At 43.3% G+C, this 553,163-nt stretch overlaps 8 protein-coding genes across 39 annotated transcripts; 3 read left to right on the plus strand and 5 right to left on the minus strand.

Annotated features, from left to right (window-relative positions):
• Positions 1-5,227: 5,227 nt before the first annotated feature.
• On the minus strand, positions 5,228-51,062 carry MTCH2 (mitochondrial carrier 2). 3 transcript variants are annotated; one of them, XM_029582076.1, is made up of 13 exons: positions 50,898-51,062; positions 34,608-34,692; positions 33,536-33,642; positions 33,216-33,242; positions 31,351-31,407; positions 22,467-22,524; positions 21,463-21,514; positions 20,275-20,334; positions 18,397-18,490; positions 17,406-17,453; positions 16,061-16,128; positions 10,110-10,185; positions 5,228-9,571 (listed from the first exon to the last, which is right to left on the minus strand). In XM_029582076.1, the coding sequence occupies exons 1-13, from the start codon at positions 50,982-50,984 to the stop codon at positions 9,485-9,487; spliced, it is 906 nt and encodes a 301-aa protein (XP_029437936.1). In that variant the 5' UTR covers positions 50,985-51,062; the 3' UTR covers positions 5,228-9,484. The 3 variants fall into 3 exon arrangements, with proteins under 3 accessions (XP_029437936.1, XP_029437937.1, XP_029437938.1); XM_029582077.1 differs by lacking the exon at positions 34,608-34,692 and having other exon boundaries at positions 50,898-51,015; XM_029582078.1 differs by lacking the exons at positions 33,216-33,242; positions 33,536-33,642; positions 34,608-34,692; positions 50,898-51,062 and adding an exon at positions 33,087-33,194.
• LOC115079066 (basic phospholipase A2 homolog 1-like) lies at positions 42,851-45,319 on the plus strand. The gene is made up of 2 exons (XM_029582079.1): positions 42,851-43,778; positions 44,731-45,319. Exon 1 carries the CDS (start codon positions 43,162-43,164, stop codon positions 43,726-43,728), a length of 567 nt encoding a protein of 188 aa, XP_029437939.1. The 5' UTR covers positions 42,851-43,161; the 3' UTR covers positions 43,729-43,778; positions 44,731-45,319.
• A 19-nt stretch (positions 51,063-51,081) lies between the features above and the next one.
• On the plus strand, positions 51,082-142,700 carry AGBL2 (ATP/GTP binding protein like 2). Its single transcript, XM_029582075.1, has 20 exons — positions 51,082-51,266; positions 58,019-58,122; positions 58,300-58,363; positions 67,460-67,579; positions 77,420-77,593; positions 77,794-77,898; positions 81,026-81,176; positions 81,992-82,774; positions 89,357-89,516; positions 91,177-91,303; positions 91,820-91,920; positions 99,557-99,687; positions 100,212-100,278; positions 101,703-101,840; positions 103,517-103,630; positions 125,858-125,924; positions 135,466-135,696; positions 137,053-137,107; positions 139,145-139,358; positions 140,231-142,700. Exons 2-19 carry the CDS (start codon positions 58,087-58,089, stop codon positions 139,317-139,319), a joined length of 2,799 nt encoding a protein of 932 aa, XP_029437935.1. The 5' UTR covers positions 51,082-51,266; positions 58,019-58,086; the 3' UTR covers positions 139,320-139,358; positions 140,231-142,700.
• Positions 142,701-162,184: 19,484 nt separating this feature from the next.
• On the minus strand, positions 162,185-192,963 carry FNBP4 (formin binding protein 4). Its single transcript, XM_029582291.1, has 17 exons — positions 192,818-192,963; positions 192,206-192,301; positions 190,717-190,856; positions 189,023-189,212; positions 188,203-188,350; positions 187,778-187,910; positions 185,574-185,894; positions 176,399-176,606; positions 176,141-176,259; positions 175,041-175,145; positions 173,505-173,638; positions 172,299-172,492; positions 167,203-167,495; positions 165,314-165,458; positions 164,932-165,182; positions 163,760-163,917; positions 162,185-163,595 (listed from the first exon to the last, which is right to left on the minus strand). Exons 1-17 carry the CDS (start codon positions 192,936-192,938, stop codon positions 163,505-163,507), a joined length of 2,847 nt encoding a protein of 948 aa, XP_029438151.1. The 5' UTR covers positions 192,939-192,963; the 3' UTR covers positions 162,185-163,504.
• PPFIBP2 (PPFIA binding protein 2) lies at positions 192,859-354,818 on the plus strand. 23 transcript variants are annotated; one of them, XM_029582270.1, is made up of 31 exons: positions 192,859-192,989; positions 225,084-225,182; positions 233,199-233,413; positions 271,486-271,569; positions 277,194-277,307; positions 299,561-299,692; positions 302,499-302,699; positions 306,609-306,701; positions 308,003-308,131; positions 310,114-310,231; positions 314,485-314,517; positions 317,695-317,756; positions 323,266-323,341; positions 325,260-325,366; positions 325,470-325,537; positions 326,902-326,970; positions 331,586-331,646; positions 332,921-332,962; positions 335,094-335,250; positions 336,129-336,161; positions 338,640-338,766; positions 339,449-339,577; positions 341,711-341,861; positions 342,016-342,127; positions 342,489-342,577; positions 343,726-343,848; positions 344,742-344,867; positions 346,289-346,477; positions 347,664-347,843; positions 349,546-349,611; positions 351,010-354,818. In XM_029582270.1, exons 2-31 carry the CDS (start codon positions 225,119-225,121, stop codon positions 351,079-351,081), a joined length of 3,222 nt encoding a protein of 1,073 aa, XP_029438130.1. In that variant the 5' UTR covers positions 192,859-192,989; positions 225,084-225,118; the 3' UTR covers positions 351,082-354,818. The 23 variants fall into 23 exon arrangements, with proteins under 23 accessions (XP_029438130.1, XP_029438150.1, XP_029438136.1 ...); XM_029582276.1 differs by lacking the exon at positions 192,859-192,989 and adding an exon at positions 196,958-197,164 and having other exon boundaries at positions 349,546-349,654; XM_029582268.1 differs by lacking the exon at positions 192,859-192,989 and adding an exon at positions 196,959-197,164.
• Positions 354,819-354,994: 176 nt separating this feature from the next.
• Positions 354,995-374,939, minus strand: LOC115079147 (NADH-cytochrome b5 reductase 2). Its single transcript, XM_029582292.1, is given in 10 exon segments — positions 354,995-355,412; positions 356,891-356,990; positions 358,908-358,945; positions 358,948-358,965; positions 360,580-360,663; positions 363,064-363,193; positions 365,085-365,191; positions 367,926-367,998; positions 369,216-369,362; positions 374,821-374,939. Coding segments are annotated over 10 exon segments (885 nt in total). The 5' UTR covers positions 374,836-374,939; the 3' UTR covers positions 354,995-355,239.
• A 3,755-nt stretch (positions 374,940-378,694) lies between these two features.
• On the minus strand, positions 378,695-424,549 carry OVCH2 (ovochymase 2). Of its 2 annotated transcripts, XM_029582953.1 has the most exons (25): positions 424,289-424,549; positions 423,856-423,954; positions 422,597-422,712; positions 420,275-420,366; positions 419,502-419,674; positions 417,747-417,842; positions 416,751-416,902; positions 415,874-416,069; positions 413,422-413,448; positions 409,716-409,806; positions 409,496-409,629; positions 407,661-407,801; positions 403,816-403,946; positions 400,288-400,381; positions 399,048-399,179; positions 398,732-398,812; positions 397,783-397,969; positions 396,780-396,849; positions 395,311-395,506; positions 393,349-393,500; positions 389,543-389,705; positions 386,341-386,433; positions 385,646-385,796; positions 382,311-382,445; positions 378,695-380,918 (listed from the first exon to the last, which is right to left on the minus strand). In XM_029582953.1, exons 2-24 carry the CDS (start codon positions 423,887-423,889, stop codon positions 382,403-382,405), a joined length of 2,745 nt encoding a protein of 914 aa, XP_029438813.1. In that variant the 5' UTR covers positions 423,890-423,954; positions 424,289-424,549; the 3' UTR covers positions 378,695-380,918; positions 382,311-382,402. The 2 variants fall into 2 exon arrangements, with proteins under 2 accessions (XP_029438813.1, XP_029438812.1); XM_029582952.1 differs by lacking the exon at positions 424,289-424,549 and having other exon boundaries at positions 423,856-424,011.
• Positions 424,550-460,985: 36,436 nt separating this feature from the next.
• FAR1 (fatty acyl-CoA reductase 1) lies at positions 460,986-518,758 on the minus strand. Of its 7 annotated transcripts, none has more exons than XM_029582428.1 (12): positions 518,587-518,758; positions 500,030-500,225; positions 493,296-493,471; positions 491,235-491,414; positions 486,845-487,022; positions 484,898-484,942; positions 484,655-484,782; positions 483,990-484,057; positions 481,543-481,714; positions 468,409-468,538; positions 465,113-465,240; positions 460,986-463,822 (listed from the first exon to the last, which is right to left on the minus strand). In XM_029582428.1, the coding sequence occupies exons 2-12, from the start codon at positions 500,216-500,218 to the stop codon at positions 463,660-463,662; spliced, it is 1,557 nt and encodes a 518-aa protein (XP_029438288.1). In that variant the 5' UTR covers positions 500,219-500,225; positions 518,587-518,758; the 3' UTR covers positions 460,986-463,659. The 7 variants fall into 7 exon arrangements, with proteins under 7 accessions (XP_029438288.1, XP_029438290.1, XP_029438287.1 ...); XM_029582430.1 differs by lacking the exon at positions 518,587-518,758 and adding an exon at positions 518,354-518,486; XM_029582427.1 differs by lacking the exons at positions 481,543-481,714; positions 518,587-518,758 and adding exons at positions 481,046-481,217; positions 518,106-518,124 and having other exon boundaries at positions 484,664-484,782.
• Between the last annotated feature and the right edge of the window lie 34,405 nt (positions 518,759-553,163).

The raw sequence follows: 553,163 nt of genomic DNA on the forward strand, positions 1-553,163 counted from the left end.
GCTTTACCACGCCTGGTATCCAGCACATAGCACACTAACAATAATAATAATAATAATAATAAAAACCTAACACAGCCCATCCCCGAAATGATAGAGTACAGGGCCCCCCCTCTATCCTAAAATGACAAAGCACTGCAAGAAGGAGCCAGTGCACATCACCCTGAGAAGCATCCCAAAAAGCAGGAGCTACAACTCCTGCTCCGGTGATAAACACAAGCTCCCAGAGCTCCTGCACACCATCATCTTGGAGGGTTAGTCTGGGCTGATAAAAGATATCATAATCTGCAAAAAATCCCGTCTCTAAAGCTCTCCCTTACATTGCATTCAGCATCTAAGAAAGGGGGAAACAAAAGGGTTTGCTTTCACTTTTTTATGTTTGGTTTGTATCTTATTTGTTTTTCATTCCTGTTGGAGGCTGTTGTTAGGCTTAGATCCTGCCTGTTTCATTTGATTTAAACCAAATAAACATTTAAACTAAATCAAAAACAAAGGGGTCAGGTTCCTCCTTCTCCCCAAAATCCCTCCACCCCTAGCACCTCTGAAATACAAAAGTTAAACCCCACTTTCTCCCCACACAAGATCTTATCCCATACATGGGCTGGAATAAATTGTAAAGGGGCAGCAGCAACACCGCAGAGGAGGCAAGAGCCCAGCAATCCCACCAAGAGGCCACAGCCTCAGCTCCTGTGACCGAGGCCCAACGCCGGCACTATGGGCAGCCGGCGGGAAGCAGCGGAAAGAGATACTCCCTCCCCCAACAGGTGAGGGAGAGAAAGATGCTGGTGCCAGCAGGTCAGCACTCCCCCCCACCACCACCACCACTGACAAGGAGGCAATAGCCCAGCAGCCACACTGGCACCTGCACAAAGGAGCTTGCCCCCTTGTGTGTGCCTGAAATGGAAGCCCAAATTGTTATCTCATTCCCTCCTAGCTCGCTTTAATTAATAATAGGCCGGACTATCTAGCTAACCTCACTAACTAACTAACTAAGTGACTACACGCCCTAGCTTGCTATAACTCCTGGTTAGCCTTACTCCTGGCTGGCTTCACTACCTAGCCAGCCTTCCTACATTGGTGGCTTGACTACATGGCTAGCTTGTGCCTGAAATAAATAAATATTTACCTCAGTCCTAACCCTACATATCATAAAATGGAGCCAGTCCACTTCGTTGACATCAGCCCAGAATGTCAAAATCATGGAATACACCAAAGAACTTCAAAACACAAGCAAAGAGAGAGCAAAACCCTGATCTATCCCAAGTTAAATAACTACATCTCTGCAACTCCTCCCTGCCTAATGTTTACTCTATTACTAAATGCAGAATCGGTATAAACAAAAAAAATCCCACTAATAAATGATCTACTAGAACAAAATCCCTCTATCCTCTACATCACCGAAACATGGCTGAAATATAGTGATAATGTCTTAAAACCAAATTGATCACCCCAACTATGATATCTTTCCCTTCCCCAGAAAAAAATGAAAAGGTGATGGTGGTGGGGTTATTAATAGTCTGAAAAAAGAACTCAAACCCTACCAAGTTGAAATAAACCCTCCCTATGAGATTGCTATACTAAAATCAACACCTCTAAATATTGGATTGACTTATTGCCCACCTGGAACGCTCCTAAAAGACAGCTCACCCCTAATCAAAATCTTCACTAAAGCATTTCCTGCTCCTGAATCAACCCCTAATTTTATTTATTTTATTTATTTAAAATTTTTATATACCGACATTCATCCAGGATATCAAATCGGTTTAGTGTAACACAAACAAACGCCAAGCATGGCACTTTACATTGAACAAATAAAACAAGTTAACAAATGAATAAATGAGGGTGTGAACAAGGGGAAATTTGCATTAAATACTCAACTAGGGTTGTAATTATATACATATGTACAAAAGGAAGACACTAAGAGATAAACAATTTAGGACAATAATTGTTGAAGACAGCATACCGAAATCAACAGTAAGTGAAATCTTTCTAGATACTATGGAAGCCAAGGGCTGGACTCAATTTATTACCAAACCCTCTCATAAAGCAGGACACATTCTTGACTTAATTTTCACTAATCACAATAACTGCATAATCTATTCTTCTCACAAGATATTACTCTGGACTGATCACCAGCTAATAAAAGCAGAAGTAACTCTCCTCACCACACTGCAAACAAAATGTGCATAATATTCAGTTCTTCATATATAGAAAAAAAAGATAGTTTCTTCAAGTATTTCCGGTTCTATTAAAAATAAAATAAATGAATTTGATCACAATAATGCCTCCTCATCCTTTGATTCCTGGGATAAAATCCATCAATGAAATAGTGGATACCCTATGCCCAATCCAGAAAAAAGTGTTTCAATATGAAGGCAACACAACCAAACAAAAGAAACCTTGGTACAATGAAGAGCTAAGACATAATAAACAGATCCTGAGAAAATATGAAAAACCAATGGCGGAAATGCCAATCTACAGTTTCACTAGAAAAATTCAAATCCCTATTAATAAAATACTATGAACAAATCAATACAGAAAAAAAAAAAGAATACTACGCAAAACAAATGCATAGAGTAATATTTTATTCCAAATTTACTCTTCAAAGCAGTTAAAAACTTAATCAAGGACCCATCTTCCTCTGTCTCTAATAACAGAGAGTTTTCAAAGAACTCATGCAATGAATATACCAAATCACTGCTAAACAAAATTAACAATCTAAAAACACAATTCTCCCCCAGCTCAACAACAACTGTGCCTAAAGAAAAATCCAGTCAAGTGAAATGGAACTCATTTGACCTAGTATCGAAATTTGAAATAAAGCAAATCATCACCAGAATAAAGCCTGCTAGCCACCCATTGGACCCTATCCCTGGAAGTGCCCTGAAAACAGTAAACAGTATAATAACTTTGATATTCCCAACCATAATTAACTACTCGTTAGCAGAAGAATTAGTTCCTGATAAAGCAAAACAAGCTGTAATCAAACCAATACTAAAAAATAAAACTGGCAGGACAATTGGGACAATTATGGATCAATATCCAATCTGCCTTTCATCGTTGAAGTCCTAGAAAAAGCAATGTTAACACAATTAGAGAATCACCTAGAAGACAATATTATACTATACCTGAACCCATTCAGATTTAAAAAAAAAAAAAAGTTCAACTGAAACTACTCATTTCATTAGCCGACCCTGTACTACATGGGTTGACAATGAATCATATATCCTGGTACTAATTGATCTTACAGCAGCACAATTGACCACACCCTACTATGCCACCAACTGAGAGAAACTGGAATAGATGGAAATGTTAACAAATGGTTCTCCTTCCTAAAAGGCAGGACATTTCAAGTCAAACTGGACAAACAATCATCCGACCCCATCCCAACCGATACAGGTGTACCCCAAAGTTCAGCTCTCTCGGCCACTCTATTCAACATTTATTTGTTATCAATATGCACATTACTGGCAAACCTAAGAATCAAATTCTTCCTATATGCAGACATTCAATTCTATATCCCTTTTGACAAAACTTTTGAAAAAAACTACGTTATTTCTGTCAACATACTTGAAGGAAATACAACAAAAACTAACCCCCCCCCCCAAAAAAAACCCAACAAACTGTGTGGTTAAGGAGAGATAATGATAAACCACCAACACTAGACTTAGGAATTATTAATGTTGCTCCCTCAGACCAAGTATGGGACCTAAGGATACAGATCGATGAGAACGTCACTATGAAAAAGCATATAAGCAAATTAATAAAAACAGAATACACCAAGCTGAGAATATTACACCGGCTGAAACCTCCACTAACAATACAGGACTTCCGCACTGTCTTACTAACACTAATATTTTCAAACTTAGACTACTGCAACTTCCTATTACTAGACCTACATTCAAGCTTGCTAAAACCATTACAATTACTACAAAATGCCTCTGCTAGACTACTACTAGGGACAAGGACATTTGACCACATCACCCCTTTGCTGATGGTACTGCACTGGCTTCCTGTACAAGCCAGAGTTCATTATAAAGTATTAACCCTAATCTTCAGCAATACTGACCAAATGCTTATTAAGGAGTGACACTTCAACACTAGTCACCACAGAGAACCCTAAGATCAGAAATCAAAGGGCTTCTGACGGTGCCTTCTACCCGGAACACACACCTAACACAAATAAGGGACCGAATGTTTTCCACAGCAGGCCCAGAGTTGCAGAACTCCCTTCCAGAGTCATTACGCCAGTTAACAGATAGAAAGAATTTCAAAAACAAACTGAAGACATGGCTCTTTAGAAAAGCTTACAATTTTACATAAAATATACTGATAACCTCAACGTCAGTACAAGAGACAATGGCAGTGAAGTGAGCAATAAGTAATGATATATACATTTAAAATAGGTTCAGCTAAAAGAAGAGATACAGACATTTTGAAACATCCTGTATACTGCACCAGATTAGACAACTGACATAAGAGACGGAGTCAGACCTCTATAATACAGACAAAAGGAGCTGCTTGAGGACGGAAGAGCAGGCACTAATGGCTTTCACCTTCGAACCCAATTTAAATCAGGCACAGAGAAATTTCACATGAGTGATGAGCAGGGAAGGGGATGTGATAGACCATACAAAATCATATTTTTTGACCTGGATGTGACTTTGTGCACTGTTTTATAAGATAGAAGGCACAACTCTGAATTGTACTAAGACTGAAAACTTTGATGCACTGCACCATAAGTGTGTTGTCATATTCTGCACTATGGCACTGGGAAATGTTACGCTATAACCCAGTGCTGCGACAGTGCATTATAAAGCTTCATGCTAGCATGCTATAGCATTTTGCACTGTGGCTGCACATACTGTGAACCAGGATATCAGGGTTCAAAACTTGTGTTTTTTTACTGATCCTGCTCGTAACCCTAAGCAAGTCTCTTCTCCCACTGGCTCTGGTATCCATTTAAATTGTAAACTCTTTGGGGGATAGGCAGGACATGCATCTGTGCAGCTTGTTATGAAGTGGAATATAAATACTGAGCGTACACTGCTGTATAGCACTGTTTACCAATCTGATGTATCATTTTGTACCAGGACCATGCCAAGATTCCAAGGGCACCATGGCTCTCATCCCTTACAGCTGCTGTCAACATGCACTCTCTCCTCCCACTACCAGCCACCATCACCATACTGCAGTCCGGAAAGACAGGAAAGGATCCAGGTACACATGGAAAAGGTCTGCAAAATATTTATTTTGTTTTTCAAATGACAATCTTTCAAAATTGAAAACCTTTGGTTAAATTGTGTATATTAATATAAAACTGACACTCAAGTTCTGCAAATGCATTACTGAATCTTAATCTCATAAACTCTGCCACACAATTCCCTCTCTTGCTGCAGAATCAGGCCAGGATCTTTGATTCTGCACTTTTTTTTCCTGCTTTAGCTCAAGTGTGCAAGGGCAGGATGGCACTAGGGCACACTGCAGTATAATTCTGTATACTGTGGCACTTTCATTGGCTAAAATCACAAGTATAGTTCAGGCCATGGGGCGAGGATGGTCCCTTCTTGGCCTTTTGGCTGAGATTGAAAACTTGCATAAGAAAGGGATTTGGAGATGTAGGTTAGTATCCTGCCACCACACCATGAAGATTAAACCGCCCATAAAAAAAAAAAAAAAAAAAAATAGTACATGCAGAAGGCTGGGAGGTTACATAGGACTGAATAATCTACATCCTATGACGCTGTCGGGCACCAGTGCTGAGCGCTGCAGCCAGCCCTCATTAATCCTCATTAATCCTCTTATTACAGAATTTATCAATGGTTTGTTGCAGCGCACACATTGCTCCAGATTTCTCAGTGACTGCAGCTCAGTTATTTAATGGGAAAAACAGCGGTGCTAAAGAGGGAGTATGTAAGTGCGCGGACGCACGATGTGACCTGTGAGAACGGAGGGTTTGGCTTACGTTCTTGCTCTCCTTGGTCAGGTTATTTTGTTTCCCCACTGCTTAGGTCTGGTAGAGCTTTAAAAACGATAAGGGGTAGGGAGTGTGCACACCTTGGATTCTTGGCCAACTTTGCCCCCTTGTTCCGTGTTTCTGCCTCCGAGAATAAAATATTAGCGATGTGGTAAACGAGTGCCGTATCCCGCAGCGGTCAGTTTTCTGGGAGAAAGGCATAAAGCAGAGCCATAATCTCCAATCACCCCTCCCTCTGGGGCTGAAAATGCCATATAAAAGCAGAGGTCTGACTGCTGTCCTAAACATGGTGCTGTGCACTTTGGCAAAACACAGATAACATTGCTAGGGATCAGAGAGAGACGCATAATAAAAAGACAGCATCAAGTTGAAACGGGCGTTTTTATTTCATCATAAAAGAATCTAGGTTCCCAGAGGATGCCCTGGGAGGCGTACAGTCAGAAAGGCAGGCTGAATACAGGCAATCGGGGGGTGGGCTGATCCAATCACCTACCTGAACAGTACTTAAAGAAGCCTCTCCTAAGTCCCATAGTACTGTAACCCAGTAGGGGCTGTTCCGATGGAACAAGCCCAGGCCAAAAGCCCCACCCCCCGCCTATTCTGAAGTTACCGGAGAAGAACAATCCAGAAAGAAATCAGACAGCAGAGACAGCTTAATCTTTGGAAAGACAGCAATGCCGCATCCATGGCAACAGCATCTCTCTACTGTCTTAGGGAAAAGAAGCATCTCAGACAGCAGGAGGATTAGGTAAACAAGTCACATCTCCTGCAAGACGGTGGGGTTACAGAGTGGGCCACAGCAATATTCATACAGTGTGAGCACCAGCTAGGACAGTGGTTCCCCAACCTGGCCTGGGGGAACCCCCAGGCTACCCACAATGAATATGCACGAGATAAATGTGCATGCAAATCCATCTCATGTCTAGATCCTGAAGACGCACTAGGTACGGGGTCCCCTAGGTCAGATCTGGGAACCTCTGAGCTAGGAAACATCCACACCCCAGCCTGCTGGCCTAACCCCTATGCAGACATCAGAAATCGACAAATAATGCTGACATTACCAAGCAACAGGTTACCCAGGAATGCGAGTTTACCTGCTCCCTGTCCCCTAGTGTTCACCTGCCTACAAGATGAGGACTGGCACCAGCATGGGCCTCACCCCACAACAGTGCATGTCCTTACTTCCTGCTCCCCTCTTCCATGCTCTGGCTGGTCTGCTTGCAGATGAGAGCACAGAAAGCCTCAAGCTCAGGAAAGGATCAAGGTACAATTGTCTTTGTTTCACACCAGGAAGATAGGTACCAAGAAATGGCCTCACAAGTTAACAGGAAGGAGAATGAGAGAGACCATGAAGAAATGTACAATTTTCCGTTGTCCGTGTGGTCAGCAGGCTCCAGACCTGCATCTGTAGATTTCCTCATGAAGAAGTGACCCTATTTACAAGCTATTAAGCCCTTTGTTAACCATTAGCAGATGTATTTATTTTTTAGCTGAAACTAGATAACATTCAGATAGAGCAAACATTAAGAGTAATTAGCACGCGGTTGTTGGATTTAACCCCGCTCTAATACATTCCAAGCAGTCTGCTGTGCATGCAGGATTCTTTGCTCCGACGCTATCATGGCAGCTTGCCACCCAGCGCTGACAAGGGCTCACTGCCTCTCCTGCTGTGAAATCAGATTAAGAAACACAACAGCTTTCTACCCAAACGCTGAACTGAAACGTGCACAGAATTTACTATTTCGAGATAATATTCCAATTCAAAACACCACTTTGTTGCGAAGCCCTGCCATTATATTCCTGTATAAAAAGAAATACCCCACTCTGATAGAATTTGGACCGCAGATGGTTATGTAGAAATACAAATTACTGTGCTAGGAACAGTTATGGTGATAAAAGGCAGTGAGGTCCTCATACACGGCTACTGAAATTGCAATGCACCTGTAATCACAGAGCTCACTGCCCAAATTCAGAAGTTTTATCAATGCAGCTCTTTTCCTATCAATAAACAATATCAGTCTATGGCTGACCTGACGCATGGGCCCACCTTTCGGGGGGGGGGGGGGGGGGGGGGGGGGGCGCCACCATTCTCAACCCATCCACATTTTCAGGACCTGCAGGAAAAGAGCTCCTGCACAGGGAAGTTTTTTTTTTTTTTTAAATTTAATTTATAAAAATATTTGGGCAGTGAGCTCTCATGCTGACCGTGGGGCATGGATTGCAGCTGCATTGCTATTTCAATAGCCACCTGACTGCTTTTTTTGTCTCCATTGTCATGCCAGGAATAATCATTTGTGTTTCTATATAACCAAGCATTGTCCGAATTCTATCACAAAGTGGTTTACCTATTTCTTTATACATTACATTCCACTTTGTTTGTGGTATTATTACATTCCTCTACACATCACTTTGTCTGGTTTCCAAAAAGCGCACCTTTTGCCAAGACTCTGTTTTGTTCCTAAACTCTGGCACAGGAAAGAGGGCCTCGCTCAGTCAGAATCAGGTCACGGAGGCCCATTCCATTTCCCCAGGTTTGTAACAGAGGTGCATCCGAGAGCAGCGGACATGGCCGACACGGACCATGCTCTGCTGCAGAGTTGGCACTGGAGCATTAGAAAGGAATGTACTAATTACATAACTGCACACACACACCTCCTCGCTCCTTTCCCTTCACTGTAGGGTCTGCGGTATGGGAGACAGCAGCTACCTGCTCTTCCTCTACTCCCATAGGTACAGGGGATAGGTCCTTGTCCTGTTCCTCCTCTCTTCCCACAGGGACAGCAAAAGCTCCTTGTCCTTATCACAGGAGCTCTTCCCGCAGACATAGAAAATGCATACAGTGTGCCAAGAGATGCAAGATAGCGCCTGCAGTGCCAGAGACATGTTGTGGATTATGGAGGGAGAGGGGGGGGGTGGGGGGAGTCCTCTCCTGACGATATGGGGTCACGGGGCAGGGCTCCCTACCAATAATGCCCTTCTCCCAGCAGTGCAAGGCGTCACCGGCACAGCCCATTCATCTTGTAAACCTACAGCTATGTGGAACGGGTGCTCTTAAGTTACACCAGCATGAGGGCAAGGTTGCAGCTTGCATGCTCTCCCATGTAATGAAACCACAGCTACTGAAGGTGGGTAGGCAATTTGGATTTCATTAGTGTAAAATGACAACAATAACTCCGTGCTTTGATTTAGATGGAAGGCTTTTTACTCCACTCTGTAGCTGAAAACATGGGCAAACCCTGCTGGTGCACTTTAAACCGGGGAAGCTAGAACACGATTCTTCACTAGAAACAGGAAGACAAAGCACCCCCATCGTGTTCTGTGTTGCTGTGAATTCCAACAGATAATTCGATCTTGGGAAAAAGAGAAAGTATTAAAAAAAAAAACAAAAAAAAAAAAAAACATACATCATCATAAATAGTATGTATACAAATCAACATCCTTTCCCATAATTCTGTTCCGACAAGGGCTCCTGGCACAAATTCAGAGTCGTGGTGGTGTGGTAAAGCTGGGCTAGGTAAACCGTTTCTCATCAGACACATAGCTCTTCCCTGTAGGTGCTTTCCGGAAGAACAGGCTGTTCCCTCGGCTCAGGTTTCCCTGCGGTTACAAGTAAAGTTTGCAATTAAAAAGGCGAGACATATTCTTGAGGGGTTGACGCATAGGTCGACTCAACTAACGAGAAACAAAAAAAAAAACAAAACAAAAGGACATGCTGCCACCACACCATTCCTGGACACGGTCTCTCCAGTCACGCGCCACACACCTGCTCCGTCCCTGGCCTCACCATGCCACTGCTACATGTTCCCCTCAACCTCCAAGTACACAACAGGACAACCTTCGGGAGCAACGGGGTGCATGAGGCCATTATTAAGCGGTGTGGAAACTTCTGGTCTTAACTGGGGTACTTTAGATCAGGGTATAAATGTTATTTTGTATTGCTGACAGTTTACGTTTTGCAATGCTGTAATTTATTTAACTGTTATAACTTGGAAAGAGGCAGGATATAAATGTGAAATGAAATAAACCTCTTCCTCCTGAACTGCTGCTAAACAAAAAAAACAAAAACAAAAACCTCATGAAGACAACACTTGAGGGGAGGAAGTGGTGGGGCCGAGGGCAAGCAGAAGTGAAATACCTCTCTGCTAAGTTGTTTCCAGCAGTCTAACCAGGTGCAGTATACAGGAGCATAGGGAAGACTTCCTCCAGCAAGCCTGAAAAAAACACGACGAGAAGAGAAGTGACATACAAAAGACCTTGATTGTTATATACCAGAGAAAAAAAAAAAAAAAGTCTTGAACAGGTCACAGTATACAAACTTGTAGTAATTCTTTTTTCTAAGGAGAAATTACTACTTACCTGATAATTTCCTTTTCTTTAGTACAGACAGGTGAATCCAAGACCAGTGGGTTATGCACCTCTACCAGCAGATGGAGACAGAGCAAAGCTGACATCATGGTATATATATATACCCCTGCAGTGACATCAGTTCACCAGCATTCTCTGCCAAAGCCAACTGTGGACAAACTAACAAAAAACTTGATTCCAGCACTCATCCAACAGGAAAACACCGAGCTCAGACAAAGATTGTAATAACACAAATCTAGGGACTGGACTGACACTTACCAGTACTCCCTAGAACACACTGCCACGCAGGAGGACCATAGCACAACCATTCGGCAGCTAAGGGTGGGAAGATGGAGCCATCCGTCTGTACTAAAGAAATGGAAATTATCAGGTAAGGAGTAATTTCTTCTCTCTTAGCATTCAGACAGGTGAATCCAAGACCAGTGGGATGTACCAAAGCTACTCCTGAACAGGGCGGGAAGCTGCCAGCGGTCCAGTCAAAACCGCACGTGCGAAGGCTGTGTCCTCCTGGGCCTGCATATCCAGGCGATAAAGCCTGGAAAAGGTATGCAAAGAGGACCACATCGCAGCTCGGCAAATGTCGATGGGAGACAACAATCTAACCTTCACCCATGACACTGCCTGAGCCCTAGTGGAATGAGCCCTAACCTGACTAGACAACGGCTGCTCAGCATCCACTTGCACGGCCATGACTACCTCCTTAATCCAGTGGGCTAATGTAGCCTGCAACATAGGCTCACCCTATTTACACCCACCATGGAGTATAAACGGCCGAGCCGTCTTCCCTAGAGGTTCAGAAACCTCTAAATACCTCCAAGATATGCCTCTTGACATCCAAGGGCCATAACAGGTGATATTCCTCCAAATCTCTTATCCTGTCCAGAGATGGCAGGAAAATAGACCAATTCAAGTGAAAATCCGAAACCACTTTTGGCAAAAAGGAAGGAATAGTATGCAGCTGTATCACCCCTGGAGTCACACATAGAAACGGCTTCCCGCAAGACAAGGCCAGTAGTTCGGATACTCAATGCGCAGAACAAATTGCCACAAGAAACACTGTTTTAAAAGCCTAACCACAAGGAAAGGCTACACATCGGTCGAAAAGTAGAGCCTGCTAAAAAAAAAAAAATAAAAAATCCAAAACTAGATTAAGATGCTACAAGGGCGGATGAAGATGCTTCACTCCTTTCAAGAAACGGGTCACATCCGGATGAGCCGACAAAGGCCTACCAACCATTCACCTGACCTAGGAAACAGGTAAGAGCTGCCACCTGTACCTTTCATGAATTAAGGGCTAACCCTTTATTCAATTCATCCTGCAAAAATTCCAAAATGAGCAAACTCTTAACCGAACAAGGAAGAACCCCTTGATCTTCTCACCAAGCCTCAAAACACTCACCAAACCCTCATATAGGTTAAGGAAGTGGAGAACTTTCTTGCTCATAGAAAGGTGGAAATCACTGCAGTAGAACATCCGCACTTCAGCAATCGAAACCTCTCAAAGGCCATACTGTAAGACAAAATAGAGTCGGATTTTCATGAAGAGCAGGACTCTGCCGTAGCAGATCCCTGTGCGCTAGAAACTGGAGGGGAGAGTTCACTAGGAGCCTTCGCAAATCTGTATACCACAGTCTTCTGGGCCAATCTTGTGCCACCAGAAGCACTATCCTCCTGTGACTCTCGATCTTCCAAATTATTCTGCCCAACATGGGCTATGGGGGAAAGGCAAACAACAGCTTGTCCTGCGAAAGGCAGCTTGTCCTCGCCAGTAGGTCCATAAACGGAAGGCCCCAGCGATCCACTATTAGCTGACATGCCTCAGTTGACAATTCCCATTCTTCTGGCTCCAGACTCTGTCTACTGAGAAAGTCAGCTCTTACATTGGCTATTCTTGCAATGTGCAAGGCTGAGATCTGAAGATGCAGTTCCACCCATTCCATAAGTTCGGCTATTTCCTATGCCTCTTGCTGGCTCTTGGTTCCTCCCTGCTGATTGATGTAAGTTACTGTCATCGCATTGTCCAACATTATCCGGACCGCTCGACCCTGCAATCTGTCACCAAACCGCAAGCATGTCCTAGAAGAGGTGCAAATAAGATCATATAAGGCATCAGCCCCATAAGCCAACACTGCCTCTAAGCGTTCCGCCTGCTCAGATTCCTAGGGCGAGAGTTCTCTGGCACTCTAACTGCTGCACCCATCTCAGGCTTGCTCGAAGCATAAAGTTGCTGCACATTGCAGCTTAGATGCCAGGGCAAAAACCTAAAAAATCTTCTTGGGGTGCACCTCGAGCTTCCTATCCTGGAGACTCTTCAGAGCTGCCATGCCAGCTATTGGGATGGTGGTTTTCTTTGTGACTGCTGACACAGAAGCATCCACCTTTGGCACTCAAGAGAAGAGTCTCCTCAGGCAAGGGATAAAGTTTGTCCATAGCTCTACTAACTTTAAGACCTGTCTCGGGGTATCCCACTCCTTGGTTATTAATTGCTTAACCCATCCTATGAAATGGAAAAGTCCTGGTTGGGCCCCCTAAACCCGCCATGACCGGATCTACCATGTTCTGCTCTGGCTCCTCCTGTGAAACCGCTATTCCCAGCTCCGCCAGGACATGCGGGATCTTAGGGCCCAGCTCTTTTCTCTGAAACAGGCGAACGATCTTAGCATCATCTTCCATGACAGGAATCTTCCCCGGCTCCTTCTCTTGATCACTGTTAGGAGGGGGGACACTGTGAAGCCCATCCCTCAAGGGCATCCCCTGGTCTGACTCCTCCAAGGAAAGGTCATCTGTGGTACCCCGCACCACTGGACCTTTGACTTTCCGGATCCTCGTGGCTCCTGGCATCTCTAAGCGCCTGGGCACCTTACTAGGTGGTCCCTGAGGAAGCCTGCGCCTGGGTGAGGAACTCTTTTTGGACCTAGTGGCCAGATACGCTTTGTGCAATAAAAGCATAAAATCTGGGGAAAAATAAGAAGGCCCCCTCAAATTCCTCTCCAGGGAATCAGGATCTTCACCCGACTGCTCCTCCCAGGCTTCATCGGGGTTCAAATCGGCTGGTGACCGCGCTGGCAGGAGATCCTCCCCTGCCGCTCTCTCCTCAGCATCTTTAAAGTTTTCAAAATGGCCACCGTTCCGGTGCTTAGCAGGAACGGGTCAGCCTCATCCTCCGGCGCAGCTGGCAACCTGCCAGGGTTGCGCTGCTTGATCAATGCCACAGGAGCTCCCTGCGAGGAACCCTCTCCACCGGAGAGGCAGTGGGAGCATCGGCCGGGCCTTGATCCGCAAGACTGCTCTCCACACGCCGAGCTGCGGCTCGGTGCCTGCCCGGCGCGACTGACCGCACGGCAGGCACCTATAAACAAGCAGGACCGGGAGCCGCAGTAAGAATTTGGCCTGAACGCTGTGTCCTCGGCCACCTACAGTGGTGGGGCAAGCAGCCAAAAATCAACCACTGCTTTACAATCCCTTCTAATCCTTTTTTTTTTTTTTTTTTAAATTTTACGAACAACTAGAAAAAAGGATTACTTCCCTGAAGAAGGGTGGCAGAAGCATCTCACAATCCTCCCAGAAGGGGAGGGAGCCGAACCACCAGCTGTCATCCCTGGAGCAGAAGGAGCAATTTTGGGGTCCCCAACCCCAAAGGGCCTGCCAACCCTCTGGGAGGATGACGATTCTTCTTATTATTTTTTTTTTGTTTACTCAGGTACAGAACGCAGGTTTTGCACCACCTCCATCTGCTGGGAGACAGAGAAATACTGAGGAGATGCAGGTGGCACACCGGGTTAAGCGGCAGGTCCGGTGAAACTTTCTCTGTCTCAGTGTGCTGGAAGGGAGGCAAAACCCAGGAGTCTGGACTGATCTGGGTACAGGGAAAGAGCTCAGTATTCCCACGGTCACCCACACCTCTTCAGCACGCAGCGGAATCTGACAGGCTGTGTCCAGGGGTGCGTGGACACCTTCATTCTATAACAAGATGGTGCAAGATATTGGCTGTCTCTTGACTGGGAAATGGAGAGGCCAGCCCTGCCAAGTGCTACATCCTACACTAAAAGGAGGGGTTATGTGCCTGCTCCTTACGCAGGCTTAATTAAACACGGTTTTGTAGTACGCCTGCAACACCCCCCTTATCTCAAACCTTTAAAAAGGAGAAGTATCACACAACATCTAGAATGGATTCCTATTTTATTTCTGGAATTTCACCTTGTTTCCAGTATCTCCTTAAATCATACGTTCCACTATGTCAGGAAGCGCTCCTGCTGTGCCCTGGGCATTACATAAGAACATAAGAAAATGCCACACTGGGTCAGACCAAGGGTCCATCAAGCCCAGCATCCTGTTTCCAACAGTGGCCAATCCAGGCCATAAGAACCTGGCAAGTACCCAGAAACTAAGTCTATTCCATGTAACCATTGCTAATGGCGGTGGCTATTCTCTAAGTGAACTTAATAGCAGGTAATGGACTTCTCCTCCAAGAACTTATCCAATCCTTTTTTAAACACAGCTATACTAACTGCACTAACCACATCCTCCGGCAACAAATTCCAGAGTTTAATTGTGCATTGAGTGAAGAAGAACTTTCTCCGATTAGTTTTAAATGTGCCCCATGCTAACTTCATGGAGTGCCCCCTAGTCTTTCTACTATCCGAAAGAGTAAATAACCAATTCACATCTACCCGTTCTAGACCTCTCATGATTTTAAACACCCCTATCATATCCCCCCTCAGCCGTCTCTTCTCCAAGCTGAAAAGTCCTAACCTCTTTAGTCTTTCCTCATAGGGGAGCTGTTCCATTCCCCTTATCATTTTGGTAGCCCTTCTCTGTACCTTCTCCATCGCAATTACATCTTTTTTGAGATGCGGTGACCAGAATTGTACCCAGTATTCAAGGTGCGGTCTCACCATGGAGCGATACAGAGGCATTATGACATTTTCCGTTTTATTCATCATTCCTTTTCTAATAATTCCCAACATTCTGTTTGCTTTTTTGACTGCCGCAGCACACTGAACCGACGATTTCAATGTGTTATCCACTATGACACCTAGATCTCTTTTTTGGGTTGTAGCACCTAATATGGAACCCAACATCGTGTAACTATAGCATGGGTTATTTTTTCCTATATGCATCACCTTGCACTTATCCACATTAAATTTCATCTGCCATTTGGATGCCCAATTTTCCAGTCTCACAAGGTCTTCCTGCAATTTATCACAATCTGCTTGTGATTTAACTACTCTGAACAATTTTGTGTCATCTGCAAATTTGATTATCTCACTCGTCGTATTTCTTTCCAGATCATTTATAAATATATTGAAAAGTAAGGGTCCCAATACAGATCCCTGAGGCACTCCACTGTCCACTCCCTTCCACTGAGAAAATTGTCCATTTAATCCTACTCTCTGTTTCATTATTCATTATAGGCATCCTGAAAACCAGATCCATTAGGATCTCCAAAGGAGATCTCTCAGACAGCTTGTACAGAGTCATTACCTCTTTCCTTCTGCTAGTTATACCTCTCCCAATGCACCTTAGCATCTTTTTGGCTCTGGCCACTGCCTTGTTGCACTGTTTTGTAATCTTGAGATCATCCCATGATCCCTCTCGTTGGTGCACATCAATGCTTCTCCTCCCCTAATCTGGATTTTCACACCCCAAATACATGACCCACAATCCATACAGCACAGAGTACACGAACAAAACTGAGAGAGTATAAATCAAATAACTCACCCGCAATTGTTGACAGCCATCAGATTTGAGACAAGAACAAAAGGGTAAGTCAGCATACTGGCGAAGAACTGAGAGAAAAACCAGCAAGTGCTCATTAGAAACAGCAGTGCGTAATGCCCTCAACCCCAGCTCTTCATGGCAACCCTCCAATGGCGGATCCAACCCCACGCCACATCCCAGCACTTAGTAACCAATGACACGATATGGGCTCTAAAGCGATTGCGTTAGAAACTGGCTGAGAGTGGGAGGCGACAAAGGGCAGTGGTAAATGGGGTGCACTCTACTCGCCAGGTGGCACAGGGATCAGTCCTTGGAATTGTTCCGTTCAATGTTTTCATAAATGGACACCGCAGAAGGAGTTTGGAGAAAGGTTTGTCTTTTTTGTGGATGACAGAAAAATCTGCCACACCCAGAAAGATGCGGAAAAACATGAGGAAGGATCAAGCAAAGCTCGAGGAAGGATCTAGAGTCTGGCAGCTAAGCGTGCAGTACAGTTTAAGGGGTGAAATCTTTCTGTGCACAAAACAAGAGCAAGATCTGAGGGGGTGATCGTATCTGAAGATCTGACGAAGGCCAAGCAGGTGGATAAGGCAACAGCAAAATCCAGAAAGATGCTTGGGCTGCATAGGGAGAGAAGTGTCAGCAGAAAAAACCCAAAGGGTGGTGATACTGCCCCTATATAAATCCATGGCAGAGATCTCACTTGGAATATTGTATAATTCTGGACACAGCACCTTCAAATGGAATTACTCAGCAGGATGGCTACTAAAATAGTGGCCTTTGTTCTAAAGTACATGGGGATAGCCTTAAAGATCTAAACATGGATACTTAGAGGAAACGTGGGATGGGGAGATATGAGAGACACATTTCAATAGCTCCAAGGTCTTGGTGCATAGGAAGCAGGTCTACTATTGTGGAAAGGCAGCTCATGGGATGAAGGTGAATGTGGGTGGATTCAGGAGTAATCTAAGGACATATTTCTTTACAGAACAGGTGGTGGATGCATGAACCAGCCTCCCTGTGGAGGTGGTGGAGACAAGGACAGTTTCTGGAAACGGCACTTAGGATCCGTGAGAGAATAGTAGGGATTGTAGAGCTGGGCAGATGGTCTTTCGACTGCATCCTGCTTGTGTGTGTGTCTATGTTCAGTAGGCTGGAGGCTGTGCACACTGGGCCATGTTCGCTAGCCAGAGAAAGTGCTCTCGGAACCATACACCCAACTTGCTTTCACAGAAATAAACCTATTGCTGGCATTTCAAAGTTGGTTTTTTTTTTTAATCTTCTGAAATAAACATTCAAATCCTGAAGAGAGCCTAGAAAAAAAAAAAAAAAGTGTGAAACTTACGCCTGTGACAGCTTGCGAGTATCCCTTCATCTCCCCCATACTGGACATCTGAAGGGGGAGAAAGCAAAATAAATACTGGGATGATGCTTTCATTTCATTAAGAGGCCAATATTCAAAGCCCTTTAGCCAGATAATTCACAAGCTTTTGAATACTGGGGCACATATCTGACTAACAAGTTCGTTTAGCTGGGATAGGAAAACGGCCGTTTAGAGTATGTGGCTCTTCCGGAGATGCTCAGGAAGCGATTGAAGGCCTTCTATGACCAGCTTCATTATTTGAACCTGCGTAGTTTGCTCGATTGGCTGGAATTGGTGATGGAAATACTGTAGCAGCCTTTCCGTTATTATTCCAAAGTCAATTGGCAACAACTTTTTGGCAATTACTGCAGCTCCCATCTTTGCCGATTGCTCAAGCTTAAGTCATGTGATCTGCCCCAACTGTGTATATCTACGAGCGTTTGAATGTTGATTGTCTGTTTTACATTTTATGTATGTTTTCTATTAGCTGTTGAGAATTAATGATCGAGTTGGGCACAAATTTTTCAAGAAAAGTTATACCCGGGTAAATAATTATCCAGCTATAATCCAGTCTGATTAAAGAAAAAGGGAGGTGTTCTGGGGTTAAGTTACCCAGCTTACTTGGCCCATTTTCAATTCTAACCAGGTAAGTTGGCCCCATAAAACTTTAGAGCAGCCTCAGAGTAGGTCTAAAATTATCCGGCCTTGTGTGCCACTTCAAAAAGTTGAATGCAGGCTTCCCAGCCAGATTCCCCCCACCTCCAAATCTTTTCAATAGGTAATTTAAAAATTAAAAGTTAAACTAGCTACACCGGCCTCCCCCCCCCCACTAAATCACCCTAACCCTCTCCCAGCCAACCCCGGAGCCCCTGCTTCTAGTAGCAGGATAGCGAGGATAACTTTGGCTAAAGTAGCTGGCCCCTAACCTTCCTGAGCAATGAATTCTGTATTTGGGAAGAGAAACATTTCCTACCCCATTGTCCAGTGCATAGGTATTGATGAGGTAGGCCAACATATTACAGAGCCACAAGGAAATGACATCGCCCAAGAGGCGGGGAATAACACCTCTGAAAAGCAAAAAACGCCAAGTTTAGGAGGCACAGGGAGAAACGGACGTTTCCGGCTACAGCAGTAAACAAACTGGGTAAAAAAAAAAAAAAAAAAAAGCTGCAAGTCCATTTTTCCTTGCACAGTTTCGAAATAACACCTCTTCTTCTCCTGCAGCTTCGGGGGAAGAGAAAAATATGTTTAAGCTACATGGATCTACTGGTTCTGCCCAACTCCATCCTCGGTCCAACATTAGCCTTAATTAGATGGGCGGGGGGGTCACGCTAACCTGCTTCGAGGGAAAGTTAACGAAGCATGCCTCAAAATCTTCATCTCTATCCTCCCTCGGTGATTTCTATTTTTGCTTCATCTCTATTGCTTTCTTGTAATTCAAATCCCCCCCTCCCCTCCATGCCCGGGGTCATTTCCACAGGTACGTTTCCGGAAATGGGCTTTTTGAATACTGCTCGCCCTCCGTGAAGAGGAAAGTATTTGCGTTGTACCTTTGCTTGCCTACTGCGCAAGCATTGCCTGAAGCAGGGTTGGGTCAGGGATTTGGGATTTTCAAAACTAGGTACATTGTTTTGCCTGGGGGGGAGAAAAAAAAAAAAAGAATAATCACAGCAAAACAACTCGTGTAGTTTTGGCGAGATTATTGGTGCAAACTCTGCAGGTAACAAGGAGCCAGGGAGCTTGCACCAATGTGGGCACGTTGATTCTTGCCTCCTTAGTAACTTGACATGGAAATTTTAGGGACTGAAGTACCTTGACTGATGGGAAAGGTCTGATTTTTGAAAAGCATTTAAGCCACCAGTAAATGACAGCTCCCAGATGGCTCTGGAAGCAGCCAGTTCTACAATAGTTTGGTGTCCTTGAGTCCACATGGGGTTGTGCACTTAAATGCAGCTTCCCAAGTGCTGTGTGACTGTGTATGCACCGCAAACCCTGGAAATAAACAGGAGCTGGAACCCAAACTATCCTCCACCTATAAAGAGGCAGGTACGAGCAGAAGCCTTGCCATACTGGGTCAGACCGAGGGTCCATCAAGCCCAGCATCCTGTTTTCTAATGGTGGCCAAGGCAGGTCAGAAGTACCTGGCAGGATCCCAGGAGCAGACAGATTCCAAGCTGCTTATCCCAGTCATAAGCAGGGGATATCGGTAGCGCCACCTTAAGAATGGCTTCTGGACTTTTCCTCCAGGAACTTGTCCAAACCCTTTTTAAACGCAGCTACACTACTAGCTTTCACCACGTCCTCTCGCAACAAATCTGAGAGCTTAATTACGAGTCGAGTAAAACAATATGTTCTTATTTGTTCTAAATGTACTATTTAGTAATGTCACTGCATGCCCCCTAGTCTTTGTACTGTTTGAAAGAGTAAATAATAGCCTCTATAACCAGTTTCTCTTCTTCTCCTGCTACTTGAATTTCATTTTAAATCTTATTATTCCCTCAATGTCCCCTTGCTTCTCTAACCCATCATGCCAAATAACTGTAACGGAGGACATCCATAAACCGTGCACTTCTATAACTCATTCTTCTTTCCCTGTCTTCCCAGTGGCACTGACGATATCTATGTGTGCTCGCTCGGTGATAGGCCTAACTCGGCTCACTTCTCTCACCTATATTGGGCTACTTACTGTCTCTATGTTTTGCCCCATTTGAGGTTACCTATGCCTCTGCTATGCCTTCCCCATGATTGTCAGATAAATTATCCCCCCGCCCCCCAGTTTCTTTCCATAGCCATCCAATTTTAAAAGCTTGACAAAAAGCACAATGAACAGGAGAGAATATGTGCAACTTACGCAAAAAAGCCAAGGATTCCTTCTTCCCGATAGACAGTAGCTACGGAATCATATATTCCACTATGTAGATTAATACAAAAAAAGAAAAAGGAAGAAAAAAAATATAGCAGGATTATGGCCCTATATGGAGAAATGTATTGGCAATGCTGTGGTATCTCAGCAATACTTGCTGATCTTGTTGATTAATGGCACTTACATGGACAGACAGACAGACATTTCTTTCAGATGGATTTAGCTGAATGGAAACTCAGTTTTAATTGCAAATTCCCCAACCTGTCCAATGCCCTGCTGAAAAGCAAGCACAACCCAGAAGAGCACCTTCTCCCTCCACCCCCTGGAATCAGCCCCACTTTCTCTTCCCTTCCCTCCACCCCTCTAGCACCATCATCATCTTAATCTTCCTTCTCCCCTGGCATTTTCACCTTCCTTTCCCTTCTACCCCTCTGGTAGGTCTTCACCTTCCTTGTCCAGCCACCCAGCCCCAGTCTAGCCCTTGCTATTATCTTCCCTCTCTCCCACACCCTATGGCACATTCACCTTTCCCTCCCCCCACATCCCTTGGCACATTTAGCTGTTTCTTCCCCTCCCCTGAGCCAGCACAAGTCTGAGCAGCCCTTCCCTGCTGCTGCTGCCGCCTCCTCCTCTGCCAGCTCTCGCCTCTGCAAAATTAACAGCACAAGGCCAGTGTGACTTGGCAAGAGAGAGGGAAGCAGCAGCAGACAGGCGCTGCTCTCCGACGTCCTCTGCTGGCAGGAGGACATCCTGTAGGCAAGGAAGGGAGAAAAATGGAAGACTGCCAGCACATCATCTTTTCATACCTGGCCCCAGAGCGGCGGGGCGCTGCTGGGGTAAATAGAAAAAAGGAGCAGAGAGAGAGAGTGCACACAACTTTATATATCTACCACTGTCAGAGGGCACAGTCAACTCAGGGTGGGTTATATTGGTCTGCCAAGGGTGCTACAGACCCTTGCACCGGCCCTGCTCGCGGCACGCCTGCAGGTCAGTCATGGCACACTGGTTGGGAAACAATGCTGTACACAGATCATTTATCAGCCATACCCAGCATCTGGAATCAATGCTATGAAATGTACAAAAACCATGCATAACATGTGCATGCAAAACACCGCCTGTGTTTAACCAGTACCAGCCCCTCTACCTACAGCTAAATGCACAGATCCCAGCACTTACCAATATTTGGTCTCCCGTCCAATGAACTGTACCATACACCTGAGTGTAATCACTGTGAAAGAGGAGAACGTATGGAAATATCAGCATCCAATCAGTGGGCAGCAATAAATTCATAATGGAACTAATGTGAACGCTCAGGGTCACTCATTCTGAACACTGAAAGACACCAGTGGTGCTAACTCGGGAACATTTTCTAGTGACTGCCTGCCAGAATTTTATTAACCTAACTTTATCAACACACACTGCCATTTTATGCAGAGCAGAGCTTGCTATTCTGAGATTTATCCATTGTACTCAGCGAGGCACCCTCCTGGCTGCCCTGGAAGTCTCTGGGACTAGTTTTGAGCCCAAGGACTGCCACAACAGGTTTCTCCCCACTACGCAGGCGCTCCTGCCCACTACGTGTTAGCTTAGCTCTGCTCTCTAGTTAGGCTGCAAACTCAGTCACAGAGGTACAGATGGTCTCTGGAAGTCTTCGGGTCCCTCACACTAGGTTTCAGCCAGTGAGTGCCGCTGCAGGGGCCACGCTGGCTTTCCAAGGCTGGCACAGCCAGGCACAACCTGTGTAGAAGGCCGGAGGTGCAGGTGGATGGATGCAGAGCGCCGAAATCACAAACACAGTGGCCAAGGTGTGGCCCATGCCTCGCGGAGACTGAGCCCACAGCAGCGGAGACACAGGCCTCGTCACCTCTGAAATGTTTGCCAACATGAAATTATATTTATGGATATGGCATTTTTTGGCTTGTTTTTCTGATTGCCAGTACATTCACTGACAGTTGGCAACCCTTAATGATAGCCATATGGAAAGGGTATGCGATCCAAAAACCTTTAGTGGTTAGACTGTATCAGAGGACATGTAGTGTCGGACATCCTACCAGCACCTCCAAGGCTAGTAAATGTCTCTGGTCTCCCACTCGGCAACAGGCAGCCATGCAATTCAAGTAACAGCACAAGGATGCTCCGTGAAGTGGCTGGGTAATTAGCCCAGCAGTCTGAGGACATACCATGGAATGGATGTGTAATTAGCGTTGCAGCAGAACGAGCCACCATCTCCCGAGAAGTCTGGAATAAAACCAATCAGGCTTACGCTTACAAAGTAAGAAAAGGAAATCATGCATGTGAAAGCATAAATGTGAATAAAATGACTCGGAGGGGGCACAGGTGGAAACATGGGGGGGGGGGGGGGTCTGAATGGCGACAACTCACAGGACCTGGCGCTACCTTTTTTTTTTTTGCTGCCCTGTGCAAACAATTACAGCGCTGCCCTTCCCACAGATTCTACCGGAGCCATTCGTCCTTCCAATAACTCTGAACCCTGGAGTCTGAGGGAGGTTACCAGGTTTCCGGTAGGCGATTCTGGGACACGTATTCACTGCAGTACCAGTGGTGATCAAGCAGCTCATTTTGGGGGGGCTGTAAGAGGGTTGTCATTGTCATCTGGTGGATTGCCCCTAGGACAAATTGTAGCAATCTACTCTCAAAATATTCCTAAAAGCACACTTTAAATATTTCAAACCCAGTACAAAAGGCTCAGGGCTGGTGGGTACGGCCTGAAACATAGAAACATAGAAACATAGAAATGACGGCAGAAGAAGACCGAATGGCCCATCCAGTCTGCCCAGCAAGCCTCACACATTTTTTCTCTCATTCTTATCTGTTACTCTTAGCTCCTTGTTCTATTCCCCTTCCACCCCCATACAAGAGAATTAATTATGCACCAGAAAAACAGGAAAAAGAATAAAAAATCAGGCACCCAAATCTAGCCAACATTTAAATTCTGTGTTTGGGACACGTCCAAGTCAGAGACTTTGAACTGGGTCCCAGGATATTTCAAACTTATTTCATTTCTCTGTCAGATTGTTGTTTGCTTTCTCTCTCTGGTGTCTTTTCTGTTTTCTTTTCTTCCTTATAAGTGGATATTTTAATACTTTCTCTTCCTTCTTTTCTTCCTTTCTGTCTCCTCTTCAGATTCTTCCAGCCCGATTACTTTTTCCTTCCTTCTCTTTTCATATGCTCTCTAGTCCTTTCCCCCCCACCCATCAAATCCACTCTCTATCAGCCCCATCCCCAGGTCCTCTCTCTCCCTCCATCCTCTCTTTTCTCCCTTACATTTCCTTTAGTCAGGACATCGTCCCCAGTTCTCCATGGCCCCTATCCCCATCCCCTCTCCCCTTCCCCATCAATTTTCCCTCTCCTCATTTTCCAGAATGCTCTCTCCACATTCCCTCTCTCAATTTTAGAAAGCCCTCCTTACCATCCTCCTCCGCCCGTGTCATCACCTCACCCCTAAGAAGGCTCTTCCTGCATTATTCTCCTTCCACTGAGAATTGTCCCCTGCAATCACCCCCTCCTCCCCAGTTCCCACGATCCCCAGTGCAGCCTGGCCTCCTCCCGATCCTCAGCAAAAGGAACAGCACTTAACACAGTATCAACTTCCTGTGCTGTGTGGGTCCTGTCTAATGGCATGCACCACGTGAAGCCCATAGATCTTGTGTAGCCACGTTGCTAAAATTAATGCCAGACTGTTAACGCAAAAAGAGTTATGAAATAGAGAGGAACCTGCTTCCATTCCAGTCCTGACTCCTGGGTTTTGTACCCCCTGCCAGCAGATGGAGGCAGATAAAGTTTAGACACTGCTATATAACAGTGTGTGCCACCTCCAGTCCCTCAGTATTTTTCTGTCGCCAGCAGATGGTGCAAAACCTACATGCTGGGGAAAAAAAAAAAAGAGAAATCAGAAGGATTTCCTCCCAGGGAGTTGCGAGGTCTTGGTGGGGCTTATCCTCCCTGGTTGAGGCTGGGCAGCAGGGGGTTGGTGACCCTTCTTAGCTCTGTGCGGGATTCTGTGGGGCGGACATCTGGTGGTCCAGATCCCTCAGCCCACATGAGGCAGTAAAGTTGTTTAATTTAAAAAAAAAAAAAAAAAAAAAAAGGTAGAGGCTCTTTATTTTTTTTCAGCCGGGCGGTGTCTGAGTATTCCGGGTGCCTGGGTTGTTTGCCTGGTGTTTGGGTCCAAGCAGGGCAGCTGCTGCACTCCTCAGGTGCGCAGCTCTACACGGGGAGGCTCGGACATGTAGTTGGAGCCATGCCACGCGGCACAGTTTGCAGGGCCGGCGGGGGGATGGGTGGTCACATTTGTGCCTAAATCACCATAATTTATGCTCTAGCTGTGCTTCTCGCAGGGAGGGTGCATCAGTAGGGCCCTCCCCTCATGTTAGGTTGGAATCTGCATGCCAGGCCAGGATTTCTCCCGGGGCTCCCCTTGGCAGCGGCGACCACGTGGTATATAGCGGCCTTGGAGAAGCCTATTTCCTAACCGCAGCTGTCTCCAGCTGAGCTGGCACCGGCACCGGAAAGCCTTGAATGGAATTTGAAGAGCAGGATTTCCCTTTAGATATCGACTCTGTGGTTGTGATATATCCACAGGACCGGGACTCAAAGCATTCCCAAGGGTTTTTTTTTTTCTCTCAGAGTTTGGTCTGTTGATGCACCAGGTCTTCTTGGCTAAGGTGGCATCAGGGGGGCTTAATAGGTCGCAGCTCGATCCACCGGGGGGGGGGGGGGGGGGGGCTTCTTTGAGTGCTGGGTCTAGGCCCACTAACTATAAGTGGTCCGACGGGGTTCGGCATTGTTGGGCCTATCCTCAGCCAGTGACCCACAAGGGGATACGGATGATTACAAGGATTTTCAGGAATTTGCAGGGGAGGCCCTAGGGGCGAATCCTCTGCAGGAGGTCCTGGACCTGACTGGGAACATAGAGGAGGTTACCATGGCTGAAAGGGATGACTCCAAAGTCGTCCGGCTCTTTTGCAGGAGAAGCTCTAGCCCCTGATTCCGCAGGTTCTTCAGGAGCTGGGAATCAAAGTGACGCAAGAGGAATCTGACTTGGAAGGCGCCGATTCTGTGCCGGATGGCCTTTCCTTTTCACAAGTCGGTGAAGAAGCTGGTTGTGCGGTAATGGGATTCTCCGGAAGCCGGGATGAGAGTGGGCAAATCTATGGCTAAGCTCTACCCTTTGCCGGAGAAGACCTTGGAGTTGTTTGCTCTTCCCAAGGTGGATGTTTCATGTCGGTAGTCACAAAGACGACAACTATTCCGGTGGCGGGCTTGGCCACATTAAGGGATGTGCAGGATCGGAAGTTGGAGCTTCACCTCAGAACAAGTTTTGAGGTTTCAGCTCTGGCTATCAGGGCTGCGATGTGCAGCAGTTTGGTCCAGAGGGCATGCCTGCGCTGGGTTCAACAGCTGCAAGATTCACAAGCTTCAGGGGGAGTTGTGGCCCAACAAACTAACCATTTAGAGACAGCGGTGGCTAATGGGAACCGATGCCTTCTAAGACCTTGTTAGGATCTCTTCCTGTATTATCATGTCGGCAGTATCATCCAGACGTTTGCTGTGGCCTCGGAATTGGTCAGCAATCGTGTGGTCCAAGTCGCAGTTTGGGGCTCTCCCTTTTAAGGGGGAAGCTTTTGTTTGGAGAATACTTGGAGATGATAATGAAACATCTAGGGGAGTCCAAGGTGCACAAGTTACTGGAGGACAAGCCTAAGAGCAGAACGTCTGTGCCGCCATGGGCTAGATTTTGGGACAATCTGAGGTTTCATCAGTCCAAGAGTTCTGGTTGTCTGCAGAGGCAACCCCTGACCAGGGCTTCGTCCTGGGGTCAGAAAGCCCTCCCAGGACACTTCTGGTATTGATGTAGGGGGTGCTAAGTCCTCGCAATGAAGCAGGGCCGGTCCATTCTTCGGTTCCAGCTGTTGGAGGGCATTTATCGCTCTTTTTTTGAGGAGTGGGCCAGGATTACTACGGAGCAGTGGGTCCTCAAAGTGATAAGAGAAGGCTATGCATTAGATTTTGCAAGTCCCATCAGGGGTGCATTTGTCATGTCCCCTTGCAGTCCTCTTGAAAAGCAGGTAGCGATTCGAGGGTCAGTAAAGCGCTTAAAGTAACTGGATGAAGTGGTGCTGCCAGAGGAGCAGTGAACAGGGAGATATTGCATCTATTTCGTGGTGCCAAAGAAAGTGAGGTCATTTCGACCCATTCTGGATTTAAAGAGGGTAAGTGTGGCCCTCAGAATTCTGCGGTTTCGCATGAAAACTAAGGTTGGTCATCGCAGCAGAGCGCAAGGCAGAGTATTTGGCATCTATTTACACATAGTGATCAGGCAGGAGCACAAGAGGTTTCTGTGGATTGTGTTCTGGAGGGGGGGGAGGGGGAACATCTGCAGTTTCAGGCTCTTCCCTTCGGTCTGGCGACAGTGCCACACACATTCACCAAAGTGATGGTGGCGGTGACTGAGAAGGGAAGGAGTCCTGATGCATCCGTACCGGACGACTGGTTCATACGAGCAAAGTCAGAGGAACTCTGTTGATAGTCGGTGCAGAGGATGCTGCAATGCCTGCAGTCTTAAGGCTGGGTGGTGAATTTCACGAATAATCATCTTGTTCCCACCCAATCCCTGGAGTATCTGGGGGCACAGTTCGACACATGGGAGGGGAAAGTGTTCCTCATGGAAGAGAGATTTCTGAAGTTTCAGAGTCAGGTTCATCACCTGTTGGAGCTTTCAGTGCCCAGGGTCTGGGACTATTTGCAGGTCCTGGGTTCCAAGGCATCAACCCTGGAGTTAGTCCCTTGGGCATTCACGTATATGCAGCCTCTTCAGAGGGCTCTCCTCTCACAGTGGAACCCGTTGTAGGGGGAGTTTCAGCTTCCTCTGCCGCCTGCTTTGGACCAATCTGGATTGGTTGATGGTCATTACTGATGCCAGTCTTTTGGGCTGGAGAGCAATGTGTCAGGATCAGGTGATGCAGGGCCAATGGTTGACGAAAGAGGCTTCTTGGTCTATCAATCGGTTAGAGACAAGAGCGGTGCAATTCACTTTACTTGCTTTTCTGTCATGGTTGCGCAGTTGGCCAGTGAGGATTCTGTTGGACAGTGAGACAGTGGTGGCTCATATCAACCGGCAAGGTGAAACCAGGAGTTTAGCAGTGGCCCAGGAGACATAGGAGTTGGTCCTCTGGGCAGAGCAACACTTGGGAGAGAATAGCGGTGTCACACATAGCCGGTGTGGACAGTGTGAAGGCGGACTTCCTGAGTTGGTGGATGTTGGATCCCAGAGAGTAGGAGCTCTCAGAAGTGGCTATGAGTCTCATTCACAGGAGATAGGATCCACCTCATATGGACCTGAATGCAAAGACCTCTCAGATCATCAGCAGAAGAGAGCATGGGGCAGAGGGTGTCACAATGCCCTGGTGCTGCTATGGCCTCAGAATGTGCTGCTGTATGTCTTTCCTTCATGGCCTCTGGTGAGCAAGGTGATACGGCGCATAGAAAAACATCCAAGGATCGTAGTTCTGATGGCTCTGGAGTGGCCACACCACCCTTGGTTCGCAGATCTCATTAACTTGGCCACAGATAGGCTTCTGAGGTTCAGCCATCTAGAGAATCTTCTCCACCAGAGCCCCATATTTTCCAACCAGGTGGCTCACTTTTGTCTCATGGCCTGTCTTTGGAGAGGCAGCAGTGAAGGTGGAGGGATAATACCGAAGCGGTTATCTCCACCTTGCTGCAGGCTAGGTGGACTTCAACGCCTTTATCTTATGTTCGAGTGTGGAAGGTCTTCAAGTTTTGGTGTATGGCGAGAAATGTGCAGGCTTTGCAAGTTTCAGTGTCGCATGTTTTTACCTTCCTTCAGGAGGAATTGGTCAAAGGTCTGGCCTTTAACTCTCTGAGGGTCCAGGTAACAGTGCTGGGCTGTCTCCGTGATAAGGTGCAGGGTTATATCCCATCTGCACATCCGGATGTCATACGTTACCTTGGGGAGCAAAGAATTTGCGTCTGCTGGTGAGGAAGGCTCGTCTGTCGTGATGCTTACGTTGTGTGAGGCTTACGTTGTGTGAGGCTCTGAACCTTTGAAGAGAGCAATCTTGAAGGATTTGACTCTTAGAATTGTCATTTCTTTTCTGCAGATTTCAAAGATGGGGGTGTCTGCACATGGTGCCCTCTTTTCTCCCAAAAGGTGGTATCAGGGTTTTATGTTAATCAAACTACAGTACTTCTGGCCTTTTTGAACTTGGATTCCTCTGCTCCTCATGCAAGGGAGCTGCGGCTCTTGGATGTTTGGCAGGCACCGATATGACATTTGAGGGTCACAAATGATTTTCGCTTGTTGGATCACCTTTTCTTCTCTGGAATGGGCGAAAAGAGGGGGTGTCAGGCTTCCAAAGCTACGATTGTGTGTTGGCTTAAACAGGTGATCGGGTCGGCTTATATCTCCAAGGGTTGGCCAGTGCTAGACGGTTTGAGGGCTCATTCAATGCGTTTGCATACAGCCTCTTGAGAAGAAGCGCAGCAGGTATCGCCGCAGGAGATTTGCAGGGCAGCGACTTGGAAGTCACTGCACACTTTCGCCCGGCACTACTGCTTGGTTGTCAGGGCTCTGGCTTCTGCTTGCTTTGGTGAGAGCATTCTGTGAGCATATCTCCAGGTCACCTCCAGGTCATATCTCCAGGTCACCTCCTGTTTAGTGAGCTTAGGTACATCCCAGAAGTCTGGGTATGTACTGGAAAGGAAAATTGGTTATCTGCTAATTTTCATTCCCGTAGTACCAGAGATCAGTCCAGAGACCCACCCATGGGAAGGGAGGGAGAGTCAGCTGCTTGTTCTGGTGGTTTGTCTGTTCTCATTGCTCTACTTATATTCTGGGACAGAGTTTTTCGAGTAGGTTTTAGTGTCACTATCCTCTTGTTTGTTGCAGGGGGGAGGGGGTGATTCATTTTTAGGCATTACATATTGGCTTGGATACAGGTAAATACTGAGGGACTGCAGGTGGCATACTTGGTTATATAGCAGGATCAGTAAAACTTTATCTGTCTATCTGCTGGCAGGGGTATAAAACCCAGGAGCCTGGACTTATCTGTGATACTTCAGGAACGAAAATTAGCAGGTAAGTACTAATTTTCCTATCTCATCATTGCCCCTTACAAGATGTGTGATTAAGACCTTTAACTTCTCCCTACCTTCTGCAAATCACCTAACAGAGTGAGCTGCTGGCATATTCTCACTTTCAGAAAATAAATTTAAAAAGTGACCAGGCAGTTTCCTCCTACGGCTCTGGGCTTCCAGGTCAATCAGAACCAGGCTAGGACCTGGGGTCATTTGCAACTACCTGGGAATTTCCCTCCCTCTTTTAGATATCTTCTCGACTTAACTTATTCCAGTCGTTGCAGCAGCTGTCCGGGGCTAGGTACCAGGGTTCATCATTAAACAATGACTGGGACTCCCTCCCCACAGAAGCTCTGAACTCTCTCTCTGCAGCATTTTTTTTTTTTCAAAAATTTGTGAAGGACTTTGTCACACAGTCTTTGACAGACTCCTGCACAAGAGGCTTCTAAGGAAGTTAAAAAGTCATGGGATAGGAGGCGATGTCCTTTCGTGGATTACAAACTGGTTAAAAGACAAGAAACAGAGAGTAGGATTAAATGGTCAATTTTCTCAGTGGAAAAGGGTAAACAGTGGAGTGCCTCAGGGATCTGTACTTGGACCGGTGCTTTTCAATATATATATATAAATGATCTGGAAAGGAATACAATGAGTGAGGTAATCAAATTTGCAGACGTTATAAAATTATTCAGATTAGTTAAATCACAAACGGATTGTGATACATTACAGGAGGACCTTGCAAGACTGGAAGATTGGGCATCCAAATGGCAAATGAAATTTAATGTGGTCAAGTGAAAGGTGATGCATATAGGTAAAAATAACCCTTGCTGTAGTTACACAATGTTAGGTTCCATATTAGGAGCTACCACCCAGGAAAAAGATCTAAGTGTCACAGTGGATAATACATTGAGATAGTTGGTGTGTTGTGGCGATCAAAAAAGCAAACAGAATGTTAGGAATTATTAAGAAGGGAATGGCATATAAAATGATGGATGTCATAATGCCTCTGTATCGCTCCATGGTGAGATCGCACCTTGAATACTGTGTACAATTCTGGTCAGTGCATCTCAAAAAGGATATAGCTGCACTGGAGAAAGTGCAGAGAAGGGCAACCAAAATGATGAAGAGGATGGAACAGCTCCCCTATGAGGAAAGGCTGAAGATGTTAGGACTGTTCAGTTTGGAGAAGAGATGACTGAAGTGGAATATGGTAAAAAAAAGTCATGAAAGGACTTGAACAAGTTAATGTAAGTTGGATATTTACTCTCTCAGATAATAGAAGGACCAGGGGGCACTCCATGAAGATAGCAAGTAGCTCTTAAAATAAACCGAAGAAAATTCTTTCACTAAGCGCATAGTTAAGCTCTGGAATTCATTGCCAGAGGAAGTGGTTACAGCAGTTAGTGTAACGGGGTTTAAAAAAGGTTTGGATAACTTCCTAGGGGAAAACTCCATAAACTATTACGGTAATTAATAAGCAATAGTAGCTTATGATTTATCTAATGTTTGGGTATTTGCCACGTACTTGTGTCTTGGACTGGCCACTGCTGAAACAGGATATTGGGCTTGATGGACCCTTGGTTTGACCCAGTATGGCATATCTTAGGTTCTTATATTTGAAGTGGCAAGGAAAAATGGAGAAACATGGTTGACCCAATGCAATCACATGAATCTTATGGGAAATATGATGTTATATAATTTTTACATTTAGTCCTATTGTTGATCTACTTGATGTTAGTCACCTCTTCTTCAGTTTAGAATTCTTAATCTACTACACCTCTGGGTCTTTGACTGTCTCTCACCTTGGGTGAATTCCTTAATTCATAAAAAGCAGGAAATAAAACAGAGCAGCTACAGTGATATGGTGGTGATGGGGTGTGTGGGGAACTCTGATATTTGGTTTCTCCATTTTGCTACCGTAAGAAACAGTAACTAGCAGCTCTGTACCTCCTTGATAACCTGGTTGAGCGATGAGGAACCCTCTTTCTGTTCATTTGCCATTTCCTGGAGAAAGAAAAAATACACGAGTGCCCATGAGTTAGGAATTTCAGCAGAGAGGTTCTTATTCAAAAACTCACCAAGTGGATACACTTTGGGCAAGTCACTTTACCCTCCATTCCTCAGGTACAACGATTGTACGCTCTCTCAGGACAGGTAAATACCTACAGTACCCAAACGTAATCAGTCTTTAAAGTTAGTCGGGTTACTGCAGGACCTTGATTTGTCTGAATATCAGTGCCTCCTCTTTTTATCCAGTAAGGTTTGTGCAGGCAATGATCTACTCAGACAAAATGTAGCCACCGAGGGGGAAGGGAGGCCTTCAAACCTCAAAATAGACAATCAGCCCCAGTACAGAGACCTCTATAATAGGTCCTCTGGGAATGATTGCCCATTTGTCTCATTCCAAAAACCAAGAGGAAGAGGATTATTTCCTGGTGACATCTTTGGCTAACAGTCAGTAGGAGGAGGGAATGGGGAGTTTATTAAAGGAATTTGCAGTTACCCCGCTCTCTCATGCAGCAATGGGGAATAAGGGTAGGGACGCAGAATGAATACAGCGGCGACAGCTATAGGAATTAACTGACTTCCCCACTGCTCCTTGTACACAATCTAACATAACTGAGTGGGAACTAGGACCAAATGCTTGAATCTCACACACGTCCGAGTAGGCAGAGAGGAATGGAAAGTGACTCTCCAGGATTAGCTGCTCTAGCAACCTAAGGAGAAGGATGTGTAGCGATAAGGGTCCACAAACAAGTTATAACTGAAACCACTTTACTGGACTAACTCAATGCACCTGCGACTAGCTTTTGAGACCTAAGCTCGCTTTATCAGGTCAGTGAAGAGACAACAGTGTTACCCTGGGTTTAAAGAGTACAGAGTCGGATGGGCCTGAGGTTGCCTGTATATGGGATCTTAGGAGGGCTAAACAGTGCCCTGAGGGGAGCACACTCTTCCGATGCCACAGCCAGCCGGGGGGTGGAAGTCTTCCTGTGTGGTCAGACCTCTTCTAGAGATGAGACTGCACAAGAGCTTACTTCCAGCACTGCTGTAGTGACAGCGGAGGTGGCAGTCTGCACCCCTCCCCCACCCGATGGACACCCTCTCTCTTGCCTGCCCCTTCCAAAGGGTCCGAATATATGCCAGGAAGTTGCAAATTACAGCTCAGTAAAGAAATGGAGGTTGACAGAGGTGACTAAGCATGGCAACCACGATGCTTCATTAAGGGAGCTCTAGAAATTCATGGCTTTTCCATTTTTCTGCAACCAGTTTAGACATCAAGAATTAATGAGCATGTAGCACAGCTGACTAAAGCATACTATAACAGCCTCAAGTTAATGAGCAGGGATGGGTTAGAAAGAAAAAAAAATGCGCTTGTAAACATCACCTATATTACATGCATTTTCCTGTGGGTGAGGTTCATCAGATACGAGATTTCCTCAATTTCATGGTGTAACAACAAAGTTCTGATTGCATAAAGGACAATCTTATTCCACAATTTAAAAGTGTCTTTCTAGGGTCTCGATCTAATCAACTTCACCTACAGGATAATGACAGGAACATAGTAAATGAAGGCAGATAAAGACCAAACTGGTCTATCCAGTCTGCCTAGCAAGGTGTTGTGGGTAGTAACTGCCACCCATGCAGGTAACCCCATTCAGAAATGTTACACCGAAAGTTACCCCAGGTTTCCCTGTATTGCTTCATTGCCATCCTGTAGCCATTGGGGATCCCTCTGTGTCTAGATCACACTCTTGGTATAAACATTGGTGGCTCCTCTTTTAAGACAGGAATAAAAGTCAGCAACATACCTCTGCCTGGTCATACTCTTGGTATTGCTAGGAAGAAAGGGAGACACGTTAGTGTGCTGACTGTACAACAAAATAGACAATAATCTAAATAATGAATTCCTAACTCCAAGTAAAGAACACATGTGTGGGCACAGGCTAACCTCAGTCACACACCATATATTGGACAGAGATGTAGAAACTGGAGGCAGTGATATCGGAGGATTAACAGGACCGGGCAGACCTCAGGTAGGAGGAAATTAGGGATATCACAGTAAGGGCCAACATAAAAGTAAGTTCTGTGTAAATTCAGTGCAGCTGCTTTAGGCTCTCATTCCACTCACCTGTAAAACCTTACTGTGAACTACAGTCCCAACAGCTCCTGCCCATAATCTGGGAAACAATCCATTGAAGAGGCCAGATCTTCCATCAACCTTCACAATGTGTTTAGCTATAAAGCAAATCATCATATTCAAAATGTGCAATTTACATTGTTTTTTACACTGGCGCACACCCAGCAACAGAACGTCAGGTAACGGGAATGCTAAAGCATAAGACTCAGGAATGCCATTGCATCAAAGGTCAAGAAATGTTAGCCAGTGACATGGAAGGAGCTCCAGGCCTGGCTGCCCACGAACCTAGATTTGGAATGACCATGGATCTTATTCTCCAAAGATTTTTTTTGAAGCACTACGAGTACCTGCTCCCAGCCAGTCAACAAAAGTAACACTGATGTGCTCTGTCTTTGTGGCCATCATCCTTTGCCCTCTGGCTGTAGTGGTAGCACACTGATGGAGATGTTGGAGTGAGAAAGCAATCAAGATAATCCATTGATTCTCTCTCCTTATTCCTAGTTAACAATCCATGGATGGATTTATGACCTCGGCCATCCTTAGGAACGTGGACCGCCAGCTGCTTTGCCCACTTCCCCTTAATAATTTGTCCAGATCAGACTGGGCCACAGCTGATGATGTATAACGATAGACTAACACAGACAGGGCTGCTGCTCATACCGTAGCTACCTGCCTACTCTGTATATTGGTGAATCTGCTCCAACTATAGAGTAGTTAAACGCAGAAAGGAATATACACCATTTGCAACAGGATGCCAGAGAGGTGGTTTGTGTACTGCGGTCAGGGCTGGTGCTTCCATTAGGCAAACTAGGCAGTCGCCTGCAGCGCCAACATTTTGGGGATGGCAACATCCCACCAGCATGAGGCCCAGAAGGGAGCGCCACGTTGGAACTGCCACCAACAGATCAGCTGGGGATGGGGGGTATGTGACCAAAGTTTCGTAGGGCACCAAATATTCTTGTACCGGCCGTGACTTGGGGAGGAGCTCGTTTCTCTTAAATGCCCTTTGTAAATCAAAATTTAGACATAGATTAAAAATTGCAGAAGTGATACACAGACTCACCATAAGCAAAAAGACCTGGCAGCTGGTAAACCTGGCGTCCAAAAATGTTTCGCCCCAGAGTTGGTGGAAGCGGCTCATGTCCCACCTTCAACAAAACAAATTTATGCTATTTCTCTGGATGTATTACGTTATCCCTCTAAATTACCACTTTCCGATCACCTCATGGTAAACATTGGCACAACAGCTTTTTGCATTAAATCTTACCCATAATCATTCTCAACACATCTTGGGAGGAACTGTGTGTTGTGCTCTTAGCACACATACTGTTTCAATGCACTTTTTTGTGTTGAAGGGAAAAAAATCTCAAATAACTCAGCTGGATGAAACATCTTTGAGCTGAATTACAAGCTTTGGCTGAGACACCCTACCTGGACACCCTGGCTGAGACACCCTACCTGGAGCAAAGCATGAGTAAAATCATGCACAGCCTGAAGGTGATTCAAAGGCTGGTACAGAGAGAGCATTCTGCTAACCTCCAATTCGAGATTGGGGGTGGGAAGAGAGAAGATGTGTGCCTGGGATTAAGCGAGCATGTGAGGAGGATGAGAAAATCCAGTAAAGTCTTCCTGCTTTCTCAGTTAAGGCCCTGCAGCTGATTATTGTGTTAGTCACAAATACATTGATTTTGGATACTTAGTACCCGATTCACTAAAGCTTTTCTCCCATTCTTCTTCTATAGGAAAAGACTTTGATGAATCGGGTCCTTAGGGATGATCACGCCTGCAGTCACCATCAGGTTTCTAATAACGCATTTTGTTTGTTTAGAAGACAAAGCAGGTTTACAATATGGTCTCTTTCAAATTAACAGACCGAGGGCTCAACAATTTTGATACAGATTTCTGAAGTTTGTTTTTTTTTTTTGTTTTTAAATAAAAGATTAAAAGTGCTAGAGCAAATACTGCATATGATTTTTTTTTTTTGGAGGACCATGAGATCAGTTTCTTACAAGCATAGTCCATTCTGGATACCTGCTGCAATCCTCAAACTATCATTTTCTCTATTGCAGGTTGTGACATGCACCCTCTGTTTACTCGACTCCCTGCTTCCTGACTCTTCGGCAGGGCACACCCGGCCTCCTTGGGTCACCACTTATAATGTATAGCTTGCATCCTGATCAATTGCCAAGTTACCAACACCCAGCCTTCTCCCTACATTCAGGAAGCCAAATCATCTCTCCAGCATTGTGTTTCAGAGAGAGGAAAATATAGAAAATATGGTATACCTTCACCCAATGTACTAATGAACACTGGAGGACAAATGAAATTTTAAATAGTTACTTATTTACTGTATGTGCAGAGGTCCCAAAAAAATTAATATACATATATCCAGACAAAAGAAACCTCTATAGAAAATGTACTGACCAAAAAAACTATGCTTCTACAGCAAAAACAAAATTACACCATTTCAATGTAAAACACAAACCAAGAAATGCTATTTTAAATGTGACTCAACCCTAAATACTGGTTTGAACTTGTGGCTTATTTGGCAAGTTTTACTGCCAATGTTCTCTCTAATTTTTGAAAGGCTGTGTGTGTAAAACTGTTCTTTTGGGCAATTTTTTATAAGCTGAATTTATATTTGTGCGCTACGAGCTGGTATAATGCATATTATCGGGCCTTCTTGTTCATGCCATTTTTTCGTCATGTGTGCAGGGTTCATACCTGTGTACGTGCACACGTGTGTACAGCTTACCAGGAGCAGTGCTTACTGCGGATCGGCAAGCCCATGTTCTTCAAGACTCTCTCTATGCCTTTTAGTACAAGTAAATTCTCAACGTGTTTCAGGGATCAGATTTGCACCATTGTTTAAAAAAAAATAATAATAATTGGAGTTGTATTAGTGGGAAATGATTTAAAACCTGTTTTAAATAGCTTTGATTTAAATTGATCCACCCTGCAACAAACATTCCATACGTCTGATCTAAGAACTGATTAATTTTCATATCTTGGTTCTGCTAAAAACCAGACATGTTAGTGGTCTTCACGAGCTGGAGTTGGAGATGCCTGCAGCTCATCTTGAAGACAACTGTTTTCTATTCAAGGAGCACTTATATTCTGCCAGTAGAAGCAAAGCAGTCAATAAGTTATGCCAAAAAGCCTTTTCCACAGGAGAAATGGGAGAGCTAGAACAGCAACAACCACCCTAAGAGACTTACTTCCATCTAGCTGGGCAATCAGAAGAACATCAGCTCTGCAGCTTACAAGGTCCTATCACAACTGCAAGGCCCCTTCAGAGTTCAAACACCTTTTTGCTCTCCAGGCAACTTGTGTCACCAGTTACCATCTACAAGTAACACTTCCTTCAGAATGAATACTAAACGAAGATGTTTCCTGCTTTCTCTTTACAAGATCTGTTAACTTTCCTCTCTGAGCTGACTGCTATCACCAAAATGGAGTTTGTAATAAAAGTCTACGAAAATCCAGAAAAAAAAAAAGGCCCTTCCACATTCTTAAAGAAAAAAGGTTGTAGGTGATACCCTTTTACTGGACTTAGTACATTTCTGATTAGCTTTGGAAAGCTATACTCCCAAACAAAACTGAAAATGAAAGAAAGTGGGACATAGCTAAAAGTAAATTCTTGCAGCTATGCTAGAGCGAAGGACTCGAGTTAGATAAGAACACAACCACTTAAGAGGTGCCATGCTGAGTCACGCCAATTGGCTGCAACAGTGGCCAATCTGGGTCACTTGGAAGTAGCTGGCGGATAAGATGTACCAGGTCCTGGAGAAAACTGGAATTTTGGCAGGTTGGGATACTTTTTATTGGACCAACAAAAGAAATCCAAAAGATGTCTGTGGGCTTTCAAAAGCATATAGATTCCTTCTTCAGATGTCATCTCTGCCGCAATGGGTATACAGGCTTCACAGCTGGCTTTCATGCCTAAACAATTTTCTTTTAGATCTGCTTTGAGTAGGTGGTGGTAAGGATTCTTTAATTGCAGACTGTCCATCCATCTGTCCATCCAGTGAGTGCACAGGTAGCAAGTCTGCTGACAAACACACAAGTTCATCTGGCTGCGGGTAAGCCTGCCTGCAGAGCCCAGGAACCATGTGGACAAAGCTGAAGAGCAGAGCAGCGCAGCGCAGGTGCATTGTTCTGTTTACTAAAAACAGGAGTCCCCCACACTGATTCCTAACATGTTTTATCACAGAATCTTTTTCTCACAAGTTGATTTCAAATCAACCAATGATAAGAATGGGAACCATGTGCATCCAATTTTGGTGAAACATCTTCCTCTGAGGTCCACTAATTCTGGAGCCATGCTTTGGATATCTCAGTGATACCATCACAGGTTTGACAATGATGTGCACGACATGCACAAAGCCAGCACTGAGATGCAAACAAGTGTTGTACAAATTTTTCTGTTAGATGAATAAACGAGAAGGCAAGAAAATAATTCCCCCCAAAAATAACACAAAAAGGGGAATAAATAATGAAAAATTGTAACTATCATTTGTTTAAATTTGTAACTATTTCTTAGTAAAGCCATTAGTAAATGGGATTTCATAAGGTGTGCTAGTCAGCTTAACAAGTTTCTAAATTGCATATCCTAAATCCTACACAAGTCAAAATGATAAAAGCAAACAAAATCACACATATAGACTCTCTCACATTCTCACACACACACCAAATTCTAATGAAAGGCTAAGACAAATATGTGCAAAGAGTACTAGATTCCTTTGAAATTAAAATGTACTAGATTGTACCTGAGAACTTTGTAATCTAGTACTGTCTGCACATCTGTGGTAGCATTTCATTAGAATCTGGTGTGTGGGTGCAAGTCTCTATGTGAAATTTGTGTGGTTTTATCATTTTGACTTGTGCAGGACTTAGAGTACGCAGTTTCAGAAACTCGTTAAGCTGTTCATCGATATCTAGTCTGCCTGATGAAGGTGCTTCGCTGATGTTCATCTTCTTCAGGGGATGGTGATTAACAGCTGGAGCCAGGCAGATGTGCAGGGCGCTATTTCAAGGTGACCGATTTCTTTGCCAGTCTTTTATCACAACTTCTGCAGGCCGAGATAATGTTGTTTCCCCCTAGCAGGAGATGTCCGACTCCATTAACTTTCTAAGAGAATATTTTATAACCATCGATCCTCATCAAAAAGAAGGTGTCAATTGTCGATAAGTCAGATCGTTATTTAAACGAAGGGAGAAACAATATTGAGCATGCCTTATGAAGTCCCACTTATAAGAAATAGTTACAAATGTAAATAAAGGATAGTTATGATTTGTCATTTATTCCCCCCCCCCCCTTTTTTTTTTTTTAATATATTTTTGGTTTTCATTTCTTTCTGTGCCAGAATTATACTTTTATTTGAGATGTCACATTTAAGGTCCTGCTCCCCTATTTTTATAAGAAAAGCAATGCATATGGAACACTGGCCTTGCTGCACACTTTCACAGTCCATAAGGTTGAAATTAAACCAGAGATCCACGACGTTCAGCCCTCATGGGATTGCTTTATGGTTACGTGCCACTCTTCCCTCCCCCCCATGAGTTCAGTCACCCAAGGGCCAATGCAATATCGGCGCGCGTTAAAGGGGTGCTCAGTCATGAGCACCCCTTTAACGCCTCTCCAGGGCGATCAATGCTAAATGCTGCCGCGGTAAATAAAGGGAGGCCCCAGGGGAAACTGCGCGCCCCTAGCGCCTCCTCGGCAGCGGGCGCTCGGGACAGGTGGCTGTCAGCAATTTAGGAGAACGGTCACTCAATTTTAAAGCATTCTTTTTCTAACCTGCCTGCAGGCACACTTTAATTTTGGGGGGGGGGACGGGGGGACATTTCTAATTTTTTAGTTCCTCAGACTTAATATCGCCATGATATTAAGTTGGAGGAAGTACAGAAAAGCAGTATTTTCTGGGGTTTTTTTGTACACTTTTTGGGCTCTTCAAGACTTGACGCCAGCTGGCGTTAAATTTTTGAGAGCAAAAACATGCACCTCTGGCACACATTGTTTTGTTTTTTTTGCATGGAAAGGGAAATCGATAATAGCCTCATCAACATGCACGTGACGAGCACTAATTACCTACATGCGTGATAGCGCGTTCAAAACGCCCGTCCTAACCCCTGTTTTGCATCGGGGATATGGACGCACACCCAAAACGTGCATCTAATCGCGGATTAAACCGTGCACTGCAGCCAGCGCACAGTATAGCATCGGCCTGACAGTGCAAAAGTCGCCATCTCGACAACCCAGGAATTGACACAGGCCCTCGGACCAACCTTCTGAATTGAGCTGAGCTGAATTTGCATGGGCCATGTCGAAAGATTTCTTCCTGTATTAAGCAATCTTGCAATCTGGGATCATTTCCCGTGCTGTGATAAGAAAACCACCTGCTAGGATTTTACTGGGTTATGCGCTTTGGTTATCTAGCAGTGTCAGCATGAAGGGGTCAGAGTCCTGCTTATCTTTTGTGTGGCCTGTAAGATTTATTGCCACTGACTGCTTCAATCCATGGACTATAATAGTACATCGCACTATTCCTAACAGCATACCTTTCACCCATCTCTTTTTATACAATTATACAACTTATAAAACAGCCAAAAGTGATGTCCAATTTCTACAGATGTAAAATACTCATTTTGTGACATTAGAAAAAAAAAGTATATTTTGTGTTCTTAAAAACAAAACACCAACTTACTAACTTAATGTTTATTTATTTAAAAACTTTTCTATACCGTTGCTAAGTTAAATACCATCGCAACGGTTTACATGTAGGCACATATTTAATGTAGGTAAAAGTGTACTATAGTACATTCTAACAGGTGCCGTCAAAGGTTCGGTTACAATATAACATTAAACATAGACATTAGTGAAGTAGTTCCTGACCAATTGTACCAAGGTACTTACACCGGTAATTTGTCACATCTAGTATTATCGTTATGCTTTATTGTGGTGTGGAGTTCGTAGACTAATCTACTGTATAGTCCTCGGACTGTGTGTCGGTGCCTGTCTTTTCCTGAATAAATTCTCTCTATTTTCCTGTCTCTTTATAAAATGCTTGTTTAAAAAGCCATGTTTTTAAACTTTTCTTAAATGTCTTGAGATCACTTTGTAGTCTGATCTCTGGAGGTATTGTGTTCCAGATTATGGGTCCTGCTAGTGATAGGGCTCTTTCTCTCACTTGTGTCAGCCTTGCTGTTTTAACTGATGGGATGTTTAGGAGTGCTTTATTTGCTGATCGGAGGTTTCTGTGTGGAGTGTGTACCCGTAATGCTGTGTTTAGCCAATCTGCTTTCTCATCATAAATTAGTTTGTGAATGATACATAGGGTTTTGTATGTAATTCTATGTTCAATTGGTAGCCAATATAACTCTGCTAGGGTTTCGGTTATATGGTCCCTCCTTCTTTTTCCGGTTAGTATTCTAGCTGCTGTGTTTTGAAGTATTTGCAGTGGTCTTAATGTTGTATTAGGTAGTCCTAACATAAGGGCATTGCAGTAATCTGTGCTGGAGAAAATTAGGGCCTGTAGTATTGTTCGGAAGTCATTTTGAGTTAGTAGCGGTTTAAGTTTTCTGAGGACCATGAGTTTTGCATAACCTTCCTTTACTTTTAGTGATATGTGTTGTTTCAGACATGGAATCTCTTTTTTGTTAAACGTAAGCAATTTGCAGAATACTGACTCCCAAATAAAACACTTGATTATACTTCAAAATAAAGATGTTTAATTTCATCGCAATTCATAAGAACACAAGAATTGCCATACTGGGTCAGACCAAGGTCCATCAACCCCAGCATCCTGTCTCCGACAGTGGCCACTCCAGTATCAAGTATACGGCAGATCCCAAATATTTCTTGCTAGTGCCATGGACTGTCCGTTTGTCTTAGTATCATTTGAAAGGGAATGGCTATTTACCTGTTCCAGCTCACTCATGATTTTATAAGTCTCAATCACATCCCCTTCTCTCTTCTTCAAGCTAAAGAGCCTTCTCCACAAAGGATGTTTTCCATCTCCTTAATCATTTGTCACCCTTCTCTGTACCTTTTCTATGCCTGTTAGGTCTTTTTTTTGAGATGGGGGGGGGGGTGACCAGACTGCATAAAATCCTCAAGGTGCATTTGCACCATGGAGCTATACAAAATCATTGTGATATTCTCTGTTTTGTTCTCTATTCCTTTCCAAATAATTCCTAACATTATAGAACAGTGACTGAAAACTTTTTGATGTTAGGTGCCATAAATATCAAACCTCTAGAATCAGTAAACCATCATCAGTGGGATTTCACCGATTTTTCAGCTGAAAGTTGCACTTCTTGGCCATCAGTAGAACCTATCACAGGTGCAGCTTTGGCCACAAGTCGGTCATTGCTAGTATTCGTCCTCTCCTGACCCAGGTAAAGTCAGATTACTCCTCACAATGCTAAACAGCGTAGGCTTGCTTTACAGGAAGCTTCAGCGCCTTTATACACAGTTAATAAAGAGAAATGCTATTCTGTTAAAAGATAAATTCTATGCAAATAATTACATTTTACTTGTGCCAAAGGATAGTGGCTACGTGGCCATCCAGAATGTGTCAGGGCATCATCTGTCATACTGCTTCTTTCTGAAGATTTGACAGCACTATAATTGAAGGTTTCAGAAAACCAAGCCACTAAATTTAGTATGTCCCAACACTTAAATCCTGGAAGCTGGTTACATCTTGGCATTGCCTATTAACCCCTCAATGCCTGTAGACCAAAAAACGTTCTACTGCACCCATTGCTGTCCTCAGCAACACCACAGTTTTTCCTGATGAAACAGAGGCAGCAGCCTCTGTAGTAAGTTGGGGATAGCACTTGACAGCACTATTTAACAGGTGTCAAAATATTTTTTCACACCATCATAAAATAGCATAAAAACTGCTGCACTTGATCAATGATACCTGCTCTTCAGAAGCACCCTGGACTGGTTTAATTATCTTGCACGACACAAAATGAGTTCAGTTTCACTAGCATGACCTCTCCCAATAACAACATGGATACGCTGGCTTTCAGGGGGTCATTGCTCTTCACCATTAAAAATAACATGCCTACAATCCCAGCTCTGTAAACCAGCATGGCACCACAAGAGTCAAAAGCTCTTTTTACTAAGAAGAGTATAAACACTGGGCGAATCAAAGAGCTGCCAACTCTGCTCTGCCAATCCTAATGCATTCTCAGCACAAGTAGTCTGCCGGAGGGGAGGGACAAGGCAAGGCCCAGAATGAACAAGTAGGAAGAGTCTAACCAGAGCGGTCTTTGAAAACCAGGGGATACAGCTCAGCTAAGCAAAGAAACCCGGACTGCCTAGAGACCATGAAGGCTGAAACTGAGTCGAGTCTAGGTTACAGCAGAAAGGCAAGAGCCAAACAGACCCAAAAAGACTAGAAAAGCAGCAGAAATATAAAACTAACTGAAAAACAACTAATACATTAAGCAACTGAAAAGAAAACCTAGCAAACAATAAGAGAAGCAACTCGATACACAAAGCAAAGGGATCAAAAGACGCAGAATGAATCAGGTTTGGTAAATCAAGTTCATCTAGTAAGAATGCCAAGTGTCCAAAATAACGAAAGGCACCCGGAGAGCTCATAATGGAGATCTTCCAGGCAGAGCTACCGGTACTTGTCTGCGTTTTGATTCTCCATCCTTTTTGGACTATTAAATGTAACGGGGCTCAGATTCGAGAGAGGCGCAGCCTGTTTGACATGGCTCTGACTCTGTGGTGCTATCGCAACCAGCTCAGAATCCCCTTAGTTGGAATCAACTTGTACGGGTGCTACTGCGGGCCGGGCGGCTCAGGGTCTGCAGTGGACCCAGTGGACCAATGCTGCTTCCTGCACGACTGCTGCTACCGCCACTGCAGGGTTTCCTTAAAGTGCCGCAGCAAGGTGAAGTGGCAGCGCTACAGCTTCAGGTGCTGGAAATCCCAGACGGAATGCGTGTCCAAGAGCGTCTGCGGGAGAATGGCCTGCGAGTGCGACAAGCAGTTTGCAGAATGCCTGGCTCGGGCAAAACCCAAGAAGCAGCATTTCCTCTACAACAAGAAACAGCTGTGCCCAGGGCCCAAAGGAACCTGTCCTGCTATCTTCCCGAACCGGACAGAAATTCATCGCTGGACCAAGAAACCATCGGTGCCTCAGAATGCCACCATTCACTGAGTTACAGAGGTACAAAGCCCATCTACCTGAATTGATCATCATTTGGAAAGGTGAGCTAAAAATAAAACAAGCAGGTATTATTATTGATAAAGAATATAAGTAACACACAAACCCAGCAATCAGTCTGCATGTACTTGAAGGTGGAAGGGAATATTCATCTTTCCTGCTCTCTACTCAAAGCACCAATACATTTCAGTTTGTGAGGTTTTCTGAATGCCTTTTTCCTATCTTTTCGAGTCTGAAAGTAACCTAGAAGAGCATGCTTTGGAAACTCAGGGTTTTCTTAGATTGCTCTGCATGCGTACAGATTATATGGTGGAAGGGAGAGATTGGCCACTGAATGTGGCCTGCTTCCACTGTGGAAGAGAAGGTCAAGCCCCAGAGTTCAGCACATTTGCACAATGATTTTCTAGATGCGGAACCTCAGACAATTGTATTTTTCAAATAAAAATCCCTACACAGTCCCCTATCATTTAGAAGTGTAATGAATACTTTAATAGTAAATTATTGTATTAATACCTGAATACAGAATAAAATGTTAAACAACAAAAACTATTGAAGCTACTAAACCTGTCTCAGCACGTAACACAATGCTAAACTATCCCCCTCCAAGCACCTTAATTGCTCCTTTTACTAATCTTAACGTGAAAAGGTCCTCCCCTCGGTGTTCAGACTGTCCCTCTGTCTCTTTCCTCCACAGCCTAGGGGCTGTGAACCAGGGTTCAAATGGCTACAGTACTTTCATATCTGCTTTCAGGTGTCAGGAAAACAGTAAAAAAAGAAACCCCGGCTGAGACCATTTTCCCTCAGAGGTTACAATATAACCCTCTAAGGGGAAGGTGCTATTGTACTTCTGCTCCTACAGTTCTTCGGAAGATCACCATTTGCTAAGGGGGGGGGGGGAGACAGAAAATATTGCTTCACCCTTACAGATGCACCACCCACTGTTACTACAATCTGTTTGAAATGAAACGGATACTGAACACATTCTTTTCTCTTCAGATAACATCGCTGGCTTGGACATTGGACACTTCATCTCTGCCCTTCCTGCATGAAGACACTTTCTGGGCACCCGAAAGCAGGAGCTCTTTTCAAAACGTTGAGGAGGTGGAGCTCTCCTTTAGAAGGAAGGTGATAATTATAACGTTTGTCTTTGGGTGCCTTTACTTTTATAAAGTGGGAAATAAGGTAGAGTTCAACGAATGCCAAAGAAAGGAGAAGAGACAAAAAGCAAGGGGCCATCTGCTCTGAGACTCCCACATTCTGCGTGAAGCGTTGAGGGAGACATAACACATACACAAGTGGTTAACTGGTAGAATTTCTCTCTCATGTAGGGCAAACTTATACTGATCTGCCCCCACTTCTGGCACCCTAGTCTGGTCCCTTGTGAGGGCTGGGTAAGATCTACATGTGCGCCTAAAACCAAGCAGAATTTGTACACATGAAAAACATGCCTTAGATAAAAAGTTAGAGTGTGATGTCATGCAGATGTTAGGTTAAATCTGTAGTTAGCTAGCACTGCATTTTTCTGTATACATATTTTTATTGTATATATTCTCTCTGTTGCATAGTTTTACTGTAAACGTGTATATCTATACGTGGTAAATAAACATTTCTATTTAACAAGGTGCAAGTGACTGATGCATTGGGTCAAAAAGATTTCCTCTGACTGTGAAGGGAAAATGTTATCTTGTGGGAAAAATATTCAATTCCTCCAGGGGCAGGTCTGTGGACAACTCACAACTGAGAAAATAAATGCGCGTGTCAGAACACCGTGCAGCGCTTCTCTGCCGTTTCACTTCGGTTGCTGCTAACCGAGCTGTAACCTGTCCACGTCTTGCAAGTAATACAGTGAAACACACACATAAGCAACAGGGACTAAAGCACTGTAATGTATGCATGCTAGGCCCGCTCTGGGTTTTCTGACAACGCACAAAACCCAAACTCCAGAGATCCCTATAGGTAGCTTTAAGCTTGAAGAGAAGCAAATGCCAGAGATGCTGGACAGACCTATACAAATTCAAACCAAGGGAGAGACAGAAGACGTGAGTGTGATAGGACACTTTTTTCTATGATTTTTTTGCACTTTTACATTTGTTATAGAGTCCTGTGATTTTATGTTTAACTATCTTTACTTTCTTTGTTGTACTTATAACAATATATTGCTAATTTTCTTTCCTTGAGTCCCACCAGACCTAGCCAGACAAATGGGTTTTTCTCCCCTACCAGCAGATGGAGACAGAGAACGAAAGCGTTCCTGAAAACCTAGGACTATGGAAAAAGAGTTCCATGCCAAGACCCAGAAGAATACATTCACTTTGTACCGATCCAGAACAGGCCAGAACTTGCACCACAAAATAAATGGAGATTCAGGCCAGACCTCCTCTTTCTATGGAAAGAACCTACTGGTCTGATGTTATCTTGATCCAATTTTCATGAAATTGGGACAATTGACACCCCCCCCCCCCCCCACACACACAAAATAAGAACATGCCATGCTGGGTCAGACCAAAGGTCCATCAAGCCCAGCATCCTGTTTCCAACAGAGGCCAAACCAGGCCATAAGAACCTGGCAAGTACCCAAAAACTAAGTCTATTCCATGTTACCGTTGCTAGTAATAGCAGTGGCTATTTTCTAAGTCAACTTAATTAATAGCAGGTAATGGACTTCTCCTCCAATAACTTATCCAATCCTTTTTTAAACACAGCTTTACTAACTGCACTAACCACATCCTCTGGCAACAAATTCCAGAGTTTAATTGTGCGTTGAGTAAAAAAGAACTTTCTCCGATTAGTTTTAAATGTGCTACTTGCTAACTTCATGGAGTACCCCCTAGTCTTTCTATTATCTGAAAGAGTAAATAACCGATTCACATCTACCCGTTCAAGACCTCTCATGATCTTAAAGACCTCTATCATATCCCCCCCTCAACCGTCTCTTCTCCAAGCTGAACAGCCCTAACCTCTTCAGCCTTTCCTCATAGGGGAGCTGTTCCATCCCCTTTATCATTTTGGTTGCCCTTCTCTGTACCTTCTCCATTGCAATTATATCTTTTTTGAGATGCAGCGACCAGAATTGTACACAGTATTCAAGGTGCAGTCTCACCATGGAGCGATTCAGAGGCATTATGACATTTTCCATTTTATTTTGAACTTTTCTATACCGACCTTCATGTGCAAAACAGTACTTATATCGGTTTACAGCGAAACGAGGGAAGCATAAAACAAATGCCTTACATCAAACAAGGGTTACAGGAACTGGGATCAAAATTTAACATATAAATACTGTGGTCTTCCTGATATATAGCAGGCGGACAAAAACTAGCTTAGATAAGATGTCATGATGGAAATTTCTCTTCAATTTATTTAAAGGCTTTTATATACCGACGTTCATGTATTGGTACATATCACGTCAGTTTACATAGAACTAAGTTGGAAATTACATCGAACAGGAAGGAACAATTAATAGGGCTAACTTCGAAGAACTTGTAGATAAGATAAGAAAAACTTAAAAATTGAAATTAAATTAAATTATTACATATAACTTGTAACTTATAACAGAACTTATAGATAAGCTAAGAAAGACCTTAAAATTAAAATAAATTATTACAGATAACTTATAACTTCATGAACTTCATCAAACTTCTCCAACCTCCTCCTTTATAGAGGAAGTTACCAAGCTGACACTTGACCACCCATACGGTGCCCAAAAGCTCAACTATAGCAGCCCTTTAGCTAACACAGCTGACCCCATTCCTAGCTGCTGTGGAAAGTGAATCCTACCAAGCATCTGCCAGAGAGGCTAAGCCAGCTCCCAGGCATTCCACTGACCATGTTCCCTCAGAGCCAACAACTGAAATCCACAGCTCAGAGCAACCCCCAGTACTGACATCCTGATAGCCCGTAAGGGCCACAGAGCCCTCAATGGGAATATTAGCCTTAAAGTGTTATTGCTGTCCTTGAACTGAGCTTGTGTTAACATGGACAGCAACACATGCCACTGAAAAAGACAAATTACCTTTGAGTTAACCTCTTAGCAACAGGGATTTTACCCTTCTCCAGGGGATCTCTATCCCCCACTTCGTCTGGACTGGTCTGGTGGACAATAGGGAAAGTTGCACTTATGACATGCTCACCATTGGGCAGCTTAGCATTAATATTTGAGAGCAATTCACATGTCTCTTGACAAAACAATATTTATTGTGACATGTTTTAACCAATCAACGTGTGGGGGTGCTTCTGGAACTAAAATCTGCACTCAAGGGTCTGCCGGTCAGCCTTAGCTTGATCCAGGGGGATTGCCGATTAGGCTTACAAATTCAAGCATCAAAACTGGCAGCACAGAAAGTCATAGAAATATAGAAACATGATAGCAGAAAAAAAAAAAAGACATAGGGCCTATCTAGTCTTCCCATCCACACCAACTGGTCATCTCTACAAACCCCTCCCACTCCTTCAGATATCCTCTGTGCTTGTCCCATGCTTTCTTGAATTCAAATACTGTGCTCATCTCCACCACTTCCACTGGGAGGTAGTTGCATACATCTACCACCCTTTCTATAAAGAAACATTTCCCTACATTACTCTCGAATCTACCCCTTTCACCCTCATTCCACGACCCGTTTCAGAGACTCTTTTTATAGAAATAAAATCAGAATGTTAATGGACATAATGTGCAGTGGAAGCATATGCCTGGCAATGTTGCATCCCAAATTATCTCTCAAACCCCTGGCAACTGTGCCATGCTTTCAAATCCTCGCTACCAAATTGCAAATGACTGGGCATGAAGTTACTGCTGCTCTATTTTGGTTTCCTTAAACGTTAACAATAATGAAAGACAGAACAAATGAAATGTTTGCCTCTTGGCTTCTCTGCCCTGCCAAGCAGTTTTGCCATGGTTGCATATCAATTTACCATTGTGCTTCTGTGCTCAGCTGCTGAATGAACTCTGCCTTAGAATATTCTAAATCAGAGCTTTCCAAGCCTGCCCTGGTGATTCTGCAGCTAGTTGGGTTTTCAGAGTACCCACAATGAATATGCATGAGATAAATGTGAATATGCTGGGGGCTGCAATATATGCACATGTATGTCATGCACATTCATTGTGGATATCCCAAAAACCCAACTGGCTGCGGAGTCACCAGGACAGGTTTGAAAAGCCTCGTTCCAAATAGTGAATTTCTTCACATGCTCATACTACAGACTCTCATTTGAAAAGTATTAACTAGTATAAACAAAACCCTAGTTTCATAGAATCTCTATACGCTGAGTAGTCACAATCTTAACCCATGGATACAAAACAATAAACATAAGATGTCAGGAAATAGGATGCCAAAGTCTTCAAATACTTATGTATTAAAACCCCATAACAATTTAAATAAATAAATAAAAAAAACAGCCATCAAAAACTAAGTTCTGAATTATTCACCTCCACAAGTGGCTTTAAATCTGTGACATATGAAGATGGATCGTACATAAAGGTCCAAAAGTTATCAATCAAAAAATGTTACATTAGCTTCTTAATCAAATTAAAGGGGATAAAAGGCTCAAACAGCTCTCTAATTCTTTTCCTGGAATTTTCCCCAAATATCTACCTTGTTTTTTGTGTGTTTTCAGCATCTCCTAAAATTATTCCTTCCTAGATGTGAAGAAGAGCTAATACTGTCCCCCAAGGCAATATTGGCAACAGGCTCACTTTGATGAAGTCATAACGATTGAGGAATTTAGCATCTCCTCATCCTCGTTCTATGTTTCATGAAACTCTGATAGCAAAGCTATGGTCCAAGATTCCTCTATTTCCTTTAACAGCAGGAAGCTCCTATGATCTATGGAATAATTTCAACCTTTTGAGTACCTGTTACTGTACCAAAATAGAAGTTACTGTAAATAAACAAAAATATCACTAATGCTCCCTGTCCTTGTGCCTGGCATTTATGCATGCCTCTCCCAACACAAGCACTGTGACATCATCACCAGCAATGCACTATGGGAATACAGGGCTCTCCACTCCTTCCTCCTTTCACCATTGTTTTGGCTTTTTCAATGTTAATTTTTGATGAGATGAGGAATCTGAAAATTAACACCTGAAAGACCTAAAACAGAAGGTAAGGATTTTCATTTTTTCTAATTATGGCACTTCCCTTTTTTTTTTTTAAGAGGCCTCCTCAGTTGCAGCTGTTCTTTATAGTATGCAGAACAAATGGGACCAATCATTATTTGTGGCCATCTGAATATTTTTCATATTCTTGATAATAACGGAATTCAGAAAATGTAAACCTTCATGAAGAGCTACATATACTTTTAAAAGCTTCTTTTAAAAGCACCCAGTTCTTGGGATCCTGCCAGGTATTTGTGACCTGGATTGGCCACTGTTGTAAACAGGATACTGGGCTTGATAGACCTTTGGTCTGGACTAGTATGGCAAGTCTTATGAACTAGTTTTAACTGCCTCTCCTTTAATGTTTATATTATGAAGCTTATAGATTGTAAGCATAACCAGATATCATTTTGGATCTCAACAGATGCTATCATTCTGTGATTGTCACAGTTTCACCAAGATTCCCTGCTGATCATAGTCCTGTGAAGCTAAATAAATGAAACATGTTTACCTATATCTAACAATTTAAAAACACTACATCCAGTTTTAGTATAAAGGCAATCAGAGGTCCATTTAAGTGTTAGCAAATGTATAAATTGATTTTAAATATGCTTAACATCAGAACACCAATGAACAGCAGGAGACTAATGGAAGGTAATAAGGCCTAAAGTTGGGAGGCAGAAGTGGCAGAAGGAAAGTATAGAACTGATTCAAAGTCGCAGGAACCGATGTGGGGGCGGGGGCAGGTGGAAGAGATGGAGGAAGAAATCAGAGGGGACAATGTCTGAGATGTGAGAGGAAACAAAGTAGGAGGAGACAGGAGTCAGGGGAAACTGGACACAACAAGGGATGAGGGCACTGGAGGTGGCAAAGACGAGATGGAATTACGAGTCAGAAGCTGGAAGGGGAACTGAAAGTAGCAGAAGAGAAAACGTGTCAGAGGCCTAGGAACTAGAGCTGGCGGATGTGCGGGGAGGGAACTGGGCATATAAAAAAAGAGAAAGTGACAGGGGCCGTAGTTGCTCTCTGGGATGCAGGCATTGTCACCTGAGGGTGGTATGACGCTCATTACCTGCACCAGCACCTTCACATACATCAGTGGGTGGGACAGGACCGTCAGGCCGGATCCCAGCAGCACCTGGCTATGCATGTCCGCCATGTTGGAAACCACCTCTGCACTCCCTCATCATGTGACACGGGTCATAGTTTCAAGGAGAAACTGGGATCGGTCGCGCACGCCCAGTGGGCTTAAGCACTCCGCGGCCGTCCGTGTGCACGGCGCTCCTAGCTGGTTTTTTTGGCGCGTTGAAGGCACGTAACAGGCGTCGTTGCTAGGTTACGGCGTCCCTGGCTTTAGGGATTAAGCAGTGCCTTGGGCCGGAACTTGCCCGACCTGCTGAGACCGCGGGGGAAGCAGCAGAAGGAAGGACTGGACGTGAGGGTAAAATTAAAAGGCGAACCCTTCCCGCACTATCCGAGGGGGTAGAGAAAAGAACCGGGAGGGGGGGAGGAGAGCAAACACGGAAGGCAAGACGGTGCTAGTGGGTAGAAGAATTCGGAGGGAAACACTGGGAGAGGAGAGAGAACAGAAATAGAAATGGGGTTGATTTAAAGATTACAAACAAACCCCCAAATCTCCAGGGATGCATGTCTTGGACTTCCATAGGACTGCTTCTTGAGATCCTGCTTGCATTAGTAGGGCACACATGATAACATAATAAGCCATTTGGAGACCTTACTCTCAGAGAGCTACAGAATGTGCCCATTGCTTCAGAATCCATCTCAGGAATGCTCTGCTCTCATGGGGCTCCTCATGTATAAACTTCAAGGAACTCGGCACTTTCTCGAGGTCCTAGCTCCTCATTACCTAGCAAGTATCTTTGAGTTATGGCTGCCCCGGGCTATTACAATTTCTCTTCCGCCAAATAATTTGCAGGCAAGATCTATTACGGATCACAAGGAATTTAAAAAGGCTTTGAAAACCTACCTATTCACGATAGCTTATGCCAGAATTGAGGAAAAAAATACCCTTCCTCAAAGTTCTTCAAAATGTCAGTACCAGGTTATGATATGTTGGACCCTTAACAGCTTGCTTATTCTAATCACTTAATAATTTATGGCTTCTGGTTTTTTAACTTTTGTATATTTTCTGGCTTTTTCTTGTTTTTTGTAATAATTTTTAGTTTAGGCTCTTTAAATGAGTCAGGGATTATATTTACACGATGTATTTTTTTTCAAACCTTTTACTATATTTTTATTTATTTTCTGTTTATTTTTATTTTTATTTATTTTTTATTAATTTTTTATTATTTTTGCCTTGTTATAAATTGAACTTGTGAACCGTTTTGGTTGGATACTCTCCGTGAAAATCGGTATATAAAAGTTTTTAAATAAATAAACACCTACATTTCACAGAAACAACCCTTGCCAAAGTCTCCAATGACCTGTTTATGGCTAAAACCAAAGGCCTTATCCTCCTTGATCTATCTGCTGCTTTTGACACTATTGATCACCACCTACTCCTTGACATTCTTTCCTCACTTGGATTTTGGGACTCTGTCTTGGTTCTCTTCTTACCTCTCCTATCGCACTTTTAGTGTCTCCTCTAGTGGATCCTCCTGTACTGCCATCCCACTATCAATTAGGGGGACTCAGGGTTCTGTCCTGGGCCCTCTTCTCTCTGTATACTAATTCCCTTGGTGCTCTGATTTCCTCTCATGGCTTCCAATACCTTCTTTATGTTGATGATTCCCAGATTTACCTCTCTACACCAGAATTTTCATCAGGAATCCAGTCCAGATTTCAGCCTGCTTGTCTGACATTGCTGCCTGGATGTCCTACTGGAACCTTAAACTCAGCATGGCCAAGACAGAACTTCTTAACTCCCCCACCCACTTTCCTTCTTCCTCCTTTCTCTATTTCTGTGGATAATACTATAATCCTCCCAATTCCCTCAGCCTGTAACCTAGGAGTCATTTTTTACTCCTCTCTCTCCTTCTTTACAGATATCCAAAATACTGCTAAGATGTTTATTTTCTTTGTCTATAACATCACTAAAATCCATCCATTCCTTTCTGAACATACTACCAGAATCCTTATCCACTCTTTCATCAGCACCCGCTTAGACTATTGCAAACCTGCTCCTCACAGGTCTCCCGGCGAGCCAGCTCTCTCCACTACAATCCATCTAAAATTCAGCTGCATGACTTATCTTTTGCCAAAGTTGCCTACAATTATAACTCCTCTTCTCAAGTCACTACATTAGATCCATATCCATTCCTGCATACAGTTCAAGCTCCTCTTACTCACTTACCTACAAATTCCTTCATTCTGCAGCACCTCATTACCTCTCCTCTCTTCTCTACCCTTCTTACGTTCTTCGCTTAGCAGGCAGGACACTCCTGACTGTGCTCTTCTCCTTCTCCCAACTTCGTGCTTTCCACTTGGCTGCACAATGGGCTTGGGATAGACTTCCTGAGCTGGAACTTCATGCACCCTCTCTTGCTTTATTTAAATCCCATTTAAAAACTCACCTTTATGAGGCTGCTTTTATATCTTGTCTTGATTGTCCACTTATAGTCTCATTCATTTTTAACTATTTTCTTAATAAATGAAATTCCCAGAGTCTCTTTTGCCCTGTATGTTTATCTTGATTAAATTGAATTTCTATCTCTTATATTTTTTGTACAGCACTGAGTATGTCAGGTAGCACTATAGAAGTGTTTAATGGTAGTAATTCTAAACAATATTCAAAACTCTTTTTTTGTAATCCACCCTGAGAATCAGAAACATTACATTTGTATGCAATTGTTTAGAAGTTGTCTGCTTCAGCAATAAAATGTGCCATTATTGAATGAAATATGACAGTTAAACCAGCTGATTAGCTAGTTTCCATGATATTTAAGTTTTTATATTTTATGTCTGTCTATTGTGTAGAGAGTGCATAGATAGTAGAGTTTTAATCATAAATTGTAAACTTAAGTCTTTTCATGTATTTATGTTGCATAATATTTCACCTGTTCTGTTTATGTAACAAAAGTGTTACTATGAAACAAAATGCAAAGAGCTATTATGTATGTATGTACATAGTTTAGGCCTTATTCAATGGCTACTCAGCTCTTCTTGGCTTGTCTCTTGTATTCATTAAGTACAATATCTCTTGTCCCTGCCAGCAATAGTCTGCAAGCATTGATGGGCTCCATTTGCCCTGATTCTGTTTTTCCATTGCTGAAATTTTTTGGTGAAATTGCTCGCTATGCACATCGCTCTCTGCTCTGCAGTTTGATGGAAATAAAGCTAGATGAGAGTGCCAAAAATGTTTCCCTGTACGTACTCAGATTAGAGCAGACTCCTGGGTTTTGCCTCCCTGCCAGCAGATGGAGACAGAGAAAGTTTCAATGACCCTGCCACATAATCTCTGGTGCCACCTGCAGCCCCTCAGTATTTCTCTATCTCCAGCAGATGGTAGATGGTATTAAAACCTACAGTCTGGAGAGAGAGAGAAAAAAATAGAAGATTAAAAGACAACATTTCTGGATCCTCCCAGTGGGTGGTGAGGTCCTGGTGGGGCCACCCCCCCCTGGTTTGAGGCAGACGAGCAGGGGAGGATGGTGACCCTTTTGATAGCTCAGTCCAGAGATCTGTGGGGTGGACATCTGGTGGTCCAGATCCCTCATCCCCCCACGAGACAGCAGTGGAACCTGCTGGCAGTTCTGCACTGCAAGCCCAGTTTACCAGGGAAGTGTCCCTTTTATATGGTTTGTCCTGGGCTGGGTTGCTAAAGTTCGGCAAAAGGAGATGGATATAGCCAGTGGTCTGGCTCTTTTCTGATCTGCCATGTGGCCTGTGCTCCTGGAATCGGAACCTCTGCACCAAATGAATGTATCTTTATTTGTTCTCAGAGAGTTAAAAAAAAAAAAAGAGAACAAGGAACTAATTAGAGGAATCTGTGCAGCATTGGGGTTTCAGGAGGGGAGCTACCTTGGCAGCTCGGAGAGCTCAGTGATGTTTTTTTTTTTTAGCAGCTTCTCTGCCTGTGGAGGATACCTGGTGTTGGCTCCATAGCACTGAGGGACTGTTGCCCTGCTTGCTGTTTAGGTGCTGGTGTTGCCGCGGGTGCGGGGTGGAACAGCATGCTCGTGCGGCAAAAACGGCATGGTGTTCAGGGGTCTGCGTCGAGCATGGCCGTACCAGTAGAATGAGCCTCGTGGTTAACGAAGTCTAGCGCTGAGGCCTTCCCCGTCAGTGCAGAAATGGGAGCATTTTCAATTCCCTTGTAGTGTCGGCACCGTCGGCAGGAGAGGCAGGGGAATCCCCTCCTCAATTGTCGCCGGCGGTTCCCAGTCCTTTGGAGGTGCAGAGAGGTACTTGCACTGAGGAAGAAACTCTGGTTCTGGTAGAGGTCTTCTGCCAATTTTAATTTGCTTATGCACGAAGCTTGTTTAATTAAATAAGCAGCGAGGGATGCTGGCTTTCAGCCCCAGTCAAGAGGCCTGAGCTGCTGAGAAGCTCTTCAGGCCTTCGATGTTTTTTGGTGCCGGATGTTGAATGGATCCGGGCCTAAGCGTGCTGAAGGTGCAGGCAGGTTTTGATTAGCCGCGTGGTAGGCCGTGGCAGCGTTTTTTTTTCCCCGAGTGTGTAGGCCTATGCGCGCATTCTCAGTGCATGGCAGTTGCATGTGTGGAGACCTGTGTGCATAAGGCCATGGCGTAGACTTGAGCACATACATCTGCGACCTAGACTTGAGCGCATAATTGCGCAGGTACTTGTGCGCGTAAGGCTGTGACCTAGACTGGAGCGCGTATTTGCATGGGTACTTGTGCGCATAAGACTGCAACCTAAACTTGAGATTGTATTTGCACAGGAACTTGTGCGCATATGACCACTGCCTATATGAGTGCGTATTTACTCATACTTGTGTGAATATGACTGCAACGCAATCTTGAGTGTCTATTTGTATGCCTCCTGGAGGGGTGTGCATGTACGCCCGGGTGGCATTGGTGTGCGCACAGGAGGTCATCTAGAGCCGAAGTTCAGGAGAGCTAGGCGCCAGGGACAAACAAGACCAAGTACCTTGCTATCTGTGAGGCTTGCTGTCTGATAGCAGTACAGTCCTCACTCTCTCTCCGTTTGTGTCAGTGCTATTTAGATGCTCAAAGTGATTTGACTACTGCAGCTCTTGCCCATGTTGGGACATCTCCTCGGCCTATGATGTCTCTGGAAGGGAGTGGAATGGGAGGCCAGGCAATGGTCAGTTGTCCTCCTCCCTTGTTCCCGAAGGCAGAAGCTTCACCATGAGAGAGAGGTATCTAAAGCTCATTTATGATTTCTATAGATTGGATCACCTCCTTGTAGATCAGATTACTTCTTTGTACTATGGAATGGTCCAAAGAAGGGAAGTTAGGCATCCAAGGCTACAATTGTGTGGTGGCTGAAGGAAACGATCGAGTCGATTTAGATTTCTGAAGGGCGCCTGCTGCTGTGGGGTTTAGGGGCACACTTGACGCATTCTCAGGCGACTTCCTGGACTGAGTCACAACAGGTGTCTCCGCATGAAATTTTCTGGGCGGCTATTGGGAAATTGTTGCACACTTTTGCTAGGCATTATTGCTTGGATGGGGCTCCGGCTTCCATGTGCTTTGGTGAGAGTGTTCTACGAGCAGAACTCTCCAGGTCCCACCTGAGTTAAGGGGGCTTAGGTACATCCCAGGAGTCTGGACTAATTTGGATATGTACAGGGAAAGGAAAATTTGGTTCTTACCTGCTAATTTTCGTTCCTATAGTACCACAGATCTGTTCTGAGACCCATCCATTTACTGGGGGGGGGGGGGGGAGTCTGCCACTCGTACTGTTGCTTTGTATATAGTGCAGAATTGTTGGAGATTTCCAAGGCTAATTGCTTATGTTAAATTTGGAAAAGGAGTTTTCCATTGTCTTTTTGGGCAACTTCACCACCTTCTGGCTCGTTGGAGGGGAGCAAGTTTGCTTAGAAATTTATGGTTGTTGCTGTCATCTTGGCTTAGGTACAGGTCAATGCTGAGGGACTGCAGGTGGCACACTGGGTTATGTACAGTGTCATTGAAACTTTCTATGTCTCCATCTGCTGGCAGGGAGGCAAAAACCCAGGAGTTTAGACTGATCTGTGGTACTACAGGACCGAAAATTAGCAGGTAAGAACCAAATTTTTCTATCTTTCGTGACAAGTTGTAGCCTAGGCTTTTGTATGCTTTGAGGAAGTTTTCCACCAACTCCTTGTAGTTAGTTATCTGCTTTATTGTTTCCGAGAAAATTTGTATAACAAGAAACTTTTACAATTTATCATCAATGAAATGCATATATATAATATATATATATATATACACACATTATCTCAGAGCTTTAGATCTGTGTCAGAGCAGATGTATGTAGCACTGTTGTTGTTATACATCGCCCAATTAATCCATTCACCAACTGGGCTAAAACCTACAAGGGTATATAATACATACATTAAGTACCCAAAACTTCCATCATTAAACTTCCCGTAAGTTACCACTAACTGGAAGGCTTTCCACGCTGTACTGTCCAAACCCAGTCATAGATTTTTTTATAGATTCAGTCAAAGATTTATATCAGTCATTTCTGGTTTAATTACTTAACTCACTCACCCTCTGCAATTCCCAAGTCAAAGGTCGAATATGCTGACCCAGTAGCATATCTTGAAAACTAAAGCCAACCAACAATTTTAAGCATTGTTTTTGTTCTCCGTGCCCCAGATTTAGTAAAGTTTGAGTACATTCATTTCAGAAGTATTTTGGCGGTAGGATAATATTTAAACTATTGAGACAACCTCTAGGAATTCTATACCAGTGGTTCCCAAGACATGTCCTTCAACCCTTCTGGCTTTCTGGCTACCCACCATGAATATTTGTGATATATGTAAATAATTTTGCTCTAATAACCAGAGAGATTTTCAGATTTATTTACACTGAAAACTAGACTTGTTTGGGAGCCATAATTGAAAACCTGAATGTCACATTTCTGTGACTGAGCTGTCTAAGAGAGAAAACAATCTGCAGCAAGTTCTGGGCTAGAAGCATCGGTTTGGTTTGTAGCAAGCAGATTATGCATATTATTCAGATTCTTTACTGGGGAAGAGCCTGGACCCATTTTCTCTTGGGTTCTAAATCACAATTACAAAACCTATTTTTCTTTTAGCTTATCAAGTTTTGCTGTATTCGGGAAGAATATTTGGTACTTTACAATTGGATCATTATACGTATGAAATGCGGCCAGCATTGGAGACCAATGTGAAATTGAAGGTGGGTACCACCAAAAAACTGTTACTTTGGTGTGATAAAATGACAGTTCTCCATGTTCACCTCTTTGTGGATGCAGTATTTACATTTGTGATCATGTTCTAGCTGGAAAGAGATGAGTGGAGTAGAAGCTTGTGGCTGAGTGATTCTGTCTGACTGAGCTGCCTTTTCCCTTCACAGCTGCACCCTGATCCTTATGAGAATTTCATGCGCCATCATCTACAATATTATGGCTATTTTAAAGGTAATACAAGACACTTTCTAAGCAGACCCTCAATTATTTGTCAGGTGTTGCATAGTGGTGTTAAGCATTTGCAATTATTTGCGATGAGTTATTCAGTTTTGCTCTAACTGGGGTTTCAGGCAGAGCATAGGCTCAAATAGAAGTCCGAGATCTGTGATGACGCTGACAAAGGTAAACAGTACCCCTTCAATTGTGAGATCAACTTGCTGTAATAAAGGTCCAGACCTACTTCCATTTTCAAAATGCTATAATTTTGTAAGCCTCTCCTTACTTCCTGCCTTGATATTCTGCTAAGCCCATCCAAAGCTATGACATCCTCTCCAAAACCGAGCAGAAGCTTTCCTTAGATTATTTGCCAGAAAACCTTCTTCTTTTCTAAAACGACTCACCTTAAAATTCAGTACACCCCCACCAAATACATATTTTTTTCCTGCCTGAAACTTCTGACCTTCCCTTCTTTGCCGAGGGTAAGATTATGCTACTTTAGTTCTGAGAGTTGTTGCTGAAAGCGCCCAGCACAAGCAAAGGTTTCTCTTTTACAGTCCAGGCGTCGTGTTACGTGTTTTTACCTGCTACTATGCGCTTATGTTGAGTGCATGCTTGTGGCACAAGTAACAAAAATAGGACCAGATGTACCAAACAGTTTTCCCTACTTTGTGTCTATGTGAAAAATCGCTTACTATACAGTCCCCTTAGAAATACAACGTGCTGCCTGAGTCACACTACAGTGAGGAACAACAAAAAAAAAAGAGTAAATGCCACACAGCATTAGACAGCACCTGAGTTAGGTGCTGTGATAAAAATCTGCTTTTCTCAAACACAGAATGATTCGTCCTTTGAAATCTTTATTACCAGTGGAGGGTTTTGGAAGAACTGCTCAGGCGTTCATCATGACCACCAGAGATTATTGCCACTCACTTCATTTTGGGTTGCCGAACTACATGTTGTGGGCCTTCCAGTTACTGCAGAATTCTGCTGCTGCTGCATGCTTAGTGGTTTCTTGCCTAGCATTACGGTGGTATTAAAACAACTTCCCTGGCTGTCAGTCGCTCAAAGAATTCAATTTAAGGTGCTGGTATTCAAAGCCCTCTAAGAGCTTGGCCCTGCGTATTCGCAGAAAGATTAGTACAATGTGTTCCTTTGCATGCATTGCGGACTGTGGGTAAAAGTCTTTTGAAAGCACCTACAGTCAAGTCAGTGCATTTTTAGGTTATTGGCAATTGGACCTTTTCGGTTATTGGCCCAACCTTTTGGAATGGATTGCTGCCTGGAATTTGGACTGTTACTAGTTACAGGTTGTTCAGAAAGAAATTGAAAACTCACTTTTATCAAATAGTCTTTGGAAGTTTTATAGATTCATTATTTAATGTGATACTGTTATGTGTATTTGCTTGTGTTTTCATTGTTTTATATGAAATTTAATTATGTATGTTGCTTTGTCTACTTAGCACAGTATTTCTGACATAAACGGTGTTTAAAATCTTTTTAAAATAAAGTTTAGTCGGGGTAATTTTTTTAAATTATATTAATTATATGTATCCTTTTTAATTATATTAATTATATGTATCCTCTGTTCTCTGTATCGCCCTGAGCAAAAGTTGTTGTTGCAATGTAAACCGGTGTGATATGTATTTGCTACAGGAACATCGGTATAAAAAAAACCCCCTAAAAATAAATAAATAAATAAATATGAGACTCTCACTTTTAACAGTTTCTGGAAGGAGGCTTTTGGTCATTTCTGGATTTGAGCTTAAATCCCAATGCACTCTGGTATTTGTAGTCCTTCCATTTAAAATCTGCAGTACAGAAACCAAAATGTATCGAGGGGTGTCAAAATAACCAGGCTTGGCAGTTCTTTTAAAATGCGAAAATGAAATAGAACTTCCTTTTATGTTATGTTATATTACTTTATCTTTCTAGACTTTTAGCCAGAAACTTAGTCTTTTGGCAGCTGTGAGCTTCAGGCTCAGCATTTCTTATTATAGTACCCCTGACTTACATTTTAGACATTTAGTGGTCCATCTTTACCTATATATCTTATTTGATGTGCAGAGGTTTCAGCAACATGCGAGAACTAAGCATTAATAGGTGTTCCCTGTACGTGTCAGGATCAGTCCAGACCGCTGGGTTGTGTCTCCCTTCCAGCAGATGGAGTCAGAGAAAAAAAAATAGCTCTTACACTGGTGTGCCACCTGCGATCCTTCAGTATTTTCTCTGACTGTAGCAGATGAGGGTGACAGAACCTACGGTCCTGATCTTATGGAAAAAAAAAAGGGGGGGGGAGGGTTTGATTTAAAATTTACCAGAAAGCTTGTTCTTTCAGAAGGTTCTTTGGCTACATCAAGCTAATTAAAAAAAAAAAAAGTTTGTTACTTTTGTTCTGTGTCTGGATCCTCCCAAGTCCCCTTGGTAGAGGTTCGGCTGGGGTGGGATGCCCCGATAGCCGTTTTCCTGGAGCCCCGCCGACTGGTAAGTGGGGAGATTCACCGGTGAGCCGATCCCTCTCCCCCCCACCCTGAGATGTCCACATTCCTCGGGTGTACCCCGCAGAGCTAGTGGTGCCAGGGATTTCCCCTGTTTGTCAGCGTTTAAAAGCAAAAAAAAAAATCAGAAGTTTTTTAAATTCTTGCCGTGCAGGTTCCAGGGGCTCCGGAGGGGCGTTTTGGCGCCGGATTGTTTTTGGCTTGCTGATCCTTACCTTGTGCCATGCCGCGGGGTGCCTTTTGCTCCGCTTGCGGGGAGCCGGTCCAGCGGCTCTCCCGCGATGGCCTCTGCGCCAGATGTCTCCCCAGTGGTGAAGGACCATCACGGAGTGCCAGGGGAAGTCTGTCAGCGCGTTCTCGAGTGATGGATGCAGGTTTGCACTCCCGACGTGCCCGGGCCGGGCCGTCTTCATCCAATACGGGAACGGCGGTCATTTTGCCTTCCCCACGAGGGGAGGAAGAGGAGCTGCCGACAGGGAGATCCCTCCTACGCTGTCGCCTCCTAATTTGAGCCCTGTGCGACTGGCCTACCTAAGGCCTGCCTCTCCTCCCGATACAGCCCCCCCCCCCGGGGGGGGGGGGGCCTTAAAGAGACAGCAGTCCTTTTCTTCGAAGTTTGTGCTTCTAATGCACAAAGCCTTTTTAGAAGCGGAGGCAGAATTGCAGGAGGCGGTACCTCCACCAGCCAAGGTCCCCAGGCCATCAGGAGAATCGGATTCCTCTAGGGGGATGGTCAGGCCGGACAGCTATTAATTCTTTGGGATCCTCAGCTCCAAATCCTCCGGGTCCTCGGTCGCAGGACCTCCTCCTTGGGAAAGGAGACAGGGACATTGATGGGTCCGCCCCAGTGGAGGGGATGATCCCAGGGTCATTAGGTTGTTTTTGAAAGAAGAGCTGGAGCATCTGATTTCCAAGGTTCTAGAGGACTGGATATTGAGGCACCGCAACCTAGCTCAGAGGTCACCAAAGGGGACCCGGTTCTCTCAGGACTTAAAGCTCCTGTGAAGGCCTTTCCGTTTCACCTGATGTTGATGCAGCTGGTGACCCGGGAGTGGGAGACCCCCAAGGCCAGCCTCCGGGTGGGATGTGCTATGGAAAAGCTCTATCCTTTACCGGACGATGCTTTGGCAGTCCTGAAGGTGCCCAAGGTGGACGTGGCAGTCTCGGCTGTCACCAAAGGTACCACCATCCCGGTGGCAGGAGTGATCACCCTTAAGGATCTTCAGGATCGGAAGCTGGAGGTCCTTCTTAAGCGCAGCTTTGAGGTTTCGGCCTTATGAGTTCGGGCAGCAATGTGCAGTAGCCTGATGCAGCAGGCGATCCTTAGATGGGTACAGCAGATGCTTACCGCACAACAGTTGCCTCCGGCAGAAGCTGAACAAGCTGATAGTATGGAGGCGGCGTTGGCTTATACTGCGGATGCCTTGTATGATCTTCTGCGGGTGTCTTCGCGCAATGTGGCTTCTGCATTTTCGGCCAGAAGGCTTCTGTGGTTCCACAACTGGTCGTCTGATGTTTCCTCCAAGACTCAGTTGGGCAACCTGCCATTTAATGGTAAATTCTTGTTCGGAGATGATCTGGAGGCCCTTATTAAGTCCCTATGCGAAAATAAAGTGTACAAGTTACAGGAGGAGAAACCAAGAACTTCTAGGACCTTTGGTTCGGCTCGCCCTAAGTTCAGGGCCCAGCGCCGGTTTCGTCAGGGCAGGGCTTTCTCTTCCTCCTATACGTCCCGACAGCCGTCACAGAGATCGCAGGCTTGGCCTTCTTCCTTTTGAGGCTGCAGGCCTCCCTGGGACGGGGGTCCTCAGGGATCTTCTGGAGGTAAGTCCTCACAAAGAAGGTGTGCTGGCCCACTCCTTGGTCCCGGTGATAGGCGACCGTCTCTCTCTCTTTCTTGAGGGATGGGTCAAGGTTACGTTGGACCAGTGGGTGCTAAGTATCATCGAACACAGTTACGCTTTGGATTTTGCTTACCCACTACGGGATCTGTTTTTAATGTCGCCCTGCAGGTCTCATGCGAAGCGAGCAGTGGTAACTCAGACTCTGAGTCACCTGAAAGCTCTGGGGGCCATTGTCCTGGTCCCTCCGGAGGAGATAGGAACTGGCAGATATTCCATATATTTTGTGGTCCCCTTCCGCCCAATTTTGGATCTCAAGAAGGTGAACAAGGCACACCGGGTACCTCATTTTTGCATGGAGACCCTCTGCTCGGTCATTGCGGCCGTCCACTCGGGCGAATTTTTGGCTTTAGACCTGACAGAGGCCTACCTTCACGTGGGGATCAACGAGCAGTATCGCCGGTACCTCAGGTTCATGATTTTAGCTGAGCATTACCAGTTCCAGGCCCTCCTGTTTGGACTGGCGACGACTCCCCACGTATTCACCAAGGTGATGGTGGCTGTAGCAGCAGCCCTATGGAGGGAGGGGACTTTAGTCCATCCCTACCTGGACAATTGGCTGATCTGGACTGTCAGTGGAGCTGTTGAAAGCGGCGATTCAGTTAGTGCTCCGCTGGCTACAATCTCTCGGGTGGATCGTCAATTACGCCAAGAGTCAGTTGATTCCGTCCCAGGTTCTGAACTTCCTCGGGGCTCGGTTCAATACGGCAATAGGCAAGGTCTTCATCATGGAGGAGCGGGCCACCAAGCTGGTGGCGCAGGTTCGTCGGCTGTTGTCCCTACCGTTACCCTGAGTGTGGGATTACTTGCAGGTGCTTGGTTCTATGGCTACTCTGGAACTAGTCCCTTGGGCTTTCACCCATATGAGGCCTTTGCAAAGGGCGTTGCTTTCTCGTTGGGATGCGAAGTTGGAAGAGTTCCAGATCCGGTTGCCACTCTTGGAGCCTGCCCGGTCCAGTCTCCAGTGGTGGTTGATTCCGGCCCACCTGCAGTGCGGTATGGACCTGGAGGAAACTCAATGGGTGATAGTGACGACGGATGCCAGCCTCTTCGGTTGGGGAGCGGTTTGTCAATCCCAGGTGGCACAGGGCAGTTGGACAGGACAAACAGACAAAGTGGTCCATCAATCGCTTGGAAACCAGGGCGGGGCAGCTGGCATTACACCGCTTTCTTCCTTTGGTTCGCCGTCAGTTGGTGCGGGTGTTATCAGACAATGTGACTGCGGTGGCTTACATCAATCATCAGGGAGGTATCAAGAGTCATCCCGTAGCCGCATGTTGTGTCCGTCGGTTCCCGACACCCTCTCTCCGGCCTCCTTACCTCTTTGGCGCCTCCCTCTTCGTCCGCGGGAAGATTGACTGACTGCTGCGGCGTCCTTCTGCCGAGGCCCTTCGGCGTCCCTGGACCGACTAGACGCTGCAACCCACCATGTTTCCTGGAGGCCTAGGGGCGCGTGCATGGCGCGGCCCCGACTGAAGTACCGGCGATGGCGCGAACCTCGGGGGCGTCCCTCGAAGATGGATATATAAAGTCTTAGAATTTGCTAACAGACTGAGTTAGCAAGGAATGACTACGGACTCGCTTCGACTTTCCAAGTTACTCTGCCTCCTCGGACTTACTTGGGTTTCTCTACCTAAGCTACTCTGCCTCCTCGGACTTACTAGGGGTACCCGCTCCTCGGGGGCCTCGCTCTCTCCTTTGTTTTTCAGGTGACAGTCTGGAACCGGTACTCGCTCCTCGAGGACCCTCGTTCCCAGACTTACTTGGTACTTTCTTCTGCCTGGAAGTCATCACTGCCAACTACATCAGTGAGTTACCATCGCTCTCTCAGAGCTTTCCCTGGAACCAGGTACTCGCTCCTCGAGGGCCGATACATTCCAGCTCCTGGGCTTCTATGAGACATTGTGTGAGTGTTACCATTTGGTTCAGTTCATGAACTCTGCATAGAAACATAGAAACATAGAAATGACGGCAGAAGAAGACCTAATGGCCCATCCAGTCTGCCCAGCAAGCTTCACACACTTTTTTCTCTCATACTTATCTGTTTCTCTTAGCTCTTGGTTCTATTTCCCTTCCACCCCCACCATTAATGTAGAAAGCAGTGATGGAGCTGCATCCAAGTGAATATCTAGCTGATAAGTTAGGGGTAGTAGGGGTAGTAACCGCCGCAATAAGCAAGCTACACCCATGCTTATCCTGCCTACTCACTATATTTCAGTTTCTCTACAGTTCAGCCTCCAGGGATCGCTGTTCCAGTATCTGAGGGACTACAGCCCAGCCGGGCATTCCAGCTCACTACTGCCACCTCTGGTGGTTCAGTATACTGTCTAATAAAAGAACTAGTGTGTGTCTGTCTCCATACTCTGAGCCTGACCGGTGGACCCTTTTGGGATCTTTCCCCGGGGGGGGGGGGGGGGCGTGGTCATCTGCCACCGGTCCAAGGATCCACCCACAACTCTCCTAAATAACAAACAGATTGCTAATCCCAAACAGACTGTTAACTCCGAACTGAACACCGCAGAGGCCGACCGTCTGATGATTTGGGCGGAACGCCACTTAGTCCGTCTGGCAGCTTCTCACATAGCCGGAGTCGACAACATTCAAGCAGATTTTCTCAGTTGTCAGCATCTGGATCCCGGAGAGTGGGAATTGTCCGAGGAAGCCATGGGCCGTCTGGCAGCTTCTCACATAGCCGGAGTCGACAACATTCAAGCAGATTTTCTCAGTTGTCAGCATCTGGATCCCGGAGAGTGGGAATTGTCCGAGGAAGCCATGGGCCTCCTGGCTCGTCGGTGGGGCATGCCTCGCTTGGACTTGATGGTGACCCAGAGAAATGCAAAGGCGGCTTGGTTTTTCAGTCGCCAAAGGGAGCACGGCTCAGAAGGGATAGATGCCCTTGTCCTCCTGTGGCCTTGCGACATCCTGCTTTATGTGTTTCCTCCATGGCCCTTGGTGGGCAAGGTGCTAAGGCGCATAGAGATGCACACGGGACCCGTTATCCTCGTAGCGCCGGAATGGCTGCGATGGCCGTGGTTTGCGGATCTGATTAATTTGGTGGTCGACGGCCCGCTTCGACTCCATCATCTACCGAATCTTCTTCGACAAGGTCCAGTATTTTTTGATCGAGTGGCTCGCTTTGACTAGCGGCCTGGCTTATGAGAGGCAGCAGTTGAGAAAAAGAGGCTACCCTGATACAGTTATTTCAACCCTCCTGCAGGCACACAAGAAATCCACTTCTCTTGCTTATGTTCGGGTCTGGAAGGTTTTTAACACCTGGTGTAGCGGGGTTGATGTGTCCCCTCAGAGTGCTTTCATTGTACACATTCTGGCGTTCTTGCAGGAGGGTCTGAAGAAAGGGTTAGCGTGCAGTTCTCTTCGGGTGCAGGTGGCGACCCTTGGATGTTTGCGGGGAAAGATTGACGGCGTCTCCCTCGCAACTCATCTGGATGTGTCATGCTTTTTGAAGGACGCGAAGCATTTGCATCCTCCAGTTAGACGGGTCTGTCCTTCGTGGAGTTTGAACCTGGTTCTCCATGGCTTGAGTGGGCTTCCCTTCGAGCCTATCAAGCGGGCTACCTTGAAAGAAAATCTCAAGGTGATTTTCTTGGTGGCTATCATGTTGGCTAGACGCATATCGGAGCTTCAAGCGCTGTCTTGTTAGGAACCTTTTCTCCGGATTTCGGACTCGGGAATTTCCCTTTGAACAGTACCCTCTTTTCTACCGAAGGTAGTCTTGGGATTTCATTTGAATCAGACAGTGGAGTTACCTGCGTTTCCTCATTTGGAGTGGGATTTGCCTCAGGCTCGCGAATTGCATAGGTTGGATGTGAAGCGGATCCTACGTCGCTACCTGGAGGTTACCAGTGCTTTTCGATTGTCTGATCACCTATTTGTCTTATGGTGTGGTCCTAAGAAGGGACAGAAAGCTTCTAAGGCTACCATTGCTAGGTGGTTGAAGGATGATATATCCTCGATATACATCGGTCTTGGGCGTTCAGTACCGGATGGTCTAAGAACGCATTCAATCAGGTCTCAGGTGGCGTCCTGGGCAGAAAGTCAATTTGTCTCACTGCAGGAGATTTGCAGGGCAGCTACCTGGAAATCTTCACATACCTTTGCAAGGCATTACCGTTTGGACATCCGGGACCCAGATGTCGACTGCTTTGGCAGCAGTGTTCTTCGAGCGGGACTCTCCAGGTCCCACCCCATTTAAGGCAGCTTGGATACATCCCAGTGGTCTGGACTGATCCTGGTACGTACAGGGAAAGGAAAATTGGTTCTTACCTGCTAATTTTCGTTCCTGTAGTACCAAGGATCAGTCTAGATGCCCGCCCATGGAGCATGGGGAGTCCTCTTGGTATCGTTTTCATTTTACAGAATATTCTCAGTGAGGTAGCATTCCTGTTACTTATAGACATGCTCCCTCCATGTACATAAGTTCCACAAATTATGCAGTTTCTTTTTCTTAAGTAGTTTGATATAGCCATTGGTTCTTATGTTTAAAGGTTATGACATTTTTCATTCTGCTATGGTATGGATTATACTGAAGGATTGCAGGTGGCACACCAGTCTAAAAGGGGGGTGCCTTTCAGTTTTTTTTTTCTCTGACTCCATCTGCTGGAAGGGAGACACAACTCTGCAGTCTGGACTGATCCTTGGTACTACAGGAACGAAAATTAGCAGGTAAGAACCAACTTTCCTTTTCTCCATAGGTCAGAATGATTTTGAGGAAGAAAATGTCCTATCCCCCCAAGACTGGAGAGAGGAGGCTTGCCTGCGAAAGCGTAGTAATAGGAAAAAGGTTTCCCTTCAGGAAAAGAAGAATCAGATCTGTGAGTAAGCACTATGGCAAATTCAAGAAAGGTCTAAACTCCTTTCTCTGTCACATACATTGGCACAATTATTTGGGGTCCAGAAAATCACTGTCAGACTGGTTATAGTAAGTATATGCCAGGATTAATGACAACTAATAAAGATGGGATGCATCTAGGATTGGCGTTATCCTGTTTGCAGAAGGGAAGACCAACACACACTCATGAAATGGAAAGTGATGACTGCTGCATTGTAGAATGGGTTAGTTTCCAGCAACAAGCATAATGATAAAATGACGCCGGCACTAGGGGCATGCTGCATGATACTGAAGGAGTTTTTGATTTGCTAAATATGGGTGGTTGTTTTTTTTAAGCTTGGTTCCCTAAATGGAACCTGGCCTTATAAACACATCAAGCCTGTTTTTGTCTGTCTGAACCATTCATCCAATTTCATTCAAATTTCTGCGGCATCCTGTGATTCTCTCCTCACACTTTTACATGTATCCTCGATGCCTTCTTTTTCTTGCCTGTAGGGAAAGAGGTCAGTTCAGCTGTAACCCCAGGAAAGTCAGAGAACATTGTGCTGTCATCGAGTTGCCCTGCCCTTGGTTAGTGCCTGCGTAGGCCTCTGATCACATCATTTGAAATAGAGCAGTGAGTCACCTCTCCGTAAAGAAGAAATAGAAGTTGAAATCTGAGGGAGGTCAAAGGATATTTTGATGTCATTGAGAATGTTTAAAGCTTCCCTGCCATTGGTTGACACAGAGTAGTTTGAAAGCTGCCCTGCTATTGGCTAGTATGCATTACCCAATGCAACTTTGTACACCCAACAAAGGAAACTAGGCAGCATGAAATGTTCACTCTTCTCATTTTCCTCTTTACATCTTATGAAATTCGGGTGAATATGATATTACTGTCTCTCTTAATTAGTAAAAACTACGTACATGAAAATCCTGAAATGATATAATGAGTGGATAAGCTCAAAGAGACCTCATATTTAAATGCCGGCAGGCTAAGCTAATGTAAGCTTTTTAATAGCATTCAATCAATTTTTAATCATTGGTCTCAAAGGGCTGGATTTGAGGGGCGCGGAAAGCTGCCCGTTTATGCACATTGAAAACTGAAAGTACTTGTGAACCGGATTGCTATCGCTTAAATCCGAAAATGTACTTATCTTGCTTTATCCGTCAGTGAGCATGGTGTTGATAAACTTGGTGGACTCCGACGTTGCCCCGACACTGTGTGTTTCGGAGTGGACCTCCTTCTTCAGGGGGCCGGGTGCCACTGGGAACGGCTCTGTTGATGTTCGGAGAACCTTAACAGACTGAGGGTGAAGTAAATGCAAGAGACAATGTGCATAAATGATACCACTCAATTTAAAGGAATGGCGCCGGAATGTTGGGGAACACTTACTGGTGCAAGATTGATTATTGGTGCAGCAGTATCGGTAGCGTTTCTATTTCGCTCTGCAAACATAACATAATGCCGTCTATAAGAGATAAAGTTCAAAGTGTGAACTTGTATTGTAAATAAATACCTGTTCTTCTTATAATACTGACTTTTGCAATACTGGGCTGGAGGTAATGCGCTCGGCCGTGATCCTTCTATCGGCGGCGGCAGACAGAAAGAGAACGCTGACCTTTAAAGAGGCAAAAAAGGCGCCAAGTCAAAGTATGTGTCCATAAATGGGTATCTACGTCATGGGGAGCACCATATAAGGGAAATGACGTTTGTCAGACGCCATGTTGAATTACTCTCTTGTTCAAGGGCGGACCCGAGGATAGTCAAAAAAGGACACCTACGTCACTGACAACATATCGAAGAGGACAGCGTTTCCCGGACTGGCGTCTCCGGGACTGGACACGCAGTTAAATGAGAGTGTACCACTCAATTTTCTCATTTAACCCGTGTGGTTCCACCGATCTAAGACGATGGATCCATTGCTGTTCCTTAAAATTCAAAAAGGAAATTCTGTCCCCGCCTCTCCATGATGGGGCGACATGTTCTATAATGAGCCACTGGAGATGCTCAAAGGTGTGCTGGTATGTGATGCAATGTTGTACAATCGGTGCTTTGATGTCAAGATTTTTCATGCGGCTCCGATGCTCCGTCAGGCGGGTCCTAATTTTTCGTTTAGTTCTGCCCACATATACTTTTTGGCATGGGCATAAAATGCCATAGATGACAAAGTCAGAATTACAATCAACTGAGTGTCTGCGTGTGATTCGCGTCTGAGTATTGGGATCTTGCCACGTGATCCCTATGATAGCTTGAGCGCAAAAACTACAGTGACCACATTGTGTTTGTCCACGGGGGCCAGGAATACAGTCACCATCTTGTGTGGCTCGGACCACCTGTTGTTTAATGTTAGTACCCCTGCTATATGCAAACATCGGTAATGCATTAAAGATTTGATGGGGACTGAGGACGTGCCAGTTACGTTGGATGGATTGTCTGATGTGTTGGGTGAAGTCAGTGTGTTCCAATACACAGGTAAGTCCCGGAGCTTGTTTCTTGCTCCTATATTGTAAGAGGGATTCACGTGGGGAAAACTTGGCCCTCTTGAAAGCTTTTCTGATGACATGGATGGGGTATCCTCTCTCACGGAACCTGTCACTCAAAGTGGCGCTTTGTTGCAGGAAATCTTGTGGATCAGAGCATATCCTGCGGATACGAAAGAACTGGCCCACAGGTAGGCCTTCTTTAAACCTACGGGGGTGATGACTCTCAAATTTTAAAAAGTTATTTCTGTCCGTGGGTTTCCTGAATAGAGATGTTTGAATGGTGCCTGAATGACAGGTTCCGTGAGAGAGGATACCCCATCCATGTCATCAGAAAAGCTTTCAAGAGGGCCAAGTTTTCCCCACGTGAATCCCTCTTACAATATAGGAGCAAGAAACAAGCTCCGGGACTTACCTGTGTATTGGAACACACTGACTTCACCCAACACATCAGACAATCCATCCAACGTAACTGGCACGTCCTCAGTCCCCATCAAATCTTTAATGCATTACCGATGTTTGCATATAGCAGGGGTACTAACATTAAACAACAGGTGGTCCGTGCCACACAAGATGGTGACTGTATTCCTGGCCCCCGTGGACAAACACAATGTGGTCACTGTAGTTTTTGCGCTCAAGCTATCATAGGGATCACGTGGCAAGATCCCAATACTCAGACGCGAATCACACGCAGACACTCAGTTGATTGTAATTCTGACTTTGTCATCTATGGCATTTTATGCCCATGCCAAAAAGTATATGTGGGCAGAACTAAACGAAAAATTAGGACCCGCCTGACGGAGCATCGGAGCCGCATGAAAAATCTTGACATCAAAGCACCGATTGTACAACATTGCATCACATACCAGCACACCTTTGAGCATCTCCAGTGGCTCATTATAGAACATGTCGCCCCATCATGGAGAGGCGGGGACAGAATTTCCTTTTTGAATTTTAAGGAACAGCAATGGATCCATCGTCTTAGATCGGTGGAACCACACGGGTTAAATGAGAAAATTGAGTGGTACACTCTCATTTAACTGCGTGTCCAGTCCCGGAGACGCCAGTCCGGGAAACGCTGTCCTCTTCGATATGTTGTCAGTGACGTAGGTGTCCTTTTTTGACTATCCTCGGGTCCGCCCTTGAACAAGAGAGTAATTCAACATGGCGTCTGACAAACGTCATTTCCCTTATATGGCGCTCCCCATGACGTAGATACCCATTTATGGACACATACTTTGACTTGGCGCCTTTTTTGCCTCTTTAAAGGTCAGCGTTCTCTTTCTGTCTGCCGCCGCCGATAGAAGGATCACGGCCGAGCGCATTACCTCCAGCCCAGTATTGCAAAAGTCAGTATTATAAGAAGAACAGGTATTTATTTACAATACAAGTTCACACTTTGAACTTTATCTCTTATAGACGGCATTATGTTATGTTTGCAGAGCGAAATAGAAACGCTACCGATACTGCTGCACCAATAATCAATCTTGCACCAGTAAGTGTTCCCCAACATTCCGGCGCCATTCCTTTAAATTGAGTGGTATCATTTATGCACATTGTCTCTTGCATTTACTTCACCCTCAGTCTGTTAAGGTTCTCCGAACATCAACAGAGCCGTTCCCAGTGGCACCCGGCCCCCTGAAGAAGGAGGTCCACTCCGAAACACACAGTGTCGGGGCAACGTCGGAGTCCACCAAGTTTATCAACACCATGCTCACTGACGGATAAAGCAAGATAAGTACATTTTCGGATTTAAGCGATAGCAATCCGGTTCACAAGTACTTTCAGTTTTCAATGTGCATAAACGGGCAGCTTTCCGCGCCCCTCAAATCCAGCCCTTTGAGACCAATGATTAAAAATTGATTGAATGCTATTAAAAAGCTTACATTAGCTTAGCCTGCCGGCATTTAAATATGAGGTCTCTTTGAGCTTATCCACTCATTATATCATTTCAGGATTTTCATGTACGTAGTTTTTACTAGTTATTTCCTGTATATGTGGATTTTTTACGTGGTCTCTTAATTAGTATGCATTTTATAATCAATGTACTTTGTTTTTCACTGCTTTTTTATTTATTCTTTTACTCAATTGACAATAAAAAGTGAAACAAAATTCAATTTCTTATAATCCAAACAGTACATTAAGAAGCCTTCAGTTAGTTAGCCTGGTATATGTCCAAACCATCACTGCAATAAACAATAGTAACTTTCAGGAAAGCTAGGAATGGTTTGTTTATTTTTTGACCTAGCAGCTTTCTCCTCTGTCTCAACTGGAACTGGGACTTGGGTCTGGTTCCATAGCTCTTTGTCTGGGGATATTTTCTTTCCTCTCCCAGTCAGGGCAGTGGCAGGTCCTTGGTTGGGGACCATGCCACAGGGTTCCCTTCGGACCCCTGACTGGCTCTGGGTGTTCACCCAGGAGCTATGAATGCTGCCTTTGCACTATCCCTAGCCCTAGCTGACCCTTGGAGTGGAAAACCAGAGCTGGGAATTGAACCCAGGTCCCTCTGCATTGCACTGTCACTGAGGTGGCCGAGCATGGTTTCTCAAACTTGTGCTTGTTTATTTACAGGTTTTATATAGCGTCATTCGGTGTTCCATCACAACGGTTTACAGACATAAATATAAAAGTACAAATATATAGTTAAACAATAGAATATATAGATAATTTAAAGTAAAATACATTTAAAAATCAATCCTATAATAATAAAAGAATCTAAGAGCACAAGCTCATTATAACTTTCAAATATAAAATAAAACATAATAATGGAATCTAAGAGCATAAAATCATAATAACTATCAAACATAAAATAATTAAAGAAAAAAATAAAATAATATCCTTAAGTGCCTAGCAATTATTTTTTTTTTCTGCTTCCTGATATGCCTGTGTGAATAACCACGTTTTAAAGTCCTTTTTAAAAGTTTCGAAATTAGTTTGTAAACGTAAGCAGATGGCATTGTATTCCATAATTTCGGCCCTGCAATTGAAAAGGCTCTTGCTCGCACCTCACTCAAATGTGCAGTTTTAATAGATGGAATAGATAATAATCCTTTGTTTTGATGAACGTAGATTTCGCTGTGGGGTGTAAAAGTGTATCAAAAGCTCAGAAACATGATGGCAGAAAAAGACCACATGACCCCTCTAGTCTGGCCATCTCCTTCAGAGATCCCCTGTATTTATCCCATGCGTTCCTGAATTCAGATACTGTTCTTGTCTCCACCATCTCCACTGGGAAGGCCGTTCCATGCATGCACCACCCTCTCTGTAAAGAAATATTTCCTGAATCCACCCCCTTTCGCCCTCATCCCATGACCCCCTTGTTCTAGAGCCTCTTTTCCTTGAAAGAGACTCACTTTCTGTACATGGAGGTATTTAAATGTCTCTATCATGTTTAGATCTTTAAGTCTATCCCCACATTTAGTCCACTTTTAATAACATAAGAAATGGGTTAACTCAGAATGTACAGAAAATGCATCTTTTTACTACTCACATGAAACCAGGTTTCATGAAAGAATATAATAAAAAGCCAGTGCTCAGAACACATCTAATAGGCTGGCCCAGCAAGGAAAAGACCTGGGTTCAGTTCCTGGGTCAGGTTTTCTGCTCCCCAGGATCAGTTAGGGCTGTGGAATCCCTGGGGAGCAGAAGACCCGAGCCAGGAACTGAACCCAGGCTCTTTCCCTTGCCAGGCCAGCCTATTGGATGTGTTCTGGAAGCCAAACCCAGGGCCCAGGATTCTGGCAGGAACCCTGGCGTGCGGCCACTGGGCTAAGTGAGTTGGAAGGGAATATAAAATACAGGAAGAAAATCCCTGGGGAGTTGTGAATGCAGGTTCGTTGCATCACAGCCCTCATAGAAGTCAGTTCTGATTTAAGAAGGCCACAGGAACAAGAGGAAATTTCACCCAAACATCAAATAACCTTGTTCAGTCTCACTGCCTTAGGGATTGATTCACCAAGGATTTTCTCTCTTTTTGTGTCTATGAGAAAAGACCTCGATAAATTGGACCCTTAGGGCATGTAGCAATTCATTAAAATAAATGCTGAGGTCAGTTTGGGAATTTAGCCGGATAAACTATGGATTTTAAATTTCCCTCTGCACTGACTGCCTTCAATATAACTGATCAACTGTTTAAGTGGATAAAATTTAGCTAGGTAAGTTGAAGGTGTTCAGGGGTGGACTTACATTAGGCTGGATAATGTGTCCGGCTACCTCAGATATTCAGAATTAACCTGGTAAGTTATCTGGTTAAGTCTGGTCGTGCCATAGAGCAATTCAAAAGGTAGCTAGATAAATTAATCTGGCTAGCTAGGACTTTATACGGCTATGTTCAGTGGAGCACATATCGGCAGCGCTCTCCAGCTGTCTTTAGCTGGATAAATTGTCTGCTTGTCATGCTGATTTTAAGCCAGTACCTGTGCCTGTATTCTGTCCCGAAGTCTCTATCTAGGTTCCCTTCTGTATCAAAATTTCTTACCAATAACATCAAAGTCTATGTGTATTCCTCTCTGAACTATACTAGATGTTGGCACTGCTTAATAAATGGATAATGACTTTTTTGGAGCTTCTGTGCTTCAATTTTTTTAACTGTGTTTGTGGACCAGCATGGTAACATGGAAAAAGAAGGGGATGCCTCTTTCACAGTGTCTGCCCCTCCCTGGCAAGAATCAAAGACAAGTTGTACACTGATTGACAAAACTAATCAGGAAAAGGATTTGGGTGGACAATAAGTTAGAGAGTGCGCATTGCAATGTTGCACTAATACTTAGCCGATGAGAATCTTCATTCTTCAGCCATAAACAGTGCAGGGCAGTGGAGCAGAAAACATTCTCCGGCCTGCTGGGGCTACTTGCAGCTGTTCCTCAAAAGCCCAGGGCTTGGAAGAATAAGTCAATAATTAGCAGGAAAAAAGATAAACTTAGCCCACTAGGGCTTTACTCAAAAGTTTCTCCTGTGTGGCATGAGAGAAAAGTTCCTCCGTTTTGATGAGGTCTGCTTGGTATGTTGGGAGTGACTCTGATTCTTCAAACCAAGCAAATGAAAAGAGACAAAGTGGGTCCTCTGACCCACTCAAATGGGTTGTATAATCCCCATTGTGACTTTGTGAGAATATAGTATAACAATATAACCCAGAGTGTTCACATGGGGGACATGGGGAGGACAATCGTCAAAGCCATTTACACGGCTGAGGGTACATGCAGGCTTCCACAGCGCACATGCCTTTCAGCCGCTGTAAAGCGAGGTGTCTCCAACAGTGGCCAGTCTGAGTCACAAGTACCTCGCAAGTACCCAAACATTAAATAGATCCCTTGCTACTAATTCCAGCAATAAGCAGTGGCTATTTCATATTGATTAATAGCAGTTTATGGACTTCTCCTTCAGGAACTTATCCAAACCTTTTTTAAACCCAGCTACACTAACTGCCTTAACCACATCCTCTAGCAATGAATTCCAGAGCTTAATTGTGCATTGAATAAAAAAGAATTTTCTCCAATTTGTTTTAAATGTGCTACTTGCTAACTTCATGGAGTGTCCCCTAGTCTTTGAATTATCGAAAGAGTAAATAACCACTTCACATGATTTTATAGACCTCTATCATATCCCCCCCTCAGCCGTCTCTTCTCCAAGCTGAACAACCCTAACCTCTTTAGCCTTTCCTCATAGGGGAGCTGTTCCATCCCCTTTATCATTTTGGTAGCCCTTCTCTGTACCTTCTCCATCGCAGCTATATCTTTTTTGAGATGCGGTGACCAGAATTGTACATAGTATTCAAGATGCGGTCTAACCATGGAGTGATACAGAAGCATTATGACATCCTCCGTTTTATTTGCTGTTCCCTTCCTAATAATTCTTAACGTTCTGTTTGCTTTTTTGACTTGCACAGCACATTGAGCCGATGATTTCAATGTAATATTCACTATAACGCGCAGATCTCTTTCCTGGATGTAGCTCCTAATATGGAACCTAACATCGTGTAACTACAGCAAGGATTATTTTTCCCTATATGCAACACCTTGCACTTGTCCACATTAAATTTCATCTGCCATTTGGATGCCCAATCTTCCAGTCTTGCAAGGTCCTCCAGTAATGTATCACAATCTGCTTGTGATTTAACTACTCTGAATAATTTTGTATCATCCGCAAATTTGATAACCTCACTCGTCGTATTCCTTTCCAGATCAATATATATATATATATATATATATATATATATTGAAAAGCACCGGTCCAAGTACAGATCCCTGAGGCACTCCACTGTTTACCCTTTTCTACTGAGAAAATTGACCGTTTAATCCTACTCTCTGTTTCCTGTCTTTTAACCAGTTTGGAATCCATGAAAAGGACATCTCCTCCTATCCCATGACTTTTTGGTTTTCTTAGAAGCCTCTCATGAGGAACTTTGTCAAACACCTTCTGAAAATCCACTTTGTCAAACACCTTCTGAAAATCCAAATACACTACATCTACCGGTTCACCTTTATCCACATGTTTATTAACTCCTTCAAAAAATATAGCAAATTTGTGAGGCAAGACTTCCCTTGGGTAAATCCATGCTGGCTGTGTCCCATTAAATCAAGTCTATCCATATGTTGTGTGATTTTATTCTTTATAACAGTTTCCATGATTTTTCCCGGCACTGAAGTCAGGCGCACCGGTCTATAGTTTCCTGGATCATCTCTGGAGCCCTTTTTATATAGCGAGGTTACATTGGCCATCTTCCAGTCTTCAGGTACAACAGATAATTTTAATGATAGGTTACAAATTATTTGTAATAGGTCTGAAATTTCATTTTTGATTTCCTTCAAAACCTTGGGATATATACCTTCCAGTCCAGTTGATTTGCTAATCTTTAGTTTGTCAGTTTGGCTTACTACATGTTCCCGGAGGGCTGTTTAGATCAGGGGAATACAGAGTATATATATTTGCATTTGCAAATGTATGTATGCTATTTTGCCCCCATTACACTGCCCACACAAATAGGAGGTGTAAATACACATACTGTTTTTTTGCGTACCTTAAAGTAGGAAATTTTCAAAGGGAAACTACCTAGCTACAAGATGCACATGAACAGAAGTCCTTATAAAAGTCCATGTGTACCTTGCAACTAGGTGGTTTATTCAAAATGGCCTTCATTGAGGCCACATAATTCAGGAAACTGTTTCTGAGGCGTACCAGGCCTGTGTTATTTACTGTGTCTTCCTTTTTCATACAGATGTGCCCCAGAATTATTGTAAGGATAATGGATGTCTAGAGAGAAAAATATGATCTGCCTGGCTATACCACATCAGGGTTTTAATTTGTGCTGTGTATGAAATTTTACTGATTGCTAATTTTATTATCTGAGATTCTTTATTTTTAGATACTTCGCTCTTTGGGAGTAAACAGCTTGTATTTGATCAGCAGGATGGCAAATCCGTTCCACGCCTTCGGGAGCCACGTGACCTATTTACTACTTTCTCCTTGCATGGTCCCCTGCAGAGCCCACGATGGCCGATAGAATGTGAAGTCATGATGGACGCGATCTACCACATTGGTAATGTGGTTTCGTTGACGAGGCCTGCTGTTTCTGGCTTTCCCTTTCCTGCTCTCTGTTACATTCTTTCTTTCTCTTCTTCTTCCTTGCTTTGTCTCTTGTCTTGTTGCTCCCTCTCCCCTTTTGCTTTCCTCTGTCAAATTTCAATTAAAAAAAAAATTGTATTGACTTCCTTTACCTTTTTCTCTCTGTTTTATCAGAGTGGGATCCGCAGCAATTGGAGGAATTCTACCAGCCAACAGGAAAGGAGAGACCACCACAGATTATAGGAGAAAATGGAACTGTGGTCTATCAGATAAACCCAGGTATTTGAAAAACCTCAGATCTGGAAATATTACTTTAAAAAAAGGGCTCAGGAAATTAGGGACAGGAAAACTGAACTAATGAAACAAGGATGTTAGTAACTTTTTTCCTGTCTGCAATAATAATCATTTGCTTTTCTCTGGCATATTTTGTCCAGTGTCATTAATGCTTTACAATTACTGCACTATAGAAACTTGTACACAGACTCATCTAGAGTGGGTGTTAAATTTGTAGCCTTATAAACCTCTGATGACCCAGGTTCCCCTCGTCCCGTCCCCCCCCCACTCACTGTATGAGCATTAGTGGGTCACATAGAGAGCAATTTTCGAAATCATTGCCAGGAGTAAAATAGTAATTTTACTCGTATTGTTTGGCGCCATTCCCACAGGGCGATATTAGGTCAGGGAAGCAACCACATGTGGAGTATTAGCAAAAAAATGTACCTGTAGAAAAAGAGGCACAAATCTGTGTGAGTATTCTTTCTAGAGGCAATAAAGCAAAGCTACCCGCAGAGTTTTGCTTTGAATATTGGTACTAGCGGAGTTTGCACCAGTGCAGACAGTCTTTCTGGTTCTCCAGCTCATTGAGTTGTTGTTTTGGTCTGGCAGTTTCCTTCTGCTCCCTGAGGCTTTCAGCTCAGTTAGAACCGGCTTCTGTTATGCTACAACTTGGGTTTTTTTTTCCCCCCCATTCACAACTACTCGGTCCTCCCATGTAGCCCGGCCATCGCAGCAGTCAGGGGCTGCCCAGATCATGACCTCCACTAGTTTCAGATCTGCATGCACTCTGTGTCACCATCATACGATGTCTGGGGTGTCCTCCCCACAGGGGCTGTGAGTGCTGTCCCAGGGTCATTGAATTTTTAAGATGAGATTTCTTGGGCATAGTGTTGGGTACGCTAACAGATCAGGAATATTATGCTTAGATGTTGCATGTGAGCTTCTGAAGAGGGGGATGTAAATGACTTTCTTACCTGCATATAAGGAAATGAAGCACAGGGTCCTGTAAGTGACATTGCAAAGGTAAAACAGTGTGACAATGGCAGAGCCCAGATTTGAACCTTTCCCTTGACCTCAACTCCAACTGGTACATCACACCTCGCCTATATATTAAAAGATGCCAAAACAAACACAGAGTTGGGACATTTGCAAAAAATCACCCCTTCCCTGTACGTACCCGGATCAGTCCAGACAGTGGGTTGAGCCTCCTGTCCAGCAGAGGGAGACAGAGAAAAACTGAAAACGTATCCTTTATCAGGACAGTGCTCACCCTGCGTCCCTTCAGTATTTCTCTGTCTCCCAGCAGAGGCAGGCAGTTGAACCTGCGGTTCCCTCGCTTTCTCTGTTTTCCACACTGTGGTGATTTCTTTCTTTCTCCTTCTGATTGTTTCCAGGATCAAGCAAGTATTGATTAATTTCTATATGTAAAAAAAAAAAAAAAAGAATTTGAAGGAAATCAAACTTCTTGTCTATGTGAGACAGCTCTGTCTCACAGCTCTTACAGGGTCCCAGGGGGGGATTTTCAAAAAATCACCCCAGAATGCCAAAGGGTTGATTCTTTTCTGTACTTCACTGCAGCTAGTCGAAGGTAAGCTGGCTGACTGGCAGGAAGAATGCTATCATGACATTTTGAGAAAGAAACAAAACCCTGTTAGTCCTGGATCCTCTTTTTTTTTCTTTTGTTTTAAAAAAGAGATTTTGCCTTGGAGTGAGCTATGCTTTGGTCCTTAATTATATCTAATACAGAGCCTTTAATGATTACCGTGTGATCCTTTCTTACATGTAAACTATCCAAAGTATAGAATGTAAGGCATAACCTGCAGGTATAACCCCGTGGTCTACAACAAGCCATAACCTATAAGGATTGCTCCTTCCATGCCATAACCTGCACAGATTAATTACCCTTTTTAAACTGTGGCCTGCAAGCATAATCCTTTAATCCTTAATTCTTTTCAAAGAATGGATTGCAAGCATTGCATTTTAATTCATAAAATGCTGTAACATAGCCCTCAGAGAGTATCCATTAGTTTTTAATTCCATCCTACCCAAAATCTGCAAGATTTATCCCTTAATCATGTCCAAGTCTTCATCTGCCAGAATCATCCTATTTTTTTCATATTTGGGGAAACATTACTCCAACCAATTTTGTTTACCTTCTGGGCAAAAGTATAGGGGTAGATGTTCAAAGGGTTGCGCATGTAATATACGCGTGTAACCCCCGAAAACCTACCCCTGTGTGCGCCGAGCCTATTTTGCATAGGCTCAGCAGCACGTGCGTATGTCCCGGGGCTTCGAAAAAGAGGAGGGGCCGTGGGCAGGGCGGTCCGGGGGCGGGGCCGAGTCCTCCGGCACAGTGGTCTGTGGGGGGGGATTTAGTTAGGGCTGGGGGGTGGCTTAGATAGGGGAAGGGAGGGGAAGGTGGGGGGGGGGGCGCCGAAAAAAAAGTTCCCTCCAAGGCCGTTCCGATTTCTGAGCGGCCTTGGAGGGAATGGGGCTCCCCTCGGGCTTGGCAGCGCGCGAATGTTATAAAATCGGGTGTATATTTGTGCTCGCCGGTTAGCACGCACAAATGTACCCCGTGTGTGCTCCTCTAAAAATCTGCCCCACTACGTCTAAACAGTTTTAATAAATGCTTTTTTTTTTTTTTTTTTGGTTGGGCCTCATCATTTCCTCCTGCACCTTTGGACTTCCAAGTCGGTTGGAATCGGGGCTAGGATCCTGCACCATGAGGAATTTCTTCCTCTGTTTTACATCCACTCCCAGCTTCCTGGAGTCCGGTCGTTGCCGTAAGCACCCTCAGCTGGGGGCCATACATAAACCAGGGCTTTTTCCAGATCCTAAATCCTGGCCAGCCTGGGGAGTGGAGGATCTGGTATTGACACCCATGGCACTGCCATGGAGCCTGCTCAGTAAATGCACTTTAACACTCACATTTTATTATTGCAGCCTTCTTGGCTTCCTACGTAGCTTTTGTGGAATGGCAGCTTGGAAGCAGGTAAACCTCAGCACTGCTGCTGTTTTAAGGGTTCCCACAGGGCAGACTTACTCTTTCTGGGAATTTGACCTGTTGCTGAAGAGCAAAGCAGATAACGTCGAAGGAGTCACTAAATTCTTATTCTTCTCTTGGCAGCAACCAAAGGATCCTATTTTACTTGCTCCCAGATTGGAGGCAGCCGCCCCCCAGGCAAATCTCCTGCATTCACGTTATGGGAGCAAGAAGACTCCGTTCTTCAGTTTGAATCACGTTTTGAGAGTGGAAACCTTCAGAAAGCTGTCAGGGTGTAAGTAGGCCTTGGCTGAGAGCTCTGCCGATCTTCCAAACTGCTAATCGTTGATCACATTTAATGGCTGGATTCAAACTGTCCAGTCTTCACTACTAAAGTCTAATTCCCTGTATGTACCCGGATCAGTGCAGACTCCTGGGGTTATTCATCCTTGCCAGCAGATGGAGACAGAGAAAAGCCTCGCTGACACTGCTTGATGAGCCCTAGTGCCTCCTTCAGTCGATCAGTATTTCTCTGTCTCCAGCAGATGGTGGCTGGTGCATAAACCTGCAGTCTTTTTTTTTGCCTTTTTGTTTTTTCGGGTGAGAGCAGTAAATGGGACAAATAGGACCTGCACAAGAGAGAGTGAGAGTGATTTTCCCTGGGGGGAGTTTTATCGTGTCACTGACGGCGATGTGATTCTCCCAGTTGTACCATATAGTGAGATGTTATGACTCTCCCGGCTGCGCCACATGACACAGCATAGTTACTTTCTTGTTACTAATGCTCGTAGTATGATAATAACTTCTCCAGCTGTACTGCATTCCTGTGAGGCCATTCTAACCTCTCTCCCAGGTATGGTGTGCCTTGATGCCTTATTAAGGAATCATTATAAAAACTCAGCTGAATAATGTGAGCTGTGGTGAGGCAGCAATGTTGATTCTCCTAGTTGTCCTGCCTCTTAGTAGGATGGTGCTAATAATGCTTGTGGCGCTGTTGCATTGCCGTGCATAGTGACAAGGCCCTTGCTTACCTAGAGTCGTGGAGGGTTGGTAAGGATGACTTTCCTTTCTCAGAGTTATCTTCATCTTCCGATTTATATCTCTTCGCAGAGGTCCTTATGAGTATGAACTGACCTTGCGCACCGACCTGTACACTACCAAGCACACTCAATGGTTCTACTTCCAAGTCAGGAACACAAAGAAGGGTATCCTGTACCGCTTCTCCATCACAAACCTGATGAAGCCTACAAGTCTCTATAGCCTGGGGATGAAGCCACTGCTGTACTCCCAGAAGGATGCCCAGACAAGGAATATAGGGTGGAGGAGAGTGGGTGATGACATCAGCTACTACAAGGTCGCCAATACCCAGGAAGGAGCGGCCTTCTATTGCCTCACTTGGAAATGCGAGTTTCCTCAAGACGATGATGTCTGTTACTTTGCTCACTGTTACCCCTACACTTACTCGGACTTGACTCGCTACCTTCTACATATGGCTAATGACCCTGTCCAGTCGCAGTTCTGCAAAGTTCGCACTCTATGTAAGACGCTGGCTGGCAATACGGTTTTCCTGCTCACTATCACTTCCCCGTCACAAAACCCCAGAATTTCAGCATCCAAGAAAGCAGTGGTGGTGACGGCCAGGGTGCATCCGGGGGAGACCAATGGCTCCTGGATGATGAAAGGCTTTTTGGATTTTATCTTGAGCGAGTCCCCTGATGCTCGTCTCCTAAGAGACATGTTTATATTTAAAGTGGTGCCAATGTTAAACCCCGATGGAGTAATTGTTGGTAACTATCGCTGCTCACTTGCTGGACAGGACTTGAACAGGAATTACATGACCATATTGAAGGACTCCTTTCCATGTGTCTGGTACACCAGGTCAATGATCACGAGGTAAGACTTAAGACTGTAAGAATGTCGAGAAAAAAAAAATTGTGTTGAAAGGCTTCTTGGGCTGCAACAGTGCTCCTGTCTGTGAGGTGGGCGATCTAGGTTGAGATCCCTTGTCTTGTGGGGGTTAGGGTATTTGGTGGGGGGGGGGGGAGCACTGGTGACTTATTGCTGCTGGGTATATTAGGACTTTAATGACCTTGCTGTTAGATGAGACCACCCATCCAACCCTCTTCAGTGTCAAACTAGGAAGTGCCCAGAGGAACAGCCAGAAACAGTCAATGAAAGAGAAATTGCACCTTCCTGATGCTTTAGGCTCTCCTCACTAAGGCCTGCATTATATTGGGTTCTCTGCCAGGTAGTGCAGTCCTTAATCAGGATCCTCAGGTTCTCAGGAATTCTTAGGAAACTGTATGGGGTTGGGGGATCTCGCAAGGGACTAATGTGGGACACCAGAGAGAAAGGAAACAGTAAGTGCCTAAGATTATAATCCTGTGCTCCAGTGTAATTCTACTGGAAGAAATACATTTTCGTCTCTCCACTGTTCTTTTGATTGTGTTTTGGTTTTTTTCCTCTCTATCAAGATGTGTGTGTGTGTCACTGGCTGCTGCCTCGACCTTGCATGACCCACTGACAGTTTCTGGAAGACTCTGCTCAGAGCCAGGCACGTGCCTTAAAGACATGAGGGTTTACTTCACACATGCAACTTTCAGTTCCTTTCCTAAGATACCAGGATTTTCCCAGTAAGATACTTTGGTCAACATCTGTAGGCCAGCCCAATTTCCTAGGACAATATAGACCTTACTTTTCAAGGATACTTTTTTTTGCAGATTCTAAATCCCTAACCACAGGCAATGGGCATTTCTGCATTTGGATCGGGGTGGGTCCTTTTCTCCTGGTTCCTTCCCTGGCTTTGCTGGAAGGCACAGTGTCCTTTTCCTTAAAAGCATGCTTGCTCCATGCTGCAGCTTTTTTAATCAGCCTCAGCTGTGCCTCTCAATTGTTAACACAGCTCTCTGTAGCTCCTACCTCCCCATAATTGGTTGTCCGCCAAAGCTCTCCAAACTACATTTCCCAGCAGCCCTGTGCTTCCTCTTCCTTCCAGCTTTCCGATCCCCCTAGCCAACTCTGGTTTACTTTTGTCTTTCCCCCTGAAAGCAGTGCTCCACCAGGACCTCCCTGCAGAGCTCCCTCTGCCTTCTAGAGTCTCTAACTGTCCTGTCTGCCCAGGCTGCTTTAGCATGCGTGAAGTCCCTGCTTCATCACAGTGTGTGTTTCTTGTGAAGATAGCTTTTGAAATGGTTGCATAGGCAACTTGCCAAGGGTGCCAGATAGCGAAGGCGCTAGTGCTGTCTCAAAAGGGGCATTGCTATAAGATTCTGCCTACCTTCTCCCCCCACCCCGCAACAGAATCTATAGGGGGAATCTGATCCTGCTCTCTGGTGCTATCTGAGGTTGCCAACATCTTAAATCCGGCCTTGATGGCGGCACTTTATTATGATTAGTGTACTGGCATTATGGCTTCAATTTTCAAAACAAGGCGTGAAATTGCAGAGTTCATGGGTCCTTTGGACTTTGCTCTAGTTCTCACACACTTACTTTCCCTTTGAAAATTGCTCAAGGAAAAAATGCGCAGAGATATTTGCACCTGATTTTTCTGCAGAATCTTTTTCCCTGAAAAAAATTAAAAAAATAGCATAGTTTTGAAAATGCCACATTCTGCTCATTGACCTAACCCCACCCTGAGAAGGTCTCCATGAAATATGGGTAAAACTGTGTTTTATTTGGTGAATGACTTTATTTATTTATTTAAAATCTTTTCTATACCGTCGCTAAGTTATCTACCATCGCAACGGTTTACATGCTGGCACATAAATTAATGTAGGGAAATTGTACTATTGTACATTCTAACGGGTGCCGTCAAAGGTTCAGTTACAATAAATCATTAAAGACAAATAATTGTTTAGTGAAGTAGGTCATGACCGGGTGTACCAGGAAGGTACTGTTTACGGGTAAAATTCACTATTCATAGTGTTACAATTATGTTTATAGTGATGTGTAGAGTTCATGGATTCCTCTACTGCACGTTACTAATTGATGTGTATCGGTGCTCTTCTGCCTCTTCCTGAATGTTCTCTAATTTCCCGTCTCTTTATAAAATGCTTGTTTAAAAAGCCATGTTTTTAAACTTTTCTTGAATGTTTTGAGATCTCTTTGTAATCTGATCTCTGTTGGCATTGTGTTCCAAAGTGTGGGGCCAGCTAATGATAAGGCCCTTTCTCTCACTTGGGTTAGTCTTGCTGTTTTTACTGAAGGAATGGTCAATAGTGCTTTATTTGCTGATCGAAGGTTTCTGTGTGGGACGTGTACTCGTAATGCTGTGTTTAGCCAGTCTGATTTTTCATCATGTATTAGCTTATGTATGGTGCATAAGGCTTTGTATTTTATTCTGTGTTATATGAGTAGCCAATGTAATTCCACTAGGGTTTCTGCTTTATGGTCCCTCCTTCCTTTTCCAGTTAGTATTCTGGCTGCAGTGTTTTGTAGTATTTGAAGTGGTCTTAATGTTGTATTTGGGAGACCTAGTAAAAGTGCATTGCAATAGTCAGTGCTGGAAAAGACCAGTGCCTAAAGTACTGTTCTGAAATGATCTGGTGTTAGTAGTGGTTTTAGCCTTCTGAGGATCATTAATTTTGCATAGCCCCCCTTTACTTTCAGTGAAATGTGTTGTTTTAGGTTGATTTCAGGGTCCATTATTATTCCAAGGTTACAAACTTTTTCAGCTAGTTCAATTTTCTGGTTGTCCTTGAGGATTATTGGAGTTTGGCTGATTTCAGTATTTTTTCGTTCTAAGTGTAGAAATTCTGTTTTATCAATATTAATCACAAGTTCCATTTGGTTTAGTAGCTGTCTTATAATGTTTAGGTACATGTTAGCAAGGTTTAGTGTTTTCTCTAATTTGTCTTCTATGGGAAGGATTAGTTGAATGTCGTTTGCATAGATGTAATGTATGATTCCTAGTCCTGCAAGCAGATGGCATGAGGGTTGCAGGCAGGGCTGATCCCTGTGGTACTTCTGTTTTGAGATTGACTTTTTCTGATAATACGTTGTTGACCTGGACTTGGAAGAACCTATTTTTTAGATATGAACTGAACCAGTTTAATGTTTTGTTGTGTAATCCGATTTCTTCTAGTCTATTTAGTAGTATTTTATGGTTTACTGTGTTGAAGGCTGCTGATAAGTCTAGCATTATTAGAATGTAGTGTTTACCGCTGTCAAAACCTCTTAGAATGTTATCTGTTAGCGAGAGAAGTAGTGTCTCAGTGCTGTAGTGCTTGCAGAATCCGTGTTGAGATGGGTACAGTATGTTGTTGTCCTCTAGGTGTTCAGCGAGCTGTTTCTGAACTGTTTTTTCAATTAGTTTAGCTATTATTTTATTTATTTATTTAACACTTTTCTATACCGACCTACATGGTTAGATGACCATATCAGATCGGTTTACATCGAACAGAATAATGGAAGATTTGATACTGGGCGGTACTTGTTCAGGATAAGGTGGTCACTGTTTTTTTCTTTAAGATTGGTTTTATAATTGCTCCTTTCAGAATATCTGGCATAGATCCTTCATCTAGGGATAGGTTTATGATCTTAGCTAATGTATGGGATACTGTATTAGCTGATTTTTTAAGTTCAAATGTTGGTATTGGGTCGATTTTGTGTGGGGCTGGGTTAATGTTTTTTAGCATGTGTACCACCTCCATCTCGGAAATCTCAGTAAACAAAGACCATTGTTTTACATCTCTTTTTGGCATTTTAATTTCTTGGTTGGCAGTGATTGGAAGTTTGTTTCTTAGGTTAGTAATTTTTTCGTGTTAAAATTTGGCGATTTCATTACATTTTGATTCTGGCAAATTTTGTGGAGATTCTAGTTTGTCGTTAGTTAGGTTTGATACTATTGAGAATAGGGTTCTTGGATTGTTAGCAAACTTTTCTATTTTATTGCTGAAGTATTCTTTCTTAACATTGAGAATTAGTTGTTTGTAAAAAGCTAGATGTTTTCTGTTTTGTTTTTTCTCCATCTTTTTTCCATTGATCTGAGAGTCCTTTTTGTATTTTTTACTTTTTCATTATGCCAGGGGTTGTTTTGTATTGTTACCCCCCATAATTATCACCGCAGAAGTGGACTTTTAGAAAATTGTCCACTGTATGTTTGGTTAAAAGTACATGTGTAGGTCCACCATGGGTGCCCTTTTTACTCGCAGACGGGGGGAGGGGGAACGTTCCTGGAGTTTTTTAAAAATAATTTTATATTTATAATCCAAGCAACAGTAATTTACACAAGCAATAGGGATACAAACACAGAATGACATAACAAATGGAGCCATACAGATATATGGAACCTCGGATTTATGATTATTTTACAGCCTGTGAGGGTGAAAAAGAGAGAAAATAAAACTGGGCATGAAAAAGTTAATAAAAAAATGACAATCCAGGGCCAATCCTACTCTTCTGCCAGAACCGATCATATTTCCTCTGCGCACCTTTTACAGAATATGATCATTTTTCAGTGCTAGTGATTGTGGATCTGGCAGCTAAAAGCAACTGAGGCCATTCTGTTTCTTCCTTTTGGTTATTAACGAGCATGTAATTGTTTAGGATTTGAATATATTAAAGCCTCTCCCACATCACCACTTAGGACATAGCTATTGCTTTATTTTTTTCAGGTTTGAAAGGCTGGGATGGGCCAGGTTTGATTATATGTATGGCAGGTATGGTCAGTATTAATATTAATACATTAGATAACTCAATTAAAGAGTTTGGCAGGCCAGTGGACACCCATTCCTGCTATGTGCAATTTTATTTCTAAAAATAAAAGCAAGGGGTGGTTACTGAGAAATCTAAATTCAATTGAACATGAACTTACTGTTCACCCAAAATCCATCAGAATTATCATGTTTTGATAACTTAGAGTGCATATTTTCCACCATACATTTAATGTGTGTGAAATAATTGGACTAGCTCGGCAGATGAGAGAGCAAAGTAGGTTCGCTATTCGTAGCCTATGCAATGTTTTAAGTTCCCCATACAAGCCCTGTCCGCTGATTTCCAAAGAGAAATGACTTTCCTGTCAATCCAAGCCTTCATCCAAGACAGCCCTACCGCCCAGTGATAAAACTGTACATTAGGGAAGGCCCATTCGAATTACGCGCATCCTTTAGCATTTTCCACCGTGTGCGCCTCCGGTTTTTCTGTCGAAAATCCCTGGCACAAAATTAGCAGGCGCAGTTGTGAGCGGGTGCTTATTCTGGGTTTCAAAATGGAAGTAGGTGTGGGATTTCCCTTTGAGTACTAATGCAGAGTCCCTGGGTGAAAAGTACTTCCAGACTTGTGCGTCCAGTCCTTAAAACTGACCCTTGCAATTGTCCTTTGGACATCAAGGAGCAGAGGGCTGTGCTCTGCAACATATGCACGTGCTGCCTTGCCAGACTCTTTTCACCAGATTTCAGCAAATCCTCTTTAACGAGTTAGAAAGCTAAGTGTCTGGAAGTTAATTCCATCGACGGGTTGGGGTGACATTATGGACATTGCTATTTCAGCAGGATTTGGGGATGGCGCTGACGACTGAAATCCGTAGACGTGCGACTGCGCTGACTTGCTTGCAGCTGCTTTTCTTCCCCATTTCCATGTCTGGCTCTCACGCTAGGTTCCCATCTTCTTGTGGCTGCTGTATTTCCACCTCTACTTTCTTTTACACCATTCCTAGACGTCTCATCAGCCTCTCGGCTGCAGTCATTGTAAATTATTTGGACAATTTACCATCCTTACCACAGGAACATTGTGTTCACTCTGAGAGGCAGTGGTCCATTAATTTTGGTCATTTTCAGAATGTGTTCATTTTCCATTCCCCTCCGTTTTATGATGTAAGCTTTATAACCTGCAAGCTCCTAGAGGTTATTAAAGAAATTCATATTACGTTTTTTTTGTGCAAGACTAAGATGGATGGAGTTCTACTCATGGGGACTTTTATTTTTTCTGGGCTGCTGTTGTGTCTTTTGGCTGCAGAGGAGGAAATATGTGGGGGTATAATTGAGAGTAGCAGTCTGTTGAGATGGGGAAAGTTGGTCTGGTTTTATAATTTAGCAAAAATCCCAACTTTGATGTGAATTTCAGTGCAGCTTAGTACTTTGGCCTCAGTCTATGAAAGCATAACCAGAGGTGAAAAGACTAAGCAGACCATGAAAAACATCTGGTTTAAGCACATTTTGCTACCTTTAATGGCAGTTAGAGCTGCTACGACCAATACGGGTATCCAGAGACAATTTATGTGGGTAGATTTAGCTGCGTGTTACATAAGTGTCGCTTTTACCTGGAGAAATGCTGCTAATTATCTGGCTAAAAATAAGCTGGGTAAGTTACACCGTTAATCCTTAACCGCACTGCGGCTTTTAAATAGCCACCCTATAGATTTTATAAAATAGAGATTCTAGCATTACTCGCAAGTGCTCTGTATTTTATACACAGACATTCAATCTCCCCATTTGAAATGGTTGCCTGGCTTCCTCATGTCTGTCCTTTTCCTTTCAGGCTGCATGCCGAGCATGAAATCCTTCTCTATTGTGACTTGCATGGACACAGTCGTAAGAACAATGTCTTCATGTACGGCTGTAGCAGTCCAAATCACTCAAGACAGAACCTGAAGGAGAGAGTGTTCCCCTTAATGATGAGCAAAAATGCATCTGACAAGGTAGTGTGGAGGGAGAGCACGTCAGCGGAAGCTCTAGGAGAGAGGCGTGCTGTCTCGGAATAAATAAATAAGGCACAGGAGAGGGTCACGCTCTCGCAGAGTTTCGGCTTTAATCCCCATAGACTAACAGCCTGAGTAACTTGAGTCCAGCTCCGACCAGGAGTTACATTTCCAGTGTGAAGAAACCCCGAGTTTCTCAGGATAATGCTAATCTGTAGGGCTGAACCCAGAGTTTGTGGTGCGGGGGTCCTGTTCGCAGAATTTTTGAGTATAAAACACAATTTGTGCACACATAGATCAGGTTTTCTTCCCATAAAGCATGTTTTGCATGCAGAGAATATGCTTTGAGCACAATTTTCTTTTTTTTATCTGCACAAATTGTATTTTGTGCACAGAAATCTTGTTTCATGTTCAGAAGATGCTATTTGTGCACACATAATGTTTTTGAAGTGCATATTTTGGGGGTTAGTGTGCCTTTTTAAACTCCAGTTGCTTTAGCATCTCATTAGCTTACCTCATTAGGAGGTAATCCAGTTTTTACTGTACAGGTACATTTAGTTCGCATCTTGTACTCGCATTTTATTATATCAGGCCACTTCGTACTGGCTTGGCCGCAAGGAGAATAAAATCTGCGCGCCAAAAAATGCGCGCACATTCACAGGTCAAACTGAGTGCACAGCCCAGCGCGCCTTATTACATCGAGGCTTTTAGCTCTTTCAAAAGAATTCCTTCAAAGGCACTAAAAAGGAAGGGGGGGGGGGGGAAAGCCAGAATCTGAATGAGACTAAATCATCTCCAATGTAGTGCATTTATTTGGGAACACCACCTATGGCAATGCCAAGCAGGAGCCTCCGAAAGGTAAAAACATGCTGGAAGATATAGTGAAGAAATCACTTGAGCTTACCATCCGTAACGTCACAGACAAAGAGAGGGAAAGGAGGACATCCTGGCGTGGAAAATCCGGTGTCACAAAATGGCCTAAATTTGTAAGGAGAAATTTGCAGAGCCCTCGGCAGGAAGCCCTATCATTCTCATCCATCCCTACCCCTTTCTTCAGTCCTTCATAGTGAGCTTGATGAATTTTTGCTGATAAGTGAGTTTGTATTTGGAGATGTGAGGGCTTCCTTGCTGGGTGGTTTATCTTCCGCAATGTTACATTTTTGCTGTATTAACTTGAAGGGGATAAGCATTGACTTAATTTTCTATATATATTTTTTTCATATGGAGCAACTTTTATTTTTCACTTAAACCACGTTAGATCACAACTATTTATGTGACATATGGGGGGGACGGGGACACATTTTCAGCTAGCTAGCTTTCTGTTTTATGCACATTCCTGTTTGTGCATGCCTTCATAGGAATCGCAACTGAAAGAACATGTTCAAAGAGCTATTTCAAAAGCTATGATGGTGCATGAGTCCTGCTCCTGGTTCTAAGAGGAGAAGGCTTTAGGTAGCAGATAGGGTGATCACTTGATTCGACGTCTTAAGGAGTAGGTGGCCCAGTCCTGCTAAAACGCATCCTTGGAGTTTACCCGAGATGTGAGAACTTGGTCCAGGAGTGGCTCACCTCTCGCTTAGGACTTGCATCAGTAGATCTTTTGCTGTCTCTGTCACTTCAGTGCCTGCTTCCAGTTTAACGTTTCTGGGTTTCTTTTTAGTTCTCGTTCAACAACTGCAAGTTTAAAGTTCAGAAATGTAAAGAAGGAACAGGAAGGGTTGTGATGTGGAAGATGGGAATTGTGAATAGTTACACCATGGAGTCTACATTTGGCGGATCCACTCTGGGTAACAGTTCTTACCTCAAGGCTCTACTTATCAGCTTTAGAGAGAACAATAATATTGTATATAATGCTAGTAGCATACATAGTATAGAGTATAATGACATGGTGGCAATGTCTCTGATCTGAAAAGCTTGTCAGTTTCCCTGCCCCCCCCCTAAGACAGTGAATGGGAAGAAGCCTTAGTAAATCAGGCTCTGAGGGGGGTCTTTTACTAAGGCTTTTCTCCCATCCTGTGTCTATGGGGGAAAAGACTTAGTAAATGACTCACTAAGTTTGAACCTGAAGAGGATTAGTGACTTGCATTAGGAGAGAGGTACAGGGATAGCAAATGAAAGCCCTGTATGATGTTTGCTGCCGCCATGCCTCCACATGTTTGGAAAGTTTTAAGCTGTAAAATAATAATAAGCTCTCTGGGGAAGGGACTTTTGTGGTGCTTGAATCCTTATCATCATTGGACAGCACTGCATGCACCATGTAGCTTTCTAAAGATGCTAAGCATTGTTATTACGTTTTTTTGTAGGTAATAAAAAGGGCACCCATTTTACCACAGCGGACTTTCGATCCATGGGCCATCACCTTTGTGATACGTTACTGGATTACTGTGATCCGGACAACTCCAAGGTCACTATGTATTTACATATTTATAATTTTCTATAATTATGGTGAATTATCCTTTACAATTCATAAGCTAGGCAGGAAAGCAGTAGGGAAATGTGAGTCTGAAATGGTCTGGGAATCAAAATGGTGTTACAGAATCAGCTGGGCACTGGCAAAGGCACCAAGAGTCCTTGTGTGTATGAGAAAAGGTGATTAACAGTAGAGAAAAGGAGGTAGTGTGTGCTGTGTATGAGATCTTGATAAGGCTTTATGGAAAGTAGTGGGTAAAATGTTGAGGTCTTAACTGGCTGGCTAGAGCGTGATAGAAGGTTAACCATGGGATAAACTGGTTTAGACTATTACTACCTTTTTTAGGACTTGCTTTCATTATGTTTGAGCTGATTCCCAAAGGAGAAAGAGAGGCCCATTCCCTCGATGTTACATAGGGTACCAGCGGCTCCTCCTTATTACAATATTCAGATGAAATAATTGCCAGATTAGATGTTAGCTGTGTTTCAATACTACTTCCACTACCTGGGGAACTTAAATCCCTAAGAACTATAGTAGATAGCGCTATAATATCAGTATCCAAAATAGGCTTGGGTGGGGGTAATTAGTACTTGGACTCAGTGAGGCTCCTAATGACAACTGGTCTCTAAAATGTGCAGGATAACATGTTGGTCCATCGGGCCTTTAGTAGGGACCAAGATGTCGTAGAGAAAACTTTTCCCTTCCTTTTTTTACCCATAAAGAGCCAAACAATCAGTTTCAAATTTGGCAGAAGGTGCACGCCCCTTCGGCGTGTGGCTTCGGCAGTGTTGCGCAGTGGCTGCACTGATTTTAAAGAGGAGGAGGACGTCCTCAGGTGATAACGCGATGCCACTCGCTTTCAGCATTTCCCTCATAATGTGGGCTAGAGTGGGGTTATAGAATATGTTGCTTTATTTGTGTATTTCCTAGTTGCTTTTCCTGTTATACTATTATTCCTGAATTTTTTTTCATTTTTGTTGTAAATGAATTAAACTCTTAAAAACTTAAACAAAATAAAAAAACAAAACAAAACATGAATACCTTCCCTTAAGGTGAAGATTCGGGGCTTAATTTCTTAGGGAGCGGCCTGGAACCTCTACTTCCTTTCATACTTAATTGGCAGAGCAGCCTGATAAATCTGATTGGCTTATTTGATTGGGTGATGAGAGAACTGGATCATGGAAGAATGCTTGATGTGATTTACTTGGATTTCAGTAAAGCTTTTGATCCGGTCCCACATAGGAGGCTCATGAATAAAATGAGAAGCTTGGGTGTGAGCGCCAAGGTGGTGGAGAGGCTTACTAACTGCTTGACTGACAGGAAACAATGCGTAATGGTAAATGGGACCCGCTCTGATGAGAGAATGGGGCTAAGTGGAGTGCCTAAGGATCAGTTTTGGGATCAGTATCTTCATGAGTGATATTGCAGAGGGGTTAGAAGGAAAGGTTTGCCTTTTTGCGGATGATACTAAGATCTGCAACAGAGTAGACATGCCTGAAGGAGTAGAGAGAATGAAAAGAGACTTAAGTAAACTTGAAGAGTTGTCAAAGATTTGGCAGCTGGGATTCAATGCCAAGAAGTGCAGAGTCCTGCATCTGGGGTGCGGTAATCCAAAAGAGCTGTATGTGATGGGGGAGGGGGGGGCGGCGAAGGAAAGGGACCTTGGGGGATTGGTCTGGCAATCTGAAGGTAGTGAAGCAATGTGACAAGGCGGTAGCTAAAGCCAGAAAGATGTTGGGTTGCATAGAGAGAGGTTTAGTCAGTAGGAAAAGGAAGTGATAATGTCCTTGGTGAGCCCGTATCTCAAAAAGATTAGAGACAGGATCAAAATGGCCCAGAGGAAGGCAACCAAAATGGTGTGGGGTCTGTTTCAGAAGACATATGAGGAGAAGCTGAAGGACTTAAATATGTATACCCTGGAAGAGAGAAGGTGCAGGGGAGATATGATACAGACCTTCAGATACCTGACAGGTATCAACGATGCATAAACATCAAACCTTTTCCCGTGGAAAGGAAACAGTAGAACTAGGGGGTCATGAAATGAAACCAGGGGGGATGGCTGAGAATCAATATCAGGAAATATTTCTTCATGGAGAGGGTGGTGGATGCTTGGCATGCTGTCCCAGAAGAGGTGGTGAAGATGGGAACAGTTAATGAATTCAAAAGTGCATAGGACAAACACTGCGGATCCCTAAAGGGATGGTGTAACATTTCTGCATGGGGGTAATCTGCACGGAGTGGCAGTTCCTACCATACACAAATCACCTGGACTGGATGGCATGCATCCTAGGGTACTGAAGGAACTCAAAAATGAAATTTCTGATCTATTAGTTAAAATTTGTAACCTATCATTAAAATCATCCATTGCACCTGAAGACTGGAGGGTGACCAATGTAATCCTAATATTTAAAAAAGGCTCCAGGGGTGATCCGGGTAACTATAGACCAGTGAGCCTGACTTCAGTGCCGGGAAAAATAGTGGAATCTATTCTCAAGATCAAAATCGTAGAGCATATAGAAAGAAGTGGTTTAATGGAACACAGTCAACATGGATTTACCCAAGGGAAGTCTTACCTAACAAATCTGCTTCATTTTTTTGAAGGGGTTAATAAACATGTGGATAAAGGTGAACCGGTAGATGTAGTGTATTTGGATTTTCAGAAGGCGTTTGACAAAGTCCCTCATGAGATCCCAGGGTACAGGAGGTCTTGTAAAAGGAGGTTGAAGATTTAAAAAGCTTCTTATGAATTGAGATTTATTTATTTATTTATTTATTTATTTATAGATTCTTTTATACCGCGGTACGTATAGATATACATCACCTCGGTTTACAGTGAAACAATAAATTAGCAACAGGCTTTACATATAACAGTTTAAACAGTAAAAAACATTTAACCGCAACAGGCTTTACAGAAACATTGGGTTCATGGGTAATATGTTATTAAAGAGATATTAAAGGATGGGAAGCAATTGAAGAACTTTTTTCTTTGGCACGATAAGCAGCTATGGCGCTTAAATGTACTCTTATGGATGATGTTGCCAAGCCAGATTCAGAGAGTTGGAGTAAATAATTGAGAATCTGTTTTGGTGAGGAAACGAAAGGGTTGATGTCCAGATGGTTTCACCAACTGCAGTAACGTTTCCATTTGAATGAATAGTTCTGTGAAGTTGATGATTTCCTTAATGCTATGATAATTTCATGAATGGAATTTGGAAGAGCTAAGTCCTGCAGTACTTCACGTTCAACATCCAGGCAGTTAGGCAGAGGGAGGTGTGGAGAGGGTAAAGGAGGGAACCTTCTTTCTGGGTTAAGAGATTTGGATCCTGACCTAGATACATTAGCTGGATCTTGAAGTACTGTACTAGATATGCATACCACGGTTGTCTCAGCCATGCAGGAGCTACCAGTATGATTCGGGCCTTGTCCTGAATCGCCTTCTGGACTGTCCTCGAGATTAGTGGTATTGGAGGAAAGGCATACAGCAGACCTGTTGACCATGATAGGAGGAAGGCATCTTGTGTCCCTCTGAGATGGCTGAACCAGATGGATCAAAATCAAGCTACTTTGCAGTTGTGTTCGGTTACGAAGAGGTCTTTGCAAGGGTGACCCCATCAATGAAAAATCTTGTTGGCCACTGACTGGTCAAAGGACCACTTGTGAGGGTAGAAGATCCTGCTGAGGCAGTCTGCCAATGTGTTTGCCATTCTGGGCAGGTAAGTTGCCCGCAGAGATATCAAGTTTTTGATAGCTTATTCCTATATCCCTATTGCTTCTCTGCAAAGGAGCCAGGAACCTGAGCCTCTTTGTTTGTTCACATAGAACATGGCTACCTGATTGTCCATCTGGATCATTAAGCTTTGGCCCTGCAGAAAGTGACTGAACGCCCAAAGAGCGTATCTTATGGCCCTGAGTTTGAACAAGTTGATTTGGTAGGATTTCTCCTTCACTGACCAAAGGAGTGAAGGGGATGGGCTCCCCAGCTCTGTGTGGATGCGTCCACAGTGAGGATTAAGCTGTGGGGGAGTTGCTGGAGGGGGGCTCCAACCATTAATACTCCCAGCATCAGCCACCATTGTATGTCTCTGCGCATGGAGTTCGATAAGGTTACTCTTGTGTTTAATGGTTGGCAGTATTGGGTCCATTGAGTTTCAAGCCCCACCGGAGGTGGCACTTATGTGGACAAGTGTCGGAAACTACATGAATGATAGTAGCCATGTTTCCCAGCATCACTAGCATCTAGTGTACTGTCACTACCGATTTGCGTAGCAATTCTGACCCAATGTGATGTGTTTGTGAGATTCTGTCCTCTGGTAGGATTGCTTGAGATTGTATGGAGTCTATTCTGGCTCCTCTGAATTAAAGTATCTGGATCAGTTTGAGTACTGACTTCTTGTAGTTGATGAGGAAACCGAGAGATCCAAACAATTGATTGTTGTGTGAAGGTGGGCTTGAAGTGTTACTTGGTTGGGGAAAACTATCAGCCAGTCATCCAAGTAAGGAAAAACCTGAATGCCCTGGTGTCTTACATGAGCCACTGCCAGAGCCAGACATTTGGTGAAGACTCTAGGAGCTGAGGAGAGACCAAAGGGGAGAATCTTGTATTTCAAATTTACCTGGAAGCATAGGAATTGCCAGTATGAAGGATGTATCGGAATGTGAGTGTAGGTATGTTTAGGTCCAAAGTACACATCCAGTCATTTTGTTGAATGAACAGTAGGATCGATTTGAGGGAAGTCATCTTCAACTTCTCCTTTTGAAGGTATTTGTTGAGGAATCTCAAGTCTAGGATGGGCTTGAGACTACTCAGACGTTTCAGAATGAGGAATTATTGGGACCAGTTAAATGGCTTTTTGGTGGAGCAAAGCTTGAACTTCCTGATCCAATAAAACTAGTTGAGATGCATCCTTCAAGGGAAAGGTGAGAAAGTGCCAGCTTGATCCTGAAATTTAGATGGTACCCCCTCTTATATGATCTTTAGAACCCATTTGTCTGATGTTATGAGTCCCCCATTCCAAGGAAAAATGGAGAAACCTGCCTCCCACTTTGATATGAGGCTGTGGCTGGGCTAGACTCAAAAAGATAGAGAGGTTTTAGAGACCGACGGCTGTGATGGTTTCTGTTGTCTGTGGTCTCTTTGATATCCCCTAGATTGAGAAGACTGGGACTGTGGTCGAGGTTGTTGAAATTGCTGGTATGTTTGTTATCAGTAGGGTTAAAACTGTATGATTGCTTTTGGTTTACAATATTGGGAGTAAAATAATTTTGCCATAGCTTGGACATCCAATGATGTCGATAAGGACTGTACTGCTACATTCTATTCCTTTATTTGGGACACTGTGTCCTTCAACTTATCACCAAATAGATTGTCACCGGAACAAGGAAGTCTGCCAGTTTGTCATGAACATTCTCCCTGATGGAATTGGAGCAGAGCCATTATATGCATCGGGCAGCAATGGAGGTAGTGGAGGTACAGAAAGATGTCTCAAAGGATTAATTTACTGCTCTGAGCAGATGCCATAATCCCTTTTCTAGATCATAGAATGGTTGGGCAATTAACTGTTGTCCTGTCTCTGATCATAAGAAAGGTTTCAGTTGCTGTAAACACTTGTATCATATAAAATTAGTGCTGTTGAATTTGGGATGTTAACATGGCACTTTGAAATACTTTTTTAGCGAAATTATCGAGGAGTTTTTGTTCCTTCCCTGGAAGAACAGAAGTGTGTAATTTAGATTTTTTTTGCACGCTTCATTGCTGACTTGACGATGACTGATGCGTGTGGTAGATTGACTACTCCGTACATCGAAGATTTCTGCAACCTAAACTTTAGATCTAATTTTCTGGAAACGGGAAGATTTGTATATGGGGACTTCCACATCTTTGAAAGCACTGCATCTAGAATCTTATGAGAAGGAAGTGCAGATGGTTCAGCCAAAAATGCTAGGATTTTCAGGATACCAAAAACTTCTGCCCCAGTGTTTGGTAGTTTTTGAACCTTGACCTTTAGCAGGTTACCTAGCTTCTTGATTAAGTGTGAATAAGTCAGATCCTCTGGTGGAGACGAGTGATCTGTGGGTTCTTCTGGAGGGTCTGATGGAATATCTGTTGAACTGGAAGAACCCTGATGTTCAGATTGTCGAGACGCCATGTCGGGTTCCCCCAGTGAAGGGGCTGGATGAAAAGGCTCCTGATCTTTCTCCTCAACCAACTCTGGACTATGGATAAAGGAGAATAGATTGTGGATGATTGAAAAAATCTGCTCCATGGCTTGTCGAGATTGGCTCAGTGGAGCTGTTTTGGGGCCGGAAGTTTTCCAGTCGAAGATGTGGAAGAGTGACCCTTGCTTTGAGGATGTATAGCCACCGATAGTATATCTGAGAGTGGTTGACTTGGGTTCCATGAACCTTTATTTGGGCTAGCTTGCTTAGCTCTCACGGAAAGTGCCTCCTGGAGATCAGAATCTCTACCGTGGGAATGGGCAGAGAAGTCCGAAAAAACAATGCGGTCTTCTCGATAGGTGGAGGACCTGGAATTTATCGAAAGAGGTTTAGAAGGAGAAGACCAAGGTGGTTAAGAAAAGATGTCCAATAATGGATCAAAATTACATGTATGGTCTGGTGACTTTGAAGTATCCAACCTTTTCTTCTTGTGAGATCCTTGGAGTTGTTCATAAGCTGAGAAAGGTGACTTGCGTCTACCGCTTAGTGAAGACGAAGCATGCATTGTTTGTTGTGTCATACCTGTGTTGTGTTGTTGATGCTCTTGCTCAAAGCTTCTTGTTTTGCTTCATAGCTTTGATGGAGTTTTAGATGGTGTTGAAGCGATGCTAGAATGCAAGGTCGCTGATGCATCATGCATCATTGACCTCTTCGCCACTAGCATTGATGAGTCGTGCGAGGTGGCCCTCTTGGCTATGTGATTCGAAGCATCGTAGGCCGGAGCGGGAGCAACTTGACTCTTTTGGGGATGTTTGTGTAGATGCATCACAATGGCGCTCCATTTGTTTCCCTGAAAGCACAACTCCGTGATCGACATGTTAATGAGCGATGTTCAATGATGCCTCTATACTCAAGCGCGAATGCTCTGTACCCCTTGGCATGGGTTTCTGAGGTGCGAATGTGACCTTTTCATCTGAAGCCCTCTTTTACCCTCAAATTGGCAATTTTATGTGCCCTCTGCCTTTGTACCCGTGGGGATATGCGTCCACAGTCACAGCAGGACGCAATATCATGCTTCGGGCCCAGACAGATATAGCAGTAATTGTGACTGTCATTGATGGATATTATATATCTGCGCTGACAATATTTAAAACCCGATTTCTTTGGCATCGAGTATCAGCACTGAAAAGTTATATTTAGATTCGCTGCGTGAAACAATTCTCTGAAATATATAGTTATAAGCTCTGAGGAGACGAGGAGAGAGAAAAACCATCTGTGCGAAAGTGCGGAAAAATTAAGAGTGAAGAGATTGATGACGTGCTTTGTGTGAGAAATGCCACGAAGGTGCAGCAAGAGTGAAAGCTCTAAATGCTTGGAGAGAAAGAGAGTCCGTCGGAGTGCTGTCTGATGAGGTCACCCAGATAGCATGGCTAATAGACGGCAAAAATACAATTAAAGCATGTCTTCTCCACAGGTATCACTTTGCTTCTCAGAGCTTCAGAATCATCTTCGACAAGAAATCTATGAAAAACTCCAGAAGTCTGGAAGAGAGATAGATCCTGAAGCAAATTTAAGTGACATCTCCGTGTCGGACATTGAATCCAGGTAAAAAGATAAGATTCCAAAATGACAGTGTTGTGCCTGAAAACGTTGCCAGCGAGTCCCTCCAGCTTGCTGATTCTCTGGCACCAGGGGTGATTTCAAAATATAAATCAGTTGGGATAAGGCTCCACAGCTTTGACCTTCTGTTTCTTGATGTAACTTCCTTGTCATTTTGCTCTCTGTGCATTGATGCTTTATACGTTTTAATAAGAGCAATTTTAAAATAATATATTAATGTTGCTTTGCGATATCATCTTATGGTAAGGGCGATTGGAATGATTTTTCTTTGATGTAACAAAGTTCTAAAATTCAGTTAACAACTTTCACGATATATGGCACCGATGTCATAGACACAAAAGTACAAAATGAGATTGCTCTATGACACCTTGTGAAACACTGTGTCCACAGATTCTGGGGCATAATTGTTTGCATCAGATCCTGCCAGAACTATCTGCTCAGCCTGGTAGCGGTAATAGCAGTTGATTCATATAAATAAAACAAACCTCCTCTGTTTTTCCTTGCAACAGTACGAGTGGGTCTAACAGCTCCGAGTCTGATGGGCTGCCGGCACATTTAGTCCAGATTACGAAGAAGGTAAGGCTAATGGGTCTGCACTTAGCAAATGACGAAGTCAATTAAACAATAACATTCTGACTGGGGGTTTTTTTTTTCTTCTTAACAAAGTGCCACCCCATCAGGAAAGGATTACCTTTCTTTTTTGGGGGGGGAGTATTTCTTGCAGGCCTGTCTCTTAAAAAAAACAAAACACTGAGGGGTAAGTTATCAAAGAGAACTAGACACCTTTGTGGACTTACAACTTAGGTGCCTAGCTCCCTGGCAGGCCGATACAAAAGCTGCCCTTGGATACGCGTTTTCCCTTACCCCTTATTCAGTAAGGGGTGGAAAACACGCGTCCAACCCGCGGCACCTAATATTTATTTATTTATTTATTTTTAATTTTTATATACCGAAGTTCTTGTATGGACTACAAATCAATCCGGTTTACATAAAAACGAAGAACTGCTCAACAGAGAGCGGAGCTTTACATGGAACCGAGGAACATATGGAACAGTATAACTGATTGACAATTGATTGACACTGATTGACCTAATAGCGCCCTCAACATGCATGTTGATGGCCCTATTAGGTATTCCCGTGCGATACAGAAAGTAAAATGTGCAGCCAAGACGCACATTTTACTTTCAGAAATTAGCGCCTACCCAAAGGTAGGCGCTAGTTTCTTCGGGCACCGGGAAAGTGCACAGAAAAGCAGTAAAAACTGCTTTTCTGTGCACCCTCCGACTTAATATCATGGCGATATTAAGTCTGAGGTCCCGAAGGGTAAAAAAAAAAAAAATAAATTTAAATGGGCCGGCGGCTGTCAGGTCGAAAACTGGACGCTCAGTTTTGCCGGCGTCCGGTTTCCGAGCCCGACGCCAGCAAAATTGAGCGTCGGCTGTCAAACCTGCTGACAGCCGCCGCTCCGGGCTAAAAGACGCTATGGATGCGCTAGTGTCCTTAGCACCTCCTTTTGCCTGTTTCTACCGCACCACCTAATTTAAATACTGAATTGCGTGCACCGGGAGAGCGGGTGTTCGTCCGCTCTCCCGCGGACTTTACTGAATCGGCCTGAGAGTTAGAAAATTGCTCCAGGCGGTGGCTGAAATATAGCCCCATTGTTTAGCAGTGAATAGACATACATTGTATTTTTCAACTATGCCTACGTATTTTTGAATGCATAGTTGGCCCTCAGATATACTGTTTTAACCTGTGTACCTTGCAGCTACCTGGCTTATTGAATATTGGCCCTTAAATCAGTCTGAGGTATGTTGGTACTCTTTTCACTTCTGTTCGCTAATCACATTATCGAACACTAGGGAGTTCTACATTCTCCAGCGTTGCAAGCTTATGCCTTCATGTTTGGGTTCCTTGGAGAGATGATGCGCCCATTTTAGTGCAAGGAGAATAAGAAAAGCGCATGCAAGTTTCATGATGGCTCTCCTTTACTTCCTTAATAGCGTAAACAGAAGAGAAAATGCTTGAAATCAAGAAAGGAAAGAAACAAGTTACATTTCAATTCTGATTTCAACGGTGATTTCAGTCGCGATTTCACTGGGGATTTCATCCAGAAGACAAAGTCCCAGGAGGAGAAGGAGGTAAGAAAGGCTGAGTGAAGGAGCCCGTTTGCTGGAGCCTCATCAGCTCATGAAGTGGCGGAGGGAATTTTCAGATACAAACCATGCAGGCTCTTTTAATGCACAGTTTGTAGGCACATTTTTTCAAAGAGAAACTACCCAGGTTGTTTCTTTTTGGAAATGAGTAAGTGCAAGGTCTGTGCATTAAAGTCCGCACTTTGCACTTTCTGTTTCTGTGTGGCGGTGAGGATGGGGGGAGGCACAAAGCAGAATGCATACACTTGGAAAGCTGTTGTTTTACTCCCACAGATTGCTGCCTAAAAATACTCCTGCAATGGAAGCTGGATCCTTTTCAGCTGGGCCATTTTACCTGGGCAAATGCCTTGTGAAAATTGACCTTTAAAATCTGTACTGCGCTGGCTCAGTGGCTCCATAGGTGGCGCCGAGTAATGCCAGGTGGAGGGACCTGAGCCCAGACTTCTGCTCCCTCGATTGGCCAGGCCTGGGGGTGTCCACAGCGCATCCCAGTCATCGTGCAATAGAGACACCTAGTGGTCAGCTTTAGGATGCATACATACTGACGCGTGGCGCCCGGCCTGAGACTGGCGCTACAGTGAGTGGATTAAAGTAAGTTGTGGGGGGATAGGAAATCGGGAGAAATTCCCCAGGTGCTTGCAAATGGTTCTCTGCCCCGGTTCCAGCTGAGCTGGAAACGCACAGGAGTAGGAGGAAGCTGCTTGGTTAAAAAAAAACAACCCAATTGGATTTATACAAAGCAGGATCATCTGAATAACAATTCTTTCTTCTAGAGCAGGGGTGGACAGACTTTTTTTTTTTTAGAGGGCCACGTTAGCGGTGGTGTCCCCTTCCCAGTACTGACTGAAGAATGAGGGAGAAGGAGTTACCCTTAGAGCTCCTTGGGCCTCCTTCCGGCCAGCCCTGCAATCAGCCTGTAAACAGTGGATTTTACTTTTTCTTTTGATCACTGTGAGTGACTTCTGGGTTTGCCACTGTCACTGCTTGCTACAGGACAGTGACGAGAACCAGAAGCGAGGCCCAAAGTGATAACAAATACAAGGGAAATGCATTAACGGTGGTTAGTGAGAAAATGGAAGCCAGTATCCCTTGTGCTGTTTCATGCGGCATTGTCCATATCAGCTACTTTGAGATCCTTTGCTGGCATCATTATTCATTTTAAATTGTGTTTTAGGATGTTGTACATCGCTTTGAGCAATTGAAATAAGTAAATAAAGACAAATGATTTGTTTCTTTCCTGCCTTGGGTAGGGCGGCCCTCTTTTCTATCGAATCCCCAAATTCTTATGGTCTGTGCACCCAGATTGCTGCCATTCACGTCCATTCTCTAACGACTTCTACTATCTGTCACTCTTTCTTTCACATCTTCTGTAGCCCTGGTCCTTGCTGCTTTTTGAATGTTATTTCTATGTTATCACCCTGCCCATTCTCTCTTGTTCGTCTGGCTTTGTCTTTCCTCTAGCAGCTGCTGATGGCTGCTCATTTCCCTTGCAGCATCCTCTCTCTGCACTGATCTGCCAGTGTCTCATTGCCTTACCATCCCATCTTCCCAAGATGTACCCCCTTCTCCCTTGCCTGTCTGTCTCAAGTCACGTTCGGTAAAAGGTTGACACTCCCAGAGGAAGAAAGTTACTTTTGTAACCATGTTATTCGCTTGCACAGATCAAGAAACGACTTTCATTTTCTGCAATCCACCACTGTCCAGTTCTGCCTGAGGGTAATAGAGATCAACTCTCTTTATCCAAGAATTTCAGAAGAAATTATTTCACTGCAAAGGTAACTTAAAACATTTGAAAGCACATGTCTGTTTCAGGATTTGGGATATTAGAACATAAGTTCTTGTTCGTACCCCAGATCAGTCCAGACGAGTGGGTTTTGCATCCCTACTAGCAGATGGAGGCAGAGAGCAAAAACTTTTCTGACACTGCTACATAAGCTAGAGTGCCACCTGCAGTCCCTCAGTATTTCTTTGTCTCCAGCAGATGGTAGAGGCGCAAATCTTGTAGTCTGGAGATTTATAAAAAAAAAAACAACAAACAACCACCACAAAACAAAAACAAAGGAAAGAAGAAGACAGAACATGATTTTCATGTGAGCTCCCTGACGTGTTAGACATCTTCGTGGGCCATTCCTCAGCTGGAGCAGGGCGAGCAAGGGGTTGGTATCCCTGGTTTGCTCAGTCTGAAGTTAACAAAGGGACTGAAAGCCAGTGGTTCTGGCTTCCTCCTTCCCCTGGGGCTGTTCTCGCTAGCCCTCCACCATCAGGAAAGTATTCCCTTTCTTTTTTGGGGGAAGTATTTCTTGCAGGCCTGGCTCTTTAAAAAAATTTTTTTTTGAGACAATGTGGATGTAGACGCTAATCAGCTGGTTGTCAGACATCTGGGAGAGGAGAAGAGCGAGCGGCTGAGGCCCACTGGGCACCCGGATCGGGGGGCTTCAGTGTGAACTGTTTGCAGGCAGGTTTCTTTCGAGCAGGTGTACGCATAATGACAGTGGCCGTGGGACGTAGCACGTGCTGCAGGTTCGGCAGGGAGAAAGTGCACGTCTAAGGGTAGATGCACTATGCGGCAGATGTACCTCAGCAGGAGAAGGAAGCTCAGCCACTGAGGCAATGTGGGAAAAACGAGCCTTCCGATTGGCTGCAGCCAGCGAGAGAGAGCTTGGCTGACAAGCAGGGGAATGGTGGCCATTTTGTTACCGATGGCAAGCAGCAACAGAAAGCTTTGGGGGAAGGGAGGTACCCCACCCCCTTTATCACCGGTCGTTCTTGTTTTCCCTGCAGACCCAGAGAGCAATGATGATGCTGGGGAACCCATGGGGAAGCTTATTTTCCTCTGACTTTGTTCTCTTAAGTCTTAAAGCTTGTTTAGACTAAAAGGGAAGTAGCAGGCAAGCACACTCCTCCATTGGGACCCCAGGAACAGGCTCAGGTGGGCAGGTGAGACTCTTCAGGAGGATCGAGTTCTCATTTGCATCTGCTAGGCCTTAAAGGTCATTTAAGTGGTGGTGATGATGATGTGGATCTCTCTGAGGGGACTGGGAGGTCAAGATAATGACCCTGGAGGAAGTCCCTCGTAGACTGCCATGGTTAAGGGTGATCAAGTTGTTCAGGAGGGATGACCTGTGGCCTTTGAGCCCACGCATGCTGGTATTAAAGATTTTTCAAGTAGGATCTGACCATGGAGGGAGTTACCCCATCTTGGAAGGCCTGCGGGAGCCATACAAAGCCTTGCCATTCCATAGAACAGTAAAAGGTTTGGGTCTCCAGGAATGGGATAATCCAGAAGTGGGACTGAAGGGTGGGAGAGCTTTAAGATCTATGCATCAAGATCTCCTTGATATTCCCTTCCTAAAGGTAGCGAGGCTTCATATCACTCGAGAGTGCACGTTCTCATTTGCTGGGCCTATATTTTGGAACTCTCTCTCTTTAGAATTGAGACAGTCCACCTCTCTGAAAGAGTTTAAAAAGCTAATTAAAACATATTTGTTTAAATTGTTACTTTTAATTATGGTATTATTTTTGTTGATTTTATATTCTTTTTACTTTCCGTTTTAAAGACAGAGTTTTATTTGTCAGAATTTAATTTTGTGAGAATCTTATAATTTTATGTTTTGTGATATATTTTCTTTGCTAAACCAAGCATGATTGTATGTATTTTATTTGTATTTCTGTTTTTGCTAAATTGATTATGATGTATTTTTGTTCATCGCTCAGGCCTTCATTGTGTTGATTGATTAAGAAATTTTAATAAATGTAAATGGAGAGCTAGGGCTATGCTCTATCCACTGCTGGAGGCTCCCTTGAAACTGCTAATGCCTCCCAAGAGGGATACTTCAGTCTCTGCGGTTACAAAGAAAATCACTATTCTGGTGTCAGGACCTGGATGAAGTGTCAGTTTCGGACATGTTGGAGGTTGCCCAGAATCGGAAGTTGGAGATTCACCTGAAAGGGATATTAGAGGTTTCGGCCTTGAGCATGCGGGCGGCAACTGGTAGCAATTTGATGCAGCGGACCTGTCTGCAATGCAAACAGAGCTTGCAGGAAGAAGGACATGTTTCCACGGCCTCTGCTTGGCAAGTGGCACATTCAGAAGCAACCGTGGCTTATGTGGTGAACACACTTTATGATCTGTTTCAGACGTCATCCAGGATTATGGAGTCAACAGTATTAACTAGATGTCTTCTCTGGCTGCACAATTGGTCAGTAGACTCTGGTCCAAGGCCCAGCTCAGTAATCTCCTCCTTGGGGAGGTTGTTGTTTGGCAAGGATATGGGGCAACAGGTGAAGCTTTTGGGAGAGTCCAAAGGGCTAAAGTTGCATGAAGATAATCCAAAAGGGGGCAAGAAGAAGTTTCCGCCTCAGGCTAGTTTTTAAGATATGAGAAGGTATCGCTCCAACAGTGGGTCTTCGCATCTCAGAAGCAAGGATCAGGGTGGCAACAGTCCTTTTGAGGTCTGTGTAAATTCACCCAGGACAACTCTGGTCAAGGAGCCAGAGGCAGCAAGACTTCACATGAAAGCGATCAGAGAGAGATTGGCCTGTTTTTACGAGGAGTGGAACAAGGTCTTTGGACCAATGGCTATTGGATGTGATGAGAGGCAGCTGCTCCTTAGAATTTGCTCTTCCATTCTGAGAAGTCTTCATGGTTCTCCTTGTATGTTGCAAGTAAAGAGAGATGCTGTGCATGCCGTGCTAGAGTGTTTTTGATGTCTGGAGGCAATAGTGCTTGTGTGTCTAGAGGTGATAGTGTCTGTGCCTCTGGAGGAATAGGGTAAAGGCACGTGTTCAATCTATTTCAGAGTGTCAAAGAAAGGAGACACTTTCTGGACCATTTTGGATGTTCGCAAAGGAGAGTTTTCTGGCATTGGACTTACAGAGGCTTAACTGCATATATTCTTCAGGCCAGGATATCAGAAGTTTCTGCTGTTTATGGTCCTAAGTGAGCATTTTCAGTTTAGGGCTCTACAGTTCGGGTTGGCGATTGCTCCTCAGATCTTCACCAAGGTGATGGTGGTGGTAGCCATGGCTCTGCAAACAGGAGTCTTCGTACACCTCTATCTGGATGACTGGCACATCAAGGCAGAGTCAGAAAACATATGTCATCATTCCATGCAGTGAGTGATGCAGAAGTTACAGTCTTGGGGCTGGGTGGTGAATCTAGCAAAGAGCAGTCTTATTCCCTCTCAATCCCTGGAGTAGCTGGGGGCACGGTTTGAGACCAGGTGGAGAAGTGTGTACCTCGTAGCAGAGAGGATGACGAAGTTGCAGGCTCAGGTCCTTCATTTATTACAGCTTTGGTACCTAAAGAATGGGATTATTTGCAGGTCTTGGGCACTATGGTTTCTACATTGGATTTAGTTCAGTGGGCATTCGCACATATACAGTCTCTCCCGAAGGCTCCTTTGTCTCACTGGAATCCGCTCTTGGAGGAATTTCAGCTTCCACTACCGCTTCAAGGGATTGCCAGGTCCAGTCTTTCGTGATGGCCAATTTAAAGTGAGGAATGGAACTGGAGATCCTGGGTTGAGTAGTGGAGACCGCTGACTCCAGCCTGATGGGTTGGGGGGGGATGATGTGTCAAGAACAGATGGCTCAGGGTTGGTAGTCATCCGTACACACATTATGGTCTATTGATCGTGCAATTCAAGTTTTGTCAGACAATACGACAATAGTGGGCTCAGTTGTTTGCTTGGATAGAAAAACACTTGTCAGCACTGGCAGCGTCCCATGTGGCTGGGGTAGACAAGGTGCTAGTGGACTATCTCAGCCAGTGGCAGTTGGAACAGGAAGAATGGGAATTAACACCAGAAGCACTGGAGTTAATTCAGGTCAGGTGCCGAGCCTCTCTGTTGGTTCTCATGATGACAAGAAGGAATGCCATGGTGAGCATGGTTTTCAGTGGCAGATGGGAGTTCAGCTCGGAAGGCATCAGTGGGTTGGTGCTTCAGTGGCCGGGGAGAGTGCAATTATATACTGTTGGTGCCGAAGTGGTTGCATCGACCCTGGTTTGCAGACTTGTTAAATCTCGCAATTGCTGGTCCTCTGGTTAGGTCATCTTCATGGCCTACTCCAGCAGGGCTGGATTACTTTTATCTCGCGGCCTGGCCTTTCAAAGGAAGCAGTTGCAATTGAAGAGGTACTTGGAAGCAGTTATTACTCCGTACTTCAGGCCAGACGACCATCTACTCCCTTGACATGTCAGGGTATGGAAGATGTGTAAGGTCTGGTAGGTTGAAGAAGGACTTGACCCGATTCAAGTGTCAGTGCCTCACATTTTGGCTTTTCTACAGAAGGGTCTTATGAAGGGGTTGTCATATAACTGGGTGTTCAGGTGGCAGCATGAGGCTGTTTTCAAGGTAAGGTGGATGGAATATCTTTGGCGGTCTATCTGGTCTGGATGTGATTAATTTTCACATAGGCGTTAAGCATGTGAGACCTCCATTTAGGAGGGAGTACACCTGGGAGAGGGGTACTTCTCTTGGAACTTTTTGGTGTTTAAGGTACTTGGGGGAGTCACCTTTTCAGCCATGGTGGAGGACGTCCCTAAGGGTCTTCTCTGAACGTGATGTTTCTTTTTATTTTTTTAAATAATATTTTTATTCCAGAGACAACGATCATAAACAATCCACAACAATAATTGAAAGCAACAGTATCATCATCAAAGAATAAAACAATACAATAATGTCCATATCTCTTGGCTTTTACATAATCTCCCATAATATCTTATAACAAATAAAAATAAAACCCCTTATCCACCGTCCCATATACTATCCCATGCATTTACACTCAGCATTCATTCCCTCACAAAGTCTATCAGGAGCGATTAACTAAACATATTCTGAAAGGTTGTAACAGAGTCGAATATCTGCAGGTAAGGTATTGCAAAACTTAGACCATAAATGTAAAGATCTTTTTGCTTTTGCAGACTTTGACCTCTTTAAATGCTGAAAGTCATTGTAAAAATAATGTATCATTAACTGTTCCCAAGATGAAATGCTCGGGGAAGATTCACTCGCCCAGTACGTCAGTACAACATTTTTATTCAAGAGAGCAGCTAGATATAAATATCGTCTTTCTTCCGCAGTAAAAGTATCACCTTCTAAATCAAATCTTAAGATGATAATCACTGTTGTCGACTGTATAGATTTCTCCACAGTCCTTTCCAATCTAGCTTGAATTTCTTGCCAAAATAGCTGCAGCTTCGTACAACAAACAAACATATGTAGATATGAGCCCGGTGCAACAAAGAAACCAAACCTGTGCCCTCTGCTTCTATCAAGAAAAGCCCCGTGAATCAACTTGAACTGGGTTTCTCTGGTTAGATTAGTTAATCACTGAATAGATAAATCATCATCAGTTTGCTCAATGCCCAGGTCCCCAGACTACCTGTCGGCTAATGTCACCAAAAATGGGGCTTCAGTATGGTTTCTGAACATTTTATACCACTAGGCTATCTTGTTGTCTTTGACAGGTGTACTTTTAAGACATCTATCAAATCTTCCCACAGGGGATTTCACTGCATACTGCTTGCAAAGTGATTGGATAAAATATCTCGCCTGCAAGTAACCATAGAATTGAGAGCTGGGGATATTCCACTTTTCCTGCAAACTTTTAAAAGAAACTATTTCAGCCATTTCGGTACATAAAACAGTCCCACACCCTAGTCAATCCCCTATCCTTTCAAAGATGAAAAATGCCAAAATCTTGGCCTGAGGGAAATAATTCGTGATTGATTCAGTTGCACAAAAGGCACTTCCTGTACGTACCCAGATCAGTCCAGACTCCTGGGTTTTGCCTCCCTTCCAGCAGATGGAGACAGAGTTTCACAGCCACCAGTGCATAACCTGGTGTAGCACCCTCAGTCCCTCAGTATTTCTTTGTCTCCAGCAGATGGAGGAGGTGCAAAACCTGCAGTTCTGAGCTGCAAAAAGAAAGCAGATAGAAGTTTTGTTCCTTCTAGAGGAGATTTCCCTCCTAGGAGGTTGTCAGGTCCTGGCGGGACCATCCCTCCTGGTCGTAGGGAAGAACAAGCAGGGGTTGGGGACCCTAAATTGCACTTGGTGACCCGTCAGGGTGAAAGCTGGTGGTCCATTTCCCTTCAGATAAGCCTGTTCTGTGGTCTTTGTTTTCTGGTCTCTGTCTTTCTTTTTTTTATAAAGTTAAAAAAAAAAAGAAATAAGAAAAGATCGCATGGCCTTCCTTTATTTTCCCGGCGCCAGCGGTGCTGGGAAATGGTTTGGGGAATAGTTATTTTTTCTTTTTCGCTCTCCTGGTGGTTCGCTTTCCCAGTCCGTGTGGCCATCGCTGCACTTCAGAGTGCCGCGGGAGCTCCGATGTTCCGTTTGTGGGAGTGAATCTTCGCACCTGTTGCGAGCCAGCCACTGTACCTGGTGCCTCACTGCCAGTGAGGGCATGTTGGGGGGGGGGGGGGCCCGCGGCAGCGTCGGGCTGGCGTGCCGAAAGCTGTGTGGCGTGAGGCTGAGGATCTGTTCTCGCTGAGCGCAGGAACGGCGGCCATCTTGGGGATCTTCGCGTCTAAAAGCGCAGCTTGCCACAGGGGGAGGGGAGCTCCTGCCCACGTTTTTCCCCGGCCAATTTAAGCCCTGAGAAGGCCCAGGGAGACCATGGGGAACAGTCGGAGGGGGAGTCATTACAGGAATGAAAATTAGCAGGTAAAAACCAATTTTCTTGTAAATGAGAGGACAACTTGAAGTGACTACGTAACCACCTCTATGCCTTACGCAGAGAACAAAACAAATGAGTCTTTCTCTGAGGAGATGGTAGGAATCTTCCTAACTTGCAGCAAATTAACTAAAGAAAAATCATTGCTGGCCAAATGCAACATAGATAAAACAGCTTACTTGTTATACCCCATCAATATATCAGCAATCGGCCTCATTTCAGGCCAGGTAGCCTCAGGTCACCCTTTTGTCTGTCATTTAATAATTTAGTATAGCTTATTCTTGCAGGTTTAGCCCTGCAAGATAAAGTATAATCACAGACTTAAAAGTATTTATATTCCTTTGTTTAGCCCAACAGAGAAATATTGCATAGGATTATATAATACTTTTGGCAATGCTATCATTTTCACCAAGGCACATCTACCATAGACTGATAACGGCAGGTCATGCTATCAAGCTAAGAGCTTCAGTACTTTATCTAAGGCATCTCTAATATTCAAATTATAAATGGTCGAATAAGTTGGAGACAGCTGTATTCCCAGATAGGTAAACTTCTCGAGCTCCCACGCAAAGGGAAAAGTGCCAGGCCATCTGTCCGGTAAAGTTTTATCCAACGGGAAAGCTATAGATTTGGAATAATTGATACTTACCCCCGAAAAAAGCTCAAAGTGTGAAATAGTACTAACCACACTCAAAATAGCTGTCTGGGGATTGTTGATAAGAAGCAGCATGTCATCGGTAAATAGGCTGATTTTAAACTCATGGCCCTTATAAGAAATACCTTGAAATCCATCCAGATCTCTTATTTTTATTGCTAGAGGCTCCAAAAAATGTTAAAACATTAAAGGGGTTAATGGGCAACCCTGATGAGTGCCTCTACAGAGAGGGAAAGAGTCAGACGGGTTTCCAGTCACTAAAATTTGAGCACTATGCCTGGATACCTTGTAGAAAAAATTCACAAAAACCGTATTCTGAAAGTAACCAAAAAAGAAATGACTAGTTACCCTTGTCAAATGCTTCTTTAGCATCTAAACCATGAAAAAGAGCATCAAAGGGTTTAACTTCCAGAGACAGTAAGACCTTCGCTGTATTTACTAGTGAGAATCTGTTATGCACAAATCCCACTTGGTCTGGTCTAACCATGCATGAAATCACATCACCCAGGCTTGCAGCCAAAATAGAAGCAAATAATTTCCTATCTACAACATTTCTGCTAGCCATGACATCTCTACTTTTCTAAAAATTACAATAAAAATCTAAATTAAAATAAATAAATAAATAAAATAAATAAATAATTTCCTATCTGCATTGAGAAGGGAGATGGGTCTGTATGATTCAGGTAAAACAGGATCCTTCCCTTTTTTTTTTATTGTAAGATGGGTCTCAATGCTCTATTCATATCATTGAAAATCGCTTACGATCGGCTGCCTCAGTAAACATAGCCTGCAGAGTGGACACCATTCCCCAGACCATTAGGTCCAGCTGCCTTTGGCAGTTTCAATTCCTTTCTTTGTGTCACTATTTCTGACTCAGTAATTTGATTATTTAGATGAGAGATGAGGGCTGCAATTAACCGGGAAAGAAGAAGCAAGAGAGGAATCTGCTCCAGGGTGTGACGCATATCATTTTTGAACAAAAATTAACACAACTTCTGGCGATCACATAAGAACATTAGAAAATGCCATACTGGGTCAGACCAAGGGTCCATCAAGCCCAGCATCCTGTTTCCAACAGTGGCCAATCCAGGTCATATGAACCTGGCAAGTACCCAAAAACTAAGGCTATTCCATGTAACCATTGCTAATGGCAGTGGCTATTCTCTAAGTGAACTTAATAGCAGGTAATGGACTTCTCCTCCAAGATACTTTAGAAGTTAAGAGAAGGGATAAACCATGATCTTCTGTCATTATGGACTAGCCATGCTAACAACCATCTGGCCTTATTTCCATATCTATGTAAATAGGCTGCACATTAGCCTAATGCTCATGAAGTGTATACAGCCATTTACGAGCTTCTAATAAACTTTGTTTGTCTGTTTCCTGCAGAGTACACACATGCTGCTGGATTTTGTGAGTCAATTGTAAAATATTAGCGTCTGCCTTTCGCCTCTTCCCCACACCATAAGCAATAATCTGTCCCCTTAATACAGCTTTTCCTGCCTCCCTAAATGTCTGCCTGATTCACTAAGGCTTTTCTCCCATTCTGTGTCTAAGGGAAACTCATCATCATAGTATAAGGTAGAACTCATTCTCCATGGACGAGGTATTCCCTTTTCTCCACAACAGAGAATCAAAGAAATAGTTGAATGATCAGAAAGAACATTATCAGGTATATCAGCAGATATAACATTTGAAAAAAGAGTGTTAGAAATAAGAAAGGCATCTGGTCTTGAATATGCTTCATGAGTTATAGAAAAAATGTAAAATCTCTTTCATCTGGGTGCAGAATCCTCCAGACATCTAGGAACTGCAGTTCAGAGGAGAAAAAATTCACGCCAATCTGCTCCCAATTCTTAACCAAAGGTTTGGAAGATTTACAATCCACCCTGCTATCAGCGGTTATGTTAAAATCTCCCACCACAAGGATATGGTGGCCATGATATTGGGATAGTTTAGTAAAAAAAAAAGGAATACACCTCATATACACGTTAGGCGTACAAACATTGCATAACACTATTTCTTACTCTGCGTTGAACCCTACTAGCATCACCTATCTCCCCTGAGAATCTTCCATGCATCTTTCTACCTGGTAAGGAAAATTCCTGTGAAGTGAGATGGCAACTCCACAATGTCTGGATGAAAGTGAAGCTGCATAGCAATGATCCGCCCAATCCTTGCACCATTTAGAATGTTCTTGTTTGTCCAAAGCTGTTTCTTGCAGAAAAACTGCATCTGCTTTATGTCTCTTAAAGGCATTCAGAATCTTTCTTCTCTTGATGGGAGAGTGAATGCCGTCAACATTTAAAGAAAAGAACTTGTAATTATCTGTTCATCCAGATGAAGTGATGTCGTACAGAGATGAAGGAAACCGAGCTGGAGCCAGGCAATTTGGTGCCTGTGGCCAAGTGAAAATCTGCGTCCTCCCCCTTTACACAACACAGGTCACCACGAGTTGGGAGACTCTATTCAAAGTTTGTACAGCAGTGCCCATGACCAGTGCAAGGGTATGAGGTGACCTAGGAAAACTTTACAGCCTTGCACCCCCCACCCCATCACACCCTCCTCACACACAATTAAACATTATGCATTTATAATAAGTTTTTGCATGAAAAAGAACATTCAAAGCACAGTCTTCTGAGGTTAAAAATATCACTGACAATATGTATTTTACATTTACAGGCACTGCTGAGGTGCCAACCAGAAAACCCTGCAAAAATGCAAGAGATACTTGGAACCTATATGGTAAGAAGCCTACTGTAATGCATCTTGGGCATGGGCATGACCCTCAGAGAGCCACGAGAAAACAGAATTTCTATATAAAAACAGCACTAACTGCCAGCACTCAAACAGCAACAACCCTACCTAAAAACGTTAATACTACAAATATTACACAAGGCCTAAAATACACCCCCTATTAGGAAAACAGAACAATCCAAGCTGCTATAGATCTCTACATAGAAACTACACACTAATGGAATAACTCACTTCAGTCACACATGCAACACACAGACAGACCCTCAAATACAGAATAAAGAGACCATACAGTATAAATAGAAATGTACAGACACAAACTGAACTGGAAACTGCAACAAGCCAAATTCTGTATGCACTGCAACAATGTAAAAAACAGAAACATTACCACTCCTCATAAAACATAATTAGTAAAACCATACCAATAAAAAGAATAATTCAAAACAATTAATGAACAGAATAACATTCAATAATTAAAAACTGATAAAAATCTTCCAAACAACATTAACATATTTCAAAACAGACACACCAAAAAACACCCAACAATTAAAATAAGGATTTTAAAAAATTCCCTGTTATCCATACCTTGGATCTTTTGATTTCCAGATGCCATGAAATTGTCATGGATTAGTAGGCAGACAGTGACTGGGATAGTTGTGCACACACATGCTCCCTCTCATACATACACATGCTCTCTGTCACTCCCCCACACACATGCACACATACTCTCTCTCACTCATGTTCTTACTGTCCCACACACAAGCACACGAGCTCTCACTCTCCCACACACATGCACACGTGCTCTCACTCTCCCACACACATGCACACATGCTCTCACTCTCCCACACACAGGCACACATGCTCTCTCACTCTCCCACACACAGGCAGACATGCTCTCTCACTCTCCCACACACAGGCACACATGCTCTCTCACTTTCCTACACACAGACACACATACATGCTTTCTCTCTCTCACTTCCTCGTCGTAGCAGGCAGCAGCAATCTCCTTCTTCAGCCTCTGTGGCCAAGGGAACAACTTCCGGCCACTGGGCACTGGATTACTTCCAGCAGGGTTTGCTTCTCCTCATCCTCCTCAGCAGCATGGCCCCGCCGAAATTGTCAGCATGGTAAGCGCTGCCTTAGTAAGTGGAAAAGCAGCGCAGCCCTGCCAGAATCAGCAGTGTTGCCAGTGGGGCTGCGCTGCATTTCGACTTACTAAGGCCATGCTAACCACGCTGTCAATTTTGACTGGGGCAGCGCTGCTTTTCTTTTGCTGAAGACCTGTCGGCGGCCGGCCACACTGCTCTTGTTGGTGCCTTTTGGTAGCAGCGCCTATGGCCATGGCCATATTGGCTATAGGCACGCTACGGCTCTGGAAGAAAACCATCATTTTCCAAGAGATCCCTCAGAAATAAAGAGTATCCTACAAAGAGGTAATGTACATGTACCACTCACATCCAAAATCTGATTCCAATCATACTTTCCTTTATTCCATACAACAATGCACTTAACCAGTTTTCCATGCTTCCACTTTCTATCCATACCTCTCTTTCACCCTCAAAAACATAACAGCATATCAGCAACACCCCCAATATACCAATTCCCATTTTACCCATCAACAAACCCCTCCAAAACAGACAAAAAATTGAATCACCAGTCTTTTCTGCAGCCCCCTTAAGAAAGATAAACAATAAGAAGGGCAGGCCTGACTTCCTTGTTACAAACATTGCTCAAAATCCAAATCCTAAGCAGAAGTTCATGTGAAACAGCTAGGGGAGAAATTGATCAATGCTGGCAGCAAAACATAACAAATAATTGCCAAGAGTATTTAACACATGTGACCGAATGATCGGTTAAAAGAAAAGTGTACATTCTAGCAAAAAGTAGTAAAAAAAAAAAAAAGCTCCAAAACGTCACAGAATTAATTGTTAAACATGAAAATTCAAGTCACCCTGACTTTGCAGATTCATCAGCTGCCAGGTGAAAACAGCCACATAGAGGATCGATCCGTTTCCTCTTAACCACAACAGTGCAGACGTATAGCACCACTCACTCTGTAGCAGAGAATTAGTGTGAAACTTAATGCATACTCGGGCGACTCCCTCCATCTTGAGCGCCATGTTAAATCAAAGGGACATTCCACTTGTTCTTTACCGCAACAGTGCAGAAGTTCGGCACTGCTCACTTTGCAGCAAAGAACTGGCGTGAAGCTGCAATACATGCTTGGACAACTCTCTACTTCGGGCACCATATTAGTTCCAAAACGCATGATAGGAAAAGGAGAAAAAGCTAATCAAATCACCGGCAATCGTAAACTCTGCAGGAAAGGCAGTCAAAAGAAAAGGAAACACCACTAAAGGTATTAGTCTAGTTGTGCCATCTAAGCCTCAATTTCTTTCTTGTCCTTCGGAACCTTTGTGATACTATTATGGGTGATATGGGGCTTAGTGGGGAATTGCAATTGGAAATTAATTCCCTTTTGCTATAATTTCTGTTTTCATGTAGATAAGCATCTAAATTAGCCCTGCTGTCTGGGTACGTCTTCCGTGCCAATAGGTGGCGGAGCTCTCTCTAAGTCTAGTTAAATCTTTCAGCTAGGAGCTCCCTCCTGCATGTTGCCAGTATTGCCTCAGGCTCCTCAGTCAGTTTTTTTCCGCATGACTGTTAGCCTCGCGGAGCTCCTCTCTCCTGAGAGAAACTGAAAATTGTGAGGAAAAAGTTTCAAAAGATTTGACAAAAGTTAAAGAAAAAATCATAAAATAACAGCAGTTTTAAACATCTCTGAGATTTGCTGAACTATGCCTCATCCAGGCTTTAAATTTTGCTCATGTGGCAAAATTATGTCGGCCACAGATGGCTATTCATCTTGTTACCTCTGTCTCTGACCTCTTCATGATCAAAAGAACTGTGTGGACTGCGAACGCATGTCCTCATGAGTTCAAAGACAGAGAGCTTCAAAGATTCAAGACTTGCAGTCCAGAGCTTCAGGCTCTTATGTCGCTTCTGAAGCCTCTGTTCGCTTCTCTCCAGGTCCTAAGTGATTACAGAAGGCCCCATCATCGAGGAGAGCTTCTTCAGTCGAACCCCCCAGGTCAGGACACCCTCCTGTGACCGCTAGCCAAGAATAGGTTCAAGGAGCGGGGGATGCGTCGGTGGCATCGCGGCCGTGTGCTTCACCGACGCATTCGACTTCATCGACACTCTGGAGATAAGAGAGCCAACGCCATATTGAAGCGTGGTCTTACCTATGCATTGACACGTCGAAGCACTGACGCATCGACGCAAACCTCATACTGCGTCAAAGAAGCATCGACCAGATGCATTCAACGTCGACAAGATATTGCGGCGCAATCTGCTTCAAGCGACGCACCTGTGACACAACCCACTCCTGTTGACGCACTGGGGGCTTCCCCGATGCAGCCAACTCCTAAACTTCCAAAGAAGCATCATTCTGGTCATAAAGGGAAGAAACAAGTTTCAGCACCCTTGCCGATAAAATCAGAAGGCGAGTTATCACCAATACGCCTTTCGGACACATCTCTATCATCTGGATCATCGTCTTCTGCTTCTGTATCATCCATTGGTGCACAGATTCCAGGAAATATTTTGCCTTCACAGCCACCATTAAGGCCCGCACCATCTAAACAACCATCTACGTCCGCATTAGTGACACAAGCAGTGTCTCAAATCACCACCATTCTTAATCAATTGTTACAGTCGGTAGCAACATCGACAGTACCACCTACTGGTCTTTCACAACAACCATTATCTGTTCCAGAAGATCCAGCATTACCTGGTACGGTGCCAAAAAGCCTCCCACCTTCACAGCTACCAATTACAGAGGACATTTCAGATTCAGATACTACCTTAAACTCATCAATGGGTTACCCCTCTGATCCGCCAGACTTACCTCCACAACCTTCTTCCCCTCCGGAGGACCTCTCATATTCTCAATTTATTGAGAAAGTTGGTCAGATATTGAATGTTGAAACTAAGAGGATCCCGGATCCCCGACAAGAAATGTTGGGCATCCTGAAAATATTTGATGTTCCCAATGAGCCGGTAACTTTGCCACAATATCAGGTTTTAACAACCTTAATGGAAAAAGCATGGGACACTCTTTATCCCCCCCCCCCCCCCCCCGACATCTCGGAAAGTGGATATCAAATACCGGATGAAGGATTCTGCCTTTCATGCTGCAGTTCAACTTCCACACCAATCAGTCGTGGTTGAATCTGCGATGCAGAAAGCTCAGAAGGCAAAGATACATTCTAACACTCCTTCAACTAAGGAAAATAAATCCCTAGATGAATTTGCTAAAATGTCCTTCCAATCCACAATGCTCAATGCCAGGATACAAAATCATCAGTTTTATATAGCTCAATACTTATTTGAGAGCTTACAGGCACTAAAACCACACCTACAACATGCATCTCCAGATGACACATTACCTATTCCATATTATAACTTGGAAGAAGGGTTAAATCTTCAGCAAATGCCTTAGCAGCACGACATCTTGCATGGTTACGCTCTAGTGCTATTTGTGTTGACGTCCACGACAAGCTTACTAATTTACTTTGTCGCCTGGATAATTTGTTTGGAGACCAGTTTACAACTACCGTTACAAAGCTTAAAGAACAAAAAAAATGGCGGTCCTCTCTTTAACAGCACCTCAACATTCCACCACAACTTGACGTCAATACACTGCTCCTGCTCCTTACAGGAAACCATCTTTCAAATCTTATAAACCATATTATAAACCTCAAACTTATTATCCACCAAGGCAACAACCATATCAAACAACAGCACCTCGTCAGCGTGCAAGAAACCCCCGTCAACTTAGACAGCAACCTGATCCTCGGCCAGAAAAACCTTCATCAGGATTTTAAAGGTTGTTCTGCCACCACCACCACCACCACCAGTGTGGGGGGGGGGGGGGGAGATTATCCAATTTTCTTCCAACTTGGACCAAAATAACATCGGATCAATGGGTACTATCCATAATACAATATGGATATTCGCTCCATTTCTCCTCGCTTCCCACACTTCCACACCGAATCCATCAAAAAGCTTTCGCATCTCACAAATCTCATCTTCTGCAAAAAATACAACTTCTCTTACAAAACAATTGCATTCAGAAGATACCTTACCCGGAGAAGCATCTAGGGTTTTACTCCCAATATTTCCTAATTCCCAAGAAATCAGGAGGACTACGCCCAATCTTAGACCTCCGTTCTCTCAACAAATATCTTCAAACGGAGAAATTCAAGATGACTTCTCTCAAATCCATTCTCCCCTTTCTTCAACCCAGGGATTGGATGTGTTCACTGGACCTGAAGGATGCATATGCACACATACTAATCCATCCCAATTTCAGATGTTACCTATGTTTCCAGATGGAAAATCAACACTTCCAATACAAAGTCCTTCCATTTGGCCTTTCCTTTGCCCCAAGAGTATTTACCAAATGCCTAGCAGTGGTGGTGGTACACCTTCGACTACAGGGGGTGCAGATATTTCCTTATCTAGATGATTGGCTGATAGTAGCTGACAATCAAGCACTATTACGAGACAATCTTCTTCAAACAATTTTGTGCCTAGACAATCTAAGTCTTCTCATCAACTATGAAAAATCAAATCTGGAACCTACTCAGACTTTGCAGTTCATAGGAGCCCTCATAGACACAGTTCAAGACAGGGCATTCCTGCCGCATCCGAGAGTGTTAACGCTTTCAACGCTAGCTACAACTCTTCTTTGCACTATGAGTGCACCAGCGCGCCAAGTCCTCACTGTTCTTGGACATATGGCTGCATCCATTTATGTGGTTCCAAATACGCGCCTTCATATACGCCGCCTCTAATGGGGATTGAAACATCAATGGGACCAATTTCTCCAACCATTGTCTACCCCCATCTCATTAACCAACAGCATGAAACAGGATCTAGAGTGGTGGATACTTCCAGAAACCCTGCAAGCGGGCTCCCCCTTACGCCCATTACGACATCAGATCATACTAACCACAGATGCATCCCCCACAGGATGGGGAGCACACTTGAACCACTTACAAACACAAGGTCAGTGGACTTCATACAAACGGACACTGCACATAAACCTTTTGGAACTACGAGCGGTACTTATCCACTTTGAGCCTTCGAAAACTTCCTTCGGGAAAGAATTGTAATGATTCACACGGACAATCAAGTTACAATGTTTTACATCAACAAAGAAGAAGGGTCCGGTTCATGGAACCTATGTAAGGAAACGGTTCAGATTCTGGAATGGGCCCAATGCAGGCTCATCTCCCTACATGCGACTTATCTACCAGGCATTCACAATTCAAGAGCAGACAGACTCAGCAGGATTTTTCACCCCCACGAATGGGAGCTAAACCCAGAAGTGACCAGCCACATATTCTCGATTTGGAGTCTCCCATCCATAGACCTCTTTGCAACAGAAGTCAACACAAAACTAAAGACCTTTTGCTCAGTTTACCCGAGCCCACACAGACTCGCTCCGGATGCCTTTTTAAACAAGTTGGACACACAATCTATTGTACGCATTTTCTTTGATATCTCTCATTGCTTAAACGATTCAGAGGTGTATCGAAGACCAAGCGAATCTAATACTCATAGCACCGGCATGGCCAAGGCAGCCATGGTACAGCTACCTCCTACGCCTATCAATTTGTAATCCAATGCCTCTGGGAGGCAGCGATCGTTTTCTTACACAGGACAACGGATCACTACTACATCCCCTTCACTCTTCCCTATACCTCACGGCATGGAGATTGAAAGGCTCACATACCAACATTTGAACATATCTCCTGCTCTTCAGGACATATTACTATCCTCAAGGAAACTTTCTACAAGGCTCAATTACCAGAGAAAATGGACTCACTATAACTCGTGGTGTTTATCTACAGAAACAGACCCATTCACTTGCTCACCAGAACAACTTCTTGCTTACCTTCATCTGCTATACAGTGACAGTCTTGCCACTTCCTCTTTAAGGGTACATTTAAGCGCTATCGCAGCTTGCCACATTCCTCTTAATGGAGAGCCTATTTCATGTCATTCTTTAGTTTCAAGATTCATGAAAAGGAGTACTGCGCCTACGTCCATCTTTACAGAAACCATCGGTGCCGTGGGATATTAACACAGTTCTCGAACAGCTCATGCTTCCACCGTTCGAACCTTTAGAAAATTGTCACCTTCGTTACCTTTCGTGGAAGGTGCTCTTTTTGGTGGCATTAACTTCAGCAAGACGGATAAGTGAACTACGAGCCCTGGTTTACTACCCTCCTTATCTTCAATTTCACAATGACAAAGTGACATTACGGACACACCCGAAATTTTCTTCCAAAGGTGCTCTCCAGTTTCCATATTAACCAGACTATCACCTTACCTACGTTTCATCCAAAACCTCATCACAATGATAATGATAGGAAACTACATACTCTAGACTGTAAACGTGCACTGGCTTACTACAAACAGCGAACAGATTCTCCCACTAGGCCATCCCAACTATTCATTTCATTCAAACCCAATTCACAAGGATGGCTAGTAACAAAGAGAACCTTATCCACATGGATATCCAAATGCATCCAGTTTTGCTATAGTCAACTATCACAGACGTTACCTGCAACACATAAAGCACATCAGGTACGAGCAATAGCAACTTCAATAGCCAACCTACATGAAGTACCAATTATAGATATCTGTAAAGCAGCAACATGGTCCTCGTTACATACTTTCACATCCCATTATTGTTTGAATAAACAAGCAGCAGATGACGCATTAATGGGACAGACTATCCTTCAGAAGAGCACAAGTTCCCCTAAACCGAAGCCTTCATAGGAACTGTTCGCCATTACCTCTAGTATTGAGCAAATCAAGCACTATGGCCATAACACAAATGTTCAATACTTCAGCTGGACAGCATGGCTAATTCAGATGCTTATCTATGTGAAAAGAGCAAGTTTGCTTACTGTAAAAGGTGTTTTCCATAGATAGCAGATGAATTAGCCATGCTGGCTTGCCCGCCTCCCCAGACAGTTCTAACCTAACTGACTTGCTTTGATACTGACTGAGGAGCCTGAGGCAATACTGGCAACATGCAGGAGGGAGCTCCTAGCTGAAAGATTTTACTAGACTTAGAGAGAGCTCTGCCACCTAGAAGCACGGAAGACGTACCCAGACAGCATGGCTAATTAATCTGCTATCTATGCAAAACACCATGTACGATAAACAAACTTGCTCTTCGTTCCTCAGTGACTTTTGTCAAGAAATCTGAAAAAAAGTAGCACTCTGGATCCCTCATAAGACAAATCTCTCTTCTTGCAATACACAGTCATAATGTTAACTTTATCAGTGTAGTTGAGGATTTTTGCAATTATTGGAAGTGGTTTAGAGGAATCCAGCCAATGTACATCAAGACTGTAGGCTTTCTCCACAAGAATCAACTTTTGTTCACCCAAAAGACCTAGTTGCTCAGGCAGCCAACATTCACACAACCTGCTAAGTTCCAGATCCTGTACTGATTCTGGAATGCTGATCAAACGAACATTGCTCCTGCAGGACCTGTTTTTAAGGTCTTCTATTTTACTAGAAAGCTGCTCATTGGACTGTAGAAGCTGGGAGACATGATTTTTTAGATCTGTGTATTGGTCCTCCTGCTGTGAGATCCGAGACTCCCCTGCCTGAATCTTTGCCTCATGCGAGCTAACTCGTTCTTTGAGACCCTCTAGAAACATTTGCATTTTGGAAAGTTGATCCTCTAAGACATCAGTCACTGATTTAGTGAGAGATTTTGAGATTTCCAAAGATATTTCCTGAATAACTTCTGCTGGAAAGGAAACTTTGGTAGCAGGAGCTTCCTGCCATGGTTTTCCGGGGCTTGGTAAACATATCAGGCAACTCCCAAATAACAAATTTGTCCATATAATCACTCCAACTGGTCACCAACAGGATAATAAGCACACAAATAAGTAAATTAAGAACAATGAAATCAACAAAAAAATGATAATCCAGTAGCCAGGATCGAATGTAATAGGGGGGCTGCTTAGGAGCTCTAGCAGAGATGTCTGCTCCCTTATCAGGTCGTCCTATGACTCCGAACATGGTGTTTCTTGTACCTGTCTGTTTGGCCAGACCAATGTCAGAACTTCAAGCCTTGTCGAGCAGGGACACTTTTCTTCAAGTTTCAGAGAATGGGGTATTGATATGGATGGTTCCGTCAGTTTTGCCGCAATTAATTTCATTATTCTATCTGTATAAAACAGTTGATCTTCCCGCGTTCTGGCATCTGGAGGCAGCGGATCCACATGCCAGAGTTACCTTAGTTGGATGTCTGTTGGGTTTTACTTCGGTATCTGAACATTAACCATGGATTTCAAAGGTCTGTTCACCATTTTTGCTGTTCTGTGGAGCAAAGAAGGGGGTGCACAGCTTCAAAATTTATGATTGTGCTGTGGCTGAAAGAGGCCATAGTATCGGATTATTTTTGTAAGTGAAGGGCAATTCCTGAAGGGTTGCAGGCGCATTCAACCAAAGTGCAGGCTGCTGCCTGCACAGTGTCAAGTGGTTTCTATGCAGGAGATCTGCCATGCAGCGACTTGGTTGTTGCTTCACACTTTCACCAGATATCACCAAATAGATGTTTGAATGCCTGATGAGGCGGCGTTTGGGAAGCATGTGTTTTGAGCTGCTCTTTCAGTTTTCTATCCAGTTTAGGGGAGATTGGGTCCATCCCACTCGTCGACTGATCTGGAGTATGAACAGGAAAGGAAAATTGGTTCTTACCTTCTAATTTTCGTTCCTGAAATACCACCTATCAGCCCAGAGCCCCGCCCTATTTAAAGACTGATATCTCTGCTATGTGTAGTAGAGAAGACTGAGAAGTCTTGTCGTTATATGGGATTGCAGGTTCAATCCCTCCTGTGGACATGAAGGGCTCTACCATTATTCCCCTGCTCATGTAGAGGAGGGAGTTAAGCTAGTTTTTGGCTTGAGTACAGGACTGCAGGTGATACTTTAGCTTATGTAGCAGTGCTAGAAAGCTTTTGTTCTCTGCCTCCATCTACTGGTAAGGATGCAAAACCCATTCATCTGGACTGATCAGGGGTATTTCAGAAATTAAAATTAGCAGGTAAGAACCAATTTTCCTATTTGCAACACTGGGTCAGATCAAAGGTCCATCAAGCCCAATAGCCTGTTTCCAACAGTGGCCAATCCAGGTACAAGTACCTGGCAGGATCCCAAAAGGCTGATAGATTTCCCCAAATCAACCATAATAATGGCTTATGGACTTTTCCTCCAGGAACTTACCTGACTAAATAGCAGCCACTGAACATTGCCAAATATTGAAATTCCACCACTTAGCCAGATAAATCCAAACTTAGCCTGTTAAATGGTGCTATCAACTTCTATGTGTCAGACTTATCTAGATGAGAAACATCATATACATACACTGCAAAGTTTGTTGTTCAGAACCTAATTTTCCTTTGCTCGAATTGTGCAGTAAATGGTCCCAGGGGAAAAGCAAAAAGCAATTAGTTAAGCATCTGATGCATGCTGCATGATTTACTATAGCATCTCTGTGGAAAATATTACCTTTGATGGAACATTGGTGTAGACAAGTCTTTGAGATTACTCTCATTGAAAAGTTAACACACCTGCTGAAAGGAAATCTCATATGAACGGATATGGGAGAGGTACTGGCTGCATTACAGGACAAACACTGCAAGAGATGCTGTAATATAAAAAGTACAGTTTTAGTTGACATAAACATTCATATGGTTACTGTAATATAAAAAAGTCAAAGATGTTGAGAGAGGCGAAGCAAATTGTCTTGAGAGACCGTGCCATTGAACAAAATGCCTTTGTAATGCAGTACTGCCTCAAAGAAATAGAAAAGATTAAAAGAAAAAAAAAAAAAAAAAAAAGAAACAGACTTTCCATCCCAGGCAGCCTTAACATTTGTCCTGTTATGGATCTAAACAGTTGTGTTCTGCCTCCTCAGTAAGGACCAAGCTGTAAGTTTCAAGCAAAAAAAAAAAAAAAGGTGCAGTGAGCCCTCGAGACAGTTTGCTTGCCCAGATTTGATATAGTGCATATTATTTTGTGCAAGCATTTAATTTCCTGCAATTTTAGGAATGGAAACAATGTCACAGAAATTATGCAAACAATGAAACTTTGGCTTGATTCTTAAATTTAGCAGTTTTGCGATGAAGTCCCACTGTTTGCACAATTTTTTCAGTTTTTTTTATTCCTTCCAGAAGTCACAAGAAATTAAATCATTTAGCAAAAGATGTGCTGATTCAAAATTGGGCCAATAAATTGACTTTGCCATTTAATGGAAATGTAATGCAACCTAACCTGTGTAGCTCCTTTATATTTCTCTTAGCAACAGTCCCATTTAACAACTGAATTTCTGGCTCGGGGGGGGGGGGGGGGAGTTTTTTTTTTGTTCCAGAAATCATCTTAAAGGAATAGCTAAAAGCTGTTTTGTTTGATATTACTTTAGCTTGTGAAGGATTGATTTTTACAAGATAGGTTAAAACAGTGGATGGGCACTTTGAAGAACTGTTATTTCACTGTGAAATGAATTCTAGTAAGATATCTTAGAATTTCCTTTTCATTGGTGCCAAATAAGTTGCATTTTAACTACTGGAATTGCCTTGGGAGTTGGAATTGGGATTCAAAATTGGGTTTTCTGCATGAAAGCACAGAGGACTGCCTCTAGGGAATGATTTTTATATGAACAGTAATATGTAATCCAATATTATGCATTATGTAATTCCTAGACTTCTGCAAACTGATTTATTTTAGAGATTCTTGCTAATATGAATTCGTTTTAAATGGTCTATAAGATTTTTAAATAAATAAATATTTCAATTGCCCTTCCGTATAGGTCAATCAGGTAGAATTACCATATAAGGAAGAGATACCTGTGAAGACAGTTAAAGACATAGTCGTAGGTAAGACTTCAGCAGTTATTACACTTAGACCAGGTTAATCATACAAATATTCTTCTAAAATACATCCTAGCGAGTTTGATTAAAAAGTAAAGAAAATTCCTCACTTGTCAAGAGCATCACAAGATGTTAGTGTCACAAGATGTTAGTGTCATCAAAAGATATTTTTGCTTTCCCCCCAGCTTCTTGTTATATTTATAGTTCAGTTTATGAGAACATAAGAGCATAAGAATTGCCATATTGAGTCAGACTGAGGGTCCATCAAGCCTTGTTTCTAACAATGGCCAATCCAAGTCACAAGTGCTTGACAGGATCCCAATAGTAGATAGATCCCAAGCTGCTAATGTCCAGGGATAACTAATGGCTTTTCCCCGTGTCTACCTGGTTAATAATAGTTTATGGACTTCACTTCCAGGAACTTGTCCGAACCTGTTTTAAACTCAGCCATGCTAACTACCTTTATCACATCATCCAGCAATGAATTCCAGAGCTTAACTGCTCATTTCGTGAAAGAACTTTCTCTGATTTGTTTTAAATGTACTAGCCTGTATTAAATGTGCTAGTCTGTATTAAGTAATAAACAAAAAGTAGTATTGGGCTTTCCTCCTTTGGGGCAGGTGACTCATAGTGCATTGCAGGGGATCATCAAGAACTTCCTTAGTCAGATTTGATTTCAAGGAGACACACATTGCTACCTGTTCTTGTGGCCAGTTAAGCTGAAAAATGTAAAATTAGCTTTCTTGGTGATATTCTTCTGAATTTCTGTATTGCATGCTTTGAAATCTCTCTCTAATTTTTCAAGTTTTGATATTGCTAATCTGTATTAAGAAGTTGTGTTTGTTATTTAAAAAAAAGGCTGGTATGTACAAGAGTTATTTGTTCCCTCTCGCTCTGTCCCACACCCACCCACCCCAAGGGTGATTTTTTTCTTAAATAGTTCATCCAAGGACTTTGGTACTTAAGTCTAACCTATCTAATAACTTGTATATTAGATAGGTTTAGCAGAATGTCTTTAATTCAGTGTAATAATTGTGATGCTTATGTACCGAGGCCTCACTTTTGGAGACTTAAGAGATGTGCAATTTGCTTTCAGCTGTCTATAATGAAAAAGCAGTTGATGCATCTGAAAGAGGAATTGCTCAAGTTTCTGAAACCCTCCCTCCCTGGCAGCATCCAGACTATCTCCCCCAGTTCCCACAGAGGATTAAGAAACCCATTAATAAATGGTTTACACTGGGCTGTGGTAGAACAAGACGTGTGACTATACGACACCCAATTTCCCTAATTGTGCAGCATCTTGAATATCCAACCCCACTCCCAAGGAGAAGTCTGAGATCCAGGATTCAGAAACCCAGGAATAAATGGATTACAGTGAGCTCTGGCAGAATGAGGCCTGTGATGAAAAGACACCTTTTCTGCACTGGATAATGAAGAAGCTCCAGGAATAGAAAATTTGCTGATATCTGAAAGGCATGTAATCACCCTGTGTACCCAGAAACCCTTAAATATTATCAAAGGTCATAAAAGGAAGCTTCTTTTGCTGGGAGACTCAGTCATCAGAGGAACCAATTTGGGTAATAATTTTGATGGGGACACAACAATTAAATGTCATCCAGGATCTTCACTAGTAGAAATGCCAACCAGATAATCAGTGCAATTACAGAAGAAAGTAGAGACTCCAGAATGTTATCATCCATCTGAGGCCAATGACCTTGCTAGGCATGGTATCCTTACAGTACAGAAAGATTTCCAAAACCTAGGGATGAAGATTAGACACATGGCAAAGACCATTGCTTTTTCAGAAGTATTACCTGTTCATGGAAAGGGAAAGGAAAGGCCCTGCCATATAGATATGTTCAGTGTTTGGCTCAAAGCATGGTGTAAATCAAGTGGTTTTGGTTACATTGGTGGATGGGGCCGTCTATGGAACAGTAAAAGTTTATACTGTAAGGATGGTGTACATTTGTCCTTGGCCGGAAAAAGGATGCTAAGTGAGAAATTCAGAGCATATACTATGAGGTGTTTAAGCCAGAAGGTGGGGGTGCAGAAGGTGGCCAATGAAATTGCCATGTCACCCCCAAGCAAGACAGGACTTGGGAAAAGAAAACAACAAAGTCAATCAGTTTCAAAATAGCAGAAAAGAGACTAAGAAGAGCAGCAATCATAGGGAGATGAGTTGGAAAGCTATGACCACAAATGCTCGTAGTCTGGACAATAAAAGCCAAGACCTGCAGGTGAAAGCGACTTGGACAAAGTTGCTATTACAGAGACCTGGATCACCAAGTCTCATGATTGGGATACGGCTATACCGGGCTATAACTTGTTGAGAAGGACAGAGCGGACAGAAAAGAGGGAGGAGTAGCTCTTTATGTCAAAAACAATATCCAAGCAACTGATCTGCAAGGAATATGGGTTAGAGAAGAAGCATTATGGGCTGTCCTACAAAAATGATGATGTGCATCCATTTTTACTGTAGTGGTTTACAGGCCTTTGACTCAAACAGAAGAACTAGACAGCAATCTGGTTGAAGACATCCAAAAGGTGGGAAAGAAGGGAGAAATGTTAATTGTTAGAGATTTTAATCTGCCGGATGTAGACTGGAGAATCCCTTCTGCAGAATCTACCAGAAGTAGAGAGATAGTGGATGCCCTTCAAGGAGCTGTGTCCAAACAAATGGTAATGGATCCCATGAGGGAGGGAGTTATACTCACCTAATGCTCACTAACGGGATAATGTCTCTAATGTCTGGGTGGGTACCCACCTGAGCACCAATGATCATCAAACGGTATGATTTGATATCGCAAATAAGATACAGAGAGGTCACACAAAGACCCGAGTTTTGCATTTCAAAAATATGGACTTTGTCAAAATGGGGACGTACCTGGAGGTAGAACTAGAAGACTGGGAGAAAATGAGAGAGATGGAAAACAGTGGACCAAACTAAAAGGAGAAATTACAAAGACACATACTCTCCCTATCAAAGACACATACTCTAATACTCTTGACTACTGGGAATCATGCCACAAAAAAATCAAACAACTACTCAACAGCCTACACCTCATCTTAAATTCCTCTAAGACTGAAATCCTACTCATCTCTCCTGAGAACAACACCTCCAACAGTTCTCTTCCTACCAATCTGCCTACCACACAAGCTAGAGACCTAGGAGTAATAATAGACAACCGGCTAAACTTCAAGGCACACATCAACAAAACAACCAAAGACTGCTTCTATAAACTTCAGGTCCTGAAAAGGATAAGACCTCTTTTCCACGCTCAAGACTTCAGAACGATCATCCAAGCAGTCATTTTTTCGAAACTAGACTATTGCAATTCCCTATTGCTAGGTCTACCATCATCATACTCCAACCCCTACAGATGGTTCAAAATTCAGCAGCCCGAATCTTGACAGGCGCAAGGGAAAAGAGACCACATATCCCCCGTCCGGAAAGAGCTTCACTGGTTACCAGTCTACTTCTGCATCATGTACAAAGCCATAACCATCACCTACAAAACTATACATCAACTTACCACTCTCGATCTTCAATTCCCTCTCCAAACACATAATTCTACCAGACCTACTAGAGATGCTTATAGAGGCTCCCTCCAAGTTCCCCCAGCGAAAACGACCAGACACATCACCATAAGAGATCGCGCCACCTCCACAGCTGGCCCTCTTTTGTGGAATTCCATTCCTACAGACCTCAGACAGGAGCCCTGCCTCCCAACTTTTAGGAAAAAACTTAAGACTTGGTTATTCAAACAAGCATTTCCGGACACAACCCAATGACACATTCCAATGACTCCTAAAACACCACTCCTCTTGTATATAACATTTATTCTGTATACTATATTTAAATTGTATATTGTTTAACCATCTCTTTTCTCTCCTCTCTTCTTCCTTCTCCAAGTTCGGCTACCCTTGTTAAATGTAACTGTACTTTCGGACACCACAGTTCTAGTTTTTGTTTATAATGCACTCCTGTTCGATGTAAACCAGCAAGATATGTTTTCATGATTGCTGGTATATAAAAACTCTAAATAAATAAAATAAATAAATATATGTGAGAAAAGTAAACAAAAGTAAAAGAAATAAGAAACTAATCTGGTTCTCAAAGGACGTGGCTGATAAATAAAGGCAAAAAAAAGCAGCGTTCAAGAAATGTAAAGGATCCCAAAAAGAGAAAACAGAGGTCAGAATATCTGGTGAAAACTGAGGGAAACAAAGAAAGAAATCAAGAAAGCAAAAAGTCAGGCAGAAGAAAGGATTGCCAAAGAGGTAAAGCAGAACATTTTTCAGAGAACATTTTTCAGATATATCAGAGAAAGTAGAAAGGTCCAAAGTGGTATAGTGAAACTGAAAGGTGACAGAAATCAGTGTGTGGAGAGAGATGAAAGAAATTGGCCGAAATATTAAACAAATATTTCGGTTTGGTGTTCACTAAAGAAGACCCTAGAGAAGGACCGTCGCTAGTTGATAAGACTGGATAGGGGTGGAGTAGACGTTACTCAGTTTACAGAAGAGAATGAATGGGAAGTGCTAGGAAAACTGAAAGTGGACAAGGCCTTAGGGCCGGATGAGATACACCCAAGGATACTAAGAGAGCTCAGTGATGTGCTGGCAGGTCTGCTGAAGGACCTGTTCAATAGATCCCTGTTAACGGAAGTGTGCCACAAGATTGGAGAAGAGTGGTGGTAGTCCCACTTCACAAGAGTGGGAGAAGAGAGGAGGCTGGAAACTACAGGCCAGTTAGCCTCACCTCGGTGATGGGAAGATTAATGGAGACTTTGCCGAAGGAAAGGATAGTGAACTATCTACAATCCAGTGGGTTGCTCGACCTGAAGCAGCATGGATTCAAAAGGGGAAGGTCCTGTCAGACAATATCTGATTTAATTTTTAGATTCGGTGACTAGGGAATTGGATCAGGGAAGAACGCTGGATGTGATTTACTTGGATTTTACATAGAAACATAGAAATGACGGCAGAAGAAGACCAAACGGCCCATCCAGTCTGCCCAGCAAGCAGTTTTTGATAATGACCCACATAGGAGACTCGTGAACAAAATGAGAAGCTTGTAAGTAGGTGCCAATGTAGAAGCGTGGATTGCAAACTGGTTGACTGACAGGAGACAGCATGCAATGGTAAATGGAACCTACTCTGAAGAAAGAACGGTGTTAAGTGGAGTGCTACAGGGATTGGTTTTGGGATCGGTTCTGTTCAATATCTTTGTGAGCAACATTGCGGAAGGGATAGAAGGTAAAGTTTGTCTATTTGCAGTTGATACTAAGATCTGCAACAGAGTGGATATGCGTGAAGGAGTAGAGAGAATGAAAAGTGATTTAAGAAAGCTTGAAGGGTGGTTGAAGATTTGGCAGCTGGGATTCAATGCCAAGAAGTGCAGAGTCCTGCATCTGGGGAGCAGCAATCCAAAAGAACTGTATGTGATGGGGAGTGAAAGACTGATGCACACGGACTGGGAGAGGGACCTTGGTGTGATACTGCCTGATGATCTGAAAATGGTGAAGCAATGTGACAAGGTGATAACTAAAGCCAGAAGACTGCTGGGCTGCACAGAGAGAGGAATAATAACCAGTAAGAAAAAAGAGGTGATAATGCCTTGTACGGGTCCTTTATGAGGCCTCATCTGGAGTACTGCGTTTAGTACTGGTGCCCATATCTCAGAAAGGATAAAGACAAGATAGAAGTGGTCCAAAGAAGAGTGACCAAATTAGTGAGGGGTCAGCATTGGAAGACTTATGAGGAGAGGCTGATGGACCTAAATATGTATACCCTGGAGGAGAGGAGGTGCAGGGGAGATATGATACAGATCTTCAGATACCTGAAAGGTTTTGCTGGTGTGGCAGTTGCTACCCGTAACAAATAAGCTTTGATGCTGTTAATGCAACTCCATCATTGCTCTCTGCTTGGCAGTGGGAAAAGGGGAATTGGATTCAGTCAGCAACAACGAGGGTCCCGACTTTTACAGTTTGGGGAACAAATAAATATGAGGCTAACTTGCTGATGCGGCTTTCACTACCCTTAATCATTAAGCCTGATACTTTTGATGCGGCTCCATCATTGCTCTCTGCTTCCTTGGCAGGGGTTAAGGGAAAATTGGATTTGGACAGCATCTGAGGGCCCTGAGGTTTACGGTCTGGAAAACTGATAAGCAGGAGGGTGACCTGCACAGTGCAGCAGATACTGGCATAAGCTTGCTGGGCAGACTGGGTGCATCATTTGGTCCTTTTCTGCCGTCATTTCTATGTTTCCACTTAATAACTTCCTGGAGTATCCCCTAGTCTTTGTATTTTGTGAAAGAGTAGATAACCGATTTACATTTATCCATTCTATTTCACTCATGATTTTACAGACCTCTATCATGAGCTTCTATACAACACATATGTGACAATTATGTCTTCATCAAAGCCCCTGGTTTTCTCCTCTGTCAGATTTTTCAAGATGTTGCGACAAGAGTTAGCAAATTCTGTGGCAATCGTGTGGCAAATTTGCATAATTTATGACTGTGCAAAAAATGTCAATTTTTTATGGAAAACTATTCATGTTGTTTGTTTTTAAACAATATTTAAACTAAAAATGTACCAAGGAGAAAAATCAACAATTTGTAAAATTAAGATATACGTTTACTAAATTTTAACTGTGAAAACATTGCATTGATTTGAATTGAAATAGTGCAACCATCCTTTATGTATTTTCTTGAGAAATACACGAGCTTATAGATGTTAAAAAAAAAAAAATGCCCTCAGCATCAGTAGTTTGCCATGCTGTTAGTTACACAGAAAGATATGTGCACATATATTGGAACACAGAGTAACAGATACAAGAAAGGGGTGGAATAATCACGTTTGAAACTTGTCGGCAGTCATGTCCGTCATTAAGGCTTCTAAGAATTGAAATGAATGCCCCTCTGCCAGCTGTGAGACACCAGCAGTTGCAGCCTTCCTAAAACCAGATCTTTGTAAATGGTGTATGATTGGCCACATACGCAGGTGCAACAACCTTTGTATAAAGATGAAATTCTTCTAAAGGGGCAACACTCCAACTAGGAATTATATCAAAACCATCTCTGGTTTGATTTAAGAACTCATTCTCTCTACTGGAACATTACCCTCCCTCCTCTTCACTGTAGGACAGGACAGGAGAAGTGGGGAGGGGAATACAACAGAAGGAAAGGGGCTGGATTATGGATCGGGAGTGCCTCTTCTTTCATCTGCTACAGCCTCAGCCTCACCACCTACTCTGCAGGTTGTCAATTATGCAGTAGCAAGCTAATTATGCAGTTTCTCCCATGGCTTGCTAGGGGCATTGATCTTTGAGTGTCACCATACAGTATTTTAACATAGATTAGTCTTTATGTTTAAAAATGCCAACGTCACCTTGCTACCACAGGAGTTGATACTCTACGTGAACAGTACGGAATTAGAGCAGCGTAGAAAAAATATTATGGGATGTGTTTAAATATGCTGTAAAGGAATGGCCCTACTACCCCTCCTTAACCTGGGTGGCATCCGGCTAAATGTCCGGTCCACCTTAAAACCCATAGAGGGAGAGAGCTCTGAGGGCGGGAGCCCAGCTGGGAAGAGAGGCCCCAGGTCTCCAGGAGAAGGCAACTCCTGACCTTTCTGGTATAAGGTAAAGCTGAGTGGACTGCTCGAGGTAAGCAGTCTACATATTTGTATGCTGATTGCGTTTAATAAAGCTGAAATCTGTAAGAAAGGAAGGCTGGAGTCTGCATGCCTATGACTCCAGCCTAGAAACTTTACTTGGCCATCCCACAAATACACGGCATCCAGTAAGTTTCTCGTGTATATTCTTCTGATCACTTCCCAGCTCTAAGTAAACCTGGGAGATGTCCTCAGCATATCAGAGGCAACTGATTTCATTTCATATCGGTTATCCCAAAGGCCTGGCTGTAGATAATAAGCAATAGGGGAAACAAAACCTAGCCCGTTTGAGTCCCTGAGGTTTCAGGGCTGAACTGTACCCACTGGGTTCTATGTTTCACAAAAGACTCAAACCAATCCCACGTTGTATCGTTGATACTAACGACCATGAGATGATTTAATAAAATGTCATGGTCCATGAAGTTGGAGGTTACATCAATGGTGGGGGTGGAAGGGAATTGGAACCAAAAAGTTACCAATAAGGGCCCTGACTTCAGTGGTCAGAGAAACAAATAGGTGTGAAAGCTTGCTGGGCAGACTGGATGGGCCGTTTGGTCTTCTTCTGCCGTCACTTCTATGTTTCTATATGTTACTGATAGATCCAATAAGACCAGCCATTAATCTGGGCCCTTGTCTAAACCTTTGAATATACTAAGGTCCCATCCTCAATCACTGGTCTCCCTACCCAGCTCTGTTACTATGATTTCATATAGCGTTTTTGCTACCCTAAGGCTGTTAAGGCAGATCTTGTGGAAGAGTAAACATGATCCTTGGACTTTACTGGTATTTCTGGTTTTGATTTTAGAAAAGCCTTGTTCCCTGTACGTACCCGGACCAGTCCAGACTCCTGGGTTTTGCCTCCCCACCAGCAGATGGAGACAGAGAGGTTTTGACTGACTCTGCCCTATACCCTCTGGTGCCACCTACAGTCCGTCAGTATTTCTCTCTTTCCAGCAGATGGTGGAGGGGCAAAGCCTACAGTCTGTGAAGAAAATTAGGGATTAGTTTAAAAAAAAAAAATTCTGTTTTTGATTTTAGAAAAGCCTTGTTTAATGAAGTCAAGTGAAATTAATTCAGGTTCCCAGAACATAGATATGGCAACCAACCTACCATTCCAGCACTGTAGTAAGTATCTGATTATTCCTTGAATCTATTAATGAGGTCCAGTATTTGCAGAATATACAGCTCTGAATCTTGGCACACCAGCCTGGGCCCCTATCACTGTTATTTACTTTTCTCTTTAGAAGGCAATTTTTAAAGCATTTTGCCTGCTTTAATCATCTTTTTTAAATTTTCCACATGCTGTTGAATAGTCCTTGTAAATTAGCCGGATAATTCATATCCGGCTAAGTTACTTAAACAGCCATCTTTCAGTTTTGAGCCCACTGATTTCTGGGTACTTTCAAAGAACTCTTAATTAGCTGGAAAATATAATTTAGAATTTAGAAACACTAAGAATAGAAGCCCTAAAAGTAATGCATGTAGACTGCATTTTGGAATCTCTATGCATTATTTTCCATGAAAAAAAGTACCCCCAGCAAAAGGAAGTAGAAATATCCACTGGTACTTTGCACTTGTGGCAAGTTTTATCGTGAGAGTAAATGCATATTTTTCCCTTTGAAAACTGGTGCAAAGGCTGTGGGGGGAAAAAAAATTCACAGGGACCTTGAAGCAAAGCGGACAGATTGCAGGTTGCTTCCTAAAGACTTCTCTCCCATTCTGTGTCCATGGGAAACGAAATCCAGCCCTTAGTTTGACTTTTTAATAATCTTGCTAGACTGCTTGCAAATACTGTGAACGTCCAGGTTTTTCCTTCAGGGGAAAATGCAGGATGAGCATTTTTATTTCTGCCTGTCCCATAGATGAGATTTCCTGGAATAATGCGTATAGCTACCGCATCCCTCTCAGACCTCGAACCCAAAATATCGAGCAGTACCATTCTGTCATTACAAAGAAGATTCAGCAGGCACGGTTTCCAGCGGTCCCCAAGAAGTCCATTTCAAGCATAAAGCAACATTCTGCGCCTTTTGAAATCCTGTTGGATGAAGAGTTGAATCGAAGGCAAACTGTCATTGATAAATTGATTAAAAAAGGTATTCAGACAATGCAAGGAGCCTCCACATGAGCAAGCTACTCATGTCCAGAGGAAGAGGGATGGGGGGACGAGGATAAAAGTGCTCCTACTGCTGCAAATCACTAGGGTTTGCGCCAATACTTAAAGCAAAGCTATAGCAGTAGTTTTGCTTTGACCGTTGCCTAACCCAAAAAATTACCTGCAGAGATTTGCGGCTTTTTAATATTTCTTATTACTCACTCTCAAAGACAATCTACCTGACTAAAAATGGGTTTTGGCCTTTTCCTTCAGGAACGTGTCCAAATCCTTTTTAAACACAGTTGTACAAAAGGCGGAAAAGTGGAATATACATCAATTACATTAATTACTAAGATGCATTAACCACGTCCGCCAGCAACAAATTGATAGCTTGATTGTATGCAGGTGAAAAAATACTTTCTGTGTTGTGATTCTTATTATGTAACTCAGCATTGGGTACATAGTTAGGATTTTTTTCTTTCCTAGTGGGCAGATCAAATCTGCTTTCCCTGCGGTTGATTTTTCAGAACAAAACAATGCATATTTTGTTCTTTGCCCCCTCCCGGCCCCAATAAATTTGAGTGCATTTTTTAAAATATTGCAAACTTCTGCAGGGTGGACCATAATCAAGGAGCCCCTTTCACGGGGCCATGGAAATGTCTTTGATTATTGCCCTCCCTATAATCTGAACTGGAAATGAGGAGGCCACAGGTGACTGTTTTGGCAGGAGGGTGTGAGGGAGAGGCAGAGAAAGAAACATTATCAGTTATCTAGGCCCCAGGACTTAGTTATTTGTATTTATTTCTGTAATTTTTATTGATATTCTGCCTTTTGGCACTTCAGTGTGAGAGAAGAGGAGGGAAGGAGTGTGAAGCGTTTCAGAGAGAGCAGATATATGTGGAATCCTATTTAATTGGATCCTTGGGGCAGTGGCGATTCTGTGCCAGATTCACTGATCTGGAATTTTTTTTTAAACTTGCATCATTTTTCCCATTGGGGAAAAAGTAGAAGATGGAGGCCGCAGTTGGCCCCAGCCTGGTACCTGTTTTATTTTTTAGAAGACTAACGCTACTGGAATAGAGAAAAGAAGAAGATGTTCAGTTTAGGACAGGTTGGGATAGACTTATCAGGTTTCTCCTGACACTTTCAATAGAACTGCGCTGGAATGTAATTTAGATAAAGCTGGCCCATTTAGTTGGTGGTGGGACATCCAAGTAGAAATGGCAGTTTATTTCATTGAAGGTTTGGCAGAGGAAGAAAGATCAAGAGTGGAAAGATGGAGCTTTACATCTAAGTAAATGCAAGGTTTGTAATGTACTTCTGATTATCTCTTTTTTTTTTTTTATCCCCTATTCAGAAAAGACACATCATGGAGGACAAATTCTGTATATTGATGGGATGCGGCAGCCCAGGTACAAAGTCTTCTGCAGATTTGCTATGACCTTACAATGAGAAATTATAGAGTGTGTACAGGCTGGTGCCTGGAGGAAGGGTTTATACCCTCCTACCACCCCAGCACTCTTCCCCAGCCTGACTCCATTACCTTCGTCCTTGTAGCTCGCCAGGCTCGCTGCTGCTCTGTGCTCCTTGCAAAGCACACACGATGGAGTGCAAAGAGCAACCACCAGCCTCCAGTATAAACCGCATGGCCCCTGACAGACATCACCGAGTGGACTATGTACAGTATGTGATAGATACTGAGCAACACGTAGAAGATTAAGTTAGCATAAATTTGGCTGTCTTTGTACACCTTTTTTCAGATCCCCTCTTCCTCCCCTTTCACCTTCTGTCTCCTGCACTAAAGGCAGCAATCCTTTTTCCGTTTTTTGACGTGAGAGTTTCCTCTGGCTCCTTTTAGCTTCCAGCTCAGTTGAAACCAGGCCTGGGATCTGGCACCAGGAGCCTTCATTCCCAGCTTCCCCTTCTTTATAGTCCCTCCCAACTCACCCAGCCCAGTCATTGCAGCAATGGTCCTCAGCTGGCGGCCATGCCCAGGCCTCCTGCAGGTCCTCAGAAATCACCAGTTGGCCTGGGGAGTGGAAGGTCTGAGCTAGGTGTCCTCTGCATGGCAGCACAGCAATGCCACTGAGCCAGTCCTCCTGTTCATTTTTGAGCTTCTGGAAAAGGGAGCAACAAGCAAGGCGATCAAATCTGCAGATGATCTAGAATTATTTCAAGTTATTAGAACACAAGGGGATTGTGAGGAACTGCAGAAGGACCTTGCAATACTGGAGAACGGGGCATCTAATTAACAGATGAAATTTAATGTGGACAAGTACAAAGTGATGCCCATTAGGAAAGAAAAAATCCTAACTATGTACCCAATGCTGAGTTACATAATAAGAATCACAACCCAGAAAGTATTTTTTCACCTGCATACAATCAAGCTATCAATTTGTTGCCAGCGGACGTGGTTAATGCATCTTATTAATTAATTTAATTGATGTATATTCCGCTTTTCCGCCTTTTGTACAACTGTGTTTAAAAAGGGTTTGGACACGTTCCTGAAGGAAAAGGCCAAAACCCATTTTTAGTCAGGTAGATTGTCTTTGAGAGTGAGTAACAAGAAATATATCTACTCTTTACAGGATCTGCAGATCCCATAAAGATTGGCCCCTTTTAGAGACAGGACGCTGAGCTTGATGAACCTTTAATGTGACTCAGCATGACACACTTATGTTCTCACCCAGAATATATAAGAGCACCTATTGGAATTCAGATTCTCAACTGTGGAACAAAGAGCCTTGCCTTTAAAATAGTATCTGAATGTGAGACTGAATACCGAGAGTTGAGTAACTGAGCAGTAGCGAGGACTGAATCCTTGAAAAAAAGGGTTACTGATAACAAGTTCATGTTTTTTCTAATTCAGCCATTTTTGTGTTGGTTAGAGCCTAACACAATGACTCCCTGTTACCTGGAGATCAGTTGTTAATACATCTCAACCTCTACCCAATCATACATATATGAATGTTGCACTTTCATCTTGTGCAGTGGTTTATAACTGAGTCCTTGGTACATACATAGTCAGTCTGGTTTTCGGATATCCACAGTGAGTGTGCATAAGGTAAATCTGCATGCACTGCTTTCATTGAATGCAAATCTATCTCATGCAGAGTTTTTGTCGATAGCCTGAAAACCTGATTAGCTGGGTATGTCCTGAGGACTGAGCTGAGTATTACTGATCAAGTTGATCTACAGTATCTCTTGTACCAAACTGACACCTGCCTTATCCACTCACCTCTTCCCTGGTACCTGTGTCACAGCCTCCACCTGCTTTGTCAACATACCATCTTCCCTAATATCAAAGAGGGGTGGATGATATTAGATTGCAGATATCTCATCCGCAAGCTGTTCTCATAAAAGGATTGTGCAGTAATGTCATGTAATGCTAAGTTATATTCAAGTGTATTTGCTTTGTGTATGAAGTGACAATTTCTTTATAATTTTAGACCTCTGGGTTTGCAGCGAAAGTCGGATAGTATGCTGCCTGTAATTCCAGGATCCATCTTTATTGGGTCCCATTCCCCAGATGTAGTCAAGATTAATCCTGACTGCATACCTTCAGCCCTGCAAAGTGATCAGCATGTCTTCAGCCCGCCTAGTAAGCCCACAAACACAGAATAATGCAGGATAAACTGATCTCAATCACCTCTTCAGGATAAGGTGAGAACTGCTGTCATTAAAAAGTGAGCCAGATACCTGGCCATGAACTATGAGAATCTCTGCAATACACATACAGAACTTCATAATCTCCTATAATGCAAGTAACCCTTTACAGCAGGAGTCCCCAAATGTTTTAAGTGAAGAAGCCACCTGAGACATTTCAAATCCCTGGGAGGACTGGAAGAGGGGAGTTTCCCTTGGAATTTGTAAAGGAGGAGGTGAGGGTCTGGCCGTTTTGGTGATTTGAAATGCTGGGTCAGGGTTAGACAGAGGGTTAATAAAAAATATTTCTAGGAAGTTAACAATGCTGCCACCCCAATGGAAACCCGCTTTCCCTCTGGGGGATTGAGAGGTGGGTGAATAGCATAGTGGGGGGGGTTGAGTATGGGGCACTATCTCCCACTTACAACCCTCTTGCTTTCTCTCTACTTCCCTCCCCTTTCTCACCCCTTTCCCTCTCCTATGTTCTTGTCTGTACTAGGGAGATAGATTAAAGAAAGAGGAACTACAGAAGTTATGGGGAGGGGATGGATATAGGAGGGAAAGTAGAGGCTGCAAGAGCCTGGAGGCAACAAGGCAGAAAGCTACATCCTTCTCTTATGTCTGCCACTGTAAAAACGAAACTGGTTTTCTTCCAGAGATGCTTGAACTGCATGGCTTATTATTTTTTAGGTTATGAAAGAAATATAAATTCAGATTTACTTATCAGCTCTTTTCTGAAATTTTAAGATGGTGGGGAAAAGGGTTTCCTGGTTTGTAATTCCCCTCAATAGAGTAAAGGCTTTCTCCACCAATATATATAGAATGAAAAATATTAGGCCGAGTATAAGCTGAGATGAGCCTGTTAAGGTGTTCTTGTTTCGTTTCTCTAGATGTACATTGTGGAATGCAGCAGAACTTCTCTAAGCAACAGCTCAATTCCTGGGGAAAAAAAAATCCTTGCAAGAGAAAACAGAAAAAAGATACACATCCTACAACACACCAAACCAAAAATCCATTCTAGCTACCAGGGTAATGCACAGATTAATAGAATTTCAGTACTCTAATGCAGAGTCAGCAAAGAAACACAGGGGAGGATGGGATGATGCCAGTAAAAAAGTATTTCCTAGTTCAGACTGGAGACGGCGTGTAAGGAGGCAGACAGACAGTTCAGCATAAGAAGAAGCTCTTCTGCTTAAGATGTTATCCATCGAAAACAGCAAACAAGAACAAGGGAGCTTTGAAGGACCAGCAGAAAATCATTTCAGCTGAGACAAAGACTCCCAACCATGGAATCACAACCAGGCCAAGAGTCTTCAGCCATGACACATGATCACAGCCAAGATAAGTGATTCCAGCTCTGAGACAGGATCTCAGCTGGGACCAAGGGCTGCATGACACACAGTCATAGCCACGACAAGGGACTCCAGCCACGATCACAGGTTAACGGACTCCAGCCATGACGTATACTCAGAGCCAAGACAAGGGACTCCAGCCACGATCACAGATTAACGGACTCCAGCCATGACGTATACTCAGAGCCAAGACAAGGGACTCCAGCTAGGACAGAGAATCACAGCCAGGATTAGTGAGTCCAGACACGACACAGGATTACAGGCAGGTCAAGGGACTCGAGCCATAACCCATGCTCATAACCAGGATCGGGAGGCTGGAGTCATGAGGATCTCAGCTGGGAGCAGGAATAACAGAGATACCTAGAGGGAACAGCCATCGACCTATGACTTTCCACAATTCAAGTATGTTTGTGTTCTAAAATTTACATTCTAATGGGCTGAATATTTGCAAGGTGAGTGTGTGATATATTTTACAACCCGTTTTACATGCACACAATTCTAACGAGGACTTCAGGGCTGCAAAAGGTTAATAAAGCTGGGCGGTGGAATTTGTTATTAATAGGCTACCCACGGGGCTCGCAGCCTGGCTGTGTAGCCCAATATAGACACAGGAACATTGTAGGAAAGGGGTTCGCTGGGTCTCCTGTTTAATTCATTTTTTAAAAAATGTACATATGGCTTGCAAACAGGGCCAGTCTTGGGGAGTGGTGAGCAGGGCGACTTCCCTGTCCTCCAGCTAATAATTCTATTGTACACTTAGGATATAGTGTGTCCAGTTCGGGAGGCCATACCTCCGAGAGGATGTAGTCTAGAGAGGCCACCAAAATGGCAAAGTGAGAGATGAGATGAGATACAAGGGCCTAAATATGTATACCCTAGAGGAGAGCAGAAGAGAAAGGTGCATTCAGAGGCCTCCCCGGTATAAATAATGTTTATTTATTTCGATGTTTTATATACCGTCGTGCCAAAAGAAGATCTCAACGGTTTACAAAATCAGCATTCATATTCTTGAACAACATTCTAGGTCAACACAACAGCAAATACATGTCCTGGTTAGCACATCAGCTTCATGTACAAGTTAGTTAGGGGGCTGTGCTTGTGGTTAGTAATCCATAAATAGTATTTCATTATTCTTCACGTATTAATCAGTAAGTTGTCGGGCACATGGTTACATGGAATAGACTTAGTTTTTGGGTACTTGCCAGGTTCTTATGGCCTGGATTGGCCTCTGTTGGAAACAGGATGCTGGGCTTGATGGACCCTTGGTCTGACCCAGTATGGCATTTTCTTATGCTCTTATGTAAGCAAACCTTTTTGAGTGAAAGGAATGTTCTAGAACCAGGGGTTCCCAAACTGAGTTGACCGGATGAAACTATGAATGACTTAGTTTGGAAGGAACATAGTCAAACAAATGCAAAGTACAAAAAGGCATAATACATCTACATATTCATATCATAGCTTCGGTTTCTTATAAAAATGTAACATTTTCAAACATCCCTACCCACCGAAAGGAATACAATATGCATGGCGTGTAAATATAGGAATTCTCGATGACCCTAACACATAACACACACATTTCACATACATACACAAAGCCTCATGTCACACACCTAAAGTGCTACTCGTGGAGGAATCCCATGCTAAACATGAAAAATTCTCCATATTTGGTCAAAACAATACAATATAGTCCCGTCTGTGTAATAATTTAAACTACTGTGCAGAAACAAATAATGTTTTGACACAATGACCCCAGGACAACTTCAGCAGTGTTTCCCATCACTTTCCCTAGCCCCACAACTAGCCTCTTATCATGCATCCATCTATCCCCGTAACCATTCTCTTTTGTTCCCCTCCAGCTTTTCACACCTTTCTCCCCATCCTCTCTCTCCTACCCACTTCCTTCCAGCCTCTTGCTGTCAACAGGGCTGCTTTACATAGATACATAGAAATGACGGCAGAAAAAGACCAATCGGCCCATCCAGTCTGCCTAGCAAGCTCCCACACTTATTTTCCCATACGGATCTGTTTCACCAACCACCAATTTCAGGTCCCTTGTTGGTAACTATTTGATTCAAGTTTCCTGCCATCCCCTGTCATTGATACAGAGAGTAATGTTGGAATTGCATCAAAGGTGAGCATAAGGGTTAAGGGTAGTAACCGCCGCATCAAGCAAGTTACCCTGATGCTTGTTTACCCAGAATGCACAGATCATTGCCTTGATGGATGTTGTCTGAATGTAAATCCTGTTTTTCACATTTCCTCCTTTCCCCCCTGCCATTGAAGCAGAGAGCAATGCTATATATTCAATCAAAGTGATGTATCAGGCTTAATTGGTTTAGGGTAGTAACCATTGTAATAAGCAAGTTACCCCCACGCTTATTTGTTTACCCCGATTGTGAAGTTCAGTCCTTGTTGGTTGTTGTCTGAATGCAAATCCTCTTTTCCACATTTCCTCCTGCAGTTGAAGCAGAGAGCAACGCTGTATATGCATTCAATGTGATGCACCAGGCTTAATTGGTTTAGGGTAGTAACTGCCAAAATAAGCAAGCTACCCCCATGCTTATTTGTTTATCTAGATTGAGAAGTTCAGTCCTTGTTGGTTGTTGTCTGAATGCAAATCCTCTTTTCCACATTTCCCCTTGCCGTAGAAGCAAAGAGCAATGTTGGACTTGCATTAACCTTGCGAAGGCTTATTGAGTAAGGGTAGTGATCACCATGTAGTAGCCTCCACTCCAGTAATCCACCCCTATGGCTCTTCATTTCATTCCCATCCTCAAGCCTTTATGGATCCACAGTGTTTATCCCTTGCCCCTTTGAAATCCTTCACAGTTTTAGTCTTCACACTTCCTCTGGAAGGGCATTCCAGGCATCCACCACCCTCTCCGTGAAGAAATACTTCCTGACATTGGTTCTGAGTCTTCCTCCCTGGAGCTTCAAGTCGTGGCCCCTAGTTCTACTGATTTTTTTCCAACAGAAAAGGTTTGTTGTTGTCTTGGATCATTAAAACCTTTCAAGTATCTGAAAGTCTGTATCATATCACCCTGCTCATCCTCTTCTCCAGGGTGTACATATTTAGGTTCTTCAATCTCTCCTCATAAGTCATTTTATGTAGACCATTCACCCTTTTGGTCGCCCTTCTCTGGACCGCCTCCATCCTGTCCCTGTCCCTTTGGAGATACGGTCTCCAGAACTGAACACAGTACTCCAGGTGAGGCCTCCCCAAGGGGATCATCACTTCCTTTCTCTTACTAGGTATTCCTCTCTTTATGCAGCCCAGTATTCTTCTGGCTTTAGCTATCGCATTGTCACATTGTTTCGCCGACTTTAGATCATTAGACATTATCACCCCAAGGTCTCTCTCTTGCTCTGTGCACATCAGCTCTTCACCCCCCAAATACAGTTCTTTTGGATTTCCTCACCCCATATGCTGCACTTCTTGGCATTGAATCTCAGCTGCCATATCTTCGACCACTCTTCCAGCTTCCTTAAATCCCGTCTCATTCTCTCCACTCCTTCCAGCGTGTCCACTCTGTTGCAGATCTTAGTGTCATCCGCAAAAAGACAATTAACCATTTATAGGGCCCTGGGCAAACTTTGGGCACGGGTCCCCTTGTGTTTTCCCCAGATTGATCCCACCCCCGGGCAAGGAACAGAGGAACATTATACTGTCACAGAATTTATTTTAAAGCAGTGCTTTACATGCCTGAAAGATTTCTTACAAAAGATTAATAATACATAAACTGAGGCATTTTGTGATGTGTTCTGCTGTCAAAACTGAGCACTTCCGGTCTATGTAATGCATGGAATACAAAGTGGACTAATTCCCTCCTTCCTGAGCTCAGGTAAAAGTTTATTACTTTAAAAAAAAAAAGCAAAGAAAGAAAGCAGGAGACAGGGTCTGTTTCCTCGGCATTGAACTGTCCGGCTCACGTCTCTGGGGAGTTCTATGAGTTTAGGATTTTAGCATTTTTTGCTGCAGGCTGTCAGCGCACACCTGCGTTTCAGTTTCTGCTTACATTCTTGCCTGTGCGTCCAGTTTGAGCGTTCTTCCTTCTGGACGTACATCTTGTGTGTCCAGCTTAGATGTCTTCCTTAGTGTTGGTACTGGGCACCAACTTTGGACACCTAGTTAGATGAGTGGCCTACATACAAACTCCTACATCCACACAAACTCTCTTACACGTGGTCTGTCTTTCTCCTGGCCCAACCTTACCAGCCTCACCTGTTCAGCTGCCACCGCCATCATCTCCTCCTTCATCCAGCCCATATGCTTTGATAATGTTTCTGTAGGACTCTATGCTGCTGATGGATGCCAATGATTCCTCCTCCTTCTCTCTGGTTTATATAGGCCAATGACCCTTTTTCTCCCAGTTCAGTCCAATTCCTACCAATTTTTCATGTTTCTCTAGTGACCTAGTAATTGATAACACCGGAGTCTCCGGATAAAACTCAAGAGAGGTCTCAGGTATGGCAAATGGAAGCTCTAGAACCTCAGCCAGAATAAAATTGGGCAGCCTAGATGGGACGTGCAGTCCTTACCTGCTGTCATATTCTCTGTAAGAGTTTGCCAGGTAGCTCCTTCCAGGAAGCAGGGTTTGTAAGCAGGCAGTCCCCACACCTGGTCCTGTCCCACCCGGATTCCCCAGGTCTGCCCTGCTTGAAAACACATCAAAGTTAGATAGAGACTATACAAATCAGACTGGGACTTTTGGTTCCTGAAACCTGTACATAAATACAAAATAATGGTCAATAAACAAGTTGTATCTGATATTATTTTTGTAGCCTAGTTTCCTATAGGACAACTGGCTTAAGATCATTTTCTGTGCCCCCTCCACAACTAACTTTAGATCCATTTATTCTTTTAATTCAAATTTGTGCCATACGTGATAGGAGTGCCCAGTGCCCCTCCCCTCCAAGCTCATACGCTCTGTGGGTCCTTGATCCCTAGAATCGATATCTAGGGAAGCAGACCTGTACAGTTCAGTTCAAATCTCAGGGAGGTCAGAGCCTATTACAGTTGCATTGAGTATTTTTAAAGCTGCCCTGCCATTGGTTAATATTTATGATCGCCAGCTGATGCCATTTCTTGCGTTGTTGCCTATAAAGAAAAAAAAAAAGTGTCTCCATTCTTTAATGATGCACAATTATTTACATCCACAGAGCCATAGCCATGTGCAAATTTCTGTGCCAAAGTAGGAAAGCAGCGAGCATGCAAATGTTCACCCAGCTCTTTGTCATTGAACTACAGGAATACAGTTAGGCCTAGCTTTCCCAACTTACAAACTCATTGCTTCAGCCAAGGGGGCCTTGATTGCTTTTCAGTACTGATTTTAATTCTGTTTGCATGTCTACAAATTGTACAACAATCTGTGGTGTTTGTCACATGGGGCGATGAGGTATACAAAGGCATGGTGGGGGAAGAAGGAAGGAAAACAAGCCACTGAGAAAGTTCCAACACTAACGCCATCCTGAGGCTGCTGCAAGGGACCCCATTCTGTAAGGCGTAAAGAGTGTAGCATTAAATAGAAACAGGCCATATATATCCACAACACTTGTGCTGCTGTTCCTGCCTTCTCCTGTAGTCTAGTGGCTGTCAGCATGAGTGCAATCAGGCCTGAATGTCGCACTAGCCAAAGTAGATGGCTGTCAAGTTAAAAGGGACACCACCTCCTCTCTGCCAGCCCCACAGCTTGAGTGACAACATCCCCTCAGAGCTGCCTCATTAAAGGCTTGCAGCATTTAAAGCACTGTTAAAGGAAAATTGGTTCTTACCTGCTCATTTTCGTTCCTGTAGTACCACAGCTCAGTCCAGACTCCTGGCTTTTGCATCTCTGCCAGCAGATGGAGACAGAGAAAGTTTCACTGACACTGTACATAACCCAGTGTGGCACTGTAGTTCCTCAGTATTGACCTGTACGCAAGGCAAGATGAGATGTTGCTACCACAACTTTAACAGCCTCCTTCACCCAGCACCTAGCTTTAGATGCTTTACACCTCTTCTTTGGACCATTACAGAGAACGAAAAGTGGCCTGATATACAAAAATCATTCGTACTTCAGCTACCTTAACAATGCGCGCTTCACATCCAACAGCCAAAGGCCCCTTGCAAGAGGCACGGAGGAATCCAAATCCGGAAGTGGTGGAAGCACTGCAGTCTAATGGATATGGAACGCTGAAACCACTTTAGGATAAAAAGAAGGCACTGTACACGATGACTCTGAAATTTGCAGAAAAGGATCCAGCCATGTGCCTGCATCTCTGAAATTCTCTTGGCTGAACAAATAGTTACCAGAAAGACCACTTTCAGAGTCAAATTTTTCAAGATTACCCTTCTGAGTGGCTGAAAGGGAACCTCACCCAATCCTCTAAGCACTAGCTTAAGATTCCAGGATGAACATGCCTTCCTCACAGGCGGCCTCAAATTCTTTCCTCCTTAAAGGAAACGTATGATATCCGGATGCGCCGACAGAGCATAGGTCTATACATTACCTCAAAGACAGCTCAAAGCTGCCATCTACAGCCTAAAAGGCCAATATAGAAAAACACGCGGGAGAGCCGGCGAGCGCCCGCTCTCCGATGCGCGCACAGGCCACTCTTCTGGGCGCAATACAGAAAGCCCAGGTATGTAAATTAGGGCCCACAGTAAAAGGAGGCACTATGGACACTAGCACGTCCATAGTGCCTCCTTTTTGACAGAAGCAGCGGCTGTCAGCGGGTTTGACAGTTGACACTCAATTTTACTGGTGTCTGTTCTCGAACCCGCTGACAGCCACGGGTTTGGAAAACGGACGCCGGCATAATTGAGCGTCCGTCTTCCAGGCAGATTTTTATTATTTTTTTTATTTAATTTTTTTTTATTTTTGGGGCCTCCAACTTAATATCGCTATGATATTAAGTCGGAGGGTGTACAGAAAAGCGTTTTTTTCTGCTTTTCTGTACACTTCCCTTGTGTTGGCCGAAATTAACGCCTGCCAAAGGCAGGCGTTAATTTCTGAGAGTAAAATGTGCCGCTTGGCTGCACATTTTACTTTCTGAATCACGCGGGAATAACTAATAGGCCCATTAACATGCATTTGCATGTTGCGGGCACTATTAGTTTCGGGGGGGGTTGGCAGCGCGCTTGACGCGCTATTACCCCTTACTGTATAAGGGATAAAAATAGCACGTCAAAAATGTGAGGCCAAACGTGGGCTAACAGTGTGCTCCGTTGGAGCGCACTTTACTGTATTGGCCCGTAAGAGTTATAAGTCAACCCCTTGACCAAACCCTCCTGAAGAAAGGTCAAAATGTGTGATACCATAGCTTCCACAGATTGCACCCAATTGGCGACACACCAGGATTCAAATACCTTCCAAACTAGTTATGCTAAAAATGTTAAAGAATGCCTGGCCTGCAACAATGTGATAATGACCACCTCGGGATAATCTCTCCTTCTCAGTCTTCTCTCAAAACATAGGCCATGAGACAAAAGTGGGCCACCTTTTCCAAAAATATTAGACCTTGGTGGAGAAGATTCGGCCGATGTCCAAACCGCAAAGGCCCATCTATGGCCCTGTTGACAAGATCTGCAAACCATAGATGACATGGCAACTTCAGTGCCACTAGAAGCACGTCACCTGGATGTTTCTCTATCCACTGTATCACCTTGCCCACTAGGGGCCATGGAGGAAAAACAAAGCAGAACTCCTTAGGGCCATGAAAGGACCAGAGCAAAGCAAAGCATCGATTCCCTGTGCTTTCTTTAGCCTGCTGAAAAAATGGGAGGTCTTGACACTCTGTCTGCTTCTCATTAGGTTAAGATGGTGAGACCCCCATCGGTCGCAAATTAAATGCATTGCCCTTTCCAACAGCTACCACTCCCCAGGGTCCAAGGTCTTCTGACTCAGAAAGTACACCTGAACACTGTCCATCCTGGCAATGGGAGAAGCCGCTATTTGCTCCATAAGAACATAAGACTTTCCATACTGGGTCAAACCAAAGATCTATCAAACCCAGTATCTTGTTTCCAACAGTGGCCAATTCAAGTCACAAGTGCCTGGCAGGATCCAAAGGTGTAAATAGATTCCAAGCTGCTTATCCCAAGAATAAACAGTGGATTTCTGCATCTCTGCCTTAATAGTGGTTTAAGAACTTTTCCTCTAGGAACTTGTCCAAACCTTTTTTAAATGCACCTGCACTAATATCTTTCACCACATCCTCTGGCAATGAATTTCAGAGCTTAATCATGCTTTCAGTAAAAAAATATTTTCTATTAGTTTTAAATGTATTTCCTAGTAATTCCAATGTGTTTTCCCTGGTCTTTGTACATTTTGAAAGAGTTAACTAGTTAACATTTACTTGTTCCATTCCACTCATTTTATAGACCTCTATTGGATCTCCCCTCAGCCTTTTCTTCTCCAAGATGAATAGTTCTAACCTCTTTAGCCTTTCTTCATAGGGGAATTGTTCCATCCCCTTTATCATTTTCGTCACCCTTCTCTGTACAAGTGTTGCTCCGCCTAGAGAATCAACTCCTGAGCCACTGCCTGACTCTTGGTACCACCATGTCAATTGATATAAGCCACTGCTGTCGCATTTCCTGATAAGATCTTTCATCGTACTCCTGCACAACAGCAGAAAGGCAAGCAAAGCATATTTCTCCACTCTCATCTCTAACAGATTAATAGACCAATCAGTTTCTTATTTCAAGCAGTGGCCCTGACACACTGCACCCCAACCCGAAAGGTTGGCATCGGTGGTGATCATCACCCAATCCAGAATCTCCAGTTCCACACCATGTTCTGATTGGCTTGTAGGAGCCACCACAAGAGACTTTGGTCTCTTGTGGTGGCTTCCCCTTTGAGGGAAGAGGAAGATGAAACTCCTCTGACAACTGATTCCACCTGGATAGGAAAATCCTCTGAAGAGGGCACTTATGAGTGAAAGCCCAAGGCAGCAACGCCAAAGTCAAATAGTTCCAAGCTCTGGAGACCTCCAGTTCCAACAGGTGACAAACCTGCCCTGCAACTTCAACATCCTCTCCTCTCTCAGAAATATTTTTCCTTCCTGCAAGTTGAACCGAGCCCCTAGATACTCCAGGGTCTGGGAGGGGGAGAAAGGACTCTGCAAAAGTCACTGCCCATCCTAATAACTGCAACTGCTGTGTTACCTTCTGCACCAACTGTAGACAGAGGTCTTATGACTGGATTAGCTAGTTGTCTAGGTACAGATGCACCAGCACCCTTTCCCATCTTAAGGCCGCTGCCACTACCCCATCACCTTGGTAAACATACATGAAGCCATTGTCAAACTGAACAGAAGGGCTTGAAACTGGAAATGTTTCCTAGAGCCATGAACCTCAGAAAATACTGATGGCTCCTGCCTGATTGCTATATGCAGATAAGCCTCCATCAGATCTAGAGACACCAGGAACTCTCCTTTGCATATCACCACAATGACCGACCGACCGGTCTCCATATGAAAACGTGGAATTGAGGGTCAGCTTCACCTTCTTTAAATCCAGAATTGGATGAAAGGACCCTTTCTTGTTTGGTACCACAAAATAAAATACCTTTCCGTTCTCTGCTCACGGTACCGGCACTATACCACCTAGTTGTCTTAGTCGGTCTACTGTTTTTTGGACTGGTCCAAACTTGGAGAGAGAAGCGCAAAGAGACAGTATGAATGCCTCTTGAATGGGATGAGAAAATTCTAACACATAGAAGTCTTTTGCCACATTTAAGACCCAGTGGTCCATGGTAATCTTGGCCTATTCCTCAAAAAGGAGTGTCAGATGCCCTCTGACAGCCAGAACTGAAGAGTGGACCAGCCTCACCTCATTGCAAGGCCTTTGCTGCCCCTGCACCTGAATCTGCATTGTCCCAGCTGGCCTACTGCCACCCCAAAAGGATTGTCCCCAAATCTGAGATCTGCCCACAGACTTCCTTTGAGGACCACCAGACCCCTTAACTTGGTGAAATTTCCACCTGTCTCTAAACCCAGCCTGAGCTGGCAAAGCTTCGCTGCCCTTAGGCTTATCTTGAGGTAGCTTATGCACCTTGGATGCCCCCACATGCTTCATAATCTGCTCCAGGTCTTCTCTGAACAAAATGAGACTTGGACCACACATCTGCTGACCAATTTCTCAACTACAACAACCTTCTAGGAGACAGTTTCTGACATCATGATCCTGGAGGAGGTCCTGATAAAGTCATAAAAGGCAACCATCCCATAAGCCACAGCAGCCTCTAGCCGCTCAGCTCTCTGGGCCACTGCTTCTGAAGTAACGAGCATTTCCTGCAATTGCTGGACCTAAGCAAACAAGCTCTGTAGATAAGACTGCTGCATACCATAGCTCTTAAGGCCAGGGCCAAAACCTCAAAAATCCTCTTGAGATGAAGCTCCAGTTTACATCCCTGCATAATGCTCAGAGCTGCAGATCCCGCCACAGGAATGGTGGTCTTTTTCGTTTCTGCTGATACTGAGGCATCAACGTTGGGAAGAGCTAGGAGTTCTAAAGTCTCTTCCAGTAATGGATAAAGCTTGTTCATCGCTCTACTGACCCTCAAGCCAGATTCAGGAATGTCCCACTCTCGATCCCCCAATTTTTTCATGGACTGTGGAAAAGCTTTCACTGGACAATGCAACCTGTCCAGCACAGGATCCACACCGTCCAAGTCCAACTCCTCCTGCAACATCTTAATTTACAACTCCTGGACTACCAATGGAATCAAAAGCCAGAATTCCTTTTTGGGATTATCGCCTTCTGCCATGGGAACCTCCTCAGGCTCTCCATCCATGGCATCCATATCTGCTGCAGGGGCCACCTCTGGCACTGCATCAGGGCCCTCCAAGTTATGTCCCCCTTGCATATCACCAGGCATTTAAAACAGCCCTTAACGACCTGTGAAAGCTCTCTGTACACTTTTTCTTGGAAGGATCCAACTGGACCAGGATGCACCCCCTACCCCCCCCCAACCCACGCTCTGTTGCAGCCTTTTCGGCTAAATAAGCCTTGTGCAGCAAAAGGACAAAATCTGTAGGAAAAAAACTGGGACTCCCTTGAAGCCTGATGCCGGGGGAAATCCATGGCATCAAAATCACATGAACCCAGGGGCAAATCCTCTACATCCAAGTCACCCCAGTCTCCAACAGCACCGGTTGCCACAGGAGACAGAATTGGAAGTGACCTCCCAGCTGCACCTGCTGCCTGAGATAAAACGTCCACCGTTCCCACGCTAAACCTTGCCTCATTCAGTGCCGGCCTAGCAGCCTGCGATGCAAAAGCAGATCGGGGACCTGGAGGAGAGACCACCGAAGCGCCCTCTCCTCCATCACACCCCCAAAGCACAGGCCTTGGCAATTAAGCCACACGCATGATCCTCCACAAGTGCGGTAAGCAGTGCAAGGCACCATGACTCGTGGCCCAGTCTCCTACATCCCAGCATCCCCCCCCCGGAAACTCATTCACACTAGGGAACTCTGTTAGCAGCAGTGAGTGCTAAAAGCTACCTTCACCGGCCACTCACACCCAGCAGACCTGCCCCCCCCCCCAAAGAAAATTAGCTACCTTTTTTTTTCTCTTCAAACTTTAAAGGCAGCAAAGACAAAAGGAGAATATTTCCCTGCTCTTCAAGTCTGTAAGTGCAGCACTGTCAGCCAGGGCCATTGGTACCTCATGAGGGATCTGGGCCACCAGATGTCCACCCCATGGGATCTCCCAGACAAGGTTCCAGAAAGGTCACCAACCCGCTGCTCATCCGTCTCAAAATCAGAAGGGGTGGTCCCAGAAGGACCTCACAATACCCCTGGGCTGATAAAGAACTGCCCTCTCAATCAAACTTAATTTTTTCAGATTTCTCTAGCCTGCAAGTTTTGCATCATCTGCTGGAAACAGAAAAATACTGAGGGATTGCAGGTGGCACAGTAGGTTATGTATAGTGTTTGTGAAACTGTCTCCATCTGCTGCCAGGGATGCAAAACCTAGGAGTCTGGACCGATCTGGATACATAGAGGGAACTAGAATTGCTGCCTGCCTATGAATTCTTGCACCTTTAAGGCTGAGGAGTGCTTCTGAGAAAGTGCATTGGCCTAGAACAGAATAGGGGGTGCCCTTTTCACTGGGGCACAGGTTTTTGGAGAGAACATGCCCCACTCCTATGCTTAAGGGTGCTTAAAAGGTAAATTGAGGCCCAAGCACAGTAAGCTGCAAGATCATGATCATCATCATGAGGGTGACCTGCTTCCTGTCTGCCCCGGGAGGCTGCTAGTGCTGCTTGGTGGTATTTGTACAGTGAGCATGGAAGAATGGGAGAGAGCATACATTTCAGTATCACACTGGGTCCTAACACAGTCTAAGGATGGCTCTGCCTAATAACTTAAAGGTAAAGCAGAATGCTGCTAGGGGCACGTTGGTGGCTCAGACCTCATACCTGCCTTTGGGAATCAAGTAAGCAATAATGAGTGCCATCCAAGTCTGAACGGAAACTCTTTAAATACAAAGAGGATCCCCATGACAAGCCCATCAATTCTTAACTTTAGGAGTAGGGTGGGGTCCAATCTCAGACGCTACAAGAATTAAAGAAAACTTTGTGACCGCTGAAAAAATGTGAGTAAAATGGCTTTTACAAAGCATGCAGTATTTTAATAGGTCATGAAAAATAAAATAGTTGGGAGAAAGCAGGTAGTCTAATACTTAGCAGCATAGACTGGAAACCAGGACTCTTGTTATGATTCTGGGCAAAGCCTTTTCCTCTCCCATTGTCTCAGGTACTCTCTTTAGATTGTAAGCTCTTTAGAGCAGGGACTTCTTGGATCCATATGACCAGTAATTAATTGTAAAGAATCCTACTTTAGGTACTTTATAAATACTGAAACAATGTTGTCTCCAAAGTTTATCTGCATCTTTTGATCTAAAAATGTTACAGCCTGCAACATACCCATTTTAATCCAGGAACTAGACATATCAGAACTCCTGCCCCCACCACCTCGTATAGTTTTATTGGTGCATTGAGTTTTGATGTAAGACGCTCTGTTCACACAATGCATCTGAGCAGCATTGCCAACTCATGCAAATATTTAAAGGAGCAGATTTTTTTTTTTTTTTTTTTTTTTTTTTTAAACTTACAACCTAACTTTAAAAAACAAAAACCCACACCAAAGACCATCACTCATGTTCCTCTTGTGATGTTGTGCACACTTGCATTTACTCTGTCTCCCTTTATGGATCTAGTCATAGCACCTCACCCCATTTTTACCAACCTGAAATTAGTTTTGATATTTCAAAATTGTGTGTACTGTTAAATTCAGTAAGTTAGCAAACCTGATGTGTGATTTTCCTTGATCTTTGTTATACACCATGAAATCTGTACATTTTTTTTTAAATAAAACCAATTTAAACAAAAAGTAATGGCTGCAGTAAGTCTCTGATATAACAGCACACAGGTTGGATGAACAAAAGATCTGCATGCAAGATACTCGATTATGCCAGGATGGAGAACAGAGGCTTATGGTTTATAGGTTTCTGCCTCCTCCTTCCCCCACCCCAAAATAAATAAAAAGCAGTCCCTTAAACCACCTACAGAACCTGACCTTGGTGTGTTTAGAGAGAGGTGGCTCTGGAGCAGAACTGAAGTTAATGCTAAAACAGCCTTGGGCAGGGCTCTTGTATCAGCCCAGAAATTGCAGGAGTAGGGGTGTCCCTGTTCATCATCATCTCTCCCACCCTAGAGAATATTTAAACATTCCCTAGGGCAGAAGTTGGGGTAGACATGGAAAAATAAGATAGAATTTAGGAGTAAGGAAAAGTAGTTCTTACCTGCTAATTTCTGTTCCTGGAATACCCTGGATCAGTACAGACACCTGGGGTTTGCCTCCCTTCGAGCAGACTAAGACAAAGTTTCTCTGACCCTAACAGACCCTGGTGTGCTACTCACAGTCCTTCAGGATTAATCTATACCCAAGCCAAGATTCATCCTATACCAATTCTAACGAAATAGACAACCACCCCCCACAACAAGCAAGAAAAAAGGCAGAATCCCACCCTGGAAAAAATAGTTTCTTTGCAACTCCTAACCAGGAGAACAAACCTAAAAGCCTGAGCAGCTCTGTAGCCTAGATACAATAGAAATACGACAGATACAAGTGGAAGCTGGCCTAATCCATGGTATTCCATGAAACAAAAGTTAGCAAGAACCAAATTTTCCTTTCCTCTTCATACCTGTACCAGTTCAGACTCCTGGGCTAGACCTAAGCTTCCCCAAGTAGGGGGATGAGTCCTGCTTCAACACTCACCGAAATCCCTGACCTCTGGGGCCTGGACCTCCAAAACAACAATGTCTGGAGAAAATGTGCAATGACTTCCAAGTAGCCACCCCATAAATTTCTTGCAGCAACACCTGCTGGCACTTGGCCCAACTTCTGTTCAATGTTATCTAGTTTTGCCCTCCCCCGTTTCAACTTAGTTTATTGTAAAGCCTGTTATGCTGCATTATCGTTCCATGTAAACCGATGTGATGTTCAACGAATGTCTGTCTGTAAAGAACGTTAAATAAAAAAAAAAAAGAAGTGAGCCCTCAATTCCACCTGGATAGGATGTCCCTTATAGATATCACACCCTGTTACCATTGAAGAAAATTCCAAGGAAAGATGCGAGGATCTGGCCAAACACTTCCAGCACAAAATTTCCAATATCCTCCTACGCTTCCCCCACGACCACCTCCCCCTCCCCAAAGCACACCAGCACCTGCATCAGATCTTTCGACCCCCACCTCTACCCTAGAAATTGAGTCCATCCTCAAAAAAATGAAACCGGCCACGCATTTCTCTGACGCAATCCCCTCCAAAACCCTCCTATCCATTCCCACCACTATCGCCAAACCCCTAGCTAACATCATCAACTGCTCCCTCACTTTCGGCAAAGTCCCAGATCCCCTCAAACTTGCCGTTGTGAAACCCCTCCTAAAAAAACCCTCCCTTGACCCTTCTGACCCGGCAAACTATCGGCCCATCTCCAACCTTCCCTTCCTTGCGAAAGTCCTCGAGAAAGTAGTCAATTCCCAACTCACCGACTACCTCGAGGACCACAGCCTCCTGCACCCCTCACAATTCGGATTTCGGAAAGGCCGAAATACCGAGAATCTCCTCTTAGCCATTACCGACACCATACTCATCGGACTAGACCAAGGAAAATCTTTCTTACTGGCCCTACTAGATATATCAGCAGCCTTTGACACTGTCAATCATCAAATCCTTATCACACTCTTGACAGAGATAGGCATTACTGACACAGCACTAGACTGGCTCACCTCTTACCTTACGAACAGAGAATACCTTATAAAACTCGATAACCATGAATCCTGTCACATTCCCCTCAGACAAGGCGTCCCACAGGGATCTTCCCTATCCTCCACCCTCTTCAATATATACCTCCTCCCCCTCTGCAACTTACTATCAAACCTAGGCCTGGACTTCTTCCTATACGCTGATGATGTACAAGTACTCATACCCATTCAGAAAACACTCAATGAAACCATCCTTTTCTGGGAATCTTGTCTAGTCAGCATCAACTCCCTACTAACCGACCTTCACCTTGCTCTCAATACAACCAAAACCGAGCTCCTCTTTATATCCAAGCAACCTGAACATGACTCCTCCACCACGCCACCGCCCCCCCTCATCTCTCCCACACTACCCCTCTCCGTAAGAGACTGGGGAGTCACACTCGACCAACACCTGAACTTCAAGCCACACATCAAGTCCCTTCTTAAAGCAGGCTTCTACAAACTCCAGATCCTTAAAAAGCTCAAGCCTTTACTCCATACTCAAGATTTCAGATTAGTCCTACAGTCCACTATCTTCTCCAAGGTGGACTACTGTAATGCCCTTCTACTAGGCCTTCCATACTCCACAATCAAACCACTCCAAACTCTTCAGAACGCCATGGCACGAATCCTTACAAACACACGTAGAAGAGAGCATATTACACCTATCCTAGTTGACCTGCACTGGCTGCCCATCCAATTCCGCGCCCAATATAAGACCCTAACTATTCTACACAACACTCTCTACAAAAACAACTCCCCCTGGCTTAAGGAAATGCCCCACTTCCACATCTCAACCCGCCAGACAAGATCCACATCTACAGGCACCCTCCACACCCCCCCCTCAAAACAGCCCGCCTCTCCACCACCAGAGAAAGAGCCTTCACCATTGCAGGCCCCGCCCTCTGGAACTCCCTCCCCACACACCTCCGTCTTGAACCCTCACTACCCAACTTCAAAAAAGGCATTAAGACCTGGCTCTTCAGACAGGCCTACCCCGAACCCAACCCCTCGTAGCCTACCCCCTGAAACAGTACCGCCCACCACCCACCCACCCTATACCCCCCCCACCTTACACTTTACCGCACCCCATCTACCTTACAACCTGTGCAATCTGCTTGTTAAAAGTTAAAATTAATTGTCTTTCTTCTCCTGCCATAACTGCTGTAAATAAGCATATATATATGCTCCTCATAACTTGCCATAACTACCGTAAATAAGCCTCCATATATATACTCCATACAATCCATATTTCCTTCATTATCCGCTGTAATTTTGTGACAATGTTTATCCCTCATTTATTGCCTCTCATGTAAATAGTTATGTTCCTTTTAATTTCTCAGCTACTATCTTCTTCCTCCTTTACTTCCCCCCTCTCCCCCCCCCCTTTTTTCTCAAACCTGCTCCATCTCCCACTCCCTTGTTTTTTGTAATTTCCTCCTTTCGCAAGTTTATTGTAAACCGGCGTGATGTGCTCGCACGAACACCGGTATATTAAAAAGCTGTTAAATAAATAAAAAAATATCAGCAGAGCTTATTGCCTCTCTTTCAACCATCTCACTATCATGGACTTTGAATCCTGCCCTTTCTTAGACCCACTCCATAGCACACAGAGATGGTCAGACACGCTGAAGCTATTGGTGACCTTGAGGTAATGCAACAAAGTCCACTTCACATCCAAACATCACAGGTCTCCAGTGTGCGGAGTTGACGCGTTCAAATCTGGGAAAGGCAGGGAGTTCTATCATCTGAATCAGACGGAACACCGACAACGTTCAGGAGAAAAGAGGGAACCATCCACAAAGAGATCCCAGAATCAGATCTTCAGAAGAGGCTCTCTACATGACACTTGTAGTTCCAAAAATTTTTAGCTGAAGAAATTGCTACTAGAAAAATCACATTCAAAGTGAGATCCTTCACTGTTGCCCTCCTTAAAGGCTCAAAAGGTGCCACACACATCCCTCTTAAGACTAAATTAAGATTTCATGAGAGACATTTTCCCACACTGGAGGATGTAGATGTTTTGCCCCTCGAAAGAAGCAAACCACATCCAGGTGAGCAGCCAAAGACATTCCATGCACCTTGCCACAAAGACAGCCCAAGGCTGCAACCTGTACCTCAAGATAGTTAGAGGCCAAGTCTTTTGCCAATCCTTTCTGCAAAAAGGTTAATATGAGAGCTAGCGAGGCCTGAGTAGGTCTTACTCCCTTATACACCAGGACTAAGACTTTCCAGATCCTCAGAGGACAAGTGGAATTGAAAGCCTTTCTAGCTTGCAACAAAGTGGAAATGACAACCTCCAGATATCTTCTCTCAAACACCTCTTCTCAAAAGCGATCTACGTGATCTAAAAATATTGGACCCTGACAAAGAAGCTTCAGCAAATGGGCAAGCCGTGGAGGACTGTCTACTGCAGCCACTCCAGCACTAATAGGATCATTTATTCAGGCCAGCCTGTCCACTGTATAACTTCTCCTACCAGAGGCCATGGGGGTGTGTGCTCGGGGCCAAGGTAGGACCAGGGCATCAACCCCTTCTGCTCAGTGTTCTCTTCTGCGACTGAAGAAATGGCACTTTGGTGTTTCCTTTGAGATGTCATCTAGTCCAGGTGGGGAGTACCATACCTGTGACAGAAGAGCCATTGCCTCCTCTGACAGCTCCCACTTCCTGGGATCCAGCTTCTAGTGACTGAGAAAAAAACCCCACTTGAACACTGTCCATTCCAGCAACACTAGATGTTCCACCCAGAGAAAACTCCTGGGCCACCATCCAACTCCTGGTTCCCCTTTGTCAGGGGAGCGACCATTCTCATGTACTGAATGTAATAAAAGCTTAAAGCAGAGGTATGCCCTCACAATACACGAGACTCCACAGGTGAGACTATTCTCATGTACTGAATGTAATAAAAGCTTCAGACAGAAGGGCGCTCACAAAACACATGAAACCTCACATAGGAGAGACCATTCTCATACATTAAAATGGAAGGTCCTTTAGGAAGCAAAATCTCTCAAAAACCAGAAAATCCATTTGCCCCACTACAAACCACCACAGTTGTTTCTCCTTGCTCTTTGTTATGATATTGTTTTCATATTGCTATTACCCTCTCTCTTGAAATGCCTTAACTCTTGTTAACAATGCTACAGTTTCTTGTAACTTTTTCTTTCCTGTTAATACTGTTCTATGTAAACCAGCATGATGTACCTACAAATGTCTGTAAATAAAAACCATAAATAAATAAAAGCCACTGTGGGTGTGCTGTCCGACAAGATGCGCACCTAGCAGCCGCTTAACAGAGCAGAAAAGCAAGTAACGCAGAACACACTGCCCTCGTCTCCAAACGATTGATAGACCAGGATGCCTCTTCCTTGGAGCACTGCCCCTGGGCCAACTGACTCTGGTACACTGCACCCCAGCCACAAAGACAGGCATCAGTGGTAACCACCACCCAGTCTGGAACCTCCATGACTTAGATGATCCTGACCAAGCCACATTGAAAGACTGGACCTGGCAGACTCCTCAAGCAACAGTGGAAGATTAAACACTGTTCCGACAAAGGATCCCAACGGGAAAGAAAAGACCTCTGGAGAGGCCTTGTGTGTAAAGGCCCAAGGGACTAGCTCCAACTTCAAGGCCATAGAGCCCAACACTTGAAAGTAATCCCAGACCCTGGGCACCGTTGAATCCAACAGCCTGCAGACCTGCTTCTGCAGCTTGAGAATATGACCCTTTGAAAGAAAAACCTTTCCTAATCTGGTGTCAAAGCACACTCCCAAGAACTCCAGATCCTGAGACGGGGTGAGATGACTTAGCCATATTCACCACCCAGCCTAGAGACCTCAGCTGCTGTAAGACTTGAGACATTGCTTGAGTGCGGAGGGCTTCAGACTTCACCCGAATGAGCCAGTCGTCCAGATGTGGATGAACCAAAATGCTCTTCCTGAGCACCACTGCCACAACAATCATCACCTTGGTAAACATACGTGGAGCCATTGCCAGATCAAAAGGCAGGGCATAAAATTGAAAATGCCTTCAAGAATCGCAATGTGCAGGTATGCCTCTGAAGTCTGAGGAAGCCAGGAGCTCTCCTTTTGCACATCTCTGCTATGACTGAGTGCAGAGTTTCCATGCGAAACCTAGGAACTGAGAGCCACATTCACCTTCTTTAAATCCAAAATTGGATGGAAGGACCTTTCCTTTTTTTGGCACCACGAAATATGGAATATCTTCCCATCCTTTGTTTCCCCATAGGCACGGGAAACATGGACCCCAGCTTTTGTAACCGACCCAAGGGGATACTACGAACAAGTCCCACAGCAGACGATAGAATTCTAACACGTAACAGTCTCTTATCACGCTTAGGACCCAGTGGTCAGTCATGACCTTAGCCACAACTCCTTACGGAAGAGTCACCATCTGGGTCCATCACATTCAGGCTAGTATCAGGGACAGCTGGATCAGGATAGACTGATACCGGCAGAACTCTTTCCTCTGAATCCTCAGTCTACATCTGGACTGCCAGGATGCGCCATCATCTTGATGACCCCGATAGTCCGCCTAGGAATCTGATTCCTGGAACTCCTAGATTTTTTACCAAGTCGCGGGCCAAGGTGTCCCTGAGCCCAGCCAGATTGCTTCCCAGCAGCTTTACTTGCTAAGTATGCCTCATGCATAAGTAGCACATTGTGGGAGCCTGATTCATATAAATCAGGCTCCCTTCTATTAGCAGAGCCCTGCACTGCTGGAGAGAATGGGGGAGGGAGATCATCCGATACCCTGAAGAGCCTTCAGTTGTAGAAAACATGACCGCCTTCCCCACACCCAAGGGGGGGGGGGGGGTGTGACTTCAGAGGCATTCCTGTGCCTGCCTTCTGCCTCGTTTGCCGCTCCAGCATGGCTTCTGCCTTCCCTGTCCCACCTTCTCCACCAGTGGCAGCAGGAGCAAAGCCCGGAACAGGAAAGCCGTGTGCATGCATCGCTGCAAGAGCAGCAGGCACTGCCGCATGCCCTCTGGCCACGTTGAAAAGTTGCTGCGCTGGCAGAGAGGCCCGACAAGCACCGCCACACAAAACCAGATTGTGCAGTTGACAAGCCCTGCTGCCAGAGAGCCCCGCCCCCCCGTCCCAGTAGCAAGTTGTTCGCCATCTGCAGCCACCTCAGCTGCTACAAACCCTTACTTCAGTCTCTTACTTTAATAAAAACCAAAGGGTACTTTCTCTGTGTGGCAGGAGAGCTGCAGGACTCCAAATGTTCTCTTGGGGAGGGGGGGGGGGGGGGCCCCAGGACAGGGTTGGGGACTAGTGGCCTAGTGAAAGTGACACCTTATATGCACTAAACAAAAAATTGAAAACATTTAGAAAACACAGAGGGAGCACCTTTAGTAGCCTCCCAAAATAAAAGCAGCTACAAAAAATAGTGGAATAGAAAGGGTAAATGTGAATCATTTACTCTTTCAAAAAAAAAAAAAAAAAAAAAAAGGGATACTATGAAGTTAGTAAGTAGCACATTTAAAACAAATTTGAAGATACTCTCACACAACACAATTAAGCTCTGGGATTTAAGGGCAGAGTATGTCGTAAAGGCTGTTAGCATGGCTGGGATTAAAAAAGGTTTGAACAAGCTGCTGAAGAAACAAATCCATAACAATTAACCAGGTAGATGTAGGGAAAACCACAACTCATCCCTGGGTGTTAGCAGCATGGGATCTTGCCAGGTACTTGTGACCTAGATTGATCATTCTTGGAAACAGAATACTGGGCTTGATGGACCCTTGGTCTGACCCTATTTAAGTCCTGAAAAACTACTTTTGCATAATTATTCATAAGGTAATTATAGTACTATCACTTATGGGCACTGTTGCAAAGCATATCAGGAAATATTTTCATTAGATCCAGGCTTCTATGTACCTAAGTGCTCTACTTAAACATAAATTGCACCTTGCAGTAAGAACTCCACCCCGAGGACACACAAGGCACCCTGGTTGGCCTGAATCTGGAAAAAAGAAAAAAAAACCAAACACTTGGTGCGATAGGAATCTTTCGCATCAAAGGATGGGATCTATACCAAGGAGGCTATCTCCTGCCTCTGCATCAAAGAGGGGTCTGCTTTGGCAGTCTTGGGGAGGATAGCTCCAAAATGTGCACTGAGAAGAAACATGCCTTCCTATAATCTTCACATGGACCCACACAAGAGAACATTAAGTAAAAAAAATTTAATAGTGTGTATGTACAAATTTACAAAGAACAGTCAAGATCTGGAGAAATACAAACAGTTTAAAACACAATTTGCCTTTTCTTCAGTTTAGCAGAATTGAATTTTCTCAATAACCTGATTCTAAGAGAATATTAAGATTATGAGAAAAACAGGTAAGGTAAAGACTTTCCCCAAGACCTTCCTGGCCTGATCTGCACAGACAGGAAGCTTTGTTCACGGTGCTGAGATGGTGATTTGTACGGTTAGGAGGAGGAAATAGCATTAGAATGGAATTTGCCAAGGATGTTCATGTTGGGCTGTATGTGAAGGGAGATGCTAACTGAAATGATCCAGCTCTTGCTAATGCTCTAAAAAAAAAAAAAAAAAAAAAAGGATACCAGGGAGTCCTGCCCTTCCTAATTTTAAATACCAATGAACTGACGCCATCAGGCTTACCTGTGCATGACAGGAAATATTTAGGTCTTAAGGCTATACCCTTGCAGTCACTTTACACAATCTTGAGACAAAAAGGTTTGACGTCTCAAAAAGGTAAACAAGGCCTTCATCTGTACGGACATTTCCTGTTAGCAGGTTCTGTTATGTGACTGCTGCTAGGAATCATCATAGGGCAAAAATTTGGACCTAGATATTTTCCAAACTATTGTCACATACAGGAACGATGAATAAGTAATGAAAAGGCTTTCAAGGAGCTTTCCAAAAACTACACACACCAATCTTCACCAAGGACGCCAACATGAGGTTCATCAAATTGCTCCTTGCAGTTTTAGTGGGTACCTAGCATCATCTCCTTACCTGCCCATTCACAGGATTCTCACTAAATCTGTTAAAAGGAATCTTTGTAGCTTGCATTAACTTTTATTGGACCAAAGTATGATCCTTGGAAGAAGAGACCTTCTCCAACGTTCAATTTCTGCAACATCTTTGGATGGTTGTTATAGTTCTCTAATAAGATCACATTCTAAAAAGAATCCAATTTTATCGAGGAACGCTGCAATATTTATGCAATGATGAAAACAGGAGCTTTTGATCGTCTCCATGCATATTACTCTGCATGAGTGGGGGCAAAAGAGACTGGACATTTCCTAGTAAAAAAAACCCCAAATCAAAACAGGAAATGTAGTTCTGAAACCAGCAGAAAGTTCTCTCCTTCCATGTATTCTCACCCTTTTCATTGTGAACAGAGCACCAATCTTAAATTCAGGTCAAAAAATCCCTGTAATAACATTTACTATTTATCTGGCAACAGTAAAATTAGTAAAAAGTATCTGAACTGTACACGAGCTTAAAAAAGTGGCACAAAATCTCATGTGTTTGACGCCATTTTCCTCCTTTTCAGTCGATCCCTCCAATCTTCAGGAAGAGCCTCAAAGTTGGCGTTCTTCTCTGCCATTCCACTGTCAAGAGACATAAGAGACAAACTCCATCAGTCTGTGAAAAAACCAGGAGTAGAAGGGACTACCAGTACAGCAAGTGCAGAGCATGTTACTGCAAGGCCTGTGCAGGACTCCTTCCCCACCCACAGCCCTTAGAAAGGAGGGAGACCAGCTCCACTGCAGACCTGGATAACTGCTGCAACTTCCAGTCATCAATGCGCTTCTGGGACTGACTGTCCCGATCCTCCTCACTGGAGCTTGAGTTCTCGTCCTCATCCAATTCACGCTGAATACTTTGCCATTTCTGAACTAGAGAGGGCATCTTTGTTTTATTCTTTTTCGCCTGAAAATCAGAATCACTAATGAACCATTGTGATGATCAGTTACAAATTAGTAATTAACAACCAGGGAGAGAGAGGAAAGCTAGCTGCAGATAAGAAAGGGAAAGGAGAAAACTCACTGAGAACACATGCCCTAGACTCAAAGACTGCTGAACATGCAACATTCATGCTTTCAATAATATAAATCCACAAATTTCAACTGAGCGTTATAAAACAATTAGAATTGGGCCACCCCGGAGGCCTAGCGACAGCACTGTTTTCTGCTATGCAGTGGACCTGGGTTGGATTACCAAGCTGTTTGAGGCTGGGGATGCTGCAGAGACAGCACTCACAGCTTCTGGGAGGGATGGTATCATAGTCCTTGCACACCAGTGACCAAACCTGGGGTATACAATTGCAGAAGGTGCATGGTGCTTGGCCCCCAGCTGAGGATTGTCACTTCAGGGACTGAAGGGAAACACTAGGTAGTTGCAAATGAAGGCTTATGGTGCTACAGACTAATGAAAGCAGGTGCTGATCGTAACAGAAGCTCAATCAGCAGGAGGAAGACTGCTGCCATCCCCTCTAGGAGTCCTGGATGTTACAGATGGCATGAAATGAGAGTTGCTTTATTATACACTTTAGTTACCCCTGCTCTACAGCAGGGTTGATAGCTAGCAGCCAATGTGAACAACTCATTTCACATCATGGGCACTGTGTTTTAAAGGTACCGTTACAAAAATCAAACCATAAATCTAAGTAGGACACGAGCTTTCATTAGCACATGACCAAATGACCACCAAGTTGGAGAGGAATTTCTGCTACCCTCCTCCTCTGATGTTTACATTCTGTTTCCTCAAACAGTGCCAATAAAAAAGGGTACTGCCTTATATTTTATGTCCATGGATTCTAATGGACTACATCTGCGCGCACACAAATCAGTACGAGTTGTGCAAATTCTAGGCCCAGGGAACCTTTGAGTGGGTGCCCTTACAGCTCATTAGCTGCACCCATTCTTGGACAGAGGAAGCACCTACCTTGTCTTTCTTTACCCTTTTTGGCTTTTCTGCAGGCTGTGGTTTAGGGGGTGGTGGGGGTCGAGGCGGTGGCTGTGCTTCTGGGACACTAGTGACTGGGAGACTTCTGCGTGGAAGAGCTGGCTGTACTGGGGTGACCGTACTGCTGCTTGGAACAGTATAATCCAGAGTACTCATGAAGACAGGTGTGGCAGATGAGACGGAAAGGCCCAAATAATTTGCCTGTAGATTCACTGATGCTATCTGAGAGCCTGTATGAACACAGACAAGAGCTGGTTTTAAATTTTGACTTAAAAAAAAAAAAAAATGCCCTGTCAAACATGTACAAGGGGAGGAAAGGGCCCAGACCTACACAAGGAGAAGGAGCAGTCGCAACATTTACCTGTAGACACAGTTGCCTGGCTGTATAAAACAGGACAGCTTCCAATAGTGGCGGCTTGCTGTGTCTGCCCAACAGAGATTTCTTCTGCTTTCCTCTTTGTTGCTTTAGCTCCAGTAGGACTTGATACAGCAGAATCCAAGTTATTCTGAAAGGAAAGAGATCCAGGTGGACGATCCCTATATTACAGTGTTTTCAGTGCCTATGTTCTCATCATAAACTTGCTTATAGAAGATCTGTACAGAGAGCACTCTGTAGTGTCATGGAGACTCCTAATCAGTTTGACAGAGGTAGGGAAACTAAGTTGCAGACGAGGGGACCCTGTTAAAGAATCATGTAGTACACGTTTGAAAACACCCACGCACCTCACACCACCAGAACATGTCGTGCCACAACACTGACATTCATGTTTCAGAGCAACATGATCAGAATAGGCTTTCTATGCACCAAAATAAAACTGCAAAGTTATATGGGCAATTCTTCAATTGATAAGGCATACAGGAATCAAGCAACTTCTAACCATCTTCCCAATAAACTTTAGAGCAGAAGTCCCCAACTTTTTAAGTGAAGGGATGCACAGAGGGGGCCAGGTTGGAGACTGAGTGGGGCTCCCCTGAAATCTGGCCATTTCAGGTGTTTGAAATGCTGCAGAAGGGGGGGGGGAGGCATAGCAGATAAGGTGTCAGTAAAAATAGTTCTAGGAAGCTGGCAACCCTCACCAGCCCCTGCTTCACCTCAGGAAGGACTTCCTCTGTTGCTGGCATGGTTTGGGGACCCAGCCAGAATTGCAGCCTTCAGCGGCTGGTAAGGGCTGGCAACTCCATTAGCACTGACGTGATCACCACCACCGCACATGGGCAAACAAGTTAATCTTGCTCCATTGGCCGATTCAGGAGAGGGCTGGAGAAAGTTCCTGTAAGCTTTCCTAGTGTCTTGGCAGGGAAAGGGAGTTTCCATTTATTGACTGAGAAAGCCAGATTAAGAGAATGTTTTTAACTGAATCCCAGAAATACAAGAGAAATAATCTAAGGTAGTGACAGTGAACTCCAGTTTGTGGTACTCTAACAGGCCAGGTTTTTAAGATATCCACAATGAATATGCATGAGATAGATTTGCATACAGTCGTAGGTAGGGGTGGCAGAAGCTCACATTTGTACTGATAGCAATCCTTGAGGTCACTGGCACATTTTAGTAAATACTGTTCACACCATGCAATAACAAAAATAAAGACCAAAGAAATTAAGGCAAAAGGAAAAAAGAGCAAGGGGACAAATATCTGACTGTGCATTCTATATCTTTTAACACAACAGGTACAATGCGACCGATAGGAAAATAATTTGTAAAAGAATCCCATAAATGAAGACTGGATATTCCTGCAAAGGAGGATGCAGACTTTGGAGGTGGCATTCTCAGGGAAGCCCTCAAGGATTAACTGGGCTTGGATTGGTGTAGCAGGATTATAAGGAAGGAAAAGTTAAATTTGACTGATAATTTTGTTTCCTTGAATCCTGTGCTATACCACTCCAGGACCTTCACAGGAAGCTTGGGGCTTACACTCAGGGAAGAGGTCATCATTTTTAGCAAAGGTAAATTGATTCTCCTCAAGAGGAGAATCTGAGATTCACCTATCGCTTTCTCTTGCCTCTGTCTTTATTGTTCTGAAAGGATTAATAATTTCCACATATCTAAGAAGAAATGTCAAATGTCCCAGTTCTACTCAGTGGCATGTAGCTAACAAGCAATAAAGTCAATTCATTCATACAATCTCAAGATGAAAATTATTTTCCTATGCTATATATACTGTGCAAGAAACACTAGAAAAGTCAACCCAGACTTCTTTTAATCCTGTTTTATGCATGCTATGGTTAGTTTTCTGCTGCTGCAGCCAGTACCTTGTTATTGAGGATCATCGGACAGAGACGTTTCAAAAAGGAATCATCCTCCGTTCCAGGAGCTGGAGGCTCCTCGCCATCTTCCTCCTCATCCTCCATGTCTACTTCCTGGATGTCTCCATCGTCTCCAGGAGGAGGGGGCGGTGGGGGCGGTGACTCAGGGGGAGGAGGGGGAGGCGGCGGCATGGGCAGATCCATGGGCAAAGGGGGCTGAAGCAGACCCCAAAATGGATTCATTTGCACAACGGGCGCAGCTGGAGGCTGGACAGAAAATGGCTCTTTACAAACAGGTACTGGGGAAGAGAGAAATGTAAGACTTCATGTTAGAGCGATTGAAGACACTCATCCAATAGGAATTCAATGCAAGCGTACAGAATGCACAATGTTTTTTTATATTTGTGTTCTTAAGCTTCGGACATCTTTAGGCCATGGCTTGGGATGGCTACTCTTCAGAGATACTCCTGCAAGCACTGTAAGAATCTGAAAGGGAGAAATTACTTACCTGATCATTTCGGTTTCCTTAGGTAGACAGATGGACTCAGGACCAACGAGTTGGGCTCCCCTGCCAGCAGATTTCAAAACTGACGTCACCCTACAGACACCCTCCCCCTCCAGTGACCTCAGCCCTTCAGGATTCTCTTCAAAAGCCACTGTGGACATACAACTAAAAAGCTTGATTAAAAATGGAAAACCTTAACTCTACGTAACCCAACACTGAACCCCAGTAAGATTATAGATGCCCTGATCCAGGGACTGGATGACGGCTTACCCGTAATCTCTTGGAACAGATATCCACTCCACAGGCGAATTCTTGGCACCATTCTTGGCCAGCCGTGGGCAGGACGCTGAGTCCATTTGTCTACACTAAGGAAAATGAAATTATCAGATAAGTAATTTCTCCATTTCCTAGCGTGTAGCCAGATGGGACTCAGGACCAATGGGATGTACAAAAGCTACTCCCGAACCGGGTGGGAGGCTGCCCGAGGCTCACTTAGTACTGCCCTCGCAAAGACTGTCGTCTCTGGCCCATACATCCAGGTGATAGAACCTGGAGAAGGTGTACAAAGAGGAACATGTCAATGCTTGGCAGATAGTGACAGGAGACAGCAGCCTAGCTTCTGCCCATGAGACCGCCTGGGCCTTAATGCAATGAGCTTTAATCTGAGAAGGTAATGGCTTTCCTGCCTCCTCATAGGCCCCTGTGACCACCTCCTTAATCCAGCAAGCTATTGTAGCCTGTGAAGCTGGTTCACCCTGCTTCCTTCCACCGTGAAGGACAAACAGGAGCTCTTTCAGACTTGTTCTGAAGCTTCCAAAGATACTGCACCAAAAGTCTACCGACATTCAAATGGAGGTGGCAGTATTCTTCTGCTTCCTTGTGCTTATCTATGGATGGCAATGAAATGGGCTGATTCAAATGAAACTCAGAGACTACCTTGGGCAAGAAGGATTGAACGGTACCAATCTGCAATGCTCCTGGAGTCATCCGGAGGAATGGTCCGATACAATGTCTGCAGTTTAGAGATGAGATGTGCTGAGCATATAGCCACCAGGAACAAAGTTTTCAAGGTTAATAAATGCAAGGAAAGATTGCACAGTGGCTGAAAGAAGGGCCCTGCCAAAAATTCCAATACTGGATTAAGATTCCACAAGGAAGCTGGCCACAATAGGGGTGGCTGGAGGTGCTTCACGCCTTTCAGAAACAGGAGAGAGCTGCTACCTGGACCTTCAAGGAGTTAAGGGTCAAACTTTTATTCAAGCCATCCTGCAAAATTTCCAGAATTAGTGGGAGTTTGAGCACCCGAGGGGGGACACCTCGCGCCTCACACCAGGCCTCAAACACTCTCCAGACCCAGACCCTGTGAGAAGGCCCCTGTGCAGTAGGAGGCACTGGGGGGGGGGGGGGGGGGGGGGTCTCCACCAGGAGTTTCCGCATGTGCACATACCATGGATGCCTGGGTCAATCTGGAGCTATTAGTAGGATCAATCTCCTGTGGTGCTTAATTCTGTGAATAACCCTGCCCACGAGGGAAGGCATATTGCAACTGTTCTTCTGGCCAGGTCTGAATGAGAGCCTTGATCCCCAGGGACCACGATCTCTTCTGTGATGGAAGAATCAGGGAACCTTCGTGTGTTTGGAAGGAAAACCTTGCCCTGCTTGGTGTTGAACTGGATTCCCAGATATTCCAAGGACTAGGATGGCTTGAGACTGCTTTTGCCCAGGTTTACAAACCAGCCGAGTTCCTGAAGCAAGGAGGTAACCCTGTTGATCACCCAGAGACTCTTCCTAAGAACATAAGAACCTGCCACGCTGGGTCAGACCAAGGGTCCATCAAGCCCAGCATCCTGTTTCCAACAGAGGCCAAACCAGGCCACAAGAACCTGGCAAGTACCCAAACACCAAGAAGATCCCAGGCTACTGATGCAATTAATAGCAGTGGCTATTCCCTAAGTAAACTTGATTAATAGCCATTAATGGACTTCTCCTCCAAGAACTTATCCAAACCCAGTTACACTAACTGCACTAACCACATCCTCTGGCAACAAATTCCAGACCTTAATTGTGCATTAACTGAAAAAAGTCCAATTTTCTTCCACAGACCTGGCCCAGATCACCCAGTCATCCAAGTACAGGTGCACCAGGATTCCCTCTTTTCTCAACACTGCCGCTACGACCGGCATAATTTTGGAAAATGTTCTGGGGCGGTGGCTAGGCCAAAGCCCAGAACGGATAATGGTGACCCAATACCGCAAAGCATAGGAAGAGTTTGTGTTCTTGACGGATTGGAATATGTAGGTAGGCCTTGGATAGGTTCAGTGAAGTTAAGAACTCTCCAGATTGTATGACCATCATCATGGAGTGTAGGGTTTCCATGTGGAAATGATTCACTCATAGATGTCTGTTGAAGCTCTTGAGGTCCAGGATGGGGCGAAAGGAACCCTTCCTTCTTGGGTATGATGAAATAGAATAATGCCCATTTTCCTGGGGCACAGGCACTGGGATTATAGCTCTCATCCTGAGGAGCCTTAACAGGGTAGCCTCCACTGCCTGTTTCTTGTGCTGGGAGTGGCAAGGAGTTATCATGAATATGTCCCGAGGAGTGCTACGAATTCCAATGCATATCCTTCTTGTATGACCTCCAGTAACCATTTATCCAAAGTGATCTCAACCCATCACAGGTAGAAGAGGGACAGTCGACCCCCTAATTCCTCATTCCAAGGGTGGGTCAGCAAAATTTCATTGGGGGGTTTGGGACGAACCTGAACCCGAACCTGCCCATCTCTTGGGCTGTCTACTACGAAAGGACAGACCTCCTAAGGAGCCAAGACCTCTGAAGTGTCAAGAGCGCTGAGAGCCTCTGGATTGACCCCTCATAGGCGAGGGACACTGTAACTGCTTTCTCTTACCTTCTGGTAGCAGAGGAACTAGAGATTTGCCCCATTTACTGGCCAGCTTTTCCAATTCACTTTCGAAAAGGCATGTCCTTTAAAGGGCATCTTTCTAAGATTTGCCTTGGAGGTTGCATCTGCTGACCAATTCTGCAGCCATAGTTTTCTTCTGGCAGCCACCACTAAGGCCACTCCTCTGGCCAAAGTATGGACCAGATTAGAGCCCACGTCAGCTAAAAAGGCGGCAGCAGATTCCATAACCACTCTGGAATTCACCCCCCCCCCCCCCCCCAATCCCGAGTCATCCACCTCCTGAGAAAGGAGCTGGCACAAACGAGCTACCAGGGCACAATAAGAAGCAATCTGTAAGGTCATTGCTTCTACATCAAAGGAATGTTTAAGGATGGACTCCATCTGTCTATGGGCTGATCTGGGTATGTACAGGGAACAGTCTATCGTGCGCATCCTTTAAGGCCACTCCTCCCTCCACTAGAATAGTTTGCTTCAACAACAGACTAGCGCATCCACTTCAGGGAAACAAATGCTCTCTCGCTGCCAGATCCAGTGGGTATAGAGCTTATAATGCTCATCCCCCTTTAAAACTTGCTTCTGGGGCATCCCATTCCAGGTCAATCAACTCCTTGATGGCTTGTAGTACTGGAAAGTAGCAAGAGGCTTTCCGTAGGGAAACATCTGTGGTACGCTGCAGCACAAGATGGACCGCTCTTGTTTCTAGACGGTGGATTGGCCAAGTTGCCTGTTCTGGTGTCCACTGACCTTGCGTCGAGTGCCGACCACACACTGGCCCCAGCCAGTAAGGCTGGCATCTGTTGTAACGAGTACCCATTGTGGAACCTCGAGCTCTACTCCTTGAAGCAAATGATCCAGGTCGAGCCACCAGGTCAGGCTGTCCTTGGGTAGGGGCGGTATCGGCAGAGGAGCCTGAAATTCCTGAGATACCGGCTTCCAACGGGAGAGTAATGCTCTTTGTAAGGGATGCATGTGGGCAAAGGCCCAAGGCACAACATCTGTCGTGGAGGCCATGGAACCTAGCAACTGGACACAGTCCCAGGCTGTGGGAAGTCGGAGGTCCCGAAAACGCTGAACCTGAGCAAGGAGCGATTGGGCTCGCTCCAGACAAAAAGAGAGCCTGTGCCTACTTTGATGTCGAAATGAGCTCCCAGAAAGTCGAGGGACCATGAAGATTGCTCCCCACAGGCAAAGCAGTGGCTCGCATGCAGCATGGACCAGTGCAATGCTGACTGCGCAGCAAGTGCCATCAGCAAGCGGGATTGGGAGCTGCAATGATAACGTCCTGAGTGCCCCAACTCTGGCCACCTCCAACAATGCGGCGAGCAGCAAAAAAACCAACACTGCTTTCCTGTCCCCCTTTTTTTTTTTAAACTTTATGAAGAACAAGTGAAACAATTACTTCCTTGAAGAAGGGGAGGGAGCTGAACCACCAGAAAGAGCAATTTTGGGTTCCCAACCCCTGCTCATCCTTAACCCTCCAGGGGGGATGGTTCTACCATGACCTGCCAAACCCCCTGGGAGGAATTATTTTTTTTTAAACACATTCAGATACAGAACACAGGTTTTGCACCACCTCTATCTGCTGTCTGGACTGATCTGGGTATGTATAAGGAAAGCTGCCATTTTATACCAAGGAAGCTTCCTTGGCCTTCAGTGAAAACGCCTTCCTTTACCTGTGGGATTTTCACTGGGCTTGGGCAGAGGGGTTGAAGTTTCTTCCACTTTCTCTTTAACTGCTAATTTAGAAGCAGCTTCCGCTTTATTATTTTCTTGTGCCTGCCCCTCCTCTTCTTCCTCCTCTCCATCTGGGAACTCCCACTGAGATTCGCCTGTCTGTTCGTTAACATAGAAATAGCGCCTATGGTCCCTAAATCACAAGAAACAAAAACAGCTTTTAAATTCCATCCCCCAGTAACGACATACTTGATTTAGTACTGTCCCATGACAGCATTCAGCTCTCTCAGGGACGAACCCATGATGGATGCACTGCTAATCACAAAGACAACGCACTGCTTTGAGAGATGAGAAATAATGGCCAAAGTGCTTTGTCAAAGCCACTTGCACCTCGATGGCTTTGTGAATGTAGGCTCTGCCTCAAGACTCCACAAAAAGGAGAGTGAGGCAACAGGTCACTCATTGGTTGGCCAAAAATAACACATTAAAATTCAACAAAAGGACACACATTTGAGTATTAAACGGAGCACTTTTAAGGGAAAAAAACCCCCCCCTCCAGTTTTAACTTTAAAGAAGCAGCCTAGATTAGGGGCAGGATCGATTCCTGCAATGACGTACTGAGATAGCTACCACTTTTTTTTTTTTTTTTTTTAAATGTTAAGAGGGGGGAAAAGGTTCTGGGAGCTGAAAAATAAAAAGAGAAGATCTTAAATTAAGGGGGGGAAGGGAAAAGAAAAACCCAAGAAAAGACAAAATATATATTTGGTCTGACCTGACGCAGGAGAGCAATCCTGTGCTTCGGTCACAGCTGCTGCCGTGGAGCTCTTGGTAACTTCATCGATGTTACAAAGGTGTCGGAGATTTCCAGAAATCCTGAAAAGTGCACACAGCTCTCGCATGCGCTAAACCCCAATCCCACCCTATACAGCGCAATTACACCCAGCAGAGAAGAAACCCATCAACTTTGTCCCATCATGAAATTTTTTTTTTTTTTTTTTTTTTTTTTTAGTTTTTATTTCTCCAATTTTGGCTGGCCCAAAAAAACTTTGCATGTCTTTAGGCTCTGCCTGCCCAGCAAGACGCTAAAACTGCGGTTGTTTTTTTCAGTCTCTGGACAGGTGACGTCACGTCGTCAGGTGGTGATGGTCACAAGTCACGTTTGAGATGTCAAAGGTGAAAGGTGAAAAGGGTAGGAGATTGCGTACCTGTCCCAGTGGCATGACCAGCCCTTAGGAGTGGCGTTAATTTCATACTGTTTTATCTGTTCTGCTGCATCTTGAAGTTTTCGTTTAAGGTAACTTCCATTGAGAGCCCCTTCTCGCCAGTCTGAGATCCGAGTCTAGAATTAACAATTCAAGTAGTCAACATTCTGACAGTATTGCAAATTAAGAGGTTAAAAGGAGAAAACTTAGGCTCAGAATTCAATGGTAGAGCAGCTCATGGTGTTCTGTAAGTATCCTTTAATTGTTAGGACATAATTGCCAAGCTACTCCTACAACAGAGGCACAGGGTCCTTTTCAAGATTACTAAGTTCACAGTTCTAACATGGTCGAGATCCGATTACTCAGCCAACGTGGGGATGAGCTGACTTCTACTTGAATTCTGAGAGGTATACCTTAACATTTATACAAAAAGACACAGTAAGAAAATTAAAGTGATCCAGTAAGGCTTTACTGGCCCATTAATTGTTCTAAGAGAGAAATGACAGATCACTGGTGCACTATATTGTGTTATACCAGATGGGCTTAAGTGGGATCAGTTTAAAAGGATTAGCCCACTGGCTAGAGAGTCCTGGGCTGGCAACTAGGAGAACCTTGTTGGCTCAAGAGCAGTATGGAGGGGTCCTATCTTGAAAAGGTGTACTTCTCCAGTCCTTGGGCAGAAAAGGGATCTGCATGGTCAGATACCCTTTGGGAAGAGAGACAAGATGAAAATCAGGCGGAAAAAAAAAAAAAAAAAGTCCCCCTCGCACACAGCACAAAAATTAAAGGGACTTCCCCTGGCAGCAACAGCAGTGGTGAAACATGGAAGTATCTGTAATGTTTAACTTTATAAAAGCAACAATAAATCAAGCCATATCTTCCCTGTAGTTATTGTACTATTTCCTGCTGCCCAAGATTTGCAGATAGCTTTATCCTTCGGAATGGCCAGCCAGCCTAACAAGCACATTTCCTGTGTTCTACTTATTGCCCATGAGGGCCACTTTCTGGTACAGTAGTTACCATGTCAATAGCTTCCTAAACAAAAAGTAATTACAAAGCTTTAACCATGTGCTCTATATGTACATGCCCAAGCTGCAGCAGGTACTTACAGCTTTCTTTTAGGGAGAAACCCAGCATGAGGATGACACTACATCAAAAACACAAAGCTGCTAGAATCCTGTGAGAGCAGAGAACAGATATACAGGAGGAGGAGGAGGGAGTGTAACATGGATCTGGTGTCTTGGATTACAGAACAGTAATTCCACTGTGACTAAGGGTCCAATTCAGCAGAATGCAAACTTTTAAAGGTAAAAGCCATCTTTTAGCAATTGAACTATATGACTGCAACATAGGCCAGCTAACAAAAAAGATACAGGAACAGACATTCCAAATTTGCTTCAGAATCTGAGAAACCACAAAGAGCATAGATTTCATACCTCTTTGCAACAGAAAGGATCAAGGATATTAGCAATGGTAATAGCACAGCTATCCTTGATAATCTCCATGCTGCGGTATCAGCAGATCATGCAAGGCACGTACCTCAGTCTGTAACAGCAGCACATGGAAGTTGGAAAGAGACTGCCTGCTAATGCCTAGGAATTCCAGTTTACTGGTTAGAGTGTTGGCCAGTTCTCCGATCTGAAACTGCCAATAGAATAAAAAACAAACAAACCAGAAGAAATCAGTATGTAGCAAGCAGAATGTCACTGATGTTACAGAAACAAACAGACAGACTAGCATCTGTTACTGAAATAAGTTGTGCCTGTTTTATTTTAGGGGGCCAGGGACTGAATTCTACAGTTAGTTCCACTACAAAACATTTCCCTTTTCCAGCACCACAAATTACCATCTCTATAGGAACAAAGTATTATCACTCACAGTATTCCTTTACAGATCATTTATAAATATATTGAGAAGCACAGGTCCTTGAGGCATTCTACTGTATACCCTTTTCCACTGAGCAAATTGTCCATTTAATCCTACTCTGTTTCCTGTCTTTTAACCAGTTTATAATCAGCGAAAGGACATCGCCATCTAAAGAGTACGGCGATCCTGATAGGGAAAGCATGTCCATATCTGCTAGGAGACAGATACTGAAGGGCTGAGGTCACTGCAGGGGTGTATCTAAGTTTACATCAGCTTTAAAACCTGTCTCCATCTGCTAGCAGGTGATCACATAACCTATTGGCCCCGAGTCCATCTGGCTACATGCTAGGAATTATTTATTTTTTAAATAAATTATAGATCTCAAATATTTTCATAATTTTCTGACGTGCCAGGCAGGGCCCTCTGTATTTATTACACAGACTGCACCCAGCAGAAGCAAACAGAGCACCACTGGGAGGCCAGAAAATGGGTGGTGATGGGAAAGGAGGGCCCTAAGAAAGACAGGTCTTAATGGCATTATCTTTATTAATTGCCTAATCCGTAGCACTAGGCGATGTACGAAGCTAGTTACTAGATTTCAACAAATAATGCTTGCCTTAAAAGTAACCTCAGAAAAAAAAAAACTGTAGCAATGAACAGAAAATACAAAAGAATTTCCTATTTTATCTTGGTATATCCTTAATCCGTATAAAATTGTATTGTTTAAGGATCAGCACATGCCTGCAGAATATGACTACACGCGCTCTCTTTACCTTCAGATCCTGCTCGTCGTCTTCTTCCAGTTTGGGCTGTACTTTCATTGTCTCTTGCAACGTCTCTGTCTGCATCTCTTTTACTGCACCTTCAGCTGGAGCTGGAGCTGGTGCACTAACTTTTAAAGATAAAAAAAATGTATGTTATGAAAACTTCAATCTTTGGAGTTATCCCATCCCAAATCCCACCCACTTTCTATATTAGCAGACCAGAATCTTAAACAGGTAGAACGTCACCTAGCCAGTAATGTGCTTTACCAGTTTCCCCATTTTTGGGGGTCTCTTGTTCATTTTTGCTGGAACTCCGGCTATTTAATTCAGGACTCGCAGCTCGAACAACCTTCCATTTTCCTCTTTTTGAGGTCGATTTCTGAAGCCCATCCTGAGAAGCTGACTGGCTAACATCTGAACGTGGGCTAGACCCTGCAGAACTGCCATCCCCCTCCTCTAAGGCTCGCAACTCTGCCTGCAGAGGGGAAAAAAAAAAGGCACATGATGAATAGACCAGAGATACACATTGCAACTCTGGTACAAAAGCTCCCTAAGCATGCAACTCCAAGGGTCCCTCCTCCCCCAATTTGCAGTTTAAGCCAATAAAATATTGCTTAAAGGGACAAGGCACTTATGAATGGAGAAATTTAGTCTTGCCTACTAATTACCTTTTTTTGGGTCTGCCAGACCAGTCCAGATGCATGCGATTATGCTCCTCTACCAAAAGATTGAGACAGGTTTGCTGTCACTCCTTATATGCTGATTTCAGCCTGCTAGTATTTTTGTAACAAGCTAAAATGCAACATCTTCCATACCCTCAGTAAACCAGGGAGCTTCCAAAGAATGCAACTTAAGATGCACCTCCAGAGCAAGGACGACAGATAACCAAACAAGGCCAGTTACGGATAATGGTAACCCTCTCGCTTCTGCTCACAAACTTATGAACCAGGGTGGCATATCATCTAAAATCAGAACAAAGCGACATCTGGCAGTCCAGGAGAGTTTTTATACTGGTCTAGCTAGACTCAAGGGAAAGGAAATGAGCAGGTAAGAAATTTCTCTATCCTCATCCAGCCAGTCCAGACACATGGGAAGTACCAAAGCTGAATATCAGACTGGGTGGGAACTGCCAGACCTGTTCTCAAAATGCATGGGCTAAACTCAGAAACCTCCCCAGTTCGAACATCTAGACAGTAATGTCTAGAAAAAGGATGCCCAAGTGGCTGCTCTGTAAATTTCTACTGCCAGCACAAACTGTAGTTCCACCCACAAGCCCTGCACTCTATTAGAATGTGCCCAAAGGCCCTTAGGCTGCAGCACTCCCTTAACAAAATATTCTGAACCAATATCCTGCTTAATCAACTTGGTTATGGAAGCTTTTGAAGCTGCTTCACCCTTCCAAGGGTCATTGAAAAGGACAAAGATGATTCAACTTTCTAAATAGATAAGTCTCTTTCAGATACCCAAGGAGAGCTCTCAGAACATCCAACAGATAAAGCTAAACAATTATCTGAGCACGATTCCCTCTTGAAAGATGGAAGGAAAACCACCCAGTTAAGATGGAACTGAAATATTACTTTAAGTAAGAATAAAAGAACCAGACAAATAGATACACACTTCTGAGAATCTCAGAAAGGGCTCTCTTCAAGACACCTACAACGGTATCTGTCTGGCTGAACAAGGTAACATTCTTCAATGGAATGAGCTATGGACAAAGCTCATAAGACTACATTCAAATCCAAGAGGGAACAAACTCCTTCCTAGGAGGATGGATATGTTAGACTTCCCTTAGAAAACATGCAACATCTAGGTAGCTACCAGCAACTTGCCCTTAATGCGGTCTCTATAACAGGTGATATACCTTGAGTGTATTTTTTTCTAGACCCTCCTGAAGAAAAGCCAAAATTGAAGTCACTGAAACTGTTGCCTAAAGCAAACACCCTCTGCACAGAGGAAGATTTTGGACCCTTTAACAAAAAAAAAACAACCCAAAACAAAACACCCAACAAAACCCACACACTCCACTGGAATATCCTCTCTTGATCAACTAAGCCCTCTTAAGCATCAAGCCACAGAACAAAAAGGAGATGAATTCTTGAGAATCACTGAACCTTGCACCAGGAGACCCCTAGATACCATGAACATGTGTGCCAATCGGGAGTCATCAAGATCAGCCCCCGATGTCATGCCACCTTCTGAATTACTCACTCAACCCACCAGTGGCCACAGAGTCAACATACACAGATCATCTGAGTCAGAACATTTAGGCTTGCTGAATTTCTTTTTTGAGCAGCTGAAAAAGGTTTACCTTCGCATTTCTGCTTGTGGCTATTAAGTCCATGACTGGTACCGCCCATCTGTTCACTCTATGGGAGAAAGCAGATTTGATGGCTCCCACCCTCCTGGATCTAGGGTGTGCTGCTCAAGAAGTCTACCCAAGTATTTTCTGCTCCTGCTGTGAGAGAGCTTTTGACAGCACCCTAGTGTGCTTTTCTACCCACTTTAGAAGCAGACCCACTTCTCCAATCACCTGGTGATGTTTGCCAGGTCCCTGGTGATTCACATACAAAACTGCCATTGCGTTACCTAACAGAACATAAACTACTTGACCCTAAAGAAAAGCAAACTCTTGCAGAGCCCTTCTTATGGCTCATGTCTCTGCCTGATGGACCATTTGGCCTACAAAAGATTCCAAGCTCCTTAAGCCACCTGCCACTGACCGGGAGCACCCCAGCTGAACAGACAGGCATTGTTCATTACCATTATCCAAGCAGTAGTCTCCAGATCTACTCCGACTTCCAAGTTGCCTGCAGGAAGTTGCCAACCCAGACAGGATCCGACTTCCGCTAACAGAAGCCTTGTGAAATATTCTGCGACTAGGAAAACCATCTTGATAGCAAAGACCTTTAAAAGGGCCTCATGTGCGCACTTGTCCATATAATCAAATCCAGAGCTGCTATCAGAGCCCAAAGCTTGAAAGTAATTCTACATTCTGGGTCCCTGCCATCTGCATTTAACCCTGAAGCTTCTGTATCTTTTCCGCCATCATATGAACCGGACCTTTCCTGGTGTTGAATCGAGAGTCCTGGTACTCCTGAATTTGAATGGGTTTCAACTTACTTTTGGCTAAAAAGTTCACTAACTCCTGCAACAGCTGGATCAAACTGGCAGTGAAGCAGCAGCTTTCTGCTGCTAACTTTAGCTGGATCAACCAAGCGCCCAGAGAAGAATATACCAAGATTCTTTTGACACACAGCAGCAGCCACCACTACTGCCATCTTGAAGAAGGTTCTCTGAACCATAGACAATCCAAAAAGGGAGTACTTGTAACGAAGTCATCCCTCAGGACTGTAAACCAGCGAAATCTCTTGACATTGGAATGGACCCACCTACACAAAAACCCTACTAATCGAATGCCTATTTGGAAATCCAGAGGACAGATTCCAAAACGTTAATTTAAATTCTCATCTCAACCATCTTTCCTGTATCCCTCCCACCCACCCTCTCACCCCATGAAAGGCTGGGCCTTAAAAGGATGGCTATGTTGAGAGACTGAGGCTTTTCCAGGCCTTTGGCTTGCATCCCATGAGTACCTCTAAGCGTGTCCTAAAGAAGCCCAATTCTCCCAGTTCCCTATCAAGCTTATCCAGATCTTCCCCAAAGAGAAAAACTGCTCCTTAAAACGGAAGCTTTACCAAGGATTACTTGGACATAATTGGAATCCTCCACCCAGTATCTCAATCATAGTAGCTGGCAAGCTGCTACTATAGAGGCCATACTATAAGCCAAAAGTTCAAATGAAATCATGAGGCAATGGCTTAAAAAAAAAAAAAAAAAAGTGATGCTCAACTACAATTACGGTAGGTCACCTTCTCAAATTTCCAAGACTTCTGGTGCTGCTGAGTTCAACGCAGGCATGCCCTGACAACAAAACCCCTACAGATGTTTGATATGCTAATCTGGAGGCTTCAAATGTTTTGCTGACCACAGACTGAATCTTCTGATCCTGTGCATCCTTAAGGGTTATACTTCCCTCCACACAAACCAAACACACCTAATTGAGTGGTTAATTTCTCCTTGTCCTCTGCAAGCAGAAGATAAAGCTTCCCCATAGCTTTTCCAACTTTCAAGCTGAAATCCAGAGTATCCCAAGCTGCAGAAATGAATTCTGTAATCATCTGATGCAGGGGAAAGGCCTGTGTGTGCTTCTCTATGCCTTGTGAGATAGGGTCTGCTGCCTTCCTTTCTTCACTTTTATCTGACATGTTCAGACCTACCAAGGCCTAAACAATTAGGGAAGACAACTCTTTCTAGAACAAACAGATCAGAGATTCATCCTCTACCCTGGAAGAAAATTCACCATCCTCAAGATCAGGGGTGGCCAACTCCAGTCCGAGAGCCACAAACGGGCCAGGTTTTCAGGATATCCATAGTATAAACAATGGAGGCAGTGAATGCAACTCTCAGAGTTTGTGGATATCCTGAAAGCCTGGCCTGTTTGTGGCTCTCGGGAACCAGATTTGGCCACCCCTGCTCTAGATCACTCCTCTGGTCTTCCCTGACATGCCAGACTTGAGAGGACTCCTCCAAATGTCTCTCTTCCTGAGGCCTCTTCCTTACAGAACCTTTGAAAACTCCTTGAGGAGACACCGGACCAGGACTCCCAACAAAATGCCTGGTGCAATAAATACAGGCATTCCAAAAGACATGTAAGTTATAGACACTGAGGGAACAAATGCCGCAGCACACCAGCAGCCCTGAAACCAAGCTCCCTAAAGAACTCTGCCTTTCTTCAGGGACAGCAGCATTGGAGGCCTCATTTCAGGCTCTCTAGAAGGAGCAAGTAGCTCCAAAATGACCATGGTTCCCGCTGCAGCAGTCCCTCCTCAGATCCAGTACAGCCATGGACAAGTCTTCCTCGAGCCCTACTGAACATCCCATTTTCCTTCCTTCTGGCATTGGCAGCACACATTACCACTGCCTGCATGTAGTGGTAGTGCATGTAGTGCGAGGTGAAGCCCGCATGGCTACAAGGACTGCCACACTTGCCGTGCATGGGTGGGCCAGACGTGGTTTCCTGCCTCTCCTGGAAGGTACTCACAAGTAGCTTCCATGTGGCAATCGCCACGGCACCAAAAAGAAAGTTATTCCTTGCCTGCTAATTTTCGTTCTTGTAGTACTGCGGATCAGTCCAGACAGTGGGTTGTGTCTCCCTTCCAGCAGATGGAGTCAGAGAAAAGCTTGAAGGGTGCTCTCTTACAGCCTTGAGCGCCCTCTGCATCCCTTCAGTATTGAGTATATCAAAGCAAGAAGAAACCATGGAATGGATCAAGTAAACCAACTTCAAACTGTAATTATGTACAAGACTGTTCTGATTAGAAACTGTAGTGAGAACAAACTTGCAAAAAGAACCATTGGCAATACACGAACAGTCCTCATACTGTAATCATTTGAGCTGATATTCAAAAGTACTGTGAGACGATCCCAAAACCCATATCTACTCTTAGGGTGGGTGTCTGGAGTGATCCGCGGTAGTACAGGAATGAAAATTAGCAGGTAAGGAATAATTATTTTCCCTGTACATACTCGGATCATCCAGACAGTGGGATGTACCAAAGCTTCCCTACATATGGTGGGCCCCAGATAGCCCTGCTCGAATGACCTGAGCACCAAAGGAGCCAAAACTCGGTGATTGGAGATTTAAGCGATCGTGACGTGCAAAGGTGTGCAACGATTTCCAGGTAGCTGCTACGCATATGTCCTGCAGCAAGACTGCCTGGTTTTCTGCCAAGGAAGCTGCTTGAGCAGGGAACGAATGAGCCTTGATGCCCTCTGGAGGTGGCTGACCAGCACCAACTTACACTGAAGAGATTGCTTCCTTTAACTAGCGAGCAATTGTGGTTTTAAGAAGCCTTGTTCCCCCTTTTGGGTCCAACTCCACAGGACAAAGATGGTCCGATAGGCGGAATTCATTCGTAACCTCCAGATATCGAATTAGGACGCGCTTGACATCGAGCTGTCTAAGTTCTCTGGGATCCTCTTCAGGGAAGGATGGTAGTTCCACCGATTGATTCAAATGGAAGGCAGAGACCATCTTTGGCAGGAAAGATAGAACTGTGCTCAAGGATACTCCCGAATCTGTGAAACGGAGGGAAGCTCCCTGCACGACAAAGCTTGAAGCTCCGAGATCCGGCAGGAAGAACAAATTGACACCAGGAAAACTGTCTTCAGAGTGAGGTCTTTGAGGGTAGCTCTACTCAGCGGCTCGAAAGAATGACCACCTAGAATCTGAACTCATTTAGAAACCGGACTGTATCAGGATGTGATAAAAGAGGAGCTCCATCCAGGTGACTGATGAGAGAACCAAGGGCTGCACCCGAACCCCTCAGGGAATTGTATGCCAAGCCCTTCTTCAGGCCTCGCAACCAGGACCGTGAGGAAGAAGGTCTTTGAGAGGTTGATCTTGACTGTCAAAAACGCCGCTGACCCTGGAATCGGCTTCTAGAAGAATTGAACGTTCTGGAGGTCAGAGGACGATCCTCCGGCAGCTTATGTACTTTGTTCTCTCCCAGGGATTTGATGAGTTGCTCAAGATCTTCAAACAGTAATTTGCCTTTGAAGGGGAGACATCCCAGCTGAGTCTCAGATGAAGAATCAGCCGACCAATTACGGAGCCAGAGGAGACACCTGGCAGAGACTGCTGATACCACTGATCTGGCCAAGACGGGAATAAGTCGTAAAGCGTTTCCGCTCCATAAGCTATTACTGCCTCTGGGCATTCCGCCTGTTGCTCTTCCTCTTGTGGCAGGTCTCGAGCACTGAGCAGCTGTTGGACCCATCTGAGACCTGCGCGCTGCATTAAAGAGCTGCACACTGTGGCTCTCACCCCCCAAGGCTGATACCTCAAAAGGATTTTTGAGGTAGACTTTGAGCTTCCGATCTTGGAGGTCTCGGAGGGCGGCTCCACCCGTGACTGGGATGGTAGTCCTTTTTGTGACCGCCGATACTGATGCGTCTACCTTGGGGACTTTGAGGAGTTCTAGGAATTCCTCCGGGAAAGGATAGAGCTTGTCCATAGCCCTTCCGTACTCTCAGGCTAGACTCTGGCAAATCCCATTCTCTGGATAGCAATTGAAAGAGCATAGGATGAAACGGAAATGTTTTTGCTGGTGGACGCATTCCGGCAAAGACAGGGTCCCCTTTCGTGGCCCCCGTACTGATGCCAGGTGGATCCTGTGGAGCCTCAATATCCAATTCTGCTAGGACATGGGGGATGAGAGGATAGAGTTCATCCCTCTGAAACAGGCATAAGACCCTAGGGTCATTCCCTTCCATGTGCATGTGAGAAGTCAGATCATCCTGGGGAGAAGGATCCGGATGGGGGATCACCCTGACTCGAGAGGATCCCTGAGGAGATACAGTGGACCCCTGAGGAACTGCAGTGGACTGCAAAGGATCTGTCAATCTAATCACCTTAGGAGGAGGGGGGGCCTGAAGATGCATCCTGGCACTGTTCCAAACTGGCCAAATAAGCATTGTGCAAAAGAAGCACAAAATCTACTAAAGTGGAGGTCCCCTGGCATTTCCCCATGGCCCAGGGGGTTAACCAGAGTTAAAACCGGTGGGGAGGGAGAAAACCCGCAGTCTGAATCCTCATTTTGGCTACCTAGGAGCACTCCAGCTCTGAAAACAAAATGGCCACCATTCCCGTGTTAGACGGGATTGGGGCTGGCCCCCCAGTGAGCAGTCGCGTCTAGGAGCGCAAAGCCGAATGTCCAGTCGGCCTCAAGGGACCGTCCCCGCCGGGGAGGCACCTCGAACAAATGCCTTCGCGGGAGAGCCACGTCCTGGGCTCTCCGCAGGCAGCACATCGTGCTGAGCGCAGCATGGGGGAAGGGAAAGTCTGATAATAAATGAGAAACACCCCTGGAGCCTGGCAGGAGCGGGTAAGAGAACCTCCGCTCAGAAAACGACTTGGCTTTTTACAAAAAGCAGAAGAATGTCGCGTCTGCTAGCGCTGCCCCGAAGAAAGAACAGCATGCTGTCGTGAGGGGAAAGAGGTTGGACCACCAACATTCACCCCTAGAAGTCAGACAAGCCTGAGAAGGAAAAAGTACAAAAACTTACCAAATCTACTCTGAAAAATGCCAGGTAATACTGCTACCAGTTCTGCTTGCAAGTTTGGAAGTGACTGAGAAGCCAGAAACCCATTTTTTTTTTAAACTTGATCCATCCAGACAGTGAAAATTTAAGAAGGAATGAGAGAGAGAAATCTAAACTTCTATCCTGCTGTAACTGAAACCTTCATCTGCTGGAGTCAGAGAAATACTGAAGAGATGCAGAGGGCGCTCCAGGCTATAAGAGAGCACCCTTCAAGCTTTTTTCTGACTCCATCTGCTGGAACTGAGACACAACCCACACTCTAGACTGATCCGGATACGTACAGGGAAAGTTGGCTCTGCCTGCTGACCTCTCTCCACTGCATAGATCTCTTCCTTCCTTTTTTTAAACAAACAAACTGATCTACTACTTCAGTAAAATAAGGCAACCAATAAGGGAGCAAAGTATGGGAAAGAGGAAGGGGAAAGGAGAAGATACAGCAGGCCAGGCTGAAGTTCTACAGTCAGTCACCCCCTCCCATTGTGCAACTTAATACCCAGTTGAAGTCATCTAGTCCAGGCTATGCTCAACTATGGCAGGCCAGCCCTAAAGAGACATGTTGCTCCAGAAGCAGCCAAATCCTCTTAAATTCCTCTTCACTGAGCTTAGGCTTGGCTTCTGCTTTCAGCATGGAAATCCTGCTTTCCATCTGCTGGAGACAGAATATTGCCAGGCTGTGGTCAGCAGAGGACCATATAAGGGGTGATGTCAAACCTGTGGTTGTCTGCTTCCACTGGTACGGGAGCATACAGCCCAGGTGATCTGGCCCAAGGAAGAGAATCAAATTTATTTTGGTTTTGCTTAAAGTTTCCAGTTGGGAACCTTAAATATTATAGAAACCTACTTTCCTAGCTGGTTGTCAAAGCAAGTTAGCCAAGAAATGAGGATAGCAGAAACTCTTGCCCAAGATAGTGGTGATCCTTAGAGAGCAGGTTCTGCATACCCTGGGTATGTGTGAGTATACATGTGTGTAAACACATCAGAAATCCAGGACTACAGAATTTGACAGGAAAGAGCATAAGAGCATGCCATACTGGGTCAGACCAAGGGTCCATCAAGCCCAGCATCCTGTTTCCAACAGTGGCCACTCCAAGCTACAAATACCTGGCAAATACCCAAAAACTAAAGTCCATCCCAAGCTACTGATGCAATTAATAGCAGTGGCTATTTTCTAAATCAACTTAATAGCAGGTAATGGACTTCTCCTCCAAGAACTTATCCAAACCTTTTTTTAAACACAGCTATACTAACTGGGGCATCAAAATCATATTAGGACTCTTACCTTTCGCCTCTCCAACACCATCTCCAGCTCATGAGTGTCTTGCTCCTCCTCCTCCTCACTCTCTCCGGACTGTACCACACTGCACACATCATCCTGAGAAAGATCCTCCAAACCACGTATTGCAACTTCTGGTTCTTCACTGGCAGTTTCAGCTTCCACTGCCTCTTGTCCCACTTCTGCTCCTTTACAAATTACTTTTCTTCTCCAGCGCTCCTCTTCCTCCTTCACTCCCTTAGGCAACAATGGAGCCAGCAGAGAAGCCGCTACCCCTTTCTTTTCCTCTTCACTGTTAGAAAGAGCCTGAACAGCTTCGTTCACCTCCTAAAAAAAGGAAAGCAGACTGACTGACTTTGCCAGGACTCCTCTCCACACCACTCACTACTTTATGCTTTTCCTACTACATGCTCTCATGTTCCACTTGCTCTCTACCACTAATGCTTTGCAGCAGCACTCTGCCCGCACCACGTGGTCCCCCTCCCCCCACTGTTTAGCTAATACCTTGCAGATTAACTCATGTTAAAAGGGTGTAGAACATAAGACCTACGATCCTCTAGACCAGCCATAAAATTTCAATCCTGTTTTTAAGAATGACCTTGATGAAGACCCACGATAAAGAGCTAACAGGAATATTCATCATTCTTTCCTCACGGATCCTACTAGGCTTCCTGTACAGCTGGTCGTCTTTTCTCCTGTCAGACAAAAAGGAGTACAGCTACAAACAGCATTAGGAAAAGTGAAATTCTCGCCTTTTATTTCAGGATTTATACTAGTTACCCTTTTCTCTCTCTTGTGCTTCCTTCCAAAGCACTGGTGTGGCTCTGAGATGAAGACCTAACTTTCTTCTCTCTGCAGCAAAAGCTCCTTGCCCATAAACCAGTTTGTTTCCTGGTCAGGGAACCATTTATTCCAAAGCTCTGTGGTAGTAGGGACTTCTAAACAAGAAGGCATTTATGTAGCAGGAAGGGAAAATTGCATAACAGTTATTGTAAATGTGTCATTTTTTCTTCTAACCTTTCAGCATTTCTGATTTTTTTTTCCTTTTACTTCTGTCGTTTCAGTCTTTCCTGTAACTTCATTTTCTGATCTTTTAATGAAAATTCTCTCAAAAGGTCTTCTTTTTATGTTTCCTGTTGCTGTCTCATTTTCTCTTACCTATGCCCCTCAGTCCTTTACCTACTCTAGTCTCTCTCCCATGACCCAGGATAAAAATATGCAATAGTTTGAGGCTAGGAGGCAGCTTGTTTCCATCAGTTTCAGCCTCTCAAGTGTCTATAGTAGGAGTGGCCAACTCTGGTCCTCAAGAGCCTCAAAGAGGCCTGATTTCCAGGATATCCATAATGAATGTGAATGAGAGCTGCATACAATGTAAACAATACATACATATATCTCTCCTGCATATTTCACTGTGGATATCCTGAAAACAAGACTTGCTTGGGACTCGAGCACCAGAGTTGGCCACCCCTGATCTATAGGAATTTGTGCAATATGTCAAGGCCTTTGTTTTCTGCAGCAGCAAAGCTGGGAAATCTTTTGCAGGATAGTGGTATTTACACAGTTGTCCATAACATCACAACAATGCCAAAACTTCTCTTACTTTTTGAAGTTTTAAATATGTTCCTTAACACCCCCCCCCCCCCAGCTTTTGCAAGGTGTGTGGATACTTTTCCCATCAGTTTCCTCTGTATCCCATCCTCTCCCTCCTGCATCTTGCTAATACTTGATGTGTCACATCAGAAAAGATGTGGTTTTATTCCAGCCATTCACACCAACATACCTGAAATCAGTCTGAGTCACTCTTCGTTTGCTAAGAGGTACACATCCTCTGCTATGGTTTCTTACAATACAGCAGACGAACAATCACTAGTGTGACTGCATAATACGGCAGAAAGGATAAGTGTATGGCAGACAGCGAGAGATTTCAGAGTAGTCCACTTAAATCAGGACTGATCTGGGTACATACAGGGACCTGGTTATTGGTCTTAATATTGTTACCCTGAAAACCATACCCATTTTTGGACCTCCAGGACACGAGTTGTATACCCTTATGTTAGGCCATCATACTCAAGATGGCTGAAATGTAATAAAACTGTGATGCATCTAAGTTCAATTCCCCCCCCCCCCCCCCCAAGAAATACTTTCTATATTTCCCCACAGCAATGAAATACAAGCAATCAGGCCCGAAATACAGCTGGGCTGCTACTGACCTTCTTAATCTCTTTTTTGGTCTGAGCAGGCCTGCTGGTGGCAATACTAGCAGCAGCAGCCGCCTCCGTTTTCTCTTGAGAATACAAATCCGTGGATACCATGTAACTCTCTTCAGTATTACTTGTGACAGAGCTAAAATGAAACAGTAACATCTTCAAAACCCCCACAGTGTACTGTCAACACACTACCTAAAATAGATTTAAGTTCTGACTAGTGGCAACAGTCCTAGCAAATTCCTCTTAACTATGTCTGTCATTCAAATGAAACTACCACTACAAGCAAGCCTTTACCCCAATCAGAAAATTAACGTACACCTAAGCTATCTCAGGCCACCTGTAAAAAAAAAAATAAAATAATAATAATAAAGTATGACAACTAATTGAGCTCACCCAATTGCAGTTTTCATATTTCAAAGCATTCTTACCTTTGCCGGTAATCCTGCATCCCTTGAATCTGGGCTGCCAAGTAATGTGGCAGCTCCCAAGTAACCTCGTTCGTTTGAATGTTCCAGTAATAAAAACATCCTGTGTTTTCATCCCAGACTTCTTGCCAATCTCCCATTTCAACCCCCACTGGTAGAAAAAAACAACATACATTACCAAGATTATACGGCACACCAAGTGGCATTTACACAGGCAGTGTGCACATCAAGCAAGAGACTCCGTGAGCCAAAAGCAGTACATAAAGCTATGCAGCGTAGCACCCCATCTTAAGCCTTCTATAGGAAGAGAGGATGCCCTGACTTCACAGGGTCAGATCGTTACTCAAGAAGACCAAAACACTTCATGGGAACTGCAGAAAGAGAATCTGAGGCCCTTATATCATAAATTACCTATGGTAAAGGGAGGCAAAGCACAAATTCTCAATACAGAAACAGTAAGTGATTAAAGGTCAAGTGCAGAGCCTGCTGCTTCAGAGCTAAAAAAGAAAAAATTACAGGCCTGCTGGAAAAAAAAATTATATTTTTTTCTGGTCAGCAGACAGGACCAGAAAGACAGGCAGTGGGGGGAATTAACAGTAAAGAAAGTGTTCCAAGCCACAACATACAAAGCAACAGGTGATGAAAAAACAGTCAAAGCCAAACACAGCAGAGCTCTAAATGCAAAACTACATTTCTAGACGTCAAACACTTCTTTGGGATTGGGAAAAGGGGTGCCGCACAATAAGTCATAGACTCGTTAAGATGCATCCATTAAACAATGCACTATGAAGGCAAGCAGTCCCTTTAACACACCAGTTCTTACCTCCTGCCAGTGAACACTGAGTATCATACTGCCATGCAGCCTCCTGGGCAGGCTCTGCACCATTCTGAGTGGCTGCAGGAAGCCCAGAAAATGTATCCTTAGGCTCAGGACGAGGTGGAGTTGGAGGTGGAGCTGTGGAAGCAACAGTAGAAACACCAGGTGGGGCAGGAGCTGTGATGGCATCAATTTCCTGGCAAAAGAGAAAAGTATGTAATGTTTATTAAACATGAAACATTTAGTAAACATTGAAAAAAAAGTGTTAAACTGCAGAGACTAGCATCAGAGGGAGACGTGAGCAAAGGAAGTCCTCCTTGGTACCTACATGAAAGGGTACATCTGGGCCAGAACATCCACCCACTGATCATTGCTCCCCCCACCACTATAGGAGCTGAACTCTTGGGAAGCCTTTCCAGAACACTGAATTTCTAGCCAACAATAAATCAGAGACAGTTAAAGAAGTGCTGAGAATTGTTCACTTTGGAAACAAGACTCCTCATTCACCATATGCGAGGTGGCTAGAAAAAAAAAAAAAAAAGCAGTACATTTCCATATCTTGACAGCCAGCCAGGCACAGAGTAGCAGAAGACCTGGACATGTGAATCACCACATGAACAAGTCAGGAAACAATACCCTATTTGGGAGGCAAAGACTTTAAAATTCAATTTAGGTGTGAATGCCACCACTATTAGTTGGAAAGTGTCATTCACTTCCTATTCCCTAACTTATATCTTTGCTTCCACAGAAATGTTAACTTATGAGTGATATTTGTGTACATATCTGACATGCATGACTGACAACTCTATGCCACAGATCTGTGCGACAAATCACCACAATATGAAATAAAGAGCCTCTAGCTTCCAATGTAGGGCCATGGGGTATGATACAGGCACTGCAGATGGGCTAATAACAGACTTTGGTTCCAGTCCCAGACCAAAGCAGGGCTGAAGATGCAACACCAAGCTGGCTCAAATGGGCTCATGTGCCAAGATTTGAAGGGAATCGAAACTTGTGTCTAAGAACATAATTTAAGAACTTAAAATACCATGCTGGGTCAGATCAAGGTCCATTGAGCCCAGCATCCTGTCTCTGACAGTGGCTAGTGCAGATCAAGCATGCCCGTCAGATGCTCAATAGTTGATATATTTATTGTATCTCATTCCCATGGATAAGCATTGCTTTTCCCAAGTCTACCCGGCTAATAACTCTTTATGGAGTTTTCCTTTAGGAACTTGTCCAATCCTCTTTTGAATCCTGTTAGTTGCCTTGACCACAACCTCCATCAACATATTCCATAGCCTATTGAGATGGCTGTGGATGGGATGGAAAATAAAGTGAAAAAAAATAAAGAAAACCCTTGGGTAGTTCCAAATACAGGCTCATTGCACATAAGCCCAGTTGTGTTGTTTCAATGAAGCCGGAAGCCCCAAACGAGGCTTCTGGTTTGCTTTGTTAATATATAAGGCTTGGAGTAAAGTGCATGGAAGGGCAGTTACTACCCTTAACAGAAACATAGGGGTATTCTGCAAGAGTTGCTGCCATAGGAAATTTGCTGGGCAGACTAGATGGACCATTTGGTCTTTTTCTGCCGTCAATACTATGTTACTATGACATCACTCAGAGGTCACAAAAAAAAAAAAAACCAAACACCCCCAAAACAAAAAAAAACCACACCCACACCCAGCATTCCTACTCACTGCTAAGAAGTTAGCCAGAGTGCTATCAATATCTCCTGTTGGATTCCCATTTGTATTCACTACTTGTGTTGATTTCTCAGGAGTCTCATTGTCTTCATCATCATCACTGTCTGCATAGGCACCGAGTAAACATAAACCACCTACAAAGAACAAGCAAGATTTGTGTCTGCTGACCTTCTGAGCTCAGATAAAATGAACGATATATTCTGACCCTACCATGGAGGCAGTGGTAAGAACCCATGTCTTAATGCCTCCCACTCAAAAAAAAAAAAAAAGAGACCCCCAAACAAGATCACACACAAATCTACTACTTATTACTACAGTGCTACTAGATATATATATATATATATATATACACATAAGAGACAGTTCCTTCTCCATAGAGTTTAGAATCTAGTCAAGATAAACACACAAGACAAATAAACTTTATGAATGTCATTAATTATAGAAATCTGTAGCCAAGACACTGACAAATCTCTGTACTGTATTTACAATACAGCAAGGGTGGCCAACTCCAGTCCCCGAGAGCCACAAACAGGCCTTGTTTTCAGGATAGATTTGCATACACTTCTTCCATTGTATGCAAATCTCTCTCATCCATATTCACTGCGGGTTTTGTGGCTTTCAAGGACTGGAGTTGACTACCTCTGCAATATGGTTTCTATACCCTATTTCTTGTAAAGAACAGATCTTCAGCTGTTCTAACATCCCTTGATCAGTTTAACTCAGCCTCTTTATGTCTACCTCAAACAGGGGAAAAACAAGGAAGTGATGCAGACAGGAAAATATGTAAAATGACATGAAATATTTCTAGAGATTAGTGAATACATTATGATTAGGTGTACATTTTATCAAAAAATATGAGCATAACCTAGAGTTTCACATAACTCTAGGAAAATGTCATATGATCTCATTTAAGAGGGCAATGCCACACCATGCTGCATTATAGGGGGGACAAAAATTCTAATATTAAAACATGCAACCCAGGTTATGTAACAGTGTAAAGGGAGGTTGCAATATAAATGCTGGGGCCATTCAAAAGTGAAATTTCATAATTTGTATATTTTACTTTAGTCATGTCATTCTAGTAAAGATTTACATGTACTGTATTAATTTATTTGGTAATACTTAGCTGCTAATATTCAACTTCATGCGCTAAAAAGACTTTTCTGTCCTTTAAAGCAAAATATTTAATGCTCTTGCTTCAGCATGTTTCCTTATTGGGGGTCAGATAGCAGTAAACCCACTCCTTTTTCCCACCATTGTACAGGTTCTTAATCTCAGCCAAAAGGCTGAACAGATTATCCTTAGCTCATATTTTATTTATTTAAAAATGTTTGTATACCACCTTTACAAATAGAGATTTTCTACACTGCATGGCTCCATTGACAAAACAGCAATCTGGTGTTTTTTGCCAGCCTGTGGAACTGCCTTCCATAGATAGCTTGTGCTTTTGACACAAAGACCCACAATCAAACTTATACTGTACCTGTAGGTTTGACCACTGCAGGCTTTGCCACTGTGCTGGTTAAACTGGGGGTGCTTTGAGCAACTTTTGGAAGGTCTCCAACCACTTCCTGTTCATCTGAATGAGAGTAAAATTAAATTAAAATTCCAACTTTATGCCTAACCTCCTTTAGAGTTAGAAAATGCTACCATTGACTACATAGAGCAACTCGCAGCAAAAGACACCCAAAAAACAAAAGCGTTAAAGCCAGTACAAGAATTTGACATGCCATTGCCCCCCCCCCCCCCAGGAAGAAAATGCTCTTCACACCAGCTAAACACTCTACCTCCTTGCAACCACAATATCCTCTGCTCGACAATAAATTATTTCCTCCCCCTCCCTTTATTCTTTGGCCTCCATTACCCCAACGTCACTTACCCTCTTCCACCACACACCCTCGCCTGTTAGCAGTTCCATCCCCTTTGTTCCCGCCCTGCGCTGCCGCTCCCTTCTCCTCCTCCTCATACCGATCCCCTCCACCCCAGAGCGGCCCAGCCACTCTCAGGGCCTAGGCGGCCTCGCTGAGGCAGGCAGGCACGCGCGCGCCCTACCAGGGCCCTGGGCGATTCCCGGCCGCCTTTCGGCGCCTCTCACCTTCGGACGCGGAGTCCGCGTCCTCCCGTGCGGTTAAGCCGCCCACTCCGCTGCGGGGTCCCGGTGGGGAGAGCCGGAGGATTGGCCGCCGGCCCGAAACCAAACGCGATTTCTTCCCCATGGAAGCGGCGAAACGACAGCCGGAGAGGCGGACTACGCCACAGCGCGTAAGGTATAAATTATTCAGGACCTGACGGCCCTGCGTCACAAGCGCACGTTTGTGTCGTCATCCAACAACGCGCCGAATACCTGCGGGGGGGCGGGACGACGTTGCGTCCTAGAAACTCATTGGATGGACGGGCTGCTCATTATGTAATGCGGAGTGTCATTGGTTTAGAGATTCCACGGAGCCTGGCTTTTGTGGCGTTACGATTTTTTTTTTACTGGTATTGCAATATTGAATATTACATTTCAGGAAGTTGAGAAAGAATGCCTAATACAAATGGTTGAAAAGGGAACCAAGCAAGTAATTAAGTGCAGATGTTACGTTTTTGGTTTGAGATAAGGAATGTTTAAAGACTGACACTATGGTCTTTTCTTAAAGATTAATCATGGCATTTTCTATTCAATTACTAGGATGGTTCCTTTGTTAGATAATTTGAGAAGACTATTGACCTGATCTTTAGAGGTAATTATGAAATGGTATTACAGGTTGCGGGAGGGGAAGTGACATTATCCTTTCTAGCGTGTAGCCAGATGGACTCAGGACCAATGCTCGCCTGCCAGCAGATAGAGATGAAGTTAGGGTTCAAAGCTGACTTCACCCTTGATAGACCCCAGCAGTGACCTCAGCCCTTTAGTATTTCTCCGTCTCCAGCAGATGCAGACATGCTTTCCCTATGGGGATCGCTGTACTTTTTGGAAGAAGAAATTCTGCTTTTAAATTGGAGAAAAGATTGAGCCCCGCTCTCCTACGGTGATACCTAACAGTCCCTCCCCCAATTGAGAATTCCTGAGGTGATGTCCAAGATCCCTCAGAGGTGTGCCTTGGTCCCGGCATGGACTTTGCTGCTGAAGTAGCGGGTGCAGGAAGCCGAGCGTGGCAGTGACAGCTAAAGCCTTCCCCTGCAGCTGGACACTGTCTCTGTACTCAGCCGGTAAGTGCTGAGTCTAGCTAAGTAAAAAAAAAGAAGAGGATTTCCACCCGATTCAGAGACATTGGAAGGGTTTCGGTAAGACACCTCCAGTCTCCTCAGCGCGCTGTACCAACGTCGTTTCTGAGCCTGTTGGGGTAAGGGGAAGTGGGCTTCTGAGCAGCCCCCAGTGGGCTAAGCCCTGCTTTAGGCTTGGTTGACACACTGCATGGGAGGCCGCGGCAGCGCCATCCTACTTGCATTTTTGTATCTGTAATGCCGACCATAGAGTTTCAGTATGCACAGTGCGTGTTGGCTCTGTGCAAGCGCTGTGCGCATAACATCGTGCACATGCATACTTACACAACTTACTAGGCACAGATTACAAGTAAAGCTGGGCGCATGGACTGTGTGTGTGCCTCACTGCGGCCTGCGTTGGCGCCCAAAATCTGTGCGCATAAAATTTTAAGTGCGAGCCATCTGAATACGCAGTTACCATTGCCAATGGCTCCGGCAGCAAAGAAACATAAGCACCTTTCTCTCTGCACTGCTTATCATATTAGGGCTGCACAGTCTGACTTGCATTCTTGCTTATGTCAGCACTATGTGGAAGGCCCAGACTTTGCTAATCCCGGCTCCCCCCATTCAGAGGATGGGTCAGCCACAGCCTTAACTGGAAGTATCCTGGATCTGAGTAACCCCGGGTCTGGGTCATCCATAGGAGAGGGAAATTTAGCAGCACTTACCCCAGTACCTCCTGGGCTAGGCATGAACCTGGCCGCCTTCTCTTGGGTGGAATTCTTTCAAGGCCTTCAAGCCTTCATACAGGCGCAGTCTGCTACCTCACTTGCTCCTGTCTGGACAGAACCTCAGCCGGTAAGCCTTCCCTCTACTAGTCCTATCAGCGGACCTTGAGAGGGCTCGCCTGATGAAGCAAGAATATTTGGCAGCAGTAATTGCAACCTTACTCCACACATGGAAGTTCTCTACGTCCCTAGCATATGTGCGGGTCTGGAGAGTATTTTAGGCCTGGTGCGAGGAACACGGTGTTTCCCCTTGGACGGTCAAAATCCCACTAATTTTGGAATTTTTGCAGAATGGCTTGAATAAAGGTTTGACCCTTAATTCCTTGATGGTCCAGGTAGCAGCTCTCTCCTGTTTCAGGAACGAGGTGAACTGAACCCGCCTGTCGGCTCATCCAGACATGGCCTGTTTTCAGAAAGGGGTGAAGCACCTTGTAGAATCTTAATCTAGTATTGGAGTTTTTGGCAGAGCCCTCCTTTTGGCCAATGTGCAGTCTTTCTTTGCATTTATTAACCCTGAAAACAGTGTTCCTGGTGACTATATGCTTGGCCCGTCGCATCTCTGAACTACAGGCATTGTCGTTTCGGGAAACATTCCTCCAGATGTCTCCAGGAGCATTACAGCTTCGTACCTTTCCATCCTTCTTGCCCAAGGTAGTCTTGAAGTTTCATTTGAATCAGTCCATTTTTCAATGAAAAATTTATTACTATTACTGTTATTTGTACTTGATATCTTGTATGTTAATGAGTAATAAATAGTGGAAACTTTAAAAATTTATGGATTGCAAAAAAAACCAAAAACGACAAGATAAAAACTTAGAAACATTCTCTGGTTTTTCTATGAGCAGAATGCATAAATAAAATTGATTACACATCATCACCCAGCCTTATTGAATTGATTTGTAGAATCATCTGCAGTTTATAACATTGTACACTAGATGGAGCCAGTCATTAAGCAATCTTATATGGCTTTCTGATCAGATACAACTTATTTATTTAAAAAAATGTATATTTTGCTCACGCCACTGTTTGGGTGGATCACGTAAACATGAAAAATCTAAAAAAACAAAAAGACTACAATAAACCCCAAAACACATGACATATTCATGCAAAAATGAAAATTCATATAAAAAAATAAAAGACCCACAAGTTCTTAAACACTGCTATAAATACAAAATATTGGTACCAGTACAGATATCACCTAATCTCAACTATATTAAATAAAGAGCACCCCTGAAACTGCAAATTGACACTTGTTCTCATCCCTCCAAATCAAAAGCTTGCTTAGAAACGAAAGTTTAGAGCTTTCTTGAACGACTTAGTACATGTTATAGACCACAAATACTCAGGAAGAGAATTCCACAGAGTAAGACCTGCCACTGAAAACGCTTGCTCTCAAGCTTCTGCTAGGTGGACAACGCTTAACAAGAGAATTTTGAGAAGGTTGCGACGAGTGGATCTCAAAGCACGTGTCGGTAGAAAAATACTAACAAGTAATTGTGATAATGATTAAACCCCTGTGTGTGATCAGATAAAGTATAATCTAATGTTACTAAAAGAATTGTAAATATCTTTATGTACAAAATTCTAAGTTCCTAAAAAGCATTCGGTTTTATATTTCTTCTGCAGTTTTTTTTTTTTTGGAGGGAGGGCATACTGGGGTGAAGAAAGCCTGAATACTTGTAGTTTGCTCTGAGTTATGCATATTCTATAACTGCTCGTCAATAAATGCCTAGATGCTAAGAATAAGCTTGTATGTTTTTCCTAATCTCTTCCTATTCATTTTTGCATACCAAGGGTTAGACAGCAAAAGCGCCTGTGACCTTTCTTGGTAGCATACTGCAGACGGTTGTCATTACTTTCTGTAATCTACAGCACCAAGTACTAGCCAGACCTGACCGTGCTTAGTTCCAAGATCTATTGGGTTAAGCACCTCCAGGCCAACATTACTAAGGTTAAAGCCTTGAATTGGTCAATGATTACTAATCATTAAGCCTTCATCAACTGTTCTCTTGCAACCACAACGGGCTAGCAAAGCACTTACACTTTATTTGCTCAACCGAACATTATAATATATGCATTTACAGTGAGATCTTTCTTCGGTTTACAAAGTATCGGGTACACTTTACAAGCAAAAAATAAAGACATACGGACATAAACAAACGTGCCCAACAAGATAAGAGGCCCCTTGTACGGCAGACTGAAAGCCAATGACCCTCAGGATGGAGGATGAATGGATTCCTGTGCTCGGACGCCGGCTGCCGTCACGTGACAGCAGGAGCCGGCGGTGCCTGGAGCGCGAGAGCTCCCTTCGCTGCGGGGGCGGGGCGCGTGCCTGAGAAGCGCGCGCGCGCGCCAAGACAGGTGCTAGAGGGCGCTGGCATAGGAAACCAGCGCGGGAGCGGAGCCTGTCAGCAGCTCCCCCATTCCCCCTCTCGGCTGGGACCGGGCACTGCCCGCCGCGCAGGAAGGTCAGTGACATATTGTGCAGCCCCGCGCCCGAGCGCCTCCGGAACTTTTGCGGTCTCTGGATGGGAGGGGGCGGGGCTGGCTGTCCCCCTGCGCAGGTGAGAGGCGCTGCGCCTCCCGCTTCCACTTCCTGGAGCGCGGGAGCAATTTGTAGTCCCCGTTGAAGACCAGCGCGAGACCGGCGCTAGGTTGGTGCGCGTGAGATTTCGGGGCTTCTATCGGTTACTCTGCCTGTGCCACCTGTTACAGTGGGAGAGCCGCCTGGCTCTGTGCCAGGTTTCCGTGCGCCCTGCCGGTGGGATGTTCCGCTGTTTCCAGAAATCGCACATATTTCGCTTTCGGAATGAAAATGTTAGCCTGTCCGACTCGTGAACCGTTATTCAAGTTGTCTTATATGCGCTGCCTTGTGACTTGTTTACTGGGGACTGAGGAAGTTAAAGAGGGTCCCGTGATGCTGTCTGGTCAATGCTTGGCGTTTCTCTAGCAGTTTTTGAAGTTACTTGGAAGTTTGGCATTCCTGGTTTATAAGATCGCTCAAAGGCAGCAGTATCTGCAAGCTGGGCAACCTGCTCATGGGCTGGAAAGAGGCTCGGGCTTGGCTGTGCTGCTCTGTTCAGATGCAGATATTTTATGCTTACGTTCTACATCTGTCCTGTCTGACCATGCTAAGCCTGTTGCAGGTCACTGTTTGTTAGACTTCTACTTTACTAGGCTTGAGAATGACCCCTTTTCACCATCAGACAGAGCTGAGTGGTATTCACAGTAGGGGATGCAAACCCCCCCCCCCCATATCTGTATGTCCTGTAGTGCCATAGGAATAACAGCCTCTGTGCTAATACTCCAATGATGGTTGCTCTGAAACAGTGGATAGTCATATCTTTTATTCAGTCCTAGCACTGCTTCAGGTAAAAAATAGTCACATCAAGTTTCTCATTAGAAAGCAATAGGAGAGCTTTAATACGTATTTTGTATGAGGATGCAGGTAGCCTTTTCTGTATGAACAGATTGGCATCCCTGGTCCAAAGTAACCTTTTTCAGACCAAAAAGATAGACTGTTCATGCTATCCAAGTGTAATATTGTAGACTTTATGGTAATTTGGATTCCATTTTTTTTTCAATTATGCAAAAGCAGTTTAGAAATTTGATTAAATAAAATCCTGCAAAAAGGGGCAGCCCAGTAGCCCAGAAAGTGTCTGATTCAATCCCTTCTTCCGCTCACTGGATTAGCCAGGGCTGTGGTGCTGCCTTGCAGGGGGAGAGAGCCATGGTCTGTAAACCTAGTTTCAATGTAAATGTATGGAAATACACTGGTTAATTCTTCATTACAGATGGCTTGCAAGTAGGGTTGCCAACTGGCTCCAGGTTTTCAGGACAGGTTGATCCAATCCTGGTTTTACTCCCCTGCATACAGGTACTTAGTTTTCATTTTCTTAGGGAATGCAATATATAAATTAGAATAAGTCCTAGCATGCAGTGGGGTAAAACCAGGACTGGATCATCTTGTCCTGAAAATGTAGAGCCAGTTGGCAACCCTACTTGCAACCAGAACTGTTTGCAATCCTAGAGGACTGACGCTGTAAACCTTTGTTAGCCTGTGCCCCAGTTGAATCCATGCAAGCCTGGATCTACACATAAATAACTGCCAGTGCTTAGGGTGCCAAGTTTTTGAAGGATGATGAGGAGCCTGCTCCATTAGGGCCATGCACCCGTGGCCCATCAAAAGCGGGCACTGCTGTTTTGGTGACCTCTGCCCCAGACATTCATTCCACTTCTGCTTATGGTCACCAAAATTTTAAATCCAGCCCTACATCTGGGCAAATTTATGGACCTCACCCATGCATGTGCCAGTGAACAGCACCTTGCATCCACTACAGCCAAACAGACTTGCAGGTGGACATGGGTGCCCTGGGAGAGGAGAGGAGGTTTTTTTTCCCTGGCAATGATTTTTCTTTCCTTTTCAGCAGTAGGAGTTGTCTTAGCTGCTGGGCTGCTAGCAGGGTCACCAGGGAATCCCCCACCCCCCAATTGCATCTCCAGACTGCAGCTCCTGTTAAACAAAATTTTGTTTTATAAACACAAATACATGTTTTAAATGTACTTCTTAGTAAATGTTTGCAAGTGACAATGTCATGTCAGCATGTGTACATTGTGTGGACTGTCTGCAAATGGTGAGCAGGTGTAAGAGAATTGTAGTTTTGGAGGGTGTGTTTTATGTGCTCCTTTTAATTTTTAAATGCAGTTTTTCATGAAAAAAATGTTAATGCAAGCAAACTTCTTTCACGGTGTTTAACTTGGTTCTTCAAATTGAGCACAGAAGAGTAATGGAAAATGCCTTAGGTCATTTGCTGCATGGTACATGGTTAGAAAATGTTGAACATGATCTGGAATAAATCTCTGGAGAAAAAGGTTAATTGCAGATGGCACAATATGGACAAACTGCAAAGACTTTTGTCGGCTGTTAGATTCAGGGAGTGATATATTATGTGCCCATGACAGCATAATGGTGGTGTACATGTGCCTTTAAGGCAAATGCATTAGGTTTGTCCTGTATGGATAAACTGTATATCTTCATGTGTCCTTGAATATCTTTAAACATACAAACGTGCATCCTGAGAACTAGGTAAATAGGTTTTGTAAAATTCTATAAAGCACCACATTTATACTCTCATCCCATTTTGCCTGTGATTCATAAGGAAAGTATGTCCTCATAGTTCTCTAGGTAGCTTACACATTACTTAATAAAAATACTTCACAGAACTCCCTGAATACAGTACTGTTGTGATCTATTATCTGCATGGTACTGCATTACTGTGTGAAATATATTCATTGCGGTTAACATGTTTAAAGAACAGGGCATAGAGTGGCCCGTGTTAAAGGTTAGTTAAGTGAGGAAACATCCTTTGCATGTGTATTTTTGAAAAGATTCCAAACTAGGGATTCAAATTTATCTGTTCTGCTTTTTTTTAGGGCAATATTCCAACTGCCTGTATTAGTGCAAAGTTCATGCGTACTTTTACTTAGGGTGCATGAACTTTCATTTTAAATTGCAGTGGATGCAAAGTACAAGCAGACTTTTGGCACAGGCTTTGTGTGGGTAGAAATTTGCAGGAAAGTATATGTGTAGCTTTGAAAATGCCATCTGCATGTGTCCTGTTCCTGGGAATGCCTTGTAATGCAGCTAAAAGTACAACCCATACACTTTGAGCTGCATTGAGAGTAGATCATTTTCAGACAGCTGATTTATATGTGCATAAAATGCCTTTTTACCCACAGAAGTTGCTTTGAAAATTGTTCCATGTCTCCAACAGCTCTATTAGTTTTGACAGATAGGGGCAATTCAATAACGAGACCCTCTCTGGGTGAGGCACGCTTTGTCTAATGTTTCTCCTAGTATCTCTGCACAATTAACAGCAATGTCTATATTTTTATGCCTCCTAGTTTATTTGGGCAGTTGTGTAGGTTGAGGTGGGCTTGGAATTTGCACATCCTCATTTTGAGCCCTTTGAGGATCTGAGATGTGAATTCTTGGTGCCAAGAAGAGAGATTTCTGTATTTGACGTACAGATCACACACAAAGGGGTTGAATCAGCCTAAGTTTGAAATTTGTGAGCAGCAGCACCAATTGTCTAGGCTTCAAGCTTGCCTACTGTCCATTGATGCATCTTTCCTATAGGAAGCACTTTTTTTTTTTAAGTAGCTGGGATGCTGTCTGGGGAATGACCCTAGAATCAAATCCATTGCCACAAATCTGCCATTATCCTTATTCTATTCTTATGTAAACTTCAAAGCTTGTTTAGGTCTTTAGATTGTCAATTTTAAAAGTATCCACGACACACACCCAGCTAAGTAAGGATTTTAGCTATGAAGGCGACTTACTTCATTGGATCTCTGACGAGTAACCTTGGTACGTATGCAAAATCTGCCTACAACAATTACACAAAACCATGTGCCCGCATCGGACATATGTAACAGATTTCCTGCCCCAACAATCACATTCACCTACAAACCTGTTTCCCCAATGATATTTACATTTCACAGTGCAACTGAAGTTTGCAGCCTGCATACCCAGCCGTTTCTGAGGGAAGTGAATGTGTGAGAGAGCGAGCTTCCCTTTAGATGATTGAATTATGAATGTATATGAAAGATGTGAAAACAGAGAGTAGCCAGGGTTGAAACCTCAGCGCAACTGGTGGTTACTGCTCACGTGTTTCAGTATCGAGAGGTGTCAGCTCTGTGGATGCTTGAGCACCCCAATATTGAGCAAATTCCTTCACTTTGTCCAGGGAAGGGGTAATCTGTGATGTGTTTAGCATCCCTAATCATTTTGAAAAGTTGGCTTCCGTGTCAGTATCCCACAAGCAGTCGAGTTGCTATGTCTGTTGACTAGAATGTATTTATTTAAAAAAAAAAAAAATCTCTTATATACCGCTACTCATTACATCGCAGCGGTTTACAGGTGCCATACACATTAGTGTAATTGTGTCTAAAAACATATCAAACCCAATACAGAAGAAAAAAAATAAACGTATGTACAAAATGAAACATATAGAGTAACATTACTTAAAAAGCCTTTCTTTACTGTGAAGTTATACTGTCAATTGCATCCTCAGCCCACAGTCAGGTCTTTATACCGCCCTGTATTCTGAGATATTCTGGCAAGGTATTCCACAAGGCCAGGGCCTCACCAGTGTGTGCCTGTCTAATTGCTGGAACGGAAGAATGTCCCTTTTCATTGGCTCCATATATGCTCAGAATTCCCCAAAATTGATGGAACCTCCGGCAGGCCCTTATTTTGTGATTGCAATGCTGCTCCGACCCAAGGGCTATTGATTTTATCAATTTATGTATTAGAACTAAAGTGTAGCGAGGTCAGGGGTGATAGGAGCATACTTTTTTTTTTTTTACCATAAAGTAACCTGGCCACAGAGTTTTGCAGCAACTGAAGGGAATGTAAAGTAGATGTAGGAACACCAAGCAATAGAGAGTTACAGAAATCTATCCCAGCAAAAAATGTAAAGACTGCAGGAACTGTCCTGAAGTCTTCGGTGCACAACAACTGTTTCAGATGTCTTAACCTTCGGAGCTTCATATATCCTGTACGAGTAATATGTTTAATACGGGACTTCATGGACAGATTAGTTTCTTTTTTTTTTTCTTTTTTAATTTTTTATTTATGTGTCAGATTAGTTTCTATCATGACTCAAAGGTCACAGATTGTTTTTACTATGGGTTTGCTATGTTTACCAAAATCACATTTTGTGTTATCTGGTACATTTTCTGTCCAGGATAACATCGTTATCTCTGTTTTTGAGATGTTTAATGATAAATGGTTATGAAGCACCCATGTATTAATCGCACCTATGTAGATTTTGCAATAGTTTAATGTATCAGCTATTGAATTTTTTATTGGAATAAAAAACTGGATAACATCAGCATAGATGAAAAAAGGCCTAAAGCAGAGAGCAATTTCCATAGGGGGGATAGATAAATATTGAACAGCATTGCAAACCATGCTGACCCCTGTGGAACGCCAGGTTTGATATTTCTCCATTTGGAGAGTTTTCTCTGTCACAGACCTGAAATGATCTATCACTCAATGAGACGAACCACTTAAGGACTGTGCCTGAGGTACCAAACTCTATCAACAGAGATATCTAGTAAAATCAAGATAGTCTTGGCTGCTGTCGAAACCTCGCCAGATGTTATCAAAAGTGGAAAGCAAGAGAGTTTCTGTACTACTATTTCTTCTAAAACCATATAGATTTGGATACAGAATGTTGGAAACCTCTAGATAGTAAGTTGAACAAGAACAAATGACTCTGAGTTTGGATAAAAAAGACAAATTAGACATGGGGCGATTAGATATTTAGGAAGTTTGGATCTAGATTTTAAAACATTTTTTTTAAGATTGGTTTAACATTTGCCTTCTTAATATAGTATGGAAGGGCACCTTCTGATAGTGACAAGTTCCCAAAATTTGAAAGTGGTTCCCTAAGCACTTTTACCACCCCGATTGAAATAGGATTTAATTTACAAAATGTTGAATTAATTTCGGAGCTGGTCAGAAAAATGTTCCCATGATCCCAACTCTGTAATTCTGTAATTGGTGGAAACTAAGCTAACAAATGTTCTACTTTATCTACGAAGAAGTTGGCATATTCTTCACAACTAAAAGGGGCTTTAGAACATTTCTCAGCCACAGTCTTGGGTCCAGTTAATGATTAACATAATAATAAAGGTCTTATTAAAACCCGTGGCCTAAATCTTATCTATGAAATACTTTCCATTGGCTTTGTTAATCAGCCTTCTATACTTAGAATATTGTTAACTTTATCTTTCTAGAGATGCCTGAGATCTGTCTTTTTTTCAATGTCCTTTCTTTAGCCCACGTTAACGCTTACATTGTTTTAGTTCCTTGGTGTAGCATGGGGAGTATTTTTTTTTTTTTTTAAGTTGTGGGGTTTCATCTTGATTGATTTCATGTGTGTTAAAATATCATTCAATTCTAGATTGGCATTAATCCAAAAGTTAACCGCAGTAGCACAGTTGTCACAGGAGGAGCTATCTAGTTTGTTAGGGAATACTTCTTTTGATTTATCTGGGTCAATCTGTCCCCCTCTTTTGGATGTAACTTGGGGTGTCTGTGGCCGCAGGAATGCAAGTGGCTATATGAGCTTTAAAGTAACTAACATTATGATGTGACATGGGGCTAGCGGAAGCTACGATGGAAGTGCTATTAATCCAAACTTGTTCTTGATTATTAAATATTAGGTTTAAGGGGTGACCTGCTTTATGTATCGAACCTGAGATGAGTTGATGAAATTCTAATGCAGCCATATTTTCTAAAAAAAAATTCTCAGCATGTACCGAGAGGGGAATTCTATCTGCGTGTATATCAAAATCACCAATTACAATAGTTTTAGACAAATTTATGGAGGCACTAGCAAGCAATTCTATGAAAGGTGACATATTTTGTACTAGTGCTCCCGGAGGACAATCTGTTACACATAAATGAAGAGTTGCAGATTTAAGCAGAATTACTTCAAATCGCAAAACAATATCAACTTTACATGAGACTCAGTCTAAGGAACATTTAAAAATTATCATTATGCTACCCCCTCTTCTATCTTCTCTGGGCTGGGAGATAAATAATTCTTTATCATCAGACTATAATATTATCAGAACCTGATTATAAATAGTCAACCATGTTTCTGTTAAACAAATACAATCCAGTCTAGAATTATGAATTAATTTGTCAATAAGAGGCATTTTCTTTGAAACGTATTGCACATTGAGTAGTATAATAGACAGTATCAAGCAGGTGGAAATATTAACAGGATTAGAAATCTCAATTATTTTCAAAGTACAATCTTTTTCTGGATAACATTGACGATAGGCATTGGCAAGCTCACCATATTTACCCTGTCCTTGTATCACTGATATAGGTATGCTCCTAGTCATCATACCTCTATAATTGCACAAACCAGAAAAAAAGCAAACAGCGGTTAACCTACTTCTTGCTTCGATCCCTTGCATGCACTTTGTATGCATGAAGGGGCGCAGAAAGGGGAAGGTTTCTTTGTCGCGCTCCTTCATGTGCACGCCTTCATCATGCATACCTCTGGCACAAAGCACCTCAGCGTTAGAAGACTCCCAAAATACCCGCGGCTAGTGATGACATGAGAGAGTGGGCAGGACAGATAGTCTGGAGAGTAGCACGGAGGGAGAGAACTGGAGTACAAAATAGCCCCTCGATGGTATGCAGGGCAAGATGATCCCTATTGCAGGGTAAGCAGAGCAGACCATGTTCACCTCCAGCGTTAGAAGTCTCCCAAAAGACTCATGCCCATTGATGACATCAGAGGGTGGGTGGGGAGAATAGTCCAGGGAGTAGCATGGAGGGAGAGAACTGGTGTTCAAAATAATCCCTCAATGGTATGCAGGGCAAGATGTTCTGTATCGCAGGGTAAGCAGAGCAGATATATCCTTAACAGTGTAGACTAGAATGGTTAGCCAGACTAGAGGGACCAATTGGTCTTTCCTTTTCATCCTGCAGGCTAGTCCATACAGGTGGGATGCACCCTCCGGCCAGCAGATGGAGGCAGAGACAAAAATTCAAGAGCTGACTTTGCTCCCTATAAAAGATCTGGTGCTGCCTTAGCAGATGTGTAGACTGGTGTTGCAGCAGATAGATGGATTCTTAGTAACTTGTTCCAGGAGCTGCAATCTGGGCTTCCAGCAAAAAGCCCAGGAAAACAGTGAAAGAGCCCTGAATACAGGCAAAGGGTCCTGTATGTCCTGTTGAAAGTAGAAGCTCAAGAAAAGGGTCTTGGTGGAAGTGGGCTGTCAGATAACAGGCAAAGGATTTGAATGTCCTGGTGAACACAGACTCCTAAGACAGCAGGAATAGGTCCTGATTTGTTGCTGGTATGAGCAGGAATCAAAGAAGATGTCACCACATGTAAGGCTGAGGAGAGCAGTATGTCTGCTTGAATGAGAGAATATTGGTATGTTTTGCCTGGGCTATTGTGTACCCATTTTGTTTTGGAATCCACCTTCAGGTAAAGGTAGCTATGCTCAGTAATTGTAGTAACAAGTTCTCATCTATGAGAAATTCTTTTCAGAGTGTTTTATCAGCAGGCAGGTAAGGCCAAGGAGTTGCAGGAAGTGCTAATGAGCAGACTGCAGTTGTCTTGATTACCTCCCTGGAACTTGAGTTAACCCCCCCTGGGCTGGACTCTGCTACAGAGCTGCATATTGTAATCATGGAACCTGGTTGTGAGATCCAAGTTCCAGTACCCTTTCTTACTCAGGCTCCTGGCCAGGTTCTGGTTTTTAGAAAGTTCAGTACTTTTTTCAAAAACCAAAATCTCTTAGAGACTATAGAAGATTGTAATGGAGTATGAGGAAGACAGAACCTTTGGAAAGGCAATGGCACCCGTTCTTGAGGCAGGCTGAATAGCCTCTTACCTGTTGCTTGGACAAAAAATAAATATACTTGGGGGTGGGTTCAAATAGTATATATACATGTATTTATATATAGTCAAATGTTAGTGAAGAGTATATATATTAAGGCAAGCAAGCCATATTTACCTCTCTTCTTTCCCTCTGAAGGAAGGAGGATACCTAGAGAGGTTGGTAAGACCAAATTAAGCTAAAAATGATGGCAGACCATTATAAGTTTGACCGTACTTTACTTAAAGCAATATGAGGTAGCACTGGTACCTTCTGCTTGTTAACCTATATGCAAGCAAATAGTGGTATGTTCCCACAGGAAGGAACAATTCCTCAGGGTGGGAGTTTCCTTCAGCTATGAAGTCCAGAGCTGGCAGGGCAAAGAATGAAGCTCAAAACTCTCAGGTCAGGAGGAGGAAGCCGCTGCTCAGTGTTTCTTTCTTTTCCCAGGCTGCAGGGAGGATAGTATCCCTCAGTGAAGGCCATGCTGACTGTTTCTGCAGATTCTTACCTATGAGAGAAAGGGAGATCTGGATATAAGGACCCAGGTGGATTCACAGCTAGTGAGACTAGAAGGGAAGCAAGGGGGGAGGTTCCCTTTGGAGGGTGCCCCCATCTGAGCTGGTCTTTGCAAATTCAAGAGGGACCACAGAGTAGGTGCAGGGTCCCATGGGTACTCCCTTGCAGGGGCTCAGTATAATCTGGGTTGAGGCCTCATATTGGGCGCATGAGATTTGATTAATTTCAGTTGAGCATTTCAACTACATTTCTTTGTGAAAATGTTAGTGATATGCAGGGGGATTGAGAGTGTGAACACATAAGAACAGTACAAGGACAAGTCTTCCTATAGAACACGGCTTGTTAAAAGAACAGAGGAAGGAAACCTACCTAATTCCACATGCACATTAAGATACAATTCTTCTGAGGAGTCAAGAATACAAGTTTTCCCACTGAGGGAAGTCTCCTCAACTTGGTAAGGAGCTTACTGTGGAAGAGATCTATCATTACTTCCTTTCAAGCACTGCAGAGAAGCATCTCATGGACATGTTGGGAGTCCATTTCCTGGGGGTTCTTGGGCAATTCTTGGGGGGGGGGGGGGAAAGGGTGCTCAATATCCCCCCTATTGTTTTGACAATAATGGGACACATCATTCAAGATTTTGTATGAATGTGTAAGCTCAAGGTCAGAAGTGGAAGGTCATGAGATAGTCTTAAAGCTCCTCAAGGATATATGGAATTCACTGAGTGCAGGAAGTCCAGCAGACGGTTATTTTTGTCAGCAGAGACCTGCAATTAAAGACGTGACTTCAAAGGCAGAAAGTGCATAATGGATTAAGGAAGCAATTTATGGCAGCATGCTTATTAAAGGCAAAGCCAAGGTGCAGGAGCTAAACATACACATGGCGAAGGCCAGGCAGCGTCCTCTACACTGGACAGATCATTGACCCTAGGAAAAATCTGTAGGGCAGCTACAAAGGCTTCTCAGTATACACTGACAGAATATTAGAGGTTAGTTCTTTTAAGGAGAAAAAAAGGACATGGCATCTAATACGAGAAGACTGGAAATAGGCCAAGGTAACTCCCACCCGGACTAGAAACTGCTCATATATTTCCCATCTGTATGGACTAGTCTGTAGGACGAAAAGGAAGGTAAAATTTATACTTGCCCATTAATTTCCTTTCCTTTAGTCCTAGCAGACTAGTCCAGGACCCAACCTGAGAAAACAACTGTGGTGTAAAAAAAAATAAAAATAGAAGGGGGTGAGGGAACATACATGCATGCATATATGCCTATAGATATACAAATAGAATTTAGCAAAAAGAGGGCCTTTCTCCCAGTAGAGAAATGCAGTTCAGGGAACGGGGAGTAGTGAGTATCCTCAGTCCCTGACCTTTGTGGTTTCATTAAGAATATTATTCTTGTGGAATAATGTCCTTTTTTTTTTTTTTCTTCTCTTTGCAGTTCCAGGGGAACTTTACACTCAGAAGAACCAATGACAAGTACAACATTGTCCATGTGGAATGCAGCAGTCCTGATTGTGAACTTGGAATTGTTATTCGGGTTCTAGGGCTAGTATCCAAGAAGGAGATGCTAGCAATGATAGTAGTATTTTTGTTATAATGGCAGTTGGGGAATTAGAACTAACAATGGTTCCTGGTTGGTTTCTAGCTTCGGTATAACATACCAGTCCTTTTACAGGGAGCAAAGTCAGCTCTTGAACGTTTTGCCTCCATCTGCTGGCTAGAGGGTGCATCTCACCTGTATAGACTAATCTGCTAGGACTAAAGGAAAGGAAATTAATGGGTGAGTATAAATTTTATCTTATCTACCATTATTTAGTTTTATTGTAATTACTCCAAAAACACTAGTTTGGAACACTATCAGAAGAGAATATCAAGCTCATCCACAATTAAATTTCTAGTTTTTGCTACAGTTCCAGTGTTAAAATACCTCAGATTTCTATATAATAATTTAATTGGGGTTAACCATCTCCTTTAGCATACACATCAACAAGTAACCATTTAGCTATCCTGCCTTTTACTTTGACTTTCTCAGTGGAACTTAAGAACATAAGAAGTGCCATGCTGGGTCAGACCAAGATCCATTGAGCCCAGCATTTTGTGGCCAATCCAGGTCACAAATTCTTGCAAGTCCCCAATAGTAGGTCTGTTTCTTGTATGTCACTCCCAACGATAAGCACTGGCTTTCCCAAGTCTACCCGGCTAATAACTGTTTATGGACTTTTCCTTCAGGAACTTGTCCAGTCCTCTTTTGAACCCCACTGTTAGTTGCCTTGACCACATCCTCTGGCAACAGATTCCATAGCTTGATTGTGCAGCCGAGTGAAAAAATACTTCCTGGAACTAATCTGCAAGTATTTCAAAACCAGTCAGTAGGAAAGGAGTACAAATATAGGGCATTTTGTATTTGTCAGCTTGTACTTTTTTTTTTTTTTTTTTAATTTTTATTGAATTACATTCAAACAGCTCACACTACAACTTGATCTCACATCCATTATGCATAATGTATTAAAGATTATACAAAATCTGTTTCAGTTCAGATCTGATTTTTTTTGTAATTCCCTCTTCACTTTTCATTCTTGCTTTCATTCACACTCATACACATTTGCACCTCATTTCATCAGACTTTTGATTACTACAAAACTACTTTCCACCCCCTCTGTTGCACATTGTATGTTTTTCCAACCCATATACCAGAGATAGGCAATTCTGGTTCTCAAATGCCAAAAACAGGTCCAGTTTTCAGGATATCAATAATGAATATTCAAAAGATATATTTGCATGCACTTGTTCTGTTGCATGCAAATATATCTCATGTATATTCATTATAGTGTGTGCTATTTTATTATTTCATTCCATCAATATTTATTTATTTATAATTTTTATATACCGACCTTCTTGCATAAAATGCAAATCAGGCCGGTTTACACTGCAAACTGAACAAGCAGGAAATATAATTCCTTAATACACCCTTCACAATCAATACTGCTGTGTAGACAAATTTATAAGCTCTGCCAACTCATCAGAGTGGTGGCAGCTGACAACTTACAATGAATTTCTCCTTTTTGCCGCATTCTAGTTTTATTACTAAAAGTCAGTACTTCTCTGTTTTTTTTTTCTTTAAACAGGGTTGTAGCATTTTTGTTTTCACATCATATGAGGCAGGTGTTACAGAATTGTCCTTAGAGGCAAGGTATTTTGAAACCTTACTGGAGCGTATTCTAAAGTGAAGTCAATGCTTTCAAAAAACATTGAAACACATAAATGATGGCAGAAAAGGACCAAAATGGTCCATTCAGTCTGCCCAGCAAGCCTCCCATGGTAGCATCAGCCGCACCGTGCAGGTTACCCCATGTTTCTCTTAAGGTTAGCAACTGCCACTCTGTGCAATTATTCCCAAGCCTTATTATAAACCATACAAAATTTACTGCTACCGGTATAAACATTTTTACTGAGTGACGAGCCTTCCTGAAAATTCAGACCGTGCTGCTTGACGTGCTTTGCTTATGGACTTGACCGTAGAGGCAGTCTTCTGTTTTATTCCCCCCCATGTCTGCACATCAGTTCCCCAGATTGCAAAAGTTGGTTGCTGTCTGAATCCAGTTCCCCTTTTCCTCCTGCCATTGAAGCAGAGAGCAATGATGGAGTTGCATCACCAGTATCAGGCTTATTGGTTTAAGGGTAGTAACTGCCACACCAGCCAAGTTTTTCCCCCATGCACTCTTTTTTTCCTTCATTTCCATCCTCTAGCCTTAAGGGATCCACAGTGTTTATCCCATGTCCTTTTGAATTCTTTCACTGTTTTGGTCTTCACCACCTCCTCCGGAAGGGCATTCCAGGCATCCACCACCCTCTCCATGAAGAACTGTTTTCTGATGTTGGTTCTGAGATGTCCTCCCTGGAGTTTCATTTTGTGACCCCCTAGTTCTACTGATTTCTTTCCAACTGTACATCATTAAAACCTTTCGGGTATCTGAAGGACTTATATCTCCCCTGTGCCTCCTCTCTTCCAGGGTGTACATATTCAGATCCTTCAGCCTCACTTCATAGATTTTCTGATACTGACCCTACACCATTTTGGTAGCCCTTCTCTGGACCACCTCTATCCTGTCTCTATCCCTTTTGAGATAAGGGCTCCTGACTCCTTCCCTAACTCTGACTCAGGAAGAAAGAGGCCTTCATGCCTACCCCCTTGCCATCAAAGTTGAAGGAGCCTCTGCGCCCTGACGCCCAGGGATGCATCTGGTCAGCTGCCACCCTTAGGCATTGATTCAGTGATGTTGCTATGTTGTCCCCTTCTTCTGGGTAAATCTCTAAGGTATGCACAGAACCCTAGACCTTGGCTCCAGTAGCTATCCTCAAAGTCCAGTGAATGCGGGCACTAGGACAGACCCTCCCCCCCCCCCTCCCACACACATGGAATCTCAGAGGGCATGAGACCTGTGAGTGTAAGCTATCCCCATGCTCACTGAGGATTACTGCTGGAGCTGAGGTCCCTGGGGAGGAGACAGTGGCAGGGGGAGGGCTGCCTTCCAAGATCCAGGGCAGGATGGCAGAATTTGCCATCCCAATTATGCAAGCAAAGGCACAGACCTGCTAGAACTGTGTGTAAACCCAGGCCTGCTGACAAGAGGCCTCTGTACCTCAGCAGCCCCCTACCTCCAATTCAAGAAGAGAGGGAGCTCCATGCCCAAATATCCTCCCACATGTGTGTGGGGCAAAGGACTGTAAAAGATCAGCTGGCAGCACCATTTTGATTCTTGGCAGCATTGTAGTAGAAGTGAGTTATACCTTTTCTTGCCCCCATTTGCTTTGTGGCATTGTCAGATGGGGGATGCAGATGGTTGAGGAGAGGGGGAACTGGGAAAAAGAGGCCCCTTTATTTTGGTGCCTTGGTAGGGGGTTTTGGGAATGGAAGAGCCTATTTTCTTGAGTCGAGGCGGGGGTGTCTAGACTCATGTGGGTGGAGGGTTGTCAGGGCACCGAGGCACATTGATCCTTGAGTCAGGAAGTAGAATGCTGCTCTGCCATCAGAGGATTAGGGGAAGACTGAAACCTGCCTTTTCACTTTGGGCAATTTAGCACAGGAGACTGAAGATGCAGCTTGTCCATGCGACACTACTTCAGGTAGTGTGCACTAGGATTTTTCTGTGGCTCATTTTGGATTTCCAACTCCTTTGTAACTGGAGCTGGGACCTGATGCCATAAACCTTCTTTCACAAATGGCCACAGTTAGGCTTCCCTATGTTAGATCCTCTGGTAACTCACCTAGCCCAGTCATCTTAGCAACATTCCTCAGCTGGGAGTCGTGCACCATATTCGTTTTTTGTGATTGGTCAGCCACTTCAAAGCAAATTACAGTCATGTACTGTAGGTATTTCCCCCCCCCCCCCCCCGTCCCCAGAGGGTGGATTTATTAAGGCTTTTCTCCTATTCTGAGAAAAATGCTTAGCGAATGAGGTGCTAAGTCTGTGCTCAAGGCAGGAGTGGAGGAGGTAAGGTGCCCGAAGACACAAGGAGTGTCCGTGGGATTTGAATCTTGGCTTTCCTGGTTCACAGTCTGCTGCCCTAATAACTAGAAGACAAATGTTAATAGGTAAAAGAGAGAAAAATTGTTTCACTAAAAGTAAGATCAGTAAAAACTTTAAGGTGACCAGTTTAGAAACAGAACGCAAAATGTTACAACATATAATTGGCAGCCTATTGGGATGATTTAACAATCCAAGATATTCTAATTATAAGTCTCTTAAAGTTAAGTTGCTTCTGCAAAACATCGTTTAGGTGACGAGTGAACTTTAAAGAGATTTTTTTTTTTTAAGTACATTGATAATGTTCATGCATACTGCGGGTCTGTAACACAAGGATAAGCATTGCTGAAGGACAGCTGGGGACGACACAGGCCCCTTGTTAAGGCTGTGCTTCTGTTCAGAATTCCTGCAAATAACTTGCACCAGGTACAGTTATTTCAAGTCCTTAGTCCTCTGGGAGCTGAGCAAAGATTTGTTTTACTTAAACCATGTATAACGCTGATGAAGCAAATGAGATCAAGAATAAACAATCATTGTAAATATTTAACAGTGACAAAACAGTCAGCGAGAGCCCAAAGAACAGTCTATAGTCAAGAACAATGCCCTGGGATAGTAAAGCAGCTCCAATTTCTCTTTGATATTATAATTAGCCAACTTTAAGTCACAACAAAAATGCACAATTTTCACTGACATAGGAATTATAAGTACAAACAACCTTTTCATGTTGATTTCAAACAAACCTCTAATTGTTTGTACACTCTTAGATCATAGACAGAAGCCCTAAAAATATCTTCTTCTTTTTTGTCTCAGATGTCTTGTCTTTTGGTAATAAACACAATATATAGTATTAGAACACAAATACTTTTTAATATACTGGTATATCAAATTCACTTTTGCTGCTTTGTTTACTTATTTTTCACGGGGTCTTTCGGCTGGATTTTATGGAGTTTAATTTTAAAATTTAAATTGAATTAGGTTACATGGAGTTGAGTTTTCTTTACTGGAGGACTGAACCAGTGAAATGAAAACCACTATTGAAACAAAAATAAATATTCGGTTTTTCCAATGAAAGGGTATTGTCTGCATCTTGTTTGCTAACAGTTTCTAAGTGATGTTTGTTCTAGTAAACAATATTTGTATCAATAGTAAAATTAGACCATGAACTATATTTTAAGGAATACTGCATTATAACTGAAAAATGGTGCATTCCTCCTTTTTTTTTTTTAACTGCAGGACTGAAGTTTGCCATCATGCTAGGTTAAGGTTTCCTTTTCCCAGTTACCTCAGGTCTATTATGACCATAGGTGGCTATCACAAAGCTTCATCATCCAGTTTTTGACACCAAGGTTGGCAACTTTAGGAGGTAATTTTCAAAGAAGTTGCACATGTAAATGTAACATCCTAGCATGGCAATTTTTGAAAACCTATTGGCAATTCAATAGCGAATATCGTAGCAATTTTCAAAAGCCTGCTTATGCATGTAAAACTCAGTTTTAAGTGAGTAAATTCTGTTGAAAATTAATTGCATAGTGTGCCAGTTCTCTCTGTGCCAAGCTTCCCATTCCTCTTGGTTTTGCCCACATTTCCAGATCTTAGCCATACTTTTATGTCATTTTACATTTATTAAAATGTGTTAATCGTTAAACACTACAAGACGTCCAAGTGATATACAAAAAAAGTACTTAAAGATTTAAGTAAAAGTAAATAAAATAAACAATGTGTACATTAAATAATCCAATGAACAGACACATAATAAAATTTATACATAATACAGACTAAAAACAAATCACATAAGAAAGTTTCTGAAAGCCCTCTGAATTTTTTTTAAGGATTTGCATGGTCGCAGCTGTATAGAAAGGGAATTCCAAAGACACATTCTCGAGTAATGCCGCTAATTTTGGCGATGGGATATCTAGAAGGCCTCTTTGTGAGGATTGCAGACCTCTGGATGGTTGATATATCTTTAAGATGGCATTGGACCATGGGCAAGAGTGACTGTTGATCAATTTGAAAATTGTCATGCATATTTTGTACTTAATCCACTCATTAATTGAAAGGCAGTGTAAATCAATCAGGATAGGGTGATGTGATCATAGTGCTTTATGCCTGCAATTATATGAGCAGAAGTCCATGAACTGCTATTAATCAAGTTGACTTAGGGAATGGCCTCTGCTATTACTGGCAGCAGTAGCATGGGATCTTCTTGGTATTTGGGGACTTGCCAGGTTCTTATGACCTGAATTGGCCACTGTTGGAAACAGGATGCTGGGCTTGATGGACCCTTGGTCTGACCCAGCATGGCAATTTCTTTTGCAACGTGGTACAAGCAGGGCCAGTGCATCCATTAGGCAAACTTAGGAGGTTGCCTATGGCGCTGACCCTTGGGGGGGGGGGGGTGCCGAAGAGCAGCCAGGTGATGCTGCGAGCAGAGCTGTTCATGGCCAAGAGGAGTAGAGATTCGTTGGGCTGCTCGTGGCTCTGAGGAGCATACAGTGGGTGGTGCGAATGAGGTAGGAGGAGTTGGGCCCGAGACTGGCGGGGGCGGCATGAATGGGGGGGCAAGGCAGAAGTCGCCTAGGGCACCCACTAACTACCCTTGCACCAGCCCTGGGTACAAGGAAGGCCTAGATAAAGGCCATTACAATAATCAGCAATTGGAAAAATGGATGCCTCTACAACAGTACAGAATTCTGAAGGCATGCAATAACTTTTTAAGACCGGCTAAGACACGTAGTTTGAAGAAGCCCTGTTTGACTACCATTTTGCTATGAGGGCGAAAGGATAATGTGCTATCTAACAAAACTCCAAGACTTTTAACTTGATTTTTGATGGGAAAATCATCCCATGCCCCCTCCGCTTTCCTCTTTCTTGCCCTCCTGTATTAAATAGCTAATTTGCCACCGGAAACTAAGCACATGACCAGCAGATCTAATTTCCTTATTGCCAGACCTTCTGTAAGAGATCTTCCATCTCGCGATCTGGTGCCCCCTTTCATTTGAGATCATGACCTTCCAGCTAGTCTTCAGACTGCTTCTATAACACCATAATTCAAATGTCTAACAGCCGTTCAAACACTAAATTTAATTCTGCATGGAAAGCAGAGCAAAGGAGAAATTAATTGCAGAAATCACACGAAGCTCAGTGTTAAGTTGGTTTTGTGTGTGTGTGTGTATGTGTGTGTGAGAGAGAAAGCTACCCTGCTGTGATATATTAAGTGGGCTGTCAGTAAGTAATTGTAGACTCCTGTGTTTTTGTGGGGGGTTTTTTTTTTTTTTACATCAAATCTCATTTTTAAATCCACAGAAATCAATGTTTTTGTTTCAAATACTCAGCCGCAGGAGGCCTGCAGGGGACTGACATGCTCCCCTGTAAGATAAGATAATGTTCTGGACCCAGAGTGTTCTATTTAAAAAGTGGTGGAAGGGGCAGGACAGGCTGGCGTGCTGTGTGCGTCCTTATTAATCAGAGGCAGGAGGAGCTGAACTTGCATACTCTCAGTGATGAGAGGGATGCAAAGCAGTCTGAGGGCTTAGTTCAGTATTATTGTAAGCATGTGGTTTTGGCGTGATGCTTCTGTCTGAGACTCCCCGTGAATCTAAAAATGAGGAATAAGATGTGATTCATTTCAAGAAATATTTTTCTGTTACAAAGCGTGGCCAGTACAAAGGTGAGTTATTGGTTATTTTTTAACTTCCTAGTTATGATTTCTTTCAGTTTGAAAGGTATTTTAATGGGGTAGGGGAATGCATATGTTCCTTTTTCACTCTACAACAATAGATGGAATACTCTGCTGTGCTTAACTTGTGAATTAAGGATCCAAAACTGTTTATCCAAATGAGCTATTTGCATGTTTGTTTTTATTATTAGATTCTTTGCAGGTTCTTTTTTAGTGAAAGAAGAGTTAGCCAAACATGATCTTTTGAGATCAGGTAGTGTCCTTCTTGGGTTCTCATTACACTATTATAAGTACTGAAACGTAATTTTATGGGATCAGACCTGTAAAACTCTGGTCGGTACCTGAGGATTTATAAGGTGTCCAGGCTTTTACATTTCTCATTTGCTGTAAAATAAACAGAAGTCGGGGAGTGTCTGGGAAAAATCAGACCTGCCTAGAGCTGAAGTAACAGGTATGACTAGAAAAGTTGCCAAGCAAGTCATAGTGCACTGTTCTTAAATAAAATGTCCTTTGTTCTAAATCTTATTATTTTGATGAACAGCGCAGTTGTTTGAATTGTGCATTTTATGAAACTCCTAGTGGAGCTGATTTTTATCTAAGGCTTTTTCAGTGGGCACAAAATGAGAATAACCCATTGATTAATACACATCTGATTTAGGTTAATGTTCTGTACATGATCGCTAGCTATTATTCCTACATTAACTACCTGAAGCTATTCTGGGGCTTAATTTATATTTCTTCCTTTCTTTTTTTTTAATTCACATTTTAAAAACACTCAGCATGGAGCAGGAAGCGTATGAATCTTCCCCCAAATTAAAACAAATGCCCAACCTAAAAAGAGAAACATTAACAATCTTCTAAAGAAACAGCATTCATTCTGAGTGAAATGCTTAGATGCCATGCAAAATTTCCCCACAGAACAGGTTTCGTTATGACTGTAGGTTACTCATAAAAAAGTGACTTCATTAACACTGTGTAGCAAGGCTTGCGATAATCCACAAGGAAATATATATTTTAAAGACCTGTCAGTTAAGGTTACTGGTAACTTGCTAGTAAATGTCAGTTTATCAGTAATGATATAGCATCCTATGCAGAGTTCGGTATATGTGTGAGATATTTGCACTGGCGATGAGATATTAAACATATCAGCTTTCTCAACACATGTAGATAAGTCATCCATATTGCTTGCTTACATGTTACTGTTTCAGTCCGGAAGCATAAAGTGTGTGTGTGTGTGTGTGCGCGTGTTGCTGTACATATGTATCTGTTAGAGGTAAGGGAAACACAGAGAAAAGAGAGCAAAAAGATAGATTGTTTGGCCAGAGAAAAAGAATAAGGTATGGAAAGCAGAACAATTTATGTGTTTCTAACACTGTTACCAGATGTTAGACTGATACAAGTGTTCTTTTATCTTCATTCTCAATATTGCCCAATGCAGAATACTTTGACAGTGGGTTTCAACCTTCTATCAGGACTCACCTGAGAGATGATGCTCACATGCGTGACACACTGAACACATGACCATCATGGCACTAAATGTAAACCTATACTCTGCATCCACAGTAATCCCCTGCTTCCTAACAATGAGTGCAGGGCAGAACTAAGACATTTCCCTGTACAACTCGCCATACAAAAAGATGCTCTGATTCTGGTGTCATCTCAATAACAGCACCACAAACTCCCTCTACTGCCAGGTGCACTGTAAAATAATACAAACAAACCCCACTCTGTACGTCTATCAAACCTGCTGTACTGAAGCAGCACTAACTTCCAGCAATGAAACAGCAATAGCCCTGCCATGAAAAGGCAGCAGTTCACCACCAGTGCTATATAATATTGAAAAAATACAACAAATAAGGCTGATACAAACCTTTGGTAAAGTCCCTCATCTCAGTCACATACACAGGACACAGACAGACCTGCCTTCCCCTAATATAGAATAAAAGACCAACCATAAATTACAAATGTGGAAATAAAACTTGGAATGGAAACTCCAAGACCTTCTACTACCCCAAATCAAATAAGCCTGATACTTCACTTTCAATGCATATACAGCAAAGTTCTCTGATTCAACGGCAGGGGAGAAGAAAAACTGATACTTCACACATCCAGCAGAGCTCTCTGCTTCAACGGCAGGGGAGAAGAAAAGAGGGTTCGCACTCACAAAGCGGGGAGTAGCTGGCTTGTTACGGCGGTTACTACCCCCAAACCAAATGTGCCTGATACTTCACTTTCGATGCACATCCAGCATGGCTCTCTGCTTCAACGGCATGGGAGAAGACTTATACATCACACATATCCAGCATAGCTCCCTGCTTCAACGGCAGGGGAGAAGAAAAACAACCAATAAGGGCTAATAACATAGTCTGGGTAAAACAAATAAGCATGGGTGCAGCTTGCTTATTGCGGCGGCTACTACCCCTAACGAATCAAGCTAGATATTTCACTTGGATGCAGCTCCATCACTGCTCTCTACATTAAAGGTGGGGGTGGAAGGGAAATAGAACCAAGAGCTAAGAGAAACAGATAAGTATGAGAGAAAATATGTGTGAAGCTTGCTGGGCAGACTAGATGGGCCATTTGGTCGTCTTCTGCCGTCATTTCTATGTTTCTATGTTTCTATGTTTCTGCATGCAGTGCAAACCTGGAGACTAGAAACAGAAATCTATTTCCTCCTACACCAAGCAAAGTTCAAGAGAGTAGAAATGCATATTCTCAAAACTGACATAGTATGGCCCTCGTACCCCGTCACTCCCCTCCATGCCCCCATCACCCCTCACTTCTCCCAACTACTCAATCATCCCTTCACCTGCTCATATCCCTGTCCAACATTCCCAACACCCCCCACCCCTCATCCTATTCCCCTCTCCCCTGCTCAACTTTCTGCCCTTCTCTCTCCCTTTCCCTATCCAAAATACATCTGACCACCTCTTTCCTACCCCATCTTGCTCAGCATCCCCCACACCTCCATCTCTCTTCCCTACCCAGCAGCCCCCAATCCCTCCCTCCTTCACCTCTCCCTACCCAGCAACCCCAATCTCCTTTCCCCACCCCTTCCTAACAGCAGACCCCTGACTCCCTATCTTCCCACACCTTCCTGACCAGCACATTTCCTCCTCCTAGCTCCCAGCCAGCAGAAAAGACTTCAGTCCAATCCAGAGTCTCCTTCCCTCTTTATCAGCAGCAGATGAGAGAGAGAGAAGCGTTGAGGAGAGGAAGATGAGGCAGAAGCAGCAGTGGATCTACAGAGCATGCACATTTCTCCCTCCTGCTCCTGCTTTCACACCCAGGTCCCATGGGGTGAAGAGAGCATCAGCAGCCTCACTGCCAGGCCAGGCAGGGGAAGATAAAGTTTTGGTGTCCTGCCGGGCCCATATGGACAGGAGTTGGTGATATCGCACTCTGATCTGGGTGAAGGAGGAGGGAACAGGCAGAGGAGAAGGAAGCAAGAGCAATGTCCTGTCATACCCAGTAAAAGAGAAGTCGGCCAACTCCCGCCCAGACAGACGAGGAAAGATCGGTTTTCTGCTGGCTCTGCAATGCACGTCCTGGGACTTCACGACACACTACTGTGACCCGATACATCTGTGGAGAACCACTGCTTTAGGATACAGTCTTTTTTAAAAAGCATAGCCCCAGGGGGATGTGAATTTAGTTTAACTTATTCACTCATTTTCTGGGGCCCGCCGTAACGCTTACCAGCATCTCAGTATTTTTCTGGGAAATTGCAACTGCGCCAGGTGCAACAAATGCTCTTTCCCTGCATAAGTCAGGAAAATATCCCTTGGTCTCTGGCAAATCTTGTACTCAACCAGCCGTTCACCATCTGAAATTTACTAATGAAAACTTCTTTCGTCAGCTTCAATATTTATTTTATTTATTTAAAAGTATTTATATCCCACCACCAAAAATGAGAACCCTATATCTAACACATCCTGCCTAATGAGTGAGGTTCCTTCCTGACATGGTAGGTGCAAGACAAACCCCATTTGGATACACATATTCCAGAATTAAGAGGCGGTGATCCCTCAAGTCTGCCCAGCTGATAACTAATAACGGACCTGTCCTCCAGAAACCTTTTTGAACCCAGAGCGCAATGTTAACCTTGATCACATCTTCCAGCATCAAATTCCACAGAAGTTTACACATCCTTACCTACTAATATCTACTGAAAACCTGTTGTTTGCATCCATCACGCTTTCTGTGGAAAAACATAGTTCCTCTTATCACTACAGAATCCAACCCTTTCCTACCTCATATTATGACCCCCATACATATTTTAACGAAGTGTGGCAAATCTATGGGATTTATAGAGAAACAAACTAGGTGAAAATGCACCAAGTTTGTGTCTTTTTTTTTTTTTTTGCTTCCAACGGTATCTATCACAGCCAAAATCAGAAGTGGAATTCCAAAAGCCTGGGAGCAGGAAGAAAAAGACTGCAAGAGTAAATGTCAAATCAACGAGGCTTGTGCGTTATTGTAGCAGGTAGGGATAACTGCCAGACTGGATGTGCCTTCTGGTCTTCACCAGTATGTGTTTCTCTGTAAATAAAGGAGAGCGGCTGTGAACTCAGGTTATCCTGTGTCATGTGGGAGGCGCAGTGATGCAACACTTGGGCAATGAAACATTGTGTGTGGGAGGTTTGGCGGGGTTCTCCAATTTTATTCAACATTGTAACGTGCAATCAAATTAGTATGCAGAGAGCCATTTTATTTAACGTATCATCAAGGGGGTACATTATGGAAGCAGTTATACCATCTGCTTTGGGAAAATGTCCGTGGGTATTTTTACTTTTTTTTTTTTTTTTTTTTTACCCATGGATTTTATAACCAGTTGCAAAGTGAAAATATAGTACCTGTGGACTATTGTGCCTCCTCTTTTTTTTTTTTGTTTTTTTGTTTTTTGGGGGGGGGATGGAGGGGCATGGGTCCTTTTTTTTTTCCCATGGAAATTAACAAGTAGGGAGCTGAAAAACGAAATGTACACGTGTGTGTTTATTTAAGAATTGTATATATCGTCATTCCTAATAAAGGCCACAACGGTTCGCAAGAGACATTTGATAGTCATAATATGGGTCTGTACATTCATGGGGTCAGTTCAGTACATTCATAACTCGGTCAGTACTTGGGAGAGGAATAGTAGATGACATGGTGCATAAAAGACATAGTTCATGACGTAGAGTACGCATAAACAATCGTTCTTCGCTTTAGGTAGAGTGTATCTCCTCCGCTGACCTGAACACGCTCTTGGGAATGCCGCTTCTGACTGGGCAGGGTTAGAGCATATGGGGGGGTGCAAAGTATGTGTTTGGGGGTTCATAATGAAATCCTTGCAAGTACTCTGTACCTGTGGTCAGTCCCAGGCTATTTTGAACAGAATAATCACATTGCAGGAGTGACTTTGGTAAGGGGGGATGTTTCTATAAAAGGGGTTTTTTGTTAAGAGGGGTCCACTATATTCTTCAGCAGCAGATTTAATGATGTACTTTGTTTTGGTCAGTATTGTTTTTTTGTTGATGATATATACATTGCTTTGTATGGTACTGTTGAGAAAAGCGGATACATTCTTCAAAGGGAGAGAAGGGGCATTTTCAGTAGCCCGTGTGGGTGCATAGTTTCAGGCACTCTTGTACCCGTCTACCTTTAGGTAAACTTCTCAGTCAAATGTTTTGATTGGTGAAACAATAACTGTATACAATATGTGGGTTACATAGATTTTAACAGCATTCTATATCTGTCATCAAATAAAAAAAATAAAAGAGGCTTTATTAAATACGTATTAGTCACATAGCCGATTCCAGCCTCTATTCTATAGGTAATTTTCAAAGAAAAACTGTCTAGGTAGTTTCTCTTAGTAAATTAGCTAAAGGGTGCATGGAATAGAAGGACTTGTGGACTTTGCACCTGCTATGTCTGTGGGCCGGCTGCGAACTGGAAAACGCAGATATTTGAAAACGTTGACTATGTGCCTATTTTCCCCTCTTTCCATATCACTCAGGCTCGTGGAATGCTTTTTTTTAAATCTTTACCTCTGCAGGTAAATCATAGCTGTCCAGTGAAACCTGATGGCTACATTTACCTGCACAGTGAGGGACCATTTTCAGCTCTGCGGATCTGGTTCCCCAGTTAAATCCTTCTAAAAAAACCCAAAACAATCCTTCCCATATTCACAGCTTAAATTTATTTTATAGCTTTAACCATCCTGTTCTTGTTCTGTGAGTATTTTCACTGCAAAAACTACCATTAAGCCGTTCTAATGAGCAATTTTTATTTTCTGCCCAAAATGGTTCTAAATAGATGTATCCAATCTCCTAGGTTTTTGACAGGAAGCTTGCCCCTGTCAGACTCTCTGTGGGTGTATAATTAGCACCACTGAAGTGGTAGTTCCTTTCTCTATTGTCATGTGACACATCTATATAAAACATCCCCCCACGTGCACTGTTCATGATTAGCAAGTGATAATTATGCTAATTTTCTTCATTCCTTGGAAACAGAAGTATTTTTGCTTGGCAAAAATACCTTCTGCAGTTTGTGACACAAAGTAGGGTTGCCAGTCTTATCTGTCGCTGTAGGACCTGGACACCCCAGTTCACTGTGTTGCGTCACCCGCCCACCAGCAGCTCTAGTATCACCACCAGGCCTGTTACTGGGTCCTGACTCCTGGGGTATTTTTACATATAAACAGCCAGGCCTGCAACAAGGCATTTTAATATCTGAAATCTCATTCTTAATTCTTTTACATTGGTTAAATATTCAACTTGTCAATATGTGAAAGACAGCAGAGATACCAAGAGCCCTTTAGCTGTCTGAAATGATAATCTACCAGTAATTTAGACACAGAATATTGTCTCATTACTTTTACATTGGTTTAACTGCCTCAGTACAAACATGGTCACTCTATTCCATAAGCATTGAAACTTTTTGTTTTTAATATATATGTATATGTGTGTATGTGTGTGTGTATATGTTTGTGTGTATTTATGTATGTATATGTATATACACTTACACACATATAGGGGTAGATTTTCAAAGTTATGCGCGGGCGTAATTTGTTTGCGCAACCCGGTGCGAACAAATCTACGCCCGATTTTATAACATGCACGCGCTGCCTCACGCATGTTATAAAATCCCGGGTCGGCACGCAGGGGGGTGCATAATTGTGCAACCTGTGCGCGCCGAGCGGCCTTGGAGGGAACTTTTTTTCCGGCCACCCCCCAGCCCTAACTAAATTTCCCCCCCCCCACACCTTGGTTTAGAAAGTTACGCCTGCCCGAGGCAGGGGTAACTTGCGTGCGCCGGCCGGCTGCCGGTGCACCATTCCCTGGCCCGGGGGCTGGTTCAGAGGCCTCTGTCCTGCCCCCGACACGCCCCCCCAAGCAATGCCCCGGGACTTATGCTCGTCCCGGGGCTTTGCGTGTGCTGGCGGCCTATGCAACATAGGCGCGCCGTCCCACAGGGCTTTTAAAATCTGCCCCAACATGTATATGTAGCAGTGTTTTCAGTAAGTAGACTACAACGGTTAAGATTTAACAGTGAACAACTCCTCTTCCAAATATCAGTTCAGATAAAATAGTTACATTATTGGAAGGTATATAAAAAGATTCACATACATTACATGGAGATAATCTTACTGGAGAGCAGATCCTAGCCCTCACGAAAATTAGCTGTATTTAAGTTTAACTAGATCCTATTTTCTCCACGTTTTATTCATTAGTCAAGGTATATCATATATTTATGTTTCAGCGTGCCTAAGTGGATGAACACGGTAACCATCTTAGTTTAGGGTCTATGCACAAAAAGTGCAGTCCCCTGTTAGCTGCACTTTAAAATCCATTGTGTTAAGCAGGCCAGAGTTAAAGGGCCAGTTAACATGGAGGGATTTCATCCCCCCCTCCCCCCCCCCCCAAGCACACAGTTCTGAAGAGCCTGTGGCGCCCCAATGTCTCCCCTCATTCCTTACCCCCAAAGATGAAAAGCTTACCATGCACCAATCTCCCCTGACCCCCATTGCTCCTTGCATCAGATTCCCTCCCCCACTTACCTCTTCTGACTATGGAAAAGGCAGATGGGGGCGGGCAAGAGGCCAACTCCTTCCTGCTTTGCTATCACTGACCTCCAGAAAAGTGTCTGCTGGCCTTTCATGCTCTTCTTGCCCCTAATCTGAGCAAAAAAAAAAAAAAGTAATCTGCCACTATATTGTATTTTGGTAGCATCAGGGCAGCAGGAAGTCATGCGCTCTCTCTGCCTTTATCTTTTTGCTAAAAAGGGTAGTCAATTGGGGCACTTGGCCTGGGGGGGGGGGGGGGGGGGTAAGGGGCATGGCGATCCCTTGATTTTATGGTGGAAGGGTACATAGTGTGTGTGTGTGTGGGTGTGGAGGGGATTCCTAAGAGCTTAGCATTTAACATCTATGCTGGGCAACTGTTAAATATTAGGCCTTACGCAGTGACATAGCATGCTGCTTCCTGTGCAACCTGGAAAGTCTTGTTTGCACCTTATGTTTCTTCATTTACGTATGTGTATGTTAATTTTAGTGCATACTTGCTAAATGTCCTTAAAGACCCATTTAGTGACATCCCTTGAATTGTGCCTGTGAAACAACTGCTTCAAATTTCAGTTAACTAAGCTGTTCAATTGAGCCGAATGGATTCAGTAGTCTTACTGGACATTTGTTACCATACAATTCAGCACGGATAGTCGAAGAATTTGTGCAAGAGAGGCCCGATAATGGAATACATTTGGGTGGGTGCTTTGGGAAAGCTTTTTTGGATCTTATCTAATTCATTTTGCAAGATGGCGTTCCAGGACAAGATTAACGTCTTGCAGTGAATGAACACAGTTCTCATTTCCCCAAAGCTCTATACCTGTGAAAGTGACAGAGTATCTAGAGACAATCTTCCCAGAGCAGTAGGCTTGGCAAGCTGAGAAAAGGATATTCCATCCGGCTCAGGGGATATTCAGTTTGCCCTGCAGAGATTTTTCACACAACTTTTTTTTTTTTTTTTTTTGCACAGCCCAGAATTTGTTGAGAATAGAATCTATAGTGATTCTGCAAGAGAGCTCAGTCTGAGGAGAGCTGCAGACATTATAGTCTCAGTGCTCTTGTATAATAGTACAAAAAAATATAGAACTGGAGTGCCAGCTCAGGAGCAGCAGTGAACATTTTATTTCAGTTAAGGAAACTGAAAAATAAAATAAAATTCCATAGCTTTCTTTTCTCCCTGCTCTTTCTAAATACCAGGAAGAACGTGGACTGGAGAACACCGGAGACCAGCCATGGCATCTGATGCTAGTCACATGCTCGAAGCAGCCCTTGAGCAAATGGATGATATTATTGCAGGTATGACTCTTTTTTTTTTTTTTTTTTTTTCTTTTCCACAGAAAAATGAACCTGTTTGGATTAATGTGACTTAATGCTCTGCTTTCACTGGAGACCATGGATGGCCCTAGAACTAGCAAGAAAAGATTTTGTACCTGCCTTCTATTAGGCATTTTCAGTAAAATACTCAACCTGCAGTTATAACCAGCATGTAGTCCTCTTCTAAGTTATTCTGACTGTTCCCTTGAACTGTTGCAGTATCAAGCATAAATAATTTCTTCAATTTTTGAACTCTACTCCAAGTGACTGAATTTACAGACCTTCAGTTAGAATATAACACTGCTTTTGCTCTTTTGAACTTTCAGTTTGGTGTGCTATCACTTCTCCACCTGGTTGATGGTTATTTTCAGTAAAATGACTGTTTAAAACTTGGTGCTTCGTACCAACTACAGAACACTACCCCTGCAAAGGTACTGCAGTAGGATCCTTGTGACAGGCGCAGTCTCTTTAGAGTAGTGCATTTGTTTTAAGGCTGGGGCTAGATTAAGCGTTGGGCATTGAAAAAAAAAAAGTGAAATGCCTGCAAGTAAGTTTGCATGTATAGTTTTTTGAAATGGTCCCTCTCTCTTTTTTTTTTTTTTTTTTTTTTGACGAAATGGTTTAACTTTCTGTAACTTCAGGAAGGGAAGAACATCCGCAAAAAAATAGTGGAAGTAAACGACCCCTTCCACAACGAGGGTGGAAGTGGTCGTTTTTTTTTTTTTTTTTTTTTTGTGTCAAAAATCTTCAGCCTAAGAATTGGCCTCAAGTCCCTCAGTAAAGCTGAAACGTCTGGATGGTGGTACACAGCACGAGGGGAGGCTTCCATGTTTGGGGCAAGGAAGGGAAATACCACATGCAGTTTGTATGTTCGCCTCTGCGTACGTTTTATTTCCTATAGAAAATCTACCTGTGCAAAAGCCCCCATGGTGCCTTTCAAAGGGAAAGCAGGTGCAGGGTCTGAAACTTTGCCTCTTCATGACCTTGCAGCATGGCGGCACATTACATCTTCTTTTCCACTATAATATTCCCTAATAAATAAGTACTCTAACTTCTCTAATGCGGTTCAGTTATTTTAATTCTGTAGATTTGCAAATGCAGGTCATCTGTATTTTATTCTCCTTGTCAGTGGCATAGCAGCAGAAATATATTAATGTTCTCAATAGTTTGACTTTAAAAAAAAAATGGCCTCCTACACTTTGGTGTTTGTAGTAAATTGCCAAAAAATAGATTTGACTTTTGTATTTGCTGCCTCCTACATTCACAGTTTTACGTTTTCCTTTGACCCACTCCTGTCTCATGTGTGTGGCTTGTCCTGAACCACAAATTAATTTGACATGCTTTAGGTGCTTCATTAAGGATTGTGAATATCTGCTGCAGAATTAAACTCCTTTCCAATCTAATTTGTTTGCAGAATTCATACTTCTGAGTAGGAGTAGATTAAAGACCTGGGCAAATTGATCCTGGGGAAAGGAGCACATCGTCAGCAAAAACAATATTGATTTTCAGGAATCACATTTTTGTGTCCCCCTGAAAGTCTGCTCACATTCTCTTAACTGCAGCTTTACATGGCCCCCCTCTCCGGCCCCAATGTAATAATGTCAGTGCCCATTTTATGTACTCCCAATGCAGTAAGCAAATGTTTTGGGAGCAACGTGCTCTCTAATTTTTGATAGGTGTATGTGCACTAAAATCTTCTTTTGTGCAACTGTTTACAAACTGAGTTCAAATGTGTGTGCTACGAGCCAGTATAATGCAAACATTGGGATTTCTTGTGCATGCTATGTTTGCTGTGTGCATACACATATGCACCCAACTTAGAGGAACAATGATTGGGAGTTTAAAAAAAAAAAAAGCATGCTAACCCAAAAATGTGTGCAAAAAAAATATGCCTAGCACGCACAAAGTATGATCTATGTGTTTTGTGTGAAGAAAACATGGTTTGTACATACATTGTTTTCTGTGCATAGGGAGGATGCCTTTCAAACAAATTCACATGGTTTCATGTGACACACATATACGGGCACGAGCAGTTATATACAAGTATTTTATAACCTGCACGTATGATATGCATGTTTTACAAAATGTGCATCACTTTTCCACAGTATGTGCGCATATATAGGCTTACATGTGAATGCTTGCAATGCATTGATATACATGGTTTCAATGTACTTTGTGCACGTACTTTCCTACCTATTTTAAATAGCTGAAGGGGGATATAATAGAGGTTTTTAAAATCATTTATTTATTTATTTTTTATTTAACATTTTTATATACCGACATTCATCCAAGATATCATATCGGTTCACATTGTAACGCAAAACAAACGCAAGACATGGCGCTTTACATTGAACAATAAAAACATGATAGGTCTAGAATGGATAAATGTGAATTGGTTATTTACTCTTTCGGATAATAGAAGGACTAGGGGGCACTCCATGAAGTTAGCATGTGGCACATTTAAAACTAATCAGAGAAAATTCTTTTTCACTCAGTGCACAATTAAGCTCTGGAATTTGTCAGGGGATGTGGTTAGTGCAGTTAGTATACCTAGGTTTAAAAAAGGTTTGGATAAGTTCTTGGAGGAGATGTCCATTAACTGCTATTAATCACATTCAGGTCGATACAGTAAAGTGTGCTCCGTCGGAGCGCACTGTCAGCCTGCTCTGGACGCGTGTTTTCCCTTACCCCTTATTCAGTAAGGGAAGGAAACCACGCGGCCCACCCGCGGCACCTAATAGCGCCCTCAACATGCAAATGCATGTTGATGGCCCTATTAGGTATGCGCGCGGGATCCAGTAAGTAAAATGTGCAGCCAAGCCGCACATTTTACTCTAAGAAATTAGCGCCGACCCAAAGGTCGGCGCTAATTTCTTCCGGCGCCAGGAAAGTGCACAGAAAAGCAGTAAAAACTGCTTTTCTGTGCACCCTCCGACTTAATATCATAGCGATATTAAGTCGGAGGTCCCCAAAAGTAAAAAAAAGTAAAAAAAAAAAAATTTGAATTCGGCCCGCGGCTGTCGGGCCGAAAACCGGACGCTCAATTTTGCCGGCGTCCAGTTTCCGAGCCCGTGGCTGTCAGCGGGCTCGAGAACTGACGCCGGCAAAATTGAGCGTCGGCTGTCAAACCCGCTGACAGCCGCCGCTCCTGACAAAAAGGAGGCGCTAGGGACGCGCTAGTGTCCCTAGCGCCTCCTTTTCCCCGTTTTTCCCGCGTTGCCTCATTTAAATACTGAATCGCCCGCACCGGCGAAGGGCTGGTGTGCGCGCCGGGAGAGCGGGCACACCAGCCGCGCGGTGTGCCCGATACTGTAAGACCGCGCTCTCCCGCGGTCTTACAGTATCGACCTGATTATCAGAGAGTTAGCCACTGCATCAGAAGCATGGGATCTACTTAATGTTTTGGTACTTATCAGGTACTTGTAGCTTGCATTGGCCACTGCTGGAAACAGGATGCTGGGCTTGATGGACCCTTGGTCTGATCCAGTATGGCAATTTCTTATGTTCTTATGCACTGGATCCCAGATATCAATAAGAGGCAGTAGAAACCTTGCCATCTACTGTAAGGGCGGCCTTGAAGTCCAGGAATATATAGAGGGGGAGCCCCCAATATAGAAAATCAGGGGAACACATTACTACCCTTAACCAATAAGCCTTCATATTGTTGATGCAACTCCATCATTGATCTGTATAGTCTGTGATAACAAATTAGCATGAGGGTAATTTGCTTGATACGACGGTTACTACCCATAACCATTAAGCCTGGTACTACACTTCTGATGCAATTCCAACATTGCTTTTTGCTTCAACGGCAGGGGGTGGAGGGAAAATGGACTCAAACAGTAACCAACAAGAGCCTTGACCTTGGCAGTCTGGGAAACTGATAAGTATAGGAGCTTGCTGGGCAGACTGGATGGGCTGTTTGGTCCTTTTCTGCCGTCACTTCTATGTTTCTATGTTCCAGGCGTTGAACTGAGTGAGTCAGGAACTCAGCCCTAGTATGCAGTGTTGCTCACCTTTTCCAAAGGAGGAGACCGGGAGGATTAAATACGCGTTAACTATTGCTTGTAATAGACAGGAGGGACTCTGTGCACCGATTTACTTCTTAATATATTAGAGGGAGGAAACCTGGCAATCCTAACTAGGGCTCTACCTTCTGATCAAAGCATGGCAAAGAGCTAACAATAACTAACAACTAATAACAGATGTAAGCTTTGAAAGAAAAAGGTTCTTAATGATTTTTATCATAAACAAGTCAGGTGAACATATAAAAAAGGAGCCTCCTAGTTTCAATTTTTTGATAAAAGTGCTGAATAAATGTAGATGTTTATGACACCTGGTAGCTTCTCTCAACTTGCTTTCTAATCATTTGCTGCCAGCTGCATGTAGGTGACAGTGCTCTAGAAATGAGTAGATACCACCATCAATATGTGTTCTTCCGGCAGGAATAGTCCTATGCATGCATAAGGCCTAAGAAAAAGTGGAATTCCAGGCCCTCCCTAATTTAAAATGCCGTGGTGCATAGACCCAGCCAGGGCCCAGGAAATTAATCAGTGTCCTGGGGAGCAAATCAGCATCTCCTCATGGCTACCCCAAAGTCACTTCACCATCCTTTTATTTTTATATTAAATAGTGATGACATCCAGTGGCCAATTCGGGTATTTACAGCCATGTTATGGCTGGAGGTTTTCCCTTGGAGCTGTTCCATCCAAAGCGGCGAATACATTTTTGTTATTGAGCACGCTGACCTGCCTTGGCTGCTTTTTTTTTCCCCCTTCAAACTCGGAATGGTATGTCCATTAAAATAGATACTGCCGACTGAGGATTTCAGATCAGTAATTCAAGCGTTTATTCTATCAACCATTGATGATTGAAATATGGTCCTACAGCTTCTCCAGAATGCTGCCACCTGCTTGATTTACAGCGCGTCCAATCCAAAATCACATTAAGCTCGTGTTGCAAAAACTGCACTGGCTGCCTGTGGGCCCAGCGAGTGCAGTTTAAAATGGTACCATTGAGCTTCAAAGCCCTTCAAGGTGATGGCCCTTCCTATCTCTCGGAGCGTGTAACAAAATATGTTCCCACTCCATGGATAAATCTCTTACCGCCGAGCCTTTTCGGTTGCAGGGCCCGCCCTTTGGAATGAATTACCACTAGACGAGTCTCGCGCAACATCGGATTACAAATTATTCAGGAAAAAAAAGCTGAAAACCCCGTTATTTTCAATTGGCTTCTCTTTGATTAGAAAATTGTATTTTATTTTTTTATTTGATTTGACTTTTTTTTAAATAACTTTTTATTTAACAACTTTGTCCGGCATTCAAACATTTTGATAACAAATGACAAAATTCCAGCAGTTGAGGAAGATATGCGGACAATGAAAAGGAACATCTGCAATTAGGGTCAGTTAAGCATTTTAAAGTTTTCATTCTGTAAGTCATATCGTAATTGCTTGATTTGACATTTTCATCAGTGGCTCTGCAGTGTCTTGTGGATTTTTTTTTTTTTTTTTAACATTGCTATTTTGTTTGCTGGTATTTTATCTTGTATCCATGGTTTTCATTTGCTTTGTTTAATTATACTGTGCACCTTGTTTGTAAACTGCCTAGCATGGTTACACTCTAGGCGGCAGAGAAAGAAAGAAACAAACAATGCTGTCCTGGGAGCTGCAGTCACAACCCAATGTCATGGCATTTACCATTGCATTGCCTGCAGTAGAAGTTATCAGGAAGGACAGATTAGCTCACCTTACTGATATTCCCAACTGAGCTTTTTCAGTTGCCGGCCTCCTTCTGTAGAATTCCTTTCTGGACCATATTTGGCTCAAATATGCTCTCAAAACATCTTTATTTAGAAATGCATTAGAATTAAGGGAATGACCTACTACCGGCATTCTCTAGTGGTGAAAGTTTAATCTCATGTCTTAAGCATTTTTGCCATTGTTTATAAGTTTTTGTTTGCTATTGTTGTACATTGATTCCAAATGTTATGCTTGTTTTATTGTACCCTGTTTTGAACCTTGAAGAATACAGGTTATACATCATTTTTTTTTTTTTAAATAATGTAACCCCCATCCTAGTGTGCCTGTCTTGCACAGGGCAGAGATCCAGGTTAGCAGTAGACACTGTCTCTTTCCTTTGTTGGATGGGGGGAAAGTTACCTTTTAAAGCACCGAGTGCAGAGGGTGCCTCCGGTAAGTCTGTGTGCTCCTGGCAGAGGAGCATCCCTTGAGAAAATTCACACTGTGGGCCCATTGTGCAAAAAACGTTCCAGGCTCCAAGGTGGTGTCCAAAATCAAAGTTTTGCTTGCAGACAATAAAAGTGTACTGGCCCGAGGTGCTCTGCATAAGCTCCACAGATAAGGTTAACTTGTTTACAGTTCCTTCTCTGGAGCTGTGCAAGATATTTCCTCCCAGGGATCCCGGTTATCTCCACCTTCCAGGGTGAGAGAGAGTCAAGGCTTTGGGTAGAGCAAGCAACCCCTTTTTAGGAGACAGGGATCCCCTCCAGCCCTGGATGAAAATAGGCAAAAACGGTCTTGGCACAGAGAGTTGCAAGCCCTCTCTTCCCCCCAGGGGAAAAAACCCCTGTATGGTGTCCTGAGTGTTCTCAATTGATTTGTTAGTCACAGTTTGTAGTTCTCCCGGACTCTCTCGTTGCCGGGATCCCGATGGAACAGCAGCTTCCGATGTCCCCCTTCAGGTGGGAAGGGGCAGCCAAACACTTCCTCCTGAGTCTCTTCTCAGGTAGAACAATTAAACACCGGAGGGTCCTGGTACCTGGTCACCACCTCCTCCGTCCTTGGCAGGTCTCCCCTAACCTGGGTAGCCCCCCAAAACAGGGTTCCCCAGTACCTGAGTTCAGCCGGTGCACAAGGTCTCACCAAACCTCCTACCAAGAAAATGTAAAAGCCCTAAAACTGTACCCAGAGGGCTCTCCCAGCCACAGCTAGTGAGGAGACAGGATGGAAACCCTCCCTACCCTGCTCGAGTTTCCACAAACTCTTAAAGCTCCTGACTTCCTCCTAACTCTTAAGCAAACCATAAGAGACTGCCCTCGGACTCCCTCCCAGGGGGACGGCCACTCCAGACCCCTCGGAGGGAAGCCTTGCGTTTGCAAGGTATCCCTCCCCCTTGCTGTTCTGCACTACTCTAGCCTGAAACAGGTCTTTCCCAGGGCTTATTAGTAACCGAGACAATAAATAAATAAATTGTGCCAATGAAAGTCAATAAGAATAAAGGATACTGCATGGAAGGTAATGATGGCCTGCCCAGTGCTGCTCATGGCAAATGTCAAAATTTCTCCTTTTATTGAGCTAGTGGGAGCTGGGGGATTAGGAGGCTGCTTCCAGATTTATTTTTATTTTTTAATTGCTTGGAAAACAGACAATACCTACCTCTGTGATAATAGTACGTGGCTCTAGGGCATATGGCACCCTAGGTGTAAACTGTCAATAGTGCCCATCCCCCCCCCAACCAATGTCCCACCCTAGTCCTTGGCATGGATTAGCGGGTGGGGGAAGCAGGTAAGATTTCACTGCTCCCTCCAGATTAGCATGGGGCTGTTCTCTCTGTCCTCTCAACCCAGCGTTCCCACCAGTTCATCTGCCGAGGGACGAGCCACCTCCAGCCTTTCCTTCTTCCAGCGGGATCAGCCCACATGACGGCGGTGGCCCCTTCTCCTGCCCATGCAGACAGATGGGTGGGGGAGACACAACTCTTCTTCCTCCTGGCCCGCGTGGCTGATGGTGATGCCGGCTTTCTTCTATGTGCACACGTGGAAAGAGGCACGACACCGGCATATTTGGGGGGGAGGGGGACTTACCATCCCATGACAGCAGTGCCCATGGGAGGGGGGGGGGGATCTGAATATGGTGATGCCCTTTGTCTCACGGTGTCCATTGACCTCCCAGGTGCCCCCCCCCCAAAGCTGGCACTAATGGTACTTCCACAACAAGGAAAGCAGAGCTTCACCATTTCCGTTTTTTTTTCATTGCAGGCACCAAAGCGGTTGCAGAGTATACAAATGGAGGTTACGACATCGGATCGCCTGTTCCGGTGGAATATTTGGGTACCCTGTCCATCCTGCATCTGGTGGAAGAGCTGAGGATGGCCTTGGAAATGCTTGAGAACCCAGAAGAAAAAGAATTATTACGGAACCAAATACCTGGCGCCACAGCCACGTGCATAGTGGCATGGCTCGAGAGTAATCTGGTAAGTTGCCACCAATGTTCAATAATCATTCTCCTCGGTGCTGACAATGGGGTGTTAAGAAAAAAAGATTAACAAGTAAAAACAAAAAATATATATAAGACGATACCTTATTTTGTTGGACTAACTGAATTTTGACCTGAAGAAGAGTATTAGCCATCTAAAGCCAATCAAGAAACATATTGTTATCTTTTTCTTGGACTATCACCTTGTATCTTTGGGTTTTTTTTTGTTTTTACTATTGTTTGCAATATAAAAGGTTAACATCTGGGGCTGGCCCAGTGACAGAGCAATGCACGGCCATGGAGAGGGTCCTGGTTCAGATTCCCAGCATGGGTCGCTCGGCGCCCCCAGTCCCCCCCCCCCCTCCCAGGATCGGTCATGGCTGGGGCTGCTACAAGAAATAAGAGTTCACGGTCCCGCAGTGGGACCGAGCCATAGTCATGAAGCAAAGGCAATGCCTAGTGGCCATAATCCTGAGGCTGCCGGCCAAGGACCATCACTGCAAGGACCCAACTAAAGTAAATTTAGAGGGGAATGTACAATGTGTGTGTGTGGTGGGGGGAATCCACAGGTAATTGTGAATGCTGCCTCGTGGCGCCGGACCCCGGCCCGGGTTCTAATTTTAGCCGGAAGCCCAACGGAGTAGGAGGAAATTGCAGAGTGTACAAATGGAATTAAAAGTGTTAACATTTTTTGTTTTAATCTCTTTTCTGAACTGGCTAAGCTGAGTTGCTGCTTTGTTGCTTAGCATTCATGCAGGATATTTGAATGGTTAGTACTAAAGGCACAGCTCCCCTGTCATGGTCTTCATTCATTTACTTGCCTTCTGCCAGTAATGACGAGGCAGTAAAAGACCGCTGTGGCACTGTATTGTTGCTGGCTGTGACGGGGATGAACAGGATTATGACCGGTGGCCCTACAGCTGCAGTGCAGCATGAAGCTTTAATCACTTCCCAGTCCCTTGATTGTACAACACATCGAACATTCACCTGCAGGTAGATGGCCTCTGAGCCTCTCTGGGTTCTTCCATTCATCTTCATGAGAAGACCTCTCGCTGCCCATCCTTTAGTCATCTTTGCATAGGTAGTCCTCGGCGTCACACGGGGTGCAGCTGAGAGGAGAAATTGAAAAGCTGATGCGGGAGGAAGATCAGGCCGCTGTCGGGTCATGGGAGGTGCTCAGGAACCCGCAGCACTGGATCGCCTCTGGTCGCTGACTCCTCTCCTTCCTCTGCGCCGCGTCGGCTGCCTCGTGTTTTTCAGTATCCGTTCAGGCAGACTCTGACGGAAGAACAATGTAATGTTCTCTTTAGTGCGCTGTGCACCAGCTGTGCAAGAGGGCACTGTAAGAAGCAACCCTGATGGCTGATTCAGGGCACTCTGAAGAAGGAGGAAGAAACAGCTGAAGGTGGATTAACGCCAGGTAGACTCATGCAGGCCTGGGGGTATCTTGTCTTACTTCCATTTCCGGACTTGTTCCAGATACACTGAGGCAATTGAATCTTTCTTTAATATGAGGGTGAGCTGGAACCGTGGTTAGCAGAAAATGTACTGGAAGCGTACACTGCAGTAGTCCACCGAGTTACTTACTATTTTTTTTACTTATGTTGGACATTGCTCTTTTCCAGAGAAAGCATCATATGCAGTATAACCTAACAGAGCGAGGTCTTAATACAGTGGAGGTTTATTCCTCCCACTTTGGCCAGGATCCAAATGATTTCATGACCCCCCAAAGGTGTTGGGTGGCAGGGAGTTAATCCCCTCTCTGCCTTCCAGGCTGTGCACGATCTTAATCTCAGGCAAAAGGCCAAGAAAATGCTGTCCTCAGCTCATTTCTTGGGTCCTGCTCTTGGATCTTAGCCAGAAAGCGGCAGCGGAGGAATTCTTAATAAATATTCTATTTTTGGTAATGCTGCATTCATTTTATCTTGGTGTAGGGTTCTAGTAGCTGCTCTGGTCCTGGAGAGAACAGCAGTCTCTGTAGGTTGTCATAACTTTTAGATGACCAACAAAAACAAATCAGCGTTGTTGTACATGAACTTTGCAGATCTTGCAGACCTCAGATAACATCAGAAAACAAAAAGCTAGAACTGAAAACAGTGTGCCTGCTACTTGCTAACAGCACTGAACAAAGGAGCTTTAGCTATTTGCTAAACATTTTAAGGGTGCATTGAGTGAATTATGCATTGCAAAGCAGCTGCTAACTCCAGCACTAAATATGCCTGTATTGGCCTGACTGTAAGACATGGTTATTTTATCTATTATATCTATCTTTTTTTTTTGGAAGAATGCATTTTCAGAAACCCATCTTGTCTTATAATTGTTGTCACATGAGAGAGCACAGGGAGAGGCAGCGCCCCGCCAGGCCCGGTGGACTGCTGTGCTGGGGCGGCGGCACCCTGTCCAGCCTGGCGGACCTGCAAGGCGGCGCCATCCCCACCGCACCTGAACGGCGTGGGAGGCGGAAAGGGGTTTCATTCAACCTCTAGTGGGCCACAGAGGGATTGCTTTGTATTAGGGCTAATATTGGTAATTAATCTCGCCAGCATGACCCGTGTTTGAGTAAGGGGCCTAAAGGCTAAGTTGTGTTTTTTTTTTTCCTACCATTCCTGGGGGGGGGGGGGGAATTATGTTTTTAAAACTTCCGTCGGAGATTCTCTTTGAGAATGGTGGGCTGGCGCGCACGCCACGGGCGCTCCTGCCGTGAAGCAGTGCCAAAGGATCTGCGAGAATCTCAAAATGAAATCCCTGGGCGCGCGCTTTCCCTCTCTTGGACTCTTTTTTTTACCCTGAAGGATGTCGGGATGGGGGCAATTTTCAAATGTTTACCTGTGTAAAAGGTTTTGAAAACCACCCTCCCGGTGTCTGTGGGGGAAAATGCTTGGCACGTAGCTTATCATTTGTGATGCAGAGCTTCTTAGTTGAAATTAAAAAGGTCAGGTGTCTAAATTGGAAGTTCACAAGAAATCATTCAGGGAGTGAAGTGTCGCTGCCGAAACACTTGTGAAGGCTTAGGGGCCTGATTTACTACGCTGCTGGGGAAAGAAATCCATAGTAAACAAGGCTCTTAGTGGTAGATGTTCTAACCCACGAGTGGGTTTGTTGGAATGAGCCAGTACTGCTTTCATTTTTGCTCATGATACCAACTCATTTAAATAGTATTCAACTAGTTCCATGTGTATATCTTTTGATGGAAGCCCATGTGAAATCGCAGACTTTATAACAAAAATTAAAAATCTTAACCCCATCTCCCTGTATATAGTTACCGTAGGTTTTGTGGAGAACTGCCGAACTTTGCAGTTTTCTGCATGTAAGTTTGCTATGCAGAAATCAGTGCCAAGCTCATTTGCACGATTCTTCAGCTCCTTAGCAATTTTGTGAACTGGTTTTGCAAATGCAAAATTATCTGGGGATAAAATTATTCATGCTATTTGCTGTTTTTTTTGTTTTGGTTTTTTTTTTTGCATGCATCTGCACCTTAGTACATCAGCCTTTTGGTGCGGACCTACATGACTTTAAATGATGGAAGTGCTCAGCTTCACAGGGCGAGCCAAGTTTCACAGATGATATTTGGGGTTTTCACAACCCTGAGGGCTGTAGAGAGATTGTCTTCTGTTTCTGTACTGTATCGTAGTGGCCCAAAATGAAGACCTGATATAGTGTTCTAAAAAACTCGGCTTTTCTACTGTGCCCTAATATCTGTGAAATGTTATACATCCCCAGAGCATCAGAGATGGGCTTGCTTGAGCTGCCTGGGAACACTTCATTTGCTGAGGCAAGTGACTGCATTAACGTCATTGTTCAAGTCATATCCAGACTTGCAAATGCAGAAGTGTATATTTCCTGTGCATATTTTATTCTTTGGAGCCAGGCAAAATTTAAGCTACGGAAACTTTGTGAATTTTGTTAGAATGGCAAGATGCATGGTGAGAGGATGCCCTCTGTTAACTTCATAACTCCATGAGAGAGAGCACAGGTACCTATTCACTTCCTGGTTCTAGGAGCCTCTGGTTTGTAATCTCATCCTATTTTCCTGTTTGAGTCAGCAAATCAGGATAGGAGTGGAATCTCAATCCTTCCTCATCCCAGGCCTCTAACCCCCCAAGGCCCCCCTGAATTGTCATCTTTGTTCTCCGTTTCTTACAGTCTCGGTTGATCCACCTGGCTGGCTATTTCCTGTGATCCCAACGCAATATATGTTGGGGGTGGGAGAGAGGGTAACTTGGTCAAATGATAAGGCTGCACGCACACATTTAGCTTTTTCAAATGTGCATGTGTAGTCGGTGAGCATATTTGATGCTTGCCGTGGAGATATCCTAAAGTGCATGTGAACTCTTTATCCTGACAACTACCCAGTCCTTCAGTACAAACTACGTGGGTGGTGTGTGTGGGCTGAAAAGTACAAGGCATACTTTACCAGGCGTCGTCGTCATGAAAACTTACCCCTTTGTTTTGTATTTCAAAAGAAATTCACATTCAACTGAGCTTTGGAAGGTGTGGCTTTACTTTTTACTTTATTACAGTTTGTAGCTGCCCCCTCATAAAATAATATTTCTAAGTGGATAACAATAGCCATGTGGCATGTACATAAAAATGAATACAGTAGCAGAATGAAATATCCATCTCAAAGTACATTTCACACATTGCAACATTTCACTGTCTGTCTGTCTAGATCATTTAACACACCCAAGCATTTTGAAAGCGAACTTATGTGGATATTTGCTTTGAAAATGTACAAGTTACACCACAGACTTTCTCGCTACCTGCACAGCTAAAATAAAATGAGCCTCCCTGTACAAAATATCTTAACATGATAAATGAAATCCCTAGTGCATCCTACCCTATCCTCTACTCTTACTAGGAAAAAAAACCACAATTAAAAACAATCTGGACCTGTAGGCAAGTGAATGTCCTTAGCTTCTTAACATTAAAAGCTGAAAGTCATGTGTAAAGCAGCCTCCTGGTGCATGAAGCACAACCAGTAAATGGTCTGTAAGTGAAGCCGGTGTTAGGCTATAAAGCAGCTGCTCGGCGGGGTCAGGTGACGATCAGGCCTGCTTCTGGCCTGGTGCGGCAGAGCGTCTGCCCTAGCTGGAAAATGTTTTTGACTGAAATGGATCGACTCTTGTAGGGGGGGGGGGGGGGCTGCTTCTCACAAATCTGCAGGGGTAGCGCAGCCTGAGGGGGTTAGAGTAACAGGCAGGCTGGGAAGCAGGAGATCTGAATTCAAGTCTGGCTTCTGCTGCCGCCACTCACCGTGACCTTCACCAGCTCTTCTCGGTCTCCCCTCCTTTGCCTCCGCTGCCCATTTGGCTTGCTGGATCTTCGGGGGAGGAGGGAGAGGAGGAAAGTGGAACGGGGAATTTTGTTGTACCTGTGTGTGATTTTATTTTCTGTACGGTGCCATATAAACGCCAGAAGAAATAAAACTGCACAAATAAATGTTGATGAATCCTCTCAAGTCCGGTTTTTTTGGCTTGGCTACAGATGCAGAGTCTGAGAAACCTTATGAGCCTGGGAACAGAGTAACATTGTGAACTATTAAATCCGTTAGGCTCATGATCCCCGAGCCTTGCTACAGTAGTACTGGGGGAGGGGGGCTTTTAGAGGGGCTTCTGCTGTTTTGTGGGGGGGTTCCCCTCACAATTATTGTCCTAGGAATGGGTGAAACCCTTTTGCAAACAACAATAGCAAATAGGGAAAGCAAGTTTATTACTTGATATGATTTTTTGGGTGGGGGCTGTCACATTTTTTTTTAAATATTTCCTAAGGTGCTTTGCACATAAGAATGCAAAGCCCTTAGCAGTAATGACGCCTTGATGATGACGACGACTGTTCCTACATTCCTGTATCTGTTATAAGCCACAAGACTGGAACCTCCGGGCTTCTTGCAGTAAACTGAAAAGGGAGTTTTCCAGGAGAGCATCTCCAAGTGGGTTTCCTTGCACACACAGACACCACGACAAGAATGAACCTCACTTGTAAGCCAGGGTATGTTGGATGCAATCTCAGTCTCTCAAATTTACTGCCAGTGCTCGCCCCGAGTACTTGCATTCTGCCAAAGAAAACTTCCTTCTGGGGATCATAAAATGTAATAGGTACAGGCAAGCGGGAAAAGGGTAAATTTCAAAGAGATTTACAAGCCCAAACGTTAGGGATGAGCAGGGAAAAAAAAATTCATTTTCGTTATTCGGTTTCTTTTCGGGAGGTGTTTTTCCCATGAATTTAGGTTCATGGATTGCTTGTTATGCTTCGTTGGTGTGAAAAAAAACAAATCGAGCAATAAAAAAAAAAACAAACCAACCCCAAAACGGCCAGAAAACGAAATTGAAACCTCCCTCCCACCTTCCTGGAAAACTGCCAGGGCCAGGATCCCCCCGGGCCCCACTTACCCCACTCCGGTGGGGGATCCATCGGCGAAGACCAGGCCGAAGCTTCAGACTAGCACAGGCCGAGGCTGTGGTAGGGTCGCCGCAGCCTTGGTCTACTCAAGGCCAGAGCCCAAGCCCAGGCCTTGATGCCACAACCCAACCCGAAGGTTGGCTCCCGATGCCTGAACCTCAGCTTAGGCCAGAGCCCCAGCTCAGGCCTGACGCAGCGACCTGACCCGGAGGCCAGGGCCTGGCACTAGAGCCTCTGCCTGGACCCAGGCCCAATGCTGGGTCCCGACACCTAGGCCTCAGCCTTGGAGCTCCCAGGCCTGGGCCTGACCCTGGGCCTGACCCTGGTGTTGTGACCCAGCCTCCTGGCCTAGGCCCTGGCGTCAGGCCTGGATCCGGGCGAGGCCCAGGTATCAGGACCCAGTCTTTGTCGGATTACCCGATGCATCTGATAAGTTGTGGGTTTTTTGTTTTTTTTAAACTTTCAGGGGGCTTGGCCTATGCCCTAGGCTTAATGCATTAGTTTAAAACGAAATGAACAAATAAGGTTCATTTCATTTGCGGGGACCCCCGATTCAGTTCAGAGCCCCCTCCCCACAATTGAAATTAATTAGCCTTATTTGTTGCATTTTGCAGTTTCATTTGAAATAAATGCACATCCCTAATAAAAGAAGCATATATAGCAGATATAATTTTCAAAAGCCTATTTGTTGGCGCTCCAGGCGCAAACAAAAGTACGCGGGATTTTAGTAGATACGCACGTAGCCGCTAAAATCCTGGATCGGCGCGCGCAAGGCTACCGATTTCGTGTAGCCGGCGCGCGCCAAGCCGCGCAGCTTGTCTCCGTTCCCTCCGAGGCCGCTCCGAAATCGGAGCGGCCTCGGAGGGAATTCGCTAACGCCCTCCCCTCACCTTCCCCTCCCTTCTTCTACCTAACCCACCCCCCCCCGGCCCTGTCTAACCCCCCCCCCCTACCTTTGTTGGGGGATTTACGCCTCCCAGAGGGAGAAGTAAATCCCCGCGCGCCAGCGGTCCACTGACGCGCCTAGACGCAACCCGGGGGCGGTTCCGGAGGGCGCGGCCACGCCCCCGGACCACCCCGGGCCGAAACCACGACCCCTGGGCCCACCCCTGAAACGCCGCGTCCCGCCCCGAAAACGGCACGCCGCTCGGCCCCGCCCCCGACACGCCCCCCTCGGAAAACCCCGGGACTTAGGCGAGTCCCGGGGCTCTGCGCGCACCGGTAGGCCTATTGAACATAGGCACACCGGCGCGCAGGGCCCTGCTCGCGTAAATCCGCCCGGATTTACGCGAGCAGGGCTCTTAAAATCCGCCCCTTAAATTGCAATTCAACAGTATAGATCATGGAAATTTTCAAAATCCAACTTGCGTGCATTTTAAGCAAGAACAACCTTTTGAAAATTATTCCCGATAAATATAGGTGCGCTTGGAAGCTCTTTTTAATCACCTAGTACAGCTGGGAATATTTCTATATCTTTCTGTCATCATTTCTTGGTCTCTGATTGCATCATTTGGTATTTGAGGATCTTCTCTCCCTCCCTCCCTCCCTCCCTCCCTGTGTATATATATGTTGTATGAAATAGTCACGTAGAGGTGACACTTCCGTTAGCAATGCTGTTCTTATCTCTCTCTTACCACAATGTCTGGTTTTCTTGCATCAAGCGTTTTAGCGGTTGGAATGGGAATGTCACGGGTGATCGCAACCTTTTCATTCTCTACAATTCTTTCACGTTTGGGATCCCAGTGTATTTCCTGATTGTTTCCATCCACGAGAAGGGACTCCTTTTAATTCTACCCCCAAACACAGGGCCCTTTGAGCACTCTGCGGATTCTTACTGGACAGGCAATGATTTTATGCAGATAACTCTGCAGCAAAACATTTTTAGCTTATTTATCTTCGTTATGTATTTGGAACACGCATGGAATGCGTTCCCAGCTTATAAGTTATTTGAAGATTTTGCTGCCATTCTTGATTGAATAAAGAGGGAGAGGAAAGGCTTATGAAATCAGGAAGGGGGTGGGGTGGGCAGTCTGTCCCCCCACCTCCCAAATAACTTATTTGTTGGGTGTCCTATCTACACCAGATTTTCAGGAGATGAGGACTGTGGAGTGTGTGTTGTTTTTTTTTTGGTTTTTTTTGCATCCACACATGACCACAGTTGCTTTCATGCATCGTGAAAAGTAGGCTGCTGAGTGGAAGTTCTTGGTTTGCCTTGCATCTGCATACCTCTGCCTTCCTTTCACGTTGTAAGGTTTCTCTTGTTGCCTCCTTGGTGGGGTCTTATTCTTAAGATTCCTTTGTTTTCCATTGGGGGATGTACAGCAGGGTTTGACTGAATCAAGACAATGAACCATTAACTTTGTATCTGCATACTTCTGCCTTCCTTTCACATGGCAATTTTTCTTTTGGGGGGTCAAAGCTCAAAGAAGAAAGAGGCCTGCATTGAGCTGATAGGTTGCTGGCTATCATGTGTTCATTAGGATTACAGGGTTTCGGCATTCCTGTTGGATAAGGTGCTGACTCAGAGTGAGATAGTAAGAAACTCATTCAGCGCTGGTCAGCCCTTTCATCCGGGAAGAATATTGGTAGCAGGGCTGAGCTCCTGTTCATGGAAGCCAGGTAGGATAATGGCTGAGGCTACTTGAATAGAAGTAGGAAGCGAGGCACAAAATTCTGGAATTGCATAGATAGAAATATTCTGCAGGTGACGAGGTTGCTTGTGTTGCGAAAAAAAAACAAAAACCCAAGGTGTTAGGAATGATTCAGGGGAATCTCTGGCTCTGACTCACAGCGATTTTGAGTACACTTCAGTTTCTTAGAGCAGAGGTTATTGGAATTGAGTTTCACTCATTGCCTTTGTGTTTTAAAAAAAAAAAAAAAATCAGCTGTGAACAGGATAAATGTTCAAAAAAGGTTTCCCCATGTTTTCACTTCTGATGAATGCTCATAACATTAAATTACATGTACTTTACAATAGTGCTCCCTGTTGTGTGTCTTCAGAAATCCATGAACTGAAAAGCAGCTGGTAAAATAAGAATGGACCGAATGTAAGTTCTGGCCCAAAATAGATGGAAATAGTGCAAAACCCCCCCCCTATACATCGTTTGAACATTTTGAAAGAGCGCATCTGGCCCAAGGGCTTAATTTCCTCCAGATTCTTGAAGGGGAAAACAATTCCACAGCAGAAAAGCAGGCAAGAAAATGTTTTTTTGGGGCAAAAAAAAAAGCACTGTACTACCTTGCTCAGTCCTTTAAATATAATCCTTGGGGCAACAGTTAGAGAAGTACAATTTACAGATATTTTTATTTCCTTATGTTTCGATATTTTTTTTGTGAGAGGAAATTAACTTAACCAATCCAGGATAACTTAAAGCATTTGGAAAATGACTCTGTAGGCAGAATTCTTCTGATGTGATAATTGAAAAGCTATTGCTGCGTATGCCACACTATCCCCTAACACAGCACTTTGTTTTCATTAATCCCATGAGTTTCAGGTTCAGTTATGTGCAAGGGCTAAATTAGCTTTTATCCTGAAGAAAATAAACTGTTCTCCTGTTCAAGTTTCTTCTTGGTGTGTTAGGTACTTGTTTTTGCTCTCTGTCTATCCACTGCTTGATATTTTTAGCATATGCAATACAAATATGTTGAGTTTATACTTTAAAATCCTCTTCGGAAGACATCACAATTAGATCCGTTAGTACAATATTGCAGAGCCTTATCACACTGCATGTGTGTAAACTTATGCTTAAAACATGCCTTTCCGGTCCTACCATCTTCTGTCTGTAATAGCCTCTTAGACAAATGTATGCGTGTTCCTTTTAAATACTTTTATACAAGTTGTTATACAAAACATTAGCCTGCTTTCCGAAGGAAAAGAAGGTGTATGAGATCACTGTGTGTGTGTGCGTCTTTCCCCTGATAACTTTTGTTGTGTGCATGTGTGTCCTGTTCACATCAGGTTTTCAGGACATGGGGGGGGGGGTTTGATTTCCACATGCACCTCCCCGAAAGCCGGCTGTCTAGCTCTGGGGAAGGGGTATTCTTGTTTCCATCATGAGCATCCGAAGCCTTTCTAGACTCTTCCACCATAATTACTTCATTACTCATCTTTGTTGCCCCATCCATTATTGCAACATCATCTTTCATCCTCTCTTTCTGAGCCAGGGGGTCTCCGCGCTGTCTTAGGCCTCAGGCCAAGCAAAATATTTCTGCCCAAAATGGTTAAAACGCTTATTTCTCCGGGCTCTGTTGCTTTTTGCTATCGCAGGGCCCAGCGTGGGGAATCTGCTTTTGGTCACCGCCCTCCCCTGTGGCACTGATTTCATCCGTATCCTTCTGGTATCCAGACATCCAAACTTCTGCTCCTGCTGGGTATAAAACCCCCTTTCCTTTACTGTTTAGAGACACACAAGGATCCCTGATGCTTTAGCAGCTGCTGACTGGCACAGTATCACCATCCTTCATTGTCTGTCTAGATGCCCTCGTCTTTTTAAGCCTCACATAACTAAATCATTCCTTCCTAATGAAAAAGTAGTATGGATATTTTTGTACTGCCTGGTTTTGTTTTGTTTTTTTCCATATCTTGTGGACTGTTTTTTTCCACTAACGTGACATCTGCAAAATTGCTCTGCTAACCTTCATCTATGTAAATCATTAGCGAGCATACAGAAAAGTATGGATCCCAGTGCAACTCCCTGCAGCACTTTGTGCTCTGCCTTGCACCGATCTTAGACGAACAGCTTTCGCACAAGCAGGTTCTAGATTATATTACCCACTGGGAGCAAGTATTTTAGCACTGGCAGACAAGAAAGTGTATGAGATAAAGTAAATAAACAAACAGGCTGAATCATGTTTTAAAATGGCTCAGTCAAGATGCCTGGATTTTCATGGTAGCCAACAAATATATAGTGCGAAAGAGAACATGGCACATCTGCTGTGCAAACTATGCCTATGTATTGCCGCCTAAATGGGGTTAAACCCATGCACGTGTTTTTCTTCTCTGTGTTGGAAGCAATGTAATTACAGCCGCTGTGTAATGACATTAAATCTCATTGGATCCATGTTGTTGGTGGCAGATGAATGTCGCTTGCTTAGCACATTTCTTTAAATGCGGATCCCTTTTTTGTTTGTTTAGCTGACACTGTTCCATTCAAGGTGAGTTGCATTCAGGTATTGTAGTTCTTTCCCTGTCCCCAGAGGACTCAATGCTCTGAAGTTTGTACAGGAGGATAATGGAGGGTGAAGTGGCTTGTCCAAGATCACAGGGAACGTTTCCCCAGTTCTCAGTCCGCTGCTGCTGCAGCTACTCCATGTCAATAAAACAAAAAAAACCCCTTGCCTTCCCTTATTTATTCAGTAGCAAAGATTAAGTACTAAGGTGAAACTCACACATATTAAACAATGTTCCCTTTTAAATTCTGTTTTATCATTATTTATAAATATATCTTAGTCACCATTCCCCGAAGACCCCAGGTCAGATACAAAATGCATCATAAAATTGCATCCATCCATCTGCTGCCCCCTCCATCACTTATGCAATGTTCGCAGCCTCTAATTCTTTCATAACATACCAGTCTCTTCCCCACTTTTTTAAGGTGATCAGTGCGGTTATAGCTATGCTAAACCTGCGGAGGCTGCTTCTAGGAATTTGGGGGCCAATGCAGTAATGTGTGGGTTAAAAGTGGGAGCTGAAATTCACTGCACAGTTTCTTACTGCACAGGTTAACATTTTATTTAACCCCTGATGCAGTAAGCAACTGGCCTGTTAATGCTGCGGGAGTTTGAAAAGAAAAAGGGGCACTGACTGGAGAACGTGTACTCAGTCTAAGCTGAACAAACATGTTTACATTTGGAGGAGCAGGGGGAGTCTCTCGGATGTCATTTATGCACACAAAAGACTTTTATGTGCAGAAAACATGCTTTATGTGTGCAAATCTCAGTAACAGGTCCCAGCATCAGAACTTTAACTTCTGCCCATAGCGTGACATAAGCGCTGGAAACTTGACTCCAACTCTGCCCAGGCGTAACATTTCCAGTGCTGAGAGAACCCGAGTTAAGCCAGCACCCCTCTCTGCACTGGGGGGGGGGGTAATTCCTTCATTTGCCTGGGATTTCCAGGTGAGAGCCTGAAGCAGGAGGCACAATTTTACACCCACGTTCTGTGTGCATGACCCTCCAGGCTGCACACGGAGTAACATTTGTGCCCAAAAAGCGTGTGCTCTGCCGAATGCACCTTATTGCATCGGCCTCTCTGTCTGTAGCGGTACTTGGAAAGCAAGGTCACTGAACCAGAATAGAAGGGGGATACCTTTTTTACTGAACTAAGTTAAAATATTTCTTGGCCAGCTTTCAAAATCTAATGCTCTCTTCATCAGCCAAAACAAATTGAGCACGCTAGAGTTCATTTCAACAGTTAAGGCTTTTCTTCTTTGTGCCACTTTTATCATTCTGTTACTTTTCACCCAATAAAAAAAGAAAAAACCCTACAGTACTTGAATTCAATCTGCTTTGAAGTGCCCGAATGGTGGAATATAAATCAAATAAATCATATAACGATTCTAAGGTGCAAGAATCCTATGGCAAATTCTGCACCTCTGATAAACGAGCAGTCTTAGTCCCTAAGCACAGGATGAATGAAACATTAGTTCATCATTTTCCGCATATTTCTTATGCATTAACGCTGTCTCTGAACCTGGAAACACTGAAGGGAAAGAGTATTTTGCAAAAGGCGGACTGACGCTGGACAGGTCATTTTGGCCTTTATCTGCCCTTAATTAGGATGATCCACTTTAGGTAGATGGACATCCGAAGTCCCACATGAAACCTGACAACCAAGTCCCCTTTCCCCTTCCCTCATGCATCCTTTTAGAGTTCTGCCTGCCACTCTGTGAAGGCTTCCTCAGTGCTTTGCTACCATTCTCTTCTCACTTGGGATCCTCCGTTTATCCCATGCTTTTTTTTTTAAATAAAATCATTTACTGTTTTTAGTTCCTCCACCATTGCCTTTGAGGGCATTCCAAGCATCCTCTCTGAAAAAAAATATTTCCTGACGTTGTTCCTGAGTCTTCTCCCCTTGGAGCTTCATGGCATGACCCTCTAATTCCTCAATTTCCTTTCCACTGGAAAATCTTTTCTTCTTATACATTAATACCTTTCAGATATTTAAATGTCTATATCCGCGCTCTCTCTCAGGACATACATGTTGAACTCCTTCACCCTCATCTCATACGGCTTTTGGTAGAAACACCACACCATTTTGGTTGCCTTTCTCTGGACAGTTTCTAGCCTCTCAGTCCTTTCTGAGATATGACCTCCAGCGCTGAGCCTCTTCCTAAGCACTCCAGTTCTGGCACCTTAGTTTCGTTATCTCAAGGTATTCAGACATTATCGCCTCAAGGTATCTTTTCTTGTCAGTGCACACTGCATATCACTCACATTTGATTTCTGCACTTTTTGGCATTGAATCTTAACTGCCTTGTATTCAAGCACTCCTCAAGTCTTCTTAGATCACTTCTCATTCTCTCTGCTCAGAAGTGTTCACTCTGTTGGAGATGTTTGTCATTCACACAAAAAGACAAACTTTTCCCTCCAACTTCTCTGTAACATTGCTTACAAAGACATTGAAGAGACCAGATGCTTGAAGAAAACTCCACTAATCACCTTTCCCTCTTCAGAGTGAATTTCATTTACCACTACCTTCTCTCGTTCATCACTCAACCAATTTCTAAAGTAGACCCACCCCCAAGCTGCTCATTTTATTTGAGTTTCCTGGGTGGGACAGTATTAAACACTTTGCTGAAATTCAAGTAAACCACATGGGTAATTATTACCTGTTAATTTACTATCCTGGAGAGGAGTTAGACCAGTCATTACATAAGGAATTTCCCTCCTCCGTATAAAGAGGGTGTGGACTCCAGGAAAGTAAATTAACAGGTAATAATTTATCCTTCCTTATCATCCTGCTAGACCAGTCATTGCATATGGGACTTACCAAAGCTCCTCTTTACTGGGGCAAGTGGAAGAAATGGCTGTCTTACTAATTCTTGCCTCGAAGGCAGAGTCTACCTTGGCCTGTGTTGTTCTCCAAGAAAGAATACGGATGACCAGGCAGCTGCTTTCCAAATTCCTTCCAGTGATGCTGCATTGCCTTGGCTCAGAATGAGGCTTGTGCAGTGGCGGATTCACGATGTCGGACCAGCCCTGGTATTCACCGCCCAGGCTGGCCCAGGACTCATCATATGGTCTGCCGAGCGTGGCTCTGTCACGGCCGCGCAGGGCAGACCACGTGACTGGAGCGATCGGCCCACCGGGGGATGCAGAAGAAGGAGGGCGCTGCCAGGCATACCTCCCATGCTGCCCATAACCCCAATCCGCCCCTGGGCTTGTGCCTTTGTATATTGAGCCTGGAGCACTACTGGCAGCTGCTAACTTAATAATAGGAAAGCCGATGGTATTGTTGCCTTGATCCATTTGGCTATGATGGCCTTATAGGCCACTTACATATTTTTGGGCATTGCCCAATACCAAGAACAGCTCATCTGTTTTCCTACAATGTTGTTACCTTCAGATATGTCAAGAGAATCCGGTGTACATCTAATAGTTGTGGATTCTCCTTTCTCCTGATAAACCTCCTTGCTGAGGACCAGAAGGGGTCCTGAATAACTCACATGGAATGTTGATACTACTGATGGAATCCGACCTTGAGAAATTCCTAGATAAGGATCTCTGCAGGACCAAGTCTGCATCCCTAAGATGCATCTTAACCTATCAGATTCCTTTGAGGAAGTCCATGTCCTGAAATAGCCCTCTCCATGGTTGCCTATTTTAATGGCCCAAGGCCCTTTAGTATCTGAATGAGAACCCATTCCATTCCCATCCCAGCCTGATTATCAAATGAGGTGGGGTATTATTTCGGAGGCCTGTTGGCTATCAGAGCCGACTTGGCGATTATAAACCTGACATCTAAGTACTGGTGCAGCATAATGCCCTGCATGTGCAGGGCTGCTGCCATCACCACAACCTTGGTGAAGGTTTTGGGGGCTGTTGCTAGGTCATAAGCCACCTTTGGAACTGGGCATACTCGCCCAATCCCCTGAGCCTTATGGGGCTCTGGTGATACAGTTGGATAGGAATATAGGAGTGAGCTTCTGCTAGGTCTAAGGATGCGGGGGGTACCCTCCTGGCCTCACCGATATCCCTGACCGTAGCCTCCATCCAGAGTGGGGCACATGTAGGTAACTGTTGACCCCCCCCCCCCTTTTTGAGAGCAGAGAGTTCAGACACTCTAGTAAAATTAAGTTGCTCTATTGTGTGATTATATGTAACTTTTTTTTAAAACTGTTTATTAATTTTAAAGTAATACAAAGTAAGAATGTTCTCCACAGAAAATATGAGAGAAATACTATAAGCAACAGAGAAACCAAAAATACTGATAGTAAACAAATCAATTATTTTCTTTCTCCATCAAAACAAAAGGTTAGAGGGGGGGATGGAAACTAAAGAGGAGAAAAAGGCAACAAATGTACTTGTTTGAACTATAGATGGTGTAAAATATTCCCCAATAACAGAATATAATGGATAACCTTTAGAGGTCTCTGAGTTAGATGGCCGATTGATCACTCTCGCATTCAGGAAGTCCCACAATTGAGCTGGACTAAAGAAAATAAATATATTGGCATTCAACTTAATTATACATTTACATGGATAACGTAACTGAAAACTTGCACCAAGAGCCTGAGCTTCTGGGCGCATCTCCAAGAAAGCTTTGTGCCGTTCTTGTGAAGCTCTGGCTAAGTCAGGAAAAATACTGACAAAGCCTCCATAGAAAGAAACATTTAAACTTTTGGAATAAAATTTCATCACTAAACTTAAGTCCTGTTCAGAGAAAAAAAAGAAATCAAAAGTGTTGCCCTCTCAGTCACTTCCACAGCTGAACTTTCCAAAAAAAAAAAACCTCACCAGGTTGTACCTATTCCCTGCCCAGAATGCTAAGGCTGTTTCCATCTGGGCTGACTGGGATCTATTGAACCCAATACTGAATGGCTCGTGCCCTATTGCCTCTGCAAATGGAGACTTGCAGAACCAGTTCCTTAAAAGGCCTGACCAATATTCTGTCCTGGCTTCAGGGCTGACCCTCCTCCTACCCAATGATGGTCTTGAGCATGAATGCCGAGACCAAGTACCTGCTCGGGAAATTCAGAGGAGGCTATTCCTCTCCTCCTGTGGCAGAGGATAGCTGTGCCTAACACTCTTCCCTCTCTTCTTGTCCCCTTTTCAGGGTATCCACTTGAGTAAGTGCCCTACTCCTGAGGGCAACATTTTGATAGAAGACATGGCTTCTACTTCTGCTATTTCTCCCCAGGGAGAGCAGGAAGAAGACGGGAGGGGGAAGAGTGGTGCAGAGAGAGAGAGAGAGCAGATCTGCTGGCTTTTTATTTTTATTTTTTTAATCACGGGGCTGCCAGCTTCCTGAGGATCCAGAAACTGCTTTCCAGATGTTCCAGAGACTCACTTGGGATAGCCATTGCTCTCAGGAGGCTTTACAGGCCCAAAAGCGTCCTGGGGTAGCCATTGCTCTTTGAAAGCTTCACAGGACCAAAAGGAGCCTGGGGTAGCCATCATTCTCTAGAGGCTCCACTGACCCTTGAGGGTACTGGGATAACCTTCTAGGCCAGGGGCTCAACCAGGGCAGGACCTGGAAGAGTGCTCTTACTGGGAAAAATCAACCCCAAGAAATTATTGTTCCAGAAGCAACGACGACTCTGCCAGAGTTACACCCTGACTGGGAGTTTAACATCCTCTTTACGTATCTGCAGTTGCCAGAGACAGAGACTACTAGCATTGGACCAGGACCCACTTTGTTTACACTCCAGAGTGAGATTATTAAAAGAGGTGTGTCCTTTGAATCCTTCATTTGTAAAGGAGGGAAATTCCATAAGTAATGACTGGTCTAACAGGACGATAAGGAAGTTTGATTTAATTCTCTAGTCATTTAGTTTACTCCTATTGTTGCTATTAAACCACAGATGTGTACATAGTCATTCAGCACTGGAATATCCTTTCCTGAATTATCAAAAGGTGCCAAAATTGCATCATTTTTAAAACTCTCTCATTATCTTCTATACCTGAGTATTTAGTTCCATTGGATCCTGCCTCAACCCTGTTCGCTGCCAGGGTGGTTTGAAGCAGTGCCACCATTATTTATTTTGAGAGTTTTGCCTTGGTTAGTTCACTTCCCTCCATAACCCAGTAGCCATCATAGCAACAGTCCTAGGTAGGAAACCTCAACTCCCTTGGGCCACAGGTGTGCACCTTGCATCTCATTCAGAGGTGTTGCTGCCGTGTGTGGTAGCTTGGAATTCCCTCGGAGCACTGCAAGCCCTTGCTGGATAATCTGGGCTGCCTGCAGGCCAGCACCTGGCATTTCAACTGGGCCCACAGTCTTTTGCTGCCAGCTTTTAAAGCTGATGGTTCCTAACAGCAGCCCCTTTGCATGGCGGTACATACCCTGCAGGGCAAATATTGTGTAGGCAGAAAACCAAGCAAGCCAAAAAGCAAACGTCCACTTTTCTGCCCTACAGATCCAAATAATGATCCTAAAGCATGGGCAAAGCATTGAAAGAGAGCTGCTGGCAAGGGATCCAATAGAAGGAGGGAAACTGTTTTGGTCAGTCTCTTTCTTTTTTTTTTTAACTTGTGTGCTAATGCTCTGCGCTATTTGTAGTCCCTGCTTCTACCATTTGAAATCGGCACTGCAGCTACCATCAAACATCTGGCTGGGGGGGGGAGGGGGTTGTTGGAAATTCAGGACTGGCCTGAATGTAATCTCCCTCCATGAATTGAGTCACTTGCCATCTGTACCTCATAAAACGGAGGAATAGTATGGGATGCAGATCCACTAAATCCCCCTTCCTGCCCTAAAGAGTTGTCCTTTTAGGAGATTAAAAAAAAAAAAAAGTGAAGTCAAAGTGCAGAGCTTATTTTTAGGCATCTGCGATAAGTCTTAAAATAAACTGCGAGAAGTGGAAGAGTGTTGCAATAGACCCGGAGTAAGAGAGAGACAGGAAGTGGGGGTCTTTGGGTAATGAGTTCCAGCCACTCTTGAAACAGAAAGCCGGTGGAAGGCATTACTGGAAAAATAGTTCCCCTCTGACAGCTTAGCAATTTTTAGGTGGTGGCTTGTACTGCAACAAGAAGGCACGGCCGCTCGAAACGAGGACCGAGGCCCCTTTCTCTCTCTCTCCTAAGAGAACAGCTGGCAGGATCTGTGTCTTTGGGAAAGGCTCGTCCTGCTATCGGACTTTCTGAAAAGCAGATGCCGGGGAAGGGGGGGGGGGCGGGGGTCACTCCGGAGGGCGCGCACAGCCTTCCCCTTCAGGAGCCTGGGCCGGCAGCAGCGAGAAGAAGTAGTCCAACGTGAGCCGAGATCCACGGCCCAAGCGAAGCAAAAAAAGGGCGTTCAGTGCTGAAGGAGAAGAGCCGGGAAGTGCGCTGGCTGAGATGGGCCCAGAGCATGGACGGCGAGATTGATATCTACAAGCATTTCAGGTGGCTGAAGAGGGTAAGTAGCTCTGGGAGGAAAGCAGATTTCCAGACTTCCCCCAGTACGATCTAATTATAGGCATGGCCTGGGGACGCCCAGCTTTGCAATTAAAACTTCCTTTTGCCTTGGAACCAAAAAGCTGGGAGGCTCTTTTAGCCTGGCGTTTGGTAAGTGCTGGGCCTACTTACTGCAGGCTGCCAAGATTTCTGGGGAGGGGGAGGAGGTAGTGCTCAGGTTATAGGGAGGCCGCTGCACCTCCTTAACCCTTTCCTTGCAGGAAGCAAATCAGCTTCCCTGTTAGGGAGTTTTAAAACTGGAGAGAAATTCACGTTTGAAACTTCCTACTCTACAGTGAATTGTTTCTGCATTTTTTTTTTTAATTTCCTTAAAAAAAAAAAAAAAAAAAAAGTGTAGTTTTAGCTCTCCAGACGAACAGCCTCTGTTTAGTGCCTGGAGTTCGTCATGGTTTTTGCTACAAATTGTGGTTGTACTGAAATGATAAGAGCGGAGAGCTGTCTCCTGCACAGCCCTGTCATGCTTTGTTTCCTCCCGGGTCCCCCCCCCCCCCCCCCCCCCAAAAAAAAAAGCAGGAGCATTTCAAAGTTCAGAACATATGGAGTCAATCAGAACTGGCTTTTGTTAGGCTCCCTTTCTAAGCTTGAAATGCTAAAGCTTCTCAACTATTCATGCATGGATTGAGCCACGTTCTTAACAAAAAATAATAATAATTTAGTATTTGTACACTGGAAAGAGTCGGCAGATACTGAGAGTTTGTCCTTCCCGGTCCTGTAGAAGGTGGAAAGGAAATTCTGCCTCTCTCTTCGGAAGAGTCCCTGCTTGCAGCTCACATACTCTATCAGAGGCTACAGTAGAATGTTTTATAGGTGCAATTTTAGGGGGCTGTTTTCCCCTTGTCTTATGTACCAATGAATTTGAAGTTCCTTTTTTTTTTCTTTTGCATGCTTACTTCCCTTTGAATGAAAGTAAAGCCTCCTTAATATCAACATCCAGATTAGTATATTCATACAAAAGCTGCTTTATGTGCAGATGGGAGAGTTGTGAATAATGTATGACTCTGAGTTCACGGACTAGAGATGATTTTTATTGGTTTAGGGTCAGGTAGTAAAATACCACTGCAAAATATGTGCTCCAGGGAAAGGGGCCTTGCATCACTAGGGGGAAATCCTAATAGTTTGTGAAACTTCATTGCCCATGGTCAACTTTGATGCTGAAGTGTCCTCCTTTTTAATGTATCTCTTGTGGAGTAGTATGGAACCAGGCTATGTCAGTTGTGGCCAACTCCGCTTCTCGAGAGCCACAGACAGGCAAGTCTGTTTCATGCACATTCATTGTGCATATTGTGAAAACCAGACCTGCCTGTTGCTCTTGAGGACCGGAGTTGGCCATGGCCACTCCTGGGCTATGTGAACTGAAGTAACTTTCCAAGGTTTGTTTCTTTGACGTTCTGACAGCTGGGAGTGGAAATAAATAACATCTGATGCAGCACCAGTGAATGGTTTGCAAACCAGTCTTTTAACACAGTGCAGGTACAGGAGTTCATGAATTGAAGGCAACTTTCAGCTTTTTAGCTCCAGAAGCCTGGATGTGCTGACGCCGACTAGCCCTCATTGGCAGGGCAGGGCAGTGCTGAATGCTGTATGCAAGGTGCCAGAAATGGGATGTTATTGTGTGCTTCATTAAATATAGAGAAAGGCGTCCAAGAACTTATGGCTTAACCATGTAATATAACAATTAGAGCTCCATTATTCAGATGTACTCCCAGGATTAATGGGCCATCATAATAAGCTCTACCGGTTATGTCACCTTCGTAGCTTTTTGCTTAATCATTGGTTCTAATCAGTCCATTTTTTATGTATAATTTTTCAACATTTTTATTTGCATATTGAAAAATTGGACGGCGTGTTTCATGCCATGTGATGATATTTTACGGTCTGAATATTTTTTTACACACATAAATGCGGGTTATATTAAGGATATGATGATTTGGTGATTTTGCAGCTAGCATTAGGCATTTTTTTTTTCTCATACTCATATGTGATTTATTTTTATTTGTCCTTTTTCAGTAATGAGCCTTAAAAGAACTTGGCTGAGTTCAGTTGAGGAGGAAGGGGTAAATAAGGAGCAGGAAACTTGCAGTGTTCCCAGAGGACTCCAGAATTCCCTTGATAAGTGACAGAATGTACTTGCAAGTGATTGATTCAGTTCTCATGCCCTCATACCTCCAGTGTTATGCTGTGTGCTCTGCACCAGAGTGGATGGTATGTCAGGATTTCAGAGCCTGTACTGGTAAGCTGATGCTCTGTGGCCACTAATAAAAACACGGCTGCTCCTTCCCAGCGGGGAATAAATACATACATAAAACAGGGTAGTTGAAACAGTCTTTTTTTCCTAATTCTTTCCTGGTGTGCAGTCCAGCGTGCTTAGTCTCCTCCACCCATTCAAAAAGAAAGGGGAAGGGGTCAGCAGGGCATTAGTTCTGTAACTGGTCCAGCATTTGCACCAGTTCCAAATGTACCCTCACCCACAGTCCTCCAATCCTTTCTTCAGCGAATACTGTGCGCTCAGCAGAGCCCACGATTTAACCTGCACTCGTGCATACGTTGGTTTTACTAAAAGGGGATGATGGAATAAGGTGCGCTCAGCAGAGCACATGATTTAACCTGCACTCGTGCATACGTTTTGGGTTTTTTTTGTGCACAAACTTTATCGGCTGATGCAGCAGGGAGTTTTGCACATACAGAATGCGTGCAAAACAATGTGTGTTCAGGTTAGCATCCCCTCATGCAAATCCCTCTCCTCCCCCCATTCGCTGGAAACTTAACTCCTAATGCGAGGAGGAGTAAGTTGGGATTTTATGCACCCAAACCTTAACATACAGATTTGTGGCTTTTTCTATAATTCCTTTTGGTTCGGTTCACATGCACCTTCCCATCCTGCCAGTGCCTCTCTATGTACTTTCCCATTTTCCCAAAGTTTTTGTATTTATGAAGTCAGACTTTTGAGCTTTGCGTGACTTCTTTCCTCCCCTCCTTGGCAGTTATTTCAAGCCATGCCATCTGGTGCTCAGCTGGGCACTACCTGGACATTAGAAATGCTTTCTCTGTTTGGAAGGAGCAGGACCGGTATCGTCCCTTCATTGGAGAATTCCATTACTATATTTCCAGGCTCACGCTATTTCTGATTGATTCAGCCCCCTCACCTTCTCTCATCTTCTGCCTCTCTGTTTTGCATCCTGCCTTGCCACCTATCACTTGGGCTGTGAACAAGAGCAGGGTAAGCATTAGCAGTATTAGAGCCCTCTCTCCACTTCTCCCATGTGTGCTGTCAGCAGGAGAAAGGGTGCACACGTGAGTGCACGCTGGTTGTCTGACAGGAGACGGTGTGCAATGGTAAATGGAAATCTACTCTGAAGAGAGAATGGTGTACAGTGGAGTGCCACAGGGACTGGTTTCGGTACAAGTTCTGTTCAATATCTTTGTGAAGACATTGTGGAAGGGATAGGAGGTAAAGTTTCTTTATCTGTGGATGATTTAAGAAAGCTGGAAGAGTGGTTGAAGATTTGGCAGCTGGGATTCAATGCCAAAAAGTGCAGTCATGCATCTGGGATGCAGTAATCCAAAAGAGCTGTATGTAATGCGGGGTGAAAGACTGATGTGCCCGGACTGGGCAAAGGACCTAGGGGTGATAGTGTCTGGTGATCAGAAGGTGGCAAAGCAGTGGGACAGGGCAATAGCTAAAGCCAGAAGAATGCTGGGCTGCATAGAGAGAGGAATAACCAGTAAGAAAAAGGAAGTGATGATCTCCCTCGTACAGGTCCTTGGTGAGGCTGCACCTGGAGTACTGGGTTCAGTTCTGGACCCCACATCTTAAAAAGATAGGGACAGGATGGAGGTGGTCCAGAGAAGGGCGATGAAAATGGTGTGGGGGTCAGAAGTGGAAGACTTGTGAGGAGAGGCTGAAAGATCTGAATATGTAAACCCTGGAGGAGAGGAGGTGCAGGGGAGATAGGATACAGACCTTTAGGTACCTGAAAGGTTTTAATGATGCACAAACTTCAAACCTTTCCCTTTGGAAAGGAAACTGTAGAACTAGAGGTCACGAAATGAAACTCCAGGGAGGATGACTCAGAACCAACATCAGGAAATATTTCTTCATGGAGAGGGTGGCAGATACTTGGAATGCCCTTCTGGAAGAAATTCAAAATGGCATGGGATAAACTATGCAGATCCCTAAAAGCCAGAGGTTGGAAATGAAGAAAAGAGTGCATGGGGGTAACCTGCACAGAGCGGCATGGGGATTATTACTTTTAACCAATCAGCCTTGATGCTTTTGACACAGCTGCAACATTATTCTCTGCTTCGATGGCGGGGGAATTAGATTCAGACAGCCAAGACTGGGCACCAACTTTTATGGGCCAGGGTACTGATATGCAGACGTGATCTGGAGAACTTGTTTCTTGAATCTGGAGCTGAAAAGAAGAGTCAACAGGCTGAGAGCTTCCCCCAGGAATTGGGAGGCTTGGATTGTGTGGGAGATAAGTAAATATAGGAGGAAAGCAAAAAAGCATAGTATTTGCCGGCAAATCATATCAGGGTCATTAGGCCCATGATACTCTGGTGCAACAGGCAAATCCTGCAATAAATTTTGACATGGGGGAAAGGGAAACTACCTGAAATATTTGTTTTCAGCCTCTAGTCTGACCCAAATAATTCACCCTCCTCTATTGCTATGCTTTTTGTCTGCTTTCAACGATTGCAAACTATCCCCACACTAGCATGACTTTCAGGCCGATGCAGAAAGGTGCATTCAGCAAACACAACCTTTCTGCGTGCATTTCATCGCACATATTCTGCAGGCAAAATTTACTGCCGTTGCAGCAAGGAGTTTTGCATGCAGAGAGCGCGCATTTCCAAATGGGAGCACTGCTTCGCGCCCTCGCATGCAAATCCCCATGCAAATGAGGGCATTACACATTCCCTTCCCCCCATGCAGAGACTGCATCTGTGCCTTTTTTTAGCACTAGAAACTTAACCCCTGGTCGGAGCTGGAGTTAGGTTTCCAACACTGTGGAAAAAAAAGTTTTTAAAAGTTTAAAAAATAGAAACGCCGGGTAAGTGCGGGCCGCCACCGTCACTGTCCCAGGTAAATGCTAATTTATGCATCTATCTGTCAGCAGGAAGCAGCTGCCAGATAGCTGTATAAGTACTGATTTCTGCTGCCAGATAGATGCATACATTAGTATTTACCTGGTTAAGTGGCAGCAGTGGCTGCCTCCTCTTACTCTGATAGTCTGTCAGGGCCTCCACCCCTTTCCCTAGTTAAAATGTGTGTTCAGCCTCTACCTAATGCGCATTTTACACTTTTTTTTGCATTTTTTTAAACTCTCAATCCATTAGCCTATCATTAGCTTACTGCATCGGGAGTAAAATAAAAATAAATCTGAAAACCGGCACACATTTTATTAGCACAAAGATTATTGCATTGGTCTCTTTGAGTGGAGAGAGAGAAGGAGGAGCCTGGAAAAAAAAAAAAACCCAAACCCCAGAAGATTGCACTGTGCCATTTGAATGGTGTGAGGACAGTTTTACTTTAAATGGAAGTGCAGTGAGAGGTTCTGTGTAGGGATAGCTGGTGGCAGCCAAAAAAAAGTGTTTACACTTTTATACAGAGTATATGGTTAAAACAGTGCGCGAGGGGCCTGCCAGGTTTTGGGAGCTGAGCTGCAAAGACCTGTAGAAGACAGGGAACAATCCAAATATAGCAGAAGAATCTTTAAAGAAACACCATGAACCCTGGCATAAGGAGAGACGTTTCTGAAACAGCAGTTTGGTGATGGTCCACCTTTTCTTTCGTTTATTTGCTGTAAATTTGAAGGTGATTGGACACGCCATTGTTTGATGTTGGTTTACAGTTTAGGGTTAGATTTAAGTAATAAGGAAAAAAAAAGTCAGGTTTTCTCATCCAGTTTTGAACCGGCACATCTTTATTTAATTTCCTGCCACACAGAAAGGAAAAAAAAAATCCTCCAAGTTTGCAAGCTAAAATGGGAGTGACAAGCATTATAGTGCAGCACTTCCAGGGAAAGTTCAACCATGAAACCAGCAGGGATAGGTTGCATTTAGGTTTTGCTTGGACAGTTCGTTTGCATATCATTGTTGCTCTTCCACAGACTGCAGACAAAGATGGGTCCTACCCACCTCATCAAGCCTCATAGTCCAAGCTTGTCCCTGTAAAGAGAGGACCTTACACTTCATAAAGTGTAAAATAGAAGTCTCTAATAGTCTGGAATAAAGGTCAAAGTTAGCTTTTGAAGGTGGTACCTTTTTTATCGGAGTAACTTAATACTTACGGCTTTATTTATAATCACGTATATCTTTCCCTTGGTTTTGTTTCCTATGGTTTACTATGTGGATCTTAAAAATGTTGAGAGAGAATCATTTATAGCCTGCTTTTCTAGAAAATAAAATTCTCCATCCTGACTTATGTCCGGTAAATAAAAAGAACAAAAAACATCAGTATAATTCTTTATTTCTTTAAACATAAATGAACTGATATGACATCCACCCTACTTTTATCCATGCTATATAATAGAACAGATTGTTGTATGGCTGAAAGTATCAGCTGATATTTTAGTGTTGATTTTCCTGTATGTAGACAATTATGCCTTCAGTTCTTATTTCCTTGTGGAGGACTGGGGATTGGGTCTGTGGTCGGTCTCAGAAGCTCTATCTTTTTTGTTGGTCCTTTCAAAGCTACATCAGCTTACAATAACTTCTGTTTACTCCTGGGCCAATTTGACTCTCAAACTCTGTATTACAAATGTTCATTTTACAAATTAAACTAAACTTCATATTGGGATCTGTATGCAAAGAGGTCAGTCCCTACTATTTGCATAATATAAGACCACCTATCTCACTGGTATTTGCCAGAGACTGCAAAATCAACCATTCAGGTTGGTCACTGGTCAGTTTTTTCCATTTCAGGAACCTGTCACTAAAATCAGATGCGTAAACAATGATTCTGCCCTGAGAATAGACCATGAAGAGTTTCTGTGTCCTGACAGGGTTAGAAGCACAGAACTGCAAACTTACAGATCTGTTTGCTTCCCCTTCTTGGCCAGTTGGCTAAGATCAAGGGTCGAATCAAACACAAGGTTCAGAGCCATGGGCTAAAGACTGTGCCTTTTTGGCCTTCTGATTGAATATGGGAGGTTAATGCCCTGACGCCATTGGGGATATGATGATCATTGTTAAAGTATGGGGCTTAAACCTCCTGCTAAAACAAAATAAATATAGAATAAACACTCTGTGTGAGACCTTGAGAATAGTATGAACCACCTGGTTGATTTAAACTATAAATGTTTGGGGTAAGATCCGTGTAATCTTGCTAATCAACTTCAAGATTCAGTTCTGGGTCGAACACTTTTTTTTGTTTTTTAAAGAGAAACTTTCTCACCAGGAAACAGACCAGCTGACTAACCCTGGACTTTAAAGGTCTCCACACATTTGGGGGCTGATGCAATAAAATGTGCTCAGCCTAGCGCACAGGGCTACGCGCAGTGGGGAGTGCGTTTTGGATGCGTTAGACTAGCACCCAATGCGATAAGGAGATTAGCGCATCCAAAATACGTGCCCAAGCAAATACATAGCCGATAGCCTCATCTACGTATATGGAATTTACATGTGATGAGGGCTATTAACTATTACCGCCCTCCCCCCCCCAATGCAAAAAATTGCTAGGCGCCCAATGCACACTTTTTAAAGCAGCAAATTCAATTTCAACCCCGGAGATGGAGTTAAGTCAACCCGCGAGTAAAGGGCTCATGAGAAATTTAAAAAATACGGTCCTCTGTGGATCCTCCTACTTAGTATCGTGGTGACATTTAAATTTACTGCTTGCAGTGTTGAAAAATAAATGTATATTGGCTTGATTTAAAAGAAAAAAAAATTCTGGATGCACAATTTAGATGCCCATAGAAAGAGGCACTTAGCTATGGGCATCTTCTGCAACCCCAGAAAAATCGGCCAGAAGTGGGATAAAAACAGACGCTTGTATTGTGTGCCCTTTGTAATTGTGGGCACCAGGGATGCCCTAACGAGTCCTTTTATATGAAACCCCTCACTTACCTACTGCAGCGGGTGCCCAGAGGATATGGCTATGTGCGTGGTAGGAAAACAGACGCTCAAAATGAGCCCCTGTTTTAATACGCCTCTTATTGCATCAGCCTGTCGGTTTGTGGATCAATTAAGATATGCAAATGAACTTATACATAAGTAAGAACCGTTGTTTGCAAGTGTTTCTCAGGGATATCTAGTCTAGTATATGCGCCGTGAATAACAGACCTATCTTGAGCCCTGGAGAAACAGAATTTAAAATGCCTGTTTTAAAAGAAATGTAGACTTATTGAAGATCTTCTTGTATATTTTTTAAAGTATTTTCATTACTGCCTTTAGTAATCCTTTTAATGCTGATCTGTGAGATTTGCAATAAGGTGGCATGGTTTTAATGTTTTCTAAGTATTTCCTTTAACATGAATGCAAGCCTTTGATTTCCACGTCTTCATTATTGTAAAGATACAGATGGTGGCCACAGCAGATGGAATCCTATGCTCCACTTGCATTTGACTTTCAACAAAACCAGAGCTGTGTGATACTTCAGGCTGTTTGCTGGTATTATAGTATACTACACTGGCAACCTGCTCCTGTAGCTTCCGCTGCCTTCAATTTTCCAGTTGATCAGGATGAGTCTTGTCTGTTTGAATCATGTTGTGGTACATAGTGAGATTGAAGTGCCTTAGTAATCCATTTTTTTATGGAAAGAAATGATTAGAGACTTCCAGCGGGCAGATTCGGGAGTGACATCAGGAAATATATTTTTTCACAGAAAGGGTGGCGGATGTGTGGGAAGGCACCTGGAGTGGGTGGTGGAGGCTAAAACAGTAACCAGATTTTAAGAGGACATGGGATAAGGTTCATGATTTAGTGACCTGTATGTAAAGTGCCATACTTGAGCAATTCAACAGGGGGTGTTGGAGGTTGGGGCTACCAGAACGAAGGGTTAGAGTGGGATAACATGAAATGTTAGAAGCCCTAATGGAAAGACAAGTGAGCATGCAGCCAGGCCCATATGGCAGGCTGTGGTGATAGCAGTAAAAGCTGGGTCTGTCTGGCAGGTTGTAAGCTCAACGATAGCAAAGGAGGCCCAGCCAATTGAGACAGGGACCTCAGAACTGGGCAGGTGTGTTGTAGCCAGCTCCAGGGGGAGAAGGGTGGGGAGCAAGTGGCCAGAAGGCCTCCCTGGCTGATTTAAAACTAAGCTGGGGGCCAATGAGAAGGGGGAGAGGCAGCAAGGGCTGAAAAGGATTACAGGGGTAGGGGAGGAGGGCAGCACATTTACTGAAGTTAAGTCTTAGTGGAAATGCAGGCGCTTGAATAGTTAAGTCTGTATGGAAGGCTAGGCAGGGGGATCCAGGTTGTCTGGACAACAGGTAAAATGGGATAGGTAGCTATTTCGTTTATTATAACATGAGAGAGAGGGATACTGGGTGTAAACTAAATGGGGGATCTTGGGTGCTCATCTGACTGCATTTGTAGAGTATAGATAAGGAAGATGATTGAAAAAAGAAAAAACTGTCCTAGATAAGGAGAATTATTTTATTTATAAACATTCGATATTCCCAAGATGGTCTCAAGGTGGATTACAATCAAAATAAAATCAAATTTAGTTACAGTAACATTGCAATTTTCAATGAGAATAGAAACAATTTGAACACTAAGGTTGGGCATTTGGACAGATGAAATTAAGAAATGAGATAGGTTGTAGCAGTGCAAAGAGTTAAAGGTGAGGTAAACAGAGAGCAGTCATCTAGATCAAGGATCTATTGAGTGGGAGGAGAAAGATTTACGGGAAAGGCACAACGGTAACGCTGCATTTCTAATGGGGCAGGGATCTAGTTCAGATGAAGTAAGAATCCTGAGTACAGAGCTTAGCGGTTTGAAGTTGTGACCTTTGATTAAAGGTTCCAGTACTCGGGATATAGAATTAATACCTTAGCAGTCACGGAGTATGGCTGGCAATTGGGATATATCCTTGGCAATGTGGACAGGAATTAAATGGGTTGATTGCTCTTTTTCTGCCATCATCTTCCGTGTTACTGTGTTATTTCCTTTCGGATCATGTAACCCATTTCCTGAGGGCGGACCGAATGGCTGTGTTGGAGATGAAATCAGCATAATGTCGGCCAGCTATTGTAAGACGATTCTGCTGCCCCAACATCCTATGAAAGTGATCCGCTATTGCCCCCTCCGTCTTGCACCGTCTGCAAGCTGCCCACTTCATTCTTCAGCAGCCTGCCAAAAGCATAGGAGCAGGCTCGAATGCACTGCCATTCATCTCCACCATTGCTTCTTCATTATAAACATCCAGGGGACATCATCTGTGATTTAATACCAAGATCAACAAGAAGCCACAAGAGCCCAGCTATTAGTAAGCCCTACGATCAATTTCCTATCTTGTAATGATAGGCATGAGGAAGTTTTATATCTAGTGTCTGAAGATTAATTTAACACCTTTCACCCCACATCCATGCATGAAGAAAGCCTGCCTGACTACATCTGCCAGCGTTTCATTAGAGGGGAAAATTGATTAATCAATTACCCTGAATTAGCTTAGGAATTTACAAGGATATTTGTGCAAGGGATCTGTGGCAAAGAATCAAATGTAACTGAGCTATATTATTAAGTGACTCAATCTCTACATCAGGTGGTCTGGAGGTCAGGAGCTGCAAGCCATACACCGGTAGGACAATCCTTACGTTTGGTCCCTGTAAATTATCACAACCTGAAAGGCATCCATTTTTTTTTCTGGGTTTCCATGCGTCCCTTCCATTTGTCTTCTAACCTCGTCTCTTCTCCCTGGTCCATTTTCATTCCATCCATATGCGGTAAGAGGAGTATTACTCGCTTTCATGCTATTGTGAAGGCTGCGGCATGAATGAACAGGTAGGGAGTGCTGTGAGAGGGTTTCCTCCATCGTCCCAGCTGCCACACCTCTCTGCTGGTAAAACCACATCCCCTCACCAGGGGCTTAGCACTAGGTCCTTTTTTTTTTTTTTTTTGTTTTGGATTTTCAGAAGGGTTTTGGAAAATAGAAACACTGGGTGATTATTTAGTATTTACTTACTGTCAGTGACCTAGCTGATAAAATCTTAATGCTTGAATGCAAGGATCATCTATTTACCTACTTCAAGTTCAGACACCCCAAAAGCTACTCTCTCCCAGCACTAGTACATCTTTGCTTTTCTGCCTGTCTTGTCTGGAAAGCTCGTTCTTTTGGGAGCCTCTTATTTAATATTTTTCCGTGGGAGCCTTCACTGTGCAGCAGAGAACCTTCAGGTAGTACAATGCAGCATCTTGGGGACCTGTGCAGTTAACCTTAACTTGCATGATGAGGTCCTATTTTTGAGCATGCTAAAAACAACATGCTCTACGATAAAGCCTTAACATGGATGTTAAGACTGTTCTCCAATGCACTAATCTGTAAGGGCAATCATTATCACTTACCCGTGGAAAAGAGGAAACAGCTTATTTAAAACGGGCTTTAGTGGTTCCACAGTGAATTGTATGATATGCAGCCCTCCACCCATTATTTGCCATGGGCCTGGTAAAGGCAAAACAAAAAAAAAAAATGAACACTTGCCTCTTTTTTTGCTTTGGGCTGATTAGCATAGGGAGTTATCCTGAATCCTGGCAAGAAAAATGTCCCTTTCCTCAATCTCCTCCAAGCACTATCTTCTCGTTTCTCTTACCTCCCCTCACCCACCTGACCTCTCTGGAAATAGTTTACCATTTCAGGGTTGCTGGGTCTTCACTGCTGCCAGTGAACGATGCCACGGGGAGCGCTTCGCCCCTATCTTGTGATAGCCTGAAGGATGCGTCAGCCCTGTCATTAGCCAGTATTTATAGTGCGGGCAAGTTGTTGTATGAAGACCTAGCCTCTCCAGAATGACCAGATATACTTCTGGAGGGGGAGAAGACTATCAAGAGAGGAGGGAGTTATTGCCAATGGGGGAGGGAGGAAATCCTCCATGAAAAAGTTTGTTAGAATTGGGGGGGCGGGGGAACCCGTGGGCTTTTCCTTCCCTCCCCTCGTCTGGTTTCAGGTTCCCTCCCACCCTCCCTCTGCTATTTCTGTTGCTTGTGCATTTCTTCTGTTTGTCGCAGCTGGCTGTGTCGGCGCGGTATTACCCTGGCAGATATTTGCACTGGGTTTCCATCGATGGAGCGGCCGGGATCCCAGCAAGGCGCCCACACTGATGAGCTGATAGGAGGTGTGACGGGGTATAGTCACAAGGCGCCCACACTGATGAGCTGATAGGAGGTGTGACGGGGTATAGTCACAAGGCGCCCACACTGATGAGCTGATAGGAGGTGTGACGGGGTATAGTCACAAGGCGCCCACACTGATGTGCTGATAGGAGGTGTGACGGGGTATAGTCACAAGGCGCCCACACTGATGTGCTGATAGGAGGTGTGACGGGGTATAGTCACAAGGCGCCCACACTGATGAGCTGATAGGAGGTGTGACGGGGTATAGTCACAAGGCGCCCACACTGATGTGCTGATAGGAGGTGTGACGGGGTATAGTCACAAGGCGCCCACACTGATGAGCTGATAGGAGGTGTGACGGGGGTATAGTCACAAGGCGCCCACACTGATGTGCTGATAGGAGGTGTGACGGGGTATAGTCACAAGGCGCCCACACTGATGTGCTGATAGGAGGTGTGACGGGGTATAGTCACAAGGCGCCCACACTGATGTGCTGATAGGAGGTGTGACGGGGTATAGTCACAAGGCGCCCACACTGATGAGCTGATAGGAGGTGTGACGGGGTATAGTCACAAGGCGCCCACACTGATGAGCTGATAGGAGGTGTGACGGGGTATAGTCACAAGGCGCCCACACTGATGTGCTGATAGGAGGTGTGACGGGGTATAGTCACAAGGCGCCCACACTGATGAGCTGATAGGAGGTGTGACGGGGTATAGTCACAAGGCGCCCACACTGATGTGCTGATAGGAGGTGTGACGGGGTATAGTCACAAGGCGCCCACACTGATGAGCTGATAGGAGGTGTGACGGGGGTATAGTCACAAGGCGCCCACACTGATGAGCTGATAGGAGGTGTGACGGGGTATAGTCACAAGGCGCCCACACTGATGAGCTGATAGGAGGTGTGACGGGGGTATAGTCACAAGGCGCCCACACTGATGAGCTGATAGGAGGTGTGACGGGGTATAGTCACAAGGCGCCCACACTGATGTGCTGATAGGAGGTGTGACGGGGTATAGTCACAAGGCGCCCACACTGATATGCTGATAGGAGGTGTGACGGGGTATAGTCACATCAGTATGGGCGCCTTGCTGGGATGTGGTGGGCGGCTCACACGGTAGCAGTTTGCGTACTGCTGGATGCCTGCAGGCTGGGCAGCTTGGGGTGGACATCTTGCTGGGGGGCATGGCAGATGTTTACCGGAGCAGTGAGTTAAAGTTTTTGATATTGTTATGCTCGGTTATGACATACAGTATATATAAATATTGTGTAATAAAGCTGTGATCTTTTGATTCCAACTATTGCTTTTGCTGATTTGTTGGCCCTGTGGGTTTTATTCACTGTAAAGAGAGAAGGTGTGAGAGGTCCAGTAGTACTGGATGCCCAAATTGTGCTTGGTTGGGTCCTTTGTGATGTTTGCTTTTATCTACAGATGCATCAAGAAGCTAGAAATGGTAACTGTGTATACAGGACTGGAATGACTAAACTAAGGAAAGAGAGAAGTATGATTGAAAAATGTTACTTCCGTAGCTAAACATTTTTCATGAATTCTACATTGTTGCAAGACAGAGAGGTAGTTCCGGAGTTGTGCTCCACTTCCAGGGGTCTCCCTGTATGGAAACAATGAATGAATGAATCAGCACAGGTTGAAACTTGTGATCAGAAGTGTCAGACAGCTACTGTAACCATTTGTGCATCTTTCAAAAATATAATTCAATCACTTTCTTTTGACAAAGAAAAAGTCACCAGGATTCAGCCCCTTTAAGATCACAACAGGGGCTTTGGCTGGCACATTGTTGCTTCTGATAGGATGGGCCTGATTATTTCGGAAACCAGTTGCATTTCTCGCAAAGGATGCGATGCCTGTTGTGTCCAGAATAAAATGAACCGTGTCCGGAAGCGTTGCTTTAGGTGCCATTAGGAGGTAGAATGTGTCAGAGCCAATAAAGAGAGGCATTCGTAATTGAAACGCACAGGAATAAGTTAGATGGCTTGCTTTTTGTGCTGCTTTTGAATCTGTTAATGCACAAATGGTAAAAAAAACAAACAATGCATTACATTGTTGGTGCTTAGATAAGGGAATAGGATTTTTGAAAATACATATTTTGGGGGGAAAATAGAAATAAAGAAACCCAGATGATATGGGCAGGTAAAGGAACATTAGGTCCAACTTATCTGCCCATTTGTACCTGCCTGATGTGTTGTCATTGATCTTTGTCATTAAGGTCCCGGGAAGACAATTTTGAGAGTGGATTGGTGTTTTCTTTTAAAAATCTCTCTCCAGAGGAGCTGTGGCGAGGTACACATGGAGACTTAATATTTAACTCCCCAGAAGTAAATTACTGGTCTGGTCCTGTTTCGCTCCCAGTATTATAACCTTCCCCCATGGGGCTGGAGAGAACAGTTGGGTAGACTCTGGGTTACTCATGGAGAAAACCTTTAAAAACTGCCCCATTTGTGCTCTGTGCCACTGTTTTGGCTCCTATAACCCATTTAAGCATGCCTAATTTCCCCAGGCCTCAGTTTATTTCATGCTTGCTTATTTTGATCACGGAGGAGGTAATTTTTAACACTGCATTGAAATTATGCAGTAAAGTACACAGGCAAATTTCACTAATTTTCAAAGCAGACTTGCCCACTGAAAATGTATCCCTCCACATTTACCCACATTCTCAGCTGCTGCTTGGTGCATGTACATCTTTTGGTAAAAGTACAAAGTACGCATGCAAATGCAAACCCCTTCCATTCAGTCCGTGTAAGCTTACAGTGTGTGCGTGTGTGACAGATGCACATGTTTACCCGTATTTCAGGCGACTGCTTTTGCACGTAAAACTGTAATCAAGTTCCACATGCTAAATGTGTCAAGTGCACATGCCATGTAACATTGTATATTAGTTCATTTGCATATATAACCCTAACCGAATGCAAATAGTTGTATCGCTGCTTGTTAAATATCCTCTCTCTTACTTGTGTACTCACCCAGTTATCCCCTCCCCTGTTCATTGTAATTTCCTTTCCTTCTCAGTTTTTTGTAAACCGACATGATGTGTCCTACGAATGCCGGTATAAAAAAAAAGTTTTAAATAAATAAATAAAATAAATAAAACTGTTTTAGCTGCAGAAGTCGCTTGGAAAATTATCCTTGGAGGAAGCAATTTTCAAACCGTCTGTAGTGGAACAAAATCCAAGGCTACTTCTGACCTATGGAATTTGCACCAATTTTAAAAGCCCGCGCTTTCACTTTGTAATTTGCTGTGAGTAGAAAGGACACCAGGGACCTTTGCACTTGCTTTATGTAGGGGTACTTTTTTCATGGAATAAAACTTGCGTGGGTTTAAATATGCAATCTACATGCATTGCTTTCCTTCCCTAAAACATGCCTTTATCTAAACGAGGATAAAAGTATGTATTTTTTTTTTTTTTTACAATGCACATATTTTTAGCCACATTGAGAAAAGGAGAGAGAGGGGAGATATGATAGAGACATTTAAATACCTCCAGAGATGAAAAGCACAGGAATTGGGTCTCCTTTCAACAGAAAAAAAGGCTATGTGATGAGAGTGAAAGAGGGTAGAGTCAGGAGTAGTTTATGAAAATATTTCTTCACAGAAAGGGGTGATGGATGCATGAAGCAGTCTCCCAGTGGAGGTGATGGAGACAAGGGGCGGTGTCTGAATTCAAGAGAACATGGGACAGGCACAGAGAATCTCTGAGGGGCAGGAAGGAACTACAAAGCTGAGTGGGGGATGTGAATTGGCCCTCTGGTCGTAAATTTACCTGTTAAATGACTTTGAAAATTGCCTTTCTGTTGTCACAGCGATGTTCCAAGATTTATGCTAACTCATCCAGAAGTGAGTCGGTGTGATTCAGTCAGATTGAGTGGGAGTTCAGGAATAGCATAAGAGAGAATGCCAGCAGAGGAAAAACTAGTGGATGCTTGGAAGTGGTTTACAGTGAAATCGATCAGTGCAAAAAAAAAATGGTAACACACAATTCAAGAAGGCCTCAAGTGAGCCCACAGGATCCTTGGTGGGGAAATGAGCAGAAAAGGGGAGAGATGAAGTCAGGTCTGCAGTATTACAATAAATGGAGACGACGGGCAGATTAGAAGACTCTTGCAGTCTCTGTCTGTCATTGTATTTATTCCGTGTTTTTCTGTGAAAGATTTACATCTCCACATCAGAAACATTTTAGCCAAAACAGAAGTTTGGTCAAGAGTTCCTGCCATTCATAATCTTTCTGCTATTGTAGGATTGACTTAAGAGTGCCAAAGCAAACCTGAGGCCTCTCTCAGTTTTCCCACATCTGCAGGGGGGCCTCATCTGAAAAGAGCAGCTATGCTGAGATTATTTCTAGTTTTATGGTGTTTGCAGTGCTTAAGCTGGAGCTTTGATTCAGATAAATGCCACTGTTCAGCGGCTGGTGACTAGGGTGGCCACCGGGCTGGTGTTTGACCAGCCTGATCAGTTTTCTTTAAGGGAAGCCAGCAGGATGAGAAAACCGGCCGATTTCTGCCAGTTCCCTGCCTCTGTCTCCCCAGTCCTGCAGACCTTTTTATTTTAACCGCTTGGGCTTCCAACAATGACCCTAACTCAGTGGTAAGATGCAGGGGGCCAGAGGCTAAGCTGGAGTGTGCTAAGGTCACAGGCTTCAAGCTAGTCCCACCGCCTTTGGAATAATACAAATTAACAATTTTTCTCTGTGTCTTTAAACAATATCTTGCGAGAAATTCACAGCACAGGGGTTTTGTTTTATCTTTTTTTTTTTTTTCCCCCAAAGGGTTTCCCTGCCATTACTGTTGTCGTCATGAGATAGCTGCCACTTTGCCTCCTTTCTATGTTTTTTTTGTTTCAGGGTCTTTATAGACATTGTTGATCTTGGTTGAAACACATAATTGATTGATCATGACTCAGAGTTGACAATGACACTTAATATTTCATCTCGCTGTTTACTTTTACCTATCTGCTATGTACAGTGAGTTTACATTAGCTATCTAACAGCTTGAGCAGCTTACTGATAAGTCGGCTTTTTGAGGCAGAGCTAAAAATCCATTAACAAGGAACAATAAGACTTGTCTGGTTTGTTTTTTTTTAAATCTTTATTGGACAGTAACAATTGTTTTTGTTAAAAGTGTGCACACAGTGACATGTAAACGGCTTTTCTAGGCTCAAACCCAGATGAAAAGCAAATCTGAAGTATTTACCACGTAACAGGTTCTCAAAGCTGGTGATACCACGGTTTTACAAACAAACCATGAATCTGTGGTGGTTCAGCAGCGTGTTCCTCCCAAGCCCGGGCTTGCACCGGGTCAGTATTATCACTAACCACGCCCTTAAAACAGGAGTGAATGCCCACGACGTCTGGGTGGGCATTTGCTCTATTACGTTGTGCACATAATCTGAAAATTAATATTATAGTGGTTTTCAGAATCAGGTTTAACCTCTTATGCGCTTGTTCCATGTAACTCAACATGAAGACCTTTTTTCTGATCTAGAATTCTACTGACAAACCTCTAACAATTCCAGAACTCCATGATCTGTATAGTGCTAGGGTGAGGTTATTAACTTTTGAGCATTACAAAGCGATTGGATAAGAATCTCAGGAGATTCTGCTTCTGCTGTTGAATTGGAATTTTGATTACAAATAAAATTGAGGTCTCATTTCTATTTATGTTCGTTTAAAAATGTATTAATCACCTGGTGCAGAAGGCTCTAGACTATTTACAATGGTAAATTTATTCACAGATTACAAATAGCCCTGAATCCTAGTATATCAGATCGTGAAATCCAAACATATGCTGTTGCATTTTTTAGTCATTAGCCATTATTTTGATGATGGGGGGAGGGGGGGGGGGTTGGGGCGGCAGGCAGGAAGGGTTTCAGGCCCTGCAGTTTTCTCCTGCTCGTTTTGGCTTTCCGGCTTGACGAAAGCTGGCATCTTTTGGAGTTACAGTGCCATGAGCCTTCATTCATAATTTACCATCATAACATAAGATATGCCATGCTGGGTCAGACCAAGGCTCTATCAAGCCCAGCATCCTGTTTCCAACAGTGGCCAATCCAAGTCGCAAGTACCCAAACATTTAAGTACATTCCAGGGTACTAATGCTGATAACAAGCAGTGGCTATTCCTTATTGATTAATAGCATTTATGGACTTTTCCAGGAACTTATCCAAACCTTTTTTAAACTCAGCTATACTAACTGCCTTGACCACAACCTCTGGCAATGAATTCCAGAGCTTAATTGTGAATTGAGAGAGAATTATCCCCAATCTGTTTTAAATGTGCTACTTCATAGAGTGCCCCTAGTCTTTCTATTACCTGAAAGAGTAAATAAACCGATTGACATTTAACCGTTCAAGACCTCTCATGATTTTGTAGACCTCTGTAATATCCCCCCTCAGCCGTCTCTTCTCCAAGCTGAACAGCCCTAATCTCTTCAGCCTATCCTCATAGGGAAGCTGTTCCATCCCCTTTATCATTTTGGTTGCCCTTCTCTGTACCTTCTCCAATGCAGCTATATCTTTTTTGAGATGCGGCGACCAGAATTGTACACAGTATTCAAGGTGCGGTCTCACCATGGAGTGATACAGAAGCATTATGACATTTTCAGTTTTATTAACCATTCCCTTCCTAATAATTCCTAACATTCTGTTTGCTTTTTTGACCGCCGCAGCACGCTGAGCCACCACCCTCGCCACATGCCTCCAGTTGTCCAAAAAGCAATTCCACTGTTATTACCAGGTGTTGATTCATGGCAAATTGTTTGCTCTTTCTCCAGGTGAGTCATTCTGCAGTGAATAATGAAACCTATCAAGAACGACTGACGAGACTGGAAGGCGATAAGGAGTCCCTTGTGTTACAGGTACTGTATCTGCGAATGAACCGTGTAATAAGAAACACGCTGAGGCCTGCTCTGCTAGGGAAGATTCCCCCCGCCCCCAGCTTATTCAGCTTTAGTCTTTCTCCAGTATGTCAATCCCCTCTGCAGATGAGCACTTTCAGAAAACATCTGGAACGCCCCCCTAAATATTGTTATGTTTTACCTGTCGCCAAACCTTTTACCAATATTCATAAGTGCGAGCCCTTTCAGAGGCCTGGGCCTGTAGCCAAAAAAAAAAAGTCAGTACATGATGACAAGGCACAAAAAAATGGCTTTTGAGTACCAGGCCTAATGGCCCCTCCTGTGCACCCTCCCTCCCACCATCTGACTTGTCCTGCATAAGTATTACACTCAAAAATGAAGCCCCTCCACCACCACAGCAAAATTTAACATCCAGTGGGAAATTGCTTCACGTTATGCTGGAATTCAGTTGTTATTGCAATAAAGAATTTGTGCACAGTAAAAATATTGTGAATTCCTGTTAAGATAAAGCATGACAAATGATGTGGCAAAGCAGAGCTCAAATACTGGTATTTTTAACATTGTGTGGTGCGTAACCATGTTGAATTCATGAGTATTAGGGTTAAGATAAATTGCACAAAAAATACAGTTTAGCTATTCCTTAAATAGATTAAAAAACAATTTTCTGCCTTTTAATATACTGCATGAATTTCTTCAATACAGTAGTATTGGAACCATACATTTTAAAAAAAACAAACCACATATACATATTGTTTTATATATTTTTCTGAGGTTTGTTTGCTTCTTCCTGATTCCTCCTGGAAACCCCCTCCGCCAAGGCAACCGTGAATCCTTTGCTGGCTGGAGGGAGGCCTTCTCTGAGGCACGGTTTCGACATCGCTAATTGACTAGCAGCTGTCTAGTGGGTGCCACTTGTTCATCCTATCTGAGCCCACCTGGGACAGGGATCCAGACCTGCATCCCCCCCCCCCCCCGCCACTGCAATGCATAGAACTGTAGTTTGAGTCATGAGCCAGCCCCACACATATTGTCTATAGCACGTGCAAAGCATATTCTATTTATATATATATATATAATATACATATATGCTGCTTACACACAAGGTCCCTGTCCCCGTCAGCTCTGGGGGCCCATTGGGAGACTCGCGGATCACACGCTGCCCCATGACCTTCCAGGGTTCCTGCCCAGGGGGAAACAGACGACAGTCTATTCAAGGTCCTTACCCTGGGGCTGTTCTGCACACCAGTTCAGTCACACAAAAAAGATCACTCGTCACTGCAAAGCTGCTGTTAAAAATAAGTCTCTACTGATAACTGGTGGCAGGAAAAAAAAAATCCAAAACAGTACACTAGTTGATAGTGCCCTCAATGGCATCAAATCTGTCTGTCCCGCTTCTTCTCTGTACATATACCCCAAACAGATAAGCTCTTAGGGACAGGTGCTCTTCCTCCATGGGCCCTCCTCATTCCTTTTGGGTGGTGGAATCTCACTCTCTTACTTCTAGTCATCCCTAGAGCCTTTTGACGGGATTCCTCAATCAGTCTTTAACTCTGTGGATTTTCCCAGGCAGGTTGCCCCGTCCCCTGACACTTCCCTGGCCCTCTCATACGGTCTTCTGAAGGATCCTCTTCTCTCTTGGGTCTCCTCAGCTCCTTTGCACGCTCTGGACTCCCAGGACTTCACCCGCCCTAGAATCCTTCCTCTCAGTAAGGCCTGGACTCCCTTCTTTTTTTTTTTTTTTTTTATTCCTGGCACTTTCCCTATAGAGAGGGGTAAGGCCACCAAGTGCTCTCCACAAGGAGAGACAGCTGCTCCTCGCATCACATGGTGGCAGAGATTTTATACACCCTTGGGGGAGTGACACTGTTTCTTAACACTCACCTGCACTACACTGACCTCGCAACAAGGGCAGAGTCTGGTGGAGACTCTGGACACACACTGAGGGCACTTTGACCCGCCGAAGCCACTGATGCCATGCAAGTGAAGGGTAGAACATGACACCTTGTTACACACACATCACGTGTTGGCAGAGATAGCCAACATATGACGTGTGAGGATTCGACAGTGAATGGGGACCGCTCTACATGTCCTCTTTCTTAAACATGTTCTTTAAGCACTTACTGCTGTCGGAGACAAGATACCGGGCTACAAAGACCTTTGCTGTGACACAGTTGTACAATTCTTATGTTCCAGGGTGCTTTAAAGCTCCTATTTCCCCTCCCCCACCCCTTTTTTTTTCACACCACGTGCCTATTTTGAGAAGTGTTGGGTATGTCTGCAGGCAGTGCACACATGTGTGCATTCGACATAACCCACGCTTCATTTTTTTCAGAACTGAGCAGATGTGCTGCTTGAGCCATGCATTTCCTACAGCAAGAACAAGCATTATTGCTGTTAACGAGCATGGGAAACTCGAGAGACTTAATATTCCCCTTAAGACTGTGTGCTGTCCCAGCAATTAACGCAGCCCTCTCTTTATGTCTGACTCAGATGGGTCTCTTGTTCACCAGTGATGACCTTCAAGGGGCAGATCCAGCCACCGGGACAAACAGATCCCTGGATTGAAACAGATTTAAAATCACAGAAAGGTCAGGGGAAGCAAGCTTGATAGCTTACATTAAATACAAGTGGAAGAGAAATCAAAATAAGACCAGAACAATAGAAAATCCCCCCCCCCCCCCCATGTGAGAAAATAACTCTGACACATATTTTGGCTGACAGTCAAAGCTCTTTCTAAGGTGTTGCATATTGCATGGGCTGTGACATTAACATAAAGCTCTTTTTACTGCGCAGATAAAAAGAAAGAAGGGTCAGACTGGTGACTCTGTAGGAGCGCTGTGCGCAGAGACCCTGGTTAAATTCCCAGAGCATAAGAACATAAGAAATTTCCATGCTGGGTCAGACCAAGGGTCCATCAAGCGCAGCATCCTGTTTCCAACAGAGGCCAAAACCAGGCCATAAGAACCTGGCAAGTACCTAAACACCAAGAAGATCCCATGCTACTGCTGCAATTAATACTCCTGGGGGAATTCTGCGCACAAAAACTGAAAATTCTGCAAACTTTATATTGGTCAAAATATCACAGTTTACATGAGTCTTTAAGTAATTACATTTTAAATTATTACAGAAAAAAGTTATTACTTAAAGTTGCAGAATTTTAAATATTTTGAGCAGAATTTCCCTAGAAATTCACTGTAAGAGTGTCCCTTCCACATACACACACCCTCATAAGGGCTCCTTCACTCTCTCTCACACACACATCCCGTCATACAGGGCCCTGCTCTTGCATACACACCCACACAAGCTCTCTTTCTCTTTCACACATACATCATCACACAGGCTACCTGTGTCTCTCTCTCGCATCTGTCTCACACACACACACAATCCCTTCACACAGGCTAGCACCCTCACATAAACACAATCCCCTTTTCATACACACGAGCTCCCAATCTCTCACACACATACTCCTTCACAATCTCCTCTCATAGGCTTCCTCTCTCTGAAACCCACACTCATGTATCCCCCCCCCCACCTTCTCTTACCTCCCATGCTCTCTCTCACACCCACACTCAAGCATTCCCCCCACTCCTCCTCTTACCAACCAAGCTGTCTCCCATCCTTCCCCACACCCCCTCTCCTCTCTCACACACACGTTCTCTCTCACTGGCATCCCCCTCTCCTCATATAGGCTCCCTCTCTCTGAAACCCACACTCAAGCATCCCCCCCCACCCACCTATGCTCTCTCTCTCACATCCTCCTGCTCTCTGTCACCCTCCCCTCCCCTCTCTGACACACATTCTCTCTCACCGGCATGTTGAGGAATGCGCTCAGTTCGCGGCAAAGATGAAGGCCTGGCGCACCGTTTGTGGCGAAAAGGGAAGGCCCCTGTGTCCCGCGAACGGTGCGCAGAGCCTTCGTCTTCGCTGCAAACGGAGCGCGTCCTGCGGTACACGGTGGCCTTCCCTTTTCGCTACGAACGGCGCGCCGGGCCTTCATCTTCGCTGCAAACGCAGCGTGTGCCACGGGACGCTCTCCGTTCGCAGCACACCGGGGTCTCCTCTGCTATTTTCTGCGCAGAATTGCCAAATTCTGCCCAAATTCTGCATTCCGCAGTAGCACAGAATTCTTCCAGGAGTAAATTAATAGCAGTGGCTATTCCCTAAGTAAACGTGATTAATAGCAGTTAATGGACTTCTCCTCCAAGAACTTATCCAAACCTTTTTTGAACCCAGCTACACTAACTGCACTAACCACATCCTCTGGCAGGACCCTGCTTCTCTTCCCAGTCAGGGCTGCCGTAGCCCCTGTGGAAAACGTTTAGACCTCCACTATTAATTTTGAATGGACTCTGCCCTCTGTCTTGTTTGAACAACGTTTTGTGTTTCTGCCCTGAGATCACCTATAAAGCACAGCTATAGTGTAGAGAGTAAAAACAAAACACAATAACCCTCCAAAACCCCTGTAGAAGGACCTTCTTTGTTATTTTTTGACTACAGGGCAGATTCAGGACCTGGTTTAAGAATACTAAACCTTTAACAGGTAAACTTGAATGTCTCTAGGAAAACAGAAAGCATGGAGAGAAGGAAATCACACGGTCCTGCATCCGACAGGGGCTGCGTTCATTTGCACAAAGCGAGAAGACAGTTACGGGCTTTTATGACTTTCTTTTGCTTTGGATTTGCTCATTTGCAGCTCTAGCATTGCTGTGCTGACCTGTTAGATTGGATGAGTTACTTTTCAAATGAATTATTTTTTTTAAAGCAAGTTATTGAAATAAGGTGCAACATTTGTGCCAGCGGCTTTCTGTTCAGATACTATCAATGTGGTGGGGGGGTTGTTTGTTTCTGAAAAATGTTTGCTAGAGACTTTTTTTTTCAACTCTGCCCTAAGAGTTGAATTTGCCATAGAGGAAACAATATACGCAGTAAGCGTTACATCTTTATCTACATGTTATGCTGCTAATTTGACATTGTGTACAGCGTTCATCATTTCATCCAGTGCTTGTATGATGTTTCTGAAACAGTGGTTAACCTGAGCGTCCTCAGTTAGGCAATTCAGTTTCTGCAGCTCCAGCCTTTCCCTTCATGTTGGAGCTTGTGGAGCTTTGGAAAGCTTTCGGAAAGGAAGCTCTGTCGGTGCTGCAACTTGCCCCTAACGAATTGCATTCTTTCACGCTGTGGGAAAACATTCTCCCCGGGTAAGCCCAACCTGTCAGCAGGACGGTCATTGGTCGGGGGCCCTGAAGAATAGTTTTATTGTGTTTTTTGGTTTTTCCCCCCTGTGTTTATGTTAAAAAGGGAACTCTAAAAGAGCAGCAGCACCTAATAACTGCTGCGTTAGTTTGAAATCAGGCTGGCGTCCTCGGTGACTTTCACTCTGTCCTCCGGCAAGCAAATGCAGAAAAGGTGAGCAACGCTGCCTTAACAGGAGTGAAGGTGCAGCACGGCAAACAAGACCGATACCTGTCTGTAGAGTGGAAGCAGAATGCAAGGTTTTTTATCCCGAATAACAAATCAAGAAAGGGGGGGGGGGGTGTACTTTTTTTACGAAAGTGAGCCGAGGACCAACTGAAGAACGCAGCCATAACTCTACGTAACCCGTGCATCCATTTTGTGACCCGCAGGTGAGTGTCCTCACTGACCAGGTGGAAGCCCAGGGAGAGAAGATCCGGGACCTGGAAAGCTGTGTGGAAGAGCACCATCTGAAGCTTAATGCCACCGAAGAAATGCTGCAGCAGGTAAAAAAACAAAAGCCCTGGGGGCTGGCAGTTTGCCTTGTGGGAGAGGGAGGGATCGGTAAGGGCACGGCCATGCCTGGTCAGATGGCTGGTGTTATGCTGCAGCACTGCAAGAAACCTAAACTGTCCTTCTTAATTTAATGCTGTTGCCTCCTGATCACGAATACATTTGCAATGTCACATAGATTACCTACTTTAATATGGTGATCATGCAAAAGGAAGAGTGATTGTTGACAGGACTGTCCCACTTAGCAAAGTTTTCGGCACTGTACTGTTAAGCTATTTTAGGGTGGGTTTTCCAGGGGTTTGTAGAAAAATGATTTTACACCTCTAAGGTGCGTGCAAGATAAGCCCTCATGTAATAAAGTTAATAATGTCCAGTGTCTCTTAAGACTTCTCAGTAATTCACTGCTCTCTAGATCAACATGATTTTTCACTTCCTGAAATTCAGAACAGGTACAATGTAATTAAAACAAACAAAACCGTGGTTTGGTAATAAGTCGGCTTCCTTATTACCCTGCTTCTTAGTTTTCCAGAGAAGTAAGGCCTTTTTTTTTAGTTTAGAAACGTGGCCTCCCACTATGGAGTGCTGTCATATATTCTGTTAGAAAGTATTGCTCTGGGCTGCCGGATGTCTTTGTTGTGACAAAGCTGCTCCTATGAATTACCCTGGCTGGGTGCTGTTTGCCACTGACGGGAGGTGGGGGTTGGGCACCATGGAATAAACCTGTTCCGCAAGTTGAATATCAGCAAAACTTCCCTCTCTCTCGGGGTTAGTTTGAATAAATTAGCTCGCACCTGCCTCCTGATTTTAGCTGGTTTCTGTAGGTTCAAACCTACTGAGTGAGCAATGAACTCAGCAACTTGAAGCGTCCATTTTCTCCAGCAGTCAGGGGCGGGGGGGGGGGGGGGGTTTCACTTTTGCCCCAGCGTTTTACTCCTTGAAAATATTAGGGTAGCCTCATTCTTAAATGTGTAAACACTTTTCCCATTACTGCGCCCCCCCCAAAAAAAAAAAAAGCCTGTCTCGATGTTTGCCTTGTAAGCCAGCTGTTGATAAAACAGCATTTCAGTCTTAGGTTGCAGATAGCTTCATCCCATCCCTGGCATTTCTCAGCAGGGCAGGAAAGGGCAGAGAATGTTATAAAGTAAATCTGGTTTTCAGTTTCAGGCAGTGGTGACAGCTGAGGAGCAGAAAGCATTCAAGGACTGTGCCCAATTGCAAGAGAAGACTTTCGTTACAAGGCTTTTCATGGGAGCCATATAGTGAAAGTGGTGGTACACTGAGGGAATTACAATGGCTATCTGTGGAGCCAAGGACCCCGGTAGCCTTTAATAGAGACCCCTAGGCAGAAGGTCTGTGCTGACCCAGAGTTCATACTAAGCCACATAGCTACTACCTGGAGATTTAATACCCTTATTCAATAAACATACACACGGTTAATGTGACTCCATCATTGCTCTATGCCTCAACGGCAAGAGGAAATGTGGAAAAGAGGATTTGTATCCACAAAAAAGCAGGGGAGTAGCTTGCTTGATATGGCGGTTACTACCCCAAACCAAATAAGCCTGATACTTTACTTTCAGTGATATCCAGCATAGTTCTCTGCTTCAACAGCAGGGGGAATGATGAAAAGTTATCTGCTTCAATGGCAGGGGGGATGATGAAAAGATGATTTATATTCAGACAACAACCAACAAGGACTGAGTTGCACAGGCTGGATAAACATGCATGGGAGTAGCTTGCTATGACAGTGGTTACTACCCCTAAACAATTAGCTAGATACTTGACTTACATGCAGCTCTAACACTGCTAACTAGATCGATGGCGGGGGTGGAAGGGAAATAGATCGATGGTGGGGGTGGAAAGGAAATAGAACAAAAAAGTCACTTACAAAGGGCAAAAGTAACATAAGTATGGGGAAAAAAAAAGTGAAAGCTTGCTGGTCAGACTGGATGAACTGTTTAGTTGTCTTCTGCTGTCATTTCTATGTTTCTAGCTGCCTGTGGTGCTACCTTTTGAAAGCACCTGATGCACCAAATAAGTTCCAGGCTTTTCCATGTGTGTCGCAAGTCAAGGGACAACAAGGATGAGAGCAGGGTGAACGGGACATCTACCCAGACATGGCTTGCTGGATGTCGTGCATCCCCCAGCCCAATGCCCTTGCAGGCAGTTATACAAGTGCAGACGTGATGACACTGCAGGCAACCACGGAGCGTGAGAGCCAGGCCATGTGGTGTGCAGGAGGTCTGCTGAAGGAGGGGGGAGGAGTGCTGTAAGCACAGCCTGTGCTAGAACCCAGAGGGAGGAGGGGGGAAGGATGCCGCTGGTGGGGGGGAGAAAGAGAGGGATGCGGCGAGACAGGAGGGAGAGAGAGGGAGGTAATCATGGATGCAGGGCTGGTGTAAGGGTATTAGGCGTCCTAGGCGATTCTTACAGCCTTGTGCCCCCTGGCCGCCTCCTCTCCCCACACACAATGACAATGTTTGCATTTGTAACAGATTTCGCATGGAATAGGACATTCAAAGTTCAGTTTTCTGATGTAAAACTGTCGCTTACCACGTGTCCATTATACTTTCATGCATTGCTGTGGTGGTAACTAGAAAATCCTGCAAAAATGAATAAAAAGACTCCTGGAACCCCTATGGTATTAGGGCCTATTATAATGCATGTTGGCCCTCAGAAAGCCACGACTAAACAGAATTACAAACCGTGCCCAAACAGCACAAACTGCCAGCAGCCCTACCTAGGAAAAGGCAATGCTGCAAACATTACTCCAGGTCCTAAAATACCAACGCACCATCTATTAGGAAAACAGAAAAAGCCAGGCCTGCACCATGCTGGCAGAATACCTCACCCCAGTCACATATGTAAAACACAGATAGACCCTCACCAAATACAGAATAAGACCAAAAAATATGAATAAAATCTCTATACTGTTAACTGCAACAAGCCAGACGTTTTTCTGTTTTGACAGAAAATAGAGAAAAGGGCAGACTTTTCTCTTTTAGAAAATGTAGGGTGTCTAAATGAAAGTAACACAAGCCAAAACCAACCAAAGACTCTGCATAGTATTTTCGTAGCCACGAAAAGAGCTGCAATTTTAACTTATATTGGTGCAGAGAACCTCTTGGATTCTAACTTTTCAGCTAACCACAGACAGTAGAATTTCACTTGTCAACCAGAGTTTGATTTGCCCACATCCCTAGCCCTGTGTTTTGCTGTGAACCTTGAGTAGAGCAAACTTAAAATGATGCTTAGGCTCTCTTTAATGATACACTGGCCCGAACAACTACAGCATTTAAAGAGTAATTCTACCCTGCAAAAAAAATGTCCCCACCTGCTCCCACCCCCAGATTGTGGAGGGATTGTGTGTGCACACAAATGTACAGAGCCTGGCACACATTCCAATGTGCATCTCCTTCAAATTAAGAGGAAGAAAAGTGCAAAGTAGAATTAGATAGCTTTATTATTTTATTGTGTTAAGTTTTGTTTTCCACTACTTCCAAGATACATATCTGTTCATTGAGGATTACCCCATAAACAATCATAAAACACGCAAAAATAACATTTAAAATGAATACAACATATGAAAACAAAATATGTGCCTGACCAATTCTCACCCATATTTTTTTTTTTTAAATTGTAGAGTTTTCAATTGTCGTCTAAAACTTCCTAGGTCTAACTCATTCTTGATCTGCTCAGGAATAGCATTCCACAAGGCTGATTGATGCTGCCACAGAAAAGGCTGTAAACTGCGTCTGCCCTTGGTCTGCAGCTCTTTGACAAGGGACCCTGTAACATTTTGTCCCAGAGGACCGTAAGGCCCGTACAGGGGTATAACTTCACTGTTTCTTTTAAAATACATGAATCTTCACTAGCATCCCAAATCTGATTCACAACTTTCTGCGTAGCCAATGTAATTGTTGGATAGAGAGTTATCTGTTTTAAAAAATTATTTGCATTCTCCATTTCAGATTTTTCCCTCCTTTTTCTTATTTCTAGTTGTTTCCATTCACTTTGGCTGTCTCACAGCCTTTCCCTTCGTTAGCTCAGTCTCTTCTCTCCTCCCCATAGTTGTCTCTCCCCTTGCTTTGCACAATGCAGATCGCATAGCTTATGCCACTCTCCTCATTACATATTTTTCTCCCCTCTCATCCCAACATTGTATCTTATGTCTTGTTCCCCACTCTCTACTCAGAGTGCCTCTCTTTTTAAAATTTTTTCATAAACTCCCCTGAGGCCTGTCTCATTCATCCTCCTCAACTGCCCCCTCTCCCCCCCCCATCACAACCCAAACCAAGTCACCCTGCTTGACCACAGTTTTTAAAAATAGTGAGCTTATGATGGCGGCAGTACCTGCAGTGTTCTTGGTGTGCCAGATTAAATGAGCAGGAGGAAACTGCCCATCCAAAAATAAAGCAAAGCTGCATACCATAAATGGTGTTTCTGTGGATGGCAGGATGTATTAGCCATGACATGTGAGGTGACGTTATCCAGTGGAACCGAATGGACCTCCCTCTTCAACCTATAGAGCTTTTGCTCTACTGAGCATGTGTGGGAATTCCCACTCTGGCATTGCCTCATGAGCCTCTTTAGTTGATTTTAGAACTAAAGCTAGCTAGGTAGTTGGCTCTCCAGGGAGGTGGACAGGTATTTAGCCTGGCTAATTTATCCTGCTATCTTTAGAAAACACTGTTTACAGTAAGCAAACTTGCTTTTTCCACTGATAAGCAGGGTTGAATTAGCCATGACATGAGGGTTGCAGTAGAGCATTTGTGGAAAAAGCAACTGGGACCCTACCATGGAGAGTGGACTACTGAGTGAACAGACTACGCAAAACTGCTTGTCATTCTTTGATAAATTGTCCAGACAATAATGGGACATAAAGGCGTGGACTGATGACCAAGTTGCAACTTTTCAGATGTCTTCAAGAGTTGCAGCTTGCAGATGAGCCCCTGATGCAGCTGTGGCTCTCATTTGGTGAGCTTTGATAGAGTTCTTCACCTGGATATCTACTATGATATAACAATATGCAGTAGAGTCTGCTAACCAATTGGACAGTTTGTTTGGCCATTTCTATGCCTAGTCAGTTAGGATTGAAAGAGACAAAGAGCTGTGAAGCCTGGCAATGTGCCTGAGTCCTTCTTTTCTAAGCTAGCAACCTCTTATAGTCCAAGGTGTGAAGGGCTTTTTCACTTTCATGTGCACGTGGCTTAGGGAAGAATGGAGGGTGGATGATGGCTTGATTGATGTGGAAAACTGATACTACTTTCAGTAGGAATTTTGGAACATAATGTGGCTTCGGCCAGCCACATAATTTTGTTTGCATATGATTACTTATGCATTAGCTGCTTTGCATGTGTTAGTAAGTTTTATGCATGCAAAGCAGTTAATTTCAATAGGGGCAGATTTTTAATCAGAATATTGCATGATAAACAGTGTTTTATGTACAATAAATGCTATTTTTTTTCATGTTTTAATCATGGCTTACATTTTACATTTACATTTATTAAAATTTATTAGTCACTTAAAACAGTCAAGGCCTAAGCAACATACAAAATAAAACATCCATAAAATATATTACAAAAACTTGCCCAGTACAAAAGACATTAATTGCTAGACATAACAAATGAACAGATCAAATACAGAAGAAAACCATAAATATAAAGCAGACCTGCAACCATGCCTTATTCGAGGGGGAGGGGGGAGGACTAAAATTAATCAGTAATAAGCCTTTTTGAAAAGGAAGGTTTGAGAAGACCTCTAAAAGTTTTAAGACACGTAATTCCTCAGGGAATAGGAGCTGTTACTGAGAAGGCGGATTCTTGTTTTACAAAGAGCTGAGCATTTTTGATTGATGGAACATCTAATAGACCTCTCTGAAATGATATAAGTTGTCGTGAAGGTTGGTATAGTTTAAAGTCTTTGACCATGGACAAGAGTCTGTGTATTTATGTTTGAAAACAGTAAGACCAATTTTATACTCGGTGCTGTTGGTGTAGGTAGCTAATGGAGGTCAATGAGTGTTGGTGTAATATGTGAAACATTCTTAACCCCAGAGATCAAGTGGGCTGAAGAATTGAGGAATTGCAAAGGATGAAACATGGTCATTGGAAGACCTAGATAGAGACCATTGTAGTAATCGATTAAAGGAAAGACAGAAGCTTGAACAACAGTTTGGAATTCAGAATCATGTAATAGTCATTTAAGCCCAGACAACTCACAGAGTTTGAAAAAACCTGATCTAATGACTAGTTTGATGTGAGCTTGAAAAGAAAGATGGGGGTCAGTCCAACACCTAGGCTCCTAATACTTTGATGTAAATTGAAAATAGAACCATCAAGCGTGATGGATGAATATTGTAACGTGGAGTAAGTTCTTTGTATCAGAACAAAATCTGTCTTTTTTCCTATTGGGTGCAAGCTTATTCTGTAGTAACCATTCTTCAATGGAAGAAATACAAATTTGAATATGTGCAACAGTATCCTGCCAAATGAGATGAAGCTGGATGAAAAATTGAAGACTGGATAAAAATTTACAAATTGGTGCTAGGTAACTGTTAAATAGTGTGGCAAACAGGGCAGAATCCTGTGGAACATCCATTTTCAAAAGAGACCAATGAGAATATTGATGGTAAACTTTAAGTTGTTGAAAGTGATTATCCAGAAAAAAAAAAATCCAGTCTAGGACAACTCCAGCTATCCCATGTTCCTGTAGGCAGTGCAGAAGAATAGAATGATCAACTGTACGGAAAGCAGAGGAGATGTCAAGAGAAACAAGAATATAACGATAACCTGAATCAAGACCTCTCCTAAGTGTGTTGGTTAAAGACAGCAAAAACCAATTCCGTGGTCATGGAACTTCTGAAGCCAAGTTGGTGAGGGCCAAGGATATCCTTATCCTCAATTAACTCTGTGAGTTGCTGTAGAACTACAGATACTAAGTTTATAGATAAAAAGGGTAAGGATGAAATCGGTCTATGATTGTTGAGGTTAGAGGTATCAAGATTAGGATTTTTTTTAATAACTGGTGAACTACTGCTTTTTAAAGGGATGCAGGGACATATCCTTGCTCTAGAGAGAGGTTGATGAAAGAAGTAAGAAATGGAGCAGCTGTATCTTGAACTACTTTAAACAAAGCAGTGGAACACTGTCTAGTAGGACAAAAGACATTGCTGATAGGGGAAATGAGGTGCTTTATTTCAGCTTGAGAAGTATTGGAAAAAGATGACCAGGAGGGGAGGCACGTCACAGGAAGCGTTACAAGGAGGAACATTAGAAAAATTCAGCTGAAATGTTTCAGATTTTAAGGTAGGTGAACCCCTAATAGAGAATGGCAAGACATGCATTTTCTGAACACAACAGACCATTCAGCCCTTTATATGCCCACTGCATAACTCTCCTCTGGAAAATATTTTAAGACAATGCATTACATTAATACAGGAATTACGTTTTGTTTAGCTTTTGGACACGTATCCATATTTTCTTCCACCCTCCAACAAAGCATCATTAGTGCCAATAATTGACCGTACAGCTGGTGGGTGAACCATCAACCAGAGGCCGAGGGCTGAATCTGCATTTAAAGACTGACCTGCTCTGGAGTTTTATATCTTTCAGCATTTGGAGTTTGTAGGACTCAAGCAGGCGGGCTGTTGCATTACTCTCCTTTAATAAAAATCCCTTTTAATGGCTGCCAGGAGGTTTAGAGGATTTAATAGCTTCTGACGCTGTCTGTGAGTGATTAAAGATCTCTTAAGAGCTGCCAGTTTAGGGACTGGGGCAGCACTTTCTGTCTTTTCAGCAGTGATTTCTCTCTTTCATTAATGGTTTGGGAGATTCTTTTATTACATGAATGCAGCAGGATTCTACTGTTGGTAGCCCTATAAATATTATAATTCATTATTAAAATATTTTGTGGAAGTTGCATTCAAAAAGCTAATGACCATGGGCGATGGAAGAGTGAAAGGTAGGAAATGCGGCAGAGATGTTTGGCCATGGGCACTCGGTGAGACGCGACAGATGAGGGTCAGATTTCAGAGTCACGGTTTAAAGGGTAACGTTGAACACCCTCCTTTTAGACTTCTGGTATTTTATAAACTGAGTGGTCTCATGAAGGCACTTGTATCGCGTGAGCCCTCCAGATGAACAGCACTGCTGCACAGCAGATGGACAAATGGTTTCAATAAGGCACATTTAGTAAAAAATAAATAAATAAATAAGAGGGGTATGTACTACAGTATCTCATACCAAATATGTTATCAGTTAGAAAATATTTTTATAGTCCTTATTCAACAAGGAAGGGAGACTCTAAACTCTCAGGAAAGTTGTTTTAAACTTTGAATTGTCAAATTTTCCCTTAAAAACAAGGCTTTTCATGAGCTTAAAGGTTAATTTTGAAAGACGTGCCAGGGCGTCCATGCGCACACATGTAACCGGCACATGTGTGCACACGCATGTGCCGGTTTTATAACATGCGCGCACGTAATAAAATCCGATACCTGTGCGCGAGGGAGGGGACGTTCTTTAAGAAACGCATGCGACAGACTGGGCCTTTCCCCAGATCCCTCCCAGTCCGCTAGGAACTTTCTAAACCCCCTCCCTACCCTGCCTGCCTCTTCCCCTATCCTCCCTGACCCCTAAAACCCCTCTAGGTGGTGGGGTTTTTTTTTGTCTTATTTACCTGCTCCCCGGAGCAAGGCTGGCCCTATGGTGCTGCCTCTGCCAGCTCAGACCCTGCCCTCGGCCCGCCCCTTAAATCAAAGCCGGTTCTTCTGCGGATGATCCATGGGCCTTCAAAAACACCCGCGGCTTGCACGTGGCCCGGCCATGTGTATGTCTCCTGGTTTTCATGTGTGCCGGTGAATTAAAATTAGGCCTTTAACAGCAATCTGCCCAGATAGAATCTGCTGCTGCTGTGTTCTTCTCTGAGGCTTAATAAATATTTTAAGATTTCCTTTTTTTTTTTTTTTAAATAAAAACAAAAAAACAAAATCTTGGGAAATAATAAAGTGAGTTTTGTCATGTGTCCCCTCCCTCCCAGGAAGCCCTGTCCTGCTGGGAAGCTTTGCTCTCCGGAAGCACTCTTCTCTAAATTATTTTACAGTGATGTTTTTTCCGGTGGGATCGGGTCACTAACTGGCAGTGGTGCAAGTTGCTGCTCTGGATGATAAAGTTTGTTGGGAGTGGGTGGGTGGAATCTCCTATGGAGGATCTGGAGAGCTTTGGGAGCATCAAAGGGTTATGCACGGGGGGGGGGGGAGAGCTCTTGCAAGCTGCAGGGAGGACCATTACCAGCAGTAAGAGACCACAGGAAGGGTTTAGCCTTGAATGAGGATTCCCTTTTAAACATAGGCAAGCATGGGGCTTGAATCCCCAAGCATTATAGTAGAGGGGAAGGTAGGAGGTCAGATAGTGACTATACGTGCCCTTCTGCATAGAATATGGTGATCATTTTGGAAACATGGTCCTTTAACCCTCAACAAGTAAGTTGCTGTAGATCAGAGGTTGGAGGGCAGCTTGCACATAAAGGTGGCGGAAGCATAGGCTGCGGTAGGGATTTGACCGTAATAAAACATTTAAAGGTGAATTTTAAAACCCTGCGTGCGCCAAAACCGAGGAGATGCACGAGCATGTAGGCCTGTCACACACGCCCGCCGTATTTTAAAAGCCGCTTAAATGCCCGCGTACCTCCCGCTGCGTGCGCCTCTCACTCAGCATCAGCTAGGGGTGTGGTGTAAGTGGGGCAATGGGGATCCTAGGGTGGGGTCCCAAGAGATGTGTGTGCAAATACGCTCCTGGGCGCACGCCCAGGTCTAGTGCCGCGTAACTTTACTTCTGCTAAAGTCAGTCCTGAGGAGTGTGAAGGGTCTTGGGGTAACTGGGGGGAGTGCAGGCTATTTAAAGCAGGGTAGGTTTGGGGGACCGAGCTCTACACTGTGCAAACTGGTGAAGCTGGTCTTGGCGTGAACTGAGGAGCTGGTTATACAATGCCCTGATTTATGCCGCTGAAACTCGACTTGCATGGTTGGGTGCACCTGCTTGCAAAATTAGGCACGCACGTAGGCATGTTAAGGCTACTTTAGAAAGTACGTGCGTATGTGAAGGTATGTTATAATATCGCCAACGCACACGCATCAATGTGCGCCTGTGCACGCCCCTTTGAAAGTTACTACCTTTTTGTGGAATATACTATAAGTCCTGGACAAAAATGGTTACTGAAAGTAAAATAAATAAATAAATAAAAGATCCTGAACGTTGGGATCTCCTTAGCAATAAAAGTGACCAGTAGTTGAGTTGAACTGGCAGAGTCAGCATGAATAGCTGTTGATAGAAAGGGGAATATTGTTGAACTTCAAAAAATCAGATTTTGTCAGATATATAACACGTGCGTTTCTTGATTAGTGAAGCCCTCTAGACATTTCTTTATGATGATCCTTTGTGTTGCAGACAAAGCTAAATAAATAAATAAATGTGTGTGGGTGTTTGTGTATGTGTTGGTGAATATCCAATAATGTAAGCTATTTGAGGGTATCTGTGGTGTGCTTGAAGCTAAAAAAAACCTTTCATCTAAGTTTACATTGCAGAAAGTCTGCTGCTTCCAATCTAGTGGTTAGTGCATGTTTGTTCTTGGTTGCAGGATCACTTGAGTTGGCAATCTCTGATCAGAAGAGCTGGTGCTGAAATAACAGGGAACAAGCTTGAAAGGGCATGGGCTAAACTGTACAAAGAGAGTCAGTGAACAGCTGCCTGACCTGTGCCTTCCTACAGTCCTGTCTCTCTCTCTCTCAATTTTAGAAACCTGGGAACCACTCAGAGAAAAATAGAAACCCAGGACCGGTGCAAGAATATTACATGCTCTAGGCGAACCCCTGGCCTTAACTCCCCCCCCCCCCAAAGGCACCTGTTGATGGCAGCTCCAACACAGTGCTTGCTCCTTTCGATGACATAAGCTCTGGCACAGCACCCCCCCTTGATCTCTTCCTTCATACTCTTCCCAGCATCTCCCTCTTTGCCTCCTGCTCACAGTTCCTGCATCTATTCTTTCCCTTTCCAGTATCTTTTCTTCTCCCCACTCCTAGTATTCTCCTCTTTCCCCTCCTCACCTAACATCCCAATATCACGCCTACGCCTGCTCCAAAAATCCTCTGTGAAGTCTGTGTGTGCAACGTACGATTAAACTTAACCGGTGGTGAGAGACAAAGTACCATAAAAATAGGAACTTGGAGCAGTTCCTTGTATCTGCAAAAGAATCTCCTGGAAGATAGACCTCCGGTAAACAGGTTAAAAAAAATTAAAAGTGATTCCCTTCTGTGAGCTATGTTTTATCTTATAGAGTAACACAGTTCCAGGGTAGCAAATTAATTACTTTATAACTTCATAATGGTTTTTAAATGGAGAAAGAAAGCTGAAGCCCGTTCTCATTTTTTGAGTGCTAATGACTCTGTTTTAATACTTGGCCTGTTGGAATGCCTCTTGTAAACGATAAAATAATGCTAAGAGTGACACGCCAGGTTTTTGTTTCAGAAAAATGGAGCTTTTTCCTGTACACTTCTGTCCCTGTAAGTCCCGGTCACCTGCTTTCTATCCTCTGGCCTAGAAGGGGGGATTGAGGGAGTCTTATATTGGCTGCTGAAATCATGTTGTGTGGCAAGTTGGCGAGGGTTGTATAGATATCATATGATATCTATACAACCCTCTCTATATCTATATAACCTATATATCTATATAATCTATATAATATCTATATTATATATATCTATATATCTAATATATATATCTATATATCTATATATCTATAGATATAGATATCTATATATCTAATATTATATATATCTATATAATCTATATAATCTATATATATCTATATAACCCTCTCTATATCTATACAACCTCAAACCCTCTCTCACTAATTCCTGCTGAATATTTATCATACTATTACCATTCACAACTGTCATATTTATTCATTTGATTACCTATGTACCGTTTCATAGTCTTATTTTTTCACTTGCTATTCTAATGTATCAATAGGCTGAAATGTAAATATTGTGCTGTTCAATTTCTCCCCTTCCATCCCAAGTTTATTTTCCTTGTTTTTTGTAACTTTCCCTCTCCCTTTTTCTGATTCACTGTATTTAAAGTTCAAGGTTCTTATTGAAAATATTGTTTTTTACGTTACGTTATGCTTTACACTCCTTGTTATTTGTAAACCGGGTTGATGTGATGCCTATCATGAAACTCGGTATAACAAAAACAATAAATAAATAAATAAATATATAATATCTACAGTTGGCTCTGCTCGTGATCTGGGACATATAAGGTTCTAATTACTGAGATGAGGATCAACATTTGCTGCAGCTGCAAGCTTGTGTGCCACGGTGCAGTCCACAGTTGTCTTTCCCTCAAAACGATATTGAAATGAATTCCATTTGAGCTTTGAAGGCAAGCATTCAGATGGCAATGCATTTTAACTTCTGTGCCGTCGCTTAGCCTATTCAGCAAAGACTGTATCCTACTTGCTCGTTAGAGGCAGAAGAAACCCGTCCGTCTTCAGGAACCCAAAATGGCCCTTTTTTCAAACCTTGGAATTTCCACCGAAATAAGTCATTGCGTCCAGAGCCCTCCCCCGTAACCGTTGCTTCAGGGCGTCACATTTGCATTTAAATAAAATGACTGCAATCCAGTGGAAGTGGAGTTTTGCGGGAGTTCAATTATTACTTTCTTGGGAGTGAGGCAGCAGCGGTGGCCAGTGGCACCCATACCGTTTGTCATGGAAGAGGACTCGATGGCATTGAAGCTGGAGACGCAGGGCCCATCTGCTGCTCAAGAAGTCAAGTGATTGGAGAAAGGAGAGCTGAGGGAAGGGGCGGGCGGTGTGTGTGTGTGTGTGTGAAGATGGAAGGGGAGGTAGAGGAGACCCAGGCAGAAGGAGTCAATGGAAGGGGAGGTAGAGGAGACCCAGGCAGAAGGAGTTAGAGATGAAGAAGAGAGGCTGAAAATAAAAAAAGAGGGGAGCAGTTGAGAAGAGACCAGGAAAGCGTGAAACATGGTGAGAGGAAGAGAGATCAAAGAGCTGATGTACTAAAGGGTGAGAAATGTGGTCAAATATTGTGTGTATTTGGCCTAATTTATCTTATTTTAGATCAAGTTCATCTTGCCCTTATTTTATTAAGACTTAACTATGTAAAATTGTATTGAGTTCATTTGTATAGCCAGTTCACGCCTAAAAGCATAACAGGTGTGATAAAATATCTTGTTTAGTTAGCAATAAACAGATATGAAATAAAGGAGGAATACTTTTATCTCCAGATGTGTGGTGAAAACTTACAGTATCCGTTAAATGCATTTCCATTCATCCGAAGGCAGGAAAAGTCCCCCTATGAAAGCAAACCAGCTCTTTCCATCTTACCCAGGCATTTTCTGCCTTAGTGCTCAGGCCAATAGGAGTTTGGGCTCCCATCGTCCTTGGCTTCCATCGGTTCCAGATATTGTCACCCTTGGGGGGGGGGGGGGGGCTCTTTGAAACGGCCCTAAAGAATGAAGGGGGGGGGGGGGCTCGTCTTTGGGCTGCATATTTGGCCCCCTAGGCAGTTGCCTTTTTTGCCTCTGCCTAAATCTGGGCCTGAAGGGGAAGCATTTGAATCCTAAATCTTTCTCCGGAGGCAAAACCGATGAAAGCAGGGCTTTGTTTCATGACTGCTCTTCCTTGGTGGCGTTAGGGACTCGGGGGGAGGCCTGGCAGAGTTGCTTGCAGTAAATGTAAGGGAGGGAAGGAGAGGGACCCGGTAAGGAGATCAGAGGGCAGCGGCGGCTGTGCCTGAAGTGACTTTGGGACTGGCACATGCCGCAGCTGCGCGGTGTAATTAGGGATGGATTCCTTATGTGCTCTCATGCTTGCAGGAAATGTCATATATATATTTTTTTTAACTTTAATTTATAACTGTGCGACCTGCAAAACCAAAACAAATGTTGGCTTTTTTAGCAAAGCTAAACTCCAGCTGAGTTCTCCCGTCGGTGTAACAGGCCGCATCTACTGCTTGTTACTGTAAAGCGCTGCATGAGCATTAGACGTTGTAGCCAGCTGGTTGGGAGCATTTGCGACGATTCCCTCCTTTAATTAACTTCAAAAGAGTCTGTAGTGCAGTGCCCTAACCATTCTGGCCAGCTTCTTAGACTTTCCATTTACTTGGCCATGGTGTCGGAGCAAACTGTGACTCTGAAGGCTGTAATTCATTGTCTGGTGGTGCTCAGCATCGTTTCCTAAGGATGGTGCATTCAGTAAAGCTCCTGTCAGTTGTGTCTGGAGTCGGGAGAAAGGCTTCTGTTCACTGCAGCTGACAGCAGCAGCTCCAGCACGGCGGTGGTTTATCACCGATATGTCTTTGCTACGTTTTGCTGACCGGGTAAGGTTTTGTATTTTTTGGCGCATCAGAGTGGCATTAGAAATTGAAGATGAGGTTGCATGCCTATTCAGCTGTTCTCTATTACACGAGCATGGATTTTTACTACTCTCTAGAATATTTTTAGTTTACAGATATTCTTATCAGCCGCATGGTTGAAAGGGCTTTTGAACATAACAGATATGGTTTACATTTACTTTTTAACACAGAGGCTACTGTGTTCTGCTTTTGTAAATTCTGGTATTTTATTTGACCCTGTTAAAATATCTGCAAATTCTATGCATTTTCCAGTCCTTGTAAACATTTTCCAGTCCTTGTAAACATACTGAATTATATAGATTTAATTTAGCATGTATAGGAAACTATTTACTTTTTCACTCTAAAATAACAAATAGAAGTCAAAGTTGAAATGCTTTGTTCGGCTAAGTTCAGGACTTAGCAGAGCAAACCATGAGTTTAAAATTTCTTGCCGCTGTGAACTCCTCTGACTTATCTGACTAACAGGTCGATACAGTAAGGCCGCGTTAGAGTGCGGCAGTGCCGGGCGCACCCTCGTTTGCCGCACGCACAGTTCTGTACACATATCGCGCGATACTCTATTTAAATTGCTTGCAAATGCAAGCCGCGTCTGCGAAGCGTTAGGCCCGCGCAACCCATTTTACTGTATAGGCGCTTAATACAGCGCCTATACAGTATCCTGGGTGCGCTGGTACCTGTCATTTCAAATGTCATTTCTACTGACATTTGAAATGACAGGTACCAGGAAGTGGATGGTTCCCCCCCCTCCCGAAGCAAGGCGCAGGGCGAAAATTAAAACAAAAGGGAATAAAGTGTAAAAAAAGTAAACTTACTGGTGGGAGCCGGCGGGAGCGAGTTTATCGAGGCGGGAGCCGGCGGGCGGGTGGGCGTGCGTTCATCCAGGCGGCAGCGGGAGCGCGTTCATCCAGGCGGCGGCAGGAGCCAGTGGGCGCGCGTTCCTCCAGGCGGCGACGGCGGGAGCCGGCAGGCGCGTGTTCATCCCGGCGGCGGCGGGAGCTGGCGGGCGCGCGTTCATCCAGGCGGCGGCGGCGGGAGCCGGCGGGCGCGCGTTCATCCAGGCGGCGGCGGCGGGAGCGCGTTCATCCAGGCGGCGGCGGCGGGAGCGCGTTCATCCAGGCGGTGCCGGCGGGAGCCGGCGGGCGCGCGTTTATCCAGGCGGCGGCGGGAGCCGGCGGGCGGGCGCGCGTTTATCCAGGCGGCGGTGGGAGCCGGCGGGCGGGCGTGCGTTCATCCAGGCGGAGGGAGCCGGCGGCGAAAGCGGCCTCCAGCAACCCCCGCCGGCAGTGAATGAATGCACGCCTGTGTACGCCCATGCAATTTTGGTGCTCAAGGCGTGACGTCATGACGCTTGACGTCACGGCATGTGACGTCGGCGTTCACTAATGCACTGCCTTGAGCGCCGAAATTGCACGGGCGTACACAGGTGTGCATTCATTCACTGCCGGCGGGGGCTGCTGGAGACCGCTTTCGCCGCCGGCTCCCTCCGCCTGGATGAACGCGTGCCCGTCGGCTCCCGCCACCGCTGCCTGGATGAAGGCGCGCCCGCCGGCTCCGGCCGCCGCCTGGATGAACGCGCTCCTGCCACCGCCGCCTGGATGAACGCGCGCCCGCCGCCTCCCGCTGCCGCCTGGATGAACGCGTGCCCACCCGCCTGCCGGCTCCTGCTGCCGCCTGGATGAACGCACGCCTGCCGGCTCCCGCCGCCGCCGCCTGGATGAACGCGCCCCCGCCGGCTCCCGTCTCAATGACCGCACGCCCGCCCGCGTGGAGATGGGGGATTCGGAAAGTGACATCCAAGGTATTTATAACAACTTTACCAATAACTTGTTTTAAGTTCATTTAAGGAATTGCACGTGTAGTGCAATGATTCACAATATCATGTAAAAAAAAAAAAAAATGGGGGGCTAGCCGACAATAATAAAATAGACATGGACAGTAAATAAGAGATTAAAAGCTGCCCTTTCATATATTTAATGGTTTAAAGGTTTTTAGGTTTTCTTTTGAGGGAAAGTTTGCCGTCTACCCTTAACCCTTGCCTCTAACGCAGGGGTAAGGGTAGGCGGTAAGTTAGCAGGTTAAACGCGGGGCAAAATGGCAGGTTAAAATAGCGATAGTTACTGTATGGGAGGGAATAGCTAATTCGATCGTTTACATCTGATATACATGCCGCGTGCGGAAGGGGTTACCCGGGGATTTAAAGAGGCGGTAAGGATGGATTAAAGGGGATAGTGAATCGCGGGTTGGACTAATGCGGCCAAAAATTGAGTAGAAAGCCGGTTAGGAGCAGGGTAACCACGGCCGCACTTTACTGTATTGAGCTGTAACTGTTTAGCTGGATAAATTGGAGGCTTTCTAGGGTGGAGTTAAGACAGCTGGATAGTTTATCTGGCTATGTCTAGTCATGCTGGAGAGCAGTCCTGAAGTAAACTGGATAAGTTTAATCGGCCAACTAGGACTTACCAGCAGAGCATCTAATGGGTAGCATTGCACTGGATATCCGTGACAGTTTATCCGGATAAATGATCCTTTCACAATGCTGCTGGATACTGACATCAAGTATATACCCAATCAAGGATTGCTTTACTAACTTGTTTACATTAGAACACAAGAACATGCCAAACTGGGTCAGACCAAGGGTCCATCAAACCCAGCATCCTGTTTCCAACAGTGGCCAATCCAGGCCATAAGAACCTGGCAAGGACCCAAAAACTAAGTCTATTCCATGCTACTGATGCTAGTAATAGCAGTGGCTATTTTCTAAGTCAACTTAATAGCAGGGAATGGACTTCTCCAAGAACTTATCCAATCCTTTTTTAAACACAGCTACACTAACTGCACTAACCACATCCTCTGGCAACATATTCCAAGTTTAATTGTGCGTTGAGTGAAAAAGAACTTTCTCCGATTAGTTTTAAATGTGCCCCATGCTAACTTCATGGAGTGCCCCCTAGTCTTTCTATTATCTGAAAGACTAAATAACAGATTCACATCTACCTGTTCTAGACCTCTCATGATTTTAAACACCTCTATCATATCTCCCCTCAGCCGTCTCTTCTCCAAGCTGAAAACTCCATTCATCCTTGTTGTGTATACTTGACAGGCAATTGTACAGAATTTGTCTTTTGCATTCTAAAGGAAAGTGACATATACTTAGTGAAAGTTGACTAACGCACCTTTTAATTTTTACTGGAAAGCTAATATTCTCAGAGGAATTATATTCAGTTACATTATTACAGAATGCCAATATTTTTATGTAAAATTAAAACTCCTAAATTAAAAAATAAGAAAAACAATATTTTACATTTGATCTACCATTTGCTAGTTACTTGTAACGGATCTGTTCTGTGTTTAACACACAGCGTTCTGCATGTCTTTGTGTTTTCGTAGACAGCAGGTACTTTTCATCGCAGGATCTCTTAGGAAAGAAGCCAGTTACATAAGTGCATTCAGTCACTTCACATAACTGCAGGTTCATTCCTGCTAGCTTCAAATGGCATAATACCTCCAAACCACGTTTCTGTTTAATAAAGTGCTGGCTGATTAGGCTGTTCACAGCAAGCATCTGTTGAAAGACTGAAATAATGATGACTGCTCTACATTTAACAAAAGTTCTTCATTCATTTGTCGGACGAGACCATGCACAAATATAATGTATTAAACTATTGCTTAGTTTTCCACCATTCAAGCAATGATATTCTAAGTTAAGAAATTGAATGTTGACTTACCGTATATCAGATCCATCAAAGTAAATTACATAGTGGCAGGTTACAGATTCTCATGGTGGTCAGAAAAATATGAAACAGTGAATAATCAGGGGGGAGGAGAGACTACAATTAATGAGTCTTGGGAGACTGTAATATAGTGTGCATTTTATCGCTCCCCTCTGCAACAGCAGCCTGATCTGTGAGACCAATACCATTGCCATAATAAGGTTGTCAAGAATTGATGCAAGAAACTAGTCATGTGAATCAGAATCTTATCTCCTAGTTGTGTTGTGAATTCCAGACAGACTTTAGTGCTGCATTTGGCTACCCTCATACAGCACTAAAGTCCATCTGGAATATGGGAAAAGAATTTAAAAATATGATGGGATTTGTCAAGATTTTGGCTCTGATGTCACACATCTTCTCAATCCCTACCTTCACCTACACCATGATTAACCATCTCCGCTATCGTTTATATGTTTGAATTAATGACCTGTCCTTTCTCTTCTTCCTCTGCCAAGTTCTAATCACCCTGTTATATGTAACTGCCTTTTTCTGCACCATTGTTTTAGTTTATGTTTACGATACACCCTTGTTTTATGTGAACCAGCATGATGGGACTGCGTTCTCGAATGCCGGTATATAAAAACCCTAAATAAATAAATAAATAAATTTGCAAAGCCATTTGCAAAAATTATGCAAAATTGCTAATGAGTTGAGGAATCATACAAAACAGCTAATTATTCTGCCATAGCAGTTAATGATTACATCAAGGCTGCAGTAACCTGGACTGGTTCTGTATTTGGCCACGGATTAAACTATCATCTTCCACCATAACATTTTTTTTTTTGCAGTTAAATGTGTTTCAATTAGTATTAAGGAATGTAGTTTTTTTTGTTGTTAGCAAATTTATATGGAGAATATCGCACAAAGTGGCGGAACTTCAGAGAGGTTTGCTGTAAAGTCTATAACTTTGCATTAACTTTATCACAAAAATATCCCCACAAAGCCATGCAAGTAATATTTAAATGAGCCAGTGTCACAAAAAGAATTCTTCCCAGTACTGGTGTGCATTCTTGCAGGCCCACTCCCAGGTTAGACTTCTGCAAACTGGTTTCCATTGAGGGTGTTCTTGTCATCAAGGAAAACTGTCTGGAGTCCGCTCACTGAGTGGAGAGGTACTGGCTTCACCCCCAGCTGGAATGACCAACAGTTTCATTTCTTGAGATCTGGTAAACCAGTTGTCACTGCGGTGGTAGTGCAATGAATAAGCCACTTCGTGATGGTTCCAGAAGCACATTTTTACTTTATGAATGGGCTGTGAATCAGGTTTTATAATCTTCTGGGCTAGCTGGATGTGGGTGATGATGGGTAATCCCGATCTGCCATAGCTGGACTGCAAGACTACTATCTGGATTACGTCCCCAGAAGCTCTTTCAGGCAACAGTGGTTGTCGTATCAGTAGCCCATGTGCCTTATGCCAGGTCTTCCCACAGATATCTCCTTAGGGTGGTGGGGCGGAATTGGAGAGCTGAATTAGTTTTCCCACTCTGTGTTGTTAGCTTGCTTTGCTGCCAAGCTGTCTGGCGCCAAACCTTGCCAGAGCACTTCTAGTGGTCAGAACAAATCAATTTTTCCCTGCAGTCAAGGGGGATTCAGGGGAGCTACACAAAATTTGGCAGAGGGGGGTAACACTTTTTTCTTCTTCTTTATATTGAGGATAGAATTAGCCTTAGCATAGGCCAGGGTCTTGCCTAGGGTATAAGATGAGGCCCAAGGCAGGGGCCACAGCCTAGGCCGCAGCACGACCCCCAAAAATTTAAAAAGAAACAAACAAAAAAAAACCTTACGTACTCCGATGAAGGCTGGGTCCCAATGCCAGGGCCTGGGGGGCCGGACCTGGCCCTGGCCCTGGCCCAGACATCGGATCCTGATGTTGCTACCCGACCCGGAGGCTGGGTTCTGATGCATAGGCCCGACGACATGGTCCAGTCTGAAGACCAGGTTCTGACTCTGGGGCCTCGGTATGGCGCCTTGGTCCAAGGTGAGAGCTAGGCCTCGGAGCTCCTCTTCTTGGTCCTCTTTCTTCAACGCTTGACAGCTGGTTGACGCCATCCTCTGGGGTCACGCCTGAGTGAATTAACTCGGGCGCATCCACCCCAGCTGACGGCACCATTTTGTTTTTTTGGCAGTGCTCAGCGGATGACGGCTACATGGTGTCTGGTCTGGAGCGAGGCCCAGACATTGGGACCGGGCCACAGCATCATTCCTGGGCCCAGGGAGGCTCCAGTTTAGGAGGGCTCCAGGTTGAGGCTTTGGTGTTGGGACCTGGCCTCTGGGCTGGCTCGTGGGGGTTTGGGCCTAGGCTGGAGCCCAGGCCAAAGTGTCGGCGTTGGGTAGGCCGAGGTCACAGCAGCTTACTGAGAGCAAGATCCCAGCATTTTATCTGGGTGGGTGGGAGGTCCTGTTGGGCCCTGGTTTTAATTTTGTTTGTTTTGTTTTTATTGTTTGATTCGGTTTTTTTCACATAAATAAAACGAATCAAACATTTCATGAACAGAAGTTCGTGGGGGAAAAATCTCCTGAAAACAAAACATCAAAACAATTTTTTTCCTTGTATACCTCCTCTATGGAACAGCTTTCAGAAAAGGAAAGGAAATCTCTGCCTCGCACAATGCAAGTGTGCACCGGCTCATAGAGAGATGGATGGAAAGGGATTTTTCTGGGTGGGGAGGGGACAATTTCAAAACTGTCCTCATTGGCCCAGAGTCTATGGAAAATTTTTTTTTTTTTTTTACTTGTAGATTTTGCACCAATTTTCTAAGTGAAAGTGTGCACAAGATGATGTAACCATGGGCATTCGCACCTGCTTTTATTTTTGTGGATGGTGGTGGTTTTTTTCATGGAAAATAACAAGTATAGAGCTAAAAAGGCAATGCCTACTCTGCCTTAAATGTCCCCTGCCCTCCGGGAAGAGCCCTGATAAGTGTGTGAGTTGTGGAACAGTGCACGTTCACGTTGTAGCTGCTCTGAGGGAGAGCAGTTTTCAGGTGCCCAGTGTACGTGTGTGAATCACTGATGTGCTTGCATACATGGACTGGAAGTATCCCTCTGAAAGCTTGAGATCAAAATCTCAGGGCTACTGTGCAGTGTCCCAGTTCAGTATTCAGCCTGTTCTGAATGAATATGAAGTAAGGCCAGTTCAGCCGCTGTGTATGCTGTTATGTCCCCCAAATCTAAGCGTACATTTATCTGAGTACTGCAAGCAAGAAAGACTAGAGAAGAAACGTGTACTCTTTAAAATAGTGTGGCTGGGTTTTGGTTTTGGTAGAGGGAGGGGGTCAGAGATGCAGGAAGGGGGGTTATGTGTGTTATTTTTCAGCTTTCCAAGTCTGCTTTCTGGGAGAGAGAGAGAGACTTTTTTCTGTCCTAATATTCTGTCATTTCTTGTATGCTGAGAGCCGTGGACCCATTATCTTGCAATTACTGTAGGATGCCATTTTTGTTTTGTGCAGCCTCTAAATGATTTGTGTGTCTTCAGACTTGACACTTTGCCATGTAGAAGCGCAGTGGAAAAATGTTTCAAGAAAAGAAATGTTTTCTGTAGAGCATGTGGCCGGTGGCCCATTTGCAGTCATGAAGTGCAGAACTCAAGCGCCCGCATACTGAAGCTTGGCTTCCTTAAAATTTGCTAGATTGATTTTTGTTCCTCATTTGTCAGAGTTCCAAGGATAATGCATAATTGCTGCCACCACTCCTAAGTACTTATTTCAGTAGTGCTACTAGATGCAAACCGAGCTGCAGAGATACAAGGAAGAGAGGTTTTCTGCTCCATGGAGCTTACAATCTAGTCAAGACATATAGGAGGCTTCGGGGAAATTTATTATTGAAAAAATGGTTAAAATCAACACGGCCATGATAAGATTTCAAAGCAGCCTAAAAAAGACGAGTGATTAGGCTGGATTTGAATAAGGACAGAGAAGGCAGCACGATGCCATGCCGGACCAGCTTGGGGATTTACAAAGGTTTGCTTCACTGTGACCCTTAATCCTCTTGTGATATCGCGCATGCCTTCTCTTTTGCTAAAGAAGTATTAAATTGTTTCCTACAGGAACTGCTAAGCCGAACATCTCTTGAGACGCAGAAACTTGACCTCATGACTGAAGTTTCAGACCTGAAGATCAAGTTGGCTGGCCTGGAAAAGGAGCAGAATGACTATGAGGAAAAGCAGGACAAAGCAGAGGTTGGTTGGGCTTTACTTTCATGTTGCACTTTTGGCATGCCGGATAATGCATCGGGTACTTCAGCTGAATCCAACCGGCAGCGTTCCTCTTCTGTCTGTGTTACCTTTCAAATGTGTATATTCGCTGGGGGAGTTCTCCCTTGACCCCTTTCCAGGAAGAATGAGGGCAAGATTTCTTCTGTCCACCAATAGCCCCAATTTTAATTAAAAAAAAAAAAAAAAAAAAAGAAAGAAAGAGAAATATGGATTAGCAGCATCAGTGCAGTATTCCTAATGGTGTTCAGTGCCTTATTTGTAAGTGAGAGCAATAGGCTTGTCCTTGTACCATCTGGTCTTATTCAGGCTGGTCTTCATGTGTTCAGCCCAATCACGGCAGCACCAGAATCGCTTTGCTTCACTTCTACATCTCTGCACCAAAAGCTGCTTGTAGGACGAGAGGACATGAATTGCTGACCCTAAAGCTTGTGAGGATAGATAATGTGCATGCAGAGAAGCTGTGCCATTATAAAGGATTTTTATGCTGCATAATCCCTTCATAAGTCAGGCTTGCAAAAAACACCCAGCACTATCTTGCATTATTTTATAAGCCAAGGGTAGAAAACCTTCCTCCTGGCACGTGGATGACGCACATCCACGTTAACGTTTTATTCAGGGCCATCACGTGCAAGTCCTAGAAAGGTTAAAACTCTGACCATGTTTGTGGGCCACCGAGGCCCACAGTTGTCTACCCAGATGATTACATTAGATTTCGGACATTACTATATATGTTCCAGGTAAGAAGCAGCAGGGATCAAACTCCAACTACAGCTGCAATATCTGTGTCCTGTCTGAAAGCAAAAGCTTTCCAGCAGTTTGTTAGACGCCTCGAAGCACATTACTTTGCTCTTAATTAAGATATGCAGCAGCACAACGGAAACGTGAATGACTGAAGGCTTAAAATTGTATTTCCGTTTTTTTGTCTTTTAACTTTATACAGCAAGCAGTTTTATTTGTTCCTTGCTAGTGACAAAAACGTCAGGGAACTACACAAGCTTCCTCCAAATATTCATGTCGCACGCTCGCTGATGTTGGTGTAACTTGGCTTTGACTTCATGGGCACACTTGACATGTAAAATACGCTCTCCAAACTGTGAAAGTATCGCACCAACCAACGGGCTCTGAACTTTGTCTGAAAGTTTGCACTGTTAAATCATATCTCTCTGTCCTGGTAACTCAAGAGCATCCAAAAAAAGTTTTGCACTGGTAAAGTCAGAGAGGGATTCATATTTTGCACATCCGTGTGTCATTTTGAAAACTGAATAAATAATTATTTAGCACAGGGAAGGGGGGTTTACTAAGGCGTTATGAAGCCCCCATTTACGTTTCCAACGGTGTTTTATTCATGTTTGGAGCGAAAGGTGTGGAGAGTACTAGGACCGAAGTTACAGTATTCCCACGGCCAGGTGAAACGAGGATGTGCCGAGATGTTTTTTTAATGTGATGGGGAGACTGGCACTACGAGGAATCTGCTGCTGAAGGGTGGATCATTCCGGTGGCCTCTCCTGAAGCTCGCTTTGCTTTCCTTTGCACTTCATCAGCCTTTCTGAAACTTGTTTTCAGGGGAAGTTGCTGGGCGTTAGGCTGTAGACCGCGACACACACACACACATTTTGGGGGGGGGGGTCTGGGGTGAGGGCAGTGATGTGCCCTTCTATGTGGTAACAGGATGGGGAAGGGACCTTCTCATGCTCTTCCGACGAGGTGGAGAGGTACTGTCCTGGGCTCTGGTGGGAGGGGGGTGTGTGTGGGTGTGGTTTCTCTGGGATCGTGCACCCTTCTGTCTCACGGTGACTGCTGATGTAGTCAGACTCCCTCTTCTTTCCTGGGGGAGATGTAGAGATATTTCCTTGGCCTCATGCAGCCTTTTCTCCCCTTGGCAGATGATGAATACTTTTTCCTGTGGAAATGCCTTTGAAAATCACCCTCCCTAAGTTTAGGAATGTTTTCTCCTAATATTGAATGATATATATTTAAAAAAAAACAACCCAATCTTTCTCCTGCCAAGAGAGAGGAGGGAGCAAAGTCCTAGGGGAATCAGCTTACACCTAGAGAGAGATTAATAGAAATGCAATACTGGGTAAATAGTGCAAGACAATGGATAAAATACTATGTATAAGTCTTTGTGCATATTTTTTCAGTCTGATATAGTTAAAGATGGTATTAGACTGAAGCAGAATGTCTCTGGTATGGTTTGTTTAAACCAGCATGAAGGCTTGTCTCTGGCATTGATCCAGGGTCAGATCCCCTGATGGTTGGGGTCAGCTGGATCTGGGCACACCATGGGAGTGCATTTTTGGGGCAAGGAGAGAGGGAAGATGGTCAGTGTGCCAAGCAAAGATGGTGAGTCTGGAAGGAGGAAAAGGCAAGCTTGTAAACACAGAGTGAACAGAAGAGGCCTGCCCTGAGGGGGGGAAAGTTACTTTCTTTTAAAAGAAAGGATGATGGCCCTAGTAGAAGGTAAATAACCTTTTTGTTCTAAAGAAATGCAAGAAACAGATGGCCTTTTGGACAATAAAGAGAGGAGAACTAGGACTAAGCGCAAACAAGGAATGAATAGGGCCTAGAAAGAAATGTTTCTGTCTGGAGCAATGTTGGTAATAATTGAATGCGTGGTAGATGTTCCCCTTGCATGTTTCCTCAGATTATTTCTTTTTCTCTGAGACTGAATGAATTCACACAGGTTTTGAATGCAGAGTTTCCTGACTTTTCCCCCCTATTATTCAGTCATTTTTCTTTGTCACCTGCTATGTGTCTTCCCTTCTTGCAGTCGGTACTGAGCCTGATCCGTGAGCTGCAGAAGCAGATGTGCAGACTGCAGCTGGAGATCAATAATAGATTCCAGGAGAGAAAGTCTCAAGATAGGAAACCTGACCTTATAGCCACAGATGCCCAGGACAGAGCTAGCCCTGTAATAGAAGCCCCCCAGCAGAAGGAGTGCCCCCAGTGTGGCATGAAGCTTGCAGGAGAAGTATATCATAGCATGAGCCTTTCCAGTGTTTCTTACAGCTTTGTGGAAATTGATTTGCACTAACCAGAAGTGCCTTGTGAACAATACATTTGCTAATAATACCGCTAGAAGAACCTAGAGGAATTATTATGAGATCTAATTCATGCATTTGATCCTTCAGTGGGTTTTATCTGACTGTGTGAAAGGGTTACCTGAGAAACAGAATAAACTTTGTGTGTATACCTATTAGAAGTAGCGTTTTGTTGTTTTTTTTTAAATCTAGAATCCAAAAAATATTTACAAATTTGTCCCTTGGGCACTGGGGATGGTTCAGAACCTTTTTACTGGTTGCACTAATGCATCTGCTAGACTTTTTTTTTTTTTTTTTTTTTTTACTCTGAATCTTCTGGCTGCAAGTGTCAAAATCAGTCAAGCTTGACGTCTGCGATAGGTCTTAATCGTGAAGCTCCGCTCCATGTGCATCCTAACTGACAGCTGTATTTTTAAAAGTCTATACGTAGTGTGCCTTTGTGGTTTACCGTGCTCGAGCGTTGCAGTTCCTTTTTAGAGAAGGCGCTTGTTCCGTGACTTTCTGCAGGGCATCGCGATAAAGCTTAACCAATAAAAACCAAAATAAATATATAAGGCGCTGCCTTTTTTTTTTTTTAGTGGACTAATGTAATACACTTCTTGACTTGCAGGGTATCCGTGCAAGATTGAGTGCCTGGCAGTTTACGCTATGGAGCTCTGAGGCTTTTGAGAGGCCCAACAATAATACATTTAGTACACGGGCTTGTCAGCCTTCACGGGTCTCTCTTCTGTAAATGCAACAGGGATCTGGTGTGACCCAGTGGAATAGGTCTCACCGCATGGCTCGGATCTCGAGCACTGTAAAAGATTGTGTGAGAAGGATTTAGACGTTTTGCCCTCCTGTCCCCGCCCCCTTTTTATTTATTTATTTATTTATTTATTTTTTTAACACACACACATGCTACAGAAACCTTCATTTTATCTGTCCCGGCTCCCACGGCCTATGTCTCGTTACTTCACGCGCCGCTCTTCCTTGCCTCCTGTTTCCCCCCATAAGCCGCTGCTAGGAAAGAGCAGAGAAGAGTCGCAGTTTCATTTTTATGGCGGCACACGGTAAACAAAGCGGGCGCAAGGACAGTCCCACAGGAGCCTAAGCCCCAAAATTGCCCCTTCCCCGCTGCAGTCGACTCCCTTCCCCTCTTATGGAACTGTTATTACTCCACGTCTGGGCCTCTTGCTGGCAAGCACTGCCGCCCCCCCCCCCCCCCTTCATTTGTAACGGGGAACAGAGATGGCGTCACCTTCTCCTCCCTTCCCCGGCCCAGTTTCTGGGGGGAAAACCTTTTACCAGAACAGAATTGTCTTCATTTACTGGAGAGGATGCCGTGCCCTTTTTTTTTTTTTCACTTCTCGCAGCTTGAAGCTGGTACGGACCGATGTCCCTGAATGAAAAATCGGGAAGGGATTTCCCCCTCCCCCCCTTTAGCTTTTTGCTTATATCGATCGTCTTACACGCTTGCACTTTCTATAGCCACCCTAGCAGGAGTTTTTTTTTTAAAGTGGGAAGTGTGGAGGCAGACATGAGGAGTAATCTATTGCCTTCCTCTGAATGGAATGGTCTCCAACCCCCCCTTCCCCCTCCATTTTCCAACTCTCGGGTCATTTTGCCTATTTTCGGAAGCAGCCACCAGTAAGTATCCGTCGTAGAGCCAGTGACATGAAGATGGGCGGGTCCATTGCAGTTTCCGGGAGTCTCGTGCTGGTGACTGTGGCCTGGTACCCAACTGGAGGGGGACCTGCACAACAGTCAGAGAGGGAGAGAGCAGTGGACGCACCAATCGATTCGGTGCAGTGGCTGATATAAGAGAGGTTGAATTTTTGAAAGCAGAACTGCTGAAGTTAAAATACAATTAGATTCCAGATTTGACCTGGAGTGTACTCGGAATCAAGCTGAGAAGAGGTGGCAAACTGAGCACCTGAAAAATTGCGTATTGTAGACATGCTACCTAATTTGGCCGAACTCAAACTTAAGAAACTTATTTTGATGCCACCAGTATATATCATGGCGCTCCACTACTTTTTCATGTTTTCATTGAACAAACTCACTGAAAGCTGCCGAAGTAACCAGCAGAAGATGACTCTTGAACCAGATAAGTTATTCACGCCCAGCCTTAAGAACTTATCATAAAGCCCTTAGGTGGGTGTGGCTTGGAACCTTGAGGCAGGGATCCTGCATTCTGACTGGCTGCCACCCAACATTATGTTTACATCAGAGGCTCATTATCTTCTCTTGCCAGGTAACGACCCCAAAAGTAAATAGGATCTTTGTTCTGGTGGTTCCAAAACCATTTTAATACTGAAATCAAGATTTAAAGTAATTAGGTTTTTAGTTCCATATATGAAGAGAGAGTCCAGGTTTAGCCCCAGTGCATACATGGAGATGCAATTCTGATTTCTCTGATAAGAACAGACTGCATCTTCATGCATGCAGTGTGGGTAAGCTCAACACTCTCTCGGCCTGCTCTTTTTTTTTTTTTTTTTATAATGGGCTATATGATCACCCTCATTTGTACTTAAAAACGCCAATATTAATTATGACTTTAGTTGGCTGTTTTCTGTTATTAAGGACCCCTTGACTTTGCCTGAAGACTCTGCACTATTGCCCCCACCGGAGCATTAACTGCATGGCAGATGTTATTACTTAAGTACAAAGCTGGCTTGTTTAAGTCGGGGATAGAATGTGAGTAATTTGATTTTACATCTGCAAAGATTGAGATCAATAGGTGAATCAAGAATGTACTGAAAAGGAGGTTTTGTTAGATCCTACATCCGCTCAAACCCTCTTCTCGAGCTCATGCACGAAGGGCTGTTGTCTCTGGTCCCTAACCTCCAGCATCTTTGCATTTATTTAGGCTGCTATTTGCAAGGTTATAAAATACAGTTAATATTCTTTCGCAAAGCAGTGCAAGAAAGAGAGACACTTGTGAAACTATCTGGCATACAGTAACCTATAGAAAGTATTTACAACTGATTGTGCCAGTAGGTCTATTTAATCAGCATGAATATTCTCTGGGAGACTGAAGCTTTGGGCTATCTTTCATCCGGTAACATAAGCTGCAATAATATATGTGTATAGTGGCAATAGCTGATGATTTTGTTTTAATGCAATGCAAAGTAAATTGTATAATACTTCTGCTTTGGAGGTGAGGTAGCACTGTTTCAGTTCTCCTGCCTGTCCACATTTTGTCTAATACAGACATAAAAACACGGAATATGATGGCAGATAGCACAAGACCCATTTCCCCTTTCTCTAGTCATACCACAGGTCCAGATTGATCTCCAGCCTACTTTACCTTCCCCACAGCTAAGGATCCTTGGTGCTTATTCCATGCTTGCACTGCAGAGTTTCTAGTTCATATTTATTCTTCCGTTCCACTCCATTCGGTGTGCAGTACCACAAGTTAGTGTTTCCAAATGGGTTCATTTTCATTATTATGCATTTCTTAATTATTATACTTTATAATTTTTTTTTTGTTTGGGCTTTGTTTTGTGAATCCCTCATGGTTTCTTTGGAGGAATCCATGCCTCTTTGTGGCTCTTAACCATGCACACAGATACGTAGACACGATAGATAACCGCAAAGCACAAGGTTACTAATACAAATATATGGGATGGAAAGGGGGAGCGCGTTGTCTGTCGGCTCCTGAAAGCCTATGAGGAATGACTGCAATAAGTGCTTTGTTTGGTTTGCTTATCCCGCAGTGCATGGTGTAAAGTGGTGTTTTTCACTGGATGCTGCATATTTATTGTAGTTTGTCCTGCATGAACCTAGATCACATGTCCTTAACCTGTTAACCAGCTTCCTTTGTCTTTTTTTTTTTTTTTTGTCTCTTTTGATAGGGGTTACTACAGGAACTCAAATCACTGAAATTTAAGGTAGAAGAGCTGGAAAATGAGAGAGCCCAGTATGAGTGGAAACTAAAAGCAACCAAAGTAAGCAGCCATCCTGTGCCACTGGTGGTGTTTCTTTGCAAATCTCCATGGCCTGGTATTTGCTGTATTTCATTTATAACTTTGAAATATATTTTGCTATTAATAACCGAGCAGTTTCCCATTGAATTAGTATTGTACCCTCCTTTTTTTTTTTTTCATTTTATTACAAAAGTGAGTACAGTGATTGACAGAAGTCATCATTTTGTCTCTATGATCAATGTGTTTAGTTGTTTTTTGTTTTTTTTTAATTATTATTTCTGTCTACAGAAATTTTTCTTACGCAGCCCAGGTGATATTCAGCTCTGTCCTCCGGGGAGTTATCCTCTGTTCAAGTATTCTCCCGTTTGAGTTTTACAGACTGGAGACCTGTATTTCTTTTATCATTTATTTAATGACGACTGTCATGTATCCCGCTGCCTCCATACAAATGAGCGGTGCGGAGTACAAACAGCGCACACAAATAACAAACAAAAATAACATACAACTGGTAAAGCTCATTTCAAATAAGCCTGCCCAAAAAATTCAACCTAAAAAAAAAAACCAATGCTCTTTCCTATTTCTCACAATGGTAAACCACCTAGGGGTGTGCAGGAGAAATGTTTTTATGTCATTTGTTTCATTTTTTCCCCCAGTGTTATACTTTTTTATGTTTTCATTTTGTTTGCTTTTAGTGCTATTTTAGAATAGCAGGTATGAAAACCAAATTCAGCCACAATGTTTAAAAAAAAAAAAAAGCATCCGCCCCAGGCTTTCTCGAGGTCCTCCCCTGACTCCGCCTTCATGTACCACACAGGAATGTCTTCCCCCCGGGAACAGCAGCGATTCCTAGTTGTTTCTGCCCTGTCAGTGCCATTTCTGATAATGAAACAAAACGAAATAGGAGCTGGCATTGATGTTTCCCAATTTTGTGTCAAACGCCAGCACATCCCTAAAAGAAATTCAGAGAACATTTTTTTTTATGTTCAAAAGCCTTAAGCCTATGCCCCAGGAACCTCTCTCTTCTCCCCATATGATTTAGGTATATTTGTGGCCCCTGCTTTATTACTATAAGGGTTAGATCAAGGTATTTTAATCTCTCTTTACCAAAAAAGATGTCAAACTTTGAAAAGTCCTTACTTTAATCAGTTTTTTTCATCTTAGCGCAAAAAGTGATAGGATGTTTTTGTTCTAATATTATGCAGCCTAACTTAAATTTTAAAAAAAATTCCGTTTTGCTACGTAAACTTTTCTTTTCTTTTGTTGCTCTGCGGTTCTGTGTTTAAAACTTAAACCCACTCCTTTGGCTTTTCTTTCCTTTCTAGCTGTCTATTTCTTATTCCCTCCATGTCTGTTACCAGTCCCTAATGACCAAGCTCTCTAGTCTGCAAGTCACTGTTGAGCAGCTGCAGGTAGAGAAGCAACAGCTGGAGGAGAAAAGCAGTACTGCCCAGGTGCTGTTCAAACATTGATTCTGACCGAATGCTACACATAACCGAGGTGCACGCAGCCTTCCTAGAGCTAACCCGAGTTCTTATCGATACGTAAAAAAAAGGCTCTTTTGCAAAGAGTGACTTCTAAATCAAATTGTCCATATATGAGGCTTGCACCAGAATTAAAAAATGGATAGAACGTTGCATGGAGTTTGGTAAATTGCATGGAGTTCCTTATTTTTGTAAGGAATAGTGTGCAGTATTGGAGATTTTCTTCTGTGAAACTTCATTTTAAAAGCGGTGCATATACACAGGGTACACAGTGCTTGGGACATTTGACAGTAGCAGAGCTGCAGAGTTTTTTTTAGCAGGGGCTTTTTCTAAAATGCATATGAATAGATTGTGGATAAGGAGAGGGAGATCTCAGTCTAGGCAGCTCCTCTTGGCTGCATAACATGCTTTGGAGGTAATTTTCAAAAGGATTCACTTGCGTAAAGTGACTTTAAACGCATAATTGGGCTTTGGAAAATTACTACTTTCGTGCATGTAACTCATTTTGGAAAATTCCCTCCGTAGTGCTGAGTTTTTAAAAAGATTTTACACATGTAAATGGTCTTTATGCATATAAATGGGTTTCTGAACATTGCTATGATGTATGCTACTTATGCATACATAAACCCAGACGAGCCAATGAAAATTGACTGATACACTGAGTGTCTACTATATAAACTGCCCTCCGTAGCCCAAAATGTCTGGCTGGATAAGGCCCATAAAGGGCTTTTTTAAAATTTGCAAAATGTTTGTTCTCAGGCAAAACCTTTATTTATTTATTTATTTATTTATTTATTTAGATTTTTTATATACCAGCATTCGAGACAGCAGTCACATCATGCTGGTTCACATAAAACAGGGGTGCAAAGTAAACATAACAATAACAATGGTGCTGAAAAGGCAGTTACATATAACAAGGTGATAAGAACTTGGCTTAGAGGAAGAGAAAGGACAGGTTATTAATTTACACAAGTAAACGATAGGAGATAAACGATAGGAGATAAACGATAGGAGATAAACGATAGGAGATTTATGAAATGTTGCTTTCATATCTACTACAACACGTTTCTTTCTTATAGGAAATATAGTAGTTAATCACTGAATGGGGAGGAGAGTTTTAAAAAAGTTAGTATATTGATTATTGGGCTTTTTCTTAACAAGAAGCCATTTTAATTGGAACACAAGACTTTTGCTATTCTTGTCAATGTTGGGAAAGACGCTGTGGTAGGTTGCCTATATTTACTGTCACAGGTAACAGTTGTCTAATATTTAGACACTCCGCAGAACTGAGATTTATTTTACTGCTTTTGGGCTCTGACTGCATGTGGAAGACAGGTACCAGGAGCTGCATGCGACATAGCTGCCTAATTACTCTCTTACTCATTATGAAGAAGGGAAGCCAGTGTAATGCAGGTTTGCGGTGTATGATGACTGCTGGTGCATGTGCCTCATGCCTGGGTTGAGTTCAGTATAATAAAGTTTCAAAAAGAAACTAAAGACTTGGTTTTTTGCACAAGCTTTCCCAGGAATCTAAAAGCCGGAAGAAAACAATATCAGCCTGGCCTCTGACCCAACTCACCTTATGTACATTGTTTACTGTATTTTGTATATTTAGTTACCTCTATTTAGCTATTTATGCTTAATCTCTGTATCCTTTGCCAAGTTCCGCTGCCCCCCCCATATTATCTGTTATCTTGTTATCTTGTTGCAATGTAAACTGCCCACTGAGGCGTCAGTTTGAGTTCCTTGTAAACCGGTGTGATATGTATATTATACAGGAACATCGGTATATAAAAACTAAAAATAAATAAATAAATAAATAATAACAACTTTGAAAATCTAGTTTAAAGAAGCACCCCCCCCCCTAATCTGTAGAATGATTTCAGAGCAATACATTTGTGGGGCTCAAAACTGTGGGTCTGATGAGATAATTTGAATTTTGTTATACCCAGGCTGAAATAGCACAGCTGCAGGAGCAGTTGGCGTTGAAAGATGCAGAAATTGAACGCCTGAAAAGCCAGATTTCCTCCAGGACGTCACTGCAGAATGAAAATGCAGAAAAAGGTAAAGGTGTGTTCTGGTGAGGGCTGAGTTATGTAAAAAGGAACGTTCGGTGTTCAGCCCTTGAATGGCTGCTAATATAGTCCCTGGTCTATGAAGGCAGACTTAGAGATCTAAATGTGTACGCCCTAGAGGAAAGCGAGAATGATAGAGACTTCTAAACACTTCCTTGATATCAGTGCCCAGGCGGTGGGTCTCATGAAATGAGGGTGAAAGCTGTTAGACTAAAGACTAATCTAAGGAAATATTTCTTTACAGAAAAGGTGGTGCATGTTTGGAAGGGCCTCCCAGTGGAGGTAGTGGTGACAAGTCAGTATCCAGATTCAATAAAGCATGGGCAGACTCGATAAGCTGTCTGGTCATTCTGCCACCATGTTTCCAAATAAGCATGGGGGTTAACGTGCTGGTGTGGATGTTGCTACCCTTAACCAATAAGCCTGATACTTGTGCTGCAACTCCAACGCTGCTCTCTGCTTCAATGGCAAGAGGTAACGGGGAATTGGAAAACAGAACAAGCCAAGCTGCTAGAGATCTCTACACTAGCGGAATACTCACCTCTGTCACACATGCAGAATACAGGCAGATCCTCTCCAAATACAGAATAAACGGACCATAAAATATAAATGGAAAAGTGCAGACAAAAACTGAACTGGAAATCACAAGAAGCCAGAAGACTCTGTATGCAGTGCAACAATGGGAAAAAAACATTTACTATCCCTCATAAAACAAAATCATGAAATATAAATTTCATTAGTAGTAAAAGCACATGAATAAAGAGTATAATTCAAAACAGCTAACAAATAGAATAACCAATAATTAAAAACTCATATAAACATTTTCTGAACACATATTTCAAAGCAGACACATTACATAACACCCAATAATTAAAATACACAAGGATTTTAAAAACGTCCTACTTTCCATATCTGCGAATGTTTGATTTCTAGATGCCCTGAGATTGTCATGATTTAGCAGGAAGAGAGGATGGTTTGTTGCACCAAACTCTTTCTGATCTTTCACACATACATGCGCTCTCTCTTACACAAACACACACATGCTCTCCCTCTCTCTCACACACATGCCGTCTCACACATACTCATGTACACACATACACACGCGTGCAGAAACATGCTCTCTCATTCTCTTACACACTCTGACATACACAAGTGCTGTCTTACACACACCCCCATATATATATAAATATATATATATAATACATACACTCTTACTCCCCACTCCCTCTATAAATAGAAGCAGCAGTCTCCTTCATCCCTTGCAGCCAACAGGACTACTTCTTGGGGTCGACCCAGCTCTGGCTTAGAGCTTCTTCCTGCCGAGCCGGTCGTGCCAATCCTCTTCCTTCTAAGGCCCCGCCAGCAATTCCGGCAGGGCCTCAGCATTGCTGCTTCTCCCCAGGGCCACAGTGTTGCTGTTCCTCAGGGTGACGACATCAGCAGCACCGTGGCACCCTTCAGCTGGCGGCACCTATGGCTGAGGCCATAGGCCTGCTACGGCTCTGTTAGAATCCTTTCCAAATTACCTGCCCCATCCACATTGACATTTTCTACCCAGCATTCATTGGTACTTGCACAGTGAAACCTCCAGCATGGTCTTCATGTGAGTTTCTAACACACATTGCAGGTGACACTGTTTTACAGGACTAGCCTACTAAATTTGTGACTATCTTTCAAGGATTATATTGCCTCCTTCAGGTCCGTTTGAAATAAGGTAAGGATATAGTTGCCAGAATATACAAGCAGATTGTTGGTTGAACAACAAACATAGGCATTTGCTTTGAAAGCTGTAAATTTATCTTTAGCAAAAGGATGGAAAGGTTGAATTTGTGCATGTGCTAGATTTGCATGGATGGTAATGTGTGAGGCATATTATGGAAGAGGCCACAGAAGGGAACAGCAGAATTTGCAGTGACAAGAAAATGCATGTCAGGTTGTGCATAAGGAGACCTACATGTCTGAGTATCTTTTGTGACTTTGATTATTTTAATTCATATCTCTTATGTTCCTGCATTACTTTACATTTTTTTATTAGTAATTTGTAAGGTCATTAATGCCATGTGTGTGTCTTGCTTTTCTGTCATGTGTTAATTTGTATCTGAGAGGGTTTATTTACATGCTTGGTTTCTAGCCTGTTTTACCAGTAAGGCATCCTTCTACACATTTCCTGCACTGGATGCTATGTACCACATGTACTTTAAATATCTTCTCTGTATAAATAACTGTGTAGTGCTAATATCCAGACACCTTTTAATGCAGGAAACCTAGAGGAGGAAAGGAGGCATTGGTGTTTAAAGTTTTTGAAAGCTTTGTCCACTTCCACCATTATGAATTTAAGTGACTTCAGACACTGCTGTGCATACCACGCTCACAGCCCTGTAAAGGCGTCGCGCTGATACATACTCATTATAAATATAATACTTACATTCCACAGAAGCCAAAGAGCCACGTTCATTCAGAGCGGATTACGACAGATGTAGCATGAAGCAATGAACGTGGGTTCAGAGAAGGGGATTTCTGTTTTCATAAAGAGCATCTGACCATGTGTAATCATACCAAAAATAAAATACATTAAGACAAAAATGAAAGGGAATCCAGGAAATAAGACCAAAGGAGGAATCTGTAGAGCTCAGACGTTTGCAAGCTGCTGTTTAAAATCCCGTGTAACTTTCAGTTCCTGAAAGAGAAGAACTGAATGAGTAAGTTCAGGATGATCTTTGGTATGACTGCAAGGACAGTACGTAACAGAATTTTTATCTTTTTTACAAACAAATGGCACCATTTTCGTTTCTCCATTCTTGCATGCCTGTGATATTGAATGACTACCTCGCTCCAACATTGGAGTGTGTGCCAAAGCTTGGTGGATGGGTTGGGCAATATTTGGTACTAGTTTCAGCTGAAGTTTGTTTGTTTTTACAAGTTTTAATTAAGCGAGTTAAACTGAAATAACGTCTCCCATGCAAAACATCTTGGCTGAGAATGCAGAATGTGATTGTAACTACTGCTAAGGTGATAAACATCGTGTTTAAGAAATGCCTCCGCTTTCTTCACTCAAAAGTGGACCAGCAGAGAGGTGCCCCTCCAAAACGGTAGATGGTAATATTTTTAGCAAAAAGTTTATTTTCGTTCTAGTCTAGGGACTGGACCGCAAAAAGAGAATTTTCTGTTTCAACCTTGGTGGCATGCCAGCCCCCTTCTGTGTATACTGGAAAACCACATATTCCCACTGCAGTCACCAGGCTGAAGGGTTCCTTGGGCAGCCAGGGGAGGGTGGAGAGGGTGGGTCCCCCTCTAGTGACCTGGCCATGCTGGAGCTTAGTTTCTCCACTGTATCGGCATCGGTGGCCGAGTGTCAGGACCCTGACTGCACATCTGTGATGAGCTCAGTTTTGCAGGGCTTTGCGGGATGAGGGTAGCTGGATGCCACACACCCAGAAAAAAATTCCTAAGCTACAGAGAAAAAAATTGTTTAGTAAAAGAGTATTTTTCTCTTCAGGTGGGTTGTGCAAGATCTATGGGGCTTGTAGCTCGTTTCGCTAAGAAAAGTGGAGTAATAAGTCCATACATGCAGTAGGGTAAAACCAGGATTGGCTTTATCCCTCTGTCCCTTATAGCTAGGAGCCGTCTGTTCACCTTAGCATATTATTAGATTTTACCACTAACTTGGCATGACTTTGGATTCTGCCGTATTTTCCCGCCTCGCCTCGTCAGTAACATTGCACTCAGAAATGGAATGCTGTGTTTGCAATATGTCGCTGCATTTCAGTAATGTCACAGAAACAGCATGGGCCTTGTTTTAAATGTATTATTATTATTACTTTTTACATTCAGACACTGATGGGAGAAAACTTTTTTTTTTTTTTTTTTTTTTAAATAGCCCCATATGCTCTTATGACACATTTATAGGTAATGAGGCGGGAATGCAGCTTGCTGATTGGTTTATGACAGTGGACATTACATCAATAAGAGCTTCCATGGCAGACCGATGAGCAGAGCCAAAAATCATTTTTAAAACATACTACTTTAAAAATTATTTATTTTCCACAATAAAATTTATGAAAGGCAATAGTGGACTTGAAGTTCGGTATTTTCAGCAGCCAACATGGCGTCCTGTAATACTTTCCAAACTTTTAAAATAGTCATTTGGGCTCTGTTGCAGATAAAATGTAAGTTTCAGACTGAGTGGAACTGCTAATCTGTGCTTTTCCATGTGTTTTGTTATAATTTTTTCACCTTTTCCTATTGTAGAGGAAGTATATAGGAGAAGGCTAAGAGAAAAACGTAAGCCTTGTTCTCTTTTGGCATTACCCTAATGTTTCTTTCATCCCATAAATTATGGCTACAATTGCTTTTCCCCCAGCAAAGTCGAATTTCATTTGATTGCTTGATCAGATTGTGCCTGAGGCGTGCCGTGGGGCAAACAGACAGTTTACAGTAACATTACGTGACAAAGCAAAGGTGACTCGACTCTACCGTTCCGCCAAGAGCGGAACAGTAAAATCCAGTCCTTATTTGCATGACATTAGTTCTTCGGGCCCTGAAAGCTTTGAAAGCTGTCTGATTGCTTGCTCACGGGCTTTGCTGAATTTTTATTTATTTTTTTAATTTGGATTGTCCAGTAAGGACCGGCGTTATTGGCTGCAGTAATTTGATTTGCCAGGAGGATGTGGACAGGGTGATCTTGTCCCCCCCCCCCCTCAGCCAGGTGCCTCGTTGCAGGCAAGCTATTAGTACTAAATGGACCTATGGTAACGCAAGTCCCTGCTGTGCGCCTACTGACTGCCCGCTTTTCACTCTCTGAGCTCATGCTTCAGCAGCGATTAACACGACAGTCTGTGCAACAAATATACGTAATCGCAGCAGCACAGCTTTTAAAAATATGCATGACGGTCTTGTCAACTAATCAAATTATAATTTCAAAATAGTGCAAATTTTATATTTTAAAGAACAGATCTGGCTAATCCATTAATAGATGATTTCTGTCTAGAATATTAAAATTCTGACAAATTAGTCACAACATGTATAGAGTTGAAGACTGATAACTACTTAGGCATACAGGGTTCACTAGAGCCAAGCACAGACCAACCAGGCTTGATTGCAGTAGATCCCAGGGGGTATTTAATGTAAAAGATTTATACTGTTTAGCCTTTTTGCAGACACAAGCTCCTGGTTTGCATTTCTTGTTCATTGGTCATAACGAAATGGTAGCATCATCAAGCCCCAAGAGAGTAAAATGCAGAAAAAGAGAGAGAGTTGTTTGTTTTTTTTAAAGAACAACTTCTGGTTTCCTTTAGCATAATGTTTCTTTTTCCTGATGCCATTCAACAAGCTTGGGGGCAAACTCCTTTCCAATATCATTCAGTTTTACGGTTCTAGAGTAGACCTGGCATGCACTGTAGCACACTTCTGTATGTGGCTGGATCCATGTCCACTCTCCATCAGGTGGATTTCAAAAAGCGGAATATCAGGTGAACTAAATAAATTTAACTAAGCATATATAGAAATAGAGGTCAACCAACAGGTTGTAGGTGACATCTTTTTATTGGACAAACAGTACATTTGAGAGACCTGCTCTCCAATTATTTCCGTGCACCAATAAAGTGGGCATAGATCTTGGAAGCTAACCAGAGCTATATTAGTTGACATTTTATTTTTGTATAATCTGTGTGGACTAACACAGCAACAGCACTACTTCATAGAGGAATAGAATAAGGTTGTAAACCCATACTCTGCTGGGAGTGGAAGCTGATTATAGCTTGGGACCAGGAATTAGAATTACGGGGTTGGAGTCTGGATTCTCCCATTGACATTCTGTGCCCTATGGTTGTAAAGATTTCTGATCTTCTATTTGGGTATAAGACACTGTCTGTTCAAATCTGTGTGGTGGTTTTTTATCATAACAAAGGGATTTATTGTTTTATATAATGGGTAAGAGGTAAACTATATATATAGTTATATAGAGATCGATATTCAAAGGGGTTTATCCAGATTACTTTCAAGTTAGCCAGATAAAACCCGAGGTCCAATATCTTGGCCACTTACGCAGAAGAGTAATTGGAGAAGCTGCAGAAGGAGTGGGGAGTGGCAGGAGTTTATTGGACTGATAGGCCACAAGTTTGTTGGGTTTTTTTGTTTTTTTTGTGTTTAACTTTTTTGTAGGGAGGGAGTGGATTGGGCACAAGGCTGGACATTAGCGTCATTTTAGTGTCATGGGGGAGGGTGTCAGGCCCCCCTGACTACTTTTCCTTTCGCCCTTTGGTTACCGGTTTAACCAGCTATCTCATTTGAATATGGGCGATGAAGGTAGAACTATCCGGGCTCATGTACCCAGATAACTTTTTCAAACTTAACTGGCAATATTCAAACATATCTAGTTAAGTTTTAAAGTTTTTTCCAGCTACACATTCCCAGGATAATTTTATTTGAGGATAATTCAGCAGGACTGTCTCCATGATTATCCCCAATAATTATCTGGCTAAACCTTGCCAGATAAGCTATCCATTTTCTGATTTTTCTCAATATTGGCCTTATGGTTTTCACAGGGCAGGTAATTTTTATAACTATCTAGCCCTACGCTAAACTCTGCATATAACTTAAGACTATAAGAAATGCCATATACACAGACTTTAGCTAAGATTTGTAGAACAATCATGTGCCTTAAGTTCACATTGAAAAGTGCTTGTGTGCATTTGGCCTGGTACGCACACAGATTAATTTGCACAAAGTTACACATTCTCTTCGGAGGACACAACTTGCGTGGGTTAACGTAATTACTTACTTTTGGTTTGTTTTTTTAAAGTATGTTCATAAGAATCAGTTCTGCCCCCTGGAACACCACTCTGCAGTTTGCATAAAAATATGCACATTACCAGGCTAAGAGCGTACTCTTATGTACACAGAGCCCTGATATTTCAATTGTATAGCATCCATTTACATGCATAAAACGGAGTTTTAAGCACAGAAATGGGCTTTGGAAATTCAGCTCTGAAGGCTGCAAAACTCCTCAGTAAATAGGTAACTTCTTCAGATAATTTGGGAGAGGAGGGAGAAAATGCTGCAAGACATTTTAGGCTTCTTTGGTTAGTGGAGAACCTTTTGGGAGTACTTATAAATTTCAGGCCTAAAAAATGAAACACAATGTGTAATCTAGCAAGAAAAAGATGTTTCTCTTAGATGGTAATTACCTCCAGGTACAATTAGAATCATTTCCATGATTGTTAAAAAGAAAGGAGATTCAGTACATCAAAGCCTTTTTTTTTTTTAAAGAAAATTACATGCAGGCTGCACAAACGAAGGGTTAGCGTTCTGCGTTAAACAATGTGCCAGAAAGTGGGATGCTTGTGGTCCAACCCTATATTTATAGCAGGCAGTTGGCAATTCAGTTCTTGAAAATCACAATTGTTGACCTTTTTTTTTTTTTTCTTTCTTTCTTTCTTTCTAACATTTGAACTATAATAGATCAAGAAGTTCAGCGACTGAAAATAGGAATGGAATCGTTGTTATCTGCAAATGAAGAGAAGGTAAGGAAACGACTGTCCGTGGATTTATAGGAACACGCAATTTTCTGGTTTGTGGGAAGGCAAATGATGACATACCGTCGTTTAACCAGTTCAGCAGAGGTTTGCGGGCAAAAAAAAAAAAGAAAAGATCTGCAAGCCTTTCATTTTACAAACTTAAGGCGGATGCACCGTTTACAGTGGAGGAGTAGCTTAGTGATTAAAGCAGCGGGCTATGAACCAGGAGACCAGGCCTCGAGTCCTGCTGTCGCTCCTTGTGGCCTTGGGCAAGTCACTTTACCCTCTACTGCCTCAGGTACAAACTTAGATTGTGAGCCCTCTGGGGATAGAGAAATACCTACAGTACCTGAATGTAATCCACTTTGAAGCGCTGAAAAAATACAGTTGGGGCCATGTAAAGCATGGCAATTCACTGAAAAATGAGGCAGCTTAAGAAGTTCCACGTTGTGCCAGTGGTCCGACAGTGCCCAAACTGGGTCACTTGACATTACCCTGCAGATCTATAAGATCCCTTACCTAAAACTCAATACCAGAAATGAGATTTGGCAATCCCTGCGTCTGGCTGACTAATAAGTGTTAATGAGCCTGTCCCTCCAGTAGACCCAGCATTACTTTTAGCCTTGGCCACATCCTCCGGCAGCAAATTCCACAGCTCAATTGTATATGGACTGAAAGAGAATATTTTTTTTAAATTTACATAAAATCTGCTACCACTTATTTTCATGGTTTGTCCCCTCCTGCTAGTACTATTTGAAAGGGTAAAAAAAAAAAAACCCATTGCCGTTAACCTTTTATCGACCTCCATCATAATCTCCTCTCAGTTGTCTCTTCAAGCTGAAGAGCCCCAACCTGTTTAGTCTTTCGTCGTAAAGAGAGATGTTCCAGTCCCTTTATCATTTTTATTGCCCTCTGCACCATTTCTCGTTCTGCTATGAGGGGGGCATATTCAGCCACTGTGCAGCTTGGCTAGATAGGCTAGGTTAGCTGGATACGTTTATCTGTTCAGCGGTGCGACCCGTGCCACTGGATATATCCAGCTAGCATAACGTTCGCTAGCTTTAGGACAGGCGCACAGCCCAACAAGAGTTAAGCCGATTTAAGTAATCCAGCTAACTCGACTCCTCCCACTTATGCCCTGGGATACCCCTGACTTATCCAGCCAACTTTCAGTCGGATGAAAGGTCTAGCCCGATTAAGTGCCCAAATATTAATTTAGCTGGATGATTCTGGAACTCTGCATTGCGTACACACGGAAGGGCAGTTTTCAGATGAGTTCTCCATGGGTAAGTGGATGTTTACCTGCAGAGAAAGCCCCGCCCTGCCCTGCTCCCCCCCCCCCCCCAGCTGTTCCTAGTTTACTTCATCATTTTCAGGGGGAGGGTAGAGCAATGACTTTTTTTTTTTTGGGTCTCTTTTGAAGCCGGAGTAAGATGTGTAAAGTTCTAGCAGAGGGCCTGATTCAGTAGAGGAATTCCTGCCATTCTGCGTCTGTGGGAAAAGATCTCGGTTGTGATACCGTTTGTTTTTTTTCTTGGACTGTAGTGCGAAATGCACCAAGATTCTGTCCGCGTGCGGCATCTTTTCGATTACCCTTAAAGCGTGAAGACTGTTCTTCCCGCGGTGATTCCGATCCCTCGTGTTTTCATTGTGCTGAGGAATCGAAGCCTCTGGCCTTTTCTAAAACAACAGATCAGAGGGCTTGAAAAATTCAGGAACATGTGGTAAACAGAGCACTTCATAAACTTTCATCCAGGAGCTTGAGATTAGCCAGATATTACAGGGACACTGGAAGACGTGGCCTTATTCCTTGGCAAGTCTGGGATCCTGGAAAAATGTTGAAATGAGCGGCACTGCCAAAGCCCTAGAACACAAGACTTTGAGTTTGTGTTTTATTTATTTAATATGAAGTTTCTGTATTGTTAGCCACTTTGAGCTTTTTGAAAAAGCAGAATATAAATAAACTTTAGGACAGGATTTTAATTAATTCCTGCCTTACTGGAATTTATTCCATGTGTAGTTGCGTGCCAGTGTTTTTGGAATGCATCAAAAATCTTGATGTATTTTACAACTCCATCTTTTTGTTAAAAAATCACAGAAAAGAGGCCATTTTTTTTTTATTCAGGATGGGAAGCGAGAGAAAGTTTATGGAAGCAGACAGCGAGTCTGTGTGGTGCGTGGAGTGAGGATGGCATCCACTAGGTGTCTGTGCCCTGCCATGGCTGACTGATGTTCACCTAGAGGTCGATATTCAGTGCCACTTAGCTGGATAAGTCTATGACAGCTATTTGGATCTCCTATAGTTAGCCAAATAAACACATGCAGCTAAATATAGTATAGATGAGTATATTGAGTGACATGGCTGCGCCACTAATTATCTTGGCTAGTGAATATCAGCTGAAAATTGGCCTCCTAGTTTTTATTTAAGCTATTAATGTATTTGCTTATACTCCATATTATTACCAACGTGTGCGCTGTGGAGTGCATATACTATAAATGTAATTCTATTAATATTTATAAATAAAACTGGAACTAATGTTCAGAGGGAGAAAAGGAATGGAGGAGTAGCTTCGTGCAGGGGTTCTCCTCAGGACACACCTAGCCAGTCAGGATAATCCACAATGAATATTCATGACCTAGATTTGCATGCACTGCCTCCATTGTTTGCAAATCTATCTCATGCATATGCACTGTGGATATCCTGACAATCTGACTAGCTAGGTGTGTCCCAAGGACTGGGGTTGAGAACCCCTGGCCCTAGTGGTTAGAGTAACGGAAACAAAGATTCAGACCTTGCTTCACACTGCCATTCTTTGTGACCCTGTAAACTAAGGGGGGTCATTTATTGGAGAGAGGAAAAATAACCCCCCCCCCAGTCTTCCCTGTGTTGTTTTTCTGCAGCCCATGGTATTTTTCTCCTCTGTGGAAAAATATCACAGCGTGGCATTATTTCCCTGCGCAACAATTCAGCTGGAAAAAAAATGACAGCGATAACAGCCCCTTTGCCATCTTCTTAAAGGGCCAGCAGGGCCCTAAAGACGTCCCCCCCCGGGGGTCTGGCAAGACTCCTGGTCATCTCCCCGTTGCCTCTAAAGGCGACCTAGCATTTAAAAAAGTTTAAAAAAAAAATAGAACCTAAAAGCCATGTGGTGATGCCGCCACCCCTCCCCCCCCCCCACACACACCTAGTAGATGGCAAGCCGCTCTCCCGCTCAGTCGAGTAGGACCCTGGGCACACCCTAGGCTTCGGGCCAGCTGCCGCTCTTTTCCAAAATGGCGCTGCCCAGCCTTTGCCCCTATCACGACTACCAGGGATGGCCAGGAGGAGGTGCAGGCTAGTGTGGGTGGGGAGTCCAGGGAGAGGGCCTACCTTCTACTGGGGTGTAGGGGAGGCTTGGATGAGGGGATGACGGATTGTGAAAAAGGAGGGGGTTGGGGTAGGGAGCCATCACGTGCGGATTTTACATTCTTTTTTTTTTTTTGTAATCAAAAGTTTTTATTTTATCCATAACGGCAAACAAATACAAAACAGGGCTAGCACAACATATAGCCCTGGTCATAAACCTAGATACTATAATTTTTGGCATATGTAATACACACTTATTAAAGCCACACAGTTCCTTGAACTTGTCCCATCTTACCCTTAGACCGGCTCTCCCCTCCCTCCCCTCCAGGATACGGCTTTCACGAAGAATCTGAAATTGTAACGGTAGTCGAAAATGTAAGTTATGCATATTCTCAAGGGCCTCTGCGAAGATTAAAACAGAATATAGACGCGATGTGATGAAAAATCCCATCTTAAATGCAGTACAGTCATCGCCAAAGACTTCCCCTTAAGTTGGTTTATCACAAAACTATGTGTTAGACTTTCATTTATTAAAAAATGTTATCTTACATTAATCTCCATGCTAAATACTTCCCCCATATAGACTGGAGTTAGATTTAGATAAATTATGATGTTTAATGGTTGTCAGTTGACTCATTCGATAGACTTGTTCTAAACGATGTACAACTGCCTTGCTATTCGGAGCATTAATTTGCTTCCAGCGAAAGGCAGTTTCACACTGTGCAGCCAGTGCTATCTGCTGAACCATCATCTGTGTTCGTTTACAGAGATTTTCATCTGGAATATTCAAAGGCTTTTACATTCTATTTTTTTTTTTTTTTAACTTTTTTTAAATGGGGCAGTGGGCGGAGGTCTTGCTAGAATCCTAAGGGAGCTTTTTCACTTTGGGGAGGGGGGTGCTTTAGGGTCAGCATGGCCCTTTACATTTTATGCCGGGAGCATCGGGACATGCGTTAAAATCCCAGTGCTCCAGGAGAAAGCTACAGCTCAGGAGTTGTAGCTAATTTTCTGGAAAATATAACCCAAGTTGCGTTTTTTGAGGCAAGCTGCATTCTTTCATTTGCATGAAATTAGGTAATAATGAACTGCTTTGCATGCATTTGCAAAGCTAATGCATGCAAATTAGCTTATTTAAATCTGCACAAATTTTCAGGAAAAATATTGCACGATATAAAAAATGTCACGTAATATTGCCATGATAAATGCTGTTTTTAATTTGTTAAATGCTTATTACAGCTTAGTAAATATACACCTTAGATTACTTAGCCTTTGGGAGTCTGTCCCAGGGGTCCCCATTACTGGGCTTATAACCTAAGGCAGTGATGGCGAACTCCAGGCCTCGAGTGTCACAAACAGGCCAGGTAAGGCAGAACGCTATACTTCGGTATGTAAAAAAATCCAAAATAAAATAATAAAATAAATAAAAATGTGTATGCATGAGATACTTTGCATGCATTGCCTCCATTGTATGCACATTTCTCATGCATATTCATTGGGGATATCCTGAAAACCTGGCCTGTTTGTGGTACTCGTGGACTGGAGTTCGCCATCACTGACCTAAGGTGTATATTTATTAAGATGCACCTGATTGTAACTTGCCTTGAACTTGGACAGGCAAATAATTACATTTTAAAACTTAAATTAAAAACTTCATTGGCCTTTTGAAGAGGGGATCACTCTTGAAAGCTTGCTGCAGATCTATTAACTTGGTCCAGTAAAAAAGATCTCACCTGCAACTTGTCAGCTGACCCTTAATTCCACATACCCAAAGGGACTAACATAGCAATCCTAATTCTTTGCTCAAATTGAAATATGAAATGTTAAGGATTATTCATCCTATATTCATAGAGAGAGGCGGTGGAATCATAGCATCTGGTATGGATAATTTTACCTTCCGCTCAATTCTAATTTTATAGGCCAGATATGACTCTTGTCACGGAGATCGGACGCACTTGGTAGATAAGTGTTTGGAGATGATGTAATTGTGTCATGGGAGGGATGTATAATCAACCATCAGTCCTTCCGGTCATCTTGTGCTACTATTCTAGTAACAGGGGATTTAGTATTTATTGCTGCCTTCGCCTGCTCCCAAGATATATAACTGTGGCTAAATATATATAGCTAGAGTCAAACAATCTGATTATTTTTTTCTCCTTCATACATTTGTAGGACCGTCGAATAGAGGAACTCACAGTATTACTCAGTCAGTATAGGAGGGTAAAGGACTTCATGATGGCCGCTCATGGTAAAGTATTAGATTTTTGGTTCATGTAATTGATACAGTTATGTGCCATACTAATGAATGCACAACAAACAAGACTTTAAACTTGGGCTGTGAAAATCTTGTGTCCCTCAAACCTAAAATTCTTCTCAGGCCAGCTCAGAATAATCAAATGGTTAACGCCATTTTTTCAATTCCTAGCCAACCAATAGTTTGCTAAGCGAAAGTGAACTCTTGCTGGTGTGTAGTGCTCAAATGCCTTCCAATGCCTTCCAAAGGAGAAAATAACCATTCATTATTTAAAGAAAGTTGTTTATTCCATAATTTTGGATGTTTGTATAGGTTTTCAGAATTGCTTTCTGCCTTCTAGCCCCATTAGGTTTATTAGGGAGCATCTCCAGTAATGGGGACCCCTGGGACAGAGTCCATCAAAGAGCTGATATATAGATGGGGTAAATCTCTCAAAATATTTTCTTCCTTAGGATGGGCTCGCCTTCGCTCATGGCGCTAATCATGGGAGTAATTTGTCTGATTAGTTTGTGAGGGGGCAAGGCTGGGGAGGCCAACTCTGCATCAACCTGGAGCATTGGTGGGGGTTACTGTCCGACCCCCCTCTCCCCACAAACTAGACCTATGTGCACTCCACACCTTCAGTAGAACGTTTACATCCAGCCATCTCCCTAGCTGAGTGTTTTATGTACTTTCCAAACACACTCTGGTTTTCATGACTTGTCAAGATTACTAGTATCTTAAATCTTAATCTAACACCACTATTACTACTACTTCTATTCTTCGTGATCATTTCTAATGTGCTATTAAACATATGCAGTGCTGTACAGATACAAGTAAGACACTTTACCTGCACTGTGAAACTTAGTCTAGTCAAATACTCTCCAGATCTCTTGGTTAGCCAAGATTTACTAGTATACGAGAAATGAATCTACATTTCAAATTTCTTATATAGTAATACTCAAAAACTACAAAACTGACCAAGCACGAGGAGGGAAATTTTCAAGGCCAGTTTTGCAGATAAAAAGTGATTAAACCCTGTAAATTGTCCATTTGAAAGTCCCCCCTCCCCCCCCCCCCTCGATTTCGCTACAGGTGTGTGTGTGTGTGTGTGTGTGTGTGTTGCGGAGCCACATGTGATCTTTTGACAGAATTAAGAGGAAACTTTCCCAGGGACCTGTTTTCATTGGGGGAGGAAATTGACATACGCGGGGTAATTTTCAAAGACTTATGCAGGGAACATGCATGTAAAATCAACATGTGCGTATGTAAGCAGACTCTGCACATGGTAAGCAGATTCTTCAGAAGGCTGGGCATGCATGGAGAAAGAGGACATTTTGAGGATGTTCCAGGGCAGGGCTTGGAAGTAAATGCACATTTATGTATTTTATAAACAGAGTAATGCATATAATCAAGCATACGCTCACATTTTCATACTTGTTAATCAAGTCACATATACTGAATTCAGGTGAAAAGGGGAATAAAATAGCACCAGGACAGAATAAACAAAGAGAGAATGAAATGTTAAAAGAAATTAGGGAAGCTAACAAAATCAGCAGCATGGTAATAATGGGTGATTTCAATTACCCCAGTATTAACTGAGGGAATGTTACATCAGGATATTCTAGAGAAGTAAAGTTTCTAGATGAAATAAATGACTGCTTCATGGAGCAGCTGGTACAACAAGAGGGGAAACTATTTTAGACCTAGTACACCACAACTTTAACTAGAGATTTTGTTTATTTCTACTTGATTGCAGCTTCAAAATTTTACTCTCAAAGAGGGTACAAATAAATAAAACTATCATGCATAATAAAAGTTTAAAAAAAACCCAATAATACAATACATCGAGATAAACAGGCCTAGAAATCTGCCACCTTTTCTGAGATGCGCTGTAGACTAATTTTGATTAAACCAACACTGTTTGTTCTAGGGTCTGCTGAAAGGACGGTCTCTGATAACAGCAAAGAAGGATTTGAGGGCAATTCAAGGACGTGGTGTCCCCTCGATAAGCCACCAGTAGAACTGCCCAGACCAGAGGTATATATACATATTTATTTTTTATCAATAAGACTTTAAAGAGAAGAAACGTTTCAGTTAGTAGAAACAGAATTGAAATCTGTAACTCTTACGTTTGACACAGACGCTTTCGAGCAACTCCTCCCCAGCTGTTGCATCACCTCTGCTGCCAGAGAACAAATTACACAGCAGGTAAGAAGGAACACCACCAAAAGCCTTTAAGGATGAGCAAGATGGGTCAAGTTCTTGATTAGGCGACCTCCTCAACTATTAGTTACCAGCAAGAGAATAATGTCGCAATTATTGGTGAGACGCATTTTACAAAACAAATTGCTGTTTTCTTTTCTGTTATCCTCTAATTTACAGTCAAACTCCCCCTCCCTCATGCTACCTTCCCCCCCCCCCCCCCCCGTTCCCAAAGATCTAATGGCCTATGGAAAGACGTATCTAAGAACTGCATAAAATCGTAGACAGTGAAACATTTTCTTTTTCGTTTTACATTGTAGAGATTCTTGCTTAGCATTAGAGTAGCCTGGGCAGGCCAGATTTGTGTCTTTCACCTACTGGGCAAACAAGTTCAGGTGTGTCCGAGAGCTGGTGCATCTCTGCTTAAAAACTTTTTTAAAATATATCAATGTGATACACCACTGTGTCAGCGTTATAAACAACAATGCAAAAAAAATCATAGGTAAAAACCTATCACGCTGATGTTAATAGAATTTTTTTTGAAATGCTAATCCGTTTTTTGTAGTGTGTAACATCAACTTAATACACCTACTTAATGTGGAGTGTATTTCTTTAAAGTAAACTCTATGGTGTGTAATAATAAAATATTAAAAGGAGTTAGAGGAAAGTTTCATACATAAATGTAGGTGTCCCCGCACCACTACTTTGTGGTATATATAATCATAAACTCTCCTCCTCCTCCCGTATAGTTTTTTTGTGTATATAATCAAACAAATTTTTTTTTTTCTTTACTTTTCTTTGTGGTATCATAACCTAGAGACTCTGCGGGGCGAGAGAGGGTGGATAGACTTTCAATGCAAGCAATGCATAAAAACTTTTTTAGCCAGCCTTGTTCGTTGGAGCAAAAAGATGTGTTCCAACAGCAGTCAACAAACAGCAGATGGGATAAGAACTGGGAACATGGTTCACCTTAGGAAAAACACTCTTGGCTGTTTCTTTAATGGTGCCAAAAGTTTTGTATATGTGTTATTAGCTGCCATCAATTTTCTGTGGCATAGAGATTTTCCTATACTGAACCTATGCCCAACATCTTTTGAAAACAAAACTCTATACTGTTTTTTTGTGTATGGGAATGGAAACACATTGTTTCATTAAAAAAACAGATGCTATAATTTTTTTTTCACTTCTGTAAAGAATGTGGATGAGTTATGTTCCTGCAATGTGGAAGGGAGAATTGGGGTTTTTTTTCTTTTTCTTGGATTTTTCTTACTTTGAGTATTGCTCCTATCAGTGGTGGCCATTTTCTGTACAGCAGATGCATATGTGTTATATGTGCTAATTACCTGTGCTTATAATTTTCTAATCCGCAGTGGGAGCATTCCATTTGCTTCAGATAATCAGATTCCTTTTCAAGAAGATTTTCCTGAAATCAAGGACAGGTAATCAAAGAGTGCCTGAAATGATTATCAGTGAGGTCAGCGTAACTCTGCTGGAAGTGAAGTAAAAATGCACTAAGGACTTGGCTTCCACTGCAGATGCCAAAACGCAAACAGAGGGAAAATGGAAACAAGGTGTTATCAATAAGTGAAGCCAGCAGAAAAGCCTATAAAATCTTCCTTTTTATTGTACCAAATAGAAAGCCAAAAGGATAAATGGGTTCCTTTTCTTAAAAGATTCTTTTGTGGTTGGGATAAATTCTTATTTTAAAAAAAAAAATATATATATATATACATACAATATATATACATACACATACACACACAATGTGTATGTGTATGTAAAAAATATATATACATACACATACACATACACACACAAAAGAATCCCCCAAAAACAAATTATTGGAGAAAAAAGAAAAAAAAGCACTTTGGCTTTCAAGCAAACCATATCAAAAATCTAATTTTGTATTTTAACTAAAATCAGTTTATTTATTGCAAATACATTAAAACAATAAATTTTTTCCAATATTTTTTACATAAAACCAATCATATTTGTTAATCCCTTATGATGATATATTGCTTGTTATTCCATACAAACATCTTAACAATTTTCCAAAAACCATATCAACCTTAACCCAACTGTTAATAGCCTTCAACACTATTCTACTCCTAACACACTCATTGCCACATTTCTTCAGTTAGGGGTACAGCATTTATCAATAATAGGACGAATATCCTCCGATAGGGTTTGTAGAAAAAGTTGCCAGATCTTAAGAAATCTACGGAGATAAGAAGGAGGTTTTAGCCTAATGGATTGCGATTCTAAACACAATAATTCTACTAATTTCTTATGTCACATAGCTTCGGTAGGAAGATCCTCATCCAACCACTTTATCAAAAGCGATTTGTTTTCCCACCATGCAGCCTTTGTAAATAAACATATTCCCCTCTTTCCCAAATCCCACAGAATCAGGATCAATACCCAAGACATACATAGCAGCCAGTGTGGAGTGCCACTAATCCCCCATGGACTGACAGCATCCTTAAAATTGTCTGACCATCAGACATTCCCACAAACCATGGACCAGTGTGCCATTCTGATGGCCACATTTTAAACAATTCCCATGGTCTGCTATGCCTGCTCGGAATGCCCTCTGGAGTGAAAAGATCAGTCTGGGCAATATTCTAAACTGTAATTCTCTAAGAACAGCTGTGTAGCGAACAGAAGAAACAAGGTCGGTATATAGAAAACTTTATTCTGACAAGATTTGAGCCCGACTCTGGCCGAGTTTCGCTCTTTTCTGAAGAGCTGCCTCAGGAGGCTATACATGTCAGCCGGGTAGAAATTGGGCGGTTGAATTCCCGTTCTTTCTGTCACTCTATATAATCAAAGCATTTGTATTCGCTTTGGATACTTAGTATTGCAGCTGTGCATGTAATCCGGACCATAAAATCGATCTTGGCTGAGAAATTTTAAAGCATAAGAATCTTTTGAGACTCAGACTTTTATTGACCTTGTCTATGCCGGACGCCATAGAAAGAACTGCACGAAGCATTCACAGATTGTTGCCGCTTGTTAAGTGTTGTATGTGGTGATGGAGTTCAAAGTGGTATGCAACCCAGACAAAGTGTGTTTCTTCTGAGTGCAGACCAAAGAAAATCACTGAAAGGCATCGGAAGAGTATTGCTCAGACTTGAGGGTGAAGGAAGGCATAATAAAACTCATAATTTGCAAATATGCTAAATAATCTTGTGATCGGAATCCCAAGTGGCTAATACAGTAGTCAAAGGAGTGCACTTGGTTTCGTTGTAAATCTACAAAAGGCAATACCAATGCTTTCCGCTGATGATCCAGCCATTGCATTGAGCGGCAAAGGTTGTCCAGGCAGGAAATTTGGGTTGAGATAAGATCGGTCCCAGGGGAGATTCAATCATGTTCTTAGGGCTTTCCAAGCAATACGGACAGCTTGGATCCATATAGAATTGGACAAGTAGGGTGGTAACTGAGAGCTCTGTGAATGAAGAACATACAATAAGGAAAGTGGTGCAACTAATGCGGACTCCAATCCAGTCGCCCACACACCTCAAATTATAGGCAATGTTATAATACCTAAGATTTGGGAAACCACCACCCCCCCATCCCCTCTGGCAACCACCAGGCCCGTCATTGACATCCTAGCCCTCTTACCCCTCCAGATAAATTTAGACCAAATCTTTAAAAAAGCAAATATAGTTTTATGAGTAAAATGAAATGGAACCACCTGCAATACATAAAGAAGCATCATCTTTATGAGCACGATACACCCCATAAAGGAAAGGGGAAAATGCATCCATTTGTCACACTTTCTCTAAAAGTCTCATCAACAGTGGCTGGATATTCAAGTGATACCATAGCTTAGAATTCCTATGAATTTCTAAACCCAAATATTTGTCTATCTTTTGCCCATCACAAGGAAAAGTTTGGCCACCCACTTTGCAAAGTCCCAACTAGATCAAGAGCCTCAGACTTCTCCAGTTTCAATTTTAAGCCAGAGAAACTACCAAAATCATGAAAAACAGTTAAAACCTTCCACTATGGTAGTGGAAGGTAGATAAAAAGAAAGGGGGACAAAGGACAATCGTTGCCTGATCTATAAGTTAAAGGGGGTTGAGAAACAATCATTGACTCATACTCCAGCCTCAGGGTTAGAATACAAAACTGAAATAGCTTCCCAAATGACCCCCTAAAATCCAAAAGAGGAGAGAAGGTGTACTGTAGGTATGACCACGAGACCCTGTCAAATGCTTTTTCGGCATCGAATCCAATTAAGAACTATCACCAGGGGTCCACTATCCCCAGGCGCCGCCAATTCTCTAACAAAGTGAGAACTCTGCACACGTTTAATACTGCCCTCCTCCCATGAAACAAACCCTGCTTGTCCCCGAGAAATAAGGTCTGGTAAAACAAATTTCAAACGGTTGGCAGGGACCTTCGCATACATTTTAATGTCTGTTAAGCAGCGAGATGGGGCAAGAGGAAGTAACCAAGATAGCATCTTTCCTGGGTTTCGGCAAAACTATAATATTGGCACTTTTCATTGAGTCAGGCATCCAACAGGCCTGCACCATGGCGTCAAATAAATGTTTAAGACACAACCCTACATTGCCACTCAGGGTCTTATAGAAATGCGCTGTCAGGCCATCAGGGCCAGGTGATTTCAATGAGGACAATTCCTTAATAGCCTGATGAATTTCTGACACATGGAAAGCTTTGTTCAAGGAATCCAAATGCCCAGAGGTTAGAGTGGGAAACTTAACACTATGTAGGCATGTTTGCATTATATCACAGGAAGCCGTCTCAGCTGTATATAAAGTTTGGTAATATAGCAGAAAGACTTCACTAATAGCTTGGGGGGGATGTACATATTGCTCCCCCTGAGCCTTTTACGTTTGTGATAAAGGAAGAAGTGAATTTGGCAGATTAGCTAGCATCTTACCCGGTTTGTTCCCACAGAGGAATAGCTTGTGTTTTAAATTAGAAATGGAGGAGAGCGCCCTCTGGTGTAATTTATTGTTAAATAATTTATGTGGGGCCCAATAGTATTTCCTAAGGCTTGGGAATTTATTAGAAATTAACTGCTGTTGCAAAGAATATGTAATTTGGGAAAGAGACATAATGTCCCTATCCAATTCCTTCTTTTTCCTAATAGTATAGCTAATAATTTCCCCATGAAGAACCACCATTTATCTGTTGTGTTATAATTTTATTGTACTGTTTTTTAAAACAATTTTATATTTTAAGCTGTAATTTTTACTCATATTATGACAGTAACTTTTAAACAGGCACGCATGCTCACACGTGTGTGTGTGTTTGCTGGCTGATGCCCAGGGACGTGGCCATTTTATAACATATGCACGTATATGCATGTGTGTGTTATAAAATAGACTGCGCGCACGTGTGCGCAATTGTAAGCGAGTGTGCGCCTATGCGCACAAATGCCACGTCTACCATGTAAGTGGGAGGATTTTAATAGTCATGCGCTGACACTGTTTCCAGTTTTACCAGTTTATTCCTAGTTCACCCAGGCAAGGGACAGGTCTTCCAAACCTCTCTAGTTTAATAGCCTCCCTTCTCCCCAACCCTTAAAACCCCGCTGATCTGTTTATTTTTAGTTTATTAATTACACATCTTCCCTAGCAGAAGTAAAGTTAGGTGGCAGGGGACCCCGATGTGCCTATGTGCATAAGTACTGACATGTTAATTTGAAGTTGAAATCTTGGAACGCCCATGCCCCTGTCCAGCCCACACCCTGCCTCTATTTTGGACCGTCTCATTTGTGTGCGCACTTGGGCGGCTTTTAAAATCCTCTCGGCGTAAGCTGGCCCGATGTATTCACGTATCTCCTGGTTTTGGAGTGTGCCGGGCTCTTAAAACTCACTTTTAAGGTTTTATTGTAATTTAACTTATTTTAAGATGTTTTTGGTGTATTTTTTTATTCTTTTGTACATTGCTTTGACTTACATTTGTAAAATATTGCAATTAATAAAGCCAATACATAATAATGATCATTTCCATGTAATGCATAATTACCTTATATTGAAGGATATCATTTTTTCTTTGTTTTTGTATCCTCAGAGCTCATCAGAAAAAGCTTTCAAGTAGTCTAGAGGACTTGCAAGGTGGATCTGTACAAAAGGTTAGAACACAAATAGGATATGGTTCTCAGTAATTAATTGGCAGAACTGAATGAAGACCATTTAATTATTTTCATATTTGTCTGTACCAAAACTTAACCCAACATATTGACTGCATGTGCAGACCTGCTCATCTTATAACTGTCTCTTCCCATGTAACCTAGAAGTTAACAAAATGTCACTACATCTTCATGACATCTTTTGAAAAGGCAAAAACTCAACCTCTGAAATATAAAACCCCAAGGCAACAGGATGTAATATTTTTAGAACTGAATATGCGGAGCGCTGTGTGGGCACCACCAATATCTGTGGCAGCTCCTACCCAGAATGTCATCTAAATGTAGTATGCATTTTCATATCATAGCAACTTAAAACTTGAGGTCCCACAAACTATAGTCATGTTTTTCGCAATATCTGATTAAGATGGTCATTGTAATTGCACCAGCTTCGCTTTGAGAATGGTAACCTCCTCAGCGGATCTGAAATACTGCACTGTATCAATCATACAATGTGATTAGTACAGCTCCTGTTCAATGCTGCAGTATCTGTTCAGGAGATTTATTGTAAATTTTATCGGCCAGTGCTCCTGCAAAACATGAAGTCCGTTTAAGAGCGGAGAGAATATGGAGAAAACAAACTTAATATTTGAATCTAGTGTTGCTGTGAAGTGCGCTTCTCTCCATAAAAAAAAAAATATATATATATATAGCGTTGCCAATTCACAGGTTATGAGGATTGTAGGGGTTTAACTTGTGCGCCCTCTATCGTGGCTTAAGAAGTCAGTTTTCAAAAGTCTGTCACACAGGCAAGTCAGCCAGATATTTAGTGGAACATTTTATCCAGATAAGTGTTTCGCTGGATGTCCGGGTGAAGCTAGGCTTGCTATATCTGGCTAAATATGTTAGACCACCCTCGCCAAACCTCCAACCTTTCTGTACAGGTAACTTTGTTCCCAGTTTTGTGTGGATAAAGTTATCTGGACAAGGGATGTGTTTAAAGGGCCAGATTTATGCAGGTAAAAGTTGAATTTGAAGGGTCCAGTCGTGGGACGGGTGGGTCATCACTTCTATTTTTATTCAGAGCTGTGGTTTGTGTTTGGCGAGGGCAGTATCAGTTATTGCATTCTCTTAAATCAGTCATGTAAGGGAAATAATGATATTGCTCAAACTAAGATCACTATCACAGTCTTGTGTTTTTATCTATATGTTTGCACTAACATTTGTCTGTTTCTTTTTCTCTGTTATATTTTGAAATTATCTTCCATACAACTCCCTAGTGTGTAGCTGAGGCACCTTTAAACCCTGTTGTACAACCAGAGGTATATTAACAACTTAACTCTTAACAACATTTCCCCATTGTAAATGTATTTTGTGTGTAACTAGTTTAGCATTCAGTAGCTCTGGTTAGGTTTATATTTTTGTGTGTCTGTGTGTGTATGCAAAATTTGTCTGTAAAGAATGAATATTTTTCATGATTTTAAAGGTGGGGAAATGGATTGAGAAGAGAATTTCAAACTATGCATCACTATTCTTTCCCCTTTCTTGTTTCTCTCTCAGATAAAGAGAGATGGGTAAACATTTTGTACATGTATGTAACTAAGAATGGGGGTGACGAATCCCTGCTTATTACATCCGAGGGCATCTTGTGATTACCAAACATTGTAGCAACCTTAGCAATATTGCTGGCCTTGCTAGATAGCGTTATTAATCTCATTGGGGTAGATTTCCCCAAAAAACTTTCCACGCGTCCAATAGCAAGTGTAATTTGGTGCAATAATTTTCAGAGAGAGAACCAGTTAACTTTGTTCGGATATTCAGTCACAGATAAACAGTTAAAAGTTATGGCCGAGTATCGGATTAAATCTAACCTCACAAACCTTTTGAGGTTAGATGTAAGGTGACGCTAAATTTGAAACCCTGCCCTGGGCAACACCTCAACCCAGTCCCTTTTTACCCAGCTAAACCTGCGCACAGCAGTTTTGCATCCATGGAATTTAGCCGGTGAAGGGGAGGAGACATCTTTAACCAGTTGAAAACCAATTTTTTAAACTGCATAAATCTTCTGAATATCAACCTCATTCTGCTTGACAAGAAGTAGAACCATTAACTAGAGCAGTGAAGGCGAACTCCAGTCCTCGAGTGCCACAAACAGGACAGGTTTTCAGGATATCTACAATGAATATGCATGAGAAAGATCTGCATGCATGGCCTCCATTTTATGCAAATATATCTCATGCATATTCATTGTGGATATCCTGAAAATCTGGACTATTTGTGGCACTCGAGGACTGGAGTTCACCATCACTGATGTTGACCATGAATTTGTAATTTAGCCACTGAAGATGAAGCCATCCATACTTTATATATTTCAAATAAAAATATAATTTAAAAAGACAAAATGCCAGTTTTTAATCATAATTTTATCAAACACTAACATTTCCTGATTATAACTTTCTCAAAAATGTCTTACTTAAAGTAACCTTTAGAATTTGTTCAGATATTTTTTTTGTAATTAAATTCGTTGTTCTTGAGCATTATTACTCCAGAATTTATTCCTCGTAAAGGGGGTAATTTTGTAACAGCCTAGATAAATTTCACCAATTTTGAAAGCAAATTTACACTTGTAAATTCTCTCTGAAAATTATTGCACCAAATGTACTCGCACAAAATTACACTCGCTGTTGTATGTGTGGAAATGTTTTGGGGAAAATTTACATACATATCTTTGAAAATGCAAAAATATGCACGGAAATGCAAACGCCTTTCCCCCCTCCTCCCCAGAACACCTCCGTTCAATCCAGGTAGTCGTATGCACAGACAATGACGTACCTGTGTAAGTTTACTCACATTTTGGATGGGCAGTCTTTTAACAAGTCTCTTCTGGGGGTAAAGCACTCTTTTTACCCGCAGAAATGCCTTTGAAAATTACTGCTACGAGGACAGTTATAAAATGACCTTTACCTGTGGATAAAAGTTTGCTTATGCATTGTACATTGCAGGCTTTACCAAGGATTTTCACAGCAAACTTTTATGCATATAAGTTTGACCTGAAAATCTTGCCTTAATTGACTGGGTACACTGAACTGCGCACACACACAAAGTTACCCCTGCTGTAACACATAACGCATGTGTGTACTTATTCATGTATTTTGAAAATACAAAAGTATGAGCCCAAATCCTATTGCTGCCCCATCATCACCTGTAAATTTACGGAAAAGGATATGTGTAATAGGATTACGTGCGTCCTTCTGTATGCTCTGGCTATGGGCTATTTTCAGAGCCAATTATTTGTGTGTAATTTACACGAGTTATCCGCTGATCCACAAATCTCAGCAGAATACACAATATGAGCTCTTGCCCAAGGAACTGCATAAAATAGTTTGATGGGCTCAAAATTGGCAGCACACTTTATTGTAAATGTTGATTTTTTTTCCCCCCTCTCTTTAATAGAAAAAACCGTATCTAGAGGACAGCAGATACATGACGCTGCCCGGCAGGCTTCCTCAAGTCACTCAAAACGGGGAGCGGGAAATCTCTAAGATGCCAGCAACTCAGTCTGCTGCCAGGTTGAAGAGCAACGGCGAAGAGAACGGCATTCAGAACCTGAGTATGTGGCAAAGGGCAGACCTTGCATGACTGAAAGGGGCTGAAAGCAGTTTCTGGTATTGTCCTGGAGTGGGGGAAGCAGTCAGGCCAAAGGTGGGAGATGGGAGGGTGCAGGGTCTGCGGGGGTGCATTGAGCAGAGATAGTCGGACAAATTGGGTGGACTTTGAAGGTCCTTAACTGCCTAGTGCTGCGTTACTCTGTATTTTGGAAGCTGCTGTTTTTGGTATACGGCCTTTAACATATTAACAACAAATATAATTAAACAAATTCTTTTATTTTCATTTAATATAAATCACTTGATACAATACTTCCGTCCACGATGATCCGTCTGTGTATTGCTCTCCTGTTTCTCTTAAGCTACTTGTTTATTGTACTAGATTTATGGTTTGTTTCTTTTTTGTAATAAGATCTCTTCATTGCTTCATCTTTTTCCTCAATCCTAGGCAGAACTTTATGTAGCGTAGCTCGTTAGGTCCCAGACTGTGGGCTTGAGCGTCGTCCGGGTACATTCTACCCGCCCCCAGCTGACTAATAATGCAGGAGATCAATATGTAAATCATTTACATGGTACAGGTTTAATTTTAGAAAAAAAAAAACCCAACACATCCCGGTGTAGTGGGTATTTCGGTGGTGATCTGTATGAACGAGATGGCCCTGAGAAAAGGGGGAGAGACTGTCAACCATTATGCAAATCATGTTAAATCATGCCTAAACTTTAATTGTCGACTTGTACAGTTTCCCCTTCCATCTGCGGCGGTTTTCCTTGCTGGGCGAAGCTTGCTTATATATTTCTTTGCTTTTCTATAACTTTATTTTGCTGCTGTGTCATCTCTCTGCTTCTTCCTGTGGCTTTCTGCTGCTCCTTGGAATGGTTGAAGATCTCAACAGGAGTGCCAGTGCGCCGCTCTTAGGTACTGTATACCTTTAGGTGATGCTTTTACGCCAGTCTAACACTCGGCTCTGTTTCTGACCTGCTGTGATTGCCACTGTAGCATGCACGTTTAATAAGAGGGCAATTTTCAAAGGAACTTCTGCAGGTAAAACTGTTTGTTTATGGTCTGTAACGGCCTTTTACAGAATTGCCCACCGGTATTATGTTATGCCTGCATGTTCTAGAAGCACATAATTTAGGAACAATCCTAGGTTAACAATGAAACCACAGATACTAAAGGCGGCTAAAGCAGCATTTGGAAGGTTTCATTTGGATAGGAAGATTTAAGCCATTTTTATCTGTATCAGAGGCGTAACCTAGTGTATTTGGCTCCTGGGGCAGATGCTTCTTTGGCACCTCCCCACTATATAATTTTAAAATTTCCTAAACATTGATAACCTATTTCAAAACAGCAGACACATCAGATAACACCCAATAATTAAAACTAATAAGGATTTTAAAAAATCTCCCGCTCTTTATACCTGTCACCCTGAGGTTGTTGTGAACTAGGGGTACACACACACACACACACTCGGAGACACAAACGGAATATGCTCCCTCTGTCTCTCACACACGTACACGTTTGGTGAGAGACAGAGGGAGCGTGTGTGTGTGTGTGTGTGTGTGAAAGACAGACACACACGTTTCCTCCGTCTCTCGCTCTCTCACATACACGCTTCCTCTGTATCTCTTACATGAGTCCTGTTTCACCCAGGCTGCCCGTGGGCTCTCCAGCTGCTGCCAGCCCACCGTCGCCCCAGGTGTGCTGCTCTGGGCCTGTTCTCTTCAGCCGGCAGGGCTTGGTCACAGTCACTGTCACCCTTCCTGGCCTCCCCCCACCTTAGCACGCCTCTGGTCTGTATCTGATTTTAGGACTCCAGTTCAGTGTTTGGTAATCAGTAAAACAGATTATTGCAATGCTGTGTATGTAGGGTTATGAATGGGCCAGCTAGGGTTATCACAGGAACCTTGTATCATGAACACACCCCCCCGGTTCTATCGTATTTACAGTGATTGCCAGTGACTGAAAGAATACATCTTAAAATGCAAGTACTTTTGTTCAAAGCACTGCACCTAGATGAGCATCCATTATGGAATTTGGTGCAGTATTACAATAATGTTCGTAACTTATGTTTGGCAGATCAACATTTGCTAAGGGAACTACGTTTTAAGGATTATGCTTATCAAGAGATGCAGAATAGCAGGCTTTCAGTAATAGGACCGGAAATGTGGAAAAAGATTAAAAAGAAAAGGATTTGAGGAAAATGGAAGAATTGAAATTTTTTAGGGAATCTTTAAAAACATCCGGTATCTAAAATTCATGGTCGCTTGCAGATTCTTAGTACGCTGCATGATTGTGTGGGATCCTTCAAGGCCAGTGAGACGGCCTTGTCCCGGAGGGTATGGCAGCCGTATAAGGATTGGCGAGTGCGAAAGGGCCTCTGACCCTCTTGCTCTCCTCTCAATCAGCATAACCGATAGCTAAGCCAGTGCCCCTTTACACATGGTTTCCTCATGGGTTCTCAATAGGTGGTAGGGTGGGAGGGGATATTGCAGATAAGAGAGTCGTTGCACATTGCTCTGTTATTGGAACGATGTATATTGTTCGGACACTTTGACTTTATTGTTCATGGCTGTTTTCGTTCATGCTATCTATGTGTGTATTTTGCACGCTTTCAATAAAAAACTTTAATTACAAAAAAAAAACAAACATCCGGTATCTTAGACATGTTATAATTTTTATGTTGTGGTTTTTAAGGTTTGTTTTGTCTGTGAATATTTCTGAATGCTTATGTACGTACACCGCACAGATCGATATGTTTGGATGTTGCGAGGTATAAACGTAACAGAGGAGGATTAAGTTTAGCCTGACTGAGCCTGTGGGATTGGGGAGGGATTTGAACTTCACGCATATACTTTTGGATTTCCTGAAGTATGTGCGAATATTTTCAAGAGAGAGAGTTCTGTGCGCATTTTTAAGAGGTGTGAGTGCAGGGAGATTTGCTGGGGATGAGTTTCAGTGCGGACTTGTTGTGCGTAAGTCTGCTTTGAAAATCAGTATAACTTGTGCACACATTCGCCGACTAAGTTGTGCAAGAATGCTAGAAAATGACCCCCATAGTCTGCAGGTTAGTCTGCATGGTTCTGAATCACAAAGGTGGCTGCATGCCTCTTTCTGAAGTGCTGTGACTGCAGAGCACACTGGAATCATTATGATTTTTTTTTGTGAATGCTCTAAATTAAAACCTTTTACTACCAAACCGTTCTTAATTGAAGGGGGTGCATGACTTCTCTCCTCTTATGGTTCTCCTCACTTTTCATCTCCTGCATTTGTTGCATCTTAAGCTCCTGTCTATGACGGTTCATCTTGTTTGCCACCTCTCAGTGGATTCTCTTAACTGTGTGGATCTGTGCTTTAAGACGAGCAGCGGGTAATGTTGCACCTTTTTACCTGCAGGGGATACAGAGATGAGCATGGATGTTACTATCAATTCGAATGAGCTTTCACCTTATTCTTCTGGCATGGAATCGCTGTCCCTGGAAAACAAACGAAGTCCGAAAGGCATTAAGAAATTCTGGGGAAAGTAAGACCTCATGAATGGTGTCCATGTACTGTTCATAGCAGACCCTCGCACTAACTCTATTCAACAAAGAAAGAAATGCAAATATATATTTTTTTAAAGAAATATTTTATAAAAGTGCGAAAGTGGTGTATGTGCTTTCCGTAATGTTTGGTACCCAGACCTTACCCAGTGGGCTGAGGGGGAGGGTGGGAACTGTACCAGGCCCTTCCGCAGTCACAGCGCCGCCGGGTGCATCGTCTTACTTCTGCTGGCAGGGGTGGCTGAAATCGAAATGCAAACCTTGCTCCGAGGGGCCAGACCAAGCACAGGCAGGGAAGGTTTGGCCAGCAGGCGAGACCTGTCCCTTGGGACCCTGGTTGTTTGAAAGGCAGAGAAGTGGGATATAGGCTAATTGAAAAATATTGAACCTGACTTTCATGCTTGAAAGAGGAGTTCAATCAACGTATAGAAGGACATTCATGTTTGAATTAACTGAGGCTTGAATGTATTACAAGCCCTACTCACTTCCGCAGGTCTGAGGAATTTTATTCCATTCACGTTAAAAGTTTGAGCAGACGTTTTTCTTTTTTTTTTTTTTTTTTACACAACTGGAAGAAATCTTGTGTGTCTGAACATCTTGCCTCAGAAATTCTCCCATTCTGATATTCAGTGTTTTCCCACCTTTGTTTGCTTTTCTAACAAGAATAAAGAGAACGCAGTCGGGAAACTTTCACACGGATGACCTTGGTTTGTCGGAGTTTCGAAGGGGTGGACTTAGGGCCACAGCGGGACCTCGGCTGTCCCGATCCAAGGATGCAAAAGGCCCGAAGAGGTAAGTGTTTCCCTCTTTTTGCTACCATGGCTTTTGTAAAATGAAGTGGACTTTTATTCTGACGCTTTCAAGGTAATCTGCCTTGTGCATGTGTAGCCCATATTGGTTTGCAAGCTCAACTTTTATTATATTTAAATATTTTAATGTCTAAACTATTTATTAAGAAAATCATCAATACAGAAAAAAAAATTATGCAGCCCACCTCACAACATGCAATAATTACAATTATTTTTAAGTATTTTCACCCAAAGTACAAAGATGATTCAAGAAGTTACAATTAACAACTTTCCCTCCCACCCAGTCATCATGAATTCCCAAACCAATCTATCAAGGAGAGTGACTGTGTAGCAATAAACCAGAACAAAGTCTGCAATAAAATAATCACTATACATTGAAGGCAAAATAGGGAAATACTCTAGAGATGTTTCTAGTCAAAGGAAAGGAACCTTGAATGTAGTCAAAGATGTAGGTCATTTAATGCAGCGCTGCGAACTTTAGCGGGCAGTATCTGAAGACAGGCGTTCCAAACTTCTGGGACGTTCCGCTTGCGTTTAAACGTCCGTCCGGTGGCCATTTTCTCTGTTACCGTCAGATTATGAAAGGCATTCCTCCACGCCCAAACAGAAGGAGTTTCAAGCGCTTTCCACCACGAGAGAACACTCTCTTTCCCTACAAGGCGAGCCCTACGGAGAAGAAGTCTATTACCTTTACTCTGCACTTGAAAGGAGGCAGGATCATCAAAAAAGGACCCCTCCAGGGAGAAAAGAAATGTTTCGCCCAAGCATTATTTCAAAAGAGATCTTTAACTCTATTCCAAAATTTACCTATTGTAAAACAGGTCCGAAAAACAAGGCCTAGAGTCTGTCTTACACTTTTGGCAGGTATTGGCATCTACACATCCAGAGTGATAGGCCCGAACAGGGGATATATAAGTTTGTTTTAAAAAACTTTCATTGTGTTCCCTCTGCCCCACATTAGCTACCAGAGTCTTAATATGTTTAAAGCCTGCCCACAGCTGGCAAGTCCGTAAGTGTAAGAGACAAATCTCTATTCCACTTACCAAGTAAAGGGCCAGAAATCTGAGAAGGGCGAAGAGCTAGTAAGGATTTATAAAGGCTGGAGACTTTCAACCCCTCGCAGTCTTCAATTTGAAGAAAACCCTTCCATTTGATTACAAAAGATACCCCCTCAAATGCGAGCCTCCCAGATTGGTAACATAATGTCTAACCAAAAGGCTATTAAACATTTTAAACTGGTGGTGGGGTGATTTCAGGGAAAGCTTTTGGGGGTTTTTTTTTTTAAGGTAAAAGATCTCTCACTCTCCGAAGTTGTCCCACCAAGAGAAGATACGGTGGCAGGCATTCTCAATATCCTTGTCCATGCCGCATCCTACCACGCCCTCACAGTAGTCAACGGAGCTGATTTTTGTGTTACTAGGGCAACCCCCAACGCATACCAGAGATTTCAGGATGATCAGCTGCTTTTAAAGACTTTGAGCTTTCAGATTTATGAGCACAATAGACAAGATTGTCCAGGTGGAGGAGGTCTCTCTACTGCTTCCGGGAGCATCTTGTGTACTAACAGCAGAGGCTCACCTTTCCTGATAGAGGAAGCAGGGGACATGCTGACACCACTGGCTGCTCTGCTACTGGTAACGCAGAGCTGGGGAGCCCTGTTCGATGCAAACCAGCTTATGGCTCCTTTGGAGGGTTCCAGGACTGTCGCAAGAAGGGCGGGTGACCTGGGTACCAAGCTGGGGAGGGGAGAGAGGGACCACCATTACCGTCCTTATGAGTCGTTCTGCATGTCTGCACGTATGGGAGCCTGAATGGGAAGAGGGGGGCGAGGGGACACCAAAAGCAAACTCTTGCCCTAGGCACCAGTTTGTCCACTGACTGCTTCAGGCAAGGGTCACTTTAACTGGACCAGACCAGCGTGGAATTGCAGCCAAGCGGTAAATCCATTTTTATAAATAAATAAAATCCCTCTGAATTTTGAACATGGAGTTGTTCCCCCCCCCCTATAAGATGGCAGCATTTTAACAGTACGGTAGAAAATATCTGACAGCCTTTTAATAAACTGGAGTTTAATGTATGCGGCTCTACAGGACTCTTCTGTTTCCCATCTTTTCAGCGATTCCAATGCACCATTTGCTCAGTGGAACAATGAGCAAGTTTGTAACTGGCTCGAGGACTTCGGGCTTCTTCAGTACGTGATTTTTGCAAGGCAGTGGGTGAGTTCCGGCCACACCCTGTTAACAGCAACACCTCAAGATCTGGAAAAGGTGAGGAATCTTGCTCGGCTGCCAGGCTGTAATCTTGTCTGTCTCTTCCTTCCAGTATGTATCATGTCCACGACTTAACCTTCTCCACCTCCTTACCCGCAGGGTAAACCATATGAAGCAAAACTTTCATCCTTCTTTGCCTCTCATGTTACAGGAGTTGGGAATAAAACATCCTCTTCACAGGAAGAAGCTGTTGCTGGCTATTAAGTCTATAAATACAAAGCAGGAAGAGAAATCAGGACAGCTGGATCATGTATGGGTGACCCGTAAGTGCTACCACACTTTTCTGCTTGTTAGCAGAGGATGAATGAAAAAGTTTGCAGCAATTTTTTTTTTTTTAATACAAGAAAATGATCCCAGTGTTGCACTCTACTGAGATGGTTAAAAGCTGAATTGATGTAGCTTCTCATTCCCATCATGTGTTCAATATTGCAATCAAATAACTGGGCTATTTAGAGTTCTTTTTGCATGGCTGTGCTGGAGGGAAATGTTTGTTCACATCAGGGTGTTATCAAGACAGGGAAACATCCATCTTGCTGTGCCTAAATTCTGTTTATGTGGGAGCATAAGCTACTACTCCGCGAACATCTCTTTAACCCTGTGATTTCTTCCTTATCTTGAACTAAGGGTGGCTTGATGATATCGGTTTGCCTCAATACAAGGACCAGTTTCACGAAGCAAGAGTTGATGGGAGAATGCTGCAATACTTAACTGTGGTAAGATAAGGATCTGGCTAGTGAAGTCCAACTTCTTTTCAAAAGTTATTTTCAGAATGCTACCTGTTTTGCAAGGCCTCTGCTTACAAAGGTCAACATTATTAATAGCCAACCACTTCTTGTGAAGCTAGCACTAAATCTGAGAGCTTCTGGTAGCTACAGCATTTAATTTGTTGTAAATACATGTAACCCACCTTCAACTGGAAGTCACCTTCCCAGTCCTGGACAGCACTGGATTGACTCATCGGAGGTGGAGAAATACTGTCTCTGGGTCCCGTGGATTGGGAGCCAGCTCTCCTGCAAAACCAGCTGAGCAGAGGTTACCTCCAAATTATGACTACACAAAATTGGTGCTCCAAACAGAAAAACTTTACTTAAAAAAAAAAAAAAAAAAAGCCAGGTTTCAGCCAGAACAAAATAGTCCACAGCAAAAATGGGTAGAAATAGCAGGAAAACCAGTATTTCAAGAAACAAAAATCCCAAAATGTCTTCAGACTCCAGCCTTGCTCATGAATGTTCTCAGTTTATTCACAACTTGCCAGAGATGGCCCAAGATAACAACTTCCCCTCGCTTCAAGTGGTGGAAGTTTCCCAATCCCTTCACTGGAGCTCCAAGACAGGACCATGGCCTTTTGCTGTCTTTCTGGTCCCCAGAATAGCTCCTGCTCACTTGCTTCCAGTTCCACACTTTCTCAAGATTTCTCTGAGGGCCTGTAGGGACATCAACTTCCAAGAATGCCCAACACAACTCCAGTTCCCAACTTTCCAAAAAAATCTCCATTATGTGCCTTGTGGGAGACAGTTTTATCCCCTGCAAGAGATCCCATCCCCTTTAGGGTTAGAACCATCCTGTCCCTCACCTAATCCACATACTCTGAACTTCTTCTGAACCTTTTTAGCTAGAAAATTATCCATTGTAAAAGGTAGGAGCCTCTTCGAAACACTTCTGACCCATAAGTGAACTCTCCAACCTGGAAGAATCTACATTTTAATGCATAAGACACCCTCTACCACCATCTATATTTCATTATGTCACAAGTAGCAGTTTTGAAGGCATTTCTCATTACAAATTATATATTGCTGTTTCATGTTATTAAATAATTATTTTTACGAACACATTGATAAGCAAGATTTGCTTTCTCTTGCAGAATGATCTTCTCTTTTTGAAGGTTACGAGCCAGTTGCATCATCTCAGTATTAAATGCGCCATCCACGTGTTACACGCCAACAAGTTCAATCCCCATTGCCTGCGCAGGCGGCCGGTAGATGAGGTGAGGCTGAAAGGAAGCTTTCACTTTCTAGTTAGAGCTTCTGTGGAACGATTTTTTATTGTCATTTCAATTTGGTTTTACGTTTATACTGTTTTGTTTTCCCATGTATGTTTGGTTCATTCTGTTGCCTGCTACAATTTTATAATGTATACTGTGCTTAATTTTGTGTGTAGCATGTTCTGAAATGCCAAAAATGATATCTTGTTGGTTGTTCTTGTCATTTTGGATGGAAAATGACACTGTTGTTGATGTCATCTAAAATGATAGCCCTTCTCTACAAAGCAATACTGTGTCCATTTTGTATTTGGCCTTCATCCGCCAAGTGTAAAATATTGCAGAAAATCTTACAGTGAAATGTGGCCAAAGAAAAATTACAAATAGGTCATTTAATATATCTACTAATACTTATTTAATAGCCTACAGCTGGGTGTGATAGGTGCTGTAAATAAATATAGTCCTGCATAGTTTATGAAGCAAAAGGCTTAGAAAGTGCTTATCCTGACTAATGCTTGAATCATTACAATCTTTGGAATGGAATTTAGAATTTCTAAAATGAAGAAAAATAGCACCTAACTGTGGAGTATGCATACGTACAGTTCTGGCAAGGGATATATTTCATAACAATTATTTACGTATGTATTATTTGATGTTATAATTGTTTACAAACGCTCAGCATTTTTTTTTTTTTTTTTACTGAGTAGAAGAAACTGGCAAAAAGGGAAATTTTAATTAGAATCTATTTTGAATAGAAACGTTTTATACACGTGAACTGAGAAATACAAGAGTCATTAATGCTCCCTTGACCCAATTGCTAATGCTTTTCTCTTTTGAGCTATCTGTATGTGCCTGCGAATGAAATCCTGATGCTGTGACCTTGGTATCTACTTTGCCAGAATAATATTTCACCTTCTGAAGTCGTCCAGTGGTCCAATCACAGAGTGATGGAGTGGCTGAGATCCGTGGACCTGGCAGAATATGCACCTAACCTCCGAGGCAGCGGCGTTCATGGCGGTCTTATAGTGAGGACAATTTTTGCATTTTTTTTTTAATCTGCAGACAAAACATATATTTCCTAAACAATAATAGATTTAAAATAACTTCAGATACCCATTTTGGAGAAAAGAAGACTGTCGGGGTATGTCAGTGAAGAAATATTTAGGACTTTGACAGGGTTTGATTTTTTTTTTTTTTTGGTGTGTCAAATCCTGCTCTATCTGCGGACCCTGGATATATGCATGACCCAGAAACTAGCCTCCTTTAGTTCCGGGTACAACTTCTTGTTTTTAAGTGTAAGCAAACAGACAAAAAAAAAAAATCCATGGCCCATTCTGCCAAGCAAGCAAGAACTCCATGGCCTCATTTTGATCACTGCTCAGCTGTCAGCACTGGCTCAATTTAAATGGATGGCAGGGATGCCTACCACCATCCATGCTGGCAGTATTAAAACATGGAATCAAATTAGGTAATAGTGACCTGCTCCAAAGGACATAGCCCTTCTTAGTTTTTCTTTTTTTTTTTTAACCAAATGGAAAACATCTCTGGCCATTGCAAGAAGGGCCAAGAAAACTTTCTTTAGCAGTCTAAAGATTTTCTTCCATTTTGATCTAATGGAAAATATGTTAGGAAAAAAAGGTAGATAAGGCCCTTCATGTGCTGTGAATTTAGTCTGTAAATATAGAAGCTTTCTGCCCTTAGTTTTGGACAAACTGTCACATTTAAACCTGGAAATACTGAAATCCTTCAAGCTTTAAACGTTCTTTAAAAATCCTTGCCTATAAAAACACTCAAATGTCAATATGGTAAAATTGCATTTAAAAAAAAATGTTCAGCCCATAATTTATTTTTCATAAACTGTCATTGGTTTGTACCTTTCCAGTCTCTTGAAATTTTGCATAAGATCTCTTAGACAGATAAGATTTTGCCCGATTTCTCGGATCGATTATAACTGCTGCATATAATGGGCCAGCCCTGCGGCTCAGTGACCGTTCTATGCACGGCCATAGGGATGGACCCAGATTTGATTTCCAGCTTAGGTATTTCTATTCATTGGATCAGCCGGAGATGCTGCAGAAGCAGCGGGCACAATCCTTTGAGAGGGAGGGAGACCACCATTGCGTGATGGCGACATCTAGTGGCTGGATTGAGCACCCATGATTTTGGGGGGTTCCAGAAAGAGCTCTGATGCATGGCCCTCAGGCACGGACTGTTCTGCAATGACCAGACTAGGTTTGTTTGGGGGGGGGGGGTGGAAACTTGCAAATGAAGGTTCATGGTGCCAGACAATAACCTTGAGTTGAACGCCAAAAGGAGCGCAGGAGAAAAAATAAACCTGCCAGGTTAAAACAAGAGAAGTGACTCTAATGAACCCAAAAGTGGTGAGAAATAAGTTGAATAAATAAAGGCATAGTTGTAATAGTATGTGGAATATAATTTGTAATAGGTTCTGGAACCGCGATTCAGTGCCGATACGCTGGCTATGCTGCTTAACATTCCACCTCAAAAGACTCTCCTGAGACGCCACCTCTCAACAAATTTCATCATGTTAATTGGTCGCGAGATTCAGCAAGAAAAAAGAGAAGCCATGGACTCCGCATCGTACGTGCCCCTGACCACCACTGCCAAAGTCCGGGTGAGCTAGAACCGGAGCCAGATTAGTTACGTCTTCATGAATGTGGGAGGTGACTTTTAGGGTCCTATTCTGGCTTCCTATTAAATATAGAGTACATTACAAAATCTTGACAATTATTCATACACTTATCTACAATACTTCTTCCACATGGCTCTGCACTAATCTCCATATATATAAGCCCACTAGGCAATTAAGATCATTATCTAAAAACTTTTTTTTATTATCATTATCATTATTATTATCATAATAATAATAATAATAATAATCATTATCATTATTTATTATCATTATCATTATTTATTATTATTATTATCATTATCTAAAAACTTTTTAGATGTATCTATCACATCTAATTTTATCATTTATTGATTTTAGTTCTTTTTGTTCAATTTGTGGATTGTTTAATGTAAACCCGAACGTTACCTGTTCAATACTCTATTGTTCAATGTAACGCCTTACGGCGAAAGTTTTGTTCTTTGGAAACCGTCTTGATTTGATTTGCACATCGAGAAAGTCGGTATATAAAAACCCTAAATAAATAAATAAATGTTCCTTCAGTCAAACTTGCTAGATTGGAAATAACTCGAAAAAGATCTTTTTCGGTAGCTGGGCCCATTTTATGGAACTCTTTGCCTGATTCTTTATGTCTCCTACCTTTTTCTCAATAATTTAAGAAAGCATTAAAACCCCACCTATTTCAGAAAGCATTTAGTTCCTTGACCAACACTCAATCATAATCATAAGTTTTTGTTTTCCCACTACTGATTAATTTGACGCTCATCCCTCTCTAACCAATCTCCTCTCACATTACATTTTAGAAGGCACTATGTTTGGCATTTTTTTGTATCTTTGCTTATTTTTTACGTTTTTGAATTATGTTTATATTACCGTATTTGTTTTTATTTTATAATTTAAGTTTTTATCTTTAGATTGTTTTATTTTCTGTTAACCGTTTTGATTAATCTCCCGATTGTAAAAGCGGTATACAGACATTTTAAAATAAATATTCTGCACTTTAGTGTGTGATTAACACTGCTCGGGGGGGGGGGGGGGGGGGGGTGTTCTCAGTTTCAGGAACTTACTGGTGAGCTTGATAGCTTTCTTCCTCAAGATGTTCAGTGCAGATATTACTATTACTTCCTTCTTGAATGAGAGTAGTTGACTAAACCTCTTTGTGTTGTCGTAGCCAAAGAAACTTGGATTCTCACATTTTGGACACCTGAGGAAAAAGAAATTTGATGATTCTACTGACTACATTTGCCCTATGGAGACAAATCAGAATGCGACGAACGGTACCCAAAGGAGCTGTGCAGGATCGAGAGGACCGAGCCCCATTTCCGATAGGGATCTGGATAAACTGGAGCAGGTGGGGCAGAAGCATCTCATCTAGCATCCTCTCCACCCTCCTCCTCCTCTTCATCACCATGCATATCCCAGCTTACCAGTAACCGTATGATAACCATGTAACATTAATCTACCTGCCCACATCAGCATGAGCTCGGTGAGCATGCACAGCTGTGGAGTTGCCTTGAGCTTCAGAGAGTGTTTATCAGTGGAGAACGTCAACTTAATTCTGTTTTTAAGCTGAGCCTAAGCCTCTTTGGGAGGAATGTACAGCCTAATAGTGTTTTAACTGTTACTAACTTTGGACGGAAGAGAGTGTGTCGGGGAGGGTCTGTAAGAAATCATTAAAACCTCCAAGTGCCTTCTTATTTTCACTTTACATGGATACTGCTATGATTTAAGATTTTTATCTTTTATCATAAATGCATTTAAATATGCATTTAAATATATGAATAAACATTTGTTTGGCTTAATTTGTACAGATGTATGACACTGTATTTTATTCTTATTAAAGTTTAATTGGATTTTATAATTTCAACAAACAAAGTTTATTTAAAAAAACAAAACGAAAAACCCTTTGCAGCAGCTGCACTACATAACACTGTGATGTTAAACTAGGAATAGCTGAGAAATTTGGTTGGGGTGTACCTGGAGAAATCTTTATTCATCTTGTTTTGTGTTTTGGTTTTCTTTTTTTTTTAATTTGTTAGTGAAGCTAAATTGTTTTAGCACATGCTCCAAGGATTTAGTGCATGCTAAAGCAACAAGTATAATGACATTTTGTTGCATTTTGTGTTTCGGATGGGAATGGCACAAAATGCAACAGCAAATGTATTCATTTTTCCTCTTATATTCCCCCTTTCTCTAAAGCGCTCAAGATGGGGTTTGTTTCCCTGCGATTTTTAAACTGACAGCACGTCCCTAACAGTTCATAGAGTAATTTTCAAAAGGATTGTGTTGCGGAAATCCCTGTTTTAGGTGCAAAGATGGCCTTTTAAAGAGTGCCTGGGTGGAGGAGTGGGTTGTTTTTGTGTGTGGAAAACTAGAAAGAGTGGGGATGGAGCAGAGCTTATGATATTTTCAATGTTTAACATGCACGCCTGCTCCTGAGTTGGTGCAACTTCCTTTGCCTGTGTCGGCACTGGTTATGTAGATAAACGTCTGGCTAGAGCCTGTGGATAAAACAAGACTCACAGCCTTTAGCCTCTGTGGACTGTTTGAAAGTGACCCTCTAAATGTGTCCCAGTGCATGTGCGCATTAGACGGCAGGAGAGCAGACCAACTGCAGCAGGCAAGGTAACTTTTCACTGGACTGCACCTAACAAACCTCATTTGTAAACTATTTAATCACGTGCATCTCCGGTAAATATAGTTTAGCTTTGCATGTGCAAGAATAAGCCTAAAAATATTTTCGGCTCTCTACTACCATACATAACTAACATTCAGAGCCTCCTTTTTTTTTTTTTTTCAAAGCATGTTTGAAAAACTTGAAAAGCTCTTTTAATTGCTACGTGGGCATCTGGCTGCTTGTCTGTTTCTAGAAATGCACTTTTAATAAGCCCCTGCTCTGACTTGTTTTCTGTAACAAAAGAGAGCTTGCCCTTTCTCATTCTTCTTCTGCGATTATATACCCTGTTCCTACCCAGCCGAGACCTCTGGAGGTTAGCAGGCTCTCCAGAACGCTGCTGTAACCAATTTGTTTTAGCTGCTGCATGCTTTTACAGATGGAGCATTCAGAAGGAACGGTAATACAAATCGGGGCATTTTCTGACGACATGAATAACCTCACGGTACGTAGCCTTCATCCTCATTCGGGAAGAATTCAATAAAAAAGTGAGTTAATAGCTTTGATTAAATCTTTGCTCTTAAAAATCCCAGGCCCCCACCTTAACTGGCTAAATTCTGCTAAAATCACAAGGCAGGAAAGTTTAGATGGAGCAGAAGGTGGCAGCTTCTTGGGGTGGTTGTGTGGCTTAGCTGGCTAGTGCTGGTTGAAATTAGCTGCTTCTTTTTTTTTTTTTCCATTCAGTTGCTATTTTTTTAAATTTGATCTGAAAGCAACAAATCTGGGTGATGGCAGAAAAAGAGTCCTTGGCTCATCTAGTCAGCCCAGTTGTTTCTGTTCACTTTGCTAAGGATATAACTCAGCTGCCAGCTGAAGAAACGTGAGCACGTGTAGGATTGGGCTCCATATCCAAGTCTGTTTGAGCGGTCTTCCTCTTACATAACCTACCATCCTGGGTAGATGAACACATAAGTTCCCATACTTAATCCTCCACATTTTACCACCAACCTTTATAATAATCTGATCAGCCAGCAAAACTAGTGAGGCTTTTGCTCGAATGTCCAAGCCTTCTATGTCTTCATAGCCTTGCTGGAATGATACCCAACAACCACCACCCTGCCAGCGTTGGCCCGATTGGTTTCTGAAGCACTACATGGCCTGCCGTGTCACTGAGTTGCGTTTTCTTTAGCGTTCCCTTGTTCTTCTCCTCCTCACCTTGCTGGATGAAATTCGGCCAGCACCGTTCCAGTTGGTTTCTGGGAAGCTGTAGCGTACTGGTCTAAACCCAACTTACCCATAACCTGCTGTGTCACTAGCGCAGGCTTCCTTTCTCCACATCATCTCTCTCCTTGCCGCTGCTCTACAGGGGGAAAAGGGGGAATTGTTTACAATACTGCAACCTCCCCAACCCTCTCCCTATCAGAGTTTAAGTTTGGGTGCTATATCGTGCCTTTTCCCTTGCCTATGAGTCACCATTATTCAAGCTGCTTTGAAATATAGGCATTGCTTTCATTCTGCATTGATTTGTGCCAATTCCATGTACGTAGTCGGGCAATCTCCTCCATGCACCGAGCGTATTACAAGCTTCTGCTTCCAGAGCCTACGCTGGTTGAACTGCTACAGCTGGAAAAACATCCTGTCATCCCACTATGAAAGCACCATTTTCCATGAATTTCTCCCATAGAAAATACCTTGGAAATTTTGGGGCTAAGGCTCTTGGCTGTTAGTTCAGTGCATGAGAACCAAAGTGAAGTCGTCAATGGGGAAAAATGTGAACTATTTGTTCTAATGATGTAATTGCACTTTGATTGCTTTCTTGATTATGGGCCAAAAATGCTAATATTCTACTGTTGTACCTAAACTCTCTCTCTAACTGACTGATGGCTCTGCTTTCTGTTTTCAGAATATGCTAAGCCAAGACGAGATGCTGAATAACTACAAATTTTTAGCACCTGCCTATGAAGACTGGAGATGACAATGTGGCCAAGAACATTGGTTTTTTTATACCTCAATGTGCCCTGCCAAGACTGACGCAGCAATACCGAAGATTTTTAACTATCTTGATGGAAGTGCTGAGCATATATTTTTTGCTCCCACTGACGTACATTTGTGTTTTTTTAAATCTACATTACAGAGGATACTTTTTATACTCAGTTATTTTCTGTAGGTAAACTTCTTCTGGACTGACAATTTCCCTAATCTAAGGAACCTTCCGAATTCATCTTGCCAGGACTCTGGAGGGTGCTATTATCCATGTAGGCTGGAGAAGGGACAGAAAACGGTTCAAGTTCCCAAATGTCACTTGATCCTGAGTGCAGTTACACGTTGGAGCCCTTCTGGATCTGCCTTTTTTTTTTTTTTTTTTTAGTCCCTTTGTAAATTGTATTTTAAAAATAAAATAGGGACTGTTTGTAAACCCTTGCATGAGTCTTCATTAACGGATCCAGATTAACACACCAGATTGAATCATCGGTACATTCACTGCTTTACTCTGTGTCCCTGTTTTAATAAAGATTTTTTCCCATCGGCACAGACTGGGAAAAAGTCCTTTCTGAACAAGGCTCGACGAGAGTCCTTGCCTTGAAGTGTAAAACACCAGCTGGAGACTCTCACTGCTATCATGCAGCACAGGAACCGGGTTTTGTTTTTTTAAATGGCAAAACTGATTGCAAAATTAATAGAAGCTTAGGAACCTTTTTGCAGCAGATTTCATCAGAGACCATGGCTTCCAGGTTTCAGAAAAATGAAATCAGATCGGAGAGAGAATCTTAATCTGTGCTCACCCGAATTCATCAAAACCACAAAAGCTTTATCCTTTTGTTACTTAATTCATCGGCACTTGGATGGGGCTCATGGCTGAAGCTATCGGGGGCGCTGCCTGCCAGCCCAGCTTCTCCCAGCTCTGCAGCCACGGCCCTTTCCTAGATCTGGGACTCTGGTCTGGGCCAGACCCCTGACCAATGCTTCCCTTTACGTGCAGCAAGTGCCGAGGAGGTCAGTGACATCCCCTACCCCTGAAGCTCCAGCTGCTGTCTGCCTCCTGGGAAGAAAATGTTGCTTGCTTGCCGGTCAGCGCCTCTCCAGGGGTGGAGCTACCACCTCCATAAAAAAAAAAAAAAAAAAAAAGTGCTATGATTTCCATTCATCAAGTGTGTTGGCTTTACCACAACATCTACTGCAGTAAAACTCGTCAGAAATGGCAATGTGGACGCCGGCCACAGCTGCCTCTCACATATGCAAATTAAAAACAACTCAAGCAGGTCCGTTTTTCTTCCTTTCTGCTAAGCAGAAGACTGATGTCTGCCAACTGGACCGGAAACCAAAGTGATTGCGTAAAGAATGTCCCAAGCACAATGAATGACGCGGGCAACGAGAAAAGAGTGTTTTTAGAAAGAAAGGGACAATATTTTTGTTTTTTATGGGCAGGGGTGTGGTAGTTTGGCATTTCTCCACTGAACTGTGGTCAACATGCTCCAGTGCCTGCCACAACAGCTAAGAGAGCTGTTACCAAGCTCCATTTCCTCATGAGAAAAACTTTTGTAAACCATGGCTTGTGTTCAGGATTGTCCCCCTTTCTTCAGTCTTTTTTCCATGAAATACTCTGATTTGTCTATTAAAGGAATTAGTATGCACTTGTTTAGACTTCCTTTCGAGCCTGACTTTAGTCTGGAGCTCAGCTTGGTGTTGTAATGAAATGCAGGTCTTTTCGTAGACCCCCCTATACAGCCTGCCCCTACCATGCTCTCAGGGGCCGGGACTGTGGGATAGCCCCAGTTGCTTCTCCTGCTTTGGGAGAAGGAGGGCTGCTAGTGGACACGCTGGGGCCCGGGCCAGAAACTTAAGATGCAGGGCTGGCCAGTGCCAGGCACCCTGAAGCTCTGCCGCAGTAACACCACTCAGCTTCAGCAAGAGGAACCCCCCCTTGTGATGATGGAGTTCTGGGTGTTTACCTTGCTTCCTCGCCCCCCTCCCACAAAGAGGCCCCCGGGGAAGAGAGATGGTGGCCGGAGGACCTGTGCTCCTGGCCAGGCTTTTTCCTTCTACTACCTGTCCATGCTCCAGCCTTGATTTTAGGCCTGCGCGGGACGACAGTCCCAGGGCCCCTCCCGCTGTGGGTTGATGCAGTCGTGCTGCTTGCACCAGTCCTAAAGAGCTTCCCTTTCAACACGCAGACAGGGACGCGAGGTAACCTTTCTATCTATTTTGCATTTGTTGCCTTGAAGCAGGTGCAAATCACCCCCCCCCCCCAAAACTGTCCCTGCCTGTGTTTCTGTGAACAGAATGTGCACTTTTCCCTGCGCGGGTGGGGGAGGAACATATTCTCATAAAAGCTTGAAACAAGAGCACAAGAAATATAGATGTAAAAATGAAAGGGTTGTAATCAATTTCTTGGCCCAACGGATTTGAAACGTGGCCGGGTGGACCTGCTCTGTGAGTTGTAAACGTTACACATCGCATCAGGCTGGTCCTGGGTTTCTGGCAGGAAGGTGCTCTGACGGGAGGCCTGCAGATGGAGAAAGCACTGGAACAACTGAAAGTGTTCTGCACTGCAGCAACGCTCGCTCTTTTCTCTATAATTAGAGCAGGTTCTATGTAAGAATTTGTCCACGCGCAGTAACGGGATGTTGCCACCAGTCAGCTTGGGCCTAAGGGGTGCCAGATGTTCAGCTGAGCACACAGCAAGGAGAAAACAACCTTAGCACGCAGGCACAGAAGAGCAAATCCTGGGTGGCTGAAAAGTTCAGGACGGAGCAAGGTGTGGTTTTTAGGTAACATCATTCCCACCAGCTTGCAGTAATTACTCTGCATTACACGGTGCAGACAATGCATGTGGGGTGAACAGCCTGCATTACAGTGAAGATTGCACTCAAAGCAACGGGAAATACAGGCACCTGTTAGTGCAGGGGCTGCACGAATGAAAAGAAAGCAGTAGCCCCTCTGGGGATAGGGGAACGCCGACAGTACCTGAACCTAATCCACTTTGAAGTGGCAAAAAGCAGAATATAAAAAGAAAAAAAATGCAAGAACTCTACAAGCAAGTTGCATTCTCCCTTTTCTTGTCTGAGAACTGGACGGCTGGATGTATTTGGTGAGGAGTTAATAAAATGCCAGATTGTGCCTGGTGGAGTAGTCCTGGACCTGCATTTCCATCGCTAAAGGGGCTTTCCAAGTGCCAAACATGTTTAAGGCTTTACTGGAACACTGCATGGGTTTGGCGTCCACAGAAAGCTAGAGTGCTGAAGTCATCAGTAAAGCTACGTGTCACCACATTCGCAAACTAATATTTGCCAGAGATGCAAAACAAACACCTTTTAATCTACTAGTATTCACTGCCAGCGGTCGAGGGCTGCCAACAGGTCAGGGTTTCAGGATATCCCTAATGAATATGCAATAGATAGATCTGCATACACTGCCCCCATTGTATGCAAACCTATCTTATGCATATTCATTAGGGAAATCCTGAAACTGCTGTTTGTGCCTCTTGACAGCTGGTAGTGAATTCCACACTGCTTTAGTCGGTAGGCCAGGAATATTATTTTCATAAAAATGGATTTTTCTTCTATGCATACTCTCCTGTTTACCAAAATTAAAAAGTAAAGAGTTCTAGCGGCTGTATTGATCTTGGAGAAAACCAAAGTCTTTGTAGATTGTGATACATTAAAAAAAAAAAAAAAAAAAGACCAGAACGAATGCCTATGAGAACATCAGAAGCGCTGACAACTTTAAAAGGTATCGCCATCCACGCAGACTGCAGAAATGGAAACATTCTCGCAAATTTCTGACTGTGGATTGTTTTACAGAAACTAATGACTGGTGTGTTCTTGAATACTGTGGCACCTGGCTTGATGCTATGAAAATCCAATAAACAGATTAAAAAAAAAATACTGTGGCAGCATAAATGGAAAATTTTTATTGACTAATTTGTAACAAAGATTTCCAAACTTTACATTAAAATGTGTCTAAGGTGGGGGAAATCAAACACAAGGTTTTGTTTACTCAGTACAAAACTTGAAAGCAGTAATAGTTTGATTTTAAGAACCAATTATTTGGCTGTGACGTGCAGTCATTTCTGGTGAGCACAGAACAACCGGTACCTTAGTAAAAAGGTAGATTGAGCATGGCAACGTGTGCATTAATAGGCAAACCTCATGCTCTCAGGATAGCCCAACTTGGCGAGGTTGTTTTGACAGGCAAACTGGATCATGGGAGGAGGCCCACACATCAGGATCATGACATCGTCCCCGGGAGGCGGCAGATGTTCTTTAATCATGGCCGCAGTGACAAATCCGGAACTATATTTCCAATCTGCAAGAGAAAGAGGCGGCATTCAATGCCATTCACGTGGGCCAACACTTCAGGTCCACTCAAGACTTAAAACTGGGTGAATATCTCCAGTTTAAGGCTTCAGCTGTTTGGGCAAATCTAAAAGCAGCAGTGCCTCCTGTTTGTTGCCAAATAATACTAATAATAATAATGTGCAGAGGAGTGAACAGGGTATGATACCATTCCTCTCAAGTCTATTTTATTGAACTAGGAGAGAAAATGGCAAAAGGCTGGCCATGACCTCTCGCTGTCTTGCAGCTCCTCCTCAATTGTCTCTCAGAGGTCAAGTCACCCAGGGGGGGGTGGTTCAGCCTCTGGCAAGTGATGGAAGAGCGGCTAAGAGGAAGCAGAAGCTTTCTCTGAATACAGATAATTACCTGGGGCTCCTGCTTTAAATTCCACATGCCATTAACAAATAAAAATAAAAAATAGATCAGTAGAACTCTTTCCTTTGTTTCTCAGCAACATACGCGCTGCAAATCCAATTCTTGCCCTGAGCATCCGGTGAGCCTGTTTTAGGAGCTTTCCTCATGTAGTAAAGCCTTTTTACAGCGAGTCACCCACACTTTAACATTTTCTTACATTGGCTTTAAAGTGTAACTTCTGCCCCCAGGGAATCTTGCGCGGCTCTCAAGTTCTCTCTAGCAGATAGCTGCGCGGCATTGAGAGTCCCAAAGAGTGGACGGAGACTTAAAACCCTGAATTGCAAAACAATATGACAGCAATTTCTAATTCTCTGATCGTTTGCACACACTGGGCCTGATTTTTGGAAAACGTTACTCCCCTCTGTCCCACATCACGGGAAATAAATTCCAATGTTCCTAGGAAAGGCTTCATAAGACATATCGAAGTTTTCTAATCAGATGTAAAAAATGTGCGATTGTGGGACATTTCAAAGCATAAGTGGGCTGATGGGGGCTACCACGCCATCGGCGTGGGATTTCCAAAAACAGGACAGCAATCACCCTTGGGTGGGGGGAGAGGGAGCACTGGAAGCAACTCAGTAATTTTTGGACATCCATGAAACATTAAAAATTGGTAAAACTCCAAGGTCAATTTGGACTCTGACATGGCCTCGTTTCGTCTGTATTTTTTTTAGAAATGGGTTTTCGTGCCCTTAGTCCTCTCTGTCCCCTGGATACAGACAAAGAAACGCAGTTACACAATGCACACATGGAGCTTTTACAGCTTCTCCGTGCGTTTCATGCAAGCACAAAAAAAATGGATCAGTGCTTGCTGTGTGCACGGGGGAGGCACGACGTTCAAAGCCATCGGTCCATCTGAAGACGGAAAGCTTGAAAAGCATGCGTGAGGCTCACAGCACCTCTCCTTTCAGCTGGATTAAAAAGAGGTGTGCAGGTCGGGGGAATGAAATAACGAAAGCTTATAAATCATTCACTGAAATAAATTCCTCCCCCTTTTTTTTTTTTTTTAAGAAGAGTTCCAAGGACAGAGCCTACCTTGAGGGGGCCGGTCCAGGGTGTACCACAGTTTAAACTGCTCCGGGTGACTTTCAGCTACCTTCTCAAGCTCTCTTCTCAGCAGTATGTCTTCCTCAGTCTAGAAATAGAAGTGGAAACATCAGGCTCGTTAGCGCCTTTCTTTCTAGGACACGGTAATGTGGGTGCTCACTCGTTAACAGAAAGGGAATGGTGACGAGGTGAGAGAATTTCAGAATGCGCACCTATCAAAAAAAAAATAAGAGGCAGCGTGTTCTCCACTGCAGGCCCAAGAACATGGAACTCGCCCCCCGAGACCCTACGATGGACTTTAGAGACAAAGAAATCCACACGGGACCTAAAAACATGGTTATTTCAAAATGCCTATAACCCAGCTTAAAACTTCTCTGATCTCAATACCAACATGGGTGAATTCATTAAGAACCTAACGGGTGAACTCAATAGCACGGAACGTTTCAATCCTCACTCTCACATCACCTCCCAAATCAATAAACCTGAAACCCTTTCCTTTTCCACCACCCTCATATCCCACTGGTACATTGAGTTGAAAATGCTAGCTCACCCCCGATAACACTAGCCAACGCATGTGCCCCGAGAGCTTTAATCGTCGTATATGTCTATCTTTAAACTGTATGTTATATGAACACATTAAGTGATTGTATTTGTCAATCCATCTTATGTTCGTCATGATGTAAACCGTTGTGATCTTCATTTGGAACGACGGTATATAAAATGGCTACATAAATAAATAAATAAATAAATAAATAGATGATGGGGGGAAAAAACAAGTCAGCCGAATTCAACGGTTAGGGTAAGGGAGCTCTTTCCATTGGCTCATGAGAGTCCTTAAGCTAGAGCCAGAAGGAAAAACAAGCTGCAGTCCAGATCCCAGGTTCTGTATCCACTGTAATTCCCGCTCGAGTTTCCTCTTGCCCTCAGGACTCATGCGACACTGGTTGCCTACACCTTTATTTAGTTATTTTATATACTGTCGTTCCAAATACAGATCACAACGGTTTACAACATGACGTACATAAGAATGACTACCTGTAATCGCATAACATGCATAATATACGTAGGCACGAGCATTGACGATGCAACGAAGTGAGATATAGGTCTACTCTAAAAGTACTGGGATAAGAGGGTAGTGGTTTATAAGATAACTTTTCAATGTTTATTTTGACGTTTTACTGGTGCTTGCTCTGAGTGCAGGCAGTTTTAAGCTGTCCTTATTGGTGTTTGCTCTGATTTTAGGCAAGTTTTAAGGTAGGTTATGGGCATTTTTAAATAACCAAGTTTTCAGTTCACTTTTGAATTTCTTTCTTTCTGGGGTCAGTCGTACTGTCTCACCTCACCTCAGATTCTGCAATCCTCCCCCCCCCCCCCCCCCCCCCAGCCACCTTTTCTCCTACTGTTCTCCCCTGACCCTCATCTGATGGCCTCCTACTCTCTCCGCCTCTGCTCTGGCCCAGCTGCTGGCCTTCTGAGAACAGAGTTACTGCCATCATGGTTCACAGTAAATGGAGTCATAGGGGCCTGGGTAGCAGACGCAAAGACCACCACGAAAGCACGCCGGTTGCTGCAGAAAGCCACCACCATTTTAATTTCAGGGTGTGGCATAAAAAGCTCTGTGACCTCCACTGGCTTCCCTGAGCGGTGCAGGATCGAGTATAAAACCCTTGTGTTAGTACAAAAGCTTCTGGCACTGGATGCTTTGCCATGGCCCGACGCTCTACTCTGAATTTACCATCCCGGTGGAAAAAAAAAAGCCAGTAACTGCGATTTTCTGTTAGAAGTCACGACGAGCACGCCGTTCTGATCTTTGTTTCGTTGCATCAGTGCTCGTTATGTCTGCTCTAAGGAAATCACTTGTGTATCATTCTTGGATTATGAATCTGCAGCTCGTACATCAGCTGGTGGCCTTGGCTTTAGGCGATTTAAGAAATCTTAAGGAAAGTAAAGCTCCCTTGCCTTAGCCTAACACAGCAAAACGAGCAAACAAGAGGAAAACATTCACCTGATTCGCATAAAGGAGCGAGCAGGATGTGGCATCTGCTGCAGCATCGGGGTTATTCCTGAGCAAACAAATCCAGCAGAAAAGAAATTCAATCAGTCCCTCTCATCCACCCCAACCAACTGTTACCACCAGGCTGCACTGAAAGGAGAAAGCTCCAGTAAGGGATAGTTCAGTTGCTTTGCTCCAAAGTGAAGATCACATCTGGCTCTGGAAAATAATGTTAGTGGTTTGTGAAAAGCAGCAGGGCGAAGGGAATGGGATGATATTTAAAAAACTTTGACAAGAGTCAAGCTCGGTGGCCGTGCATTGCAAATAAAATGGCGCAACATTATTATATATTGATTTGACTTATGTAAACTAATTATTATTTTAGATATTTTTTTTATTTTTTTTATTAAGCATTTTTTGTAACTTTATGCTTTTTATAATTTTTACGTTTTTAAATTTTTAATCTTTTGTTTACGTTTGTTTCATTTAGTTATGTAAACCGTTTTGATTAAACTTTGTTTGTAAAGACGGTATACAAATACTTTTTAATTAATTAATTAATTAATTAATGGAAGAAGACGTGGATTCAATTATCCAGGCCTGGCTTCTGTTGTTCCAGGGTGAAGGTTGTTTTAGCCATGGATGGCACAAAGTTAGGGGGCCATGCTTACCGCACTGTAGTGGAAGCTGAGGTCTGTGACCCCTGACTGAGGACAGTGCCTGCAATAGCTGGGCTACATTGGGAGGGGGGAGAGAACTAGCTGGGGAAATAGAGATAGTTGCAAATGAAAGTTCAGGATGATTGAGTGGGAGCTGTTTAGCCCTGCGTGCACAGAGCAGGAGCGCCCTCCCTCAGTGACATCAGCCACACTGCAGCGCCTACAGGAGTAAAGCAATACAAAGCTCATCTAATCTGCAAAGCGGCCATGCCCTGAAATTACGTACAGCGGAGTCAACTTCTCACTCTGTCTTGAATGACAATTGTCTTGCAAAAGTGTCGCTACAAAAGTTTGGGGTTTTTTTTTTAACTTATAATTAACATTGCAGGAACTCAAACTGGGCTGCCAGCACGCTACTCATTACACCAAGGTAACAGCATCAGCAACGCTGCCCCCTTCTCCTCCAGGTGCTAATGGGAAAGGAAGCGGAACAGGCAGTGGAACAAGCAGTAACGCCGCTGGGCAGAATCAGTACATCTTTGGGAAGAGGCCAAGCAACGCATTCTGTCCATCGGACACCTGCAAAGTCCTAGTTGGTCCCATGCCCTGTTTCCTTGCTGTATTTCCAACTAGGTGAATATTTGTAGAGATTGGGCCATGACATAGGCCGATGGCTTTGCAAGTCCTCGAAACAAGCTGTGCTCTTGCCTTGGCATCCTGGAAAGAGTTTAAGAAAGATAATGACAGTTTGCCTGTGTAAGAAGCCGGAGGGATACTGGGACAGGGCAAAGGATGGGGTACAGCAGTGAGCCGGAGCCATCAGTAACCCCTGAACTCAACCTGTCATCTCCAGCTGTCCTGCCTCTTTCTGCTGTAGCTTTTGCTCAACTTCCTTTGCTATGGCTTGGTGCGCATTTAAACCAGACACCTAGTAGGGTCAGGACACTGTAAAAATGTTCTTTTTGGAGACTGTGCTGGAGTTCTGCACGCGGGCCTGTCGGCTGTCACAGCTCAACACATTGTACCTGTTCCTCCAGCTATCATCCCAAGATGCTTTGCAAACCTCCTCTTTGGTTCAGACTTTTTGTCTGGCCTGATGGAAAGTATTCCTGGAAGAGACAAAAAAAATAAAAAAATCCATCCTTTAACCTTCTCAGTCCTGTTAATCATTGCCAGATGTGCTCGTCAGTGCTAAGGAGGAGGAAGTAGCCAGGTCTTATGAAGGTGAAAGGAAGCGGCGGGCTATAGCATTAGGGATGCATTCACGCTAGAGCCGAGCCCTTCCCTCCTGCGACAGCTCAGAGGGAAATTCTGCTGCAAAGCTTAGGAAATGGGGCCACGGACGTTTTCTATACTACTCAGTACGAACAAAAATTAACATTTTACAGAACATCTTCAGTTTTTAAACGTTGTTGTTCCAGAATAAAATATTTTCCAAACTCATGGCACGCGTGGCTAATCTGCTGTTTGTTTGTTTTTTAATTCTGTTTTTTTTTTTTTTTTTTTCCCTTTTTTTCTATTTTCTTTACCATCACTGCAGCCCGTTTCTCTCCTCTCCCTAAGGGTGGCGCTTTTTCTCCTGCCCCTCCTCTAATCTCATTTCCTCTGTTTCCTTACACATCAACTCTTCTCCTGGCGTATTCCCCTCTTCCCTTACTTCCGATTTCTCCTTTCCATCCCTTTTTCTTATCGTAGGTCTCCTCACTTTCACCTACCACATCCCCTGCACCCCCCCCCCATCCCATCACCTCTCACCTCCGCTGTGCCAGACCATTAGAAGGAGGATCCCTACGATGATGACGAATAGCTGCAGCTGGCGCACTAAACCTTTTCCAAACTGGAATGAAAGTTCATCTGAAAATACTTGACAGATATGAACCCACACAAAATGTAGCTGGATAGAGAAGAGATTGTGGTAGGATGTTGTGGGGGCAGGGATTAACTTTAGCCAGTTCGAGGTAGATATTCTGAACAAAAAAAAAAAAACTTTGGGGCATTCAGCAGTAGAGCCAGGCTGCTGAGTATCCCCATGTGTGGCGTCACTTGAGCAGTTAAGTTCTATCCAGCTAAGTTAGACCTGGCTCTATGGCAGGTCTAACTTATCCAATTAACCTAACTGGATAAATACGAAAATTGGCACTTATCCAGCTAAGAAGTGCTGTCCTGATCAGCCCACTGCCCGTCCACAACTTAGTTGGATCAGTGGGACAGAAGCGGTTACATGTTACGCTGAATATAGCCACCTAAAAACACAGTTACTGAGAGAAGTTATCCAGATAACGTTAGGAAAGCCCTCCGGTATGACCAGACTCACCCACAGAGCCCGATATTCAAACCCTAACTAGCCAAATAAGTCAGACTTATCTGGATAAATGACAACTGCTAAACATAGCCATCGATTCAGTGGCCGCCACTTAGCCAGGAAAGTCTGACTCATTTGGCTAGTTAGGGGTTTGGATATCGGGCTCTTAGTGTCAATAGTCAGTGCTATCTGGGTAAGTCTGGTCATACGAGAGGGCTTTCCTAACGTTATCTGGATAACTTATCTCAGTAACTTTGATTTCAGCTGGGCTTCTTCAGCGTAACATGTAACCGCTTATGTCCCACTTAATAGCAGAGTAAAGATAGCCAGGTCACTTTATCCAGCTTACTCAGAGTGGAACTCTATAGTGCTACTGTATAGCACTTTACAATGCACAAACAATGAAGAGACCTTGAAGGCCTGAGTTTTATATAGCATGACCTTTGCTCTGGTCTATGTCTCACCACTCTCACAGGCCCCCTATCGTAGATGGGAAGGAAAGACGTTGGGTGAAACAAAAGTCTAAAATATGCAATTGATATATTTTTAAGATCCACTTTTAAAGTTTTCTAGGCCTGTCCCTAGTGTTAAACTGAACCCACAGTGAAAATTTCACACTGGAGCTTAGTCAAAATAATCTTACAAAACGTATATGACCATCATATTCTGTGGGACTTACGGTTAACTCTGGTATCAATAATTATTACCAGGGGTTATTAATGTCCGAACACATTACATGTATTTTTCTTAGAAAGTTTAAAAAAAACCCTTTCTATCTGAAGGGGATATCTGCTGGTCTAGTGCTATAAGCAGACGTTCAATCCAGAGTTTATCTGACACTGATTCAGTGAGTCCCAAAAAACAAACTGGAAGCCGATCCAATATAGCTATGCAGCGACCACGACGGATGAGATCGGTGTAAAGGCAAAACGTTTTATTCACACGGTATGGGGGCCACATACTGTGTGAATAAAACTGGTTCAGTGAGTGTCAGGGGTATTGAACTGCACATGTCCATGACGGGTTGTTAATGACTACAATTAATCTCTCAGGGATGAACCTTGCCACTCAGTGATAACATGGATCTTAACTCAATGTAGCCGCTTCAGATCCGGTTTTCAGCAATGCAAAGTGAACACAACAAAATTAACGAGTTCTGAAATTCTTGATTTCCTATGACTGGACGGCATGTGCGGCATTATCTTACCCTTCCCTTGATACACCAGGAGTCCGTTTGGCCCTCTGAAGTCAATCGTGTCCCCAATTTTCATGCTGTCCAAGTGCTGTGACATTTTACCTCCATCGGGGTAGTTGGGGTGCACGTTTTTGTAATAGACCTGAAGAATTATAGGACAGGTGTTCAGGAAGCAGAAACAGAGGGGCTACTCAGTGTGACCAACAAGAGTTTAAATGGCAGCTTTTCAGAAAGCTATTTCTCGCTCATTTAAGTAGTGAGATACTCCCTGGACGATGGCAGTTACGGAAAAACCGTCTTGGGATGGCAGCACATGGGGTAAATTCTCAAGCTGTAAGTGTCAGTACGAGTTTGAAACCTGTGAGCAGCAGCTTTCAGCCTGGCTCCTGTCCACCCGTGCATCTTTTAGAAACCTTCACAATTCAGTCACATTGCACAGATTAAAATGCCACTTTCATTCACTCCCTGCATGCTTGGCGTGGAGACTGGTGCTGTGACCGGCCCAAACATGCAGGGCGTGAATGAAAGCTGCATTATTATTACTCGGTTAAGGCACCCGAACTGTGACTGTTAATGAAAGACGCGCAGATGGACAGTAACCGGCGCTGCTCACGTGTTTCAGACATGGGCTAATCCAATCATTTCTTTCTGCACGGGCTTGGTGAAAACAGAATCACTTCGACAAGTTCCAGGAAACAAAGTTTACGCTTCTTTTTTAATTTTTTTTTTGTTTTTACTGGAAAACTTTTCTTTCGGTCTAGACCGTTGCAGTTCCCTCGCCACCTTCCTGCTTGCCCATTCCAGGTGATTACTAGCCCACCCCCCCCCCCTTCAGCTGCTCTCTCTGGCACGATAAATTTACAATCACAGAACGCAACACCAGACTCCTGTGCAGAGTCGCAGTTTTTTTCCTTCTGAATTTCACAACGTTCTTGAAGGCCAGCCTTCAGTTGGAGAAAGGGGACTATAAAATGTATAAACCGCAGTCGCATTACCGTGCAGCATGTTTAAAGAGCATTAAAATGGAAACCCAAAAACAGGATGACCACAGGCCCTCAGTTTGCAAAGCGTCACCTCTGTGCTGTTCTCTGGTGCAGCGTTTCCCAGCGGGCCTTACACCTACATTAACTAAAATCCACCGAGCATGCAGTGCAGACACGGAGAGGCCTCCTATGGTCAAACAAAGAGCTAGCGAAGCACTGAAACCACCACCAGTCTCTCTTCCAAATTTTAAAAGAAAGGGCAAGAGGGGGCGAAGACTCGCAGGAACCCATCGCGATGGACCAACTCGCTTTCTAGACAAGTGCAGGAGAAGGGAGATCGGTTGGTGACCCTGACTGCCGTATGCGGCCATCGGAGCTCAATACGCCCTTTCCCTGTCTGATTCAGCCTGGGGATAAGAGAGAGGACTCAAAGATGGGACAGGTGAGGAGGTGCTCGGTGCACTGTGTGTGCTGCACAAAGCCAATCCCAGCCATGGATGCCTTGCATGCTGCCCATTAATTACCACACTCTGGGGCTCGTGCATGATCACGGGCGCTCTCAGGAGGCAGCTCCTATCAGCTGAAGAGCCTGCCTGTTGCTATGAGGTTCTGGATCATCAGGCAGTGATGGCTTTTCCATGGCGCACCCGAGCGGGCTGGTTGGGAAGCAGCACGCTGGGGACGAGCTCCTAGCATTTGCCGTGTCAGAATTCAGTGCTGGTTTGTTTCCCCCTTCTATCCACACTAAGACCTTGCTCCAGGAACAAATCTGGTTTACTCTTCTGCTGCATTCACACAGTGCACCCGAGCTGGTTGCAGAGCTCCATGCACATTCATTTAATCTAGAACTAGTTAAATCAACCGTACGTAATGCAGAATCAAATCTACATGTACCTCCCGGATAGGATTAATGTGAGCCGCTCTGCTTCTCTTCCGACAGTGAGCAGGAGCAGTCCTGGAGCTAACAGCCCTTCTCTACCACGTGGACACAGCATTACCGGTAAGGGCTACTGTACAGAATGTTATTGGCTGAGACATCAAAAACATTACCTTCACAACCAAATCGACGGAGCCTTTCACTTCGTCGCTGGAGACTGGCGTGTATGCACGAATCACCAGATTCCCGCTGACTTTGGCGGAAAGGTAAACGTGCTGACCTAAGGAGGAAAAAGAAAAAAAAAGTTTTAACCTTTCAAGTGACTACAGTGAAACTTGTCTAGCAAGGGCACTCACGTCAAAGAGGCCTTCTTAGGATCGATGCCTGTAAGGTCCTTAAACCTCCTGAGCACCAGCTAAGGATGCCATTCAGTTGCCTCCCATTGCAATGCATTCAATCCTTTCGTTTCTGGTGACAGGGAGACAATGACAAAACCTGGGAAGCCGGTTCAGAGATTGCAATTCCTCTCAGCCTGCATTTCATTTTCCTTCTGCCTTACTAATAGTTCCTCTAGGCCCTGTATGCTTCTGCTACTACTGGGATCTCTTCTGGCAGGCTCTGGCCCTGTCACCTTCGGGACTCTGTTCCGTGCTGGGATGCCCCACCTGGTAATTTAAGCAACTCTGAGATGGTTATAAAGCCATAAACACTCTTACAAGCCTGAAGAACATGTTGATAACAGAGGGCAGCTGGAGGTTTATTTATCTAGATTTATAGTCTGGTCCTGCCGCCCCCAATATTCATGCTTGAAGCAGATAATCTTAAATCACAGCTTTACAATACTTAAAATACAAATCAACCATAAGAACATAAGAAATTGCCATGCTGGGTCAAACCAAGGGTCCATCAAGCCCAGCATCCTCTTTCCAACAGAGGCCAAACCAGGCCACAAGAACCTGGCAATTACCCAAACACTAAGAAGATCCCACGCTACTGATGCAATTAATAGCAGTGGCTATTCCCCAAGTAAACTTGATAATAGCAGTTAATTGACTTCTCCAAGAACTTATCCAAACCTTTTTTGAACCCAGCTACACTAACTGCACTAACCACCTCCTCTAGCAACAAATTCCAGAGCTTAATTGTGCGTTGCGTGAAAAAGAATTTTCTCCGATTAGTCTTAAATGTGCTACTTGCTAACTTTATGGAATGCTCCCTGGTCCTATTATCTGAAAGTGTAAATAACCAATTCACATCTATTTGTTCAAGACCTCTCATGATCTTAAAGACCTCTATCATATCCCCCCTCAGCCGTCTCTTCTCCAAGCTGAACAGCCCTAACCTCTTTAGTCTTTCCTCATAGGGGAGCTGTTCCATTCCCCTTATCATTTTGGTAGCCCTTCTCTCTACCTTCTCCATCGCAATTATATCTTTTTTGAGATGCGGCGACCAGAATTGTACACAGTATTCAAGGTGCGGTCTCACCATGGAGCGATACAGAGGCATGACGACATTTTCCATTTTAACCATTCCCTTCCTAATAATTCCTAACATTGTTTGCTTTTTTGACTGCTGCAGCACACTGAGCCGACAATTTTAAAGTATTATCCACTATGATGCCTAGATCTTTTTCCTGGGTGGTAGCTCCTAATATGGAACCTAACATTGTGTAACTACAGCAAGGGTTATTTTTCCCTATATGCAACACCTTGCACTTGTCCACATTAAATTTCATCTGCCATTTGGATGCCCAATCTTCCAGTCTTGCAAGATCCTCCTGTAATGCATCACAATCCTCTTGTGATTTAACTACTCTGAATAATTTTGTATCATCCGCAAGTTTGATAACCTCACTCGTCGTATTCCTTTCCAGATCATTTATATATATACTGAAAAGCACCGGTCCAAGTACAGATCCCTAAGGCACTCCACTGTTTACCCTTTTCCACTGAGAAAATTGACCATTTAATCCTACTCTCTGTTTCCTGTCTTTTAACCAGTTTGTAATCCACGAAAGGACATCGCCTCCTATCCCATGACTTTTTAGTTTTCTTAGAAGCCTCTCATGAGGGACTTTGTCAAACGCCTTCTGAAAATCCAAATACACTACATCTACCGGTTCACCTTTATCCACATGTTTATTAACCCCTTCAAAAAAAATGAAGATTTGTTAGGCAAGACTTCCCTTGGGTAAATCCATGTTGACTGTGTCCCATTAAATCATGTCTTTCTATATGCTCTACAATTTTGATCTTGAGAATAGTTTCTACTATTTTTCCCAGCACTGAAGTCAGGCTCACTGGTCTATAGTTTCCCAGATTGCCCCTGGAGACCATAATTAAAATAAATAAAATCTTACATAGCAGAAAACGAAAAATTATAATAATGTAAAAATGCAAAGCAATTCTAATTAGGATAAAAGGTCACATACATATATGATACTAAAATAATAAATAAAAACAAGAAACAGAATAAGACTGTATACAAATAATCCACTATAATAATTCTCAAAATAAGAACTACATAAATCAATGCATACAACCCTGATTATTCAAATGCAGTTTTAAACCGCAAGGTTTTCATCATCCAAGGGTTTTAATTACCCATCGTCCAACAGTTATTCTTTTTATGCACATAGATGAGGGGTTGGTGGCGGTTTCCTTTCATTGTTCTACATTTTCAAGATGTCCTCAACCAGAGAAATAGAACAACCTTCACACTTGCCTTCTACAGTGTTTTCCCACTATAAAGGACAAATTACCGAGTTTAAGCAACTCTGGGTCAAAAGCGTAAATTTAGGAGACAATGGTCAACAACCCTGTGAGTCCCAGGGAAAATATCTGACTTGAGAAACACCTGAGCTCAAGGAACCGCTTTAGGATCTTAAATCCAGCTGAGTATTCTCTGTGCGCAAAGCTCAGACATTCATACCACAGGCATGTTTGAGAAGCTTCGATATTTTAGCAAAGCTGAGGGAGAAAAATAATTTAACTGCACATAAGCACATGAATTACCTATAGGCAGGCCCAAGACGTGTTCTGAAGTTGGAAGTGCGAACCTGAACCTCTTGGTGTCATGACTGATTTCCTGATTGAATCAAACATATGATGATGAAATAACAATTCAGAAAATGTGTTCCATTGACATTTTGCAATCAAGAATTACTGCAACTAGAAGTAAATTCTGCGATTATGGTTTAGGTGATAAGGCAAAAGCATGTGACAGGTGTGAATCTGATATCTGCATTAATACAATTGTAGTATTTTAATATCCAGCTGAATATGATCTGAGCAGCAAAATTTCATATTCAATCTTCTCATTTCATATCCTTTATTACTACTATATGCACACACTATTTAATTGCAACTTTAATAAATCCTCCCCCTTAGTTATCTAGCAACTGCCTGCTGCTCTCTCAGTGCTTTTCCTCACACACAAATTCTTTGTATTTATCTAGCCTTAACCTTGGTTTTGTCCTTGATCCTGTCCCGCTTTACTGACTGCAGATCTCCCACGCTGCTGAAAGTCTCGTCGGTGGGGTGATGCCTCATCCTCTTGCTATGGATTTTCTAGCTCTCTGTCCCAGATAAGGAGAGAGATCTTGCAGGCAGTCGCACACTGTGGCTGTCAGCTGGGCTGCATCCTTAGCAGTATGGACAGAAGAACTGGGCAGACTGGATGGGCCAGCTGGTCTTTTTTTTTTTTTCTGCCATCATCTCTCCTAGGCAGATTCCAGAGTCCAGCATGTGCACGGTTCTGCTTCGTAAATTTGTCTTGCAGCCACCCAAGCAGCATTGCCTTCACGGGTTCAGTTTAATTTCAGAACGCTGTTTACAGGTCCTCGGATATATTTCAGGCCTCTGTCGCCTCGCTTTTCTTTCCCAGTCACTGTTTCTGCAGCCGGCTATGGATGCCTCTATTTTCTAACCCCTGCGTCTACCATCTCTGCTCCTTCCCTGACCATCTCGATTTGTTACTCTGAATGTATCCTCCACAGAGAGTCTCCAGTTCTTGTAGAACTCATTACACTAAGAACAGTCTGGGGAAGGAGGCATAAGAGAGAAATAAATGGGTGGGTATTCAATCTATAACTGACACTACTGGAGTAACCATATTTGGAACAGCAGAGCAGATGTCATGATTCAACCCTCCATAAAATTAATAATACAGTAAGATACATTTCCCAGTTCTATGGTCATGTACTTGGAGAAATTAATAGAGTGGTACCAAGTTACAGACTCAGTAAAGCCTTTACAATGAGTTTGGACATTTTTGAAAAAGAATAAAAATGAAGGTGCTGTTACCTGTTTTTCTATCAAAGGTAATGCGTATTTGACATTTGGATCCAGTAATGTAACAGCAGCTTTCTTTTTCCAAGATCCCAAAACTTTAAAAGTCAGTAATAAAATAGATACTGCAATCACAGCCAAGGCAACTAACACAGGATAATCCTAAAAAGTAAAGAAAAGAAGAGAGTACATTGCATTTGTTTTTATTTAAATTATGTTAACAGAAGAAATATGTCTGTCTGGGTTACACCAAATCCACCATCAGAGAAAGTGAACTACCAAGGACAACATTTTTAGAAGCATCTAAGGAAGCTTTCAAAAAACCACCAGATGTTTAGCACTGCCTGACAGGAGTCAGGCAACCCTACAGACAGAAACAGGAGGACTGAAGAAGGAACCTCTTAGCATTCAATATTTATTAAGGGGCTAATTTTTCAAAAGGTTGCAGCGTGTGGAACTGGAAGTTGGGCGTTGCAAGGAGCACGTACCCGCAAAAAGACAGTTTTGGAAAAGCCAAAGGCTGCACACGTTCTAGCAGTCACGCAGAAATGCTACAGGGCAGCCAGTGGGGTGGCTCAGGGGTTTGGGACCTACGCACGAGCGGTGGACACACATATATTACCCAGCTTAGATGCATATTTCTCCACCTGCTAATGGAGTCCTAGAAATGAAACCACACTTGTCTTTTTTTCTGCAGTTTGTGGGTGGTGGTGATGGTGAGGTGGTGTAACAAGATGCCCGAGTGAGAGATATACAGAGACCACACACACACACTCTAATATAATATACAAGGTATACAGTAGTAAAATACAGCTTTATTTACAGCACGCATTCTTCATTTCCCGTGACCATAATACATACCAAATCAGCATCCTGCCCCTCATCAGGTGAGGGAACCCCAGTGCGACCGAAAAATAGGAGCAAGCAGCAAATCTGCATCCTGCCACTCATCAGGTCAGGGAACCCCAGCGTCACCGAAAAACAGGAGCAAGCAGCAAATCAGCATCCTGCCCCTCATCAGGTCAGGGAACCCCGGTGCGACCGAAAAACAGGAGCACACAGCAAATCAGCATCCTGCCACTCATCAGGTCAGGGAACCCCAGTGCGACCGAAAAACAGGAGCACACAGCAAATCAGCATCCTGCCCCTCATCAGGTCAGGGAACCCCGGTGCGACCGAAAAACAGGAGCAAGCAGCAAATCAGCATCCTGCCACTCATCAGGTCGGGGAACCCCAGTGCGACCGAAAAACAGGAGCACACAGCAAATCAGCATCCTGCCCCTCATCAGGTGAGGGAACCCCAGTGCGACCGAAAAATAGGAGCAAGCAGCAAATCTGCATCCTGCCACTCATCAGGTCAGGGAACCCCAGCGTCACCGAAAAACAGGAGCAAGCAGCAAATCAGCATCCTGCCACTCATCAGGTCAGGGAACCCCAGCGTCACCGAAAAACAGGAGCAAGCAGCAAATCAGCATCCTGCCCCTCATCAGGTCGGGGAACCCCGGTGCGACCGAAAAACAGGAGCACACAGCAAATCAGCATCCTGCCACTCATCAGGTCAGGGAACCCCAGTGTGACCGAAAAACAGGAGCAAGCAGCAAATCAGCATCCTGCCCCTCATCAGGTCAGGGAACCCCAGTGCGACCGAAAAACAGGAGCACACAGCAAATCAGCATCCTGCCACTCATCAGGTCAGGGAACCCCAGTGCGACCGAAAAACAGGAGCACACAGCAAATCAGCATCCTGCCACTCATCAGGTCAGGGAACCCCGGTGCCACCGAAAAACAGGAGCAAGCAGCAAATCAGCATCCTGCCACTCATCAGGTCAGGGAACCCCAGTGCGACCGAAAAACAGGAGCAAGCAGCAAATCAGCATCCTGCCACTCATCAGGTCGGGGAACCCCGGTGCCACCGAAAAACAGGAGCAAGCAGCAAATCAGCATCCTGCCACTCATCAGGTCGGGGAACCCCGGTGCCACCGAAAAACAGGAGCAAGCAGCAAATCAGTGTCCTGCCCCTCATCAGGTCAGGGAACCCCAGCGTCACCGAAAAACAGGAGCAAGCAGCAAATCAGCATCCTGCCCCTCATCAGGTCAGGGAACCCCGGTGCGACCGAAAAACAGGAGCACACAGCAAATCAGCATCCTGCCACTCATCAGGTCAGGGAACCCCAGTGCGACCGAAAAACAGGAGCACACAGCAAATCAGCATCCTGCCCCTCATCAGGTCAGGGAACCCCAGTGCGACCGAAAAACAGGAGCACACAGCAAATCAGCGTCCTGCCGCTCATCAGGTCGGGGAACCCCAGTGCCACCGAAAAACAGGAGCAAGCAGCAAATCAGCATCCTGCCACTCATCAGGTCGGGGAACCCCGGTGCCACCGAAAAACAGGAGCAAGCAGCAAATCAGTGTCCTGCCCCTCATCAGGTCAGGGAACCCCAGCGTCACCGAAAAACAGGAGCACACAGCAAATCAGCATCCTGCCCCTCATCAGGTCGGGGAACCCCAGTGCCACCGAAAAACAGGAGCACACAGCAAATCAGCATCCTGCCCCTCATCAGGTCAGGGAACCCCAGTGCGACCGAAAAACAGGAGCACACAGCAAATCAGCGTCCTGCCACTCATCAGGTCAGGGAACCCCAGTGCGACCGAAAAACAGGAGCAAGCAGCAAATCAGCGTCCTGCCCCTCATCAGGTCAGGGAACCCCAGTGCGACTGAAAAACAGGAGCACACAGCAAATCAGCATCCTGCCCCTCATCAGGTCAGGGAACCCCAGTGTGACCGAAAAACAGGAGCACACAGCAAATCAGCGTCCTGCCACTCATCAGGTCAGGGAACCCCGGTGCGACCGAAAAACAGGAGCACACAGCAAATCAGCGTCCTGCCACTCATCAGGTCAGGGAACCCCAGTGCGACCGAAAAACAGGAGCAAGCAGCAAATCAGCATCCTGCCACTCATCAGGTCGGGGAACCCCAGTGCGACCGAAAAACAGGAGCACACAGCAAATCAGCGTCCTGCCACTCATCAGGTCAGGGAACCCCAGTGCGACCGAAAAACAGGAGCACACAGCAAATCAGCATCCTGCCACTCATCAGGTCGGGGAACCCCAGTGCGACCGAAAAACAGGAGCAAGCAGCAAATCAGCATCCTGCCACTCATCAGGTCGGGGAACCCCAGTGCGACCGAAAAACAGGAGCACACCGCAAATCAGCATCCTGCCCCTCATCAGGTCAGGGAACCCCAGTGCCACCGAAAAACAGGAGCACACAGCAAATCAGCATCCTGCCCCTCATCAGGTCAGGGAACCCCAGTGCGACCGAAAAACAGGAGCAAGCAGCAAATCGGCATCCTGCCCCTCATCAGGTCAGGGAACCCCAGTGCCACCGAAAAACAGGAGCAAGCAGCAAATCAGCATCCTGCCCCTCATCAGGTCAGGGAACCCCAGTGCGACCGAAAAACAGGAGCACACAGCAAATCAGCATCCTGCCCCTCATCAGGTCGGGGAACCCCAGTGCGACCGAAAAACAGGAGCAAGCAGCAAATCAGCATCCTGCCCCTCATCAGGTCAGGGAACCCCAGTGCGACCGAAAAACAGGAGCACACAGCAAATCAGCATCCTGCCACTCATCAGGTCAGGGAACCCCAGTGCGACCGAAAAACAGGAGCAAGCAGCAAATCAGCATCCTGCCCCTCATCAGGTCAGGGAACCCCAGTGCGACCGAAAAACAGGAGCACACAGCAAATCAGCATCCTGCCCCTCATTAGGTCAGGGAACCCCAGTGCGACCGAAAAACAGGAGCACACAGCAAATCAGCATCCTGCCCCTCATCAGGTCAGGGAACCCCGGTGCGACCGAAAAACAGGAGCAAGCAGCAAATCAGCGTCCTGCCACTCATCAGGTCAGGGAACCCCAGTGCGACTGAAAAACAGGAGCACACAGCAAATCTGCATCCTGCCCCTCATCAGGTCAGGGAACCCCGGTGCCACCGAAAAACAGGAGCACACAGCAAATCAGCATCCTGCCCCTCATCAGGTCAGGGAACCCCAGTGCGACCGAAAAACAGGAGCACACAGCAAATCAGCATCCTGCCACTCATCAGGTCAGGGAACCCCAGTGCGACTGAAAAACAGGAGCACACAGCAAATCAGCGTCCTGCCACTCATCAGGTCAGGGAACCCCAGTGCGACCGAAAAACAGGAGCACACAGCAAATCAGCATCCTGCCACTCATCAGGTCAGGGAACCCCAGTGCGACCGAAAAACAGGAGCACACAGCAAATCAGCATCCTGCCCCTCATCAGGTCAGGGAACCCCAGTGCGACTGAAAAACAGGAGCACACAGCAAATCAGCATCCTGCCCCTCATCAGGTCAGGGAACCCCAGTGCGACCGAAAAACAGGAGCACACAGCAAATCAGCATCCTGCCCCTCATCAGGTCAGGGAACCCCAGTGCGACCGAAAAACAGGAGCAAGCAGCAAATCAGCATCCTGCCCCTCATCAGGTCAGGGAACCCCAGTGTGACCGAAAAACAGGAGCACACAGCAAATCAGCATCCTGCCCCTCATCAGGTCAGGGAACCCCGGTGCGACCGAAAAACAGGAGCACACAGCAAATCAGCATCCTGCCCCTCATCAGGTCAGGGAACCCCAGTGCGACTGAAAAACAGGAGCACACAGCAAATCAGCATCCTGCCCCTCATCAGGTCAGGGAACCCCAGTGCGACTGAAAAACAGGAGCACACAGCAAATCAGCATCCTGCCACTCATCAGGTCGGGGAACCCCGGTGCCACCGAAAAACAGGAGCAAGCAGCAAATCAGCATCCTGCCCCTCATCAGGTCGGGGAACCCCGGTGCCACCGAAAAACAGGAGCACACAGCAAATCAGCATCCTGCCCCTCATCAGGTCGGGGAACCCCGGTGCCACCGAAAAACAGGAGCACACAGCAAATCAGCATCCTGCCACTCATCAGGTCGGGGAACCCCGGTGCCACCGAAAAACAGGAGCACACAGCGTCAACGGGAAAGATTCTGCGCCACTCAGGTGAGGCTCCAGGCTGCCACTGGAGAAACCCGACCTTTAAATAGGGCTAAGTAGTGTGTGTGTGCAGATGAGCCTCTCTGTACAGGGGGTAGGGGGCTGCTGGCCAGGCATCCCCCCTCCCGTTGCGTCAGCTCCCAGGCACAGACAAGCTCCCCTCCCCCACAACCACTTGCATAAGCCCTGCTGATACTGTTCTTCACCCCGTTTGGCCTGGGAGCATTTTTTTTTTATCCCATCCTATTACAGGGGGGGGGGGGGGGAGTTGTTCAATGGTGATTACAAGTACAAGGGTCATTTTTATCCAACTGCATTGCTGCTTCCTTTTAACTAATGTTGAAGGGTCCAAGCAGACAGAAATTGGGTCTGGATTACAAAAGCAAGGGAGCTCGTTTTTTCGAACAGCACAAACTAGGATTACAGGAACAGAAAGGGGGAAAGTCCTCTTAAAAAAAAGGGCTCTGCAGGTCAGCTGAGGATCCGGGCTGCGCCCATGGCCTGAGCTCAGTGTAAGCAGCAGCTCCCCCTCCCCCGCCTGGAGCTCGCAGCCTCCCCCGTCCCCGTCCCCGCGATCTCACCGGAGCCTGCTCCATCCCCTGCCGGCAGCTCTTCAGCCTCTGCGGGAGGAAGAGGAGCGGCCGGAAGGGGGCGGGTCGGGGGCTGCGAGCTGCTCCGCCCAGCGGTCGGGGAGGGCTCTTTCCTTTCTGACCCTCCGGCCCCGGCCATCCTTTCCAGCTCATTGCAATGGACTGGGATGAAGGGGAGGGTAATTAAGGGTTAATGGGAGCAGGGCTGGAGGTTCCCTGTACAAGGGACGAGCGAGCGGACCTGAGTGGAACCCGCTTTGAAGGGGACGGAAGGCAGAGAAGGAAGCAAAAAGGTGGTTGGGGTTTTTGTTGCTCGTCCAATCTCTAAAGCTCTTGGAGTCTGAGGAAGGGGCTGGAACAAGCTTTTAGGAGCCCCTCGTTAAATTCTTTGATGAAAGCAAAACACTGCTTTTCCAACCTTTCCTCCCACTTAATATCCTCCCCCAGAAAGCAGCAAAAAGTAAGAAAGGTTAGGGACACAGTCTCAATGTAGCAGCATCCCTTGTCCTAAGCCGGGCCCAGCCACCTCTCCTGGGCGCCCGATGCCATGGCCGCACTATAGGTGCGTACAAGTCATGCCCAGCGCGTCCTTTAGCCTGGCGCCTCATTTGCCTATTCCATCGCGCACCCAAGCGAGGTGAATGCGCGGGTGGTAAAAGAACCGGCGCCTGGTTCGGACGCATGGTTTTTACGCGCACGTTATTGCATCGGCCTGTTTCTGGACTCAGACTTACACCCGACCCAGCAAGGGGTTTTGCACGCAGAAAATGCATGTTTAAGGGCACGACTGCTCGCCCCCCTGGCACGGAAAGCCCACCTACAAATGAGGGCAGCGAGACTGCACCTGGCCAGCACAACCTCTTTAGGGTTGGAAGCCTAACTCCCGGCGCAGGGCTGGAGTTAAGTTTCCAGCACTATGAAAAAAAGAGCCAACACTGTTAAAATGTAAAAAAATAAAATAAAAAATAATGTCTGGAAGACCCGGGTCAATGGCGGCAGCCGCCTCCACCACCTAACTGGATAAGGACTGATTTATCCGTCTATCTGGCAGAGGGAAGCTGCTGCTGGATAAGCAGTAGTTATCCGGCTATCGGGCACAGGGCACCGCTACATTGCCGGATAAAGTACTTTATCCAGTTAAGTGGCAGTGATCTGCACCAGACAGCCAGTACGGACTTATCTGGCAGCTATTTCCCCACTGCCAGAAGATCGATGAATCCAGCGCACATCTTCTTACCACCCAGATTATTGCATTGGCCTGAGAGAGGGACCCTCGAGCAGAGGATGACTGCCAGCGATTCGCAGGGTTTCAGCAGGGCCCGGGAAGGAGGCCTGCATTCGTGTTTTCCCAGCTCTGAGGCACCACCAGGGTCAATCCAGCCCAGTGCATTTCAGTTCTGTTGCAGGCTTCAAACTCAAAGCTGAAAATGCATCCTGAATTAATAACAATATTTACAAACTCAATGCGTGAGTTAAGATAAAATAGACTTCTTTTTTCCTCCCTCTCTTACTAATTAGTGGTCGCTCTTAGGTGGATATTCCTCATTGCATTAATCGATTGATGGTTTTCTTATTATTTATTTCCTTGGTGTACCCTCTTATGTTTCTATGTAAACAATTTTTGCTTGTATTTACCTTTTGAAATATATAGATAAAACATTTTAACATATAAATGTCACAGGAAACAAGGATTCTTAGTACAGCACTGAGATTTTAAGAAGCGTGTGAGTTACGTGGGTAAGCATGCATTTGCCTGCATAAAAAGCTAGTCTGATCATTGTCCCCCTCAGTGTGGGGAGAAAGGGGTTGGAAAACACTATCAGACCGATACAAGATCAGGGCACGTCGATCCAATTCTCCCAGGAACCCGATTTCATATTTAAAGCGGGTGCCACTAGGAGAAATTGTGCGCCCTAGCGCCTCCTCCGCAGCAGGCGCTCAGGAGAGGTGGTTGTCAGCCATTTAGGAAAAGGGTCGTTCAATTTTACGAGCATCCTTTTTCCCAACCTGTGCACAGCCAGGGGACGTCGTTAATTGAGCGTCCCTTTTCCTAACCTACCGCCGGCATGCCTTTCTGTTAAAATTCTTTTTGGGGACATTTCTAATTTAATTTTTTTTTAGAGCAGGTGCAGAGCACCCACTTTCCCCTGTCCATCTGCAATTTTCAATGAAGCTCCACCGCCACGTTTGCTGTGGAAATTTGCATACAGATTAGTGAGTACGTGGCACCAAGCGGCCATGTTTAGCTTCAAATTTTCCCCATACCGTTATGTACTCCTAAAATTATCCTTGTGGGAAAGCATTCAGATGGTGTTTTTTTTAGGGGTCAATGAGTTTAGTCTGTAAAACCATTGAGCCCTGTGCAGAGAGAAAAAAAAAAGTATTCTGTTACTCCAACACAAGGAGGAAGCTTTCAGAGTGGTTTGAGCCAGCACTGGAAAGATTGGCTGGACATTTGCCCCATCAGTTATCCAGCTGCAAACCTCAGATTTAATTATTTCTCTCTTAAATGTGTTTCAGTAATTCTACCTGACCAATGATCCAATAGGATCTTCACGGTGTTTGGGTACTTGCCAGGTTCTTATGGCCTGGATTGGCCACAGTTGGAAACAGGATGCTGGGCTTGATGGACCCTCGGTCTGACCCAGCATGGCAATTTCTTAATGACATTTTGCTTCAGTTTACGCCAATAAGTGAACACCACTTCAAAATTTCTCTGCAAGAGCCATAGCACCCTTGCTTCTGGTTCTTCCTGAATCTTCTGGATCAAGGGTTCGTAATGAAAACATGTCCTAAGTGCTGCAGTTATCTCCTCTCTCCCTCCTACACCATCCTGCTTTCCCACTGTCTTTTCCCCTTTCCACCATCGCTATATCTCCTGCCTGCCTCTTTCCTCTCCCTTGCCGTGCTCGTGTGCGCCTCTGCATCGCCTTCCTGCAGTAAAGGCACTCTCTTATCCTTTTGTGCGGAACAGCCTGTAAGAAATCATTCTCACGTGGAAGGGAATTAATGATTCTGTCCCCTCACGCCTTTCAAATACTGTGATTTGGCAGTGCGCGGTGGAATAAACCTGGCAGGGTGCACCGGCAGGGCCACGAGAAGGCTCAGGTTCAGAAATGGAAGAACTGGTTCAAATTAACCCGAACTATAGCTCCCCTGTCCATGCTTCTCCTCCTGTTCCCTCTCTTTCCACTACAGATTGAAGATTGAATTAGCCCAAGTTCTTGGGGGTCCCAGGAAATAATTTTGGGGACCTGTGAGTATTAAAGCAGCAGATCAGACTCCCCATCGCAAAAGCCGGGTGGGCTTGAGGGCTCAGGAGGGACACCTGGGTTTGATTGCGGGGCTCAGCGACTCCTTCTCAGATTAGCAGAGGTTAGGGATGTTGTAGAGGTGGCACTCACAGCCCCCCCCCAGGCTGGGATGGGGTCTGGTGCATTTTTGCTGGGTTTTAGAAGACTCTGCTGTCTGTGTCCCTCCACTGAGGGTTTGCATTGGGGTGGCTGCACTAGATGAGCCTGGGAGTGGGGGGAAACCGCAGTAGCTGTGAGGGAAGGCTTGAGGTGCCATCATCTCAGAAGAAACCACGAGACCAGAGACATTATTTTTCCTTATTTGATGTGAAGAATGAATTTTGCCTGAGGAAAATTAGATTTTCTGGGTCCAGTTAGAATTGTTGCTTGATAAATTGTAAACGGTATTTATTTGATTTATCAGAGTTCTCGCCTGTCCTAACACAGTTCAAGGTGGCACCTATGTGCAGGTAAACATTTTATCAGTAGCTCAGCGGCAATCATCTTGCTAAAGCAAAGGTGGCGATGGAGGCAGGTGATGGGAGAAACATGATGGGATGCAATTCTAGAGATATTAACAGAATATTTATTATATTTAGTGATGATCTATTCTAAAGAGTGGCAATCCATAAATCTCTACAGGGAAGAAGCCTGGTAAAGTGATTGCTGATGATCGCTTAGAAGTTAGGAGAGTTTGATTTGAAGAGCAATACAGCTGAGCTGCTGCGTACAGAGAGATGCTTAGTGCACAGGGTTTACAGTTCAGATAAAAGTAGGAAACGCATTCTTTAGCTACACTGTAGTTGCATTTTATACTATACTCAATCCTTGCATTTGCATTTTAAATTACTGGTACCAATAAATATTATTCTCATTTGATTAATACATTTCTAATAATTGTTCTAAGTGCAGAAGGACCAAACAAGATATCCATAGCTACCAAGAGAAAAATCTGTCCAATACGTCCCTTTAGTAAGTGGGATATACATAGAAAACAGAAAAAGGACGATCACCCTCTGTCAATTTCCTGTCCAATCACTACGGAGAACTCCTGTCAACCAATTAAAGCTGTTCTCTATTCTGGATCCCTCAACATGAGATTAAAGCACTAATGCAGACTTCTCTCCACTTCCCTTAGTGTGCAGATCGGACAACATAGGAGAGAGACCACTGATTCAAGCAAACAAATGTCCCATCACACCGGTTCCTGTCTGTAGGATGGATTAGCCTTTATATATCTCCTCCTTAAGGACTCCTGGGAAGTAGGTCTGGACTCCTACTGCCATCACATTGTACCAGCACCTGTCAGTCAGCAAATCGTGCACACAACAGCACCAGTTGCAGTACTGTCAACTTCCCCTGCGCGGCATGGCCATCTTTCAGCCCACAAAATGGCCAGCCCTACCAGGGAGTACATTCCAGCACCCCTTCAAAGCACACAAACTCCATAACATGACCCTGCAAAAATAGCCATCTATTTATTTTAAGAGGGAGGGAGGGTGTTGAAGGTGTCTGTACATACATACAAAGAACGGCACATGATCACTGCTTCGTCGCAGCAGTTAACGGGAGCTTTTTGGGGGCGGCTGGCATGATGTATTGAAAATGCATCCTGCAGTAACAACAGCCTCCCAAAATACTCAGCGCTACTCACTGCTTCATCACAGCCACTGTGGGGGCATTCACTGTATGCATAAGAAGGCTGAGCCTGTGACAGACGTGGCCAAGCCTGGATTGTAACTGCCAGCAAGAAAAGCCCCATTTGATTAACTTCCTCGATGTTCTGTCTTCCCCCTTTATTCATGTGTTTAAGCGCAGGAAGCCATCACCACCCGTTCACGTCTGTGATCCCTCTTCCCTGACATGAGCGTTTTCTCGGCGGGGGTAGGATAAAGCAGAACGGGAGAAGGAAGCTGGAGAGGAGGAGGATGGAAGGAGAGCAGCTCTGCGAGCCCTTAACATGGGGGGCTGTCTGTGAGATGCGTGGGGTCCATGCAGACAGCGCTATGAATCACCAGTGCTTAATACTTGGGCCAAAAATATTCTTATGCAATCCACTGAACAACCAATCTGTAAAAAAAAAACAAACAAAAAACTCTCGTGCCACCCCTGTGAGCCTATTGGAAACAGTCTCCAAGGTCTATCATTTAGAAATGTTCACTTTGCCTATATAAATTGTTTTCTGTGAATGAAAAGTACAATTGGCATTCAAGAGTTAAGCAACGCAGTGTGAAGTGAGTGAACATTTTTTTAGGTTGGACGTGCGAAAGGATTTCCCCATTAAGTGTTTAGAAAATGGATCTTTTTTTTTTAAACTTTGGATGTTTATCTTCAGGTACACTTTGAAACACACATACAGGAGGTTAACTCGCTCAATCCGAACAGAATATGTACCCCAGCTTGTGAATCGATTCAGGCGGTCGTGGCTTATCAAACTGCTGAAAGCAACACAGTATAACAGAGAACAGCGAGATCATGATCTATTCAGACTTCTATACATTGGGCGTGATTAAGAACATAAAGAGAGAACAATATAAGTCTGTATTCCACCAGGCTTCAACCGTGTTGGCAGGAGTGAGTCTCCTCAGGGCAGAGGCTAAATATCCGCCTTCACCAGTCTTTAGAAAATTTGCGGAATAGAGGCCGAGAGAGATTCAATAATTTAGTCTGAGCCATAGAACCAGTAAAACATCTGCAGTCTATACGAAGGATCATGGGCGGACGTAAAGGTTTCCACTGTGACAGCAGAACCAGTGGACCAGACCGTAGAAGGCACGTCTTCCTCCGTAAACTTGCCTGCGAAATGAAAAAGGACACAGGCCATGAACAGTGGGATACGTTCTCGTCTCTGCCTTCACAGTTTAACCCCTCCCCGCTGACCCCGCGACGAGAGCTGGGTTAGACCACTTTTTCCCCATTTTGACTGGTGTCCATGAAGACGCTTAGTGCACCTAAACCCCATCCTTCTCATAGTCAGCACCAAGACAAAAAAATAAAGATTTTCTTTCCCACAGACTGAAGCCGAGTGTGAGCGTCATTGATACAATCCAAGTACGGACAATGGATTGTGAGAAAGGGAGCAGAAAAGCTATCCCAGGGCTCCATGGTCCCTCTTTAACTTATACATCCTTCAAGGTACAGTTTGGGGGAAATCTGTTTAAAATGTAGGATGTTCCTTATCCCCTTTCTTTCTAGCAGCCAGTGTTTGGTTAAAGAAGATAACCTGGAAGCATCTTCACGAGAGAGGCCCGATTCCCAGATGCTCCTTCCCCACTGGCGCCGCCGCTGTTTTGTTGCGTGGAGGTCTATCTGCACCTCGTGCCACAAAATGGCACCGCCTCACAAGCCGCTGGCGCTATTTTAAATGGCGCACCCGCGGGCCAGAAGCATCTGGCGATCACTCCTGCCCTGTGAAAATGCTTGCAATGGTAGGCAGGCTGTGGAAAACGGGTCCAGGTGGGTAGGGGGGAATGGGGAATAGGCCTGGTGCGGCTTTGTTTTAATGTTTAAAATCATGGTTTTTGTGGCGGGGGGGGGGGGGGGGGGCAGGGCTGGCTGCTACTGTCTTTTTAATTTATTTTATTTAAAACGAAATGAAAACGAATAAAATGGTGTTTGTTTTTCCTTTTGTTTCATTTTAAAAATGAAATGAAAGAAAACCGGAGATTTAGTTCCCGATGAAAGCACATTCCTAGAACCTACTAGTTCCTCTTTTTCTTTCTGCTCAGCTGGAATTAGTGCAGGGATTCTGGCACCATGAACCTTGGTTCACTAGGCTGGAATTTTCCCCATATTTTAATGGACCCTTCCTCCCACTGTTCCTAACTTGGTCATTGCAGCAATGGTCTGAGGCTGGCAGTCTTTCCTTGAACAGAGTAAACATATATCACTATCAACAGTTTTTGCAGGCTCAAATAATTTAATAAATCGTTAGCGTGACCTTATTTTTGAGGGTTAGGCATTGCAAAGTCATCTGTCCCTTAGGTACCCTTTGGGATGCAAGCTCTCTGGTAGAGTTTAAGGCACAACCAGGGAGTGACCAATCAGACAATATCATGGACCCTCCTAAATTATGGCGACAATAAATTCAGGCCAGCTAGGCTGAACGCTGCTTTCATTATATTTACATCATTGTCTTCTAGTGGTTTCCATACAATCTATTTTTATGGAGAAAAAAACATTTCCTACCTATAAGAGTGTTGTGTCTGGAAATTCCGTCGTATACAACCAGAGTATATTCTTCAGCGTTCAGATTTGTTTGCAGCTGTGTGAGCTCCAATTTAACATTGTTTTTTTTTTGGAGCAATAATCCTCCATTGACACCTGCAAGCCAGTAACACACAGATAAGTAGAAATCTTAGTCTATCTAAGAACACCCTAGTATATTGGGTGCAAAGTCCGGGGTCTTGTCAAGGGCACTGTGCTATCAGTCATACACTAAAAGGTACAGTGATAATATCACAGGCTGTGGCGGTCTTAAGGGAGGGCAAACGCCTGGAGCCTCACACTTTAGGAGGTCCCATAATTTTGCAATACATTTTTTGGGGGGGCTGAAGTCTTTGCAGGGAAATGACTCTGATTGCATTTCAGCACATGAGTATTTATTAGTTCCTCCAAAGAATATTAAAGAGAATCATGAAACAACTGTAGCACATTAATATTTACCAGGGTATGTACACCTAGCTTCCTTTTTTTGTATGCGGTCTCATAATAATTATATGTGAATAGGTCTTGTTAATATTTGATATTCTTCACAACGGTCCCATAAAATATTATGATGCAAATGTTTTCAAAATATGTTGCTTCTTTTTAAATGTATATCAGGGTTATGGCAATAAAGAGCATTATTGAATGCCTACTGCTTGAGGTCCTGCTCTCCGTGAATGACCAGTGTTCGTCAGAAGGGACAGGCGATTTACTTTATTTCATTTTACAGTTCGTCTTCTCATAAAATAATGCTCAGAGGAGATGACTAGCCAAAAGGCACATAGCCACATGCATATAACTTAACAACATTCATACAAAATAAAACAATAAAGGGATAGATTTTATAATGTGCGCGCGTTTCCCAGCGCACAGACCCGGACGCGACGATCTTATAACATGTGTGCGCCGGTGCGCGCATGTTATAAAATCCATGGGCCGCGTGCACATGCACATCGGATTTTATAATCCGCGTGCGTATGTGCGGACGGCGTGCGCAAGGGGGGAACTTTCGCAATTTCTGCACGGTGACGCATTCGGGCCTTCCCCAGTTCCCTCCCAGTCCACTTCAATTAAGGAGTGGGTTGGGAGGGAACATCCCTACCCCCCTACCCTCCCTCCCTCTTCCCCTGGCACAAATTCCATGGCTTTGCTTCCCACATATGCTCAGCATGACCAGGATGAAGGAATGAAGAAGCAGTTTGTGCTCAGCAATTTTGTTTTTACCTCTTATTTTTCTGGTATCTTTACACTGCCAAGTACTTTCCCTTGAGTAGCGCTCTGCTAAACTCGAAAGTGAAGGCATAACATTTAATAGTAGGAGAAAAATCCCCTGGGATGTATCAGGCAGAAAAGTAGCACATTGGAGCCCCGAAGCTGTTAGCCATAGCCCGGGACCTTCCTGGCTGGTGCCAGCAAATCTTTCCTGCTTTCCTTTGGTACCAAGAGGCTATCAGAGAAAGAGGTCCCAACGCAAGGCGCGAGACATGTCTGTGATGAGTGACATAGGATGGAGCCTCCCCCACCCACATCAGCTGTCCCGTTGGTAGTTGCCATATCTTAATATCGTCATCGTTTATTCATGACCTGCATTTCCAACCGGAGAGCTCAAAGCACACTACAGATCGGTTATCAGTAATAGTAGACTTCCTGTTCAGGCTTAAGCACAACCCTGCCTGTATTATCAGTTGAAACACATAAAGGTTACAGAATGCAAAGAAAAAATGTAAAGTTTCTAAAATAAAATGTTCTGAACTTGGGGGAGGATAATTTTTAAAACTAAAAGTGTGCAACTGCTTTCGTGGTGTGCGTACCTGTAGCAGGGTTAACAAGCGGCACCCTGAGGGGCGTGTTGTATAATGCTGACTGCTGGAATATGTCCTACTAAGTTTGTGCCAGCACACGTCAATACGTGCTGCGAGGAGCGAGAGCAGCTCATTGCACCCACAGGATGTAGGGCAGTCAGCATAATGTGAAGGACATGAGAATGACCCACATTGGATACATGTGTGGTCTTGTGTGGAAGTGAACTACAAAGGAAAATGCAGAAACTGATAAGAGCTGATCAATGTCGTCCTACTAAGTATTGTGGGGAGATGGAAATAGAAGGAGAATGGACATTTGAAGCAAAAAAAAAAAGAAAGGAAGAAAGAGAACAGATGTTGGGCTACAGTTGGTATAGGGAAAGAAGCCAGGCCAGAATGATACATTTAGAAATGATCAATACTTGGGAAAGGAAACAGAAAAAATGTATAAAAGCCTTGAAAGATTGTGACATAGGCATGGACGAGCCTAGGGTGTCCAGCGACTTGCTGAATCTGTGCTTTTCCTTCCCAGACACATATTGTGATTGGCAATCATTTATTTCCTATAATAACAGAGGATGTGGTTAGTGCAGTTAGTGTAGTTGTGTTTAAAAAAGGATTGGAAAAGTTCTTGGAGGAGAAGTCCATTACCTGCTATTAATTAAATTGACATAGAAAATAGCCACTGCTATTACTAGCAACGGTAACATGGAATAGACTTAGTTTTTGGGTACTTGCCAGGTTCTTATGGCCTGGATTGGCCACTGTTGGAAACAGGATGCTGGGCTTGATGGACCCTTGGTCTGATCCAGTATGGCATGTTCTTATGTTCTTACTAAAATATCTCAGAGTCTCGTGTCTGGTGTATTGGGGCAAGAACCATACAGTGTTTAAGATGGGGGGAGTACAAACACACACACGCTCGAATTTTAAATGTCTGTGCACTCTTTTGTCCTGGCTCGGTCACCCACACGAACAGAAGGCATTAAGTACGTGGGATATTTTAGCATATGAACTTGGCAGTTGCTCATTTTCAAAAGGAAAATCATGTAGGCTGTTTCCCCATGAAATTAGATGCAACATGCATGGGCGAAAAAGCACCTGCATTTGGTGCGAATAACATGGGCGATGCACCCGGGATCTTGACGTATCTAATGCAAAAAGTCGGGAAAACATTTTGTCACAGCAGTTCTCTTAAATCCTTGTAGAGCATTCTTTGCCAAAGTGAACTTTAGGATGAGATTGAGAATCCATTCCAATAAAAAATGGGAGGATAACCCCCTTCCATTGGGGACCAATGATTTACTGACCATTGCCAACGCAGAAAGATTAAACCTCCTGTTAAACAATCCCTTCAACTCCCCTTCCACCCCAGAGAAACAGGTCTACCATTCATGGCGTTATCACAGTTCCTGGAGGTCCTTAATAACACTCCTCTCATCTTCCTGTGGGAAGTGGGTACAGGGTTCATGCTAACTGGTAGAGCAAGGTCATTTCCGCTTTTGTCAAGGTTACCTGAAGCCGTTCGGGTAAACAGCAGGTGATGCAGACAACTGAATATTCCCTGGGGAATGCAGTATTACCACATCTTCACAGCCAGTCGCAAAATAGACTTTGTCTAAGGAGGCTGAACTATTGGAATTGCTTTTCTTCTCCAGTGGAGCGTCTGCACAATAACAAAAATGAGATATTGAGAGTTACACTAGCTCAGACCATTGTTGTGCTGGATCATGCTGCAGTGTACATATACACACCCCTGATATAAATATGATCTCAGCAAAGGTCTCTAACAGTGTGCTACCAGGGTTCAAACAGAGTATACATGATCCTGACAACCCCATACACTGTCACCCAACATTCACAGTGATAAAGTCCATTATTGCACCTCTCCATGCAAAACAGTGTCATCCAGCATTCCCTGCATCAGTCCCTCCAATCTGGGCTAGGATGTTGTGCTTCTCACATACATTCCTTTCTCCCATTGCTAGTCTCTTTTAAGGGTTTTCTTAGTCTGAATATTGATTAGGAATTATTTTGCAAATCAAGAAACAAACCTTGTTAAAGGAAATGCTTTTTTTTTTGTCATAATTTCTCATGTGAAGAGTAGCTAAAAGTGTGTAAGAATACCCTTAAGCCCATCTAGGGTTAATCTTGTCAGTTTTAAAGTACAAAACTTGGCAAATATTCAGAAGAGAATCTACAATAAATACCATCATTAATGCCTTCTGTATCTGTAAAATCTTGAATGCATGAAGATTCTTCCTTCTTATCGTCATATATCCCAACTGCAGAGTTATTCTTCTCTAACAAGAAAGAGGACAAAGACACCACTGAAAAGTAATTCATCGGTAATGGTTGTCATAACTCCCCACATGGAGTCCCCCAGGGCTCTTCTTTATCTCCCACCCTATTTAATATATACCTCCTCCCTCTCTGCCATTTCCTCTCGTCGCTAAATTTGAAATTCTACGTATACGCAGACGATGTCCAAGTTTTGATTCCTATAACAGGCTCCTTAGACTCAGCAATCAAATCATGGGAATCTCACCTTCAAACTATTAACCATCTCCTTACCAGCCTCAACCTGGTGTTAAATACTGCTAAGACTGAACTCCTGCTTATCACCCCTGAAAATAGTCTACATTTACAACAATTGCACACTACCTCCCTCATCACTCATGCTAGAGATCTTGGAGTTATAATTGACAATCATCTGAGCTTAAAGAAGTTTATAAATTATACTATAAAGGAATGCTTCTACAAATTACAGGTGCTCAAAAAACTTAAGCCTCTCCTATATCACCATGACTTCAGGACTGTACTCCAAGCAATCCTGTTCTCTAAGGTCGATTATTGTAGCTCGATCCTGCAAGGTCTACCAGCTGTTACATTAAAACCTCTGCAACTACTCCAAAATGCAGCTGCTAGGATTTTGACCAATACTAAGCGCAGTGATCACATCACGCCTATACTAAAAGACCTACATTGGCTTCCAGTTAATTTTAGAATTATTCACAAATCCCTCACCATCATCCATAAAAACATCCACCACCAGACTCCCCTAGACCTACTACACCCTCTCAAATTACACTCTTCAGCTAGACCTTTGAGAGATGCCTATAAGGGATCCCTTCATGTTCCCTCAATCAAAATGGTACAAAGATTAACAATCAGGGACCGGGCTTTTTCAACAGCAGGCCCCACCATTTGGAATACACTACCCCCAGACCTCCGACAGGAAACCTGCCTCATAAATTTTAAAAAGAAACTGAAAACTTGGCTTTTCAGTAGAGCCTTTCCTGTCTCCTAGACTATATTCTACTAAGATATTATCCAATCAGCTGTGCTTCAATAACTAGCAGAATATCATATAATCATGTTATAATGCTAGAGTTATTCTCTTGAGGTTGGCTCCAAGCCTCTTTCCCTCTGTTATATCTCTCTACTTTGATGATCTTTCTCTTCATTTCCAATTCCAAGTTACTCACCCTTGTTATAATGTAACTTTTTTACCTTCTGCTCCCTATCTGTCTCCTCTTTTGAGGTTTGACTAGTTATTGTTAATGTACTATCGTTCTATGTAAACCGAGTTGATTTGATCTGTATCAAGAAAATCGGTATATAAAAACCCTAAATAAATAAATAAATAAATTAAGGATGTGCATTTGCATTTAAGAAAATTTCCCGTTTTTGTTTCTATTCGTTTTTACAATGGAATGAAAAAGAACAGACCACAATCTTGTGCGTTTTCCTTTGTTTCATTAAGAATAAAAAAAGGTCATTACCGCCACTAAACAAAAAAAAAATTCTCCCTCCTGGCTCCTTTCCAGCCCTCCTCCAGACCAGTTTACATTCTTGTTTCTTGAAAATTTCTAGGTGAGGCAGGAGTGATTCCCAGACATTCCTGCCCTTCTGATGGGGCCATTACAAATGGCTCTGGCACATTGAAGCTGGTGCCATTGTTCATTTTTGCTGGCTAGGCCCAGGAGTGATTTTTTTTTTTATCATCTGCAGACCCATTTTTTAAATTTCATGTTTGGTTTTTTTTTGTTTTTTTTTAAATAAATGAACAGAAACAAATGAAATGAAACAAAGAAAAATGAAATGTAATGTAAAACACAACAAAATGAAAAAAGTGTTAGTGCACAACCCTAGCTGTTAGGTGAATTCTCCTCCTCTTCACAGGGAAACCCGGGTTCAAATCCCTCTGCTGCTTCCTTGTGACCTTGGGCAAGTCACTTCATCTTCTATTGCCTCAGGTACCAACTCCAAGGTAAATTTTAAAAACCCTCCGTGTGCACAGGTTGGACTCGTGCGCGCCCCCTGAATTCTAAAGGCTGCGCGGATGCATGTGTTACCTCCCGCTGTATGCACATCTCACTTGATTTTAAAAGGGGCATGGTCTGGCCAAGAGATGTGCGTGCAAATATTTATGCGTCCTGGCCCACTGCGGCGTAACTTCTGCTATGGAGGAGGGGAAACTTAAAAAGTAAAGGAAATTAGCCATCTCTGCCAGGTTAAAGGGATCCGGGGTAACTGGGGGGCGTGCAGGCTATCAAACCAGGGGAGTTTGGAAGACCTAGCTCTTAACTGGGTGAACTGGTGGATGAACCGGTGAAACCGACAATGGCGACGTGTGCCCGTTATAAAATACCCTGACTTATGCGGCAGGATCGGGATTTGCGTGCCCATTTAAAGCTGGGCACACGTGCACGCGGCCAGGTTATTTTGTAACATGCGCGCAAGTTATAAAATGGCCACGTATCTGGACGCACACCGACGTGCACCAGTTTGAAAGTTATCGTCCTTGACTGTGAGCCCTCTGGGGACAGGGAAATACCTACAGTACCTGAATGTAATCTGCTTCAAAGTACCTGCACATAAATCAAACAAATGACAGATAAATATCACTTCCCGCACCATCAGATGCACCGTACCCAATAATGTCTCCTGTAGTCAACAATGAAACTCTGTTAGATTCACAGTGTACGTCTGAGTTCTAATGATCTCGGTTATAGCATGATTCTGACACATGAAAACAAAAAGCCAAAGGAGTTTCTATGGGATAATTGAAAAGTTCCTATGAAATAAGAACATGACATACTGGGTCAGACCAAGGGTCCATCAAGCCCAGCAACCTGTTTCCAACAGTGGCCAATCCAGGCTACAAGAACCTGGCAAGTACCCAGACATTAAATGGATCTCAAGCTATGATTGCTTATTAATTAATGGGAGCTTATGGATTTTTCCTCTAGGAACTTATCCAAATCTTTTTTTAAACCCAGTTACACTAACTGCTGCAACCACATCCTCTGGCAATGAATTCCAGAGCTTAAACTATGCACGGAGTGAAAAAGAATGTAGCAGCCCAGTTTGTGTAAGATATGCATAATTTCTCTGTTTCTTCCATACCGGCATCATTAATGTTCTGGTCAATCCAGTCGCGGAAAACAGGAACACTGGTATACACGCCAGGATGGTTGGTGGTTCCACAGCCGTAACCCCAGCTTGTGACTCCAAACACCGTATAAAGCTCTGAATCATCTCGACAAACCAAAGGACCTCCTGAATCCCCCTAGTGACAGAAGAAAACAGGTCATTGTCCGCGATGATTGTTTCTACATGTGGCCTGAAGTCATGAATCTCACCGAGCCGTGTGAGTGTATTACAGTTTCATTAATAAGGGCTGAATGTTACTCTTTTCCCCAGTGAAGCAGTGCAAAGCCCAATGGGTCATATATATATATTTTTTATTTCTTGTTTTTTTTCTACCAACAGTTTCCTCTTGCTCCTTTGTGCTTCCTGCTCAATCACTCAAAATCAGGATCTGGCACCATGCGTGTTCATTCACAACTTACAGTGATTCCCCCTTCCCCCCCCCCCCCCCCCCCACTCTTCCATTCCCCATCTCCAAAAACAGTCTCGTTTTGCATCATTTGCAACTATCCAAGGATTTTCTATCTCCCTTCCAACTCAGCCCAGCCCAGCCATTGCAGCAATAGCCCTTGGCTGGGGCCACAAACCACAGCTCCCCCTGGAACCCAGGAAACGTGGGCCTTAAGGAGCCACCATCGAGAGATGACAGATTCCACCCCTCCCCACCCCCCGCCAGGAGCTATATACATATCTGTGAATATCACAGAATAAAAGTGATTAGATATTGACCTACACAGGTCTAGTGATTTTTTTGAATTAGATTAGCAGAGGGCTGCCAATATTTTGGATCTAATTGCAAAACACAAACTAAACTGCTTTAATACTTTTTGAAAAATGTTGCCAGATTCTCAAATGCCAAGAGATATTTCTGTGCTCCTTGAGGGGTGTAAGGCTGCCACTGGCTGTTGCATATCCTGGTAATCCTGGATGCAGTCTCTCGTGCCCTCTCGTGGTGAAATTCTAATCACAGTCCTTCCAAGCAAGGTTGCTTCATTGTTTTTAACCTTTCAGCACTTTCATGTCTAATAGACGGGGCCAGATTAAGACATGCTGGGGCCCTAAGCTATGTCAAGTTTAACAGATGACATTACCAAAATAAATGTTTAACTTTACGTTTAGTACTATTTTTCTTTTTAGAGGCCCTTCATAATTTGAGGCTCTAAACTGTAGTTTATGTAGCTTGTGTCTAATTCTAGCATTTTATCTAGACAAAATTCAATTGGCATGAACTGACCGTGGTGCCACTCAGTGTCAGCCAGAGACTGCAGTGCAAAGCTATGTCAGAGCAATTGCACACCTGCACCCGAAATCTTAATGTATTTAGAGACCTGTTTTGCATGGACCAGCTGAGGGGGAACACCCGCTGCCATCAGGAAGACCTGGGATCAGATCCCAAGCCTGGGGATGCTACAGCAGCAGTGTTCCCAGCCCCTAGGGGGTGTCTCTCAGTCATCCCTCCATGACGGCATCTTATGGTCTATGTTTGTCGGGTTCTTGGGGGGAGCTGTGCTTCGTGGTCCCCAGCCAAGGTCTGTTGCTGCAATGACTGGGCTGAATTGAGAGGGGGTAAATAAATAAATGAATGAATGAATGAATGAATGAAGATCTCTGGATGGCTGCACGTTAGGACTCTGGGTGTCAGAGCTCAGAGAGGCCAGCTGCAACGGAGCTGGAAATGCAAAGCAGCAGGGAGAGCCTGCCAGGTCAAAAAATCCCAACCAAACAAAAAAATTAATTTAGCTTCTGTTGCTAATGATTCAGTGCTTTAGCGGTGAAAGTGAAGCTTGAAACATGTTAAACTTTGCTGTAGGAGATTAGCTTTGATACTACTGAGTCATATTTGAGCTCGTCTCTGCTCCTTGACCAGATAGAGCCCCACAGGAAGTACATGCCAACCTCAGGCCCTGCTGGGGAGCGAAGGCCGGCACTATCTGATGTACATAATTGCTTTCAGTGTGCTTCGTACGTTTTATATCCTCGGCGTGCTCTACACAGCAGACAGCAATACTGCACACTCCCAAAACCCCTCATCAATTCTGCTCAAGTGCTGCCTTAAAAAGGCATCTGACATACAGATCTGAGGCTCGCACCTCCCTGCATGAATGTGGTAAAACCAGGACTAGCTCAGCACATCCCTTCTGCCAAGGAGCTATCTGGCCACCCTATCTATTGCTGCTCTCACCCAGATTAAGGGCTTTAGAGTTTTCAATAACAACTCTAAAGTCATTTGGAGCTTGGTTATTTTTCTTTTTATTGATATTTTTGAGGCTGCTGCTTCTTGGAAACCTTGCAGATATTCTTTGGACAGACTCCCAGAAGAAATGCAATTGCAAACCTTTCTAACGTCTGAGCTTGCGGAAACTGTCCCTAGTTTATTTTATTTTATTTAGGTGGCATTCGTCTTTATTTGCTGGTATCCTCTTTTGAAGTATAAAGCACCTTCTCTATCTCTCAGAATGACTTTTTGCTTTTATTAAAACTACAGTACTTCTAATATAATTTTCCATTCACTACAATAAAAAAGGAAAACATTACAGCTTTATCTGAACAGTCTTTCTCCTCTTCTAGTACAATTTGTGCAAGAACACAACAGCATTTTGAGGGCCATTTTCAAGCAGCCTGCATAGGCTAAAATCTGCAGGTGCTTTTTACAGGCAGACTTTTCAAAGCCGATTTATGTGCATCAAAACCTGCAGGTGTGCAGAACCCCGTGCCTGCCTACTCTTGCATTTCCTCAGGAGCCAGTATAACTTAACTGGTTACATCTGGATTTACAGGCAGCTGTTTGTAATCACAGGTATGCAGATAAACCCCAATCCCACCCCATCACTGCTCCCCAGAATACGTATTTAGCATGCACATAACAGTACATGCAAATTTGTGTTTCCGTAGGCACTTTTATGTGCATGCCCACCAGGACTGGTTTCAAAAAGCCACTTGCATGCATAATATAAGCAATGCATGCAAATGCTTTGAAAACTGCTCCCTTAAAGACAAAAAATCCCCAGACACTCACACCCCCCCACAAACCTATTTCCCCATTGATATTTGCATTTCCTGTTGCAGCCATAATGCTCAGTCCTTTCTGACCCTAGCACAAGGAGAGTGAGTGTGAGAGGTAGAAACATAGAAATGACGGCAGAAGAAGACCAAACGGCCCACCAGTCTGCCCAGCAAGCTTCCACACATTTTTTTCTCATACTTGTGTTACTCTTGGCCCTTATTAGTAACTTTTTGGTTCTAGGTACTTCCACTTTAGACAGATTATTTTTGTATTTAAGATAATTGAATTATGAATGTATATGAAAGATGCTTGAACGGACAGTAGCTATGGCTGAAGCCTCGATGACAAACGAAACTTGTGTTAATTCAACTCCATTTTGAGTCTGTTACCATGTGTCCGCACATTTTTCAGAAGAAAACCAAAATTGTTTCGTTGTGCCTGGCTACATCATAATTCCTGACTTGTAGGTTTATATTTAGTATTGAATATGTGACCCATCCTATGGTCATCTTATATTTATTTCTAGAGGCAAATTGAAAATGAGCCAGCAGATTTCTTCTAATCAGGTGAAATTTTATGGGCATGAAGATGTTTCAGCTGTCACAGACTGGTTTTTTTGAAAAGCTATGAAGACATTTTCTCACAAAGAATTAAATCTTGTTTTAATTTTGAGATAAAGAATTTTGGGACTTTTAATGAGAAGCGTCTTAGTAGCAAATTTTACAATGGTAAAGCACAGAGTGCAGATGGCACATTTTCATCAAGGGACCCTACTTACTGTGCAAGTGTCCATGCCATCCTGGATTGGAAATCCAGCACAAATCATCCTCTCTGTGATTCCTCCAGGGTGCTCTGGGTAGTGGTTTTTACAGGCTTCATGGGTGAGCACAGGGACCTCAAGCTGCTGAAGTTTATTAGAATGCGTTCCACCTGACAAGAAAGGACACTGAAAGTCAAACATGACAATGGGTTCTGAATACCATAAGCTCGGAATCACCGTGTTGTTCTTAAATTGGGATGTTCTTAAATTGGTTTTCTTTATTTAAAAAAAAAAAAAAAAGATCAGTTATATGGATTATTTATATGCATCTTTTTTTTAAATCTAATATGTACAATTATAAGCGTCACAAATCTTGCATAACCCATTTAAATCATGCAGTCAGTGTCTCATTTGTGAGGGGAATTGCTCAAGAAACCTTCCAGTGATTTTCAGATCAATATAGAAGATGCAGAGGAGAGGAGTCTGGATTGAAATGGCATCATTCATGGCACATGATGGATGGGTAGCACCGTCACTGTTCAGAGGACCATGACAGAGTCATTTCAACAAGGATGACAGGGACAGAACTTACACAGTGACTTATCTTCTTATCCCTCTCAGATTTATACATACATTTTAGATTTTCTAGAAAGCTCCTTCCGAGTTAATGGCACTTCTGTTTTAGAAACACAGTGCTGGTGAATGTGAGATGACAAGGTCTCATTGGCTATGAAGTCTGATGTGCTGGAAGCCACGCACATCTTTGCAAGCCCAGTGGAAAATGTAAGAGAGTTTTAATTCCAGTACTGGGATGACTTGGGAAAAAAAAAAAAAAAAAGTTGACATATCATTGAATATCCTATGCTTGCCAATTCAAATACGGTACTTTTATATAATGTTAGCCTGTTACAGCTGTTTGTTCTGTCACCAATGGAAAGTAAGAATTTGGTCTGAAAACAAAACAGTATCCTTTCCTTATGAAGGCATCCTGTTGCTGGAATTAAAAGCATTTTCAATTCCTTCTAATGTTTTCGGTTTCCCACCTTGCCAGAAAGACGCGAGCGGGCAGCGAAACAGAGATATTGCATGGGTGCCTGGGGCTTGCAGTGAGAGAGTCTCTTTACATGGGGCCTGAGTTATATGTTCAAAAGAGTAATTTGGAATTTCTGTTAATATCTAGAAAGCCTGAAATGTATTCACAAGGGTGAGAGGGGGACTGGGACAGAATTTAATCAGGTAAGAAATATAATATACATTTAATTTTATGCCACAGAAAGTATGGAGTTCTGTTGGTCCCAAGGTAGATTAGATCGGACACTTGAAAGAGCTTTTGAACATTTGTGACCTCTTTCACTTGACCGCTGTGTTAAGGATACAGTGTGCGAGACTAGTTTCCCGAGCCATATGCAGTTTATTAGGGAGACTCCAGCACGCATGTCTCCGGTGGTCGATATACCTTAGTATTAAATGAGAAACAAAAAAAACCAAAACAAAAAACTTAAATGGCCTCCCCATACTCCCCCAGGACTAAGCTTAGCCCTTCTGTAGAGGTCTCTGATGTAGAAAGGGGACACAGTGATCCCCTGTTGCTCCTGCCTCTCTGGCTCCCTCCCCCCCCCCGCCCCCCATCTGGGTTTTTTAAAATTATTATTTCATCACCTTTTTTTTTTTTTTTTTTTAATTAATTTAAAAATGAATGCACACCCCTAGAATTTATAACATTTGATATTTCTTGCTGGACACTTCCACTATTTCAGAAACCAGCGATATTATTTCAGAAAATAAAATCTGACAATAATTCCCAGAAGGAAAACAGGCAGATAGCGATATCTAACCCATTGCAACCCCTCTTCCAAATATTTAAATTGAAATTACTGCATTTTTTTCTGTTGAAACTGCAAGATTTGCAGGAAGAGACATAGAACAGGATAGCAGCAGGCTGGGGGTCATGCTGGCTGTGGTATTCATGGAGCTGCCTACCTAGTTCCTGAGCACCCCATCCTGTGACTATGCACACGCTAGATGGCTCCAGCACATTGCCATTAGGGGGAAGACACGCAGGCCGCACGTAAGCATCGAACTGGAAGGGTTCACTCAGCTGCAGAAGGGCAATGTCGTGCTCCATTGTGGTCATATTCATTGCTGGATGGAGAATAATTTGCTTCACAGATCTTCTCTAGGAAGAGAAAAAAAAATGACCTGAAACTGGAGTCCATCTCCCCCCCCCTCCCCCCTTTACGGACATTCCTAGAGACGCTGAGAGGTATTTTGTTTCATTTATCACAAACAAAACACCCCCTTTTAAACTCATTTAGTAATGATGCATGCATGGGGAGGGCAAGTTTGAAAGAGGTCAAAGGCTTGTCCGGATAAATTCCGAAGTTAGCCAGACAAAAGCTGAGATCTGAATATCCCTCTGCACTCTGGCTATGCTTTTTCTAAGCAACTCATTGCCCGCACGAAACTTACTTGGGTGAAACGAGACGCAGCTGGGGGTGTTCCCGAGGCGTGGTTCCACTTTGTCTGGACGGTGCTGATGGTCAGATATAGCCAGGCTGGAAGAATCCCTGACCTAAAGCTATCTCAATAGTTTTATCAAGTATACGCAACAGAATCCCTATCCAGCTATGTTCCACTGAATATCCAGAATCTTTGCCACTTGCTGGCTAACTCAATAGGGCAAGGGTGGCCAACTCCGACCCTTGAGAGCCACAAACAGGCCAGGTTTTCAGGAGATCCACAATGAATATGCATGAGATAGATCTGCATGCACGGCCTCCATTGTATGAAAATCTCTCTCATCCATATTCATTCAGACAGCAACCAACTAAGACACTAAATTAAGGTTGCCATGTGATCCAAATCAACCCTGTCAGGATGACCCAGTTCTGAGTTTGCCTCACTGGGTCTATGGACCTGTACGCCCCCTTTTCCTAGACTGACCTGCGTCAATTGGCAATGCCAGACTTGCCTTTCACCTCACCTGAGCTGCCAGCCCAATTGCAAGCTGCCCCCCGCTGCACCTGGGAAGGGGAGGCAGTGTCTGGAAACGAGATGGCACAAATCTTCATTATTTCATCTCCCTCGTCATGACAACAGTCCTCAGAACGTGGTTACGGACCACAGCTCGCTCCAGAGCCTGGTGCCTGTGTGCCCTGAATCCCACCCATAGAAGGCCCTGCTGTGTAATGATAGAGAAGATTTGCTCCCCCCAGGAGTTGTAACGCCTCCTCCGCCCGACTGGATGAGCAGCTCTGGGAATCGAACCCCGGGGACCTGCGTGGCAGATGTGCCACGTGTCATCTTTCCTAGGTTTAAAATCAAAAACAGTATCTGGCCACGGGAGGCACTGCCGGATGAACCGTGGATTATTAAGCCCTGGAACATGAGACTAAAGCACAAACTATTTATTATTCAGTAATAAAATGGATTTGCTTTCTTCGTCATACCTGGTGGTGATCTACTGCTCTAAAATCATGTATCCCAGCAATTACAAGCCACAAATCATTAAACTTTTCCCTGAGAAAGAAAGAGAGAAAAAAATCTCAGGGAAACATTTCAAACGTTTTCCAAACATTATTTCATAGGATGTGTGTTTACAGCAGAGTCCCAGCCACCCCCACTGGCTGTTTTTCTTATTCAGATTCTTAGAGGCCTCATTGCCTTCCTCAATTAATCTCACCTCTAATCCATCCGGTTTAGTTCTTCCTAAGCAAGACCTAATTGTTTAAAGTCAAAGCTTCTTATTTGTTTTGGGGTTTTTTGTTTTTTTTGTTTGTGTGTCTTGTCTATCTGTCTTGACTAGATTGTAAGCTCCAGGGAGTAGGGACTGCCTATTACATGACTGCATAAGGCACTGTGCACACCTTTTAGTGCTATATAAATGGCAAGAATAATAATAGTAAAAATAATCACCCACAGCGAAGAAGGGTGACGTGTGTTGCATTAAGAGAAACCATAACAAATGAACATATTTATAATCGCTAAAGATCCCTTTGTATTCACAGCCTTAGTATGCAGGTGTCTTAGATTCACGAAGCTGTCTTAGATTCCCGCTGGGAAAAGGTAATTTTTGGAGGGGAGCAAACTGAAAAGTGACATTTTCAGTTGAGAGAGGTGCTCACTCTGATTATCTATAGGATTATGTACTATCTGTGCCTTACTATTAACTTGCAGCCTACTAATGTAATACCTCTCTCGACATGTTGCCTGCAGGTTTGTATAAATGGCATTGTCCTTGTGATTATAAGGGTTGGTTCATGTAACTGGCCACCAATAAACGCCAGGGGATCAATGAATTCGAGCGAGCAAGCTGTACGGAAAGCTGTTTTAATGCCTTGCTTCAGTTCTCTTGTCATATTTCGCCACGGCTTACCCAGCTTTGGGGATGCCTTGCTGTTGCCATAAAGACCGCCCCTAGGATTGTACCCGGCCTTCCACCTTTCTTCCTACCTGTCAGTGAAGCAGTGGGCAGCCGTCAGGACCCAGTCTTTATGAATGATCGTTCCTCCGCAGACGTGTTCAGCAGCCAGCTGCAGGCTGACCTGCCAAGGCCAAGAGTAAGGGACAGCTTCTTCACCTCCGACTATGCGGCTAAAGAGAAACCTGGATGGAACCGAAGCAGCTCCGCAGATTTCATCTGCGGCAGAGGAAGCAGAAGAGCCGGAGTACAACTCCAGGAAAATGTGCTCTTTGGATACTTTATGTTTATAGTTTAATATTCTGTGCAGTGCTTAACAAAAAGTTACCAGCGGCACCAGCCAGGCCACCTGCTAACATTTCTCATCCCAAGGGTGCTCTCCTGTAGAGCTGGAGAATGTGAGACCGTACAGCCAGGGAGGGAACCTTGGGGTCAAGATGGTGGTTTTAGTGAATGCATACCGTATATAATGGTATAAAAGGCAAAGGGCGTGGCTCCTTATCTCAGGAATAAGTAAATATTACTAAATGACGTGCATACAGCATGGTGTATACTCGGCTTATATTAAGGATCACCCGAGTCAGACAAGGGCATAGAGGAATTCCTGCTAGGAGCAGCGATGAACGGTTTATCTATCGTCAGCTGGATCTCTGCTCCAGTGGATGAGAAGCTTGCTTTGTCTTCACAAAATAATGTAACAAGGGGTTCCCGAGAGCCCATATCACTGGGAAAGTCTGCAAACTCTCTTAGCTCTGCTTGGTCTCATATCAGAATGGCCCGTGGTATCTGAGAGTCTTAAAGTATCAGGCGGTGGCACCTACAAGGCTGAAATGGCATTTCTGCAAACAGTAATGGCAGAGAGAGGCAGCTTTTCAGAACCCTAATGTAGCACATCTGTGGCATAAATAGGACCCTGGCGTACCATCATGTCTCATACATCAACCACTAGCAGCCCTGAAGAATCATCATATGCTGACTCACCAAAACTGGCTACATCGTACATCGTGGTGTTTAGATTTTCAGGCTGCTCTTCCTTGTCTTCTGGGCTTGAGAGCTTTAAATCTAGTGTTTGGAAAAAAAACAAACTACATCAAAAGGAAGCTTGCCATCAGTGATTCCTCATTACCTACTGCTCTCTAGATTAAATCTTCATGTGCTTTTAGTAATAAGAAGGAGGGATTCATAGGATGTTTTTAAATGATAGAGTACAGAGCTTGCATCAGAAAAGCAGGCAGTCCACTTCCATATCTTTGCCCTAAAATAGCAGGATAATTAAGTGCGCCAGAAATATCTTTACCTGCTTTACTGATGAATGTGAACGAGGCCCGAAATCCTCTGTAGGTTTCGCTGTCGTCCGAGTGGAAGATTATCTGCATCACGCTGGAGAAGCTCAGAAACGGAGCGGGCACAGTGAGGCCACAAGCTTTAGCTGAACAGAAAACAAATATTCAAACGGAAAGAGTCAGTAGAGAGAAGCGCCAGCGTTCCCTCCACGCGCTGGATGGGAAAACCATTTCTGCTGGCTCGCGCTTCCAGTGTTGCTGACACATCAATGGAGAAAGTTTGGCCCCGGTAGCGCCCTGGCAGCGTCCTGCAAGCCTGACAAATGGCCGAGATTTAAAAAAGGTACCAAGAGGGTGGGAGAGAGGCATAGGAGGGAGGATTCTTGCAAATTTCGGTGGAAGCGGGAAGCGGGCCAGGAGGGATGCGAAGCCTGACCCCTAATTCTTGAAGTAAAATGATATCAGAGGGGCGGGGAAGGCTTGGTCCGGCAAAGTTCTGGTTATCCAGCTCAGGTGGAAGGACCACAAGGCCCAGGAGGAACGTTATAAAAAAAAAAAAAAAAGTTTTAATGCAAGCATGGCCACTTAACTGGCTGCTGTATTCTTTTGAATACTCCCGTTTTAAGTATAAAGTGATCCTGTTACTTCAGGCTGGATCACATTAGATCTAATCTGAGGCAGCTCTAAAGTTATCCAAATAAAGCTGAACATGTTAGCCAGATAACACAGGTCCAGCCTGGAATGCTATCTGGCATGTAGCCAGAAAACTCGTGTGTTACTCGGCTAAACAGCTCTGAATATTGACCCTTTCATTCTTTGCTGGCTTTGATACCTTTTATCGGCCCTGCATAAGACTTATCTAGACATTGAACCAGCCGAGCTTTCAAAACCAGAAGAAGAAGACACAGATAAGGAGCAGCTGGATACTTCTTGACCTTGGCCACAGTCAGGGACAAAGATGCTGGGCTTGACGGACCCATGGTCTGACCCCAGATGGCGTTTCACATGTTCTTATGTCTCAAAGGCTCATGTGTAGAAAGGTCTTTGTATAATTCTTAAGCTGGTCCAGTAGGCCTGCAGAGAATCCAGTTGGTTCTGGAGCAGTTTCTTTGTTTTTGGTAAGTCTTGGCATGAGTTTAAGCAGGGCTTACGAATCTATAGGAGAGGGGTAGTTCTTTCTTGTACCGTACGTCATCCTGGCAAATAACCTCTCCAATAATCTTACAGTCAAAGTTTGAAGCGGAAAACACTTACCAATTTCGTCTTCTCTTTCCAGATCCTCATAGGCCGCCACGTAGTCATAAGAACAGTTTTCACTTTCCTCTAGTTCAAAATCTTCAAACGTGAGCTGCAAAACAGTTTTAAAAAGAGAGCTCAGATCACAGGTGGGTGGGTGCAGCTGTTCTGAAAGTAGCGGAGCCTTTAGCTGCAGTGGGATGTGTCTCCATCACAAGACCTCCAAGAGTTGGATTATGTTTTGAAAATGTCTTCTTCAATAATCGCACACATGAAATTCTGCATGCCATTAATCTGAAAATGCAAGTGGATAGATAACGTGCTTGCTGAATCTATCGTAACTCTACACAGAACTATTCATTTAAAGCTTTTGTACTTAAGAGAGGGTCATTTTCTATCAGCCTGCAGAAATTTGTGGGCTCTTAGGTGCAGAACTTGCACCAATCTTTTTTTAAAGGGAACGTAAGCGCGTAAAACTGGCTTTGACATCATCCCATAAAGACTTCCCACGCAAGTGATGCCTGCAAATTTGTGCGGGAAGTTTTTCCCAGAAATTTAAACGGACACACTTTAAAAAAATTGGAACACACACACACATAAACGCTAACCCCTCCCCCACTCCCCAGAGCATCCTCTGGAACGCCCTCAGCTCCAAGCAGGAAATAGCTTTACGTGCACAGAACTGGCCGATTCCGTCACAAGCCATTTACACATGGAGGCTTCCATGTCACACGCAGAAATGGCTTCAAAAATTACCCCTAGGGGGGGCAATTTTCAAACTGCCCACATTCCTGCAGCGGGCTTTGTACCTGTGGCCTTTGCACCGATTTTTCAGAGGAGATCACCCGCAGAGATTTGCGCCGGTGTTTTCTGTGGATGCTTGGTTTGCCCCAAAACTACGGGTGCATTTTGCTTTCCCAACCTAACCCTGGCCCAGTAATATCTCCATGCCCATACGTCTACCAGCAGAGAGACAAGGGATTCACATGGGTAAAATGCTCCTTACTCATGGAAACTCCTTTCAGAACTGCCCTGATAAGGTAAGAGTCATTAATAGTCCAAATGCAGAATTGCATCTTCCCATTGGGAGAGGTGGCTTAGGGACTGCAAACTACTTGGGTATTTCAGAATGTTTGGGCTGATTCTAAACAACGTTCATTCGCATTCAGCAGGGTTCATTAAAAAGAGAGCTGTCGAGGATGCTGCAAGAAGAAATAAAATTGTGCTACTCTAGGGTTCTTTTTAGGTTTATTTTGGTGGTGCTCTATACTGCATTTCTTAGCCTTTTTGCTAGTTTTCTGTTTTTTTTATAGTGATTTGAAATCAAATTTGAAGCTGTTACAACAGGACTTGCCAAACCTGTCCTGGTCATCCCCACAGCCAAATCGGGTTTCAAGATATCCACCAGGAATATGCATGGGGTTCATTGGCAGCTTCCAGGTCTCTTAACGCATGCTGATTTATCGCATGAATATTAGCTGCGGATAACCTGCAAACTGACTGCGTAGCCAGGATGGGCGTGGGCTGCGGCGTGCCGCACTCTGACCCCCGACCTTCATGTACCATTTCACAGTGTCAGCGAAGCTCAGCAGGGATGGATCAGGGCTGGGGGGGGGGGGGTGGTCAATTTTCACATCCTTTGCTGCTGCACCACCAAGGCAGGCAAAGGCAAAACTTAAAAAACAAAGCTTATTAAAGTCACCCGATCACTGGATGTATCTGAATGGAGAAATACATTTAATTACAGTTTTGTGCACGTTCTCCGTAACGCGGGCCATTTTATAACAATGAAGGAAGTGCTGGGGACTTGCAAGCCCAGACTTTAGCCAGCAAAGCAAATGGATGCACATAAGGGCGTTGGTCTGGTACGCGCGTAGATTAACCCCCGGAGAGTCAACGCTCCTCTTTGGAGGGCGTAAGATTGATACTTTTTAAAGCCAGGAAGGACATGCATACGTTGCAGAACAAGCCTCTGCCGTTCACTTTAAAGGCATGCAGGTAACCGGGCCACGCGTGGACTTTTATGCGACCAAAACCAGGTTTTAGGGGCATGAATGGCTTTGAAAATCCAAGAGGAGCAGACCCTCTAGATGTCTCTTTGAAGTCTTATTTTCCTGTCACATTTACACGTACCCTAGAAGGAAGGCAGGAAAGAGGAGAGATGCTAGAGACCTTTAAATACCGCCAAGGTATCAATGTACGGGAGGTGGGCTCCTGGAGGCGGCTCTGGAACGAGGGTGACAGGCGGGAGACTCAGGAGTAATCTAAGGAAATATTTATTTCCAAAAAGGGTGGTGGATGCATGGAACGGCTCCCAGTGGAGGTGGTGGAGACAAGGACTAGATCTGAATTCAAGAAAGCACCGGACAAGCACAGGCAGTGGCGTGGGGTGGGGTGCGGGCCAAGACCCCCGGGGCACCAGGCTGTAGAGGGTGCCCAGGGATCCTGACCCACCCAGCGAAGAAGAGGACCTCGGCTGCCGGGGAATGCCATCCCACCCGGTGGCAGACATGGACGGATCGGTCTAATGGGGCTTCGGGCCAGCCGATCCAGAAATCACATGGTTAGTGTTGGTCACAATTGCCCCATACTTGTGGGGCCGCTGCGAGTAATACCTCCTCCTTCCAGCTTTGTTGCTTCCATAGCCTGAGCCGCCTCTGAGAATCTCCCACGACAGCTCCTCTCTCGACCCCCCCCCCCCCCCCCACCTTCAGTTGCCTCTCTCCCTGCCAGAGGCGGGTGATAGGCCTCCCGCAGCTACCTCAACACTGGCTCCATGCTTTCTCCCCTCTGCTGTGGTCCTTGGGCCTCCCTTGTCCTCAGCTAAAAAAAAAAAAAAGGCTGTCGAGGCCTTGCAGCGGGCCCCTTTCTACAGCTCATCCCATAGCCACAGGCAAGCCAGGCAGTCCACCAGAACCCTGTTATCCCAGGGCTGTGCCTGCATCCCACTAAGTACCAACCAATGTGAGTGAAAATGTTTTAAAAAAAGGTTCATCACAGCAGCTGCTGCCCCTTCTGATCCAGCCGCCACTCTTCCTCATTATTTGGGAGGGGGCTTCGGGAGTAGGGGTTGGAATGCTTGATAGGTCTGGATATTAAATTTGGAGGACGGGAGGGTGTGAGAAAACGGCCCCAGGCCCCTTGACCTTATTTTGGTTTGTACTGTATTTCTGGATAACGTTAGGCTTGCTCTGAAGCAGGTCTCAAGTTATCCAGATAACCTAGCTGGATATACTCGATATTTGCCTAGGTTAGTTGAATAACTGAAGCCCTCCCTGAAAACGCCCCTTTTTATCCGGCTAAATTGTAGCTGGATAAGTATCTGAATATGCAACATTTGCCGTTTAAATGGATAACGTTTGAGCTATCCGTCTAAACGTTTTTTTGAATATGGACCTCATAACTGATAACAGACCTGGTGATGGGATCATGTGGTCTTTATCTGGTCTTACACGGAGCTTCCATTTAAATTACGGTTCCACCATCGGTATTACAATCCACGGACTCCAGACTGAGGAGGCGGCTCCATTAGTCTGCCCAGCGTACCTTCACTATGTAATCTGCTGGTGCATGGATCAGCCAGCGACAGTCGGCCGAATTGTTGTAGCTCTCAGGGTAGTGCAAGGTTTGTATCAATCCTTCCTCAAAAAGAACCGCTACAGATCCACAGCCAGAATCTAGAAAGGCAGGAAGCACAATTTTTGGGGACTTAGTCCAGCTTTCAAATTGTTAACCTTGGTCTTTCCAGGGGAAAAAATATTTTCATTTCAGAAGAGGGTGACACATTTTTTATGCCGACGGATTGCACGAGGGTTTGCCGGTACTTTGTAATGATGCACGTAACAACTGACACCCCCTTAACCCTCTGACTGCTACAGCTAAAGCATTTTACCAGTAGGAAATTCCAAGTCTCAGGAATCAAATGGCTTAGAAGGCTATTGCAGCTACCACAAATTGGATTTGGTTTGATTTATTAACTGGATATACCTCACTTTATTCAAAATATCAGAGCTGCTATTTGATCAAATAACATAGAAACATAGAAACATAGAAATGACGGCAGAAGAAGACCAAATGGCCCATCCAGTCTGCCCAGCAAGCTTCCCTCATTTCTTCTCTCATACTTATCTGTTTCTCTTAGCTCTTGGTTCTAATTCCCTTCCACCCCCACCATTAATGTAGAGAGCGGTGATGGAGCTGCATCCAAGTGAAATATCTAGCTTGAGTAGTTAGAGGTAGTAGGGGTAGTAACCGCCGCAATAAGCAAGCTACACCCATGCTTATTTGTTTTTACCCAGATTATGTTATACAGCCCTTATTGGTTGTTTATCTTCTCCCCTGCCGTTGAAGCAGGGAGCTATGCTGGATATGCGTGAGGTATCAGTTTTTTTCTTCTCCCCTGCCGTTGAAGCAGAGAGCTATGCTGGATATGCATTGAAAGTGAAGTATCAGGCACATTTGGTTTGGGGTAGTAACCCCCGTAACAAGCCAGCTACTCCCCGCTTTGTGAGTGTGAATCCTTTTTTCTTCTCCCCTGTCATTTAAGCAGAGAGCTCTGCTGGATGTGTGAAGTAACAGTTTTTCTTTTCCCCTGCTGTTGAAGCAGAGAACTATGCTGGATATGCATTGAAGTGAAGTATAAGAATGGAGTGATCAAGCTAGTTGAAAGGCATCAGGAATAGAGGAAGGTGGAGGTAGTAATTTGGATATTTGGTTTGGGGTAGTAACCGCCGTAACAAGCCAGCTACTCCCGTCTTTGAGAGTGCAAATCCTTTTTTCCACATTTCCTCTTGCTGTTGAAGCTTAGAGTGATGTTGGAGTCACAGTAACCATGTGTATGTTTATTGAATAAGGGTATTGTCTCCAGGCAGTAGCCATCATTCTGGCGAGTCACCCACTCTTCATTGGCGGCCTCTTGACTTTATGGATCCACAGTGTTTATCCCACACCCCTTTGAAGTCCTTCACAGTTCTGGTCTTCACCACTTCCTCCGGAAGGGCATTCCAGGCATCCACCACCCTCTCCGTGAAGAAATACTTCCTGACATTGGTTCTGAATCTTCCTCCCTGGAGCTTCAAATCGTGACCCCTGGTTCTGCTGATTTTTTTTCTTATGGTAAAGGTTTGTCGTTGCCTTTGGATCATTAAAACCTTTCAAGTATCTGAAAGTCTGTATCATATCACCTCTGCTCCTCCTTTCCTCCAGGGTGTACATATTTAGATTCTTCAATCTCTCCTCGTACGTCATGCGATGAAGATCCTCCACCTTCCTGGTCGCCCTTCTCTGTACCGCTTCCATCTTGTCTTTGTCTTTTTGTAGATACGGTCTCCAGAACTGAACACAGTACTCCAGGTGAGGCCTCACCAAGGACCTGTACAAGGGAATAATCACTTCCCTTTTCTTACTCGATATTCCTCTCTCTATGCAGCCCAGCATTCTTCTGGCTTTTGCTATCGCCTTGTCGCATTGTTTCGCAGACTTCATATCATTAGACACTATCACCCCAAGGTCCCTCTCCTGCTCCGTGCACGTCAGCCTTTCCTCCCCCATCGAATACAGTTCATTCGGATTTCCGCTCCCCATATGCATGACTTTGCACTTCTTGGCATTGAATCTCAGCTGCCATATCTTCGACCACTCTTCCAGTTTCCTTAGATCCTGTCTCATTCTCTCCACTCCTTCCGGCGTGTCCACTCTGTTGCAGATCTTAGTGTCATCCGCAAAAAGACAAACCTTACCTTCTATCCCGTCCGCAATGTCGCTCACAAAGATATTGAACAGGACCGGTCCCAACACCGATCCTTGCGGTACAACCACTTAAAAACCGCTCTCCTCTTCAGAGAAGGTTCCGTTTACCGTCACACATTGTCTTCTGTCCGTCAACCAATTTGCAATCCAGGTCACCACCTTGTCACTCACTCCCAAGCTTCTCGTTTTATTCACCAGTCTCCTGTGCGGAACCGTATCAAAAGCTTTGCTGAAATCCAAGTATATGACATCGAGCGCTCTTCCTTGGTCCAATTCCTTGGTTACCCAGTCAAAAAAGTCAATCAGATTGTCTGACAGGATCTTCCCCTGGTGAATCCATGTTGCCTCTGGTCCATCAATTCTCCGGACTGTAGATAGTTCACTATTCTCTCTTTCAGCAGAGACTCCATTACTTTTCCCACCACCGAAGTGAGGCTAACCGGCCTGTAGTTGCCAGCCTCCTCCCTGTTCCCACTCTTGTGAAGCGGGACCACCACCGCTCTTCTCCAGTCTCTCGGCACCACTCCCGTTTCTAGGGATCTATTGAACAGGTCACACAGCGGACCCGCCAGAACATCTCTGAGCTCCCTCAATATCCTTGGATGAATCCCATCAGGCCCCATGGCTTTGTCCACTTTCAGGTTCTTTAGCTCTTCCCACACATTTTCTACTGTAAAAGGATTTTCATCTATTCCACTTCCCTCCAGTTTCTTGTTGTGTAGAGATGGTCCTTCTCCAGGGTCTTCTTTAGTGAACACAGAGCTGAAGTATTCGTTTAATATTTCTGCCATTTCTTCGTCTGTCTCCACACATTGATCATTACCACCTTTCAATTTCACTATACCACTTTGGACCTTTCTCTTTTCGCTGATGTATCTGAAAAATGTTTTGTCACCATTTTTTATCTCCTTGGCAATCCTTCTAAAAGCAGTGATTGACATCAGGTACCGAATGACTCCAGGTCATCAGGGACAGCGAGGCACACTCCAGGTTTTGCCTCAGAGCACCTGTAGACTTATAACAGAGCTTCCCAAACATGTCCTGGGCACCCCACAGTCAGCCACGTTTCCAGGATATCCACAAAGAATATGCATGAGATATGTTTATGTAAATTTATCTCATGCATAGTTATAGTGGATATCCTAAAATCCGGACCGGCTGTAAGGGTCCCCAGGACAGGTTTGGGAAGCCCTGACTTATAATTTCAATTTGGCTATAGTCGACAGATGCAAGAGGACAAAACCAGGAATGACTCAACCTTTGAGTAATTTGGTAACTCTAGACCAGCGAGTCATGAAATGGGAAATGACATTTCTAATCCTCCCCATGTCGTCCCCAAGAAAGACTCAGAGAAATAATTCAAGAATACAGGCAAGCAAAGATGTGACCAGTGATAAACTTTGAAAACCATGGGGATTGTCCTTTACTTCCAGTCTGAAAGGGCCTTATGTCAGAGCAACGGCAGCAGGTTAAGGATTCTTCATCCACCATCTTATCCTGCATGTCAAAAGGATCCTATTAAACCAGTCCTCGACAATATACAAATCAAATGCTCCATCTAATGGCAACCCCAGGAGGACTCAGTGCCAACAAATAAACCCTCTTTATCAGAAAAGGTAAGCTAATGAAAAACGAGACCATACCAGGAAGATTATTCGGAGCAAGAGCTCTGTAGGTCATTGAGAAACCAGTCCGGGGCTTTTGAAAATCAGAAAGAAACTTCAGTATTAATCTGTTGGAGGTAACCAAAACAGGCAGTGGGTGGACATCACCACAGAACTTCCCTGCAAAGAAGTGATGGACAGAAAACAGCATTCTTTAATGATTTGGAAAGTTATTCTCTTTCTTGGTATAGCAAGTTTAGAGGCAAATTAGTTTAAACTGAGGACAATAAAAAAACAAAACAAACGAGACTGCATAAATAATAAATAAATAATAATAACAATAACGAGATTGCAGATCACACTACTTAAGGATGTGTGGGTGTGTTATGTGTGCTCCTGCTTGAGGATGTGCGGGTGTGTTATGTGTGCTCCTGCTTGAGGATGTGTGGGTGTGTTATGTGTGCTCCTGCTTGAGGATGTGTGGGTGTGCTTATGTTGCCAGAAGGGATTTCTCGTAATTGTTTTAGAGCTAAATCCACACTCATGCATTTCAGTCCAAACAACATGGGCTAGGAAACCAAACAGGAAATAACCAGGATGAGGAAGTGAATTCGTGCATTAACCAGATGAATCCCTGGAATGCACTGAGCATTACGGGCCTGCCTGATGGCCCAGTGTTAGGTACATGCAGGGCGATGCAATATCCGTGCGCTCATGACCGAGTGCCTGCCTACCACTCCTGGGCACGCGATGCAATAGGCAAATGAGCCGCTGCGTTCAAAAGGAGCGTGCTAAAGGAAACCGTGCATCCCTAGTGCTTCCTCGGCATCGCTCACACAAGAGAAGTGGCTATATACTGGTTTTAAAAATGGACCCTTGGTTTTATGAGCATCTGTTTTCCTAACCCGTGCACAGGAAAATGAATGCTTGTAAATAGAGTCATTCTATGTGGGGCCGCCAGATTAACCGGAAGGAAATCGGTGGGATCACACATCACCACGATTAAAAAAAAAATTGGCACTGCCTCCCAGTTTGCTTTAGAGCGCAACTTAAGCTTTTATGATCCACCTATAAAGTACTACTTAATCTGGTCCCAGCCTTTTTAAGGTCACGCTTAAAATGAACATCTGTCGAGAGCCCTTACGTCCCCATTGAGCAACTACTGCAGCCCCCCTGCTCCTCATGGAGTGAAATTAGCAGTAACCAGAACATGCTGTGGAATTCAATCTGTAGCAGCTCTTGGGAAGTTACTTGCATGATTATTTTAGAAAAATACTTACACTTATATTTTGTTTATCACCATATTTAAGCAGAAGTATATTGAAGAATATTATACAGGTCTTTCCGTACTGCTAGTAGTCTTTACAGTTTATTAACTACTAGCGGTAGCCTGCATCTTTGTGGGTTTATATACTGTATGTACTATCTGCATTGCCTGTACGTGTCCTAAATTTGTTTTGCTGTGAATATTTTGTTTATTGATTTATTAATACCTATTTGTATTATTTCTCTTGCTGTTAACCGCTTTGATTTTATTCTCTGGAAGTGCAAAATATAAATTAATTCAATAAAATAAAAATAGGGAAAGGGGAATTAGGCATGGGAAGCACAGAAATGAGTTGCAAGAAGTGACTGGGTCAATAATAACAACAATAAACTGAATAGGGATGAGCTGTTTTTAAAAGGCAGGGAAATCACAGTTGTTTGATTTTGTACCATTTCCCATCTGAAAAGACAAAAAAAAAAAAAAAAAATCAAATGAAACAAACAAAAAATAGTGAATGAAGTGAAAACAAAAAAAAAAGAAAAATTTTCCCTAAAACTGAATAAATCAATCATCATTCTGGTTACTATTTTCATAAAAGAAAACTTACCCATGAGTCTATTGTCTTTAGAATAAACGGCCAAAAAATCAAAGTCACATGAGTCATCCCGTTCCAGGTCAAACCGGAGAAAAGTAAGCAAAAGGTGCATTCCCTCGGGGACAGTCACCGTCCAGACGCAGAACCTGAAAGGGTAAGCAAGTGCCTTGGTCCAAATGATTATCAGAATCAGAATGAATGTTTGGGGAGCAGCATCATTAGTCTTACTCACTCGTTGTTCTCATAAAATTCAGTTGGACTTTCAGGAAAATCTAATCGGCCTTCACTGCCAATCAGGTCACGTTCCGGCATGCTGCACGACGCTGCACGAAAGCATCAGAAATTAAAGCAAAGTACAGCAGCTTTATGGCTTTACTTCTAGCATGGCACAAGACAGCAGTGCTGATGGGGAGATGATGCCGGGCATGGCTCCTAATGCCACGGGAACACACACGTGACAGATGCTATTTCCGTGGGAAAGCCAACGATGGCAGCCGAAAAGAGAAGCATCGTCTTAGATCTATACCTGCAGTGACGTGGCCTTGTGGTCCCTTGTCCCCTTCAATTGCTCTGTGATTATGTTCAGCAAGAAGGCATCGCCATGGGAAAGGAAACAGAAATGGGCAAGGGGCCCCCCTTCCATAAAAGTTCCCAGTTTGGTATATTTTAGAAGCCTTTGTTAACGAGTTAAAGAGGAGGAAAATCCTGTTATCTCTGTAAGAAGACCCCCCCTACAGCATCATTAATATTATAGAGTGCTATTATAAATTCCCCTATAGTATATGCTATCACTTTAAAATTTATAATTAGTATAAAAATGAATGCCAATCTAGAACCTGCCCATCAGCAGCTTGGTGTTACATACCATTACAACCTATAATGAAATGTTGCATTGTAAGATGGATATTTACTTATGCATTAATGGTATTTAACCAATAAGAGGAACATTACAAAAACAATTTATGATTTGGTTGTGGTTATTTTTTTTTTAAGTTTATTTATATATTTGAGTACAACATATCCACCAAGTAACATAATTATCACTGACAATCTTAGAACAGCAGAGCACACTCTACTATTTTACAGCAACATATAGTAAGGCACACGTTACATAACATATACAAAAAACAGCCATTTACACTCAACATACACTCCAACTCAAAACAAATAAGATAAAAAAGAATTATAGAAAAATAATCAAATGTCACTAAGATGGTCCCCATTGAGTATTAAAACCCAATATTCTAGACTTATCCTGTATATCCATAAGTAACAGACCATAAAATTTGCACCATGCCTTTCTTGCGCAGACATTGTCCATCTTACTTGTATGTCTCGTGATGCTTTCTTTAATTTTTTCAAGTGCTGCTTGAAATTTATTAAGTCAATCATCCACCACAGCCAACACACTCTGATATTCCCGTTTCAGCTCGTTCTTGAATGCCACTAATGCCAGTTCCGATTCCGATGCCATCTTAGGTTACACTTGTTTTATTTTCTCTCACGCTCCACATGTAGTTTTAACAGACATGCTACACACCAGCCACAGCATCCCAAAAAAGCAATAGCAAGCCCATCCACTCATCCACCATCGAGGTACTGTTCGATAGTTGCAAAATTACTGGGGTAGGAGTTACAAAGGAAAGTTTAAATTGACCCTGGGAGCTACATCACCGTGTGACATCAAGGGCTGCCATCTTGACTGGAAGCCCTTGATTTGGTTGTGTTCTAATGTTCATTTATTCTTGGATCGTTCTCAGAGCTTTTATATTTTGTCACTGTATTTTTTTTTTTTCATTTTAAGAACATGCCATATACTGGGTCAGACCAAAGGTCCATCAAGCCCAGCATCCTGTTTCCAACAGTGGCCAATCCAGGCCATAAGAACCTGGCAAGTACCCAAAAACTAAGTCTATTCCATGTAACCATTGCTAATGGCAGTGGCTATTCTCTAAGTGAACTTAATAGCAGGTAATGGACTTCTCCTCCAAGAACTTATCCAATCCTTTTTTAAACACAGCTATACTAACTGCACTAACCACATCCTCTGGCAACAAATTCCAGAGTTTAATTGTACGTTGAGTGAAAAAGAACTTTCTCCGATTAGTTTTAAATGTGCCACACGCTAACTTCATGGAGTGCCCCCTAGTCTTTCTATTATCCGAAAGTGTAAATAACCGATTCACATCTACCCGTTCTAGACCTCTCATGATTTTAAACACCTCTATCATATCCCCCCCTCAGCCGTCTCTTCTCCAAGCTGAAAAGTCCTAACCTCTTTAGTCTTTCCTCATAGGGGAGCTGTTCCATTCCCCTTATCATTTTGGTAGCCCGTCTCTGTACCTTCTCCATCGCAATTATATCTTTTTTGAGATGCAGCGACCAGAATTGTACACAGTATTCAAGGTGCGGTCTCACCATGGAACGATAGAGGCATTATGACATTTTCTGTTTTATTCACCATTCCCTTTCTAATAATTCCCAATATTCTGTTTGCTTTTTTGACTGCTGCAGCACACTGAACCGAAGATTTCAATGTGTTATCCACTATGACACCTAGATCTCTTTCTTGGGTAGTAGCACCTAATATGGAACCCAACATTGTGTAACTATAGCATGGGTTATTTTTCCCTATATGCATCACCTTGCACTTATCCACATTAAATTTCATCTGCCATTTTGATGCCCAACCTTCCAGTCTCACAAGGTCTTCCTGCAATTTATCACAATCTGCTTGTGATTTAACTACTCTGAACAATTGTGTATCATCTGCAAATTTGATTACCTCACTCATCGTATTTCTTTCCAGATCATTTATAAATATATTGAACAGTAAGGGTCCCAATACAGATCCCTGAGGCACTCCACTGTCCACTCCCTTCCACTGAGAAAATTGTCCATTTAATCCTACTCTCTGTTTCCTGTCTGTAATCCACGAAAGGACATCACCACCTATCCTATGACTTTTTACTTTTCCTAGAAGCCTCTCATGAGGAACTTTGTCAAACGTCTTCTGAAAATCCAAGTACACTACATCTACCGGTTCACCTTTATCCACATGTTTATTAACTCCTTCAAAAAAGTGAAACAGATTTGTGAGGCAAGACTTGCCTTGGGTAAAGCCATGCTGACTTTGTTCCATTAAACCATGTCTTTCTATATTCTATGTTTATGACATTTAGGGCTTCTAGGGACACAGACTGGGAAAAATTTTTTTAGTACAGCCGGCTCTTAGGGTCCTTTCCTCAAACCTGATTCATGCTTTGTTTCATTTTCTTTTTCTCTTCTTTTAATATCATTTGTTATATACTTAAATATCATAAAAATAAATATTCCTTGAACAGTGTCTTCTTTACCCCAGCATTTGCTCTTCCTCCCAGTTCTATCCTCCTCCTTCATTCTCTCTCTCTCTCATCCCCTTCCCAGTCTATCTTCCTTCTGCATCTTTCCCTTCAATCTCCCGTTCTTCCAGCTGTAACCCTCCTCAATTCTTGCTCCCTCCTCTTCCCCCTCTCCAATTCAATCCTCCTTTCCTCTTTTTAGTATCTCCCTCCTTTGACACTCTCTGTCCCTTGAGGGATGAAGGCTGGGATAGCTCGGGAGAGAGATAATGGAGGAAAGTGGAAAGGGGTGATATGCAGGTCACTTGCCTCCCTGGTTGCCCTGTGCCACTGGAATGAGGAAGCTCATGATTCTCCCTTAAACTCGCGAGTCACACACGACCAATCCACAAACAGGAGCACAGAAATGAAAGGATTACTAGTGATCCTGGCAATCGTGGGACCCAGAACCTCAAGTAGCAATAATTTTACTTAAATACCTAAATGCTTAAATATGAAACAGGATGTTTGACTATTATTCACAGAGCAGTAGTTTTTTTTCTGGATTATTTTCCCAATTTTCAATAGGTGAATAAGTGAAATGTAAAGAATACTTACCTGAAGAAGACTTCCTTTTCGGTGTATCTAGATTTAAAAAGAAACTATTTGAGTAGTGACATCTGGCGAGAAATGAAGTAGCCTCTATGACGTGAAATTTGGAGGCATGCAAAAAATTATGCACAGGAGAAAATCACCATTAGAAAGAGGCACATAGCTACTAATTTGGATTCTAGTGATTTCTTCTGTGCAACATGAAAACAATATTGTGGCTGAAATATATCCATATATATGACCAATTATGCAGCTGGGTCAATATTGCAGAATTCACTTAATTATGAATATTTTTGGAGATAAGGCTTATCAATACTGAGCTGCCATATACTTTTTAGGTTACATCTTTGCAATAATAACCCAAGCCTCATTCCAACAAGGAGGGGCTGGAAGGGTCAGGTCATCCTATAATCCAAACCGTTAAAGTAACCAGGAATAGTAATTAGTAGTATTATAATACGATAAGTTGCTTTAGTGATGAATTGCAGGTCTGAATCAGACTATCAAAGTAAATAAAAACTGAAGATGTGATCCTGGGTACAGGTTGTATACTGTAGGAGCACAGGCCTGGATTTGTCAATAGGGTCACTAGGGCCTGTGCCTAGGGCGGCAGAAGTCTTGGCAGGGTGGGAAGGGGGCTGTAGATTTGCTGCCTTTCAGCTGTGCTGAATGTCACTCAGCAGGGAACAGCCCTCCCCTGGATCCAGGTCCTCCCCTCCAGGCAGCCTGCAGCAGGCAGAGCAAAGGGGGCTCTTTTTGGGGAGATCCTTGTAGGGTAGAGGATGGGGAACGAGGGGGGGGGGGGAATCAGTTGGGGAGCATATGTCTGTGTATGAGAGAGAGGAAAATAAAGATAGGGGACAGTGTTCCTTCTCCCTCACACACATGGACTGGCATCAAGAGTGTGACTGTCATACTGGACAGGATGTTAGAGAGGAGGTGCAAGGAAGAGCAGGACCAGAGCATGGTAAGGACACCTCCCCCTCCCCACTCAATGCAATTCAAGTCCTCCCTCGCTTGATCTTGGATTCTATCCCCCTAGATCCTGGAACCTCTCTCCCTAACCCTTCCTATTCCCTCCTCCCCATCACAGATTCCTAATCTTCCTCCTCTCACATCCGTAGTCCTCTTTCTCCTCACTCCATTCCTCTCCCCGTCTCTGACTCCTCCTTGAATGGATAATTGAGAACACTTGTCTTCACCCAATAAAAATAAAATAATAATTATTATAGCGTAAAGCTACTTTATTTTTATAATGTATATGTAAAAGATGGAAATTTTTGCCAATTTGCTTCAGAATTGTTTTGATTTTTTGCTAAAGGATCCACCCCTGAGTTGCCACAGGAAACTGGGATACTGCGCCTTAGACCTTCTGCTCCCTTTGGTCCAACCTTTGGGGGGTTGAGGGGGAGACAGGGCCAACAGTGCTTAGAGGTGTCAAAATCCTAAATCCGTCACTGTAGAAGCTTGCTCGACGTTTGCAGCCTGGTACCCGGTGCCTTATTAATTACTACTAGTAATTGATCAGTCATAGTTTCTCAAGTGATACTTAACTTGCCTTTATTTAGTTTTCTCCTGCTTGGCACAGTTCTGGGATAACTTTAATGTGATGCACCTGGGTAACTGATATCTTAAAGTGATCCAGAGGTGGAAGCCAAGTTATCCACTTTGATTTTCAACAAGCCACTCAATGGCTAGGTTTATAGCTAGCGAAGTTTAAGCCTGCTCCCGTCTGCATGAACACAGTTGGTTAAACCTAGCCTGCTAGCACTGAAAATCTGCCCAATCTTGCCAAGTGTCTTCTCCCCATCAAGCAAAGCACAGCCCCCCCTACATTTTGAGCCACTAAATAGAGATGTATGGTGAGGAAAGGCTCTCATGCTCAGTGGAGGTATTATTGACAGGCAGTCGGGTCTAGCCACCTAAGACCCTTTGATAATTCCCCACCTTGACCTTTGCAGAAAGGAAAGAAATCCTCCTGCTCCTGGTAGAAGGGAATTCTAACACCACATCTCCTGAATATCCTCCACCCCGTGCAGCAGGACGTCCATCTAATCCTCCTGAGGGGAGCAGCTGCTGAACCCAATTCAGCTTTCCTGATTCACTCTTGCGTGCCACTGTAATTTGCCACACTACCCCGGGATAATGCAGTGCCCACCTACAAAGATAGTTACTGTGTACTTACAGTATATTCGTTTTTAATTAGAAAATTGTAGCAACCCCCTGAGTTCTATTTTCAGAGAGAAGAATCTCTATATTATAAGGCTCCGTAAGGAAGAACTAACAACTGAAGGTGAAACAGCTCCAGTTTCAGGCTTTAGTCAGTAAAGATGTTTCCCGTAGCCACAGAATGGGAATAAGTCCTTTTGAAAAAAAGACCCTCTGGTTCTTTGCTTTATTTTATATATCTACCTCATAACTTAAAATGTTTGCTCTCTTTTTATTGTTCTTACTATACCCGTGTAGAGATGCTGGAGAACCCAAGGCAGTAGCTTGCGTAATTCGGTGTAGATCCCAGGTGTTCCTCTGTGGTCCGGCAATTTCATGACATTATCGCTCCAGCTGCGGGCACATCCCATCCCCCAGGAGGTAACACCTGCCAGGATCCAGGTGCCATGCTTACGTCTGCAGAGAAGAGGACCGCCTGAATCACCCTACGACAAAACAAACCCATTTTTGTTGGATAATGAGTTGGCATGGATGCACGGTAGAGAGGTATGGTGGTGCAACATGGTGCTTAGCGTTCAAGCCACTGAACCCTGGAGATCAGTGTTCAAATCTTGCCTCCACCACTCACTGCCTGACTCACCTGTTATGACACAGGGCTTCGCCTGAAGTAAGGACTTCAGTCCTACAAAGCTGCACCTTTAAATATAGGCATATAAAAAGTATCCTTGCATTCATTGACAGGCTAACGTGAAACCAAATATAGCAGATTTAAGAAAATATTTTTTTTCAGTCAACACATACATTAGTTAAGCTGTGGAATTTGTTATTAGAGGATGTAGTCAAGGTAAGCATTAGAAATGGGTGCATGAACAAGTATTAGTCAAAATCTGCCCCCAAATGTTACTTTTTGTTTTACTGCAGAAAGTTAGAGGTGAGTTGGCTAATTAATTGCATCATGAGGTATCACCCTGTTTACTGCTGTGAGTTGGGTTAAAGTCAAACTGAGATCTGAGCAGAGCCCCATCTGTTTCAGTCATCCCAAGTGGACACTGGAATGTGCTCATAGCAGTAGCACACACCTGTATGCACACATACACTCAAACCCGCCCAGATACATAAATCTAAGTAATTAGAAGCTCCAGATTCATGACCCCAGCCTGCAGTACCTGGCATGCATCCTTTCCCCCTTCAGGAAATCCAGCACAAAGTATGGTGCTTCCTCTCATTGGAGTCCTTAAAGTTAACATTGCATCATTACACTCATCTTCTTCAACGATTGGCAAGTCAACCATTTGCAAGATGTTAGGAAGAATTCCATCTGAAAGCCAAAAAAAACAAACCCAAGTATGACTGACCCCTCTGTAGACGTGCAAAGTGATTTCTCACTCTGTATTGGGGGTGAGACAGGGCAAACTGATCAGCAGATGGAGAGGAAGGAGCTTTTTTAAGGTTGATCGGGTTCTCCTAGTGGTGCCGGCACCATCAGGGCACTTGGCTTCTTTAGCTCGTGGTAAAGTCCCTGGTTTGGAGCGAAATGGTTTCAGGTTCTAATTCTGGAGCCCCCTGCTTGGCAAAAAGGCTGTGGTACTATGGAGCACTGAACCACTATATGGCAAAATCAATTCACATACAACAGAGTCATGAGAAATGTGGCTTCTGGGTGTCTATAGGCAGCACAATGCACTGAAAAACATTTATTTTTAAAACAGTTTAAATTGTATCAGGTTATTAATTCTATTCCTCTGTGGTAAAGCTAACTCTCCTCTTACTCTACAGCAGCACCATCTCCTTTGGGATCAGGTCAATCTTTTGATTTGCCAGATGAGCTGTAGTTGGGGCCCCTGCTCTATGTCTAGTTTACATCTAACCAACTGCAATTTCTCTAATGCATGGATTTTGGATTGTGATCTAAAAGCCCACTCATTACCCAGATATTTCCTGTTGGACAGGGTTTAGTGCAAACCTAGATCCCAGATAACAGAGTCATTTAAGTTGAGGGAGAGGGACAATGTTACAATAACCCCAACGATATCAAGAATTTTGTTGGTTTTTTTTTTATCCCAAAAGAAGAACAGAAATGGAGCCCAGAGACTTCCCAGTCCAGGCCAACTGCTCGTTTTCTGTCTTCTTGACCCACAGCAAGAGTGGACACAGCTGCTTACTCTCTGCTAGCCGTCCCCAGCCACAAGTTGTACAAAGAAGTCCCGGTTCAAAGAGCTCATCCTGATTTGGAAGACATGCAGGCTGCACCATTTCACCTGAAATACAAAACATGAAGTCGTCATCATCATTTTACAGCTGAGTTATGATAAAATTCTATCATGTGCTGGAGGTGAAAAAATGAAGCCTTCCCCCCAGTGAAGAGGTTCAGGGGGGAGCTGCAGAAATGAGACGTTCTGTAGACAAAATGAGGTCCTGATTTCCGAGTAGTTTGCTGAGTGGACCTTGGTTGCATCCTTTCCCTAGGCTGTGGTCTGCCTTGCTGCTGCGAACACTGCCTCTGGTAAGGATACAGGTGTACCTTCTATCAGGGTAATACCTTCCGTAGGGTTGTGGTGGGTATTTACTCTGAGCAGACTGTAGCACAGAAGTAGCTCCAGATAACGTTTAGAGGGTTGAGCAGTGATCTCTTAAAAGGTCAATGGTTTTCTATACTTTGTCCCTCGTTGTTTGCTGAACACAGAGCATCAGCCAAAGTATCAAATGTATGTCTTCTCATAGGCCTGATGTTCTCAACCAAGCGAGGCTTCTGGCTGCTATAGCTGCTGATCTCGAAGCTATCTTGAAAACATTGAATGCAGAGCTTCTGATGATTTGTTCAGGGGAGGTGCAAACAGATCTTGCGTGTCCAAAGAAAGATGAGATGAGGCATCTCTTACTTTCTGTCGTATGTTATAAAGACATTGGACAATTTGGAATTTGTGGGCTAAAATTCTGCTTTGCTACATTGCTGATTGGAAGACTCTCTTTCCTTTGTTTCTAGCATGTTGGTTTCCTTATCAGAAGGAGCAGTTGAGTGTGCTGCTTTTTTTTTTTAAGGCAGACTTTACCACCACAGATTCATGAGATAATTGTACTTTTGTATGTCCTGGTCAGAGATGAATTTTATATTTAAGATCTAGTTTTCTGGTGAATGGAAGAGTGTAACACCAATATATACAGAAAAAAACCATCCCTTGACCAACGAAAACAAATATGGTTCAAAAACATTGATCTCCAACTTACACTTAATCAATGTTCAGAGAGATATATTTTAAGCATTTCTTACTCTATATTTTATAAATCGGACCTTCATGACACTCCGTGGATAAAGAGCACATACGCTCAGCATTTTCACTGCTTAGGGGTCATCTTTAATCATTGGTCCTAATAGCCTTAATTTTTAAATTTAAAAAAATTTCTTTTAGAATTTTCAATTTCTTAGAAAGACTTTATGTAAAAGTTCTTTTGCATTACATTTTTAAAAACTATAATACTTCCCCCTTCAGTTGAATTTTAGAGTCCAGCCCAATGAACAGATACCTGACGGAGAAGGTAAGGTTTTGTTTTCTTTGTTTAATTTTTGGGGGTCTTGGTCGAGGTCCTGCATGCCTCCACTGAGACCCCGGTGTCCCGCTCCACCCTACGTCATGGCCCCTGCTTATGCCCTAGGTGAGACCCGGCTTCGGGCCTAGACCTAGGCCCACATCATTAGTTTAAAATAAAATGAATAAGATTCATTTCATTTGGGGGGCCCCTGATTCCATTCAGCACCCCCGAATGAAAAAAAAAATTATCCTTATTCGTCACATTTTGCAGTTTTGTTTTTTTTCCTTAGCAAATACTGCACAGCCTCTCTGCCTCGATCTGTGTAACTAACTTGGGATATCACATAACAAACGAAAAGCTCCCCTGAATACGAATTAACTCAGCATTACCAAACTGTATGGAGCCATCCAGTACAAGAACTGCGATGTCATAGTGTATTGGTCTGCTTTGACTATAATCTGGATGCTTGATGATAGATTTAACATAGAAAGCCTGCTCATTCTGTTCTTTCACTCTCAGGTCGTAGTCTCCCACAACAACTTTCAGGTACTGCAGCAAATACCTGCAAAGCAACAAGAGGAACAAGAATAAAAAACAGGAAGGCAGCCAGCGATCCCAGCCATTCACACCACGCTGGGACAGCTGAAGGAAAGCGATGTCGCATCTTTACGCAGAGACTTTCCTTATATTAAAGGCTGATATAGAAGTCTTCTATTCAGCTGCATTTAGAATGGGTTTAGATGGTTATGAGGATGCAAAGGCTCTGTTAGACTTAGAACTTGATAAGAAGTCAAAATCTGATAATGGTTCTAATTTGTCAAATGTATCTTCTGAAATTGTAGAATAAAATATATTGTTAGTTTCTTAAATTTTATTATATGAATTCAGTATGAGAGAGAGAGAGAGAGAGACTTTACAAGGCTTGCCTATAAGTAAACTATTTATACCATTGTAGGAGGGACAACCAGTAACTCAGAGTGAGGTTTTGGTGGTGTCCTAAGTTTTGGGGGGCACTTTTACATTCACAGTCAGAGTTAAAAGCAGCAATATTTAAAATAGTCGTTAAACTACTGATGCTAAATAGGACTACGAATAAATGTAAAAAGTTAATGCCTTTCTATGTCATGCTCATAAATAAATGACTAAACTCTTGCTTCCGTACCTGTCCATAACGCAGTGCGCAGCTGTGATTACCCGGTCACTAGAGATAATGGTTCCTCCACAGAAATGTTTGTTATTTCGCTTCAGGGAAGCCTGAATCATAAAGAAGGCATTTCATTTAACTTCTGAATGCATTAAATCAAATACAAATTTTATGACCCAAGTCTGCATAGACTTAAGCCATTTCACTGCAAAATGTAATAATTCATTGTAATATTTTCAAAATTTTAAAATTAGAGTTTAATGCTTTTGAAGCTTAAATATAATGTGACCAGCTCCAAAAATGCTTTCAGCTGTTCTTCTGTTTTTTTTATTTTCTGTTGCTGCTGAGTTATGAATTCAAATATTAAATAAATGTGGAAGCGAATCCTGTGAGTCTGTACTGGGTGCACAGTTTGTAAACAAACTGATCTTGTTTTATTGGTAGGGATGTGCATTCATAAGTCTCATTTCACATTTTTTTTTAATGGACACTAATGTTCTTTTATCTCGCACTAAACACCCCCCCCACAAAACACAGTATACCATGCATTGAAATTGACCACACTAAATGGAGTTTAGTGCACAGTAAAATATTTAATGCACGAAAAATGAAACAAGATGAAAAAACCCCAAACAAAATGGGAAACAATAAAATTAAACACCCCCCCTAAAAAATATAATGGCTGCACCCCCACTAATGGGAAGCTGAAAGAGGCAGCATTCCTGTCACATTCTAGATTTCATGAGGTCTTTTATTACAGCTTTAGCTTGAATTCAGAATTGGCCACACCGCTGAGCTCCGGCTCCTCACGGATGTTTCCCACTGGTAAAATTATTAGAGATGAGTTATTGAAAGGTGCCATCATTTTAAAATGACATGAAAACATCAGTGGTACTTGTTATATCATTTTGTGTCATTTCCCACCTGAAATACAAAAAAAAAACCCCCTAATAAAATATTATTTTTGGCGTTCATGGAGTTCGAGCACATGCTAAAGCATTTTAATGCAACTTAAAAGTTTCCAGCATGCGCTCTTCGCAAAAGTATGCGTGTTGTAAAAAATATTGCAGATTGGAAAAAAAATAGCACGTGGAAAAAATGAAACAATGGAGGAATGGAGAATGTCACAATGCATCTGTATTGCTCCATGATGAGGCCGCATCTTGTATAATGTGTGCAGTTCTGGTCACCGCATCTCAAAAAAGATATAGCATAATTAGAAAAGCTACAGAGAAGAGTGACCAAAATGATAACGGGGATAGAACAAGTTCTCTATGAAGAAAGGCTAAAGAGGTTAGGACTGTTCAGCTTATAGACAGCACGGATGAGGTCTATAAAATCAAGAGTGAGGTAGGGTAAATGCAAGTTGTTTTTTTTATTATTTCAAAAAATACAAGGACTCAGAGATACTCCATGAAGTTACACAGTAGCACATTTAAAACATGTGATAAAGGCATACTTTAAAAAAGGTTTGGACAAGCTCTTGGAGTAAAAGTCCATAAACCGTTATTAACCAGACAGACTTGGGAAAAGCCACTGCTTATCCCTGGGCATTAGCAGCACGGGATCTATCTACTGTTTGGGATCCTGCTAGATACTTGTGACCTGCCAACAGGATACTGGGATTGGTGGACCCTTGGTCTGACCCAGTATGGCAAGTCTTACACTCTTACACTTTTCAAACTGAAACAAATTAAATGGAAAACAAAAGTAAAAATTGAAAAGCAAATGCTTTCCATGCACATCCCTGCTGCTCTGCATAACATTAACAAGGTAAAGAGACAACACAGACTTTGTATGCAACCGAAAAGTGACAGAGCCAAGACTAGAAAATGAGGGCGTCATGGAGGTCATTGAAAAAATTAAAAGCATACAATGTATTGTAGTTAACACTGTAGAAGAATAACGTGCCCGGCAAGTTCAGGCCAACAAACGGAAGTCAAGCAGAAAATTGAGACTGGTGCTATAGATTTTTTCTTTTTGTCGTATAAAGTAGAACGGTGCACTGCGGTGTATGCAGAATGGATCCTGGCACGTTGCGATAGAGCAGGCCAAGGACCGAGCACCGCCCAGCATCGTAGTCTCTAAAGCTGAAGCACCCTGCGGATTATAAACAGTAAGGTCGGGTATCCTGAAAACCTGATGGGCCCAGGGTGTGTCCCGAGGACTGGCTTGAGAACCCCTGAGATATATCATGGCCCCCCCATCACGGACTTAGCAAAATCACTGAAAATCTTATGAAATAATTTTAAAAAATGTACAAAAGTCTATAAATTTCCCCAATTCTTATTACACAGTAATCATGCAGAAATTAAATCTTTTTTTTAAAGAACGACTCACCAAACATGGGAACAAACCGGGCCTTGCCTGGGTGCCACCAACAATGCGATTGAAAAGGTTGAGGGTATTGAGTGACTTCGATCCCAGTGGAGATTGACAGCACCTACGAACTAAATCTATAAAACAGGAGACGCAGGTATCAGACCGTGGCACACCCTCCCTTAAAACACCGAACAGAATCTAATGACAGCAATACACTTTATTCTGCTTTAAAAAAAAAAAAAAACTAACCGAATATCACAATCCCCTTTTTTTGCGCATAATGGAAAATAAGCCTTTAGAACACCGCGTACTTCTCAACCTTATCCCCCTGCTTCCTGACCACTGCAGAATAAGGCTCCTTCTTTACAAGACGCTACAGTACTGCTCCCCGACACAACAATGGGTCCCAGAAGCCATCTGAAAGCCATCGCCTCTTCCAGAACCTAATACGTACTCAGCAACTAAGCAGCTTATGGCGATTACGTTTCTCTGTTTCTCATGCCCACCCTCTCTCCTTCATGATGTTAACTCTGCCTGGAGCTTTCGTTTATCCAGAAATCCAAGGAGAATCCTGGCCTGAGATTTGCCTGCGCCATGGACAGCGAGGATATAAACAGCAAGGTTTACTCCTGACACTGCACTGCAGTGGCCATTTTCCTACATAAAACACGTTATCATGGGTTTGGTTTTTTTTTTTTACCATGCACATCTGCCTACAAAAGTCACATCAATGCAACGTGTTCGAATTTGTACTCTAAGCTGGAAGCAGTCGAGACTCTGCACATATCGAAACGAGGTAGCAGTGACCTTCTCCGGAAAAACCCGACAGTATATATGTGAGCCTTTTCACCATTTACAGACACCAATTAGTGCGCTTGTGACTTTCTGAAATTATGATGGGATAATAGTGAGCTTTAAGAAGCTAACGCTGCTGAAGCCTATGGCGGCGAGACAGTTAAAAAAAGAGAGACCGTCTTTTCCATTAATCAGCACCTTACCACCACCCCCCCTCCCCACAATAAGGCTGAGTTGGACCTGAACTGGAACTAGGAAGGCTATTTCTGCAAGCAGAGCTAATGCACATAAAGCTATTTGGTTTTTTTTTTAACAGTATTGTCACTAAACATTTCTTTTCCTAAAGCTGAGCCAACACTGCACCGGTTATCAGGACTTAAGAAACTTCTGACCCTCTGCCTTGGCAATCGGGACTGGAACTCATTCGTATCAGCGCGGCGATTCCATTTGTAAGAAGGGCTTGGAGTAGGGTCAGGGCTCACCTTGTTTTGGGTCCAGCGGTGCCCGCTTTTCCATGCCTCAGGCAGGACGCTCCCAGCAAGAGCAGAAGGATTTCGCCGAGGGCAGCCGGCATTTCGGAGCTGTAAGAGATGGGAGTGAGAGATCACAACTTCACCAGTATTTTTATAGAGGCAAGAAAGAAAATGAGACACTGCGGGAGAGCAGCAATTTACTAATTAAAAAGTCAGAGTTACCCATTAACTCGGCCATAAAGTTTTAACCAAGCACTATGAGAGTTTTCAAATGTAGCCAAGCATGCTAGCCTTTTATTTTGTAGAACTATTGCTAAAATTTCTCTGTCACTAAATGCTTTTTTTTTTTTTTTTAGTCCTAGAATGCTAAAACAAGTCCATCTTGCCCCACCAGCCAGTTTATGCCTCATGCTTCACCAGCTAAAACAACATCCACTTATACCTGAGATATTGCCGCTCTGATGAATAAACCCTTGCTATGGCTGGTTACACTGTATTGTTCATGGCTGCCTTTATGTTCGTTCTTGTTTTCTCATGTCAACCAGCACAATGGAAGTTAAACAATGATGCTGAAGGGCAGGCCTGACGGCTCAGTGGCTGTGCTGCATGTTTCCAGGCAGGAGAGCCGAGTCTGAGTCCCAAATCCAGGCTCCTGCCTCTGAGGGTGGGCCAGAGGCAGCAATCCCAGTCCCCAGAAGGAGGTGGAGGGTCTCATCCATCCCGTAACAGTGCACCTACTGGTCGGGCTCAGGGTACCCTTGCAGGGTGTTCAGAGAGTCCTGTAGACTATGGCCCCTGGCTAAGGAGTGGCCAGATGGGAGGGAAGTTAATAACAGGAAGAAAAGTCCAGGCACTTGTGAATTTAATGTATTTCTTTCTACCACTTTTAAGGAAGACTCGTGTGCTACTTCTGTCTCATTAGAGGCTGGTTCTGCCGACCAGGACGCCCAAAGGAGCAGAAAGATAACTATTATCTCCACCCCACACATACACAAAAGTATATTTCTTCCCTTTGGTCTCTTATGTTTCCTCAATTTTCCTTAAAAACAAAAACAACAACTACTAGTAGTAAAAGAGCATCCAAGGATGGGGAAATACTGTGAAGTGTAGGAAGTGCGTAGTAGAGATTGCATGCTGAGCTGCAGGGTACTGAGTGGTAGTAGAGGGTGGATTGACCATTCAGAGAGAGAGAGGGGAGGAGCTGGAGAGTACAGGAGAGTGGATTGGACAATACAGAGAGAGCGAGAGAGACGGGGGCAGAGCTGGAGAGTACAGGGAAAGAGAGGGGGCGGAGCTCAGTTCCCATACAGAGAGAGGTGGATCCGGAGAGTGGGAGAGAGTTCTGAGAGTGCAGGGAGAGGGAGGGGCAGAGCCAATTTGCATGCCAGCTATGCAGGTGCAGGGCAGCTTTCCTCTTTGTTATAGTTAGATAGTGTGACCAAAACATATCGTGATATGAAAAACGATCTCATTGTAATTTTGCAAAATATACTGGAAGTAAAAAGAATAGAGAACAAGACGGATCAGGTACTGAGACAATAAAGACTTGGGGATGCCATCTTGAGAAGTCCAGCAAGTGGAGAAAGTAGAGGAAACCGTGGGACTCCACAACAACCCTTTTTATAACTTCATTCCCGAGTTCCCACACACATTCCTATTGCATTACATTTTGCAAGTGCACACTGTAGACCCTGTAGAATGTGGCTTGATGGAGTATAAAATTGCTTATAACGTGGTTGAAGGTTGGCTCCCAATGTCTTGCCTTTTCATGACTTTTTTAAACTGATGATAGAGTGCAGGTGTTTTATTCTTAGCAATAAAACTTTTACTTCCATGAAATTTTATTTTCAGGATCCAAAAAGTTGTACACTATGAGACCACCACATCTGTCTTACCTATTACAGCAAAATATAGAATCTCGATATAATGCAGACTCACTTTTAATGAGGACCGATTTTTGGACCCCCATTGTCCGCATTATATTGGGACTACACTGTATTTTTTATTTTCTTTTTTAATGAATTTAGAAAATATAACAGGGCAAAATCTAGTGTAAATGTTTCGGTTGGTGTCATAATTGTATACATTTGGGATAGGTTTTTCACGGCCAGTCAGCCCATTTTGTGTCCTACAGAACACATCATTCGCAGTGCAATTTTGAAAAAGAAACCAGTACAATGCATTAAATTAGAAGAGTATGGTTTATAGACACAATGTGACAAAAATCCCTTAATATATGTTGTTACCCCTATTTTTTTCTTTTATCCAGAAAAATAATGAATATACATCTTAAATGTTACAAATATACATTTTGCTATTTTTGTGCACACCGAGTCACATTCTAATATGTACCAGACAACACATATTTGAATATTTCATATACGTCCCCTGTGATCCTACCCAAATTTCGCTCTTTCTGCATCTCCATCTCCATCAGACAGATTCTGTCGCCATCATGTAGCATGGTCTTCCTTCTTGCCGGTAATAGATGCATCTGGCACGCTGCCCAGCAGGGCAAGTTTCAACTAGCGCTGGACTTCCCATTGGAGCCATCTCCACAGAACATCGTAACACCATAAAAACTCTTGCTCCGGTGGCAAGCTAGAACTGTCCTGCACCATCTGTGTCCCTGTCCTAGCTCGGCGCACCGCTGCCCTTCTTCCGTGACTTTTTAATGTTCTGAAAGGAAGAAGATGAACATGTCAATACTGATGCACCGTGTCTTCACATGAGATTTTTTGAGTTTACAAAAAGCAACTTGGAAAGCAACTTTCATTCCTCACGTTCACCATAATGGGCTCCTCAATAAACAGAAATAATTTAAACAATAGTTCAACAGCTAACAAAGCAGGACTTGGTATGTGCAATGCCAGGGTTTATGTATTGTTTTTATAAAGGGAAAGGTGAGCAAGCTGGGCCCTCTCTCTCATCTTTCAGGTCACGGTTGCCCAGCAAAGGGATTTTGGCAAGACCCCCTTAAGGTGCCCACTCACGAATCTATGACATAGTTTGATGATGCTAAAAGATCATCTTTGACTTTTGCTGCCTCCAAAAATGCATGAAAAGTCAATTGCTTGCTTCATAAACTTTTTTTTTTTTTTGCATAAAATGAAAACATGTTTGTCTTTCCTTGAACATTATTTAGCATGCTTTAAAAAAAACATACAGTGAAAACTGGTAAGAAATAGAAATGTTTGCAGACCTAGAGAGAGAGAAAACCACTAATGTGTTCAGTCTGTACATCCTAGTACAGATGAATGGTGGCGAGGAAGTCTCTGTATTGTTGTGCCGTGCATTCATCCTATCGTGCATAAGCTCACATACTTAACAGAGACCGAGGATGATGTACTAAAATGCAAATCTTTTCAGACAGGGGCCTGTGCACATAAAAACATGCAAAACACTGGCATTTCAGGATTTTCATGTTTTTTTCACATACAGGGCTCATTTGCAAAAGAATTTACAATTTTCCTCCTTCGAAAGTAGCAATCGTCCGTGCATTGTTCACTACGTTTACTAAAATTCTGAATTAACGAGATGCTGTGATGCTGTATCTGGAAAAGCAGAATTCTGCAAAAACCAGCACCAAACAGGTCTTCACACACTGGTTTTCACAAAAACCTCAGAGGTCGATTTTAAACGAGCACACGTGCGCCCATACACACGAGCGAGGATTCGCTGGAATTTTTAATTATGTGCGTATGTTTTTAAATGCCCCAACTGTGCATAAGTATGCTCCTAATTTGAAGAGGTTACTCGAGCACAGCTAACACGTGTGTGTCTTCCATAGGACCTTGTCAGCTTTTACTTGCCTATGTCAGCAAAATTTAAGACAGGCTCGCGCGAGGCACATGCCCAATTTTGCAATTAGTCCACCAGTTTGTGCAGTTAATAGCGAGGTCTTTCAGACCCCTCTGGTTCTTCATCCTCCACGCCTCTCAGTTGACCCGGACCTCTCACCCTGTCCTATAAGCCCTAAAACTCAAGTCCTTCAGACTTGCTCCTCATCAGGAGCAGCAGTAAAGTTACGCGGATATCTCGCATACGCCCGCTGCGGTTTTTGGTTTTAAAATTCGGAGTTAGCAGTTACATCTTGGCCTCGCTCTGGAACACTCATGCTCCTTTTCTGCTCCCTTATTCCCACAGGTACATACGAGCGCTGTTTTGCAGCTTCTTAAAATCCACATGGCTTGCGCACAGCCCACGTACAAGCATATGCGGGCATTTTTGCTCGAGCTTTTAAAAATCGACCTGGCAGCGCGGTGTTATCTACCACTGCTGACCCTGAAGTAAAGTTTCTCGTCTAAGTTTTGTAAGGAGCTCGTTTGTATCTGGAACAAACCTGTGTAGGAAAGAGGCCACTAACCCATGGGAAACCCCATGGATTAGTGCATCGGCCCCACTGTATACATTATGTACAACCATGAAATTGAGGAGAAAAGCTTTTGGCAAAAAAAAAAAAAAAAAAAAAAAAAAAAAAGAGGTATTTCTCATGAATCCCAGCCAGAAAGCTTTTCTACGTTTCTTACGCTTTTCCTGTTCGAGATGAAAGTTTTCACGCATCCCTGGCAATCTGACCAAGGTCTGTCAAGTGATAATATCATGTCACCTGTACGAAATGAGCTGAGCCACACGGAGTCCGAAAGGACTCTGTTCTTTGACAAGGAGTTGATTCTTGGAATGCGTTTGGAATCATTTTGTTCATTGACAGATTTAATGATGCAAACAGCATCCTGTGGATATGAAAGCTATTTCTCTTGTCTCTGACAATAAACAGACTAAATCTGGGCCTGACTTCGGGGGGATCTTGCTTTCCAGCAAGGAGATCATCTTATTAGATGATCTCCTTGAGGTACCCCCTTCCAACCTATCTTTCTATGATTACGATACTGTGGTTCACAAGAAAGACACAAGACTTCCAGACTGCAGTTTGTTGACCTTTCTAAATTTAAAGGAAATCTATGGCTTTTGTCCCCTAAAAGCAAGCGTTACAATTAGCTCTGTGGAAAATCTCTTAAAAAGTTGTGTGCTTGGAGGGGTGGTTTTTTTTGCTGCTGTTAAAATCAACCAGGCTGTTAGCAGGATAATCAGGGGCTAAGATAGTAAAGCAGCCTCATAAACGTAAGATGGTAACATTCAAAGTGGTGCGTGGGTGCGCATGTGCTCACATTTGTCAGCCCCTGCCCAGGGACGTAGGTATTTTATAACATACGCACGTATATGCACGCATGTTATAAAATAGCCTGGCTGCGCGCACAAGTGCTCCTATGCTTGCAAAGGTTGATGACCGCCGATGCCATTGACTATTTTACCACAAATACATCCTTCAGCTCCCCCTGTACACCCCCCCAGTTACCCCAGACCCTTTATACCCCTCAGGTATGGCTTTTTTTTTTTTTTTTTTTTTTTTAACTTACACGCCATCCACAGCAGAAGTAAAAGTTACACGGCAGGGGACCTCGGCGCGCGCCGGATTGCGAAAGCATTTACCTGCAAATTTCTAGTTCAAGTCCCGAAACGTCCATGCACCGCCCCTTTTTGAAAAGTTCTGAGATGTGCGTGCAGCAGCATTTGCACGCACATCAAGGCAGCCTTTAAAACCCGCTCGCTGGGTACGAACCAAAACATTCGCGCACCCCCTAATTAATGCATGCGTCCCCTACATATTCGCGCACCCCCTAATTAATGCATGCGTCCCCTACATATTCGCGCACCCCCTAATTAATGCATGCGTCCCCTACATATTCGCGCACCCCCTAATTAATGCATGAGTCCCCTACATATTCATGCACCCCCTAATTAATGCGTGTGTTGGGCTTTTAAGATTCATCCTTAAGGTTTTAGATTTAATTTGAATGAAAACCAGAGAGGGAGCAATGATGCTCCAAACTCAGGAGTGTTTTTCCCAGCCCAGCAGCGACATTTCACCAGGCCTGCCACCTGAAGGCTGGATGAAGTTCTGAAACTGATAAAGGCAAGTTTAGAATGTGAAAGAATTGTTTACCAAGTCTTGGGTAGGAGCCCTAGCCTTCGTTTGTGATGGTTGAAAGTCATTCTTTCAAACAGGTCATGCTCTTTTAATATTGAGGAGAGATATCGAGGAGCTACATTCGTTGTTTATCTTCAATGGATTGTAAAATCCTTATTGTGAATTCCTGTGGATATGAAAGCTATTTCTCTTGTCTCTGACAATAAACAGACTTTATTTTCAGCCCTTTCAGTAGAGCTTCCTGGCATGAAAATCTAAGTCTGGATTGTTCTAGCTGTTGTTCCATCACTAAGGGGATTGGTCCCTATCCAGAGAAAGTTACGCAATCGCATCAGGCCAGTCCATTACACACCTGTCTGACCATGACCACATAAAAACCCTATAACAAATTTAAAAAAAAAAAAAAAAAAAAGCTTTTTGGTCTTTATCTGCTATCATCCACTGGGTTAGATGAGATTGGAACCCACTCACCAAAAGCCCGGCTGCACAAAATTAAAGCAAAACAAGCTCTCTCATACAATTGATAGGGAAACAAATGTATTGGTAATTTTCTGGTCAACAGGGGGTCAATGAAGAGAAATCTATGTCAGAACTATTAAATTGTGCTATGATTAAACTGTCCTTGACCAGCCACAGAAATGTATTGATCCATTCAGCCATAGCACAATTGAATTATAAGGTATACCTTATGAAACAAATCTGAAAATATTAATCTGTTCCTTTGGATTTGTCTTGCCTGAATAGGCCTGATATGTGCATTTACTCATGACTGCAGTGAACAACATTTTGTATATAGACCCATGTGAGAAGGTACGGTGTACATCGTTCTGCACATAGGCCCATGTGAGAAGGCATAGTGTACATCATTCTGTACATAGACCCATGAAAGAAGACACAATGAACATTACTCTGTGTGCACATCCATAGAATAAGATGATGCAGTATACATCATTCTGTTTGAAGCCCCTATAAGAAGATGCAGTATACATCGTTCTGTAAGCAGGTCTGTTAGAACACATGTAGTGTACATAAATCTGTGCACAGACCTATGTGAAATGATGCAGTGTACATAATTCTATAGGTAGACGCATACCAAAAAAAATTGCAGTGTACTTCATTCCAGGCAGTGTGCATTACTCTGCGTGTAGACTCATATGAGAAAATACACTGTTCAAATATTCTAATGGACCTGCATACTGAATGATGGTCTTAGCTCTGCATGCAGAACAATGTGGGAAGATGTAATGCACCTGATTCCACCTGTCTTTACCCACTATACAAGATGCATTGCACCTTCATGCTAGGAGACATGGTGTACATCATTGTCTTTGCAGACCCAGGATAGAAGATGTATTGTGCATTGTTCTGTGAGGAGGTTTATTGCACCATGTGCATTATGCATCATAAAACACATTTAGGAAAATATTTTTCTCAGTGTGTGCACAATTAAGCTATGGAATTTATGGCCTAAGGATATGGTTAAGATTAATCTTAGAGCAAGGTTTAAAAAAAGGTTTGGAGAAGTTTCTGGAGGAGAGGCCCATTAATAATTATTAGCCAGGCAGACTGGAGGATCATCACATCTCTTGCTTCTGGAAATGGATCCAAGTGATGTCTACTGACCACTGTCAGAGATAGGATGCTGGGCTTGGTGGACTATTGGTGTGACCTCTGTGCACACAGCCATGCTAAAGGATTACGTGTACCACACTACACTCATGCTCTTTGCAGTCCCATGAGTGAAGAGCATTGTCATCTGACCCAGTTCAATCCTTAGAGGCTTATTCTCTCCTGGCTTCGCCTCACTGAATGCACTGTAACATAGTAGATGGTGGCGGTAAAAGACCAGCCAGCAACACCACCAAGAATACATCCCAGCTGCCAGCGTTTTCATTTCAGAGCCACGGTCTCATCAGTGGAGAGCTGCTCTTAGGAAGAAAGAACAATACTCTTACTATATTTTTCTTTTTACAATCTCTGCTGTATGCTTTCTTCTGCATTTGTCTCTCCTTTGATTTGAAAAATTAAAGTTTAGTATTAAAGTTGCTTCACGTGGAAGACTTACCTTTTCGTTATTCTTAGGGAGTCCAGGGTGTTTGGCACGTGGTACTTACTGAAATTACACGATTCAGACACAGATCCAGCTGGAATTTAAGCCCTAAAATAGCAACAACAAGAGCGGCATGCGATGACTTTTTATGGTGCAATTACAAAAGACCGTCATGAACAAGGAGAGCGCTACACGTCACAGTTTGTCTATGAAAGTAAAGGCATCTGCACTCAACCACTAAACATCCCGTTACCTGCCCTGGTTTAGACTTAGAGGCAGCTTCTCTCCTTGCTCTAATTTTAGTTGTATTTATTTATTTATTTTAATGTGAAGCTCAATTCACCACCACCATTCTGAGGTCTCCATTTGGTAAACGGCACCAGATATTTGGGATCCTACTGTCATAAAAGGTATTACCTGGGGGATATTGGGCATGGCCCTGGGGCCAGCTTCAGGGAGGTGCTGCACACTGCCACACAGAAAGGCCCAGTGTTGAATTCCTGGCTCAGGCCTTCCACTACCCAGGCCGGCTGGGGTAGGGAATGCCACCGACCCTAGGGGGGATGGAATTTCAGTTATCACTGCAACAGCGACACCCAGTGGTCAGGTTTAGGGCTCATGATTACAGGGTTCCGGAAGGATCCCTGGCGCATGGGCCCTAGAGCCGAGGGCCAACAGTGTGATGACAGGGCTCGGGGAAGTTGAGAGTGGATATAAAATAAAGGAAAAATCCCCAGGTAGTTGTGAGTGAAAGCTCATGACACTGGATCCCAGTCTCAACTCTGACTGAGGAAAATAGAATAGGAAGAAAACTGCCAGGCCCCCCCAAAAGCTCCTAGATATTTAGGGCATGCAGGAGACAGTGTTTCCATGCATGCTGCATAAATGTCCTCTGCCAGCACCGCGGTTGGTTCCCTACATGGCTCCTTGTCCCACTGCCTCTACTTTGATCTAATGGAGGCCCATGGCCCAGGCCCGAGGCAGCAGCCTCCACTTTTTGGATGATAGGCAGGCAGGCTTAAAATTTGAAAGGCAGAGTGTAGCTTCTTCTGAGTAAGAGAAATGTGCACTTTGCTGTCTGTGTTTCTTCTTTATGGGCTATTGCTCACACGTACATAAAAATTCTCACACAAGCTATTTCTCACACACAAGCTCTCGCATACGCTACTGCTCACACAAACAAGTTCACACATGCTAGTTCTCACACACAGACAAGCTCTTACAAAAGTTATTGCTCACACAAACACACAAGCTGTCACACAGGCTACTGCTCACACAGACACACACACACAAAAGCTCTCACATTTTCTCTCTCCCCCCCCCCCAGAATTTGCAGGGTGCAGGCAGCAGCAACCGTCTCTCTTTCGCCGTGCGGCTCAGTCAACATGATAGCTTCCTATCTTCCACCACACGTGCCAGACCCGGCAGCCACCTGTCTTCCAGCGAGCAGCCCGGGACCAGCATGGCAGCCTTGTCTCTTCAGCCACATGGCCCGGACCCAAAGCAGCAGTCTTCACTTTTCGGCTGCATGACCTGGGCCTAATTTGGCAGGCTCCCCCTTCTGGCCTGGCCAAGATTGGGGAAAAAAAAAGCGTGGCCACTGCACCAAGACTTGGGGCATAGGCCCCATATGCCCAGTGCTAATGATGCCCCTGTGTAAGAGAGAATACAGAAAAGCAAATAAACATGGTAAAGTGTAGATATACAGCACATTGGTGAAAAAGGAAATATTTGCACCTACATTTGGAAGGCTCTGGTTAGTTCCTAAATCACAAAATAGGGGAACTTGAAAGAGCCTGAATGTGCATTGCACATGGAAAGGAGGCAGCTATTTTAATGATAATAAAATTTAAGTCCTTCTTGCAAATATTTTAACACACACAGCAGATGGGCAAGACCAGGGTCCAACAGGCTTGCTTTGAGATCCACGAGGCAGCCTTTGGTTGTCCTGCTTCACGCTTGGATTTAAATATTTGCAATGACAAAAGGAGGGACTTCTATTCCCAGAATAGCTGTCACACACTCAGAGTGTTGCTTATTACTGCACAGAGGCTCTTGTTCTCGTATCACCCCCTCAGGAAACTTTCCTTCTAGTGCCTTTTATTGCTACCTCAAATTGGTTGGAGAAGCATTTTATTTGCACTGGCCAAAAGTCAGCCCTATATAAAACTCTTTGACAGTAAGGATGAGCTGCAGTTTCTGATTGCTGATGATGTCCATTTTCCAATATATATGGTCAGTGAGACATTTAAAGGAAGTGCAGTGAGACTGGATAAATTAACTGAAGCCTATAATTTCTGTAATCAGAGGGCTGGGTTTTGGTTTTGTTTTTTGTCTTGCCACTAATAGCTTTTCCCCTCCAGAGCGCTCAGTGCTAGTACGCATTGTAATAGATTTACACAGTCATGACTGCGTAATTGTTGACCTTTTGGCTTGCTATGTGAAAGGGTTGTTTTAGCTTCCCAGCTAGGAGCCCCTCACTCAGATGTCACCCAGGCTGTAAAAGACAAGATCTGGAAGCCTTTAACATGTACAAGAGCATGACTTCCAACAGACCAGGCAAAACAGCCCACACAGAAAACAGCCGAGAGACCTCCTCAAAAGACCTGTGACATGGCCTTCACACGCTTCCTGCTTGCTGGAGGATTAAGCAGGAAGGGAGAAGGGTGGGCAGACTGGATGGGCCTAATGTGCCTTTATCTGCCACATGTTCTATGTTTCTATGAGTAAAGCGTGAGCAAGAGACAGTGGTTGCCCTGTTAGTCCACGTGAATATGCAGACACTAAGAAGGGTCAACCAAAAAGTCATGGGATAAGTGGTGATGTCCTTTTGTGGATTGCAAGTCGATTAAAAGAAAGGAATCAGAGAGTAGGATTAAATGGTCAGTTTTCACAGTGGAAAAGGTAAACAGTGGAGTGCCTCAGGGATCTGTACTTGGACCGGTGTTTTTCAATATATTTATAAATGATCTGGAAAGGAATACAATGAGTGAGGTTATCAAATTTGCGGATGACACAAAACTACATTGAAATAGTCAGCTCAGTGTGCTGTGGTGATCAAAAAAGCAAACAATTTTGGGAATTATTAGGAAGGGAATGGTGAATAAAACGGAAAATGTCATAATGCCTCTGTATCGCTCCATGGTGAGACCGCACCTTGAATACTGTGTACAATTCTGGTCGCCGCATCTCAAAAAGGATATAGCTGCACTGGAGAAAGTGTAGAGAAGGGGCATGGAAGGCTGCCCTGTGAGGAAAGACTAACAAGATTAGGGCTGTTCAGTATGGAGAAGAGACAACTGAGGGGGAAGGGGGGGGGGGAGGGAATATGATAGAGGTCTACAAAATCATGAAAGGACTTGAACAATTTAATGTAAATCGGTTATTTACTCTCTCAAGTAATAAAAAGGACCAGGGGGCACGCCCTGTAGTTAGCAAGTAGCTCATTTAAAACAAATTGGAGAAAATTCTTTCACTCAGTGCATAGTTAAGCTCTGGATTTCATTGCCAGAGGACGTGGTTGCAGCAGTTAGTGTAACTGGGTTTAAAAAAAGTTTGGATAAGTTCCCAGAGGAAAAATCCATAAACTGCTAATTGCAATTAATAAGCAATAATAGCTTGTGATTTATACAATGTTTGGGTACCTGCCAGGTTCTTGTGACTTGGATTGGCCACTGTTGGAAACAGGATGCTGGGCTTGATGGACCCTTGGTCTGATCCAGTATGGCATATCTTATGTTATGTAAGTTACAAACAAGTTGTAGGTAATAACTTTTTATTGGACTAAAATGTCCTGATGACAACTTTTTAGTTAGAATTTTCACATTTGACAAATCTACTTTGAGCATGTCATCCACTTTTCTGAAATTACCAATAAAGGAATACTGAATAGCAGGGCATCTTATCTGCAGACAGGGTTGGGACCATGTTTGATCCAGATAATGGAAGGTCCTCCTATGTTGTAAAAGAACAAACAGAGGAGCAAAAGTACAACTGTTTTTCTGGGTATCTGCATAATTTTGGATAAATACTGTATGGATGTGCACAGATTTTTTTTTTCGTTTGGGTCGTTATCTGTCAAATTTCATTTTTAAAATGCTTCAGGAGGTATTTATTTCGGGTTTCCCTAATTTCGGGCTTAGTGTGCACGAATGGGACTTAGGGCGCACTAACTGGATGTTAGCGTGCACTAACCAAAAATATTACCAATAAGTTAAAAAGTGTCAGTTGGGGAGCAATTTGTTAACTAGAGGTCTGGTTCTGCATTCCCATTGGCTGTCTCCTTAGTTACTTGCACAAACAAGTAACTAAGGAGAGAGCCAATGGAACTTAATGTGCACTAACTAGATTTTAGTGCACACTAAGTCCCGTTAGTATTTCATATTAGTGCGCACTAATTTTCACGAAATTTCGTCAATTTTATTTTCATTTCAGGGCGCTCCTGAAACAAGACAAAATAGACAAGGTTGTTGCCATTGTCTATTTCATTGGAAACGAATACACATCCTAATAAATAGACATTTTTCCAGGCAACAGAACTGTCTATTGAGCATGTGAAATGTTTTGGGTCACAGATGCTTTTCCGGGTAAAGGAACACATACCAAAGCCCATGTCTCCATGTAATAGGCGTTTTCAGGTAAAGGGCTATATGACTTGTGTATGTCTTAGCACTGTACAAAAATCTTCTTACATGCAGAACATATAGTTCTAGTAGCCATACTGACCCAAAAGAAAACTGATCTTTTTACAGCCTGTGATTCCTTTTATTGGGTCAGCATTTAAAGATAAACAAAAAATGGGCCGATGTAGTCTGCGTGTTGGTCCAATAAAAGACGGCCGATCCCGTCTTCTCATAAAACTTCTATGTCTGATGCCATTCGTAGGGCTCTGGTTTAACACTAGAGGGGTATTTTTTACTTGGTTTTCCTTTTCTTTGCTTCCCAGAGATTGTACAGCCCACGCCGCCTAAATCCCCATTTGAAGGCTCTGCGTGAGGCTCCCCATTATGAGCATTCAAGCTGTTAAACAAAAGGAATGCTTTATTGTCCGCAGTCTCAGGAATTTCAGGAAAACAATGACATCCCCCTCCGCGTGCACACACACAGTTATTGCGCACTTTCCCACACACTGCCCTTCAAAGTGGAGCCAGACACCACCTGCTTGGCAGGAGGGAGCGTGGGGCACTGTTGCAGCACTTCCACTCCGCAGGCTCTTTCCTGCTCCCGTTTCCCCCCCTCCCCCTTTTTATAGAGCACCCCATCCACCATGGCTGGGTGACGCATGTGCCTTGGCCAGCTGGGGGGGGGGGGGGGGGGGAAGCTCCTCCCAGCTTACGCCCTCAGCGCTGCTGCTTGGCTGGCAGGAATCACTGCAGGAGTGGGACCTCTCCACCCTCCCTAGGGGCTGAGCCCCTCCACGGTGAGCCCCTTGCTTAACATTCCAACTGCACTCCATCACCCTTCAGTGAACAATACCCTGGGAGTGAATGAATCTTCATTAAACTGAACACTTCCTGTGCATCCAGAGCCGACTGACTAATGGCTAAATTACCATCAGGTTTCCCCATTCCCAAGTACTTCTTGTGATGCCTTTCTAGTTGTATTTTGTCCCCTCTATTTTTAAATGCAAACATATAATTAGATTTAAAGCTGGATTTTTCCCACATTTCTTTCTTTTTTTTTTTTTTTAATCCCCGAGGAGCAAATGTTTGCACACAAGAACCAAAAGTATCTACTTCCAAAACTAAAATTAGAAAAAAAAAAAAAGAGATCAGTACACTTTCAGGCTTTTCTGCATACGCTGCCTAAATTGACTTCCTTCAGTTGCATGAATGCAGTTTTTTTTTCTTATTTTAGTACAAATAAAAAACAAATACGGCTGAGAATGAAACCGCAATTCTATTTCTATTAGTATATATTTGCATCAGAATAAGAGGGGAAAGCGGTGAGCTCTGCTTATCTTAAGTGAGGCACTCCACTATTTGCCTCTTCAGTTAGGAAGAGAAACTGTCCTTAATTCCTAACGAGTCACAACCTGAAAGGTTTATCACATGGGTCGATTCCTTTCTAAAGGCCGAATCCAAGAAATGACAATAAATCCAGTCAGACCTGAGGCTTAAGCTTTACCTCTAGGCCTTGCACCTCAGCAGCTGCTAGCATGGCTTGTTGGCCTCAAGTGATGGGCGGGCGCATCAGTCACGAACTTTGACAGTACCTGACGACGCTCTGAGGCACAGCAGCATTACGGCTTTTCTCCCATTTAGTCTCTATGGGAAATAAAACTAAGTATGACAAAGCATAAACACTGTAATTCTGAATTTTTAAATGATTTAGGCCTACCAAAGCCTATCCAGCAAAGCTAGGGCTCAGTTCTGGTCTCTCAGATTTTCTTGAGAATGCTATATTTGGTACAGGGCCTCACCTCAGTCACTCACTTCTGATGCGCTCCTCTTCTTCATCCCTAAGAGATCCTTCCCTCCTTTACTTGGATCTAGCAGGTGATCTCTTTCAGGCAGGTTGGCTGCCTTACCTGGCATTTAGACCGGCAGGACTTTAAGGATATCCATTATCCCATAGATTTTTTTTTAATGCATCCCTAACCACCCCCCCTCTTCATTCACGACCCCACAAAACATTCCCTCTATCTTTCATTCATCATACCAGAACTACTACTCCCTCCTGCCTCTCATTGGTAACCTGTTGCATACAGGTTCTTTATGACAACAGATTACAGATGGAGATATATGCACGAGTATAAAATAGCACCACAGGTACTCCTAAACCATGGACATTTGGTAAATGCACATGCTAGAGCAGTGGATACTCAGTCTGATGAAACTGGACTTATGCACAGCTCAACTCTTATTTCTAGGTGCACTAAAGTTACAGCTTCCGAAAGAGTTGTTTTATTTTCTTCCTGCAGTGGAAACTCTTTTCAAGGTGCACTGCATCCTTAAACCATTTCCCCCCACAGCGTTTCAGGGCTTGTGCAACATAATGAGCTACGAAAATACCTACGGAATGACAGCAGCACCCAGACCATGCCAAGATGAAATCACTGTAGGAATGGTGTGCTTTCTGGACACATTAAGACGAACCTTTAACAGCTTCTGTGACTTGTTCAAGTCAGATGTTTGCTTGAGTTTATTCATCCGTCACAAGTCTCATTGTGCTCCAACTGCACTATGCATGCCAAGTAATTGAAAGTGTCATAGTTAAACCCGTACAGAGTAATTTAGTAAGGCTTTATTAATTCCAACTCAAGGCATCAAACAATTCGCCAGTGCAGAGAGTTAGGGTGGCACTGACCATCTTTGACTTAGCCAGATTCTGACCATCAATAACAGGCCTGATAGAACCACCCATAGAAACAAAGACCTGCAATAGGAGTTAACAAGGATGATGGACATCTAGAACCCCCACGGTGCTCCCCAAAAGGGCAGGGTAGCGTCACAGACTGGCTCCTAAGGAAGAGGCTGGCACAGACAATGACTGGGAGGCTACTGAAATGCAACTGTGCTTTCTGCATGTAATTTCTGCTCTTTATCAAAAGTGCCGTGGCCTCCTCAAATGCATCTTCAATACGAAGGTTGGCCAGCGAGGTGCTTAGGACTGCACATCGAAACGTTCAGGGTAGAGCTATTGCACATAGCAGAAGGCTGAATTTATTCAGAGAATTTTCTTATGTTCACCTGACCGAACACTGGTAAATCAATTATTTTTATCATAAATTCAAAAAGTGCATTATAGAGTGAAGGCTGTCATCACGCTACCTGCTTGTATTATATGAATCCTTTTGGGACCAACAGTTTTCCGCTCCTTTGGATGTTCAGCGCAATCAGAACTGGCCTCCATTGGGCTATGGCTCCATGAGCCTTCATTCACAACTATCTGGGTGGGGTTCTGCTGTTTAAATTCCCTGCCCAACTCTGCCAGGCCTCTCAGCAACTGCCTTCAGCCAGAGCTACAAACCACCGCTCCCTGTGAAACCTTGCAAACACGGGCATGAAGGCTGGCCACTAGGTGTTGCTATTGCTCAATGATTGGATGCCCACCCCCAAGGGCTATGAACACTGCCTCTGTAGCCTCCCTAGCCAATCCTGGCCCTATTTAATCTTTGTAACCACTTCTGTGATTTGCTTGTTGGCCATGCACAGTAGTTAACGCCCAGTTTACTGTGTTCAGCAGACCTTGCTTGAGTTTCTATATTTTTCTAATCCTTAAGGAAATTGATGTGATTTTCTCATCAGCATGTTTAATACATTGTGGATTTTGTTTTAAGCAGTGTGATGAATGTTGTGCTCACTACCTTCCATATTCTGTATGGGGACAGGTGAAGGAGAAATAGAGACCTCATAGTTGTAGCACTGGACTGGTGATTCAGGCATGCTGGGATCTGAGTTCCAAGCCCTGTCAACCATGCTAAACCCTGGGCAAGCCACGTTATTGCTCTGTCTGCTACAATGAAAATGAAAACAAGGCATTTGTCTGAGTTTGGCTTTCTCAGACAACAATTAAAGTGAGTGCATTTGTGTGTGTGTGAGTGAGCATGTGTATATGTGAGAAAATGAGCGTGTGTATGAGTATGTGTGAGAGAGTGAGCATGTGTATGTGTGAGCAAATGTGTGTGTGTGTGAAAGCAAGAATGTGTATGTGTGAACGTGGATGAGTGTATGTGTGTAATCATGTGAGCATGCAACCATATGTGAGAATGAGCAAATGAGTGAATATATATATGTGAGAGAGAGCAAGCATGTGTAGGTGCGAGAATGAGAGTGAGCAAATGAGTGTGTGTGAGAGAATGAGCAAATGAGTGTGTGTATACAGTATGTGTGTGTGAGAGCATGTGTATGTGTGAAAGTGAGTGGAGTATGTATGTGTGTGAGCATGTGCGAAAGTGAGAAAATGAGTGTGCGCGTGAGAGAAAGCATGTGTATGTGTGAGATCGAGCGAATGAGTGTATATATAGCACGTGTTTGAGAGAAAGCATGTGTGCGCACATGTGTGTAAGCAAGTGTATGTATGAGTGAACGAATGAGTATGTTTGTGTGTCTGAGAGTGCAAAAATGTGTGTGTGTGAGAGAGCAAATATGTACATGCGAGAGTGAGCAAATGAGTGTGTGAGCATGTTAAAGTGCCTTCTAACAGTTGCCAAAGTCATCTGGACACTCAGCGAGGCTTCAGAAATGCGACCAAGAATCAGGAAGCAGTCAGGAACAGTTTAAAAAACAAAAGCAATCCAGCTATTGCTGATCTGGAATTGAATCCCTCATTCTGTGAATAAGCGTGCATATAGAATGTAGGAGAGTAATTCAACATTTTTTAATGTCAGGGCTTGAGTGCTGTTAAGACAGTCTTTGCATACAGCAGTAATAAGCACCCTGGAAGCAGATTGTGGTTTCCCACTTAACTTTATTGATAATTGTTGGTGGAATAATGAAAATGACAAATTTTACAATTCCTCATGCAATGTAATCCATTTACATATTTGAGACTTCAATCAATCAATCTGTGGACTTTGTAACACAACATATCTTTTAGTTCATTCCCGATCCTTTCCAATTATAAAGGTAGTTTAGAAGCTCCCGCTCAAAATTTCAGGATGCAGGCAGATGTAACTCAAATACCGAAGTCCCATATCGCACACCTTTCTCCAGCTGAATAGAATGAACTGGAAAGTAAGAAGTGCAATCATTTTTTCTGCGCTAGCCAAGTGCTCCATGTCCGAACAGTGCCACGGTTCTTCTAAGGTCCACATCTCCTCCCCTGGCATGAATGAGAAGCAATTCCTACAATAACCTCCAAGGGGCTATCGAATCTCTGTGGATAAGAAAATGCTACACACTCTTTCAAGAGGGCATTCTCTGAGCTCCTGGATCCAAAAAGAACTCAGATAAAAGATAAAAATAAACCCAGTTTCAAAAGACAACCCAAAGAGGAGGAAAAGGAGGGTGGATGAACTTCTTCCACAACAACAAAAGGGGTCAAAAGCTGGAATCATTAAAATGGGGGAAAAAAAAAAAAACACCACCCCACCTTTTCTTCTAGGTCATTCCCCACATCTCTTTCCAAGAAAACCAAAAGATCCTTTTCCCATAAATAAAACAAAAGCCAGGATCAAGCACGACAGCATGCCACCCCTGAGAAAGGCAGCCCAAAAGCCAGACCTACAAACTGGTCATAGGTCAGTACTCCACCATTAAATTCTCCCACATGGAGTGGAGCCTCACTAAACCTAACTTTTCTCTACCCACTTAGTTAATTGATATGCTCCTTTAATAGAGCCTCAATAGGTATCTCTACAAGTGCAAGATACTTACAGGTATACATGTGAGGCCGGGTCTCCACCTTAGATAATTTTTTTTTTAATTCATGTTTCTGATGTCATAGTAGGATATTACCTGGTGTCCAGTGATCACCAGACAGTGTAATTCAGTATTAGAGCACAGGCAGTGGTGGTTCATTCAAAAGCAAGGCTCCTGGAATTCAGGAACTGTTCATTATTTTTGTAAGCAATGTTGTGGAACAGCTACAGCCCTTTTGTAGATAACTAAAATCTGCAATAGGTTTGCCATTTTGTGGATGATACCAAAATCTGGAAGGTGTGGGAAACATGAGGAGGGATTTAGTGAAGCTTGAGGAATGGTCTAGAATCCGGTAGCTAAGATTTAATGCTAAAATATGCAGGGCCATACATTTGGGTTGCAAAAACCCAAGGGAACAGTACAGCTCAGGGGGTGAAGTTCTTCTACACACAAAGCAAGAAAGATCTGAAGATAAACGTATCTGATGATCTTAAAATGCCTAAACAGGTAAACACAGCAATATCAAAAACCAGAAGGATGCTTTGGTACATAGGGAGAGAAATAGCCAGCAGGAAGGAAGACACAATATTGCCTATGCATAAGTCTCTGGTAGACCTCACTTGAAGTTCTACAAAAGTAGTGCATATAATTCTGAAAACCTCACCTTAAAAAGGAGATAAGCTGAATAGAATCAGTCCAGAGGACAGCTAATAAAATGGTGATCGATGTTCATCATAAAACATATGGGGACGGACTTAAAATCAAAACTAGGTATACCCTGGAGGAAAGAGGAGATGTGATAGAAATATTTAGTTGCCTTGACCACATTAGAACATAAGATTTGCCATACTGGGTCAGAACAAAGGTCCATCAAGCCCAGTATCCTGTTTCCAACAATGGCCAGTCCAGGTCACAAGTGCCTGTCAAGATCCCAAGCGGTAACTAGGTTCCAAGCTACTTATCCCAAGAATAAGCAGTGGATTTCTGTAACTCCACCTTAATAATGGTTTACAGACTTTTCCTCCAGGAACTTATCCAAACTATTTTTACATGAACTACATGCATAGCTTCCATCACATCCTCTGGCAATGAATTCCAGAGCTTGTGTGTTGAGTAAAAAATATTTTCTCTTATTAGTTTTAAATGTACAACTTAGCAACTTCATTGTGAGTCCAATAGTCTTTATACTTTTTGAAAGAGTAAACAGATTTGCTTTTACTTGTCCCACTCCACTCATTTTATAGACCTCTATCATATCTCCCCTCAACTGTCTCTTCTCCAAGCTGAAGAGTCCTAACCTCTTTAGCCTTTTCTCATAGAAGAATCATTCCATCCCATTTATCATTTTGGATGCCCTTCTCTGTATTTTATCGAATTCTGTGATATCTTTTTTGAGATGTGGGGACCAGTACTGCACGCAATATTCCAAGATGAGGTTGCATTATGGAGTGATACAGAGGCATTATGATATTCTCCATTTTATTGTCCATTTATTTCCTACTAATTCCTAGCATTCTATTTGTTTTCTTGGCTGCTGCTATACATGGAGCAGAAAATGTCAACATTATCTATGATAATGCCTAGATCCTTTTCCTAATGGCGATTTCTAATGTGGAGCCTTGCATTGTGTAGCTATAATGTGGGTTCCTCTTCCTTTACTGCATAATTTTGCACTAGTCCACATTTAATTTCATGTGCATGCCCAATCTCCCAGTTTTGCAAGATCCCCTTGTAATTTCTCACAATCCTCTTATGATTTAGCAACTTTGAATAATTTTATGTCATTGGCAAATATGATCACCTCACTTCTTTTCCCATTTCCAGGTCATTTATAAATATGTTAAAAAGCAGTGGTCCCAGAACAGATCCCTGGGTCATTCCACTATCCACTGAGAAAGGTGAATAAGAACATAAGAAATTGCCATGCTGGGTCAGACCAAGGGTTCATCAAGCCCAGGATCCTGTTTCCAACAGAGGCCAAACAAGGCCACAAGAACCTGGCAATTACCCAAACACCTAGAAGATCCCATGCTGATGCAATTAATAGCAGTGGCTATTCCCTAAGTAAACTTGATTAATAGTTGTTAATTGACTTCTCCTCCAAGAACTTATCCAAACCTTTTTTGAACCCAGCTACCCTAACTGCACTAACCACATCCTCTGGCAACAAATTCCAGAGCTTTATTGTGCGTTGAGTGAAAAAGAATTTTCTCTGATTAGTCTTAAATGTGCTACTTGCTAACTTCATGGAATACCCCCCTAGTCCTTCTATTATCCGAAAGTGTAAATAACAGATTCACATCTACTCGCTCAAGACTTCTCATGATCTTAAAGTTCTCTATCATATCCCCCCCTCAGCCATCTCTTCTCCAAGCTGAACAGCCCTAACCTCTTCAGCCTTTCCTCATTAGGGGAACTGTTCCATCCCCTTTATCATTTTGGTTGCCCTTCTCTGTACCACCTTCATCGCAACTATATCCTTTTTGAGATGCGGCAACCAGAATTGTACATAGTATTCAAGGTGCAGTCTCACCAACAAATTGCGTAGCTTGATTGTATGCTGAGTGAAAAAATACTTCCAATGATGTGTTAAATCTGATAGTTGCCAGTTCCATGGGGTATCACCCTAGTCCTAGTATTGTTTGAAAGGGTAAATAACAGTTTCCATTTACCTATTCCGCCCCCCCCCCCTCCCCAACTTATGCTTTTAAAAATGTCAATAATTTTACAACTAGAGGCTATGGAGAGAAAACAATCCATAAAATACACTTATCAATAAAATAAAATACAACTAGCTATGTAAGAAATGTCACAACAGCCTGCTGCAGCTCACTTTAGGGTCACACAATACCTATTTACCCCACTAGATGGCAGTGGAACAGCAAATATTACAGAACCAGCTTCAGGGACTAAGACAGGAAGAGAGCATTTCTGAAACTGAGTGCACAATTACAAAGGGCCAGGTATATTATTAGTAAGCATTTTTCCTATAGTAACCCAATGGAAAACCCCCCCCCCAAAAAAACTTTAATACATTTGCCCACAAATTGCTTACAATCATTCCTCCAAAGGATACTAGGATTTCCCTTTTATTAACAGAAGAAAAAAAGACCAAACTGACCCAGTCAAGACCCAGCAAACAAGAGGTTTGCTGTTGCTTTCTAAGTGTTATTTTGTATGTTATGCTTGTTTAATGTTTTAAGTTGTGCGCCATTTTGAGTTCATTTGGCAAAACAGATGAGATAAATGAACAAATAAAAATGAAATAATGAGAGCAGTGCTCTCAGTGATCCTTACCCTACAGCTTTAGCACATCTGGAATTGTTAAATGTGGCTCTAGTGTCATCACTGCCAACTCCTCATGGGTTAATAGCACTCAACAATGACTACATTGCTGCACTCTGCACTGCGGCATTCAGGGGCACATTTGTGAGGATCCTGTCTCCTTCCTTTCCCCCCCGACAGTGGCTGATGCCACACTTCATATAGACAGCAGCTATTGTTGGTTTCATTTATGGTTATAAATGCCAAAAACAATTTATTAGAGTGTTGTAGAAAAAAAAATGTACAGGATTGCAGGCTTCCTAAATCTGACCTGGGAAATCCAGAGCCAGTCACTGAATATGCATAAGAAAGTTGCAGAGAGTAGGTTTCCAATCCATGCAAATGTCTCTAATGCCCAATCACTGTAGATATCCTGGAAATGCAACTAACCGTGAGGGTCCCCGTCCTAGGTCGGAGAAGCCCTGCCCTGAGCACTTATAGTGTTAAAGATGAGGTCACAGGCAGCGGGGGGGGGGGGGGGGGAGATAGTTGAATGCTCTCTCAGCACTCGTTGCAAGGCGAGGATATTGAATTGCCCAACTGCAACTGGGCTGGGGCTGTAGAAGTTTGCCCTCCTCTGGTTTAGGGGTTTCAAATACACCCATCACTTCCACCCTAGGCTGCTTGGTTGTTTACAATAATGCAAGATAAGTTGGATAAGTTCTTGGAGGAGAAGTCCATTACCTGCTATTAAGTTCACTTAGAGAATAGCCACTGCCATTAGCAATGGTTACATGGAATAGACTTAGTGTTTGGGTACTTGCCAGGTTCTTATGGCCTGGATTGGCCACTGTTGGAAACAGGATGCTGGGCTTGATGGACCCTTGGTCTGACCCAGTATGGCAGGTTCTTCTTCTTATCTTAAATGAAGTGACTTACAAGATGCGTTAAGAATTCAGTGTTTCTTCTGCTGAAATTAATATTTGGGTTGTTCTTGCTCCAAGTAATAACTTATTTCTTGATGTGGCAGTTTTGCTGATCTCATCTGGCAAGCTTTCATGAGCCCAGGGCCAGTACAAGGGTCTGTAGGACCCTAGGCAGAGCAATGCAACTCCCCCCCCCCCCCCAAGCTGAATATGCCCCTTTGGCAGTGGTAGATATATAGAGTGATGGTCTCCCTCTTATACTACTCTATTTCTCTAACCTACTGAGTGCTATGTGAATGCTGTCGCCTCTCCATTCACATTTTGAAAATGGCAACCTTGATTATCCCAGCAGCACGCCCCGCCCACTGATGCCACCCTAGTTCTGCCTAATGGTCACAGTGGCCCTGCCTGAGCCAGCATTGCCCAGGCAGAGGCTCACCTGAGCAGTAGTGATCATCAGACGGTATGGTTCAATATCACAGATAGGATGCAGAGAAGTCATACCAAGACCCAAGTTTTGAATTTCACAAATACGGACTCTCTCAAAATGGGGGTGTACCTAGAGGAAGAACATGGATGAGGTGGAAGAAAAGTGGGCCAAATTAAAAGTTGACACAAAACCTGTGCGTGTCAACTTGAGTGTATATTATCAGCCCAAACATTCAAGGGTATATAAACTTTTAAACAGGACCATGTTATTTCCTTTATTGCTGTGGTTGGTTTAATGATTGTGCTGTTCTGTGATGAATAAAATAGTTTAATTTGAAACACATTTAAAAATAAGACGTTTTGTCTGATCATTCATGTTTTCTTAATGCTACATCTTACAAATTCTGCCAGGGCTATGTAAACTTATGAGCACAACTGTATCCTCTTCCCCAAACATGTGGATAAAGGTGAACCAGCAGATGTAGTGTACTTGGATTTTCAGAAGGCGTTTGACAAAGTTCCTCATGAGAGGCTTCTAGGAAAAGTAAAAAGTCATGGGATAGGTGGCAATGTCCTTTCATGGATTACAAACTGGTTAAAAGACAGGAAACAGAGTAGGATTAAATGGACAATTTTCTCAGTGGAAGGGAGTGGGCAGTGGAGTGCCTCAGGGATCTGTATTGGGACCCTTACTGTTCAATATATTTATAAATGATCTGGAAAGAAATACGACGAGTGAGGTAATCAAATTTTCAGATGATACAAAATTGTTCAGAGTAGTTAAATCACAAGCAGATTGTGATAAATTGCAGGAAGCCCTTGTGAGACTGGAAAATTGGGCATCAAAATGGCAGATGAAATTTCATGTGGATTGTAAGGTGATGCATATAGGGAAAAATAACCTATGCTATAGTTACACAATGTTAGGTTCCATATTAGATGCTACCAACCAAGAAAGATCTAGGCGTCATAGTGGATAACACATTGAAATAGTCTGTTCAGTGTGCTGCGGCAGTCAAAAAAGCAAACAGAATGTTGGGAATTATTAGAAAGGGAATGGTGAATAAAACGGAAAATGTCATAATGCCTTTGTATCGCTCCATGGTGAGACCGCACCTTGAATACTGTGTACAATTCTGGTCACTGCATCTCAAAAAAGATATAATTGTGATGGAGAAGGTACAGAGAAGGGTGTCCAAAATAAGGGGAATGGGACAGCTTCCCTATGAGGAAAGACTAAAGAGGTTAGGACTTTTCAGCTTGGAGAAGAGATGGCTGAGGGGGGGATATGATAGAGGTGTTTAAAATCATGAGAGGTCTAGAACGGGTAGATGTGAATTGCTTAGTCTTTCAGATAATAGAAAGACTAGGGGGCACTGCATGAAGTTAGCATGTAGCACATTTAAAACTAATTGGAGAAAGTTCTTTTTTACTCAACGCACAATTAAACTCTGGAATTTGTTGTTAGAGAATGTGGCTAGTGCAGTTAGTGTAGCTGTGTTTAAAAAAGGATTGGATAAGTTCTTGGAGAAGTCCATTACCTGCTATTAATTAAATAGCCACTGCTATTACTGGAAACAGTAACATGGAATAGTTTTTGGGTACTTGCCAGGTTCTTATGGCCTGGATTGGCCACTGTTGGAAACAGGATGCTGGGCTTGATGGACCCTTGGTCTGACGCAGTATGGCTTGTTCTTATGTTCTTAGAAAATCCACACTGCAGCTGAGTACAAGCCCCTCTCTTTAAGGATGACACAGGAAAGGGCTATTAAAATGTTCCAACAGCAGCTACACAGAAAGATATGGTCACTCTGGTCCCTTCACTCATACCTTATGGATAGGATACCACAACCTTGCATGAGCCACTTCTGCAAATTAAAAACAGTTTGGAGATAAAGAAAAAAAAATAAAAAGGCTGAAACGGGGAAATTCTGCAAAAGTTACTAATTATGTGAATCTCTACAACAAACAAAATTGGTCATCCAGCACCTGCTGCCATGAAATGAAGGGACAATTTTTCTTTTAAGAAGAAAGTCTGAGGTTATCTGTCTAAGTCCTTTACCTGTGTAAAGTGGCTGGCAGAACATTGCTCTCCCAGAAGTCACCGCAAAGCCCGTGCACTGTTCTACAGCGTGCAGACATTTAGCCACATGGGGGTGAGGCGCTGCCAGGCAGAACTGGAAAATACATCAGCATAGATTTTATTTTAAGTGTACTTGTTCTATTTTCCATGAAAAATTGCCCCCCCCCCCCCCCAATAGCAGATGCAAAAGCATAAAGGTACTTCCTGTCTGTGGCAAGCTTCAAGGGGAAAGTGAACACATGCTTTTCCTTGGAAATGTGCTGCAAAGGCCACAGATCAAAAAAAAAAATAAATAAAAAAGTACCTGTAAATGTTACACAGACAGTTTGAAACTTCCTCCCTCGCCAATAATAAATAAAATCAATCAGAAGCATAAGCTGTCATATTACACCATATGTTTTAATGCATTAAAAAGTTGATCAGGGCCAAACATTCATGCACTTTGAAAGTGGAGGTGATATGGACAAAACTGTATCAGAATTTGAGGCACAGATGATCCCATCCTCGGCAGGAAAGAGATGGTAGAGTGAGACATAGCACCCGGTCTACATTACTGTAGCAGGCAGTGAAGATGAGACAGACCTACTGGCATATGTTGGTCTTTGGATACCATCAGTCTTTTCGTAGGATGCCTCATCTATGCTTCCCTGCAGACTACCTTCATGCTTTTACTCAACGCACAATTAAACTCTGGAATTTGTTGCCAGAGGATGTGGTTAGTGCAGTTAGTATAGCTGTGTTTAAAAAAGGATTGGATAAGTTCTTGGAGGAGAAGTCCATTACCTGCTATTAAGTTCACCTAGAGAATAGCCACTGCCATTAGCAATGGTTACATGGAATAGACTTAGTTTTTGGGTACTTGCCAGGTTCTTATGGCCTGGATTGGCCACTGTTGGAAACAGGATGCTGGGCTTGATGGACCCTTGGTCTGACCCAGTATGGCATTTTCTTATGTTCTTAAGACATAAGAACTGACAGCAAGGCTGTGACAGCGTTTGAAAAGATAGACTCGAAGGAATTCCACAAGCAGCACTGCATGAGTAAGGAACAGGTAACATGAAATCAGATCAGGGAAAGAAACAGCACACAATGGCCCGCTTCTCCCCATCTCAATTTATTTCCCTGACTACATGAAACCGTGACCAAGTAGCCTAGGAACACAAAGCAAGTGTCTCCTGGGATAACTGACAGCTGTGCTACGGCCTTGTTTATTAGCGCAAGAGTTGCTAGTTGCCAAGTTACAGAGCCCCAGCTTTATGGACAGTGCAGTGTATGCAAAGTGCTTGTTCTTTATCTGTTTTCACTTCTGAACCCGACAACGTAGCTCTGAGGGCTGCACATGCAGTGAGTTTGATAGGCCTAAGATAACTCTTCACAGAGGCTCGCGGACTTCACAATCATAATTTAGCAGCACTAGATGTCTCTGCCCACTCAGAGTCATTTCAACAGGTGATGCCATTTGGGATCACATCAGATCAACTGGCACCAGTTTGGCTATTGGAGTCAGTAGGACATGAGAATCCTCCTATCTCCATCTTCATGTGAAGGATGGGGAGGGGGTGGAGGAAGGTCAGGCTGCAGGCACCATACGGTTTTAGTTTCAGGGTTCGAGCGACATGGGTCCTTCTTTGGTCTCCGAAAGGGAGAGGTCAGATCTTACATCAGAGTTGGGATTAGTGTGACCGCCGTTAATGCCATTTACTAAATGCTTTATTACAGCTCCAAACCCCATTGTTAAAAATCAGCTGTTAACAGCACGATTTTAATGAACTTTAGTATATAGGCCCCTTAATGATTCCTTTATTTTTAAATTGGTCTCACTGCAGAGTACAGTAAAAACAGAACATTTCATTGAAGTAGGGGGTGAAGGTGGGGGAAGCTAAAATATTTTACTTATTTAAATAGAATGAAATAAAAACAATTTTTTTCCCCAAGATAGACTAACCACTGGTAGCTAGCCTCAATCTTTACCCCAACGTAGAGCAGCCACATCGTAAATCTGCCACATGGATATCCAATCTTCCAGCCTTGCAAGGTTCTCCTGTATTTTATCACAATCTGGTTGTGAATTAACTACTCTGAATAATTGTGTCATCTGCAAATTTGATCACTTTACTCATCATTTATAAATATATTAAAAAGTACCAGTCCAAGTACAAATCCCTGAGGCACTCCACTTTTTCCACTGGGAAAACTGACCATTTAATCTTACTTGGTTTCCTGTCTTTAACCAGTTGGAAGGCACAAAAAGACATCGCCTCCTATCCCATGATTTTTTTTTTTAGTTTCTTTAGAAGCCTCTCATATCTACTGGTTCTCCTTTGTCCACGTTTATTCACCTCTTAAAAAAACATGTAGCAGATTTGTGAGGCAAGACTTCACTTGGGTAAATCCATGTTGGTGTCCGTCCCATTAAACCTACCTATATGTTCTGTGATTTTCTTCTTTATAATAGTTGCCACGATTTTCCTGGCCCTGAAGTTACTCACCGCTTTATAGTTTCCTGAATCACCTCTGGAGCCCTTTTAAATATTGAGGTTACATTGTACCTGAAGACTGTAAGGTGACCAATGGATGATTTTAATATGTTACAAATTTGTAATAGGTCTAAAATTTCATTTTTGCTTTCTTTCGGAACCGTGGGGTACATATCAGCTGGTCCAGGTGATTTGCTACACTTCAGTTTGTCAATTTGCCCTACTACATCTTCCAGGTTCACTGTGATTTGGTTCAGTTCATCTGAAACATTACACTTGAAAACTGTCTCCAGTATGAGTATCTCCCCAACATCCTGATCAGTAAACACTGAAGCAAAGAATTCATTTAGTCTTTCTACGATTATCTAACGGTGCAACCAACTCCTTTGCAGTCTTCCTGTTTCAGATATTTTAAAAAGTTTAATTTTGAGTTTTTGCCTCTATGGCCAACTTCTTTTCAAATTCTCTTTTAGCCTGTCTTATCAATGTCTTATACTTAACTTGTAAGTGTTTATGCTTTTTCATATTTTCTTCAGATGGATCCTTATTCCAATTTTTGAAGGAAGATCTTTTGCAAAAATAGCCTCTTTCACCTCACCTTTTAACCATGCCGGCAATTGTTTGGCCTCCTTTCACTTCTCAACGCGTGGAATATATCTAGACTGCACTTCTAATATATATCTTTTGTAGCTGCACCTTTCAGTTTTTTTCTATTTTTCTCATTTTATCAAAGTTTCCCTTCTGAAAGTTTAGTGCTAGAGCCATGGATTTACTTAGTCCCCCTTCCAGTCATTAATTCAAATTTAATCATGTAAAGATTACAATTGCCAAGCGGTCCTACCACAGTTACCTCTTTCACCAAATCCTGTGCTCCATTGAGAATTAGATTTAAATAGCTCCTGCTCTTGTTGGTTCCTGAATCAATTGCTCCATGTTACTAACTCTACCCTTATCCACCTGAAATCTCTGCCCATTTACCTAAGGTATGTGTATCCTTCTATAAAATTCCTATCAAGCATTTACAATGCAACAGTTGGGTGCCATCTACAAAAATGGTAACCTCTCTGCTTAATCCTTCCTGCAGCACATGATAAAATATTAAAGAGCAGCCAAAACACAGATTCCATTAATACCTCAACCCCTTTTTTCTAAAAGTGATATGCCAAACTTGGCGCACAAATATGGTTGTTCATCCTCTCTACCCTTGGCTCTCATGTTACTTTTTTGAAAATTTCTAAAGCCTTCGGTTTAAATAATTAATGTATTTGTAACTTTATGCTTTTGTTCTTTTTCACAGCAGCAGTTCTAGCAATCAATAACACAGACACATAAGAAACATCTTAAAACGTGAGCTTCTCATGCCAAGAAGCACACCAAGCATGCCATGTCCAAGCCGCAAAGTCAAACTAATTTGTTAAAAGTTTCTTATAATCCACATATTCCACAACGTTCAGTGCAGGAGTACAATGTAAACATACAAACTAATATACAAACAGATAAAAGCACATACTGCTCATCCCGGGTATACGTTTAGATCTTTGTCTCCATTCATATGATGAAGACTGTTGAGCATTTTAGTAGCTGTCCTTTGGACAGACTCTTCTCTGTTTACATCCTTTTCAGGATGAGGTCTCCAGAATTGAGGTTTCACCTTCTCTCTGCTGGCTATTCCTTTCCTTATGCAAATCAGGCATTTTTCTGGCTTTTGCCATTGTCTAATCTACCCCATCTGGTCACCTTAAGATCATCAAGTATGATCACACTAGATTCTGTTCTTGTTTTATGCACAAAAGAACTTCACTCCCTTCGCTCTACTGCTCTTTTGGGTTTTTGCACCCAAATGCAGAACCTTGCATTTTTTTTAAGCATTAAATCCTAGCTGCCAGACTCTAGACCATTCTTAATGCATCACTAGATCCCTCCTATTTCATGCCTTCCAGTGTGTCTATCCTCTTGCAGATTTTGGTATCTGCAAATGGGCAAACCTTTTCCAATTACAATATCACTCATCAAAACACTGAACAGAATCAAAGCAACACACCAGTGATAATCTCAGTTTCCTTGGAGTGAACTTTGTTTACTACCCTTTTTTTGCTTTCCACTCAGTTTCTAACCCATACCTAGGGTGCTTAGATTGTTTATAAGTTGCTTGTGTCAAAGGCCTTGCTGATATAGAAGTATATTGTTTACTCTTTCAAAAAGTACAAAGACTTAGGGACACACAACGAAGTTACTAGGTAACACATTTAAACTCAATACATCAATTCTGGAATTCATTGGTGGAAGATGTAGTAAAAGCTGTTTGCTTAGTTGGGTTTTAGAAAGGTTTGGACAAGTTCCTGGAAGAAGAGTCTGTAAACCATTAAGGGGGAGTAGCAGAAATTCACTGCTCATCTCTGGGATAAGCAGCATGGAATCCATTTTCCTTTTGGGATTCCGCCAGGAACTTGTGACCTGGATTGGCCACTGCTGGAAACTGGACTTTATGGACCTTTGGTCTGACCCAACATGGCAAAACGTACGTGCTTAAGTACATTACCTTTAGCTCTTTCACCTGATCCAACTCTGGTCACCCAAAGAAATTGATATATTCATCCCAAATCCTACCTGTGGTAAAAACCATGCTTCCTCTTTTAGCAAGGATGCCATCCATTTACTCACCACCGAGGTCAGACTAATCAGATTCTAGCTCTGAGACTTACTTCCAGTTTTGTGACGAAGCACCACAGCTGCCCGTCTCCTATCCTTCGGTTTCACTCCCTAACTCTGAAGAAGTGTTGAAAAGGTCAGGCAGCACAGTTGCCAGAAGTTCCTTAAGTTCTCGCCCTACTCTCAGATGTCTCTCCTCTAGCCTATTGCTTTAGAACAGGGCTAGGATAAAGCAAGCTCCTTGCAAATGCAATTTTTTGAAAACTGAAAGTCTACTTCACTCCCATCCCCATCTATGGCAGTTTTCTGTGGTCCTATTCTATGCCTTTCCTCAGTGAGCACGGAACAAAAATATTTCTTAAGCAATTCCCCCCTTCTTCTCAGACTCCACTGTCTCCCCCTTCACATTACAAATGCACTTTTGTACATCTTTCTACCACAAACATATCCTAAAAAGTCTCATCTCAATCGTTCACTGTATTAATTTTTTTATTTAGATTTATATTCTGCTTTTTGCACTTTTTTCAGCGCTTCAAAGTGGATTACATTCAGGTACTGTAGGTATTTCTCTATCCCCAGAGGGCTCACAATCAAAGTTTTTGTACCTGAGGCATCGGAGGGTAAAGTGACTTGCCCAAGGTCACAAGGAGCGACAGCAGGACTCGAACCCTGGTCTCCTGGCTCATAGCCCGCTGCTCTAACCACTAGGCTGCTACTCTACTCTTATTACATGAGCTTTCTTCGATTTGCACACTCAGTCTCCTACTTTTCAAGACATTTAATGACTCCTTTGAGGTATTGCTCCATTTTAATAGTTTGTTTTCCTGGCTGTGCTCCAATACTGAATCAAACCATCTGGTGATCACTAGATCCCAAGTGACATCCCCTCCCCACTGGCCTCAGAAACACTCATCTGTAAACACCAGGTCCAATATTGCCCCTTCATATGTCTGTTCTCTTAGCAACTGTCGTCATCATTATCAACAGTTTATTTCTGACAAGTTTTTCCATGCAATGAGTTGAAGTGTGTTAGGCACATTCTATACATGGGTCATATCAACATAGTTCAAAACATGTTACAAAGAGACATTATACATGGTATATAGTGACAATTTAGGAAGTACATGTATTTAGCAAGTTTAAGCTAGCTTGAACAGTAAGGCGTGGGGAAATACTACAGATAAGGCTGTTTGAATGGATCAGCAGTAGTTCACATTTGGATCTTGCACTGGGGCAACATAGTAAAGCTAGTTTCATGTAATACAGAGCAGTACACCACCAGTATTACTTATAAATTGGCACGATGCATTTCATTGATTGTTGTCACCAGGAGGTATGCTTGGAGGAAAAGAGAAGTTTCAGAAAGATAGTGTCCCAGCGAGAGGCAAGCCAGGCGTAGATAGAGTTTTGCTGCATTAGTTTATTGGTTGGTGCCATAAGCTGCTTCAAAGAGCCAGCTTTTCACCCGTTTTCTAGAGGTCCAGGGCAAGTCTGGTATGGAGTGGGAGAAAGTTCTGTACAGCTGGGACAGACCTTGCAACGGGTTCTTTTCCTCATGCTGATGAGAAATTGTTGTAATGGGCAGTACTGTCAGGTAGGCCCCGTGTCAATGAGCATAAACAGCGCATGGGTACGTAAGATATCGATCATCCGTTGAAGTACACGGGTGTTTGGTCTTTGAGGGTTGTTGTAGGCTAGGATTAGGAGTTTGAATTTGACGCAGTAGAGGGTTGGGAGCCAGTGAAGGGATTTTAAGGGGTTTTGTGCTCAAATTTGTTGCAGACAAGAACTCCCTGTTTCTAGATGGTATTACAACTAGGATGTCCCAGTCTGGCAGACTGAAATCACCAAGCAATATCGTCTCCTCTTTCATAGTAACTTAGGGAATTTCTCCAAGCAAATCTCTATCCACTTCTGCTGCCTGCAATGGACGCCCTTATATCGTGTAAATATAAATGGATGTTCCACTCCCTTTTTCCAGATAATGCGATAAGGGTGGTGGTACTGTGGGTTAAACTCTGAAAATCTGTTGCTTTTTTATTTATTTATTTTTATATATATATATATATATATATAGTGTACAACTTTCTTCCTGAATAGATTATAACCTAGCATAACTATATCCCAGTCATGGTGCTGGTGGGCCTTGCTCCTGTAATTGCCTCTATAATCCTAATCAACCTCTTCCATCACTGGCTAGTTCTGGAACTTTATATTTCCCATACTGTAGGTATTACTGGACATAGCTTTCTAGATATTTCCCTTGTTTCCCACTTCTGTGCGTTTATAGATTTACTTACCCGAGTAATTTACAACTTTGTACGTCCATCCCTTATGAGCCTTGTTTAAAAGTTCTCCTCGGAAGTTTACCAGTTTGATTTGGAAGATGCTGCAGCCCTTCAACAGGTGGATCCCTTCTCTGCTCAGCATTCCTTGGATCATAAATCCTCTCTCCCCTGGTCCAGGAAGCAGAGACATTCTCAGCAACAACATCCATGCCACCCTTCATTCACCTCCAGATTGCAACCTTCATTGGCAGGGCCTCTATCCTTAACTGGGAGACCACAATCTGTGCACTTAGCTGCTTTGGCCTCTATCCCAGAGCCATAAGTCACTTCTGATATGCTCGGTGTAGTACCTAGCAGTATCATTCACGTCAACATGGAGGAACAGCATTGGATAGTAGGCAATAGACTGGATGATTCTTAGCAATGTTTCATTATGGCATCCTGCAGACATCACACCTTCTGGGCCAGATGGATATGCCCATGGCTTGCTTCTGAGGGCCACCAACCACCACTACCCTTCAAGAGCAGCTCTACTGGAAGCATAGGTTCAGATTTCTTACTCACAAGAGTATACAGTAGTTGAGATTTCCAGCTATTAAAAATAAATCACAATTTTATAATAGAATTGATAGCTGTAATCACCTCAACCTGCCTTAGATACAAATTTCCTGCCTCCCTGCTCAGGAATGTTTGAAGGCAACGGCTCAATCAATTTGGGACCCATGATGAAAATTCAACATCAGTGAACAGATCCTGAGTGGTGGTGGCATCTGGGCAGCCTGCATTCCAGTCAATTATGTTTAAAATGCAGCTAGCAAATTTTGTATATGCAGTTTTAAAAAAAATCTCTCTATGTATTCAAGAAAAATAGGCTTCCTCATGTCTAAACTAGCATTAGCAAAGTTAAAGTCTACAGGCTATTTCTTTTAATGACCGTACTATGAAATACTGCTTCTAATTATATCTACCTCGCCTTAAACTTTACTAAATAAAGGATCAGCCCTAGCTAGAAACTATTTCTAAACCCAGCCAGGGTTTTTCAATTGTTTAAATTCTTCTGATTTACAGTACCCAGCTCTATGATAACAGAAAATTAAAATGAAAAAAACAAGAGTTTCCAACTTTAATATTTACTTCTCCCCTATCCATTTATGAAGATGTTGGCATCATGTGGCAATTATCACAGTAACTCATACCAAAGATATATTTATCAGATGGTCACTACATCCAAAAATAGTTCCATTCTCCCCATACCCTACAGTTTTGTGCAGGGCCAGGAAAGTTACTGCTTTTTCATTACACCTTCAAAAGGAGCAGATTTTCATCCATCCCCAATGTAATATTCCATTCCCCAGCTGCTATTTAAAATAAATAAATAAATAAAAACTTCAGTTTTAATTTCTGCATAAACTAGAAATGTAAGTCACCTTTATAATAGATATTCCACATCAAAATCAATATTTGCTCAACAGCATTTTAAGTTTTCATTAAATTTTGAAACGTATAGGCAAGCAAAAATCACCTCATGCCGGCTGGGAAATTTAGAGGATGCACAAGTACAGAGAGGAGAGAAAAAAAGTCCAACCAAGAAAGAAGAAAAAAAGATTGATCAAAGAAGGAAAATAAAATAGGAGCAGAGAAATGAGTAAATCAAGCATCAAACAGCACTGGCCTTCTGCATAAACAGATCTCACACTTAATAAAAATGTGTGCGGTTTTATTTCTATCTTCCGCTAACTTTTCCCCGTCGTAATTACTTCCCAGACTAGCCAACCACTGAAACTCTCACGGAGGGAGTGTTTTTTTTTTTTGCAGTTTGCAGCAATAGTGCCCGCAGATCTCAATCTGCCCTTTTAAGAGCATTTGTTGCCTAGCAGCTATCGTGCATTCCAATGCACAGCCCAACACGATCAACTCTTCTCCTAAACCGGCTTATTATCCTAAGTACAGTGAAGTCCCATAAAAAATTAATGGACTGTTTTAAATGAGGGTTAACTTAGTGAAACTCTATACATTCCATTTTCCAAATTAAATATTTAACATGAAAAGGCCCAGGGATAAAGATACAAGTAGTACAAAACTGTGTGCACTGCATTAGAAGTAGTCACATAGGAAGAGATCTGTGTGATCTCGAAAGCTCATGATCTACCACAGTGAATTAGTCTTATGTAGCGCCAATACAAAAAGTTATCATCGTAGAATCTAGTTTTCTCCAGGACCAACAGGCACTAGAACACTATAATAGAACCAAAAATGTTTTGTTTTTTTATTTTCAGAAAAGACTGCAATGGTTAGTTTAAATACAAAAATGCAGACAACCACCAAAGTTCAAGACAGAAGTGAAAGCAAATGCCCTCCTGTGAAGGTTAAGAAGTGAGTAAAAGGACAATGCCTACCATCTTGGGCTGGTAACATTTACAATACTCACACTTTGCAGCCTCAATTATAATCCAGAATTGGAAGAGATTTCACAGGGCTGCTGAGAAAACGATGGGTAAACAGTTATTGATCAGCACCGGGTCAAAATTCCAGGAGAGATTGCAAAGGGGGGGGGGGGGGGGGGGGTGGGGGGGGGGTGGGAAGTTGTATTCAGAAAGTACGGTGATCTGCTTTAAAGTCCGTAAGATCCTCTAAGAGAATTAAAACAGAAAAACTGCATTCTACAAACATTGCAATCCAAACCTTTTCAAAATCATACCAGTCGTTAGGATTTTGTAGCCTACCAGCTTCCTATCGCCAAAGATAATCTCAAACGGTTTATCAATTTTTGTTCTTGTACTGAATGCCTGCCGCTATGCGACAAACAAAACAATGGTGACGTAATAGAGAAATAAACTGGGCATAACATATCAATGGGGAAACAGAAAAGTTGAGCCTTAGCCCATAAAGATGATTCCCACAGGCACAGAATGGGGGGGGGGGGGGGGGGGGGGGGGGAGAGTCTTTTTTTAAGTCTTGCTTCAGCTGATGTATTGTGTGCAATTTATAAAACTGTTTCCTGCTGAATTGCTGCACTGTTTTGGGCGTGCACCTGAGCATTATAAACTCCATTTTGGTTTAAACAGGCTCAGAGCTAAATTTGTTTGCAGTATAAAGGATTTGTCCTTTTTTTTTTTTTCAGACCACGACTAAACGTACATAGGCGTACGCAGCATTCTACAAACACAGAAGAGACTGTGCACGTTTCGCGCAGCAGGCATGCCGTGAAGACAGACGGACACAGAGGAGTAAGCATGGTCCCTGAGCTGGAAGTCAGGACGTTAGGCCCGCACTCTCTCTCTCACTCTCCTTTGCTTTCATTTCACCCATGAACAGACGGCTAAGGCTGCAGCGGGATCTAGAATGACATCAGCAGCGGAAACCTGCAATGTCAGTTTTTATTTTACAGTGAAAGGAGAGAAAACCAACTACTGTTAGGGGACGATCACCCCCCCATGACGCACACAAAGGTAAAGGAGCCCACCAGCTGGGCAAGAACATCTAAGAACTGGGAGGGCCATGAAATCTGTTAGGGAGAGGTGGAGAGGACCTGAAAGCAGCATAAAAAAGCTGGGTTTATAGTCAGCATGAGGAGGAGGAGAGTAGCAACTTTTATTCTATAGTTCCTTATTCTGGCTTTATTCCTAAAACCATCTTCCTTTTGTCCTTCTCACTTTATGTTCTAACAATAGTACACTTTTGTAGCAAAAACATTGTGCAGCTTTTGTCATAAGTAACTCTGTTCTTAAAATTTCCTGCCTCTCTTAAGTTCTTAATAGCAGAGTGACAATCGGGCCGATTCAGTAAAGTCCGCGGGAGAGCGGACGAACGCCCGCTCTACTCTCGTGAGTAAAGCTGAAGCTTTTCCTGGTACTTGTTTCCTGTCATAGGCCACCTGCGCTGCTCTATTTATTCCTCTCAGCACGTCGGCCAAGACAGCACAGCACCAGGGAAGGAGGGTGAGGGGAGGTCATGAGGCAAAGCAAGAAGTGGGGAGGACGAGACTGGGAGGTGGAATAGAGGAGACAGGGACAGGAAAAGGAGGGACATCCATGGGGAATAGTGAGGAGAGAGAACTGAACATATGAAGGAAAACAGACAAGAGAAACTAAGGCATGAGGGGAGGAATTTCTTCCTGAGAGAAGAGAGACTGCGATAGTGAACAGAGGTGATAGCATTTAAAAAAAAAAAAAAAGATTCAGCAAAATTGTTGCATGTATATTTAACAAGTAATACAAAGCTTTATATCAGATTTATGTAAAGACACTGTATGATCTCAGGAAACCACGCTGCAGAATCTGGGGGGCCTTGTGCATGAAAATGCCAGATCTGTGAACACTTACGACTTTAGTTATCTGATAGAGCAGTACCAGCAGACCAGAGGCAAGGACATCCAAGGGCATTTTCCTGAATATATGGTCTTCTGTATTGTCTTACATAATATATTCAAGAAGTCTCTGCTGAAAATGATTAACTCTGGAGCCGATGTACAGATTATAAAACCAGTACCTCAACTTGTGACTCAGCAGTTATGGATGACTCTTCAGGGCCTTCACTGAAGCCCTTATCCTAGAGGGTCCCCAAATCAACACAAAACAAACAGAGTTGGAACCTACACTTTAACCTCCTGAAGTTAACTCTTTGCCCACCTAGAAACGTTCTGAAAATCCCTCCAACTCAATGACATGATCAGTCACCAGACAGAAGTGCATCACGGTATTTATTAATTATAAAGTACTGCCCATATACAGAGCACTTTACAAGATATAATTATACAGCTACATGGTCCCTGCCCCAGAGAGCTTACAATCTTAAACCTGTGTACTGGAAGGTTAAGAGATCTGCTCAGTGCACAATCAGAAGAGTTATGAACCTAGTACTCTGGGCTCCAACTACACTATATATTGTCAATTGGGAGGCGCCATGAGGTCAAAAGGGACTCACCATGCTGAAGTGCCCCTTTTGAAAAATACTGTAGTTTTAACAGCTGGGCTGTCACCTAGAATAACTTATAAAAAATTTCAACTTCTGTATGACACATGGCAGTTAGAAGCTCTGTGGGGTTTAGCCAACTGTTACCAACAGCCAGGGTTTCCCCAAGTCATGCACCCACCCCTTAGGACTGCACTGGAAGAAGAGGAAGCAGACATTATAAGTTATGGTGGGCTAGCTCCCAGGCTGTCAAACTGCCGCATTTAAGACGAAGAGGAGAAGATTTTCAAGCTGGCTTTACCGTAAAAACTACTTACTGCTGAAGTGGCTGCAGCAGCCACCAGGGGTGGCAGACCAGTGCCTTAAGGGAATAAGGACTAAGCTTTATAAAAAAAAAAAAAAAAATCAAAATTATTGATTATAAATAGAAAAATGAAACCGCCCAACACAATGTCTGTACGCATCACCATTGTGTGTTCCTGGCTCTCATCTCAACCTGAAGCACCCAACAACCGAGACAGAAAAATGGATTTAAGTATTAGATTAAATATCCAATCAGAAAGGAGATTTGTTAAGTTAAACATACAAAAAAAACCAAAAAACCCCCATAAAAAAATAATTTATCATCAGAGATCTCACACACTTTTTAGCAGTGTGGTCCTAGACCCAAAAAGGTTAGGAGAACTTTAAATACACAGTAATTTTAAAAAGGACCATCTGTAGGGACCCACTATAGAGAACAGTTAAACGTCAACCAGAAAGCATTTTTAAAAGGTGAACACCTGCATAGAAGGTGGGCTCCAATTTTAAAGTGAGCTTTCCACAACAAATAAAACCTAGCTTGTGCATGGAATCTAAACCAAACTAGGAAAAAAAAAAAAAAGCAGCACAAGTTTGATCTAATCTTTTGCTGGGATAAAATCAACACAGCTTAAGGTATCCTGCATATACCTGATGATTTTAATTAAGCAAGTCTAGTAAGAACTGGCCATTATAATGGGGACATGCTAGGCCCCATGTGTCTCATAAAAAGGTCAAACCTAATACGTTAAAGAGTTTATCTTCTGTGCAAATTAGAGTATGCCGGCAATTCATTCATAGCTGTGATACTGAGATTCTTATTTTCCATCTTCTTGCAGTAACTGTATACATTTTATTTTTCTTCTGCTTAAAAACAAAGTTTACATGCTAGAAATTTTCTTTTGTAATGCCAACTGCTCACTCAAGGTATCACAAGTTAAAATTTCTTCAATTGATATTTAACACAGTGATTTTTTAATTAATTAATTTTTTTTTTTTAAAGCATTTTATCCATCTAGCAGTTTTCCCTTCAACAAAATGCAGTTTTGTACGTTTAGGAAACCAGGGAGCCCAATTTTATAACAGCATGCTTAGGTCTGAAGAGCGTATGTACTTTGTACACGCACTGGCAAACAATTTTACACCCGCCATGAAGCAGGGGTTAATGTTCATGCGGAAACCTAAAGAGCGACGTGTAAATGGTTTTCCCGTCCCAACTCCACGTCCCTGCAGAGCGTGGAAGAGTACGCAGGAAATCGCCACGCGCGCATTTATTTACATACAACCCCAGGGTCGTTTCCAAAAAGGCTTTTAAACATTACCCCCTTAACGTGCTTGAAAATCTTTGTGAAAAGCATAAAAATGAGAGGACTTTACTATTTACCATAACACTTAACCTATGCACCTTGTAACAGGACAAACAAACAAAGAAAACCTCAGTAGGGAGATGGTCAAGATGTTTGGAGAATGGAATAGCTCTCAAGGTTTCCGATTTCTGCAGCGTAAGATAATTAAGGTCAGTGGCAGCTATGTTCCTTCATGTTGCTCCGTTTATGCTGCATATTCTGTGCTTTGCTTTGAATAGCAGATCAGAAGAGCATTCAGAATCACTGGGGAGGCACAGGTTTCTGTTCACAGCCACTGCCTGCCAAACACCTTGATAACACATTTAAAAAAAAAAAAAAAATCTAAACAAAAACACTAAAAAAAATGCAAGGGACAAAGGAAAGGATAGCTGATGACAAGTTGGAGGTGTTCCTCAGCATATGCTGAACAGCCGGTGTGAGCGAGTACAAGAGGATGCAAACCATGAACAATATTAAGAGTAAGGCAGAGCTTGAACAAATACATTCCAGAATCGCAGTGTTAGAAAGCTTGGCCCAGTGGTCCAATCTATTTTTCCAGGTGAAAACGCAGAGCCCAATTTTCTGAAGTGGAACCACATACGCGTCTAATGCTGGTTTGATCTGGCATCCCACAGTAATCTTCGAGTTTGAGGCATGACATACTGAATATATTCCACACACTGAATCTAAGATGGTTTAATGTCTTTACAAAACACAAAATGACCATGTACATTTTACAAGTTTTGTGCAGGTAGACCATCGTACGCATAGATGCCCAATTGCTGAGCACCTCTTCATCAGTATCTCATAGTGCTGGATGCTCTAAAATAGGACAGGAACTTGAAACAAAGGCTAACCACAAAGTACCAGATGTTTCTTGCCATTTGTGATCTTGCAATAAAAATGCGCCAGATGAGGACTATCAGGACAGTATTGAAACCATAACGTATGTTCCTTAACCTAGGAAAAGTAAAAAGTGCCCATTAGTGAAGGGGGGAAAAAATGCCGCAAGCACTAGACTCTCTCATGATATACTCCTACCAGAAATTAGACCAAATTATGAAGTGCTTGAAGTCTATCACAGAACACAACTTTAGCAGATCAAAGTCCTGGCAGACATACGTGGCTTTCCACTAAGGAAAATCGTGTTTGGCATTTGATGATGCTTTAACAATTGAACTAATATTAGTATACATTTTGGGCTTTTATAGGATAACCTCAGATCTGTAATCTCACTCCTAGAATGTTAGAACAGCACTGTATATAACTGATTTCCTATCCATTTGCAGTGATGATTAGCATGTCTAATGAATTCTAGTTTGCTAGATATTTCATATATTTATAACTATTAATTGTGTTGTCCTTTCAACAGAGTCCATTCTAGGTATTTCCAACAAAGTCTGAAACTAAACACACATTTCATAGGCATGATATGACAGGTAGTCTGCAGAAGAGTAAAAGTCTATCACACTGACCAATTATGGGTTTACCTTCATGGTCCAAATGTTTGGTCTAAATATTGTCCTACGGAAATGCTACTGCGTGCCCATGGAAAAAAATCAAGACAAATTTCAAGCCATGTGGGGATATTTCATGGCCTTATTCCAACAAGCAGGCAAGGATTCGTATGTGAATAAAAGATAAAGTACCAGCTGAGATCTGCCTTAACAGAGCCTTCTTTAGCATCCACTGGAAGGAACATTGTTGAGCTTCAGGGGCCAGAGTCAGAATTCACAGGAATATAAGCCACTGCCCGTTACTAATGTGGCCACGTGAATCAAGAACTGCGGCAGCTGCCAGTAATTACTAAATATGTTGGCTGCATAACTGATGCACGTGGCTTTGGCTAAGGGGAGAACATAGTATAATTTGAGACCTGCTCATTAGCATCGCCGCTCCGTAACAGGTGCTGCTGTTTGAGAGTCTTGTACTAAAACATCTGGTAGAGGCTGTCTAGATTCCTATACCTCAGTGACAAGCATCAATGGCTGTATTTATTATGCATCCTCTGCTTAGGACAAGTATTCTTAATGAATGGGGCCTATGAGAATATATTAAAATGAGAAGACGATGGCGGCTGCTCAAAGGAGAATCTCCCAGCAGTCCTTCTAGGCTGGTGCCACAAATCAGCTCCAGGTCGGATTAATAGTGAAAGGAATGCGTAAACAGAGAAGTAGGTTATCAGGAACAAGATAAAAAAAAAAAAGAAAATCTAGTACACTGCTGCAGAGCAACTCAAACCAAACCTACTTGTTCAGGTGTTTTCTGGCTGCAGGAAGACCAGACATTTCCTCATTTAGAACGTATTTCTTAGTTCCCATGCAGTAATTCTCCATGTATTCAGCCCAATGCAGTTGTCTTACATCAAAGTTAAATGTCTAGACAAATGAAAAAATATGCAGTTGAATTAAAACAAAGAACACAATAACATAGTAAATCGAAGCTGATAGCGAAAAAGATTTCTCCAGGTCACTTGACACTTAGAAGTTAGCCGGACAAACCCGGAGACTTCAATTTGCTGCCGCACTGACTGGCAAATCTTTTACCCAAGTGACATTTTACCTGGATATTATTTAGCCTGGAAAAAAAAAAGAAAAGAGGTGTGGTGGGCAGGAAGCAAATCAGAGACATTTCCTAAATTTATCCTGGTAGAGCCAATGTTCAGTGTTATCCAGATCATTCAGCCGCTCACTTCCCTGGGTAAGTCCTGCTGAATCTCTCTCCCAAAAGTTACCTAAGTAGCTTTACTGCTTGCCACACCACGTAAGATGGGCTTCATAGTAGATGGCAAGCACAGACCCAAGTGATCCGTTCACTCTGCCAAGGACACATGCCATCTGCCAGCCATACAACGTAACCACTTGTAAGGTATCTTCTTTACCCTTCCACTCCACCCTCCTGGGTAGCTGAGCAAGCAGGATCCCAGGCTTAGTTCACACCCAGTACACTCCTCCTTCCGCCACGTCTAATCATTATTTCAGTCAGCCATGGACACTAGGATGGCTGTTGCCCAAACATCCAAATTTCTGGGTCCCTGTATCCTTCCTGGACAGTGGTCATTTGTCCATCAGGACACACACTGCTAGATAAGCACCCATGTTCTTACTCGAGCCTCTGATTTTATTGTACAGGACACATGCCAGACAGATCCAGATACCAAATCTTCCTCAGGTCTGCTCTCCCATACATTTCTTAACTTATTTGTGCGCTACGTGCCTCCTTACGAAAGTTTTAATGAATCGTCCGATAGAATACCAGATTGCCAAAGGCACAATATTCTACTTAGAGCAATGCAACAGACATTTGGATATATACAACTATTATTGAAGACACCGATAAATATATGAAGGTCTGTTTTCAGTTGCTGGTGTTGGCAAAGTTAGCTGGATACATTTTTATCTGGATTACTCAATTCACTGAATATTCTCGGCTATCTAAAAGTTAGTTGGATAAGTTAATCTAGCTCACTTTAGGACTGTTCTCCAGCAGTCATGAAGTTATCCAGCTGTAACTGGATAACAAAAAACAAAACAATAAAACACACAACCACCCAGCATTCTCCAGTTACTTAACCAAACAAACCACTTTAAATGTTGACCTCAGTGTGCCTACAATACCTAACATCCAAGTTGGTAGCTCAAATAAAGCCTTTTAAATTGATCAAACAGAAAAGGATGTTACTGATCATTGCATGGACCTGGGCAGTACAGTAGATTAGCCTTTTCTACGGCTTGTTTATTCAGCTGTACAAATTAGCTTTATTGATTTCTCATTTGAAAAATCTGAATGCAGTGTGTAAGGTCATCTGCGAAAGACAGTTACATTTTCAAAACGCCAAGACTAATGCACGCGGGTATTGTGCTCGAATAAAATAATTTTGGATTATGTTGCTGAGGCTGCAAACATTCATACGAAGTTCCAATTCATGTATTTTGGCTTAACTACTATTTATCTGCACTTTTCTTCTTCTTTCAGAGATTTTTGCAAGAAAAGGTTGTTGAAGGACATCATGACGTCCTTTATCCAATCACAGCTTTCCCACATGAGCTCCAAAAGAGTTCATGCTTCCAGAAACCCATTTTCCCTTACACAGTGACTCAAATCCATAACCAATCAAATCAGTTTGTGTCACCAATAACTCAACTGGGTGGTTTTGTCTGCAATATCAAAAGCAATGCAGCCTAGTGCCTCAGTTATTGCAGCTGTTATGAGCAGGAAAGTGTTGTCACACTTTTTTTTTTATGTCATCCAGCAGCTTCCTTGTGCTTCCCTGTACCTTCAAGTCAAATCAGAGCCAGCACCGGGATCTAGCACCATGAGCCTTCGTTTGCAACTACCTGGGGAAATTTTCCTTTTTTTTTTTTTATCATTCCCCTGTAGGTACAGTTCAGACCTCACTTCCCAGAAAGCATATGCTGAAGGCGCTTGTTCTCTCTCAAAGAGAAGATGAGCAAAAGATTTTGGATAATCTGCCCTGAGAAATGTAGACATTGCAACAGTTGCCTAGGTTATAAAACTGCTTTTGGCAGTGCCTCCGAACTGCCTCCTTTTGACCTTGCCTGAAACAAAAAGCTCTAATCACTAACTGGTTCACTGCTCATCTCTAGAACATTCTTGAGACTATCAAGTCCTCTATGCAAAGATGAACTGTTCATGTTTATAAAACACGTCTTCCATATACATGGACTAGATATTTAGCCACTATAATGTCAAACTGCCCACTGTTACCAAAAGGTAGCATCCTAAAAGGTAAACTTCCCTGAAGAGTCTGCGTTTCTGCCGTTCTCCTGTGACCTGAGATTCTTGCACTGACCCACGAGACTCTTGCTTTCCAGATTAGTGCCCAGAGACATTGCTTTGGAAAACTGCCCAGCTCCAGTTCATTAGGATGAGCAGAAATTCACTAAAAAGTTCTGAAGTTACTCTAAACAGGGGTGAAATAGCCTGTAAAACCAGGGAAGCAACAAATCTGTGCCAGTCTAGACACTTGTGAAATAACTAATGTAAGTGTCTTGAATTATTAAACCAATTCCTATATTTGGAAAACTAATCATTTTTTGATAAAAACTTTTATTTAAAAAATTACTCTAATCTTGAGAGCGCTTTGTTCTAAACTAAATAACCAGCTATAAAGTTAATGAGAAAGGAAAAATCTTCCCAGACCCCACCCTCCCCCAAAGAAACAGACCTACATCAGGTCATGCAGTCCTGGGCTGGGGAGCAGTACAGCAGGGCTCCCGTTCCCCGGGGAGGGGGGGGGGGGGGGGGGCTGAGAGCGCTGCCTCTGCAGAATTCCCGGTTCAAACCGACCCAGGAAGCGGAAGGCCTGAGTCAGAGGATCCGCGCGGCAGTGCATGTTGCTCAGAGGACCTCGCTCAGAACCACCTCGTATTCCTAACAGGCTTTTCTTCTGGGGATGCAGCTGAACGTGAAGGATGGTGCTACAGACCAGCAAACTGCTTATAACAAGACGAGTCAACCCTGCCCGCTCTTATTTGCTTAGAGAGACCGCAACCCGCAGGGTATTTCTCTAGGTAAGTACTTGCCTTTTTGTCCTCGGGATTCAGCTGGCTCATTAGCATGTTGGTGTTCTCATTGTTCCAGACCCAGGAGTTACTTGTGAAGTATTCTAGTAACATCATGGCCCTATGGAGGCGAGTTATTGTTTTCATCATCCTTCATTTAAAGAAGACATGAAAAAGATTAACATATTGCTGATCACACGCCTAGGGCCCGATTTATTAAGGCTTCAAACCCACCCACCCACCCTCCCTCCCAATTCTGTCTCTATGGGAAGCAACCTCTGATAAATCAGGCCCTTAGCGTAAAACAAAAATAACGGCTCAGCTCCTTGCTGCCCAAGAGTCAAGATTTCCCTTACGACAGCAAGGCTCTGAGGTATCCCCCTGAACAGCCCACCACCACACGATTAACGTATGTCGCAGAAAAATATAAACATGGCTCTGCACATTGCCATCATCAAAATGCACCAAAAAAAAAAACCCAAAAAAAAAACTTTAAAGTAATCAGAAAGATGTAAAGATAGATGATGGGATGGATTAACTTGGCACAAGGTGACAAGTTGCAAAAAAAATGGTTCTCTCTTACCTAATATCTCCCTATTCTCAATTCAGAATTGGGTCACCCATTACTCAGATCTAAGACCTACTTCTAACTGTTCATTTTGATTTAGCTGTACAATATGCAGAAACATTCAGAATTTTCCTGTTAAATCGCTGACTATGGCATAAACAGTCAGCTTAAGCAGATACGTCACATCCTTGGGTTTTCATTCATCTCAATTTTAAGGATATATATGCGCTAGTCAAATCTGTCACTTGAAAAACAGTGTAGAAATTTCTGATTTTTATACTAACTCCTCTCTATGAAAGGGGTAATAGGCTATTTTCTTATTTAAAAAAAAAATGCTGAAGGTTTTCAGCACTAAGTACAAACTGGGTGAATTGAACCTCAGTACAAAAATTCAAACACTAAAACAATTTAGAAATAAATCAATTAGAAAATGTGAAATACGCCTTGGTTTCATTTTTTTTCCTTTGATAAAACCCAAGGATGTGTGAACAAACAGGGACTGGTTTTCCTTGCCAGGAAAAAGGCCTCCAGGTGATTAAAAACGGCCAATTTGTGAAATGTATAAAGACTACAGGATGTAAGCCTGCTAAAATTTTGTGACTTCTAAGTAATGGTTTTCTTCTAATGCACTCAAACACAGTCCTTGTTTGAATTTCTATTTATAAATAGGACAGAAAAAGTAGCCAAATGGAAACTCTACTAACATTTGACTACAATCCTGTCAGGAACAGTAATTTAAAGGGAAATCCCCTCCCCCTTAAAATCCTTATGCAAGGAAGATAAAGGAAAATGAGCGAGTATAAGATATTTAACAGAATTCAAAGAAATAAACACTTTCATAAAAGAGAGAGAACATAAAAAGGTTAAGAGATAAATGAGTTGTTTGGGCAACTTGTAACTTGCAAATTCTGCCATCCGACATGCTTCCTACATCAACTACAGATAACAAAAGCCGCACCGGGGCATGGGAAATGCCACTGGAACAAAAAGCCAGAACAGAAAAACCACGGCCCTTAAAGCCAGCCATAGATTGGAAACAGGCAGGGCAAATCCAATTAAATACAAGAGGTTTTATTGACCCCCTACAGCATGCAACCGGAGTGTCCCAAAACAGGATGAGGACGCCAATCTTGCATGTGCCTCTTTAGAGGATCCGGGGCCATCTCACTTGCACTCTTTATAAAGTTACTGTGTTTGGCACATCAAGGTCCAATACACTAGCTCTTAAAAGGTAAAAAGCTTAAAATTTGTTCCATTACGTTACCATCCACAACTTATTTCCTGCTCTTTATACAAAATGATATATAAACAATGATCAAAATCTACCTGTGTAGATTGAAAGTTGAGACTTCACGTGGTGAGCATCATACTGGTTGTTTGTGTGTACGATGTAAAAGTTGTGCTGGAATTTGATGCTGAAATTCTGAGTGTAATACGTAATCCGCATTGAACTATTTTAGGAAACATGGCACGCCTCAGGTAAATTTACTGTGTGCAGGCAGCCCATATCCATGGTTAAAATAGTTTTGCCCACAGAAAGACATATATTCAGTAATAAAGCCACTCTCTGAACGCCGCCATGTCGCCATCAGTTCTATAATTCCTTCACCTGCTTTCAGCTCTTCTTTCTATTCAAGTCTTTGGCTTTAAAACACACTCAGTCTCGGGTCTTAAATTGAGAAAACAAATCAGTGGCAGGTATGGGTGCTGTAACTTGCCCAGAGTTTGTCTAGTGGGTCGTGATTAAAAAAAACCAAACCACACTAAATGAACATCAGATTTTACTGATTTTGAGCCTCTTCAAAATCCATTCAAATCACAGCAGTTTCTTCTCAATCTAAAAGAAATATTACCCCTCAAGGATATTCTTGAAAGTGAAGTTTAGTCCTTTTGAGATTTCTTTTTAGAGTAAATTAAATACACTCAGCAATTCATGCATCATAATATAGTTTTGCTTACTTTATCGGGAGATGACCCCTGAACTTCTGAAGCAGCACACGGGAGAGCATGAAATGTATTAGGGAGCTACTCTGGCCTCATCGCATTCTGGGACGTCCCAGTGCCGTGCTGCATGGATACATGAAATCTTTGGTATTTAATTTGCCTGGCTTTTGTTATGTCTCATGGCTGGCTTTCAGCACTGCAATTTGTTGTTCCTACATCTGCACCAGTAGCGAAGCTTCAGCTTCGGGGTTCAGACTGTTTCTGTACGCTTCAACTAGATAGAAAGATGCATTCTTTGCAACACCACAGTTATTTTTACTGGGGTCTGGGCCTTGGCAAGTGCCAGAACTGTTGAGGTCTTTCCTACTCTCAAGTCCCATGCATCGGGGAGAGCCTTTGAGCACTTTGGAAAAAACAGTATTGAGCTCTTTCCTCTCCCAGAAAGTGTATGGCAAAAGTTATTGAGAATAATATTCCTCTAAAAAGGATTAACTTTTTCATTTCAAAATTCAGTGCACACAATGCTGTAAATAAACAGTCTAAAGAGACAAAGGGCTGGATAAACAAGATTATTATGGCCCTATCTAAAGGGAAACACAGATTTTACAGCAGCTAAATCTATTTCATCTACACTAAGAATCTTTTCAATGGTTCTTGTGCACTGCAAGAGCCATTTTGTGGTAGCCAAGCACAGTTCTACACAAAACTAAAATGACTTGACTGGTTAGAACTTTTTCCACTGAAGGCGCAGACTATAATTAGATTAATCTCCCCAATGTACACAGGATTGCTCAATTCTCAGTTTAGTAATGGTTGGGATCAGAATTCCAGCTAACTGAAATTTTGGGTTTAAAAGAATTTCAGATAATGGGAGTTTTCCCAGATAACAGAACATATTAAACCAACTGGTTTTCGAAAAATAGAACTTGGGGTATAGCTGACAATATGCAGCCCTCATGATCAAAAGTTTTTGGTTTGGTTTTTTTTTACCAATGTATTTACCAAAACAAACAAACAAACCCAAAATGGCTTTTACACCTTCCAATATGGTGTACATGATAAAATCAAATCAAGGAATACAATCCTACAATGTTTTGCTACATGTATAGTATATAGAGTACAGGCTAGATAGCATAAGCAGCAAAACACTATTAATACTGTTGCCAGAATATTGCAGGGCAATTCTTATGTACAAAAGGGCTCTGAGGTCACGTTGCAATATATTTTTAAGTGACTATGGAGAGCTGAATGAGCCCCATTTTATATGTGCTCAGAACACTAAAACAAATGTCAGGCTGGTTTCTTAAGTTGACTGCTCAGTAAAAATTGCAAAATTAAAATCAAGTTATTTTTCTCTCACTATTTCCATACCTATTTCCACTTTGTATCTATGTTAAAATCCTTGGTGCACTTTACATTAAGAGATTCCACCTTATTGACCTCAGCCTTCCAAAAGAGGGTACAAGCCAACCCATTGTATTATATTCAGATAGCAAATGTTCTGTTATATGGAAAGCAAATGATTTCCAAACAGCTACTGGAGTTAAAAATCACTCCTATATTCTGAATAGCAGCAGGAATTACATGCCACAAAGACTGGGGGGAAAAAACAAAACATTTTTTGTGTTAAATAGGAAGAATATTACATTTGTGCCACTATTCTGACAGTTTTGTTGTAAAAACCAAATATAAAAAAAATGCTGCCAGTTTTATTCACTGCCTTATAGTGGGGCAAGTCATTACTACGGGTTAGAAAGTTCTCTCTAACCTAACCACCAAACAACTTTCAACCACTTCCCACAGTGGCTAATAAAGCTGGCATTCCCTCCCCCCATTTTCTATACTATCTGCATTCATGGTCTTTTTGTGTGTCGAAATTTGGTAAGCTAAGTAATGAATTGGGACACATCTTAAAATTAACTGAACTGCAGCAAAGAACAGCAAGCTCAGAGAGCCAGGGAGAATAAAATACAAGCATCTACCTCCATCTTAGCACAAGTGAAACAACCATCCTTCCTGGAGAAAATGAAAGGGGTTGGACAGATGTGTCACCATAAACAGAAATGCCATGGGAAGACAACAATTAAAAAAAAAAAAAGGATCCAATGGAATGAAGACAAAATCCTCAAGTGTTAATCCAAACCATGAGCTGCTGGAAGAAAAGTATCTCAAGAAGCCAGCAAGTAGATCTTTGTATGGTCTGACGTAATTAGAAGCTCCATAATGCAATCCTTAAATGATAACTCAGCGAAGACTGAATGTAGACCAGAGATCCATTGAGCCCAGCATCCTGCCTCCAACTGTGGCTATTGCTCATCACCTAGAAGTACCTTGTAGATCCTAAAGGAGAGGTCTATTTCCTATTGAACTAGGGGTATGTAAAACTAAAACTACTTTACTTCAGCAGAGCAGAAAGGAATTTCGTGGCTGACAGACTGACTTATTTTAATACGTAACCATGTGATTCATACTATTGTCAGCACCACCCAATCAAGAGCTGCTGATGCTTTATAAAGCTGCAATTCCAGGTTCTTTTTACAACTTCGATATCTGATATTTGCATCCTTTATTGGAGGAGGAGGATTCTATTGCCTACATTAAGCTTGCAACAGATAAATCTCAGATACAAGCATCAGTTTCATCTGCAACGGATCTACCCAACTGTGCCTCAAGTGCGAAATTATTCCCCATAAACTAACATCACTTTAAAAAAAAAAATTTTTAAGTTATTAATCCCCAACAACCTCCTCAAAAATAAAGTTTAAATTCATGTCTACATTTCCCATTGTCCCATGCCAATGGATTCCTCTCACTGCACTCAATCTTCAATTCCGACAATTACTTTCAGGTTGGAGGTGCTGGAATTTGGGCTTCAGAACTGTGAAGTGGGTGTTGCTCATCTAATAATTGTAATACAAGAATTATGCCTCCCATTTGGCCCCTGTTTGCTATCTAAATAAGAAAAGTCCTATGTAACAGACATCCCCGTCACCTCCAATAATCCAAACTTAAATCAAGAACAAAAATGATGGGGAGAGAAAACAGATTTCCTAAGAATTAAACTGAAGAGAGCTTTCTATTTTAAAACCTAGTACAGCCGAATTCTATATTTTCTCATACATCTAAACACTTCTTGTCTGTGTGTTGCAAAACAAAAATAAATAAAGCTTTGAGCAAAGTTCAAGAAAAAGAGTGACCCTTACCGGTGAAAAGCGAGAGGCCCAGTCCCAAAAAAAGTGAGAGAAAAAGTTTTTAAGTCTGGATGTTTTCAGTCATATTGTATTTCAAAACACCACATCTTGAAGTGTGACCCTTCAAGTCTTACCAAAATCACAACCTTGGAGATTTCACAGAAGCAGGAAATAAAAGAAAATGCTCCTTAGATTGCAGATACTTTCTAGTGAGGCTTTAGAAATTTGCTTGCAGGTTTTCTGAGATACCAATGTGACTGAAGCGCTCCAGACCGAGAAGAGAAGTTATTTTTAAGAAACATTTTAACACCTCTTACAATGAAAAAGCTGGCACAGGCTTGGATGGCATGGGAATTAGTTTGGCCACTTCAAGTTACACTGGAATGAAGTTTTGCTGGTTTGCAATACTTCAGATTAGATAGCTTTTCACTTGCCCATACAGCAAACTGCTCAAACGCTTTCTCTGCCAGCAGCATCCATCCTCCTCGACCCATCACATGGGGGTAAATTTGAAAAGGATTTACGTGTTTAAAACTGGGTTTTAAGCAGGTAGTGTACTTTATGAGTGCAAGGGGGCTTTTGAATATTACTAGAATATATGCTAGTAATTTGTCAATAGGTTTTACATGCCTAAATGGGCTTTTAGAAATTGCCATGATATACATGTATAAATCCTTTTGAAAATTACTTCTGTATTTAGGCCAAATTAAAAAAAAAAAAATGTGTAGCCAAAGTGAGGAAGACATGCTGGAAAAAATCTGAATCAGCCAAATGAAATAATTGTTGGAGATGCACCTCTGTGGCAATGACTTCAGTTGGCTAAGTCGCTTAATTTTAAACAAATTTGGAAGCAGTCAAAATATTTACCTTTACAAGAGAGTCACTGAATGTAAAAAGTAACTAATGATTTTAAGCATGGTTTTAGCATTTTTGACAACCACAAGTGATGCATTAGTGCTCAGTCTTATCCCACATGTAAAACTGCACCCAAGTTTCACACAGCAGTGTGGTATTGGCTCACTACATTTAATGAGATAATACAAACGTTCGTATTGGACAGCACATCTACCACAGCTATAACAAAATTAAATACAACTGTAACATTAGAACTTGTTCTAAATGTGTCTTGGAGAAGTAAAAACCACACATTTCTCCTTGGAACATGTATTAGCCGACAATAGGGAGAAAAAAAAAAAAAATAAAATCGGTAAGCATTAAGCTTGTTCTGTACCCAGTAAGAATATTACCATGGTTTCTATGTAAAAAGGCATGGGATAAACACTGTGGATCCCCCTAAAGGCTAGAGCGTGGAAATGAAGAAAAGGATGCATGGAGGTAATTGGCATAGAGTGGCAGTTACTACCCTTAACCAATTAGCTTTCATGATTTTGATGCAAATGCCACATTGCCCTCCGTTTCAATAGTGGGAGTAAAAGAGAAACTGGATTCAGATGACAGTCAATGCTAGGCCCCGATTTTTATGGGTCTGGGGTACCGATATGCAGACGTTAGGGGGGGAAAAAAAAAAAAGCACAGGACTGCTTCTACGGCCAGGTTCAAAAGCCAAGCACGTTCGGACCACACTCATTGTCTGAATTTTCAAGAAGGCTCCTCACTCAGTAAAAATGTTGCTAGCATAACAACTTGCTGGGCAGACTGGATGGTCTTTTTCTGCTGACATTACTAGGTAATGCTGGTCCAAATGGACTTCTACCAAGTCTTACTGATTCCTTTTTCAAAACAGGCTCTGGCAAAAAGAATATATGTTTACATGTTACTATGAGAATGAGGTAATCTCTCCAAAAAAATAATCTTTGATATACATCAGATTTGTTACATATTCTACAATTAAGCTACCAAACTGAAAACAAAGCAGCCTATTACAGGCATACTTTATACTCTAGTTTACAGACAACTAAAATCCCTTAATGCGATAGGCATTGTGCCACATCTTTGAACCAGATGACGCTTTTCTTTTCCAGATCTGTACAGTACTTTTAACTGGACAGAATTTTGCAGATTTCTGTGGGGACTTGCAGACAGCTCCCTGCAGAGATCGATCTCTGCGAGCAATCGACAGATATTTCAAGTTGTAACTTAAATCACCAGCATTACCTCAATTACTGTCTGGCTATCTCAGATACAAAGAAAGAGCACACAACTTTTTTTTTTCTTCTGTAACCAGGATGCAAAGGAACTTTAAAGTTCTCGTGCATCATTTAGGAGAGCAAGATTCAGTCCCAGGGGGATAAGGGAGGGTGATGAAGCTTGCCCTCAGTGTGATAAGCTAGAATGTAGGACGTTTTGCCTCTTGAGTACAGGAGACGCTCCCATGGAATTTCCCTCTGAAAATCTCTTGGCTTGTGGGGAGCTGCGGTACATAAATAGCTGCAGGATTTGTGGGTGCAACCTCCCTACCAGGACGTTATGTGCAGGGAGTTAAAGATACAGTCAACTCCCCAGTGTGCTTTGCCAGAATGGCTCCAGGGCCTGTTCTTTTCCTGGGGAGGGGAGGGGGGGGGGGGGCGGGGGGGGAGCATGCATGCTCTGGATAGTGCACACACTTTTTCCAGCCACATGCAGTTCTGCAGCTCTAACCCAGCTGGTACCAAGGCAAGATCAGTTGTGCTACCACGTCACCCTTACCCTCATCAGTAGTGATGTTCACAGGACAAGGGTTCTCTTAGGAAAGTTGCACTCAGAGTTCTCATCGCAGTTCTAATTCTGAGTATGAGGAGTCTATTTGTTCCCAGTCCCAGCTGCCGTACCCCTATTAGCTTTACGTCTATGGTTCTGTCCGCTGCATTAAAGCGCTTCCCATCCAGGGCATGCAGCCAAAAGGCCCTCAGTTTACTCATGCAAGGTTTTGCTGTGGTGTTGCCTACTGGGCAGCTGGTTCACTTGTAGGAGGGCATCAGCCAACATACTTGTCTCCATAGTGTGAAGCTCTTCCTCTCAGTCACACTGTTGTAGTGGATGACGTAGCTTACAGGAGTTCCAATGTTTAGCGAGATGCACCACAACTGCTCTATTCACATAACTTTCCTCCTCCACAGGACTCAATCGTGTCAGTCAACAGGTACTCCTAGTTACTCCAGTGTTTTCATTTTGTCTCTCCAGAGGTACGTCCTTGTGTACCTCCTGTAATCTGACCTCCGTATCTGGAGTACCCCTTTTCCAGAAGTGGTTGCCAATTATAGTCCTGGCAGACTGATGTGGATTAGCACCCACGACTGACTTATGTTGCCATGGTTGGTCTCTGGGAACAGTGCATGTGTCACTACACACATATTTGCATCTGTACGCATTGTTTATATGCTGCTATCACTTTCATCGGCAAGTCACTTACTGCATGTAGCGATCGGGTATTTTTAAACAGATCGGTCACACATGGGTTATTTCCTAGCATCTAGTGAGGTGTAGCCCATTTGAGTTGCCCCCTTACCCCCTCCAGACAAGACATACAATTCCATCTGTTAGGCTCACGTTATCCCTCACACTTTTGTCAATATCACAATTTTCTCTCGTTAGGCAGTCTGTCGCTTCCGATTGATTTTTTGGTATGCCTCATTCCTTACTCCATGGAGTTAAACAAGTTTTCGTGTCTTTCACAGGTTACCTGCACATTTAGTTGCTTCTAGAGTTTCAGCAGATAACTAATTGCTTCCATGCTGGGCAGCTCCTCCTTGAAAGCCCTACCTCTGTTGGCAGTGTCATCATAGCTCGGGTTGCATTTTGCATGTTTCCTTCAGCCTTCATCTTCTGCAAATAAATTCCTGTAAGAGTATCCTCTCTCTCGCCCTTTCACACCGGCTGCTGGTCCATGTCTGGGTCTTGTCTCTAGTACAGATGATAGACATCCTAGGAATCAAGCAGCCAGTGCTGCTATGTTACAGATGCACAGTCATCTCTCAGGTCTTGTTCTACGCATATGCAAGCTCTGTGATTTTTTACCACAGCATTACTGTGTTCCTGCATTCTCCTATGACCTGGATAGCATTACACTTCACAGTTCTTCTCTAGCTAATGGCTGCTTCTGTCCTCACAGCTAATATCTAACTGCTACTGAGTTCCAGCCTACATTTTTCTTCCCCCCGAAGGAGCACTGCAAACCCCTGGTATGTATGCAAGCTGGTATGGGGTTTGCAGTGTTTTTTTTGTTGTCACTTGGGCAGGTAGCTGTGCACAAGGTTGTCACTTGCAACCCTTAGGTGCTAAAGTTATTGTTCAAGGATGCTTGAGTAGGTGCATGGTAAACCCCTTTTGTTGGTCGAATAATTTAGGGATAGCAGATCCCCTTCGGATCTTACAACATGCAGTACATCCTGCCCAAATGTAATTTGTCGAGGAAACATGAATACTCATTACCAAGTATGAGGTACGGGCCTGTATGTTTTCAGCAATACGCAGTGTGTTTACAGAAATATAACATTTCTGAGTTTCAGATAAGTAACAGCTTGCACTATTGCTGGATAGGAAAGTACATCCATTGCAGATCCCTTTCAGATCTTGTGCAAGCAGCACATCCTGTGTGATAACCCCTTGGCAGCACACAGTACTAAGGGCTTTTTTTCTCCTCTTCCCTGCGTAAAGGGTCAATTTACATTAAAGATGCTGCAGCGGTGGCAATCAGTGGATGTGGCTACAATGGTGGCATATATACAGTATACATAGGGACCCTTTTCAGTTTTTAATTTTTTTTTTTTTATCTAGCAATTTAGCAGTGTTTATTGCAACAAACATAAAATTATAGGTGCCTGGAAAAATGGAGAGTAAGTTTTCCACCGATTTTCCCATTTTTGTCTTTGTTATAACAAACACAAACACCAGGCAAAATAAAATCTGAAAATACAGGTCCCTAAGTACACATTAGAGTGTCAGATAAGGACCTTGATGGGGGCATTGCAATATGCACTTTGCAGAGTTTGGAATATGTACCCGGATGGTGCCGCATTAGTGTGTTAGGAGGTATGGCTGCAGCTAGGTTGGTGGGGAGTCCTCAGCACATGAGGTTTTACTTTCATGTGGCGGGCTGGACTACATCCAAGGGCACGCAGTAAGTAGTGCGTCTAAAACTTGTCGGACAGGGAATACCAAGTTACCAGCATTCCCCATTGGCTTTGATGGCCGAGATTAGCCTGCTTACCACCCAAAAATGATGATGCATATTCATAAGCAACTCCTACAGACCAGCATGTCATAGCACCGCAGAGAACCTCTGCCTGGTAATTAAGGATCGAATTGCAGTGTAACTTGAGGGGCAAAGCTTTGATGGCCCGCTGAATGTATAAAAGGGCTTGGCTTCTACAGCCAACCCTGAGCAACTTGTTACTTATTGAGTGTTTGGTAATTGGATTTCACCCTATGGGTAATTTGAGAAGTAGGTGGCGTAGGTTTATATTCAGCAATTGACTGACCTGTCCTATGGCCATATACATCCAATAAAGGATCTTCTTTCTAGAAGAGTGGTGTGAGTTTCTTTCATAGGACAGGTTGGGAAAATAGGGCAGAGGGGAGGGGAGAGAAGAGGTTTAGATGAGTTGCAACTGTTACAATTGTGAGGAAAATAAATTTGTATACTGGAGAAGTCCATTAACGGCTATTAATCAAGTTTACTTAGGGAATAGCCACTGCTATTAATTGCATCAGTAGCATGGGATCTTCTTGGTGTTTGGGTAATTGCCAGGTTCTTGTGGCCTGGTTTTGGCCTCTGTTGGAAACAGGATGCTGGGCTTGATGGACCCTTGGTCTGACCCAGCATGGCAATTTCTTATGTTATGTTGCTCAAAATCCCTCCCTTACTGGGAGGTTGTTGATTAAATGTAGAGATTACTATGTATTTTGCTACTTTTTGTATTTTTGCTTTTGTATGCTGCCATTTTATTGTGTCTCACTTTGAACTCCCCAGGAAATGTGGAATATAAACATTAAAATAAAAATAAAGAGCCCCCCCCCCCTCCCCATGTCTCAGTCAATCTAACTGTTCTGATGGATGACCTGAGGTCAGATGTCCGGCTAAATCAGGGCCATCTTCAGTTTCTGTGTCATACACCCTTGTACCTGCTGCTGCCTTGGGCTAGCCAGATATGACTTTTCTTGGATAACCAAGACTACATTTTATTTAGATTTTTATATTCTGCTTTTAAACACTTTTTTTTCAGCATTTCAAAGCAGATTACATTCAGGTACTGTAGGTATTTCCCTATCCCTAGGGGGCTTACAATCTAACAGGCCGAAACAGTACATTGCGCTCCAGTTTCCGAGCCCGTGGCTGTCAGCGGGCTCGAGAACAGACGCTGGCAAAATTGAGCATCTGCTGTCAAACCCGCTGACAGCCGCTGCTCTGGGTCAAAAGGAGGCGCTAGGGACGCGCTAGTTTCTACCGCACCACCTAATTTAAATACTGTACGAGTGGCCTGTGTGCTCCCCTCGGACTTTACTGAATCGGCCCGTAAGTTCGTACCTGAGGCAATGGAGGGCAAAGTGACTAGCTCAAGGTCACAAGGAGCGACAGCAGGACCTGAACCCTGGTCTCCTGGTTCATAGCCCGCTGCTCTAACCACTAGGGTACTCCTCCACTCCTATTTTGATGTAATAAATGGCATACAAGTACAAAAGTTAAAAAACTTTGTTTTTTGCACAAATTGCTTTGTCGTCAACTTCTCTGAAGTGAACAATTGTCTGAGGAAGGTGATTTAGAACTCTTATCACAGGAAAAACTGAACTCTGCTGCACTGTGGTTTTATTGCTTGAATGAAGATGTTCAAGGGTGCGTTTTTGTTCAGCCTTCTGATCTCACTGTGGCATGCATGATGATGTTTTAAAAACAAGCTCAGATCAGTAGTTGTTACATGTTAGTAACAAAACACAAAGGCTAAAACCCATGCCATCAAGCCTGCGTCTTTTCTTCAACCATTTTACCAACACCTGGTGTCTATTAACACAACCTTCTTACCAGGGTCTCTGACCTGTCAACCTGAGAAAAGCATCAAACAACATTGCAGGCACTATATGGCTGACAGCAGTCCAGTAATGATGCAAAAGGGGGTTGGAACGAAGATTAACATTAGGGCGCCTGAGTGTCTGCTCTAAAGGATTCATCTTGAAGGACACATTTACATAATATTCTGTGGGAAAAATAAGGGTCAAAAGCATTTTAATGTCATGTATGCAAACAAATTGTATACAATCAGTGCCCTAAATCATTAATAAAAAGCTCCAATATTGAATGGATTGCAACAATCTTACAGGTTCATTGTTTCACAACACCACCCACCCCTTCCACTCCCTAAAAAAAACACAAAAACTTGATTCCAATGATTCCCTTTTATCAGCAGATGGTAACTCGACACATGACAAACATACTTCATTGTTAATATGCATTTTTAGATGAGGTATGGGTTGCTGTTAAAATGTCAGAGGAACAGAAAAGACAGAGCTAGTCACCATTACCTTGGGCTTCTTCCAGTAATCCTGAGGTAGATATCATACAGGAATGCTGGCGCCTTATGGCTTACAGCAATCCAGTAGTGATATAAGAGGTGATTGGAGGTTAGATTTACATTGGGCCGTCTGAAGGCCTGTTCGAGAGGATTCCTCTTGAAAGTGGAAATTACATGGTATTCTGAGAAAGAGAAGTTGTGCAACAGCTTTGATAATAACCATGTAATGAACTCTGAAAAAAAATTACTTTTACAATGTACATCTGTCATGCTAAAAAAAAAAAAGAAATAAAAAATTAAATCTTGCACTATGAATTAAAAAAACTGCCCAACTTTTAAATTGCCTGCCTTAAAAAAACAAAACAAAAAAAAAATTGGAAAAAAATGTTTTATGACACTTTTCACATTCATTATTCTCTCCTAAAAAAAAAAATAAAGAAATAAAAATCCCACATCTTTAATAAAATAGTTGATACTCAGCCCGTGGCTCTACTTAAAAGTTCACATCCACTTTTTCATTGCACCTCATTTTAGCTTCTCTCTTTCTGTTCCTCTTTCCAAATACTTCAAGTTACGTTAACATTTAAAAATATATTGCATACTTAAAACTGAAAAGGACCAGACTTTATGCGATGCTTCAAAGAATCTCAGAGCATCAGAAAACGTTCTACACTGAGGCCTAGCCATGCAGTGTCAATTCCGTTACCTAGAAAATCTAATCAGACCTTGCAATGCTGTAAGCATTAGGCTCTGCTGTGGAAATGTTTACAGCTCAGAAAGATACCAACCTACATCTCGAAAACTTAAGATACTTTAAAGCATCTCTTGCACATGCAAATTCCCCCAGATTTAAAGCAGAACTTCATTACACAGTAAAGACATTAAAAACAAAATCTGTGATTTAAAAAAAAAAAAAATCTCTAGTAAGCACTGGCATACTTTCCAATTTTTTTATTTTTTTTTTTTTAAACTTCATTGTGAAAGAAGTAAAGAGGTAAATATAATTAATGGGATGGACACAGCAGAAGCAGGGGAAGATCAGAGCCGAAACCCATATGGGCAGGGACTAAGCTGGGATTGATCTACTAGGATTTTCCTCCCATGCTGTGTCTGGGAAGGGGGATGAGAGGGGATTGAGGAAATGAGGCCCAACGTTAAGAAAACTGAAAAGTCTGGCGGTGTATCCAAAGTTACAAATAGTAACTAGCAAAGATTTGGGCAGGTGTAGGAGGGTTACTCCACCTACCAAGAGAGAAAAATACAATTTTCCACTGTACCTTTTAAGTGATAAAGCTGCTTTAAAAACCAGTCAGTTTACTTAGGTCTTAAAAAAGAGACAAACAAAATAAGCCCTTCTTTTCGTAAAATGATTTGCTTTCAAGTACTTAAGGAACTACAGAAGCATACCCATATATAAAAGTTAAGACATAAAAATAACCATATTGGATCAGCCCAGAGGCAGCTCCCAAGCTTAGCTTCTGCTCCTTGGCTGGCTGGGGATGATGCAGAAATGGTGTCCTCAGTTTCAGGCATCGTGCAAAAAGGTTACGCTAATAGCTAGACAGAACGCATGCATGCCAAGTTTCAGAGGGGGCTGCAATGTGAAGCACCCGGCCAAGGGCTGCTGCTGTGATACCCGAGCTGAGCAGGGAGAGAGAGGGTTAAAAACGGGGAACCTCTCCCCCCCAACAGCGCATAAAAGGTTCATGGCAGTGGGTTCCAATTGAAATGGAAGCTCAAAAGGATTGAGAGCAAACTGCCGGGCCAAAATATAGAAAACTTTTTTTTTTTTTTTTTTTTTACTATACCTGGTTATACAATTAATGTAGACTGTTTTAGTTAGAATAAAATTACTTTGTCTAATACTTGAAGCATTAAACATTTGAGAAAAACTGAAAATTGATGAACTCAAATACGTAGATTAAAGTGGCTTCTAACCCCACCCTAGAAGCACATCTAACCAATGGATTTTCACCATATCTGTAATGAATAGATTTGCAAAGACCGTGTTCCCAATGGATGCAAGTTTCTCCAGCATATTCATTGTGGCTATCCAGAAAACCAGACTGGTTAGATGTCCTTACAAGGCGGAGTTGGGGGAAACTGCATTAAAACAGCACTATACTGTTACCACCAAACTCAACTGGGATTTGTTTAAAGTGTGTCCTTATCAAATTCTCATTTTTATAACATTTGCATTCTATCATGCAACCAAGTCCCATTCACACCTAAAAATGCAGTATATGCTGCAGCTTGCTGAAACTGGATGCAATGCTACACTAAAATCTACTTTAAATGTTCCAGTTCAGCTATTTCAATTAAACTATGTTCACCTTGATGGCCATAAAGCTTTAAGAACATTCACAAAAATGACTGCCATCCTAGTTTCTGTGTAGCTAAACTACTGTACTAGTCTACCCTCATGCAGCTTACATTTGTTAGAATATATAGACATACCAACTTCTCCCCAATGAAAAGGATTGGTGCCACCTGTTGTACAGTTGTACACTATGATGTTCCTTGGCCTGCAAAACGATTAAAAACCAGCAAGATTAGTAGAACAAAAGCCAAAAAAATGCTTTAAAAAAATTATATATTCCAGTGTATTGCAATAATCAGTTAACATTCCATTCCAGGCAGTTAAACTAACCTCTAGCCACAATGATTTTCAGTCATTAGACAGTTTTGGTTTCGCTTGATTTCAAACAATGTATCATAAGTCCACCAAAAGGTTTGTGTCTGTCAGTCAATTGTGTCAGTCACACTGTTGTGATTGTCTGTGGCCATCAGGTAGCACTCGGAACAGTTGAATGTGCAATGCGCAAAGACGCACGCATGTATGCACACAAGCACCCATGCACAAGTAGACAGGTGCACACAGAGGGCTCCTCCAAACCGCCCCCCCCCCACCGGCACATACCCCCCCCCCCCCCCGGATAATGTTTGCTAATATGCTCTGTCTGCGAAGTCTGTTTTTCATCTTCCCACACACGGGCAAGCAGGCATAGGCGCACACAAGCACACTGTAGCGTGCAGAAGTGTACAAGCATCCACACTAACACAGACTATTCAAGCAACGCCGGGCACTTTTCACTAGTTTACTATAAGAAACATGTGGTCACCTGGTATACCTATTAACTCCCGAATACCAGGCTGCTGCTAAAGTTGTATTGACGACGACATCTACTGGAACAAGATCTGCTACTGCGCTGTTTGAGGCTCTCATTGTACGGAGTATCCCTTTTCCTGCCTAAAATAATTCACAGAAATTAATTAGCACAGAAGAGACTTTTGCAACACAGGAAGTATAATGTAGAACAGGAAAATCTCTTTTAAAAAAATTAATAAATAAAATAAGCACTTACTGCAATAAAAAGACCACTAGGTCCGTTGAAGTTATCAATCCAACCCTGTGATGAACAAATTATAAAAAGATTCAATTTTTTGAATTCAGTTCATACCTATTACTACTAAAAGCCATTTCTTTAGCACTACTTGACTAGCGAGATACATATAAGAGAGGCCTTGTGCCATAGAGCTTACAATCTAGTCAAGGCACATGAAGTCGAGGAAAAGCTTTCAGGAAATGTATTTATTACATTAAGTGTCATTAAAATTAACAAGCCTATGATCAGGGAGGGCCAGGGTTTAATATGTAGAAGCAACCTAAAAAAAAAACAAAACTTTTTTTTTTTTTTAATTAGGTGGGGCATAGAGGGGGCATGATGCAGCAACTCAAGAAGGCTGCTCCTGGTATATGGCATAGCAAGATGAGAAGCACAATAGTCAGGAGCTCTCATACAACGAATGATAATCAGTGTTTCACGCCTTTGGGAGCATACGGTATTTTAAAACGATTTTTCAGGACACCTGAAAGATATTTCCGCCTGACTTTTCAGACGACCGATTACTGTAGCCTAAATCCGATGGAACTTTGGGAATATGCTAGGTATGACAGTGAGTTATGTGCAGGGATGGGAAAATACTTGGAAAATGTGGGCACCAGCCCAGAATGTTTATGAATCAGGGAAGTTTTCCTTTGTCTGTCTACTTTGCTAGTTATTGCGTCTGGTTTGTTTTGGGAGTTGCTTCTACGTATATTTTTGGCTTTTCGGTCTCTCCTTCCTCCAAGCTTCTTCCCTCCCCACTGCTGCAGACCTGATCCCAGCAGCAGTCTGGACTCTGCTCTCTGGCTGCGCAGCAACAGCAGTGCTCATCCTGGGCCTGGTGCCAGGATTCCAATTTTAGGCACCCAGATGACCTGGCTTTTTCATCTCCGATTACATGCTAATTATATTTTTAGATATTTTGTCCATTTTCTGAAGAAACATCTTGGAGTGCAAGAAAGGAAACTGATAATATTGCATTTAAAAAAGTGAGTAAAATTTACACAAAAAAAAAAAAAAAGTATGATCGTAACCAATGTTCTTAACCTGCAGATGTTTTATTTGCAAAGGACACTATGGGCTATAATTCAAGATGTAGTCATCTTACAAATTAACGATGGTCACTCAGCTTATAAGCCATATGCACAGCAGCTCAGCTCCCTGCTGGGAACGTGTGCTTCCCAATGTTGCATTTCCAGCAGGTTTTAGATGTATAACAGACTGTATTTTCATACCACACATTTCCTCTCTTTATTAGGTGCTCAAGAGACAATATTGACAGTAACGGGAGGGGAATCTGCACAAACACCTTTCTTTACTTAATTTAAAATTTTGGCTGAAAAACTGAACACAAACACCATCTATAAAACTAAGTATTTGCTTATGGGCAGCATTTATTGGTTTGTCATAAGAGAGAGAGAGAGAGAGAGACAAGGGATCCAGGAGATCCAAGAATAAAACCCACCACGGTCCCAGATATGATCTTGAACTTTGTCATTTATAGCCCAATCGTGATCCGGATAAACCCCACATATGAGGAAATCCTCCAGTTTTGTATGGGGGTTTGTGATCACACATGGCAGTTCGATGGCACACCCCCTCACTAAATTATAGTTGTACAAATCAGTCCAGTACCGAAGCTCTGCACTATATTTCTGCTGTTTTATGGAACAAAATATAATGGGAAATTTGCACAGGATCAGGCAAGTCTATCCTATTATCAGCTTTAATCTTTGGCTTCCTCCTATATATACAAATACTACCATAATCAGCGCGTAGAATGGCGATTTTATTACATGAGCTGCTGCCGTTTACTAGAGATTTAAGATAAAATTACAAGCTTCCACTGAGCTCTGGATCTAGATCCCTAGCATTATACTGTGATTCTTTGACCAGCTCCTAAGCTTTAACTTAATAGCAACTTACAGGAAAAGGCTCTTTCCAGCTGGCACCGACAATGGATGGCCTTACAATGGCCACATTAAGTTTTCCACCTTCCTGCTGCACAATATACTCTGCCAAGGCCTTTGTGTAAGTGTATGTATTTGGTCTGTCGCCGATCAGTTTTGGAGTGATGTCATTAACAAGGCTGTCATCCATCCACCTACATGATGATTAAGAGAGCAGATAGTATACTCAAACCAGAACAAACATGATAAAACATCCATGACGTAACTTAGCGAGCCAACTGAAGAAAATGCTATTGTTTGATTGAGTTTGTTCTAATTCGCCTTAAGGCCATTCCTGGCAAAAGGCAGAATGTCAAAGGTTTATAAGCAAGTAAAACTCTCTCTAGAAGAGATCAGCAATTTGCAGGCCACGTTATTAAAAGTCATTGACATCACCACAATAGGCTCACAGGATGGCTGGGTGAAGGATACCAGAAAAGCAATAAAGAATGATGGGGTTGGTTGTGGGAGGAGAAGGCCAGCTTAAGCAAGTGTTTTAGGAAATATTACAATTGAAAACAGTTATATATCTTTCTTTCCTTGTCAGAAAAATCACCCATTGGGATACGTGCTATCAGGCACTGAGAGACAGCTCTGAATCCTCTGATTCTGGAGAACAGCTACAAATTATTATACAGGTGGTATCTCACCTCGAGTTACTTGCTGGCCCTCCCATAGTGATATAGATAGTTGACTAATATGAAAGCCTTATAAAGAGACCAAAAGTGAGAAATGCCTGTCTGGGCACGTCGCTACTTGCGAAGTACAAGTATCGTGGGGTGTGAAAACTTTAACACACATTGCAATAAGCTACCTATGCGAAGTAGCACATGGTCCGATAATTCTAAAATGATCACAGCCACACCCCTTTTCCATATCGCAGGCGTTATCCATGCGACGCTTATTACATTTTGATGAATCTAGGGGTTAGCAAGAAAAGCGGTTTTCTTTGGTTGATTTCTGACAGCCAGATAACAAACCAGTCTCAGGATCTGGTATACCCCATCCTTCCTTTAGGGGGACATGGATTGAAAACATTGATCTACTTACAAGGTACATGCCTTTCTTAGACCCTTCAATCACTGAACCAATGAAATCAGGAGAGTGTGACATATGTTATGCTCTCCCCCCCCTGCCCTCAGTGAACACACCACACTAACCCAAGGATACAAAAGCACAGCATAATTCTTTATAGACTTATAGTTGAGCCAATAGAATTAACTGAGCCAGAGACTAATTTGTAGTACAGCATCTTATATCTGAAATTCCTTTACCCTAAAACTCACATTACCCATAACCTGGAAAAGTGTCTACTATTCAAAATTCCCATTATCCAAAACAAGCCTGCACCCAGCCATTTGGGATAAAAGGTGGTCTATTGTAATGGGAAAATGGTTTCAGTTATTACAGGAATTTATTTTTAATGCAAGGGTCCCAATGTTTTGATCATGGTAGAAGCCCTGAAAAAAACAAAAGAGCTTTATAGCCTACAGGTAGTGGGCTCAGTCATCAAATCAGAATAAAAGAAAAATGAAGCAAACTGCATTGAGAATCCCCATAAGATATTGACAGACAACAAAGGCTTTTTGTCTAACTAGGTTAAGGAGTCATTCTTGGTGAATATAAGCTGCTGTGAAGCTAGACAGATGAGATAAGATCACAGACAATTTATCAAATTAAATATCATGACTGAACTCCCAACTGAGACAATTGTTTGCACAAAACACTTGGCTGAATTGCAAGCAGCTGCTGCTTTGCATCGAGGTGAACCACCCAGGCCAATGCAATAACCAATGTGCTAAAAACGTGCGTCCGAACTGGGGACACTTTTTTTTTTTTTTAACATGCATAATCACCTCTCCTGGGCGCTCGATGCAATAGATAAATGAGCCACCGCGCTAAAAAGGACGCGCTAGGGATAAATTTTGCATCCAAGGCATAGAGCAGTGGTCCCCAGCCCTGTCCTGGGGGCCCACCAGCCAGTCGGGTTTTCAAGATAACCACAATGAATATGCATGAGAGAAAATTTGCATGCACTGCCTCTATAACATGCAAATTTTCTCTCATGCATATTCATTGTGGATATCCTGAAAACCCGACTGGCTGGTGGGGCCCCCAGGACAGGGTTGGGTGACCACTGGCATAGAGCGCCCAGCAGACATGGCTGCGGCAATGCACAGGTTAGGAAAATGGATGCTCGTAAATTGGGCATCTCTTTTCCTAACCTGACTGGTTTAAAGACTTTTTTTTTTCCTGCTTCTGTGGTTCCTCCTGCTTAGTATCGCAACAATATTAAGTCGGAAGAACCACAGAAACAGTACTGGGGCGCCTTAAAACTTAATGCCAGCTCTGCACGTGGTAAACTTTTACATCGGGTTGTACTAGCTATTAGCCTCATCAACATGCATTTACATGCGATGAGCACAATTAGTTTCGCAGGGGGCTGGAGGTGCGTTTTAGATGCGCTAATCCCAGTATTGCACTGGGTGTAAGTCTAGCACAGGGGTAGGGAACCTATGGCTCGCGAGCCAGATGTGGCTCTTTTGATGGCTGCATCTGGCTTGCAGACAAATCTTTAATAAAAAAGTAAAAATCTAACAAAACCCCCCACCCTCCTGACCCCCCCCAAGACCTGCCAAACGTCCCTGGTGGTCCATCGGGGGTCTAGGAGCGATCTCCTGGACTTGGGTTGTCGGCTGCCAGTAGTCAAAATGGCACCGACAGCCCTTTGCCCTCACTATGTCACTGGGGTCGACCAATGGCGGCGGTAGCCCCTGTGACATAGTAAGGGCAAAGGGCTGTCGGCTGCCAGTAATTAAAATGGCGTTGACGGCTCTTTGCCCTTACTATGTCACAGGGGCTACCACTGCCATTGGTCGACCCCAGTGACATAGTGAGGGCAAAGGGGCATCGGCGCCATTTTGACTACTGGCAGCAGACAGCCCAGGTCCAGGAGATCGCTCCCGGACCGCTCCTGGACCCCCACTGGACCACCAGGGACTTTTGGCAGGTCTTGGGGGGTTGTAGTAAATTAATTTTGGAGGTCTTTGGGGGCATCCGAAGGGTGGGGGGTTTTGTTAGATTTTTACTTTTTTATTAAAGATTTGTTTGCGAGCCCTGGACCCCCGCTGGACCACCAGGGACTTTTGGCAGGTCTTGGGGGGTGTCAGGAGAGTAGGGGGGGTTGTAGTAAATTAATTTGGTAGGTCTTGGGGGGGGGGGCAGGAGGGTAGGGGGTTGTAGTTAGTATGGCTCTCACGGAATTACATTTTAAAATATGTGGCATTCATGGCTCTCAGCCAAAAAGGTTCCCAACCCCTGGTCTAGCACATCCAAAACTTGCATCCAACCGCACGTTCAGTGGCACGCTGACCTTAGCGCCTGATTTTGCATCAGGCTGATAGAAGACAAACAAACAGTCTGCCTTGGGACAAAGCCTGGAGATACATTTTATCCAACAACTTTGTGTCAGTTTTGAAAACAAAAGTATGCATGTAATTTAGCTCTAAACCTGCTGCAGGTATAAGGTACTTGTGGATATTTGCACCTGCTGTTTCCATGGGTACTGTGCCATGGAAAATGAGTAGATTTGAAAAAGCAATCCATGCATGTTCATTTTCCTGCCTTGAACTAAATATGCTCCTGGAAATGCCTCCTCTTATCTGGCGTGTTTTTTTTTCCACGTTAAAGGAGAGACATCTTCAGACTCCCAACTGACATGGGTGAAAGGCTTTTTAATCCATGTAAAAACTGGTTTAAAAATTGCCCAATGAATATCTGATAGAAACATGCAAAACAATGTCAGAAATGTTTAAAAAAAAATGTAGACAAGCATAGCGGGTGTTAATAAAATAATGGGTACACAGAATATTTTAACATACACCCCAGGAAATATTTTGATTTTCTGAACGTCTGAGCTGGTTTGTCTAAGAGGGAACAAATATCACACAAAAACACGTACTTTTGAAGTTGCATGCAAGATACTTCCTGGTGCATGTTGTGCCTAATAAAAGTTTCTAAAAACTGGATAGCAGATACTGCACTGTACAAATTATGAGGAGTCAAAAAATGTTAGTGGTCAGAAGTACTAAGCGCTTAGAAACTCAACTAAACTAAGGATATCAAGACATCTGCTCAGATATCCCGAGTTTTGTTTTTTTTTTTTTTATGACACACAGAGTACATCACGATCAGCATAGAAGACTATCATTTCACAGGTTATTGATTTTTAAACTTAAGTGGACAAATTTATGATCTTCTTAGTCAATCTTCTGCAGCTCAAGGTAGAGATACACAAAGTGAGAGAGCCAGCCACATCAGCTCTTAGTACAGATACAGGACAAAGGATTTGAAAACAAGAGTCTTACTCCAAAGCTTCAATCAGTTTCCTCGGGTCCACCGGCGGAGGATAGATGATTTCTTCAATGTGCTTCCTGTTGCAGTTGGCGTATGCTGTTGACACATGAACGAATACTTCCAGCTTCTTCATTTTCTGTGCCAAGAAAAGTAGCTGCCGCGTTGCAATGACGTTTAGTTGCATAGCATCTCTGTTGGCAAGGAAAGGTTATACTGGCAAATTAATGTGTGTGTTTGATCAATATTTCTGGAGAAGCTAGTTACTTTGAGCGTTAGTAAATTGACTTGGCAAATATGGTATTTACATTACAACCTTGTAAGTATGATTTACCCTAAGAATACATATAAATGTAATTTGAGAGTCTTAGATTACAATATTGTAGTACAAATGCTGCATGAACCAGCTGTACATATCCACTATCACTGAAAATACACAGTCATCAACAAAATGTGTAATCTCAGTATCCTGTGTCCTTACAGAATTATCTTCTGATAAATGAAAAACAACAGGAAAGGAAACAAAGCCCCACCATTTCTATTCTTCTTAAGGGGAAGAGACATTCACAGGAAGAGACAGACCTAGGGCCTGCTTTATTCAGCTTTCCCCTCCCCCTCAGACACAGAATTAGAGCAATGCCTTAGGCTAAGCAGGTCAATTTGATGGGCAGCTTTTTCTGGGCTTCTGAGCCTTCATAGATCATTCGAGTCCATTTGCTGAGCTGAGCCTTAGAATAAGAGGAAATTGATTCAATGCAGAAAACTGTCTGCTGCTGCTATCCAGGAAAAATTGCATGCGTGCAGGTTGGGGCCATCATCTTTATTCCACTTTTTGCCTTTTCTATAGAAGGAAAACTATGTGAATAATATAATAATGACTGCAAGTTATTCCGATTAAAATATAGCACATGTCTAGAAATCTTGTGTACCGTGCTACACGGAGGATGTAAAGCTCCTCACACGCCAAAGGACAAGCAGATGAACGTGGTAAGAGCCACCAGAAGAGGGGTTTGAAAGGTTCGCTGATAAACAGGGCACGGGAGAACTTTAAAAAGCATAAACACACCCATGAAAGCCGGTGGAACTTCCCTCTCCATCACCTGGGGCGAGCAGGAAAATCATAAAGAAAAATATTGGGGGCTACGTAACAGTCCAGGGAAAATTAGATCCTCCGGTTTTTCACAAAGCCACCAATTCCTAGCCATCTTTCCTTTTTCAGAAGCTTCAGCAGCAGACGTTAAGACCATCATGGTTCCTGCCTCTGCCAGAGACCCCTCCCCTCAACCCAGTCCAGCAAAAACAAAAAAACAAACCCCACTTTTCAGATTTCCAATGAAATACTTGAAATCTGAAAAGTGTTTTTTTTTTTGTTTTGTTTTGTTTTTTTTAACACAACAGGAGATCCTCTCTTGCACAAGCTGCCAACTCCCCAACATGTGCTCAGCCTCCATGCAGTCTATGCCCTGTTTCCAGGAGCTCTGCAAAGTCTCCCAGGTGTTAGTGGGAGGTTGCTAATGGAGTGGATGAAGACTGCCTGCAGCTTCTACAGTCCCCACCGCAGCAGGCCCTTCCCCCATGCACCGTCTTGGAGCACTGCCAAACCTCCTACCAGCAACACTTGAGGGGAGGGAGTTGCTGCGGTCACCACCAGGTGAGTAAGTGGGGTCAGTGAATGGCAAGAAGAGAGGAAGAGAAGGAGCAGAGAGGAGAAGAAGATAAAGTAGGGAAAGAGTGGGGAGGGAAGAAAGACTGGAGGAGGAATATTTTACAACAAAAATGAGAATGAGAGTGGCTGTAGGGATGTGGATGGGGGGGGGGGGGGGGGGGGGGAGGGGGAGACTACAGAAGGAAATACAGAAGGAAGAGAAAGAAAATGAATGAAAAAAAGAGCCAAATATTGCAAAACTACACAAGTCAGAAAATTTATTTTGGATGAAAATGTTTAATTAAAAAAAATAAATAAATATTTTACTTTAAAACCAAACCATACAGAAATGTGCCACAGAATTCTTTTAAAGAGACTTTTACTACAGAAGTTAAACTACCTCTCCACCCATAGAAACTGCAGCACTCACCTCAGGGATTCATTAAATCGGACCGTGGCAGCGCAATGGAACACAATATCAATGCAGTCTATAAGCTTCTCTTTATCCGGCTCGCTTAGATCCAGCTCCGGTTGGGTGAGTTCACTACTGACAGCTATCACCTTGTCTTTGCATTCTGGCTGTTCATCTCTCACTCTGTCAAATAGCTACCAGGAAAAAAATAAATAAAAAGGAGATTATGGCCAACCCATGCTGAAACAAGCAAGCGGCTTTGTGCTGAAAGCCCATGAGAACCACAACACGCTGGAGGAGAATCAATGGATTTGACTGTTCCTTAAAAGTGTTCTACATAAGGTCTTCTAAATGCAATATGAAAAAGATCCATTACCAACCAACACCACATTTAGAAGGGTGGGCAGGAAAAAAATAGTAAGAGCACAAAACTGGCATTGAGAGAAAACAAAAAAAAAAAAAACCCCCACAGGAGGATGATGACAGCCAGGTTACCAGGAAAAACAATGAATCAGGGAAGGTAGTTAAACTAGCAAGTCCAAACAGAGGAGTCAGAAAGAGGAGGAGGTAAAATTGTTCTTAAGATAGACAAGAAAAAAAAAAAGAAAACTAGAAAGCCACAAGACCAAAAGGGGAATATTTTTTAAATATTTTTCTATGTATCCTTGACCTATCATTGTGCTGTTTTATGTCAGAGTCTCTGGCTGTTCAGCATGAGCGGCTCTACGAAGGTCAGAGAGACACCCATAAGGAAGGTAGGGCTGCTGGTCACAACCAGCACTTACTGCCTGCAGGCTACACCACACTGCTCTTCAGTAAAGAACAGCCATCTTTCAGGAAAAGTGCTGCTGTAGCTAAAAAAGGGGCTAATCATTGTTAAATGGCTTTGATTTACGACAGGCTTCACGGTAAAGACCTGTTTGGGTCAGAGAGACCTTTTCCCCCTCTTTTGCAGTTTCCTTTTCTCACCAGAGTTAGATGAGCAGGTTGTTGAGGAAATTCAGTTTTTAATTTAATAATTTTAGTGCCTTTATTTAATCTTGAAGATACTCATGGTGGTCAGAAGTTATTTTTATTTGGAAGCAAGCTTTGCAGTTTTGTTTTGTTTTTTAATAAGAGTGGTGTTTTTAATTTAAATGGGAAGGGAAAGAGAATGTAGTCTTAACCAGTAGAAAAAAAGTTACTGAATCCTATAATAAAATTTAGTAAAGAACACACACACTCCTTCCCCTCTCTCTCTCTCCCACCTTCACAGAGCCTCTCTCTCTCTCCCACCCCTCCCCATGTGAGAAAGTCATTAAAAAGTCTTCCAGTAGTTAAACATAAGAGAGCAGGGTCAGTGAGTAGAAGGCTGAAATTTTAAACCAGTTCTTCTGTTCAGTCTAAACAGAAAGGAAAAGGGGATGTATCAAAGGCAGAATAAAGAGACACGCATGATTATGAAATGAGTACAAACCTGTTCACAGAGATGGAAGTAAGCATGCAAACCTGAGTAGATAGAGCAATGCTCCCTCATGGCATTCACACCAGAATACAGAAAGAGTTCAAAGTACTCAGCTTACCCCTCCCATCTTTTTCCATTATCACTGGGCATCAGAGAGGTCCCAAGGGACTGAATGAGAGCAAATCTATTCCTAACATTACTAACACAGGAACACGGATGAGGCAGACAACTACACACCCATCCATCTACCTTCTGTGGTGGGCAGAGGTATGGAAGTAGGATTAGAGAAGAGAGAGGCAGGGCAGTCTACAGGAGCACAGACAACATGCATTTACTAATGGCAGACTTGGTCACACAAACGGATGGAGTTCTTGAGTCTCTTCAAAGAAGGAAGTGCATGCGGCCTGATTTCAGGAAGGCTTTTGACACTATTCCATAAAGATGGCTCATGAACTTATCTGCCAACAGGGATGTACTGTTGCTGTTATTTAGCTCGTGCTACAAAATTGGGCACACTGGTGGTTTTAAATGTGCATTAAACACAAATATGCGCTAAAAGAAACAAAAAAAAACCAAACAAACAAACACACACAAAAAACCCAGGAACAAAATGAAAACCCCCCCCACAAACATATAGCAGCACATCCCTACTAGCCAGTATGGGATTAAAGCAGAAGTTAAGTAGATGAAGAACTGGTTAAGCAATAAATCTCAGTGACTGGCAATGAATAGAGGGTCCAGTTTAGTGAAGGTAACACGACCAGTGGAATACGGACGGTTCTTTTCAAAACCTTTACTAGCAATATTGCAGAGAACTTGAGGAACAAATATGTGTCTGTTTGCAGGTGACACAAAAAATGACAAAAGTGGTGTAGGACCAAAATGAAAGGGAACTTGTGCTTCAATGCAAAAAAGGTATTAAAGATTGAGGACAAAGGATGCAGACGTCTGCCAGCTGTTTATTTAGGAGGCCAAAAACTGGAATGAGACATGAAGGTTACCAGTCAGATGAACAAAGCAGCAGGGAAAGCTAATGTGCTTGTGCATAAGCAGAGAGTAAGAGCAGGTTAAGGGGAGGAAATATTGTCCTTGTATAGGTCACTAGTGATACCCTACCTCTAGCACCATGCTCATTCTGCAGGACATACTAGCAGAGACATCAATGGGCTGGAAGCAGTTCAGAGGAAGACTTCCAAAATGACACGGGGCCTGCAACATGAACCCTACGAGAGCCTTAAGGAACTAAAAGAGATAGCATGGAAACATGCAAATATTTTGCAGGCTTCACTAAACTGCAAGACATTTCCTCAAAAAAAATTCAAAGACAAAGTGTCATGATTTGAAGCTGGAGGAAAGGCTGGGCTCAGGGGGGATACTTCATTACTGAGAGGGTGATGGGTGCAAGCACTTAGGATGTCAGTAAGCTTGGGACAGATATAGAGGGCAGTGGTAAGGGCAAAAGGTAAAAGAAATGGCAGAGGAACCTCGATGTTAAACTGGTTTATGGAAACCTGTATGCTCAATTACATGGAACAATAGAGGGCTAAAGAAAGACAGACAAGACAACAAAGTCAACTTGCATAGAGCAATGGCACGGTTACATCAAACCTCCAAGAACAAGATTAACCAGCAGCAGCAAAACCTGGACCCTTTCTTTGAAATAACTAGCGGTAGATGGGCAGGTTTAGTACTGGCTGCAAACTGACTTGCTAGCTAGAGAGAAGGAGCGAACCCCAAGGCGGTCAAAGCCTGTACAGGACACAACTGGGAGATGGCCTAGGAAGGGGCAACCGGACACCCCAGGTGTGCAAAATGGTTCTTAAATGTGACATCTACAAAGTTATTATGATCATTATGACTGAAAACCAAAGCTGTTACAAAATAAATAATAGACACAAACAGCTGTATTAGCTCATGCCTTTTCATTGATAGCTCAAAGTGTCTTAAGGTTGCAGGATAAACACCAATTTCAAAGTGTATTTTACTTGTGCAAATTATGTCAAAAGGGATGAATGAAAAATAAATCAAGGGAACACCAGTAATACAAGTGCTGTTTTCTACCACAATACACTGATGAAGCTGCATTGTGTGAAGTTTTGTCTAAGTGTTTTAAAGAACTGAATGTGTGAACGCAGACTTGTTTAGAAGAAGAAGATGATAGAGATTCTTTACTTAGGTAGATTTCCCTGCCTCTCTATCAGTCAATAGGATGCAGATTGTAATATCCAGGCAGGTTAGTAACCTTGTGGTCTTCAGGGATTCAAATCTATCTTTGTGGCCACAAATTCAGAATAAAAAGACTTCCTTTAACAAACTTCGGATGCTCCAACATTTAAGACCTTTTTCTTGTCAGAAATTGTCCTTAGAACAGTATTCCATGCTTTGGTGATGTCTTAATTGGATTGTAATGCTTTATATATGGGTCTCCCCTGGTCAACTCTTCATGCACTGCAACAGGGCACCAACAGTACTGAAGAGCCTCACGTTTTAAAGAGAACGTGGGAGGAAGCCTGGAGCCCTTGAGGCATGGGGGACTGGTTCCAACGAGAACCCCCCCCCCCCCCCCCGTCTCCCTCAACTCCACTCTCTATCACCCCCACCAGTATCTCTCAATTCCCTCAGCCTGTTCTGACCAGTCCCTTCTGTTCCCACCAGCCTCAATACCTCCACCTATAGCAACCCGTATCTTTCACTTCCTATGCTGTCCCCACCTGTATTGCCAAGTCTTTCCAATCCCACCAGTCTCTCTCACAATCCCCCACCGTGCTCCCATAAGTCAGTCTCACTCTACACGTACCCACTAGTTTTTCTCCTGCTTTCAATTCCCCCACCTTGTGCCCATCAGCCTCTCTCTCACACCCTGCCCCCCCCCAATCAGTTTCTTACTTCCCTCAACCTGTCTTAGTATCTCTCAATCCTCCCACTCTGTCCCCAGCAGTCTGTGTTCAGTCCTTCCAATCTTTTCCCTGTCTGTCTCTGCAGCCCCAGGAAAATATCCTCCGTGCCACACAAAGACAATGACAGAGGCTCAGCAGTTAAAACTGAATAACTTTCACCCCACCCCATCTTCTGCCAAGCAGCAATATTCCCCATCTCCTTCCTGCCTTGTCATACAGAGCCCTCCTCCACCTTCTACCCAGCACCAGGGGGGGGCTTGGGGATACTCTCTCTCTCTCTCTCGCATCTTTCCCTGCCCCACCTACACTCTTGCTCCTGACCCCAATGCCCTCCTTCCTTCTCTAGTTCTTTCTAATACACCCTCCCACTATCATCTCTTCTGGCTCTCACATGCCCACTCTCCCCTTCACCTCCGTGTCTTTCAAATCCTCCCCAATAACCATTTCTGGTTCTCTCTGACCCCTCCATCCCATCACACCTCTAAGTTTCATTCTTTCCCCCTCTATCATCTCTGGTTCTCTGTCACCCCCCCCCCCCCCCCCCCCCCCCCCCCCACTACCCTTGGTTCGGTTACCCTTCCTCTCCCTGCACTACGTGTTGCTCTCTGTCCCCAAAACGCACGTCATCACCTCTGGCTGTCTTTCATACACACCAACCCCGTTTCTTGCTCATTACACTCCCCTCACCACCTCTGGACACACCTTCCCCTCTTCTACTGCTTCCCCCCCCCCCCCCCCCCAACCCCATCTACCCTCATTCCTAGCTCTATTGTGCCCCCTCCATTTCCCCCACAGTATTTCACATACAACCTCCACTTCCTCGTGGCTCTTGTGCAACCCCTTACCATCTGCCCTCTCTCATGCCCTCATTCCCCCTCACACCTGCTGCAGAATAACTGGCAGGATACATCTAGGGGAGGAATAAGGTGTTAGACCGCCCAATTTCATTTGTTGACTTTAGGAAGATGGGGAGGTAGCGGCATTTACCACCTCCTCACAGCATTCAGTGCAGAGGATGGGGTAGCTGGAGCAGGGAGTTAAACGGGCTCTTCTCACCCCTGTCCTCTGCAGTGGTGCTCAGGAGCCACATTTGGCCAGCCCTGCACTACAACCTGTACATAAATGCAGCAGCATGAACTGCGACTGGGGTATTGATTTGCGAGTGTGTCTCACTTGTCCTGTATAAATTGCATTTTTTGCCTATTGCTTAGAGTAAAAATTAAAATCTTGCGCTTGTTTAGGATAATTCATGACCTGATTTCAAAATGTTTTAATTCTGTTCTCAGGATCTATCAGCCGGTATGTGTTCTAAGATCTGCCTTTCAAAATTTATTTTTTTTAAACAGATTATGCTTGCTGAATCTCAGGAACGTCTTTTGTGTATGGGCTAACTTGTAGAATGTATTTGGGTAATTGACAGGTTCTTGTGGCTTGGTTTGGCCTCTGTTGGAAACAGGATGCTGGGCTTGATGGACCCAGCATGGCAATTTCTTATGTTCTTACCTGATGAGATAAAGGCTGAAACATCACTTATGAGGTTTAGGAAGTTGGTAAAAGCACATCTGTTTAAACAGGGCCTTTTCGAATCACCTGGTTAACTAAAGTCACTTTGAACTGCTAGTTTTGAAATCAGCATGTTTGGTAACTTATTAGCTACAGATGTTTGTTTAATTTATATTTTTATCTTCAATGTTATGTTTCTTTTAGTGAGTTTTCTAATAGTTATTTTCACTAAGTTACTACATTTCTTTGCAAAATACCTAGAAATGTTGATAGTGCATATGGGAAGTACTGAAATAGGTTAATGCTGGGGCATTGTTTTTTGGTGTCATATACCTGGTGACCAAACTCTTCCCTTCTAATCTCCTCAGACTTCTTCAGAAAACATGGAGCTTTGTCAGCCTCAGCAGCTGCTTGTAGCATTGCTGAGAACAAACGTGCTCCTGGTGCACAATATCCAAATCACTGGAAAAATCTCTTAGCAAAACTGTATTGTTTCCTTCTATCAGACAATTTTAGTGCTACACATATGAAGAACATTTTCTTTTGCATAACTTGAGAGAGTCAGTGAAAGAGGTGCTGCTTGTAAGCAAAAGCTTTGAAAAACAGATGTCTTCAGTACCTAACAGCCATGCTTCAGAAGGAGGTATATATGGAAAATAAATAAGCAAGACTTGCTTTTACCCTATGCAAAGTATCCACACAATCAACTCCACTCAACTGAGCGAACACTTGCTGAGACTTACTCTTAATTCTTAGAGGAAAACTTTACCTATCAATCAGTAAAGTGTGCAGAACCACTCCCATTACACCAGCTATATAAAGAGATCAAGTTGTCAGTTTACTAATTATAAGTCCACCATCCTTCAAAGTTACAGAATGACAAAGAAATTAATTAAAACAAGACTTACCTTACAGGTAATCATTTCTGCCACTCGTTCTTGAGGTTTCTGGCCTGCTTTGGGCCTCACCAATACATAAACAGCCTTGACGTTGGGACATGACCTCAATAGCTTTTCCAGCAGCACCTTTCCCATGAAGCCTGTAGCTCCTGTGATGAGGATATTCTTTCCTTCATAGAATTCTGGGATGGATATCATTCTCAATCTAAAGAACATTGGAGAATTGGAATTGTTTTAAATACCTATGCACAGCCCTTTGATTTTATTAGTTCAACAAGTCCATATGGATATTTAGAAGAAAAATTACATTATATTATATGGGACAGAAACTCAAGCTACTATGAAAAGGCAGAAACTTGCAAGTAATCACCCAGAGCTTGATTCATCCCAATTTAGAACTCTGACAAATAACTTTATGTGGAAATTTTTCTAAAGGACACAAGCCAGTTTGTTTCCTCCCCGCACATGACCCTCATTCTCCAGGGCACAACAGACAATCCTGTGGGAATCCAGAAGGTAAGCTTTTTAGACTTGAAGAGACACACTATTGATGATGCAAGAGAGCTAGATGACCGCACACTAGATTAAAGCTCGTACTGTAATTGGGAAAAGATACATAAATACCAAAAGATGACTGCTGTGCATCACTATACAGCACCATTTTAGTACCAGCAACCAATATACACCAAAGCTTTCGCTATTTTATTTTATTCTTTTCAGGCACTTCAAAAACAGATTCCATTCCTATCCCCAGAGTCTTACAACCCACGAGTTTTTCCCCCCAAAGCAATGGAGAGTGAAGTAACTTTCCCAAGGAGTGACAGCATATCTGAACCTTGGCATCCCTAGTTCGCAGCCTACTGCTTTAACCATAATCATCTCCCAAAACTCTGGCGTTAAAGTTATCCTAGCATACATATTTGGTCCCATGAGTTGTTTTCAATCCGACACCCGCTGTTGGAAGAGAAATCAAAGTCCAAGCACGCCAGCTGGCAGTTTACTCAGCTTATACCAACAGCCAGGGGTGGAAAGAGAGGCAGCAGTGAAAATGTGGAGGATCCAAGAAAATTATTAAGACTGCAAAACAAAAAATGCCCTCTCTCTCTTTTTCTTGACTTACCTCAACTTGTGTGTGTGTCTGTGGGGGGGGTTCAGAGGGAGCATTTACAAGATTTTTTTTTTTTTTGGCTTTTCTTTTCCTTCCCATTGTCTCCTTCTGTACTTCTGCCAGTCTAGAATCTCTGCCTCCTTTCCAACATCAACCTCCCCTTGCTTCACCATCCCCCCCCCCCCACCCAGACCAACATCTTCCCCCTCTCCTCCTGGTTGGCTGCGCAGATATTGCTTTGCCCTCTCCTGACTGGGACCAATACCGGTAGCCTTCCCCTTTCCTCCTTAGGCTGTCCTCTCCTCCCTGGGCCTGCACAGACCTCGCCTTCCCCTCCGCGGCATTTTCTCCTAGGCTGCAGGTGCCAGGAATGAAAGTTTAGTCATTTTTCCCCCACCAGAAACCTAGACTAGCAGAGCCTCGGTCTACATAAAATAGACAGCCGAAGAAGAACTTGTTTTATTCCACACATCCAAATATTTCTCCAAGGCAGATCACAATAAAACATTCACAACTGATCACACATATTATAAACCAACAATTAAAGAACAGACAGGGAACATGGGTACTTTAAACGTTACGAGCATTATAGTCATCAATCTTGAAACTTTCTTTAAAAAAAGATTGTCTTTTCTAACTTCCTTTGTATCTCTAATTTCTCTTAATTGGCAGACTTTCCACAGCACAGGGGCAGCATCAGCAAACATTCACCCAGGGTCCACAACCCCTTATACAATAAGGGATTTAGCGGGTCCACAACACGTGTCCAAACCTAGCGCTCATCACATGCAAATGATGAGGCTATTAGTCATTCGCCTGGGATACAGGGAAAAAAAAAAACCAAACATACATCCTCCAACTTAATATCGTACCGATAAAATCGAAAGAACCAAAAGGTTAAAAAAACAAACAAAAAAAAAAAAAAAAAAACTGTGCCAGCAGGTCAGGTTAGGAAAACTGATTCTCCATTTTCCTAACCCCATGGATGTGCTCCGGTTAGGGAAAAAACGGACGCTCCTAAAACTGAGCATCCGTTTTCCAAACCCGCTGACAGCCACCTCTGCCAGGCCAAGGAGGCGCAAGGGCGCGCAATTATCCCCGTCGCCTCTTTTTAATGTGACCCCTCATTTACATTCAGTGTCGCGCACCCAGCAGAGGGAGCTGTGCGCGTGTTCAAACAGCAGGCACCGGAAATGGACGTATCGGTCTGTCAGTTTCAGAGGGAAAGAAAAGGCACACCTATAAAATGAACACACACACACCTTCTAATCAAGTGACAGCTAGAATGGAGGAAGAAAAAAGACAGCAAGTCAGACAAACAGGTCAGGTTTTCAGAACATCCACAATGAATATACAGGAGACATTTACCTACAGTGGAGGCAATGCATGCAAACACCTCTCATGCACTCCTGAAAACCAGACCTGGTTGTGGTATTCCAGAACCAGGAATTGCCTACCCTCGCATTAATCCACCAATAAAACTACTATAATTCTGTACTTTCCTCTTTTTGGCACAGGACTAATGCATTCTCTAGAAACGAAGGACTGATTCAATGTATAATTATTCGATTATAATTCTGACTGGAATCCACCCTGAGACTACCTTGGGAAAAGGCAGAGTATCACATTTGTATAAATAAAGTAGCAATCACAGGAGAAATGCCAGAATTCCTATATTCATATTTGGAAAAAAAAAAAAAAGTTTAGTATTCCCTACAAAGCTACATCAACCAATGAAGAAACGCACAAGTATCCCATTACAGATATCTAGAATCACAAGGAAAAGCAGCAAGATTCACTCTGCTTTCTAAAAGTATTTCTAAATATTTAAAGTTCTCATAAGAATTAGCCATCAGAATAAGTACTTAGAAATAAGAACCAGGGACTCCCAATATAAATAACCAATAGTAAAAGCCTGTCCAAGGACAGGGAAATACTGTGAAGTGTAGAAAGAACAAAACAGAGGTGTGAGTAGTAGTTCAAAGCATGCCATTCGGGGCTCCGAGCAAGCGAGGATGGAGGGTGTGCCGGAGGCACTGCAAGGCCACCATCCTCCTCCTGCTGGCCAATAGGAGCCAGTGAGTGACTGCACTGTCCACTGCCACCAATGTGTCTCTTCCAGGCCAGCAGGAGACGGCAAATGAACTGTTCACTACAACCAAATGTTTCTCTTTTGGGGTGGGCTCCACACACAGAGAGACACAGAGGTAGAGCTGGAAAGTACAGGGAGGAAGGGGGCAGAGCTCAATTTGCATGCAAACTATGCAGGCACAGGGCAACTTTCCACATGATTGTAGTTAGATATACATAAGAAGCCGTACATATTTTGCATCGCCATGCCAATTGATGCAGTAAGCTGCTGACTTTAGTGGTGCACTTGGGCTCAAGTCTAACAATTAACTCAGGACTACAAGCAAACGTTTTTTAGATAATTTTTTAGTTAAAACTGAAGTCATTTACAATCCCATTTTTATTTATATTTTGTCTTTTCAGAGAATTGTATTTACAATTCTTTGAATGCTCCTCCTACTCAAAGGTAGAACTTAAGAACATGCCATATTGAGTCAGACTAAGGCTCCATCAAGCCCAGAATCCTGTTTCCAACAGTGGCCAAACTAACAGCTCAATCCAGTAAAGTTCAGTTGAAGATTTCTCGTCTGTAACGAGCTCGCTGCGCACAATTCGGACGCGTAAGGCAAACCAGCGATACAGTCTCCAATTTTGCGCATCCGTAGTGCTTCTTAAAACAGACGCGTAACCCTTCCCGCACCCGGCATGTAAATGAACGAATTAGCTGTATAATGAAGGAATTAGCTATTCCCCTCCGATACCGTAACGCGCGCTCAGGTTCTCTCATTAGTAACGCACTGTTTTGCCGCGGCCGTAACGTGTTAGTTTACCGCCTCCCCCTAGTAGGAGTTAGGACTGTGAGTCTAGTAATAAATCCATCGACACCGCTTAAGATACTCAAAAACAATAAAACAATTTTAAAAAAAAGCGATACAGAGATGATCGAGAAAATGTAATGATGTGGGACACATAAAACCTGTCAGAAGAAAAAATAAAAATTTTTAAATACCTGTCGGAGGGCCGCGTGGGTCCAGGCGGCCGACGTGGGTCCAGGCGGCGGGAGCCGGGTGGTCGCGTGTTAAATCTAGGCCGCGGGCGGGTGGGCGCCTGTTCCGGGCGGCGGCAGCAGCGGCGGGGGGACACGCGTTAGTTCGAGACGGCCGGCGGGCGGTCGCGTGTTAAATCTAGGCCGGGTCCGCACAGGCGCGCATTCACTGCCGGTGGGGGCTGCCTCTCCCGGCAGCCCCCACCGGCAGTGAATGAATGAATGCGCGCCTGTGCGACCCCTGCGATTGGGCGCTCAAGGCGTGACGTCACGGCATGTGACTGCCTTGAGCGCCGAATCGCAGGGGTCGCACAGGCGCGCATTCATTCATCCAGGCGGAGGAGCCGGTGGCGAAAGCAGCCGGCTCCTCCGCCTGGATGAATGAATTCATTCACTGCCGGTGGGGCTGCCTCTCCCGGCAGCCCCCACCGGCAGTGAATGAATTCATTCATCCAGGCGGAGGAGCCGGCTGCTTTCGCCACCGGCTCCTCCGCCTGGATGAATGAATTCATTCACTGCCGGGAGAGGCAGCCCCCACCGGCAGTGAATGCGCGCCTGTGCGGACCCGGCCTAGATTTAACACGCGACCACCCGCCGGCCGTCTCGAACTAACGCGTGTCCCCCCGCCGCTGCTGCCGCCGCCCGGAACAGGCACCCACCCGCCCGCGGCCTAGATTTAACACGCGACCACCCGGCTCCCGCCGCCGCCGGCCGCCTGGACCCACGCGGCCGTCTGAAACTAACGCGTGTCCACCCCCCGCCGCCCGGAACAGGCGCCCACCCGCCCGCGGCCTAGATTTAACACGCGACCACCGGCCCCCCGGATCCCGCCGGCCGCCTGGACCCACGCGGCCCTCCGACAGGTATTTAAAAATTTTGATTTTTACACTTCCTGGTACCTGTCATTTCAAATGTCATTTGAAATGACAGGTACCAGCGCACCCTGGTTACTGTATAGGCGCTGTATTAAGCGCCTATACAGTAAAATGGGTTACGCGGCCATAACCCTTCCCTACCGCTTTAAAGACGCGGCATGCATTTGCATGCGATTAGAGGAGAGTATCGGGGAGTTAGTGAAGAGAACTGTGCGTGCGGGGAGGAAGGGTGCGCCTGACACTACCGCACTGTTTCTACCGCGGCCTTACTGGATCGACCTGTTAGTCACAAGTACCTGGCAAGTACCCAAACAAACTAGATCCCATGCTGGCAATAAGCTGTGGCTATTCCTTATTGATTAATAGCAGTTTAAGGACTTCTCCTCCAGGAACTTATCCACATCCTCTGGCAATGAATTCCAGAGTTTAATTATGCATTGAGTGAAAAAGAATTCTCTGATTTTCTTTAAATGAGCTACTTGCTAACTACATACCCCCTAGTCCTTCTATTATCTGAAAGAGTAAATAACTGATTCACATTTACCTGTTCTAGACCTCTCATGATCTTAAAGACCTCTATCATATCCCCCTCTCAGCCGTCTCTTCTCCAAGCTGAACAGCCCTAACCTCTTTTAGCCTCTCTCACAGGGGAGCCATTTGATCCCCTTTATCATTTTGGTTGCCCTGCTCTATAGCCTCTCTGGTGCAACTATATCTTTTTTGAGATGCGGCAACCAGAAGTGCACACAGTAGTCAAGGTGTAGTCTCACCATGGAGCGATATAGAGGCATTATGACATTCCCTTCCTAATAATTCCTAACCGTTTGCTTTTTTGACCACCGCAGCACACTGAGCCAATGATTTCTATGTATTATCCACTATGATACCTAGATCTTTTTACCAGGTGATAACTCTTAATATGAGACCTAACATCATGTAACTATAGCATGGATTATTTTTCCCTATCACCTTGCACTTGTCCACATTAAATTTCATCTGCCATTTGGAAGCCCAATCTTCCAGTCTCGCAAGGTCATCCTGCAATTTATGACAATCCACTTGTGATTTAACTTCTCTAAATAACTGAGTCATCTGCAAACTTGATCACCTCATTCGTCGTCTCCTTTCAAGATTATTTATAAATATATTAAAAAGCAGAGCTCCAAGTACAGATCCCTGGAGGCACTCCACTGTTTACCTTTTTCCACAGTGAAAACAGACCATTTAATCCTACTCTGTTTCCTGTCTTTTACAGAGTTTGAAACCACAAACGTACATTGCCTACTATCCCATGACTTTTTAATTTTCTTTGAAGCTTTTCATTTACACATTTTTTTTATATTCACGCATTATCACTAATGATTCAAAACTGTTTACAATCATTCATAAAATATAATTAAGCAAAATAAAACAATAAAATAATAAAAGTGAACAAGGCCCACTAAAATATACTTAAACATTGACAGATGAAACAAGTAGTAAGCGGGAATCTGTGGAAGACAGATCTCTTAGCAGGACAGTAATCTTGTAAAAGATTATGCAGAGTGCACTAATGCGCTCCATAAAATAGTTTGTGGATAATGATTAATTTAAATTGCGTGCGCCGTTGCATAGGCAGCTAGTGCAGCTTCTGCAATGTTCAAAATGTCGCATTCCAAAATATGCCTTGCAGCAGTGCTTTGGATTAATTGCAATGCTCTTAAATGGATTTTAGGCAAACCAACCAATAGTGCATTACAGTAATGAAGTTGCGATTGAAGGACAGCGCTAAACATCTTGGGGGCCAATAAGTACTTGAGCAGATCAAGTGTTTTTAAATTATAAAAGGAAGACTATTATATTTAACATTTTTATATACCGGAGTTCATGTAGCAAAATTACATATCACTTCGGTTTACATTATAACAGTAACAAGCATGTAAGAATGCGAATACATTAAACAAGGGATATAACATGGGTCAAAATGAGGCTTAAACGTTAACTGGGAATCTAGCATGACACCCAGATTCTTAGCTTCAAATACAATCGGTAAATGGTTACCTGTATAACAAATACTTAATGGCATGCCCATTTTATTAATATTAAGTACTGGATAATACTCTTTTAACCAAATACTGATCGCATCCATACACTTACAAAACTGGGCTACTGGAAAAGTCAAATCAGAACCAAGAATAAAAAACTGAATATCATCAGGGTATATTCTCATAAAAAAAAAAAAAACATTCAGTTTTTGAAAAATTTGACAAATAGGCTGTAAATAAATATTAAAAAGAGCAGCTGAAAGGGCCAAACCTGGAGAAACCCCCCCCCCCCCCCCCCCAGTGAGATCTGGTATTACCAATCTGCACGCATTGTCTTCTAAAAGAAACAAAAAGGAACCATGCGGCCACTTTCCTTCCTATACAGACTTGTTGCAAATGTACAGTTAACAGGACATGATCTAGGGCAGGGCTTCCTAAACCTGTCCTGGGAACCCCACAGGCAGTCGGGTTATCTACAATGAATATGCATGAGATAAACCTGCATACCATGAAGACTCAGTACATGCAAATTTATCTCCTGCATAGTCATTGTGGATATCCCGAAAACCCGACTGGCTGTGGGAAGCCCTGATCTAGGGTGTCAAAGGCACAAGAATCCTAGACTCACCCTGAGTCACTGAAGTTAAAAGTTTGTCAAAAAAGGAAAGCAATAAGTACTCGATATGGTGAGCAGCACGAAAACCTTTCATGAGGGGGGACGGTGTCAAAACGCCTTCTGAAAATCAAAAAAAAAAAAAATACACCATATCTACCGGCTCCCCTTTATCCACAGGCGTATTCACCCCTTCAAAAACATAATGTAGCAGATTTGAGAGACAATTCTTCCTTAGGGTAAAAGCCATGCTGACTGTGCTCCATTAAACCAAGTCTTTCTATATGTTCTGTGATTCTGATCTTTATAACATTTTCCACGATTTTTCCTGGCACTGAAGTCAGGCTCACCCGTCTAGAGTTTCCCAGAGCACCCCTGGAGCCCTTTTTAAATATTAAACTTGCCACTCTCCAGTCTTTAGGTACAATGGATGATTTTTATGATAGGTTACAAATTACTAACAGATCTGAAATTTCATTTTTGCGTTCTCTCAGAACTCTGGGGTGTGTACCATCTGGTTAAGATTCACAAATGGCCCAACTAGAAGGTTGCATCTCATCTGAGCCCCAAGCAGCCATCAAGGCAATATAACGCAAATACAGTATAATCAACTAAAGAATGGACCCAGTAGTATAAAAAGCAAATATTCTCACGTTATTCTACTGCAGATAAGATATAGTGCAATAGCCGTCAGTGCTCAATATGTACTAGCTTCTGCACATGTTTTAAAAATGCTCATTGTCCAGTGTAGAATGCATTTAATTTGTAAGTTTTTACCAGAGTAATATTGTTTACAGTTGCACATTAACAAGCTTAAACAAGATCAACTTACTTAAACAGTATCTGGGAGTAAACTTTGCTGAGGCTTGCTGAATTTAAAGCTCTGCAATACTTGGAGAAGAGGCCAAGAATTGCATCTATTTTCATTATTGATGTTTTCCTCTGCAAAGTCCTGCTTCATTTATCAAAGGCCACAGGAAGTCACTCTGTGTTACTGCTACAAACAGCACCTCAGTTATAGCGGAGGAAAAAAAAAAATCACTAACATCTTTTTCAGAAGGCGTATTATCTGAGTTAGCAAAATCGCTCTAGTACTAATTTGATTCAGTTTGCACTGCTCCAGTAAATTACATTTTCGCTCCTGAAAAATACCATCTACCAGCCTGCAAACTACAGAGTGGTATTCCTGAGACTGTGAGGTACACGGGCAGAACAGAGAGACCCTGCAGCAGTCCCCCGCTCTCCCCCTCCCATGGAACTGGTGAAAGCAGTTCTTGAAATATTTGCCAGAGTACTGTATCAGTCACGACTCCAAAGTAACAGCCAAGAGAAAGCCATAAATCAAGGTAATCCATGCAGTGTGATCACTTTTCAGCCTTTTGGCTAAGATTCAAAATGCTGAGTCTATGAGGTGAAGACCGTCCCTTGTTGCCTTTTTGACTACGACAGAAGATCTGTACAATTTGTAAAGTTAACACAATGCCACTCAAACCTACCGAGGACGTGAACTGCTTTGATCAAATTGGGAGGATTAAACCCTCAAAAGCACTTGGTTTCAAAGATGTAAACACCACTGTGCCAGTCACTCTATTCAAAAGCCCCCTAAGTTGCCCAAGCAAACCTGAATGTAAAACTTGTTCTAGCAGGACTACAGAAAACCAAAATATTACATCATCACTTTTCGCAAAAGAAAGTAAAAAGTTATTTAACTTTCTGCCATGAGATAAACCTATCAAGGATTTTGTCTGACAGTCAGTCACGTTTCCAGAGCCTTTCTGTAACCAAAAAGGTTAGTGATAAGGAAGGGGCTAGAGAGTAAATCCTCTCCAGCACCAGCTACTGAAAATCTATGCAGGTCAAACTGTGCGTCCATTACTGGCTGCCTCTAGCATCTCCATTCAGAGCACACATGGCAACTTCAAGTGTGATCGGCAGCAAATGTTCAACTCATTTCACTTGCCCAATGGTGCACACGACTAACCCCAGGTTACAGTTTATGTATTGAGTAGCGCACCACCAAAATGTACAGGGCTCTCTCTACTGACATCTGATTATACTGGAAAATTGTTTAGCAAGTTCAAGCAGCAGAAGCAACAATAAGATTTAGGGGATTCCGTTGTCAGTTAAAATTCATAAGGGCCAAGCAGAAAGTATCTCAGCAAGTCAGGATGCTGCTATGCTGTAGGCAAATCACAGATGTATGAACAGCTGTAGAGCTGGGTGGAGATTTAAAAAACCAGGGGCCATGGCTAGATATGTCAAACATTTTCCAAAATGTCCTAAATAAGACCTTAGAAATTATGTTTCTCCTAGTGTCATAACCAAAGCAAGAGAGGAAGTAATACAGCCAACAAGCATAATTTGCTGCTAAGAAGGGGGAAAAAAAAACCAGACTACATTTTTCTATGATGAAGAAGGGAAACATTTGCTCAGTCCAAACTTGTGAACTTTAAAAGTTGTTTTTTTTGGTTAGGGTGGCAGAGCACAGATAAGAACATAAACTGCCATGCTGGGTCAGACCAAGGGTCCATCAAGCTCAGCATCTTGTTTCCAACAGTGGCCAATCCAGGCTACAAGTGCCCAAACACTAAGAAGATCCCATGCTACTGATGCAATTAATAGCAGTGGCTATTCCCTAAGTAAACTTGATTAATAGCCATTAATGGACTTCTCCTCCAAGAACTTATCCAAACCTTTTGTGAACCCAGCTACACTAACCACATCCTCTGGCAACAAATTCCAGAGCTTAACTATGAATTGAGTGAAAAAGATTTTTCTCCGATTAGTCTTAAATGTGCTTCTTGCTAACTTCATGGAATGCTCCCTGGTCCTTCTATTATCCGAAAGTGTAAATAACCGATTCACATCTACTCGTTCAACTCTCTCATCATCTTAAAGACCTTTATCATATCCCCTCTCAGCCATCTCTTCTCCAAGCTGAACAGCCCTAATCTCTTCAGCCTTTCCTCATAGGGGAGCTGTTCCATCCCCTTTATCATTTTGGTTGCCCTTCTCTGTACCTTCTCCATCACAACTATATCTTTTTTTGAAATGCGGTGACCAGAATTGTAAGTATTCAAGGTGCGGTTTCACCATGGAGCGATAGAGGCATTATGACATTTTTCGTTTTATTAACCATTCCCTTCCTAATAATTCCTAACATTGTTTGCTTTTTTGACTGCTGCAGCACTCTGAGCCAATGATTTCAATGTATTATCCACTATAATGCCTAGATCTTTTACCTGGTGGTAACTCCTAATATGGAACCTAACATTGTGTAATTACAGCATGGGTTATTTTTCCCTATATGCAACACCTTGTACTTGACCACATTAAATTTAATCACCATTTGGATGCCCAATCTTCCAGTCTTGCAAGGTCCTCCTGCAATTTATCACAATCTGCTTGTGATTTAACTACTCTGAATAATTTTGTATCATCTGCAAATCTGATTACTTCACTCATCCTATTCCTTTCCATCATTTATAAATACGGTATATTGAAAAGCACTGGTCCAAGTACAGATCCCTGAGCACTCTACTGTTTTACCCTTTTCCAGCGAGAAAATTGACCATTTAATCCTACTCTGTTTCCTGTCTTTTAATCAGTTTGAATTCCATGAAAGGACATTGCCTCCTATCCCATGACTTTTTAGTTGTTTTCTTAGAAGCCTCTCATGAGGAACTTTGTCAAACGCCTTCTGAAAATCAAAATACACTACATCTACTGGTTCACCTTTATCCATGTTTATTAACCCCTTCAAAAAATTGAAGCAGGTTGTGAGGCAAAACCTCCCTTGGGTAAATCCATGTTGACTGTGCTCCATAAAACCATGTCTTTCTATATTCTCTGTGATTTTGATCTTTAGACTAGTTTCCACTATTTTTCCAGCACTGAAGTAAGGCTCACTGGTCTATAGCTACCCAGATCACCCCTGGAGCCCTTTTAAAATATTGGGGTTACATTGGCCACCCTCCAATCTTCAGGTACAATGGATGATTTTAATGATAGGTTACAAATTTTAATTAATAGATCTGAAGTTTCATTTCTGAGTTCCTTCAGAACCCTGGGATGCATACCATCCGGTCCAGGTGATTTGTCAATCTGGCCTACTACATCTTCCAGGTTCACAGTGATTTCGTTCAGTTTGTCTGACTCATCACCCTTGAAAACCATCTCCGGAACCGGTATCTCCCCCCCCATACTCAATAGGAAACACAGAAGCAAAGAATTCATTTAGTCTTTCTGCAATGGCCTTTTCTCTAAGAGCCTCTTTAACCCGGTCATCTAACAGCCAACCGACTCCCTCACAGGTTTCTTGCTTTGGGTATTTAAAAAAGGTTTTATTATGAGTTTTTGCCTCTATGGCCAACTTCATTTCAATTACCTCTTAGCCTGCTTTATACTTAACTTGACAATGCTTATGCTTTTTTCTATTTTCTTCAGATTGCTCCTTCTTCCAATTTTTGAAGGATTTTTTTTTGGCTAATATAGCATCTTTCACCTCACCTTTTAACCATGCCAATAATAGTTTTGCCTTCCTTCCACTTTTCTTAATCTGGACTGTGTTTCTAAGATTTTATTTTTAAACAATGTGCACGCCTGTTGCACCTTTCAGTTTTTTTCTATTTTCCTCATTTTATCAAAAAGGTTTCCCTTATGAAAATTTAGTGTTAGAGCTGTAGATTTACATATTGTCCCCCCACCAGTCATTAATTCTAATTTGATCACATTAGGAATACTACTGCCAAGTGGCCCCATCACCATTACCTCTCTCACCAAATCCTGCATTCTAAGAATTAAATCTAAAATAGCTCCCTCTCTCGTTGGTTCCTGAGGCAGTCGTTTATTCCATCCAGAAACTGTGTGTCTCTAGTGCAAGTTTTAATATGCAGATATTGAGCTGGAGAAATCAGATTTTAAATGACAGAAAATAAAAAATTTGTGCACATTGTGCGAAGTCACAAAGCAGATTGCAGCTGCAACACCAGCTTCTCACAATATCCTCAACAGCGCTTTGGAGAGACTGTCTCAAGAATGCTGGAGGGCTGGGCAGCAATTCAGTTTCCAAGTTCTTTGCTCATTCCATTTCATGAAAAGCATCAATTACTGTAGTAACTAAGAGGTTTTTGTTTTATGCATAACATGGGTATCTATTTGCTGGCATTCTGAATACATGCCATACTACAGAGCACCTGGGACAAGTCATTTTGATTTTCTGGCTGGTGCTACATCTTGCTCCCCCCTGCCTCCAAATACCAATAACAAAAAAATAAAAACCAGGACTTTTGTATTAAAGTATAAACATCAAGAATTCTGCTTGGAAGTCACTTAGAATTTGATATTCTACCTATACTAAAATTCAACACTTTATGCAACAATTTTTTTTTTTTAATCTTAGCAAGAGAAAAATAAAAAGCACTCCAGGAAGCACTTTCCATCTTTTTAAAAAGAAAAGTTTTTATTTTTAGTTCTCATTCCAGCTAGTGAGACTGAAAGGAACATTTCATAATGTTGCACTTCCATACCAAATGAACATAGAATTAAACTGGATTACAATAATCCTAAAATCGTTGCACATACAAAATTATAAATGGAGGACTCATATGTTTTAACAAATATTTACCTTAAAAATTAATGTACTTAACCTGAATATGACCAAGACCCCAAATCCTAACTACACAGAATGTGCTGTTTTCATGGAATGTGAAAAATTCCAGCTCATATGATGATGGATGCATTTATCCGTTGCTAACCCAGCATCTTCCATCCAAGCAGGACCGAGGTATACCTTGTAGTACACACAATATGGCCAACTACGGTGCACATGCATATTACATAACAGCTTGCCTGGAATGGAGGAGAATTGGGAATCCTAGCCTTACTTCATAGAAGTGGTAAACAGATTTATGAAGGAAAAAGTATTGCTCAAAAAGTTATACCATATTCACTATGAGTATCCTGAAAATCAGACCTCTCTTCGGCACTGGAGGACTGCAGTTGCCTATCCTCTTCCCTCTCAAATAACACCTTGCTGAGGTCTACATTTGCCATGGCATCTGTAACGACTACAGGGCAGGCACTCTACCATGCTGCTGGGTGCTGTGATTTGGGGGAAAATTTAGAGAAATGTTTACATCCGAGCAGATTATCCAGTGGCTTTGATCATGGTATTCTGTAGCACAACAAATGGATTGTGCTACATTCACTGTGGAATATAAGGATAAATGTAAATTGGTTATTTACTTTCAAAAAATACAAAAGACTAGGGAACACGCCATGTAAGTAACACATGCAAAACAAATTGGAGAAAATTCTCTCTCATTCAATGCACAATTAAGCTCTGGAACTCATTAATCAGAGGATGTGGTTAAGGCAGTTAGTATAGCAGGGTTTAAAAAAAAAAAAAAAAGAGGTTTGGACAAATTCCTGGAGAATTTCATAAACACATGAAGTGCAATACTGGTTCAGACTGAGGATGCATCAAGCCCAATATCAGGTCACGAATATCTGGTAATCTCCCAAACAATAAAGAGATCCCATGCTATCGCTAGTGGCTATTCCCGAACTCTACTTGATTAATAACAGTTCTTATGTGCTCGAAGGTCAGAGTTGCCTACCTCTGCTGTCTAGTGTGGAAAGCAGTGGTTGAGTGTAGGGTCACTGGACAGAAACAGTAAATTGCCCATGAAGGAAGTTTTAAAATTATATCAGGGAAAAAAAAAATAAATCAAAATTCTTTACTTTAAAATTATACTCTCAACTTTAAACCAGTTCCTACCTTGTAATTATTTTATTGCCTGTGTTTGTGAGATAAATGTGGGGACTAAGCACTTATAAGCAGAGAACGGATGGTAACATTTGAAATTATGGTGATGATGCTGCTGATCACAGGTTTCAAACTTGCACTAAAATTCAAGTATTCTTTGGTACTGGTTGCTACTGAAAATCTGCACCAAACTCCATACTACAAGTGGGAGAAGATACAGGACTTTTACTTGTCCAGTGGCACAGTTAAATTAACTATACTGCTAAATCTCTGGTGACTGGAGAACCAAATACAGAATAAGCGAAAAAAAAGGAAACCCAGAGAGACAAGGGTACACATTTTCAGTAGTAATTAGAAGGCAAGCATTCAGCATCATTTCACAATTAATCAACAGCTTACACTTTATAGGTAAGCACGTTACATAGGATCAGATATGCTGTAAATACTGTTCTAGCCTCCTCTGATGCAGCTAACAGGCATCAGAGTGTAGCTATGGGAGAGTGCAGGTAAGTTACCATCTCTAGTCACGTATTGCTCTGTATTACATGCATTCTTATCAGTGGTTTAACAACAAATTCTTGTAATACTTGCCCAACAACATTACTTGGCCACAGACAACTGAGCATGGGATTCTGCCGTGTACATCATCTTCACACAACCATATACAAAATTAAAACATGCAAAACAAAGTAACAAATTAATAAATTGTCTGAGCAAACTTCGATACAATTACAATTAACATACTCTACATTTTCATCATAAAAGCACAATAGTTGAAATAATCCAAAAGTAATACTGAAAAAAAATAAGTCTTTATTACACTAGTCTTTATACCCTGTGTCACAGCAAACCCAAATTAGCTCCAGTTCACAAAACTGCCTGTATAGAAGGATGGCATAAAGGAACACAGTACAGAAGAAATGTCATATCATGTGCCACATAGTATTTGTAAGCAAATACTTCTGGAACACCATATGCATTTAGGAGGTGGTTTGTGGTCTGATGAGACCAAAGAGGAACTTTTTTGATCTCAATGCTAAGTGATATGTGTGGCATAAGACACACACAAACAGGACATCACCCTAACACCATCCCTACAGGAAAGCATGGTAGTGGCAGCATTATGTTGTGGGCATGCTTTCCAGCAGAGGGGATAAGAAGGGTTGTAACGATCAAGGGAAAGAGACAGATGGTGCAACATACAGGCAGATCCTGGAGGAAAACCTGATCTAGTCTGCCACAGACCTGGGAGTGGGGAGAAGAATCACCTTTCAGCAGGACAATGATCCTAAGCATTAAGCAAAAAAAAACAAAAAAAAAAACACAACACAACAGAATGGCATAGCAAGAAAAAAGTGAACGTCATGGAGTGGCCCTGTCAAACCCCGATATAAAGCCAATAAAAAATCGGTAGCAAGACTTGAAGATTGCAGTCTGCAGATGCTGCTTAGCCAATGTGAAAGATCTTGAGTTCATCTACAAGGGAGGCCAATACAATAAGGGGCATTCATCAGAGCACCTCAGATATATGTGTGCAAATGTTACTCTTGATACAGCAAGGAGTTTTGCGCACAAAAATGAGTGTATAAAACTGTGTCCCCTGCTTAGTGCCCTCACATGGAAATCCCATGCAAATTAAGACATTTAACTTTTATCCCCTGCATTACGCCAATACAAAGAGGTGAACTCACTTAGGTTCTCTTGCACTGGAATTTTCACCCCTGGTCAGAGGTGGAGTAAAGTTTCCAGCGCTGGAGTCAGTCAATGGGCAGAAGCTGAAATTATTATTTAGTGTATTTAACTCGCATTTTCATTGTAACTCACTCAATGAGAGTTACATTCAGATACTTTTTGGTTAATACAAAAATACGTTTATACAGATACGTTTGGTTAATGTCTCTGTTCCATGTAAACTGATTTGATTTGACTTGTTTCACGAAAGTCGGTATAGAAAAAGCTTTAAATACTGTAGGTATATCCAGCACTGGGACCTGCAATCAGGATTTATAGGTAGAAAAATTGTTTTGAGCACAAAGCATGTTTTCTGTGCATAAATCTACTTTATGCGTACAAAAACTGCTTTCTGTGCTGAAAGCGTGTGTGCGCATAAATCATATCCCTGGGTACAGTTCAGTAACTAATAGCATGTAGTATTTGTCATATTTTATGTTGCTACTACAAATCTACTAAGCCACTTCCAAAGTTTTGCAAATAGCTATAGTGCTAATGCCTATTCACTGTTTGTGACCTTATTATAAAGCCACTGTAAAAAGGCATAAATCATTTGTGTTAATTTTTAACTGATTCAGAGTGCAAGCCCATAGGTTTTGACTTCCCAACTTGTAGGCCAGTGATCCCTTCACACAGTGAATACTTAAGAAAAGGTTATTCTAGTTTGTGATGGTAGCAAATTTTGTACAAGAGTGGCAGAGGCATATGTGAGAGGAGAAGAAAATCCTTCATTTTTACATTCTGAATGTTTGTTGGTATATTTGAAATTTCTCATTACATAACTATTCTCTAATTGTGAGGGAATAGACACATCTGAATTAAGTTGTACTTGGTACAGATAAGCCTAAAGCCAATTTCTAACAGGCAGCACTAGGAGCTAGTTGGATAAATGATTCCATGGCTGAACAATAGCTTGTTTGTTTTTAAAGTCAAAGAATTTGTCAACAAGCCTGCATGAAGCCCACACTTTTCTATCAGGATGTAGAGTTACTGTAGTGTCAACAGCTACTTTGACACTTCTTCAGAGTCTACCAATAGTAACAAAATATGAACAGTGGATTTGTACTGAAAACTGTGCAAATAATTTCTGTTGATGTCAGAAGACTCTGTTCTTGGGTGAAAAGTAAGCAAACCAAACCATTGTTCAAGATGCATACTGCCTGAGCCTAGTACTATGTATTCACAACTAGGCTCTCTCTTGTTTACTAAATTCTCTCTCATGTATTTAAAGATTCGTTACAGTACACACCAGCAATTCTGAGATTAATCCATAGATTACTAAAATGTCAGAAATAGACTGCCTCATAATTATAAATGAAAAAGAAGAACAAGCTAACAATGTATGCATTCTTTCATAGGACTAGAAGGCAAACTAAAATCGTGATTAGTATAAAGGGGTTGGCATACATATAGACTTTACTTGGTCCAACAAGGAACCAGAACATACAAAGATAAGTGATCATGAGCCTCTTTTTAAAAAAAATGCAAAATATGAATCCTAACCCAAAAAAAAGGCACACATTCCATGTACAGTTGCTGCAGTGTGTGAAGAGGCCTATGGAGGTCTCAAAAGCTGACTGCACGACAGCATATTCTGTTGGTTCTGTAAAAGGGATTACAGGCTACGGCTTTATCTACGAACTGCGGCAGACATCCTCGGGCTCTATTCTACTCACTATGACATGAGAGAGGAGAAAGAACACCACGGCAGCCGTCGAATATCTGAAAAGGGGCTTGCACGACAGGCACATCCTGCAATGCACCGGCCCGATGCCCCCACGTTTCGCCTGCAAGCGAACCACACCGTGAAGTTCCCTCGGCTCCCGTTATGAAGTGGCCATTGCCAGTACCTCATTTGGACCGGAGGCGACTAAAACCGGTCGCATGTTCGACAAAATGTGCCAGAACCGACACGAGCTGAAGGGGGGCCCCGTCCGCATGGGAAATGGGGCTGCGGAGAATGAAGTTCCGGGACGGCAACACAGGCAAGGGAACCCCCCTCCCAGAGCAAAAGAAATCTTTTAACAGCCCAGCAGTGTTTAGAGACGGGAGGAGGAGGAGGGGGGCAACAAAATGAGAACCGACTCTAGCACGATACCGGAGGGGGAGATCCGCCACCGCCTCTTATCACGACACCGGAGGACTCTCCGCTAAGCCTTCGAGCAGGGACTCGCGATTCTTGATGGGGGGGGGGGGGGGGGGGCAGGGAAGAGAGAGGGGAAGCGCCATCATGTTTCAGCCGTGCCGGGAGAGGCGGAGCCGCACTTCCTGGCTCTCAGCCCGCCCTCTCGCTGCAGCCGAGCGAGCGGGCAGCTGACCACCGCTACTTACCGTTAAGGCGCGCCCTGGGCGGCAGGCAGTAATTGCTGAGCCACCCCGGCACCGGTCCGCCACCGCGCGGCTGAGAGAGGCGAGAGCCAGGAGCGACGCGCCTCCCCCCCTCCCCTCAGGGCCAGCCGCACCGCCTCCTCAGAACGGCGACCACAAGGACGGCGCTGATTGGCCGGCTGCGCGACGGGTCGTCTTAACGGCGCCGAAGACTCCCCCTCGCCATTGGCTTAGCCCGCCTAGCGCCGCGCGGCGGTCGAGGCCGAGGCAGTCGCTGATTGGCTTCCGCGCCCGTGCTCGGAAGGCATCTCCGGCGGCGAGAAGAAGCTCGTGCAGAGCCGCGGGGCTCGCGCCCCTGCCCTCTTTTTTGTCCGTGGAGACGCAAGATGGGCGAGACGGGCCCTTTCCTGGCGCCCGGTCACAGTAACGCTGCAGATCAGCGTTTCGATTGCGCGGTGAGGGTGGAGTAGCGCCCTTAACTGATGCCACTTCGGGGCATTTTATTAGAGGTCCGGTCTGCTCCAGGGCACCTGCACGTACATCTCTTTGATATTTGGGTGCTTGCCAGCTACTCGTAGCCTGGATTGGCCACTGTTAGAAACAGGATGCTGGGCTTGATTGGACCCTCGGTCTCACCCACTATGGCATATCTGATGTTCTTATGCATTGGGTAGCAGAGGCTGGCACTGCAGTTATGGACTTTTTAGGGAAATGAATGGTCGGATTTCTTCCCCCCAGCTGAAGACGGCGATAGCCATAAATAGGGAGCTTGCCAGGTGCAATCATCACAGCATGTGCTGTGTGTGCAATACCAATATTTATGAGAGTGTCCAGCAACGACAAATCTTAATAATCTTCAGCATACCTTTGACAGACCGCTGACAGTATGCAGAAGGGATAGTAGTCAATGCTTGGCTAAACAGTATAATGTCTTCTGAAAGAAAGAAAGCATAGTATCCCAGATTTCCAATTTTGAAGTGCCATAGTCTGATCATAGTCAAAGTGTGCACACCAATTGATCACTTTTCAGCTTGAATTGTCATGCTATGCTACTAATATTTCTGAACCAGTAAAGAGGAAGCCTAAATGTGCTCCTCTGGATTCTGATTTGCTTAAAACTAGATTGGTAGATAAAAGTTTTAATACCACAGCTGAGACCATTAATGAACTAGTCGATTATTTTATGAATGTATTATTAATAGTATTCATGAAATCGCCTCACTGAAAAATGTGAAAACCCCATGATTCTTGGGTATGGCACCATGATATGACACCTTAGTCAAGGAAAAGAAGCAGGAATTGTGCAGAGCAGAACGGAAATGGAGAAAAGCAAAACACACAAGACAATGAAGATGCCTTTAACCAGAGTCAAAAGATTTACAAGGCGTTTTAAGAAAAAAAGAATATATAAGAAACAGTTGGATAAGTCTGAAGTAGACCCTTAGAATTATTTCATTTGGTTTGTGGTCTTAATAAACCCTTGAACAACACATTTATTTATTTATTTATTTGAGTGTTTTATATACTGTCATTGCATGTGAGAATCACTAGTTCACTACGGTGTACAGGTTTGACCATTAATGACCGTTCCATCATGTCAGTCTTTAGCTGACCATTTGACATTAATGACCATTCCATCACATCACTCTTTAGCTGACTATTTTGAATGAAAGCTAGATGGTCTCTTAACGAGTCAAAAAGAATTCCTCTATACAAAGTGAATTAACTCTAAGGGATCCCTGGTTTCAGTGGGACTCGTTTGATTATGTATCCCTAATTGAAATTGAGAAATCGATGTCCAGATGAGGTCAGTCTGGGGAAAGGGGTAGGGTGTGCTGGGGCTAGGAGAAGGATGTTCTGGGGCTGGACTCATTTGGGGGGGGGGGGGGAAGGAAGAGTGTGTTAGATTGGGCTAGAGATTGGGGGAGCACAGTGTATGGGGGTCAAAACTGGGGACAGCTGGTCAGAGTGTGCAGAGGTTGAGCTGATTAGGGCGAGTCGGAGTGTCTAAGGCTCAAGCTGGGGGAGGTGGGTCTTAAAGCGTTTGGGGGGGGGGGGGTCTAAGTATGCCAGAGTCCGTGTGTTCTGAGGCTAGACCAGTGAGAGGGAAAGAAAGTGCTGGGGCTGGAGCAGCAAGGGGGATCTGGCTGGGGAGGGGGGTCAGAGAGTGCTGGTGTTGCAGTTTGTGTGGTTCTGTGATATGCATTTAGCTAGCACACAGAAATGGGCTTTTAGAGCTGGTGTTGCAGTTTGTGTGGTTCTGTGATATGCATTTAGCTAGCACACAGAAATGGGCTTTTAGAGCTCTGCAACTCTGTTCACGGCTGTTCGCTTCCAGGAAGATCCATAACAACTTTCCCTACTTGCAACCTGGGTACAAAGTTAAGAACATAAGAAAATGCCATACTGGGTCAGACCAAGGGTCCATCAAGCCCAGGATCCTGTTTCCAACAGTGGCCAATCCAGGCCATAAGAACCTGGCAAGTACCCAAAAACTAAGTCTATTCCATGTAACCATTGCTAATGGCAGTGGCTATTCTCTAAGTGAACTTAATAGCAGGTAATGGACTTCTCCTCCAAGAACTTATCCAATCCTTTTTTAAACACAGCTATACTAACTGCACGAACCACATTCTCTGGCAACAAATTCCAGAGTTTAATTGTGCGTTGAGTAAAAAAGAACTTTCTCCGCTTAGTTTTAAATGTGCCCCATGCTAACTTCATGGAGTGTCCCCTAGTCTTTCTACTATCCGAAAGAGTAAATAACCGATTCACATCTACCCGTTCTAGACCTCTCATGATCTTAAACACCTCTATCATATCCCCCCTCAGTCGTCTCCTCTCCAAGCTGAAAAGTCCTAACCTCTTTAGTCTTTCCTCATAGGGGAGTTGTTCCATTCCCCTTATCATTTTGGTAGCCCTTCTCTGTACCTTCTCCATCGCAATTATATCTTTTTTGAGATGCGGCGACCAGAATTGTACACAGTATTCAAGGTGCGGTCGCACCATGGAGCGATACAGAGGCATTATGACATTTTCCGTTTTATTCATCATTCCTTTTCTAATAATTCCCAACATTCTGTTTGCTTTTTTGACTGCCGCAGCACACTGAACCGACGATTTCAATGTGTTATCCACTATGACACCTAGATCTCTTTCTTGGGTTGTAGCACCTAATATGGAACCCAACATCGTGTAATTATAGCATGGGTTATTTTTCCCTATATGCATCACCTTGCACTTATCCACATTAAATTTCATCTGCCATTTGGATGCCCAATTTTCCAGTCTCACAAGGTCTTCCTGCAATTTATCACAATCTGCTTGTGATTTAACTACTCTGAACAATTTTGTCTCATCTGCAAATTTGATTATCTCACTCGTCGTATTTCTTTCCAGATCATTTATAAATATATTGAACAGTAAGGGTCCCAATACAGATCCCTGAGGCACTCCACTGTCCACTCCCTTCCACTGAGAAAATTGCCCAAGTTAAATCATGTTGTCCCTTTACCTACAAACAGGCCGATACAGTACAGTGCGCTCCGGCGGAGCGCACTGTTAACCTGCGGTTGGACGCGCATTTTTGACTCGCTAGCTTTACCCCTTATTCAGTAAGAGGTAATAGCATGTCAAATGCGCATCCAACCCCCCCGAAACTAATAGTGCCCGCAACATGCAAATGCATGTTGATGGCCCTATTAGTTATTCCCACGCGATTCAGAAAGTAAACTGTGCAGCCAAGCCGCACATTTTACTTTCAGAAATTAGCATCTACCCAAAGATAGGCGGTAATTTCTCTCGGCACTGAGAAAGTGTACAGAAAAGCAGTAAAAACTGCTTTTTTGTACACCTTCTGACTTAATATCATGGCGATATTAAGTCGGAGGTCCCAAAAGTAAAAAATAATTAAAAATTTAAAAGCAGCCCGTGGTTGAAAACGGGACGCTCAATTTTGCCGGCGTCCAGTTTCCGAACCTGTGGCTGTCAGCGGGTCCGAGAACCAACGCCGGCAAAATTGAGCGTTGGCTGTCAAACCCGCTGACAGCCACCGCTCCTTTTACTGCAGGCCCTAATTTGAATAATTTTATTTACTGTATGTCGCGCACAGGACACTGTGCGCCCACTAACCCACGTTTCTGTATCGGCCTGAAAGTTACTTTTCCATTAGTTCACAAATTCTGGTAACTTTAATTTAAACCTAAAGGCAAAGTGTGCACACCAATTGATTTTGGGGCAGTTTTTCTGCACTATTTTTTCCTCACTAGAAATATAAACTTAGGCAAAAATCATACCACTTTAAAACTGTGCAAATAAGCTGACTTGAAGGTGTGTTGCCTTTTCCTGTAAAAACGTTTCCAGTGCCTACACATTTTGAGTTCAAAGTACTTACGTTTAAAAAAGGGAGTTTCTCTTGCAATTTTGCTAGAGCAAATATGTTTATGAGATTTTACCCTGATACAAGCAGTTTGACTTGTTTTTCCTGCTAGCGGAATTATCTTGATTTTTTTTTCGCCAATGGAGCTGCTGTCATTTAAAGGACATGCAGCTCTGTACCAGGCCATATATCAGCCATCAGTACACTCTTCTCTGACATGCATGCAGGGCAGTCACCTAGATCGCCAAAATTTGGGGGAAAGCAAAATCCTACCAGTGCGAGGCATAGAAGGGTGGTGTGCCAGATCTAACCTGCCCAAACAGGGAGCACTGTGCTGGAGCCACTGTTGCCAATAGATCTGTGGATTGGTGGGCTATACCTTTTATAAATAAGGGAGTATTGTGCTGGAGTTGCTACCAGAAGGTAAATTGGGGCAAAGACTGCATGACCGAAGGTTTGCCTAGGGCGCCAAATACTCTTGCACCGCCCCTGCGTGAATGGAAGTTTGTGCTGCTTGAATGTGGAATCTGATTTCCATTTTGAGCCTAAGCTATCGTAGGGTGTTGGCTCCAGCATTCCCTTCTGGCAGGGACTTTAGATGCTCTAATGATGCAGCAACTATATTTTATAACAAAACATGCTTAGTCACAAACCCTTGATGGCTGTTTATTCAACTCTTAATCTCAGCAAAGTCAGTTGAACACAGATGAAAGTCAAGGAAACAATTTAATGAAAAGCGACATAACATATAAGGATCGGGCCATACCAACCTATAACTTAGCTTCTCAGCTTTTCACAGAAGCACCCTTAGCCTTGCTTATTGGCCATTTTTCCTTCCACCACAGACCTGAAACTAGCACCCAATAGATGAGGAATCCATGCTTAAGAGTACACAAGCTCAGTCATTTTGAGTTGTGTGGCCAGCCCAAGCTTGAATGTTCTTGCCTTATATTCCTTTTCTTTGTGAAATGGATTTTGCTAACATTTACAGTTACCATATATTTCTAGATGAAAAGTGATGCCACAGTCACCAACCAAACCAATGAACTAGAATCTCAATATTGTCTGTACCTACGGGAGGGCAATAATGAAAGCCCTTTCTGTGGTAAAGTAGCATTTGTTTGTAGAAATTGGGGCTTTCAGTATTACATCACCTTTCTCCGGATGAAAGGATGGGTTTTGGTCAATAGCGTGCATACTTTTTTTTCGCAGCGTGAAAGGGATGGAGTGGAGGCAGAGAGGAACCATGCATGTAAGGTTGATTATTCAAAACTTCTCATTTAGTCTCACACTAAACAATTACCTGCAGAAAAAGCAGGCACAACCTTTGCGGGAACTTTGCCAGGGGCAAATCCCTGAATAAAAGTGCTCGTGTAGTTTGCACCAATAAGAGCAGTTATCGTTTTTGCCCCAACTAAGAAGTTGTTCTGATTTCCCTGTTTCCGCACTTACTGTTAGACCCTGAGCAGGTCCAGTCATTTTTTATTACTATGTCTAAAAGCTGAGGCAATGTTTACCAATGGAGTTATGGTATTTTTAAATAATACTATATATTTTTTACATTTTATAAACCCGGATACAGGAGTGGCCAACTCCAGTCCTTGAGCACCATAAACAGGCCAGGTTGTCAGGCTATCCACAATGAATATGCATGAGATAGATTTGCATCCACTGCCTCCATTGTATGCAGATCTATCTCATGCATATTCATTGAGGATTCGGTCTGTTTGTGGTTCTGAAGGACCGGTGTTGGCCACACCTACAGTAATACATTAATTAAAGGCATGTTGGCAAACACATGGTACAATAATTCCAATCCTAGAAATGAGAATCCAATTAAGCATGAGGCTAGGAGCCCATGTCTAAATTGAAACAAGCCATGTAGCTATAAAAATAGCTTTTTAGATGGGAGCATATGAATGCTAAACTTTTGCACACTCAGCTTACACTGACGAGCTTCTCTCATACTCTACAAATGAAGTCATTGCACTTGTCAGTACCGAACACCAAATAAATAAGAGAAACCAGGAACAGCATAAAACTACAGTTCCCAAATTGATATAGGAAATAAAGTTTGATGATGTTCCCCAGTGTTTCAAAATGTAACTGTTAAATAATAATTTACAAGAAAATTACTAGTTCTTTTCTCTTTTTTAACCTAAGTCTTCTTAGAAGTCATTTAAACCACTTGCTATTCTGAAGTTCTGTTCTTCTTTCAGTATTGTACAGTTCCGTGTGTGTCTCTGTTGCATTGGTTTTCATCTTGTCAGTTTACACTGGGTCTCTTTAAGTTATGGGCTCTGCAGTGATCCACAGCCTTCCGCATTTTCATTTATTCATGCTGTCACCTGATTGAATTGTAATAAAAAATAATTATGCTATCATTTTTGGATGTTAATCTTAAAACATACTTTTGTCTGGTCAAATGAGACTTGGTTTTATAATATCAGTGGTATGTGGTCAAGGCTTTCTAGGGATTCAGCGAATCCTCAAGAGACTCATTCTCCTATGCAAGTGTGCACTTGGGAATCCATGTGCTGAACTTCCACACAGACGCTGGAGCACAGCTCCCTGGCTGCAAATGCCACTGCCCAGAAAGGCTTCCAGTATCATGTAGCACAGGTGTCAGGCAAGCAGCACAGTCAGAGTTAGGACCAGAAATGAGTCAAATGAGTACCTTACTCATGATTTGTAAGGGCTGGCGGAGCCCAACCCAACAGCCACTTAAGAGAGAAAGAAGACCAAAGGGTCTGGTGTAGCCCATTCTGCCAAATGTCAAAAGAGAGGACCAGAACAGCTGGCAGAGCCCATTCTGCCAGCTGTCACAGACGAGAAAAGGACTGGAGTGGCTGGCGGAATCTGTCCTGTTTGCTGCCAAAGAGATGGTCTGGGATGGCTGGCAGAGACCATCCCGTCAGCCATTGAAGACTGTGGAAGCTCAGCTGTCAGAGCCCGTATTTCTTTTGGTTTCTGCAGTATCAGTCCTCTTCCCCTTCTTCTATAGCATGTACTTCTGATTATATAGTAGCGGGTGAGGCAGGAAGCCAGACACGCTGGTGGCACAGGGACAAATGCTGGAAAAGTTAGAGCTAGGGAGGGGGAATGATTAAGGAAAACAAGCATGAGACTGGATAATGGAAAGGGGAGAAAAAGCCAAACGGGGAATGACTCTGTTAATGATGTGTGCCCTTGGGCTGCGGCATGGTTGATGCAGCTTAGCAGGTAAACCAGCCAGGCCCATTCTGACAGCTGGTGGACTCGCTCTTCCCGGGACCAGAGCTGGAGCTTCTCGCCAACCCGTTCTCTGCAGATTGTGCCCTTGGGTTCCAGGGGTTGGCAGGGCTTCGGCAAAAGTCCCGTAAAGAGTGGTACGATGAAGTCAAGTTGCAGGCAGTGGTCAGGGCTGGCAGGGGGCTTCGGTTCAGGCCTAGGTCAGGGCAGGCAGCGAGCAAGCAGTATCCAGGTCCAAGCGGGTCAGGGCAGGCGGCAATCCAGAACAGTAGTCAGCATCTTTATCCAAGCAAGTGTCAGGTGGCAATATAGAAGAGTGGTCAGTATCCGGAGCAGAGGTCAGAAGTGGGAATTGGAACAAGACAAAGCAAGACGACACTGAGAGCTAAGACAAGGCAATAGAAAGGCAGGGCAACAAGGCAATAGAAAGGCAGGGCAACAAGGCACAGCAGGTCAACGAGGCAGAAAAAGGTAGCAACCCGCATTGCAAGGCAGGAGGCTCTGTTGCTGAGGCATTGGGCTGGAGCACAGCTGGGGTTTAAATATCCAATTGCGCTGACATCATCATCAGGGCGCTGTCGGGGCCTATAAGTGCAGCAGGAGTGCGCGTATGCCCGTCTAAGAAGCGATGCGGCGCAACTGGCCCACCTTGCTTTGATAGCGTTCCCTGCCACAAGCAATCCCGGTGGTGCTCTGTGGCCTTGGCGCCATTCGGGATAGCCGCAGCCGGTTGTGGGGCCTTCCTGCGGCAGTCCGAAACGTTACAGACTATAGTGGGGGCATATGAGTGCGAGAGGGGATGATCATGGGGAGATGGAAAAATGAGTCTGATAATGAGAGACGAGAGAGAGGCATAGATCAGGGAGAAAGAGTAGCACCAAGGACTTGATCATCAGTGGGAATAAGCCAGAGAGGGGGAGCTGAAGATCCCTGCAGGTCACCACCTGAAATACATATTTGAATTTCTATTTGGTGTCCTTTTTGTTTGTTTGTTTGTTTGCTTGTAAATGCTTGAACTGAAAGAACATTTGGCTAGTTGTACACATTTTTTTTTCTTTTTATAACTATAGGAAAAATGCTTACTACTTGTGGACCAAAATGTCAAATACAGTATTCATACTACATGTAAATGAACAACTATGTACATCTTTACTTGTCTGATCTGTACAGTTTCAGAGATAAACATAGGTATGCAGGCATGTCATGTCTTTAGAAATTTTATGAAAACCAATCAAAGATATGTTTAACAAAAAATGATATAGTACTATTAAAAAAATGCGAGACACATGCTGATAGTCACTGCACCCCCAAATGTGCACTGATTCTATTTTATGCAATGCTAGTAAAACAAAATGTTTATGAGAAGTGGTGAAATGTTGCTGTAAAGATGTTCTGCTCTATAATTCCATCTCAGCCCTTGATATTGAGCTGACACTTATTAATTGCAATATTGGATTTCTTATTGAGCTCTGTTATTCGATAACTATGTTGCACTCATTGTTAAAGGAGTCTTTCATCAGCTCAGGAAGCTTGTGTGGAATATTCCTTAATCATGCCAGTCCGTTCTTCTGCTTTACCTAGATTACTACTACTACTATTATTATTATTATTATTATTAATAATCATCTCTAAAGCGCTACTAGACATACACAATGCTATACCGATACACCTAAGAGACAGTCCCTGCTCCATGGAGCTTACAATCTAATCAGGGCAAACATGAGTCAGTGGGAAGGGAATTTATTGTACAGAAGTGGTTAGGGGTTAGGCTGCTGTATTAGTGAATCCAAAAAATACTCCTCCATCTTAACAAAGTTGACAATGTTAAAGTCCAGGGCCTTCATCTTTATGTGGCCCACATGTACCTTTGCTCTTATATTAAACTACACTCTTCAAGCCCCTCTAAAGAAGAGGGCTATGGAGTTTCAAAAGCTCATCTACTACATCTTTTTTGTTGGTCCTTTGCAAGATATAATATGCAAAGACTCCAGTTTTCTCCAGGGCCAATACAGCTACTAGAATTCCATCTTTATTCTACATTTCAGTGTTATGGGTGTCGTCAAATGGATCTCCATCTGTTTGAGCTGTGCTGTAGAGCTCTGTAGATTACACCATTGTGAATGCAATTTTTATTTCTCTTTTCTAGGCTAACCCACAAGGTCTCCTCTCTTATACCCCTGCATTTCAGTTTCTAGAATGCTATTCTTTACATAAAGTGCCACTCCTCCCCATTTTCTACCTACTTTTTGCTTCCTGTACAAATTGTAGTCTGGTCTAACTATATTAGAGTCATATCATGTTTTTGCGACAGCAGCAATATCTATAACTGTTGTTGCTAGTAGGTCATCAGATCTGAGATTTTGTTGCCCAAACTAGCCTTTCAGATATTGTTCCTTCCCATCTTGTCTTCTCTCTAATTATATGCATATTTACCCTCCTTATCTTCCCCATTTTTAATGGATGTATTTGTGGGTCCTCCATCAACCAAGCAGCCATGAATCAGTCATAATATGTGGGTGACTTCATTCAATGGCGCCAACATGGATCCAGATCTCAGAGCTCAATAATAGTCTTACTGAGCATGTGCACATGTGGAACAGAGAGAAGGTACCACAGCAAGGTAGGGGTGTGTCTTTAGAGAGGCTGAGCGGTCCTGAGCCAAGATCTTCCACGTGCAGCAGCCCCCAGTCCCTTGTGAGTTGGGCCCTTGGGTGCAGCACTTACCTGGCAGAGGTTGGAAGCTGGAAACGGAGCAGGGCCCAGGACCAGAGCTCAAGAACAGGATCAAGTCAAAGACCACGCAGGCATCAGGATACAATGAGCACCAGGAACATGAAAGAAATCAGCCAGGCAACAGATCATTATGGAATGAATTCAGTGAGGATTGTTGGACTATCAAAGGTGTGTCAGCCTTCAATTTGGGACACACCTAATGCTGGTCCAATAGGAAGCCTATTGGGGTGTGTCTTCTTAATGCTGTTTTAGCTTCATGTTTCCTACAGGATTCTTGCTAAGTTGGAGTCCCTGTGTCTCTGCAAGATCCCCAGGGCTGCTGGTTCATGATTGACGCTGCCTTGTGAGCCCCTCGGTCTTTCTTTGCCCTGACATGTTCTAGTCTTTCTGAACATTTTTTCCCTTTAGGCCTTGTTTCTGGTCTTGTTTTCTTCCTCGAATTGCATTTGTGATTCAAGGCAGCCTCTCAATGGAATGTTTCTATTCTAACATAAACAATACGGAGAAATCCAAGACCAAGAAGTCTTCTGTTAGTGGGGTTAAGACCTGCATTTATAGGATTTGTATGTCCTTCAGAGACACCCATTCTCTCTGCTACTATTGTCTGTACCAGATCATGATGCTTCCCACTGTTAATGGTTGAATGTCCCTGAGGGCACAGGAGTACCATACCTGGAAGATGGAAGTCTGTGCAAGGTGCCATTGGGTAAGACTCTAGTTCTTCAATGCAAGAGCAGTCAGTGAAGCCAATCCTCCTTCTGGAGTGAGGTCTCTTCAAATTCTCCACAGCCCTTAATGAACATGAACCAATCTAGGTTTCTGAAGAAGATGTCTGTCTTCCAATTCCAGTGCAAAGGGTTCCTCAGCCAATGGGAGTCCAGCTGTCAGAACTGGTGAAGAATTTATTTTCCTCCCTAAGCATTTTGGACAAGGAGGCTGGAACCTCTCTTGTTCAAAATGGAAGAATTTTTCCCACATAGTGGGGTTATTCAGAGTCCTCCAGAGGTTCATGTCTTGCCCTTGGGGTTTCCAACAGTGGAAGTCCCAACTCTGAGGTAGTAGAGTCGTCCCCTCCAGAGGAGTCCCTTCATGGATCAAAAGGGAAGAAATGGGGTTGGCTCATTCTCCCCTGAACTTTCTGGTCACCTAATCAAATAAACTGATCAGAAATTACACTATCCTCTGTTTTACCAGCCATTCCATTAATTTACTTACTGCAGAGGTCAGACTAACAGACCTCAGCCTTTTCCTTACTTGCACTTTTGTGAAAAGTAACCAAATCCACCTGTCTCCAGTCCTCCAGAACAACAACAGAGCTGCTAGAACTTCCAAAGCTCTCTTAAACCCTTGAATGTGTCACGTCTGGCCCCATCACTTTATCTACTTAGGTGACTTATAAACTGAGTGTCCTGGGTATGGGCCCCAAGTTGTACCTATCTTGTTGGTATGTAATGGATAAGTTGTGTTGCCTATCAAGATGAATAATCCTGAGGGAGTATTGAGAGGAGAAAAGATTTTGCTGGCAGCTGAAGAGGATTGGTATGTAATACTAACTGGGCAATATTGGAACTTAAATGTTTAGGGAGATAGGAAATTGTAGGGTAAACTAACTTCAAGTGTGTATGCCTTGACTAAAAGCCAGGAAAAGTCATTTCTTTTAGTGTGTGTATACCTAATTTAAAATAAATATATATAATATAAAAAGACCAGGGAGCTATGTAAGTTCTTTTCTAGTGTGTCTGGTGGGAGCATAAGAGGAGAAGTTCGTCTTGTTGGTGGCTGAAGAGGATTGGTGAGTATTACTTTGGGAAACTGTAGGACTTAAAAAAAATTGGGGAGCAGTGAAATAGTGGGATATACTCAGTAGTGTGTATGTGTGTGTGCCCCTATAATAAAAACCAAGCCTAAGGTAAGTAAGCCTATTATCTGTCTTTCTCTCCTTCCCTCCCACCCACTCCTAGCTCATCCTTTGATTTATAGGCAAGAGACACTTTCAGATTAAACATCAATTAGGCTTTTATCTAAAACACAGGATTACCCCAACCCTTATCAAGAGTTTAATTATCCCCTTAGAGGTCACTACCAGATTAATATGTTATACACCAATAAATTTAAAGGACTCTAATATACACATTCCTACTCCCTTAGCAACCTAAACTTAACCAAGAACTCCATAAAATTAAGATAAGGCAGCAGTCCTGCAGCACAAGGGAGGCCTTCCTGTCTTTTGCATTGAGTGCCACATGTATGATTTTTTACTTGTTAGGGAGAAGTCGAATGTGTGCACCTGTGCAAAGAGCTCCTGGCTCCCAGAGAATGAGTTGGATCCCTGGAGGCTAAAGTGGCAGACCTAGAGGAGCTGAGGCAGACAGAGAGGTATATAGATGAGGCCTTCAGGGACATAGTAGCCAAGTCCCAACTCCAGTCTGGCAGCCCTAGTGCTGCCTTGAAGGAGGAAGGTCTTGTGGTAGGCGAGAATCACGCTGGTGTAGCAGGAAGTGATCTTGCAACAAGGACCTGCTCTCCAGGTGGTGCATTGTCTCCTTGCACTGAGGATGAGTCACCCAGGTCTACTACTCCGGAGGGAAGGGTTAGGTCAGCTGTCATAGTTGGTGATTCAGTTATTAGGAATGTAGATAGCTGGGAGGCTGATAGACATGAAGATCACCTAGCAACTTGCCTACCTAGTACAATGGTGGCAGAGCTCATGAGTCACCTAGATAGGATTTTAGACAGTGCTGGGGAGGAGCCGGCTGTAGTGGTACATGTGGGCACCGACCACATCGAAAGGAGTGAGAGGGAGGTTCTGGAATCCAAATTTATGCTTTTAGGTAGAAATCTGAAATCCAGAACCTCCAGGGTAGCATTCTCTGAAATGTTCCCTGTTCCATGCGCAGGTCCCTAGAGGCAGGCAGAGCTCCAGAATTTCAATGCATGGATGAGACAATGATACAGGGAAGAAGGTTTCAATTTTGTAAAGAACTTGCCAACCTTTTGGGGAAGGGAGAGTCTTTTCTGAGTCTTCACCAGGTTAGAATCAGGCTGCTGGCACTACCCTTTAAAAAGGAGATTGTTCTAGTTTAAAAGCTGCTCTAAGGGGAAAGCTGACAGTCACTCAGCACTGCGTGGTTTGGAGGGAGGTATCTTCAAAGGATACTAATGAAGCAGAAGAGCTAGGGCATCCCATCAGAGAGGTTCCAATAAAGCAAAGGTAATCCATGTGCCTGAAAGTAAAGAACCACCTGATTAAAAGATTTCAAATTATCCCTGTCTAGTGATAAGCAGGTTGTTAATACTAACAAAAAGCATACATTGAAATGTCTGTATACCAATGCCAGAAGGTCTTATAAGTAAGATGGGAGAGTTAGAGTGTATAGCACTGAATGGAGAGGTAGATATAATTGGCATGTCAGAGACCTGGTGGAAAGAGGATAACCAATGATACAGTGCTATTATACTGCAATGACAGGGTGGATCAACTTGGAGGCGGGGTGGCGCATTATGTTCAGGATGGCATAGAGTCCAATAGGATGAAGATCCTGCAAAAGACTAAATGCACAGTAGAAATTTAATGGGTAGGTGTGTTCGGGAAGAGTATAGCAAAAGGAATACTACCGTCCACCTGGCCAGAATGATAAGATGGATGATGAAATATTAAGAGAAATCGGGGATGCTAACCAATTTGGCAGTGCAGTAATAATGGGAGATTTTAATTATCCAAACACAACAGTGTGGAACCCAAGAAAATATTGAAAATTTTAGCCTAAGAGGGTATCAGCAAGCCTAATGTTGTGTGACTTCAAAACAAGACACCAACCGGTCTTCTAATCATTCACCTTCATCATTCTTTAATCCTTCAAAAATATATTTTTTGTAATTTTTGATTTTTGTTAAAAATAGTCCTCCATCCTTAAGAAATATTAAAAGGTGGACTCGTTAGATGTAAACATTATACAGCCCTACACGGCCAGTGTTTCGCTTGATAGCTTCCTCAGGGGCATGCAAAAAGTGTAGATGGAGACTCTTTAACCATTTAAAGAGGACATTACGTCTTGACCATCACATCATGGAAACGAAGGAGGACTATTTTTAACAAAAATCAAAAATTACAAAAAATATATTTTTGAAGGATTAAAGAATGATGAAGGTGAATGATTAGAAGACCGGTTGGTGTCTTGTTTTGAAGTCACACAACATTAGGCTTGCTGATACCCTCTTAGGCTAAAATTTTCAATATTTTATTGGGTTCCACACTGTTGTGTTTGGATTTGGTTATTGTGGTTAACCGCTGACTCCTTTGTGTTTAAGATTTTAATTATCCCAATTTCGACTGGGTAAATATAACATCAGGATATGCCAGAGAGGTAAAGTTCCTGGATGGAATAAATGACTGCTTCAAGGAGCAATTGGTTCAGGAACCGATGAGAGAGGGAACTACTTTAGATCTAATTCTTAGTGGAACACAGGATTTGGTGAGAGAGGTAACGGTGGTGGGGGCCACTTGGCAACAGTGATCATAACATGATCCAATTTGAATTAACGAATGGAAGGAGGACAATAAATAAATCTGCAGCTCTAGCATTAAACTTTCAAAAGAGAGACTTTGATAAAACGAGAAAGTCAGAAAAAAAAAAGAAAGATGCAGCTACAAAGGTTAAGATTGTACAACAGGCATGGACATTGTTTAAAAATATCATCTTAGAAATGCAGTCCAGATGTATTCCATGCATTAAGAAAAGCGGAAGGAAGGACAACTTCTGCTGGCTTGGTTAAAAGCTGAAGTAAAAGAGGCTATTTTATTCCAAAAAAAACCCCCAAAAAACCTTCCTTCAAAATTTGGAAGAAGGATCCATCTGAAGAAAATAGGAAAAAGCATAAGCTTTGGCAAGTAAAATATAAAACACTGATAAGACAGGCTAAGTCAGAATTTGAAAAGAAGTTAGATGTAGAAGCAAAAACTCATAATAAAAACTTTAAAAAATATATCCAAAGCAGGAAGCCTGCGAGGGAGTGGGTAGGACCGTTAGATGATCGAGGGGTTAAAGGGGCATTTAGGGAAGATAAGGACATCGCGGAAAGATTAAATGAAAGCAGATTTTCTGTGCTTAAAGGCTTTCTAAAGCCAAATGGGAATTGGCGCAATATGTGTTGCTCATCCACGAAATCAGTGGTGAGCTGTTTCAGGACAACAGACGCCTATAATTAGCCAAATCTGCAGGATCTAGATTTGGTTTCTTTAAAAGGGGTGCAATTGCTGCCTTTTATAAAGAACCTGGCACATAGCCTTCTAACCAAGATAAATTGACAAGAGTAGTTAAAAATGGAGACATTATTTCCTTTACCACCCTAAGAATATAGGGTCTACAAGTAGTTAATGGACTTTTTGAAATGTTCATAGGGAAAATAATATTTGAAACCTCAAGAGTGGATACCATTTTAAAAGAGGACCATTTCTGGGATTGATTGTCAATCGGTGACTCAAACCAGTTAGGCACATTTGTAAATGCCACAGAAAGATTCTGAATCTTAGCCTTTAGAAAATCAAGACATTTACTGCCATTAATAGTGTACAAATGATCTGGAAAAGGGAATGATGAGTGAAGTGATCAAATTTGCAGATGACACAAAATTTGCAGATTACACAAAATTATTCAGAGTAGTTAAATCATAGGCAGATAGTGATATAATGCAGGAGGACCTTTGAAACTGGAAGATTGGTGTCCAAATGGCAGATGAAGTGTAATGTAGACAAATGCAAGGTAATGCAGATAGGGAAAAATAATTCCTGCTGTAGTTACACAATGTTAGGTTCCATATTCAGAGTTACCACCCAGGAAAATGATCTGGGCGACATAGTTGATATTACATTGAAATCATTGGCTCAGTGCGCTGTGGTGGTCAGAAAAGCAAACAGAATGTTAGGATTATTAGGAAGGGAATGGCAAATAAAATGGAGAATGTTATAATGCCTCTGTATCACTCCATGGTGAGACCACATCTTGAGTATTGTGTTCAGTTCTGGTCATTGCATTTCAAAAAAAGATATTGATGCACTGGAGAGGGTACAGAGAAGGGCACCCAAAATGATAAAGGGGATGGAGCGGTTCCCCTATGAGGAAAGGCTAAGGGGGGGGGGGTATGATGGAAGTCTATAAAATCATGAGAGGACTAGAATGGGTTAATATAAATCAATTGTTTACTATTTCAGATAATACAAGGACTAGGGGGCATGCCATGAAGTTAGCAAATAGCACATTTAAAACAAATTGAAGACATTTCTTTTTAACTCAATGCATGATTAAACTCTGGAATTCTTTGCCAGAGGATGTGGTTAAGGAAGTTAGCTTATCTGGGTTTAAAAAAGGTTTGGTCAAGTTCCTGGAGAAGTCCATAAACTGCTATTAGTCAAGATGACTTAGGACATAGCCACTGCATTAGTAGCATGGAATCTACTTAATATTTGGGTACTTGACAGTTATTTGTATCCTGGATTGAACACTATTGGAAACAGAATGTTGGGCTTGATGGACCCTCAGTTTAACCCAGTATGGCAACTTATGTTCTTATAAACAGTTTTACAAAAAATATTGTGAATATTTTCAGAGGTGAGAATGAAGCAACCAATATCCTAATAAATGTTCTGTTTAGTGAAAAAAAAAAATTGTTGTACCATTATTGGAATTGTCAATTGCGAGCAAATCCAAATAAATTGAAATGTAGATTCATGACATTTTTAATTTTCATTATTCTAAACAAATGTAACTTCAGCCTTGTGATCAAGTTCAAGGCAATATTAAATAGTGTTAGCTGAGCCCTCTGTTATAATAAAAGTGTAATCCTATTACACAAGTACAACACTGCAAGGATGCATGACACGGGACATAAAAGCAAGCAAACAATTTATTTACATTTTTTATATTCTGCTTTATGGCACTTCAAATAATACATCAAAGCAGATTACATTCAGGTACTAATTATTAAGATTTTTATATTCGGCTTTTCACACTTTTTTCAGCACTTCAAAGCAGATTGCATTCAGGTACTGTAGGTATTTCCCTATCCTCAGTGGCAGGTAAAGTGACTTGCCCAAGGTATAGCAGTGGGACTTGAACGCTGGTCGCCTGGTTTGTAGCCCCTTGCCCTAACCAGTAGGCTATTCCCCCACCTCTCCCTCTAATGTTGCACCAGTCTTGCATGACTCTGGCTGGTTCCAATGCCTTTTCTCTTATGAGTGTGCAAATGCCTGCCTGACAGATCCTGGGCTGTCTGTCAAGGTTTAATAAGAAGGATCTACCAACGCAGCAGCGCGTCTGTGCTGCTGCTTCTCAGGAAGGTAAGACTCTGGGCCCAAGGATGTGAGGATTCACATTCAAGCTGTTTCCCTGGGCTTCTGCAGAGCTTGAAAGAGATAACAGGGGCTTGGGCATTACTAGGGTGACAAAATGGCCAGGGTGAGACAGTCCTGGTTTTACCCCCATTATATGCACGTAGACTTTGTAAGGAAATCAGAGCTAGAAGTCCATGCGAGACTTTTGCAAATCACTTGTTCTTTAGTTTTTCCAACTGTGAGTGAGCCATACCAATAATGTTTTGTTTTCTCTGCTTTGGAAGGGAAGCTGGCATGATTTCTCATTTGTTGCATTGTGCTACAATTACACTTGGTGGGACGTCACCATCCATCTACAAATGTAGATCTTGTGAAACACATTACAACAAGAACAAAAGAGGGCTTCCATAAACTCCAAATACTCAAACACCTAAAACCGCTGCTTCACCCCCATGATTTCAGAACCGTCTTACAAGCCCTCATCTTTACCAGTCTGGACTATTGCAACTCTCTCCTGATTGGTTTACCTAAAACGACCTTAAAACCATTGCAGTTACTTCAGAATGCCGCTGCCAGAGTCCTGACTGGCAAAAGAAAATCTGACCACATAACCCCCGTACTCAACAATTTACATTGGCTACCGGTAGAGAAAAGAATAGAATTCAAAGTCCTTACAATTCTACACAAATCAATTCATAAAGCAGACTACACAGCCCTGGATAACATCATACATATTCATAAATCACTTCGTATGACAAGAACAAGTAAACTTCAACTAGAGGTTCCATCACTTCCACATGCCAAACTATCCTCCACAAGAAATAGAGCCATCTCCATCATCGGCCCGAAACTATGGAATTCGTTACCTCATCACCTGACCTCTCAAGAATACATTAAATCTTTTAAAAAAGATCTAAAAACCTGGTTATTCAGCCAAACTCTCATAGACGGCTCTCTCAAAGACTCCAAAGGATAAATCTATAGTCCACTCCTATCGCATGTCCCTCCTTCGGCATGCAATCTTCCTCCATTGTTTACCTTCTGTCTACCAGTAACCTTCCCTTTTTGTTCCTGTACCAGCTGTATCCTACATGATTTGAGCATTGATATATACCTTAATATATTGCATATCTTGATTGGTATTAAGCTATTGTTCTATACCAGTTTTCTGTTTTCTCTGTTAAATGCGTTAAATGTAATATGTTGTTGTAAATGTAAACCGGAGTGAAGGCAATTCTGCTATTCCTTGGTATATAAAAAAATGCAAAATAAAAATAAAAAAAATAAATAAAATAAATAAAATTTGATTTAGAAAATAGCCACTGCTATTAATTGCATCAGTAGCATGGGATCTTCTTAGTGTTTGGGTACTTGCCAGGTTCTTATGGCCTGGATTGGCCACTGTTGGAAACAGGATGCTGGGCTTGATGGACCCCTGGTCTGACCTAGTATAGCATGTTCTTACCCTCTTTCAAATGCTTTTCTTTAGTAGAGCTTTACCACCAGGTTAGAATGCAACCCACATCTGCCAAGATTAAGGGTTTGTTTTTTTCTATCACTCTGCAGCAGATATACTGATATGTTTCTGCTTCTCTCGGTATCTTTCTCTGCCTCCAACCGATTCCTTTTCCATGTGCCAGAAGTTTTCTGGGATCAATCTGCCTCCTGGCACAATAAAATAGTTCCAGACGCACACTTACAGGAAGTCCTTTAGCTTCCCCAAAATACCCTTCTTAGTATATGGGCAACTGCTATTTTCCAATTTTATATTTAAAAGGAATAAAATGCCCTCAGTTCTCCCCCCCCCCGGGGTGAGCCATGTCACTCCCATGGTGTTCTTCCACCTTTGCTGTACAGACATTCTTTTTTTAGTGGTTATTATTGTGGTCTATTATTACTTTATAACTATTGGGTATTTTCATTACAGTGCTCTTTATCATGGGACATCTTAATTTAAAATGTCCGCCCAAGGCTTCATTTTTCATTTCCTGGGCTTCATTTCCTCAGCAGGGATCTTCCCAAAGGCTCCTTGCTGTAGTTCTCCTCGTGCCAGCACCTCTGCATCACGGTGCTCACTTCTAGATTTGCAGTGGCTCATCATGCAGGGATAGATTTAGGAATGTTGCTCCCCCTAGGCACTTTTGGTGCTTTCCCTCCAACATCCCCCCCCCCCCGTGAGGCTCTGTTACAGGGTAGAAGAGGGCTGTTCTCTGCTGAATGAGATTCAGTAGAGCGGGAATGCAGCAAATCTTAGCCAACCTGTTGCCCTTAAATATTTACCGCCCTAGCTACAGGCATAGTGTGTGCCAAATCCAGGGCTGGGCTGATGACATTACTGCTGCACTCAGATATGTCCTCAGTAGTGGGAGCCAGCCAGAGGCTGCTCCCGGCAATGCAACATCCTCGGGAACCTTCAAAAACTACTTCCTGTCACCTTCCTTCATTGCTTCAGCAGCGGAAACTTGAGTGATAACTCCCCCGCCACTTCTCTCAACCAGCCCCAGGCTGCAGCGGCAGAGGCATTTCAGCCTGCCCTCCTCGTTTGCAGTAGGGATGTGGGGGCCTACAGGTAATTAAACAAAAGTATTTTACTGGAATGAAGGGGGAGGAGATTGTGGTCTCATGTGTTGCCATGGGCTGAAAATCTCTCTTAAAAATTGCTTCCCCTTAGCGGCTCCCAATATTGAGAGGTCCTGCGGTCAAGGCTTGAACGGAGGGGAACTGGAGGGGAAAAACGAACATTCTAATAATGTTTCTTATCACTCTGCTTTGATGAGATGTTATTGTTAACACTGATGTTTAAGTTTATATCCACTGTTAAAAATGTTTAATGTATGAAGTTGTTCATTGTACACCGGAGTGAAGGCTTCTCGCTATACTTCGGTATAAAAAAGAATCTAAATAAATAAAAAATAAATAAATTCCCCTGTTATATCCCACAGGAGACGGCAGTTATCTCTGGGGTTTCCAAGGTGAAGGGGGAAAAGCACCACCTTCAGCAGTGCTCCTGGAGCTGGGGGAATGCCGACTGCTGAGTTGCCAGGGGCTCAGGACATGCAGGTGGTGGAGTGTCTCATGTGGACGTCGCGTGCGTGGGGGCTGGCTTTGGCCTGGAAGCCCGTGAGTGCTGGGAGATGTGCTGCAGGGGTTGGAGAGGCAGAAGCAGTTTGAGAAAGAGAGATGTGCCTGGGACTCACGGAGGGCAGAGCAAGGAAGTGATCCAAGCCTGCAAATCGAGAGCTGAGCTGAGCCTGCCAATGAAGGGAAGCCTAGCCTGCCGAGGATGGATGAACCAAGCCAGCAGAAGGAGGAAGCTGGCTAAGGAGGAGGAGGAGAAACCTGCTGGGGGAGTGGAGCGATGGGTAGGGGAACTGGGAGGAGAACAGAGGATATGTTCTTATGTTCTTAGATCAAGGGAAAATGAAGAGTCGAACAAGCTAAGGGGATTTAGGGAGTGGAGCAGGCAGAAGGGTATTAAATCCCCTGTCCCCATATATAAAAGTCAAAGTATGCCCATGTAAGAGGAGAAAACTTTAAAAAGTGCAGAAGGAATAATATGAGGAGAGGGAAAAGAGGATAAGTTGGGGAGAGGAGGAAGAAGAGATTGGGTGGAGAGAGAAATGGGCATGGATGGGCCATAAAGGGGAAGGAGGAGCTCGGTGGGGATGAGCTGGGCTTGGGAAGACTGGCTGGTGGGACTTTCAGTGCTGCCCTAGCTTTTCTTCTGGCCACACGAGTCTTGCCCATGGTCATGTTACCTGCCCATCGCTGGACATCTAAATACCGACTGGTCATTCAGTCACACACAGCTCCTGCTTTCATTTTTTTTTTTTTTTATTTGTGCTGGGGGTGCTGAAATTTGTGTTGCGTTCAGCACCCTCAATCTTGTTTAAAAAGTTGGCTCCTATGGCTGGGGGATGGAGGACAGATGAGAATTTAGCTGGCTAGCTTGAAGTTTCACTGCTACTCAGATAAGCTACGCAGTTATCCCCATGTTGGCTGAAATCTAGCCAGCAGTTATAATCACAGCCCCCAGTTTCCTGTGATAGATCAAGAGTCAATTCTGCAATAACAGACAGAAGATTCTGCAGCACATTTGCATAGAGCTGCACATGAAATGTAAATTTGCATTTTACTTTATAACGATAAAGTTGTTCTCTGATATTTCTTGTGTCTGGATAACTTTTTTTTTGAAGGGAATAACAAGATCTTAGTGATTAGTGCTGGGAAGAGGAGTAGGAGAGGGATCTTGGTAATGGGATGGAGATTTCAGAGGATGGAAATGGAAAAGGGACCTTGAAAGGGGGGGGGGGGGGGGGGGGGGGGGAAGAGGGCTCGGAGATGGAGGTGGAATCAGGAGCAGAGGGAAGGGGGAAACCTGGATCAGGGAGAGAGACATTATGCATCAGGACATACACATACCCCACACCCTCCTCTAATCTGCTCACAAATACCCCCCTCAGATCCTCACTACACCCTCACCCTGACTTTGATCCCAGCCCTCAGCCCTACACTCCTTCCCTCGCACCCACATTAAACCAGCTCTTCCCCCATCTCCCTGCCATTCTGGGCACCTTGGACCATTTCCTCTTCCTGTGCAGCCCAGGGCTAAAGGGTCACCTTTTAAACCAATGGGGACACCGCACTCTCACGCAGTTCACACTGGGGGCCCCCCCCCCCCAGGCTGCACAGGAAGATAAATCAGTCCAAGGCTTCAAGTCACCACCGCAGTGCTCTTAAAGCTCAGCGTGGCATAGGGGAGGGACGCACAGGATACCACCGCTGCATAATCCTAACCCCCTGGAATCCCATGGAAATGAAAGAATTCTTTAGGAAAGGCCAAAGTTTGCGACTCTTCCTGCAGCTGCAGAATTGTGGGAGGCCAGGGCCAATGGTTATACGCAGCCAGATTGAGACCCAATTTTCAACCACAACCCAGTCTACTAGGTTGTGGCTGAAATGTCACCTAAAAATAGCAGGCTATTGCATTGCTGTTAATAGCCTATTGTGCATGCAGATGATTTCCAGAGGGGAAACTAAATCCAGACTAAGCAGCAAAGTGCCTGCACGTTATTTGTTGTGTTAATCTTTTACACTCTGCACTGTTTTACAAGTATGTGTGGAATGGAAGCCAGCGCCAGAGCAGTACAGAGTTAAAGAGACATGAATGCTGTCCTATTCAAAAGTGAGCTAAGTTAGAAGGACCCTGCTTCTCCCGAGGATGCAGTGTATGGATTACTTTCTCCTTTTGGAGATATACAGTGCTGCATGTCAGTGTTGTATGCTCACAGGGACCTTTCGAACCAAGATGGCTATTATGTTAGCTGAGGTGAAATTCCTCTGAAACTAAAACAGAACTGTAAAATAAAATAAAAAAATATATATATTTCAAAAACTCTCCTTAATGTTATTTGTCTTACAGGGGTTGTGTCCAAGTTATTAGTAATCCTTTTTCACTATTAAAAAATTCAGCTGGGGTTCTGTTTTCAAAGCTATGAAAAGACAAATGCATGAAGAATAAGCTGACTTTTGCACTTGTCTTGACTATATACAAAACTATTATTTTATAACTGCACTATTTCTAATTTTAAGCAAATTTATACCAGCAAAATTGTACAGAGAGTAGAACATAAGTGAACAAATGACCAAGGGAAGTGAGCAACTTGATTCAATTTGTGCAGCTTACTTCAAATTCGAACCCCATGTGTTGTCTGTGTTTCTAACCCATTTGTCTTTGTCAAGGTGTGAAGCATCCCGACTGAAACATCTTGGTAGAAATCTCTGGGAAATGAACTGAAATGATCTGACTTTAGCCAGTGAATATTCTTTATTTCAAGTGCTGGGAAGTGCCACCTCATAGGACAGGCATAGCTTTACTGAATCATCTTTCACTCCCTGCAACATTTATCTTGTTAAATTTGTACTGAAGCATCTTAATAAAATGTAGCACTATTCAATTAATTTGTTTTCTACAGTCAGGTTTATCTGAGTTAGTTTTAGTATCCCGACCCAAAATAAACAGAATATGTCCAGTTTTTATATTTGAAAGTTACGGAATACAAGCATTTGAAATAAAATAAAATAAACAAATATGTAGCGCTAGTGAGATTAGGAGCCATTTGTCTGAGGTGAGCACTAACGTTTTTTGAATGAAGTTATGTTTTTAATTTTGTTTTCATTTATGATTTCGTTTCATTTAGTTTATTTGTATTGAAATAAAACAAAAACCAATGAGAAAATATAACAAAAAAAATAAAAAATAATAATACCAAAATGAAATGAAGGGACTGGGTTCCCTCCTCCCTTGCCAAAACCAAAACAAGACCAGTTCAGCAAAATGTTAAAACCCCTTCTCCTCACCAAGGCCTGCCCACACAGGCCTATCTTATCTTGTCCAAACAGGCCAGGAGTCATTCCTGCCTTGCAGGGTCCTTATTCAAAATGGCATCAGCAGGGCAGGAGCACCTAGGGATTGCTCATGTCCTGTTTGGATTTCCTAACACCCACAGTTGGGCTAAGATGCGTCCAGGGCAAGTGTTGGGGGGAGGGAGTAGGCTTTAATTTTCTAACTTTTTGGGGTTCCGCTGCTGCAGTTTTTTTGGCAGAGGGGAAATTAAACAAAAAAACATGTAATTTTGTTCATTTTTTTGTTTTCATTTTCAAATGAAATGAAACAGGAAATTTTGTTGAAATTTCCTGCACCATTTCAAATGAAAGCCAATCTTAACTGAGCTGGATTAGCTTCATTCTCAGACACAGGTGTGCGAATGGTTTATATTCTTGCACTGGTCCAGAGAGTCTTACTCTCCTCTTAACCGGAGGGATAGCGCCATCTAGTGAATTCACTAAAGCTTTTTCTTCCTATAGACACAGAATAAGAGAAAACCAGGCATCTATCTAGTGAGCAGAGAACATGTTACAAAACCTCCTTCACTCTTCCTTTGCCTAAAATAAGAACACGGATTAAAAAACCACGACTGTGAATTAGTGTCCTGAAACAGTGGAATAGAGAACTAGAGAAAAAGAAAAACATCTAAAGAAAAACCCAGATTATAAGATTGTGTCAAATGAATGTAATGGGGGAGGAAGATATAAAAAAAGAAACAATTATGTTTTTAACCAGAAAGGAGGTCACAAATGTATAATAGCTGTGTATTTATTCTAACAGACCCTTAACCCCACCAATTGCCCATCAAAAGAAACATATATTGTGACGGATATCACAAACTCCTAACCCTACGCAACCTAAAACCTTTCCTATCCCCCCCAACGTCTTCAGCTACTCATCTTCTCCAACCTGGATTACTGCAACTCCCTGCTATTCAACTTACCTATCACCACCATCCGACCACTCCAAATACTCCAAAATACAGCCGCCAGAATACTCACTGGAACTAAACAACACGATCACATTACTTCTACACTTATATCACTACACTGGCTCCCAATAAAATTCAGGATAGAGTACAAAATACTATCCATATTACACAAAATAATATACAAAAAACAAACAAACTGGCTAAGTACATCTATAAAACTACACTCCCCAAACAGAAACCTCCGTTCAGCTAACAAAGGTCTATTAAAGATTAAACAACTTACCTCACCTCGGAAGACAGCCATATCCCTAGGAAGTCCCAAACTCTGGAACACACTCCCAACCGAACTTAGAACACAGCAAAATTTAAAAACCTTCAAAAAAGAACTAAAAACCTGGATGTTTACCAAAGCCTATCAAAACACCCAATGACTCTCAGATATTACTTCACTCCTACTGGCCCTATATAAACATGTGGAACCAATGCAAGCACGTAATACAAAAATAACTGAAACCGCATAGTTTGAAACATGATCTACGCTTATAAAGCCTACAATATTTATGTCGACAATCACATGAATCTTTGGAAACTCTGTCAAACATCGAAACTTTGTAAACCGTTGTGTTGGCGAAACCGAACGATGGTATATAATACTTGATAAATAAATAAATATAAAAATCATGATGCTGTATCATGCAAAAAATTATCCATCTGAGATGAGACAAGGTATGTGTGCTTATTCCCTTGAAAACTAAATTATACATTTACATGGAAATTTCAAAACGAAGGCAGTGCCTTGCGCCAAAACTTGGGCCACCTTCTCCAAAAATATCCTCCAGAGTTGTGTAGCCCATGCCACATCAGGGATCATCATCACCCTGTCACCAGGAAAAGAAACATTGTAAAATTTAAAACAGAACCATAAAACCAAGTTCTTGTCCATTTCAGAAGAAAAGGAGATGTGCAAGGTTACCCTGGTAGTGATCTCTTCCTGTGAGGACTCCTGTCTGTAGTCAATACATTCCCTCCTCCTCTAAGAACTCCTTGCGGGACATAATATAGTTTAGATATTCCAATTGTATCCTTATTTGTAATCTGAAGATCTTCCCCCATACATTTCTTGAGCAGTCTTTGAGGGGGTAAAAGCCTAGTCTTTGTAAAGTTACGGATATGCAGGTTCTTTGTCCTAGCTGCATTCTCCAATGTTTCTATTTTAAGGTAGAAAACCAAACCATCACGTACAACAAGATCTACATATAAAATTCAGCTGGATGTCCCTTCATTACCACAAGCCAAACTTTCCTCCACCAGAAATAGAGCCATTTCTATAGTCGGCCCAAAATTATGGAACTCTTTACCTCTACACCTCAATTCACAAGAAAATCTTAAATCCTTTAAAAAGGAACTTAAAGAATGGCTACTCTCACAGTCTTACAATGACTATTCACCCAATGATAACAGAGCATAAATCCTTTTTCATATCCACCTCTCGCCCCCTTTTATTCCAACAATCCTTCTGACTCGCCCGACTTGCAGAAACCTTCTTTCTCTTTAACGGCTTCAACCGTCAACTTCAAGAACTGCATACATTCTTATCTATTGTTCAATGTACTTATTAACTTTTACTAAGTTAATACTCTGTTTCTATCTGTTTTAATGTTATGAATTTAAATGTAACTGGTTCGTTGTAATGTAAACCGGAGTGAAGGCATTGTCAGCTGTACCTCGGTATATAAACAAATGCTAAATAAATAAATAAATAAATAAATAAATAAATCCTTAATATGGGCCAGACGGGCACTATACAAAGCTGATACTTGAGTTCCCATCTTGTCAATCAGATCCTTCAAATCCCCTATCCTCTTGTCATGGTTTGAGAACTTGGTAGCAACAGTTTAGTGAAGAAACATAGCTAAGGTACAGAATTTACTAAAATATTCTCAATCCTTCCCAAGGAGATGGTCTTATTTTGCAGGTCCCTCAGTCCAGTTTGACCATTAGTCTGTGACACAATATAGACTTCCTCAGGCCAATGGGACCCCCTTGGATAGAGACAAGCCCAGACTGACCTGAATGGTGGTGGCACATTCATCAAGATCTACTTTGATAGGACCACCTTCCATGGCCAAGGGAAACAAATGTGCACCGAATCATCAGCCACTCACAGTTCCACTGGGAGAACAGCTGGCTCCCCAAACTGTGCAGCCTCCATTCCCTCAGACATCTGCTTCTGTGTCATCTCAACTTCTGGGGAAACAATTGAGCAATGAATCATCAGTGGCAGAGGGGGTGAGGTCGGCATGTCCAAGCTCAGCATTGCTCCAGACTCCACAGATGACTCCCTCTGCTCGCTGCTCAGCATAACACTTCCCTCTACAAATTGATCATGATAAGTTAGGAGGTCATATTCAAAAGCATTTAGCCGGTTAACTCAGAGGTTAACCGGCTAAATGAATATTTGGGAACCTATCTCACTAAATTCTAGCTGGCTAGAATTTAGCTAGTTAAGTTAGGGGAGTTCTGGGGCATAACTGGGGGTAGTTGAGTTAGCTGGCTATGTTAACTGGCTAACTCCAATATTCAGAGTTAGCTGGTTAATATAGCCAGCTAAGTCTGGTTGGGCCAAAGATCTGTACTAAAGTTAGCCGGGTAAAAATTAGTCAGCTACGCAAGCACTCAAGATCATTTGTCAAACCTGCTTTGATAGTGGGCTGGTTTTTTTTTTAGGATTTTCTTGTCCATATGCATTTTTTTCAGACATAGAGCTATTATATATTTTAGTTCTAGGATGCTCTATATGTCTGAATTCAGCAATATTTCATGCCTTAATTTGTATTAACCAGCTCATTTGTCATGATTTGTTTTTACAGTTGGTTTTTGAATAAACAGATTTCTATTAAAAAAAAAAAAAAAGAGTCAGCTATCTTTAAGATAGCCAGTTATATTCAATAGTGTGGCTGAACTATTGAATATGCCTTTAAAATTATCTGGATAAGTTTATCTGGCTAACTTTGCTATCCAGACTGTGTCTGAATATGGACCTCCAGATTTTTATTCATTGGGCATTGGATAGTGCAAGTCTGGTAAGTCTGTGGCTTCTGCTTAACTATCTTGATAAAGAAGAGGATATAAGCATGAATGGAAAAAGAAGAAAAATACCCTCCTGTTCCTTAGAGCTTGTTTCAGGATGTGCTCATGCTAGCCATCTTGGATCCTCCCATGGCAGGTATATGTTTCAGGCAGATAATTGTTTTTATAGTTCAGAGACATTTTGAAAGGTTTCTTGAGGTTTTTTATTTTATTTTATTTTTTTACAATTTGTTGGATTTGTGTTAGATCCATTATTTGTAATTTAACTGTTTTGTTTTCATTTTAGAAAATCTACCATCATTATTGATGGATCCTTGGTCTGATCCAGTATGGCATATCTTATGTTCTCACCTTTTTTTTTCTGCCAACTTAACAGGCCTATACAATATGGACGTGCTAAAAAAAAACCAAAAAAAAAAACCAAAAACACGTCTGCTTCAGTGCCTGCATTTTGAATGCACACCCAGGCCCTTTTCCTGGGCACGCGATACATAATGTAAATGAGGGGGATCACGCTACAAGGAGGTGATGGGGCAATTACGCTCCCCTAGTGTCTCCTTGGCCCAGGAGAGGTGGCTGTCAGTGGGTTTCGAAAACGGACACTCAATTTTATGAGCATCCGTTTTCTAAACCCTCTGACAGCCATGGGTTAGGAAAATGGACGCTCGTAAAATTGAGTGTCCATTTTCCATTTTCCTAACCCGCCGGCACAATTTTTAAAAATGATTTATTATTATTATTATTATTTATTTATTTTTACCATTTTGGTTCCTCCGACTTAATATCGCTAGGATATTAAGTTGGAGGGTGTTCAGAAAAGAGCAGACCCACATTCACTTCAACAACTAGGGGTCGGTTCACGTGTGGCAAATGTGTCGTGTTCTGTCACGCAATGCAGATCCAACAATTTGCTTTAGCCAGTGGCACCAGAACCCATTACGCCTTCATGGATATTATACATGCAACTCTGAACAGGTAATCTGTGCAATAGTATGCCCCTGCAATAAAATTTACATTGGCCACACCAAGAGGGCTATAAACCCCAAAATGATCTAACATGCAAGTTGCATCGCACCAGGAAAAAGGAAGCCCTGGTAGTTCAAAACTGGGCTGAGCACAATCATTCTCTCCAAGATTTAAACATTTTTATTGTCATGCAGCAACTCAACTTGACAGGAGGGGGCAATATTTCCCTTCAGTGACAAAGAAGAGAACTAAACTACATCTACCAATGGGACACAGTTTACCCTAAGGGTTTAAAATAAAGCCAGTGAATGGGAGGCTTTTTTTTTTTTTTTTTTAAATAAGTCTGCTCCTTACAGTAACCCTTAGGTACAACAGGGTCCACATTCATCACCATCATACTTAAATTGCTAACTCATTTGCTGGGTCATTATCACCACATTGAAACAGTATAGATGGCTGGGGAAATATGCTTGCCCGCAGACAAGAAAAGATTCTAGGAACGTAGGGAAACCAAATCAGCATAATTACAAATGTACACTGGAAGGCAGTAAGCAATTCTGAGGGTGTAACTGCAGGGGGGGTCAAGAAAGCTTTATACAAATTGATTTCGAGGAGCCCTGTATCTGAAGCTCTCCACGGGGGGGGGGGGGGGGAGGTCCATAAAGTTCTATACAAATTTCCACCAGATACAAACAGCTAAGAGCCCCGATGAGACACTAACATCACTGCGTTTGTACTGCAAAGAAGCACTGAAGTCTGCTCCAGATACGGCTCCAGCAAAGAGACTTGAAAAGGTTTCCAGCATGCTAAGAAGGTGACACAACTATCAGGCCGAGGGCACCGTTAGCCCCCTGTTTGGCCGCGCATTTTTGAAGCGCTATTTTTACCCCTTATACAGTAAGGGGTAATAGCGCATGGAAAAAGCGCATCCAACCCTCCCAAAACTAATAGCGCCCACAACATGCAAATGCATGTTGATGAGCCTATTAGTTATTCCCGCGCGATTCAGTAAGTAAAATGTGCAGCCAAGCCACACATTTTACTTTCAGAAATTAACGCCTGCCCAAAGGTAGGCGTTAATTTCTGCCGGCACCGGGAAAGTGTACAGAAAAGCAGGAAAAAAAACTGCTTTTCTGTACACCCTCCGACTTAATATCATAGCGATATTAAGTCGGAGGCCCCAAAATATAAAAAATTGAAAAAATTAAAAATCTACTCACGGGTTGCAAGATGGACGCTTAATTATGCCGGAGTCTGTTTTCCGAACCCGTGGCTGTCAGCGGGTTTGACAACCGACGCCAGTAAAATTAAGCGTCAGCTGTCAAACCCGCTGACAACCGCCGCTTATGTGGCAGATTTTATTGTGGCCTCTTTATCTGTGGCAGATTAAAGAGCAGCCCCAGAACGTAGATGCAGTGTTTCAGGCCTCTGGCCACTGCGGGCCAAAAGCACAAGTCCCACCTCCCCTCCCAAGTTGCCAAAGGGTCTGCTGTCAACGATGTGGCATTTGGAGTGAGCCCTGCCCAGCGGAAGCACTTCCAAGCAGGCTTCCTGACCCTGCGCAGAGCAGAAGTGCGGGGCTGCAGAGCTGGAAAGCCGAAGCCTGGGAATGAATACTGCTGCACTGCAAGGAGAGAAGGGAGATTCTGGAAAGAGAGTAGGACATGCTAGACAGAATATTGGGGGGAAGGAGGAGAGAGGGGTGGGTGGGAAAATCTGCTTAAGATTGCTATACTGTCCTGTTTTCTGTCCACCAAAATAAACTCTGATAACTACCTGGAAAAATGATGTCACTCCCCCCCCCCCCCCAGTGATTTTCTCCTGTTTTTGTTTTTCTCATAATAAACCCCTATAAAATTCCCTGGAAAAATTTAAAAAAATAAATAAATAAATAAATAAAAAATAAAGGCCCTTAACTATATAGATATAAAATAACCCCCAGGGCTGATGTAGACAGCACAACTTTGTCATCGATCTTACTGTGTGGAATCAAGTGCATCAGCAGCGCTTGGCTAGACTGAGGAATGAAGCTTTGCCTCCCGTTAGATGTTCGTAAACTGTGCTTAAATAATAATAATATGCCATTCCAATAGGTTTGCCAGTAAATGACAATCTTCTTACTGGTGTAAATTTACTGACAGTCCCACCATAGAGCGGGAAGGGCTGACTGGCACCTGTGTTTCAGGGTCACACAGGATTAGGTGGATGTAAGTGAATGTCACTGACAAAGTGTTTATCATACTGGCTTACTGAGATAATGCAGAGAAGTGTTTTATTACATGACAAACTGAAAGTACGCTTGGTACCAGCAATAGCAGCTGCTACTAGGTAGCATTCAGATCATCTGCGGAATGATGATCATGCTGTCAGATGTTTATTTTATTTTTTTTACATATTTATTTTTATTAATTATCTCTTATTCTTCATAAGTGTGCACTAAGGTCTTACAACAACAAATGCAGTGTGGCACGCTATGCCTTCTGTTGCACTTTCCATAAAATGGCACAGAAGAGAAACAAAGTCAAAACAGAAAATATACCTACATAGTATTATAGTAAATGATGGTAGATAAAGACCAAAATGGTCCTTTCATTCTGCCCAGTAAGTTGCTGAGGGTGGTAAATGCTGCTCTGTGTAGGTTACCCTCATGCAGAAACATTACTTGATGTTAACAGAGGTTGCCCCATTTCTATCTTCTAGGGGATCTACAATGTGTATTCCATGCTCTTTTGAACTTCATTACTGTTCACTACCTCTTCTGGGAGGGCATTCTGTGCAGAAATATTTTGTAATGTTTGTCCAGAGTCATGCCTCTTGGAGTTTCATATCGTGACCTCTGCTTCTAGAGCTTCCTTTCTATCAGAAGATTGTAAATGCCTTTCAGGAATTTGAAAGTCTGCAGCAGATCTCTCCTCTCCTCCAAGGTACACAGATTGCAGTCCTTCAGACTCTTCTCATAGGTCTTCTGGTGCAGACCCCATCCCATTTTGGTCACCCTTCTCTGGACTGCCTCCATCCTATCCTTATCCTTTTTGAGATTCGGTCTCCAGCACTGAACACCATATTCCAGGTGAGGCCTCACCAAATTTTATTAAATATATGTATCTTAGCTGACACCCTGACAAGTTGTATTAAGAGTCTCTCTAATAAATCTTGAAACATTTTTCACAACATCTTAAACACATTTTAAGCACTTAACTTTTACTGTTGTTTAACCAAGAAATTCATCCTTTACACTTAAATCTAATTTTATCTAGTTTATCCAGAGCAATATTAACCAAGATATAATTATGCTAGTTACGAATTTCTTAATCTAATGTTTATTAATTTTCCAAGTCTTATACCCAAGTGACATGCTGATTCCAGTCTAAAATATGTCATCCAACATCACTATCTGAACTTTTGCCATAATAATGCTTTAATATGAAACCAACACATTATGAAGCAATAACCAATAGCAAAAAACAATGCTTGGTAATCTCATAATGTGCTCTGCTTTCAAGGAATTTATAGCAAGTAATTTTAGCATAGTTAAAAAGCATTACGAGCTACAGGTTGTAATTGTAAATGCAAAATCTATGAGCTCCTGTGGGGGTTATGGTAAATGCATTCCAGTGCGTACATTAAGAGATGTCAATAATTTTCTGGGTGTTGAAAGCACTCAACCTTTGATCTTTCACAACAAAATGTACCCTTAGGGATACATCATAATGCAAGATTGCACACCCTGCCATTTGCTATTGACTGCCTACCAATGAGTTTAATAACATTTCAAGGACCCTCTTTCAAAAGCACTTCTGTACCAATTGCAAAATGCTTGTGTGTCATACACTCCAAATATGTAAAGGTCAAAGATATGGGTACAAAAATACAATTATTGGTTTCTTCTCAGTTTTTGGAAATGTTTATATAAAGAAGGTACTATGTTTGAAATGAAAATTCAGGTTTTGCGTTTCCAGATCTGACATCATTTGTATAAGTGCGAATACTTGTGTATCTTTGTAATTCTCGCAACCTCCTAATGAAGAGACTTGTGACGTAGCTCCAACTAATCGCAATTAAAGAGGATAAAAACAAAGTGTTATGTTTTGTAGGGTTTGGGTGGATTCTTGGACACTGTGGCAGCTGACCACACACATTGGGGGGGATGGGGGGGGGGGGGACTCCCGTGAGGGGCCACAGGTCAGGCTGAGCTCCAGCCACACAAACACAGATTATACCTTTTATTAGACAGTTTATGAAGCCACCAGAGGTGGCGGTAGTGAGTAGAAGATGGAGCCCAGCTAGGCAAGTATTCCTCAGGGCGCTGGAACAGCGGCTTCTCCGGTAGCAGTGCTGTAGTGGAGAGAACCGAGAAAATGAGTACACTGAGTCATTCACAGAGTCCTCAGTAAGGAGAAGCCCCGAGATAGGGAGAGCAGGCCCTCGAGGAGTGAGTACCAGATCCCCTGGGCACAGAGACTCATTAGCAAGTACTCATGCAGCAGTTCTCCATGGAAGATGGCACTGGGGCTGGAACGGAGGCAGGCCCTCGAGGAGCGAGTACCTGGTTCCAGGGAAACAGCTCTGAGGAGTAGATGGTAGTAGTACTCACAGATAGTGTCTGTAGCGAATTCTTCCAAGTAGAATAGGAGATGGACACAGGCAGTGAGTCAGGGAACATGGACCCTCGAGGAGCGAGTACCTCGTTAACAGCAAAGAGTCCAAATAGAAGTTGGAGGCAGAGTAGCTGGGTACGGAGAGCGAATCCCATTCCTAGGATTACCCTTGCTAACTCAAAAGCTAGCTTAAATATCTGGGCAGCGTGATGTCATCACAGGGGGATGCCCCTGAGGTTCGCACCATAGAGGAAATAAGAATGAGGGCCGCATGGCGTGCGCGCCCTAAGGTACCTGAGGAGCATGGCGGGAGGCAGCGCCCAAGCCGGTCCGGGGACGCCGGAGAGGACGGCGGGCAGCCGCCGTGGCATCCAGACATCCACAGGGAGCAGGAGTAGTCGCAGAAAAAGAAAGGTAGGCGGAGTGAATTCGAAGGGGCATGGGATAAACACTGTGGATCCCTAAAGGCTGGAAATGAAGAACCTGCATGGAGCAGCAGTTACTGCCCCTTAACAGCAGGAATGGAGATTTATTACTCTCTCCATCAATAGCCTTGATGCTTTTGACACAACTGCAACATCACTCCCTGTTTTGACAGTGGGAGGGCTGTGGGAAGGGAAACTGGATGCAGAGAACAACCAACACGTGCCCTGACTTTTATGGTCTGGGGTACTGACACAGACATAATGGGAAAAAAGTACAGGACGGCTTCTTTGGCCAAGTCCCAAAGGAAAGAACTTCAAGCGGCATTGTCTGAATTATCAAAGAGGCTCTTCACCCAGTAAAAATGTTGCTTGCAGTCATTTATGGGTTTGTCAGTTGCTTGGAAATATTACTACCCTTATCATAAAGCCTGGGGAGAAGCAGTTAGTACCCTTGAGAGAATCATGGGGGTATCCTGCACGGAGCGGCAGTTATTACCATAAGAAGCTTGCTGA

Source organism: Rhinatrema bivittatum, chromosome 17, assembly GCF_901001135.1.
Source record: "Rhinatrema bivittatum chromosome 17, aRhiBiv1.1, whole genome shotgun sequence".
Lineage (NCBI taxonomy): Eukaryota > Metazoa > Chordata > Amphibia > Gymnophiona > Rhinatrematidae > Rhinatrema > Rhinatrema bivittatum.

Excerpts from the sequence above, each read along its gene's own strand:
- LOC115079066 (XM_029582079.1), top strand. The coding sequence starts at position 43,162 with ATGGAGATCTTCCAGGCAGAGCTACCGGTACTTGTCTGCGTTTTGATT.
- MTCH2 (XM_029582076.1), bottom strand. The coding sequence starts at position 50,984 with ATGGCGGACATGCATAGCCAGGTGCTGCTGGGATCCGGCCTGACGGTC. Across the intron at positions 33,643-34,607 it reads GCCAGGTCTTTTTGCTTATG|CTAAACACATTGTGAAGGTT; the intron begins GTGAGTCTGTGT and ends TTTGCTTTATAG. Across the intron at positions 33,243-33,535 it reads TTCACAGTAAGGTTTTACAG|CAATACCAAGAGTATGACCA; the intron begins GTGAGTGGAATG and ends CTTTCTTCCTAG.
- AGBL2 (XM_029582075.1), top strand. The coding sequence starts at position 58,087 with ATGCGGCCAGCATTGGAGACCAATGTGAAATTGAAG. Across the intron at positions 82,775-89,356 it reads ACCAGGTCAATGATCACGAG|GCTGCATGCCGAGCATGAAA; the intron begins GTAAGACTTAAG and ends TTTTCCTTTCAG. Across the intron at positions 125,925-135,465 it reads AGTTAAAGACATAGTCGTAG|ATGAGATTTCCTGGAATAAT; the intron begins GTAAGACTTCAG and ends CCTGTCCCATAG.
- FNBP4 (XM_029582291.1), bottom strand. The coding sequence starts at position 192,938 with ATGGGGAAGAAATCGCGTTTGGTTTCGGGCCGGCGGCCAATCCTCCGG. Across the intron at positions 176,260-176,398 it reads CCCCAAAAATGGGGAAACTG|TTAGTGCACCAGCTCCAGCT; the intron begins GTAAAGCACATT and ends TATCTTTAAAAG. Across the intron at positions 165,459-167,202 it reads CGATGATCCTCAATAACAAG|AATAACTTGGATTCTGCTGT; the intron begins GTACTGGCTGCA and ends CTTTCCTTTCAG.
- PPFIBP2 (XM_029582270.1), top strand. The coding sequence starts at position 225,119 with ATGGCATCTGATGCTAGTCACATGCTCGAAGCAGCCCTTGAGCAAATG. Across the intron at positions 271,570-277,193 it reads AGGAGTCCCTTGTGTTACAG|GTGAGTGTCCTCACTGACCA; the intron begins GTACTGTATCTG and ends TGTGACCCGCAG. Across the intron at positions 343,849-344,741 it reads GCAGGCGGCCGGTAGATGAG|AATAATATTTCACCTTCTGA; the intron begins GTGAGGCTGAAA and ends CTACTTTGCCAG.
- OVCH2 (XM_029582953.1), bottom strand. The coding sequence starts at position 423,889 with ATGGAAAAGCGGGCACCGCTGGACCCAAAACAAG. Across the intron at positions 417,843-419,501 it reads GGATGGCTCCATACAGTTTG|GTGAAATGGTGCAGCCTGCA; the intron begins GTAATGCTGAGT and ends TTTGTATTTCAG. Across the intron at positions 396,850-397,782 it reads GCCCACTGCTTCACTGACAG|GGAAAAGTTTAATGATTTGT; the intron begins GTAGGAAGAAAG and ends TTTCTTTCTCAG.
- FAR1 (XM_029582425.1), bottom strand. Across the intron at positions 493,472-500,029 it reads CAGAAATGATTACCTGTAAG|CTATTTGACAGAGTGAGAGA; the intron begins GTAAGTCTTGTT and ends TTTTCCTGGTAG. Across the intron at positions 484,058-484,654 it reads GGAGTTAATAGGTATACCAG|GCCAAGGAACATCATAGTGT; the intron begins GTGACCACATGT and ends ATCGTTTTGCAG.